Genomic DNA, 559,548 nt, shown 5'->3' with positions numbered 1-559,548 from the left:
GAAGGGCAGATCTTTTATAGAACATGCAGGACTGAGCACAAAAGAGTTAGTAACGTACAGGTTCTGTCAGCCCTGTGGAAAGTTGTCTTACAGGTACTGATGCTGTCAGTATAAAATCATCCCAGTTTAAACACCACTCTGTACACTGTAAACAGTGGGTGAGGTTGGAAGAGTGCTCAGTTTGGACTACATCTCTAACTGATATGGAACCTGGGCTGTGGGCAATGTAAGGTCACCATCAGCAGAGTGAGATACAGAAGGACCCCCTTCGCTATTGGAGCTGCTTCTCTTACCATGATATTGCCGCTGAGAAGCCTTATTGAGGATCTACAGTAGCTCCTTGTGGGAAGTGGTTAGAAAAGGTGCCCTTAAACAGGGCATATATATACAGTACATAAGCCCTATACCTGTCCCATCACTCCTGACTGGACAGAAGAGGGATCAGCTGTCTGTGATCAAAATACCAAAGAGCATTAAAATTAGGGAACTGGAACATCAGGACCCTCATGGACTTTCCACTTAATGAACAGTGACTTAGTTCTGGAACAGAAAATAAAAAGAACAACATCATAGAGCTGGTTTTGTAATCAAAGATGGTATCATCATTTGTCATCACACCTTAACAAGTTCACTTTGCAAGGTAGGACATGGAAATGTCATTCCTTTCTTTTCCAAACACTCAGAGCATGTTCTCATCATCACTAACACCTTACAGTATGTCACCATGTCCCAGAAACATCTATGGTCCAAACACTGGAACCCGACTGACTTTGTCATTGTCCATGTCTGGAATGACAAAGATGTCTGCTGTGACAGCTGTTCATGATCACTGTCTTATCCCTTTAATTTCCTCTTTCTAACTGGCTCCCACACCTTGCTTGTAAAAGATGAAATGTGCATGGAAAATCAGTTTTGGAGGATCCAACCAAAACAGAGTGTTTTCAAATATACATTAGGAGAAAGCTTTCAAGCCTCACCAGAAGAGGTGTTGAGCTTCACTAATACCTGCAAAGTGACACCTGGAATGTATATAACAAAACACCAGAATTGGTTTTCTGAAAATGACATAGTGACCTATGCACCTATTGATCATAAGTGTGAATATACAACATCAACAAGGAAGGCAGAGGTCAAAATAAGAACTTGTGACATGAATATCATGTAGTTTACAGTCAATGCCATGGAAATTTCACATCTTACAAACATAAACTTTATTTTTGATCACTTTACTGCCACAAGGACTATTTTATGGCCCAAACACACAAGTCTTATTGAGACCTAAGGAAGAGCTCACCTAGACAAAGAAAGAGGGGCTTCTTATCGCTTTTAGGAAAAAGACCACACCCCTTCAACCCACTACAATTGATGGTCAGCCTGTTGAAATTGTTGATGACTATAAGTACTTGGGACTGGTCATTGACAAAAACCTAAAATGGGACAAATGTTGGGACACGATCTATAAAAAAGGCCAACAGAGACTCTTCTTTCTTAGGAAACCCAGGTACTTTAAGGTAGATAAAACTATTCTTACACTTTTCTACAAATCATTCACTGAAAGTGTCTTCACATCCTGCTTCACGTGCTGGTGTGGAGTAACTGTAACAGGCTGCTAAATTAGTGAATATAAGGAACAAAATAATCGGGAATAATCAAATCAACTTAATGACATAGCGAGCTATGAACCAGTTGATCATAAGTGTGAAGCCACAACAACAACAAGCAGAAATTAAAAGAAGAACTTGTGACATGACTATCATGTAGTTTAGAGTCAAGGCCATGAAAATTTAACATATTAAAGACATAAATTAATTTTTGATCGCTTTGCCGACACAAGGGCTAGTTTATGGCCCAAGCACACAAGTATCATTGAGACCTAAGAAAGAGCTCACCTAGACAAAGAAAGAGGGGATCCTGATGAGAATTTTGATCATCTATTCAATCTGGACTCCACTGTCAACACTAATATATTAAATTCCAAACTACAACACCAGTGAAAGAGAAGCCTGGAACTCTTACAGCACATGAGGAGAAGGTGAAAGTCTTCACACAAATATAGAATGACAGAGCAGCAGGAGGAGACAGAATTCCTACTGAAATGCTTAAGCACTGTGGACAGGAATTAACACAACCCCTCCACACACATACACAACTGAATTGTAGAGGTCATCCCAAATCAATTCAATGATTTTATCAATCACCTTTCAGTGGGATCTCTGTACATGCTTCACAGGCACGATCACTGCAGGGATCCTCCTGAACCATTTCATTCTTCTTGTGAAACAGGTTCCACTGGAATCCCATTATAGATTCAGTACCTGATCAATCATGTCCAACAACAAGAATTCCGTCTAGGACTTGGTGATCTTGGATCACCAAAATAATAACATTTGTCCACACTGAATGTCAACGAATATTCAGCTGAATAAAAGGACTGGAGCTGTATCAGCTCTACTGTATGTATCAAGTCAAGGGACTGATACAGCATCACTGTTCTCTCTTAACCAGGAACCACAAGCACAGCAGCTGTGATCTTCTGCCTTCAGCTCTGCTGGGCTGCTCATGTCCTCCTGATGGCAGACTTACAAAGAGGGTTCTTTTCTAGCAGCTTAGCCAAGCAATCCCAAGGACTGAAGAACCATTTCAAAGATATAGTAAAAGTAAATATGATTAGATTCAACATCAGTATCAACTCCCACTCACACTATCAGTGTGATTATGGCGCTTGACTGAACCAAGTGGAGGAGGAATATCTGGGCAGAAGCTCAGAAACTTGAGATCCAAAGGAGTCCAATGAGGCAGCAAGGTGAGGGTGTTGAAGAGAGCTCACCATGACTGCACTGAGCATCACAACCAAGACAAGCTGATATCTCCTGGGACAGCGCCTGCTCACCCTGCCAGAGAGAGTGGGGATCCCACACTGGCCTTATCACTCCCCTGGGGTCACGAAAGACACTCACCCTCGACCCCAAGACACAGCCAGTGACTCTACTGCTTCGAGAGACACACCTGAGTTAACAGCTGCAGCTACTGACACAGCCCAGTGCTCCTGACCTCAGTGTAGCTCAGGAGATACAGGCATGAGCAACGGGCTGCAGATAAGCTCCAGTGGGCCAGGATATCAGCTGGAGAACAGACACAGCTCCCTGGCTCTGCTCAGGACCACAGACTCCAGGCCAGAGCTCTCTCCTGCACACAGTCCTGCCTTTAAAGATCTTACATCACTGTGACTGTGTCTGGATGTGCCAGCTGTAACTTAATTCACATTCAGTGTGGTCATGTGTTGAAAGTCTGCTGTGGATCTGGTGTGTTACTGGAGTACAGTACTTACCCACTATGAGCCTTTCTATGGAAGCTCTGAAAAGGATGAAGACAACAGTGTTGCCAACTGAACAAGCGAAGGGAACTGCAGCAGAAAGAGAACAAAGCAGGTACAGTATCTGTTAGTGCCACACAGTCCCTCTCCCCTGCTATCTTCACCTATAGTGGGCTACCACCCTCCAGCTCTCCCTGGCTCAGTGCCTCTGACAGTACAGGTGTCTGCACACAGCAGAGACCAGAGTCCACACATCGCTGTCCAGGCCTGTGGGAGGGACAGCAGAGTCCCAACCCTGTAGTGTGACCTGGCCTGGTCAGCACTGGGCTGAGAGACCTCTACAGTCTCAAGCTGCTACTGTAAGTGGTGCTTGTAGATGTATTGATTCAGTATAAAGACGTGTTGTTAACTGTTTCTCAATCCTGTTCCTGTCCACATCACTCTGCAGGAACATTTTGCTGCCCATGGTCTGCCCACGATTCAGGATGTAAGAGACCTTCTCTCGCTGTCTGGTGTTTCTATTTTGTGTGTCTCAGGTTCTGCTTGGCCTTGCAGTGTCTCCTCTGTCACACTCTGAGGTAAGAAGAACATACCTGGTCTCCTGATGCTTTGAGAGAAGTTTGTCCACACGGAAAACACTGAAAATAGAACAAAAGGATATTTAGACAGTGAAGCCATCTAAATGACCACATTTAAAACACTTATTTTTAAAATTATGATATTGTAAAGAAATACTGTGTTCAACAGATTGTGTTCAGGAGGAATTTGTGAATATAAATTATGACACCACTTCCTGAAACACTGCACTGTAAACACCTTCATCTTCCTGCACCCCTCCTCTCCCTCACCTCTGCTCTGCAGCTGCCCCTCAGTTGAGTCACTTCCTGCAGGAGGGTCCTGAGGTCCTCGTCCTACAGCCAGGGAAGCTGCCTCCCTACAAGCAGCTCACTGGTATTTCCTGACTATCTCTCTCTCTCTGCACAGTACCAGCTTCAAAACCCTCATTTCCATTAGCATGGCTCCTGTGTCTCATTCTCTCCCCTAAACCCTAAACCAGAGTGAGCTCCTGTCTACCTTTCTTACCGACTCTATGTTTTCATCTCTTCTCCAACCAGAGTGAATGCAAAATCATTAAAATTGGCAGAAACAACAATTCCTTTTCGACTTCACAGGCTGAGTGACGTTGTTCCCTGGAGACAGAGGGCGTTTCCCAGGAAGGAAAGCAGTACAAACACTACTTTTAGTGGTACAAACTGGCACAAATGTATCTGAAATAAATCTGGTGAGAGTCATTGTTTGTGCTGATAGTAGGCAGGGGATCTTCTGCCAAGAGGGTAAAAATATCTTAGGTCTAACTCCTCAATAATTAAATATTCTTAAATTGTGAATCAGTATTTATACAAAGCACATAAATAACTTCCTGAGCTTAGTTTTATGTTGAATTAAAGCAGGACTGTATCAGTAATAGATCCAGCTGCTTTCTGTGGTTCTCTAGAAAACTCTGTGTTCTTATCAAGTGTCTGTTGGAGAGAGATTGTGAGAGTCTGTTCTCATCCCTCCCAGTGCAGTCTGGGCTTCTTTCTCTACTGTATGTCAATCACATTGTATTCTGGAACTGAAACCTAGCAAGGAGAGAGGCTAGATCTGAGCTCTTCACACCAAATCTCTCTCTCCTGGATCTGAGAAAGCAGCTGTTCTTACCTTGAATATAAACCCCGCAGAGAGAGGAGAGCAGTGATGAGGCACAGGCCAGTCCAATACCTGCTGTAACACCTGTGTCTGGTGTGTGGCTCTTGAAATACTCCCACAGAGCAACTGGGAACACAGGGAAAACAGAACAGAAACAAAAACATCTTCCCCTTCATTTCCTTTATTTAATCAAACTCGGCTCCTGTGTCTGAGGTTTCTATGACCTGCAAGTGTCACTGTGAAGGCATCACTCCATTACTACAGCAGAGTAACAGGGAAGGCTGTGTGTATCTACAGAAGAGCACTATGAACAATTCACACACTTCTCCTGATAGATTCAGTGTCGCAGGAATAAACAGGGACACAATCATGACAACAAGCTTACAGGGTGTGAGCTATTGTGCTGTATTGCACTGTTTACATACTATGAATTTGATTTTAATGTGAACACTACAATATGGCACTGTAACTGTTTTGTAACAGCAGTAATACACTGGCTTTATAAGTGACCAGGAGCACAGGACCAGTCCACTAAAAGGGCCTGTCCAGCTGGTTACAGACTGAATACTCCTGGTCTGACTGTATACTGGCCCTGAGAATCACATCACACTCACACACTGGAGCAAAGACAAGCAGCTCAGCAGCCACTATACAGGACCTCAAACATGTGTGTGTCTATTACTGTAAATACAAGAGTTAACAGCTAATACTTCTCTGAAATTGGAAATAGAAACAGTCAGTTTTAATTTTACTTACCAGACCACATCTCTGTTATCACAGCAAAATGAATTATTGAGAAACTGATGGAAACCGATTTCTCCTCTGGAAAAAACAGACACAAACATACAAACTTGTGAATTAGACACCAATCCTCTACAGTGTCACTGAAGTTTAATTTTAACCAGCCTCTGTTAAAAACCACTACAATTCACACACTGCTTTCATCACCCTCTGAACTCAGACTCTCCATGCTGAAGGAGAGGAACTTCACCTCAGTCCAGACCCTCATGGTGTGATCGAACACACTCAGACTGCAGCTGAGCTGATGGCCAGGAGTCACCAGACTCACTGATTCTGTGGTCTAGTTCTACTGCTGAGGCGCTTGGTTCAGTTCAGTCATGTCAAGACAGCAGCAGGGATTAGAGAGGGAAAAGCAGACAGATTCCCCATCCTGAGGTCCTCCAGAGAACACAGCAGCACAACAGATACTGTCAGTATCATTCACAGATACACTCTCATAACCAGTACTTAGTCAGTCTATAGGAAAGATCATGATTCAGGATCTGAGCGAAACTGAAATAATAAACTGTACTGTATATTTCTAGAGATCCAGTTACAGGGACAAGGAGATGAATAAAGACCCAGAAACATTCCTGTGCAGAGTGTCTACAGTGAGTTGGAAAAGTGTAATCACTTTTTAACCAGAACCATCCAGAGGGACTTAAGTATGATCTAGAGATGGAGCTCCTTTAAGGATCTGATCTTTGAGTCTGAGCTCCCCCTGGTGGTAGATACGGGTACAGAACAATCTCAGGACCAGAACAAGACGGGAGACATTAACTGGTAAATCACAGAAGAGCAACAGTTACAGCAAACACAGTCCTCAAGGGCTGCAAGGCTCTCTGGTTAGCATTCCACCTCTGAATTAATGGGAGCAAAAAAGTCTTAAAGTGAACTGTGAGCAGACTTCATGTACTCTTGACCCTGTGTTCTCATTTAGTGTTCAGGTTAGTAATGTCACAGCGACATCTTTTTTCCAGATGAGTAAGTAACACTGCCTCTTTGACACTGAAATATTAAAGAGTCTTTATTAATCACTATTAGACATGTTCACTTACCAAGGTATCTACTAAGTAACTAAGCTTCGGTTTGTCCTGAATTCTTCCTCTCATGTACAAACAGATCCAATCAGAGTGGATCAGTGTACTGTGCCTTCCTTTTTCTGGTCACAACAATGACCTTTTTAGGAAAGTATCAGAACAGCATAATATGTGCTGGATTTATATTTATCAATTAGTCTTTAAATGTGTACAAGCAATTAAAAAAGTGCTATTTCATATAGCACCTTTAAAAGCTTCTCAAAGCGCTTTACAGAGCAACAAAAAAAAAACAGTGAGAGATGGTTAATGGGGTATGGAATACAGTAGGAAAACCAAGGCTCCACACAGAAGGTATGAAAGAGATCCCCGGGGACAGAATTCCAGAGCTTTGGGGTGCAGCAGGAGAAGGCCCTGTCACCCTTAGTATCTATACAGGCTTTTAGGACAGGCAGGAGATCAGAATTAGAAGACAATGGTTGCTAGATAGGGAGTAGAAAGATTGTGAGGTGCCATGCAGAGCCTTGTACAGTAAGTGAGCATCAGTATTTTGAAATAGACATGAAACCTGACAGGAAGCCAGTTTGAGGACTCCAGGATAGGAGTAATGTGATTACTTACACTAGACCTGGTCAGGATTCTGGCTGCCACATTTTGGACATACTGGAGTTTGTTCAATGTGGATTTAGAAAGTAGGGCGTTAGGGTAGTTTAATATGAGAAATACAAAAGTGCTGACCAGCTTTTCAGCAACATTTAATGACAACATAGGACCTAGTTTGGCAATAAAAGATAAAGATTATAACAATATTTTTATTGTTTAATTAGAGTATTTGCACAGTATGAAGTAAATATAACTGTAATTGTACCAGATGTGTAGATTTTCAAGATGATCTTTAAAAAGAAACAGTTCTCTAAAGTGAGCTCATCTCTCCAGAACTTACCAGTAATGGCTAACACAGCCACAAACACTACAATCCTCAGTAGATTTACAGTCACACACATGATCCCTTCTTCCAAAGACCCTGCAAAACAAGTCACATCAGGAGCCAAAAGCAAATGATTGCACACAATTAGCTCATTAACATTCATTGCTAGATTAAATTTAGACTTTTAATCATTACTCTTGCAGTCCTGCCTGATGTATTTAAATTATTTGCCTGTGACAGTAAACATGAACACAGTACAGGGTATAAATAATCACTGCCTGCACAGAGCAACAGATTCTCAGATCTCTGCAGCCCCTGACTTCAGAGCAGCTCACAGACAGACCTTCAGATGCTGAATGGGAGGTTGATGTCTGTTTCCTGAAATACTCCTCTTTTCTCTCTCTTTAAAGCTCTTTTATGAATGTCATTTCTAAAGAAGTTAAACCTCTGTATAACAGCAATAATGATATTTCTTTCAATCCCGAATGTGCCTGGAGAGATTAGTAATCAGTACAGCCCACAACATCCACAGAAAAGCACACACAAAATGCTCTGAGATTAAATGGATAGACTTACCTTCAATTACACCCCAGAGGATAAATGAAATAGACAGTGAGACACTGGGGGCACAGACAAATGTCCAATAAAGCACATACAAGTATTTATCCTCATCACCTAGAGTTCAGAAAAGAGAAAAAAACATTTATATATCAAGCTTCAAATAACCAAAAATAAGGTGATTTTCTGCATTATTGCTTTGTTTCCATAGCTACACTCTTGCCTTGGACTCTTCTCTTTTTCTCTGATCTCCACAGAGCTACTGGGTGATGTCACTGCGGTCTCCACAGAGCTATTGGTGATGTCACTGCGGTCTCCACAGAGCTATTGGTGATGTCACTGCGGTCTCCACAGAGCTACTGGGCGATGTCACTGCGGTCTCCACAGAGCTACTGGGCGATGTCACTGTGGTCTCCACAGAGCTACTGGTGATGTCACTGCGGTCTCCACAGAGCTACTGGGCGATGTCACTGCGGTCTCCACAGAGCTACTGGGCGATGTCACTGCGGTCTCCACAGAGCTACTGGGCGATGTCACTGTGGTCTCCACAGAGCTATTGGTGAAGTCACTGCGGTCTCCACAGAGCTACTGGGCGATGTCACTGCGGTCTCCACAGAGCTACTGGGCAATGTCACTGCGGTCTCCACAGAGCTATTGGTGATGTCACTGCGGTCTCCACAGAGCTACTGGGCGATGTCACTGCGGACTCCACAGAGCTACTGGGCGATGTCACTGCGGACTCCACAGAGCTACTGGGCGATGTCACTGCGGTCTCCACAGAGCTACTGGGCGATGTCACTGCGGTCTCCACAGAGCTACTGGGCGATGTCACTGCGGTCTCCACAGAGCTACTGGTGATGTCACTGCGGTCTCCACAGAGCTACTGGGCGATGTCACTGCGGTCTCCACAGATCTACTGGGCGATGTCACTGCGGTCTCCACAGAGCTATTGGTGATGTCACTGCGGTCTCCACAGAGCTACTGGGCGATGTCACTGCGGACTCCACAGAGCTACTGGGCGATGTCACTGCGGTCTCCACAGAGCTACTGGGCGATGTCACTGCGGTCTCCACAGAGCTACTGGTGATGTCACTGCGGTCTCCACAGAGCTACTGGGCGATGTCACTGCGGTCTCCACAGATCTACTGGGCGATGTCACTGCGGTCTCCACAGAGCTATTGGTGATGTCACTGCGGTCTCCACAGAGCTACTGGGCGATGTCACTGCGGTCTCCACAGAGCTACTGGGCGATGTCACTGCGGTCTCCACAGAGCTACTGGTGATGTCACTGCGGTCTCCACAGAGCTACTGGTGATGTCACTGCGGTCTCCACAGAGCTACTGGGCGATGTCACTGCGGTCTCCACAGAGCTATTGGTGATGTCACTGTGGTCTCCACAGAGCTATTGGTGATGTCACTGCGGTCTCCACAGAGCTACTGGGCGATGTCACTGCGGTCTCCACAGAGCTACTGGGTGATGTCACTGTGGTCTCCACAGAGCTATCAGGTGATGATGTCACTGTTGCATACACAGGAATGATAAGGGGTCAAGAGCAGAGAGAATTGGACAGCTGAACTGTATACAGGTCAGAATAAAACAACCGTAACAACTTTCTCTGTTCACAGTTATTTAGTGGACAGACTATACAAGATAATATAACTAATAAAACAATTTAAAATTACTTACGCACATTCTTTGGTACAACAAAAATTAGAATCCAAAGTACTGGTACAGAAAAGGCCAAGACCAGAGTCCAAACATGTACTGATGAAAACCCTGAAGAGAGAAGAGAAAAGATCATCAAAAAACACAGTTTACTATTTTCCATCAGTATGTGTTGTGATGCCGCTGTCACGGACAGTTCTTTCCGGGCCCTATGCGGACGACACGATCTGGAAGGTGAAGAAACAACAGGGAAAAATATCATGCAGGAGTGGGTCAGGAGACAGGGGGGAGTGTCCGAGGTGAGCAGGTGTCCGGGGGAAGTGAGTCCGGGGCAAACAATCCAAGCATAAATCCAAAAGGGAAATCCAAAACGGAAGGCAAAGTCCAAGACCAGGGAATCCATCCAAAGTAGTTAAAAACCAGAACCGGGTCGGGACCGGCGGGACAAGGAATCAGGAACAGGAAACTAAAACCATAACAGAGCCAGACGCAGCAGGACCCGGGCTCTCACGAAGCGGAATTCAATAAAGAGCCTCAAGTGACGTCTGCGTCTGGCTTTTAATGGGGAACTGAAGAGGGGCTGGAATAAGGAACAGGTGTGGGGAATGAGGCAGAACAAGGAAGGGCTGGAGCGCCCTTAAGAGGAGGAGTAACGATCGTGACAGCCGCAGGAGACACCAACATCAGAAGGACACCGATATACACAGGATTTTGCCCACAGACACACCTGGAGTCAGTCAATTTAAACAGTATTCATGGCCATATTGAAAATCACCGGAAAAAAATAAAAAAAGCTAAAAGAACAGCTAGCTCGTAGTTTGAGCTCCTGACTGACTTAGTGTTCCCTGTCTAAATACTGGGGGCAGCTACCCAGCCACTGATATATTTCCCTATGAAAGATACAATTTATCAAAAATGAAGAATTGTTCTCTCAAAATTCACATCCTTTCCAAGTTGTGTCTATTTACACCTGAGGACTTTTAGTTTCTGTTTCTCTCTATCAGATTCCAAATAGATGAATGACTAAAGTAATCACAGCACTTCTCTCGTTCTGTAATACTTCCCCAACTTCATGTGCTCCTCCTAGTGGCTGACCACCTAATCTGCATCACCTGCAAGTACACAGCCACCACCACACTCATTCAAGGCCCCTCAGGACAATTCCGGATCACCCAGACAGCATCTTGTACCTCCAGCAACCTTATTTACTGTATCTCTTGCAGTAAATGCCCAGCCATCTACATTGGAGAAACAGGAAGGAGACTCGGAGACCGCTTCAGAGAACAGGTCAGGGCTGTGAAGATTAAAGATCTCTTCAAGCCCATTGTTTCTCATTTCACCTCTGACGGCCACGACCACACTAATCTCTCCGTCTGTGTTCTCAAAGACGGTTTTCCCAACTCATACATCAGAAAGACCGCCCAAACCAAAATTATTCTGCAGCTAGGATCACACATTCTCCCTTCTCTTAACGACAGACTACTGTTCTTTTAAATTTTCTCCATTCATTGGAAGTTTCATTTCACACCTCTCTGCACCCATTCTGACTTCACACCTCTTGATTGGCCTCTCTTTCTGTCCTCTGCTCCCGCCTCTCACTCCTCCTCTCTCCCAGCCTTTGTTCTCCCACTACTTTACCTTTGCCTACTGCCCTGTCTCTCTCACACCTGAAGAAGGCTCCACAGCCGAAACGTTGTGTTCTCTTTCTTCTTTTTTTCAGCATGGAATAAACCTATTACTTGTTCCTTAATAAATATTGTGCCTGGAAGATTACTCCTCTCACCAAGCTGTGCCAGAAAACAAAGAGTTCACGTGGGTCTAATTATACCAGCCGCTCAGGTATATTCAAGAGTGATCACTTACAAACTGAGGTACTGTATATGAACATCTATTTTACTGATCGACGAAAACGCTTCTTTAAAACCTGATTTTCACAATTTTCATAACTCCACATTTGTTACAATATTATTTGAGAGGCTCGCTGTCTGTTTCTCATAGTATGACGGAAAATCACATATGGGGCACATATTGAGTTTTCCTGTCTCTAGATTCTCCGGCCAGGCTGTGGTCACTGAGCCTGTCCTCTCTGGGCAGCGAGGTCTGCCTGTGTCCAGTCTCTCTGTCCAGGCTGTGGCCACTGAGCCTGTCCTCTCTGGGTAGCCAGGTCTGCCTGTGTCCAGTCTCTCTGTTCAGGCTGTGGCCACTGAGCCTGTACTTCATCAGGGTCTGTTTCTTCATACTGTCTCTGGTCAGTGTGTTCTCTTTTTAGAGTTGTGCTCTGTTTAAGCAGGTGTGAGTGAGGTACCTTGGAGAGCCCAGACTGTGACAGAGACAGAGGGTGAAAGACTGAACCTCTGATGAATGACCCCGAAAAAAGAATGAAAGAATGGTCCCAGGGAATAAATGAAGACTAAAAAAACTTGTGTTTTGTTTTGACAAGTTTTTGTTTTTTCTTTAACTCAATGAAGGGTTAAGCTACACCATGACTATGCTAACAAAATGCACACTGTCTCAAGCTGTCATTTTTCCAGCCTGTAACAAGCAGTTACAAAGGAGAGGAAACTGGTCAGCCCATCTAGTCTGTTGGGTATTTAATTATCCTTTATAGAAGTCAGGGTATCAGCTTCAACAACACGGCTGGGTAGTTTTCCCATATTTGTAAAGATGGGACAGTTTTAAAAGTTGTCAGTTGTAGTTTTCACTTGTGCCCTCTGGTTCGTGTTTTACTGTGATTTTGAAAAAGCCCAAGGGGCTGACATAGAGAATTTTAATACATGTATAAGTTCTGCTCAAGACTAAACAGACTCAGTTCCTCCAGCCTGTCGGTGTGGGACACTCCCTTCAGACTAAAGAGACTCAGTTCCTCCAGCCTGTTGGTGTGGGACACTCCCTTCAGACTAAAGAGACTCAGTTCCTCCAGCCTGTTGGTGTGGGACATTCCATTCAGACTAAAGAGACTCAGTTCCTCCAGCCTGTCGGTTTGGGACACTCCCTTCAGACTAAAGAGACTCAGTTCCTCCAGCCTGTCAGTGCGGGACACTCCCTTCAGACTAAAGAGACTCAGTTCTTCCAGCCTGTCGGTGTGGGACACTCCCTTCAGACTAAAGAGACTCAGTTCCTCCACCCTGTCGGTGTGGGACACTCCCTTCAGACTAAAGAGACTCAGTTCCTCCAGCCTGTCGGTGTGGGACACTCCCTTCAGACTAAAGAGACTCAGTTCCTCCAGCCTGTCGGTGTAGTTCAGTTCTTTAAGTCCTGGGATGTATCTGGTTGCTCTTCTCCATATTGATTCCAGAGCAACAATATCTTTTTTATTACATTATGACCAAAACACTACACAATATGTAAATGAACAACTTACTAGTGCTTTATACAATTTAACACAACATTCCATTTTGTTTCTATAGTTTGTTTTTACTACCTAACAGCAACACCCTGTATTTCTCTAAATTAAACATCATCTGACAGGTGTTTGTCTCATATTTTGTCTAAGTATTTTTAAAGTTAATTTGCCGTTTCTACAATATTAGCTAATCCTTGGATTTTGATATCACCTGAAAAACGGATTAGTTTACTAAGAATATATTATTATACCATACAAAAATGGTATACAGTACAGTACATGTTCTTATGAAAAGCTAGAGCTTCATTTAAACCCAGTTTCTGATAGAACCCCTCCTACAGGATATAGACTTCATCCTGTGTTTCTGCATGGAAGTGGTTTGACTTACCCAGCTCTATCAGCTCTGCTGTGGCTTCTGCAGACCCATATTCACCAAAGACTCTGCACACGAACTGCCCCTTGTCTTCAGTCCTGACGTCCTTCAGCCGCAGAGAGAAGTTTCCTCTGGGAATCTCCTGAGGGAAGAGCTCCGCTCGGCCCCGGTAGCGCTGGTGCTGGGACTCCGGCCTGCTCTCCCCCTCGGAAAACAGGAGCACCAGCGTGTCTGGATCTGTCCTCAGCCACTCCACCTTTAGCTTCACCAGGGGGACATTCGTGTCCACAGAGCAGCTCAGCACCACCTCCCCTCCAGGGTAGGACACAACAGCACGATCAGCTCCAGTCACAACTAGACTCTCTGTGAATCAACAGGAACAGCAAAATGCACTCAAGTCATTTAATTACAGTGACACTTGATCCTATATAATGGGGGTGAAAATAAACCTAAACATTTAGATAGTTCAGGTGGGTAGCTGCGTCAGCATGCGTAGGCTGCAAAGGAACAAGTAATAGGTTTATTCCATGCTGAAAAAAAGAAGAAAGAGAACACAACGTTTCGGCCGTGGAGCCTTCTTCAGGTGTGAAGCCTTCTTCAGGCTTCTTTTTTTCAGCATGGAATAAACCTATTACTTGTTCCTAAACATTTAGATATACAATCTAAACAAACCTTTTTTTCTCACTGAGACTCTTTCACAGCTGGCTGACTGTAATCTATTGGACTATAAAGGACAGCATCTGTCACAGTGAGGTAAAGCCAAGCTCCCAACACTAAACTGCTTGTAGAAGAGAGATCACTCCCAGATCACTCCTGCTGTGCTCATGGGGCTGGCTCTTCCACTTCACTGCTGTTTGATCAGAAAGCTATATTTCAAGAGGTGTTTATAAACAGTGAGAGAACAGAGTGTCTCAGGCAGTGTTTTATTATTTCAATAACTGGACAAGCTGGTCGAGGGATAAGGAAATCTAACTCACCCAGCTCCTTCAGCTCCACTGTGGTCTCACCGGAGCCCTGCGCTGTGTAAACAGCACACCTGTACACTCCTGCGTCTTCAGGCATCATCCTCTCCAGCCGCAGAGAGAAGTTTCCTCTGGGAATCTCCTGAGGGAAGAGCTCCGCTCGGCCCCGGTAGCTCTGGTGCTGGGACTCCGGCCTGCTCTCCCCCTCGGAGAACAGGAGCACCAGGGTGTCTGGATCTGTCCTCAGCCACTGCACCTCCAGCTCCTGCAGGGGGACAGTGCTGTCCACAGAGCAGGGCAGCAGCACCTCGTCCCCAGGCCTGGCCACTAGAGGCTCCTTGGGGCCCTGCACAGAGAAACCTGGGGCACCACAAATACTGATGAGTAAGTAAGAACCATTTAAGAGCTTATTATACAGATTATACTGCCTCATCTGACTGTTTCTTTTAACTTTTTATGCAGTTTTCTTTCACCAAACAGCACTATAGATGCTACATTACTTAAAATAGGCCTCGCTATCCTAAACTTAACCTAAAGATTTACTAATGCATCTGTGTGGCTGTGGATGTTCATCATTTGTGTGTCACTCTGCTTCTTCTCTCGAATAGATTACCGTAACACCCTACTCGTTGGTCTAGTTGGTCTGTAGGTCTTGTGTAAGAGATCACATCACTCCTGTCCTGGACTCCTTGCTCTGGCTTCCTATCAGGTTTTGTGTCGATTTCAATCCCTCCTGCTCACCTATAGGGCTGTGTATGGCACCTCAGTACCTGTCTGAGTTACTGCCGTCCTGCTCCCACCTCACAGCCCCAGAGCTCAGAGGTTCCTACCCTGAGCCCTGTCATGTCCGGACTCAGAAGAGCTGTTACTGAGCTGCCTCTGCTCTCCCACGGCCCTGTCATTCTGCCTTCTCCTCTCATTGTGTGCTTCTTTTTTCGGACTGCAAAGCGCTTTGAGAAGCCACTTTTAAATGTGCGATATAAAATAAAGTTTATTATCGTTGTTCCAAGTGCTGATGTGAATCCTTAATCAGTCACAGTTTTGCACTTTGGCTCCACCTAGTGGCTGCCTCCCTGAATGAAAGGATCACTGTGCTCTGTGTCACTCCTGCTGCAGCTACATTCCTGTACAATTCTCAGGGGTTCAGTGTGATCGCAGTACACGGTGTTACACAGTTTATAACAGTACAAACGTTGCCGCAAGACTTTTAGTACTAATTCTTTATTTTGTTGCTGGATCTTTTCCACTGACTGCACCAGCCCTCAATAGGAATGTACAGTTCTCAGTTTGCTGTACTGGAGTTTAAAAGCCTACAATAACCGTTTCAGTTGATGGTCAGGACAGGTGAACTGGGGAACTGAGGGTCTGGCAGTGAAATACGCCACCACACCACAGGTCCTCTGTCTTAGAGAAAGCGTCACTGTACAGTACCTGCAGCGCCCCACACACACCACAGAGCCAGCAGTCCGGCGAGGGGATTGAACTGCATGTCCTGGGGAGGAAACACGGAGTTAGAGCTCCTGAGATACAAGTGTGCAACCACGTGCAACTGAAGTGGTCAGCTGTGCTTGACTTACAATGCAAACTGAAGAATTTAGGGCTGATCTTCTCTTGATGACCCTCAGCATATTGCAGCATATTGTAAAAATGTTATTCTTTCATCTCAGAAAATAACGCCAGACTCTGTCCTGTGTTGTCTGTGACTGGTCAACACTTTTGTCTTCTCTCGAATTGATGACTATAGCGCCATGATTACTTGACTATGTGATTGATGACTCACTGGGGTTTCTAAATCCACACAAACAAACTCCAGTGTGTCCAGAATTGAGCAGTCAGTATCCTGACCAGGTCTGGTGCAAGTGATCACATCACTCTTATCCTGGAGTCCTTGCACTGGCTTCCTGTCAGGTTTTTTTAAAGACTTGTATTTAATTTGTGTCCGTTTCATTTTCTAATGACCATGTTTCTCCTGCCGTACTTCTTCCTGCTTGTCCCTCCTAAATGTTCTTAACCTTACAACTTTCTTGTGTTTCAACTGTATTTTACAATTGTTATTATTGGCCCGGGAAGGCGAACAGTAGTTAACAGATAACGGAAGTGTAACATTAGCATAATTATAACTTTACCCTAATAAACCTAATACATAATCACGACGTAAATTAGGGTTAAAAAAACATCATAAGCTCTCATAGGTGTTAAAAAGAACAGCAGATTAATCAGCATTCGACGAGAGTCACATACTGCTAAAAAAGAAAAAGCGTACTTATCTGATGGAGATTCGGAGTCCTAAATTTACTATCATTTTCACTTCAATGCGTCTCCTCGCCAATCTCTCATCGGTCCCGACCCCACGTGTCTCCCCCCGCCGTGGTGACGTCTCCCTGCGATCCTGGAGAGCGGACCAATCAAGTTCAAGCTCAAGTTAATTGTCATTATCCTCACACACAGGTATATGGTATAGCGGAATGCTGTAAGTAGTGCAAACAACAATACACAATTGTGACATTGTGACAAACACAGCGCGACACTCTCCGACGTCACAACAGCTGATGCGTTACTATAGAGACGCTTTTATCATTAATAAAAACTTTAACAAGAGACACTAATAAACAGACGATTCTACAAGAGCGTTAATTTATTGTGATCTGCCCCAAGAAAATGTTCAGTATTTCACTGATCATCAAAAATAGTAAATATATTTGTTATTTATATAATTATATGTATTCTAATTATATGCCTTCAGAAAGTATTCGGACCCCTCCACTTTTTCCACACGTTGTGTTGTAGACTTACTGTATTTCAAAATGGATCGAATTGATTCTTTTCTGCCATCAATCGACACCTAATACCCCATAATGACAAAGTAAAAACACGTTTTTAGAATTTTTTGCAAATGTATTAAAAATAAAAACCCTGAAATCTTCCATTTACAGAAGTATTCAGACCCTTTATCATGGGACTCCAAATTGAGCTCAGATGCATCCTATTTCTTTTGATCATCTTTGAGATGTCTCTAGAACTTGATTTTAATCCGCCTGTGGCAAATTCACTTGATTGGACATGATTTAGAAAGACACACACCTGTTCACAGTGCATGGCAGAGCACAAACCAAGCCACAAAGGCCAAGGAACTCTCTGTAGACCTCCGAGATAGGATTGTGTCAATCTGTCAATCTGGAAAAGGGTATAAAAAAAATTGGCAACAGATTGAAGGTTCCCAGGAGCACAGTGGCCTCCAAAAATGGGTGGAGCGATGGCTCTGTGGCTCAGGATCTGCGCCTGTTGCTGGAAGGTTGCCAGTTCAAATCCCACAGCTGGCAGAGGAATCCTACTCTGTTGGCCCCTGAGCAAGGCCCTCCACCCCAAAGCTGGTGGCTTTGGAACAAGTCTCTGAATGTCCTTGAGTGACCCAGCCAGAGCCCGGCTTGAACCCACAACACTACACAACAAAATTTGGAAAAAGGTGACGGGTCTGAATACTTTCTGAAGGTGCTGTATATATTATATAGAACAGTAACTATGTTATTTAGGAGACATGCAGATATTTACGTGCAGTTTGTTATTCAAGTTCTTTTCTAACCAGTTCCTCTCAGAGTGAAACGTGTTTAGTAGAGACACATTAGTACAACATTTCATGTCAACAGAAACCACTGAAATAGTGGTTTGAGTAATCAATATTATAATCGGAATGAGGTAAATCACGCCGTGCTTTTCAACACACTCCTGTAGCGATAAGAAAGGCTCTTTCAGCAGGTGAGATCAATCCCTGCTCTTCTTTCACAGGGAGAGCGGCCGCTGTTGTGTCCTGTCCTGTCCTGTGTGTCTGTTACTGGACATGGGGGTCGTGGGCAGAGAGGGTCCAGTCCAGGGGGGGGAGGCGTGGGCAGAGAGGGTCTTTCTTAGCCTCTACTCTTCTCGAGAGACGCCCTGGGATTATTAATGACCACAGAGAATCGGGACCTCGGTTTTGCGTCTCATCCGAAGGTCGGTGCTTTTTTACAGTACAGTGTCCCCGTTGCTATACTGGGGCATTAAGACCCACACAGACCGCAGGGTGAGCGCCCCCTACTGGCCTCACTAACACCTCTTCCAGCAGCAGCCTCAGCTTTCCCAGGAGTCTCCCATCCAGGTACTGACCAGGCTCACACTGCTGAGCTCCAGTGGGGCTGCCAGCTGGGAGCTGCAGGGTAAGAAAATAAGGAAGTTTTTAACTGATGTAAGTCTACTCATTTGTTCGAGTGTGTGCTTAATACGAGAGGTTTTTTGTGAAAGTTTATTTTCATAGAAACAAAAATAAACATGCATAAAGTCATAATGCACAAAAGTCAAATTAAATCCGTCTCGCCCTTTGAATAAACCGAGGGCGGTATTGCCATGCAGTCAGCCGCTGGGAAAGAAGCATCAAGAGCAGACAGCGTTCAGACCCTGGGCCGTGTGTCCAGTGAGGGACGTCACCCTTCACCCAGTGTGTGAGGGAGCGTCTCGCCTGCTCGCGCCCTTGAAGTGCGACCCTCGGGGAAAAGGACACAGAACACGAGGGCACACAGGGGGACAGGGACACAGACAGCATGAGTGACACAGGTACCCAGGAGGGGACACGGGGCACACAGAGACACAGACAGCATGAGTGACACAGGGACATGGGGACACGGGTACACACAGGACACGGGAGCTCAGGGCCTTCCCTACTGGCAACAGGTTGTTTCCAAAGGAGGAAAATTAAGCATCTAGCTAGTGAAGTGGAGCAGGCCGGGGTGTCCAACTGAATATTAGATCAGAAAGGGGTTATGAGGCAAAGCAAAGACACCTAGAAGAGGAGAGGGCTTGAGGGGCACAGCTAAAATATTTAGAAAGATTTGCAAGTATAGATTTCCAAAACGATCTCTATGGGAACAGGATTTAGGATTTGAACTCTGAAGAAATGGGGGAAACTATACTATACTGTCTCGAATACATTCCTCATCTAGATGTGCAAGGCTTGGTTTAACACGGTTCAAAAAAGCTCATCGCCTCCACTTTTCCCAGGTTAAACGGGATAAAAGTTTTCCAGACATCGATCCTGGGTGTGATGAGTGCAAAATCTTCCTTCTGCCAGGGTTCGAACCTGGATCTTCAACCCAGAGGGCTGACATGTTTGCCAGTTACACCACAGAAGGTTGTTTTAATTTTCACAGGAGTAGAAGTTCAGCAGGGAGCTGCAAAGACTGAAAAGTTAGAGAGGGAGATTTATTCCACTGCTCAAAGGAATAGAAAAGAGACAAAGTTTCGGCTGTGGAGCCTTCTCCAGGCGTTCCTTTTAATGGGAATGATTTTAATGAATGCACACTCATCCATAATAAGCAACAATCTGATACACTGTGTGGAACACTGTTAGCTCACTGGGTGGCAGATTTCTTCCTCTTTGACTTTTTGGAGACAGATCCTCCCGACAGCATCTCCACCTTCCACCTGTGAAAAGAAACTTGCAGTTTCCTGGCGTTAAATTCCCAAAATACTGCTGAATTCATGGTGATTTGTACAGAAATTAACTTGCTTATAAGAGACAGTATCTCATTTATACATCATTTCTACTTGTCAGAGAATGCTTACTGACACAGTGTTGTACTTCATGTTTACAAAAGAGAGAACATGCGCTCCTTTAGATTTTTTCCAAGAATGAGGAGTGTGACAATATTCTACTGCTGCTAAAGTCCATGCTACTTTGCACGGGACAATATTATTGCACATACAGTTTTAATATAGTAGGCAACATTGTTCACAAATTAACTATTGTGTTTAAACGGAATAATTTTCTCGTATAAATGATTATTTTGTTTTCTCTGTGGCTCTAATAAGGTTTGATTTTCTTTTTTCCACTTATTGCAAAGAACATCAGCCTTTTCTATACCCCCTGCAAACAGCTCCAGCCAGCTCCTGCTGCATCTCTTCCTTGTGCAGAACATGATGCAGACGAGCCCTGAGCTGGGGTGAGACCCTGTGATGGTGGAGCACCAGCGAGCAAAGTCACTGTCTGTGTCCCCCTGTGCACAGCAGGAATTTACCAGCGAGTCACAGAAGGAAGACAAGGCTCAATTAAAGTGCATTTTCCTCAGAGAAGTTTGTGTTGATGTGATTTACAGGAATTTGGAAAAATAATTTGCTCCAAATTTTGTTGATACACTTACTAGCTCAGAAATAATGTATGACTGCAGTACATTACAAGTATTTAAACCATCACTTTTCCAAACCTAGTTTTACTTAAGCCAGGGTTCAAACCTGGATCTTCAACCCAAAGGCCTGATAGGTTTGCCAGTTACACCACAGAAGTTAATGTCGTATTTTAGAGCACAGGCTTCAATGTATAATATAAATACACAACTGTTACACAGCCAGGGAATCACTCCAATATCAGGTTGTGTTTCTGCAACACTTCACGTACAGCACCACAACAATCAACAACAGCTTCACACACCGCTGCTGGCGTCTTTCCCTTTTGTACAGTTTTACCACTTTGTCACGAGTCGTAGCTGCAATTTGACAATAAGTTTCAAAAATACGTTTACAAAACAATGAAATCAAAGAAAACACAAGCCTAATCATATGACGTCTCAAAATCAAAACCATGAAGTCACTGAAGTACCGAACTTGTAAAAACACAGAACTAACAGCTTTACTTACGATTTTATCTATTTTTTATGTAAAAAGCAGACGGAGCAGTCGCCGACGTCTCTCAAACACCACGTACCCACTTAGATTCATCTCGAACAACACCGGAGAAGCTGAGCCAACAACGCTATTAAACGTTAAACATCACTTATGTTGTTTTTTTTTACAAAAAAGAAAAGCATTTAAAAAAAACAAGGAACAGAGTTCAACCGCAATTCCTGACGCTTCAAGGCTGGAAAACCACGTGATTGGCTAAACCCCCTCCCCGGCCTGACTCGTGGTAGCAGAGAGGGTTGTGATTGGGCGAAAACTATCAGGAATGAGAGCGGGCACGGTGATTGGACAACCCTTGGTAATAGCTTGGTCCTGATACGGGCCGTGATTGGCTAAGGCTGCCGATAATGAACAGAGACTGGCTGCTGCACAAGATGGCGGCCTTCGGAGGTAGTGAGTGGATTCGTTACTATAGAGACGGCTTATTGCCTTAACGTCAGCAATAAGCAAACTCAATTTAAAAAAACACACAAACCGTCATCTAAATACAAAATGTGATGTACATGTGACTGTCGGTGATAGCAGAAAACAATTTTCTGTTGAAGACTGTGTGCAGATATTTTATTATAAAACACGAACTGACATCTGCTTATCGATTCTTTTTAGCTTTGAGAGAAGTTGGTTGTGATTCATAAAGTTCTTTTCCATTTTACTCTATGGGTGAAAGCTATTCAAGTTTTTTCGTTTTTAAAACACGTCAACAGAAACAACAGAAATAGTGGTTTGAGTAATATATAATAATCAGAATGAGGTAAATCGCGCCGTGCTTTTAAAACATACTCCTGTAGCGATAAGAAAGGCTCTTTCAGCAGGTGAGATCAATCGCTGCTCTTCTTTTACAGGGAGAGCGGCCGCTGTTGTATCATTTCCTCTGTTTCCGTTACTGTACAACGGAAGCGCGTTGCTGCCACCAAGGGAAAAAAAAAACCTGAGTTGTCTCGTAATTAAGAGATGGCACATTCTTACTCACTGTATATGATCATCAAGCGTTAGCACAGTCGTCATACAATACCTACTGTACATCGTTATCTAACTTTCAGTTTTAAGCAGCCAAATCACCCTGCAGCTCAGCAGTGTGAGCCTGGTCAGTACCTGGATGGGAGACTCCTGGGAAAGCTGAGGCTGCTGCTGGAAGAGGTGTTAGTGGGGCCAGTAGGGGGCGCTCACCCTGTGGTCTGTGTGGGTCCTAATGCCCCAGTATATTGACAGGGACACTATACTGTAAAAAAAGGCACCGTCCTTCGGATGAGATGTTAAACCAAGGTCCTGACTCTCTGTGGTCATTAAAAATCCCAGGGCATTGCACAAAAAGAGTAGGGGTGTTACCCCGGAGTCCTGGCCAAATTCCCCCCCTGGCCTTTACCAGTCATGGCCTCCTAATAACCCCCCTCTCTGAACTGGCTTCGTCACTCTGCTCTCCTCCCCACTGAGAGCTGGTTGTGTGTGAGACCATCATCCAGGTGGGGGTACATACTGGTGGTGGAGGGGATCCCCATTACTTGTAAACTGCTTAGAGTGAAGTGTCTAGAAAAGTGTTATTATTATTTTTATTTAATGGATTCCAGGGCAAACTTTTTCTAGTCTGAGGATACATATGAGTGTTAAAATGGTGCTGACATGAGCTCCAAACTGTAACGTGTCATTATGAATAAACCCCAGGGGAAAGGAAATCCATTCGATAGCTTGCAGGTGCTGTCATTGCACAGTGTCACAGGTTGTTCATACAGTGAAATGATCTTTGCTATCTCGTAATTATGAGATAACCCAGGAATTATTTATTTCCTTGATGGCAGCAATATGCTTCCGGACTGTACCTGGAGAGTCTGATACCAGGGGTTGGGAGCAGGGAGTCTCCTGTCAGGACCAGAGTCCAGCAGGGGGCGCTGTCTGCCCTGGCCCCTGGGAGGAGCAGGACTCTACCTGTCGGGGAGATTCTGGCTGAGAGGCGCTCGGTCACAAGCCCACAGTGAGTGGGGCGGCCGTGAGGCCCCACTTTCACAGTGTGTATTCACCAGTGGATGTTCTGAAGCACTATTTACCTGTTTCAACTGAGATACAAGAGCGTTGTGCTGTGATGGAGTCTGTGTCCTGTCTTGAGCTGTGCTCAGTTTCCTTAGTGCTGGCCAGCTGTCCTCAGTGCCCCTGCAGGTGCTGTTCTACCTGACTGGCCTCTACTTCGCCTTCTACTGCCTCTGCACACTGCTCATGGTCATCTACAAGAGTGAGTATCTGTCTGACCACCACACTGCTCATGGTCATCTACAAGAGTGAGTATCTGTCTGACCACCACACTGCTCATGGTCATCTACAAGAGTGAGTGTCTGTCTGACCACCACACTGCTCATGGTCATCTACAAGAGTGAGTATCTGTCTGACCACCACACTGCTCATGGTCATCTACAAGAGTGAGTATCTGTCTGACCACCACACTGCTCATGGTCATCTACAAGAGTGAGTGTCTGTCTGACCACCACACTGCTCGTGGTCATCTACAAGAGTGAGTGTCTGACCACCACACTGCTCATGGTCATCTACAAGAATGAGTATCTGTCTGACCACCACACTGCTCATGGTCATCTACAAGAGTGAGTGTCTGTCTGACCACCACACTGCTCATGGTCATCTACAAGAGTGAGTGTCTGTCTGACCACCACACTGCTCATGGTCACCCACAAGAGTGAGTGTCTGTCTGACCACCACACTGCTCATGGTCATCTACAAGAGTGAGTATGCAGGTGTGCTTAGTGTCCTGTGCTCTGTGTGTCCAGGTGTGCCGAGTGACCTGTGCTCTGTGTGTCCAGGTGTGCTGAGTGACCGGAGTGACCTGTGTTCTGTGTGTCGAGGTGTGCTGAGTGTCCTGTGCTCTGTGTGTCCAGGTGTGCTGAGTGACCTGTGCTCTGTGTGTCCAGATGTGCTGAGTGACCTGAGTAACCCTGGTCTGTGTCTCCAGGTGTGTTGAGTGACCTGTGCTCTGTGTGTCCAGGTGTGTTGAGTGACCGGTGTGACCTGTGCTCTGTGTCCTGTGTCCAGGCCAGGTGCTCAGCTATCCTGACAGGGACCTGGCGCTTGACCTGGCTCTGCTGTTCCTCATGGCAGTGCTGGAGGCTGTCAGGCTGTACTGGGGTGAGAACCTGATACTGGACAAGACCTCCCCCCTTCTCTAACCCTCACCCAACACTCCCTCTTCTCTAACTAACTCCAACCCACCACTCCCCCCTTCTCTAACCCTCACCCAACACTCCTTCTTCTCTAACTAACCCCAACCCACCACTCCCTCCTTCTCTAACCCTCACCCAACACCACCCTCCTCTCTCACTTAGCCCAACCCAACACACTAACCCTCACCCAACACTCCCTCTTCTCTCACTAACCCCGACCCAACACACTAACCCTCACCCAACTCTCCCTCTTCTCTAACCCTCACCCAAAACACTCTCACCCAACACTCCCTCTTCTCTAACCCGCACCCAACACTCCCTCTTCTCTAACTAACCCTCACCCAACACTCCCTCTTCTCTCACTAACCCCAACCCACCACTCCCCCCTTCTCTAACCCTCACCCAACACTCCCTCTTCTCTAACTAACCCTCACCCAACACACTAACCCTCACCCAACGGTCCCCGCCTCTTACTAACCCCAACCCAACACCTCCCCCCTCTCTAACCCTCACCCAACACACTAACCCTCACCCAACACTCCCTGTTCTCTAACCCTCACCCAAAACACTCTCACCCAACACTCCCTCTTCTCACACTAACCCCAACCCAACATATTAACCCTCACCCAACGCTCCCCGCCTCTTACTAACCCCAACCCAACACCACCCTCCTCTCTTACCATCAATCACTCAAGGTTTATTGATCAATGCACGAACAGTACAGCAGACAGTGGTGTTGTTGGCAATGAAATGCTTTGTCCGCGAGCTCGTTGAGAGGGATAGAGGAGAAGAAGGACAGGAGTTTATAGGGCGTTTATTTCACATCTCCCCGGAGTTTCTGATCCGGGCTGTGTTTACAGTAATGTAGCGGCGAGGCTTAATAATAAGGCAGAATTAAGTGTTTCTGAGCTTCCCAAATGAGGCCCCATTTCTCTGTTCATCTCTGTGGTGCAGCCACAGAGAAACCATTCATGCAAGATGTTTTCTTTTGATAAGGACAGCTCCCAAAGGGGGATGCACTTAGCTAAGCCTGGCTATCATGATCAATGGTCATCCATTGGCGCCTATCTGTCTAGGGAGTGCCAGTTGGACATCTGGACTGCATTACTAAGTGTCAGGAGTAAGTGACTCATATCTCACCTTGATCAACCAATCAGGGACTGGTAGGGCCGAGTAACCCACGTGGGACTCTGATGCCCATGGAACTTTCAGCCAATCAACGAGCTGAAGTTCCTCCAGGTAAAAACAGGCAACACAGAGAGCCTCAGAGATTCAGTGAGATTCAGTGGAGAATTCTGTGGACTATTCTAAAGGGAATTCAAAGGAGAATTCCAGGGCAGGACGGCCCAGGAGCAGAAGGCTCCCAAGGGCAGGACATTTTCGCAGCGCGCCTCCTGACCATCCTGAGACTCAGCCCGGACAACCACGGAACGGCCAGTGTGTCCGAGTGCCAGAACTGTCCTTTGTTCTAAGAGTCTAGAGCGGAGGTTGCCAGAGAGTAACCGGAGGATCCACCCGAGGTTAGCATCAGCATCAAGCCTCGTGAACAGGTCGGAACTGTGGACAGCTGAATCACTATTCAGAACTAGCTCTTCATCAGGAACGAACCGGTCCTCTTCCTGACTTGCTGGGACCTACAGTCATCTTTTCTCCTGTGCACAAACGTTGCTAGTTAAAGCCAACACTAACTAGCCGGTCAGTGAGCATCTGCAGCGCACCGTCGCAAGCCGCACAGCACAGCCTGGCACTGAGCCAGAGAGCGCGGATTGGACAGCAACAGCCTGCAACTGTTTTTTTGTGCCGGCAAGAGATCTGAATCCCCAGAGATTGGATGAGTAGTCAACTTCAATGCATTACAGCTCGAGAATTCAATTGTTATCCCAACCAGTTGATATCAATTTAATTCCTAAGAGTTATGTACTTGTTTCGAGTATCTAATGTAGAAGTTATAACCAAGTTCATTTATGAAACGGTCTTAATGAATGATATACTGAACGTATGTCCTCTTGACATGTGTAACTCTTTGTAACTGACTGAATATATATCTTTTGTATTCTGATAACCCTCTCGATAAGATCTGTTAGGTTTATATGCATATTCTATGTATTAATAAATGTATCCTCGTGTATTAGTACCTGTGTGTGTGCGTTGCTTGAGTTATGTCGCATGGTTGGATTCTAAAGCCATCAAAAGAATCAATTTTGTGATTTACTGCTACAATTAATAATTGTCCCAGTAAATGCCCAAACCCTACAGAACTGGTGCCTTCAGAGAGCCACTACATTTACATTTTGGCTAGGCAACATTACATAGACATTTATAATAAAGACACAATCATAAGATATTTACATATATACTGTACATGTGGAGCATTATTGAGAGACAGGCTCACTGTCTGTTCCTCAGGCTGGGACAGGAGATCACACACTGTATTATTATTATTGAGAGACAGGCTCACTGTTCCTCAGGCTGGGACAGGAGATCACATACTGTATTATTATTATTGAGAGACAGGCTCACTGTCTGTTCCTCGAGCTGGGACAGGAGATCACATACTGTACTGAGCTGCCAGTTCAATTGAGTTCCCTCCTCCCTTTCCCAGTAGGATTGGGACCTGTGGTGATTCTGGCAGGTGTGGGAACTCTGGGATTAGATTTCTGAATTTAGGGAAGAATGTTTCTCTAATCCCAGAGTATCTGTCACAGTGCAGTAGGAAGTGCACCTCTGTCTCTATTTCTCCCCGCTGGCAGTGGGAGCACAGCCTGTCCTCTCTGGGCAGCCAGGTCTGCCTGTGTTGCCCAGTTTCTGTGGCCAGGCTGTGGTCACTGAGCCTGTACTTCCTCAGGGTCTGTTTCTTTTTGCTGTTTCTTATCTTGGTCAAATATTCGGCTAGTGTGTATTGTCTGTTTAGGGTTCTGTAGCATTCCAGTTTATGTTGTGTTTGTGTGTGTGTCCTAGTTTGTGAGATATTGCTGTTTGATTTGTGCTGTGATGTGGTTGAGTCTGAGTTGTGGTGCTCTAGCAGTGCTGTCCTGATGCTGGTTAGTGTCGGTGTGGCTCAGGTCAGTGAGCCTCAGGACCAGCTGGCTCAGGGGGCTCTGTTTTGGGCTCAGCTCTTGGCTCAGCAGAGCTTTATGGTGGTAGGAATTTTGGTCGTTGCTTTTTAAGTGTAGCCAATACTTTATTACTCTCTTCTGTATGTTTATTAATAATGGGTACTGGCCTAATTCGGCCCTACACACATTGTTAGGTGTTTTTCTCTGCACATGGAGGGTGTTTCTACAGATCTCCATGTGCAGTGTTTCTGTCGGGTGTTTGTCCCATTGAGTGTAATCCTGGTCTGTGAGGGGACCCCACACTTCACTGCCGTATAGGGCAATTGGTTGGATTACACTTTGAAATATTTGGAGCCAGATTCTTGTGGGTGGGTTGATGTTGAAGAGCCTCCTTCTTATTGTGTAGAAAGCCCTGAGTGCCTTATCCCTCAGTGCCTTCACTACAAGGTCAAAACTCCCAGAAGAGCTGATGGTGAGACTGGGATACTGTATGTGTAGCTGGATGTGTGCTCCAATGTGTTGTTGTTGAGTGTGAATTTGTACCTGTTTCCGTGAGGTCTGGCTTTCTTCTGGAAAACCATGACTCTGGTCTTGTCCAGATTGACAGTCAGCGCCCAGGTCTGACAGTGCTGCTCCAGCAGTGCAAGGTTCAGCTGCTGCCCCTGTTCTGGGTCCAGATGGGTGTCACAGATGTCCAAAGGGACTAACCGTGGGGAGCAGGAGACCGGAAAAAGACCCATATGCGTAGCGGCGAAACGGGAAAAAGGCCCGGGCTCATTAGTGCAAAGAGTTCAGGAATGCTGTATAGAAACCTATGCCCTCAGGGAGCGGACGTGGGGCGCCCTGGTGCTAGGCGGGTCTCAGGACATCCGAACATCAATGCTGAGCGAGGACAGAGTGCAAGACCCGGAAATATATAGCCCAAGGGAAAGAGAGGGACAGAAAGGACAGCAGACCGGAAACTAGGGACAGGACAGAGAAGGAGCGCCCTCTGGCTGTAGAGGGCGTGACAGTACCCCCCCCTTCATGGGCGGCTCCTGACGCCCATACAAATAAATAAGCTGCACAGCACTGGGGGGAGGAAAAACCTCATTTAACTGAAAGGAAACCTCCGGGAATCCACGGCTGAGAGCTACCCCTTCCTCTGGGGTATAAACCTTTATTGGGTGGAGGAAGGGGGGGTAGAGAAGAGCTCCGGAGACAAAAAACAAAAAAGTACACAAGCACAAACCCAACAGACAAAAACCTGGGAAAGACCAGGGAGACAAACCACACAAGACAGATAGGAACCAAAGTTCCGAGACACAGAGAGCAGGGGGGACCAAAAAGGAGGGGAAACCAGGAAGAAAAAAATCAAAACAACAGGCAAAAAAAAAGAAAAAAAACACAAAAACCCCGTGCAAATGGCACGTTTACATTCTAACGCTGATATTGGAGTGGACAACCTGAGGAAAGCCAGACCGAAGTCCGCTCACAGACACAGATGCCCGGAGTGATATCCAGCGAAAAGAATGGAGGAACGGCAGAAAGCTTACCATTCTATCACTGATATCGGAGAGAGCAAGACCAGGAAGAGCCAGGCACGAGAACCCGCTCCAGACACAGAAGCTCGGAGTGATATCCAGTAATAAGAATAGGCAAGCCAGCTCAACATTCAATCACTGGTATCGGAGTGATCTACCCGAGGAAAGCCAGGTACAGGACCCGCTCACAGGCACGGAAGATCGGAGTGATATCCAGTGATTAGAATAGAGGAACTGAAAAAAAAACAGCCCAGAGAACAAGGAAAAAAAAACTGCGGCAAGACAAAAAAAACGCCGCTCGCGGGGTCAGTAGGTAGCTCAGCCCGGCCCGGGCTCATTAGTGCAAAGAGTTCAGGAATGCCGTATAGAAACCTATGCCCTCAGGGAGCGGACGTGGGGCGCCCTGGTGCTAGGCTGGTCTCAGGACATCCGAACGTCAATGCTGAGCGAGGACAGAGTGCAAGACCCGGAAATATATAGCCCAAGGGAAAGAGTGGGACAGAAAGGACAGCAGACCGGAAACTAGGGACAGGACAGAGAAGGAGCGCCCTCTGGCTGCAGAGGGCGTGACAATGGGCTGGCAGTGCCCAGGACTGACAGTACTGCTCCAGCAGTGCCAGGCTCTGCTGCAGCCCCTGTTCTGTGGGCGACAGCAGGACCAGGTCATCTGCATAGAGCAGGAACTTGATTTCTGTTTTGTGTAGTGTGAGACCAGGAGCTGCAGACTGCTCCAACATTCCTGTTAATTCGTTGATATAGATATTGAACAGTGTTGGGCTCAGGCTGCAGCCCTGTCTCACCCCCACGGCCTTGGGTGAAGAATTCTGTCCTTTCGTTTCCAATTTTCACTGCACATTTGTTCACTGAATACAAATCGAATCAAATGCTTTCTTGCATTTTTTCCTTTGTGTTTTTGGTGGATGTGTTTGTCTATCAGTGTGTGTAGGGTATAAACGTGATCAGATGTGCAGTGATCTGGGAAGAAGCCAATCTGACTCTTGCTCAGGACATTGTGTTCGGCAAGGAAGGCCAGTATTCGTGTATTTAGGATACTGCAGAAAACAATACCTTTCCCAGGTTACTGTTGACACAGATGCCCCGGTAGTTGTTGGGATCGAGTCTGTCTCCATTCTTATAGATGGGCGTGAGCAGTCCTTGGTTCCAGGCCTCTGTGAAACATCTGGCTGTCATGATGAGATTGAGGAGTTTGAGCAGGGCTTGTTGCAGCTTTGGGCTGCTGTGTCTCAGCATCTCAATGTTGACTCCATCTTGGCCACAGGCTTTGCGTGGTCTGAGGGCCTGGAGTTTGTCCAGTAGCTCCTGCTCAGTGATTGGGGAGTCTAAGGGGTTTTGGTTGTCTTTGATAGCCAATACCAAAATTTTCAGTTTTTCACAAACGGGGTTTTGGTCTGATTGATTTGTATTTGGGAGCTTTTGATAGAGGTTTTCAAGGTATGTTTGCCAGATTGTTCCATTTTGGATGGCCAATTCTTCTGGTTTTGATGTCTTTAAATTGTTCCACTTCTCCCAGAAACAGTTCTGATTTAGTGACTCCTCAATTTCTGCAAGTTGTTTGTTTATGTATGTGTTTCTCTTCTTTTTCAGCGTGTGTTTGTAAAGTTTTACCATGTCACAGTACCTGAGGCGCAGATCTTTGTTGTGTGGTTTTCTGTGTTTTTCATTTGAGACTTTTCGTAGTGCATTTCTGATGTTTTTGCACTCCATATCAAACCACTTTTCTTTTGCTTTTGTTTTTTGGTAGTTTTTTTATTTAGTTGTTTTTAGCTTAGATTTTGATGCTAGTTTGTGAAATAGGTGATTTCGTTTTTGTGTGGCCAAGTTTATGCCTAATTTGTTGGTTTGATACGGAGTGTTTAGGAATGTGTCTAACAGTGTCTGAATTTCTTCATCGCCCAGTGCAGTTTGGTATCTGTCTAGGCTGTCTGGATCCCATCTGTACGCCTGGTTGAGGTCATACAGCTGGCTGGGCTGTGTCAGTGTGTCTCTGTGCTGGTGTGCTCTCTTCATGTAGAGTGTGATCTGGCTGTGGTCAGAGAGGGGAGTTTGTGGCCTGACAGTGAAGGCACTGATACAGGAGGGGTCCATGTCAGTGATGGCATAGTCCACCACACTGCTGCTCAGAGCTGATCTGTAGGTGAACCTGCCTAGAGAGTCCCCTCTAGTCCTGCCGTTGACGATGTACAGGCCCAGCCCTTGACAGAGCTGGAGCAGCTCGCGTCCGGTGCTGTTGACCATGGTACAGAGGGGACTGTCTGAATACATCAGTGTGTCCCTGTGTGAGGTGACCGGTGTGGTACAGAGGGGACTGTCTGAATACATCAGTGTGTCCCTGTGTGAGGTGACTGGTGTGGTACAGAGGGACTGTCTGAATACACCAGTGTGTCCCTGTGTGAGGTGACCGGTGTGGTACAGAGGGGACTGTCTGAATACATCAGTGTGTCCCTGTGTGAGGTGACCGGTGTGGTACAGAGGGGACTGTCCGAATACACCCGTGTGTCCCTGTGTGAGGTGACCGGTGTGGTACAGAGGGACTGTCTGAATACACCAGTGTGTCCCTGTGTGAGGTGACCAGTGTGGTACAGAGGGACTGTCTGAATACACCAGTGTGTCCCTGTGTGAGGTGACTGGTGTGGTACAGAGGGGACTGTCTGAATACATCAGTGTGTCCCTGTGTGACGTGACCGGTGTGGTACAGAGGGGACTGTCTGAATACATCAGTGTGTCCCTGTGTGAGGTGACCGGTGTGGTACAGAGGGGACTGTCCGAATACACCCGTGTGTCCCTGTGTGAGGTGACTGGTGTGGTATAGAGGGGCCTGTCTGAATACACCAGTGTTTCCCTGTGTGCTGGTGAAGTTTGCCAGTGTGCCTGTTCGTGCGTTGAGATCACCTCAGAAGAGCACGTTTCCTTGGCCCTGGAAGTGACCGATCTCCAGACAGTGGGTAGCCAAGTCTCCAGTAGGATCATGATGTCTGTCTCCATTTCATTTTTGCATTTTTGATGAACTCAGGACCAGTGCTCTGGTCATTCATAGAGACCTCATTGTGTGCATTTCAATTTTCTTTGCAGTTGTTATTTGTTCTGTGGAACAGTTTTGTCTCGGACACTTACATCATCAACAAAAACAAAATGTGGTAGTGAATTAGTGTCTGTCGCTGTTGTAGCGGCAATGCTTGTTAATAAGACAGAATTAAGTGTTGCGGTGCTTTCCCAAATGAGGCCCCATCTCTCTCTTCATCTCTGTGGTGCAGCCACAGAGAAGCTATTCATGCAGCCTGATTTAAAGATGTTTTCTTTTGATAAGGGACAGCTCCCAAATGGGGATGCACTTAGCTAAGCCTGGCTATCATGATCAATGGTCATCCATTGGCGCATATCTGTCTAGGGAGTGCCAGATGGACATCTGGACTGCATTCCTAAGTGTCAGGAGTAAGTGACTCATATCTCACCTTGATCAACCAATCAGGGAGGGACTGGTAGGGCCGAGTAACCCATGTGGGATTCTGATGCCCATGGAACTTTCAGCCAATCAACGAGCTGAAGTTCCTCCAGGTAAAAACAGGCAACACAGAGGGCCTGAGAGACTATTCTGAGACTTTTATAAAGAGAATTCAAAGGTGAATTCCAGGGCAGGACGGCCCAGGAGCAGAAGGCTCCCAAGAGCAGGACATTTTCGCAGCGCGCCTCCTGACCATCCTGATACTCAGCCCGGACAACCACTGAACGGCCAGTGCGTCCGAGTGCCAGAACTTTCCTTTGTTCTAAGAGTCGAGAGCGGAAGTTGCCAGAGAGTAACCAGAGGATCCACCTGAGGTTAGCACCAGCAGAAAGCCTTGTGAACAGGTCGGAACTGTGGACAGCTGAATCACTATTCAGAACTAGTGCTTCATCAGGAACAAACCGGTCTTCTTCCTGACCTGCTGGGATCCACAGTCATCTTTTCTCCTGTGCACAAACTTTTCTAGTTAAAGCCAACACTAACTAGCCGGTCAGTGAGCATCAGCAGCGCACTGTCGCAAGCCGCACAGCACTGCCTGGCACTGAGCCAGAGAGCCCGCAGGAGATCTGAATCCCCAGAGATTGGATGAGTATTCAACTTCACTGCATTACTGCTCGAGAATTCAATTGTTATCCCAACCAGTTGATATCAATTTAATTCCTAAGAGTTATGTACTTGTTTTGAGTATCTAATGTAGAAGTTATAACCAAGTTCATTTACGAAACGGTCTTAATGAATGATATACTGAACGTATGTCCTCTTGATATATGTAACACTTTGTAACTGACTGAATATATACCTTTTGTATTCTGATAACCCTCTCGATAAGATCTGTTAGGTTTATATGCATATCCTATGTATTAATAGATGTATCCTCGTGTATTAGTACCTGTGTGTGTGCGTTGTTTGAGTTATATCGCATGGTTGGATTCTAAAGCCATCAAAAGAATCAATTTTGTGATTTACTGCTACAATTAATAATTGTCCCAGTAAATCCCCAAACCCTACAGAACTGGTGCCTTCAGAGAGCCACTACATTACATTTTGGCTATGGCAACGTTACACCATAAATAAAGCTGATAAAGCTTAGACTAACTGTATTCTAAACTGTATTACAACAGCACATTGGACAATGCAACGTAAATTGCAAAAATGCACTTGGAATCTGTCCAAGCCCTCCTACGAAATTTATTTAAACTGCGACACTGATCATTCATCTCTAAATAAACTTTATTTTATATAGCGTTTTAAGCGAATAGGTAATTAGATTGCTCATAAACCTAATCGCTTTTTCTACATAAATACAGCGTGATTGCTCTCTGAAAATGCTTTTCCTTTATATTTAGGCTCAGATTTCAACTATAGATCGTATTATTATAAACTTTCTTGGAAAAATGTCTTTTATGTAAACCATGTTTGCTATTAATTCATTTAGGGCTAAAATACGTTCATTGTCTTCCAATCGAGTCGAGTTGACATTGGAAGCTTGCCACTCCCGGACTGTTACACCAAGGCATTAGCATGTTAAAGCGATTTCATTGAGGAGCCCAGCTACCAGTTAACACTGTACTTCCTACTTTGAAAATACCAGTGAAACCGGTTTAATTCGTCACAGCCAGCACTCCAGCAGAGAGGGGGTTGTACTCGTAAAGTAGAAGCAGGCGAGATTTCCAGCGAAAGACACCCCCCCCCCCTCAAAAACCCAGTAAGCAGTAATGCTTTATGTTGAAAATCGAGGTAGATTTTGAGGATGATAAAGAGGATAAACTGGGATGGGAGGAGGGTTTGGTTTTGCATAAGGGGCGGGATTATGATAATTGGAGGAATTTGCGAGAGTATAATGGTTTGATATATTTGATTTTGTATTGTGGTCGTTATCTATGTTTTTGGTTGGTATTATGTTTATATGGTTGTTTTTGTTGGTTGGTTGTTATTATGGTTATATAATATATAGTTGAAATGTGAGCCTAAATAAAAAGAAAAAGCAAGTGATTAGGTTTATGAGCAATCTAATTACTTATTCGTTTAAAACAACTCTTAAAACGACTCATATTCTTTTTATGCTCAGCTACTAAGATTTCCCTTCAGTGGTAAAATTCAATATCTACAACGGGCACAGTAAAGACGTTTATTGTACTGTAAATCTTTCTACAACAGACCACGGACCACGAGTGCCCCTGTCGGTCAACCAATCACGTACCGCGGTAACCTGCGTCATCTTGCGTCATGATGCGCGATGGTGCAGCCAAATACCTGCGGTACGTGTCTGTACCGCTCACTTTGAATGGCTGCATCTGTACCTGTACGGATATCAAGCTTTGGGAGCAGCAGAGGACGAGAGGGACAGACCTGAGGCCAAACTGGACACCGGGGACCAAGACACAATGAGACGAGGACACGAGACATAAGGGCTGAATTGGACAGAAACACGAATGAGACAGGGGCGCAAGACACAGGACAACTGTTGACTGGGTCAGAGGTAGGACGCTGGACAGACCTGGGGCCGAGGAGACAGCTGCAGTAGCCGTGGAGACAGGAACCCGGGGACACGAGAGGCAGTTAAACACACAGGAGAAAAGTGAGATTAAAAGGACATGGAGGATGAACAGAGGGGGCTTGAGATTCGGAGGGGTGAGTTTAGATATGATGAGACGCAGAATTTAGAATGAAGAAACGCAGGGAGACTGCAGATTGGACGGTCGTGGGGTTGCAGGGCTCAGAGGCTCCGTCCTGCTATGAGCTGGGCAGCAGCGTGCCGAAGAGCCAGGTTATTTATTACTCTCCGAAGTTCAGAGCTCTATTTATCTCTTGCTTCACGGTGAAACAGGTTTGTGGAGAGCTGGGGAAATGCACCTGTGTTGCGCTTTTCTCTTCCCTGCTCGTGGTCCAGGCTTAGAGAATGAATGCGACTCACGTTAGCAGTGCGGGTGGCGAATGGGAAATCAGCAGCATCTTTTTTAAACCAGAGCCCGGGTCTGTGGACGCGAGGGCAGGATCAGCAGGTCGGCTGCACTCAGGGTTCGCGCCGGACTGGAGTGTGGTGGTGCTGATGACGTCATCAGGAGACGCGGACGTTTACCGGGAGCGCAGGTTACGTTAAGTATATCTTTGATAAGAGAATGTGTAATATTCCTAAATATAAGTCCTGAACGAAAGCTGTTTAAACGTGGTCTAGTGACGTTGTGCCGCTGTCCGGGTGATAACGGGAGGACAGGTGTCGAATGGGAGGTTTGCGAACGTGTTGGCGAATGCGCGTTTGCCGAGAGCAGCTCATTTCAAAACACAACAGGAGAAGTAAGCGGACAGTTGGACGCCAGGGGTTGGACAGGACGGGGGGACAACGGCGGGTCTCGGTCCTGGGAAAGACACGAGCTGCAGGTGTTGGAAAGCGACGAAGAGTCAGATCGATGGCCAGCTGGTACGCGGAGGAGGAAGTCTGACTCCTGGCTGAGATCGACTGAGCATCGGAGCAGCAAACGGGAAACTGATTGAAGGTTCAGGCAGCGTCGTATACTGTCTGTGCGAGACAGCGGGGCTCATGCAAGAGAGAGAGATGGGGAGCTCGTAGGTATTCGTAGCGTTCGGGAGAGGACTGGACTGTCAGGAGCGATTGCGAATCACTGACAGCGTCTGGTTGAACCTGGTTGTTGTCGTCCCTCCCGACCTGCTGTTATAAACTCCCTTTTGCGCTGAGTCGTGGGGCGACTGTGCCAGTGTGAAGGTGGACAGGGGGTACCGCTGTGCCACACTGGGAGGAGTTACCGCTGCAGATGTGTGATTCAAGGAGACACAGCAAGCCCACTTATAATGCAAACACTACAGTTTTATTGCAGCTACCAGAAGTTCCATACAAGCACATGTGAAACGCAGTAAAATACGATCAATGTCATATCCGTTGGCCTAATGGTACAGGCAATATTTAGAAGTACATTGTTTTATTATATTATAGATGTGCTAATGTCATTATCACCCACTCAAGAAGAGGATATAAATATGAGACATGTATCTGTGGGTCAGAGCCCTCCTGCTGTCCCGCTCACTGGCGGCCCCTGCTGGCCGTGACGAGGAGCAGGTCGCTGTACGAGTCCTGGCAGCGCGTGTCCTTGCAGCCGCACTCCTCGATGTGGGTGTAGGTGTAGGGCACGGAGGAGCCATCTGCACACTGCAGGGTCACGCTCCTCTGGCTGGTGCTGAGCTCCTGGCAGCAGCTGCACTTGTGCTGCATGGCGTTGGCCTCGGAGGAGTACCTGGGGGACACAGCATGGGGGTCAGGGCCTGGGGGCCCGCGGGGAGGAGCCGCAGGGCAGTGTGGACACACCTGAGCGCTGGCCATGGACAGGGACAGGCTCCACCGGTCTCCACTGCACAGACTCTGAAAGGAGTTCCTGTGATGGCACTGACTGAGGGGTGGGGTTCCCTACTGGACGAGGACTGCATGTGTCTGAGATGATGAAGGACTGAGCTCTTGTCTCAGACACATCAGTAAAGAATTAAGATGTTCTGATTCCCTGCAGGCGAAATAATAATAAAATAATATAGAAAAACATATAAAGGTGATGCCTGTGGACAGTGGGGTACATCACACTGGAGAGGAGCTGACTGAGACTGGGGGTCCCCCTGCCCTGCAGACAGTGGGGTACAGTGTGCTGGATCAGGGCAGGAGCTGACTGAGACTGGGGGTTCCCCTGCCCTGCAGACAGTGGGGTACAGTGTGCTGGATAGGGGCAGGAGCTGACTGAGACTGGGGGTTCCCCCGCCCTGCAGACAGTGGGGTACAGTGTGCTCGATCAGGGCAGGAGCTGACCGAGACTGGGGGTCTCCCTGCCCTGCAGACAGTGGGGTACAGTGTGCTGGATCAGGGCAGGAGCTGACTGACACTGGGGGTCCCCCTGCCCTGCAGACAGTGGGGTACAGTGTGCTGGATCAGGGCAGGAGCTGACTGACACTGGGGGTCCCCCTGCCCCAGGCCCAGCAGCAGGGCAGTACTCACATGGAGTAGGTGCTGCAGGCGCCCTCGCAGGACGACACCTCCACAGTCGTGCTGGACACACAGCCCTCGTGTGTGATGGTGGTGGGCTTCTTCTGCACAGTGCAGCTCCTGGGCTTCTCATCGCCTGCAGACACACACGGAGGGCATCGTTACTCAGCTGACAGCACAGCCCTGGCTCTGTGCTCTGCTCACATCCTCATGCAGCAGAGGAGGAAGCCCAGTCCTGCCTCGTACTCCTCCACCTTCCCTTCTTCATCTGACTATCTGCTCAACATCCTCAGCTGTTGGTGAGAGACGCTCCAGCCCTGAGAGGAGGGGGTTTTCAGTTTGTGTGAAACCCTGTCTGTGTCCAGCTGGCTGTACTTACAGATCTGACAGCAGCCGTCGTCAGTGTAGCGAATGGTGCCCTGAAACAGAAAACGATTTATATCAGTATGGTGCCACGTGACCGGTACTCATTAACCCAGCCAGGAGCCAGTCTGATGCCCAGTGTATTACTGTAGCCCAGTCTAGTGACAGTCTGATGCCCAGTGTATTAGCCCAGTCTAGTGCCAGTCTGATGCCCAGTGTATTAGCCCAGTCTAGTGCCAGTCTGATGCCCAGTGTATTAGGTGAGTCTAGTGCCAGTCTGGTGCCCAGTGTATTAGTAGAGTCTAGAGTGAGGTTTGTATCCAGGAGACTCACAGGGACACAGTCATCAGGGTTCAACTCCTGGCAGGCTTTCCTGGTGCTGATGGGCACGTACTGCCCGTTGATCATGAAGCACTGGTAGAGTGTGCAGTTGTCTCCAGGGAAGGTGATGTTCTGTCCAGGCTGTGAGGGGAGAATGGAGAGGTGCTCCTGTGATGAGTGTTAATGAGATCCAGGGGCAGGTGTAGCAGTGGCAGTAGTATCAAACCCAGCAGTTTGTAGCAGTGTAGTAACAGTAGAACTAGAAGCATTGTAATAAATGTCAGTGAGAAGTAGGTCCATCACACACCCCTGTCCCCTGAGACTGAGACAGTGCTCTTACTCACCTTCAGCTCATACAGAGGGCTTTCACCATTTCCACTCGGATTCCCACTGCTGCCTGTTGGTGTGGGGTTGTCATTGTTGCCTTTCGGTGTTGTGTTGTCACTGTTGCCTTTAGGTGTTGTGTTGTCATTGTGGCCTTTAGGTGTTGTGTTGTCATTGTTGCCTTTAGGTGTTGTGTTGTCGTTGTTGCCTTTAGGTGTTGTGTTGTCGTTGTGGCCTTTAGGTGTTGTGTTGTCATTGTTGCCTTTAGGTGTTGTGTTGCCATTGTTGCCTTTTGGTGTTGTGTTGTCATTGTTGCCTTTAGGTGTTGTGTTGTCGTTGTTACCTTTAGGTGTTGTGTTGTCATTGTGGCCTTTAGGTGTTGTGTTGTCATTGTTGCCTTTAGGTGTTGTGTTGCCATTGTTGCTTTTAGGTGTTGTGTTGCCAGTGTGGCCTTTAGGTGTTGTGTTTCCATTGTTGTCTTTAGGTGTTGTGTTGTCATTGTGGCCTTTAGGTGTTGTGTTGCCATTGTTGCCTTTAGGTGTTGTGTTGTCATTGTTGCCTTTAGGTGTTGTGTTACCTTTAGGTGTTGTGTTGTCATTGTGGCCTTTTGGTGTTGTGTTGTCATTGTTGCCTTTAGGTGTTGTGTTACCTTTAGGTGTTGTGTTGCCATTGTTGCCTTTTGGTGTTGTGTTGCCATTGTTGCCTTTAGGTGTTGTGTTGTCATTGTTGCCTTTAGGTGTTGTGTTGCCTTTAGGTGTTGTGTTGCCACTGTTGCCTTTAGGTGTTGTGTTGCCAGTGTGGCCTGTGCTGCCAGTGGGAGTGGTGTTGCCATCGGTGTTGCCAGTGCTGCCCGGGATGTTGGGCATGGGGAAGACACAGGCAACCTGGGTGCACTTTCCACAGCACTGGCCAGGGACCTCCTGGTATCGGAAACCCTGTGGTTTGAGGAAAGAGCACAGTTAACAGCAGAGGCAGGGCTGTGGAGACACACGTGTGAGGGGCTTCAGTCCCAGCAGGGGCCCCCTAACAAGCAAAGGCTCAACAGCTGCCTTGTGCTCTGAGAGTCTCCTTCCTTCATCTACACACTTTCCAGGCTCTGTCCAGTTCTCCTCTCTATCAATCGCACCAGTAGGACATCAGAGCTGTATCACTTCTCTCACCGCTGGGCAGTTCCTGTCGCACGTCTGCTTCCTGCACTGCATCTGGTGCAGCTGTGTGAAGGGGTCTATCTCAGAGGTGCACTGACACTCCTCGCACAGGGACACCGGCACGATCACCCCAGGCTGCACAGGACAGGACAGGAGACATGTGACACATCCTCACCACGGCACCGCGCAGCTCTTCCAGCGGTTCAGGGGTGCACAGACCTCCCCTGCTCTCCGAGTGGCCCTAGGAGGAGGGAAGGTCTCTCTTACCTGGTATTCGATGTTGTTCAGGACACAGACGTTCCTGGGCTCTGCAAATGCAGAATGAGCACCGTTAACAACACAAGATCAGTCAATCTATCATATAAATCCTGCACTGGACATCTTAGATATTGGATATCTTGAGTACAAAATGAGGATAATTTTGTCCTTGACTAGACTCTGTGACTTGGGAACTGAAAGAGTTTCACATAGCTGGACTCTGATCTCTGTCTTGGTTCTGTTTCACACTGGAGCCACTCAGAGTGGCTGTGGGCCTGTGAGGTCCTGTGTCTGAACTTTCCCCAGTGTGGTCCAGTGCAGTGGACTATCTCGATCCACCCCATCTTTGTCCCTAACGAGCTGCTTGAATCCTCCCTCATTCAGATCAGTTACCCCAGCAAAGCTCACTGTTTGAGTCAGCCCTCTCCCCCACCTCAAGCAGACTGCTGAAACAGGACAGATCACGTTGCAGACTACATCCATCAGATCACACATGAATCATGTCTGCGTCATGCATGAATACATGTCGGGGTACTAGAGGCTGGAAACACTGTGCAGCTTCATATTGGGCTGTGGTGGGCCCCTATTGTCAAACAGCTCAGGTACAGATCCTTGAGTGTTACTTGTGCTGCAGAAATCAATCAGAGAAAGACAGAGGTCTTGTGAGCGAGTCGGGGGTCAGTCGGTCAGCAGGCTCACCGCAGGAGGACACGCAGATATCCGAATGGGGGCTGGACAGCATGGTTCCATTGGGACAGAAACAGCCCTCGGCCAGATGAGACTTATCACTGCTGACGAATTCCTCAGTATACCTTTCGATACAGGGATGACACGAAGAAACAGTTTTATAAAGTTTTTTATGTATGCAGGATATATCCAATTGACACAATATCTATGCAATCTTAGAGATGATGACAGATAATTCATGACAATATAAGTTAGAAGCTCAGTGCCTCAGTGACAGACAAAGACAAACTGTGACAGAGAGACTGAAGCCCCTTCTCTCAGCAGCTGCAGGAGGTTGTCATTCCCAGGAGCCCCTGAACTGTCTGGCTGTACCTGTGATTGCAGGTGAGCTCCACCTCGGACCCACAGGCTCTGTACTCCTTCCCACTGGGACACGGGAACACTGCAGAGACACAGCAGCAGAGTGTCAGGATAGGACAGGACACAGTGAGAAATCAGCACAGGAGACATGGCAGACAGGTCCTCTTAAGTCACTGCCGACCAGAAATACCTCTTCTTGAGTTCTGACTCAGATTCCACTGCTCATAAGCTCATGATAAGAATCTGGTGCAAAACATTTCACTTTCATGGTGTGATCAAATTGGCACTGCATGATCTCAACAGGTCACTGATGTTGCTTTTAGGTAACAGGATGGGCGCTCAGGGAAACAGCACGGCCCCTGTAGAGGTACGAGGGGCTGATCCGGACAACATGGGCGCAGAGCAGTGCCGTGTCCTTCAGCAGTGAGTATCGAGCTGAGACTCACAGCACTGGCCCCCAGTGTGGTTCCTCCAGTCGATGCAGACATCCTGCTCCGCACACAGGGCGGCGTAGCTCTCCAGACCGCTGCACTCCACGTCCGCATCGCCCAGCTCGCAGGCGTCCGCCACGCAGGACTGGAAGAAGGGCTCTGGAGGGACCAGGGCGTGGCAGGGCCGGAAGACTCTGTGGCACAGAGGAGCAGGCTTATCTCCGTGAAGCAACAGAGCAGGTCCCCGACCCCAGAGCAACACTGTGAGGGCAAGCTGAGTCTGCAGGGTGACTCACTCGCTGTGGATGAGGTCGCACAGGGCAGACTTGCAGGGGGTGGTCTGGGTGGACGGGACAGTGGTCGGGGTCCCAGTGGGGCGGGAAGGCGTTGGCGCCGTGGTGGGCTGTGAAGTTGGCGCGGCCGTGGTGGAGATGGGCTGCTCACAGGCTGACTTGTTCTGGCCAGGAGCCAGCCACTCCTTGGCCATCTTGGTGCAGGAGTCTGCGATGTCGCCGCTGGGCAGCTGGCAGTCGTCCGCCCTCTGGTTGGTGCAGGTGCCTGTGGAGGAGGAGCTGCGCTTGAGCACTGGTGTTGGAAGGGAAGGGTCAAAGCCCTCAGAGGGTCAGACAGCTCCAGGAGAAGTGAGAAAATCAGAAGAGTTGACTGTTGTGTGTTTCTACACTCTCACTCCAGAGCTGTGTTTTGTTACTCAGTGTGCCTCTGCCTAACTTCCACAATTCAAATCCTAGGCCTCTTAGACTTTCTAAAAATGATCTTAGAGTCCTGTAAGATCCCACACACCACAATTTGATTCTGCTGCACTCAGTAAAAGCTGCCCAGCACTGGCAGGAGGTGATCAAGCAGTAGTACAGAACACAGTTATCTGTGCCCTGATTTAGGTGGAGTTAGTTACAATCCAGAGGACGTCATGTGGTAACTGGCACTGAGTGGGACGCTCTGGCCTCAGCTGGTGCTTTCCGAACAAAGCAGACACCCACCACACAGCCCCTCGGTGTTGTGGGAGAAGAGTTTGTACGGCACGCTGACCACGAAGACCATGCCCGCGTACGCCACGTCCACATTGATGTCCACGATCTGCACGCTCAGGCTGGCGCCGGTGGAGGAGATCTTGAAGCCGCTCCTGTACAGGCTGGGGAAGACTCGTCGGCCGTTGAAGAAGACCTGCGGCCGGTCAGACCGGAGAGAGAGAGGGAGAGGGGTCGACGCTCGGTCAGGGGCGCCGGACCCTGACCGTTTTTACAGTGCGCTTGTGAACAAACACGTTCCCAGGAGTGGCGACAGGAACATGCGACTCTGCAGCTCCAGGTCAGGAAGGATCTGGGGCCACAGAGCCGGAACAGAAGCCTCGAGAGGCCAGTGCTGGCGCAGGGGCCAGCGGGTGCTGCTGGTTACCAGGTTCTGGCGGTCCCTCTGGGTCAGCGTGACCTCGTTGGCCTGGTAGAAGATGCGCAGGGTGCGGGCGCAGCGCCCCCTCCTGCGGCCGTGGCAGTCCCCGTCGTCCACGTAGACGCGGAAGTGGTCGAGCCGCGGGGCGACCTGCTGCACCAGCACGTGTGTGCACGGCCCGCTGTAGGGGTAGTACGTCCCGTCGAAGGTCATGTGGTGGCGGTACCCCCAGCCGGCGCACACGCCTGTCAGAGAGGGAGGAGGGGGGGTGAGGACAGGAGGTCCTCAAGAGGAGGAGGCTCAGCTGGAGAAGAGCTGAGGAAGAGCAATTCATCACAGCTGCTTGGGCTCCTGGGTTTCAGCAGCAGCAGGCAGATTCGTTTGCATTTGAGCTGCTCCGAGGAAGCAGTTAGAGACTGAAATGTCTTCATGTGCTCCGGTACAGACTGTGGCCCTTGCTCTGCCTGTGTTGAGATACATGGGCTGAAAGCAACGCGCTCCTCTCTGAGACACTTGGCATGACTGTGTCTCGGGCGTCCCACCCCTGCCCTCGGGCAGAGCAGAGACTCACATTCACACTCGTACTGGAAGCAGCAGCCCGTGGCGTCGTACACCTTGTGGGCCGGCCGGCCGTTGGCGCAGGTCAGCGGCTGCACCGGGCTGCACTTCACGGGCTGCACGGAGATCTGGTTGGGCCCCTCGCAGGTGGCGTAGGTGCACTTGTCTATCTTCCAGGTCTCGTTCAGCTGGGGGGACAAGTTCACAGGCTTGCGCTTCACAACTGTTCTCCTCCAGTCCCTTTAACAGAGCCCAGGAAGGAGGGGCCTGCAGCAGGAGTCTCAGTGAAACAGTCTTATTGGTGTAAACTCTAGACACCATGATGCCTGCTGGTGCAATTCTCTCTGCCTCTTATTGTTGACTCCGATGTGAAGGAGAGCTGGGACTAAACCCTTTGTAGCTACTTAGTAAGTCTGCTGCAGTACATAGACAGGTTACTCTGGACAGCACTGTAAATGACAGCATTACAAGAGCCCTGTTGTCTGTGATTACTGACGTCAGTACCCTCGCCTCAGGGACAGACAGGAGACAGGGTCACATTCGGCATGAATCACAGACGCTGGAGGGGCTGGGCTGTGTCCTTACCTTCCTTGGCGGAAACACAGCAGAGCAGTCTTTCTCTGGAGCTGTGGTGGTCGGTAGTCCTGGGGTTGAGGTCTTGGGGGTCCCTGTTGTTGTCTCCGCAGTGGTGGCTGGGGCACTGGGAGTGGAGGGGCACTCCGTAACGTGTCTCTCAATCCCACAGGTGGCGTTGCAGTAAGCAATGTAGCACCACCCGCCATTGTCTGTCGTATTGTATATGGTGCTCCCTGAACAAAGACAAGCGAATGGACAGAAGTTTTTAATAATACTTTCAGAATGAGGTCTGTGTACATCACGGGGGTGAACTTTGTGAGGGAAGATGATTCTATTTAAAACCCCCGAATGCAATTTATAATCAACAAACTAGAGAGAAAGAAATGCACTTATCGTTTAAACCTTTTGTGGAAAACTTGTAGAAATGAGCCTCTCTGTTGTTAGATGTGTCCAGCATACTAAGCACAAAGACCCCAAACAAGGAATAACAAAAAGTCTCCAGCCTCACCAGGAGGAAGGTTCTGTTCCTGGAAGCGGCAGACACACTGTGTCCTGGCACTGGTCACCGAGGGGCTGGTCACCACCCGGGTGGTCTTCATGGGAGTCGTCTTCTCAGTAGTGGCAGGAGGGGATCCGGTAATGACTTTGGTAGTGGCAGCAGTCGTGCGTTTCGGTGTAGTAGATGCTACAGGTGTTGTAGGGTGTGGTGCAACAGTAGTCCGCTCACATGAGTCACAACACAAGAACCTCACCTCATAGTTCAGGCACATTTTCTGTGGGCCAGGCTGCCTCTGGTTGTAACACGTTAGTCCACCCTTCAGGTTACAGGTCGCGTTCTGATTGAGCTCAGAGAGTTTTGTCTTGGGGAAATCGACAGCTCTGCACTGAATGTTCCTGGGATTCACACACACCTCGAGTCCAGCTTTGCTAATTCCAGTGACATTCTCAAAATCTCCTCCAGATGATGCTGAGGGCTTGTTGACATCAAACCACTGCGTCCACCTACACAAGAGCTTACAGGCTGTAGTCTTATTGTGACTTACTGGGTGCGTTGATGTCACACGGGTACTGTGTCCTGGATGTGTTGTTCTGGTGACTCCAGGAGATGTTGAAGTTCTGGGTGTTGTGGTCCTCTTGGAAGTTACTGGACCTGAAGTAGCCCTGGTGGTTGATCCTGTAATGACTTTAGTTGTAGATCTGGGAGTGACGGTGGTCTTGACAGGAGTGGTTTTCAGAGAAGTTGGCAGGTGAGTAGGTGTTGTGGACTGGGGTTTTGTGGTTGTTACTGGGAGAGATGATGTCATGCGGGTACTTTGAGCCGGACCTGTAGTTTTGGCAGTTGTGGGAAGAGTTGATGGTTTGGGTGTGGTTGTCCTCTCAGGGGTCACAAAAGCTGAAGTAGATTTTCTGGTTGTCAGAGTAGTAGATGTTGTCCCATGGCTAGTTCCTCCTTCTTTAGTTGTGGTTCTGAGAGTGACGGTGGTCTTGACAGGTGTGCTTTTCAGAGACGTTGTCACCTGGCTAGTGGTTGTAGACAGGGGTTTTGTGGAGGCGTAAGGGAGAGTTTCTGGAGACGTTTTCTTGGAGGTTGTTTCCCTGGTGGTTCTTTCAGTAGTGGTCCAGGTGAAGTCTGGGGGTAGTGTCAGGTCGGGCATGGTTTCTGTTAGATCCAAAATGTAGCTTGATGTTGTCCGAATCCTAGTTGTCCGGGCTGTAGTTGTCCTTATCTGAGAGGTCTGAGCAGATGTTTTCGTTACTGTTGGTATCACAGTGGACACAACCGCTCCAGTTACTGGGTGCGATGATGTTGCTTTGGTACTGTGTCCTGGACCTGAAGTAGTTTTCGTGGTTGATCCAGTAATGACTTTAGTTGAGGTTCTGAGAGTGATGGTAGTATTCACAGGAGTGGTTTTCAGAGACGTTGGCAGGTGAGTAGGAGTTGTGGACTGGGGTTTTGTGGTTGTTACTGGGAGGGATGATGTCACCCGGGTACTTTGAGCTGGACCTGTTGTTCTGGAGATTGCTGAAGATGTTGAAGTCTTGCCTGGCGTTGTCTTGGATGTTGTAGGTCTTGTGGTTTGTGGTATAGCTGTGGTCTTTTCACACGAGCCACAACACAAGAACCTCACCTCATAGTTCAGGCACATTTTCTGTGGGCCAGGCTGCTTCTGATTGTAACACATTAGTCCACCCTTCAGGTTACAGGTCGCGTTCTGATTGAGCTCAGAGAGTTTTGTCTTGGGGAAATCGACAGCTCTGCACTGAATGTTCCTGGGATTCATACACACCTTGAATCCAGCTTTGCTAATTCCGGTGACATTCTCAAAATCTCCTCCAGATGATGCTGAGGGCTTGTTGACATCAAACCACTGTGTCCACCTACACAAGGGCTTACAGGCTGTAGTCTTGTTGTGACTTACTGGGTGCGTTGATGTCACACGGGTACTGTGTCCTGGATGTGTCGTTCTGGTGACTCCAGGAGATGTTGATGTTCCGGGTGTTGTGGTCTTCTTGGAAGTTACTGGACCTGAAGTGGATTTGGTGGTTGATCCAGTAATAACTTTAGTTGTGGTTCTGAGAGTGATGGTAGTCTTCACAGGAGTGGTTTTCAGAGACGTTGGCAGGTGAGTAGGAGTTGTTGACTGGGGTTTTGTGGTTGTTACTGGGAGGGATGATGTCACCCGGGTACTTTGAGCTGGACCTGTTGTTCTGGAGATTGCTGAAGATGTTGAAGTCTTGCCTGGCGTTGTCTTGGATGTTGTAGGTCTTGTGGTGTGTGGTATAGCTGTGGTCTGCTCACACGAGCCACAACACAAGAACCTCACCTCATAGTTCAGGCACATTTTCTGTGGGCCAGGCTGCTTCTGGTTGTAACACATTAGTCCACCCTTCAGGTTACAGGCTGCGTTCTGATTGAGATCAGAGAGTTTTGTCTTGGGGAAATCGACAGCTCTGCACTGAATGTTCCTGGGATTCATACACACCTTGAATCCAGCTTTGCTAATTCCGGTGACATTCTCAAAATCTCCTCCAGATGATGCTGAGGGCTTGTTGACATCAAACCACTGTGTCCACCTACACAAGGGCTTACAGGCTGTAGTCTTATTATGACTTACTGGGTGCGTTGATGTCACTCGGGTACTGTGTCCTGGATGTGTCGTTCTGGTGACTCCAGGAGATGTTGATGTTCTGGGTGTTGTGGTCTTCTTGGAAGTTACTGGACCTGAAGTGGATTTGGTGGTTGATCCAGTAATAACTTTAGTTGTGGTTCTGAGAGTGATGGTAGTCTTCACAGGAGTGGTTTTTAGAGACGTTGGCAGGGGAGTAGGAGTTGTTGACTGGGGTTTTGTGGTTGTTACTGGGAGGGATGATGTCACCCGGGTACTTTGAGCTGGACCTGTTGTTCTGGAGATTGCTGAAGATGTTGAAGTCTTGCCTGGCGTTGTCTTGGATGTTGTAGGTCTTGTGGTGTGTGGTATAGCTGTGGTCTGCTCACACGAGCCACAACACAAGAACCTCACCTCATAGTTCAGGCACATTTTCTGTGGGCCAGGCTGCTTCTGGTTGTAACACATTAGTCCACCCTTCAGGTTACAGGCTGCGTTCTGATTGAGATCAGAGAGTTTTGTCTTGGGGAAATCGACAGCTCTGCACTGAATGTTCCTGGGATTCATACACACCTTGAATCCAGCTTTGCTAATTCCGGTGACATTCTCAAAATCTCCTCCAGATGATGCTGAGGGCTTGTTGACATCAAACCACTGTGTCCACCTACACAAGGGCTTACAGGCTGTAGTCTTGTTGTGACTTACTGGGTGCGTTGATGTCACTTGGGTACTGTGTCCTGGATGTGTCGTTCTGGTGACTCCAGGAGATGTTGATGTTCTGGGTGTTGTGGTCTTCTTGGAAGTTACTGGACCTGAAGTGGATTTGGTGGTTGATCCAGTAATAACTTTAGTTGTGGTTCTGAGAGTGATGGTAGTCTTCACAGGAGTGGTTTTTAGAGACGTTGGCAGGTGAGTAGGAGTTGTTGACTGGGGTTTTGTGGTTGTTACTGGGAGGGATGATGTCACCCGGGTACTTTGAGCTGGACCTGTTGTTCTGGAGATTGCTGAAGATGTTGAAGTCTTGCCTGGCGTTGTCTTGGATGTTGTAGGTCTTGTGGTGTGTGGTTTAGCTGTGGTCTGCTCACACGAGCCACAACACAAGAACCTCACCTCATAGTTCAGGCACATTTTCTGTGGGCCAGGCTGCTTCTGGTTGTAACACATTAGTCCACCCTTCAGGTTACAGGCTGCGTTCTGATTGAGATCAGAGAGTTTTGTCTTGGGGAAATCGACAGCTCTGCACTGAATGTTCCTGGGATTCATACACACCTTGAATCCAGCTTTGCTAATTCCGGTGACATTCTCAAAATCTCCTCCAGATGATGCTGAGGGCTTGTTGACATCAAACCACTGTGTCCACCTACACAAGGGCTTACAGGCTGTAGTCTTATTATGACTTACTGGGTGCGTTGATGTCACACGGGTACTGTGTCCTGGATGTGTCGTTCTGGTGACTCCAGGAGATGTTGATGTTCTGGGTGTTGTGGTCTTCTTGGAAGTTACTGGACCTGAAGTGGATTTGGTGGTTGATCCAGTAATAACTTTAGTTGTGGTTCTGAGAGTGATGGTAGTCTTCACAGGAGTGGTTTTTAGAGACGTTGGCAGGTGAGTGGGAGTTGTGGACTGGGGTTTTGTGGTTGTTACTGGGAGGGATGATGTCACCCGGGTACTTTGAGCTGGACCTGTTGTTCTGGAGATTGCTGAAGATGTTGAAGTCTTGCCTGGCGTTGTCTTGGATGTTGTAGGTCTTGTGGTGTGTGGTTTAGCTGTGGTCTGCTCACACGAGCCACAACACAAGAACCTCACCTCATAGTTCAGGCACATTTTCTGTGGGCCAGGCTGCTTCTGGTTGTAACACATTAGTCCACCCTTCAGGTTACAGGCTGCGTTCTGATTGAGATCAGAGAGTTTTGTCTTGGGGAAATCGACAGCTCTGCACTGAATGTTCCTGGGATTCATACACACCTTGAATCCAGCTTTGCTAATTCCGGTGACATTCTCAAAATCTCCTCCAGATGATGCTGAGGGCTTGTTGACATCAAACCACTGTGTCCACCTACACAAGGGCTTACAGGCTGTAGTCTTATTATGACTTACTGGGTGCGTTGATGTCACACGGGTACTGTGTCCTGGCTGTGTCGTTCTGGTGACTCCAGGAGATGTTGATGTTCTGGGTGTTGTGGTCTTCTTGGAAGTTACTGGACCTGAAGTGGATTTGGTGGTTGATCCAGTAATAACTTTAGTTGTGGTTCTGAGAGTGATGGTAGTCTTCACAGGAGTGGTTTTTAGAGACGTTGGCAGGTGAGTGGGAGTTGTGGACTGGGGTTTTGTGGTTGTTACTGGGAGGGATGATGTCACCCGGGTACTTTGAGCTGGACCTGTTGTTCTGGAGATTGCTGAAGATGTTGAAGTCTTGCCTGGCGTTGTCTTGGATGTTGTAGGTCTTGTGGTGTGTGGTTTAGCTGTGGTCTGCTCACACGAGCCACAACACAAGAACCTCACCTCATAGTTCAGGCACATTTTCTGTGGGCCAGGCTGCTTCTGGTTGTAACACATTAGTCCACCCTTCAGGTTACAGGCTGCGTTCTGATTGAGCTCAGAGAGTTTTGTCTTGGGGAAATCGACAGCTCTGCACTGAATGTTCCTGGGATTCACACACACCTTGAATCCAGCTTTGCTAATTCCAGTGACATTCTCAAAATCTCCTCCAGATGATGCTGAGGGCTTGTTGACATCAATCCACTGTGTCCACCTACACAAGGGCTTACAGGCTGTAGTCTTATTATGACTTACTGGGTGCGTTGATGTCACACGGGTACTGTGTCCTGGATGTGTCGTTTTGGTGACTCCAGGAGATGTTGATGTTCTGAGTATTGTGGTCTTCTTGGAAGTTACTGGACCTGAAGTGGATTTGGTGGTTGATCCAGTTATAACTTTAGTTGTGGTTCTGAGAGTGATGGTAGTCTTCACAGGAGTGGTTTTCAGAGAAGTTGGCAGGTGAGTAGGAGTTGTGGACTGGGGTTTTGTGGTTGGTACTGGGTGGGATGATGTCATGCGGGTACTTTGAGCTGGACTTGTAGATTTGTGAGTTGTGAAAAGAGTTGATGGTTTGGGTGTGGTTGTCCTCTCAGGGGTCACAAAAGCTGAAGTAGATTTTCTGGTTGTCAGAGTAGTAGATGTTGTCCCATGGCTAGTTTCTCCTTCTTTAGTTGTGGTTCTGAGAGTGAGGGTGGTCTTGACAGGTGTGCTTTTCAGAGACGTTGTTACCTGGGTAGTGGTTGTAGACAGGGGTTTTGTGGAGGTGTAAGAGAGAGTTTCTGGAGACGTTTTCTTGGACGTTGTTTCCCTGGTGGTTCTTTCAGAAGTGGTCCAGGTGAAGTCTGGAGGTAGAGTCAGGTCGGGCATGGTTTCTGTTAGATCCAAAATGTAGCTTGATGTTGTCCGAATCCTAGTTGTCCGGGCTGTAGTTGTCCTTGTCTGAGAGGTCTTAGCAGATGTTTTCGTTACTGTTGGGATCACCGTGGACACAAGCCCTCCCGTCTTGGGAATAGTGGTGCTTCCTGTCCTGACCTCAAAGGTGGATGTTGTGGTGCCTCGAGTGGTGCTTTTCAGTGATCCTGTGGTAGTTGGCGATGCTCTGCTGGATGTGGGCGGAGCGACTGTGGTCTCACACTCGTACAGGCTGCAGCAGAGCACCCTGACCTTGTAGTCGTAGCAGAGCGGCAGGCGTCCACTCTGATCCGCGTTCCTGCACAGCAAACCCTGGGAGACATTGCACTGCACGACCTGTCCAACGTCCGCTATGCTCTTGTTGGGGAAATTCTCCGCACTGCACTCTATCTGGCTTGGCTGACCACAGATTTTTCCTCCGCTTTCCTTAATCCTGTCGTACGTTTCAAAGTCTCCTTCACTGGGGCCCACTGTGGGAAAATGGGTGTTGAACCACTGGGACCACTGACACTGGCGCTTGCAGGTGGTGGGGGAGCTGGTGGACAGGGAGGTGGGGACGCTGCTGGACGTGAATGCGATCTTGGTGGTTCTTGTGAGTGGAGTTGGAGCAGGAGTGCTCAGCTTGACTGGGGTCGTCTCAGTGGTCCGGGTATGTGCCTGCGTGGGCGTCATCCTCGTTGATGCCGTCTTGCTGGTGTGCCCAGGGGTTGTGAGCTTGCTGGTGTGGGCGGAGGTTGTCCTGGTGCTGGAGGAGGCAGTTGTCTTGATGGGCTTGGTGGTATACTTAGTGGTGCCGGAGACGGTGGACTTGTGAGGAGTGGATGTTGTGGGGGCAGGGGTGGTGCTGTGGCAGGGCTTGTAGCTGCAGCACAGGACTTGGATCTCATAGTTGTAGCAGAAGGGAGGGAACTGCTGAGAGTTGCGGCAGACCAAGCCCACGGACTTGTCACACTGGACCACCTGGGCGAGGTCACTGAGTGGCGTGTCTGGGTAGCTGCTGGCCCTGCACTGTATGTCGCTGGGTGTCTTGCAGATGGAGTAGCCTTTTTCCTGGATGGCTGTGAAAGTCTCAAAGTCTCCATCGCTTCTCACAATATCAGGTTGGTGGACATCGTACCAGACTGACCACTCACAGGTCTCCTCTTCACAGTGAGCAACAGAGGTTTTTGTTGGTCCTGCAGAAGTAGCTGTGAAGGAAGGCGGGGTAAAGGGCATTCATTATAATATGAACCTGGGTTAAGAAAAAGGTTTGTCAGAACAATTGGTATAAAGCTTTGAAGGGATGAAAGTGAGAAATTAGAAAGTGCTTTGCACTTCTTTCACACTGTAGAATAGTTATGATCAGTTTCTGACGCATAAATACCCAAATAATTTAGACAAAAGAGAACTCCCTTAATTACAGAAATATCATGGTCTACCATTATCATCAGATATTTGGTTTTCTAGATCAAGCATCTGTTGTTTTTAATGTGTAAGGTAAAGCAAACTACATGGTAGTGAATCTCCAGGATGTAATAAAAGTCAGGACTCAAACACTTTCCCAGACCCCTGCACTTCGCCTGCAGATTGTGAAAAGGCCCCATGAAGGAGCTGAGCCTGCAGCTCAATGGATTCTGTTGCTCTCCTGGTTCTAGAGGAGCTGCTGCAGACCCCTGGTCCTCACCTGGTCCTGCCCCGGAGGTGGTAGAGGCTGGCTGTCTTGTGGTGAACTGGAAGGGGGTTGTGGGCTTTGCAGTGGTCATGGCACAGGGCCACACCCGTCTCTGGATCGTGCTGTTGGGTCCGCAGACGGCCGACATGCAGCCTCCAATACTGTCGGTGGTGTTGTAGATCACAGCGTTCAGCGGGTACTCTTGCATCTCGTAGACACACTTGCATTCTGGAGTCAAAGGGAAATACGACAGCTCAAGAGACATGTGATGCCAAACAGTGCACAGTGTCTGAAGCAATCCAATTTGGAAACGGTGCCTGTGTGGTGAGTGTGTTCGTTATTTAATTGCATGAAGCGAAAGTGAATGAATGGCCTCTACTCACCTTTGGTTTCATGAGAACACTGTACTCCTTTCATTGAGCAATAGCTGCAGAGAATAAGAAGGAAGCAAACATGAAAGTATTCCATCTATAAATATGAAATAGAAATAAGAACTATTTTTTTCTGATTATCTAAGCAGATTTTACATTATTCTGTATAAGCTCTTAATATATTCATTTCAAGGTTTATGTAATGTTGCTACAGCAAAAAAAATTAGAATAGATTCCTTTATTCCTGTATGGGAACTGTCTGTTTCACACCACATCCTGCAACAAATGTGATGAAAAACAAATCTGTCATTTTCTATAATTTTCATAATGTTCATATGTAGTCAAATCTTGAAAGAGATGTGAAAGAAAGAGCCTCCTATTAAGGATTGAATGTTATTTTGTAGTCTGTCTTCAGTAAGGAGATCGGTCTGTGTGATTCAGAAAATCCTTAGGTTTGACCTTGAACAGGAGCTATTCTTACAGGAGTGTTTGGCATGGTCTGACTGGTCTTATAATTCCACCCACTAGATGGAATGCATCTTATGTTTACATTTTGAATGACTTCCATGTTTCCAGTTATATTTAGCATTGTGACAAATTCCTGCTGGAACATTAAACCAGTCTGAACGTCCTTCTCTCCTGGTCACCTTCCCATGTCTCTCCCTCCTGGTCACCTGGGAGAAATATCCTGAAAGGGGGTGAAGTTCTAGCAATTCTGTAATCAGCAAAGCAGCTGCTGATCTAAAGACAGAGACTCACACAGAAGCTGCTCATGTCATCCATGTTGCTGCAGGGCTGACTGGCTTAATGACAACAACCCTGTCTGTGCCCACAGCTGGGCTGCTCCTGCCAGTCTTACCAGGCCTCGCAGTTCTTTGTGGACGGCACTCTCTCTCCATTGCTGTAGCGTTTCCCATTGGCATCGTAGCAGCCGCACTGCCTCCTGGCCACACAGCGCATCGAGTCCTCGTCGAAGAAGGGCTTCTTGGGGGGACATTTGGGGTAGCAGCCTGTTCACCACAGTAGGACAGAGGGACACCAGCTTAGAGGTTTGAGGATGAACAGGTTTCTTTGCTTAAACAGCCGTGCAAGATCAGAGGTCATGAGATAAAACTCATCATTAACCAGCAATTCTGCACCTTTTGTTTAGAGTCTTTGAAAGGCTCTGGAGTGACGTTCCTACCTTCCAGGGCTGGGATCTGACTGGAGCATTCCCCTGAGGGGTTCCTGCAGGTCTTCATGCAGGGCGAGCCACAGGGCTTGTAGTGCCACTCACACTCTCCAGGGAGGTTGTAGAAGTCACAGAACAGAGCTGGGGGAAGGAGAGAGAGAGTAACAGAAGCTGAACTCCTTGCAGTTCTACGTGCACTTTTGTATCATTGCTGGTGCACATTGGAGGGGAGTTAGGACAGCTTTAGCACAGGTTGTTCTCTCTAACTGTACTCACGGCACATCTGGGGGCTCCTCCAGGCCACACAAACTCCAGCTGCATTACAGGCCCCAGCGTAGGCAGCCACAGCTGTACAGAAGCACTCGCAGTCTCCTCCACTGTCACAGGCACAGGAGTCCGTCACACAGGCGTCGTAGTACGGAGTGGGGTCCACCTGCAGACAGGGGGACACAGAGATGTCTCACTTCTCACATACAGTATGATGATTTCCCATCTTCTCCTGCCCTGGGCTGCCTGCAGCTCCAGTGTGATCGCAGTACCTGAGAGTGGCAGGCTGTGAACACTCTGCTCTGGATGATGCTGCACTGTTTCTCTGCCCAGGACTTCCTGTAGGGGTTGGAGCTGCAGGGGTTCTTCACCACAGTCTTATCTGGGCAGCTGGGAGACACTTTCCAGCTGTTCCCAAACTGCTGGGCGCTGACCACCAGCTCCCGGCTCATGACGGTGAAGTCATTGCTCCCTTTGCCATCGTAGTTCCCACACAGGCCACAGGTTTTACCCTGGAAAGGGAGAAGATAAGAGAAGGAGCAGGAGAGAGGGGAGAGGAGGGACAATGAGTTGTTCAGATTTTCCAGGGCATTTTGTGGTATGTTCATTTCTGACTCATGTGTAATATATTCCTCACTCAGAATGCAATGAGACGTGATGGGTTTGTTACAGTCAATGCTGAAAGCCCTGTGTTTGGCTCCTTATCGTGAGCATAGTGAGATCTCTGTGGGTCTCTTTACCTTGAAGGAGGGGCTGAGCTTGATGGCCAGGCTGGTCCTCTTGTCCCACAGTAGTATCAGCCCATTGCTTGCCTCCACCACCAGGTACATGCCCATGTGGCTGATCTTGTAGGGCACGTCGGCGCCAGTGTCTCTCGTCACCACCTCGTAGCGCCCCTCAGACAGACGCAGCTCGTTTTTCTGCAGGAGCAACATGCCGATCCGTTACTCAGAACTGCAGTCAGCACAGACAGTAGCAATCTGATGATTTCTGGGAGGAGGGGGAGATGTCATCAGAGTGTCTGGCTTAGAAGGATCCGGCTGCCCCTCCACACAGTTAATTTAACCCACTTCCCATGAAGACTCGAGCTCTGGTGTCTAAATTATGAGACAGTGTGAGAGTGAGTTGGAAGTAGAAAGGGAACACGGGTAAGTCTAGCTGTAGGCGTCCTTTCCTCAGGGTGGCGATGTGATTCTCCAGGCAGGAGGGACAGTTATGATCCCCTGAGAGCTGCAGGCAGGGTAGCGGAATCTCACCCCCAGGAAGAGCTTGATGGCCTTGGAGCAGGTGGTCCCAGTGGTGCCACAGGGGATGTTCTCAGTGATCACCCTGAAGGTGCCGTTGTCTGGGCTGCTGCTGCAGTAGTCCTGCACACAGGAGAGAGCAGGGGTGAGAGACACAGTCTGGGTGGCCTGTGGGACATTGCCTGAGTCGAGGACTTTTGGGGAGACACGCAGGTGGGAGGTCAGATTCACGGGTCTCTGCTCGTGTGTGAGGCTGTCCGACTCTGGAGAGTTTACTCCCCATGTCGCAGAAGCAGGGAAACGGGCGATTGGAAGGAGGAAGGAGGGTCCTGGTGGTTCTCTCTTCGGACTAGGGACCACTCTGGGGCCCCTCCCCGGCGCAGTGCATACCTGACTCAGGGTGTATTCACACTCGCCATTGAAGTCGAACCTCTTCCCATCGAAGGTGTGGTAGTGCCCATCTCCATAGATGGTGCAGGAGCCCTGGCACTGCCTGTCCGTGCATTGCCACTTCCTGGCATTGCAGGTGCTGGAAACAGGAGAGGGGACATTTTTAATGCAGCATTGTTGAAATATGGCTTCACGTTGTGTCATTGTTGTGAAAGGGGAGTTGCAGGTAAAACACAACGGTCAGCCCACCAGGTGTTGCAGCCGACTTGGATTTTCTCCCCAGGCTTGTACTCCAGTCCGTTGTGGACGCAGGGACACTGGGAGACGGGGACACAGCGTCCATGGCCGTTGGACACCAGGCCCTCTGGACACACGCAGCCAGAGATGCACTGTGTGCTGATCTGCAGGGAGCACAGGGTCAGGATTAGCCAGGACAGGATGACCCCTAGAGGGCAGTGGAATGCAGGTGACAGTACAGTGTGTGCAGTCTGTGTTTGGTGTGACAGTGCTGTGTGTGTTTGGAGAGACAGTACAGTGTGTGACAGTGCTGTGTGTGTTTGGTGTGACAGTACAGTGTGTTACATTGCTGTGTGTGCAGTCTGTGTTTGGTGTGACAGTGCTGTGTGTGTTTGGAGAGACAGTACAGTGTGTGACAGTGCTGTGTGTGTTTGGAGTGACAGTACAGTGTGTGACAGTGCTGTGTGTGTTTGGAGTGACAGTACAGTGTGTGACAGTGCTGTGTGTGCAGTCTGTGTTTGGTGTGACAGTGCTGTGTGTGTTTGGAGTGACTGTACAGTGTGTGACAGTGCTGTGTGTGCAGTCTGTGTTTGGTGTGACAGTGCTGTGTGTGTTTGGAGTGACAGTACAGTGTGTGACAGTACAGTGTGATCAGTCTATGTTCGGAGTGACAATACAGTGCTGTGTGTGCAGTGTGTGTTTGGAGTGACAGTACACTGTTTCCAGTGCTGTGTTTGGAGTGACAGTACAGTGTGTGCAGTGTGTTTTCGGAGCGACACTATAGTGTGTGACACAGTGCTGTGTGTGTAGTGTGTTTTCAGAGCGACACTATAGTGTGTGACACAGTGCTGTGTGTGTAGTGTGTTTTCGGAGCGACACTATAGTGTGTGACACAGTGCTGTGTGTGTAGTGTGTTTTCAGACTGACACTATAGTGTGTGACACAGTGCTGTGTGTGTAGTGTGTTTTCAGAGCGACACTATAGTGTGTGACACAGTGCTGTGTGTGTAGTGTGTTTTCAGAGCGACACTATAGTGTGTGACACAGTGCTGTGTGTGTAGTGTGTTTTCAGAGCGACACTATAGTGTGTGACACAGTGCTGTGTGTGTAGTGTGTTTTCAGAGCGACACTATAGTGTGTGACACAGTGCTGTGTGTGTAGTGTGTTTTCAGAGTGACACTATAGTGTGTGACACAGTGCTGTGTGTGTAGTGTGTTTTCAGAGTGACACTATAGTGTGTGTCACAGTGCTGTGTGTGTAGTGTGTTTTCGGAGTGACACTATAGTGTGTGTCACAGTGCTGTGTGTGTAGTGTGTTTTCGGAGCGACACTATAGTGTGTGACACAGTGCTGTGTGTGTAGTGTGTTTTCGGAGCGACACTATAGTGTGTGACACAGTGCTGTGTGTGTAGTGTGTTTTCGGAGCGACACTATAGTGTGTGTCACAGTGCAGTGTGTGTAGTGTGTTTTCAGAGAGACACTATAGTGTGTGACACAGGGCTGCGGTGACTCACACAGTCGGTGTCCAGTGTCCTGCAGCTCTTGTGACACTCCGCTCCAGGGGAGCCCGGCTGAATTTTGGAACAGTCCAGGAAGATCATCGGCTTCGTGCACTCTGGAGGAGAGAGCGAGGCAAGAGGCCGCTTAGTTCCTTGTGCTTAATCTAGCCACAGTCTCACGAACCATTTCAGTCCAGAGGAGAGTACCTGGTTTCAGGGGGGTCGACCCCATGCAGTTCAGTGTTCCCCTGCTGCATGTGCTGAAAGAGGAACAGAGATCATCAAGACCATCACTCTCTTGGATCAAAGCAAGAGCAGCAAATTCATCTTCTGATTCCCAGCAGTGCACTGTGGAAATGTGCCTCTCAGACCCCTCCGGCAGACAGGAACTCACCACAGAGTCCCGTCCCTGGTCACGGTCTCGCCAGTTGGCACCACTGTGCCCTGGTAGTAGCAGGGGCACTGTGAAGCTGGCACACATTTGCCCTCCTCGTCCATGTAGGTCCCCTTGGCACAGCCACAGCCGTCCACAGGCACAAACTGGACGCTACAGGTGGGGTCAGGCTGGCTGAGGGAGTGGCAGGTGCGATTACAGCTGGTCATGCTGTAGCCAAAGACCAGAGTCCTGGGGCAGGTGCTGGAGTATTTGGCTGAAGGAAGGGAGAACCAGGGTTTCAGTCACAGGAACACTCCCTTCAGGTGTCTGAACTTCCTGCCCTGAAAGCTCCCAGGTCCCTGGCTATTGCAGACACTTACTGCAGACACTGGCTCTCCAGCCGTCCAGCTGCACCCCCTTAGCAGCACAGGCACGGACGTACGAGGAGATGGCAGCACACATACAGTCCTCACTCTTCTCACAGTTACAGCTGTCGTACATGCAGTTCTGGGGGCAGAGGAGCAGGTATTAGGGGGGTCGGGGAGCAGCTGCAGGGGACAGAGGTGAGCGAGGAGCTGCTGTACCTTCTCGTAGGAATCGGGGAGGACTTCACCATGACAGGCAGCGAAAGGACCTTTCTTCTGGGACAGCAGGGAGCACCAGCGCTTGGCAAACTGCTCTGTGAGGGGAAGGACAGCAGCAGGTGAGAGAGAGGCCTGATGACTGAGATCTGCCCTGAGCCACGCTGAGGACACTGGACACTGACATCACTGAGCACACAGGCACAGAGCTCGCAGGCCAGGCCTGACTGAACACACAGGCACAGACCTCACTGGGCACACAGGCACAGAGCTCACAGACAAGGCCTGAATGAACACACAGGCACAGAGCTCGCAGGCCAGGCCTGACTGAACACACAGACACAACCTCACTGAACACACAGGCACAGAGCTCAGAGACCAGGCCTGACTGAACACACAGGCACAGAGCTCAGATGTCTCAGATGTCTCCGAGAGGTTCAGTGGCTGGAGCTACTCTATGTACTGCCCAAGAAGCACGAGCCAGAAGCCAAGCTGGGAACCAGAATATGAGGAGTTTCATCCGATTCCGATTTTTCAGGGGGTCTGGGCGCTGGTACCACGTGTGTGTGGGACAGCGGGTGAGCAGGGGGCAGGAGCTGCGTACCGTTCTCCGCGCTCAGACTGCAGGGGCTCTCGAAACTGTCCTTCACGTCCAGGCAGCTGCCTCTGCTCTTCCAGCTGTTGCCGAAGGCTGAGGCCGTCCCCTCCACAATCCCACCCGGAGCTTGGAAATCGTCTGTCTGCACGTCGTTGTAATTCCCACAGAGCCCTGGGACAGAGAGCAGAGGGGCAGGACACCGTGAGACTCGGAGACAGAGGGAGACAGAGGGAGACAGAGGGAGAGACAGGAGGGAACAGAGAGAGAGACAGAGGGGGAGACAGAGAGAGGACCAAGGGAAACTGGAGGAGACAAGAGGGAGAAGGGAGGTTCACAGAGGGAGACAAGATGGACACAAAGGAAGGTAGAGAGAGACAGGAGGAGACACAGAGAGAGGAAACAGAGGCAGACAGAAGGGAGGACAGAGACACAGAGAAACACAGGGGGACACATAGAGAAATAGAGAGATGCAGAGACAGTTGGACACAGAGAGAGACAGAGGGACATAGAGAAAGAGACAGGAGGAGACATAGGCAGAAGGAGGGACACAGAGAAAGACAGGAGGAGACAGAGGCAGACAGGAGGGACACTGAGAGAGACAGAGGCAGACAGAGGGACACCAAGAGAGACAGAGGCAGACAGAGGGACACAGAGAGAAGCAGGAGGGGACAGAGGCAGACAGAGGGACACTGAGAGAAGCAGGAGGGGACAGAGGCAGACAGAGGGACACCGAGAGAGACAGAGGCAGACAGAGGGACACTGAGAGAGACAGAGGCAGACAGAGGGACACAGAGAGAAGCAGGAGGGGACAGAGGCAGACAGAGGGACACCGAGAGAGACAGAGGCAGACAGAGGGACACTGAGAGAGACAGAGGCAGACAGGAGGGACACAGAGAGAAGCAGGAGGGGACAGCGAGGCGGCTGTCCTACCGCAGGTCTGCTCCCGGTACGAGGGCTGCAGGCTGACGTAGAGCTGCAGCAGGGGGGAGCGCTGGAGCAGCAGCTGCAGGCCCAGCCTGGTGTGGATCACAGTGTAGGAGGAGGAGGGCGTGAAGACGGTCAGGTTATCTGTGAGGACGAGAGACAGGCTGCGTCAGCACACGGGCCCTCGCCCAGTCTCACAAGGACAAGAGCAGAGCAGAGCAGAGGAGAGGAGAGCAGCTCACTGGTGGCCACTGGCAGCTGGGACAGCATCCCGTTGACCAGGACGGAGCCGCTGGGCGTCACTGCTACCACCTGCAGGGGCACAACGCACACGTCAGAGGGGCACCTGCCTCCCTGCCACCCCAGCGCCAGGCCGGGGCTCATCGCCCACTGGGCACAACACAGCCGCTCGTTCTGCGCCACCAAGAGGCGGCAGGGCGTCTCTCTGCATGAGCGCGGCCTGTCTCTGAGGACTCACCGTGCTCGTGCCGGACACGGACAGGGTGACCGACTTCAGGCAGGTCTCGGTCTCCGTCAGCCCACACCTCACGATCTCCGCCACCAGGGTGAACTGGCCGCCAGAGCAGTCCTGTGGGGAGACGCAGACGGTCAGGTGGCCCTGCTGAGGCACACAGAGGGGCAGGTATCGGCGCAGGCGCAGCTGTCTGCTCAGGCACCTTGGCCAGGACGTAGGAGCAGTCTCCGTGGAAGGTGAAGGGCTTCCCGTCGAAAGTGGTGATGTGGGAGCCTCCCTCTACAGAGCAGGTTCTAGGACAGTCCAGGTCCTGGCAGCTCCACTGTCCCCCGACACAGGTGCTGCAGCCCAGACACACAGGGACACACAGGGACACGCAGGGACACAGGGACACATAGAGACACAGAGGCACACATTGAGACACACAGGGGGACACAGAGCAGAGAGAAGAGGATCAGAGTCCCATTCATGCTGTTGTTGACTGAACATGTGTGCAGAGTGTCGTTCATGTGTGTTGCATACTGTTGCCTTGTGTGTGCAGTGTTGTACAGTTGCTGTGCAGCTCTGTGTGCAGTGCAGCGTTGTAGAGTTGGTGTTCAGCTGTGTGTGTGCAGTGATGTAGAGTTGGTGTTCAGCTCTGTGTGTGCAGTGCAGTGTTGTACAGTGGCTGTGCAGCTGAGTGCAGTGCAGTGTTGTACAGTTGGTGTTCAGCTGTGTGTGCAGTGCAGTGTTGTAGAGTTGGTGTTCAGCTGTGTGTGTGCAGTGCAGTGTTGTACAGTTGGTGTTCAGCTGTGTGTGCAGTGCAGTGTTGTAGAGTTGGTGTTCAGCTGTGTGTGTGCAGTGCAGTGTTGTACAGTTGGTGTTCAGCTGTGTGTGTGCAGTGAAGTGTTGTACAGTTGGTGTTCAGCTGTGTGTGTGCAGTGCAGTGTTGTACAGGTGGTGTTCAGCTGTGTGTGTGCAGTGCAGTGTTGTACAGTGTGCAGTGAGAGGCGTACCAGTTGCGACAGGCGCTGCTGTAGGACTGCCCTGAGGAGAAGGCTTTGCCATTGTGAGTGCAGGAGCACTGCTCCACCGGCACACAGCCCCTGTGGGTGATGTCGTCCAGGACAGTACCTGTCAGACAGGGGACAGTGTCCGTGAGAGACGGGTGAACTGGCAAGCTGGCTGTGGGGGTTTCTTGCACATTGACAGGACACTTGTTCTCCCAGCACACAGCAGATAAGAATGATCTGATTTGAAATCCATGGTGTCAGTCCTGATTCCTGCAGCTGCACGCTGGGATGGGGGGTCTCTTTACCTGGGGGGCAGAAACAGCCGCTCCTACACTGCTTGGTACAGGTGCTGCCCCAAGTGGGGTTGGAGCAGGTGGCCGTGCAGGAGCTCCCACACTCAGTGTACACCATGCTGCGGGGGCATGTCCTGGCTGCAGAGAAGACAGGAGGAGACAGGTGTTCAGGTCCAGAGGAGGACAGGCAGGCTCAGGTAGACAGGCAGGTTCAAGCAGAGAGGTAGAGAAGTTGGCTCAGGTATACAGGTAGGATCAGGTATACAGGTAGGTTCAGGCATAGAGGTAGACAGAAGGCAGGCAGGTTCAGCGACACAGGTAGACACATTGGTTCAGGCAGACAGGAGCGTTCAGGTACACAGGAGAGTTTAGGTAGACAGGAATACAGGATGGATCAGGTGTACAGATAGACAGGTAGACAGGTAGACAGGTAGGTTCAAGCAGACAGTCCCAGTTTGCTCTTTGCAGACAGTTCACAGTCTCCTCACACTTGTCACTGGATTGTTCTGATCCTGCATTGCTGTCATTGAAGTGTGAAACTTCAGTTTCAGTGAGAATGTTTGACCTGCTGACACTCAGTCCTGTCAGATCCAGCCCTGTCTGCTCCTCTGGGCTGCAGGATGCTGGAATCTCTGCCCTCTGCAGCACAGGGGCTCCCTGCTCCAGGAGGGCAGCAGGCTCGGAGCTGGGGCTCCTGTCTCACTGCTCCTACGTGCACTCAGATCCCCAGCATACTCACGGCAGAAGCTGGGGGTCCTCCAGTTCTGGGGGCGCCCCCCGGCGTGGGCGCACTGGCGGGAGTACTCGGCCATGGTGGCGCACAGGCAGTGGGACTGGTTCCTCTGTGGGCACTGGCACACGTCCGACACGCAGGCTGGCACTAAGGAGGCCGGGGGCACCAGGGCACTGCAGGAGGACAAGGCTGGGCTGGACAGGATCTGCTCACACAGGGCTCTCTGGACAGAGACACAGAGGCACTGGTCACTCACAAACACTGGGCACTCAGACTCTCAAACACACTGGTCACTCAGACACACAGAGACACTGGTCACTCAGACACACGGAGACACTGGTCACTCACACACACTGGTCACTCAGACACACAGACACACACTGTCACTCAGACACACAGAGACACTGGTCACTCACACACACAGACACACACTGGTCACTCAGACACAGACACACTGGTCACTCAGCTCTGGAAATTCCCTGCAGTCTCTTGGGAAAAGGCCTTGCTGGTCAGTGTGGCCGGACGCTGGTGGACGGGGGTGTGCTCACCGCCTCTGTGCAGTTTGTCTCGGGGGGCGGTGCAGTCGGGTCCTCACAGTGCTCCGTCGGGCCGTCCAGTTTCTGCAGTTTCCCGAATTCCAGGGGGCTGATTGGTACGCCTGGACAGACAGAGCAGCGGTCAGGGCTCTAGAGCTCTAGTGAGCGGATCAGCCGGACTGAGGGCCCTGCGGGTCTCCCTCCCTACCTGCCGCAGTGACCCTGTCGCTGTCCTTGATGCCGTTGAAGTCCCCACACAGCCCGCAGGTCTGGTTCCTGTACTGCTCATCGATCGCCACCTGCAGGCGAGAGGAGGCTCTGCGGTCAGCAGGGCGCCCAGAGAGGGTGCCTCTGTCTGCTGCTGGGTCGATACCTGCAGTGGCCACCAGGCGGCAGCAGCGAGCAGCTTGACCTCACTGCAGAGCAGCTGTACTGAACAGCAGCAGACCGTGACCACGTCTGTTCCCATCGATCTCAACCTCCTGCTGGTGAGTCAAGGGAAGGGCGAGGCGCTGGACCACAGCGCCGATCCCATCGAGAGAGACAGGTTACGGAGACAGTGAGAGGAGGGTCTGGAAAGAGCTGTGAGTGATGTTCCTGAATCTGTGAGGCCGGTGCGTACCGAGAGAGCGTCCTTCCAGTCCCACTGCAGCTCCAGCCCCAGTCTGGCCGTCACCCTCAGGGACTCCCCGCTCCTCTCAGCCAGCACTCCTCCCTGGATGAAGGGCAGAGGCACCCTGGTGCACAAGGGAGTGAGGTCAGAACCACACATTGACACACACTGGGGTGCAGGTCAGAACCACACATTGTCACACACTGGGATACAGGTCAGAACCACACATTGTCACACACTTTGGTAACAGGTCAGAACCACACATGGTCACACTCTGGGGTGCAGGGCAGAACCACATATGTACACACACTGGGTTACAGGTCAGAGCCACACATTGACACACACTGGGGTACAGGTCAGAACCACACATACTGTAGATACCACTGGGGTACAGGTCAGAACCACACATTGACACACACTGGGGTGCAGGTCAGAACCACACATTGACACACACTGGGGTGCAGGTCAGAACCACACATTATCACACACTGGGATACAATTCAGAACCACACATTGTTACACACTTGGGTACAGGTCAGAACTACACTTTGACACACACTGGGGTACAGGTCAGAGCCACAGTGACACAAATTGGGACGGAGGTCAGAGCCACATTGTTGTCACAGACTAGGGTATAGGTCAGAACCACATTGTTGTACACACTTGAACAGAGGTCAGTTACACACACTGAGACAGAGATCAGAACAACGTTTTGACACACTCTGGAACACAGGTCAGAATCATACATAAAAACACTGGGAAATAGGTCAGAACCACACATTGACACACTCAGCTGCATCATGACTCTACAGTCTGCAGTAACTTCTGCGTGTTCCAGACTCACAGCTCGCCATTGACAGAGACTGTCTCCCTGCGCAGCTCCAGAACCATGCCCTCCAGCTTCATGGTGACCTGGCTAATGGCGGAGTCACTGGGGGTCACATTCCTGCGGATCTGGATGTTGAAGTGCTCATAGGCAGCACGGCAGTGGGACGCCAGCACGTAGTTACAGGGGCCCGGGAGCTGATAGAGCTCCCCGTCAAACATGCGGTAGTGATGCCTGCCCCAGGTGCTGCACACTCCCCGGGGATGAGCTGAGACACACAGAGAGAGAGAGCATCACCTGAGCTGGAGATACTGTAGACACTCAGTCCAGCTCCTCTGTAACTTCACACTAACACTCCCTCATCAGAGCTGGAGATACTGTAGAGACACTCAGTCCAGCTCATCTGTAACTTCACACTAACACTCCCTCATCAGAGCTGGAGATACTGTAGACACTCAGTCCAGCTCCTCTGTAACTTCACACTAACACTCCCTCATCAGAGCTGGAGATACTGTAGACACTCAGTCCAGCTCATCTGTAACTTCACACTAACACTCCCTCATCAGAGCTGTAGATACAGTAGAGACACTCAGTCCAGCTCCTCTGTAACTTCACACTAACACTCCCTCATCAGAGCTGGAGATACTGTAGACACTCAGTCCAGCTCATCTGTAACTTCACACTAACACTCCCTCATCAGAGCTGGAGATACTGTAGACACTCAGTCCAGCTCATCTGTAACTTCACACTAACACTCCCTCATCAGAGCTGTAGATACTGTAGACACTCAGTTCAGCTCATCTGTAACTTCACACTAACACTCCCTCATCAGAGCTGTAGATACAGTAGAGACACTCAGTCCAGCTCCTCTGTAACTTCACACTAACACTCCCTCATCAGAGCTGCAGATACAATAGAGACACTCAGTCCAGCTCATCTGTAACTTCACACTAACACTCCCTCATCAGAGCTGGAGATACTGTAGACACTCAGTCCAGCTCATCTGTAACTTCACACTAACACTCCCTCATCAGAGCTGGAGATACTGTAGACACTCAGTCCAGCTCATCTGTAACTTCACACTAACACTCCCTCATCAGAGCTGTAGATACTGTAGACACTCAGTCCAGCTCATCTGTAACTTCACACTAACACTCCCTCATCAGAGCTGTAGATACTGTAGAGACACTCAGTCCAGCTCCTCTGTAACTTCACACTAACACTCCCTCATCAGAGCTGTAGATACTGTAGACACTCAGTCCAGCTCCTCTGTAACTTCACACTAACACTCCCTCATCAGAGCTGTAGATACTGTAGAGACACTCAGTCCAGCTCATCTGTAACTTCACACTAACACTCCCTCATCAGAGCTGTAGATACTGTAGAGACACTCAGTCCAGCTCCTCTGTAACTTCACACTAACACTCCCTCATCAGAGCTGTAGATACTGTAGAGACACTCAGTCCAGCTCCTCTGTAACTTCACACTAACAGTCCCTCATCAGAGCTGGAGATACTGTAGAGACACTCAGTCCAGCTCCTCTGTAACTTCACACTAACACCCTCATCAGAGCTGTAGATACTCAGTCCAGCTCATCTAGTATTTCGGTTCAGAGACTCTTACTTACCCACAACACCAGGAAGCACTTGTATGGTGGGGACAAGAGGAATGTTGTTTCTTATCAGAATCGGATTGATTTTTGGTGGTTCTTTAAAAAAATAAAAAACAAGAGTTAGTGTGATTTTCCTATCAGGTTAAGACAGCAGGAACTGTAAAGAGTTCTTGTACATGAAATCTCTGCTTAGAGAGAAATGACAAGAGGCCAGCTGGCCTGTATTGTACTGAGCACTCTAGAGGTTTCATTCCTATCTGATCAGTCCTGCCTTGTCTGGCTGTGAGCTCCCAGCTGTCCTGTATGGCTGTTGATGAGGTGCAGCAGGATAAGGACAGCCATGTTCACCTCAAGGACAGGACAGCTTCGCTCCAGACAGCCCTGAGCCAGCGCCAGCGGGCAGCGAGACCTCAGAGAGGAGCAGAGCACGATCTCACCTTCCACTGCAGCTGCGAGAGCCACACTCGCCATCCACACCACCGCCCAGACCGTCATCTTCCTCGGGGTCGCTCTGCAGACTGGTGCCGTGAAGGTGCTGCTCTTCCCTTTATAGCCCCAGGCTCCGGGTTCGTGGCCCCTGAGGGTGGACAGGAGGGGCAGGCTGACAAACAGGCAAACAGAATTACAGCCGATCAGCAAACAGATTTTCCAGAGCCGGACTCACGCACTGTTAGCACAGGAGGGCTGGGATTTACTGGAGCTTCTGTATGTTCTTCGGCTCTCACTGTGACATCAACAAGAGAAGAGTCGGCCCCTACGTGACTGGGGGTCCTCTGCTGATGTTCTGGGGTCACCCTATGATCCGGAGAGAGTTGGACTCCGAGTGAGAAGGGGACGACTGTGGACACTGAATGAGCTGAGACAGAAATGTGGCTTAATGATTCGATTCTAGAGTCGGAGAAGAGCTGGTTGAAGCTACAATGAAGTTTACTGCAGTGTTCTGTACATACTCTTCATCACCTTTGATAGACATACTCTTCATCACCTGTGATAGACATACTCTTCATCACCTGTGATAGACATACTCTTCACCGCCAGTGATGGGCGTGCTCTTCATTGCCTTTGACAGACATGCTCTTCATCCCCATGATGTAAATACTCTTCCTCTCCTGTGATGGGCGTACTCTTCCTCCTCCATGACGAGCAGTGACCACTAGCAGACCCCCTCTCAGGGATCTCCATGTCAGCGCTGGATCTCTGCTCTGAACAGACAGTCGTCCCTCACAGGGAGCTGAGATTCCCCTCCTGTCCTCTCAGCTCAGGGAACGTGTGAATTTCAGTAACGCTGATCACTCATGCTGTATTTTCTACCTACAATCTCAAATTCAGGAGTTTTCTGTTCATTTTAAGTGGGCAAAATGCTTCTGGAGAAGAAAGTGTAATCATCTGTTAATTGGGTTGTTACGGCTCAATGAAATGGATTATAATAAAGGGGATTTAATCCACTGTTAATTTTAGCCACTAGACACTCGTGTTTATTACAGTATGTCACTCACGCCCCAGTTCCTAATTAGACCTAATTAGACCAACTCCACTGTATTAAATTAATCTGCATTATATTTCTAATCCAAACAGTTTGAGCAGTGCTTGTGCGTACAGACATGTGAATGAACAATTCGCTCTTAATTCCCCAGGCTCTGGAGCAGGATTGGACACGCAGCACAGACTGGCACTGAAATCTGATCGAACTCCTTCACTGATTACAGTAACTCGTTACTGTCGCTGTGATGTCCGCGTGAGGAAGGGCTCGAGGGCGGACAGGCGGTCCCCCGCTGACCGCTGGCCTGGTCAGTGTGTGGCCGAGCTGCCCTGTGGGGCTGTATTCTGCCTTGTGTGCTCAGGATCGCAGCAGTGCTGCAGCTCTGCTCCAGGCCACTCCCTGGCCTTGCTAATCCCCTGCCCTGGCCCAGCCCAGGACCAGGATGTGGTAAACCGCTTCTTCTGCCCTCACAGTGGGGCTCCTGACCAGACCGCAGCGCTCTGACCCTCAGAGGACACTGCTCGCAGCCCGTCAGATGGACGAAGTGGTGAGGACTGTGTGTCTGAGGTCCTGGACCCTCCAGAGCCCAGTAAAACCACAGGCCCAGCCCTCCAATCACACAGCCGGGCCCTTGAGGGCCACTTCAGCACTGCTAGATAGGAATACAGGGGCCACGAGTAACATCCTTAATGTGCGCCCTAAAACATGGACGTTAGGTGGGAGTTATTTCCCAAATGAAATAGGCTTAGTGGGGTCCGGGAGGATGTTAATATTCCCCTGAGGCTCGTGTGCGACACATTTCTCCACAAGAATCACAGTGTTTGAACAGTAAGAGAGACCAGGACCTGCCAACACAATTTCACAAGTCCATTCACGTGTTCCAGTAGAAACAGAGCGCTGTACTGACCGGTTACATTGAGCACGGAAATCGAATTTACCTTTGATCTGAAACATTTTAGAAACACTCAGAATTGGAAAATTAACAATAGTGTGTGTTTTGAGCCATGGACAACATTTTATAACATTACATTCATTTCTACATTTTACTTAAAAACCACCATCGCACACAAACTCAGTTGAGACAGAAGTTCCTTCTTTTTCAACCAGAACCTGATCAGGTGGGTCCCAGACTTCTTAACACACAGCTCTGACATTCCCTACACGTCCCCTGGGTCACCACAGGGCTGTGTTTCCCCTCCTGCTCTACATTCTGTACACTAATAAGCATCAGAGCAAACACACAGATGTCTCGTATAAGTTTGTTGAAGACACAGCCCTGATCAGCTTATTAAAATACCCAGAAAACCATGGGCCCATTCTAAATGATTTGAATTAATGTTCTCTTTGAAGTTAAATGTCTTGACAAGAAAGATACATTTTAGGAGAGATGCAAGACCCCTACTGAACCTGCTGCAATAGTTGTCATAAATTGTCAACAATTGTTTGTTTCGTAGGAAACCCAGCTAATTCAAGATAAACAGAACTAATTTCACTCTTTTCTATAAGTTATGTATTGAAAGTGTCTTAACATTCTGTCTCTCTTGCTGGTTTGGCGACATCAGTATTGTTAATTATAATCAGTTGGGTAAATCAGTGCAAATCAGTCGGTCAGTATTAAAGTCATGGGAGCATCAGAAAGGAAGGCTCCTTTTTCTCTTTCTAATAATTGAGTAGCGATAATATGTTTGTGCTCATACTTGAGCTGTTTTCTCAAATTGAACATTTTACTTTTCATCCAATGAGTCCTCATTATTCAACAGGGAGTCTCTACCAGTCCTGTTCCTGGACCCTTGTAGTGCCTGTGGTGGGGGAAGGAGGCAGGAGATGTTCAGGTTGGGGTTACAGTCTTGCTGCAGTGTCTGTGCTCATTGGACTGGGAGATGCACCAGACTATCAGGTAAAGCTGATGGGTGTCACGCCCGACATCCCTCCCTAGAGGGCGCTCCACAACTCCCATTATTGTCCTTGTGGTTAAGCTCCCCAGGTGTGCCCTCTTGTCTATATTATTTAAAGACCAGCTCCTCCAGTCCTCAGGGCTCATCATCAGGGTCAGGATGTCGCGAGGCCTGCCTGGCACCAGGAAACCCTCCGTCTGTCTCCTGGGGGCACAGGTGTCCCCCACACCTCCCGCTCCCTGAGCCCGGGGTCTGGAGGGTCTCACCCTGTCACCCCTGGACCTCGTGTTTTGTCTGTCCGTGTGTTCCCCCCTCCCGGGGGTTTTAACCTTGTCTTGTCCCAGGATGGATCACTCGCCGCTGCACCCCCGGACTGGGCCCTGACCTGCCTTTGACCTGTTTGGATTTGGATGCTATTCCTTGTCTCCCCCGCTCACTGTCTCACGGACCGTCACTATTATTTTGTGCACTATTAAACCCCTGTGTGTTTCCTTTCACCACGCCTCCTGTCTCCTCCAGCTCTTACCACATCGCACAGGGTCTCCTACAAGACCCGACACGGATCTCAGTCCGTGTTCGTGACAATGGGCTGTGATGGGGCAGGACTGTGTCACCTCCACGTTTTTTTTTTATTTTGACTGAAGCTCAAGTGCAGAACCGTCCACAGAGAGGGCTACAGCACTGGCTTTACAGAGCTGATGGGGGCCAATAAGCAGGACTTCAGTCTTGTCACAGTTTAGATAAAGGAAAGTTTGAGTCATCCTTCCATGCTAGAGATGCAATTAGAGAGAACAGGGACAGCCACAACAGGGTCAGATTTAATATGGATGGAGATTCAGTTAAACTCAATTCAAGCTTTATTGTTCCCTACAGTAGGGGAAATTAGTTGTATGGCACAGTCAAACACAACACAATGACAAATACACATTATCAAAGGGAAGAGAATACAGTAGTGTTACAGGACATAGGAAATAAGAGACAAAGTAGTCACTTTGCGTTGTTTAAGAGTGTGATTACAGTGAGGATGAAAGATTTCCTGAGTCTGCTGGTTTTACACCTGGGGGCACAGAGGCGTCTCCCAGATGGGAGAAGTGTGAATTCGCAATGGAGGGGTGAGACACACACTCCCTGATGCTTTTGGCTTTCTTAGTCACCCTCTGTCTGTAAAGGATACTTCAGTTGATTTGATTATTCCTGATTATTTTGCCCCTGATATTCCCTAATTGACCAGCCTGTTACAGTTACCGGTGCTCATGTTGCCACACCAGCAAGTGAAGCAGGATGTGAAGACACTTTCAGGGAATGATTTGTAGAAAAGTGTAAGAATAGTTTTATCTGCCTTAAAGTACCTGGGTTTCCTAAGAAAGAAGAGTCTCTGTTGGCCTTTTTTAGAGATCGTGTCACAACATTTGTCCCATCATTTGTCTCTGAAGTGACATCGGAGTGAGAAGGACCGTGCACACCGATACTGCTACTGCTGAATTACAAACATGTCATCATATATCTATAATATAACAACTAACACTCTTTATATAAAGTTTTACTTTGCATTTTTGGATGACGCCGACTGCAGCGAGAACGTTTTTCAGTTTTTTGGTTTTCAGCAACCAGTGTAGGCATTCGGCGTCATCGACGATTTCAACAGGCTGCCCATCAGTTGTAGTGGGTTGAGGGGGTGTGGTCTTTTTCCTACAATCAATAACCAGTTCCTTCGTTTGTGAAACATTTAACTTTAGGGAGGACTCGTTGCACCAGTTAGAAAAAATCATTAAGGATGGGCCCATGATGGTATTCTGTGTCCTTTAATAAACTGACCAGGGCTGTGTCATCAGCAAACTTCATGAGGTGTCTGTCTGTGTATCTGCTTATGCGATCACTGGTGTACAAAATGTACAGCAGAGGGGACAAGACGCAGCCCTGTGGTGATCCACTTGATGTGTAGCGAATGTCAGATAAGCACTTCCCCAGTCTGGCCTGTCACAGTCGTAATCCCTCCTCTTGGGGGCGCTCCATCCCTTTCGTATTCTAGTTGATTATGTGCACCTGCCCTCTGTTTGTCTCCTTGTTCAAGCCTGGCGCTCCCACTATTCCTGGCTCAGCACTGGGAGATGGACGCCCAGAAGCTCGTCTACCAGCAGGTCCAGGAGAGACCCGACGGCACAGGCTTCATCACAGCGTCCTGACCATCTGAGTCCGGGGCTCGGAGCGCCTGGCCTCGTCCTCCTGGTTTTATTCCCTGTCCCTGTCCCAGATCCCGTTCCGGATTTTAACCTTGTTTCTCTCGTCTTGGATTGATTCCCCGGTTTGGACTTTGGACTGCACCCCGGTATTTCCCCTTAGAAACTTGGTTGCCATCACCCCCCCTCCCCTTCTGTCAACCCGTCCTGATTCCTCTTCGTCTCCTCCCCTGATGTCCTTCTCCACTTACTTCCAGATCATACCATCTGCACAGGGTCCTGAACGGTGCTAAGCGGGAGCCTGGACCAGCTCCTGTTACAGACCTGTTGAGACCTGTTAGTTAGGAAGTCTAGCACCCAGCTCATCAAGTTCTCATTCAGACTGAAGTGCAGTACTTTCTACTGTTTCTGCGCAAGCAACAGAGGGTGTATTGTGATGAAAGTGGAGGAGAAGTCAACAAATACAATCCTTACAAAGGTCCCTGGTTGGTCCAGGTGTTGATAGACCAGATTTAACAATGTGTGTTTTGCATCGTCTACTCCCCTCCTGTCCCTGTGTGCAAACTGCAGGGGGTCGATGAGGGCTTGTGTGCTCTCTGTGATGTGCTGCTTCACTATTCTCTCAAGAGCTTTCACTGGGAGAGATGTGAGGGCAACCGGCCTGTAGCTTTTAAGGCCACTAGGCGGGGCAGTTTTAGGAACAGGAATAATGATGGATTTCTGCCACAGAGAGGGGATGATCTGTAAGTTTAAGGACATCTGGAAGAGAAAACTAAACATATCGCAAAGCTGATCTGCACAAGATTGTAGGACCCTACCACACACACTATCTGGACGTGCACTTTTCCTTATATAAGTTTCCTAAAAGGTCTACGTACCTCTGCTGTGTCAATTTAAAAACAGCCTCTCCAGATCCAGGGTGAATAGCACTATGAGCTGAGCTGGTTGTAGATTTCAACTCAACGGCGGTATAAAACACATTCAGATCATTGGCCAGCTGTTGCCCATCCACACCATTTAACAGGGTACAGTGCTGCCACTACGCTTCTGAGGGATATTGGCCATGATTTTAATGCCCTGCCATGCCATCCTGGTGTCACCTGTTGTCATGGTGTTCTCTGTTTTCACCCTATACTGTTCCTTACCTTTCTTGATCTCCCTTTTCACCTCTCTCTGCACTTCCTTCCTGAGCTGGGCGTCCCCTTGAGAAAAAGCCTGTTTCTCTTGTAGGAGGACATGATGCAGGCTTTGTGATATCCAGGGTTTGTTATTGGGAAAAGCCTTTCACGAAGAATGACAACAAGGATGAAAGCATCATGGAGCGAAACTGTGGCTTAACCCGCTTGGCTGAGGGCTCCTGGCCAGAGGACAAGGTTCTTCTGGGGGGTCCCGGTCTCCCACTGGGACCCCAAACCACCAATGCAGAATTCTGAAGCGTGGAGGAGGGGAGAGGAACACGTGGTGTGAACTGTGGGTCATCGCAGAGCTCGAATAACAGCTGGGGGAGTGTTTGTTTAGGGTCACTGTCTGTAAAGAAGGAAGGCCTCCGAAGACCTGGGCGAGCTGCTTATTAAAAAACATCCGCATTGAGCAGCGAGGAGGCAGCCTTGAGCTGGAAGAGACGTCCTCAGTCGCTCCGGATTCGCGAGAACTTGGTAAACGGGAAAGGAAGTCACTGGCGTTATTAAATTGACTAAAAATGGCGGTGTTATCTGATTGGATAAGGGCCTGAGTTTCCAACTGTACCCCCAAAAGCAGCAGTGGAAATTGGAGACTCGTCTGCTGTATTGGTACTGTGAATAGACTGGGGGACGGAGGAAACCGGCAGCGTCTCGGCCTCCTGTAACCATTGGATTTGATAAGAGTCTCCTGGGCAGACAGGGTGAGTGTGTAACACTGAGGCGTATACACCTGCTGACGTGTGACCTCCTGGTATCCGAGGCAGAGTTAAGTATAAGGGACTAACGGCTCGGATTCTTACGGACTCTGGAACAGGACTGAACGCGCTGTTGACCGCTCAGCGACTCTATGTGGGCACCGTGGAGAGGAAAACAAAACCTCCGGTTGAGAGAAGACAAACCTCTGGGGGTCCCGGCCCAATGGATGCCCCTCCTCCAGGCAGCGAATGGTTTGAGTGTGGCTCGGCCCTGTAGTGCTGCAGCTGAGAAGACGCTGGACTGACCCAGAAGCCGGTGTGGCCTGGAAAGCGGAGCGAGAGCAGGACTGGAGCGGAGGAGCTGGCATCAGCAGCAGAGCAGAACGAGAGGAATGAACCCGGGGCCGAATGGGACCCCGGGGATAGAGACACCAATGAGTCGGGGGCACCAGTAGGACCTACCTGTACGGATATCAAGCTTTGGGAGCAGCAGAGGACGAGAGAGATAGACCTGAGGCTGAACTGGACACCGGGGACCAAGACACAACGAGACGAGGACACGAGACATAAGGGCTGAATTGGACAGAAACACGAATGTGACAGGGGCGCAAGACACAGGACAACTGCTGACTGGGTCAGAGGTAGGACGCCGGACAGACCCGGGGCCGAGGAGACGGCCGCAGTAGCCGTGGAGACAGGAACCCTTGGACACGAGAGGCAGTTAAACACACAGGAGAAAAGTGAGATTAAAAGGACATGGAGGAAGAACAGAGGGGGCTTGAGAGTCGGAGGGGTGAGTTTAGACGCGATGAGGAAGACCAATACAGACCGCTGAATGAAGAAACTCAGGGAGACTGCAGAATGGACGGTCGTGGGGTTGCAGGGCTCAGAGGCTCCGTCCTGCTATGAGCTGGGCAGCAGCGTGCCGAAGAGCCAGGTTATTTATTACTCTCCGAGGTTCAGAGCTCTATTTATCTCTTGCTTCACGGTGAAACAGGTTTGTGGGAAGCTGGGGAAATGCACCTGTGTTGCGCTTTTCTCTTCCCTGCTCGTGGTCCAGGCTTAGAGAATGAATGCGACTCACGTTAGCAGTGCGGGTGGCGAATGTGAAATCAGCAGCATCTTTTTTAAACCAGAGCCCGGGTCTGAGGACGCGAGGGCGGGGTCAGCAGGTCGGCTGCACTCAGGGTTCGCGCCGGACTGGAGTGTGGCGGTGCTGATGACGTCATCAGGAGACGCGGACGTTTACCGGGAGCGCAGGATACGTTAAGTATATCTTTGATAAGAGAATGTGTTATATTCCTAAATATAAGCCCTGAACGAAAGCTGTTTAAACGTGGTCTAGTGACGTTGTGCCACTGTCCGGGTGATAACGGGAGGACAGGTGTCGAGTGGGAGGGTTGCGAACGTGCTGGCGAATGCGCGTTTGCCGAGAGCAGCTCATTTCAAAACACAACAGGAGAAGTAAGCGGACAGTTGAACGCCAGGGGTTGGACAGGACGGGGGGACAACGGCGGGTCTCGGTCTGGGGAAAGACACGAGCTGCAGGTGTTGAAAAACGACGAAGAGTCAGATCGATGGCCAGCTGGTACGGGGAGGAGGAAGTCTGACTCCTGGCTGAGATCGACTGAGCATCGGAGCAGCAAACGGGAAACTGATTGAAGGTTCAGGCAGCGTCTTATACTGTCTGTGCGAGACAGCGGGGCTCATGCAAGAGAGAGAGATGGGGAGCTCGTAGGTATTCGTAGCGTTCGGGAGAGGACTGGACTGTCAGGAGCGATTGCTAATCACTGACAGCGGAGTCTGGTTGAACCTGGTTGTTGTCGTCCCTCCCGACCTGCTGTTATAAACTCCCTTTTGCGCTGAGTCGTGGGGCGACTGTGCCAGTGTGAAGGTGGACAGGGGGTACCGCTGTGCCACACTGGGAGGAGTTACTGCTGCAGATGTGAGATTCAAGGAGACACAGCAAGCCCACTTATAATGCAAACACTACAGTTTTATTGCAGCTACCAGAAGTTCCATACAAGCACATGTGAAACGCAGTAAAATACGATCAATGTCATATCCGTTGGCCTAATGGTACATGCAATATTTAGAAGTACATTGTTTTATTATATTATAGATGTGCTAATGTCATTATCACCCACTCAAGAAGAGGATATAAATATGAGACATGTATCTGTGGGTCAGAGCCTGAAGCTCATGGCTCATGGCCCCTGCTGGCCGTGACGAGGAGCAGGTCGCTGTACGAGTCCTGGCAGCGCGTGTCCTTGCAGCCGCACTCCTCGATGTGGGTGTAGGTGTAGGGCACGGAGGAGCCATCTGCACACTGCAGGGTCACGCTCCTCTGGCTGGTGCTGAGCTCCTGGCAGCAGCTGCACTTGTGCTGCATGGCGTTGGCCTCGGAGGAGTACCTGGGGGACACAGCACGGGGGTCAGGGCCTGGGGGCCTGCGGGGAGTGTGGACACACCTGAGCGCTGGCCATGGACAGGGACAGGCTCCACCGGTCTCCACTGCACAGACTCTGAAAGGAGTTCCTGTGATGGCACTGACTGAGGGGTGGGGTTCCCTACTGGACGAGGACTGCATGTGTCTGAGATGATGAAGGACTGAGCTCTTGTCTCAGACACATCAGTAAAGAATTTAGATGTTCTGATTCTCTGCAGGTGAAATAATAATAAAATAATATCGAAAAACATATAAAGGTGAAGCCTGTGGACAGTGGGGTACATCACACTGGAGAGGAGCTGACTGACACTGGGGGTCTCCCTGCCCTGCAGACAGTGGGGTACAGTGTGTTGTATCAGGGAGCTGACTGAGACTGGGGGTCTCCCTGCCCTGCAGACAGTGGGGTACAGTGTGTTGGATCAGGGCAGGAGCTGACTGACACTGGGGGTCTCCCTGCCCTGCAGACAGTGGGGTACAGTGTGCTGGATCAAGGCAGGAGCTGACTGACACTGGGGGTTCCCCTGCCCTGCAGACAGTGGGGTACAGTGTGCTGGATCAGGGCAGGAGCTGACTGAGACTGGGGGTCCCCCCGCCCTGCAGACAGTGGGGTACACTGTGCTGGAACAGGGAGCTGACTGACACTGGGGGTCCCCCTGCCCTGCAGACAGTGGGGTACAGTGTGCTGGAACAGGGAGCTGACTGACACTGGGGGTCTCCCTGCGCTGCAGACAGTGGGGTACAGTGTGCTGGATCAGGGCAGGAGCTGACTGAGACTGGGGGTCTCTCTTCCCCGCAGACAGTGGGGTACAGTGTGCTGGATCAGGGCAGGAGCTGACTGACACTAGGGGTCCCCCTGCCCCAGGCCCAGCAGCAGGGCAGTACTCACATGGAGTAGGTGCTGCAGGCGCCCTCGCAGGACGACACCTCCACAGTCGTGCTGGACACACAGCCCTCGTGTGTGATGGTGGTGGGCTTCTTCTGCACAGTGCAGCTCCTGGGCTTCTCATCGCCTGCAGACACACACGGAGGGCATCGTTACTCAGCTGACAGCACAGCCCTGGCTCTGTGCTCTGCTCACATCCTCATGCAGCAGAGGAGGAAGCCCAGTCCTGCCTCGTACTCCTCCACCTTCCCTTCTTCATCTGACTATCTGCTCAACATCCTCAGCTGTTGGTGAGAGACGCTCCAGCCCTGAGAGGAGGGGTTTTTCAGTTTGTGTGAAACCCTGTCTGTGTCCAGCTGGCTGTACTTACAGATCTGACAGCAGCCGTCGTCAGTGTAGCGAATGGTGCCCTGAAACAGAAAACGATTTATATCAGTATGGTGCCACATCACCAGTACTCATTAACCCAGCCAGGAGCCAGTCTGATGCCCAGTGTATTACTGTAGCCCAGTCTAGTGCCAGTCTGATGCCCAGTGTATTAGCCCAGTCTAGTGACAGTTGGATTCTCAGTATATTAATCCAGTCTAGTGATAGACTGATGCCCTGTGTATTAGCCCAGTCTTGTGACAGTCTGATGCCCAGTGTATTAGTCCAGTCTAGTGCCAGTCTGATGCCCAGTGTATTACTGTAGCCCAGTCTAGTGACAGTCTGATGCCCAGTGTATTACTGTAGCCCAGTCTAGTGCCAGTCTGATGCCCAGTGTATTAGCCCAGTCTAGTGACAGTCTGATGCCCAGTGTATTAGCCCAGTCTAGTGACAGTCTGATGCCCAGTGTATTAGCCCAGCCTAGTGACAGTCAGATGCCCAATGTATTCGTAGAGTCTAGAGTGAGGTTTGTATCCAGGAGACTCACAGGGACACAGTCATCAGGGTGGAACTCCTGGCAGGCTTTCCGGGTGCTGATGGGCACGTACTGCCCGTTGATCATGAAGCACTGGTAGAGTGTGCAGTTGTCTCCAGGGAAGGTGATGTTCTGTCCAGGCTGTGAGGGGAGAATGGAGAGGTGCTCCTGTGATGAGTGTTAAGAGATCCAGGGGGAGGTGTAGCACTGGCAGTAGTATCAAACCCAGCAGTTTGTAGCAGTGTAGTAACAGTAGAACTAGAAGCATTGTAATAAATGTCAGTGAGAAGAAGGTACATCAGACAGTGCTCTTACTCACCTTCAGCTCATACAGAGGGCTTTCACCATTTCCACTTGGATTCCCACTGCTGCCTGTTGGTGTGGGGTTGTCATTGTTGCCTTTCGGTGTTGTGTTGTCACTGTTGCCTTTAGGTGTTGTGTTGTCATTGTGGCCTTTAGGTGTTGTGTTGCCATTGTTGCCTTTAGGTGTTGTGTTGTCATTGTTGCCTTTAGGTGTTGTGTTACCTTTAGGTGTTGTGTTGTCATTGTGGCCTTTAGGTGTTGTGTTGTCATTGTTGCCTTTAGGTGTTGTGTTGCCATTGTTGCTTTTAGGTGTTGTGTTGCCAGTGTGGCCTTTAGGTGTTGTGTTTCCATTGTTGTCTTTAGGTGTTGTGTTGTCATTGTGGCCTTTAGGTGTTGTGTTGCCATTGTTGCCTTTAGGTGTTGTGTTGTCATTGTTGTCTTTAGGTGTTGTGTTACCTTTAGGTGTTGTGTTGTCATTGTGGCCTTTTGGTGTTGTGTTGTCATTGTTGCCTTTAGGTGTTGTGTTACCCTTAGGTGTTGTGTTGCCATTGTTGCCTTTTGGTGTTGTGTTGTCATTGTTGTCTCTAGGTGTTGTGTTGTCATTGTGGCCTTTTGGTGTTGTGTTGTCATTGTTGCCTTTAGGTGTTGTGTTACCCTTAGGTGTTGTGTTGCCATTGTTGCCTTTTGGTGTTGTGTTGCCATTGTTGTCTTTAGGTGTTGTGTTGTCATTGTTGCCTTTAGGTGTTGTGTTACCTTTAGGTGTTGTGTTGCCATTGTTGCCTTTTGGTGTTGTGTTGTCAATGTTGTCTTTAGGTGTTGTGTTGCCATTGTTGCCTTTAGGTGTTGTGCTGCCTTTAGGTGTTGTGTTGCCATTGTTGCCTTTAGGTGTTGTGCTGCCTTTAGGTGTTGTGTTGCCAGTGTGGCCTTTAGGTGTTGTGTTGCCAGTGTGGCCTGTGCTGCCAGTGGGAGTGGTGTTGCCATCGCTGTTGCCAGTGCTGCCCGGGATGTTGGGCATGGGGAAGACACAGGCAACCTGGGTGCACTTTCCACAGCACTGGCCAGGGACCTCCTGGTATCGGAAACCCTGTGGTTTGAGGAAAGAGCACAGTTAACAGCAGAGGCAGTGCTGTGGAGACACACGTGTGAGGGGCTTCAGTCCCAGCAGGGGCCCCCTAACAAGCAAAGGCTCAACAGCTGCCTTGTGCTCTGAGAGTCTCCTTCCTTCATCTACACACTTTCCAGGCTCTGTCCAGTTCTCCTCTCTATCAATCGCACCAGTAAGACATCAGAGCTGTATCACTGCTCTCACCGCTGGGCAGTTCCTGTCGCACGTCTGCTTCCTGCACTGCATCTGGTGCAGCTGTGTGAAGGGGTCTATCTCAGAGGTGCACTGACACTCCTCGCACAGGGACACCGGCACGATCACCCCAGGCTGCACAGGACAGGACAGGAGACATGTGACACATCCTCACCACGGCACCGCGCAGCTCTTCCAGGGGTTCAGGGGTGCACAGACCTCCCCTGCTCTCCGAGTGGCCCTAAGAGGGGGGAGGGTCTCTCTTACCTGGTACTCGATGTTGTTCAGGACACAGACGTTCCTGGGCTCTGCAAATGCAGAATGAGCACCGTTAACAACACAAGATCAGTCAATCAGTCATATAAATCCTGCACTGGACATCTTAGATATTGGATATCTTGAGTACAAAATGAGGATAATTTTGTCCTTGACTAGACTCTGTGACTTGGGAACTGAAAGAGTTTCACATAGCTGGATTCTGATCTCTGTCTTGGTTCTGTTTCACACTGGAGCCACTCAGAGTGGCTGTGGGCCTGTGAGGTCCTGTGTCTGAACTTTCCCCAGTGTGGTCCAGTGCAGTGGACTATCTCCATCCACCCCATCTTTGTCCCTAACGAGCTGCTTGAATCCTCCCTCATTCAGATCAGTTACCCCAGCAAAGCTCACTGTTTGAGTCAGCCCTCTCCCCCACCTCAAGCAGACTGCTGAAACAGGACAGATCACGTTGCAGACTGCATCCATCAGATCACACATGAATCATGTCTGCGTCATGCATGAACACATGTCGGGGTACTAGAGGCTGGAAACACTGTGCAGCTTCATATTGGGCTGTGGTGGGCCCCTATTGTCAAACAGCTCAGGTACAGATCCTTGAGTGTTACTTGTGCTGCAGAAATCAATCAGAGAAAGACAGAGGTCTTGTGAGCGAGTCGGGGGTCAGTCGGTCAGCAGGCTCACCGCAGGAGGACACGCAGATATCCGAATGGGGGCTGGACAGCATGGTTCCATTGGGACAGAAACAGCCCTCGGCCAGATGAGACTTATCACTGCTGACGAATTCCTCAGTATACCTTTCGATACAGGGATGACACGAAGAAACAGTTTTATAAAGTTTTTTATGTATGCAGGATATATCCAATTGACACAATATCTATGCAATCTTAGAGACGATGAAAGATAATTCATGACAATATAAGTTAGAAGCTCAGTGCCTCAGTGACAGACAAAGACAAACTGTGACGGAGAGACTGAAGCCCCTTCTCTCAGAAGCTGCAGGAGGTTGTCATTCCCAGGAGCCCCTGAACTGTCTGGCTGTACCTGTGATTGCAGGTGAGCTCCACCTCGGACCCACAGGCTCTGTACTCCTTCCCACTGGGACACGGGAACACTGCAGAGACACAGCAGCAGAGTGTCAGGATAGGACAGGACACAGTGAGAAATCAGCACAGGAGACATGGCAGACAGGTCCTCTTAAGTCACTGCCAACCAGAAATACCTCTTCTTGAGTTCTGACTCAGATTCCACTGCTCATGATAAGAATCTGGTGCAAAACATTTCACTTTCATGGTGTGATCAAATTGGCACTGCATGATCTCAACAGGTCACTGATGTTGCTTTTAGGTAACAGGATGGGCGCTCAGGGAAACAGCACGGCCCCTGTAGAGGTACGAGGGGCTGATCCGGACAACATGGGCGCAGAGCAGTGCCGTGTCCTTCAGCAGTGAGTATCGAGCTGAGACTCACAGCACTGGCCCCCAGTGTGGGTCCTCCAGTCGATGCAGACTTCCTGCTCCGCACACAGGGCGGCGTAGCTCTCCAGACCGCTGCACTCCACGTCCGCATCGCCCAGCTCGCAGGCGTCCGCCACGCAGGACTGGAAGAAGGGCTCTGGAGGGACCAGGGCGTGGCAGGGCCGGAAGACTCTGTGGCAGAGAGGAGCAGGCTTATCTCCGTGAAGCAACAGAGCAGGTCCCCGACCCCAGAGCAACACTGTGAGGGCAAGCTGAGTCTGCAGGGTGACTCACTCGCTGTGGATGAGGTCGCACAGGGCAGACTTGCAGGGGGTGGTCTGGGTGGACGGGACAGTGGTCGGGGTCCCAGTGGGGCGGGAAGGCGTTGGCGCCGTGGTGGGCTGTGAAGTTGGCGCGGCCGTGGTGGAGATGGGCTGCTCACAGGCTGACTTGTTCTGGCCAGGAGCCAGCCACTCCTTGGCCATCTTGGTGCAGGAGTCTGCGATGTCGCCGCTGGGCAGCTGGCAGTCGTCCGCCCTCTGGTTGGTGCAGGTGCCTGTGGAGGAGGAGCTGCGCTTGAGCACTGGTGTTGGAAGGGAAGGGTCAAAGCCCTCAGAGGGTCAGACAGCTCCAGGAGAAGTGAGAAAATCAGAAGAGTTGCCTGTTGTGTGTTTCTACACTCTCACTCCAGAGCTGCGTTTTGTTACTCAGTGTGCCTCTGCCTAACTTACACAATTCAAATCCTAGGCCTCTTAGACTTTCTAAAAATGATCTTAGAGTCCTGCAAGATCCCACACACCACAATTTGATTCTGCTGCACTCAGTAAAAGCTGCCCAGCACTGGCAGGAGGTGATCAAGCAGTAGTACAGAACACAGTTATCTGTGCCCTGATTTAGGTGGAGTTAGTTACAATCCAGAGGACGTCATATGGTAACTGGCACTGAGTGGGACGCTCTGGCCTCAGCTGGTGCTTTCCGAGCAAAGCAGACACTCACCGCACAGCCCCTCGGTGTTGTGGGAGAAGAGTTTGTACGGCACGCTGACCACGAAGACCATGCCCGCGTACGCCACGTCCACATTGATGTCCACGATCTGCACGCTCAGGCTGGCGCCGGTGGAGGAGATCTTGAAGCCGCTCCTGTACAGGCTGGGGAAGACTCGTCGGCCGTTGAAGAAGACCTGCGGCAGGTCAGACCGGAGAGAGAGAGGGAGAGGGGTCGACGCTCGGTCAGGGTAGCAGGACCCTGAATTCGGACAGTATTTGAACGTTTTTACAGTGCACTTGTGAACAAACGTGGGGACAGGAACATGCGACTCTGCAGCTCCAGGTCAGGAAGGATCTGGGGCCACAGAGCCGGAACAGAAGCCTCGAGAGGCCAGTGCTGGCGCAGGGGCCAGCGGGTGCTGCTGGTTACCAGGTTCTGGCGGTCCCTCTGGGTCAGCGTGACCTCGTTGGCCTGGTAGAAGATGCGCAGGGTGCGGGCGCAGCGCCCCCTCCTGCGGCCGTGGCAGTCCCCGTCGTCCACGTAGACGCGGAAGTGGTCGAGCCGCGGGGCGACCTGCTGCACCAGCACGTGTGTGCACGGCCCGCTGTAGGGGTAGTACGTCCCGTCGAAGGTCATGTGGTGGCGGTACCCCCAGCCGGCGCACACGCCTGTCAGAGAGGGAGGAGGGGGGGTGAGGACAGGAGGTCCTCAAGAGGAGGAGGCTCAGCTGGAGAAGAGCTGAGGAAGAGCAATTCATCACAGCTGCTTGGGCTCCTGGGTTTCAGCAGCAGCAGGCAGATTCGTTTGCATTTGAGCTGCTCCGAGGAAGCAGTTAGAGACTGAAATGTCTTCATGTGCTCCGGTACAGAAACGTTGCTTTGCTGTGGACTGTGGCCCTTGCTCTGCCTGTGTTGAGATACATGGGCTGAAAGCAACACGCTCCTCTCTGAGACACTTGGCATGACTGTGTCTCGGGCGTCCCACCCCTGCCCTCGGGCAGAGCAGAGACTCACATTCACACTCGTACTGGAAGCAGCAGCCCGTGGCGTCGTACACCTTGTGGGCCGGCCGGCCGTTGGCGCAGGTCAGCGGCTGCACCGGGCTGCACTTCACGGGCTGCACGGAGATCTGGTTGGGCCCCTCGCAGGTGGCGTAGGTGCACTTGTCTATCTTCCAGGTCTCGTTCAGCTGGGGGGACAAGTTCACAGGCTTGCGCTTCACAACTGTTCTCCTCCAGTCCCTTTAACAGAGCCCAGGAAGGAGGGGCCTGCAGCAGGAGTTTCAGTGAAACAGTCTTATTGGTGTAAACTCTAGACACCATGATGCCTGCTGGTGCAATTCTCTCTGCCTCTTATTGTTGACTCCGATGTGAAGGAGAGCTGGGACTAAACCCTTTGTAGCTACTTAGTAAGTCTGCTGCAGTACATAGACAGGTTACTCTGGACAGCACTGTAAATGACAGCATTACAAGAGCCCTGTTGTCTGTGATTACTGACGTCAGTACCCTCGCCTCAGGGACAGACAGGAGACAGGGTCACATTCGGCATGAATCACAGACGCTGGAGGGGCTGGGCTGTGTCCTTACCTTTCTTGGCGGAAACACAGCAGAGCAGTCTTTCTCTGGAGCTGTGGTGGTCGGTAGTCCTGGGGTTGAGGTCTTGGGGGTCCCTGTTGTTGTCTCCGCAGTGGTGGCTGGGGCACTGGGAGTGGAGGGGCATTCCGTAACGTGTCTCTCAATCCCACAGGTGGCGTTGCAGTAAGCAATGTAGCACCACCCGCCATTGTCTGTCGTATTGTATATGGTGCTCCCTGAACAAAGACAAGCGAATGGACAGTCGTTTTTGATAATACTTTCAGAATGAGGTCTGTGTACATCACGGGGGTGAACTTTGTGAGGGAAGATGATTCTATTTAAAACCCCCGAATGCAATTTATAATCAACAAACTAGAGAGAAAGAAATGCACTTATCGTTTAAACCTTTTGTGGAAAATTTGTAGAAATGAGGCTCTCTGTTGTTAGATGTGTCCAGCATACTAAGCACAAAGACCCCAAACAAGGAATAACAAAAAGTCTCCAGCCTCACCAGGAGGAAGGTTCTGTTCCTGGAAGCGGCAGACACACTGTGTCCTGGCACTGGTCACCGAGGGGCTGGTCACCACCCGGGTGGTCTTCATGGGAGTGGTCTTCTCAGTAGTGGCAGGAGGGGATCCGGTAATGACTTTGGTAGTGGCAGCAGTCGTGCGTTTAGGTGTAGTAGATGCTACAGGTGTTGTAGGGTGTGGTGCAACAGTAGTCCGCTCACATGAGCCACAACACAAGAACCTCACCTCATAGTTCAGGCACATTTTCTGTGGGCCAGGCTGCCTCTGGTTGTAACACGTTAGTCCACCCTTCAGGTTACAGGTCGCGTTCTGATTGAGCTCAGAGAGTTTTGTCTTGGGGAAATCGACAGCTCTGCACTGAATGTTCCTGGGATTCACACACACCTCGAGTCCAGCTTTGCTAATTCCAGTGACATTCTCAAAATCTCCTCCAGATGATGCTGAGGGCTTGTTGACATCAAACCACTGCGTCCACCTACACAAGGGCTTACAGGCTGTAGTCTTATTGTGACTTACTGGGTGCGTTGATGTCACACGGGTACTGTGTCCTGGATGTGTCGTTCTGGTGACTCCAGGAGATGTTGAAGTTCTGGGTGTTGTGGTCCTCTTGGAAGTTACTGGACCTGAAGTAGCCCTGGTGGTTGATCCTGTAATGACTTTAGTTGTAGATCTGGGAGTGACGGTGGTCTTGACAGGAGTGGTTTTCAGAGAAGTTGGCAGGTGAGTAGGAGTTGTGGACTGGGGTTTTGTGGTGGTTACTGGGAGAGATGATGTCATGCGGGTACTTTGAGCCGGGCCTGTAGTTTTGGCAGTTGTGAAAAGAGTTGATGGTTTGGGTGTGGTTGTCCTCTCAGACGTCACAAAAGCTGAAGTAGATTTTGTCTCATGGCTCGTTTCTCCTTCTTTAGTTGTGGTTCTGGGAGTGATGGTGGTCTTGACAGGAGTGGTTTTCAGAGAAGTTGGCAGGTGAGTAGGTGTTGTGGACTGGGGTTTTGTGGTTGTTACTGGGTGGGATGATGTCATGCGGGTACTTTGAGCCAGACCTGTAGTTTTGGCAGTTGTGGGAAGAGTTGACGGTTTGGGTGTGGTTGTCCTCTCAGACGTCACAAAAGCTGAAGTAGATTTTGTCTCATGGCTAGTTTCTCCTTCTTTAGTTGTGGTTCTGGGAGTGATGGTGGTCTCCACAGGAGTGGTTTTCAGAGAAGTTGGCAGGTGAGTAGGAGTTGTGGACTGGGGTTTTGTGGATATCCGAGGGGTTGTGGTGGAGGCTGTAAATTTAGGAGTGGTTTTTACAGTAGTGGAAAATCCAGGTAATGTCTCTGTAGTAGCAATAGTCTGTCTTTGTGTTGTTTGTCCTGTAGTTATCCTTTCAATAGTGGTCTGAGCAGTGGTAGTCTTTCCAGGAGTTGTTTGTCCAGGAGACACATGAGAAGATGTTATTGATGGTATTCCAGAAGTGGGCTTTTCAGTTGTTTTCTTTTCAGTAGTAAACTCTGTAGTTCTTGTTTTGGTTGTTGCGGTAGATCGTTGTGAACTCATGGGAACTGCTGTGGATGTTGTCACAGTGTTACTATGTGCTGCTTCACTTGTAGTTTTCACGACCTGCGTTGTCTCCATGGTGCTTTTCAGAGACGTTGTCACCTGGCTAGTGGTTGTAGACAGGAGTTTTGTGGAGGCGTAAGGGAGAGTTTCTGGAGACGTTTTCTTGGAGGTTGTTTCCCTGGTGGTTCTTTCAGTAGTGGTCCAGGTGAAGTCTGGAGGTAGAGTCAGGTCGGGCATGGTTTCTGTTAGATCCAAAATGTAGCTTGATGTTGTCCGAATCCTAGTTGTCCGGGCTGTAGTTGTCCTTGTCTGAGAGGTCTGAGCAGATGTTTTCGTTACTGTTGGGATCACAGTGGACACAACCGCTCCAGTTACTGGGTGCGATGATGTTGCTTTGGTACTGTGTCCTGGACCTGAAGTAGCCCTGGTGGTTGATCCAGTAATGACTTTAGTTGTGGTTCTGGGAGTGATGGTGGTCTTGACAGGAGTGGTTTTCAGAGAAGTTGGCAGGTGAATAGTTGTGGACTGGGGTTTTATGGTGGTTACTGGGAGAGATGATGTCATGCGGGTACTTTGAGCCGGACCTGTAGTTTTGGCAGTTGTGGGAAGAGTTGATGGTTTGGGTGTGGTTGTCCTCTCAGAGGTCACAAGAGCTGAAGTAGATTTTGTCTCATGGCTAGTTTCTCCTTCTTTAGTTGTGGTTCGGGGAGTGATGGTGGTCTCCACAGGACTGGTTTTCAGAGAAGTTGGCAGGTGAGTAGGTGTTGTGAACTGGGGTTTTGTGGTGGTTACTGGGAGAGATGATGTCATGCGGGTACTTTGAGCCGGACCTGTAGTTTTGGCAGTTGTGGGAAGAGTTGATGGTTTGGGTGTGGTTGTCCTCTCAGAGGTCACAAAAGCTGAAGTAGATTTTGCCTCATGGCTAGTTTCTCCTTCTTTAGTTGTGGTTCTTGGAGTGATGGTGGTCTCCACAGGAGTGGTTTTCAGAGAAGTTGGCAGGTGAGTAGGAGTTGTGGACTGGGGTTTTGTGGTTGTTACTGGGAGGGATGATGTCACCTGGGTACTTTGAGCTGGACCTGTTGTTCTGGAGACTGCTGAAGATGTTGAAGTCTTGCCTGGCGTTGTCTTGGATGTTATAGGTCTTGTGGTGTGTGGTATAGCTGTGGTCTTCTCACACAAGCCACAACACAAGAACCTCACTTCATAGTTCAGGCACATTTTCTGTGGGCCAGGCTGCTTCTGGTTGTAACACGTTAGTCCACCCTTCAGGTTACAGGTCGCGTTCTGATTGAGCTCAGAGAGTTTTGTTTTGGGGAAATCAACAGCTCTGCATTGAATGTTCCTGGGATTCACACACACCTTGAATCCAGCTTTGCTAATTCCAGTGACATTCTCAAAATCTCCTCCAGATGATGCTGAGGGCTTGTTGACATCAAACCACTGTGTCCACCTACACAAGGGCTTACAGGCTGTAGTCTTGTTGTGACTTACTGGGTGCGTTGATGTCACACGGGTACTGTGTCCTGGATGTGTCGTTCTGGTGACTCCAGGAGATGTAGATGTTCTGGGTGTTGTGGTCTTCTTGGAAGTTACTGGACCTGAAGTGGATTTGATGGTTGATCCGGTAATAACTTTATTTGTGGTTCTGAAAGTGATGGTAGTCTTCACAGGAGTGGTTTTTAGAGAAGTTGGCAGGTGAGTAGCAGTTGTGGACTGGGGTTTTGTGGTTGTTACTGGGAGGGATGATGTCACCCGGGTACTTTGAGCTGGACCTGTTGTTCTGGAGATTGCTGAAGATGTTGAAGTCTTGCCTGGCGTTGTCTTGGATGTTATAGGTCTTGTGGTGTGTGGTATAGCTGTGGTCTTCTCACACGAGCCACAACACAAGAACCTCACTTCATAGTTCAGGCACATTTTCTGTGGGCCAGGCTGCTTCTGGTTGTAACACGTTAGTCCACCCTTCAGGTTACAGGTCGCGTTCTGATTGAGCTCAGAGAGTTTTGTCTTGGGGAAATCAACAGCTCTGCATTGAATGTTCCTGGGATTCACACACACCTTGAATCCAGCTTTGCTAATTCCAGTGACATTCTCAAAATCTCCTCCAGATGATGCTGAGGGCTTGTTGACATCAAACCACTGTGTCCACCTACACAAGGGCTTACAGGATGTAGTCTTATTGTGACTTACTGGGTGCGTTGATGTCACACGGGTACTGTGTCCTGGATGTGTCGTTCTGGTGACTCCAGGAGATGTTGAAGTTCTGAGTGTTGTGGTCTTCTTGGAAGTTACTGGACCTGAAGTGGATTTGATGGTTGATCCAGTAATAACTTTAGTTGTGGTTCTGAAAGTGATGGTGGTCTTCACAGGAGTGGTTTTTAGAGAAGTTGGCAGGTGAGTAGGAGTTGTGGACTGGGGTTTTGTGGTTGTTACTGGGAGGGATGATGTCACCCGGGTACTTTGAGCTGGACCTGTTGTTCTGGAGACTGCTGAAGATGTTGAAGTCTTGCCTGGCGTTGTCTTGGATGTTGTAGGTCTTGTGGTGTGTGGTATAGCTGTGGTCTTCTCACACGAGCCACAACACAAGAACCTCACTTCATAGTTCAGGCACATTTTCTGTGGGCCAGGCTGCTTCTGGTTGTAACACGTTAGTCCACCCTTCAGGTTACAGGATGCGTTCTGATTGAGCTCAGAGAGTTTTGTCTTGGGGAAATCAACAGCTCTGCATTGAATGTTCCTGGGATTCACACACACCTTGTATCCAGCTTTGCTAATTCCAGTGACATTCTCAAAATCTCCTCCAGATGATTCTGAGGGCTTGTTGACATCAAACCACTGTGTCCACCTACACAAGGGCTTACAGGCTGTAGTCTTATTGTGACTTACTGGGTGCGTTGATGTCACACGGGTACTGTGTCCTGGATGTGTCGTTCTGGTGACTCCAGGAGATGTTGATGTTCTGGGTGTTGTGGTCTTCTTGGAAGTTACTGGACCTGACGTGGATTTGGTGGTTGATCCAGTAATAACTTTAGTTGTTGTTCTGAAAGTGATGGTAGTCTTCACAGGAGTGGTTTTTAGAGAAGTTGGCAGGTGAGTGGGAGTTGTGGACTGGGGTTTTGTGGTTGTTACTGGGAGGGATGATGTCACCCGGGTACTTTGAGCTGGACCTGTTGTTCTGGAGATTGCTGAAGATGTTGAAGTCTTGCCTGGCGTTGTCTTGGATGTTGTAGGTCTTGTGGTGTGTGGTATAGCTGTGGTCTTCTCACACGAGCCACAACACAAGAACCTCACCTCATAGTTCAGGCACATTTTCTGTGGGCCAGGCTGCTTCTGGTTGTAACACGTTAGTCCACCCTTCAGGTTACAGGTTGTGTTCTGATTGAGCTCAGAGAGTTTTGTCTTGGGGAAATCGACAGCTCTGCACTGAATGTTCCTGGGATTCACACACACCTTGAATCCAGCTTTGCTAATTCCAGTGACATTCTCAAAATCTCCTCCAGATGATGCTGAGGGCTTGTTGACATCAAACCACTGCGTCCACCTACACAAGGGCTTACAGGCTGTAGTCTTATTGTGACTTACTGGGTGCGTTGATGTCACAGGGGTACTGTGTCCTGGATGTGTCGTTCTGGTGACTCCAGGAGATGTTGATGTTCTGGGTGTTGTGGTCTTCTTGGAAGTTACTGGACCTGAAGTGGATTTGGTGGTTGATCCAGTAATAACTTTAGTTGTGGTTCTGAAAGTGATGGTGGTCTTCACAGGAGTGGTTTTTAGAGAAGTTGGCAGGTGAGTGGGAGTTGTGGACTGGGGTTTTGTGGTTGTTACTGGGAGGGATGATGTCACCCGGGTACTTTGAGCTGGACCTGTTGTTCTGGAGATTGCTGAAGATGTTGAAGTCTTGCCTGGTGTTGTCTTGGATGTTGTAGGTCTTGTGGTGTGTGGTATAGCTGTGGTCTTCTCACATGAGTCACAACACAAGAACCTCACCTCATAGTTCAGGCACATTTTCTGTGGGCCAGGCTGCTTCTGGTTGTAACACGTTAGTCCACCCTTCAGGTTACAGGTCGCGTTCTGATTGAGCTCAGAGAGTTTTGTCTTGGGGAAATCAACAGCTCTGCATTGAATGTTCCTGGGATTCACACACACCTTGAATCCAGCTTTGCTAATTCCAGTGACATTCTCAAAATCTCCTCCAGATGATGCTGAGGGCTTGTTGACATCAAACCACTGCGTCCACCTACACAAGGGCTTACAGGCTGTAGTCTTATTGTGACTTACTGGGTGCATTGATGTCACACGGGTACTGTGTCCTGGATGTGTCGTTCTGGTGACTCCAGGAGATGTAGATGTTCTGGGTGTTGTGGTCCTCTTGGAAGTTACTGGACCTGAAGTAGCCCTGGTGGTTGATCCTGTAATGACTTTAGTTGTGGTTCTGGGAGTGACGGTGGTCTTGACAGGAGTGGTTTTCAGAGAAGTTGTCACCTGGCTAGTGGTTGTAGACAGGGGTTTTGTGGAGGCGTAAGGGAGAGTTTCTGGAGACGTTTTCTTGGAGGTTGTTTCTCTGGTGGTTCTTTCAGTAGTGGTCCTGGTGAAGTCTGGAGGTAGTGTCAGGTCGGGCATGGTTTCTGTTAGATCCAAAATGTAGCTTGATGTTGTCCGAATCCTAGTTGTCCGGGCTGTAGTTGTCCTTGTCTGAGAGGTCTGAGCAGATGTTTTCGTTACTGTTGGGATCAACGTGGACACAAGCCCTCCGGTCTTGGGAACAGTGGTGCTTCCTGTCCTGACCTCAAAGGTGGATGTTGTGGTGCCTCGAGTGGTGCTTTTCACTGATCCTGTGGTAGTTGGCGATGCTCTGCTGGATGTGGGCGGAGCGACTGTGGTCTCACACTCGTACAGGCTGCAGCAGAGCACCCTGACCTTGTAGTCGTAGCAGAGCGGCAGGCGTCCACTCTGATCCGCGTTCCTGCACAGCAAACCCTGGGAGACATTGCACTGCACGACCTGTCCAACGTCCGCTATGCTCTTGTTGGGGAAATTCTCCGCACTGCACTCTATCTGGCTTGGCTGACCACAGATTTTTCCTCCGCTTTCCTTAATCCTGTCGTACGTTTCAAAGTCTCCTTCACTGGGGCCCACTGTGGGAAAATGGGTGTTGAACCACTGGGACCACTGACACTGGCGCTTGCAGGTGGTGGGGGAGCTGGTGGACAGGGAGGTGGGGACGCTGCTGGACGTGAATGCGATCTTGGTGGTTCTTGTGAGTGGAGTTGGAGCAGGAGTGCTCAGTTTGACTGGGGTCGTCTCAGTGGTCCGGGTATGTGCCTGCGTGGGCGTCATCCTCGTTGATGCCGTCTTGCTGGTGTGCCCAGGGGTTGTGAGCTTGCTGGTGTGGGCGGAGGTTGTCCTGGTGCTGGAGGAGGCAGTTGTCTTGATGGGCTTGGTGGTATACTTAGTGGTGCCGGAGACGGTGGACTTGTGAGGAGTGGATGTTGTGGGGGCAGGGGTGGTGCTGTGGCAGGGCTTGTAGCTGCAGCACAGGACTCGGATCTCATAGTTGTAGCAGAAGGGAGGGAACTGCTGAGAGTTGCGGCAGACCAAGCCCACGGACTTGTCACACTGGACCACCTGGGTGAGGTCACTGAGTGGCGTGTCTGGGTAGCTGCTGGCCCTGCACTGTATGTCGCTGGGTGTCTTGCAGATGGAGTAGCCTTTTTCCTGGATGGCTGTGAAAGTCTCAAAGTCTCCATCGCTTCTCACAATATCAGGTTGGTGGACATCGTACCAGACTGACCACTCACAGGTCTCCTCTTCACAGTGAGCAACAGAGGTTTTTGTTGGTCCTGCAGAAGTAGCTGTGAAGGAAGGCGGGGTAAAGGGCATTCATTATAATATGAACCTGGGTTAAGGAAAAGGTTTGTCAGAACAATTGGTATAAAACTTTGAAGGGATGAAAGTGAGAAATTAGAAAGTGCTTTGCACTTCTTTCACACTGTAGAATAGTTATGATCAGTTTCTGAAGCATAAACACCCAAATAATTTACACAAAAGAGAACTCCCTTAATTACAGAAATATCATGGTCTACCATTATCATCAGATATTTGGTTTTCTAGATCAAGCATCTGTTGTTTTTAATGTGTAAGGTAAAGCAAACTATAATGTAGTGAATCTCCAGGTTGTAATAAAAGTCAGGACTCAAACACTTTCCCAGACCCCTGCACTTCGCCTGCAGATTGTGAAGAGGCCCCATGAAGGAGCTGAGCCTGCAGCTCAATGGATTCTGTTGCTCTCCTGGTTCTAGAGGAGCTGCTGCAGACCCCTGGTCCTCACCTGGTCCTGAGGTGGTAGAGGCCGGCTGTCTTGTGGTGAACTGGAAGGGGGTTGTGGGCTTTGCAGTGGTCATGGCACAGGGCCACACCCGTCTCTGGATCGTGCTGTTGGGTCCGCAGACGGCCGACATGCAGCCTCCAATACTGTCGGTGGTGTTGTAGATCACAGCGTTCAGCGGGTACTCTTGCATCTCGTAGACACACTTGCATTCTGGAGTCAAAGGGAAATACGACAGCTCAAGAGACATGTGATGCCAAACAGTGCACAGTGTCTGAAGCAATCCAATTTGGAAACGGTGCCTGTGTGGTGAGTGTGTTCGTTATTTAATTGCATGAAGCGAAAGTGAATGAATGGCCTCTACTCACCTTTGGGTTCATGAGAACACTGTATTCCTTTCATTGAGCAATAGCTGCAGAGAATAAGAAGGAAGCAAACATGAAAGTATTCCATCTATAAATATGAAATAGAAATAAGAACTATTTTTTTCTGATGGTCTAAGCAGATTTTACATTATTCTGTATAAGCTCTTAATATATTCATTTCAAGGTTTATGTAATGTTGCTACAGCAAAAAAAATTAGAACAGATTCCTTTATTCCTGTATGGGAACTGTCTGTTTCACACCACATCCTGCAACAAATGTGATGAAAAACAAATCTGTCATTTTCTATAATTTTCCTAATGTTCATATGTAGTCAAATCTTGAAAGAGATGTGAAAGAAAGAGCCTCCTATTAAGGATTGAATGTTATTTTGTAGTCTGTCTTCAGTAAGGAGATCGGTCTGTGTGATTCAGAAAATCCTTAGGTTTGACCTTGAACAGGAGCTATTCTTACAGGAGTGTTTGGCATGGTCTGACTGGTCTTATAATTCCACCCACTAGATGGAATGCATCTTATGTTTACATTTTGAATGACTTCCATGTTTCCAGTTATATTTAGCATTGTGACAAATTCCTGCTGGAACATTAAACCAGTCTGAACGTCCTTCTCTCCTGGTCACCTTCCCATGTCTCTCCCTCCTGGTCACCTGGGAGAAATATCCTGAAAGGGGGTGAAGTTCTAGCAATTCTGTAATCAGCAAAGCAGCTGCTGATCTAAAGACAGAGACTCACACAGAAGCTGCTCATGTCATCCATGTTGCTGCAGGGCTGACTGGCTTCATGACAACAACCCTGTCTGTGCCCACAGCTGGGCTGCTCCTGCCAGTCTTACCAGGCCTCGCAGTTCTTTGTGGACGGCACTCTCTCTCCATTGCTGTAGCGTTTCCCATTGGCATCGTAGCAGCCGCACTGCCTCCTGGCCACACAGCGCATCGAGTCCTCGTCGAAGAAGGGCTTCTTGGGGGGACATTTGGGGTAGCAGCCTGTTCACCACAGTAGGACAGAGGGACACCAGCTTAGAGGTTTGAGGATGAACAGGTTTCTTTGCTTAAACATCCGTGCAAGATCAGAGGTCATGAGATAAAACTCATCATTAACCAGCAATTCTGCACCTTTTGTTTAGAGTCTTTGAAAGGCTCTGGAGTGACGTTCCTACCTTCCAGGGCTGGGATCTGACTGGAGCATTCCCCTGAGGGGTTCCTGCAGGTCTTCATGCAGGGCGAGCCACAGGGCTTGTAGTGCCACTCACACTCTCCAGGGAGGTTGTAGAAGTCACAGAACAGAGCTGGGGGAAGGAGAGAGAGAGTAACAGAAGCTGAACTCCTTGCAGTTCTACGTGCACTTTTGTATCATTGCTGGTGCACATTGGAGGGGAGTTAGGACAGCTTTAGCACAGGTTGTTCTCTCTAACTGTACTCACGGCACATCTGGGGGCTCCTCCAGGCCACACAAACCCCAGCTGCATTACAGGCCCCAGCGTAGGCAGCCACAGCTGTACAGAAGCACTCGCAGTCTCCTCCACTGTCACAGGCACAGGAGTCCGTCACACAGGCGTCGTAGTACGGAGTGGGGTCCACCTGCAGACAGGGGGACACAGAGATGTCTCACTTCTCACATACAGTATGATGATTTCCCATCTTCTCCTGCCCTGGGCTGCCTGCAGCTCCAGTGTGATCGCAGTACCTGAGAGTGGCAGGCTGTGAACACTCTGCTCTGGATGATGCTGCACTGTTTCTCTGCCCAGGACTTCCTGTAGGGGTTGGAGCTGCAGGGGTTCTTCTCCACAGTCTTATCTGGGCAGCTGGGAGACACTTTCCAGCTGTTCCCAAACTGCTGGGCGCTAACCACCAGCTCCCGGCTCATGACGGTGAAGTCATTGCTCCCTTTGCCATCGTAGTTCCCACACAGGCCACAGGTTTTACCCTGGAAAGGGAGAAGATGAGAGAAGGAGCAGGAGAGAGGGGAGAGGAGGGACAATGAGTTGTTCAGATTTTCCAGGGCATTTTGTGGTATGTTCATTTCTGAAAGCCCTGTGTTTGGCTCCTCATCGTGAGCATAGTGAGATCTCTGTGGGTCTCTTTACCTTGAAGGAGGGGCTGAGCTTGATGGCCAGGCTGGTCCTCTTGTCCCACAGTAGTATCAGCCCATTGCTTGCCTCCACCACCAGGTAGATGCCCATGTGGCTGATCTTGTAGGGCACGTCGGCGCCAGTGTCTCTCGTTACCACCTCGTAGCGCCCCTCAGACAGACGCAGCTCGTTTTTCTGCAGGAGCAACATGCCGATCCGTTACTCAGAACTGCAGTCAGCACAGACAGTAGCAATCTGATGATTTCTGGGAGGAGGGGGAGATGTCATCAGAGTGTCTGGCTTAGAAGTATCCGGCTGCACCTCCACACAGTTAATTTAACCCACTTCCCATGAAGACTCGTGCTCTGGTGTGTAAATGATGAGACAGTGTGAGAGTGAGTTGGAAGTAGAAAGGGAACAGGGGTAAGTCTAGCTGTAGGCGTCCTGTCCTCAGGGTGGCGATGTGGTTCTCCAGGCAGGAGGGACAGTTATGATCCCCTGAGAGCTGCAGGCAGGGTAGCGGAGTCTCACCCCCAGGAAGAGCTTGATGGCCTTGGAGCAGGTGGTCCCAGTGGTGCCACAGGGGATGTTCTCAGTGATCACCCTGAAGGTGCCATTGTCTGGGCTGCTGCTGCAGTAGTCCTGCACACAGGAGAGAGCAGGGGTGAGAGACACAGCCTGGGTGGCCTGTGGGACATTGCCTGAGTCGGGGACTTTTGGGGCAACACGCAGGTGGGAGGTCAGATTCACGGGTCTCTGCTCGTGTGTGAGGCTGTCCGACTCTAGAGAGTTTACTCCCCGTGTCGCAGAAGCAGGGAAACGGGCGATTGGAAGGAGGAAGGAGGGTCCTGGTGGTTCTCTCTTCGGACTGGGGACCACTCTGGGGCCCCTCCCCGGCGCAGTGCATACCTGACTCAGGGTGTATTCACACTCGCCATTGAAGTCGAACCTCTTCCCATCGAAGGTGTGGTAGTGCCCATCTCCATAGATGGTGCAGGAGCCCTGGCACTGCCTGTCCGTGCATTGCCACTTCCTGGCATTGCAGGTGCTGGAAACAGGAGAGGGGACATTTTTAATGCAGCATTGTTGAAATATGGCTTCACGTTGTGTCATTGTTGTGAAAGGGGAGTTGCAGGTAAAACACAACGGTCAGCCCACCAGGTGTTGCAGCCGACTTGGATTTTCTCCCCAGGCTTGTACTCCAGTCCGTTGTGGACGCAGGGACACTGGGAGACGGGGACACAGCGTCCATTGCCGTTGGACACCAGGCCCTCTGGACACATGCAGCCAGAGATGCACTGTGTGCTGATCTGCAGGGAGCACAGGGTCAGGATTAGCCAGGACAGGATGACCCCTAGAGGGCAGTGGAATGCAGGTGACAGTACAGTGTGTGCAGTCTGTGTTTGGTGTGACAGTGCTGTGTGTGTTTGGAGAGACAGTACAGTGTGTGACAGTGCTGTGTGTGTTTGGAGTGACATTACAGTGTGTGACAGTGCTGTATCTGTTTGGAGTGACAGTACAGTGTGTGACAGTGCTGTGTGTGCAGTCTGTGTTTGGTGTGACAGTGCTGTGTGTGTTTGAAGTGACTGTACAGTGTGTGATAGTACAGTGTGTGCAGTCTGTGTTTGGTGTGACAGTGCTGTGTGTGTTTGGAGTGACAGTACAGTGTGTGACAGTGCTGTGTGTGTTTGGAGTGACAGTACAGTGTGTGTGACAATGTTGTGTGTGCAGTGTGTGTTTGGAGTGACACTATAGTGTGTGACACAGTGCTGTGTGTGTAGTGTGTTTTCGGAGCGACACTATAGTGTGTGACACAGTGCTGTGTGTGTAGTGTGTTTTCAGAGTGACACTATAGTGTGTGACACAGTGCTGTGTGTGTAGTGTGTTTTCGGAGTGACACTATAGTGTGTGACACAGTGCTGTGTGTGTAGTGTGTTTTCAGAGCGACACTATAGTGTGTGACACAGTGCTGTGTGTGTAGTGTGTTTTCGGAGCGACACTATAGTGTGTGACACAGTGCTGTGTGTGTAGTGTGTTTTCGGAGTGACACTATAGTGTGTGACACAGTGCTGTGTGTGTAGTGTGTTTTCGGAGCGACACTATAGTGTGTGACACAGTGCTGTGTGTGTAGTGTGTTTTCGGAGCGACACTATAGTGTGTGACACAGGGCTGTGTGTGTAGTGTGTTTTCAGAGCGACACTATAGTGTGTGACACAGTGCTGTGTGTGTAGTGTGTTTTCGGAGCGACACTATAGTGTGTGTCACAGGGCTGCGGTGACTCACACAGTCGGTGTCCAGTGTCCTGCAGCTCTTGTGACACTCCGCTCCAGGGGAGCCCGGCTGAATTTTGGAACAGTCCAGGAAGATCATCGGCTTCGTGCACTCTGGAGGAGAGAGCGAGGCAAGAGGCCGCTTAGTTCCTTGTGCTTAATCTAGCCACAGTCTCACGAACCATTTCAGTCCAGAGGAGAGTACCTGGTTTCAGGGGGGTCGACCCCATGCAGTTCAGTGTTCCCCTGCTGCATGTGCTGAAAGAGGAACAGAGATCATCAAGACCATCACTCTCTTGGATCAAAGCAAGAGCAGCAAATTCATCTTCTGATTCCCAGCAGTGCACTGTGGAAATGTGCCTCTCAGACCCCTCCGGCAGACAGGAACTCACCACAGAGTCCCGTCCCTGGTCACGGTCTCGCCAGTTGGCACCACTGTGCCCTGGTAGTAGCAGGGGCACTGTGAAGCTGGCACACATTTGCCCTCCTCGTCCATGTAGGTCCCCTTGGCACAGCCACAGCCGTCCACAGGCACAAACTGGACGCTACAGGTGGGGTCAGGCTGGCTGAGGGAGTGGCAGGTGCGATTACAGCTGGTCATGCTGTAGCCAAAGACCAGAGTCCTGGGGCAGGTGCTGGAGTACTTGGCTGAAGGAAGGGAGAACCAGGGTTTCAGTCACAGGAACACTCCCTTCAGGTGTCTGAACTTCCTGCCCTGAAAGCTCCCAGGTCCCTGGCTATTGCAGACACTTACTGCAGACACTGGCTCTCCAGCCGTCCAGCTGCACCCCCTTAGCAGCACAGGCACGGACGTACGAGGAGATGGCAGCACACATACAGGCCTCACTCTTCTCACAGTTACAGCTGTCGTACATGCAGTTCTGGGGGCAGAGGAGCAGGTATTAGGGGGGTCGGGGAGCAGCTGCAGGGGACAGAGGTGAGCGAGGAGCTGCTGTACCTTCTCGTAGGAATCGGGGAGGACTTCACCATGACAGGCAGCGAAAGGACCTTTCTTCTGGGACAGCAGGGAGCACCAGCGCTTGGCAAACTGCTCTGTGAGGGGAAGCACAGCAGCAGGTGAGAGAGAGGCCTGATGACTGAGATCTGCCCTGAGCCACGCTGAGGACACTGGACACTGACATCACTGAGCACACAGGCACAGAGCTCACTGACACAACCTCACTGAACACACAGGCTCAGAGCTCACAGACACAACCTCACTGAGCACACAGGCACAGAGGTCGCAGACCAGGCCTGACTGAACACACAGGCACAGACCTCACTGGGCACACAGGCACAGAGCTCGCAGACAAGGCCTGACTGAACACACAGGCACAGACCTCACTGGGCACACAGGCACAGAGCTCAGAGACAAGGCCTGACTGAACACACAGGCACAGACCTCACTGGGCACACAGGCACAGAGCTCACAGACCAGGCCTGACTGAACACACAGGCACAGACCTCACCGAACACACAGGCACAGACCTCACTGGGCACACAGGCACAGAGCTCGCAGACAAGGCCTGACTGAACACACAGGCAAAGAGCTCACAGACACAACCTCACTGAGCACATAGGCACAGAGCTCAGAGACCAGGCCTGACTGAACACACAGGCACAGAGCTCAGATGTCTCAGATGTCTCCGAGAGGTTCAGTGGCTGGAGCTACTCTATGTACTGCCCAAGAAGCACGAGCCAGAAGCCAAGCTGGGAACCAGAATATGAGGAGTTTCATCCGATTCCGATTTTTCAGGGGGTCTGGGCGCTGGTACCACGTGTGTGTGGGACAGCGGGTGAGCAGGGGGCAGGAGCTGCGTACCGTTCTCCGCGCTCAGACTGCAGGGGCTCTCGAAACTGTCCTTCACGTCCAGGCAGCTGCCTCTGCTCTTCCAGCTGTTGCCGAAGGCTGAGGCCGTCCCCTCCACAATCCCACCCGGAGCTTGGAAATCGTCTGTCTGCACGTCGTTGTAATTCCCACAGAGCCCTGGGACAGAGAGCAGAGGGGCAGGACACCGTGAGACTCAGAGACAGAGGGAGACAGAGGGAGACAGAGGGAGAGACAGGAGGGAACAGAGAGAGAGACAGAGGGGGAGACAGAGAGAGGACCAAGGGAAACTGGAGGAGACAGGAGGGAGAAGGGAGGTTCACAGAGGGAGACAAGATGGGCACAAAGGACGGTAGAGAGAGACAGGAGGAGACACAGAGGGACAGAGGCAGAGAGGAGGAGACAGAGGCAGACAGGAGGGACAAAGAGGGAGGCAGGAGGAGACAGAGGCAGACAGAAGGACACTGAGAGAGACAGAGGCAGACAGAGGGACACAGAGAGAGGCAGGAAGGGACAGAGGCAGACAGAGGGACACTGAGAGAGACAGAGGCAGACAGAGGGACACAGAGAGAGGCAGGAGGGGACAGAGGCAGACAGAGGGACACTGAGAGAGACAGAGGCCGACAGGAGGGACACCGAGAGAGACAGAGGGACAGCGAGGCGGCTGTCCTACCGCAGGTCTGCTCCCGGTACGAGGGCTGCAGGCTGACGTAGAGCTGCAGCAGGGGGGAGCGCTGGAGCAGCAGCTGCAGGCCCAGCCTGGTGTGGATCACAGTGTAGGAGGAGGAGGGCGTGAAGACGGTCAGGTTATCTGTGAGGACGAGAGACAGGCTGCGTCAGCACACGGGCCCTCGCCCAGTCTCACAAGGACAAGAGCAGAGCAGAGCAGAGGAGAGGAGAGCAGCTCACTGGTGGCCACTGGCAGCTGGGACAGCATCCCGTTGACCAGGACGGAGCCGCTGGGCGTCACTGCTACCACCTGCAGGGGCACAACGCACACGTCAGAGGGGCACCTGCCTCCCTGCCACCCCAGCGCCAGGCCGGGGCTCATCGCCCACTGGGCACAACACAGCCGCTCGTTCTGCGCCACCAAGAGGCGGCAGGGCGTCTCTCTGCATGAGCGCGGCCTGTCTCTGAGGACTCACCGTGCTCGTGCCGGACACGGACAGGGTGACCGACTTCAGGCAGGTCTCGGTCTCCGTCAGCCCACACCTCACGATCTCCGCCACCAGGGTGAACTGGCCGCCAGAGCAGTCCTGTGGGGAGACGCAGACGGTCAGGTGGCCCTGCTGAGGCACACAGAGGGGCAGGTATCGGCGCAGGCGCAGCTGTCTGCTCAGGCACCTTGGCCAGGACGTAGGAGCAGTCTCCGTGGAAGGTGAAGGGCTTCCCGTCGAAAGTGGTGATGTGGGAGCCTCCCTCTACAGAGCAGGTTCTAGGACAGTCCAGGTCCTGGCAGCTCCACTGTCCCCCGACACAGGTGCTACAGCCCAGACACACAGGGACACACAGGGACACGCAGAGACACAGGGACACAGGGACACATAGAGACACAGAGAGACACAGAGACACACAGAGACACAGAGGTACACATTGAGACACACAGGGAGACATACAGTAGAGACACAGAGAGACACAGAGACACACAGGGGGACACAGAGCAGAGAGAAGAGGATCAGAGTCCCATTCATGCTGTTGTTGACTGAACATGTGTGCAGAGTGTCGTTCATGTGTGTTGCATACTGTTGCCTTGTGTGTGCAGTGTTGTACAGTTGCTGTGCAGCTCTGTGTGCAGTGCAGCGTTGTAGAGTTGGTGTTCAGCTGTGTGTGTGCAGTGTTGTAGAGTTGGTGTTCAGCTCTGTGTGTGCAGTGCAGTGTTGTACAGGTGGTGTTCAGCTGTGTGTGTGCAGTACAGTGTTGTACAGGTGGTGTTCAGCTATGTGTGTGCAGTGCAGTGTTGTAGAGTTGGTGTTCAGCTGTGTGTGCAGTGCAGTGTTGTACAGGTGGTGTTCAGCTGTGTGTGTGCAGTGCAGTGTTGTACAGGTGGTGTTCAGCTGTGTGTGTGCAGTGCAGTGTTGTAGAGTTGGTGTTCAGCTGTGTGTGCAGTGCAGTGTTGTACAGGTGGTGTTCAGCTGTGTGTGTGCAGTGCAGTGTTGTACAGGTGGTGTTCAGCTGTGTGTGCAGTGTTGTACAGTTGGTGTTCACCTGTGTGTGTGCAGTGCAGTGTTGTACAGTTGGTGTTCAGCTGTGTGTGTGCAGTACAGTGTTGTACAGGTGGTGTTCAGCTATGTGTGTGCAGTGCAGTGTTGTACAGTGTGCAGTGAGAGGCGTACCAGTTGCGACAGGCGCTGCTGTAGGACTGCCCTGAGGAGAAGGCTTTGCCATTGTGAGTGCAGGAGCACTGCTCCACCGGCACACAGCCCCTGTGGGTGATGTCGTCCAGGACAGTACCTGTCAGACAGGGGACAGTGTCCGTGAGAGACGGGTGAACTGGCAAGCTGGCTGTGGGGGTTTCTTGCACATTGACAGGACACTTGTTCTCCCAGCACACAGCAGATAAGAATGATCTGATTTGAAATCCATGGTGTCAGTCCTGATTCCTGCAGCTGCATGCTGGGATGGAGGGTCTCTTTACCTGGGGGGCAGAAACAGCCGCTCCTACACTCCTTGGTACAGATTTTGCCCCCAGTGGGGTTGGAGCAGGTGGCCGTGCAGGAGCTCCCACACTCAGTGTACACCATGCTGCGGGGGCATGTCCTGGCTGCAGAGAAGACAGGAGGAGACAGGTCTTCAGGTCCAGAGGAGGACAGGCAGGCTCAGGTAGACAGGCAGGTTCAAGCACAGAGGTAGAGAAGTAGGCTCAGGTATACAGGTAGGATCAGGTATACAGGTAGGATCAGGTATAGAGGAAGACAGCAGGGCAGGCAGGTTCAGGGACACAGGTAGACACATTGGTTCAGGCAGACAGGAGCGTTCAGGTACACAGGAGAGTTTAGGTAGACAGGTATACAGGATGGATCAGGTATACAGATAGACAGGTAGACAGGTAGACAGGTAGGTTCAAGCAGACAATCCCAGTTTGCTCTTTGCAGACAGTTCACAGTCTCCTCACACTTGTCACTGGATTGTTCTGATCCTGCATTGCTGTCATTGAAGTGTGAAACTTCAATTTCAGTGAGAATGTTCTGACCTACTGACACTCAGTCCTGTCAGATCCAGCCCTGTCTGCTCCTCTGGGCTGCAGGATGCTGGAATCTCTGCCCTCTGCAGCACAGGGGCTCCCTGCTCCAGGAGGGCAGCAGGCTCGGAGCTGGGGCTCCTGTCTCACTGCTCCTACGTGCACTCAGATCCCCAGCACACTCACGGCAGAAGCTGGGGGTCCTCCAGTTCTGGGGGCGCCCCCCGGCGTGGGCGCACTGGCGGGAGTACTCGGCCATGGTGGCGCACAGGCAGTGGGACTGGTTCCTCTGTGGGCACTGGCACACGTCCGACACGCAGGCTGGCACTAAGGAGGCCGGGGGCACCAGGGCACTGCAGGAGGACAAGGCTGGGCTGGACAGGATCTGCTCACACAGGGCTCTCTGGACAGAGACACAGAGGCACTGGTCACTCACACACACTGGGCACTCACACACACAAACAACCACTGGTCACTCACACACACTGGTCAATCAGACACTCAGACACACTGGTCACTCACTCACACTGGTCGTTCACACACACTGGTCACTCAGACACACAAACAACCACTGGTCACTCAGACACACTGGTCACAGACACACACTGGTCACTCACACACACTGGTCACTCAGACACACAAACAACCACTGGTCACTCAGACTCTCAGACACACTGGTCACTCACACACACTGGTCACTCACACACACAAACAACCACTGGTCACTCACACACAGTGGTCAATCAGACACTCAGACACACTGGTCACTCACTCACACTGGGCACTCAGACTCTCAGACACACTGGTCACACACACTGGTCACTCAGACACTCAGACACACTGGTCACACACACACACTGGTCACTCACACACACTGGTCACACAGACACACAAACAACCACTGGTCACTCAGACACACTGGTCACTCCGACACACAGACACACACTGGTCACTCAGACACACAGACACACACTGGTCACTCAGACAGACACTCACTGGTCACTCAGAAACACTGGTCAGTAGGACACACAGACACACAGGTCACTCAGACACACAGACACACACTGGTCACTCAGACAGACACTCACTGGTCACTCAGACACACAGAGACACTGATCACAAAGACACACACTGGTCACACATACACTGGTCACTCAGACACACTGGTCACTCAGACACTCAGACACACACTAGTCACTCAGACACACTGGTCACTCAGACACTCATACACACACTGGTCACACATACACTGGTCACTCAGACACACTGGTCACTCAGACACTCATACACACACTGGTCACTCATACACACTATCCACTCAGACACAGACACACTGGTCACTCAGACACTCAGACACACACTAGTCACTCAGACACACTGGTCACTCAGACACTCATACACACACTGGTCACTCATACACACTATCCACTCAGACACAGACACACTGGTCACTCAGCTCTGGGAATTCCCTGCAGTCTCTTGGGAAAAGGCCTTGCTGGTCAGTGTGGCCGGACGCTGGTGGACGGGGGTGTGCTCACCGCCTCTGTGCAGTTTGTCTCGGGGGGCGGTGCAGTCGGGTCCTCACAGTGCTCCGTCGGGCCGTCCAGTTTCTGCAGTTTCCCGAATTCCAGGGGGCTGATTGGTACGCCTGGACAGACAGAGCAGCGGTCAGGGCTCTAGAGCTCTAGTGAGCGGATCAGCCGGACTGAGGGCCCTGCGGGTCTCCCTCCCTACCTGCCGCAGTGACCCTGTCGCTGTCCTTGATGCCGTTGAAGTCCCCACACAGCCCGCAGGTCTGGTTCCTGTACTGCTCATCGATCGCCACCTGCAGGGCGAGAGGAGGCTCTGCGGTCAGCAGGGCGCCCAGATAGGGTGCCTCTGTCTGCTGCTGGGTCGATACCTGCAGTGGCCACCAGGCGGCAGCAGCGAGCAGCTTGACCTCACTGCAGAGCAGCTGTACTGAACAGCAGCAGACCGTGACCACGTCTGTTCCCATCGATCTCAACCTCCTGCTGGTGAGTCAAGGGAAGGGCGAGGCGCTGGACCACAGCGCCGATCCCATCGAGAGAGACAGGTTACAGAGACAGTGAGAGGAGGGTCTGGAAAGAGCTGTGAGTGATGTTCCTGAATCTGTGTGGCCGGTGCGTACCGAGAGAGCGTCCTTCCAGTCCCACTGCAGCTCCAGCCCCAGTCTGGCCGTCACCCTCAGGGACTCCCCGCTCCTCTCAGCCAGCACTCCTCCCTGGATGAAGGGCAGAGGCACCCTGGTGCACAAGGGAGTGAGGTCAGAACCACACATTGACACACACTGGGGTGCAGGTCAGAACCACACATGGTCACACTCTGGGGTACAGGGCAGAACCACATATGTACACACACTGGGTTACAGGTCAGAGCCACACATTGACACACACTGGGGTACAGGTCAGAACCACACATACTGTAGATACCACTGGGGTACAGGTCAGAACCACACATTGACACACACTGGGGTGCAGGTCAGAACCACACATTATCACACACTGGGATACAATTCAGAACCACACATTGTTACACACTTGGGTACAGGTCAGAACTACACTTTGACACACACTGGGGTACAGGTCAGAGCCACAGTGACACAAATTGGGACGGAGGTCAGAGCCACATTGTTGTCACAGACTAGGGTATAGGTCAGAACCACATAGTGGTACACACTTGAACAGAGGTCAGTTACACACACTGAGACAGAGATCAGAACAACGTTTTGACACACTCTGGAACACAGGTCAGAATCATACATGAAAACACTGGGAAATAGGTCAGAACCACACATTGAAACACTCAGCTGCATCATGACTCTACAGTCTGCAGTAACTTCTGCGTGTTCCAGACTCACAGCTCGCCATTGACAGAGACTGTCTCCCTGCGCAGCTCCAGAACCATGCCCTCCAGCTTCATGGTGACCTGGCTAATGGCAGAGTCACTTGGGGTCACATTCCTGCCGATCTGGATGTTGAAGTGCTCATAGGCAGCACGGCAGTGGGACGCCAGCACGTAGTTACAGGGGCCCGGGAGCTGATAGAGCTCCCCGTCAAACATGCGGTAGTGATGCCTGCCCCAGGTGCTGCACACTCCCCGGGGATGAGCTGAGACACACAGAGAGAGAGAGCATCACCTGAGCTGGAGATACTGTAGACACTCAGTCCAGCTCCTCTGTAACTTCACACTAACACTCCCTCATCAGAGCTGTAGATACTGTAGACACTCAGTCCAGCTCCTCTGTAACTTCACACTAACACTCCCTCATCAGAGCTGGAGATACTGTAGACACTCAGTCCAGCTCATCTGTAACTTCACACTAACACTCCCTCATCAGAGCTGGAGATACTGTAGACACTCAGTCCAGCTCATCTGTAACTTCACACTAACACTCCCTCATCAGAGCTGGAGATACTGTAGACACTCAGTCCAGCTCATCTGTAACTTCACACTAACACTCCCTCATCAGAGCTGGAGATACTGTAGACACTCAGTCCAGCTCATCTGTAACTTCACACTAACACTCCCTCATCAGAGCTGGAGATACTGTAGACACTCAGTCCAGCTCATCTGTAACTTCACACTAACACTCCCTCATCAGAGCTGGAGATACTGTAGACACTCAGTCCAGCTCATCTGTAACTTCACACTAACACTCCCTCATCAGAGCTGTAGATACAGTAGAGACACTCAGTCCAGCTCATCTGTAACTTCACACTAACACTCCCTCATCAGAGCTGTAGATACTGTAGAGACACTCAGTCCAGCTCCTCTGTAACTTCACACTAACACTCCCTCATCAGAGCTGTAGATACAATAGAGACACTCAGTCCAGCTCATCTGTAACTTCACACTAACACTCCCTCATCAGAGCTGGAGATACTGTAGACACTCAGTCCAGCTCATCTGTAACTTCACACTAACACTCCCTCATCAGACCTGGAGATACTGTAGACACTCAGTCCAGCTCATCTGTAACTTCACACTAACACTCCCTCATCAGAGCTGTAGATACTGTAGACACTCAGTCCAGCTCCTCTGTAACTTCACACTAACACTCCCTCATCAGAGCTGTAGATACTGTAGACACTCAGTCCAGCTCCTCTGTAACTTCACACTAACACTCCCTCATCAGAGCTGTAGATACTGTAGAGACACTCAGTCCAGCTCATCTGTAACTTCACACTAACACTCCCTCATCAGAGCTGTAGATACTGTAGAGACACTCAGTCCAGCTCCTCTGTAACTTCACACTAACACTCCCTCATCAGAGCTGTAGATACTGTAGAGACACTCAGTCCAGCTCCTCTGTAACTTCACACTAACAGTCCCTCATCAGAGCTGGAGATACTGTAGAGACACTCAGTCCAGCTCCTCTGTAACTTCACACTAACACTCCCTCATCAGAGCTGTAGATACTGTAGACACTCAGTCCAGCTCCTCTGTAACTTCACACAAACACTCCCTCATCAGAGCTGTAGATACTGTAGAGACACTCAGTCCAGCTCCTCTGTAACTTCACACTAACACTCCCTCATCAGAGCTGTAGATACTCAGTCCAGCTCATCTAGTATTTCGGTTCAGAGACTCTTACTTACCCACAACACCAGGAAGCACTTGTATGGTGGGGACAAGAGGAATGTTGTTTCTTATCAGAATCGGATTGATTTTTGGTGGTTCTTTAAAAAAATAAAAAACAAGAGTTAGTGTGATTTTCCTATCAGGTTAAGACAGCAGGAACTGTAAAGAGTTCTTGTACATGAAATCTCTGCTTAGAGAGAAATGACAAGAGGCCAGCTGGCCTGTATTGTACTGAGCACTCGTTCGTATCTGATCAGTCCTGCCTTGTCTGGCTGTGAGCTCCCAGCTGTCCTGTATGGCTGTTGATGAGGTGCAGCAGGATAAGGACAGCCATGTTCACCTCAAGGACAGGACAGCTTCGCCCCAGACAGCCCTGAGCCAGCGCCAGCGGGCAGCGAGACCTCAGAGAGGAGCAGAGCACGATCTCACCTTCCACTGCAGCTGCGAGAGCCACACTCGCCATCCACACCACCGCCCAGACCGTCATCTTCCTCGGGGTCGCTCTGCAGACTGGTGCCGTGAAGGTGCTGCTCTTCCCTTTATAGCCCCAGGCTCCGGGTTCGTGGCCCCTGAGGGTGGACAGGAGGGGCAGGCTGACAAACAGGCAAACAGAATTACAGCCGATCAGCAAACAGATTTCCCAGAGCCGGACTCACGCACTGTTAGCACAGGAGGGCTGGGATTTACTGGAGCTTCTGTATGTTCTTCGGCTCTCACTGTGACATCAACAAGAGAAGAGTCGGCCCCTACGTGACTGGGGGTCCTCTGCTGATGTTCTGGGGTCACCCTGTGATCCGGAGAGAGTTGGACCCCGAGTGAGAAGGGGACGACTGTGGACACTGAATGAGCTGAGACAGAAATGTGGCTTAATGATCCAATTCTAGAGTCGGAGAAGAGAAAGAGCTGGTTGAAGCTACAATGAGGTTTACTGCAGTGTTCTGTACATACTCTTCATCACCTGTGACAGACATACTCTTCATCACCTGTGATGGGCGTGCTCTTCATTGCCTTTGACAGACATGCTCTTCATCCCCATGATGTGAATACTCTTCCTCTCCTGTGATGGGCGTACTCTTCCTCCTCCATGACGTGCAGTGAGCACTAGAAGGCCCCCCTCTCAGGGATCTCCATGTCAGCGCTGGATCTCTGCTCTGAGCAGACAGTCGTCCCTCACAGGGAGCTGAGATTCCCCTCCTGTCCTCTCAGCTCAGGGAACGTGTGAATTTCAGTAACGCTGATCACTCATGCTGTATTTTCTACCTACAATCTCAAATTCAGGAGTTTTCTGTTCATTTTTAGTTGGCAAAATGCTTCTGGAGAAGAAAGTGTAATCATCTGTTAATTGGGTTGTTACGGCTCAATGAAATGGATTATAATAAAGGGGATTTAATCCACTGTTAATTTTAGCCACTAGACACTCGTGTTTATTACAGTATGTCACTCACGCCCCAGTTCCTAATTAGACCTAATTAGACCAACTCCACTGTATTAAATTAATCTGCATTATATTTCTAATCCAAACACAGTTTGAGCAGTGCTTGTGCGTACAGACATGTGAATGAACAATTCGCTCTTAATTCCCCAGGCTCTGGAGCAGGACTGGACACGCAGCACAGACTGGCACTGAAATCTGATCGAACTCCTTCACTAATTACAGTAACTCGTTACTGTCGCTGTGATGTCCGCGTGAGGAGGGGCTCGAGGGCGGACAGGCGGTCCCCCGCTGACCGCTGGCCTGGTCAGTGTGTGGCCGAGCTGCCCTGTGGGGCTGTATTCTGCCTTGTGTGCTCAGGATCGCAGCAGTGCTGCAGCTCTGCTCCAGGCCACTCCCTGGCCTTGCTAATCCCCTGCCCTGGCCCAGCCCAGGACCAGGATGTGGTAAACCGCTTCTTCTGCCCTCACAGTGGGGCTCCTGACCAGACCGCAGCGCTCTGACCCTCAGAGGACACTGCTCGCAGCCCGTCAGATGGGCGAAGTGGTGAGGACTGTGTGTCTGAGGTCCTGGACCCTCCAGAGCCCAGTAAGACCACAGGCCCAGCCCTCCACTCTCTCAGCCAGGCCCCTGAGGGCCACTTCAGCCCTGCTGTATAGGAATACAGGGGCCACGTGTAACGTCCTTAATGTGCACCCTAAAACTTGGATGTTAGGTGGGAGTTATTTCCCAAATGAAATAGGATTAGTGGGGACCGGGAGGATGTAAATATTCTCCTGAGGCTCGTGTGCGACACATTTCTCCACAAGAATCACAGTGTTTGAACAGTAAGAGAGACCAGGACCTGCCAACACAATTTCACAAGTCCCTGCACGTGTTCCAGTAGAAACAGAGCGCTGTACTGACCGGTTACATTGAGCATGGAAATCGAATTTAACTTTGATCTGAAACATTTTAGAAACACTCAGAATTGGAAAATTAACAATAGTGTGTGTTTTGAGCCATGGACAACATTTTATAACATTACGTTCATTTCAACATTTAACTTAAAAACCACCATCGCACACAAACTCAGTTGAGACAGAAGTTCCTTCTTTTTCAACCAGAACCTGATCAGGTGGGTCCCAGACTTCTTAACACACAGCTCTGACATTCCCTACACGTCCCCTGGGTCACCACAGGGCTGTGATTCACCTCCTGCTCTACATTCTGTACACTAATAAGCATCAGAGCAAACACACAGATGTCTCGTATAAGTCTGTTGAAGACACAGCCCTGATCAGCTTGTTTAAATACCCAGAAAACCATGGGCCCATTCTAAATGATTTGAATCAATGTTCTCTTTGAAGTTAAATGTCTTGACAAGAAAGATACATTTTAGGAGAGATGCAAGACCCCTACTGAACCTACTGCAATAGTTGTCATAAATTGTCAACAATTGTTTGTTTCGTAGGAAACCCAGCTAATTCAAGATATACAGAACTAATTTCACTCTTTTCTATAAGTTATGTATTGAAAGTGTCTTAACATTCTGTCTCTCTTGCTGGTTTGGCGACATCAGTATTGTTAATTAGTTGGGTAAATCAGTGCAAATCAGTCGGTCAGTATTAAAGTCATGGGAACATCAGAAAGGAAGGCTCCTTTCTCTCTTTCTAATAATTGAGTAGCGATAATATGTTTGTGCTCATACTTGAGCTGTTTTCTCCGATAGAACATTTTACTTTTCATCCATGAATGAGGAGAGAAGGATGAGTCCTCATTATTCAAACAGGGAGTCTCTACCAGTCCTGTTCCTGGACCCTTGTAGTGCCTGTGGTGGGGGAAGGAGGCAGGAGATGTTCAGGTTGGGGTTACAGTCTCGCTGCAGTGTCTGTGCTCATTGGACTGGGAGATGCACCAGACTATCAGGTAAAGCTGATGGGTGTCACGCCCGACATCCCTCCCTAGAGGGCGCTCCACAGCTCCCATTATTGTCCTTGTGGTTAAGCTCCCCAGGTGTGCCCTCTTGTCTATATTATTTAAAGACCAGCTCCTCCAGTCCTCGGGGCTCATCATCAGGGTCAGGATGTCGCGAGGCCTGCCTGGCACCAGGAAACCCTCCGTTCGTCTCCTGGGGGCAAAGGTGTCCCCCACACCTCCCGCTCCCTGAGCCCGGGGTCTGGAGGGTCTCACCCTGTCACCCCTGGACCTCGTGTTTTGTCTGTCCGTGTGTTCCCCCCTCCCGGGGGTTTTAACCTTGTCTTGTCCCAGGATGGATCACTCGCTGCTGGACCCCCGGACTGGGCCCTGACCTGCCTTTGACCTGTTTGGATTTGGATGCTATTCCTTGTCTCCCCCGCTCACTGTCTCACGGACTGTCACTATTATTTTGTGCACTATTAAACCCCTGTGTGTTTCCTTTCACCACGCCTCCTGTCTTCTCCAGCTCTTACCACATCGCACAGGGTCTCCTACAAGACCCGACACGGATCTCAGTCCGTGTTCGTGACAATGGGCTGATGGGGCAGGACAGTGTCACCTCCACGCTTTTTTTTTATTTTGACTGAAGCTCAAGTGCAGAACCGTCCACAGAGAGGGCTACAGCACTGGCTTTACAGAGCTGATGGGGGCCAATAAGCAGGACTTCAGTCTTGTCACAGTTTAGATAAAGGAAAGTTTGAGTCATCCATCCATGCTAGAGATGCAATTAGAGAGAACAGGGACAGCCACATCAGGATCAGATTTAGTATGGATGGAGATTCATTTAAACTCAATACAAGCTTTATTGTTCCCTACAGTAGTGGAAATTAGTTGTACGGCACAGTCAAACACAACACAATGACAAATACACATTATCAAAGGGAAGAGAATACAGTAGTGTTACAGGACATAGGAAATAAGAGACAAAGTAGTCACTTTGCGTTGTTTAAGAGTGTGATTACAGTGAGGATGAAAGATTTCCTGAGTCTGCTGGTTTTACACCTGGGGGCACAGAGGCGTCTCCCAGATGGGAGAAGTGTGAATTCGCAATGGAGGGGTGAGACACACACTCCCTGATGCTTTTGGCTTCCTTAGTCACCCTCTGTCTGTAAAGGATACTTCAGTTGATTTGATTATTCCTGATTATTTTGCCCCTGATATTCCCTAATTGACCAGCCTGTTACAGTTACTGGTGCTCATGTTGCCACACCAGCAAGTGAAGCAGGATGTGAAGACACTTTCCATGAATGATTTGTAGAAAAGTGTAAGAATAGTTTTATCTGCCTTAAAGTACCTGGGTTTCCTAAGAAAGAAGAGTCTCTGTTGGCCTTTTGCATAGATCGTATCACAACATTTGTCTCTGAAGTGACATCGGAGTGAGAAGGACCGTGCACACCACTACTGCTACTGCTGAATTACAAACAAGTCATCATATATCTATAATATAACAACTAACACTCTTTATATAAAGTTTTACTTTTTTTATTTTTGGATGACGCCGACTGCAGCGAGAACGTTTTTCAGTTTTTTGGTTTTCAGCAACCAGTGTAGGCATTCGGCGTCATCGACGATTTCAACAGGCTGCCCATCAGTTGTAGTGGGTTGAGGGGGTGTGGTCTTTTTCCTACAATCAATAACCAGTTCCTTCGTTTGTGAAACATTTAACTTTAGGGAGAACTCGCTGCACCAGTTAGTAAAATCATTAAGGATGGGCCCATGATGGTATTCTGTGTCCTTTAATAAACTGACCAGGGCTGTGTCATCAGCAAACTTCACGAGGTGTCTGTCTGTGTGTCTGCTTATGCGATCACTGGTGTACAAAATGTACAGCAGAGGGGACAAGACGCAGCCCTGTGGTGATCCACTTGATGTGTAGCGAATGTCAGATAAGCACTTCCCCAGTCTGGCCTGTCACAGTCGTAATCCCTCCTCTTGGGGGCGCTCCATCCCTTTCGTATTCTAGTTGATTATGTGCACCTGCCCTCTGTTTGTCTCCTTGTTCAAGCCTGGCGCTCCCACTATTCCTGGCTCAGCACTGGGAGATGGACGCCCAGAAGCTCGTCTACCAGCAGGTCCAGGAGAGACCCGACGGCACAGGCTTCATCACAGCGTCCTGACCGTCTGAGTCCGGGGCTCGGAGCGCCTGGCCTCGTCCTCCTGGTTTTATTCCCTGTCCCTGTCCCAGATCCCGTTCTGGATTTTAACCTTGTTTCTCTCGTCTTGGATTGATTCCCCGGTTTGGACTTTGGACTGCGCCCCGGGATTTCCCCTTAGAAACTTGGTTGCCATCACCCCCCCCTCCCCGTCTGTCAACCCGTCCTGATTCCTCTTCGTCTCCTCCCCTGATGTCTTTCTCCACTTACTTCCAGATCATACCGTCTGCACAGGGTCCTGAACGGTGCTAAGCGGGAGCCTGGACCAGCTCCTGTTACAGACCTGTTGAGACCTGTTAGTTAGGAAGTCTAGCACCCAGCTCATCAAGTTCTCATTCAGACTGAAGTACAATACTTTCTACTGTTTCTGCGCAAGCAACAGTGGGTGTATTGTGATAAAAGTGGAGGAGAAGTCAACAAATAAAATCCTTTCAAAGGTCCCTGGTTGGTCCAGGTGTTGATAGACCAGATTTAATGTGTGTTTTGCATCATCTACTCCCCTCCTGTCCCTGTGTGCAAACTGCAGGGGGTCGATGAGGGCTTGTGTGCTCTTTGTGATGTGCTGCTTCACTATTCTCTCAAGAGCTTTCACTGGGAGAGATGTGAGGGCAACCGGCCTGTAGCTGTTAAGGCCACTGGGCTGGGCAGTTTTAGGAACAGGAATAATGATGGATTTCTGCCACAGAGAGGGGATGATCTGTAAGTTTAAGGACATCTGGAAGAGAAAACTAAACATATCGCAAAGCTGATCTGCACAAGATTGTACCACACACACTATCTGAACGTGCACTTTTCCTTATATAATTTTCCTAAAAGGTCTACGTACCTCTGCTGTGTCAATTTAAAAACAGCCTCTCCAGATCCAAGGTGAATAGCACTATGAGCTGAGCTGGTTGTAGATTTCAACTCAACGGCGGTATAAAACACATTCAGATCATTGGCCAGCTGTTGCCCATCCACACCATTTAACAGGGTACAGTGCTGCCACTACCCTTCTGAGGGATATTGGCCATTTTAATGCTCTGCCATGCCATCCTGGTGTCACCTGTTGTCATGGTGTTCTCTGTTTTCACCCTATACTGTTTCTTAGCTTTCCTGATCTCCCTTTTCACCTCTCTCTCCACTTCCTTCCTGAGCTGGGCGTCCCCTTGAGAAAAAGCCTGTTTCTCTTTTAGGAGGACATGATGCAGGCTTTGTGTTACCCAGGGTTTGTTATTGGGAAAAGCCTTTCACGAGGAATGACAACACCCAGGATGAAAGCGTCATGGAGCGAAACTGTGGCTTAACTCGCTTGGCTGAGGGCTCCTGGCCAGAGGACAAGGTTCTTCTGGGGGGTCCTGGTCTCCCACCGGGACCCCAAACCACCAATGCAGAATTCTGAAGCGTGGAGGAGGGGAGAGGAACACGTGGTGTGAACTGTGGGTCATCGCAGAGCTCGAATAACAGCTGGGGGAGTGTTTGTTTAGGGTCACTGTCTGTAAAGAAGGAAGGCCTCCGAAGACCTGGGCGAGCTGCTTATTAAAACACATCCGCATTGAGCAGCAAGGAGGCAGCCTTGAGCTGGAAGAGACGTCCTCAGTAGCTCCAGATTCGCGAGAACTTGGTAAACGGGAAAGGAAGTCACTGGCGTTATTAAATTGACTAAAAATGGCGGTGTTATCTGATTGGATAAGGGCCCGAGTTTCCAACTGTACCCCCAAAAGCAGCAGTGGAAATTGGAGACTCGTCTGCTGTATTGGTACTGTGAATAGACTGAGGGACGGAGGAAACCGGCAGCGTCTCGGCCTCCTGTAACCATTGGGTTTGATAAGAGTCTCCTGGGCAGACAGGGTGAGTGTGTAACGCTGAGGCGTATACACCTGCTGACGTGTGACCTCCTGGTATCCGAGGCAGAGTTAAGTATAAGGGACTAACGGCTCGGATTCTTACGGACTCTGGAACAGGACTGAAAGCGCTGTTGACCGCTCAGTGACTCCATGTGGGCACCGTGGAGAGGAAAACAAAACCTCCGGTTGAGAGAAGACAAACCTCTGGGGGTCCCGGCCCAATGGATGCCCCTCCTCCAGGCAGCGAATGGTTTGAGTGTGGCTCGGCCCTGTAGTGCTGCAGCTGAGAAGACGCTGGACTGACCCAGAAGCCGGTGTGGCCTGGAAAGCGGAGCGAGAGCAGGACTGGAGCGGAGGAGCTGGCATCAGCAGCAGCGCAGAACGAGAGGAATGAACCCGGGGCCGAATGGGACCCCGGGGATAGAGACACCAATGAGTCGGGGACACCAGTAGGACCTTCCTGTACGGATATCAAGCTTTGGGAGCAGCAGAGGACGAGAGGGATAGACCTGAGGCCGAACTGGACACCGGGGACCAAGACGTATCGAGACGAGGACACGAGACATACAGAAGATATTACTAATAGTATTAATAATGGATGACTTTGGACAAGCTGTATACTCAAAGTATAATTTCTTTAGCACATTTGTACAAGCACTTGGAATCTGTCCAAGCCATACTTTGTCAGGCATTTTGTTTTACTTCAACGGGCATAAAAACTTCCTTGCTTTTAACAGGGTGTTTCATAATTTCTAACTACGAAAATGATTTAAAATGCGACACCTATCATGAAAAGAAAAAAATACACACCAGTATTCCATTTCTCCCTAAACATTGTAAGCTTCGAAGTCTTTAACTAACATGATACCGGAGTCAACAAGCATACTTTTAGAATTTGATTAAAAGGGAATATAATATGGAATCGCGTATCTCAAGAATTTAATAACGGTATGATTATATCCGTGTACTGCGGCAGGGCTGTGTAGGGCTGTTTCGCCTCCCTGTTCATGCGAGCTGTCTTGTAGCCTACTGGTCTAGGTGCGTGACTACCAACTGGCAGGTTGTGTGCTTGAATCCAGCTGGTGCTGGACTTTTCATTTTTATTTATTTATTTTTTAATCGCGTAACATAAACATATTACCGTATGCAAACTGTACTGTATACAATATGTATATGTATATTTAATGTCTTAACTGTGCCCGTTTAAGTATTGAATATTCATATCTAATTTTACCACTGAAGGGAAATCTTAACATAAACATACAGTATATGGCTGGTCTCGGTACTTTAAAGAAAAAAATACACACCAGTATTCCATTTCTCCCTAAACATTGTAAGCTTCGAATGAAACCACTAAATAAAGACATAAATATAGAAATCTTAAGATTTGTTTTATTTAATGTTGGTAGCAGGATGAACTGTCAGAGTGTATATTTTGTCGCAAAGTTGCTACAAGATGTTAACAGTGAAAAAGGTATTTAGAAATGAGTTATTTCAAGATGAAAAAGAAAACATACACGAAACATGGTTTCATTACGACCAGAATCGGTCTTGAGATATTTTTAGCTTGATTTACAGTATTTGAGAGGTATGTCTTAACACCGATACTACAGTGCTTAAGTACTGCTCACGTATATGTTTCTAGGTTTATATTATGCATTTCATACGGTCAAATTACTTTTGAGCAACTAATAAGAAGCACGAAACGGTATGCGTTTTAGTTTCGTTTTGTGCTGGAACCCATGGATTGATTAGAGATATCAAGTACATACAAGTCATTTTTTAAATGTTGTAGTTCGTCTTGAAAAAATGTTACGAGTACATCATCTATCAACAATTACACAGGTTCTTTTTCCATATTGCGGATTTTGGTTAGGTACAGTATTATCAAATCCAGTGGCGCTGTGTGTTACTTTACTGAGTCCCAATCTGTGATTGAAACCTGTAAAACCGGTTTAATTCGTCACAGCCAGCACTCTTCAGGTGTGAGGGTCTTCTGCTCAGAATGAAACGCTAAAATGTTTGTGTATATTCTAATGGTAGTGGGGGCAGGGTGTGTGGGAACAGGTTTGTTCTTCACACCTGAAACATTTTCTCTGAAAGGATTTTCTTCGCAGTTTAACCGATCTTGTTACAGCATGTTACAGTTTACTATTATTAACCATATTAATTTTAAGTGCTTAATGTAAAATCTTGTAAAAATATATTTTCATTGTTCAAATATACATTAATATACATTAAGTCTGACTATCATATAATAAGTTAAATACAAAACTAAAGAAAAAATAGGGTTAAATATAATTCAAAATATTTTGCTAACAATGTTAACTGTTTATGAATAATAAAATGTATTAACTAAGGAGTAGGATGGCACAGTTGTTAGTATGTTTTTTGTTTTGTTTCTTTTTCATAAATACAACAGTAGTACCTGATGTCTCAGTGGCTTTCAAAATTAAATTATGCATGCAAACCTGTGAACTAGAAAGATAACTAAGATTTTAATACTAATTAAATGACCGCGGGCACTTTCCACCCCCTCTACATTCTCAGAGTAGAACAGACTAACCTTCTAATGAAAGACGGTCCATCCCCCACGGACAGGAAAAGTGCCCACAGGCACTTAAACTTAATATGGTCAGTAACGGTAAACAGTAACATGGTAAGAAGGAGCACGTACAAACGTTTTCGAAATAACCACATGTAAGACTCTGATGCTTAAAATGTTTAGGGAGAAAGTGGAATACTGGTGTGTATTTTTTCTTTAAACTACCGATACCAGCCATATACAGTCTGTAACGTAGGGATTTCTATATGTCTTTATTTAGTGTTTACATTAGTGACAAAGGCTAAACTTTTAGCTTCAGCAACGTGTACATATCTCCCCTTTTTATAAAACGACTTGGTTGAAAACTGTTCCAGAGCCACTGTTGTTTCATCAGTGAAAAGTACATCATGAAATGCCTCTCCCTGTTCAATCCACTGGAAAAAAGAAAAGGAGCATAAAGCTTCTGATGGTCATAAACGATATTCATTTAGGAGCAGCATCAGAGGTATGTTTTTAACTGCACTGCATTGGAGAGAATACCATAGTGTGTTTTTTTTTTTACTCCCTGGCGGAAACTGGCTTCCAGAAGAATCAGTATGGCTCAGAGCTTAAATAAAACTTCACAGACATTAACGAAGAGCATAACGCGTGTACTGTATACACTGCAAGTACAACCCAACTCTCTGCAGGAGTGCTGGCTGTGACGAATTGAACCGGTTTCACGGGTATTTTCAAAGTAGGAGGCGAGATTTCCAGCGAAAGACACCCCCTCAAAAACCCAGTAAATACAGTACTTACTAGTTAAAGGCTAGGCTCCCGACTACGGCGAAAGGAACCCTTCTTTCATTAGAAGACAATGAACATATTTTAGCCCTGAATGAATTAATAGCAAACATGGTTTACATAAAAGACATTTTTCCGAGAAAGTTTAGCCTTTGTCACTAATGAAACCACTATATAAAGACATAAATATAAAAATCTTAAGATTTTTAAAATACATGACTTTGCTCAAATTTATTTGAAAATAAAAACAATTACAACCGCCAGGGGAGAGAGAGAACAGGGGAGGGATGTTGGTTTTGCATAAGGGGCGGGGCTATGGAAATTAGGTATGTTTGGGAATGTGGAGTTACATGTTCAGGCTGTTTGTGAATTATCGTTGTTGAGTATGGAGTGTTGAGGTATTGATTTTGTGTAATGCTTTATGTTGAAAATTGAGATGGATTTTGTTTATGATAAACAGGATAAACTGGGATGGGAGGAAGGTTTGGTTTTGCATAAGGGGCGGGATTATGATAATTGGAGGACTTTGCGAGTGTAAAATGGTTTGATTATTTGATTTTGTATTGTGGTTGTTATCTATGTTTTTGGTTGGTATTATGTTTATATGGTTGTTTTTGTTGGTTGGTTGTTATTATGGTTATTAATAATACGATCTATAGTTGAAATCTGAGCCTAAATAAAAAGAAAAAGCAAGTGATTAGGTTTATGAGCAATCTAATTACTTATTCGTTTAAAAAGCTATATAAAATAAAGTTTATTATTAATTTGCTGGACAGAGTGGTGAACATTATTATGCATAAGACAAAGATAACGATCCTGATCAGTTTAGAAATCTGTGTACGCTGTAAGGTTTTTACTTCTTAAACTTTTAAAATACACGTTTTGAATAGAAAGAAATCCTCTTCCTGGTTTAGCAAACCGGCACGTCTTTTTTCTCCAATCAGAGGGGTGTCAGATGGTGTCAGCCAATCACCATTCTGCGTTGGGTAGCAACGGGTGACTGTTCTCAGGCGGAAGATGTAAACAGCTTAATGTTCGTGTTAAATAATTTTTTTTAATTAAAATTCATTCTATACAGCAATCGCATATTTGGGTACCGTTTCATAAAACTTTCATGCTTAAAATGTTTAGGGAGAAATGGAAGACTGGTGTGTATTTTTTCTTTAAACTACCAAGACCAGCCATACACAGTACAGTTTACATACATACAGTAATGTTTATGTTCCTAAATTAATATCGTTTATGACCTTCAGATGCGTTATGCTCCTCTTCTTTTTATGCTCAGCTACTAAAATTTCCCTTTAGTGGTAAAATCCATATAAATATTCAAAACTAAGCAGATTAAAATGTGCACAATAAAGACATTAAATGATTAAATCTTTGCACTACCAACCAATGCACCACGAGTGCCCCTGTCGGTCATTTTGGCCAGCCAATCACTTGCCCTGTGGTACCCTCCGGTGCCCCGCGGTGGCTTGTGGGTAGGTTACCGTACCGCGGGTTTTTACCGCGCATTTTGAATGGCTGCATCTGTAAGGGCTGAATTGGACAGAAACACGAATGTGACAGGGGCGCAAGACACAGGACAACTGCTGACTGGGTCAGAGGTAGGACGCCGGACAGACCCGGGGCCGAGGAGACGGCCGCAGTAGCCGTGGAGACAGGAACCCGGGGACACGAGAGGCAGTTAAACACACAGGAGAAAAGTGAGATTAAAAGGACATGGAGGAAGAACAGAGGGGGCTTGAGATTCGGAGGGGTGAGTTTAGATATGATGAGACGCAGAATTTAGAATGAAGAAAAGCAGGGAGACTGCAGAATGGACGGTCGTGGTATTTCAGGGTTCAGAGGCTCTGTCCTGCTATGAGCTGGGCAGCAGCGTGCCGAAGAGCCAGGTTATTTATTACTCTCCGAGGTTCAGAGCTCTATTTATTTCTTGCTTCACGGTGAAACAGGTTTGTGGAGAGCTGGGGAAATGCACCTGTGTTGCGCTTTTCTCTTCCCTGCTCGTGGTCCAGGCTTAGAGAATGAATGCGACTCACGTTAGCAGTGCGGGTGGCGAATGTGAAATCAGCAGCATCTTTTTTAAACCAGAGCCCGGGTCTGTGGACGCGAGGGCGGGGTCAGCAGGTCGGCTGCACTCAGGGTTCGCGCCGGACTGGAGTGTGGCGGTGCTGATGACGTCATCAGGAGACGCGGACGTTTACCGGGAGCGCTGGATACGTTAAGTATATCTTTGATAAGAGAATGTGTTATATTCCTAAATATAAGTCCTGAACGAAAGCTGTTTAAACGTGGTCTAGTGACGTTGTGCCACTGTCCGGGTGATAACGGGAGGACAGGTGTCGAGTGGGAGGGTTGCGAATGTGTTGGCGAATGCGCGTTTGCCGAGAGCAGCTCATTTCAAAACACAACAGGAGAAGTAAGCGGACAGTTGAACGCCAGGGGTTGGACAGGACGGGGGGACAACGGCGGGTCTCGGTCTGGGGAAAGACACGAGCTGCAGGTGTTGGAAAGCGACGAAGAGTCAGATCGATGGCCAGCTGGTACGCGGAGGAGGAAGTCTGACTCCTGGCTGAGATCGACTGAGCATCGGAGCAGCAAACGGGAAACTGATTGAAGGTTCAGGCAGCGTCTTATACTGTCTGTGCGAGACAGCGGGGCTCATGCAAGAGAGAGAGATGGGGAGCTCGTAGGTATTCGTAGCGTTCGGGAGAGGACTGGACTGTCAGGAGCGATTGCGAATCACTGACAGCGGAGTCTGGTTGAACCTGGTTGATGTCGTCCCTCCCGACCTGCTGTTATAAACTCCCTTTTGCGCTGAGTCGTGGGGCGACTATGCCAGTGTGAAGCTGGACAGGGGGTACCGCTGTGCCACACTGGGAGGAGTTACCGCTGCAGATGTGTGATTCAAGGAGACACAGCAAGCCCACTTATAATGCAAACACTACAGTTTTATTGCAGCTACCAGAAGTTCCATACAAGCACATGTGAAACGCAGTAAAATACGCTCAATGTCATATCCGTTGGCCTAATGCTACATGCAATATTTAGAAGTACATTGTTTTATTATATTATAGATGTGCTAATGTCATTATCACCCACTCAAGAAGAGGATCTAAATATGAGACATGTATCTGTGGGTCAGAGCCTGAAGCTCATGGCCAGTCGCCCTCCTGCTGTCCCGCTCACTGGCGGCCCCTGCTGGCCGTGACGAGGAGCAGGTCGCTGTACGAGTCCTGGCAGCGCGTGTCCTTGCAGCCGCACTCCTCGATGTGGGTGTAGGTGTAGGGCACGGAGGAGCCATCTGCACACTGCAGGGTCACGCTCCTCTGGCTGGTGCTGAGCTCCTGGCAGCAGCTGCACTTGTGCTGCATGGCGTTGGCCTCGGAGGAGTACCTGGGGGACACAGCACGGGGGTCAGGGCCTGGGGGCCCGCGGGGAGGAGCCGCAGGGCAGTGTGGACACACCTGAGCGCTGGCCATGGACAGGGACAGGCTCCACCGGTCTCCACTGCACAGACTCTGAAAGGAGTTCCTGTGATGGCACTGACTGAGGGGTGGGGTTCCCTACTGGACGAGGACTGCATGTGTCTGAGATGATGAAGGACTGAGCTCTTGTCTCAGACACATCAGTAAAGAATTAAGATGTTCTGATCCTCTGCAGGCGAAATAATCATAAAATAATATAGAAAAACATATAAAGGTGAAGCCTGTGGACAGTGGGGTACATCACACTGGAGAGGAGCTGACTGAGACTGGGGGTCCCCCTGCCCTGCAGACAGTGGGGTACAGTGTGCTGGATAGGGGCAGGAGCTGACTGAGACTGGGGGTTCCCCTGCCCTGCAGACAGTGGGGTACAGTGTGCTCGATCAGGGCAGGAGCTGACCGAGACTGGGGGTCTCCCTGCCCTGCAGACAGTGGGGTACAGTGTGCTGGATCAGGGCAGGAGCTGACTGACACTGGGGGTCCCCCTGCCCTGCAGACAGTGGGGTACAGTGTGCTGGATCAGGGCAGGAGCTGACTGACACTGGGGGTCCCCCTGCCCCAGGCCCAGCAGCAGGGCAGTACTCACATGGAGAAGGTGCTGCAGGCGCCCTCGCAGGACGACACCTCCACAGTCGTGCTGGACACACAGCCCTCGTGTGTGATGGTGGTGGGCTTCTTCTGCACAGTGCAGCTCCTGGGCTTCTCATCGCCTGCAGACACACACGGAGGGCATCGTTACTCAGCTGACAGCACAGCCCTGGCTCTGTGCTCTGCTCACATCCTCATGCAGCAGAGGAAGAGGCCCAGTCCTGCCTCGTACTCCTCCACCTTCCCTTCTTCATCTGACTATCTGCTCAACATCCTCAGCTGTTGGTGAGAGACGCTCCAGCCCTGAGAGGAGGGGGTTTTCAGTTTGTGTGAAACCCTGTGTCCAGCTGGCTGTACTTACAGATCTGACAGCAGCCGTCGTCAGTGTAGCGAATGGTGCCCTGAAACAAAAAACAATTTATATCAGTATGGTGCCACGTGACCGGTACTCATTAACCCAGCCAGGAGCCAGTCTGATGCCCAGTGTATTAGGTCAGTCTAGTGCCAGTCTGATGCCCAGTGTATTAGCCCAGTCTAGTGCCAGTCTGATGCCCAGTGTATTAGCCCAGTCTAGTGCCAGTCTGATGCCCAGTGTATTAGGTCAGTCTAGTGCCAGTCTGGTGCCCAGTGTATTCGTAGAGTCTAGAGTGAGGTTTGTATCCAGGAGACTCACAAGGACACAGTCATCAGGGTGGAACTCCTGGCAGGCTTTCCTGGTGCTGATGGGCACGTACTGCCCGTTGATCATGAAGCACTGGTAGAGTGTGCAGTTGTCTCCAGGGAAGGTGATGTTCTGTCCAGGCTGTGAGGGGAGAATGGAGAGGTGCTCCTGTGATCAGTGTTAATGAGATCCAGGGGCAGGTGTAGCAGTGGCAGTAGTATCAAACCCAGCAGTTTGTAGCAGTGTAGTAACAGTAGAACTAGAAGCATTGTAATAAATGTCAGTGAGAAGAAGGTACATCAGACAGTGCTCTTACTCACCTTCAGCTCATACAGAGGGCTTTCACCATTTCCACTCGGATTCCCACTGCTGCCTGTTGGTGTGGGGTTGTCATTGTTGCCTTTCGGTGTTGTGTTGTCACTGTTGCCTTTAGGTGTTGTGTTGTCATTGTGGCCTTTAGGTGTTGTGTTGCCATTGTTGCCTTTTGGTGTTGTGTTGTCATTGTTGCCTTTAGGTGTTGTGTTGTCGTTGTTGCCTTTAGGTGTTGTGTTGTCATTGTGGCCTTTAGGTGTTGTGTTGCCATTGTTGCCTTTAGGTGTTGTGTTGTCATTGTTGCCTTTAGGTGTTGTGTTACCTTTAGGTGTTGTGTTGTCATTGTTGCCTTTAGGTGTTGTGTTGCCATTGTTGCTTTTAGGTGTTGTGTTGCCAGTGTGGCCTTTAGGTGTTGTGTTTCCATTGTTGTCTTTAGGTGTTGTGTTGTCATTGTGGCCTTTAGGTGTTGTGTTGCCATTGTTGCCTTTAGGTGTTGTGTTGTCATTGTTGTCTTTAGGTGTTGTGTTGTCATTGTTGCCTTTAGGTGTTGTGTTACCTTTAGGTGTTGTGTTGTCATTGTGGCCTTTTGGTGTTGTGTTGTCATTGTTGCCTTTAGGTGTTGTGTTACCCTTAGGTGTTGTGTTGCCATTGTTGCCTTTTGGTGTTGTGTTGTCATTGTTGTCTCTAGGTGTTGTGTTGTCATTGTGGCCTTTTGGTGTTGTGTTGCCATTGTTGCCTTTAGGTGTTGTGTTGTCATTGTTGCCTTTAGGTGTTGTGTTACCTTTAGGTGTTGTGTTGCCGTTGTTGCCTTTTTGTGTTGTGTTGTCATTGTTGTCTTTAGGTGTTGTGTTGCCATTGTTGCCTTTAGGTGTTGTGTTGCCTTTAGGTGTTGTGTTGTCATTGTTGCCTTTAGGTGTTGTGCTGCCTTTAGGTGTTGTGTTGCCAGTGTGGCCTGTGCTGCCAGTGGGAGTGGTGTTGCCATCGGTGTTGCCAGTGCTGCCCGGGATGTTGGGCATGGGGAAGACACAGGCAACCTGGGTGCACTTTCCACAGCACTGGCCAGGGACCTCCTGGTATCGGAAACCCTGTGGTTTGAGGAAAGAGCACAGTTAACAGCAGAGGCAGGGCTGTGGAGACACACGTGTGAGGGGCTTCAGTCCCAGCAGGGGCCCCCTAACAAGCAAAGGCTCAACAGCTGCCTTGTGCTCTGAGAGTCTCCTTCCTTCATCTACACACTTTCCAGGCTCTGTCCAGTTCTCCTCTATCAATCGCACCAGTAGGACATCAGAGCTGTATCACTTCTCTCACCGCTGGGCAGTTCCTGTCGCACGTCTGCTTCCTGCACTGCATCTGGTGCAGCTGTGTGAAGGGGTCTATCTCAGAGGTGCACTGACACTCCTCGCACAGGGACACCGGCACGATCACCCCAGGCTGCACAGGACAGGACAGGAGACATGTGACACATCCTCACCACGGCACCGCGCAGCTCTTCCAGGGGTTCAGGGGTGCACAGACCTCCCCTGCTCTCCGAGTGGCCCTAGGAGGGGGGAGGATCTCTCTTACCTGGTACTCGATGTTGTTCAGGACACAGACGTTCCTGGGCTCTGCAAATGCAGAATGAGCACCGTTAACAACACAAGATCAGTCAATCAGTCATATAAATCCTGCTCTGGACATCTTAGATATTGGATATCTTGAGTACAAAATGAGGATAATTTTGTCCTTGACTAGACTCTGTGACTTGGGAACTGAAAGAGTTTCACATAGCTGGATTCTGATCTCTGTCTTGGTTCTGTTTCACACTGGAGCCACTCAGAGTGGCTGTGGGCCTGTGAGGTCCTGTGTCTGAACTTTCCCCAGTGTGGTCCAGTGCAGTGGACTATCTCCATCCACCCCATCTTTGTCCCTAACGAGCTGCTTGAATCCTCCCTCATTCAGATCAGTTACCCCAGCAAAGCTCACTGTTTGAGTCAGCCCTCTCCCCCACCTCAAGCAGACTGCTGAAACAGGACAGATCAGGTTGCAGACTGCATCCATCAGATCACACATGAATCATGTCTGCGTCATGCATGAATTCATGTCGGGGTACTAGAGGCTGGAAACACTGTGCAGCTTCATATTGGGCTGTGGTGGGCCCCTATTGTCAAACAGCTCAGGTACAGATCCTTGAGCGTTACTTGTGCTGCAGAAATCAATCAGAGAAAGACAGAGGTCTTGTGAGCGAGTCGGGGGTCAGTCGGTCAGCAGGCTCACCGCAGGAGGACACGCAGATATCCGAATGGGGGCTGGACAGCATGGTTCCATTGGGACAGAAACAGCCCTCGGCCAGATGAGACCTTTCACTGCTGACAAATTCCTCATTATACCTTTGATACAGGGATGACACAAAGAAACAGTTTTATAAAGTTTTTTTATGTGTGCAGGATATATCCAATTGACACAATATCTATGCAATCTTAGAGACAATGGCAGATAATTCATGACTATATAAGTTAGAAGCTCAGTGCCTCAAAGACAGACAAAGACAAACTGTGACAGAGAGACTGAAGCCCCTTCTCTCAGCAGCTGCAGGAGGTTGTCATTCCCAGGAGCCCCTGAACTGTCTGGCTGTACCTGTGATTGCAGGTGAGCTCCACCTCGGACCCACAGGCTCTGTACTCCTTCCCACTGGGACACGGGAACACTGCAGAGACACAGCAGCAGAGTGTCAGGATAGGACAGGACACAGTGAGAAATCAGCACAGGAGACATGGCAGACAGGTCCTCTTAAGTCACTGCCAACCAGAAATACCTCTTCTTGAGTTCTGACTCAGATTCCACTGCTCATGATAAGAATCTGGTGCAAAACATTTCACTTTCATGGTGTGATCAAATTGGCACTGCATGATCTCAACAGGTCACTGATGTTGCTTTTAGGTAACAGGATGGGCGCTCAGGGAAACAGCACGGCCCCTGTAGAGGTACGAGGGGCTGATCCGGACAACATGGGCGCAGAGCAGTGCCGTGTCCTTCAGCAGTGAGTATCGAGCTGAGACTCACAGCACTGGCCCCCAGTGTGGTTCCTCCAGTCGATGCAGACTTCCTGCTCCGCACACAGGGCGGCGTAGCTCTCCAGACCGCTGCACTCCACGTCCGCATCGCCCAGCTCGCAGGCGTCCGCCACGCAGGACTGGAAGAAGGGCTCTGGAGGGACCAGGGCGTGGCAGGGCCGGAAGACTCTGTGGCAGAGAGGAGCAGGCTTATCTCCGTGAATCAACAGAGCAGGTCCCCGACCCCAGAGCAACACTGTGAGGGCAAGCTGAGTCTGCAGGGTGACTCACTCGCTGTGGATGAGGTCGCAGAGGGCAGACTTGCAGGGGGTGGTCTGGGTGGACGGGACAGTGGTCGGGGTCCCAGTGGGGCGGGAAGGCGTTGGCGCCGTGGTGGGCTGTGAAGTTGGCGCGGCCGTGGTGGAGATGGGCTGCTCACAGGCTGACTTGTTCTGGCCAGGAGGCAGCCACTCCTTGGCCATCTTGGTGCAGGAGTCTGCGATGTCGCCGCTGGGCAGCTGGCAGTCGTCCGCCCTCTGGTTGGTGCAGGTGCCTGTGGAGGAGGAGCTGCGCTTGAGCACTGGTGTTGGAAGGGAAGGGTCAAAGCCCTCAGAGGGTCAGACAGCTCCAGGAGAAGTGAGAAAATCAGAAGAGTTGCCTGTTGTGTGTTTCTACACTCTCACTCCAGAGCTGCGTTTTGTTACTCAGTGTGCCTCTGCCTAACTTCCACAATTCAAATCCTAGGCCTCTTAGACTTTCTAAAAATGATCTTAGAGTCCTGCAGGATCCCACACACCACAATTTGATTCTGCTCCACTCAGTAAAAGCTGCCCAGCACTGGCAGGAGGTGATCAAGCAGTAGTACAGAACACAGTTATCTGTGCACTGATTTAGGTGGAGTTAGTTACAATCCAGAGGACGTCATGTGGTAACTGGCACTGAGTGGGACGCTCTGGCCTCAGCTGGTGCTTTCCGAGCAAAGCAGACACCCACCGCACAGCCCCTCGGTGTTGTGGGAGAAGAGTTTGTACGGCACGCTGACCACGAAGACCATGCCCGCGTACGCCACGTCCACATTGATGTCCACGATCTGCACGCTCAGGCTGGCGCCGGTGGAGGAGATCTTGAAGCCGCTCCTGTACAGGCTGGGGAAGACTCGTCGGCCGTTGAAGAAGACCTGCGGCCGGTCAGACCGGAGAGAGAGAGGGAGAGGGGTCGACGCTCGGTCAGGGGCGCCGGACCCTGAACGTTTTTACAGTGCACTTGTGAACAAACACGTTCCCAGGAGTGGGGACAGGAACATGCGACTCTGCAGCTCCAGGTCAGGAAGGATCTGGGGCCACAGAGCCGGAACAGAAGCCTCGAGAGGCCAGTGCTGGCGCAGGGGCCAGCGGGTGCTGCTGGTTACCAGGTTCTGGCGGTCCCTCTGGGTCAGCGTGACCTCGTTGGCCTGGTAGAAGATGCGCAGGGTGCGGGCGCAGCGCCCCCTCCTGCGGCCGTGGCAGTCCCCGTCGTCCACGTAGACGCGGAAGTGGTCGAGCCGCGGGGCGACCTGCTGCACCAGCACGTGTGTGCACGGCCCGCTGTAGGGGTAGTACGTCCCGTCGAAGGTCATGTGGTGGCGGTACCCCCAGCCGGCGCACACGCCTGTCAGAGAGGGAGGAGGGGGGGTGAGGACAGGAGGTCCTCAAGAGGAGGAGGCTCAGCTGGAGAAGAGCTGAGGAAGAGCAATTCATCACAGCTGCTTGGGCTCCTGGGTTTCAGCAGCAGCAGGCAGATTCGTTTGCATTTGAGCTGCTCTGAGGAAGCAGTTAGAGACTGAAATGTCTTCATGTGCTCCGGTACAGACTGTGGCCCTTGCTCTGCCTGTGTTGAGATACATGGGCTGAAAGCAACACGCTCCTCTCTGAGACACTTGGCATGACTGTGTCTCGGGCGTCCCACCCCTGCCCTCGGGCAGAGCAGAGACTCACATTCACACTCGTACTGGAAGCAGCAGCCCGTGGCGTCGTACACCTTGTGGGCCGGCCGGCCGTTGGCGCAGGTCAGCGGCTGCACCGGGCTGCACTTCACGGGCTGCACGGAGATCTGGTTGGGCCCCTCGCAGGTGGCGTAGGTGCACTTGTCTATCTTCCAGGTCTCGTTCAGCTGGGGGGACAAGTTCACAGGCTTGCGCTTCACAACTGTTCTCCTCCAGTCCCTTTAACAGAGCCCAGGAAGGAGGGGCCTGCAGCAGGAGTCTCAGTGAAACAGTCTTATTGGTGTAAACTCTAGACACCATGATGCCTGCTGGTGCAATTCTCTCTGCCTCTTATTGTTGACTCCGATGTGAAGGAGGACTAAACCCTTTGTAGCTACTTAGTAAGTCTGCTGCAGTACATAGACAGGTTACTCTGGACAGCACTGTAAATGACAGCATTACAAGAGCCCTGTTGTCTGTGATTACTGACGTCAGTACCCTCGCCTCAGGGACAGACAGGAGACAGGGTCACATTCGGCATGAATCACAGACGCTGGAGGGGCTCGGCTGTGTCCTTACCTTTCTTGGCGGAAACACAGCAGAGCAGTCTTTCTCTGGAGCTGTGGTGGTCGGTAGTCCTGGGGTTGAGGTCTTGGGGGTCCCTGTTGTTGTCTCCGCAGTGGTGGCTGGGGCACTGGGGGTGGAGGGGCACTCCGTAACGTGTCTCTCAATCCCACAGGTGGCGTTGCAGTAAGCAATGTAGCACCACCCGCCATTGTCTGTCGTATTGTATATGGTGCTCCCTGAACAAAGACAAGCGAATGGACAGTAGTTTTTAATAATACTTTCAGAATGAGGTCTGTGTACATCACGGGGGTGAACTTTGTGAGGGAAGATGATTCTATTTAAAACCCCCGAATGCAATTTATAATCAACAAACTAGAGAGAAAGAAATGCACTTATCGTTTAAACCTTTTGTGGAAAATTTGTAGAAATGAGCCTCTCTGTTGTTAGATGTGTCCAGCATACTAAGCACAAAGACCCCAAACAAGGAATAACAAAAAGTCTCCAGCCTCACCAGGAGGAAGGTTCTGTTCCTGGAAGCGGCAGACACACTGTGTCCTGGCACTGGTCACCGAGGGGCTGGTCACCACCCGGGTGGTCTTCATGGGAGTCGTCTTCTCAGTAGTGGCAGGAGGGGATCCGGTAATGACTTTGGTAGTGGCAGCAGTCGTGCGTTTAGGTGTAGTAGATGCTACAGGTGTTGTAGGGTGTGGTGCAACAGTAGTCCGCTCACATGAGTCACAACACAAGAACCTCACCTCATAGTTCAGGCACATTTTCTGTGGGCCAGGCTGCTTCTGGTTGTAACACGTTAGTCCACCCTTCAGGTTACAGGTCGCGTTCTGATTGAGCTCAGAGAGTTTTGTCTTGGGGAAATCGACAGCTCTGCACTGAATGTTCCTGGGATTCACACACACCTTGAATCCAGCTTTGCTAATTCCAGTGACATTCTCAAAATCTCCTCCAGATGATGCTGAGGGCTTGTTGACATCAAACCACTGCGTCCACCTACACAAGGGCTTACAGGCTGTAGTCTTATTGTGACTTACTGGGTGCGTTGATGTCACACGGGTACTGTGTCCTGGATGTGTCGTTCTGGTGACTCCAGGAGATGTTGAAGTTCTGGGTGTTGTGGTCCTCTTGGAAGTTACTGGACCTGAAGTAGCCCTGGTGGTTGATCCTGTAATGACTTTAGTTGTAGATCTGGGAGTGACGGTGGTCTTGACAGGAGTGGTTTTCAGAGAAGTTGGCAGGTGAGTAGGTGTTGTGGACTGGGGTTTTGTGGTTGTTACTGGGAGAGATGATGTCATGCGGGTACTTTGAGCCGGACCTGTAGTTTTGGCAGTTGTGGGAAGAGTTGATGGTTTGGGTGTGGTTGTCCTCTCAGACGTCACAAAAGCTGAAGTAGATTTTGTCTCATGGCTCGTTTCTCCTTCTTTAGTTGTGGTTCTGGGAGTGATGGTGGTCTTCACAGGAGTGGTTTTCAGAGAAGTTGGCAGGTGAGTTGGAGTTGTGGACTGGGGTTTTGTGGATATCCGAGGGGTTGTGGTGGAGGCTGTAAATTTAGGAGTGGTTTTTACAGTAGTGGAAAATCCAGGTAATGTCTCTGTAGTAGCAATAGTCTGTCTTTGTGTTGTTTGTCCTGTAGTTATCCTTTCACTAGTGGTCTGAGCAGTGGTAGTCTTTCCAGGAGTTGTTTGTCCAGGAGACACATGAGAAGATGTTATTGATGGTATTCCAGAAGTGGGCTTTTCAGTTGTTTTCTTTTCAGTAGTAAACTCTGTAGTTCTTGTTTTGGTCGTTGCGGTAGATCGTTGTGAACTCATGGGAACTGCTGTGGATGTTGTCACAGTGTTACTATGTGCTGCTTCACTTGTAGTTTTCACGACCTGCGTTGTCTCCATGGTGCTTTTCAGAGACGTTGTCACCTGGCTAGTGGTTGTAGACAGGGGTTTTGTGGAGGCGTAAGGGAGAGTTTCTGGAGACGTTTTCTTGGAGGTTGTTTCCCTGGTGGTTCTTTCAGTAGTGGTCCAGGTGAAGTCTGGAGGTAGAGTCAGGTCGGGCATGGTTTCTGTTAGATCCAAAATGTAGCTTGATGTTGTCCGAATCCTAGTTGTCCGGGCTGTAGTTGTCCTTGTCTGAGAGGTCTGAGCAGATGTTTTCGTTACTGTTGGGATCACAGTGGACACAACCGCTCCAGTTACTGGGTGCGATGATGTTGCTGGGGTACTGTGTCCTGGACCTGAAGTAGCCCTGGTGGTTGATCCAGTAATGACTTTAGTTGTGGTTCTGGGAGTGATGGTGGTCTCCACAGGAGTGGTTTTCAGAGAAGTTGGCAGGTGAGTAGGTGTTGTGGACTGGGGTTTTGTGGTTGTTACTGGGAGAGATGATGTCATGCGGGTACTTTCAGCCGGACCTGTAGTTTTGGCAGTTGTGAAAAGAGTTGATGGTTTGGGTGTGGTTGTCCTCTCAGAGGTCACAAAAGCTGAAATAGATTTTGCCTCATGGCTAGTTTCAAATTCTTTAGTTGTGGTTCGGGGAGTGATGGTGGTCTCCACGGGAGTGGTTTTCAGAGAAGTTGGCAGGTGAATAGTTGTGGACTGGGGTTTTGTGGTGGTTACTGGGAGAGATGATGTCATGCGGGTACTTTGAGCCGGACCTGTAGTTTTGGCAGTTGTGGGAAGAGTTGATGGTTTGGGTGTGGTTGTCCTCTCAGAGGTCACAAGAGCTGAAGTAGATTTTGTCTCATGGCTAGTTTCTCCTTCTTTAGTTGTGGTTCTGGGAGTGATGGTGGTCTTCACAGGAGTGGTTTTCAGAGAAGTTGGCAGGTGAGTAGGTGTTGTGGACTGGGGTTTTGTGGTTGTTACTGGGAGAGATGATGTCATGCGGGTACTTTGAGCCGGACCTGTAGTTTTGGCAGTTGTGGGAAGAGTTGACGGTTTGGGTGTGGTTGTCCTCTCAGAGGTCACAAAAGCTGAAGTAGATTTTGCCTCATGGCTAGTTTCTCCTTCTTTAGTTGTGGTTCGGGGAGTGATGGTGGTCTCCACAGGAGTGGTTTTCAGAGAAGTTGGCAGGTGAGTAGGAGTTGTGGACTGGGGTTTTGTGGTTGTTACTGGGAGGGATGATGTCACCTGGGTACTTTGAGCTGGACCTGTTGTTCTGGAGATTGCTGAAGATGTTGAAGTCTTGCCTGGCGTTGTCTTGGATGTTATAGGTCTTGTGGTGTGTGGTATAGCTGTGGTCTTCTCACACGAGCCACAACACAAGAACCTCACTTCATAGTTCAGGCACATTTTCTGTGGGCCAGGCTGCTTCTGGTTGTAACACGTTAGTCCACCCTTCAGGTTACAGGTCGCGTTCTGATTGAGCTCAGAGAGTTTTGTTTTGGGGAAATCAACAGCTCTGCATTGAATGTTCCTGGGATTCACACACACCTTGAATCCAGCTTTGCTAATTCCAGTGACATTCTCAAAATCTCCTCCAGATGATGCTGAGGGCTTGTTGACATCAAACCACTGTGTCCACCTACACAAGGGCTTACAGGCTGTAGTCTTGTTGTGACTTACTGGGTGCGTTGATGTCACACGGGTACTGTGTCCTTGATGTGTCGTTCTGGTGACTCCAGGAGATGTAGATGTTCTGGGTGTTGTGGTCTTCTTGGAAGTTACTGGACCTGAAGTGGCTTTGATGGTTGATCCGGTAATAACTTTATTTGTGGTTCTGAAAGTGATGGTAGTCTTCACAGGAGTGGTTTTTAGAGAAGTTGGCAGGTGAGTAGGAGTTGTGGACTGGGGTTTTGTGGTTGTTACTGGGAGGGATGATGTCACCCGGGTACTTTGAGCTGGACCTGTTGTTCTGGAGATTGCTGAAGATGTTGAAGTCTTGCCTGGCGTTGTCTTGGATGTTATAGATCTTGTGGTGTGTGGTATAGCTGTGGTCTTCTCACACGAGCCACAACACAAGAACCTCACTTCATAGTTCAGGCACATTTTCTGTGGGCCAGGCTGCTTCTGGTTGTAACACGTTAGTCCACCCTTCAGGTTACAGGATGCGTTCTGATTGAGCTCAGAGAGTTTTGTCTTGGGGAAATCAACAGCTCTGCATTGAATGTTCCTGGGATTCACACACACCTTGAATCCAGCTTTGCTAATTCCAGTGACATTCTCAAAATCTCCTCCAGATGATGCTGAGGGCTTGTTGACATCAAACCACTGTGTCCACCTACACAAGGGCTTACAGGCTGTAGTCTTATTGTGACTTACTGGGTGCGTTGATGTCACACGTGTACTGTGTCCTGGATGTGTCGTTCTGGTGACTCCAGGAGATGTTGAAGTTCTGAGTGTTGTGGTCTTCTTGGAAGTTACTGGACCTGAAGTGGATTTGATGGTTGATCCAGTAATAACTTTAGTTGTGGTTCTGAAAGTGATGGTGGTCTTCACAGGAGTGGTTTTTAGAGAAGTTGGCAGGTGAGTAGGAGTTGTGGACTGGGGTTTTGTGGTTGTTACTGGGAGGGATGATGTCACCCGGGTACTTTGAGCTGGACCTGTTGTTCTGGAGACTGCTGAAGATGATGAAGTCTTGCCTGGCGTTGTCTTGGATGTTGTAGGTCTTGTGGTGTGTGGTATAGCTGTGGTCTTCTCACACGAGCCACAACACAAGAACCTCACTTCATAGTTCAGGCACATTTTCTGTGGGCCAGGCTGCTTCTGGTTGTAACACGTTAGTCCACCCTTCAGGTTACAGGATGCGTTCTGATTGAGCTCAGAGAGTTTTGTCTTGGGGAAATCAACAGCTCTGCATTGAATGTTCCTGGGATTCACACACACCTTGAATCCAGCTTTGCTAATTCCAGTGACATTCTCAAAATCTCCTCCAGATGATTCTGAGGGCTTGTTGACATCAAACCACTGTGTCCACCTACACAAGGGCTTACAGGCTGTAGTCTTATTGTGACTTACTGGGTGTGTTGATGTCACACGGGTACTGTGTCCTGGATGTGTCGTTCTGGTGACTCCAGGAGATGTTGATGTTCTGGGTGTTGTGGTCTTCTTGGAAGTTACTGGACCTGACGTGGATTTGGTGGTTGATCCAGTAATGACTTTAGTTGTGGTTCTGAAAGTGATGGTAGTCTTCACAGGAGTGGTTTTTAGAGAAGTTGGCAGGTGAGTGGGAGTTGTGGACTGGGGTTTTGTGGTTGTTACTGGGAGGGATGATGTCACCCGGGTACTTTGAGCTGGACCTGTTGTTCTGGAGATTGCTGAAGATGTTGAAGTCTTGCCTGGCGTTGTCTTGGATGTTGTAGGTCTTGTGGTGTGTGGTATAGCTGTGGTCTTCTCACATGAGTCACAACACAAGAACCTCACCTCATAGTTCAGGCACATTTTCTGTGGGTCAGGCTGCTTCTGGTTGTAACACGTTAGTCCACCCTTCAGGTTACAGGTTGTGTTCTGATTGAGCTCAGAGAGTTTTGTCTTGGGGAAATCGACAGCTCTGCACTGAATGTTCCTGGGATTCACACACACCTTGAATCCAGCTTTGCTAATTCCAGTGACATTCTCAAAATCTCCTCCAGATGATGCTGAGGGCTTGTTGACATCAAACCACTGCGTCCACCTACACAAGGGCTTACAGGCTGTAGTCTTATTGTGACTTACTGGGTGAGTTGATGTCACACGGGTACTGTGTCCTGGATGTGTCGTTCTGGTGACTCCAGGAGATGTTGATGTTCTGGGTGTTGTGGTCTTCTTGGAAGTTACTGGACCTGAAGTGGATTTGGTGGTTGATCCAGTAATAACTTTAGTTGTGGTTCTGAAAGTGATGGTGGTCTTCACAGGAGTGGTTTTTAGAGAAGTTGGCAGGTGAGTGGGAGTTGTGGACTGGGGTTTTGTGGTTGTTACTGGGAGGGATGATGTCACCCGGGTACTTTGAGCTGGACCTGTTGTTCTGGAGATTGCTGAAGATGTTGATGTCTTGCCTGGTGTTGTCTTGGATGTTGTAGGTCTTGTGGTGTGTGGTATAGCTGTGGTCTTCTCACATGAGTCACAACACAAGAACCTCACCTCATAGTTCAGGCACATTTTCTGTGGGCCAGGCTGCTTCTGGTTGTAACACGTTAGTCCACCCTTCAGGTTACAGGTCGCGTTCTGATTGAGCTCAGAGAGTTTTGTCTTGGGGAAATCAACAGCTCTGCATTGAATGTTCCTGGGATTCACACACACCTTGAATCCAGCTTTGCTAATTCCAGTGACATTCTCAAAATCTCCTCCAGATGATGCTGAGGGCTTGTTGACATCAAACCACTGTGTCCACCTACACAAGGGCTTACAGGCTGTAGTCTTATTGTGACTTACTGGGTGCATTGATGTCACACGGGTACTGTGTCCTGGATGTGTCGTTCTGGTGACTCCAGGAGATGTTGAAGTTCTGGGTGTTGTGGTCCTCTTGGAAGTTACTGGACCTGAAGTAGCCCTGGTGGTTGATCCTGTAATGACTTTAGTTGTGGTTCTGGGAGTGACGGTGGTCTTGACAGGAGTGGTTTTCAGAGAAGTTGTCACCTGGCTAGTGGTTGTAGACAGGGGTTTTGTGGAGGCGTAAGGGAGAGTTTCTGGAGACGTTTTCTTGGAGGTTGTTTCTCTGGTGGTTCTTTCAGTAGTGGTCCTGGTGAAGTCTGGAGGTAGTGTCAGGTCGGGCATGGTTTCTGTTAGATCCAAAATGTAGCTTGATGTTGTCCGAATCCTAGTTGTCCGGGCTGTAGTTGTCCTTGTCTGAGAGGTCTGAGCAGATGTTTTCGTTACTGTTGGGATCAACGTGGACACAAGCCCTCCGGTCTTGGGAACAGTGGTGCTTCCTGTCCTGACCTCAAAGGTGGATGTTGTGGTGCCTCGAGTGGTGCTTTTCACTGATCCTGTGGTAGTTGGCGATGCTCTGCTGGATGTGGGCGGAGCGACTGTGGTCTCACACTCGTACAGGCTGCAGCAGAGCACCCTGACCTTGTAGTCGTAGCAGAGCGGCAGGCGTCCACTCTGATCCGCGTTCCTGCACAGCAAACCCTGGGAGACATTGCACTGCACGACCTGTCCAACGTCCGCTATGCTCTTGTTGGGGAAATTCTCCGCACTGCACTCTATCTGGCTTGGCTGACCACAGATTTTTCCTCCGCTTTCCTTAATCCTGTCGTACGTTTCAAAGTCTCCTTCACTGGGGCCCACTGTGGGAAAATGGGTGTTGAACCACTGGGACCACTGACACTGGCGCTTGCAGGTGGTGGGGGAGCTGGTGGACAGGGAGGTGGGGACGCTGCTGGACGTGAATGCGATCTTTGTGGTTCTTGTGAGTGGAGTTGGAGCAGGAGTGCTCAGCTTGACTGGGGTCGTCTCAGTGGTCCGGGTATGTGCCTGCGTGGGCGTCATCCTCGTTGATGCCGTCTTGCTGGTGTGCCCAGGGGTTGTGAGCTTGCTGGTGTGGGCGGAGGTTGTCCTGGTGCTGGAGGAGGCAGTTGTCTTGATGGGCTTGGTGGTATACTTAGTGGTGCCGGAGACGGTGGACTTGTGAGGAGTGGATGTTGTGGGGGCAGGGGTGGTGCTGTGGCAGGGCTTGTAGCTGCAGCACAGGACTCGGATCTCATAGTTGTAGCAGAAGGGAGGGAACTGCTGAGAGTTGCGGCAGACCAAGCCCACGGACTTGTCACACTGGACCACCTGGGCGAGGTCACTGAGTGGCGTGTCTGGGTAGCTGCTGGCCCTGCACTGTATGTCGCTGGGTGTCTTGCAGATGGAGTAGCCTTTTTCCTGGATGGCTGTGAAAGTCTCAAAGTCTCCATCGCTTCTCACAATATCAGGTTGGTGGACATCGTACCAGACTGACCACTCACAGGTCTCCTCTTCACAGTGAGCAACAGAGGTTTTTGTTGGTCCTGCAGAAGTAGCTGTGAAGGAAGGCGGGGTAAAGGGCATTCATTATAATATGAACCTGGGTTAAGGAAAAGGTTTGTCAGAACAATTGGTATAAAACTTTGAAGGGATGAAAGTGAGAAATTAGAAAGTGCTTTGCACTTCTTTCACACTGTAGAATAGTTATGATCAGTTTCTGAAGCATAAACACCCAAATAATTTACACAAAAGAGAACTCCCTTAATTACAGAAATATCATGGTCTACCATTATCATCAGATATTTGGTTTTCTAGATCAAGCATCTGTTGTTTTTAATGTGTAAGGTAAAGCAAACTATAATGTAGTGAATCTCCAGGTTGTAATAAAAGTCAGGACTCAAACACTTTCCCAGACCCCTGCACTTCGCCTGCAGATTGTGAAGAGGCCCCATGAAGGAGCTGAGCCTGCAGCTCAATGGATTCTGTTGCTCTCCTGGTTCTAGAGGAGCTGCTGCAGACCCCTGGTCCTCACCTGGTCCTGAGGTGGTAGAGGCCGGCTGTCTTGTGGTGAACTGGAAGGGGGTTGTGGGCTTTGCAGTGGTCATGGCACAGGGCCACACCCGTCTCTGGATCGTGCTGTTGGGTCCGCAGACGGCCGACATGCAGCCTCCAATACTGTCGGTGGTGTTGTAGATCACAGCGTTCAGCGGGTACTCTTGCATCTCGTAGACACACTTGCATTCTGGAGTCAAAGGGAAATACGACAGCTCAAGAGACATGTGATGCCAAACAGTGCACAGTGTCTGAAGCAATCCAATTTGGAAACGGTGCCTGTGTGGTGAGTCTGTTCGTTATTTAATTGCATGAAGCGAAAGTGAATGAATGGCCTCTACTCACCTTTGGGTTCATGAGAACACTGTATTCCTTTCATTGAGCAATAGCTGCAGAGAATAAGAAGGAAGCAAACATGAAAGTATTCCATCTATAAATATGAAATAGAAATAAGAACTATTTTTTTCTGATTATCTAAGCAGATTTTACATTATTCCGTATAAGCTCTTAATATATTCATTTCAACGTTTATGTAATGTTGCTACAGCAAAAAAAATTAGAACAGATTCCTTTATTCCTGTATGGGAACTGTCTGTTTCACACCACATCCTGCAACAAATGTGATGAAAAACAAATCTGTCATTTTCTATAATTTTCATAATGTTCATATGTAGTCAAATCTTGAAAGAGATGTGAAAGAAAGAGCCTCCTATTAAGGATTGAATGTTATTTTGTAGTCTGTCTTTAGTAAGGAGATCGGTCTGTGTGATTCAGAAAATCCTTAGGTTTGACCTTGAACAGGAGCTATTCTTACAGGACTGTTTGGCATGGTCTGACTGGCCCTATAATTCCACCCACTAGATGGAAAGCATCTTATGTTTACATTTTGAATGACTTCCATGTTTCCAGTTATATTTAGCATTGTGACAAATTCCTGCTGGAACATTAAACCAGTCTGAATGTCCTTCTCTCCTGGTCACCTTCCCATGTCTCTCCCTCCTGGTCACCTGGGAGAAATATCCTGAAAGGGGGTGAAGTTCTAGCAATTCTGTAATCAGCAAAGCAGCTGCTGATCTAAAGACAGAGACTCACACAGAAGCTGCTCATGTCATCCATGTTGCTGCAGGGCTGACTGGCTTAATGACAACAACCCTGTCTGTGCCCACAGCTGGGCTGCTCCTGCCAGTCTTACCAGGCCTCGCAGTTCTTTGTGGACGGCACTCTCTCTCCATTGCTGTAGCGTTTCCCATTGGCATCGTAGCAGCCGCACTGCCTCCTGGCCACACAGCGCATCGAGTCCTCGTCGAAGAAGGGCTTCTTGGGGGGACATTTGGGGTAGCAGCCTGTTCACCACAGTAGGACAGAGGGACACCAGCTTAGAGGTTTGAGGATGAACAGGTTTCTTTGCTTAAACATCCGTGCAAGATCAGAGGTCATGAGATAAACCTCATCATTAACCAGCAATTCTGCACCTTTTGTTTAGAGTCTTTGAAAGGCTCTGGAGTGACGTTCCTACCTTCCAGGGCTGGGATCTGACTGGAGCATTCCCCTGAGGGGTTCCTGCAGGTCTTCATGCAGGGCGAGCCACAGGGCTTGTAGTGCCACTCACACTCTCCAGGGGGGTTGTAGAAGTCACAGAACAGAGCTGGGGGAAGGAGAGAGAGAGTAACAGAAGCTGAACTCCTTGCAGTTCTACGTGCACTTTTGTATCATTGCTGGTGCACATTGGAGGGGAGTTAGCACAGCTTTAGCACAGGTTGTTCTCTCTAACTGTACTCACGGCACATCTGGGGGCTCCTCCAGGCCACACAAACCCCAGCTGCATTACAGGCCTCAGCGTAGGCAGCCACAGCTGTACAGAAGCACTCGCAGTCTCCTCCACTGTCACAGGCACAGGAGTCCGTCACACAGGCGTCGTAGTACGGAGTGGGGTCCACCTGCAGACAGGGGGACACAGAGATGTCTCACTTCTCACATACAGTATGATGACTTCCCATCTTCTCCTGCCCTGGGCTGCCTGCAGCTCCAGTGTGATCGCAGTACCTGAGAGTGGCAGGCTGTGAACACTCTGCTCTGGATGATGCTGCACTGTTTCTCTGCCCAGGACTTCCTGTAGGGGTTGGAGCTGCAGGGGTTCTTCTCCACAGTCTTATCTGGGCAGCTGGGAGACACTTTCCAGCTGTTCCCAAACTGCTGGGCGCTGACCACCAGCTCCCGGCTCATGACGGTGAAGTCATTGCTCCCTTTGCCATCGTAGTTCCCACACAGGCCACAGGTTTTACCCTGGAAAGGGAGAAGATGAGAGAAGGAGCAGGAGAGAGGGGAGAGGAGGGACAATGAGTTGTTCAGATTTTCCAGGGCATTTTGTGGTATGTTCCTTTCTGACTCATGTGTAATATATTCCTCACTCAGAATGCAATGAGACGTGATGGGTTTGTTACAGTCAATGCTGAAAGCCCTGTGTTTGGCTCCTTATCGTGAGCATAGTGAGATCTCTGTGGGTCTCTTTACCTTGAAGGAGGGGCTGAGCTTGATGGCCAGGCTGGTCCTCTTGTCCCACAGTAGTATCAGCCCATTGCTTGCCTCCACCACCAGGTACATGCCCATGTGGCTGATCTTGTAGGGCACGTCGGCGCCAGTGTCTCTCGTCACCACCTCGTAGCGCCCCTCAGACAGACGCAGCTCGTTTTTCTGCAGGAGCAACACGCCGATCCGTTACTCAGAACTGCAGTCAGCACAGACAGTAGCAATCTGATGATTTCTGGGAGGAGGGGGAGATGTCATCAGAGTGTCTGGCTTAGAAGTATCCGGCTGCCCCTCCACACAGTTAATTTAACCCACTTCCCATGAAGACTCGTGCTCTGGTGTCTAAATGATGAGACAGTGTGAGAGTGAGTTGGAAGTAGAAAGGGAACAGGGGTAAGTCTAGCTGTAGGCGTCCTGTCCTCAGGGTGGCGATGTGATTCTCCAGGCAGGAGGGACAGTTATGATCCCCTGAGAGCTGCAGGCAGGGTAGCGGAGTCTCACCCCCAGGAAGAGCTTGATGGCCTTGGAGCAGGTGGTCCCAGTGGTGCCACAGGGGATGTTCTCAGTGATCACCCTGAAGGTGCCGTTGTCTGGGCTGCTGCTGCAGTAGTCCTGCACACAGGAGAGAGCAGGGGTGAGAGACACAGCCTGGGTGGTCTGTGGGACATTGCCTGAGTCGAGGACTTTTGGGGAGACACGCAGGTGGGAGGTCAGATTCACGGGTCTCTGCTCGTGTGTGAGGCTGTCCGACTCTGGAGAGTTTACTCCCCGTGTCGCAGAAGCAGGGAAACGGGCGATTGGAAGGAGGAAGGAGGGTCCTGGTGGCTCTCTCTTCGGACTGGGGACCACTCTGGGGCCCCTCCCCGGCGCAGTGCATACCTGACTCAGGGTGTATTCACACTCGCCATTGAAGTCGAACCTCTTCCCATCGAAGGTGTGGTAGTGCCCATCTCCATAGATGGTGCAGGAGCCCTGGCACTGCCTGTCCGTGCATTGCCACTTCCTGGCATTGCAGGTGCTGGAAACAGGAGAGGGGACATTTTTAATGCAGCATTGTTGAAATATGGCTTCACGTTGTGTCATTGTTGTGAAAGGGGAGTTGCAGGTAAAACACAACGGTCAGCCCACCAGGTGTTGCAGCCGACTTGGATTTTCTCCCCAGGCTTGTACTCCAGTCCGTTGTGGACGCAGGGACACTGGGAGACGGGGACACAGCGTCCATGGCCGTTGGACACCAGGCCCTCTGGACACACGCAGCCAGAGATGCACTGTGTGCTGATCTGCAGGGAGCACAGGGTCAGGATTAGCCAGTACAGGATGACCCCTAGAGGGCAGTGGAATGCAGGTGACAGTACAGTGTGTGCAGTCTGTGTTTGGTGTGACAGTGCTGTGTGTGTTTGGAGTGACAGTACAGTGTGTGACAGTGCTGTGTGTGCAGTCTGTGTTTGGTGTGACAGTGCTGTGTGTGTTTGGAGAGACAGTACAGTGTGTGACAGTGCTGTGTGTGTTTGGAGTGACAGTACAGTCTGTGACAGTGCTGTATGTGTTTGGAGTGACAGTACAGTGTGTGACAGTGCTGTGTGTGTTTGGAGTGACAGTGCTGTGTGTGCAGTCTGTGTTTGGTGTGACAGTGCTGTGTGTGTTTGGAGTGACAGTACAGTGTGTGACAGTACAGTGTGTGCAGTCTGTGTTTGGTGTGACAGTACAGTGTGTGTTTGGAGTGACAGTACAGTGTGTGACAGTACAGTGTCTGCAGTCTGTGTTTGGTGTGACAGTGCTGTGTGTGTTTGGAGTGACTGTACAGTGTGTGACAGTACAGTGTGTGCAGTCTGTGTTTGGTGTGACAGTGTTGTGTGTGTTTGGAGTGACAGAACAGTGTGTGACAGTTCAGTGTGTGCAGTGTGTGTTCAGAGTGACAGTACAGTGTGTGATGGTGCCGTGTGTGTTTGGAGTGACAGTACAGTGTGTGCAGTGTGTTTTCAGAGCGACACTATAGTGTGTGACACAGGGCTGTGTGTGTAGTGTGTTTTCGGAGTGACACTATAGTGTGTGACACAGTGCTGTGAGTGTAGTGTGTTTTCGGAGCGACACTGTAGTGTGTGACAGTGCTGTGTGTGTAGTGTTTTTTCGGAGTGACACTATAGTGTGTGACACAGTGCTGTGTGTGTAGTGTGTTTTCGGAGCGACACTATAGTGTGTGACACAGTGCTGTGTGTGTAGTGTGTTTTCAGAGTGACACTAAAGTGTGTGACACAGTGCTGTGTGTGCAGTGTGTTTTCAGAGCGACACTATAGTGTGTGACACAGTGCTGTGTGTGTAGTGTGTTTTCAGAGTGACACTATAGTGTGTGACACAGTGCTGTGTGTGTAGTGTGGTTTCAGAGTGACACTATAGTGTGTGACACAGTGCTGTGTGTGTAGTGTGTTTTCGGAGCGACACTATAGTGTGTGACACAGGGCTGTGTGTGTAGTGTGTTTTCAGAGCGACACTATAGTGTGTGACACAGTGCTGTGTGTGTAGTGTGTTTTCAGAGTGACACTATAGTGTGTGACACAGTGCTGTGTGTGTAGTGTGTTTTCAGAGTGACACTATAGTGTGTGTCACAGGGCTGCGGTGACTCACACAGTCGGTGTCCAGTGTCCTGCAGCTCTTGTGACACTCCGCTCCAGGGGAGCCCGGCTGAATTTTGGAACAGTCCAGGAAGATCATCGGCTTCGTGCACTCTGGAGGAGAGAGCGAGGCAAGAGGCCGCTTAGTTCCTTGTGCTTAATCTAGCCACAGTCTCACGAACCATTTCAGTCCAGAGGAGAGTACCTGGTTTCAGGGGGGTCGACCCCATGCAGTTCAGTGTTCCCCTGCTGCATGTGCTGAAAGAGGAACAGAGATCATCAAGACCATCACTCTCTTGGATCAAAGCAAGAGCAGCAAATTCATCTTCTGATTCCCAGCAGTGCACTGTGGAAATGTGCCTCTCAGACCCCTCCGGCAGACAGGAACTCACCACAGAGTCCCGTCCCTGGTCACGGTCTCGCCAGTTGGCACCACTGTGCCCTGGTAGTAGCAGGGGCACTGTGAAGGTGGCACACATTTGCCCTCCTCGTCCATGTAGGTCCCCTTGGCACAGCCACAGCCGTCCACAGGCACAAACTGGACGCTACAGGTGGGGTCAGGCTGGCTGAGGGAGCGGCAGGTGCGATTACAGCTGGTCATGCTGTAGCCAAAGACCAGAGTCCTGGGGCAGGTGCTGGAGTACTTGGCTGAAGGAAGGGAGAACCAGGGTTTCAGTCACAGGAACACTCCCCCCAGGTGTCTGAACTTCCTGCCCTGAAAGCTCCCAGGTCCCTGGCTATTGCAGACACTTACTGCAGACACTGGCTCTCCAGCCGTCCAGCTGCACCCCCTTAGCAGCACAGGCACGGACGTACGAGGAGATGGCAGCACACATACAGGCCTCACTCTTCTCACAGTTACAGCTGTCGTACATGCAGTTCTGGGGGCAGAGGAGCAGGTATTAGGGGGGTCGGGGAGCAGCTGCAGGGGACAGAGGTGAGCGAGGAGCTGCTGTACCTTCTCGTAGGAATCGGGGAGGACTTCACCATGACAGGCAGCGAAAGGACCTTTCTTCTGGGACAGCAGGGAGCACCAGCGCTTGGCAAACTGCTCTGTGAGGGGAAGCACAGCAGCAGGTGAGAGAGAGGCCTGATGACTGAGATCTGCCCTGAGCCACGCTGAGGACACTGGACACTGACATCACTGAGCACACAGGCACAGAGCTCGCAGACCAGGCCTGACTGAACACACAGGCACAGACCTCACTGAACACACAGGCACAGACCTCACTGGGCACACAGGCACAGAGCTCGCAGACCAGGCCTGACTGAACACACAGGCACAGAGCTCAGATGTGTCAGATGTCTCCGAGAGGTTCAGTGGCTGGAGCTACTCTATGTACTGCCCAAGAAGCACGAGCCAGAAGCCAAGCTGGGAACCAGAATATGAGGAGTTTCATCCGATTCCGATTTTTCAGGGGGTCTGGGCGCTGGTGCCACGTTTGTGTGGGACAGCGGGTGAGCAGGGGGCAGGAGCTGCGTACCGTTCTCCGCGCTCAGACTGCAGGGGCTCTCGAAACTGTCCTTCACGTCCAGGCAGCTGCCTCTGCTCTTCCAGCTGTTGCCGAAGGCTGAGGCAGTCCCCTCCACAATCCCACCCGGAGCTTGGAAATCGTCTGTCTGCACGTCGTTGTAATTCCCACAGAGCCCTGGGACAGAGAGCAGAGGGGCAGGACACCGTGAGACTCAGAGACAGAGGGAGACAGAGGGAGACAGAGGGAGAGACAGGAGGGAACAGAGAGAGAGACAGAGGGGGAGACAGAGAGAGGACCAAGGGAAACTGGAGGAGACAGGAGGGAGAAGGGAGGTTCACAGAGGGAGACAAGATGGGCACAAAGGACGGTAGAGAGAGACAGGAGGAGACACAGAGGGACAGAGGCAGAGAGGAGGAGACAGAGGCAGACAGGAGGGACAAAGAGGGAGGCAGGAGGAGACAGAGGCAGACAGAAGGACACTGAGAGAGACAGAGGCAGACAGAGGGACACAGAGAGAGGAAGGAGGGGACAGAGGCAGACAGAGGGACACTGAGAGAGACAGAGGCAGACAGAGGGACACAGAGAGAGGCAGGAGGGGACAGAGGCAGACAGAGGGACACTGAGAGAGACAGAGGCCGACAGGAGGGACACAGAGAGAAGCAGGAGGGGACAGCGAGGCGGCTGTCCTACCGCAGGTCTGCTCCCGGTACGAGGGCTGCAGGCTGACGTAGAGCTGCAGCAGGGGGGAGCGCTGGAGCAGCAGCTGCAGGCCCAGCCTGGTGTGGATCACAGTGTAGGAGGAGGAGGGCGTGAAGACGGTCAGGTTATCTGTGAGGACGAGAGACAGGCTGCGTCAGCACACGGGCCCTCGCCCAGTCTCACAAGGACAAGAGCAGAGCAGAGCAGAGGAGAGGAGAGCAGCTCACTGGTGGCCACTGGCAGCTGGGACAGCATCCCGTTGACCAGGACGGAGCCGCTGGGCGTCACTGCTACCACCTGCAGGGGCACAACGCACACGTCAGAGGGGCACCTGCCTCCCTGCCACCCCAGCGCCAGGCCGGGGCTCATCGCCCACTGGGCACAACACAGCCGCTCGTTCTGCGCCACCAAGAGGCGGCAGGGCGTCTCTCTGCATGAGCGCGGCCTGTCTCTGAGGACTCACCGTGCTCGTGCCGGACACGGACAGGGTGACCGACTTCAGGCAGGTCTCGGTCTCCGTCAGCCCACACCTCACGATCTCCGCCACCAGGGTGAACTGGCCGCCAGAGCAGTCCTGTGGGGAGACGCAGACGGTCAGGCGGCCCTGCTGAGGCACACAGAGGGGCAGGTATCGGCGCAGGCGCAGCTGTCTGCTCAGGCACCTTGGCCAGGACGTAGGAGCAGTCTCCGTGGAAGGTGAAGGGCTTCCCGTCGAAAGTGGTGATGTGGGAGCCTCCCTCTACAGAGCAGGTTCTAGGACAGTCCAGGTCCTGGCAGCTCCACTGTCCCCCGACACAGGTGCTGCAGCCCAGACACACAGGGACACACAGGGACACGCAGAGACACAGGGACACATAGAGACACAGAGGCACACATTGAGACACACAGAGACACACAGAGACACAGAGGTACACATTGAGACACACAGGGAGACATACAGTAGAGACACAGAGAGACACAGAGACACACAGGGGGACACAGAGCAGAGAGAAGAGGATCAGAGTCCCATTCATGCTGTTGTTGACTGAACATGTGTGCAGAGTGTCGTTCATGTGTGTTGCATACTGTTGCCTTGTGTGTGCAGTGTTGTACAGTTGCTGTGCAGCTCTGTGTGCAGTGCAGCGTTGTAGAGTTGGTGTTCAGCTGTGTGTGTGCAGTGTTGTAGAGTTGGTGTTCAGCTCTGTGTGTGCAGTGCAGTGTTGTACAGGTGGTGTTCAGCTGTGTGTGTGCAGTACAGTGTTGTACAGGTGGTGTTCAGCTATGTGTGTGCAGTGCAGTGTTGTACAGTGTGCAGTGAGAGGCGTACCAGTTGCGACAGGCGCTGCTGTAGGACTGCCCTGAGGAGAAGGCTTTGCCATTGTGAGTGCAGGAGCACTGCTCCACCGGCACACAGCCCCTGTGGGTGATGTCGTCCAGGACAGTACCTGTCAGACAGGGGACAGTGTCCGTGAGAGACGGGTGAACTGGCAAGCTGGCTGTGGGGGTTTCTTGCACATTGACAGGACACTTGTTCTCCCAGCACACAGCAGATAAGAATGATCTGATTTGAAATCCATGGTGTCAGTCCTGATTCCTGCAGCTGCACGCTGGGATGGGGGGTCTCTTTACCTGGGGGGCAGAAACAGCCGCTCCTACACTGCTTGGTACAGGTGCTGCCCCCAGTGGGGTTGGAGCAGGTGGCCGTGCAGGAGCTCCCACACTCAGTGTACACCATGCTGCGGGGGCATGTCCTGGCTGCAGAGAAGACAGGAGGAGACAGGTCTTCAGGTCCAGAGGAGGACAAGCAGGCTCAGGTAGACAGGCAGGTTCAAGCACAGAGGTAGAGAAGTAGGCTCAGGTATACAGGTAGGATCAGGTATACAGGTAGGACCAGGTATAGAGGTAGACAGAAGGCAGGCAGGTTCAGCGACACAGGTAGACACATTGGTTCAGGCAGACAGGAGCGTTCAGGTACACAGGAGAGTTTAGGTAGACAGGAATACAGGATGGATCAGGTATACAGGTAGACAGGTAGACAGGTAGGTTCAAGCAGACAGTCGCAGTTTGCTGTTTGCAGACAGTTCACAGTCTCCTCACACTTGTCACTGGATTGTTCTGATCCTGCATTGCTGTCATTGAAGTGTGAAACTTCAGTTTCAGTGAGAATGTTTGACCTGCTGACACTCAGTCCTGTCAGATCCAGCCCTGTCTGCTCCTCTGGGCTGCAGGATGCTGGAATCTCTGCCCTCTGCAGCACAGGGGCTCCCTGCTCCAGGAGGGCAGCAGGCTTGGAGCTGGGGCTCCTGTCTCACTGCTCCTACGTGCACTCAGATCCCCAGCACACTCACGGCAGAAGTTGGGGGTCCTCCAGTTCTGGGGGCGCCCCCCGGCGTGGGCGCACTGGCGGGAGTACTCGGCCATGGTGGCGCACAGGCAGTGGGACTGGTTCCTCTGTGGGCACTGGCACACGTCCGACACGCAGGCTGGCACTAAGGAGGCCGGGGGCACCAGGGCACTGCAGGAGGACAAGGCTGGGCTGGACAGGATCTGCTCACACAGGGCTCTCTGGACAGAGACACAGAGGCACTGGTCACTCACACACACTGGGCACTCAGACTCTCAGACACACTGGTCACTCACACACACTGGGACTCAGACACTCAGACACACTGGTCACACACACACACACACTGGTCAATCAGACACTCAGACACACTGGTCACTCACTCACACTGGTCGTTCACACACACGGGTCTCTCAGACACACAAACAACCACTGGTCACTCAGACACACTGGTCACAGACACACAGACACACACTGGTCACTCAGACACACAGAGACACTGGTCACTCAGACACACAGACACACACTGGTCACTCAGGCACACTGGTCACTCAGACACTCAGATACACTGGTCACTCACACACACTGGGCACTCAGACTCTCAGACACACTGGTCACACACACACACTGGCCACTCAGACACTCAGACACACTGGTCACACACACACTGGTCACTCAGACACTCATACACACACTGGTCACTCTTACACACTATCCACTCAGACACTCAGACACACTGGTCACTCAGACACTCAGACACACACTAGTCACTCAGACACACTGGTCACTCAGACACTCATACACACACTGGTCACTCATACACACTATCCACTCAGACACAGACACACTGGTCACTCAGCTCTGGGAATTCCCTGGAGTCTCTTGGGAAAAGGCCTTGCTGGTCAGTGTGGCCGGACGCTGATGGACAGGGGTGTGCTCACCGCCTCTGTGCAGTTTGTCTCGGGGGGCGGTGCAGTCGGGTCCTCACAGTGCTCCGTCGGGCCGTCCAGTTTCTGCAGTTTCCCGAATTCCAGGGGGCTGATTGTTACGCCTGGACAGACAGAGCAGCGGTCAGGGCTCTAGAGCTCTAGTGAGCGGATCAGCCGGACTGAGGGCCCTGCGGGTCTCCCTCCCTACCTGCCGCAGTGACCCTGTCGCTGTCCTTGATGCCGTTGAAGTCCCCACACAGCCCGCAGGTCTGGTTCCTGTACTGCTCATCGATCGCCACCTGCAGGGCGAGAGGAGGCTCTGCGGTCAGCAGGGCGCCCAGAGAGGGTGCCTCTGCCTGCTGCTGGGTCGATACCTGCAGTGGCCACCAGGCGGCAGCAGCGAGCAGCTTGACCTCACTGCAGAGCAGCTGTACTGAACAGCAGCAGACCGTGACCACGTCTGTTCCCATCGATCTCAACCTCCTGCTGGTGAGTCAAGGGAAGGGCGAGGCGCTGGACCACAGCGCCGATCCCATCGAGAGAGACAGGTTACAGAGACAGTGAGAGGAGGGTCTGGAAAGAGCTGTGAGTGATGTTCCTGAATCTGTGTGGCCGGTGCGTACCGAGAGAGCGTCCTTCCAGTCCCACTGCAGCTCCAGCCCCAGTCTGGCCGTCACCCTCAGGGACTCCCCGCTCCTCTCAGCCAGCACTCCTCCCTGGATGAAGGGCAGAGGCACCCTGGTGCACAAGGGAGTGAGGTCAGAACCACACATTGACACACACTGGGGTGCAGGTCAGAACCACACATTGTCACACACTGGGATACAGGTCAGAACCACACATTGACACACACTGTGGTAACAGGGCAGAACCACAAAAGTGCATACACAGGTGAACAGGCCAAAATCACACTTTGACACACACTGGGATACAGGTCAGAACCACACGTTGTCACACACTGGGATACAGGTCAGAACTACACATTGTCACACACTGGGATACAGGTCAGAACCACATATGTAAACACACTGGTGTAAAGGCCAAAACCACACTTTGACACACACTGGGAGACAAGTCAGAACCACACATTAACACACAGTGGGGTACAGGTCAGAGCCACAGTGACACAAATTGGGACAGAGGTCAGAGCCACATTGTTGTCACAGACTAGGGTATAGGTCAGAACCACATAGTGGTACACACTTGAACAGAGGTCAGTACCACACACTGAGACCACAGAACAGAGATCAGAAGAACGTTTTGACACACTCTGGAACACAGGTCAGAATCATACATAAAAACACTGGGAAATAGGTCAGAACCACACATTGACACACTCAGCTGCATCATGACTCTACAGTCTGCAGTAACTTCTGCCTGTTCCAGACTCACAGCTCGCCATTGACAGAGACTGTCTCCCTGTGCAGCTCCAGAACCATGCCCTCCAGCTTCATGGTGACCTGGCTAATGGCGGAGTCACTGGGGGTCACATTCCTGCGGATCTGGATGTTGAAGTGCTCATAGGCAGCACGGCAGTGGGACGCCAGCACGTAGTTACAGGGGCCCGGGAGCTGATAGAGCTCCCCGTCAAACATGCGGTAGTGATGCCTGCCCCAGGTGCTGCACACTCCCCGGGGATGAGCTGAGACACACAGAGAGAGAGAGCATCACCTGAGCTGGAGATACTGTAGACACTCAGTCCAGCTCCTCTGTAACTTCACACTAACACTCCCTCATCAGAGCTGTAGATACTGTAGACACTCAGTCCAGCTCCTCTGTAACTTCACACTAACACTCCCTCATCAGAGCTGTAGATACTGTAGAGACACTCAGTCCAGCTCCTCTGTAACTTCACACTAACACTCCCTCATCAGAGCTGGAGATACTGTAGAAACACTCAGTCCAGCTCCTCTGTAACTTCACACTAACACTCCCTCGTCAGAGCTGGAGATACTGTAGAGACACTCAGTCCAGCTCCTCTGTAACTTCACACTAACACTCCCTCATCAGAGCTGGAGATACTGTAGACACTCAGTCCAGCTCCTCTGTAACTTCACACTAACACTCCCTCATCAGAGCTGTAGATACTGTAGACACTCAGTCCAGCTCCTCTGTAACTTCACACTAACACTCACTCATCAGAGCTGTAGATACTGTAGACACTCAGTCCAGCTCCTCTGTAACTTCACACTAACACTCCCTCATCAGAGCTGTAGATACTGTAGAGACACTCAGTCCAGCTCCTCTGTAACTTCACACTAACACTCCCTCATCAGAGCTGTAGATACTGTAGACACTCAGTCCAGCTCCTCTGTAACTTCACACTAACACTCCCTCATCAGAGCTGTAGATACTGTAGAGACACTCAGTCCAGCTCCTCTGTAACTTCACACTAACACTCCCTCATCAGAGCTGGAGATACTGTAGACACTCAGTCCAGCTCCTCTGTAACTTCACACTAACACTCCCTCATCAGAGCTGTAGATACTGTAGAGACACTCAGTCCAGTTCATCTGTAACTTCACACTAACACTCCCTCATCAGAGCTGTAGATACTGTAGACACTCAGTCCAGCTCATCTGTAACTTCACACTAACACTCCCTCATCAGAGCTGGAGATACAGTAGAGGCACTCAGTCCAGCTCCTCTGTAACTTCACACTAACACTCCCTCATCAGAGCTGGAGATACTGTAGACACTCAGTCCAGCTCATCTGTAACTTCACACTAACACTCCCTCATCAGAGCTGGAGATACTGTAGACACTCAGTCCAGCTCATCTGTAACTTCACACTAACACTCCCTCATCAGAGCTGTAGATACTGTAGACACTCAGTCCAGCTCCTCTGTAACTTCACACTAACACTCCCTCATCAGAGCTGTAGATACTGTAGACACTCAGTCCAGCTCCTCTGTAACTTCACACTAACACTCCCTTATCAGAGCTGTAGATACTGTAGACACTCAGTCCAGCTCCTCTGTAACTTCACACTAACACTCCCTCATCAGAGCTGTAGATACTGTAGAGACACTCAGTCCAGCTCCTCTGTAACTTCACACTAACACTCCCTCATCAGAGCTGTAGATACTGTAGAGACACTCAGTCCAGCTCCTCTGTAACTTCACACTAACACTCCCTCATCAGAGCTGTAGATACTGTAGAGACACTCAGTCCAGCTCATCTAGTATTTCGGTTCAGAGACTCTTACTTACCCACAACACCAGGAAGCACTTGTATGGTGTGGACAAGAGGAATGTTGTTTCTTATCAGAATCGGATTGATTTTTGGTGGTTCTTTAAAAAAATAAAAAACAAGAGTTAGTGTGATTTTCCTATCAGGTTAAGACAGCAGGAACTGTAAAGAGTTCTTGTACATGAAATCTCTGCTTAGAGCGAAATGACAAGAGGCCAGCTGGCCTGTATTGTACTGAGCACTCTAGAGGTTTCATTCCTATCTGATCAGTCCTGCCTTGCCTGACTGTGAGCTCCCAGCTGTCCTGTATGGCTGTTGATGAGGTGCAGCAGGATAAGGACAGCCATGTTCACCTCAAGGACAGGACAGCTTCGCCCCAGACAGCCCTGAGCCAGCGCCAGCGGGCAGCGAGACCTCAGAGAGGAGCAGAGCACGATCTCACCTTCCACTGCAGCTGCGAGAGCCACACTCGCCATCCACACCACCGCCCAGACCGTCATCTTCCTCGGGGTCGCTCTGCAGACTGGTGCCGTGAAGGTGCTGCTCTTCCCTTTATAGCCCCAGGCTCCGGGTTCGTGGCCCCTGAGGGTGGACAGGAGGGGCAGGCTGACAAACAGGCAAACAGAATTACAGCCGATCAGCAAACAGATTTCCCAGAGCCGGACTCACGCACTGTTAGCACAGGAGGGCTGGGATTTACTGGAGCTTCTGTATGTTCTTCGGCTCTCACTGTGACATCAACAAGAGAAGAGTCGGCCCCCACGTGACTGGGGATCCTCTGCTGATGTTCTGGGGTCACCCTATGATCCGGAGAGAGTTGGACTCCGAGTGAGAAGGGGACGACTGTGGACACTGAATGAGCTGAGACAGAAATGTGGCTTAATGATCCGATTCTAGAGTCGGAGAAGAGCTGGTTGACGCTACAATGAAGTTTACTGCAGTGTTCTGTACATACTCTTCATCACCTGTGATAGACATACTCTTCATCACCTGTGATAGACATACTCTTCACCGCCAGTGATGGGCGTGCTCTTCATTGCCTTTGACAGACATGCTGTTCATCCCCATGATGTAAATACTCTTCCTCTCCTGTGATGGGCGTACTCTTCCTCCTCCATAACGTGCAGTGACCACTAGCAGACCCCCTCTCAGGGATCTTCATGTCAGCGCTGGATCACTGCTCTGAACAGACAGTCGTCCCTCACAGGGAGCTGAGATTCCCCTCCTGTCCTCTCAGCTCAGAGAACGTGTGAATTTCAGTAACGCTGATCACTCATGCTGTATTTTCTACCTACAATCTCAAATTCAGGAGTTTTCTGTTCATTTTAAGTGGGCAAAATGCAATCTGCATTATATTTCTAATCCAAACACAGTTTGAGCAGTGCTTGTGCGTACAGACATGTGAATGAACAATTCGCTCTTAATTCCCCAGGCTCTGGAGCAGGACTGGACACGCAGCACAGACTGGCACTGAAATCTGATCGAACTCCTTCACTAATTACAGTAACTCGTTACTGTCGCTGTGATGTCCGCGTGAGGAGGGGCTCGAGGGCGGACAGGCGGTCCCCCGCTGACCGCTGGCCTGGTCAGTGTGTGGCCCAGCTGCCCTGTGGGGCTGTATTCTGCCTTGTGTGCTCAGGATCGCAGCAGTGCTGCAGCTCTGCTCCAGGCCACTCCCTGGCCTTGCTAATCCCCTGCCCTGGCCCAGCCCAGGACCAGGATGTGGTAAACCGCTTCTTCTGCCCTCACAGTGGGGCTCCTGACCAGACCGCAGCGCTCTGACCCTCAGAGGACACTGCTCGCAGCCCGTCAGAAGGACGAAGTGGTGAGGACTGTGTGTCTGAGGTCCTGGACCCTCCAGAGCCCAGTAAAACCACAGGCCCAGCCCTCCACTCACACAGCCGGGCCCTTGAGGGCCACTTCAGCACTGCTAGATAGGAATACAGGGGCCACGTGTAACGTCCTTAATGTGCGCCCTAAAACATGGACGTTAGGTGGGAGTTATTTCCCAAATGAAATAGGCTTAGTGGGGTCCGGGAGGATGTTAATATTCCCCTGAGGCTCGTGTGCGACACATTTCTCCACAAGAATCACAGTGTTTGAACAGTAAGAGAGACCAGGACCTGACAACACAATTTCACAAGTCCATTCACGTGTTCCAGTAGAAACAGAGCGCTGTACTGACCGGTTACATTGAGCACGGAAATCTAATTTAACTTTGATCTGAAACATTTTAGAAACACTCAGAATTGGAAAATTAAGAATAGTGTGTGTTTTGAGCCATGGACAACATTTTTTAACATTCCGTTCATTTCATTACATTTAACTTAAAAACCACCATCGCACACAAACTCAGTTGAGACAGAAGTTCCTTCTTTTTCAACCAGAACCTGATAAGGTGGGTCCCAGACTTCTTAACACACAGCTCTGACATTCCCTACACGTCCCCTGGGTCACCACAGGGCTGTGATTCACCTCCTGCTCTACATTCTGTACACTAATAAGCATCAGAGCAAACACACAGATGTCTCGTATAAGTCTGTTGAAGACACAGCCCTGATCAGCTTGTTAAAATACCCAGAAAACCATGGGCCCAAATCTAAATGATTTGAATCAATGTTCTCTTTGAAGTTAAATGTCTTGAAAAGAAATAAACATTTTAGGAATGATACATTGTCAACAATTATTTGTTTAGTAGAAAACCCAGCTAATTCAAGATAAACAGAACTAATTTCACTCTTTTCTATAAGTTATGTATTGAAAGTGTCTTAACATTCTGTCTCTCTTGCTGGTTTGGCGACATCAGTATTGTTAATTATAATCAGTTGGGTAAATCAGTGCAAATCAGTCGGTCAGTATTAAAGTCATGAGAACATCAGAAAGGAAGGCTCCTTTCTCTCTTTCTAATAATTGAGTAGCGATAATATGTTTGTGCTCATACTTGAGCTGTTTTCTCCAATTGAACATTTTACTTTTCATCCAATGAGTCCTCATTATTCAAACAGGGAGTCTCTACCAGTCCTGTTCCTGGACCCTTGTAGTGCCTGTGGTGGGGAAAGGAGGCAGGAGATGTTCAGGTTGGGGTTACAGTCTTGCTGCAGTGTCTGTGCTCATGGGACTGGGAGATGCACCAGACTATCAGGTAAAGCTGATGGGTGTCACGCCCGACATCCCTCTCTAGAGGGCGCTCCACAACTCCCATTATTGTCCTTGTGGTTAAGCTCCCCAGGTGTGCCCTCTTGTCTGTATTATTTAAAGACCAGCTCCTCCAGTCCTCGGGGCTCATCATTAGGGTCAGGATGTCGCGAGGCCTGCCTGGCACCAGGAAACCCTACGTCTGTCTCCTGGGGGCACAGGTGTCCCCGACACCTCCCGCTCCCTGAGCCCGGGGTCTGGAGGGTCTCGCCCCGTCACCCCTGGACCTCGTGTTTTGTCTGTTCGTGTGTTCTCCCCTCCCGGGGATTTTAACCTTGTCTTGTCCCAGGATGGATCGCTCGCCGCTGCACCCCCGGACTGGGCCCTGACCTGCCTTTGACCTGTTTGGATTTGGATGCTATTCCTTGTCTCCCCCGCTCACTGTCTCACGGACCGTCACTATTATTTTGTGCACTATTAAACCTCTGTGTGTTACCTTTCACCATGCCTCCTGTCTCTTCCAGCTCTTACCACATCGCACAGAGTCTCCTACAAGACCTGACACGGATCCCAGTCCGTCAGCCCGTTCGGTGCAAACTGCAGGGATGCTGAAGTCTACACCTGTACCCGGCAGGCTCAGCACGACTCCCGTGGTCGCCCTGGTACAGATGCGCTTCTTAAGCCACGAGGTCTCACGGCCCTCGTGGACGTGTGTCCCGTGTCCCGCTGGCTCCCTCCAGCTGAGCTGATGGGTGAGCTGACTGCTTACATCACTGCTGGCTGCTCACCGGCTCACCATTCCTGCCCATCGATCAGATCCAGCGAAGGGCTGGTCAGTGATATTGATTTCCTCCGGACTGTCTTTGTGAATGACGGGTGACATGCTTATCAAGTTCTCATTCAGACTGAAGTACAATACTTTGAGAGTTTCTGCGCAAGCAACAGTGGGTGTATTGTGATGAAAGCAGAGGAGAAGTCAACAAATAAAATCCTTACAAAGGTCCCTGGTTGGTCCAGGTGTTGATAGACCAGATTTAATGTGTGTTTTGCATCGTCTACTCCCCTCCTGTCCCTGTGTGCAAACTGCAGGGGGTCGATGAGGGCTTGTATGCTCTTTGTGATGTGGTGCTTCACTATTCTCTCAAGAGCTTTCACTGGGAGAGATGTGAGGGCAACCAGCCTGTAGCTGTTAAGGCCACTAGGCTGGGCAGTTTTAGGAACAGGAATAATGATGGATTTCTGCCACAGAGAGGGAATGATCTGTAAGCTTAAGGACATCTGGAAGAGAAAACTAAACATATCGCAAAGCTGATCTGCACAAGATTGTGGGACCCTACCCCACACACATTATCTGGACGTGCACTTTTCCTAATATAAGGTTTCCTAAAAGGTCTACGTACCTCTGCTGTGTCAATTTAAAAACAGCCTCTCCAGATTCAGGGTGAATAGCACTATGAGCTGAGCTGGTTGTAGATTTCAACTCAACGGCGGTATAAAACACATTCAGATCATTGGCCAGCTGTTGCCCATCCACACCATTTAACAGGGTACAGTGCTGCCACTACGCTTCTGAGGGATATTGGCCATGATTTTAATGCTCTGCCATGCCATCCTGGTGTCACCTGTTGTCATGGTGTTCTCTATTTTCACCCTATACTGTTCCTTAGCTTTCCTGATCTCCCTTTTCACCTCTCTCTGCACTTCCTTCCTGAGCTGGGCGTCCCCTTGAGAAAAAGCCTGTTTCTCTTGTAGGAGGCCATGATGCAGGCTTTGTGATATCCAGGGTTTGTTATTGGGAAAAGCCTTTCACGAGGAATGACAACACCCAGGATGAAAGCGTCATGGAGCGAAACTGTGGCTTAACCCGCTTGGCTGAGGGCTCCTGGCCTGAGGACAAGGTTCTTCTGGGGGGTCCTGGTCTCCCAGCGGGACCCCAAACCACCAATGCAGAATTCTGAAGCGTGGAGGAGGGGAGAGGAACACGTGGTGTGAACTGTGGGTCATCGCAGAGCTCGAATAACAGCTGGGGGAGTGTTTGTTTAGGGTCACTGTCTGTAAAGAAGGAAGGCCTCCGAAGACCTGGGCGAGCTGCTTATTAAAAAACATCCGCATTGAGCAGCAAGGAGGCAGCGTTGAGCTGGAAGAGACGTCCTCAGTAGCTCCGGATTCGCGAGAACTTGGTAAACGGGAAAGGAAGTCACTGGCGTTATTAAATTGACTAAAAATGGCGGTGTTATCTGATTGGATAAGGGCCCGAGTTTCCAATCGTACCCCCAAAAGCAGCAGTGGAAATTGGAGACTCGTCTGCTGTTTTGGTACTGTGAATAGACTGAGGGACGGAGGTAACCGGCAGCGTCTCGGCCTCCTGTAACCATTGGATTTGATAAGAGTCTCCTGGGCAGACAGGGTGAGTGTGTAACGCTGAGGCGTATACACCTGCTGACACGTGACCTCCTGGTATCCGAGGCAGAGTTAAGTATAAGGGACTAACGGCTCGGATTCTTACGGACTCTGGAACAGGACTGAAAGCGCTGTTGACCGCTCAGCGACTCCATGTGGGCACCGTGGAGAGGAAAACAAAAACTCCCATTGGGAGAAGACAAACCTCTGGGGGTCCCGGCCCAATGGAAGCCCCTCCTCCAGGCAGCGAATGGTTTGAGTGTGGCTCGGCCCTGTAGTGCTGCAGCTGAGAAGACGCTGGACTGACCCAGAAGCCGGTGTGGCCTGGAAAGCGGAGCGAGAGCAGGACTGGAGCGGAGGAGCTGGCATCAGCAGCAGCGCAGAACGAGAGGAATGAACCCGGGGCCGAATGGGACGCCGGGGATAGAGACACCAATGAGTCGGGGACACCAGTAGGACCTTCCTGTACGGATATCAAGCTTTGGGAGCAGCAGAGGACGAGAGGGATAGACCTGAGGCCGAACTGGACACCGGGGACCAAGACGCAACGAGACGAGGACACGAGACATACAGAAGATATTACTAATAGTATTAATAATGGATGACTTTGGACAAGCTGTATACTCAAAGTATAATTTCTTTAGCACATTTGTACAAGCACTTTGAATCTGTCCAAGCCATACTTTGTCAGGCATTTTGTTTTACTTCAACGGGCATAAAAACTTCCTTGCTTTTAACAGGGTGTTTCATAATTTCTAACTACGAAAATAATTTAAAATGCGACACCTATCATGAAAAGAAAAAAATACACACCAGTATTCCATTTCTCCCTAAACATTGTAAGCTTCGAAGTCTTTAACTAACATGATACCGGAGTCAACAAGCATACTTTTAGAATTTGATTAAAAGGGAATATAATATGGAATCGCGTATCTCTAGAATTTAATAACGGTATGATTATATCCGTGTACTGCGGCAGGACTGTGTAGGGCTGTTTCGCCTGCCTGCTTATGCGAGCTGTCTTGTAGCCTACTGGTCTAGGTGCGTGACTACCAACTGGCAGGTTGTGTGTTTGAATCCAGCTGGTGCTGGACTTTTCATTTTTATTTATTTATTTTTTAATCGCGTAACATAAACATATTACCGTATGCAAACTGTACTGTATACAATATGTATATGTATATTTAATGTCTTAACTGTGCCCGTTTAAGTATTGAATATTCATATCTAATTTTACCACTGAAGGGAAATCTTAACATAAACATACAGTATATGGCTGGTCTCGGTACTTTAAAGAAAAAAATACACACCAGTATTCCATTTCTCCCTAAACATTGTAAGCTTCGAATGAAACCACTAAATAAAGACATAAATATAGAAATCTTAAGATTTGTTTTATTTAATGTTGGTAGCAGGATGAACTGTCAGAGTGTATATTTTGTCGCAAAGTTGCTACAAGATGTTAACAGTGAAAAAGGTATTTAGAAATGAGTTATTTCAAGATGAAAAAGAAAACATACACGAAACATGGTTTCATTACGACCAGAATCGGTCTTGAGATATTTTTAGCTTGATTTACAGTATTTGAGAGGTATGTCTTAACACCGATACTACAGTGCTTAAGTACTGCTCACGTATATGTTTCTAGGTTTATATTATGCATTTCATACGGTCAAATTACTTTTGAGCAACTAATAAGAAGCGCGAAACGGTATGCATTTTAGTTTCGTTTTGTGCTGGAACCCATGGATTGATTAGAGATATCAAGTACATACAAGTCATTTTTTAAATGTTGTAGTTCGTCTTGAAAAAATGTTACGAGTACATCATCTATCAACAATTACACAGGTTCTGTTTCCATATTGCGGATTTTGGTTAGGTACAGTATTATCAAATCCAGTGGCGCTGTGTGTTACTTTACTGAGTCCCAGTCTGTGATTGAAACCTGTAAAACCGGTTTAATTCGTCACAGCCAGCACTCTTCAGGTGTGAGGGTCTTCTGCTCAGAATGAAACGCTAAAATGTTTGTGTATATTCTAATGGTAGTGGGGGCAGGGTGTGTGGGAACAGGTTTGTTCTTCACACCTGAAACATTTTCTCTGAAAGGATTTTCTTCGCAGTTTAACCGATCTTGTTACAGCATGTTACAGTTTACTATTATTAACCATATTAATTTTAAGTGCTTAATGTAAAATCTTGTAAAAATATATTTTCATTGTTCAAATATACATTAATATACATTAAGTCTGACTATCATATAATAAGTTAAATACAAAACTAAAGAAAAAATAGGGTTAAATATAATTCAAAATATTTTGCTAACAATGTTAACTGTTTATGAATAATAAAATGTATTAACTAAGGAGTAGGATGGCACAGTTGTTAGTATGTTTTTTGTTTTGTTTCTTTTTCATAAATACAACAGTAGTACCTGATGTCTCAGTGGCTTTCAAAATTAAATTATGCATGCAAACCTGTGAACTAGAAAGATAACTAAGATTTTAATACTAATTAAATGACCGCGGGCACTTTCCACCCCCTCTACATTCTCAGAGTAGAACAGACTAACCTTCTAATGAAAGACGGTCCACCCCCCACGGACAGGAAAAGTGCCCACAGGCACTTAAACTTAATATGGTCAGTAACGGTAAACAGTAACATGGTAAGAAGGAGCACGTACAAACGTTTTCGAAATAACCACATGTAAGACTCTGATGCTTAAAATGTTTAGGGAGAAAGTGGAATACTGGTGTGTATTTTTTCTTTAAACTACCGATACCAGCCATATACAGTCTGTAACGTAGGGATTTCTATATGTCTTTATTTAGTGTTTACATTAGTGACAAAGGCTAAACTTTTAGCTTCAGCAACGTGTACATATCTCCCCTTTTTATAAAACGACTTGGTTGAAAACTGTTCCAGAGCCACTGTTGTTTCATCAGTGAAAAGTACATCATGAAATGCCTCTCCCTGTTCAATCCACTGGAAAAAAGAAAAGGAGCATAAAGCTTCTGATGGTCATAAACGATATTCATTTAGGAGCAGCATCAGAGGTATGTTTTTAACTGCACTGCATTGGAGAGAATACCATAGTGTGTTTTTTTTTTTACTCCCTGGCGGAAACTGGCTTCCAGAAGAATCAGTATGGCTCAGAGCTTAAATAAAACTTCACAGACATTAACGAAGAGCATAACGCGTGTACTGTATGCACTGCAAGTACAACCCAACTCTCTGCAGGAGTGCTGGCTGTGACGAATTGAACCGGTTTCACGGGTATTTTCAAAGTAGGAGGCGAGATTTCCAGCGAAAGACACCCCCTCAAGAACCCAGTAAATACAGTACTTACTAGTTAAAGGCTAGGCTCCCGACTACGGCGAAAGGAACCCTTCTTTCATTAGAAGACAATGAACATATTTTAGCCCTGAATGAATTAATAGCAAACATGGTTTACATAAAAGACATTTTTCCGAGAAAGTTTAGCCTTTGTCACTAATGAAACCACTAAATAAAGACATAAATATAAAAATCTTAAGATTTTTAAAATACATGACTTTGCTAAAATTTATTTGAAAATAAAAACAATTACAACCGCCAGGGGAGAGAGAGAACAGGGGAGGGATGTTGGTTTTGCATAAGGGGCGGGGCTATGTTTGGGTATGTTTGGGAATGTGGAGTTACATGTTCAGGCTGTTTGTGAATTATCGTTGTTGAGTATGGAGTGTTGAGGTATTGATTTTGTGTAATGCTTTATGTTGAAAATTGAGATGGATTTTGTTTATGATAAACAGGATAAACTGGGATGGGAGGAAGGTTTGGTTTTGCATAAGGGGCGGGATTATGATAATTAGAGGACTTTGCGAGTGTAAAATGGTTTGATTATTTGATTTTGTATTGTGGTTGTTATCTATGTTTTTGGTTGGTATTATGTTTATATGGTTGTTTTTGTTGGTTGGTTGTTATTATGGTTATTAATAATACGATCTATAGTTGAAATCTGAGCCTAAATAAAAAGAAAAAGCAAGTGATTAGGTTTATGAGCAATCTAATTACTTATTCGTTTAAAAAGCTATATAAAATAAAGTTTATTATTAATTTGCTGGACAGAGCGGTGAACATTATTATGCATAAGACAAAGATAACGATCCTGATCAGTTTAGAAATCTGTGTACGCTGTAAGGTTTTTACTTCTTAAACTTTTAAAATACACGTTTTGAATAGAAAGAAATCCTCTTCCTGGTATAGCAAACCAGCACGTCTTTTTTCTCCAATCAGAGGGGTGTCAGATGGTGTCAGCCAATCACCATTCTGCGTTGGGTAGCAACGGGTGACTGTTCTCAGGCGGAAGATGTAAACAGCTTAATGTTCGTGTTAAATAATTTTTTTTAATTAAAATTCATTTTATACAGCAATCGCATATTTGGGTACCGTTTCATAAAACTTTCATGCTTAAAATGTTTAGGGAGAAATGGAAGACTGGTGTGTATTTTTTCTTTAAACTACCAAGACCAGCCATACACAGTACAGTTTACATACATACAGTAATGTTTATGTTCCTAAATTAATATCGTTTATGACCTTCAGATGCGTTATGCTCCTCTTCTTTTTATGCTCAGCTACTAAAATTTCCCTTTAGTGGTAAAATCCATATAAATATTCAAAACTAAGCAGATTAAAATGTGCACAATAAAGACATTAAATGATTAAATCTTTGCACTACCAACCAATGCACCACGAGTGCCCCTGTCGGTCATTTTGGCCAGCCAATCACTTGCCCTGTGGTACCCTCCGGTGCCCCGCGGTGGCTTGTGGGTAGGTTACCGTACCGCGGGTTTTTACCGCGCATTTTGAATGGCTGCATCTGTAAGGGCTGAATTGGACAGAAACACGAATGTGACAGGGGCGCAAGACACAGGACAACTGCTGACTGGGTCAGAGGTAGGACGCCGGACAGACCCGGGGCCGAGGAGACGGCCGCAGTAGCCGTGGAGACAGGAACCCGGGGACACGAGAGGCAGTTAAACACACAGGAGAAAAGTGAGATTAAAAGGACATGGAGGAAGAACAGAGGGGGCTTGAGATTCGGAGGGGTGAGTTTAGATATGATGAGACGCAGAATTTAGAATGAAGAAACGCAGGGAGACTGCAGATTGGACGGTCGTGGGGTTGCAGGGCTCAGAGGCTGTGTCCTGCTATGAGCTGGGCAGCAGCGTGCCGAAGAGCCAGGTTATTTATTACTCTCCGAGGTTCAGAGCTCTATTTATTTCTTGCTTCACGGTGAAACAGGTTTGTGGGAAGCTGGGGAAATGCACCTGTGTTGCGCTTTTCTCTTCCCTGCTCGTGGTCCAGGCTTAGAGAATGAATGCGACTCACGTTAGCAGTGCGGGTGGCGAATGGGAAATCAGCAGCATCTTTTTTAAACCAGAGCCCGGGTCTGTGGACGCGAGGGCGGGGTCAGCAGGTCGGCTGCACTCAGGGTTCGCGCCGGACTGGAGTGTGGCGGTGCTGATGACGTCATCAGGAGACGCGGACGTTTACCGGGAGCGCTGGATACGTTAAGTATATCTTTGATAAGAGAATGTGTAATATTCCTAAATATAAGCCCTGAACGAAAGCTGTTTAAACGTGGTCTAGTGACGTTGTGCCACTGTCCGGGTGATAACGGGAGGACAGGTGGCGAGTGGGAGGTTTGCGAACGTGTTGGCGAATGCGCGTTTGCCGAGAGCAGCTCATTTCAAAACACAACAGGAGAAGTAAGCGGACAGTTGAACGCCAGGGGTTGGACAGGACGGGGGGACAACGGCGGGTCTCAGTCTGGGGAAAGACACGAGCTGCAGGTGTTGAAAAGCGACGAAGAGTCAGATCGATGGCCAGCTGGTACGCGGAGGAGGAAGTCTGACTCCTGGCTGAGATCGACTGAGCATCGGAGCAGCAAACGGGAAACTGATTGAAGGTTCAGGCAGCGTCGTATACTGTCTGTGCGAGACAGCGGGGCTCATGCAAGAGAGAGAGATGGGGAGCTCGTAAGTATTCGTAGCGTTCGGGAGAGGACTGGACTGTCAGGAGCGATTGCGAATCACTGACAGCGGAGTCTGGTTGAACCTGGTTGTTGTCGTCCCTCCCGACCTGCTGTTATAAACTCCCTTTTGCGCTGAGTCGTGGGGCGACTATGCCAGTGTGAAGGTGGACAGGGGGTACCGCTGTGCCACACTGGGAGGAGTTACCGCTGCAGATGTGTGATTCAAGGAGACACAGCAAGCCCACTTATAATGCAAACACTACAGTTTTATTGCAGCTACCAGAAGTTCCATACAAGCACATGTGAAACGCAGTAAAATACGATCAATGTCATATCCGTTGGCCTAATGGTACATGCAATATTTAGAAGTACATTGTTTTATTATATTATAGATGTGCTAATGTCATTATCACCCACTCAAGAAGAGGATATAAATATGAGACATGTATCTATGGGTCAGAGCCTGAAGCTCATGGCCAGTCGCCCTCCTGCTGTCCCGCTCACTGGCGGCCCCTGCTGGCCGTGACGAGGAGCAGGTCGCTGTACGAGTCCTGGCAGCGCGTGTCCTTGCAGCCGCACTCCTCGATGTGGGTGTAGGTGTAGGGCACGGAGGAGCCGTCCGCACACTGCAGGGTCACGCTCCTCTGGCTGGTGCTGAGCTCCTGGCAGCAGCTGCACTTGTGCTGCATGGCGTTGGCCTCGGAGGAGTACCTGGGGGACACAGCACGGGGGTCAGGGCCTGGGGGCCCGCGGGGAGGAGCCGCAGGGCAGTGTGGACACACCTGAGCGCTGGCCATGGACAGGGACAGGCTCCACCGGTCTCCACTGCACAGACTCTGAAAGGAGTTCCTGTGATGGCACTGACTGAGGGGTGGGGTTCCCTACTGGACGAGGACTGCATGTGTCTGAGATGATGAAGGACTGAGCTCTTGTCTCAGACACATCAGTAAAGAATTAAGATGTTCTGATTCCCTGCAGGCGAAATAATAATAAAATAATATAGAAAAACATATAAAGGTGATGCCTGTGGACAGTGGGGTACATCACACTGGAGAGGAGCTGACTGAGACTGGGGGTCCCCCTGCCCTGCAGACAGTGGGGTACAGTGTGCTGGATCAGGGCAGGAGCTGACTGAGACTGGGGGTTCCCCTGCCCTGCAGACAGTGGGGTACAGTGTGCTGGATAGGGGCAGGAGCTGACTGAGACTGGGGGTTCCCCCGCCCTGCAGACAGTGGGGTACAGTGTGCTCGATCAGGGCAGGAGCTGACCGAGACTGGGGGTCTCCCTGCCCTGCAGACAGTGGGGTACAGTGTGCTGGATCAGGGCAGGAGCTGACTGACACTGGGGGTCCCCCTGCCCTGCAGACAGTGGGGTACAGTGTGCTGGATCAGGGCAGGAGCTGACTGACACTGGGGGTCCCCCTGCCCCAGGCCCAGCAGCAGGGCAGTACTCACATGGAGTAGGTGCTGCAGGCGCCCTCGCAGGACGACACCTCCACAGTCGTGCTGGACACACAGCCCTCGTGTGTGATGGTGGTGGGCTTCTTCTGCACAGTGCAGCTCCTGGGCTTCTCATCGCCTGCAGACACACACGGAGGGCATCGTTACTCAGCTGACAGCACAGCCCTGGCTCTGTGCTCTGCTCACATCCTCATGCAGCAGAGGAGGAAGCCCAGTCCTGCCTCGTACTCCTCCACCTTCCCTTCTTCATCTGACTATCTGCTCAACATCCTCAGCTGTTGGTGAGAGACGCTCCAGCCCTGAGAGGAGGGGGTTTTCAGTTTGTGTGAAACCCTGTGTCCAGCTGGCTGTACTTACAGATCTGACAGCAGCCGTCGTCAGTGTAGCGAATGGTGCCCTGAAACAGAAAATGATTTATATCAGTATGGTGCCACGTGACCAGTACTCATTAACCCAGCCAGGAGCCAGTCTGATGCCCAGTGTATTACTGTAGCCCAGTCTAGTGACAGTCTGATGCCCAGTGTATTAGCCCAGTCTAGTGCCAGTCTGATGCCCAGTGTATTAGCCCAGTCCAGTGACAGTCTGATGCCCAGTGTATTAGCCCAGTCTAGTGCCAGTCTGATGCCCAGTGTATTAGCCCAGTCTAGTGCCAGTCTGATGCCCAGTGTATTAGCCCAGCCTAGTGACAGTCAGATGCCCAGTGTATTAGGTCAGTCTAGTGCCAGTCTGGTGCCCAGTGTATTAGTAGAGTCTAGAGTGAGGTTTGTATCCAGGAGACTCACAGGGACACAGTCATCAGGGTGGAACACCTGGCAGGCTTTCCTGGTGCTGATGGGCACGTACTGCCCGTTGATCATGAAGCACTGGTAGAGTGTGCAGTTGTCTCCAGGGAAGGTGATGTTCTGTCCAGGCTGTGAGGGGAGAATGGAGAGGTGCTCCTGTGATGAGTGTTAATGAGATCCAGGGGCAGGTGTAGCAGTGGCAGTAGTATCAAACCCAGCAGTTTGTAGCAGTGTAGTAACAGTAGAACTAGAAGCATTGTAATAAATGTCAGTGAGAAGTAGGTCCATCACACACCCCTGTCCCCTGAGACTGAGACAGTGCTCTTACTCACCTTCAGCTCATACAGAGGGCTTTCACCATTTCCACTCGGATTCCCACTGCTGCCTGTTGGTGTGGGGTTGTCATTGTTGCCTTTCGGTGTTGTGTTGTCACTGTTGCCTTTAGGTGTTGTGTTGTCATTGTGGCCTTTAGGTGTTGTGTTGCCATTGTTGCCTTTTGGTGTTGTGTTGTCATTGTTGCCTTTAGGTGTTGTGTTGTCGTTGTTGCCTTTAGGTGTTGTGTTGTCATTGTGGCCTTTAGGTGTTGTGTTGCCATTGTTGCCTTTAGGTGTTGTGTTGTCATTGTTGCCTTTAGGTGTTGTGTTACCTTTAGGTGTTGTGTTGTCATTGTGGCCTTTAGGTGTTGTGTTGTCATTGTTGCCTTTAGGTGTTGTGTTGCCATTGTTGCTTTTAGGTGTTGTGTTGCCAGTGTGGCCTTTAGGTGTTGTGTTTCCATTGTTGTCTTTAGGTGTTGTGTTGTCATTGTGGCCTTTAGGTGTTGTGTTGTCATTGTTGCCTTTAGGTGTTGTGTTACCTTTAGGTGTTGTGTTGTCATTGTGGCCTTTTGGTGTTGTGTTGTCATTGTTGCCTTTAGGTGTTGTGTTACCTTTAGGTGTTGTGTTGCCATTGTTGCCTTTTGGTGTTGTGTTGTCATTGTTGTCTTTAGGTGTTGTGTTGTCATTGTTGCCTTTAGGTGTTGTGTTGCCTTTAGGTGTTGTGTTGTCATTGTTGCCTTTAGGTGTTGTGTTGCCTTTAGGTGTTGTGTTGCCACTGTTGCCTTTAGGTGTTGTGTTGCCATTGTTGCCTTTAGGTGTTGTGTTGCCAGTGTGGCCTGTGCTGCCAGTGGGAGTGGTGTTGCCATCGGTGTTGCCAGTGCTGCCCGGGATGTTGGGCATGGGGAAGACACAGGCAACCTGGGTGCACTTTCCACAGCACTGGCCAGGGACCTCCTGGTATCGGAAACCCTGTGGTTTGAGGAAAGAGCACAGTTAACAGCAGAGGCAGGGCTGTGGAGACACACGTGTGAGGGGCTTCAGTCCCAGCAGGGGCCCCCTAACAAGCAAAGGCTCAACAGCTGCCTTGTGCTCTGAGAGTCTCCTTCCTTCATCTACACACTTTCCAGGCTCTGTCCAGTTCTCCTCTATCAATCGCACCAGTAGGACATCAGAGCTGTATCACTTCTCTCACCGCTGGGCAGTTCCTGTCGCACGTCTGCTTCCTGCACTGCATCTGGTGCAGCTGTGTGAAGGGGTCTATCTCAGAGGTGCACTGACACTCCTCGCACAGGGACACCGGCACGATCACCCCAGGCTGCACAGGACAGGACAGGAGACATGTGACACATCCTCACCACGGCACCGCGCAGCTCTTCCAGGGGTTCAGGGGTGCACAGACCTCCCCTGCTCTCCGAGTGGCCCTAGGAGGGGGGAGGGTCTCTCTTACCTGGTACTCGATGTTGTTCAGGACACAGACGTTCCTGGGCTCTGCAAATGCAGAATGAGCACCGTTAACAACACAAGATCAGTCAATCAGTCATATAAATCCTGCACTGGACATCTTAGATATTGGATATCTTGAGTACAAAATGAGGATAATTTTGTCCTTGACTAGACTCTGTGACTTGGGAACTGAAAGAGTTTCACATAGCTGGATTCTGATCTCTGTCTTGGTTCTGTTTCACACTGGAGCCACTCAGAGTGGCTGTGGGCCTGTGAGGTCCTGTGTCTGAACTTTCCCCAGTGTGGTCCAGTGCAGTGGACTATCTCCATCCACCCCATCTTTGTCCCTAACGAGCTGCTTGAATCCTCCCTCATTCAGATCAGTTACCCCAGCAAAGCTCACTGTTTGAGTCAGCCCTCTCCCCCACCTCAAGCAGACTGCTGAAACAGGACAGATCAGGTTGCAGACTGCATCCATCAGATCACACATGAATCATGTCTGCGTCATGCATGAATTCATGTCGGGGTACTAGAGGCTGGAAACACTGTGCAGCTTCATATTGGGCTGTGGTGGGCCCCTATTGTCAAACAGCTCAGGTACAGATCCTTGAGCGTTACTTGTGCTGCAGAAATCAATCAGAGAAAGACAGAGGTCTTGTGAGCGAGTCGGGGGTCAGTCGGTCAGCAGGCTCACCGCAGGAGGACACGCAGATATCCGAATGGGGGCTGGACAGCATGGTTCCATTGGGACAGAAACAGCCCTCGGCCAGATGAGACCTTTCACTGCTGACAAATTCCTCATTATACCTTTGATACAGGGATGACACAAAGAAACAGTTTTATAAAGTTTTTTTATGTGTGCAGGATATATCCAATTGACACAATATCTATGCAATCTTAGAGACAATGGCAGATAATTCATGACTATATAAGTTAGAAGCTCAGTGCCTCAAAGACAGACAAAGACAAACTGTGACAGAGAGACTGAAGCCCCTTCTCTCAGCAGCTGCAGGAGGTTGTCATTCCCAGGAGCCCCTGAACTGTCTGGCTGTACCTGTGATTGCAGGTGAGCTCCACCTCGGACCCACAGGCTCTGTACTCCTTCCCACTGGGACACGGGAACACTGCAGAGACACAGCAGCAGAGTGTCAGGATAGGACAGGACACAGTGAGAAATCAGCACAGGAGACATGGCAGACAGGTCCTCTTAAGTCACTGCCGACCAGAAATACCTCTTCTTGAGTTCTGACTCAGATTCCACTGCTCATGATAAGAATCTGGTGCAAAACATTTCACTTTCATGGTGTGATCAAATTGGCACTGCATGATCTCAACAGGTCACTGATGTTGCTTTTAGGTAACAGGATGGGCGCTCAGGGAAACAGCACGGCCCCTGTAGAGGTACGAGGGGCTGATCCGGACAACATGGGCGCAGAGCAGTGCCGTGTCCTTCAGCAGTGAGTATCGAGCTGAGACTCACAGCACTGGCCCCCAGTGTGGTTCCTCCAGTCGATGCAGACTTCCTGCTCCGCACACAGGGCGGCGTAGCTCTCCAGACCGCTGCACTCCACGTCCGCATCGCCCAGCTCGCAGGCGTCCGCCACGCAGGACTGGAAGAAGGGCTCTGGAGGGACCAGGGCGTGGCAGGGCCGGAAGACTCTGTGGCACAGAGGAGCAGGCTTATCTCCGTGAAGCAACAGAGCACGTCCCCGACCCCAGAGCAACACTGTGAGGGCAAGCTGAGTCTGCAGGGTGACTCACTCGCTGTTGATGAGGTCGCAGAGGGCAGACTTGCAGGGGGTGGTCTGGGTGGACGGGACAGAGGTCGGGGTCCCAGTGGGGCGGGAAGGCGTTGGCGCCGTGGTGGGTTGTGAAGTTGGCACGGCCGTGGTGGAGATGGGCTGCTCACAGGCTGACTTGTTCTGGCCAGGAGGCAGCCACTCCTTGGCCATCTTGGTGCAGGAGTCTGCGATGTCGCCGCTGGGCAGCTGGCAGTCGTCCGCCCTCTGGTTGGTGCAGGTGCCTGTGGAGGAGGAGCTGCGCTTGAGCACTGGTGTTGGAAGGGAAGGGTCAAAGCCCTCAGAGGGTCAGACAGCTCCAGGAGAAGTGAGAAAATCAGAAGAGTTGCCTGTTGTGTGTTTCTACACTCTCACTCCAGAGCTGCGTTTTGTTACTCAGTGTGCCTCTGCCTAACTTCCACAATTCAAATCCTAGGCCTCTTAGACTTTCTAAAAATGATCTTAGAGTCCTGCAGGATCCCACACACCACAATTTGATTCTGCTGCACTCAGTAAAAGCTGCCCAGCACTGGCAGGAGGTGATCAAGCAGTAGTACAGAACACAGTTATCTGTGCACTGATTTAGGTGGAGTTAGTTACAATCCAGAGGACGTCATGTGGTAACTGGCACTGAGTGGGACGCTCTGGCCTCAGCTGGTGCTTTCCGAGCAAAGCAGACACCCACCACACAGCCCCTCGGTGTTGTGGGAGAAGAGTTTGTACGGCACGCTGACCACGAAGACCATGCCCGCGTACGCCACGTCCACATTGATGTCCACGATCTGCACGCTCAGGCTGGCGCCGGTGGAGGAGATCTTGAAGCCGCTCCTGTACAGGCTGGGGAAGACTCGTCGGCCGTTGAAGAAGACCTGCGGCCGGTCAGACCGGAGAGAGAGAGGGAGAGGGGTCGACGCTCGGTCAGGGGCGCCGGACCCTGAACGTTTTTACAGTGCACTTGTGAACAAACACGTTCCCAGGAGTGGGGACAGGAACATGCGACTCTGCAGCTCCAGGTCAGGAAGGATCTGGGGCCACAGAGCCGGAACAGAAGCCTAGAGAGGCCAGTGCTGGCGCAGGGGCCAGCGGGTGCTGCTGGTTACCAGGTTCTGGCGGTCCCTCTGGGTCAGCGTGACCTCGTTGGCCTGGTAGAAGATGCGCAGGGTGCGGGCGCAGCGCCCCCTCCTGCGGCCGTGGCAGTCCCCGTCGTCCACGTAGACGCGGAAGTGGTCGAGCCGCGGGGCGACCTGCTGCACCAGCACGTGTGTGCACGGCCCGCTGTAGGGGTAGTACGTCCCGTCGAAGGTCATGTGGTGGCGGTACCCCCAGCCGGCGCACACGCCTGTCAGAGAGGGAGGAGGGGGGGTGAGGACAGGAGGTCCTCAAGAGGAGGAGGCTCAGCTGGAGAAGAGCTGAGGAAGAGCAATTCATCACAGCTGCTTGGGCTCCTGGGTTTCAGCAGCAGCAGGCAGATTCGTTTGCATTTGAGGTGCTCTGAGGAAGCAGTTAGAGACTGAAATGTCTTCATGTGCTCCGGTACAGACTGTGGCCCTTGCTCTGCCTGTGTTGAGATACATGGGCTGAAAGCAACACGCTCCTCTCTGAGACACTTGGCATGACTGTGTCTCGGGCGTCCCACCCCTGCCCTCGGGCAGAGCAGAGACTCACATTCACACTCGTACTGGAAGCAGCAGCCCGTGGCGTCGTACACCTTGTGGGCCGGCCGGCCGTTGGCGCAGGTCAGCGGCTGCACCGGGCTGCACTTCACGGGCTGCACGGAGATCTGGTTGGGCCCCTCGCAGGTGGCGTAGGTGCACTTGTCTATCTTCCAGGTCTCGTTCAGCTGGGGGGACAAGTTCACAGGCTTGCGCTTCACAACTGTTCTCCTCCAGTCCCTTTAACAGAGCCCAGGAAGGAGGGGCCTGCAGCAGGAGTTTCAGTGAAACAGTCTTATTGGTGTAAACTCTAGACACCATGATGCCTGCTGGTGCAATTCTCTCTGCCTCTTCTCTTATTGTTGACTCCGATGTGAAGGAGAGCTGGGACTAAACCCTTTGTAGCTACTTAGTAAGTCTGCTGCAGTACATAGACAGGTTACTCTGGACAGCACTGTAAATGACAGCTTTACAAGAGCCCTGTTGTCTGTGATTACTGACGTCAGTACCCTCGCCTCAGGGACAGACAGGAGACAGGGTCACATTCGGCATGAATCACAGACGCTGGAGGGGCTGGGCTGTGTCCTTACCTTCCTTGGCGGAAACACAGCAGAGCAGTCTTTCTCTGGAGCTGTGGTGGTCGGTAGTCCTGGGGTTGAGGTCTTGGGGGTCCCTGTTGTTGTCTCCGCAGTGGTGGCTGGGGCACTGGGAGTGGAGGGGCACTCCGTAACGTGTCTCTCAATCCCACAGGTGGCGTTGCAGTAAGCAATGTAGCACCACCCGCCATTGTCTGTCGTATTGTATATGGTGCTCCCTGAACAAAGACAAGCGAATGGACAGTAGTTTTTAATAATACTTTCAGAATGAGGTCTGTGTACATCACGGGGGTGAACTTTGTGAGGGAAGATGATTCTATTTAAAACCCCCGACTGCAATTTATAATCAACAAACTAGAGAGAAAGAAATGCACTCAGCGTTTAAACCTTTTGTGGAAAACTTGTAGAAATGAGCCTCTCTGTTGTTAGATGTGTCCAGCATACTAAGCACAAAGACCCCAAACAAGGAATAACAAAAAGTCTCCAGCCTCACCAGGAGGAAGGTTCTGTTCCTGGAAGCGGCAGACACACTGTGTCCTGGCACTGGTCACCGAGGGGCTGGTCACCACCCGGGTGGTCTTCATGGGAGTCGTCTTCTCAGTAGTGGCAGGAGGGGATCCGGTAATGACTTTGGTAGTGGCAGCAGTCGTGCGTTTAGGTGTAGTAGATGCTACAGGTGTTGTAGGGTGTGGTCCAACAGTAGTCCGCTCACATGAGTCACAACACAAGAACCTCACCTCATAGTTCAGGCACATTTTCTGTGGGCCAGGCTGCCTCTGGTTGTAACACGTTAGTCCACCCTTCAGGTTACAGGTCGCGTTCTGATTGAGCTCAGAGAGTTTTGTCTTGGGGAAATCAACAGCTCTGCATTGAATGTTCCTGGGATTCACACACACCTTGAATCCAGCTTTGCTAATTCCAGTGACATTCTCAAAATCTCCTCCAGATGATGCTGAGGGCTTGTTGACATCAAACCACTGCGTCCACCTACACAAAGGCTTACAGGCTGTAGTCTTATTGTGACTTACTGGGTGCGTTGATGTCACACGGGTACTGTGTCCTGGATGTGTTGTTCTGGTGACTCCAGGAGATGTTGAAGTTCTGGGTGTTGTGGTCCTCTTGGAAGTTACTGGACCTGAAGTAGCCCTGGTGGTTGATCCTGTAATGACTTTAGTTGTAGATCTGGGAGTGACGGTGGTCTTGACAGGAGTGGTTTTCAGAGAAGTTGGCAGGTGAGTAGGTGTTGTGGACTGGGGTTTTGTGGTGGTTACTGGGAGAGATGATGTCATGCGGGTACTTTGAGCCGGACCTGTAGTTTTGGCAGTTGTGGGAAGAGTTGATGGTTTGGGTGTGGTTGTCCTCTCAGAGGTCACAAGAGCTGAAGTAGATTTTGTCTCATGGCTCGTTTCACCTTCTTTAGTTGTGGTTCTGGGAGTGATGGTGGTCTCCACAGGAGTGGTTTTCAGAGAAGTTGGCAGGTGAGTAGGTGTTGTGGACTGGGGTTTTGTGGTGGTTACTGGGAGAGATGATGTCATGCGGGTACTTTGAGCCGGACCTGTAGTTTTGGCAGTTGTGAAAAGAGTTGATGGTTTGAGTGTGGTTGTCCTCTCAGAGGTCACAAGAGCTGAAGTAGATTTTGTCTCATGGCTCGTTTCTCCTTCTTTAGTTGTGGGTCTGGGAGTGATGGTGGTCTTCACAGGAGTGGTTTTCAGAGAAGTTGGCAGGTGAGTTGGAGTTGTGGACTGGGGTTTTGTGGATATCCGAGGGGTTGTGGTGGAGGCTGTAAATTTAGGAGTGGTTTTTACAGTAGTGGAAAATCCAGGTAATGTCTCTGTAGTAGCAATAGTCTGTCTTTGTGTTGTTTGTCCTGTAGTTATCCTTTCACTAGTGGTCTGAGCAGTGGTAGTCTTTCCAGGAGTTGTTTGTCCAGGAGACACATGAGAAGATGTTATTGATGGTATTCCAGAAGTGGGCTTTTCAGTTGTTTTCTTTTCAGTAGTAAACTCTGTAGTTCTTGTTTTGGTCGTTGCGGTAGATCGTTGTGAACTCATGGGAACTGCTGTGGATGTTGTCACAGTGTTACTATGTGCTGCTTCACTTGTAGTTTTCACGACCTGCGTTGTCTCCATGGTGCTTTTCAGAGACGTTGTCACCTGGCTAGTGGTTGTAGACAGGGGTTTTGTGGAGGTGTAAGGGAGAGTTTCTGGAGACGTTTTCTTGGAGGTTGTTTCCCTGGTGGTTCTTTCAGTAGTGGTCCAGGTGAAGTCTGGAGGTAGAGTCAGGTCGGGCATGGTTTCTGTTAGATCCAAAATGTAGCTTGATGTTGTCCGAATCCTAGTTGTCCGGGCTGTAGTTGTCCTTGTCTGAGAGGTCTGAGCAGATGTTTTCGTTACTGTTGGGATCACAGTGGACACAACCGCTCCAGTTACTGGGTGCGATGATGTTGCTGGGGTACTGTGTCCTGGACCTGAAGTCGCCCTGGTTGTTGATCCAGTAATGACTTTAGTTGTGGTTCTGGGAGTGATGGTGGTCTCCACAGGAGTGGTTTTCAGAGAAGTTGGCAGGTGAGTAGGTGTTGTGGACTGGGGTTTTGTGGTTGTTACTGGGAGAGATGATGTCATGCGGGTACTTTGAGCCGGACCTGTAGTTTTGGCAGTTGTGAAAAGAGTTGATGGTTTGGGTGTGGTTGTCCTCTCAGAGGTCACAAAAGCTGAAGTAGATTTTGCCTCATGGCTAGTTTCTCCTTCTTTAGTTGTGGTTTGGGGAGTGATGGTGGTCTCCACAGGAGTGGTTTTCAGAGAAGTTGGCAGGTGAGTAGGAGTTGTGGACTGGGGTTTTGTGGTTGTTACTGGGAGGGATGATGTCACCCGGGTACTTTGAGCTGGACCTGTTGTTCTGGAGATTGCTGAAGACGTTGAAGTCTTGCCTGGCGTTGTCTTGGATGTTATAGGTCTTGTGGTGTGTGGTATAGCTGTGGTCTTCTCACACGAGCCACAACACAAGAACCTCACTTCATAGTTCAGGCACATTTTCTGTGGGCCAGGCTGCTTCTGGTTGTAACACGTTAGTCCACCCTTCAGGTTACAGGTCGCGTTCTGATTGAGCTCAGAGAGTTTTGTTTTGGGGAAATCAACAGCTCTGCATTGAATGTTCCTGGGATTCACACACACCTTGAATCCAGCTTTGCTAATTCCAGTGACATTCTCAAAATCTCCTCCAGATGATGCTGAGGGCTTGTTGACATCAAACCACTGTGTCCACCTACACAAGGGCTTACAGGCTGTAGTCTTGTTGTGACTTACTGGGTGCGTTGATGTCACACGGGTACTGTGTCCTGGATGTGTCGTTCTGGTGACTCCAGGAGATGTAGATGTTCTGGGTGTTGTGGTCTTCTTGGAAGTTACTGGACCTGAAGTGGATTTGATGGTTGATCCGGTAATAACTTTATTTGTGGTTCTGAAAGTGATGGTAGTCTTCACAGGAGTGGTTTTTAGAGAAGTTGGCAGGTGAGTAGGAGTTGTGGACTGGGGTTTTGTGGTTGTTACTGGGAGGGATGATGTCACCCGGGTACTTTGAGCTGGACCTGTTGTTCTGGAGATTGCTGAAGATGTTGAAGTCTTGCCTGGCGTTGTCTTGGATGTTATAGGTCTTGTGGTGTGTGGTATAGCTGTGGTCTTCTCACACGAGCCACAACACAAGAACCTCACTTCATAGTTCAGGCACATTTTCTGTGGGCCAGGCTGCTTCTGGTTGTAACACGTTAGTCCACCCTTCAGGTTACAGGTCGCGTTCTGATTGAGCTCAGAGAGTTTTGTCTTGGGGAAATCAACAGCTCTGCATTGAATGTTCCTGGGATTCACACACACCTTGAATCCAGCTTTGCTAATTCCAGTGACATTCTCAAAATCTCCTCCAGATGATGCTGAGGGCTTGTTGACATCAAACCACTGTGTCCACCTACACAAGGGCTTACAGGCTGTAGTCTTATTGTGACTTACTGGGTGCGTTGATGTCACACGGGTACTGTGTCCTGGATGTGTCGTTCTGGTGACTCCAGGAGATGTAGATGTTCTGGGTGTTGTGGTCTTCTTGGAAGTTACTGGACCTGACGTGGATTTGGTGGTTGATCCAGTAATAACTTTAGTTGTGGTTCTGAAAGTGATGGTAGTCTTCACAGGAGTGGTTTTTAGAGAAGTTGGCAGGTGAGTGGGAGTTGTGGACTGGGGTTTTGTGGTTGTTACTGGGAGGGCTGATGTCACCCGGGTACTTTGAGCTGGACCTGTTGTTCTGGAGATTGCTGAAGATGTTGAAGTCTTGCCTGGCGTTGTCTTGGATGTTGTAGGTCTTGTGGTGTGTGGTATAGCTGTGGTCTTCTCACACGAGCCACAACACAAGAACCTCACCTCATAGTTCAGGCACATTTTCTGTGGTTCAGGCTGCTTCTGGTTGTAACACGTTAGTCCACCCTTCAGGTTACAGGTTGTGTTCTGATTGAGCTCAGAGAGTTTTGTCTTGGGGAAATCAACAGCTCTGCATTGAATGTTCCTGGGATTCACACACACCTTGAATCCAGCTTTGCTAATTCCAGTGACATTCTCAAAATCTCCTCCAGATGATGCTGAGGGCTTGTTGACATCAATCCACTGCGTCCACCTACACAAGGGCTTACAGGCTGTAGTCTTATTGTGACTTACTGGGTGCGTTGATGTCACACGGGTACTGTGTCCTGGATGTGTCGTTCTGGTGACTCCAGGAGATGTTGATGTTCTGGGTGTTGTGGTCTTCTTGGAAGTTACTGGACCTGAAGTGGATTTGATGGTTGATCCAGTAATAACTTTAGTTGTGGTTCTGAAAGTGATGGTGGTCTTCACAGGAGTGGTTTTTAGAGAAGTTGGCAGGTGAGTGGGAGTTGTGGACTGGGGTTTTGTGGTTGTTACTGGGAGGGATGATGTCACCCGGGTACTTTGAGCTTGACCTGTTGTTCTGGAGATTGCTGAAGATGTTGAAGTCTTGCCTGGTGTTGTCTTGGATGTTGTAGGTCTTGTGGTGTGTGGTATAGCTGTGGTCTTCTCACATGAGTCACAACACAAGAACCTCACCTCATAGTTCAGGCACATTTTCTGTGGGCCAAGCTGCTTCTGGTTGTAACACGTTAGTCCACCCTTCAGGTTACAGGATGCGTTCTGATTGAGCTCAGAGAGTTTTGTCTTGGGGAAATCGACAGCTCTGCATTGAATGTTCCTGGGATTCACACACACCTTGAATCCAGCTTTGCTAATTCCAGTGACATTCTCAAAATCTCCTCCAGATGATTCTGAGGGCTTGTTGACATCAAACCACTGTGTCCACCTACACAAGGGCTTACAGGCTGTAGTCTTATTGTGACTTACTGGGTGCATTGATGTCACACGGGTACTGTGTCCTGGATGTGTCGTTCTGGTGACTCCAGGAGATGTTGAAGTTCTGGGTGTTGTGGTCCTCTTGGAAGTTACTGGACCTGAAGTAGCCCTGGTGGTTGATCCTGTAATGACTTTAGTTGTGGTTCTGGGAGTGACGGTGGTCTTGACAGGAGTGGTTTTCAGAGAAGTTGTCACCTGGCTAGTGGTTGTAGACAGGGGTTTTGTGGAGGCGTAAGGGAGAGTTTCTGGAGACGTTTTCTTGGAGGTTGTTTCTCTGGTGGTTCTTTCAGTAGTGGTCCTGGTGAAGTCTGGAGGTAGTGTCAGGTCGGGCATGGTTTCTGTTAGATCCAAAATGTAGCTTGATGTTGTCCGAATCCTAGTTGTCCGGGCTGTAGTTGTCCTTGTCTGAGAGGTCTGAGCAGATGTTTTCGTTACTGTTGGGATCAACGTGGACACAAGCCCTCCGGTCTTGGGAACAGTGGTGCTTCCTGTCCTGACCTCAAAGGTGGATGTTGTGGTGCCTCGAGTGGTGCTTTTCAGTGATCCTGTGGTAGTTGGCGATGCTCTGCTGGATGTGGGCGGAGCGACTGTGGTCTCACACTCGTACAGGCTGCAGCAGAGCACCCTGACCTTGTAGTCGTAGCAGAGCGGCAGGCGTCCACTCTGATCCGCGTTCCTGCACAGCAAACCCTGGGAGACATTGCACTGCACGACCTGTCCAACGTCCGCTATGCTCTTGTTGGGGAAATTCTCCGCACTGCACTCTATCTGGCTTGGCTGACCACAGATTTTTCCTCCGCTTTCCTTAATCCTGTCGTACGTTTCAAAGTCTCCTTCACTGGGGCCCACTGTGGGAAAATGGGTGTTGAACCACTGGGACCACTGACACTGGCGCTTGCAGGTGGTGGGAGAGCTGGTGGACAGGGAGGTGGGGACGCTGCTGGACGTGAATGCGATCTTGGTGGTTCTTGTGAGTGGAGTTGGAGCAGGAGTGCTCAGCTTGACTGGGGTCGTCTCAGTGGTCCGGGTATGTGCCTGCGTGGGCGTCATCCTCGTTGATGCCGTCTTGCTGGTGTGCCCAGGGGTTGTGAGCTTGCTGGTGTGGGCGGAGGTTGTCCTGGTGCTGGAGGAGGCAGTTGTCTTGATGGGCTTGGTGGTATACTTAGTGGTGCCGGAGACGGTGGACTTGTGAGGAGTGGATGTTGTGGGGGCAGGGGTGGTGCTGTGGCAGGGCTTGTAGCTGCAGCACAGGACTCGGATCTCATAGTTGTAGCAGAAGGGAGGGAACTGCTGAGAGTTGCGGCAGACCAAGCCCACGGACTTGTCACACTGGACCACCTGGGCGAGGTCACTGAGTGGCGTGTCTGGGTAGCTGCTGGCCCTGCACTGTATGTCGCTGGGTGTCTTGCAGATGGAGTAGCCTTTTTCCTGGATGGCTGTGAAAGTCTCAAAGTCTCCATCGCTTCTCACAATATCAGGTTGGTGGACATCGTACCAGACTGACCACTCACAGGTCTCCTCTTCACAGTGAGCAACAGAGGTTTTTGTTGGTCCTGCAGAAGTAGCTGTGAAGGAAGGCGGGGTAAAGGGCATTCATTATAATATGAACCTGGGTTAAGGAAAAGGTTTGTCAGAACAATTGGTATAAAACTTTGAAGGGATGAAAGTGAGAAATTAGAAAGTGCTTTGCACTTCTTTCACACTGTAGAATAGTTATGATCAGTTTCTGAAGCATAAACACCCAAATAATTTACACAAAAGAGAACTCCCTTAATTACAGAAATATCATGGTCTACCATTATCATCAGATATTTGGTTTTCTAGATCAAGCATCTGTTGTTTTTAATGTGTAAGGTAAAGCAAACTACAATGTAGTGAATCTCCAGGTTGTAATAAAAGTCAGGACTCAAACACTTTCCCAGACCCCTGCACATCGCCTGCAGATTGTGAAGAGGCCCCATGAAGGAGCTGAGCCTGCAGCTCAATGGATTCTGTTGCTCTCCTGGTTCTAGAGGAGCTGCTGCAGACCCCTGGTCCTCACCTGGTCCTGCCCCGGAGGTGGTAGAGGCTGGCTGTCTTGTGGTGAACTGGAAGGGGGTTGTGGGCTTTGCAGTGGTCATGGCACAGGGCCACACCCGTCTCTGGATCGTGCTGTTGGGTCCGCAGACGGCCGACATGCAGCCTCCGATACTGTCGGTGGTGTTGTAGATCACAGCGTTCAGCGGGTACTCTTGCATCTCGTAGACACACTTGCATTCTGGAGTCAAAGGGAAATACGACAGCTCAAGAGACATGTGATGCCAAACAGTGCACAGTGTCTGAAGCAATCCAATTTGGAAACGGTGCCTGTGTGGTGAGTGTGTTCGTTATTTAATTGCATGAGGGGAAAGTGAATGAATGGCCTCTACTCACCTTTGGGTTCATGAGAACACTGTATTCCTTTCATTGAGCAATAGCTGCAGAGAATAAGAAGGAAGCAAACATGAAAGTATTCCATCTATAAATATGAAATAGAAATAAGAACTATTTTTTTCTGATTATCTAAGCAGATTTTACATTATTCCGTATAAGCTCTTAATATATTCATTTCAACGTTTATGTAATGTTGCTACAGCAAAAAAAATTAGAACAGATTCCTTTATTCCTGTATGGGAACTGTCTGTTTCACACCACATCCTGCAACAAATGTGATGAAAAACAAATCTGTCATTTTCTATAATTTTCATAATGTTCATATGTAGTCAAATCTTGAAAGAGATGTGAAAGAAAGAGCCTCCTATTAAGGATTGAATGTTATTTTGTAGTCTGTCTTCAGTAAGGAGATCGGTCTGTGTGATTCAGAAAATCCTTAGGTTTGACCTTGAACAGGAGCTATTCTTACAGGACTGTTTGGCATGGTCTGACTGGCCCTATAATTCCACCCACTAGATGGAAAGCATCTTATGTTTACATTTTGAATGACTTCCATGTTTCCAGTTATATTTAGCATTGTGACAAATTCCTGCTGGAACATTAAACCAGTCTGAATGTCCTTCTCTCCTGGTCACCTTCCCATGTCTCTCCCTCCTGGTCACCTGGGAGAAATATCCTGAAAGGGGGTGAAGTTCTAGCAATTCTGTAATCAGCAAAGCAGCTGCTGATCTAAAGACAGAGACTCACACAGAAGCTGCTCATGTCATCCATGTTGCTGCAGGGCTGACTGGCTTAATGACAACAACCCTGTCTGTGCCCACAGCTGGGCTGCTCCTGCCAGTCTTACCAGGCCTCGCAGTTCTTTGTGGACGGCACTCTCTCTCCATTGCTGTAGCGTTTCCCATTGGCATCGTAGCAGCCGCACTGCCTCCTGGCCACACAGCGCATCGAGTCCTCGTCGAAGAAGGGCTTCTTGGGGGGACATTTGGGGTAGCAGCCTGTTCACCACAGTAGGACAGAGGGACACCAGCTTAGAGGTTTGAGGATGAACAGGTTTCTTTGCTTAAACATCCGTGCAAGATCAGAGGTCATGAGATAAACCTCATCATTAACCAGCAATTCTGCACCTTTTGTTTAGAGTCTTTGAAAGGCTCTGGAGTGACGTTCCTACCTTCCAGGGCTGGGATCTGACTGGAGCATTCCCCTGAGGGGTTCCTGCAGGTCTTCATGCAGGGCGAGCCACAGGGCTTGTAGTGCCACTCACACTCTCCAGGGGGGTTGTAGAAGTCACAGAACAGAGCTGGGGGAAGGAGAGAGAGAGTAACAGAAGCTGAACTCCTTGCAGTTCTACGTGCACTTTTGTATCATTGCTGGTGCACATTGGAGGGGAGTTAGCACAGCTTTAGCACAGGTTGTTCTCTCTAACTGTACTCACGGCAGATCTGGGGGCTCCTCCAGGCCACACAAACCCCAGCTGCATTACAGGCCTCAGCGTAGGCAGCCACAGCTGTACAGAAGCACTCGCAGTCTCCTCCACTGTCACAGGCACAGGAGTCCATCACACAGGCGTCGTAGTACGGAGTGGGGTCCACCTGCAGACAGGGGGACACAGAGATGTCTCACTTCTCACATACAGTATGATGACTTCCCATCTTCTCCTGCCCTGGGCTGCCTGCAGCTCCAGTGTGATCGCAGTACCTGAGAGTGGCAGGCTGTGAACACTCTGCTCTGGATGATGCTGCACTGTTTCTCTGCCCAGGACTTCCTGTAGGGGTTGGAGCTGCAGGGGTTCTTCTCCACAGTCTTATCTGGGCAGCTGGGAGACACTTTCCAGCTGTTCCCAAACTGCTGGGCGCTGACCACCAGCTCCCGGCTCATGACGGTGAAGTCATTGCTCCCTTTGCCATCGTAGTTCCCACACAGGCCACAGGTTTTACCCTGGAAAGGGAGAAGATAAGAGAAGGAGCAGGAGAGAGGGGAGAGGAGGGACAATGAGTTGTTCAGATTTTCCAGGGCATTTTGTGGTATGTTCATTTCTGACTCATGTGTAATATATTCCTCACTCAGAATGCAATGAGACGTGATGGGTTTGTTACAGTCAATGCTGAAAGCCCTGTGTTTGGCTCCTTATCGTGAGCATAGTGAGATCTCTGTGGGTCTCTTTACCTTGAAGGAGGGGCTGAGCTTGATGGCCAGGCTGGTCCTCTTGTCCCACAGTAGTATCAGCCCATTGCTTGCCTCCACCACCAGGTACATGCCCATGTGGCTGATCTTGTAGGGCACGTCGGCGCCAGTGTCTCTCGTCACCACCTCGTAGCGCCCCTCAGACAGACGCAGCTCGTTTTTCTGCAGGAGCAACACGCCGATCCGTTACTCAGAACTGCAGTCAGCACAGACAGTAGCAATCTGATGATTTCTGGGAGGAGGGGGAGATGTCATCAGAGTGTCTGGCTTAGAAGTATCCGGCTGCCCCTCCACACAGTTAATTTAACCCACTTCCCATGAAGACTCGTGCTCTGGTGTCTAAATGATGAGACAGTGTGAGAGTGAGTTGGAAGTAGAAAGGGAACAGGGGTAAGTCTAGCTGTAGGCGTCCTGTCCTCAGGGTGGCGATGTGATTCTCCAGGCAGGAGGGACAGTTATGATCCCCTGAGAGCTGCAGGCAGGGTAGCGGAGTCTCACCCCCAGGAAGAGCTTGATGGCCTTGGAGCAGGTGGTCCCAGTGGTGCCACAGGGGATGTTCTCAGTGATCACCCTGAAGGTGCCGTTGTCTGGGCTGCTGCTGCAGTAGTCCTGCACACAGGAGAGAGCAGGGGTGAGAGACACAGCCTGGGTGGTCTGTGGGACATTGCCTGAGTCGAGGACTTTTGGGGAGACACGCAGGTGGGAGGTCAGATTCACGGGTCTCTGCTCGTGTGTGAGGCTGTCCGACTCTGGAGAGTTTACTCCCCGTGTCGCAGAAGCAGGGAAACGGGCGATTGGAAGGAGGAAGGAGGGTCCTGGTGGTTCTCTCTTCGGACTGGGGACCACTCTGGGGGCCCTCCCCGGCGCAGTGCATACCTGACTCAGGGTGTATTCACACTCGCCATTGAAGTCGAACCTCTTCCCATCGAAGGTGTGGTAGTGCCCATCTCCATAGATGGTGCAGGAGCCCTGGCACTGCCTGTCCGTGCATTGCCACTTCCTGGCATTGCAGGTGCTGGAAACAGGAGAGGGGACATTTTTAATGCAGCATTGTTGAAATATGGCTTCACGTTGTGTCATTGTTTTGAAAGGGGAGTTGCAGGTAAAACACAACGGTCAGCCCACCAGGTGTTGCAGCCGACTTGGATTTTCTCCCCAGGCTTGTACTCCAGTCCGTTGTGGACGCAGGGACACTGGGAGACGGGGACACAGCGTCCATGGCCGTTGGACACCAGGCCCTCTGGACACACGCAGCCAGAGATGCACTGTGTGCTGATCTGCAGGGAGCACAGGGTCAGGATTAGCCAGTACAGGATGACCCCTAGAGGGCAGTGGAATGCAGGTGACAGTACAGTGTGTGCAGTCTGTGTTTGGTGTGACAGTGCTGTGTGTGTTTGGAGTGACAGTACAGTGTGTGACAGTGCTGTGTGTGCAGTCTGTGTTTGGTGTGACAGTGCTGTGTGTGTTTGGAGAGACAGTACAGTGTGTGACAGTGCTGTGTGTGTTTGGAGTGACAGTACAGTCTGTGACAGTGCTGTATGTGTTTGGAGTGACAGTACAGTGTGTGACAGTGCTGTGTGTGTTTGGAGTGACAGTGCTGTGTGTGCAGTCTGTGTTTGGTGTGACAGTGCTGTGTGTGTTTGGAGTGACAGTACAGTGTGTGACAGTACAGTGTGTGCAGTCTGTGTTTGGTGTGACAGTACAGTGTGTGTTTGGAGTGACAGTACAGTGTGTGACAGTACAGTGTGTGCAGTCTGTGTTTGGTGTGACAGTGCTGTGTGTGTTTGGAGTGACTGTACAGTGTGTGACAGTGTTGTGTGTGTTTGGAGTGACAGAACAGTGTGTGACAGTTCAGTGTGTGCAGTGTGTGTTCAGAGTGACAGTACAGTGTGTGATGGTGCCGTGTGTGTTTGGAGTGACAGTACAGTGTGTGCAGTGTGTTTTCAGAGCGACACTATAGTGTGTGACACAGGGCTGTGTGTGTAGTGTGTTTTCGGAGTGACACTATAGTGTGTGACACAGTGCTGTGAGTGTTGTGTGTTTTCGGAGCGACACTGTAGTGTGTGACAGTGCTGTGTGTGTAGTGTTTTTTCGGAGCGACACTATAGTGTGTGACACAGTGCTGTGTGTGTAGTGTGTTTTCGGAGTGACACTATAGTGTGTGACACAGTGCTGTGTGTGTAGTGTGTTTTCGGAGCGACACTATAGTGTGTGACACAGGGCTGTGTGTGTAGTGTGTTTTCAGAGCGACACTATAGTGTGTGACACAGTGCTGTGTGTGTAGTGTGTTTTCAGAGTGACACTATAGTGTGTGACACAGTGCTGTGTGTGTAGTGTGTTTTCAGAGTGACACTATAGTGTGTGACAGTGCTGTGTGTGTAGTGTGTTTTCGGAGCGACACTATAGTGTGTGACACAGGGCTGTGTGTGTAGTGTGTTTTCAGAGCGACACTATAGTGTGTGACACAGTGCTGTGTGTGTAGTGTGTTTTCAGAGTGACACTATAGTGTGTGACACAGTGCTGTGTGTGTAGTGTGTTTTCAGAGTGACACTATAGTGTGTGACACAGTGCTGTGTGTGTAGTGTGTTTTCAGAGTGACACTATAGTGTGTGTCACAGTGCTGTGTGTGTAGTGTGTTTTCAGAGTGACACTATAGTGTGTGACACAGTGCTGTGTGTGTAGTGTGTTTTCAAAGCGACACTATAGTGTGTGACGGAGTGCTGTGTGTGTAGTGTGTTTTCGGAGCGACACTATAGTGTGTGTCACAGTGCAGTGTGTGTAGTGTGTTTTCAGAGTGACACTATAGTGTGTGACACAGTGCTGTGTGTGTAGTGTGTTTTCAGAGAGACACTATAGTGTGTGTCACAGGGCTGCGGTGACTCACACAGTCGGTGTCCAGTGTCCTGCAGCTCTTGTGACACTCTGCTCCAGGGGAGCCCGGCTGAATTTTGGAACAGTCCAGGAAGATCATCGGCTTCGTGCACTCTGGAGGAGAGAGCGAGGCAAGAGGCCGCTTAGTTCCTTGTGCTTAATCTAGCCACAGTCTCACGAACCATTTCAGTCCAGAGGAGAGTACCTGGTTTCAGGGGGGTCGACCCCATGCAGTTCAGTGTTCCCCTGCTGCATGTGCTGAAAGAGGAACAGAGATCATCAAGACCATCACTCTCTTGGATCAAAGCAAGAGCAGCAAATTCATCTTCTGATTCCCAGCAGTGCACTGTGGAAATGTGCCTCTCAGACCCCTCCGGCAGACAGGAACTCACCACAGAGTCCCATCCCTGGTCACGGTCTCGCCAGTTGGCACCACTGTGCCCTGGTAGTAGCAGGGGCACTGTGAAGCTGGCACACATTTGCCCTCCTCGTCCATGTAGGTCCCCTTGGCACAGCCACAGCCGTCCACAGGCACAAACTGGACGCTACAGGTGGGGTCAGGCTGGCTGAGGGAGCGGCAGGTGCGATTACAGCTGGTCATGCTGTAGCCAAAGACCAGAGTCCTGGGGCAGGTGCTGGAGTACTTGGCTGAAGGAAGGGAGAACCAGGGTTTCAGTCACAGGAACACTCCCTTCAGGTGTCTGAACTTCCTGCCCTGAAAGCTCCCAGGTCCCTGGCTATTGCAGACACTTACTGCAGACACTGGCTCTCCAGCCGTCCAGCTGCACCCCCTTAGCAGCACAGGCACGGACGTACGAGGAGATGGCAGCACACATACAGGCCTCACTCTTCTCACAGTTACAGCTGTCGTACATGCAGTTCTGGGGGCAGAGGAGCAGGTATTAGGGGGGTCGGGGAGCAGCTGCAGGGGACAGAGGTGAGCGAGGAGCTGCTGTACCTTCTCGTAGGAATCGGGGAGGACTTCACCATGACAGGCAGCGAAAGGACCTTTCTTCTGGGACAGCAGGGAGCACCAGCGCTTGGCAAACTGCTCTGTGAGGGGAAGCACAGCAGCAGGTGAGAGAGAGGCCTGATGACTGAGATCTGCCCTGAGCCACGCTGAGGACACTGGACACTGACATCACTGAGCACACAGGCACAGAGCTCACTGACACAACCTCACTGAACACACAGGCTCAGAGCTCACAGACACAACCTCACTGAGCACACAGGCACAGAGGTCGCAGACCAGGCCTGACTGAACACACAGGCACAGACCTCACTGGGCACACAGGCACAGAGCTCGCAGACAAGGCCTGACTGAACACACAGGCACAGACCTCACTGGGCACACAGGCACAGAGCTCAGAGACAAGGCCTGACTGAACACACAGGCACAGACCTCACTGGGCACACAGGCACAGAGCTCACAGACCAGGCCTGACTGAACACACAGGCACAGACCTCACCGAACACACAGGCACAGACCTCACTGGGCACACAGGCACAGAGCTCGCAGACAAGGCCTGACTGAACACACAGGCAAAGAGCTCACAGACACAACCTCACTGAGCACATAGGCACAGAGCTCAGAGACCAGGCCTGACTGAACACACAGGCACAGAGCTCAGATGTCTCAGATGTCTCCGAGAGGTTCAGTGGCTGGAGCTACTCTATGTACTGCCCAAGAAGCACGAGCCAGAAGCCAAGCTGGGAACCAGAATATGAGGAGTTTCATCCGATTCCGATTTTTCAGGGGGTCTGGGCGCTGGTGCCACGTGTGTGTGGGACAGCGGGTGAGCAGGGGGCAGGAGCTGCGTACCGTTCTCCGCGCTCAGACTGCAGGGGCTCTCGAAACTGTCCTTCACGTCCAGGCAGCTGCCTCTGCTCTTCCAGCTGTTGCCGAAGGCTGAGGCCGTCCCCTCCACAATCCCACCCGGAGCTTGGAAATCGTCTGTCTGCACGTCGTTGTAATTCCCACAGAGCCCTGGGACAGAGAGCAGAGGGGCAGGACACCGTGAGACTCAGAGACAGAGGGAGACAGAGGGAGACAGAGGGAGAGACAGGAGGGAACAGAGAGAGAGACAGAGGGGGAGACAGAGAGAGGACCAAGGGAAACTGGAGGAGACAGGAGGGAGAAGGGAGGTTCACAGAGGGAGACAAGATGGGCACAAAGGACGGTAGAGAGAGACAGGAGGAGACACAGAGGGACAGAGGCAGAGAGGAGGAGACAGAGGCAGACAGGAGGGACAAAGAGGGAGGCAGGAGGAGACAGAGGCAGACAGAAGGACACTGAGAGAGACAGAGGCAGACAGAGGGACACAGAGAGAGGCAGGAGGGGACAGAGGCAGACAGAGGGACACTGAGAGAGACAGAGGCAGACAGAGGGACACAGAGAGAAGCAGGAGGGGACAGAGGCAGACAGAGGGACACTGAGAGAGACAGAGGCAGACAGAGGGACACAGAGAGAGGCAGGAGGGGACAGAGGCAGACAGAGGGACACCGAGAGAGACAGAGGCCGACAGGAGGGACACAGAGAGAGACAGAGGGACAGCGAGGCGGCTGTCCTACCGCAGGTCTGCTCCCGGTACGAGGGCTGCAGGCTGACGTAGAGCTGCAGCAGGGGGGAGCGCTGGAGCAGCAGCTGCAGGCCCAGCCTGGTGTGGATCACAGTGTAGGAGGAGGAGGGCGTGAAGACGGTCAGGTTATCTGTGAGGACGAGAGACAGGCTGCGTCAGCACACGGGCCCTCGCCCAGTCTCACAAGGACAAGAGCAGAGCAGAGCAGAGGAGAGGAGAGCAGCTCACTGGTGGCCACTGGCAGCTGGGACAGCATCCCGTTGACCAGGACGGAGCCGCTGGGCGTCACTGCTACCACCTGCAGGGGCACAACGCACACGTCAGAGGGGCACCTGCCTCCCTGCCACCCCAGCGCCAGGCCGGGGCTCATCGCCCACTGGGCACAACACAGCCGCTCGTTCTGCGCCACCAAGAGGCGGCAGGGCGTCTCCCTGCATGAGCGCGGCCTGTCTCTGAGGACTCACCGTGCTCGTGCCGGACACGGACAGGGTGACCGACTTCAGGCAGGTCTCGGTCTCCGTCAGCCCACACCTCACGATCTCCGCCACCAGGGTGAACTGGCCGCCAGAGCAGTCCTGTGGGGAGACGCAGACGGTCAGGTGGCCCTGCTGAGGCACACAGAGGGGCAGGTATCGGCGCAGGCGCAGCTGTCTGCTCAGGCACCTTGGCCAGGACGTAGGAGCAGTCTCCGTGGAAGGTGAAGGGCTTCCCGTCGAAAGTGGTGATGTGGGAGCCTCCCTCTACAGAGCAGGTTCTAGGACAGTCCAGGTCCTGGCAGCTCCACTGTCCCCCGACACAGGTGCTACAGCCCAGACACACAGGGACACACAGGGACACGCAGAGACACAGGGACACAGGGACACATAGAGACACAGAGAGACACAGAGACACACAGAGACACAGAGGTACACATTGAGACACACAGGGAGACATACAGTAGAGACACAGAGAGACACAGAGACACACAGGGGGACACAGAGCAGAGAGAAGAGGATCAGAGTCCCATTCATGCTGTTGTTGACTGAACATGTGTGCAGAGTGTCGTTCATGTGTGTTGCATACTGTTGCCTTGTGTGTGCAGTGTTGTACAGTTGCTGTGCAGCTCTGTGTGCAGTGCAGCGTTGTAGAGTTGGTGTTCAGCTGTGTGTGTGCAGTGTTGTAGAGTTGGTGTTCAGCTCTGTGTGTGCAGTGCAGTGTTGTACAGGTGGTGTTCAGCTGTGTGTGTGCAGTGCAGTGTTGTACAGGTGGTGTTCAGCTGTGTGTGTGCAGTGCAGTGTTGTAGAGTTGGTGTTCAGCTGTGTGTGCAGTGCAGTGTTGTACAGGTGGTGTTCAGCTGTGTGTGTGCAGTGCAGTGTTGTACAGTGTGCAGTGAGAGGCGTACCAGTTGCGACAGGCGCTGCTGTAGGACTGCCCTGAGGAGAAGGCTTTGCCATTGTGAGTGCAGGAGCACTGCTCCACCGGCACACAGCCCCTGTGGGTGATGTCGTCCAGGACAGTACCTGTCAGACAGGGGACAGTGTCCGTGAGAGACGGGTGAACTGGCAAGCTGGCTGTGGGGGTTTCTTGCACATTGACAGGACACTTGTTCTCCCAGCACACAGCAGATAAGAATGATCTGATTTGAAATCCATGGTGTCAGTCCTGATTCCTGCAGCTGCATGCTGGGATGGGGGGTCTCTTTACCTGGGGGGCAGAAACAGCCGCTCCTACACTCCTTGGTACAGATTTTGCCCCCAGTGGGGTTGGAGCAGGTGGCCGTGCAGGAGCTCCCACACTCAGTGTACACCATGCTGCGGGGGCATGTCCTGGCTGCAGAGAAGACAGGAGGAGACAGGTCTTCAGGTCCAGAGGAGGACAGGCAGGCTCAGGTAGACAGGCAGGTTCAAGCACAGAGGTAGAGAAGTAGGCTCAGGTATACAGGTAGGATCAGGTATACAGGTAGGATCAGGTATAGAGGTATGATCAGGTATAGAGGAAGACAGCAGGGCAGGCAGGTTCAGGGACACAGGTAGACACATTGGTTGAGGCAGACAGGAGCATTCAGGTACACAGGAGAGTTTAGGTAGACAGGTATACAGGATGGATCAGGTATACAGATGGACAGGTAGACAGGTAGACAGGTAGGTTCAAGCAGACAGTCCCAGTTTGCTGTTTGCAGACAGTTCACAGTCTCCTCACACTTGTCACTGGATTGTTCTGATCCTGCATTGCTGTCATTGAAGTGTGAAACTTCAGTTTCAGTGAGAATGTTTGACCTGCTGACACTCAGTCCTGTCAGATCCAGCCCTGTCTGCTCCTCTGGGCTGCAGGATGCTGGAATCTCTGCCCTCTGCAGCACAGGGGCTCCCTGCTCCAGGAGGGCAGCAGGCTTGGAGCTGGGGCTCCTGTCTCACTGCTCCTACGTGCACTCAGATCCCCAGCACACTCACGGCAGAAGCTGGGGGTCCTCCAGTTCTGGGGGCGCCCCCCGGCGTGGGCGCACTGGCGGGAGTACTCGGCCATGGTGGCGCACAGGCAGTGGGACTGGTTCCTCTGTGGGCACTGGCACACGTCCGACACGCAGGCTGGCACTAAGGAGGCCGGGGGCACCAGGGCACTGCAGGAGGACAAGGCTGGGCTGGACAGGATCTGCTCACACAGGGCTCTCTGGACAGAGACACAGAGGCACTGGTCACACACACACACTGGGCACTCACACACACAAACAACCACTGGTCACTCACACACACTGGTCAATCACACACTCAGACACACTGGTCACTCACTCACACTGGTCGTTCACACACACTGGTCACTCAGACACACAAACAACCACTGGTCACTCAGACACACTGGTCACAGACACACACTGGTCACTCAGGCACACTGGTCACTCAGACACTCAAATACACTGGTCACTCAGACACACAGAGACACTGGTCACTCAGACACACTGGTCACAGACACACACTGGTCACTCACACACACTGGTCACTCAGACACACAAACAACCACTGGTCACTCAGACTCTCAGACACACTGGTCACTCACACACACTGGTCACTCACACACACAAACAACCACTGGTCACTCACACACACTGGTCAATCAGACACTCAGACACACTGGTCACTCACTCACACTGGGCACTCAGACTCTCAGACACACTGGTCACACACACACTGGTCACTCAGACACTCAGACACACTGGTCACACACACACACTGGTCACTCACACACACTGGTCACTCAGACACACAAACAACCACTGGTCACTCAGACACACTGGTCACTCCGACACACAGACACACACTGGTCACTCAGACACACAGACACACACTGGTCACTCAGACAGACACTCACTGGTCACTCAGAAACACTGGGCAGTAGGACACACAGACACACAGGTCACTCAGACACACAGACACACACTGGTCACTCAGACAGACACTCACTGGTCACTCAGACACACAGAGACACTGATCACACAGACACACACTGGTCACACATACACTGGTCACTCATACACACTGGTCACTCAGACACACTGGTCACTCAGACACTCAGACACACTGGTCACTCAGCTCTGGGAATTCCCTGCAGTCTCTTGGGAAAAGGCCTTGTTGGTCAGTGTGGCCGGACGCTGGTGGACGGGGGTGTGCTCACCGCCTCTGTGCAGTTTGTCTCGGGGGGCGGTGCAGTCGGGTCCTCACAGTGCTCCGTCGGGCCGTCCAGTTTCTGCAGTTTCCCGAATTCCAGGGGGCTGATTGGTACGCCTGGACAGACAGAGCAGCGGTCAGGGCTCTAGAGCTCTAGTGAGCGGATCAGCCGGACTGAGGGCCCTGCGGGTCTCCCTCCCTACCTGCCGCAGTGACCCTGTCGCTGTCCTTGATGCCGTTGAAGTCCCCACACAGCCCGCAGGTCTGGTTCCTGTACTGCTCATCGATCGCCACCTGCAGGGCGAGAGGAGGCTCTGCGGTCAGCAGGGCGCCCAGAGAGGGTGCCTCTGCCTGCTGCTGGGTCGATACCTGCAGTGGCCACCAGGCGGCAGCAGCGAGCAGCTTGACCTCACTGCAGAGCAGCTGTACTGAACAGCAGCAGACCGTGACCACGCCTGTTCCCATCGATCTCAACCTCCTGCTGGTGAGTCAAGGGAAGGGCGAGGCGCTGGACCACAGCGCCGATCCCATCGAGAGAGACAGGTTACAGAGACAGTGAGAGGAGGGTCTGGAAAGAGCTGTGAGTGATGTTCCTGAATCTGTGTTCTTCCTGCAGGCGTCCGTGAGGCCGGTGCGTACCGAGAGAGCGTCCTTCCAGTCCCACTGCAGCTCCAGCCCCAGTCTGGCCGTCACCCTCAGGGACTCCCCGCTCCTCTCAGCCAGCACTCCTCCCTGGATGAAGGGCAGAGGCACCCTGGTGCACAAGGGAGTGAGGTCAGAACCACACATTGTCACACACTGGGATACAGGTCAGAACCACACATTGTCACACACTGGAATACAGGTCAGAACCACACTTTGACACACACTGGGGTACAGGTCAGAGCCACACATTGAGACACACTGAGGTACAGGTAAGAACCACACGTGAACACACACTGGTTTGCAGGTTAGAACCTTAAAGGTCGGAACCTTACAGGTCAGAACCACACATTGTCACAGACTAGGGTATAGGTCACAACCACACAATGGTACACACTTGAACAGAGGTCAGTACTACACACTGAGACAGAGATCAGAACAACGTTTTGACACACTCTGGAACACAGGTCAGAATCATACATGAAAACACTGGGAAATAGGTCAGAACCACACATTGACACACTCAGCTGCATCATGACTCTACAGTCTGCAGTAACTTCTGCGTGTTCCAGACTCACAGCTCGCCATTGACAGAGACTGTCTCCCTGCGCAGCTCCAGAACCATGCCCTCCAGCTTCATGGTGACCTGGCTAATGGCAGAGTCACTGGGGGTCACATTCCTGCGGATCTGGATGTTGAAGTGCTCATAGGCAGCACGGCAGTGGGACGCCAGCACGTAGTTACAGGGGCCCGGGAGCTGATAGAGCTCCCCGTCAAACATGCGGTAGTGATGCCTGCCCCAGGTGCTGCACACTCCCCGGGGATGAGCTGAGACACACAGAGAGAGAGAGCATCACCTGAGCTGGAGATACTGTAGACACTCAGTCCAGCTCCTCTGTAACTTCACACTAACACTCCCTCATCAGAGCTGTAGATACTGTAGACACTCAGTCCAGCTCCTCTGTAACTTCACACTAACACTCCCTCATCAGAGCTGTAGATACTGTAGAGACACTCAGTCCAGCTCCTCTGTAACTTCACACTAACACTCCCTCATCAGAGCTGGAGATACTGTAGAAACACTCAGTCCAGCTCCTCTGTAACTTCACACTAACACTCCCTCGTCAGAGCTGGAGATACTGTAGAGACACTCAGTCCAGCTCCTCTGTAACTTCACACTAACACTCCCTCATCAGAGCTGGAGATACTGTAGAGACACTCAGTCCAGCTCCTCTGTAACTTCACACTAACACTCCCTCATCAGAGCTGGAGATACTGTAGACACTCAGTCCAGCTCCTCTGTAACTTCACACTAACACTCCCTCATCAGAGCTGGAGATACTGTAGACACTCAGTCCAGCTCCTCTGTAACTTCACACTAACACTCCCTCATCAGAGCTGGAGATACTGTAGAGACACTCAGTCCAGCTCCTCTGTAACTTCACACTAACACTCCCTCATCAGAGCTGTAGATACTGTAGACACTCAGTCCAGCTCCTCTGTAACTTCACACTAACACTCCCTCATCAGAGCTGGAGATACTGTAGAGACACTCAGTCCAGCTCCTCTGTAACTTCATACTAACACTCCCTCATCAGAGCTGTAGATACTGTAGACACTCAGTCCAGCTCCTCTGTAACTTCACACTAACACTCCCTCATCAGAGCTGGAGATACTGTAGAGACACTCAGTCCAGCTCCTCTGTAACTTCACACTAACACTCCCTCATCAGAGCTGTAGATACTGTAGACACTCAGTCCAGCTCATCTATAACGTCACACTAACACTCCCTCATCAGAGCTGTAGATACTGTAGAGACACTCAGTCCAGCTCCTCTGTAACTTCACACTCACACTCCCTCATCAGAGCTGGAGATACTGTAGAGACACTCAGTCCAGCTCCTCTGTAACTTCACACTAACACTCCCTCATCAGAGCTGGAGATACTGTAGAGACACTCAGTCCAGCTCATCTGTAACTTCACACTAACACTCCCTCATCAGAGCTGTAGATACTGTAGAGACACTCAGTCCAGCTCCTCTGTAACTTCACACTAACACTCCCTCATCAGAGCTGGAGATACTGTAGACACTCAGTCCAGCTCCTCTGTAACTTCACACTAACACTCCCTCATCAGAGCTGTAGATACAGTAGAGACACTCAGTCCAGCTCATCTGTAACTTCACACTAACACTCCCTCATCAGAGCTGGAGATACTGTAGACACTCAGTCCAGCTCATCTGTAACTTCACACTAACACTCCCTCATCAGAGCTGTAGATACTGTAGACACTCAGTCCAGCTCATCTGTAACTTCACACTAACACTCCCTCATCAGAGCTGTAGATACAGTAGAGACACTCAGTCTAGCTCATCTAGTATTTCGGTTGAGAGACTCTTACTTACCCACAATACCAGGAAGCACTTGTATGGTGGGGACAAGAGGAATGTTGTTTCTTATCATAATCGGATTGATTTTTGGTGGTTCTTTTAAAAAATAAAAAACAAGAGTTAGTGTAATTTTCCTATCAGGTTAAGACAGCAGGAACTGTAAAGAGTTCTTGTACATGAAATCTCTGCTTAGAGCGAAATGACAAGAGGCCAGCTGGCCTGTATTGTACTGAGCACTCTAGAGGTTTCATTCCTATCTGATCAGTCCTGCCTTGTCTGGCTGTGAGCTCCCAGCTGTCCTGTATGGCTGTTGATGAGGTGCAGCAGGATAAGGACAGCCATGTTCACCTCAAGGACAGGACAGCTTCGCCCCAGACAGCCCTGAGCCAGCACCAGCGGGCAGCGAGACCTCAGAGAGGAGCAGAGCACGATCTCACCTTCCACTGCAGCTGCGAGAGCCACACTCGCCATCCACACCACCGCCCAGACCGTCATCTTCCTCGGGGTCGCTCTGCAGACTGGTGCCGTGAAGGTGCTGCTCTTCCCTTTATAGCCCCAGGCTCCGGGTTCGTGGCCCCTGAGGGTGGACAGGAGGGGCAGGCTGACAAACAGGCAAACAGAATTACAGCCGATCAGCAAACAGATTTTCCAGAGCCGGACTCACGCACTGTTAGCACAGGAGGGCTGGGATTTACTGGAGCTTCTGTATGTTCTTCGGCTCTCACTGTGACATCAACAAGAGAAGAGTCGGCCCCCACGTGACTGGGGATCCTCTGCTGATGTTCTGGGGTCACCCTATGATCCGGAGAGAGTTGGACTCCGAGTGAGAAGGGGACGACTGTGGACACTGAATGAGCTGAGACAGAAATGTGGCTTAATGATCCGATTCTAGAGTCGGAGAAGAGCTGGTTGAAGCTACAATGAAGTTTACTGCAGTGTTCTGTACATACTCTTCATCACCTGTGATAGACATACTCTTCATCACCTGTGATGGGCGTGCTCTTCACCGCCAGTGATGGGCGTGCTCTTCATTGCCTTTGATAGACATGCTCTTCATCCCCATGGTGTAAATACTCTTCCTCTCCTGTGATGGGCGTACTCTTCCTCCTCCATGACGTGCAATGAGCACTAGCAGGCCCCCCTCTCAGGGATCTCCATGTCAGCGCTGGATCACTGCTCTGAGCAGACAGTCGTCCCTCACAGGGAGCTGAGATTCCCCTCCTGTCCTCTCAGCTCAGAGAACGTGTGAATTTCAGTAACGCTGATCACTCATGCTGCATTTTCTACCTACAAGCTCAAATTCAGGAGTTTTCTGTTCATTTTAAGGGGGCAGAATGCTTCTGGAGAAGAAAGTGTAATTATCTGTTAATTGGGTTGTTACGGCTCAACGAAATTGATTATAATAAAGGGGATTTAATCCACTGTTAATTTTAGCCACTAGACACTCGTGTTTATTACAGTATGTCACTCACGCCCCAGTTCCTAATTAGACCTAATTAGACCAACTCCACTGTATTAAATTAATCTCCATTATATTTCTAATCCAAACACAGTTTGAGCAGTGCTTGTGCGTACAGACATGTGAATGAACAATTCGCTCTTAATTCCCCAGGCTCTGGAGCAGGACTGGACACGCAGCACAGACTGGCACTGAAATCTGATCGAACTCCTTCACTAATTACAGTAACTCGTTACTGTCGCTGTGATGTCCGCGTGAGGAGGGGCTCGAGGGCGGACAGGCGGTCCCCCGCTGACCGCTGGCCTGGTCAGTGTGTGGCCCAGCTGCCCTGTGGGGCTGTATTCTGCCTTGTGTGCTCAGGATCGCAGCAGTGCTGCAGCTCTGCTCCAGGCCACTCCCTGGCCTTGCTAATCCCCTGCCCTGGCCCAGCCCAGGACCAGGATGTGGTAAACCGCTTCTTCTGCCCTCACAGTGGGGCTCCTGACCAGACCGCAGCGCTCTGACCCTCAGAGGACACTGCTCGCAGCCCGTCAGATGGGCGAAGTGGTGAGGACTGTGTGTCTGAGATCCTGGACCCTCCAGAGCCCAGTAAGACCACAGGCCCAGCCCTCCACTCACACAGCCGGGCCCTTGAGGGCCACTTCAGCCCTGCTAGATAGGAATACAGGGGCCACGTGTAACGTCCTTAATGTGCGCCCTAAAACATGGATGTTAGGCGGGAGTTATTTCCCAAATGAAATAGGCTTAGTGGGGTCCGGGAGGATGTAAATATTCCTCTGAGGCTCGTGTGCCACACATTTCTCCACAAGAATCACAGTGTTTGAACAGTAAGAGAGACCAGGACCTGCCAACACAATTTCACAAGTCCATTCACGTGTTCCAGTAGAAACAGAGCGCTGTACTGACCGGTTACATTGAGCACGGAAATCTAATTTAACTTTGATCTGAAACATTTTAGAAACACTCAGAATTGGAAAATTACCAATAGTGTGTGTTTTGAGCCATGGACAACATTTTATAACATTACGTTCATTTCAACATTTAACTTAAAAACCACCATCGCACACAAACTCAGTTGAGACAGAAGTTCCTTCTTTTTCAACCAGAACCTGATAAGGTGGGTCCCAGACTTCTTAACACACAGCTCTGACATTCCCTACACGTCCCCTGGGTCACCACAGGGCTGTGATTCACCTCCTGCTCTACATTCTGTACACTAATAAGCATCAGAGCAAACACACAGATGTCTCGTATAAGTCTGTTGAAGACACAGCCCTGATCAGCTTGTTAAAATACCCAGAAAACCATGGGCCCAAATCTAACTGTCAACAATTATTTGTTTAGTAGAAAACCCAGCTAATTCAAGATAAACAGAACTAATTTCACTCTTTTCTATAAGTTATGTATTGAAAGCGTCTTAACATTCTGTCTCTCTTGCTGGTTTGGCGACATCAGTATTGTTAATTATAATCAGTTGGGTAAATCAGTGCAAATCAGTCGGTCAGTATTAAAGTCATGGGAACATCAGAAAGGAAGGCTCCTTTTTCTCTTTCTAATAATTGAGTAGCGATAATATGTTTGTGCTCATACTTGAGCTGTTTTCTCCAATAGAACATTTTACTTTTCGTCCATGAATGAGGAAAGAGGGATGAGTCCTCATTATTCAAACAGGGAGTCTCTACCAGTCCTGTTCCTGGACCCTTGTAGTGCCTGTGGTGGGGAAAGGAGGCAGGAGATGTTCAGGTTGGGGTTACAGTCTTGCTGCAGTGTCTGTGCTCATGGGACTGGGAGATGCACCAGACTATCAGGTCACGACCGACATCCCTCCCTAGAGGGCGCTCCACAGCTCCCATTATTGTCCTTGTGGTTAAGCTCCCCAGGTGTGCCCTCTTGTCTGTATTATTTAAAGACCAGCTCCTCCAGTCCTCGGGGCTCATCATCAGGGTCAGGATGTCGCGAGGCCCGCCTGGCACCAGGAAACCCTACGTCTGTCTCCTGGGGGCACAGGTGTCCCCGACACCTCCCGCTCCCTGAGCCCGGGGTCTGGAGGGTCTCGCCCCGTCACCCCTGGACCTCGTGTTTTGTCTGTCCGTGTGTTCTCCCCTCCCGGGGATTTTAACCTTGTCTTGTCCCAGGATGGATCACTCGCTGCTGGACCCCCGGACTGGGCCCTGACCTGCCTTTGACCTGTTTGGATTTGGATGCTATTCCTTGTCTCCCCCGCTCACTGTCTCACGGACTGTCACTATTATTTTGTGCACTATTAAACCCCTGTGTGTTTCCTTTCACCACGCCTCCTGTCTTCTCCAGCTCTTACCACATCGCACAGGGTCTCCTACAAGACCCGACACGGATCTCAGTCCGTGTTCGTGACAATGGGCTGATGGGGCAGGACAGTGTCACCTCCACGCTTTTTTTTTATTTTGACTGAAGCTCAAGTGCAGAACCGTCCACAGAGAGGGCTACAGCACTGGCTTTACAGAGCTGATGGGGGCCAATAAGCAGGACTTCAGTCTTGTCACAGTTTAGATAAAGGAAAGTTTGAGTCATCCATCCATGCTAGAGATGCAATTAGAGAGAACAGGGACAGCCACATCAGGATCAGATTTAGTATGGATGGAGATTCATTTAAACTCAATACAAGCTTTATTGTTCCCTACAGTAGTGGAAATTAGTTGTACGGCACAGTCAAACACAACACAATGACAAATACACATTATCAAAGGGAAGAGAATACAGTAGTGTTACAGGACATAGGAAATAAGAGACAAAGTAGTCACTTTGCGTTGTTTAAGAGTGTGATTACAGTGAGGATGAAAGATTTCCTGAGTCTGCTGGTTTTACACCTGGGGGCACAGAGGCATCTCCCAGATGGGAGAAGTGAATTCACAATGGAGGGGTGAGACACACACTCCCTGATGCTTTTGGCTTTCTTAGTCACCCTCTGTCTGTAAAGGATACTTCAGTTGATTTGATTATTCCTGATTATTTTGCCCCTGATATTCCCTAATTGACCAGCCTGTTACAGTTACCGGTGCTCATGTTGCCACACCAGCAAGTGAAGCAGGATGTGAAGACACTTTCAGGGAATGATTTGTAGAAAAGTGTAAGAATAGTTTTATCTGCCTTAAAGTACCTGGGTTTCCTAAGAAAGAAGAGTCTCTGTTGGCCTTTTTTAGAGATCGTGTCACAACATTTGTCCCATCATTTGTCTCTGAAGTGACATCGGAGTGAGAAGGACCGTGCACACCGATACTGCTACTGCTGAATTACAAACATGTCATCATATATCTATAATATAACAACTAACACTCTTTATATAAAGTTTTACTTTGCATTTTTGGATGACGCCGACTGCAGCGAGAACGTTTTTCAGTTTTTTGGTTTTCAGCAACCAGTGTAGGCATTCGGCGTCATCGACGATTTCAACAGGCTGCCCATCAGTTGTAGTGGGTTGAGGGGGTGTGGTCTTTTTCCTACAATCAATAACCAGTTCCTTCGTTTGTGAAACATTTAACTTTAGGGAGGACTCGTTGCACCAGTTAGTAAAATCATTAAGGATGGGCCCATGATGGTATTCTGTGTCCTTTAATAAACTGACCAGGGCTGTGTCATCAGCAAACTTCATGAGGTGTCTGTCTGTGTGTCTGCTTATGCGATCACTGGTGTACAAAATGTACAGCAGAGGGGACAAGACGCAGCCCTGTGGTGATCCACTTGATGTGTAGCGAATGTCAGATAAGCACTTCCCCAGTCTGGCCTGTCACAGTCGTAATCCCTCCTCTTGGGGGCGCTCCATCCCTTTCGTATTCTAGTTGATTATGTGCACCTGCCCTCTGTTTGTCTCCTTGTTCAAGCCTGGCGCTCCCACTATTCCTGGCTCAGCACTGGGAGATGGACGCCCAGAAGCTCGTCTACCAGCAGGTCCAGGAGAGACCCGACGGCACAGGCTTCTTCACAGCGTCCTGACCATCTGAGTCCGGGGCTCGGAGCGCCTGGCCTCGTCCTCCTGGTTTTATTCCCTGTCCCTGTCCCAGATCCCGTTCCGGATTTTAACCTTGTTTCTCTCGTCTTGGATTGATTCCCCGGTTTGGACTTTGGACTGCACCCCGGGATTTCCCCTTAGAAACTTGGTTGCCATCACCCCCCCTCCCCTTCTGTCAACCCGTCCTGATTCCTCTTCGTCTCCTCCCCTGATGTCCTTCTCCACTTACTTCCAGATCATACCATCTGCACAGGGTCCTGAACGGTGCTAAGCGGGAGCCTGGACCAGCTCCTGTTACAGACCTGTTGAGACCTGTTAGTTAGGAAGTCTAGCACCCAGCTCATCAAGTTCTCATTCAGACTGAAGTGCAGTACTTTCTACTGTTTCTGCGCAAGCAACAGAGGGTGTATTGTGATGAAAGTGGAGGAGAAGTCAACAAATACAATCCTTACAAAGGTCCCTGGTTGGTCCAGGTGTTGATAGACCAGATTTAACAATGTGTGTTTTGCATCGTCTACTCCCCTCCTGTCCCTGTGTGCAAACTGCAGGGGGTCGATGAGGGCTTGTGTGCTCTCTGTGATGTGCTGCTTCACTATTCTCTCAAGAGCTTTCACTGGGAGAGATGTGAGGGCAACCGGCCTGTAGCTGTTAAGGCCACTAGGCGGGGCAGTTTTAGGAACAGGAATAATGATGGATTTCTGCCACAGAGAGGGGATGATCTGTAAGTTTAAGGACATCTGGAAGAGAAAACTAAACATATCGCAAAGCTGATCTGCACAAGATTGTAGGACCCTACCACACACACTATCTGGACGTGCACTTTTCCTTATATAATTTTCCTAAAAGGTCTACGTACCTCTGCTGTGTCAATTTAAAAACAGCCTCTCCAGATCCAGGGTGAATAGCACTATGAGCTGAGCTGGTTGTAGATTTCAACTCAACGGCGGTATAAAACACATTCAGATCATTGGCCAGCTGTTGCCCATCCACACCATTTAACAGGGTACAGTGCTGCCACTACGCTTCTGAGGGATATTGGCCATGATTTTAATGCCCTGCCATGCCATCCTGGTGTCACCTGTTGTCATGGTGTTCTCTGTTTTCACCCTATACTGTTCCTTAGCTTTCCTGATCTCCCTTTTCACCTCTCTCTGCACTTCCTTCCTGAGCTGGGCGTCCCCTTGAGAAAAAGCCTGTTTCTCTTGTAGGAGGACATGATGCAGGCTTTGTGATATCCAGGGTTTGTTATTGGGAAAAGCCTTTCACGAGGAATGACAACACCCAGGATGAAAGCGTCATGGAGCGAAACTGTGGCTTAACCCGCTTGGCTGAGGGCTCCTGGCCAGAGGACAAGGTTCTTCTGGGGGGTCCTGGTCTCCCAGCGGGACCCCAAACCACCAATGCAGAATTCTGAAGCGTGGAGGAGGGGAGAGGAACACGTGGTGTGAACTGTGGGTCATCGCAGAGCTCGAATAACAGCTGGGGGAGTTTTTGTTTTGGGTCACTGTCTGTAAAGAAGGAAGGCCTCCGAAGACCTGGGCGAGCTGCTTATTAAAACACATCCGCATTGAGCAGCGAGGAGGCAGCCTTGAGCTGGAAGAGACGTCCTCAGTAGCTCCGGATTCGCGAGAACTTGGTAAACGGGAAAGGAAGTCACTGGCGTTATTAAATTGACTAAAAATGGCGGTGTTATCTGATTGGATAAGGGCCCGAGTTTCCAACTGTACCCCCAAAAGCAGCAGTGGAAATTGGAGACTCGTCTGCTGTATTGGTACTGTGAATAGACTGGGGGACGGAGGTAACCGGCAGCGTCTCGGCCTCCTGTAACCATTGGGTTTGATAAGAGTCTCCTGGGCAGACAGGGTGAGTGTGTAACGCTGAGGCGTATACACCTGCTGACGTGTGACCTCCTGGTATCCGAGGCAGAGTTAAGTATAAGGGACTAACGGCTCGGATTCTTACGGACTCTGGAACAGGACTGAAAGCGCTGTTGACCGCTCAGTGACTCCATGTGGGCACCGTGGAGAGGAAAACAAAAACTCCCATTGGGAGAAGACAAACCTCTGGGGGTCCCGGCCCAATGGATGCCCCTCCTCCAGGCAGCGAATGGTTTGAGTGTGGCTCGGCCCTGTAGTGCTGCAGCTGAGAAGACGCTGGACTGACCCAGAAGCCGGTGTGGCCTGGAAAGCGGAGCGAGAGCAAGACTGGAGCGGAGGAGCTGGCATCAGCAGCAGCGCAGAACGAGAGGAATGAACCCGGGGCCGAATGGGACGCCGGGGATAGAGACACCAATGAGTCGGGGACACCAGTAGGACCTACCTGTACGGATATCAAGCTTTGGGAGCAGCAGAGGACGAGAGGGATAGACCTGAGGCCGAACTGGACACCGGGGACCAAGACGCAACGAGACGAGGACACGAGACATACAGAAGATATTACTAATAGTATTAATAATGGATGACTTTGGACAAGCTGTATACTCAAAGTATAATTTCTTTAGCACATTTGTACAAGCACTTGGAATCTGTCCAAGCCATACTTTGTCAGGCATTTTGTTTTACTTCAACGGGCATAAAAACTTCCTTGCTTTTAACAGGGTGTTTCATAATTTCTAACTACGAAAATGATTTAAAATGCGACACCTATCATGAAAAGAAAAAAATACACACCAGTATTCCATTTCTCCCTAAACATTGTAAGCTTCGAAGTCTTTAACTAACATGATACCGGAGTCAACAAGCATACTTTTAGAATTTGATTAAAAGGGAATATAATATGGAATCGCGTATCTCAAGAATTTAATAACGGTATGATTATATCCGTGTACTGCGGCAGGGCTGTGTAGGGCTGTTTCGCCTGCCTGCTTATGCGAGCTGTCTTGTAGCCTACTGGTCTAGGTGCGTGACTACCAACTGGCAGGTTGTGTGTTTGAATCCAGCTGGTGCTGGACTTTTCATTTTTATTTATTTATTTTTTAATCGCGTAACATAAACATATTACCGTATGCAAACTGTACTGTATACAATATGTATATGTATATTTAATGTCTTAACTGTGCCCGTTTAAGTATTGAATATTCATATCTAATTTTACCACTGAAGGGAAATCTTAACATAAACATACAGTATATGGCTGGTCTCGGTACTTTAAAGAAAAAAATACACACCAGTATTCCATTTCTCCCTAAACATTGTAAGCTTCGAATGAAACCACTAAATAAAGACATAAATATAGAAATCTTAAGATTTGTTTTATTTAATGTTGGTAGCAGGATGAACTGTCAGAGTGTATATTTTGTCGCAAAGTTGCTACAAGATGTTAACAGTGAAAAAGGTATTTAGAAATGAGTTATTTCAAGATGAAAAAGAAAACATACACGAAACATGGTTTCATTACGACCAGAATCGGTCTTGAGATATTTTTAGCTTGATTTACAGTATTTGAGAGGTATGTCTTAACACCGATACTACAGTGCTTAAGTACTGCTCACGTATATGTTTCTAGGTTTATATTATGCATTTCATACGGTCAAATTACTTTTGAGCAACTAATAAGAAGCGCGAAACGGTATGCGTTTTAGTTTCGTTTTGTGCTGGAACCCATGGATTGATTAGAGATATCAAGTACATACAAGTCATTTTTTAAATGTTGTAGTTCGTCTTGAAAAAATGTTACGAGTACATCATCTATCAACAATTACACAGGTTCTGTTTCCATATTGCGGATTTTGGTTAGGTACAGTATTATCAAATCCAGTGGCGCTGTGTGTTACTTTACTGAGTCCCAATCTGTGATTGAAACCTGTAAAACCGGTTTAATTCGTCACAGCCAGCACTCTTCAGGTGTGAGGGTCTTCTGCTCAGAATGAAACGCTAAAATGTTTGTGTATATTCTAATGGTAGTGGGGGCAGGGTGTGTGGGAACAGGTTTGTTCTTCACACCTGAAACATTTTCTCTGAAAGGATTTTCTTCGCAGTTTAACCGATCTTGTTACAGCATGTTACAGTTTACTATTATTAACCATATTAATTTTAAGTGCTTAATGTAAAATCTTGTAAAAATATATTTTCATTGTTCAAATATACATTAATATACATTAAGTCTGACTATCATATAATAAGTTAAATACAAAACTAAAGAAAAAATAGGGTTAAATATAATTCAAAATATTTTGCTAACAATGTTAACTGTTTATGAATAATAAAATGTATTAACTAAGGAGTAGGATGGCACAGTTGTTAGTATGTTTTTTGTTTTGTTTCTTTTTCATAAATACAACAGTAGTACCTGATGTCTCAGTGGCTTTCAAAATTAAATTATGCATGCAAACCTGTGAACTAGAAAGATAACTAAGATTTTAATACTAATTAAATGACCGCGGGCACTTTCCACCCCCTCTACATTCTCAGAGTAGAACAGACTAACCTTCTAATGAAAGACGGTCCATCCCCCACGGACAGGAAAAGTGCCCACAGGCACTTAAACTTAATATGGTCAGTAACGGTAAACAGTAACATGGTAAGAAGGAGCACGTACAAACGTTTTCGAAATAACCACATGTAAGACTCTGATGCTTAAAATGTTTAGGGAGAAAGTGGAATACTGGTGTGTATTTTTTCTTTAAACTACCGATACCAGCCATATACAGTCTGTAACGTAGGGATTTCTATATGTCTTTATTTAGTGTTTACATTAGTGACAAAGGCTAAACTTTTAGCTTCAGCAACGTGTACATATCTCCCCTTTTTATAAAACGACTTGGTTGAAAACTGTTCCAGAGCCACTGTTGTTTCATCAGTGAAAAGTACATCATGAAATGCCTCTCCCTGTTCAATCCACTGGAAAAAAGAAAAGGAGCATAAAGCTTCTGATGGTCATAAACGATATTCATTTAGGAGCAGCATCAGAGGTATGTTTTTAACTGCACTGCATTGGAGAGAATACCATAGTGTGTTTTTTTTTTTACTCCCTGGCGGAAACTGGCTTCCAGAAGAATCAGTATGGCTCAGAGCTTAAATAAAACTTCACAGACATTAACGAAGAGCATAACGCGTGTACTGTATACACTGCAAGTACAACCCAACTCTCTGCAGGAGTGCTGGCTGTGACGAATTGAACCGGTTTCACGGGTATTTTCAAAGTAGGAGGCGAGATTTCCAGCGAAAGACACCCCCTCAAGAACCCAGTAAATACAGTACTTACTAGTTAAAGGCTAGGCTCCCGACTACGGCGAAAGGAACCCTTCTTTCATTAGAAGACAATGAACATATTTTAGCCCTGAATGAATTAATAGCAAACATGGTTTACATAAAAGACATTTTTCCGAGAAAGTTTAGCCTTTGTCACTAATGAAACCACTAAATAAAGACATAAATATAAAAATCTTAAGATTTTTAAAATACATGACTTTGCTAAAATTTATTTGAAAATAAAAACAATTACAACCGCCAGGGGAGAGAGAGAACAGGGGAGGGATGTTGGTTTTGCATAAGGGGCGGGGCTATGTTTGGGTATGTTTGGGAATGTGGAGTTACATGTTCAGGCTGTTTGTGAATTATCGTTGTTGAGTATGGAGTGTTGAGGTATTGATTTTGTGTAATGCTTTATGTTGAAAATTGAGATGGATTTTGTTTATGATAAACAGGATAAACTGGGATGGGAGGAAGGTTTGGTTTTGCATAAGGGGCGGGATTATGATAATTAGAGGACTTTGCGAGTGTAAAATGGTTTGATTATTTGATTTTGTATTGTGGTTGTTATCTATGTTTTTGGTTGGTATTATGTTTATATGGTTGTTTTTGTTGGTTGGTTGTTATTATGGTTATTAATAATACGATCTATAGTTGAAATCTGAGCCTAAATAAAAAGAAAAAGCAAGTGATTAGGTTTATGAGCAATCTAATTACTTATTCGTTTAAAAAGCTATATAAAATAAAGTTTATTATTAATTTGCTGGACAGAGCGGTGAACATTATTATGCATAAGACAAAGATAACGATCCTGATCAGTTTAGAAATCTGTGTACGCTGTAAGGTTTTTACTTCTTAAACTTTTAAAATACACGTTTTGAATAGAAAGAAATCCTCTTCCTGGTATAGCAAACCAGCACGTCTTTTTTCTCCAATCAGAGGGGTGTCAGATGGTGTCAGCCAATCACCATTCTGCGTTGGGTAGCAACGGGTGACTGTTCTCAGGCGGAAGATGTAAACAGCTTAATGTTCGTGTTAAATAATTTTTTTTAATTAAAATTCATTTTATACAGCAATCGCATATTTGGGTACCGTTTCATAAAACTTTCATGCTTAAAATGTTTAGGGAGAAATGGAAGACTGGTGTGTATTTTTTCTTTAAACTACCAAGACCAGCCATACACAGTACAGTTTACATACATACAGTAATGTTTATGTTCCTAAATTAATATCGTTTATGACCTTCAGATGCGTTATGCTCCTCTTCTTTTTATGCTCAGCTACTAAAATTTCCCTTTAGTGGTAAAATCCATATAAATATTCAAAACTAAGCAGATTAAAATGTGCACAATAAAGACATTAAATGATTAAATCTTTGCACTACCAACCAATGCACCACGAGTGCCCCTGTCGGTCATTTTGGCCAGCCAATCACTTGCCCTGTGGTACCCTCCGGTGCCCCGCGGTGGCTTGTGGGTAGGTTACCGTACCGCGGGTTTTTACCGCGCATTTTGAATGGCTGCATCTGTAAGGGCTGAATTGGACAGAAACACGAATGTGACAGGGGCGCAAGACACAGGACAACTGCTGACTGGGTCAGAGGTAGGACGCCGGACAGACCCGGGGCCGAGGAGACGGCTGCAGTAGCCGTGGATACAGGAACCCGAGGACACGAGAGGCAGTTAAACACACAGGAGAAAAGTGAGATTAAAAGGACATGGAGGAAGAACAGAGGGGGCTTGAGATTCGGAGGGGTGAGTTTAGATATGATGAGACGCAGAATTTAGAATGAAGAAAAGCAGGGAGACTGCAGATTGGACGGTCGTGGGGTTGCAGGGCTCAGAGGCTCCGTCCTGCTATGAGCTGGGCAGCAGCGTGCCGAAGAGCCAGGTTATTTATTACTCTCCGAGGTTCAGAGCTCTATTTATCTCTTGCTTCACGGTGAAACAGGTTTGTGGGAAGCTGGGGAAATGCACCTGTGTTGCGCTTTTCTCTTCCCTGCTCGTGGTCCAGGCTTAGAGAATGAATGCGACTCACGTTAGCAGTGCGGGTGGCGAATGGGAAATCAGCAGCATCTTTTTTAAACCAGAGCCCGGGTCTGAGGACGCGAGGGCAGGATCAGCAGGTCGGCTGCACTCAGGGTTCGCGCCGGACTGGAGTGTGGCGGTGCTGATGACGTCATCAGGAGACGCGGACGTTTACCGGGAGCGCTGGATACGTTAAGTATATCTTTGATAAGAGAATGTGTAATATTCCTAAATATAAGCCCTGAACGAAAGCTGTTTAAACGTGGTCTAGTGACGTTGTGCCACTGTCCGGGTGATAACGGGAGGACAGGTGGCGAGTGGGAGGTTTGCGAACGTGTTGGCGAATGCGCGTTTGCCGAGAGCAGCTCATTTCAAAACACAACAGGAGAAGTAAGCGGACAGTTGAACGCCAGGGGTTGGACAGGACGGGGGGACAACGGCGGGTCTCAGTCTGGGGAAAGACACGAGCTGCAGGTGTTGAAAAGCGACGAAGAGTCAGATCGATGGCCAGCTGGTACGCGGAGGAGGAAGTCTGACTCCTGGCTGAGATCGACTGAGCATCGGAGCAGCAAACGGGAAACTGATTGAAGGTTCAGGCAGCGTCGTATACTGTCTGTGCGAGACAGCGGGGCTCATGCAAGAGAGAGAGATGGGGAGCTCGTAAGTATTCGTAGCGTTCGGGAGAGGACTGGACTGTCAGGAGCGATTGCTAATCACTGACAGCGGAGTCTGGTTGAACCTGGTTGTTGTCGTCCCTCCCGACCTGCTGTTATAAACTCCCTTTTGCGCTGAGTCGTGGGGCGACTATGCCAGTGTGAAGGTGGACAGGGGGTACCGCTGTGCCACACTGGGAGGAGTTACCGCTGCAGATGTGTGATTCAAGGAGACACAGCAAGCCCACTTATAATGCAAACACTACAGTTTTATTGCAGCTACCAGAAGTTCCATACAAGCACATGTGAAACGCAGTAAAATACGATCAATGTCATATCCGTTGGCCTAATGGTACATGCAATATTTAGAAGTACATTGTTTTATTATATTATAGATGTGCTAATGTCATTATCACCCACTCAAGAAGAGGATATAAATATGAGACATGTATCTATGGGTCAGAGCCTGAAGCTCATGGCCAGTCGCCCTCCTGCTGTCCCGCTCACTGGCGGCCCCTGCTGGCCGTGACGAGGAGCAGGTCGCTGTACGAGTCCTGGCAGCGCGTGTCCTTGCAGCCGCACTCCTCGATGTGGGTGTAGGTGTAGGGCACGGAGGAGCCGTCCGCACACTGCAGGGTCACGCTCCTCTGGCTGGTGCTGAGCTCCTGGCAGCAGCTGCACTTGTGCTGCATGGCGTTGGCCTCGGAGGAGTACCTGGGGGACACAGCACGGGGGTCAGGGCCTGGGGGCCCGCGGGGAGGAGCCGCAGGGCAGTGTGGACACACCTGAGCGCTGGCCATGGACAGGGACAGGCTCCACCGGTCTCCACTGCACAGACTCTGAAAGGAGTTCCTGTGATGGCACTGACTGAGGGGTGGGGTTCCCTACTGGACGAGGACTGCATGTGTCTGAGATGATGAAGGACTGAGCTCTTGTCTCAGACACATCAGTAAAGAATTAAGATGTTCTGATTCCCTGCAGGCGAAATAATAATAAAATAATATAGAAAAACATATAAAGGTGATGCCTGTGGACAGTGGGGTACATCACACTGGAGAGGAGCTGACTGAGACTGGGGGTCCCCCTGCCCTGCAGACAGTGGGGTACAGTGTGCTGGATCAGGGCAGGAGCTGACTGAGACTGGGGGTTCCCCTGCCCTGCAGACAGTGGGGTACAGTGTGCTGGATAGGGGCAGGAGCTGACTGAGACTGGGGGTTCCCCCGCCCTGCAGACAGTGGGGTACAGTGTGCTCGATCAGGGCAGGAGCTGACCGAGACTGGGGGTCTCCCTGCCCTGCAGACAGTGGGGTACAGTGTGCTGGATCAGGGCAGGAGCTGACTGACACTGGGGGTCCCCCTGCCCTGCAGACAGTGGGGTACAGTGTGCTGGATCAGGGCAGGAGCTGACTGACACTGGGGGTCCCCCTGCCCCAGGCCCAGCAGCAGGGCAGTACTCACATGGAGTAGGTGCTGCAGGCGCCCTCGCAGGACGACACCTCCACAGTCGTGCTGGACACACAGCCCTCGTGTGTGATGGTGGTGGGCTTCTTCTGCACAGTGCAGCTCCTGGGCTTCTCATCGCCTGCAGACACACACGGAGGGCATCGTTACTCAGCTGACAGCACAGCCCTGGCTCTGTGCTCTGCTCACATCCTCATGCAGCAGAGGAGGAAGCCCAGTCCTGCCTCGTACTCCTCCACCTTCCCTTCTTCATCTGACTATCTGCTCAACATCCTCAGCTGTTGGTGAGAGACGCTCCAGCCCTGAGAGGAGGGGGTTTTCAGTTTGTGTGAAACCCTGTGTCCAGCTGGCTGTACTTACAGATCTGACAGCAGCCGTCGTCAGTGTAGCGAATGGTGCCCTGAAACAGAAAACGATTTATATCAGTATGGTGCCACGTGACCAGTACTCATTAACCCAGCCAGGAGCCAGTCTGATGCCCAGTGTATTACTGTAGCCCAGTCTAGTGACAGTCTGATGCCCAGTGTATTAGCCCAGTCTAGTGCCAGTCTGATGCCCAGTGTATTAGCCCAGTCCAGTGACAGTCTGATGCCCAGTGTATTAGCCCAGTCTAGTGCCAGTCTGATGCCCAGTGTATTAGCCCAGTCTAGTGCCAGTCTGATGCCCAGTGTATTAGCCCAGCCTAGTGACAGTCAGATGCCCAGTGTATTAGGTCAGTCTAGTGCCAGTCTGGTGCCCAGTGTATTAGTAGAGTCTAGAGTGAGGTTTGTATCCAGGAGACTCACAGGGACACAGTCATCAGGGTGGAACACCTGGCAGGCTTTCCTGGTGCTGATGGGCACGTACTGCCCGTTGATCATGAAGCACTGGTAGAGTGTGCAGTTGTCTCCAGGGAAGGTGATGTTCTGTCCAGGCTGTGAGGGGAGAATGGAGAGGTGCTCCTGTGATGAGTGTTAATGAGATCCAGGGGCAGGTGTAGCAGTGGCAGTAGTATCAAACCCAGCAGTTTGTAGCAGTGTAGTAACAGTAGAACTAGAAGCATTGTAATAAATGTCAGTGAGAAGTAGGTCCATCACACACCCCTGTCCCCTGAGACTGAGACAGTGCTCTTACTCACCTTCAGCTCATACAGAGGGCTTTCACCATTTCCACTCGGATTCCCACTGCTGCCTGTTGGTGTGGGGTTGTCATTGTTGCCTTTCGGTGTTGTGTTGTCACTGTTGCCTTTAGGTGTTGTGTTGTCATTGTGGCCTTTAGGTGTTGTGTTGCCATTGTTGCCTTTTGGTGTTGTGTTGTCATTGTTGCCTTTAGGTGTTGTGTTGTCGTTGTTGCCTTTAGGTGTTGTGTTGTCATTGTGGCCTTTAGGTGTTGTGTTGCCATTGTTGCCTTTAGGTGTTGTGTTGTCATTGTTGCCTTTAGGTGTTGTGTTACCTTTAGGTGTTGTGTTGTCATTGTGGCCTTTAGGTGTTGTGTTGTCATTGTTGCCTTTAGGTGTTGTGTTGCCATTGTTGCTTTTAGGTGTTGTGTTGCCAGTGTGGCCTTTAGGTGTTGTGTTTCCATTGTTGTCTTTAGGTGTTGTGTTGTCATTGTGGCCTTTAGGTGTTGTGTTGTCATTGTTGCCTTTAGGTGTTGTGTTACCTTTAGGTGTTGTGTTGTCATTGTGGCCTTTTGGTGTTGTGTTGTCATTGTTGCCTTTAGGTGTTGTGTTACCTTTAGGTGTTGTGTTGCCATTGTTGCCTTTTGGTGTTGTGTTGTCATTGTTGTCTTTAGGTGTTGTGTTGTCATTGTTGCCTTTAGGTGTTGTGTTGCCTTTAGGTGTTGTGTTGTCATTGTTGCCTTTAGGTGTTGTGTTGCCTTTAGGTGTTGTGTTGCCACTGTTGCCTTTAGGTGTTGTGTTGCCATTGTTGCCTTTAGGTGTTGTGTTGCCAGTGTGGCCTGTGCTGCCAGTGGGAGTGGTGTTGCCATCGGTGTTGCCAGTGCTGCCCGGGATGTTGGGCATGGGGAAGACACAGGCAACCTGGGTGCACTTTCCACAGCACTGGCCAGGGACCTCCTGGTATCGGAAACCCTGTGGTTTGAGGAAAGAGCACAGTTAACAGCAGAGGCAGGGCTGTGGAGACACACGTGTGAGGGGCTTCAGTCCCAGCAGGGGCCCCCTAACAAGCAAAGGCTCAACAGCTGCCTTGTGCTCTGAGAGTCTCCTTCCTTCATCTACACACTTTCCAGGCTCTGTCCAGTTCTCCTCTATCAATCGCACCAGTAGGACATCAGAGCTGTATCACTTCTCTCACCGCTGGGCAGTTCCTGTCGCACGTCTGCTTCCTGCACTGCATCTGGTGCAGCTGTGTGAAGGGGTCTATCTCAGAGGTGCACTGACACTCCTCGCACAGGGACACCGGCACGATCACCCCAGGCTGCACAGGACAGGACAGGAGACATGTGACACATCCTCACCACGGCACCGCGCAGCTCTTCCAGGGGTTCAGGGGTGCACAGACCTCCCCTGCTCTCCGAGTGGCCCTAGGAGGGGGGAGGGTCTCTCTTACCTGGTACTCGATGTTGTTCAGGACACAGACGTTCCTGGGCTCTGCAAATGCAGAATGAGCACCGTTAACAACACAAGATCAGTCAATCAGTCATATAAATCCTGCACTGGACATCTTAGATATTGGATATCTTGAGTACAAAATGAGGATAATTTTGTCCTTGACTAGACTCTGTGACTTGGGAACTGAAAGAGTTTCACATAGCTGGATTCTGATCTCTGTCTTGGTTCTGTTTCACACTGGAGCCACTCAGAGTGGCTGTGGGCCTGTGAGGTCCTGTGTCTGAACTTTCCCCAGTGTGGTCCAGTGCAGTGGACTATCTCCATCCACCCCATCTTTGTCCCTAACGAGCTGCTTGAATCCTCCCTCATTCAGATCAGTTACCCCAGCAAAGCTCACTGTTTGAGTCAGCCCTCTCCCCCACCTCAAGCAGACTGCTGAAACAGGACAGATCAGGTTGCAGACTGCATCCATCAGATCACACATGAATCATGTCTGCGTCATGCATGAATTCATGTCGGGGTACTAGAGGCTGGAAACACTGTGCAGCTTCATATTGGGCTGTGGTGGGCCCCTATTGTCAAACAGCTCAGGTACAGATCCTTGAGCGTTACTTGTGCTGCAGAAATCAATCAGAGAAAGACAGAGGTCTTGTGAGCGAGTCGGGGGTCAGTCGGTCAGCAGGCTCACCGCAGGAGGACACGCAGATATCCGAATGGGGGCTGGACAGCATGGTTCCATTGGGACAGAAACAGCCCTCGGCCAGATGAGACCTTTCACTGCTGACAAATTCCTCATTATACCTTTGATACAGGGATGACACAAAGAAACAGTTTTATAAAGTTTTTTTATGTGTGCAGGATATATCCAATTGACACAATATCTATGCAATCTTAGAGACAATGGCAGATAATTCATGACTATATAAGTTAGAAGCTCAGTGCCTCAAAGACAGACAAAGACAAACTGTGACAGAGAGACTGAAGCCCCTTCTCTCAGCAGCTGCAGGAGGTTGTCATTCCCAGGAGCCCCTGAACTGTCTGGCTGTACCTGTGATTGCAGGTGAGCTCCACCTCGGACCCACAGGCTCTGTACTCCTTCCCACTGGGACACGGGAACACTGCAGAGACACAGCAGCAGAGTGTCAGGATAGGACAGGACACAGTGAGAAATCAGCACAGGAGACATGGCAGACAGGTCCTCTTAAGTCACTGCCGACCAGAAATACCTCTTCTTGAGTTCTGACTCAGATTCCACTGCTCATAAGCTCATGATAAGAATCTGGTGCAAAACATTTCACTTTCATGGTGTGATCAAATTGGCACTGCATGATCTCAACAGGTCACTGATGTTGCTTTTAGGTAACAGGATGGGCGCTCAGGGAAACAGCACGGCCCCTGTAGAGGTACGAGGGGCTGATCCGGACAACATGGGCGCAGAGCAGTGCCGTGTCCTTCAGCAGTGAGTATCGAGCTGAGACTCACAGCACTGGCCCCCAGTGTGGTTCCTCCAGTCGATGCAGACTTCCTGCTCCGCACACAGGGCGGCGTAGCTCTCCAGACCGCTGCACTCCACGTCCGCATCGCCCAGCTCGCAGGCGTCCGCCACGCAGGACTGGAAGAAGGGCTCTGGAGGGACCAGGGCGTGGCAGGGCCGGAAGACTCTGTGGCAGAGAGGAGCAGGCTTATCTCCGTGAAGCAACAGAGCAGGTCCCCGACCCCAGAGCAACACTGTGAGGGCAAGCTGAGTCTGCAGGGTGACTCACTCGCTGTGGATGAGGTCGCAGAGGGCAGACTTGCAGGGGGTGGTCTGGGTGGACGGGACAGTGGTCGGGGTCCCAGTGGGGCGGGAAGGCGTTGGCGCCGTGGTGGGCTGTGAAGTTGGCGCGGCCGTGGTGGAGATGGGCTGCTCACAGGCTGACTTGTTCTGGCCAGGAGCCAGCCACTCCTTGGCCATCTTGGTGCAGGAGTCTGCGATGTCGCCGCTGGGCAGCTGGCAGTCGTCCGCCCTCTGGTTGGTGCAGGTGCCTGTGGAGGAGGAGCTGCGCTTGAGCACTGGTGTTGGAAGGGAAGGGTCAAAGCCCTCAGAGGGTCAGACAGCTCCAGGAGAAGTGAGAAAATCAGAAGAGTTGCCTGTTGTGTGTTTCTACACTCTCACTCCAGGGCTGAGTTTGTTACTCAGTGTGCCTCTGCCTAACTTCCACAATTCAAATCCTAGGCCTCTTAGACTTTCTAAAAATGATCTTAGAGTCCTGTAAGATCCCACACACCACAATTTCATTCTGCTGCACTCAGTAAAAGCTGCACAGCACTGGCAGGAGGTGATCAAGCAGTAGTACAGAACACAGTTATCTGTGCCCTGATTTAGGTGGAGTTAGTTACAATCCAGAGGACGTCATGTGGTAACTGGCACTGAGTGGGACACTCTGGCCTCAGCTGGTGCTTTCCGAACAAAGCAGACACCCACCACACAGCCCCTCGGTGTTGTGGGAGAAGAGTTTGTACGGCACGCTGACCACGAAGACCATGCCCGCGTACGCCACGTCCACATTGATGTCCACGATCTGCACGCTCAGGCTGACGCCGGTGGAGGAGATCTTGAAGCCGCTCCTGTACAGGCTGGGGAAGACTCGTCGGCCGTTGAAGAAGACCTGCGGCAGGTCAGACCGGAGAGAGAGAGGGAGAGGGGTCGACGCTCGGTCAGGGTAGCAGGACCCTGAATTCGGACAGTATTTGAACGTTTTTACAGTGCACTTGTGAACAAACGTGGGGACAGGAACATGCGACTCTGCAGCTCCAGGTCAGGAAGGATCTGGGGCCACAGAGCCGGAACAGAAGCCTCGAGAGGCCAGTGCTGGCGCAGGGGCCAGCGGGTGCTGCTGGTTACCAGGTTCTGGCGGTCCCTCTGGGTCAGCGTGACCTCGTTGGCCTGGTAGAAGATGCGCAGGGTGCGGGCGCAGCGCCCCCTCCTGCGGCCGTGGCAGTCCCCGTCGTCCACGTAGACGCGGAAGTGGTCGAGCCGCGGGGCGACCTGCTGCACCAGCACGTGTGTGCACGGCCCGCTGTAGGGGTAGTACGTCCCGTCGAAGGTCATGTGGTGGCGGTACCCCCAGCCGGCGCACACGCCTGTCAGAGAGGGAGGAGGGGGGGTGAGGACAGGAGGTCCTCAAGAGGAGGAGGCTCAGCTGGAGAAGAGCTGAGGAAGAGCAATTCATCACAGCTGCTTGGGCTCCTGGGTTTCAGCAGCAGCAGGCAGATTCGTTTGCATTTGAGCTGCTCCGAGGAAGCAGTTAGAGACTGAAATGTCTTCATGTGCTCCGGTACAGACTGTGGCCCTTGCTCTGCCTGTGTTGAGATACATGGGCTGAAAGCAACACGCTCCTCTCTGAGACACTTGGCATGACTGTGTCTCGGGCGTCCCACCCCTGCCCTCGGGCAGAGCAGAGACTCACATTCACACTCGTACTGGAAGCAGCAGCCCGTGGCGTCGTACACCTTGTGGGCCGGCCGGCCGTTGGCGCAGGTCAGCGGCTGCACCGGGCTGCACTTCACGGGCTGCACGGAGATCTGGTTGGGCCCCTCGCAGGTGGCGTAGGTGCACTTGTCTATCTTCCAGGTCTCGTTCAGCTGGGGGGACAAGTTCACAGGCTTGCGCTTCACAACTGTTCTCCTCCAGTCCCTTTAACAGAGCCCAGGAAGGAGGGGCCTGCAGCAGGAGTTTCAGTGAAGCAGTCTTATTGGTGTAAACTCTAGACACCATGATGCCTGCTGGTGCAATTCTCTCTGCCTCTTATTGTTGACTCCGATGTGAAGGAGAGCTGGGACTAAACCCTTTGTAGCTACTTAGTAAGTCTGCTGCAGTACATAGACAGGTTACTCTGGACAGCACTGTAAATGACAGCATTACAAGAGCCCTGTTGTCTGTGATTACTGACGTCAGTACCCTCGCCTCAGGGACAGACAGGAGACAGGGTCACATTCGGCATGAATCACAGACGCTGGAGGGGCTGGGCTGTGTCCTTACCTTTCTTGGCGGAAACACAGCAGAGCAGTCTTTCTCTGGAGCTGTGGTGGTCGGTAGTCCTGGGGTTGAGGTCTTGGGGGTCCCTGTTGTTGTCTCCGCAGTGGTGGCTGGGGCACTGGGAGTGGAGGGGCATTCCGTAACGTGTCTCTCAATCCCACAGGTGGCGTTGCAGTAAGCAATGTAGCACCACCCGCCATTGTCTGTCGTATTGTATATGGTGCTCCCTGAACAAAGACAAGCGAATGGACAGTCGTTTTTGATAATACTTTCAGAATGAGGTCTGTGTACATCACGGGGGTGAACTTTGTGAGGGAAGATGATTCTATTTAAAACCCCCGAATGCAATTTATAATCAACAAACTAGAGAGAAAGAAATGCACTTATCGTTTAAACCTTTTGTGGAAAATTTGTAGAAATGAGGCTCTCTGTTGTTAGATGTGTCCAGCATACTAAGCACAAAGACCCCAAACAAGGAATAACAAAAAGTCTCCAGCCTCACCAGGAGGAAGGTTCTGTTCCTGGAAGCGGCAGACACACTGTGTCCTGGCACTGGTCACCGAGGGGCTGGTCACCACCCGGGTGGTCTTCATGGGAGTGGTCTTCTCAGTAGTGGCAGGAGGGGATCCGGTAATGACTTTGGTAGTGGCAGCAGTCGTGCGTTTAGGTGTAGTAGATGCTACAGGTGTTGTAGGGTGTGGTGCAACAGTAGTCCGCTCACATGAGCCACAACACAAGAACCTCACCTCATAGTTCAGGCACATTTTCTGTGGGCCAGGCTGCCTCTGGTTGTAACACGTTAGTCCACCCTTCAGGTTACAGGTCGCGTTCTGATTGAGCTCAGAGAGTTTTGTCTTGGGGAAATCGACAGCTCTGCACTGAATGTTCCTGGGATTCACACACACCTCGAGTCCAGCTTTGCTAATTCCAGTGACATTCTCAAAATCTCCTCCAGATGATGCTGAGGGCTTGTTGACATCAAACCACTGCGTCCACCTACACAAGGGCTTACAGGCTGTAGTCTTATTGTGACTTACTGGGTGCGTTGATGTCACACGGGTACTGTGTCCTGGATGTGTCGTTCTGGTGACTCCAGGAGATGTTGAAGTTCTGGGTGTTGTGGTCCTCTTGGAAGTTACTGGACCTGAAGTAGCCCTGGTGGTTGATCCTGTAATGACTTTAGTTGTAGATCTGGGAGTGACGGTGGTCTTGACAGGAGTGGTTTTCAGAGAAGTTGGCAGGTGAGTAGGAGTTGTGGACTGGGGTTTTGTGGTGGTTACTGGGAGAGATGATGTCATGCGGGTACTTTGAGCCGGGCCTGTAGTTTTGGCAGTTGTGAAAAGAGTTGATGGTTTGGGTGTGGTTGTCCTCTCAGACGTCACAAAAGCTGAAGTAGATTTTGTCTCATGGCTCGTTTCTCCTTCTTTAGTTGTGGTTCTGGGAGTGATGGTGGTCTTGACAGGAGTGGTTTTCAGAGAAGTTGGCAGGTGAGTAGGTGTTGTGGACTGGGGTTTTGTGGTTGTTACTGGGTGGGATGATGTCATGCGGGTACTTTGAGCCAGACCTGTAGTTTTGGCAGTTGTGGGAAGAGTTGACGGTTTGGGTGTGGTTGTCCTCTCAGACGTCACAAAAGCTGAAGTAGATTTTGTCTCATGGCTAGTTTCTCCTTCTTTAGTTGTGGTTCTGGGAGTGATGGTGGTCTCCACAGGAGTGGTTTTCAGAGAAGTTGGCAGGTGAGTAGGAGTTGTGGACTGGGGTTTTGTGGATATCCGAGGGGTTGTGGTGGAGGCTGTAAATTTAGGAGTGGTTTTTACAGTAGTGGAAAATCCAGGTAATGTCTCTGTAGTAGCAATAGTCTGTCTTTGTGTTGTTTGTCCTGTAGTTATCCTTTCAATAGTGGTCTGAGCAGTGGTAGTCTTTCCAGGAGTTGTTTGTCCAGGAGACACATGAGAAGATGTTATTGATGGTATTCCAGAAGTGGGCTTTTCAGTTGTTTTCTTTTCAGTAGTAAACTCTGTAGTTCTTGTTTTGGTCGTTGCGGTAGATCGTTGTGAACTCATGGGAACTGCTGTGGATGTTGTCACAGTGTTACTATGTGCTGCTTCACTTGTAGTTTTCACGACCTGCGTTGTCTCCATGGTGCTTTTCAGAGACGTTGTCACCTGGCTAGTGGTTGTAGACAGGGGTTTTGTGGAGGCGTAAGGGAGAGTTTCTGGAGACGTTTTCTTGGAGGTTGTTTCCCTGGTGGTTCTTTCAGTAGTGGTCCAGGTGAAGTCTGGAGGTAGAGTCAGGTCGGGCATGGTTTCTGTTAGATCCAAAATGTAGCTTGATGTTGTCCGAATCCTAGTTGTCCGGGCTGTAGTTGTCCTTGTCTGAGAGGTCTGAGCAGATGTTTTCGTTACTGTTGGGATCACAGTGGACACAACCGCTCCAGTTACTGGGTGCGATGATGTTGCTTTGGTACTGTGTCCTGGACCTGAAGTAGCCCTGGTGGTTGATCCAGTAATGACTTTAGTTGTGGTTCTGGGAGTGATGGTGGTCTTGACAGGAGTGGTTTTCAGAGAAGTTGGCAGGTGAATAGTTGTGGACTGGGGTTTTATGGTGGTTACTGGGAGAGATGATGTCATGCGGGTACTTTGAGCCGGACCTGTAGTTTTGGCAGTTGTGGGAAGAGTTGATGGTTTGGGTGTGGTTGTCCTCTCAGAGGTCACAAGAGCTGAAGTAGATTTTGTCTCATGGCTAGTTTCTCCTTCTTTAGTTGTGGTTCGGGGAGTGATGGTGGTCTCCACAGGACTGGTTTTCAGAGAAGTTGGCAGGTGAGTAGGTGTTGTGAACTGGGGTTTTGTGGTGGTTACTGGGAGAGATGATGTCATGCGGGTACTTTGAGCCGGACCTGTAGTTTTGGCAGTTGTGGGAAGAGTTGATGGTTTGGGTGTGGTTGTCCTCTCAGAGGTCACAAAAGCTGAAGTAGATTTTGCCTCATGGCTAGTTTCTCCTTCTTTAGTTGTGGTTCTTGGAGTGATGGTGGTCTCCACAGGAGTGGTTTTCAGAGAAGTTGGCAGGTGAGTAGGAGTTGTGGACTGGGGTTTTGTGGTTGTTACTGGGAGGGATGATGTCACCTGGGTACTTTGAGCTGGACCTGTTGTTCTGGAGACTGCTGAAGATGTTGAAGTCTTGCCTGGCGTTGTCTTGGATGTTATAGGTCTTGTGGTGTGTGGTATAGCTGTGGTCTTCTCACACAAGCCACAACACAAGAACCTCACTTCATAGTTCAGGCACATTTTCTGTGGGCCAGGCTGCTTCTGGTTGTAACACGTTAGTCCACCCTTCAGGTTACAGGTCGCGTTCTGATTGAGCTCAGAGAGTTTTGTTTTGGGGAAATCAACAGCTCTGCATTGAATGTTCCTGGGATTCACACACACCTTGAATCCAGCTTTGCTAATTCCAGTGACATTCTCAAAATCTCCTCCAGATGATGCTGAGGGCTTGTTGACATCAAACCACTGTGTCCACCTACACAAGGGCTTACAGGCTGTAGTCTTGTTGTGACTTACTGGGTGCGTTGATGTCACACGGGTACTGTGTCCTGGATGTGTCGTTCTGGTGACTCCAGGAGATGTAGATGTTCTGGGTGTTGTGGTCTTCTTGGAAGTTACTGGACCTGAAGTGGATTTGATGGTTGATCCGGTAATAACTTTATTTGTGGTTCTGAAAGTGATGGTAGTCTTCACAGGAGTGGTTTTTAGAGAAGTTGGCAGGTGAGTAGGAGTTGTGGACTGGGGTTTTGTGGTTGTTACTGGGAGGGATGATGTCACCCGGGTACTTTGAGCTGGACCTGTTGTTCTGGAGATTGCTGAAGATGTTGAAGTCTTGCCTGGCGTTGTCTTGGATGTTATAGGTCTTGTGGTGTGTGGTATAGCTGTGGTCTTCTCACACGAGCCACAACACAAGAACCTCACTTCATAGTTCAGGCACATTTTCTGTGGGCCAGGCTGCTTCTGGTTGTAACACGTTAGTCCACCCTTCAGGTTACAGGTCGCGTTCTGATTGAGCTCAGAGAGTTTTGTCTTGGGGAAATCAACAGCTCTGCATTGAATGTTCCTGGGATTCACACACACCTTGAATCCAGCTTTGCTAATTCCAGTGACATTCTCAAAATCTCCTCCAGATGATGCTGAGGGCTTGTTGACATCAAACCACTGTGTCCACCTACACAAGGGCTTACAGGCTGTAGTCTTATTGTGACTTACTGGGTGCGTTGATGTCACACGGGTACTGTGTCCTGGATGTGTCGTTCTGGTGACTCCAGGAGATGTTGAAGTTCTGAGTGTTGTGGTCTTCTTGGAAGTTACTGGACCTGAAGTGGATTTGATGGTTGATCCAGTAATAACTTTAGTTGTGGTTCTGAAAGTGATGGTGGTCTTCACAGGAGTGGTTTTTAGAGAAGTTGGCAGGTGAGTAGGAGTTGTGGACTGGGGTTTTGTGGTTGTTACTGGGAGGGATGATGTCACCCGGGTACTTTGAGCTGGACCTGTTGTTCTGGAGACTGCTGAAGATGTTGAAGTCTTGCCTGGCGTTGTCTTGGATGTTGTAGGTCTTGTGGTGTGTGGTATAGCTGTGGTCTTCTCACACGAGCCACAACACAAGAACCTCACTTCATAGTTCAGGCACATTTTCTGTGGGCCAGGCTGCTTCTGGTTGTAACACGTTAGTCCACCCTTCAGGTTACAGGATGCGTTCTGATTGAGCTCAGAGAGTTTTGTCTTGGGGAAATCAACAGCTCTGCATTGAATGTTCCTGGGATTCACACACACCTTGTATCCAGCATTGCTAATTCCAGTGACATTCTCAAAATCTCCTCCAGATGATTCTGAGGGCTTGTTGACATCAAACCACTGTGTCCACCTACACAAGGGCTTACAGGCTGTAGTCTTATTGTGACTTACTGGGTGCGTTGATGTCACACGGGTACTGTGTCCTGGATGTGTCGTTCTGGTGACTCCAGGAGATGTTGATGTTCTGGGTGTTGTGGTCTTCTTGGAAGTTACTGGACCTGACGTGGATTTGGTGGTTGATCCAGTAATAACTTTAGTTGTTGTTCTGAAAGTGATGGTAGTCTTCACAGGAGTGGTTTTTAGAGAAGTTGGCAGGTGAGTGGGAGTTGTGGACTGGGGTTTTGTGGTTGTTACTGGGAGGGATGATGTCACCCGGGTACTTTGAGCTGGACCTGTTGTTCTGGAGATTGCTGAAGATGTTGAAGTCTTGCCTGGCGTTGTCTTGGATGTTGTAGGTCTTGTGGTGTGTGGTATAGCTGTGGTCTTCTCACACGAGCCACAACACAAGAACCTCACCTCATAGTTCAGGCACATTTTCTGTGGGCCAGGCTGCTTCTGGTTGTAACACGTTAGTCCACCCTTCAGGTTACAGGTTGTGTTCTGATTGAGCTCAGAGAGTTTTGTCTTGGGGAAATCGACAGCTCTGCACTGAATGTTCCTGGGATTCACACACACCTTGAATCCAGCTTTGCTAATTCCAGTGACATTCTCAAAATCTCCTCCAGATGATGCTGAGGGCTTGTTGACATCAAACCACTGCGTCCACCTACACAAGGGCTTACAGGCTGTAGTCTTATTGTGACTTACTGGGTGCGTTGATGTCACAGGGGTACTGTGTCCTGGATGTGTCGTTCTGGTGACTCCAGGAGATGTTGATGTTCTGGGTGTTGTGGTCTTCTTGGAAGTTACTGGACCTGAAGTGGATTTGGTGGTTGATCCAGTAATAACTTTAGTTGTGGTTCTGAAAGTGATGGTGGTCTTCACAGGAGTGGTTTTTAGAGAAGTTGGCAGGTGAGTGGGAGTTGTGGACTGGGGTTTTGTGGTTGTTACTGGGAGGGATGATGTCACCCGGGTACTTTGAGCTGGACCTGTTGTTCTGGAGATTGCTGAAGATGTTGAAGTCTTGCCTGGCGTTGTCTTGGATGTTGTAGGTCTTGTGGTGTGTGGTATAGCTGTGGTCTTCTCACACGAGCCACAACACAAGAACCTCACCTCATAGTTCAGGCACATTTTCTGTGGGCCAGGCTGCTTCTGGTTGTAACACGTTAGTCCACCCTTCAGGTTACAGGTTGTGTTCTGATTGAGCTCAGAGAGTTTTGTCTTGGGGAAATCGACAGCTCTGCACTGAATGTTCCTGGGATTCACACACACCTTGAATCCAGCTTTGCTAATTCCAGTGACATTCTCAAAATCTCCTCCAGATGATGCTGAGGGCTTGTTGACATCAAACCACTGCGTCCACCTACACAAGGGCTTACAGGCTGTAGTCTTATTGTGACTTACTGGGTGCATTGATGTCACACGGGTACTGTGTCCTGGATGTGTCGTTCTGGTGACTCCAGGAGATGTAGATGTTCTGGGTGTTGTGGTCCTCTTGGAAGTTACTGGACCTGAAGTAGCCCTGGTGGTTGATCCTGTAATGACTTTAGTTGTGGTTCTGGGAGTGACGGTGGTCTTGACAGGAGTGGTTTTCAGAGAAGTTGTCACCTGGCTAGTGGTTGTAGACAGGGGTTTTGTGGAGGCGTAAGGGAGAGTTTCTGGAGACGTTTTCTTGGAGGTTGTTTCTCTGGTGGTTCTTTCAGTAGTGGTCCTGGTGAAGTCTGGAGGTAGTGTCAGGTCGGGCATGGTTTCTGTTAGATCCAAAATGTAGCTTGATGTTGTCCGAATCCTAGTTGTCCGGGCTGTAGTTGTCCTTGTCTGAGAGGTCTGAGCAGATGTTTTCGTTACTGTTGGGATCAACGTGGACACAAGCCCTCCGGTCTTGGGAACAGTGGTGCTTCCTGTCCTGACCTCAAAGGTGGATGTTGTGGTGCCTCGAGTGGTGCTTTTCACTGATCCTGTGGTAGTTGGCGATGCTCTGCTGGATGTGGGCGGAGCGACTGTGGTCTCACACTCGTACAGGCTGCAGCAGAGCACCCTGACCTTGTAGTCGTAGCAGAGCGGCAGGCGTCCACTCTGATCCGCGTTCCTGCACAGCAAACCCTGGGAGACATTGCACTGCACGACCTGTCCAACGTCCGCTATGCTCTTGTTGGGGAAATTCTCCGCACTGCACTCTATCTGGCTTGGCTGACCACAGATTTTTCCTCCGCTTTCCTTAATCCTGTCGTACGTTTCAAAGTCTCCTTCACTGGGGCCCACTGTGGGAAAATGGGTGTTGAACCACTGGGACCACTGACACTGGCGCTTGCAGGTGGTGGGGGAGCTGGTGGACAGGGAGGTGGGGACGCTGCTGGACGTGAATGCGATCTTGGTGGTTCTTGTGAGTGGAGTTGGAGCAGGAGTGCTCAGTTTGACTGGGGTCGTCTCAGTGGTCCGGGTATGTGCCTGCGTGGGCGTCATCCTCGTTGATGCCGTCTTGCTGGTGTGCCCAGGGGTTGTGAGCTTGCTGGTGTGGGCGGAGGTTGTCCTGGTGCTGGAGGAGGCAGTTGTCTTGATGGGCTTGGTGGTATACTTAGTGGTGCCGGAGACGGTGGACTTGTGAGGAGTGGATGTTGTGGGGGCAGGGGTGGTGCTGTGGCAGGGCTTGTAGCTGCAGCACAGGACTCGGATCTCATAGTTGTAGCAGAAGGGAGGGAACTGCTGAGAGTTGCGGCAGACCAAGCCCACGGACTTGTCACACTGGACCACCTGGGTGAGGTCACTGAGTGGCGTGTCTGGGTAGCTGCTGGCCCTGCACTGTATGTCGCTGGGTGTCTTGCAGATGGAGTAGCCTTTTTCCTGGATGGCTGTGAAAGTCTCTAAGTCTCCATCGCTTCTCACAATATCAGGTTGGTGGACATCGTACCAGACTGACCACTCACAGGTCTCCTCTTCACAGTGAGCAACAGAGGTTTTTGTTGGTCCTGCAGAAGTAGCTGTGAAGGAAGGCGGGGTAAAGGGCATTCATTAAAATATGAACCTGGGTTAAGGAAAAGGTTTGTCAGAACAATTGGTATAAAACTTTGAAGGGATGAAAGTGAGAAATTAGAAAGTGCTTTGCACTTCTTTCACACTGTAGAATAGTTATGATCAGTTTCTGAAGCATAAACACCCAAATAATTCAGACAAAAGAGAACTCCCTTAATTACAGAAATATCATGGTCTACCATTATCATCAGATATTTGGTTTTCTAGATCAAGCATCTGTTGTTTTTAATGTGTAAGGTAAAGCAAACTACAATGTAGTGAATCTCCAGGTTGTAATAAAAGTCAGGACTCGAACACTTTCCCAGACCCCTGCACTTCGCCTGCAGATTGTGAAGAGGCCCCATGAAGGAGCTGAGCCTGCAGCTCAATGGATTCTGTTGCTCTCCTGGTTCTAGAGGAGCTGCTGCAGACCCCTGGTCCTCACCTGGTCCTGAGGTGGTAGAGGCCGGCTGTCTTGTGGTGAACTGGAAGGGGGTTGTGGGCTTTGCAGTGGTCATGGCACAGGGCCACACCCGTCTCTGGATCGTGCTGTTGGGTCCGCAGACGGCCGACATGCAGCCTCCGATACTGTCGGTGGTGTTGTAGATCACAGCGTTCAGCGGGTACTCTTGCATCTCGTAGACACACTTGCATTCTGGAGTCAAAGGGAAATACGACAGCTCAAGAGACATGTGATGCCAAACAGTGCACAGTGTCTGAAGCAATCCAATTTGGAAACGGTGCCTGTGTGGTGAGTGTGTTCGTTATTTTATTGCATGAGGGGAAAGTGAATGAATGGCCTCTACTCACCTTTGGGTTCATGAGAACACTGTATTCCTTTCATTGAGCAATAGCTGCAGAGAATAAGAAGGAAGCAAACATGAAAGTATTCCATCTATAAATATGAAATAGAAATAAGAACTATTTTTTTCTGATTATCTAAGCAGATTTTACATTATTCCGTATAAGCTCTTAATATATTCATTTCAACGTTTATGTAATGTTGGTACAGCAAATAAAATTAGAACAGATTCCTTTATTCCTGTATGGGAACTGTCTGTTTCACACCACATCCTGCAACAAATGTGATGAAAAACAAATCTGTCATTTTCTATAATTTTCATAATGTTCATATGTAGTCAAATCTTGAAAGAGATGTGAAAGAAAGAGCCTCCTATTAAGGATTGAATGTTATTTTGTAGTCTGTCTTTAGTAAGGAGATCGGTCTGTGTGATTCAGAAAATCCTTAGGTTTGACCTTGAACAGGAGCTATTCTTACAGGACTGTTTGGCATGGTCTGACTGGCCCTATAATTCCACCCACTAGATGGAAAGCATCTTATGTTTACATTTTGAATGACTTCCATGTTTCCAGTTATATTTAGCATTGTGACAAATTCCTGCTGGAACATTAAACCAGTCTGAATGTCCTTCTCTCCTGGTCACCTTCCCATGTCTCTCCCTCCTGGTCACCTGGGAGAAATATCCTGAAAGGGGGTGAAGTTCTAGCAATTCTGTAATCAGCAAAGCAGCTGCTGATCTAAAGACAGAGACTCACACAGAAGCTGCTCATGTCATCCATGTTGCTGCAGGGCTGACTGGCTTAATGACAACAACCCTGTCTGTGCCCACAGCTGGGCTGCTCCTGCCAGTCTTACCAGGCCTCGCAGTTCTTTGTGGACGGCACTCTCTCTCCATTGCTGTAGCGTTTCCCATTGGCATCGTAGCAGCCGCACTGCCTCCTGGCCACACAGCGCATCGAGTCCTCGTCGAAGAAGGGCTTCTTGGGGGGACATTTGGGGTAGCAGCCTGTTCACCACAGTAGGACAGAGGGACACCAGCTTAGAGGTTTGAGGATGAACAGGTTTCTTTGCTTAAACATCCGTGCAAGATCAGAGGTCATGAGATAAACCTCATCATTAACCAGCAATTCTGCACCTTTTGTTTAGAGTCTTTGAAAGGCTCTGGAGTGACGTTCCTACCTTCCAGGGCTGGGATCTGACTGGAGCATTCCCCTGAGGGGTTCCTGCAGGTCTTCATGCAGGGCGAGCCACAGGGCTTGTAGTGCCACTCACACTCTCCAGGGGGGTTGTAGAAGTCACAGAACAGAGCTGGGGGAAGGAGAGAGAGAGTAACAGAAGCTGAACTCCTTGCAGCTCTACGTGCACTTTTGTATCATTGCTGGTGCACATTGGAGGGGAGTTAGCACAGCTTTAGCACAGGTTGTTCTCTCTAACTGTACTCACGGCACATCTGGGGGCTCCTCCAGGCCACACAAACCCCAGCTGCATTACAGGCCCCAGCGTAGGCAGCCACAGCTGTACAGAAGCACTCGCAGTCTCCTCCACTGTCACAGGCACAGGAGTCCGTCACACAGGCGTCGTAGTACGGAGTGGGGTCCACCTGCAGACAGGGGGACACAGAGATGTCTCACTTCTCACATACAGTATGATGACTTCCCATCTTCTCCTGCCCTGGGCTGCCTGCAGCTCCAGTGTGATCGCAGTACCTGAGAGTGGCAGGCTGTGAACACTCTGCTCTGGATGATGCTGCACTGTTTCTCTGCCCAGGACTTCCTGTAGGGGTTGGAGCTGCAGGGGTTCTTCTCCACAGTCTTATCTGGGCAGCTGGGAGACACTTTCCAGCTGTTCCCAAACTGCTGGGCGCTGACCACCAGCTCCCGGCTCATGACGGTGAAGTCATTGCTCCCTTTGCCATCGTAGTTCCCACACAGGCCACAGGTTTTACCCTGGAAAGGGAGAAGGGGAGAGAAGGAGCAGGAGAGAGGGGAGAGGAGAGACAATGAGTTGTTCAGATTTTCCAGGGCATTTTGTGGTATGTTCCTTTCTGACTCATGTGTAATACATTCCTCACTCAGAATGCAATGAGAAGTGATGGGTTTTTTACAGTCAATGCTGAAAGCCCTGTGTTTGGCTCCTTATCATGAGCATAGTGAGATCTCTGTGGGTCTCTTTACCTTGAAGGAGGGGCTGAGCTTGATGGCCAGGCTGGTCCTCTTGTCCCACAGTAGTATCAGCCCATTGCTTGCCTCCACCACCAGGTACATGCCCATGTGGCTGATCTTGTAGGGCACGTCGGCGCCAGTGTCTCTCGTCACCACCTCGTAGCGCCCCTCAGACAGACGCAGCTCGTTTTTCTGCAGGAGCAACATGCCGATCCGTTACTCAGAACTGCAGTCAGCACAGACAGTAGCAATCTGATGATTTCTGGGAGGAGGGGGAGATGTCATCAGAGTGTCTGGCTTATAAGTATCCGGCTGCCCCTCCACACAGTTAATTTAACCCACTTCCCATGAAGACTCGTGCTCTGGTGTCTAAATTATGAGACAGTGTGAGAGTGAGTTGGAAGTAGAAAGGGAACAGGGGTAAGTCTAGCTGTAGGCGTCCTGTCCTCAGGGTGGCGATGTGGTTCTCCAGGCAGGAGGGACAGTTATGATCCCCTGAGAGCTGCAGGCAGGGTAGCGGAGTCTCACCCCCAGGAAGAGCTTGATGGCCTTGGAGCAGGTGGTCCCAGTGGTGCCACAGGGGATGTTCTCAGTGATCACCCTGAAGGTGCCGTTGTCTGGGCTGCTGCTGCAGTAGTCCTGCACACAGGAGAGAGCAGGGGTGAGAGACACAGCCTGGGTGGTCTGTGGGACATTGCCTGAGTCGAGGACTTTTGGGGAGACACGCAGGTGGGAGGTCAGATTCACGGGTCTCTGCTCGTGTGTGAGGCTGTCCGACTCTGGAGAGTTTACTCCCCGTGTCGCAGAAGCAGGGAAACGGGCGATTGGAAGGAGGAAGGAGGGTCCTGGTGGCTCTCTCTTCGGACTGGGGACCACTCTGGGGGCCCTCCCCGGCGCAGTGCATACCTGACTCAGGGTGTATTCACACTCGCCATTGAAGTCGAACCTCTTCCCATCGAAGGTGTGGTAGTGCCCATCTCCATAGATGGTGCAGGAGCCCTGGCACTGCCTGTCCGTGCATTGCCACTTCCTGGCATTGCAGGTGCTGGAAACAGGAGAGGGGACATTTTTAATGCAGCATTGTTGAAATATGGCTTCACGTTGTGTCATTGTTGTGAAAGGGGAGTTGCAGGTAAAACACAATGGTCAGCCCACCAGGTGTTGCAGCCGACTTGGATTTTCTCCCCAGGCTTGTACTCCAGTCCGTTGTGGACGCAGGGACACTGGGAGACGGGGACACAGCGTCCATGGCCGTTGGACACCAGGCCCTCTGGACACACGCAGCCAGAGATGCACTGTGTGCTGATCTGCAGGGAGCACAGGGTCAGGATTAGCCAGTACAGGATGACCTCTAGAGGGCAGTGGAATGCAGGTGACAGTACAGTGTGTGCAGTCTGTGTTTGGTGTGACAGTGCTGTGTGTGTTTGGAGTGACAGTACAGTGTGTGACAGTGCTGTGTGTGCAGTCTGTGTTTGGTGTGACAGTGCTGTGTGTGTTTGGAGAGACAGTACAGTGTGTGACAGTGCTGTGTGTGTTTGGAGTGACAGTACAGTCTGTGACAGTGCTGTATGTGTTTGGAGTGACAGTACAGTGTGTGACAGTGCTGTGTGTGTTTGGAGTGACAGTGCTGTGTGTGCAGTCTGTGTTTGGTGTGACAGTGCTGTGTGTGTTTGGAGTGACAGTACAGTGTGTGACAGTACAGTGTGTGCAGTCTGTGTTTGGTGTGACAGTACAGTGTGTGTTTGGAGTGACAGTACAGTGTGTGCAGTCTGTGTTTGGTGTGACAGTGCTGTGTGTGTTTGGAGTGACTGTACAGTGTGTGACAGTACAGTGTGTGCAGTCTGTGTTTGGTGTGACAGTGCTGTGTGTGTTTGGAGTGACTGTACAGTGTGTGACAGTGTTGTGTGTGTTTGGAGTGACAGAACAGTGTGTGACAGTTCAGTGTGTGCAGTGTGTGTTCAGAGTGACAGTACAGTGTGTGATGGTGCCGTGTGTGTTTGGAGTGACAGTACAGTGTGTGCAGTGTGTTTTCAGAGCGACACTATAGTGTGTGACACAGGGCTGTGTGTGTAGTGTGTTTTCGGAGTGACACTATAGTGTGTGACACAGTGCTGTGAGTGTAGTGTGTTTTCGGAGCGACACTGTAGTGTGTGACAGTGCTGTGTGTGTAGTGTTTTTTCGGAGTGACACTATAGTGTGTGACACAGTGCTGTGTGTGTAGTGTGTTTTCGGAGCGACACTATAGTGTGTGACACAGTGCTGTGTGTGTAGTGTGTTTTCAGAGTGACACTAAAGTGTGTGACACAGTGCTGTGTGTGCAGTGTGTTTTCAGAGCGACACTATAGTGTGTGACACAGTGCTGTGTGTGTAGTGTGTTTTCAGAGTGACACTATAGTGTGTGACACAGTGCTGTGTGTGTAGTGTGTTTTCGGAGCGACACTATAGTGTGTGACACAGTGCTGTGTGTGTAGTGTGTTTTCAGAGTGACACTATAGTGTGTGACACAGTGCTGTGTGTGTAGTGTGTTTTCGGAGTGACACTATAGTGTGTGACACAGTGCTGTGTGTGTAGTGTGTTTTCGGAGTGACACTATAGTGTGTGACACAGTGCTGTGTGTGTAGTGTGTTTTCGGAGCGACACTATAGTGTGTGACACAGGGCTGCGGTGACTCACACAGTCGGTGTCCAGTGTCCTGCAGCTCTTGTGACACTCCGCTCCAGGGGAGCCCGGCTGAATTTTGGAACAGTCCAGGAAGATCATCGGCTTCGTGCACTCTGGAGGAGAGAGCGAGGCAAGAGGCCGCTTAGTTCCTTGTGCTTAATCTAGCCACAGTCTCACGAATCATTTCAGTCCAGAGGAGAGTACCTGGTTTCAGGGGGGTCGACCCCATGCAGTTCAGTGTTCCCCTGCTGCATGTGCTGAAAGAGGAACAGAGATCATCAAGACCATCACTCTCTTGGATCAAAGCAAGAGCAGCAAATTCATCTTCTGATTCCCAGCAGTGCACTGTGGAAATGTGCCTCTCGGACCCCTCCGGCAGACAGGAACTCACCACAGAGTCCCGTCCCTGGTCACGGTCTCGCCAGTTGGCACCACTGTGCCCTGGTAGTAGCAGGGGCACTGTGAAGGTGGCACACATTTGCCCTCCTCGTCCATGTAGGTCCCCTTGGCACAGCCACAGCCGTCCACAGGCACAAACTGGACGCTACAGGTGGGGTCAGGCTGGCTGAGGGAGCGGCAGGTGCGATTACAGCTGGTCATGCTGTAGCCAAAGACCAGAGTCCTGGGGCAGGTGCTGGAGTACTTGGCTGAAGGAAGGGAGAACCAGGGTTTCAGTCACAGGAACACTCCCTTCAGGTGTCTGAACTTCCTGCCCTGAAAGCTCCCAGGTCCCTGGCTATTGCAGACACTTACTGCAGACACTGGCTCTCCAGCCGTCCAGCTGCACCCCCTTAGCAGCACAGGCACGGACGTACGAGGAGATGGCAGCACACATACAGGCCTCACTCTTCTCACAGTTACAGCTGTCGTACATGCAGTTCTGGGGGCAGAGGAGCAGGTATTAGGGGGGTCGGGGAGCAGCTGCAGGGGACAGAGGTGAGCGAGGAGCTGCTGTACCTTCTCGTAGGAATCGGGGAGGACTTCACCATGACAGGCAGCGAAAGGACCTTTCTTCTGGGACAGCAGGGAGCACCAGCGCTTGGCAAACTGCTCTGTGAGGGGAAGCACAGCAGCAGGTGAGAGAGAGGCCTGATGACTGAGATCTGCCCTGAGCCACGCTGAGGACACTGGACACTGACATCACTGAGCACACAGGCACAGAGCTCGCAGACCAGGCCTGACTGAACACACAGGCACAGACCTCACTGAACACACAGGCACAGACCTCACTGGGCACACAGGCACAGAGCTCGCAGACAAGGCCTGACTGAACACACAGGCAAAGAGCTCACAGACACAACCTCACTGAGCACATAGGCACAGAGCTCAGAGACCAGGCCTGACTGAACACACAGGCACAGAGCTCAGAGACAAGGCCTGACTGAACACACAGGGTCAGAGGTCAGGGACACAACCTCACTGGGCACACAGGCACAGAGCTCGCAGACAAGGCCTGACTGAACACACAGGCAAAGAGCTCACAGACACAACCTCACTGAGCACACAGGTACAGAGCTCAGAGACCAGGCCTGACTGAACACACAGGCACAGAGCTCAGATGTCTCAGATGTCTCCGAGAGGTTCAGTGGCTGGAGCTACTCTATGTACTGCCCAAGAAGCACGAGCCAGAAGCCAAGCTGGGAACCAGAATATGAGGAGTTTCATCCGATTCCGATTTTTCAGGGGGTCTGGGCGCTGGTACCACGTGTGTGTGGGACAGCGGGTGAGCAGGGGGCAGGAGCTGCGTACCGTTCTCCGCGCTCAGACTGCAGGGGCTCTCGAAACTGTCCTTCACGTCCAGGCAGCTGCCTCTGCTCTTCCAGCTGTTGCCGAAGGCTGAGGCCGTCCCCTCCACAATCCCACCCGGAGCTTGGAAATCGTCTGTCTGCACGTCGTTGTAATTCCCACAGAGCCCTGGGACAGAGAGCAGAGGGGCAGGACACCGTGAGACTCAGAGACAGAGGGAGACAGAGGGAGACAGAGGGAGAGACAGGAGGGAACAGAGAGAGAGACAGAGGGGGAGACAGAGAGAGGACCAAGGGAAACTGGAGGAGACAGGAGGGAGAAGGGAGGTTCACAGAGGGAGACAAGATGGGCACAAAGGACGGTAGAGAGAGACAGGAGGAGACACAGAGGGACAGAGGCAGAGAGGAGGAGACAGAGGCAGACAGGAGGGACAAAGAGGGAGGCAGGAGGAGACAGAGGCAGACAGAAGGACACTGAGAGAGACAGAGGCAGACAGAGGGACACAGAGAGAGGCAGGAGGGGACAGAGGCAGACAGAGGGACACTGAGAGAGACAGAGGCAGACAGAGGGACACAGAGAGAGGCAGGAGGGGACAGAGGCAGACAGAGGGACACTGAGAGAGACAGAGGCCGACAGGAGGGACACCGAGAGAGACAGAGGGACAGCGAGGCGGCTGTCCTACCGCAGGTCTGCTCCCGGTACGAGGGCTGCAGGCTGACGTAGAGCTGCAGCAGGGGGGAGCGCTGGAGCAGCAGCTGCAGGCCCAGCCTGGTGTGGATCACAGTGTAGGAGGAGGAGGGCGTGAAGACGGTCAGGTTATCTGTGAGGACGAGAGACAGGCTGCGTCAGCACACGGGCCCTCGCCCAGTCTCACAAGGACAAGAGCAGAGCAGAGCAGAGGAGAGGAGAGCAGCTCACTGGTGGCCACTGGCAGCTGGGACAGCATCCCGTTGACCAGGACGGAGCCGCTGGGCGTCACTGCTACCACCTGCAGGGGCACAACGCACACGTCAGAGGGGCACCTGCCTCCCTGCCACCCCAGCGCCAGGCCGGGGCCCATCGCCCACTGGGCACAACACAGCCGCTCGTTCTGCGCCACCAAGAGGCGGCAGGGCGTCTCTCTGCATGAGCGCGGCCTGTCTCTGAGGACTCACCGTGCTCGTGCCGGACACGGACAGGGTGACCGACTTCAGGCAGGTCTCGGTCTCCGTCAGCCCACACCTCACGATCTCCGCCACCAGGGTGAACTGGCCGCCAGAGCAGTCCTGTGGGGAGACGCAGACGGTCAGGTGGCCCTGCTGAGGCACACAGAGGGGCAGGTATCGGCGCAGGTGCAGCTGTCTGCTCAGGCACCTTGGCCAGGACGTAGGAGCAGTCTCCGTGGAAGGTGAAGGGCTTCCCGTCGAAAGTGGTGATGTGGGAGCCTCCCTCTACAGAGCAGGTTCTAGGACAGTCCAGGTCCTGGCAGCTCCACTGTCCCCCGACACAGGTGCTGCAGCCCAGACACACAGGGACACACAGGGACATGCAGAGACACAGGGACACAGGGACACATAGAGACACAGAGAGACACAGAGACACACAGAGACACAGAGGTACACATTGAGACACACAGGGAGACATACAGTAGAGACACAGAGAGACACAGAGACACACAGGGGGACACAGAGCAGAGAGAAGAGGATCAGAGTCCCATTCATGCTGTTGTTGACTGAACATGTGTGCAGAGTGTCGTTCATGTGTGTTGCATACTGTTGCCTTGTGTGTGCAGTGTTGTACAGTTGCTGTGCAGCTCTGTGTGCAGTGCAGCGTTGTAGAGTTGGTGTTCAGCTGTGTGTGTGCAGTGTTGTAGAGTTGGTGTTCAGCTGTGTGTGTGCAAAGCAGTGTTGTAGAGTTGGTGTTCAGCTGTGTGTGTGCAGTGCAGTGTTGTACAGGTGGTGTTCAGCTGTGTGTGTGCAGTGCAGTGTTGTACAGGTGGTGTTCAGCTGTGTGTGTGCGGTGCAGTGTTGTACAGTGTGCAGTGAGAGGCGTACCAGTTGCGACAGGCGCTGCTGTAGGACTGCCCTGAGGAGAAGGCTTTGCCATTGTGAGTGCAGGAGCACTGCTCCACCGGCACACAGCCCCTGTGGGTGATGTCGTCCAGGACAGTACCTGTCAGACAGGGGACAGTGTCCGTGAGAGACGGGTGAACTGGCAAGCTGGCTGTGGGGGTTTCTTGCACATTGACAGGACACTTGTTCTCCCAGCACACAGCAGATAAGAATGATCTGATTTGAAATCCATGGTGTCAGTCCTGATTCCTGCAGCTGCATGCTGGGATGGAGGGTCTCTTTACCTGGGGGGCAGAAACAGCCGCTCCTACACTCCTTGGTACAGATTTTGCCCCCAGTGGGGTTGGAGCAGGTGGCCGTGCAGGAGCTCCCACACTCAGTGTACACCATGCTGCGGGGGCATGTCCTGGCTGCAGAGAAGACAGGAGGAGACAGGTCTTCAGGTCCAGAGGAGGACAGGCCGGCTCAGGTAGACAGGCAGGTTCAAGCACAGAGGTAGAGAAGTAGGCTCAGGTATACAGGTAGGATCAGGTATACAGGTAGGATCAGGTATAGAGGTATGATCAGGTATAGAGGAAGACAGCAGGGCAGGCAGGTTCAGGGACACAGGTAGACACATTGGTTGAGGCAGACAGGAGCATTCAGGTACACAGGAGAGTTTAGGTAGACAGGTATACAGGATGGATCAGGTATACAGATAGACAGGTAGACAGGTAGACAGGTAGGTTCGAGCAGACAGTCGCAGTTTGCTGTTTGCAGACAGTTCACAGTCTCCTCACACTTGTCACTGGATTGTTCTGATCCTGCATTGCTGTCATTGAAGTGTGAAACTTCAGTTTCAGTGAGAATGTTTTGACCTGCTGACACTCAGTCCTGTCAGATCCAGCCCTGTCTGCTCCTCTGGGCTGCAGGATGCTGGAATCTCTGCCCTCTGCAGCACAGGGGCTCCCTGCTCCAGGAGGACAGCAGGCTCGGAGCTGGGGCTCCTGTCTCACTGCTCCTACGTGCACTCAGATCCCCAGCACACTCACGGCAGAAGCTGGGGGTCCTCCAGTTCTGGGGGCGCCCCCCGGCGTGGGCGCACTGGCGGGAGTACTCGGCCATGGTGGCGCACAGGCAGTGGGACTGGTTCCTCTGTGGGCACTGGCACACGTCCGACACGCAGGCTGGCACTAAGGAGGCCGGGGGCACCAGGGCACTGCAGGAGGACAAGGCTGGGCTGGACAGGATCTGCTCACACAGGGCTCTCTGGACAGAGACACAGAGGCACTGGTCACTCACACACACTGGGCACTCAGACTCTCAGACACTCTGGTCACACACACACACACACACTGGTCAATCAGACACTCAGACACACTGGTCACTCACTCACACTGGTCGTTCACACACACTGGTCACTCAGACACACAAACAACCACTGGTCACTCAGACACACTGGTCACAGACACACACTGGTCACTCACACACACTGGTCACTCAGACACACAAACAACCACTGGTCACTCAGACTCTCAGACACACTGGTCACTCACACACACTGGTCACTCACACACACAAACAACCACTGGTCACTCACACACAGTGGTCAATCAGACACTCAGACACACTGGTCACTCACTCACACTGGGCACTCAGACTCTCAGACACACTGGTCACACACACTGGTCACTCAGACACTCAGACACACTGGTCACACACACACACTGGTCACTCACACACACTGGTCACACAGACACACAAACAACCACTGGTCACTCAGACACACTGGTCACTCCGACACACAGACACACACTGGTCACTCAGACACACAGACACACACTGGTCACTCAGACAGACACTCACTGGTCACTCAGAAACACTGGTCAGTAGGACACACAGACACACAGGTCACTCAGACACACAGACACACACTGGTCACTCAGACAGACACTCACTGGTCACTCAGACACACAGAGACACTGATCACAAAGACACACACTGGTCACACATACACTGGTCACTCAGACACACTGGTCACTCAGACACTCAGACACACACTAGTCACTCAGACACACTGGTCACTCAGACACTCATACACACACTGGTCACTCAGACACACTGGTCACTCAGACACTCATACACACACTGGTCACTCATACACACTATCCACTCAGACACAGACACACTGGTCACTCAGACACTCAGACACACACTAGTCACTCAGACACACTGGTCACTCAGACACTCATACACACACTGGTCACTCATACACACTATCCACTCAGACACAGACACACTGGTCACTCAGCTCTGGGAATTCCCTGCAGTCTCTTGGGAAAAGGCCTTGCTGGTCAGTGTGGCCGGACGCTGGTGGACGGGGGTGTGCTCACCGCCTCTGTGCAGTTTGTCTCGGGGGGCGGTGCAGTCGGGTCCTCACAGTGCTCCGTCGGGCCGTCCAGTTTCTGCAGTTTCCCGAATTCCAGGGGGCTGATTGGTACGCCTGGACAGACAGAGCAGCGGTCAGGGCTCTAGAGCTCTAGTGAGCCGATCAGCCGGACTGAGGGCCCTGCGGGTCTCCCTTCCTACCTGCCGCAGTGACCCTGTCGCTGTCCTTGATGCCGTTGAAGTCCCCACACAGCCCGCAGGTCTGGTTCCTGTACTGCTCATCGATCGCCACCTGCAGGGCGAGAGGAGGCTCTGCGGTCAGCAGGGCGCCCAGAGAGGGTGCCTCTGTCTGCTGCTGGGTCGATACCTGCAGTGGCCACCAGGCGGCAGCAGCGAGCAGCTTGACCTCACTGCAGAGCAGCTGTACTGAACAGCAGCAGACCGTGACCACGTCTGTTCCCATCGATCTCAACCTCCTGCTGGTGAGTCAAGGGAAGGGCGAGGCGCTGGACCACAGCGCCGATCCCATCGAGAGAGACAGGTTACAGAGACAGTGAGAGGAGGGTCTGGAAAGAGCTGTGAGTGATGTTCCTGAATCTGTGAGGCCGGTGCGTACCGAGAGAGCGTCCTTCCAGTCCCACTGCAGCTCCAGCCCCAGTCTGGCCGTCACCCTCAGGGACTCCCCGCTCCTCTCAGCCAGCACTCCTCCCTGGATGAAGGGCAGAGGCACCCTGGTGCACAAGGGAGTGAGGTCAGAAGCACACATTGTCACACACTGGAGTGCAGGTCAGAACCACACATTGTCACACACTTGGTAACAGGGCAGAACCACATATGTACACACACTGGGGTACAGGTCAGAGCCACACATTGACACACACCGGGGTGCAGGTCAGAACCACACATTGTCACACACTGGGATACAGGTCAGAACCACACATTGTCACACACTTTGGTAACAGGTCAGAACCACATATGTACACACACACTGGTGTACAGTTCAGAACCATGCATCTGTCACATACTGAGGTACAGGGCAGAACCACAAATTGACACACACTGGGGTACAGTTCAGAACCACACATTGTCACACACTGGGGTGCATGTCAGAACCACACATTGACACACACTGGGGTACAGGTCAGAACCACACATTGACACACACTGGGGTGCAGGTCAGAACCATACATTGTCAAACACTGGGATACAGGTCAGAACCACACTTTGACACACAATTGGGTACAGGTCAGAGCCACAGTGACACAAATTGGGATGGAGGTCAGAGCCACATTGTTGTACACACTTGAACAGAGGTCAGAACTACACACTCAGACAGAGATCAGAACAACGTTTTGACACACTCTGGAACACAGGTCAGAACCATGCATGAAAACACTGGGAAATAGGTCAGAACCACACATTGACACACTCAGCTGCATCATGACTCTACAGTCTGCAGTAACTTCTGCGTGTTCCAGACTCACAGCTCGCCGTTGGCAGAGACTGTCTCCCTGCGCAGCTCCAGAACCATGCCCTCCAGCTTCATGGTGACCTGGCTAATGGCGGAGTCACTGGGGGTCACATTCCTGCGGATCTGGATGTTGAAGTGCTCATAGGCAGCACGGCAGTGGGACGCCAGCACGTAGTTACAGGGGCCCGGGAGCTGATAGAGCTCCCCGTCAAACATGCGGTAGTGATGTCTGCCCCAGGTGCTGCACACTCCCCGGGGATGAGCTGAGACACAGAGAGAGAGAGAGCATCACCTGAGCTGGAGATACTGTAGACACTCAGTCCAGCTCCTCTGTAACTTCACACTAACACTCCCTCATCAGAGCTGTAGATACTGTAGACACTCAGTCCAGCTCATCTGTAACTTCACACTAACACTCCCTCATCAGAGCTGGAGATACTGTAGAGACACTCAGTCCAGCTCATCTGTAACTTCACACTAACACTCCCTCATCAGAGCTGGAGATACTGTAGACACTCAGTCCAGCTCCTCTGTAACTTCACACTAACACTCCCTCATCAGAGCTGGAGATACTGTAGAGACACTCAGTCCAGCTCATCTGTAACTTCACACTAACACTCCCTCATCAGAGCTGGAGATACTTTAGACACTCAGTCCAGCTCATCTGTAACTTCACACTAACACTCCCTCATCAGAGCTGGAGATACTGTAGACACTCAGTCCAGCTCATCTGTAACTTCACACTAACACTCCCTCATCAGAGCTGTAGATACTGTAGACACTCAGTCCAGCTCATCTGTAACTTCACACTAACACTCCCTCATCAGAGCTGGAGATACTGTAGAGACACTCAGTCCAGCTCCTCTGTAACTTCACACTAACACTCCCTCATCAGAGCTGTAGATACAATAGAGACACTCAGTCCAGCTCATCTGTAACTTCACACTAACACTCCCTCATCAGAGCTGTAGATACTGTAGAGACACTCAGTCCAGCTCATCTGTAACTTCACACTAACACTCCCTCATCAGAGCTGGAGATACTGTAGACACTCAGTCCAGCTCATCTGTAACTTCACACTAACACTCCCTCATCAGAGCTGTAGATACTGTAGACACTCAGTCCAGCTCCTCTGTAACTTCACACTAACACTCCCTCATCAGAGCTGTAGATACTGTAGAGACACTCAGTCCAGCTCATCTGTAACTTCACACTAACACTCCCTCATCAGAGCTGGAGATACTGTAGACACTCAGTCCAGCTCCTCTGTAACTTCACACTAACACTCCCTCATCAGAGCTGTAGATACTGTAGAGACACTCAGTCCAGCTCATCTGTAACTTCACACTAACACTCCCTCATCAGAGCTGTAGATACTGTAGAGACACTCAGTCCAGCTCCTCTGTAACTTCACACTAACACTCCCTCATCAGAGCTGTAGATACTGTAGAGACACTCAGTCCAGCTCCTCTGTAACTTCACACTAACAGTCCCTCATCAGAGCTGGAGATACTGTAGAGACACTCAGTCCAGCTCCTCTGTAACTTCACACTAACACTCCCTCATCAGAGCTGTAGATACTGTAGACACTCAGTCCAGCTCCTCTGTAACTTCACACAAACACTCCCTCATCAGAGCTGTAGATACTGTAGAGACACTCAGTCCAGCTCCTCTGTAACTTCACACTAACACTCCCTCATCAGAGCTGTAGATACTGTAGAGACACTCAGTCCAGCTCATCTGTAACTTCACACTAACACTCCCTCATCAGAGCTGTAGATACTGTAGAGACACTCAGTCCAGCTCCTCTGTAACTTCACACTAACACTCCCTCATCAGAGCTGTAGATACTGTAGAGACACTCAGTCCAGCTCCTCTGTAACTTCACACTAACAGTCCCTCATCAGAGCTGGAGATACTGTAGAGACACTCAGTCCAGCTCCTCTGTAACTTCACACTAACACTCCCTCATCAGAGCTGTAGATACTGTAGACACTCAGTCCAGCTCCTCTGTAACTTCACACAAACACTCCCTCATCAGAGCTGTAGATACTGTAGAGACACTCAGTCCAGCTCCTCTGTAACTTCACACTAACACTCCCTCATCAGAGCTGTAGATACTCAGTCCAGCTCATCTAGTATTTCGGTTCAGAGACTCTTACTTACCCACAACACCAGGAAGCACTTGTATGGTGGGGACAAGAGGAATGTTGTTTCTTATCAGAATCGGATTGATTTTTGGTGGATCTTTTAAAAATTAAAAAACAGAGAGTTAGTGGAATTTTCCTATCAGGTTAAGACAGCAGGAACTGTAAAGAGTTCTTGTACATGAAATCTCTGCTTAGAGAGAAATGACAAGAGGCCAGCTGGCCTGTATTGTACTGAGCACTCTAGAGGTTTCATTCCTATCTGATCAGTCCTGCCTTGTCTGGCTGTGAACTCCCAGCTGTCCTGTATGGCTGTTGATGAGGTGCAGCAGGATAAGGACAGCCATGTTCACCTCAAGGACAGGACAGCTTCGCCCCAGACAGCCCTGAGCCAGCGCCAGCAGGCAGCGAGACCTCAGAGAGGAGCAGAGCACGATCTCACCTTCCACTGCAGCTGCGAGAGCCACACTCGCCATCCACACCACCGCCCAGACCGTCATCTTCCTCGGGGTCGCTCTGCAGACTGGTGCCGTGAAGGTGCTGCTCTTCCCTTTATAGCCCCAGGCTCCGGGTTCGTGGCCCCTGAGGGTGGACAGGAGGGGCAGGCTGACAAACAGGCAAACAGAATTACAGCCGATCAGCAAACAGATTTCCCAGAGCCGGACTCACGCACTGTTAGCACAGGAGGGCTGGGATTTACTGGAGCTTCTGTATGTTCTTCGGCTCTCACTGTGACATCAACAAGAGAAGAGTCGGCCCCTGCGTGACTGGGGGTCCTCTGCTGATGTTCTGGGGTCACCCTGTGATCCGGAGAGAGTTGGACCCCGAGTGAGAAGGGGACGACTGTGGACACTGAATGAGCTGAGACAGAAATGTGGCTTAATGATCCAATTCTAGAGTCGGAGAAGAGCTGGTTGAAGCTACAATGAAGTTTACTGCAGTGTTCTGTACATACTCTTCATCACCTGTGATAGACATACTCTTCATCACCTGTGATAGACATACTCTTCACCGCCAGTGATGGGCGTGCTCTTCATTGCCTTTGACAGACATGCTCTTCATCCCCATGATGTAAATACTCTTCCTCTCCTGTGATGGGCGTACTCTTCCTCCTCCATGACGTGCAGTGAGCACTAGAAGGCCCCCCTCTCAGGGATCTCCATGTCAGCGCTGGATCTCTGCTCTGAACAGACAGTCGTCCCTCACAGGGAGTTGAGATTCCCCTCCTGTCCTCTCAGCTCAGAGAACGTGTGAATTTCAGTAACACTGATCACTCATGCTGCATTTTCTACCTACAATCTCAAATTCAGGAGTTTTCTGTTCATTTTTAGTTGGCAAAATGCTTCTGGAGAAGAAAGTGTAATTATCTGTTAATTGGGTTGTTACGGCTCAATGAAATGGATTATAATAAAGGGGATTTAATCCACTGTTAATTTTAGCCACTAGACACTCGTGTTTATTACAGTATGTCACTCACGGCCCAGTTCCTAATTAGACCAACTCCACTGTATTAAATTAATCTGCATTATATTTCTAATCCAAACACAGTTTCAGCAGTTCTTGTGCGTACAGACATGTGAAAGAACAATTCGCTCTTAATTCCCCAGGCTCTGGAGCAGGACTGGACACGCAGCACAGACAGGCACTGAAATCTGATCGAACTCCTTCACTAATTACAGTAACTCGTTACTGTCGCTGTGATGTCCGCGTGAGGAGGGGCTCGAGGGCGGACAGGCGGTCCCCCGCTGACCGCTGGCCTGGTCAGTGTGTGGCCGAGCTGCCCTGTGGGGCTGTATTCTGCCTTGTGTGCTCAGGATCGCAGCAGTGCTGCAGCTCTGCTCCAGGCCACTCCCTGGCCTTGCTAATCCCCTGCCCTGGCCCAGCCCAGGACCAGGATGTGGTAAACCGCTTCTTCTGCCCTCACAGTGGGGCTCCTGACCAGACCGCAGCGCTCTGACCCTCAGAGGACACTGCTCGCAGCCCGTCAGATGGACGAAGTGGTGAGGACTGTGTGTCTGAGGTCCTGGACCCTCCAGAGCCCAGTAAAACCACAGGCCCAGCCCTCCAATCACACAGCCGGGCCCTTGAGGGCCACTTCAGCACTGCTAGATAGGAATACAGGGGCCACGAGTAACATCCTTAATGTGCGCCCTAAAACATGGACGTTAGGTGGGAGTTATTTCCCAAATGAAATAGGCTTAGTGGGGTCCGGGAGGATGTTAATATTCCCCTGAGGCTCGTGTGCGACACATTTCTCCACAAGAATCACAGTGTTTGAACAGTAAGAGAGACCAGGACCTGCCAACACAATTTCACAAGTCCATTCACGTGTTCCAGTAGAAACAGAGCGCTGTACTGACCGGTTACATTGAGCACGGAAGTCTAATTTAACTTTGATCTGAAACATTTTAGAAACACTCAGAATTGGAAAATTAACAATTTTGTGTGTTTTAAGCCATGGACAACATTTTATAACATTACGTTCATTTCAACATTTAACTTAAAAACCACCATCGAACACAAACTCAGTTGAGACAGAAGTTCCTTCTTTTTCAACCAGAACCTGATCAGGTGGGTCCCAGACTTCTTAGCACACAGCTCTGACATTCCCTACACGTCCCCTGGGTCACCACAGGGCTGTGTTTCCCCTCCTGCTCTACATTCTGTACACTAATAAGCATCAGAGCAAACACACAGATGTCTCGTATAAGTCTGTTGAAGACACAGCCCTGATCAGCTTGTTAAAATACCCAGAAAACCATGGGCCCAAATCTAAATGATTTGAATCAATGTTCTCTTTGAAGTTAAATGTCTTGACAAGAAAGATACATTTTAGGAGAGATGTAAGACCCCTACTGAACCTGCTGCAATAGTTGTCATAAATTGTCAACAATTGTTTGTTTCGTAGGAAACCCAGCTAATTCAAGATAAACAGAACTAATTTTACTCTTTTCTATAAGTTATGTATTGAAAGCGTCTTTACATTCTATCTCTCTTGCTGGTTTGGCGACATCAGTATTGTTAATTATAATCAGTTGGGTAAATCAGTGCAAATCAGTCGGTTAGTGTTAAAGTCATGGGAACATCAGAAAGGAAGGCTCCTTTCTCTCTTTCTAATAATTGAGTAGCGATAATATGTTTGTGCTCATACTTGAGCTGTTTTCTCCAATAGAACATTTTACTTTTCATCCAATGAGTCCTCATTATTCAAACAGGGAGTCTCTACCAGTCCTGTTCCTGGACCCTTGTAGTGCCTGTGGTGGGGAAAGGAGGCAGGAGATGTTCAGGTTGGGGTTACAGTCTTGCTGCAGTGTCTGTGCTCATGGGACTGGGAGATGCACCAGACTATCAGGTAAAGCTGATGGGTGTCACGCCCGACATCCCTCCCTAGAGGGCGCTCCACAACTCCCATTATTGTCCTTGTGGTTAAGCTCCCCAGGTGTGCCCTCTTGTCTGTATTATTTAAAGACCAGCTCCTCCAGTCCTCGGGGCTCATCATCAGGGTCAGGATGTCGCGAGGCCTGCCTGGCACCAGGAAACCCTCCGTCTGTCTCCTGGGGGCACAGGTGTCCCCGACACCTCCCACTCCCTGAGCCCGGGGTCTGGAGGGTCTCACCCTGTCACCCCTGGACCTCGTGTTTTGTCTGTCCATGTGTTCTCCCCTCCCGGGGATTTTAACCTTGTCTTGTCCCAGGATGGATCACTCGCCCCTGGACCCCCGGACTGGGCCCTGACCTGCCTTTGACCTGTTTGGATTTGGATGCTATTCCTTGTCTCCCCCACTCACTGTCTCACGGACTGTCACTATTATTTTGTGCACTATTAAACCCCTGTGTGTTCCCTTTCACCACGCCTCCTGTCTCCTCCAGCTCTTACCACATCGCACAGGGTCTCCTACAAGACCCGACACGGATCTCAGTCCGTGTTCGTGACAATGGGCTGTGATGGGGCAGGATGGTGTCACCTCCACGTTTTTTTTTATTTTGACTGAAGCTCAAGTGCAGAACTGTCCACAGAGAGGGCTACAGCACTGGCTTTACAGAGCTGATGGGGGCCAATAAGCAGGACATCAGACTTGTCACTGTTTAGATAAAGGAAAGTTTGAGTCATCCATCCATGCTAGAGATGCAATTAGAGAGAACAGGGACAGCCACAACAGGGTCAGATTTAATATGGATGGAGATTCAGTTAAACTCAATTCAAGCTTTATTGTTCCCTAGGGGAAATTAGTTGTATGGCACAGTCAAACACAACACAATGACAAATACACATTATCAAAGGGAAGAGAATACAGTAGTGTTACAGGACATAAGGAACAAGAGACAAAGTAGTCACTTTGCATTGTTTAAGAGTGTGATTACAGTGAGGATGAAAGATTTCCTGAGTCTGCTGGTTTTACACCTGGGGGCACAGAGGCGTCTCCCAGATGGGAGAAGTGTGAATTCGCAATGGAGGGGTGAGACACACACTCCCTGATGCTTTTGGCTTTCTTAGTCACCCTCTGTCTGTAAAGGATACTTCAGTTGATTTGATTATTCCTGATTATTTTGCCCCTGATATTCCCTAATTGACCAGCCTGTTACAGTTACCGGTGCTCATGTTGCCACACCAGCAAGTGAAGCAGGATGTGAAGACACTTTCAGTGAATGATTTGTAGAAAAGTGTAAGAATAGTTTTATCTGCCTTAAAGTACCTGGGTTTCCTAAGAAAGAAGAGTCTCTGTTTGCCTTTTGCATAGATCGTGTCCCAACATTTGTCTCTGAAGTGACATCGGAGTGAGAAGGACCGTGCACACCACTACTGCTACTGCTGAATTACAAACATGTCATCATATATCTATAATATAACAACTAACACTCTTTATATAAAGTTGTACTTTGCATTTTTGATTAACTACGCCGACGGCAGCGAGAACGTTTTTCAGTTTTTCGGTTTTCAGCAACCAGCTTAGGCATTCGGCATCATCGACGATTTCAACAGGCTGCCCATCAATTATAGTGGGTTGAGGAGGTGTGGTCTTTATCCTACAATCAATAACCAGTTCCTTCGTTTGTGAAACATTTAACTTTAGGGAGGACTTGTTGCACCAGTTAGTAAAATCATTAAGGATGGGCCCATGATGGTATTCTGTGTCCTTTAATAAACTGACCAGGGCTGTGTCATCAGCAAACTTCATGAGGTGTCTATCTGTGTGTCTGCTTATGCGATCACTGGTGTACAAAATGTACAGCAGAGGGGACAAGACGCAGCCCTGTGGTGATCCACTTGATGTGTAGCGAATGTCAGATAAGCACTTCCCCAGTCTGGCCTGTCACAGTCGTAATCCCTCCTCTTGGGGGCGCTCCATCCCTTTCGTATTCTGGTTGATTATGTGCACCTGCCCTCTGTTTGTCTCCTTGTTCAAGCCTGGTGCTCCCACTATTCCTGGCTCAGCACTGGGAGATGGACGCCCAGAAGCTCGTCTACCAGCAGGTCCAGGAGAGACCCGACGGGACGGCACAGGCTTCATCACAGCGTCCTGACCATCTGAGTCCGGGGCTCGGAGCGCCTGGCCTCGTCCTCCTGGTTTTATTCCCTGTCCCTGTCCCAGATCCTGTTCCGGATTTTAACCTTGTTTCTCTCGTCTTGGATTGATTCCCCGGTTTGGACTTTGGACTGCACCCCGGGATTTCCCCTTAGAAACTTGGTTGCCATCACCCCCCCTCCCCATCTGTCAACCCGTCCTGATTCCTCTTCGTCTCCTCCCCTGATGTCCTTCTCCACTTACTTCCAGATCATACCGTCTGCACAGGGTCCTGAACGGTGCTAAGCGGGAGCCTGGACCAGCTCCTGTTACAGACCTGTTGAGACCTGTTAGTTAGGAAGTCTAGCACCCAGCTCATCAAGTTCTTATTCAGACTGAAGTGCAGTACTTTCTACTGTTTCTGCGCAAGCAACAGTGGGTGTATTGTGATGAAAGTGGAGGAGAAGTCAACAAATAAAATCCTTTCAAAGGTCCCTGGTTGGTCCAGGTGTTGATAGACCAGATTTAACAATGTGTGTTTTGCATCGTCTACTCCCCTCCTGTCCCTGTGTGCAAACTGCAGGGGGTCGATGAGGGCTTGTGTGCTCTCTGTGATGTGCTGCTTCACTATTCTCTCAAGAGCTTTCACTGGGAGAGATGTGAGGGCAACCGGCCTGTAGCTGTTAAGGCCACTAGGCTGGGCAGTTTTAGGAACAGGAATAATGATGGATTTCTGCCACAGAGAGGGAATGACCTGTAAGTTTAAGGACATCTGGAAGAGAAAACTAAACATATCGCAAAGCTGATCTGCACAAGATTGTACCACACACACTATCGGGACGTTCACTTTTCCTTATATAATTTTCCTAAAAGGTCTACGTACCTCTGCTGTGTCAATTTAAAAACAGCCTCTCCAGATCCAGGGTGAATAGCACTACGAGCTGAGCTGGTTGTAGATTTCAACTCAACGGCGGTATAAAACACATTCAGATCATTGGCCAGCTGTTGCCCATCCACACCATTTAACAGGGTACAGTGCTGCCACTACGCTTCTGAGGGATATTGGCTATGATTTTAATGCCCTGCCATACCATCCTGGTGTCACCTGTTGTCATGGTGTTCTCTATTTTCACCCTATACTGTTCCTTAGCTTTCCTGATCTCCCTTTTCACCTCTCTCTGCACTTCCTTCCTGAGCTGGGCGTCCCCTTGAGAAAAAGCCTGTTTCTCTTGTAGGAGGACATGATGCAGGCTTTGTGTTACCCAGGGTTTGTTATTGGGAAAAACCTTTCACGAGGAATGACAACACCCAGGATGAAAGCGTCATGGAGCGAAACTGTGGCTTAACCCGCTTGGCTGAGGGCTCCTGGCCTGAGGACAAGGTTCTTCTGGGGGGTCCTGGTCTCCCAGCGGGACCCCAAACCACCAATGCAGAATTCTGAAGCGTGGAGGAGGGGAGAGGAACACGTGGTGTGAACTGTGGGTCATCGCAGAGCTCGAATAACAGCTGGGGGAGTGTTTGTTTAGGGTCACTGTCTGTAAAGAAGGAAGGCCTCCGAAGACCCGGGCGAGCTGCTTATTAAAATACATCCGCATTGAGCAGCAAGGAGGCAGCCTTGAGCTGGAAGAGACGTCCTCAGTAGCTCCAGATTCGCGAGAACTTGGTAAACGGGAAAGGAAGTCACTGGCGTTATTAAATTGACTAAAAATGGCGGTGTTATCTGATTGGATAAGGGCCCGAGTTTCCAATCGTACCCCCAAAAGCAGCAGTGGAAATTGGAGACTCGTCTGCTGTATTGGTACTGTGAATAGACTGAGGGACGGAGGAAACCGGCAGCGTCTCGGCCTCCTGTAACCATTGGATTTGATAAGAGTCTCCTGGGCAGACAGGGTGAGTGTGTAACACTGAGGCGTATACACCTGCTGACGTGTGACCTCCTGGTATCCGAGGCAGAGTTAAGTATAAGGGACTAACGGCTCGGATTCTTACGGACTCGGGAACAGGACTGAAAGCGCTGTTGACCGCTCAGTGACTCCATGTGGGCACCGTGGAGAGGAAAACAAAACCTCCGGTTGAGAGAAGACAAACCTCTGGGGGTCCCGGCCCAATGGATGCCCCTCCTCCAGGCAGCGAATGGTTTGAGTGTGGCTCGGCCCTGTAGTGCTGCAGCTGAGAAGACGCTGGACTGACCCAGAAGCCGGTGTGGCCTGGAAAGCGGAGCGAGAGCAGGACTGGAGCGGAGGAGCTGGCATCAGCAGCAGCGCAGAACGAGAGGAATGAACCCGGGGCCGAATGGGACCCCGGGGATAGAGACACCAATGAGTCGGGGACACCAGTAGGACCTTCCTGTACGGATATCAAGCTTTGGGAGCAGCAGAGGACGAGAGGGATAGACCTGAGGCCGAACTGGACACCGGGGACCAAGACGTATCGAGACGAGGACACGAGACATACAGAAGATATTACTAATAGTATTAATAATGGATGACTTTGGACAAGCTGTATACTCAAAGTATAATTTCTTTAGCACATTTGTACAAGCACTTGGAATCTGTCCAAGCCATACTTTGTCAGGCATTTTGTTTTACTTCAACGGGCATAAAAACTTCCTTGCTTTTAACAGGGTGTTTCATAATTTCTAACTACGAAAATGATTTAAAATGCGACACCTATCATGAAAAGAAAAAAATACACACCAGTATTCCATTTCTCCCTAAACATTGTAAGCTTCGAAGTCTTTAACTAACATGATACCGGAGTCAACAAGCATACTTTTAGAATTTGATTAAAAGGGAATATAATATGGAATCGCGTATCTCAAGAATTTAATAACGGTATGATTATATCCGTGTACTGCGGCAGGGCTGTGTAGGGCTGTTTCGCCTGCCTGATCATGCGAGCTGTCTTGTAGCCTACTGGTCTAGGTGCGTGACTACCAACTGGCAGGTTGTGTGTTTGAATCCAGCTGGTGCTGGACTTTTCATTTTTATTTATTTATTTTTTAATCGCGTAACATAAACATATTACCGTATGCAAACTGTACTGTATACAATATGTATATGTATATTTAATGTCTTAACTGTGCCCGTTTAAGTATTGAATATTCATATCTAATTTTACCACTGAAGGGAAATCTTAACATAAACATACAGTATATGGCTGGTCTCGGTACTTTAAAGAAAAAAATACACACCAGTATTCCATTTCTCCCTAAACATTGTAAGCTTCGAATGAAACCACTAAATAAAGACATAAATATAGAAATCTTAAGATTTGTTTTATTTAATGTTGGTAGCAGGATGAACTGTCAGAGTGTATATTTTGTCGCAAAGTTGCTACAAGATGTTAACAGTGAAAAAGGTATTTAGAAATGAGTTATTTCAAGATGAAAAAGAAAACATACACGAAACATGGTTTCATTACGACCAGAATCGGTCTTGAGATATTTTTAGCTTGATTTACAGTATTTGAGAGGTATGTCTTAACACCGATACTACAGTGCTTAAGTACTGCTCACGTATATGTTTCTAGGTTTATATTATGCATTTCATACGGTCAAATTACTTTTGAGCAACTAATAAGAAGCGCGAAACGGTATGCGTTTTAGTTTCGTTTTGTGCTGGAACCCATGGATTGATTAGAGATATCAAGTACATACAAGTCATTTTTTAAATGTTGTAGTTCGTCTTGAAAAAATGTTAAGAGTACATCATCTATCAACAATTACACAGGTTCTGTTTCCATATTGCGGATTTTGGTTAGGTACAGTATTATCAAATCCAGTGGCGCTGTGTGTTACTTTACTGAGTCCCAATCTGTGATTGAAACCTGTAAAACCGGTTTAATTCGTCACAGCCAGCACTCTTCAGGTGTGAGGGTCTTCTGCTCAGAATGAAACGCTAAAATGTTTGTGTATATTCTAATGGTAGTGGGGGCAGGGTGTGTGGGAACAGGTTTGTTCTTCACACCTGAAACATTTTCTCTGAAAGGATTTTCTTCGCAGTTTAACCGATCTTGTTACAGCATGTTACAGTTTACTATTATTAACCATATTAATTTTAAGTGCTTAATGTAAAATCTTGTAAAAATATATTTTCATTGTTCAAATATACATTAATATACATTAAGTCTGACTATCATATAATAAGTTAAATACAAAACTAAAGAAAAAATAGGGTTAAATATAATTCAAAATATTTTGCTAACAATGTTAACTGTTTATGAATAATAAAATGTATTAACTAAGGAGTAGGATGGCACAGTTGTTAGTATGTTTTTTGTTTTGTTTCTTTTTCATAAATACAACAGTAGTACCTGATGTCTCAGTGGCTTTCAAAATTAAATTATGCATGCAAACCTGTGAACTAGAAAGATAACTAAGATTTTAATACTAATTAAATGACCGCGGGCACTTTCCACCCCCTCTACATTCTCAGAGTAGAACAGACTAACCTTCTAATGAAAGACGGTCCACCCCCCACGGACAGGAAAAGTGCCCACAGGCACTTAAACTTAATATGGTCAGTAACGGTAAACAGTAACATGGTAAGAAGGAGCACGTACAAACGTTTTCGAAATAACCACATGTAAGACTCTGATGCTTAAAATGTTTAGGGAGAAAGTGGAATACTGGTGTGTATTTTTTCTTTAAACTACCGATACCAGCCATATACAGTCTGTAACGTAGGGATTTCTATATGTCTTTATTTAGTGTTTACATTAGTGACAAAGGCTAAACTTTTAGCTTCAGCAACGTGTACATATCTCCCCTTTTTATAAAACGACTTGGTTGAAAACTGTTCCAGAGCCACTGTTGTTTCATCAGTGAAAAGTACATCATGAAATGCCTCTCCCTGTTCAATCCACTGGAAAAAAGAAAAGGAGCATAAAGCTTCTGATGGTCATAAACGATATTCATTTAGGAGCAGCATCAGAGGTATGTTTTTAACTGCACTGCATTGGAGAGAATACCATAGTGTGTTTTTTTTTTTACTCCCTGGCGGAAACTGGCTTCCAGAAGAATCAGTATGGCTCAGAGCTTAAATAAAACTTCACAGACATTAACGAAGAGCATAACGCGTGTACTGTATACACTGCAAGTACAACCCAACTCTCTGCAGGAGTGCTGGCTGTGACGAATTGAACCGGTTTCACGGGTATTTTCAAAGTAGGAGGCGAGATTTCCAGCGAAAGACACCCCCTCAAAAACCCAGTAAATACAGTACTTACTAGTTAAAGGCTAGGCTCCCGACTACGGCGAAAGGAACCCTTCTTTCATTAGAAGACAATGAACATATTTTAGCCCTGAATGAATTAATAGCAAACATGGTTTACATAAAAGACATTTTTCCGAGAAAGTTTAGCCTTTGTCACTAATGAAACCACTAAATAAAGACATAAATATAAAAATCTTAAGATTTTTAAAATACATGACTTTGCTAAAATTTATTTGAAAATAAAAACAATTACAACCGCCAGGGGAGAGAGAGAACAGGGGAGGGATGTTGGTTTTGCATAAGGGGCGGGGCTATGTTTGGGTATGTTTGGGAATGTGGAGTTACATGTTCAGGCTGTTTGTGAATTATCGTTGTTGAGTATGGAGTGTTGAGGTATTGATTTTGTGTAATGCTTTATGTTGAAAATTGAGATGGATTTTGTTTATGATAAACAGGATAAACTGGGATGGGAGGAAGGTTTGGTTTTGCATAAGGGGCGGGATTATGATAATTGGAGGACTTTGCGAGTGTAAAATGGTTTGATTATTTGATTTTGTATTGTGGTTGTTATCTATGTTTTTGGTTGGTATTATGTTTATATAGTTGTTTTTGTTGGTTGGTTGTTATTATGGTTATTAATAATACGATCTATAGTTGAAATCTGAGCCTAAATAAAAAGAAAAAGCAAGTGATTAGGTTTATGAGCAATCTAATTACTTATTCGTTTAAAAAGCTATATAAAATAAAGTTTATTATTAATTTGCTGGACAGAGCGGTGAACATTATTATGCATAAGACAAAGATAACGATCCTGATCAGTTTAGAAATCTGTGTACGCTGTAAGGTTTTTACTTCTTAAACTTTTAAAATACACGTTTTGAATAGAAAGAAATCCTCTTCCTGGTATAGCAAACCAGCACGTCTTTTTTCTCCAATCAGAGGGGTGTCAGATGGTGTCAGCCAATCACCATTCTGCGTTGGGTAGCAACGGGTGACTGTTCTCAGGCGGAACATGTAAACAGCTTAATGTTCGTGTTAAATAATTTTTTTTAATTAAAATTCATTTTATACAGCAATCGCATATTTGGGTACCGTTTCATAAAACTTTCATGCTTAAAATGTTTAGGGAGAAATGGAAGACTGGTGTGTATTTTTTCTTTAAACTACCAAGACCAGCCATACACAGTACAGTTTACATACATACAGTAATGTTTATGTTCCTAAATTAATATCGTTTATGACCTTCAGATGCGTTATGCTCCTCTTCTTTTTATGCTCAGCTACTAAAATTTCCCTTTAGTGGTAAAATCCATATAAATATTCAAAACTAAGCAGATTAAAATGTGCACAATAAAGACATTAAATGATTAAATCTTTGCACTACCAACCAATGCACCACGAGTGCCCCTGTCGGTCATTTTGGCCAGCCAATCACTTGCCCTGTGGTACCCTCCGGTGCCCCGCGGTGGCTTGTGGGTAGGTTACCGTACCGCGGGTTTTTACCGCGCATTTTGAATGGCTGCATCTGTAAGGGCTGAATTGGACAGAAACACGAATGTGACAGGGGCGCAAGACACAGGACAACTGCTGACTGGGTCAGAGGTAGGACGCCGGACAGACCCGGGGCCGAGGAGACGGCTGCAGTAGCCGTGGATACAGGAACCCGAGGACACGAGAGGCAGTTAAACACACAGGAGAAAAGTGAGATTAAAAGGACATGGAGGAAGAACAGAGGGGGCTTGAGATTCGGAGGGGTGAGTTTAGATATGATGAGACGCAGAATTTAGAATGAAGAAAAGCAGGGAGACTGCAGAATGGACGGTCGTGGGGTTGCAGGGCTCAGAGGCTGCGTCCTGCTATGAGCTGGGCAGCAGCGTGCCGAAGAGCCAGGTTATTTATTACTCTCCGAGGTTCAGAGCTCTATTTATTTCTTGCTTCACGGTGAAACAGGTTTGTGGGAAGCTGGGGAAATGCACCTGTGTTGCGCTTTTCTCTTCCCTGCTCGTGGTCCAGGCTTAGAGAATGAATGCGACTCACGTTAGCAGTGCGGGTGGCGAATGTGAAATCAGCAGCATCTTTTTTAAACCAGAGCCCGGGTCTGTGGACGCGAGGGCAGGATCAGCAGGTCGGCTGCACTCAGGGTTCGCGCCGGACTGGAGTGTGGCGGTGCTGATGACGTCATCAGGAGACGCGGACGTTTACCGGGAGCGCTGGATACGTTAAGTATATCTTTGATAAGAGAATGTGTAATATTCCTAAATATAAGCCCTGAACGAAAGCTGTTTAAACGTGGTCTAGTGACGTTGTGCCACTGTCCGGGTGATAACGGGAGGACAGGTGGCGAGTGGGAGGTTTGCGAACGTGTTGGCGAATGCGCGTTTGCCGAGAGCAGCTCATTTCAAAACACAACAGGAGAAGTAAGCGGACAGTTGAACGCCAGGGGTTGGACAGGACGGGGGGACAACGGCGGGTCTCGGTCTGGGGAAAGACACGAGCTGCAGGTGTTGAAAAGCGACGAAGAGTCAGATCGATGGCCAGCTGGTACGCGGAGGAGGAAGTCTGACTCCTGGCTGAGATCGACTGAGCATCGGAGCAGCAAACGGGAAACTGATTGAAGGTTCAGGCAGCGTCGTATACTGTCTGTGCGAGACAGCGGGGCTCATGCAAGAGAGAGAGATGGGGAGCTCGTAAGTATTCGTAGCGTTCGGGAGAGGACTGGACTGTCAGGAGCGATTGCTAATCACTGACAGCGGAGTCTGGTTGAACCTGGTTGTTGTCGTCCCTCCCGACCTGCTGTTATAAACTCCCTTTTGCGCTGAGTCGTGGGGCGACTATGCCAGTGTGAAGGTGGACAGGGGGTACCGCTGTGCCACACTGGGAGGAGTTACCGCTGCAGATGTGTGATTCAAGGAGACACAGCAAGCCCACTTATAATGCAAACACTACAGTTTTATTGCAGCTACCAGAAGTTCCATACAAGCACATGTGAAACGCAGTAAAATACGATCAATGTCATATCCGTTGGCCTAATGGTACATGCAATATTTAGAAGTACATTGTTTTATTATATTATAGATGTGCTAATGTCATTATCACCCACTCAAGAAGAGGATATAAATATGAGACATGTATCTATGGGTCAGAGCCTGAAGCTCATGGCCAGTCGCCCTCCTGCTGTCCCGCTCACTGGCGGCCCCTGCTGGCCGTGACGAGGAGCAGGTCGCTGTACGAGTCCTGGCAGCGCGTGTCCTTGCAGCCGCACTCCTCGATGTGGGTGTAGGTGTAGGGCACGGAGGAGCCATCTGCACACTGCAGGGTCACGCTCCTCTGGCTGGTGCTGAGCTCCTGGCAGCAGCTGCACTTGTGCTGCATGGCGTTGGCCTCGGAGGAGTACCTGGGGGACACAGCACGGGGGTCAGGGCCTGGGGGCCTGGGGGAGGAGCCGCAGGGCAGTGTGGACACACCTGAGCGCTGGCCATGGACAGGGACAGGCTCCACCGGTCTCCACTGCACAGACTCTGAAAGGAGTTCCTGTGATGGCACTGACTGAGGGGTGGGGTTCCCTACTGGATGAGGACTGCATGTGTCTGAGATGATGAAGGACTGAGCTCTTGTCTCAGACACATCAGTAAAGAATTTAGATTTTCTGATTCTCTGCAGGCAAAATAATAATAAAATAATATCGAAAAACATATAAAGGTGATGCCTGTGGACAGTGGGGTACATCACACTGGAGAGGAGCTGACTGAGACTGGGGGTCCCCCTGCCCTGCAGACAGTGGGGTACAGTGTGCTGGATCAGGGCAGGAGCTGACTGAGACTGGGGGTTCCCCTGCCCTGCAGACAGTGGGGTACAGTGTGCTGGATCAGGGCAGGAGCTGACTGAGACTGGGGGTTCCCCTGCCCTGCAGACAGTGGGGTACAGTGTGCTGGATCAGGGCAGGAGCTGACTGACACTGGGGGTCCCCCTGCCCTGCAGACAGTGGGGTACAGTGTGCTGGATCAGGGCAGGAGCTGACTGACACTGGGGGTCCCCCTGCCCCAGGCCCAGCAGCAGGGCAGTACTCACATGGAGTAGGTGCTGCAGGCGCCCTCGCAGGACGACACCTCCACAGTCGTGCTGGACACACAGCCCTCGTGTGTGATGGTGGTGGGCTTCTTCTGCACAGTGCAGCTCCTGGGCTTCTCATCGCCTGCAGACACACACGGAGGGCATCGTTACTCAGCTGACAGCACAGCCCTGGCTCTGTGCTCTGCTCACATCCTCATGCAGCAGAGGAGGAAGCCCAGTCCTGCCTCGTACTCCTCCACCTTCCCTTCTTCATCTGACTATCTGCTCAACATCCTCAGCTGTTGGTGAGAGACGCTCCAGCCCTGAGAGGAGGGGGTTTTCAGTTTGTGTGAAACCCTGTCTGTGTCCAGCTGGCTGTACTTACAGATCTGACAGCAGCCGTCGTCAGTGTAGCGAATGGTGCCCTGAAACAAAAAACGATTTATATCAGTATGGTGCCACGTGACCGGTACTCATTAACCCAGCCAGGAGCCAGTCTGATGCCCAGTGTATTACTGTAGCCCAGTCTAGTGCCAGTCTGATGCCCAGTGTATTAGCCCAGTCTAGTGCCAGTCTGATGCCCAGTGTATTAGGTCAGTCTAGTGCCAGTCTGGTGCCCAATGTATTCGTAGAGTCTAGAGTGAGGTTTGTATCCAGGAGACTCACAAGGACACAGTCATCAGGGTGGAACTCCTGGCAGGCTTTCCTGGTGCTGATGGGCACGTACTGCCCGTTGATCATGAAGCACTGGTAGAGTGTGCAGTTGTCTCCAGGGAAGGTGATGTTCTGTCCAGGCTGTGAGGGGAGAATGGAGAGGTGCTCCTGTGATGAGTGTTAATGAGATCCAGGGGCAGGTGTAGCAGTGGCAGTAGTATCAAACCCAGCAGTTTGTAGCAGTGTAGTAACAGTAGAACTAGAAGCATTGTAATAAATGTCAGTGAGAAGTAGGTCCATCACACACCCCTGTCCCCTGAGACTGAGACAGTGCTCTTACTCACCTTCAGCTCATACAGAGGGCTTTCACCATTTCCACTCGGATTCCCACTGCTGCCTGTTGGTGTGGGGTTGTCATTGTTGCCTTTCGGTGTTGTGTTGTCATTGTTGCCTTTAGGTGTTGTGTTGTCGTTGTTGCCTTTAGGTGTTGTGTTGTCATTGTGGCCTTTAGGTGTTGTGTTGTCATTGTGGCCTTTAGGTGTTGTGTTGCCATTGTTGCCTTTTGGTGTTGTGTTGTCATTGTTGCCTTTAGGTGTTGTGTTGTCGTTGTTGCCTTTAGGTGTTGTGTTGTCATTGTGGCCTTTAGGTGTTGTGTTGCCATTGTTGCCTTTAGGTGTTGTGTTGTCATTGTTGCCTTTAGGTGTTGTGTTACCTTTAGGTGTTGTGTTGTCATTGTGGCCTTTAGGTGTTGTGTTGTCATTGTTGCCTTTAGGTGTTGTTTTGCCATTGTTGCTTTTAGGTGTTGTGTTGCCAGTGTGGCCTTTAGGTGTTGTGTTTCCATTGTTGTCTTTAGGTGTTGTGTTGTCATTGTGGCCTTTAGGTGTTGTGTTGTCATTGTTGCCTTTAGGTGTTGTGTTACCTTTAGGTGTTGTGTTGTCATTGTGGCCTTTTGGTGTTGTGTTGTCATTGTTGCCTTTAGGTGTTGTGTTACCTTTAGGTGTTGTGTTGCCATTGTTGCCTTTTGGTGTTGTGTTGTCATTGTTGTCTTTAGGTGTTGTGTTGTCATTGTTGCCTTTAGGTGTTGTGTTGCCTTTAGGTGTTGTGTTGTCATTGTTGCCTTTAGGTGTTGTGTTGCCTTTAGGTGTTGTGTTGCCAGTGTGGCCTTTAGGTGTTGTGTTGCCAGTGTGGCCTGTGCTGCCAGTGGGAGTGGTGTTGCCATCGGTGTTGCCAGTGCTGCCCGGGATGTTGGGCATGGGGAAGACACAGGCAACCTGGGTGCACTTTCCACAGCACTGGCCAGGGACCTCCTGGTATCGGAAACCCTGTGGTTTGAGGAAAGAGCACAGTTAACAGCAGAGGCAGGGCTGTGGAGACACACGTGTGAGGGGCTTCAGTCCCAGCAGGGGCCCCCTAACAAGCAAAGGCTCAACAGCTGCCTTGTGCTCTGAGAGTCTCCTTCCTTCATCTACACACTTTCCAGGCTCTGTCCAGTTCTCCTCTCTATCAATCGCACCAGTAGGACATCAGAGCTGTATCACATCTCTCACCGCTGGGCAGTTCCTGTCGCACGTCTGCTTCCTGCACTGCATCTGGTGCAGCTGTGTGAAGGGGTCTATCTCAGAGGTGCACTGACACTCCTCGCACAGGGACACCGGCACGATCACCCCAGGCTGCACAGGACAGGACAGGAGACATGTGACACATCCTCACCACGGCACCGCGCAGCTCTTCCAGGGGTTCAGGGGTGCACAGACCTCCCCTGCTCTCCGAGTGGCCCTAGGAGGGGGGAGGGTCTCTCTTACCTGGTACTCGATGTTGTTCAGGACACAGACGTTCCTGGGCTCTGCAAATGCAGAATGAGCACCGTTAACAACACAAGATCAGTCAATCAGTCATATAAATCCTGCACTGGACATCTTAGATATTGGATATCTTGAGTACAAAATGAGGATAATTTTGTCCTTGACTAGACTCTGTGACTTGGGAACTGAAAGAGTTTCACATAGCTGGATTCTGATCTCTGTCTTGGTTCTGTTTCACACTGGAGCCACTCAGAGTGGCTGTGGGCCTGTGAGGTCCTGTGTCTGAACTTTCCCCAGTGTGGTCCAGTGCAGTGGACTATCTCCATCCACCCCATCTTTGTCCCTAACGAGCTGCTTGAATCCTCCCTCATTCAGATCAGTTACCCCAGCAAAGCTCACTGTTTGAGTCAGCCCTCTCCCCCACCTCAAGCAGACTGCTGAAACAGGACAGATCAGGTTGCAGACTGCATCCATCAGATCACACATGAATCATGTCTGCGTCATGCATGAATTCATGTCGGGGTACTAGAGGCTGGAAACACTGTGCAGCTTCATATTGGGCTGTGGTGGGCCCCTATTGTCAAACAGCTCAGGTACAGATCCTTGAGCGTTACTTGTGCTGCAGAAATCAATCAGAGAAAGACAGAGGTCTTGTGAGCGAGTCGGGGGTCAGTCGGTCAGCAGGCTCACCGCAGGAGGACACGCAGATATCCGAATGGGGGCTGGACAGCATGGTTCCATTGGGACAGAAACAGCCCTCGGCCAGATGAGACTTATCACTGCTGACGAATTCCTCATTATACCTTTCGATACAGGGATGACACGAAGAAACATTTTAATAAGTTTTTTTATGTGTGCAGGATATATCCAATTTACACAATATCTATGCAATCTTAGAGACGATGACAGATAATTCATGACAATATAAGTTAGAAGCTCAGTGCCTCAGTGACAGACAAAGACAAACTGTGACAGAGAGACTGAAGCCCCTTCTCTCAGAAGCTGCAGGAGGTTGTCATTCCCAGGAGCCCCTGAACTGTCTGGCTGTACCTGTGATTGCAGGTGAGCTCCACCTCGGACCCACAGGCTCTGTACTCCTTCCCACTGGGACACGGGAACACTGCAGAGACACAGCAGCGGAGTGTCAGGATAGGACAGGACACAGTGAGAAATCAGCACAGGAGACATGGCAGACAGGTCCTCTTAAGTCACTGCCGACCAGAAATACCTCTTCTTGAGTTCTGACTCAGATTCCACTGCTCATAAGCTCATGATAAGAATCTGGTGCAAAACATTTCACTTTCATGATGTGATCAAATTGGCACTGCATGATCTCAACAGGTCACTGATGTTGCTTTTAGGTAACAGGATGGGCGCTCAGGGAAACAGCACGGCCCCTATAGAGGTACGAGGGGCTGATCCGGACAACATGGGCGCAGAGCAGTGCCGTGTCCTTCAGCAGTGAGTATCGAGCTGAGACTCACAGCACTGGCCCCCAGTGTGGTTCCTCCAGTCGATGCAGACATCCTGCTCCGCACACAGGGCGGCGTAGCTCTCCAGACCGCTGCACTCCACGTCCGCATCGCCCAGCTCGCAGGCGTCCGCCACGCAGGACTGGAAGAAGGGCTCTGGAGGGACCAGGGCGTGGCAGGGCCGGAAGACTCTGTGGCAGAGAGGAGCAGGCTTATCTCCGTGAAGCAACAGAGCAGGTCCCCGACCCCAGAGCAACACTGTGAGGGCAAGCTGAGTCTGCAGGGTGACTCACTCGCTGTTGATGAGGTCGCAGAGGGCAGACTTGCAGGGGGTGGTCTGGGTGGACGGGACAGTGGTCGGGGTCCCAGTGGGGCGGGAAGGCGTTGGCGCCGTGGTGGGCTGTGAAGTTGGCGCGGCCGTGGTGGAGATGGGCTGCTCACAGGCTGACTTGTTCTGGCCAGGAGCCAGCCACTCCTTGGCCATCTTGGTGCAGGAGTCTGCGATGTCGCCGCTGGGCAGCTGGCAGTCGTCCGCCCTCTGGTTGGTGCAGGTGCCTGTGGAGGAGGAGCTGCGCTTGAGCACTGGTGTTGGAAGGGAAGGGTCAAAGCCCTCAGAGGGTCAGACAGCTCCAGGAGAAGTGAGAAAATCAGAAGAGTTGCCTGTTGTGTGTTTCTACACTCTCACTCCAGAGCTGCGTTTTGTTACTCAGTGTGCCTCTGCCTAACTTACACAATTCAAATCCTAGGCCTCTTAGACTTTCTAAAAATGATCTTAGAGTCCTGCAAGATCCCACACACCACAATTTGATTCTGCTGCACTCAGTAAAAGCTGCCCAGCACTGGCAGGAGGTGATCAAGCAGTAGTACAGAACACAGTTATCTGTGCCCTGATTTAGGTGGAGTTAGTTACAATCCAGAGGACGTCATATGGTAACTGGCACTGAGTGGGACGCTCTGGCCTCAGCTGGTGCTTTCCGAGCAAAGCAGACACTCACCGCACAGCCCCTCGGTGTTGTGGGAGAAGAGTTTGTACGGCACGCTGACCACGAAGACCATGCCCGCGTACGCCACGTCCACATTGATGTCCACGATCTGCACGCTCAGGCTGGCGCCGGTGGAGGAGATCTTGAAGCCGCTCCTGTACAGGCTGGGGAAGACTCGTCGGCCGTTGAAGAAGACCTGCGGCAGGTCAGACCGGAGAGAGAGAGGGAGAGGGGTCGACGCTCGGTCAGGGTAGCAGGACCCTGAATTCGGACAGTATTTGAACGTTTTTACAGTGCACTTGTGAACAAACGTGGGGACAGGAACATGCGACTCTGCAGCTCCAGGTCAGGAAGGATCTGGGGCCACAGAGCCGGAACAGAAGCCTCGAGAGGCCAGTGCTGGCGCAGGGGCCAGCGGGTGCTGCTGGTTACCAGGTTCTGGCGGTCCCTCTGGGTCAGCGTGACCTCGTTGGCCTGGTAGAAGATGCGCAGGGTGCGGGCGCAGCGCCCCCTCCTGCGGCCGTGGCAGTCCCCGTCGTCCACGTAGACGCGGAAGTGGTCGAGCCGCGGGGCGACCTGCTGCACCAGCACGTGTGTGCACGGCCCGCTGTAGGGGTAGTACGTCCCGTCGAAGGTCATGTGGTGGCGGTACCCCCAGCCGGCGCACACGCCTGTCAGAGAGGGAGGAGGGGGGGTGAGGACAGGAGGTCCTCAAGAGGAGGAGGCTCAGCTGGAGAAGAGCTGAGGAAGAGCAATTCATCACAGCTGCTTGGGCTCCTGGGTTTCAGCAGCAGCAGGCAGATTCGTTTGCATTTGAGCTGCTCCGAGGAAGCAGTTAGAGACTGAAATGTCTTCATGTGCTCCGGTACAGAAACGTTGCTTTGCTGTGGACTGTGGCCCTTGCTCTGCCTGTGTTGAGATACATGGGCTGAAAGCAACACGCTCCTCTCTGAGACACTTGGCATGACTGTGTCTCGGGCGTCCCACCCCTGCCCTCGGGCAGAGCAGAGACTCACATTCACACTCGTACTGGAAGCAGCAGCCCGTGGCGTCGTACACCTTGTGGGCCGGCCGGCCGTTGGCGCAGGTCAGCGGCTGCACCGGGCTGCACTTCACGGGCTGCACGGAGATCTGGTTGGGCCCCTCGCAGGTGGCGTAGGTGCACTTGTCTATCTTCCAGGTCTCGTTCAGCTGGGGGGACAAGTTCACAGGCTTGCGCTTCACAACTGTTCTCCTCCAGTCCCTTTAACAGAGCCCAGGAAGGAGGGGCCTGCAGCAGGAGTTTCAGTGAAACAGTCTTATTGGTGTAAACTCTAGACACCATGATGCCTGCTGGTGCAATTCTCTCTGCCTCTTATTGTTGACTCCGATGTGAAGGAGAGCTGGGACTAAACCCTTTGTAGCTACTTAGTAAGTCTGCTGCAGTACATAGACAGGTTACTCTGGACAGCACTGTAAATGACAGCATTACAAGAGCCCTGTTGTCTGTGATTACTGACGTCAGTACCCTCGCCTCAGGGACAGACAGGAGACAGGGTCACATTCGGCATGAATCACAGACGCTGGAGGGGCTGGGCTGTGTCCTTACCTTTCTTGGCGGAAACACAGCAGAGCAGTCTTTCTCTGGAGCTGTGGTGGTCGGTAGTCCTGGGGTTGAGGTCTTGGGGGTCCCTGTTGTTGTCTCCGCAGTGGTGGCTGGGGCACTGGGAGTGGAGGGGCATTCCGTAACGTGTCTCTCAATCCCACAGGTGGCGTTGCAGTAAGCAATGTAGCACCACCCGCCATTGTCTGTCGTATTGTATATGGTGCTCCCTGAACAAAGACAAGCGAATGGACAGTCGTTTTTGATAATACTTTCAGAATGAGGTCTGTGTACATCACGGGGGTGAACTTTGTGAGGGAAGATGATTCTATTTAAAACCCCCGAATGCAATTTATAATCAACAAACTAGAGAGAAAGAAATGCACTTATCGTTTAAACCTTTTGTGGAAAATTTGTAGAAATGAGGCTCTCTGTTGTTAGATGTGTCCAGCATACTAAGCACAAAGACCCCAAACAAGGAATAACAAAAAGTCTCCAGCCTCACCAGGAGGAAGGTTCTGTTCCTGGAAGCGGCAGACACACTGTGTCCTGGCACTGGTCACCGAGGGGCTGGTCACCACCCGGGTGGTCTTCATGGGAGTGGTCTTCTCAGTAGTGGCAGGAGGGGATCCGGTAATGACTTTGGTAGTGGCAGCAGTCGTGCGTTTAGGTGTAGTAGATGCTACAGGTGTTGTAGGGTGTGGTGCAACAGTAGTCCGCTCACATGAGCCACAACACAAGAACCTCACCTCATAGTTCAGGCACATTTTCTGTGGGCCAGGCTGCCTCTGGTTGTAACACGTTAGTCCACCCTTCAGGTTACAGGTCGCGTTCTGATTGAGCTCAGAGAGTTTTGTCTTGGGGAAATCGACAGCTCTGCACTGAATGTTCCTGGGATTCACACACACCTCGAGTCCAGCTTTGCTAATTCCAGTGACATTCTCAAAATCTCCTCCAGATGATGCTGAGGGCTTGTTGACATCAAACCACTGCGTCCACCTACACAAGGGCTTACAGGCTGTAGTCTTATTGTGACTTACTGGGTGCGTTGATGTCACACGGGTACTGTGTCCTGGATGTGTCGTTCTGGTGACTCCAGGAGATGTTGAAGTTCTGGGTGTTGTGGTCCTCTTGGAAGTTACTGGACCTGAAGTAGCCCTGGTGGTTGATCCTGTAATGACTTTAGTTGTAGATCTGGGAGTGACGGTGGTCTTGACAGGAGTGGTTTTCAGAGAAGTTGGCAGGTGAGTAGGAGTTGTGGACTGGGGTTTTGTGGTGGTTACTGGGAGAGATGATGTCATGCGGGTACTTTGAGCCGGGCCTGTAGTTTTGGCAGTTGTGAAAAGAGTTGATGGTTTGGGTGTGGTTGTCCTCTCAGACGTCACAAAAGCTGAAGTAGATTTTGTCTCATGGCTCGTTTCTCCTTCTTTAGTTGTGGTTCTGGGAGTGATGGTGGTCTTGACAGGAGTGGTTTTCAGAGAAGTTGGCAGGTGAGTAGGTGTTGTGGACTGGGGTTTTGTGGTTGTTACTGGGTGGGATGATGTCATGCGGGTACTTTGAGCCAGACCTGTAGTTTTGGCAGTTGTGGGAAGAGTTGACGGTTTGGGTGTGGTTGTCCTCTCAGACGTCACAAAAGCTGAAGTAGATTTTGTCTCATGGCTAGTTTCTCCTTCTTTAGTTGTGGTTCTGGGAGTGATGGTGGTCTCCACAGGAGTGGTTTTCAGAGAAGTTGGCAGGTGAGTAGGAGTTGTGGACTGGGGTTTTGTGGATATCCGAGGGGTTGTGGTGGAGGCTGTAAATTTAGGAGTGGTTTTTACAGTAGTGGAAAATCCAGGTAATGTCTCTGTAGTAGCAATAGTCTGTCTTTGTGTTGTTTGTCCTGTAGTTATCCTTTCAATAGTGGTCTGAGCAGTGGTAGTCTTTCCAGGAGTTGTTTGTCCAGGAGACACATGAGAAGATGTTATTGATGGTATTCCAGAAGTGGGCTTTTCAGTTGTTTTCTTTTCAGTAGTAAACTCTGTAGTTCTTGTTTTGGTTGTTGCGGTAGATCGTTGTGAACTCATGGGAACTGCTGTGGATGTTGTCACAGTGTTACTATGTGCTGCTTCACTTGTAGTTTTCACGACCTGCGTTGTCTCCATGGTGCTTTTCAGAGACGTTGTCACCTGGCTAGTGGTTGTAGACAGGAGTTTTGTGGAGGCGTAAGGGAGAGTTTCTGGAGACGTTTTCTTGGAGGTTGTTTCCCTGGTGGTTCTTTCAGTAGTGGTCCAGGTGAAGTCTGGAGGTAGAGTCAGGTCGGGCATGGTTTCTGTTAGATCCAAAATGTAGCTTGATGTTGTCCGAATCCTAGTTGTCCGGGCTGTAGTTGTCCTTGTCTGAGAGGTCTGAGCAGATGTTTTCGTTACTGTTGGGATCACAGTGGACACAACCGCTCCAGTTACTGGGTGCGATGATGTTGCTTTGGTACTGTGTCCTGGACCTGAAGTAGCCCTGGTGGTTGATCCAGTAATGACTTTAGTTGTGGTTCTGGGAGTGATGGTGGTCTTGACAGGAGTGGTTTTCAGAGAAGTTGGCAGGTGAATAGTTGTGGACTGGGGTTTTATGGTGGTTACTGGGAGAGATGATGTCATGCGGGTACTTTGAGCCGGACCTGTAGTTTTGGCAGTTGTGGGAAGAGTTGATGGTTTGGGTGTGGTTGTCCTCTCAGAGGTCACAAGAGCTGAAGTAGATTTTGTCTCATGGCTAGTTTCTCCTTCTTTAGTTGTGGTTCGGGGAGTGATGGTGGTCTCCACAGGACTGGTTTTCAGAGAAGTTGGCAGGTGAGTAGGTGTTGTGAACTGGGGTTTTGTGGTGGTTACTGGGAGAGATGATGTCATGCGGGTACTTTGAGCCGGACCTGTAGTTTTGGCAGTTGTGGGAAGAGTTGATGGTTTGGGTGTGGTTGTCCTCTCAGAGGTCACAAAAGCTGAAGTAGATTTTGCCTCATGGCTAGTTTCTCCTTCTTTAGTTGTGGTTCTTGGAGTGATGGTGGTCTCCACAGGAGTGGTTTTCAGAGAAGTTGGCAGGTGAGTAGGAGTTGTGGACTGGGGTTTTGTGGTTGTTACTGGGAGGGATGATGTCACCTGGGTACTTTGAGCTGGACCTGTTGTTCTGGAGACTGCTGAAGATGTTGAAGTCTTGCCTGGCGTTGTCTTGGATGTTATAGGTCTTGTGGTGTGTGGTATAGCTGTGGTCTTCTCACACAAGCCACAACACAAGAACCTCACTTCATAGTTCAGGCACATTTTCTGTGGGCCAGGCTGCTTCTGGTTGTAACACGTTAGTCCACCCTTCAGGTTACAGGTCGCGTTCTGATTGAGCTCAGAGAGTTTTGTTTTGGGGAAATCAACAGCTCTGCATTGAATGTTCCTGGGATTCACACACACCTTGAATCCAGCTTTGCTAATTCCAGTGACATTCTCAAAATCTCCTCCAGATGATGCTGAGGGCTTGTTGACATCAAACCACTGTGTCCACCTACACAAGGGCTTACAGGCTGTAGTCTTGTTGTGACTTACTGGGTGCGTTGATGTCACACGGGTACTGTGTCCTGGATGTGTCGTTCTGGTGACTCCAGGAGATGTAGATGTTCTGGGTGTTGTGGTCTTCTTGGAAGTTACTGGACCTGAAGTGGATTTGATGGTTGATCCGGTAATAACTTTATTTGTGGTTCTGAAAGTGATGGTAGTCTTCACAGGAGTGGTTTTTAGAGAAGTTGGCAGGTGAGTAGCAGTTGTGGACTGGGGTTTTGTGGTTGTTACTGGGAGGGATGATGTCACCCGGGTACTTTGAGCTGGACCTGTTGTTCTGGAGATTGCTGAAGATGTTGAAGTCTTGCCTGGCGTTGTCTTGGATGTTATAGGTCTTGTGGTGTGTGGTATAGCTGTGGTCTTCTCACACGAGCCACAACACAAGAACCTCACTTCATAGTTCAGGCACATTTTCTGTGGGCCAGGCTGCTTCTGGTTGTAACACGTTAGTCCACCCTTCAGGTTACAGGTCGCGTTCTGATTGAGCTCAGAGAGTTTTGTCTTGGGGAAATCAACAGCTCTGCATTGAATGTTCCTGGGATTCACACACACCTTGAATCCAGCTTTGCTAATTCCAGTGACATTCTCAAAATCTCCTCCAGATGATGCTGAGGGCTTGTTGACATCAAACCACTGTGTCCACCTACACAAGGGCTTACAGGCTGTAGTCTTATTGTGACTTACTGGGTGCGTTGATGTCACACGGGTACTGTGTCCTGGATGTGTCGTTCTGGTGACTCCAGGAGATGTTGAAGTTCTGAGTGTTGTGGTCTTCTTGGAAGTTACTGGACCTGAAGTGGATTTGATGGTTGATCCAGTAATAACTTTAGTTGTGGTTCTGAAAGTGATGGTGGTCTTCACAGGAGTGGTTTTTAGAGAAGTTGGCAGGTGAGTAGGAGTTGTGGACTGGGGTTTTGTGGTTGTTACTGGGAGGGATGATGTCACCCGGGTACTTTGAGCTGGACCTGTTGTTCTGGAGACTGCTGAAGATGTTGAAGTCTTGCCTGGCGTTGTCTTGGATGTTGTAGGTCTTGTGGTGTGTGGTATAGCTGTGGTCTTCTCACACGAGCCACAACACAAGAACCTCACTTCATAGTTCAGGCACATTTTCTGTGGGCCAGGCTGCTTCTGGTTGTAACACGTTAGTCCACCCTTCAGGTTACAGGATGCGTTCTGATTGAGCTCAGAGAGTTTTGTCTTGGGGAAATCAACAGCTCTGCATTGAATGTTCCTGGGATTCACACACACCTTGTATCCAGCTTTGCTAATTCCAGTGACATTCTCAAAATCTCCTCCAGATGATTCTGAGGGCTTGTTGACATCAAACCACTGTGTCCACCTACACAAGGGCTTACAGGCTGTAGTCTTATTGTGACTTACTGGGTGCGTTGATGTCACACGGGTACTGTGTCCTGGATGTGTCGTTCTGGTGACTCCAGGAGATGTTGATGTTCTGGGTGTTGTGGTCTTCTTGGAAGTTACTGGACCTGACGTGGATTTGGTGGTTGATCCAGTAATAACTTTAGTTGTTGTTCTGAAAGTGATGGTAGTCTTCACAGGAGTGGTTTTTAGAGAAGTTGGCAGGTGAGTGGGAGTTGTGGACTGGGGTTTTGTGGTTGTTACTGGGAGGGATGATGTCACCCGGGTACTTTGAGCTGGACCTGTTGTTCTGGAGATTGCTGAAGATGTTGAAGTCTTGCCTGGCGTTGTCTTGGATGTTGTAGGTCTTGTGGTGTGTGGTATAGCTGTGGTCTTCTCACACGAGCCACAACACAAGAACCTCACCTCATAGTTCAGGCACATTTTCTGTGGGCCAGGCTGCTTCTGGTTGTAACACGTTAGTCCACCCTTCAGGTTACAGGTTGTGTTCTGATTGAGCTCAGAGAGTTTTGTCTTGGGGAAATCGACAGCTCTGCACTGAATGTTCCTGGGATTCACACACACCTTGAATCCAGCTTTGCTAATTCCAGTGACATTCTCAAAATCTCCTCCAGATGATGCTGAGGGCTTGTTGACATCAAACCACTGCGTCCACCTACACAAGGGCTTACAGGCTGTAGTCTTATTGTGACTTACTGGGTGCGTTGATGTCACAGGGGTACTGTGTCCTGGATGTGTCGTTCTGGTGACTCCAGGAGATGTTGATGTTCTGGGTGTTGTGGTCTTCTTGGAAGTTACTGGACCTGAAGTGGATTTGGTGGTTGATCCAGTAATAACTTTAGTTGTGGTTCTGAAAGTGATGGTGGTCTTCACAGGAGTGGTTTTTAGAGAAGTTGGCAGGTGAGTGGGAGTTGTGGACTGGGGTTTTGTGGTTGTTACTGGGAGGGATGATGTCACCCGGGTACTTTGAGCTGGACCTGTTGTTCTGGAGATTGCTGAAGATGTTGAAGTCTTGCCTGGTGTTGTCTTGGATGTTGTAGGTCTTGTGGTGTGTGGTATAGCTGTGGTCTTCTCACATGAGTCACAACACAAGAACCTCACCTCATAGTTCAGGCACATTTTCTGTGGGCCAGGCTGCTTCTGGTTGTAACACGTTAGTCCACCCTTCAGGTTACAGGTCGCGTTCTGATTGAGCTCAGAGAGTTTTGTCTTGGGGAAATCAACAGCTCTGCATTGAATGTTCCTGGGATTCACACACACCTTGAATCCAGCTTTGCTAATTCCAGTGACATTCTCAAAATCTCCTCCAGATGATGCTGAGGGCTTGTTGACATCAAACCACTGCGTCCACCTACACAAGGGCTTACAGGCTGTAGTCTTATTGTGACTTACTGGGTGCATTGATGTCACACGGGTACTGTGTCCTGGATGTGTCGTTCTGGTGACTCCAGGAGATGTAGATGTTCTGGGTGTTGTGGTCCTCTTGGAAGTTACTGGACCTGAAGTAGCCCTGGTGGTTGATCCTGTAATGACTTTAGTTGTGGTTCTGGGAGTGACGGTGGTCTTGACAGGAGTGGTTTTCAGAGAAGTTGTCACCTGGCTAGTGGTTGTAGACAGGGGTTTTGTGGAGGCGTAAGGGAGAGTTTCTGGAGACGTTTTCTTGGAGGTTGTTTCTCTGGTGGTTCTTTCAGTAGTGGTCCTGGTGAAGTCTGGAGGTAGTGTCAGGTCGGGCATGGTTTCTGTTAGATCCAAAATGTAGCTTGATGTTGTCCGAATCCTAGTTGTCCGGGCTGTAGTTGTCCTTGTCTGAGAGGTCTGAGCAGATGTTTTCGTTACTGTTGGGATCAACGTGGACACAAGCCCTCCGGTCTTGGGAACAGTGGTGCTTCCTGTCCTGACCTCAAAGGTGGATGTTGTGGTGCCTCGAGTGGTGCTTTTCACTGATCCTGTGGTAGTTGGCGATGCTCTGCTGGATGTGGGCGGAGCGACTGTGGTCTCACACTCGTACAGGCTGCAGCAGAGCACCCTGACCTTGTAGTCGTAGCAGAGCGGCAGGCGTCCACTCTGATCCGCGTTCCTGCACAGCAAACCCTGGGAGACATTGCACTGCACGACCTGTCCAACGTCCGCTATGCTCTTGTTGGGGAAATTCTCCGCACTGCACTCTATCTGGCTTGGCTGACCACAGATTTTTCCTCCGCTTTCCTTAATCCTGTCGTACGTTTCAAAGTCTCCTTCACTGGGGCCCACTGTGGGAAAATGGGTGTTGAACCACTGGGACCACTGACACTGGCGCTTGCAGGTGGTGGGGGAGCTGGTGGACAGGGAGGTGGGGACGCTGCTGGACGTGAATGCGATCTTGGTGGTTCTTGTGAGTGGAGTTGGAGCAGGAGTGCTCAGTTTGACTGGGGTCGTCTCAGTGGTCCGGGTATGTGCCTGCGTGGGCGTCATCCTCGTTGATGCCGTCTTGCTGGTGTGCCCAGGGGTTGTGAGCTTGCTGGTGTGGGCGGAGGTTGTCCTGGTGCTGGAGGAGGCAGTTGTCTTGATGGGCTTGGTGGTATACTTAGTGGTGCCGGAGACGGTGGACTTGTGAGGAGTGGATGTTGTGGGGGCAGGGGTGGTGCTGTGGCAGGGCTTGTAGCTGCAGCACAGGACTCGGATCTCATAGTTGTAGCAGAAGGGAGGGAACTGCTGAGAGTTGCGGCAGACCAAGCCCACGGACTTGTCACACTGGACCACCTGGGTGAGGTCACTGAGTGGCGTGTCTGGGTAGCTGCTGGCCCTGCACTGTATGTCGCTGGGTGTCTTGCAGATGGAGTAGCCTTTTTCCTGGATGGCTGTGAAAGTCTCAAAGTCTCCATCGCTTCTCACAATATCAGGTTGGTGGACATCGTACCAGACTGACCACTCACAGGTCTCCTCTTCACAGTGAGCAACAGAGGTTTTTGTTGGTCCTGCAGAAGTAGCTGTGAAGGAAGGCGGGGTAAAGGGCATTCATTATAATATGAACCTGGGTTAAGGAAAAGGTTTGTCAGAACAATTGGTATAAAACTTTGAAGGGATGAAAGTGAGAAATTAGAAAGTGCTTTGCACTTCTTTCACACTGTAGAATAGTTATGATCAGTTTCTGAAGCATAAACACCCAAATAATTTACACAAAAGAGAACTCCCTTAATTACAGAAATATCATGGTCTACCATTATCATCAGATATTTGGTTTTCTAGATCAAGCATCTGTTGTTTTTAATGTGTAAGGTAAAGCAAACTATAATGTAGTGAATCTCCAGGTTGTAATAAAAGTCAGGACTCAAACACTTTCCCAGACCCCTGCACTTCGCCTGCAGATTGTGAAGAGGCCCCATGAAGGAGCTGAGCCTGCAGCTCAATGGATTCTGTTGCTCTCCTGGTTCTAGAGGAGCTGCTGCAGACCCCTGGTCCTCACCTGGTCCTGAGGTGGTAGAGGCCGGCTGTCTTGTGGTGAACTGGAAGGGGGTTGTGGGCTTTGCAGTGGTCATGGCACAGGGCCACACCCGTCTCTGGATCGTGCTGTTGGGTCCGCAGACGGCCGACATGCAGCCTCCAATACTGTCGGTGGTGTTGTAGATCACAGCGTTCAGCGGGTACTCTTGCATCTCGTAGACACACTTGCATTCTGGAGTCAAAGGGAAATACGACAGCTCAAGAGACATGTGATGCCAAACAGTGCACAGTGTCTGAAGCAATCCAATTTGGAAACGGTGCCTGTGTGGTGAGTGTGTTCGTTATTTAATTGCATGAAGCGAAAGTGAATGAATGGCCTCTACTCACCTTTGGGTTCATGAGAACACTGTATTCCTTTCATTGAGCAATAGCTGCAGAGAATAAGAAGGAAGCAAACATGAAAGTATTCCATCTATAAATATGAAATAGAAATAAGAACTATTTTTTTCTGATGGTCTAAGCAGATTTTACATTATTCTGTATAAGCTCTTAATATATTCATTTCAAGGTTTATGTAATGTTGCTACAGCAAAAAAAATTAGAACAGATTCCTTTATTCCTGTATGGGAACTGTCTGTTTCACACCACATCCTGCAACAAATGTGATGAAAAACAAATCTGTCATTTTCTATAATTTTCCTAATGTTCATATGTAGTCAAATCTTGAAAGAGATGTGAAAGAAAGAGCCTCCTATTAAGGATTGAATGTTATTTTGTAGTCTGTCTTCAGTAAGGAGATCGGTCTGTGTGATTCAGAAAATCCTTAGGTTTGACCTTGAACAGGAGCTATTCTTACAGGAGTGTTTGGCATGGTCTGACTGGTCTTATAATTCCACCCACTAGATGGAATGCATCTTATGTTTACATTTTGAATGACTTCCATGTTTCCAGTTATATTTAGCATTGTGACAAATTCCTGCTGGAACATTAAACCAGTCTGAACGTCCTTCTCTCCTGGTCACCTTCCCATGTCTCTCCCTCCTGGTCACCTGGGAGAAATATCCTGAAAGGGGGTGAAGTTCTAGCAATTCTGTAATCAGCAAAGCAGCTGCTGATCTAAAGACAGAGACTCACACAGAAGCTGCTCATGTCATCCATGTTGCTACAGGGCTGACTGGCTTCATGACAACAACCCTGTCTGTGCCCACAGCTGGGCTGCTCCTGCCAGTCTTACCAGGCCTCGCAGTTCTTTGTGGACGGCACTCTCTCTCCATTGCTGTAGCGTTTCCCATTGGCATCGTAGCAGCCGCACTGCCTCCTGGCCACACAGCGCATCGAGTCCTCGTCGAAGAAGGGCTTCTTGGGGGGACATTTGGGGTAGCAGCCTGTTCACCACAGTAGGACAGAGGGACACCAGCTTAGAGGTTTGAGGATGAACAGGTTTCTTTGCTTAAACATCCGTGCAAGATCAGAGGTCATGAGATAAAACTCATCATTAACCAGCAATTCTGCACCTTTTGTTTAGAGTCTTTGAAAGGCTCTGGAGTGACGTTCCTACCTTCCAGGGCTGGGATCTGACTGGAGCATTCCCCTGAGGGGTTCCTGCAGGTCTTCATGCAGGGCGAGCCACAGGGCTTGTAGTGCCACTCACACTCTCCAGGGAGGTTGTAGAAGTCACAGAACAGAGCTGGGGGAAGGAGAGAGAGAGTAACAGAAGCTGAACTCCTTGCAGTTCTACGTGCACTTTTGTATCATTGCTGGTGCACATTGGAGGGGAGTTAGGACAGCTTTAGCACAGGTTGTTCTCTCTAACTGTACTCACGGCACATCTGGGGGCTCCTCCAGGCCACACAAACCCCAGCTGCATTACAGGCCCCAGCGTAGGCAGCCACAGCTGTACAGAAGCACTCGCAGTCTCCTCCACTGTCACAGGCACAGGAGTCCGTCACACAGGCGTCGTAGTACGGAGTGGGGTCCACCTGCAGACAGGGGGACACAGAGATGTCTCACTTCTCACATACAGTATGATGATTTCCCATCTTCTCCTGCCCTGGGCTGCCTGCAGCTCCAGTGTGATCGCAGTACCTGAGAGTGGCAGGCTGTGAACACTCTGCTCTGGATGATGCTGCACTGTTTCTCTGCCCAGGACTTCCTGTAGGGGTTGGAGCTGCAGGGGTTCTTCTCCACAGTCTTATCTGGGCAGCTGGGAGACACTTTCCAGCTGTTCCCAAACTGCTGGGCGCTAACCACCAGCTCCCGGCTCATGACGGTGAAGTCATTGCTCCCTTTGCCATCGTAGTTCCCACACAGGCCACAGGTTTTACCCTGGAAAGGGAGAAGATGAGAGAAGGAGCAGGAGAGAGGGGAGAGGAGGGACAATGAGTTGTTCAGATTTTCCAGGGCATTTTGTGGTATGTTCATTTCTGAAAGCCCTGTGTTTGGCTCCTCATCGTGAGCATAGTGAGATCTCTGTGGGTCTCTTTACCTTGAAGGAGGGGCTGAGCTTGATGGCCAGGCTGGTCCTCTTGTCCCACAGTAGTATCAGCCCATTGCTTGCCTCCACCACCAGGTAGATGCCCATGTGGCTGATCTTGTAGGGCACGTCGGCGCCAGTGTCTCTCGTTACCACCTCGTAGCGCCCCTCAGACAGACGCAGCTCGTTTTTCTGCAGGAGCAACATGCCGATCCGTTACTCAGAACTGCAGTCAGCACAGACAGTAGCAATCTGATGATTTCTGGGAGGAGGGGGAGATGTCATCAGAGTGTCTGGCTTAGAAGTATCCGGCTGCACCTCCACACAGTTAATTTAACCCACTTCCCATGAAGACTCGTGCTCTGGTGTGTAAATGATGAGACAGTGTGAGAGTGAGTTGGAAGTAGAAAGGGAACAGGGGTAAGTCTAGCTGTAGGCGTCCTGTCCTCAGGGTGGCGATGTGGTTCTCCAGGCAGGAGGGACAGTTATGATCCCCTGAGAGCTGCAGGCAGGGTAGCGGAGTCTCACCCCCAGGAAGAGCTTGATGGCCTTGGAGCAGGTGGTCCCAGTGGTGCCACAGGGGATGTTCTCAGTGATCACCCTGAAGGTGCCATTGTCTGGGCTGCTGCTGCAGTAGTCCTGCACACAGGAGAGAGCAGGGGTGAGAGACACAGCCTGGGTGGCCTGTGGGACATTGCCTGAGTCGGGGACTTTTGGGGCAACACGCAGGTGGGAGGTCAGATTCACGGGTCTCTGCTCGTGTGTGAGGCTGTCCGACTCTAGAGAGTTTACTCCCCGTGTCGCAGAAGCAGGGAAACGGGCGATTGGAAGGAGGAAGGAGGGTCCTGGTGGTTCTCTCTTCGGACTGGGGACCACTCTGGGGCCCCTCCCCGGCGCAGTGCATACCTGACTCAGGGTGTATTCACACTCGCCATTGAAGTCGAACCTCTTCCCATCGAAGGTGTGGTAGTGCCCATCTCCATAGATGGTGCAGGAGCCCTGGCACTGCCTGTCCGTGCATTGCCACTTCCTGGCATTGCAGGTGCTGGAAACAGGAGAGGGGACATTTTTAATGCAGCATTGTTGAAATATGGCTTCACGTTGTGTCATTGTTGTGAAAGGGGAGTTGCAGGTAAAACACAACGGTCAGCCCACCAGGTGTTGCAGCCGACTTGGATTTTCTCCCCAGGCTTGTACTCCAGTCCGTTGTGGACGCAGGGACACTGGGAGACGGGGACACAGCGTCCATTGCCGTTGGACACCAGGCCCTCTGGACACATGCAGCCAGAGATGCACTGTGTGCTGATCTGCAGGGAGCACAGGGTCAGGATTAGCCAGGACAGGATGACCCCTAGAGGGCAGTGGAATGCAGGTGACAGTACAGTGTGTGCAGTCTGTGTTTGGTGTGACAGTGCTGTGTGTGTTTGGAGAGACAGTACAGTGTGTGACAGTGCTGTGTGTGTTTGGAGTGACATTACAGTGTGTGACAGTGCTGTATCTGTTTGGAGTGACAGTACAGTGTGTGACAGTGCTGTGTGTGCAGTCTGTGTTTGGTGTGACAGTGCTGTGTGTGTTTGAAGTGACTGTACAGTGTGTGATAGTACAGTGTGTGCAGTCTGTGTTTGGTGTGACAGTGCTGTGTGTGTTTGGAGTGACAGTACAGTGTGTGACAGTGCTGTGTGTGTTTGGAGTGACAGTACAGTGTGTGTGACAATGTTGTGTGTGCAGTGTGTGTTTGGAGTGACACTATAGTGTGTGACACAGTGCTGTGTGTGTAGTGTGTTTTCGGAGCGACACTATAGTGTGTGACACAGTGCTGTGTGTGTAGTGTGTTTTCAGAGTGACACTATAGTGTGTGACACAGTGCTGTGTGTGTAGTGTGTTTTCGGAGTGACACTATAGTGTGTGACACAGTGCTGTGTGTGTAGTGTTTTTTCGGAGCGACACTATAGTGTGTGACACAGTGCTGTGTGTGTAGTGTGTTTTCAGAGCGACACTATAGTGTGTGACACAGTGCTGTGTGTGTAGTGTGTTTTCGGAGCGACACTATAGTGTGTGACACAGTGCTGTGTGTGTAGTGTGTTTTCGGAGTGACACTATAGTGTGTGACACAGTGCTGTGTGTGTAGTGTGTTTTCGGAGCGACACTATAGTGTGTGACACAGTGCTGTGTGTGTAGTGTGTTTTCGGAGTGACACTATAGTGTGTGTCACAGGGCTGCGGTGACTCACACAGTCGGTGTCCAGTGTCCTGCAGCTCTTGTGACACTCCGCTCCAGGGGAGCCCGGCTGAATTTTGGAACAGTCCAGGAAGATCATCGGCTTCGTGCACTCTGGAGGAGAGAGCGAGGCAAGAGGCCGCTTAGTTCCTTGTGCTTAATCTAGCCACAGTCTCACGAATCATTTCAGTCCAGAGGAGAGTACCTGGTTTCAGGGGGGTCGACCCCATGCAGTTCAGTGTTCCCCTGCTGCATGTGCTGAAAGAGGAACAGAGATCATCAAGACCATCACTCTCTTGGATCAAAGCAAGAGCAGCAAATTCATCTTCTGATTCCCAGCAGTGCACTGTGGAAATGTGCCTCTCGGACCCCTCCGGCAGACAGGAACTCACCACAGAGTCCCGTCCCTGGTCACGGTCTCGCCAGTTGGCACCACTGTGCCCTGGTAGTAGCAGGGGCACTGTGAAGGTGGCACACATTTGCCCTCCTCGTCCATGTAGGTCCCCTTGGCACAGCCACAGCCGTCCACAGGCACAAACTGGACGCTACAGGTGGGGTCAGGCTGGCTGAGGGAGCGGCAGGTGCGATTACAGCTGGTCATGCTGTAGCCAAAGACCAGAGTCCTGGGGCAGGTGCTGGAGTACTTGGCTGAAGGAAGGGAGAACCAGGGTTTCAGTCACAGGAACACTCCCCCCAGGTGTCTGAACTTCCTGCCCTGAAAGCTCCCAGGTCCCTGGCTATTGCAGACACTTACTGCAGACACTGGCTCTCCAGCCGTCCAGCTGCACCCCCTTAGCAGCACAGGCACGGACGTACGAGGAGATGGCAGCACACATACAGGCCTCACTCTTCTCACAGTTACAGCTGTCGTACATGCAGTTCTGGGGGCAGAGGAGCAGGTATTAGGGGGGTCGGGGAGCAGCTGCAGGGGACAGAGGTGAGCGAGGAGCTGCTGTACCTTCTCGTAGGAATCGGGGAGGACTTCACCATGACAGGCAGCGAAAGGACCTTTCTTCTGGGACAGCAGGGAGCACCAGCGCTTGGCAAACTGCTCTGTGAGGGGAAGCACAGCAGCAGGTGAGAGAGAGGCCTGATGACTGAGATCTGCCCTGAGCCACGCTGAGGACACTGGACACTGACATCACTGAGCACACAGGCACAGAGCTCGCAGACCAGGCCTGACTGAACACACAGGCACAGACCTCACTGAACACACAGGCACAGACCTCACTGGGCACACAGGCACAGAGCTCAGAGACAAGGCCTGACTGAACACACAGGCACAGACATCACTGGGCACACAGGCACAGAGCTCACAGACAAGGCCTGACTGAACACACAGGCACAGAGCTCGCAGACAAGGCCTGACTGAACACACAGGCACAGACCTCACTGGGCTCACAGGCACAGAGCTCACAGACCAGGCCTGACTGAACACACAGGCACAGACCTCACTGGGCACACAGGCACAGAGCTCACAGACAAGGCCTGACTGAACACACAGGCACAGACCTCACTGAGCACACAGGCACAGAGCTCGCAGACCAGGCCTGACTGAACACACAGGCATAGAACTCACTGACACAACCTCACTGAACACACAGGCACAGAGCTCGCAGACACAACCTTACTGAGCACACAGGCTCAGAGCTCACAGACAAGGCCTGACTGAACACACAGGCACAGTCCTCACAGACACAACCTCACTGAACACACAGGCACAGAGCTCAGAGACAAGGCCAGACTGAACACACAGGCACAGAGGTCAGAGACACAACCTTACTGAGCACACAGGCTCAGAGCTCACAGACAAGGCCTGACTGAACACACAGGCACAGTCCTCACAGACACAACCTCACCAAGCACACAGGCACAGAGCTCAGATGTGTCAGATGTCTCCGAGAGGTTCAGTGGCTGGAGCTACTCTATGTACTGCCCAAGAAGCACGAGCCAGAAGCCAAGCTGGGAACCAGAATATGAGGAGTTTCATCCGATTCTGATTTTTCAGGGGGTCTGGGTGCTGGTGCCACGTGTGTGTGGGACAGCGGGTGAGCAGGGGGCAGGAGCTGCGTACCGTTCTCCGCGCTCAGACTGCAGGGGCTCTCGAAACTGTCCTTCACGTCCAGGCAGCTGCCTCTGCTCTTCCAGCTGTTGCCGAAGGCTGAGGCCGTCCCCTCCACAATCCCACCCGGAGCTTGGAAATCGTCTGTCTGCACGTCGTTGTAATTCCCACAGAGCCCTGGGACAGAGAGCAGAGGGGCAGGACACCGTGAGACTCAGAGACAGAGGGAGACAGAGGGAGACAGAGGGAGAGACAGGAGGGAACAGAGAGAGAGACAGAGGGGGAGACAGAGAGAGGACCAAGGGAAACTGGAGGAGACAGGAGGGAGAAGGGAGGTTCACAGAGGGAGACAAGATGGGCACAAAGGACGGTAGAGAGAGACAGGAGGAGACACAGAGGGACAGAGGCAGAGAGGAGGAGACAGAGGCAGACAGGAGGGACAAAGAGGGAGGCAGGAGGAGACAGAGGCAGACAGAAGGACACTGAGAGAGACAGAGGCAGACAGAGGGACAAAGAGAGAGGCAGGAGGGGACAGAGGCAGACAGAGGGACACTGAGAGAGACAGAGGCAGACAGAGAGGCAGGAGGGGACAGAGGCAGACAGAGGGACACTGAGAGAGACAGAGGCCGACAGGAGGGACACCGAGAGAGACAGAGGGACAGCGAGGCGGCTGTCCTACCGCAGGTCTGCTCCCGGTACGAGGGCTGCAGGCTGACGTAGAGCTGCAGCAGGGGGGAGCGCTGGAGCAGCAGCTGCAGGCCCAGCCTGGTGTGGATCACAGTGTAGGAGGAGGAGGGCGTGAAGACGGTCAGGTTATCTGTGAGGACGAGAGACAGGCTGCGTCAGCACACGGGCCCTCGCCCAGTCTCACAAGGACAAGAGCAGAGCAGAGCAGAGGAGAGGAGAGCAGCTCACTGGTGGCCACTGGCAGCTGGGACAGCATCCCGTTGACCAGGACGGAGCCGCTGGGCGTCACTGCTACCACCTGCAGGGGCACAACGCACACGTCAGAGGGGCACCTGCCTCCCTGCCACCCCAGCGCCAGGCCGGGGCTCATCGCCCACTGGGCACAACACAGCCGCTCGTTCTGCGCCACCAAGAGGCGGCAGGGCGTCTCTCTGCATGAGCGCGGCCTGTCTCTGAGGACTCACCGTGCTCGTGCCGGACACGGACAGGGTGACCGACTTCAGGCAGGTCTCGGTCTCCGTCAGCCCACACCTCACGATCTCCGCCACCAGGGTGAACTGGCCGCCAGAGCAGTCCTGTGGGGAGACGCAGACTGTCAGGTGGCCCTGCTGAGGCACACAGAGGGGCAGGTATCGGCGCAGGCGCAGCTGTCTGCTCAGGCACCTTGGCCAGGACGTAGGAGCAGTCTCCGTGGAAGGTGAAGGGCTTCCCGTCGAAAGTGGTGATGTGGGAGCCTCCCTCTACAGAGCAGGTTCTAGGACAGTCCAGGTCCTGGCAGCTCCACTGTCCCCCGACACAGGTGCTGCAGCCCAGACACACAGGGACACACAGGGACACGCAGAGACACGCAGAGACACAGGGACACATAGAGACACAGAGGCACACATTGAGACACACAGAGACACACAGAGACACAGAGGTACACATTGATACACACAGGGACACACAGAGAGACACACAGAGCAGAGAGAAGAGGATCAGAGTCCCATTCATGCTGTTGTTGACTGAACATGTGTGCAGAGTGTCGTTCATGTGTGTTGCATACTGTTGCCTTGTGTGTGCAGTGTTGTACAGTTGCTGTGCAGCTCTGTGTGTGCAGTGCAGTGTTGTACAGTGGCTGTTCAGCTCTGTGTGCAGTGCAGTGTTGTACAGCTGGTGTTCAGCTGTGTTTGTGCAGTGCAGTTTTGTAGAGTTGGTGTTCAGCTGTGTGTGCAGTGTTGTACAGGTGGTGTTCAGCTGTGTGTGTGCGGTGCAGTGTTGTACAGGTGGTGTTCAGCTGTGTGTGTGCAGTGCAGTGTTGTACAGTTGCTGTGCAGCTGAGTGCAGTGCAGTGTTGTACAGCTGGTGTTCAGCTGTGTGTGTGCAGTGCAGTGTTGTACAGTGGCTGTGCACCTCTGTGTGCAGTGCAGTGTTGTACAGGTGGTGTTCAGCTGTGTGTGTGCAGTGTTGTACAGTGGCTGTGCACCTCTGTGTGCAGTGCAGTGTTGTAGAGTTGGTGTTCAGCTGTGTGTGTGCAGTGCAGTGTTGTACAGGTGGTGTTCAGCTGTGTGTGTGCAGTGCAGTGTTGTACAGTGTGCAGTGAGAGGCGTACCAGTTGCGACAGGCGCTGCTGTAGGACTGCCCTGAGGAGAAGGCTTTGCCATTGTGAGTGCAGGAGCACTGCTCCACCGGCACACAGCCCCTGTGGGTGATGTCGTCCAGGACAGTACCTGTCAGACAGGGGACAGTGTCCGTGAGAGACGGGTGAACTGGCAAGCTGGCTGTGGGGGTTTCTTGCACATTGACAGGACACTTGTTCTCCCAGCACACAGCAGATAAGAATGATCTGATTTGAAATCCATGGTGTCAGTCCTGATTCCTGCAGCTGCATGCTGGGATGGAGGGTCTCTTTACCTGGGGGGCAGAAACAGCCGCTCCTACACTCCTTGGTACAGATTTTGCCCCCAGTGGGGTTGGAGCAGGTGGCCGTGCAGGAGCTCCCACACTCAGTGTACACCATGCTGCGGGGGCATGTCCTGGCTGCAGAGAAGACAGGAGGAGACAGGTCTTCGGGTCCAGAGGAGGACAGGCAGGCTCAGGTAGACAGGCAGGTTCAAGCAGAGAGGTAGAGAAGTTGGCTCAGGTATACAGGTAGGATCAGGTATACAGGTAGGATCAGGTATACAGGTAGGTTCAGGTATAGAGGTAGACAGAAGGCAGGCAGGTTCAGCGACACAGGTAGACACATTGGTTCAGGCAGACAGGAGCGTTCAGGTACACAGGAGAGTTTAGGTAGACAGGAATACAGGATGGATCAGGTATACAGATAGACAGGTAGACAGGTAGACAGGTAGGTTCAAGCAGACAGTCCCAGTTTGCTCTTTGCAGACAGTTCACAGTCTCCTCACTCTTGTCACTGGATTGTTCTGATCCTGCATTGCTGTCATTGAAGTGTGAAACTTCAGTTTCAGTGAGAATGTTCTGACCTGCTGACACTCAGTCCTGTCAGATCCAGCCCTGTCTGCTCCTCTGGGCTGCAGGATGCTGGAATCTCTGCCCTCTGCAGCACAGGGGCTCCCTGCTCCAGAAGGGCAGCAGGCTCGGAGCTGGGGCTCCTGTCTCACTGCTCCTACGTGCACTCAGATCCCCAGCACACTCACGGCAGAAGCTGGGGGTCCTCCAGTTCTGGGGGCGCCCCCCGGCGTGGGCGCACTGGCGGGAGTACTCGGCCATGGTGGCGCACAGGCAGTGGGACTGGTTCCTCTGTGGGCACTGGCACACGTCCGACACGCAGGCTGGCACTAAGGAGGCCGGGGGCACCAGGGCACTGCAGGAGGACAAGGCTGGGCTGGACAGGATCTGCTCACACAGGGCTCTCTGGACAGAGACACAGAGGCACTGGTCACACACACACATACACTGGTCAATCAGACACTCAGACACACTCGTCACTCACACACACTGGGACTCAGACTCTCAGACACACTGGTCACACACACACTGGTCAATCAGACACTCAGACACACTGGTCACTCACTCACACTGGTCACTCACACACACTGGTCACTCAGACACACAAACAACCACTGGTCACTCAGACACACTGGTCTCAGACACACAGACACACATTGGGCACTCATACACACTATCCACTCAGACACAGACACACTGGTCACTCAGCTCTGGGAATTCCCTGCAGTCTCTTGGGAAAAGGCCTTGTTGGTCAGTGTGGCCGGACGCTGGTGGACGGGGGTGTGCTCACCGCCTCTGTGCAGTTTGTCTCGGGGGGCGGTGCAGTCGGGTCCTCACAGTGCTCCGTCGGGCCGTCCAGTTTCTGCAGTTTCCCGAATTCCAGGGGGCTGATTGGTACGCCTGGACAGACAGAGCAGCGGTCAGGGCTCTAGAGCTCTAGTGAGCGGATCAGCCGGACTGAGGGCCCTGCGGGTCTCCCTCCCTACCTGCCGCAGTGACCCTGTCGCTGTCCTTGATGCCGTTGAAGTCCCCACACAGCCCGCAGGTCTGGTTCCTGTACTGCTCATCGATCGCCACCTGCAGGGCGAGAGGAGGCTCTGCGGTCAGCAGGGCGCCCAGAGAGGGTGCCTCTGTCTGCTGCTGGGTCGATACCTGCAGTGGCCACCAGGCGGCAGCAGCGAGCAGCTTGACCTCACTGCAGAGCAGCTGTACTGAACAGCAGCAGACCGTGACCACGTCTGTTCCCATCGATCTCAACCTCCTGCTGGTGAGTCAAGGGAAGGGCGAGGCTCTGGACCACAGCGCCGATCCCATCGAGAGAGACAGGTTACAGAGACAGTGAGAGGAGGGTCTGGAAAGAGCTGTGAGTGATGTTCCTGAATCTGTGTGGCCGGTGCGTACCGAGAGAGCGTCCTTCCAGTCCCACTGCAGCTCCAGCCCCAGTCTGGCCGTCACCCTCAGGGACTCCCCGCTCCTCTCAGCCAGCACTCCTCCCTGGATGAAGGGCAGAGGCACCCTGGTGCACAAGGGAGTGAGGTCAGAGCCACACATTGACACAAACTGGGGTGCAGGTCAGAACCACACATTGTCACACACTGGGATACAGGACAGAACCACACATTGACACACACTGGGATACAGGTCAGAACCACACATTGTCACACACTGGGATACAGGTCAGAACCACACATTGTCACACACTTTGGTAACAGGTCAGAATCACATATGTACACACACACTGGTGTACAGTTCAGAACCATGCATCTGTCACATACTGGGGTACAGGGCAGAACCACATATGTACACACACTGGGTTACAGGTCAGAGCCACACATTGACACACACTGGGGTACAGGTCAGAACCACACATTATCACACACTGGGATACAGTTCAGAACCACACATTGTCACACACTGGGGTGCAGGTCAGAACCACACATTATCACACACTGGGATACAGTTCAGAACCACACATTGTCACACACTGGGGTACAGGTCAGAACCACACTTTGACACACACTGGGGTACAGGTCAGAGCCACAGTGACACATATTGGGACGGAGGTCACAGCCACATTGTTGTCACAGACTAGGGTATAGGTCAGAACCACATAGTGTTACACACTTGAACAGAGGTCAGTTACACACACTGAGACAGAGATCAGAACAACGTTTTGACACACTCTGGAACACAAGTCAGAACCATGCATGAAAACACTGGGAAATAGGTCAGAACCACACATTGACACACTCAGCTGCATCATGACTCTACAGTCTGCAGTAACTTCTGCCTGTTCCAGACTCACAGCTCGCCGTTGGCAGAGACTGTCTCCCTGCGCAGCTCCAGAACCATGCCCTCCAGCTTCATGGTGACCTGGCTAATGGCGGAGTCACTGGGGGTCACATTCCTGCGGATCTGGATGTTGAAGTGCTCATAGGCAGCACGGCAGTGGGACGCCAGCACGTAGTTACAGGGGCCCGGGAGCTGATAGAGCTCCCCGTCAAACATGCGGTAGTGATGCCTGCCCCAGGTGCTGCACACTCCCCGGGGATGAGCTGAGACACACAGAGAGAGAGAGCATCACCTGAGCTGGAGATACTGTAGACACTCAGTCCAGCTCCTCTGTAACTTCACACTAACACTCCCTCATCAGAGCTGTAGATACTGTAGACACTCAGTCCAGCTCCTCTGTAACTTCACACTAACACTCCCTCATCAGAGCTGGAGATACTGTAGACACTCAGTCCAGCTCCTCTGTAACTTCACACTAACACTCCCTCATCAGAGCTGGAGATACTGTAGACACTCAGTCCAGCTCCTCTGTAACTTCACACTAACACTCCCTCATCAGAGCTGGAGATACTGTAGACACTCAGTCCAGCTCCTCTGTAACTTCACACTAACACTCCCTCATCAGAGCTGTAGATACTGTAGAGACACTCAGTCCAGCTCCTCTGTAACTTCACACTAACACTCCCTCATCAGAGCTGGAGATACTGTAGAGACACTCAGTCCAGCTCATCTGTAACTTCACACTAACACTCCCTCATCAGAGCTGGAGATACTGTAGACACTCAGTCCAGCTCCTCTGTAACTTCACACTAACACTCCCTCATCAGAGCTGGAGATACTGTAGACACTCAGTCCAGCTCATCTGTAACTTCACACTAACACTCCCTCATCAGAGCTGTAGATACTGTAGACACTCAGTCCAGCTCCTCTGTAACTTCACACTAACACTCCCTCATCAGAGCTGTAGATACTGTAGACACTCAGTCCAGCTCATCTGTAACTTCACACTAACACTCCCTCATCAGAGCTGTAGATACTGTAGACACTCAGTCCAGCTCCTCTGTAACTTCACACTAACACTCCCTCATCAGAGCTGTAGATACTGTAGACACTCAGTCCAGCTCATCTGTAACTTCACACTAACACTCCCTCATCAGAGCTGGAGATACTGTAGAAACACTCAGTCCAGCTCCTCTGTAACTTCACACTAACACTCCCTCATCAGAGCTGGAGATACTGTAGAGACACTCAGTCCAGCTCCTCTGTAACTTCACACTAACACTCCCTCATCAGAGCTGGAGATACTGTAGACACTCAGTCCAGCTCCTCTGTAACTTCACACTAACACTCCCTCATCAGAGCTGGAGATACTGTAGACACTCAGTCCAGCTCCTCTGTAACTTCACAGTAACACTCCCTCATCAGAGCTGTAGATACTGTAGACACTCAGTCCAGCTCATCTGTAACTTCACACTAACACTCCCTCATCAGAGCTGTAGATACTGTAGACACTCAGTCCAGCTCCTCTGTAACTTCACACTAACACTCCCTCATCAGAGCTGTAGATACTGTAGACACTCAGTCCAGCTCATCTGTAACTTCACACTAACACTCCCTCATCAGAGCTGGAGATACTGTAGACACTCAGTCCAGCCCCTCTGTAACTTCACACTAACACTCCCTCATCAGAGCTGGAGATACTGTAGACACTCAGTCCAGCTCCTCTGTAACTTCACACTAACACTCCCTCATCAGAGCTGGAGATACTGTAGACACTCAGTCCAGCTCATCTGTAACTTCACACTAACACTCCCTCATCAGAGCTGTAGATACTGTAGACACTCAGTCCAGCTCCTCTGTAACTTCACACTAACACTCCCTCATCAGAGCTGTAGATACTGTAGACACTCAGTCCAGCTCATCTGTAACTTCACACTAACACTCCCTCATCAGAGCTGTAGATACTGTAGACACTCAGTCCAGCTCCTCTGTAACTTCACACTAACACTCCCTCATCAGAGCTGGAGATACTGTAGAAACACTCAGTCCAGCTCCTCTGTAACTTCACACTAACACTCCCTCGTCAGAGCTGGAGATACTGTAGAGACACTCAGTCCAGCTCCTCTGTAACTTCACACTAACACTCCCTCATCAGAGCTGGAGATACTGTAGACACTCAGTCCAGCTCCTCTGTAACTTCACACTAACACTCCCTCATCAGAGCTGGAGATACTGTAGACACTCAGTCCAGCTCCTCTGTAACTTCACACTAACACTCCCTCGTCAGGGCTGTAGATACTGTAGAGACACTCAGTCCAGCTCATCTATTATTTCGGTTGAGAGACTCTTACTTACCCACAACTCCAGGAAGCACTTGTATGGTGGGGACAAGAGGAATGTTGTTTCTTATCAGAATCGGATTGATTTTTGGTGGATCTTTTAAAAAATAAAAAACAAAGAGTTAGTGGATTTTCCTATCAGGTTAAGACAGCAGGAACTGTAAAGAGTTCTTGTACATGAAATCTCTGCTTAAAGAGAAATGACAAGAGGCCAGCCGGCCTGTATTGTACTGAGCACTCGTTCGTATCTGATCAGTCCTGCCTTGTCTGACTGTGAGCTCCCAGCTGTCCTGTATGGCTGTTGATGAGGTGCAGCAGGATAAGGACAGCCATGTTCACCTCAAGGACAGGACAGCTTCGCCCCAGACAGCCCTGAGCCAGCGCCAGCGGGCAGCGAGACCTCAGAGAGGAGCAGAGCACGATCTCACCTTCCACTGCAGCTGCGAGAGCCACACTCGCCATCCACACCACCGCCCAGACCGTCATCTTCCTCGGGGTCGCTCTGCAGACTGGTGCCGTGAAGGTGCTGCTCTTCCCTTTATAGCCCCAGGCTCCGGGTTCGTGGCCCCTGAGGGTGGACAGGAGGGGCAGGCTGACAAACAGGCAAACAGAATTACAGCCGATCAGCAAACAGATTTCCCAGAGCCGGACTCACGCACTGTTAGCACAGGAGGGCTGGGATTTACTGGAGCTTCTGTATGTTCTTCGGCTCTCACTGTGACATCAACAAGAGAAGAGTCGGCCCCTGCGTGACTGGGGGTCCTCTGCTGATGTTCTGGGGTCACCCTGTGATCCGGAGAGAGTTGGACCCCGAGTGAGAAGGGGACGACTGTGGACACTGAATGAGCTGAGACAGAAATGTGGCTTAATGATCCAATTCTAGAGTCGGAGAAGAGCTGGTTGAAGCTACAATGAAGTTTACTGCAGTGTTCTGTACATACTCTTCATCACCTGTGATAGACATACTCTTCATCACCTGTGATAGACATACTCTTCACCGCCAGTGATGGGCGTGCTCTTCATTGCCTTTGACAGACATGCTCTTCATCCCCATGATGTAAATACTCTTCCTCTCCTGTGATGGGCGTACTCTTCCTCCTCCATGACGTGCAGTGAGCACTAGAATCTCCATGTGATCTCCATGTCAGCGCTGGATCTCTGCTCTGAACAGACAGTCGTCCCTCACAGGGAGTTGAGATTCCCCTCCTCTCCTCTCAGCTCAGAGAACGTGTGAATTTCAGTAACACTGATCACTCATGCTGCATTTTCTACCTACAATCTCAAATTCAGGAGTTTTCTGTTCATTTTTAGTTGGCAAAATGCTTCTGGAGAAGAAAGTGTAATTATCTGTTAATTGGGTTGTTACGGCTCAATGAAATGTATTATAATAAAGGGGATTTAATCCACTGTTAATTTTAGCCACTAGACACTCGTGTTTATTACAGTATGTCACTCACGGCCCAGTTCCTAATTAGACCTAATTAGACCAACTCCACTGTATTAAATTAATCTGCATTATATTTCTAATCCAAACACAGTTTGAGCAGTGCTTGTGCGTACAGACATGTGAATGAACAATTCGCTCTTATTTCCCCAGGCTCTGGAGCAGGACTGGACACGCAGCACAGACTGGCACTGAAATCTGATCGAACTCCTTCACTAATTACAGTAACTCGTTACTGTCGCTGTGATGTCCGCGTGAGGAGGGGCTCGAGGGCGGACAGGCGGTCCCCCGCTGACCGCTGGCCTGGTCAGTGTGTGGCCGAGCTGCCCTGTGGGGCTGTATTCTGCCTTGTGTGCTCAGGATCGCAGCAGTGCTGCAGCTCTGCTCCAGGCCACTCCCTGGCCTTGCTAATCCCCTGCCCTGGCCCAGCCCAGGACCAGGATGTGGTAAACCTCTTCTTCTGCCCTCACAGTGGGGCTCCTGACCAGACCGCAGCGCTCTGACCCTCAGAGGACACTGCTCGCAGCCCGTCAGATGGACGAAGTGGTGAGGACTGTGTGTCTGAGATCCTGGACCCTCCAGAGCCCAGTAAAACCACAGGCCCAGCCCTCCACTCACATAGCCGGGCCCTTGAGGGCCACTTCAGCACTGCTAGATAGGAATACAGGGGCCACGTGTAACGTCCTTAATGTGCGCCCTAAAACATGGACGTTAGGTGGGAGTTATTTCCCAAATGAAATAGGCTTAGTGGGGTCCGGGAGGATGTAAATATTCCTCTGAGGCTCGTGTGCCACACATTTCTCCACAAGAATCACAGTGTTTGAACAGTAAGAGAGACCAGGACCTGCCAACACAATTTCACAAGTCCATTCACGTGTTCCAGTAGAAACAGAGCGCTGTACTGACCGGTTACATTGAGCACGGAAATCTAATTTAACTTTGATCCGAAACATTTTAGAAACACTCAGAATTGGAAAATTAACAATTTTGTGTTTTTGAGCCATGGACAACATTTTATAACATTACGTTCATTTCAACATTTAACTTAAAAACCACCATCGCACACAAACTCAGTTGAGACAGAATTCCTTCTTTTTCAACCAGAACCTGATCAGGTGGGTCCCAGACTTCTTAACACACAGCTCTGACATTCCCTACACGTCCCCTGGGTCACCACAGGGCTGTGTTTCCCCTCCTGCTCTACATTCTGTACACTAATAAGCATCAGAGCAAACACACAGATGTCTCGTATAAGTCTGTTGAAGACACAGCCCTGATCAGCTTGTTAAAATACCCAGAAAACCATGGGCCCAAATCTAACTGTCAACAATTATTTGTTTAGTAGAAAACCCAGCTAATTCAAGATAAACAGAACTAATTTCACTCTTTTCTATAAGTTATGTATTGAAAGCGTCTTAACATTCTGTCTCTCTTGCTGGTTTGGCGACATCAGTATTGTTAATTATAATCAGTTGGGTAAATCAGTGCAAATCAGTCGGTCAGTATTAAAGTCATGGGAACATCAGAAAGGAAGGTTCCTTTTTCTCTTTCTAATAATTGAGTAGCGATAATATGTTTGTGCTCATACTTGAGCTGTTTTCTCCAATAGAACATTTTACTTTTCATCCAATGAGTCCTCATTATTCAAACAGGGAGTCTCTACCAGTCCTGTTCCTGGACCCTTGTAGTGCCTGTGGTGGGGGAAGGAGGCAGGAGATGTTCAGGTTGGGGTTACAGTCTTGCTGCAGTGTCTGTGCTCATGGGACTGGGAGATGCACCAGACTATCAGGTAAAGCTGATGGGTGTCACGCCCGACATCCCTCCCTAGAGGGCGCTCCACAACTCCCATTATTGTCCTTGTGGTTAAGCTCCCCAGGTGTGCCCTCTTGTCTATATTATTTAAAGACCAGCTCCTCCAGTCCTCGGGGCTCATCATTAGGGTCAGGATGTCGCGAGGCCTGCCTGGCACCAGGAAACCCTACGTCCGTCTCCTGGGGGCACAGGTGTCCCCGACACCTCCCGCTCCCTGAGCCCGGGGTCTGGAGGGTCTCGCCCCGTCACCCCTGGACCTCGTGTTTTGTCTGTCCATGTGTTCTCCCCTCCCGGGGATTTTAACCTTGTCTTGTCCCAGGATGGATCACTCGCCGCTGCACCCCCGGACTGGGCCCTGACCTGCCTTTGACCTGTTTGGATTTGGATGCTATTCCTTGTCTCCCCCGCTCACTGTCTCACGGACCGTCACTATTATTTTGTGCACTATTAAACCTCTGTGTGTTCCCTTTCACCACGCCTCCTGTCTCCTCCAGCTCTTACCACATCGCACAGAGTCTCCTACAAGACCTGACACGGATCCGTCCGTCAGCCCGTTCGGTGCAAACTGCAGGGATGCTGAAGTCTACACCTGTACCTGGCAGGCTCAGCACGACTCCCGTGGTCGCCCTGGTACAGATGCGCTTCTTAAGGCAGGAGGTCTCACGGCCCTCGTGGACGTGTGTCCCGTGTCCCGCTGGCTCCCTCCAGCTGAGCTGATGGGTGAGCTGACTGCTTACATCACTGCTGGCTGCTCCCCGGCTCACCATTCCTGCCCATCGATCAGATCCAGCGAAGGGCTGGTCAGTGATATTGATTTCCTCCGGACTGTCTTTGTGAATGACGGGTGACATGCTTATCAAGTTCTCATTCAGACTGAAGTACAATACTTTGAGAGTTTCTGCGCAAGCAACAGTGGGTGTATTCTGATGAAAGCAGAGGAGAAGTCAACAAATAAAATCCTTACAAAGGTCCCTGGTTGGTCCAGGTGTTGATAGACCAGATTTAACAATGCGTGTATTGCATCATCTACTCCCCTCCTGTCCCTGTGTGCAAACTGCAGGGGGTCGATGAGGGCTTGTGTGCTCTTTGTGATGTGCTGCTTCACTATTCTCTCAAGAGCTTTCACTGGGAGAGATGTGAGGGCAACCGGCCTGTAGCTGTTAAGGCCACTAGGCGGGGCAGTTTTAGGAACAGGAATAATGATGGATTTCTGCCACAGAGAGGGAATGACCTGTAAGTTTAAGGACATCTGGAAGAGAAAACTAAACATATCGCAAAGCTGATCTGCACAAGATTGTAGGACCCTACCACACACACTATCTGGACGCGCACTTTTCCTTATATAAGTTTCCTTAAAGGTCTACGTACCTCTGCTGTGTCAATTTAAAAACAGCCTCTCCAGATCCAGGGTGAATAGCACTATGAGCTGAGCTGGTTGTAGATTTCAACTCAACGGCAGTATAAAACACATTCAGATCATTGGCCAGCTGTTGCCCATCCACACCATTTAACAGGGTACAGTGCTGCCACTACGCTTCTGAGGGATATTGGCCATGATTTTAATGCCCTGCCATACCATCCTGGTGTCACCTGTTGTCATGGTGTTCTCTATTTTCACCCTATACTGTTCCTTAGCTTTCCTGATCTCCCTTTTCACCTCTCTCTGCACTTCCTTCCTGAGCTGGGCGTCCCCTTGAGAAAAAGCCTGTTTCTGTTTTAGGAGGACATGATGCAGGCTTTGTGATATCCAGGGTTTGTTATTGGGAAAAGCCTTTCACGAGGAATGACAACACCCAGGATGAAAGCGTCATGGAACGAAACTGTGGCTTAACCCGCTTGGCTGAGGGCTCCTGGCCAGAGGACAAGGCTCTTCTGGGGGGTCCTGGTCTCCCAGCGGGACCCCAAACCACCAATGCAGAATTCTGAAGCGTGGAGGAGGGGAGAGGAACACGTGGTGTGAACTGTGGGTCATCGCAGAGCTCGAATAACAGCTGGGGGAGTGTTTGTTTAGGGTCACTGTCTGTAAAGAAGGAAGGCCTCCGAAGACCTGGGCGAGCTGCTTATTAAAACACATCCGCATTGAGCAGCAAGGAGGCAGCCTTGAGCTGGAAGAGACGTCCTCAGTCGCTCCGGATTCGCGAGAACTTGGTAAACGGGAAAGGAAGTCACTGGCGTTATTAAATTGACTAAAAATGGCGGTGTTATCTGATTGGATAAGGGCCCGAGTTTCCAATCGTACCCCCAAAAGCAGCAGTGGAAATTGGAGACTCGTCTGCTGTATTGGTACTGTGAATAGACTGGGGGACGGAGGAAACCGGCAGCGTCTCGGCCTCCTGTAACCATTGGATTTGATAAGAGTCTCCTGGGCAGACAGGGTGAGTGTGTAACGCTGAGGCGTATACACCTGCTGACGTGTGACCTCCTGGTATCCGAGGCAGAGTTAAGTATAAGGGACTAACGGCTCGGATTCTTACGGACTCGGGAACAGGACTGAAAGCGCTGTTGACCGCTCAGCGACTCCATGTGGGCACCGTGGAGAGGAAAACAAAAACTCCCATTGGGAGAAGACAAACCTCTGGGGGTCCCGGCCCAATGGATGCCCCTCCTCCAGGCAGCGAATGGTTTGAGTGTGGCTCGGCCCTGTAGTGCTGCAGCTGAGAAGACGCTGGACTGACCCAGAAGCCGGTGTGGCCTGGAAAGCGGAGCGAGAGCAGGACTGGAGCGGAGGAGCTGGCATCAGCAGCAGCGCAGAACGAGAGGAATGAACCCGGGGCCAAATGGGACGCCGGGGATAGAGACACCAATGAGTCAGGGACACCAGTAGGACCTACCTGTACGGATATCAAGCTTTGGGAGCAGCAGAGGACGAGAGGGATAGACCTGAGGCTGAACTGGACACCGGGGACCAAGACACAACGAGACGAGGACACGAGACATAAGGGCTGAATTGGACAGAAACATGAATGAGACAGGGGTGTAAGACACAGGACAACTGCTGACTGAAGTGGAGGTAGGACGCCGGACAGACCCGGGGCCGAGGAGACGGCCGCAGTAGCCGTGGAGACAGGAACCCGGGGACACGAGAGGCAGTTAAACACACAGGAGAAAAGTGAGATTAAAAGGACATGGAGGAAGAACAGAGGGGGCTTGAGATTCGGAGGGGTGAGTTTAGATATGATGAGACGCAGAATTTAGAATGAAGAAAAGCAGGGAGACTGCAGATTGGACGGTCGTGGTATTTCAGGGCTCAGAGGCTGCGTCCTGCTATGAGCTGGGCAGCAGCGTGCCGAAGAGCCAGGTTATTTATTATCTCCGAGGTTCAGAGCTCTATTTATCTCTTGCTTCACGGTGAAACAGGTTTGTGGGAAGCTGGGGAAATGCACCTGTGTTGCGCTTTTCTCTTCCCTGCTCGTGGTCCAGGCTTAGAGAATGAATGCGACTCACGTTAGCAGTGCGGGTGGCGAATGGGAAATCAGCAGCATCTTTTTTAAACCAGAGCCCGGGTCTGAGGACGCGAGGGCGGGGTCAGCAGGTCGGCTGCACTCAGGGTTCGCGCCGGACTGGAGTGTGGCGGTGCTGATGACGTCATCAGGAGACGCGGACGTTTACCGGGAGCGCAGGATACGTTAAGTATATCTTTGATAAGAGAATGTGTTATATTCCTAAATATAAGTCCTGAACGAAAGCTGTTTAAACGTGGTCTAGTGACGTTGTGCCACTGTCCGGGTGATAACGGGAGGACAGGTGTCGAATGGGAGGGTTGCGAACGTGGCGGCGAATGCGCGTTTGCCGAGAGCAGCTCATTTCAAAACACAACAGGAGAAGTAAGCGGACAGTTGAACGCCAGGGGTTGGACAGGACGGGGGGACAACGGCGGGTCTCGGTCTGGGGAAAGACACGAGCTGCAGGTGTTGGAAAGCGACGAAGAGTCAGATCGATGGCCAGCTGGTACGCGGAGGAGGAAGTCTGACTCCTGGCTGAGATCGACTGAGCATCGGAGCAGCAAACGGGAAACTGATTGAAGGTTCAGGCAGCGTCGTATACTGTCTGTGCGAGACAGCGGGGCTCATGCAAGAGAGAGAGATGGGGAGCTCGTAGGTATTCGTAGCGTTCGGGAGAGGACTGGACTGTCAGGAGCGATTGCGAATCACTGACAGCGGAGTCTGGTTGAACCTGGTTGTTGTCGTCCCTCCCGACCTGCTGTTATAAACTCCCTTTTGCGCTGAGTCGTGGGGCGACTGTGCCAGTGTGAAGGTGGACAGGGGGTACCGCTGTGCCACACTGGGAGGAGTTACCGCTGCAGATGTGTGATTCAAGGAGACACAGCAAGCCCACTTATAATGCAAACACTACAGTTTTATTGCAGCTACCAGAAGTTCCATACAAGCACATGTGAAACGCAGTAAAATACGATCAATGTCATATCCGTTGGCCTAATGGTACATGCAATATTTAGAAGTACATTGTTTTATTATATTATAGATGTGCTAATGTCATTATCACCCACTCAAGAAGAGGATATAAATATGAGACATGTATCTATGGGTCAGAGCCTGAAGCTCATGGCCAGTCGCCCTCCTGCTGTCCCGCTCACTGGCGGCCCCTGCTGGCCGTGACGAGGAGCAGGTCGCTGTACGAGTCCTGGCAGCGCGTGTCCTTGCAGCCGCACTCCTCGATGTGGGTGTAGGTGTAGGGCACGGAGGAGCCGTCCGCACACTGCAGGGTCACGCTCCTCTGGCTGGTGCTGAGCTCCTGGCAGCAGCTGCACTTGTGCTGCATGGCGTTGGCCTCGGAGGAGTACCTGGGGGACACAGCACGGGGGTCAGGGCCTGGGGGCCTGCGGGGAGGAGCCGCAGGGCAGTGTGGACACACCTGAGCGCTGGCCATGGACAGGGACAGGCTCCACCGGTCTCCACTGCACAGACTCTGAAAGGAGTTCCTGTGATGGCACTGACTGAGGGGTGGGGTTCCCTACTGGACGAGGACTGCATGTGTCTGAGATGATGAAGGACTGAGCTCTTGTCTCAGACACATCAGTAAAGAATTTAGATGTTCTGATCCTCTGCAGGCGAAATAATCATAAAATAATATAGAAAAACATATAAAGGTGAAGCCTGTGGACAGTGGGGTACATCACACTGGAGAGGAGCTGACTGAGACTGGGGGTCCCCCTGCCCTGCAGACAGTGGGGTACAGTGTGCTGGATCAGGGCAGGAGCTGACTGAGACTGGGGGTTCCCCTGCCCTGCAGACAGTGGGGTACAGTGTGCTCGATCAGGGCAGGAGCTGACCGAGACTGGGGGTCTCCCTGCCCTGCAGACAGTGGGGTACAGTGTGCTGGATCAGGGCAGGAGCTGACTGACACTGGGGGTCCCCCTGCCCTGCAGACAGTGGGGTACAGTGTGCTGGATCAGGGCAGGAGCTGACTGACACTGGGGGTCCCCCTGCCCCAGGCCCAGCAGCAGGGCAGTACTCACATGGAGAAGGTGCTGCAGGCGCCCTCGCAGGACGACACCTCCACAGTCGTGCTGGACACACAGCCCTCGTGTGTGATGGTGGTGGGCTTCTTCTGCACAGTGCAGCTCCTGGGCTTCTCATCGCCTGCAGACACACACGGAGGGCATCGTTACTCAGCTGACAGCACAGCCCTGGCTCTGTGCTCTGCTCACATCCTCATGCAGCAGAGGAAGAGGCCCAGTCCTGCCTCGTACTCCTCCACCTTCCCTTCTTCATCTGACTATCTGCTCAACATCCTCAGCTGTTGGTGAGAGACGCTCCAGCCCTGAGAGGAGGGGGTTTTCAGTTTGTGTGAAACCCTGTGTCCAGCTGGCTGTACTTACAGATCTGACAGCAGCCGTCGTCAGTGTAGCGAATGGTGCCCTGAAACAGAAAACGATTTATATCAGTATGGTGCCACGTGACCGGTACTCATTAACCCAGCCAGGAGCCAGTCTGATGCCCAGTGTATTACTGTAGCCCAGTCTAGTGACAGTCTGATGCCCAGTGTATTAGGTCAGTCTAGTGCCAGTCTGATGCCCAGTGTATTAGCCCAGTCTAGTGCCAGTCTGATGCCCAGTGTATTAGCCCAGTCTAGTGCCAGTCTGATGCCCAGTGTATTAGGTCAGTCTAGTGCCAGTCTGGTGCCCAGTGTATTCGTAGAGTCTAGAGTGAGGTTTGTATCCAGGAGACTCACAGGGACACAGTCATCAGGGTGGAACTCCTGGCAGGCTTTCCTGGTGCTGATGGGCACGTACTGCCCGTTGATCATGAAGCACTGGTAGAGTGTGCAGTTGTCTCCAGGGAAGGTGATGTTCTGTCCAGGCTGTGAGGGGAGAATGGAGAGGTGCTCCTGTGATGAGTGTTAAGAGATCCAGGGGCAGGTGTAGCAGTGGCAGTAGTATCAAACCCAGCAGTTTGTAGCAGTGTAGTAACAGTAGAACTAGAAGCATTGTAATAAATGTCAGTGAGAAGTAGGTCCATCACACACCCCTGTCCCCTGAGACTGAGACAGTGCTCTTACTCACCTTCAGCTCATACAGAGGGCTTTCACCATTTCCACTCGGATTCCCACTGCTGCCTGTTGGTGTGGGGTTGTCATTGTTGCCTTTCGGTGTTGTGTTGTCACTGTTGCCTTTAGGTGTTGTGTTGTCATTGTGGCCTTTAGGTGTTGTGTTGCCATTGTTGCCTTTTGGTGTTGTGTTGTCATTGTTGCCTTTAGGTGTTGTGTTGTCGTTGTTGCCTTTAGGTGTTGTGTTGTCATTGTGGCCTTTAGGTGTTGTGTTGCCATTGTTGCCTTTAGGTGTTGTGTTGTCATTGTTGCCTTTAGGTGTTGTGTTACCTTTAGGTGTTGTGTTGTCATTGTGGCCTTTAGGTGTTGTGTTGTCATTGTTGCCTTTAGGTGTTGTGTTGCCATTGTTGCTTTTAGGTGTTGTGTTGCCAGTGTGGCCTTTAGGTGTTGTGTTTCCATTGTTGTCTTTAGGTGTTGTGTTGTCATTGTGGCCTTTAGGTGTTGTGTTGTCATTGTTGCCTTTAGGTGTTGTGTTACCTTTAGGTGTTGTGTTGTCATTGTGGCCTTTTGGTGTTGTGTTGTCATTGTTGCCTTTAGGTGTTGTGTTACCTTTAGGTGTTGTGTTGCCATTGTTGCCTTTTGGTGTTGTGTTGTCATTGTTGTCTTTAGGTGTTGTGTTGTCATTGTTGCCTTTAGGTGTTGTGTTGCCTTTAGGTGTTGTGTTGTCATTGTTGCCTTTAGGTGTTGTGTTGCCTTTAGGTGTTGTGTTGCCACTGTTGCCTTTAGGTGTTGTGTTGCCAGTGTGGCCTGTGCTGCCAGTGGGAGTGGTGTTGCCATCGGTGTTGCCAGTGCTGCCCGGGATGTTGGGCATGGGGAAGACACAGGCAACCTGGGTGCACTTTCCACAGCACTGGCCAGGGACCTCCTGGTATCGGAAACCCTGTGGTTTGAGGAAAGAGCACAGTTAACAGCAGAGGCAGGGCTGTGGAGACACACGTGTGAGGGGCTTCAGTCCCAGCAGGGGCCCCCTAACAAGCAAAGGCTCAACAGCTGCCTTGTGCTCTGAGAGTCTCCTTCCTTCATCTACACACTTTCCAGGCTCTGTCCAGTTCTCCTCTATCAATCGCACCAGTAGGACATCAGAGCTGTATCACATCTCTCACCGCTGGGCAGTTCCTGTCGCACGTCTGCTTCCTGCACTGCATCTGGTGCAGCTGTGTGAAGGGGTCTATCTCAGAGGTGCACTGACACTCCTCGCACAGGGACACCGGCACGATCACCCCAGGCTGCACAGGACAGGACAGGAGACATGTGACACATCCTCACCACGGCACCGCGCAGCTCTTCCAGGGGTTCAGGGGTGCACAGACCTCCCCTGCTCTCCGAGTGGCCCTAGGAGGGGGGAGGGTCTCTCTTACCTGGTACTCGATGTTGTTCAGGACACAGACGTTCCTGGGCTCTGCAAATGCAGAATGAGCACCGTTAACAACACAAGATCAGTCAATCAGTCATATAAATCCTGCACTGGACATCTTAGATATTGGATATCTTGAGTACAAAATGAGGATAATTTTGTCCTTGACTAGACTCTGTGACTTGGGAACTGAAAGAGTTTCACATAGCTGGATTCTGATCTCTGTCTTGGTTCTGTTTCACACTGGAGCCACTCAGAGTGGCTGTGGGCCTGTGAGGTCCTGTGTCTGAACTTTCCCCAGTGTGGTCCAGTGCAGTGGACTATCTCCATCCACCCCATCTTTGTCCCTAACGAGCTGCTTGAATCCTCCCTCATTCAGATCAGTTACCCCAGCAAAGCTCACTGTTTGAGTCAGCCCTCTCCCCCACCTCAAGCAGACTGCTGAAACAGGACAGATCAGGTTGCAGACTGCATCCATCAGATCACACATGAATCATGTCTGCGTCATGCATGAATTCATGTCAGGGTACTAGAGGCTGGAAACACTGTGCAGCTTCATATTGGGCTGTGGTGGGCCCCTATTGTCAAACAGCTCAGGTACAGATCCTTGAGTGTTACTTGTGCTGCAGAAATCAATCAGAGAAAGACAGAGGTCTTGTGAGCGAGTCGGGGGTCAGTCGGTCAGCAGGCTCACCGCAGGAGGACACGCAGATATCCGAATGGGGGCTGGACAGCATGGTTCCATTGGGACAGAAACAGCCCTCGGCCAGATGAGACCTTTCACTGCTGACAAATTCCTCATTATACCTTTCGATACAGGGATGACACGAAGAAACAGTTTTCTAAAGTTTTTTTATGTGTGCAGGATATATCCAATTTACACAATATCTATGCAATCTTAGAGACAATGGCAGATAATTCATGACAATATAAGTTAGAAGCTCAGTGCCTCAAAGACAGACAAAGACAAACTGTGACAGAGAGACTGAAGCCCCTTCTCTCAGCAGCTGCAGGAGGTTGTCATTCCCAGGAGCCCCTGAACTGTCTGGCTGTACCTGTGATTGCAGGTGAGCTCCACCTCGGACCCACAGGCTCTGTACTCCTTCCCACTGGGACACGGGAACACTGCAGAGACACAGCAGCAGAGTGTCAGGATAGGACAGGACACAGTGAGAAATCAGCACAGGAGACATGGCAGACAGGTCCTCTTAAGTCACTGCCGACCAGAAATACCTCTTCTTGAGTTCTGACTCAGATTCCACTGCTCATAAGCTCATGATAAGAATCTGGTGCAAAACATTTCACTTTCATGATGTGATCAAATTGGCACTGCATGATCTCAACAGGTCACTGATGTTGCTTTTAGGTAACAGGATGGGCGCTCAGGGAAACAGCACGGCCCCTGTAGAGGTACGAGGGGCTGATCCGGACAACATGGGCGCAGAGCAGTGCCGTGTCCTTCAGCAGTGAGTATCGAGCTGAGACTCACAGCACTGGCCCCCAGTGTGGGTCCTCCAGTCGATGCAGACTTCCTGCTCTGCACACAGGGCGGCGTAGCTCTCCAGACCGCTGCACTCCACGTCCGCATCGCCCAGCTCGCAGGCGTCCGCCACGCAGGACTGGAAGAAGGGCTCTGGAGGGACCAGGGCGTGGCAGGGCCGGAAGACTCTGTGGCAGAGAGGAGCAGGCTTATCTCCGTGAAGCAACAGAGCACGTCCCCGACCCCAGAGCAACACTGTGAGGGCAAGCTGAGTCTGCAGGGTGACTCACTCGCTGTGGATGAGGTCGCAGAGGGCAGACTTGCAGGGGGTGGTCTGGGTGGACGGGACAGTGGTCGGGGTCCCAGTGGGGCGGGAAGGCGTTGGCGCCGTGGTGGGCTGTGAAGTTGGCGCGGCCGTGGTGGAGATGGGCTGCTCACAGGCTGACTTGTTCTGGCCAGGAGCCAGCCACTCCTTGGCCATCTTGGTGCAGGAGTCTGCGATGTCGCCGCTGGGCAGCTGGCAGTCGTCCGCCCTCTGGTTGGTGCAGGTGCCTGTGGAGGAGGAGCTGCGCTTGAGCACTGGTGTTGGAAGGGAAGGGTCAAAGCCCTCAGAGGGTCAGACAGCTCCAGGAGAAGTGAGAAAATCAGAAGAGTTGCCTGTTGTGTGTTTCTACACTCTCACTCCAGAGCTGCGTTTTGTTACTCAGTGTGCCTCTGCCTAACTTCCACAATTCAAATCCTAGGCCTCTTAGACTTTCTAAAAATGATCTTAGAGTCCTGCAGGATCCCACACACCACAATTTGATTCTGCTGCACTCAGTAAAAGCTGCCCAGCACTGGCAGGAGGTGATCAAGCAGTAGTACAGAACACAGTTATCTGTGCACTGATTTAGGTGGAGTTAGTTACAATCCAGAGGACGTCATGTGGTAACTGGCACTGAGTGGGACGCTCTGGCCTCAGCTGGTGCTTTCCGAGCAAAGCAGACACCCACCACACAGCCCCTCGGTGTTGTGGGAGAAGAGTTTGTACGGCACGCTGACCACGAAGACCATGCCCGCGTACGCCACGTCCACATTGATGTCCACGATCTGCACGCTCAGGCTGGCGCCGGTGGAGGAGATCTTGAAGCCGCTCCTGTACAGGCTGGGGAAGACTCGTCGGCCGTTGAAGAAGACCTGCGGCCGGTCAGACCGGAGAGAGAGAGGGAGAGGGGTCGACGCTCGGTCAGGGGCGCCGGACCCTGAACGTTTTTACAGTGCACTTGTGAACAAACACGTTCCCAGGAGTGGGGACAGGAACATGCGACTCTGCAGCTCCAGGTCAGGAAGGATCTGGGGCCACAGAGCCGGAACAGAAGCCTAGAGAGGCCAGTGCTGGCGCAGGGGCCAGCGGGTGCTGCTGGTTACCAGGTTCTGGCGGTCCCTCTGGGTCAGCGTGACCTCGTTGGCCTGGTAGAAGATGCGCAGGGTGCGGGCGCAGCGCCCCCTCCTGCGGCCGTGGCAGTCCCCGTCGTCCACGTAGACGCGGAAGTGGTCGAGCCGCGGGGCGACCTGCTGCACCAGCACGTGTGTGCACGGCCCGCTGTAGGGGTAGTACGTCCCGTCGAAGGTCATGTGGTGGCGGTACCCCCAGCCGGCGCACACGCCTGTCAGAGAGGGAGGAGGGGGGGTGAGGACAGGAGGTCCTCAAGAGGAGGAGGCTCAGCTGGAGAAGAGCTGAGGAAGAGCAATTCATCACAGCTGCTTGGGGTCCTGGGTTTCAGCAGCAGCAGGCAGATTCGTTTGCATTTGAGGTGCTCTGAGGAAGCAGTTAAAGACTGAAATGTCTTCATGTGCTCTGGTACAGACTGTGGCCCTTGCTCTGCCTGTGTTGAGATACATGGGCTGAAAGCAACACGCTCCTCTCTGAGACACTTGGCATGACTGTGTCTCGGGCGTCCCACCCCTGCCCTCGGGCAGAGCAGAGACTCACATTCACACTCGTACTGGAAGCAGCAGCCCGTGGCGTCGTACACCTTGTGGGCCGGCCGGCCGTTGGCGCAGGTCAGCGGCTGCACCGGGCTGCACTTCACGGGCTGCACGGAGATCTGGTTGGGCCCCTCGCAGGTGGCGTAGGTGCACTTGTCTATCTTCCAGGTCTCGTTCAGCTGGGGGGACAAGTTCACAGGCTTGCGCTTCACAACTGTTCTCCTCCAGTCCCTTTAACAGAGCCCAGGAAGGAGGGGCCTGCAGCAGGAGTTTCAGTGAAGCAGTCTTATTGGTGTAAACTCTAGACACCATGATGCCTGCTGGTGCAATTCTCTCTGCCTCTTATTGTTGACTCCGATGTGAAGGAGAGCTGGGACTAAACCCTTTGTAGCTACTTAGTAAGTCTGCTGCAGTACATAGACAGGTTACTCTGGACAGCACTGTAAATGACAGCATTACAAGAGCCCTGTTGTCTGTGATTACTGACGTCAGTACCCTCGCCTCAGGGACAGACAGGAGACAGGGTCACATTCGGCATGAATCACAGACGCTGGAGGGGCTGGGCTGTGTCCTTACCTTTCTTGGCGGAAACACAGCAGAGCAGTCTTTCTCTGGAGCTGTGGTGGTCGGTAGTCCTGGGGTTGAGGTCTTGGGGGTCCCTGTTGTTGTCTCCGCAGTGGTGGCTGGGGCACTGGGAGTGGAGGGGCACTCCGTAACGTGTCTCTCAATCCCACAGGTGGCGTTGCAGTAAGCAATGTAGCACCACCCGCCATTGTCTGTCGTATTGTATATGGTGCTCCCTGAACAAAGACAAGCGAATGGACAGTAGTTTTTAATAATACTTTCAGAATGAGGTCTGTGTACATCACGGGGGTGAACTTTGTGAGGGAAGATGATTCTATTTAAAACCCCCGAATGCAATTTATAATCAACAAACTAGAGAGAAAGAAATGCACTTATCGTTTAAACCTTTTGTGGAAAATTTGTAGAAATGAGCCTCTCTGTTGTTAGATGTGTCCAGCATACTAAGCACAAAGACCCCAAACAAGGAATAACAAAAAGTCTCCAGCCTCACCAGGAGGAAGGTTCTGTTCCTGGAAGCGGCAGACACACTGTGTCCTGGCACTGGTCACCGAGGGGCTGGTCACCACCCGGGTGGTCTTCATGGGAGTCGTCTTCTCAGTAGTGGCAGGAGGGGATCCGGTAATGACTTTGGTAGTGGCAGCAGTCGTGCGTTTAGGTGTAGTAGATGCTACAGGTGTTGTAGGGTGTGGTGCAACAGTAGTCCGCTCACATGAGTCACAACACAAGAACCTCACCTCATAGTTCAGGCACATTTTCTGTGGGCCAGGCTGCTTCTGGTTGTAACACGTTAGTCCACCCTTCAGGTTACAGGTCGCGTTCTGATTGAGCTCAGAGAGTTTTGTCTTGGGGAAATCGACAGCTCTGCACTGAATGTTCCTGGGATTCACACACACCTTGAATCCAGCTTTGCTAATTCCAGTGACATTCTCAAAATCTCCTCCAGATGATGCTGAGGGCTTGTTGACATCAAACCACTGCGTCCACCTACACAAGGGCTTACAGGCTGTAGTCTTATTGTGACTTACTGGGTGCGTTGATGTCACACGGGTACTGTGTCCTGGATGTGTCGTTCTGGTGACTCCAGGAGATGTTGAAGTTCTGGGTGTTGTGGTCCTCTTGGAAGTTACTGGACCTGAAGTAGCCCTGGTGGTTGATCCTGTAATGACTTTAGTTGTAGATCTGGGAGTGACGGTGGTCTTGACAGGAGTGGTTTTCAGAGAAGTTGGCAGGTGAGTAGGTGTTGTGGACTGGGGTTTTGTGGTTGTTACTGGGAGAGATGATGTCATGCGGGTACTTTGAGCCGGACCTGTAGTTTTGGCAGTTGTGGGAAGAGTTGATGGTTTGGGTGTGGTTGTCCTCTCAGACGTCACAAAAGCTGAAGTAGATTTTGTCTCATGGCTCGTTTCTCCTTCTTTAGTTGTGGTTCTGGGAGTGATGGTGGTCTTGACAGGAGTGGTTTTCAGAGAAGTTGGCAGGTGAGTAGGTGTTGTGGACTGGGGTTTTATGGTGGTTACTGGGAGAGATGATGTCATGCGGGTACTTTGAGCCGGACCTGTAGTTTTGGCAGTTGTGAAAAGAGTTGACGGTTTGGGTGTGGTTGTCCTCTCAGAGGTCACAAAAGCTGAAGTAGATTTTGTCTCATGGCTCGTTTCTCCTTCTTTAGTTGTGGTTCTGGGAGTGATGGTGGTCTCCACAGGAGTGGTTTTCAGAGAAGTTGGCAGGTGAGTAGGTGTTGTGGACTGGGGTTTTGTGGATATCCGAGGGGTTGTGGTGGAGGCTGTAAATTTAGGAGTGGTTTTTACAGTAGTGGAAAATCCAGGTAATGTCTCTGTAGTAGCAATAGTCTGTCTTTGTGTTGTTTGTCCTGTAGTTATCCTTTCACTAGTGGTCTGAGCAGTGGTAGTCTTTCCAGGAGTTGTTTGTCCAGGAGACACATGAGAAGATGTTATTGATGGTATTCCAGAAGTGGGCTTTTCAGTTGTTTTCTTTTCAGTAGTAAACTCTGTAGTTCTTGTTTTGGTCGTTGCGGTAGATCGTTGTGAACTCATGGGAACTGCTGTGGATGTTGTCACAGTGTTACTATGTGCTGCTTCACTTGTAGTTTTCACGACCTGCGTTGTCTCCATGGTGCTTTTCAGAGACGTTGTCACCTGGCTAGTGGTTGTAGACAGGGGTTTTGTGGAGGCGTAAGGGAGAGTTTCTGGAGACGTTTTCTTGGAGGTTGTTTCCCTGGTGGTTCTTTCAGTAGTGGTCCAGGTGAAGTCTGGAGGTAGAGTCAGGTCGGGCATGGTTTCTGTTAGATCCAAAATGTAGCTTGATGTTGTCCGAATCCTAGTTGTCCGGGCTGTAGTTGTCCTTGTCTGAGAGGTCTGAGCAGATGTTTTCGTTACTGTTGGGATCACAGTGGACACAACCGCTCCAGTTACTGGGTGCGATGATGTTGCTGGGGTACTGTGTCCTGGACCTGAAGTAGCCCTGGTGGTTGATCCAGTAATGACTTTAGTTGTGGTTCTGGGAGTGATGGTGGTCTCCACAGGAGTGGTTTTCAGAGAAGTTGGCAGGTGAGTAGGTGTTGTGGACTGGGGTTTTGTGGTTGTTACTGGAAGAGATGATGTCATGCGGGTACTTTCAGCCGGACCTGTAGTTTTGGCAGTTGTGAAAAGAGTTGATGGTTTGGGTGTGGTTGTCCTCTCAGAGGTCACAAAAGCTGAAATAGATTTTGCCTCATGGCTAGTTTCAAATTCTTTAGTTGTGGTTCGGGGAGTGATGGTGGTCTCCACAGGAGTGGTTTTCAGAGAAGTTGGCAGGTGAATAGTTGTGGACTGGGGTTTTGTGGTGGTTACTGGGAGAGATGATGTCATGCGGGTACTTTGAGCCGGACCTGTAGTTTTGGCAGTTGTGGGAAGAGTTGATGGTTTGGGTGTGGTTGTCCTCTCAGAGGTCACAAGAGCTGAAGTAGATTTTGTCTCATGGCTAGTTTCTCCTTCTTTAGTTGTGGTTCTGGGAGTGATGGTGGTCTTCACAGGAGTGGTTTTCAGAGAAGTTGGCAGGTGAGTAGGTGTTGTGGACTGGGGTTTTGTGGTTGTTACTGGGAGAGATGATGTCATGCGGGTACTTTGAGCCGGACCTGTAGTTTTGGCAGTTGTGGGAAGAGTTGACGGTTTGGGTGTGGTTGTCCTCTCAGAGGTCACAAAAGCTGAAGTAGATTTTGCCTCATGGCTAGTTTCTCCTTCTTTAGTTGTGGTTCGGGGAGTGATGGTGGTCTCCACAGGAGTGGTTTTCAGAGAAGTTGGCAGGTGAGTAGGAGTTGTGGACTGGGGTTTTGTGGTTGTTACTGGGAGGGATGATGTCACCCGGGTACTTTGAGCTGGACCTGTTGTTCTGGAGATTGCTGAAGACGTTGAAGTCTTGCCTGGCGTTGTCTTGGATGTTATAGGTCTTGTGGTGTGTGGTATAGCTGTGGTCTTCTCACACGAGCCACAACACAAGAACCTCACTTCATAGTTCAGGCACATTTTCTGTGGGCCAGGCTGCTTCTGGTTGTAACACGTTAGTCCACCCTTCAGGTTACAGGTCGCGTTCTGATTGAGCTCAGAGAGTTTTGTTTTGGGGAAATCAACAGCTCTGCATTGAATGTTCCTGGGATTCACACACACCTTGAATCCAGCTTTGCTAATTCCAGTGACATTCTCAAAATCTCCTCCAGATGATGCTGAGGGCTTGTTGACATCAAACCACTGTGTCCACCTACACAAGGGCTTACAGGCTGTAGTCTTGTTGTGACTTACTGGGTGCGTTGATGTCACACGGGTACTGTGTCCTGGATGTGTCGTTCTGGTGACTCCAGGAGATGTAGATGTTCTGGGTGTTGTGGTCTTCTTGGAAGTTACTGGACCTGAAGTGGATTTGATGGTTGATCCGGTAATAACTTTATTTGTGGTTCTGAAAGTGATGGTAGTCTTCACAGGAGTGGTTTTTAGAGAAGTTGGCAGGTGAGTAGGAGTTGTGGACTGGGGTTTTGTGGTTGTTACTGGGAGGGATGATGTCACCCGGGTACTTTGAGCTGGACCTGTTGTTCTGGAGATTGCTGAAGATGTTGAAGTCTTGCCTGGCGTTGTCTTGGATGTTATAGGTCTTGTGGTGTGTGGTATAGCTGTGGTCTTCTCACACGAGCCACAACACAAGAACCTCACTTCATAGTTCAGGCACATTTTCTGTGGGCCAGGCTGCTTCTGGTTGTAACACGTTAGTCCACCCTTCAGGTTACAGGTCGCGTTCTGATTGAGCTCAGAGAGTTTTGTCTTGGGGAAATCAACAGCTCTGCATTGAATGTTCCTGGGATTCACACACACCTTGAATCCAGCTTTGCTAATTCCAGTGACATTCTCAAAATCTCCTCCAGATGATGCTGAGGGCTTGTTGACATCAAACCACTGTGTCCACCTACACAAGGGCTTACAGGCTGTAGTCTTATTGTGACTTACTGGGTGCGTTGATGTCACACGGGTACTGTGTCCTGGAGGTGTCGTTCTGGTGACTCCAGGAGATGTTGAAGTTCTGAGTGTTGTGGTCTTCTTGGAAGTTACTGGACCTGAAGTGGATTTGATGGTTGATCCAGTAATAACTTTAGTTGTGGTTCTGAAAGTGATGGTGGTCTTCACAGGAGTGGTTTTTAGAGAAGTTGGCAGGTGAGTAGGAGTTGTGGACTGGGGTTTTGTGGTTGTTACTGGGAGGGATGATGTCACCCGGGTACTTTGAGCTGGACCTGTTGTTCTGGAGACTGCTGAAGATGTTGAAGTCTTGCCTGGCGTTGTCTTGGATGTTGTAGGTCTTGTGGTGTGTGGTATAGCTGTGGTCTTCTCACACGAGCCACAACACAAGAACCTCACTTCATAGTTCAGGCACATTTTCTGTGGGCCAGGCTGCTTCTGGTTGTAACACGTTAGTCCACCCTTCAGGTTACAGGATGCGTTCTGATTGAGCTCAGAGAGTTTTGTCTTGGGGAAATCGACAGCTCTGCATTGAATGTTCCTGGGATTCACACACACCTTGAATCCAGCTTTGCTAATTCCAGTGACATTCTCAAAATCTCCTCCAGATGATGCTGAGGGCTTGTTGACATCAAACCACTGTGTCCACCTACACAAGGGCTTACAGGCTGTAGTCTTATTGTGACTTACTGGGTGCGTTGATGTCACACGGGTACTGTGTCCTGGAGGTGTCGTTCTGGTGACTCCAGGAGATGTTGAAGTTCTGAGTGTTGTGGTCTTCTTGGAAGTTACTGGACCTGAAGTGGATTTGATGGTTGATCCAGTAATAACTTCAGTTGTGGTTCTGAAAGTGATGGTGGTCTTCACAGGAGTGGTTTTTAGAGAAGTTGGCAGGTGAGTAGGAGTTGTGGACTGGGGTTTTGTGGTTGTTACTGGGAGGGATGATGTCACCCGGGTACTTTGAGCTGGACCTGTTGTTCTGGAGACTGCTGAAGATGTTGAAGTCTTGCCTGGCGTTGTCTTGGATGTTGTAGGTCTTGTGGTGTGTGGTATAGCTGTGGTCTTCTCACACGAGCCACAACACAAGAACCTCACTTCATAGTTCAGGCACATTTTCTGTGGGCCAGGCTGCTTCTGGTTGTAACACGTTAGTCCACCCTTCAGGTTACAGGATGCGTTCTGATTGAGCTCAGAGAGTTTTGTCTTGGGGAAATCGACAGCTCTGCATTGAATGTTCCTGGGATTCACACACACCTTGAATCCAGCTTTGCTAATTCCAGTGACATTCTCAAAATCTCCTCCAGATGATTCTGAGGGCTTGTTGACATCAAACCACTGTGTCCACCTACACAAGGGCTTACAGGCTGTAGTCTTATTGTGACTTACTGGGTGCGTTGATGTCACACGGGTACTGTGTCCTGGATGTGTCGTTCTGGTGACTCCAGGAGATGTAGATGTTCTGGGTGTTGTGGTCTTCTTGGAAGTTACTGGACCTGACGTGGATTTGGTGGTTGATCCAGTAATAACTTTAGTTGTGGTTCTGAAAGTGATGGTAGTCTTCACAGGAGTGGTTTTTAGAGAAGTTGGCAGGTGAGTGGGAGTTGTGGACTGGGGTTTTGTGGTTGTTACTGGGAGGGCTGATGTCACCCGGGTACTTTGAGCTGGACCTGTTGTTCTGGAGATTGCTGAAGATGTTGAAGTCTTGCCTGGCGTTGTCTTGGATGTTGTAGGTCTTGTGGTGTGTGGTATAGCTGTGGTCTTCTCACACGAGCCACAACACAAGAACCTCACCTCATAGTTCAGGCACATTTTCTGTGGGTCAGGCTGCTTCTGGTTGTAACACGTTAGTCCACCCTTCAGGTTACAGGTTGTGTTCTGATTGAGCTCAGAGAGTTTTGTCTTGGGGAAATCAACAGCTCTGCATTGAATGTTCCTGGGATTCACACACACCTTGAATCCAGCTTTGCTAATTCCAGTGACATTCTCAAAATCTCCTCCAGATGATGCTGAGGGCTTGTTGACATCAATCCACTGCGTCCACCTACACAAGGGCTTACAGGCTGTAGTCTTATTGTGACTTACTGGGTGCGTTGATGTCACACGGGTACTGTGTCCTGGATGTGTCGTTCTGGTGACTCCAGGAGATGTTGATGTTCTGGGTGTTGTGGTCTTCTTGGAAGTTACTGGACCTGAAGTGGATTTGATGGTTGATCCAGTAATAACTTTAGTTGTGGTTCTGAAAGTGATGGTGGTCTTCACAGGAGTGGTTTTTAGAGAAGTTGGCAGGTGAGTGGGAGTTGTGGACTGGGGTTTTGTGGTTGTTACTGGGAGGGATGATGTCACCCGGGTACTTTGAGCTGGACCTGTTGTTCTGGAGATTGCTGAAGATGTTGAAGTCTTGCCTGGTGTTGTCTTGGATGTTGTAGGTCTTGTGGTGTGTGGTATAGCTGTGGTCTTCTCACATGAGTCACAACACAAGAACCTCACCTCATAGTTCAGGCACATTTTCTGTGGGCCAAGCTGCTTCTGGTTGTAACACGTTAGTCCACCCTTCAGGTTACAGGATGCGTTCTGATTGAGCTCAGAGAGTTTTGTCTTGGGGAAATCGACAGCTCTGCATTGAATGTTCCTGGGATTCACACACACCTTGAATCCAGCTTTGCTAATTCCAGTGACATTCTCAAAATCTCCTCCAGATGATTCTGAGGGCTTGTTGACATCAAACCACTGTGTCCACCTACACAAGGGCTTACAGGCTGTAGTCTTATTGTGACTTACTGGGTGCATTGATGTCACACGGGTACTGTGTCCTGGATGTGTCGTTCTGGTGACTCCAGGAGATGTTGAAGTTCTGGGTGTTGTGGTCCTCTTGGAAGTTACTGGACCTGAAGTAGCCCTGGTGGTTGATCCTGTAATGACTTTAGTTGTGGTTCTGGGAGTGACGGTGGTCTTGACAGGAGTGGTTTTCAGAGAAGTTGTCACCTGGCTAGTGGTTGTAGACAGGGGTTTTGTGGAGGCGTAAGGGAGAGTTTCTGGAGACGTTTTCTTGGAGGTTGTTTCTCTGGTGGTTCTTTCAGTAGTGGTCCTGGTGAAGTCTGGAGGTAGTGTCAGGTCGGGCATGGTTTCTGTTAGATCCAAAATGTAGCTTGATGTTGTCCGAATCCTAGTTGTCCGGGCTGTAGTTGTCCTTGTCTGAGAGGTCTGAGCAGATGTTTTCGTTACTGTTGGGATCAACGTGGACACAAGCCCTCCGGTCTTGGGAACAGTGGTGCTTCCTGTCCTGACCTCAAAGGTGGATGTTGTGGTGCCTCGAGTGGTGCTTTTCACTGATCCTGTGGTAGTTGGCGATGCTCTGCTGGATGTGGGCGGAGCGACTGTGGTCTCACACTCGTACAGGCTGCAGCAGAGCACCCTGACCTTGTAGTCGTAGCAGAGCGGCAGGCGTCCACTCTGATCCGCGTTCCTGCACAGCAAACCCTGGGAGACATTGCACTGCACGACCTGTCCAACGTCCGCTATGCTCTTGTTGGGGAAATTCTCCGCACTGCACTCTATCTGGCTTGGCTGACCACAGATTTTTCCTCCGCTTTCCTTAATCCTGTCGTACGTTTCAAAGTCTCCTTCACTGGGGCCCACTGTGGGAAAATGGGTGTTGAACCACTGGGACCACTGACACTGGCGCTTGCAGGTGGTGGGGGAGCTGGTGGACAGGGAGGTGGGGACGCTGCTGGACGTGAATGCGATCTTGGTGGTTCTTGTGAGTGGAGTTGGAGCAGGAGTGCTCAGTTTGACTGGGGTCGTCTCAGTGGTCCGGGTATGTGCCTGCGTGGGCGTCATCCTCGTTGATGCCGTCTTGCTGGTGTGCCCAGGGGTTGTGAGCTTGCTGGTGTGGGCGGAGGTTGTCCTGGTGCTGGAGGAGGCAGTTGTCTTGATGGGCTTGGTGGTATACTTAGTGGTGCCGGAGACGGTGGACTTGTGAGGAGTGGATGTTGTGGGGGCAGGGGTGGTGCTGTGGCAGGGCTTGTAGCTGCAGCACAGGACTCGGATCTCATAGTTGTAGCAGAAGGGAGGGAACTGCTGAGAGTTGCGGCAGACCAAGCCCACGGACTTGTCACACTGGACCACCTGGGTGAGGTCACTGAGTGGCGTGTCTGGGTAGCTGCTGGCCCTGCACTGTATGTCGCTGGGTGTCTTGCAGATGGAGTAGCCTTTTTCCTGGATGGCTGTGAAAGTCTCTAAGTCTCCATCGCTTCTCACAATATCAGGTTGGTGGACATCGTACCAGACTGACCACTCACAGGTCTCCTCTTCACAGTGAGCAACAGAGGTTTTTGTTGGTCCTGCAGAAGTAGCTGTGAAGGAAGGCGGGGTAAAGGGCATTCATTAAAATATGAACCTGGGTTAAGGAAAAGGTTTGTCAGAACAATTGGTATAAAACTTTGAAGGGATGAAAGTGAGAAATTAGAAAGTGCTTTGCACTTCTTTCACACTGTAGAATAGTTATGATCAGTTTCTGAAGCATAAACACCCAAATAATTCAGACAAAAGAGAACTCCCTTAATTACAGAAATATCATGGTCTACCATTATCATCAGATATTTGGTTTTCTAGATCAAGCATCTGTTGTTTTTAATGTGTAAGGTAAAGCAAACTACAATGTAGTGAATCTCCAGGTTGTAATAAAAGTCAGGACTCGAACACTTTCCCAGACCCCTGCACTTCGCCTGCAGATTGTGAAGAGGCCCCATGAAGGAGCTGAGCCTGCAGCTCAATGGATTCTGTTGCTCTCCTGGTTCTAGAGGAGCTGCTGCAGACCCCTGGTCCTCACCTGGTCCTGAGGTGGTAGAGGCCGGCTGTCTTGTGGTGAACTGGAAGGGGGTTGTGGGCTTTGCAGTGGTCATGGCACAGGGCCACACCCGTCTCTGGATCGTGCTGTTGGGTCCGCAGACGGCCGACATGCAGCCTCCGATACTGTCGGTGGTGTTGTAGATCACAGCGTTCAGCGGGTACTCTTGCATCTCGTAGACACACTTGCATTCTGGAGTCAAAGGGAAATACGACAGCTCAAGAGACATGTGATGCCAAACAGTGCACAGTGTCTGAAGCAATCCAATTTGGAAACGGTGCCTGTGTGGTGAGTGTGTTCGTTATTTTATTGCATGAGGGGAAAGTGAATGAATGGCCTCTACTCACCTTTGGGTTCATGAGAACACTGTATTCCTTTCATTGAGCAATAGCTGCAGAGAATAAGAAGGAAGCAAACATGAAAGTATTCCATCTATAAATATGAAATAGAAATAAGAACTATTTTTTTCTGATTATCTAAGCAGATTTTACATTATTCCGTATAAGCTCTTAATATATTCATTTCAACGTTTATGTAATGTTGGTACAGCAAATAAAATTAGAACAGATTCCTTTATTCCTGTATGGGAACTGTCTGTTTCACACCACATCCTGCAACAAATGTGATGAAAAACAAATCTGTCATTTTCTATAATTTTCATAATGTTCATATGTAGTCAAATCTTGAAAGAGATGTGAAAGAAAGAGCCTCCTATTAAGGATTGAATGTTATTTTGTAGTCTGTCTTTAGTAAGGAGATCGGTCTGTGTGATTCAGAAAATCCTTAGGTTTGACCTTGAACAGGAGCTATTCTTACAGGACTGTTTGGCATGGTCTGACTGGCCCTATAATTCCACCCACTAGATGGAAAGCATCTTATGTTTACATTTTGAATGACTTCCATGTTTCCAGTTATATTTAGCATTGTGACAAATTCCTGCTGGAACATTAAACCAGTCTGAATGTCCTTCTCTCCTGGTCACCTTCCCATGTCTCTCCCTCCTGGTCACCTGGGAGAAATATCCTGAAAGGGGGTGAAGTTCTAGCAATTCTGTAATCAGCAAAGCAGCTGCTGATCTAAAGACAGAGACTCACACAGAAGCTGCTCATGTCATCCATGTTGCTGCAAGGCTGACTGGCTTAATGACAACAACCCTGTCTGTGCCCACAGCTGGGCTGCTCCTGCCAGTCTTACCAGGCCTCGCAGTTCTTTGTGGACGGCACTCTCTCTCCATTGCTGTAGCGTTTCCCATTGGCATCGTAGCAGCCGCACTGCCTCCTGGCCACACAGCGCATCGAGTCCTCGTCGAAGAAGGGCTTCTTGGGGGGACATTTGGGGTAGCAGCCTGTTCACCACAGTAGGACAGAGTGACAGCAGCTTAGAGGTTTGAGGATGAATGGGTTTCTTTGCTTAAACATCTGTGCAAGATCAGAGGTCATGAGATGAACCTCATCATTAACCAGCAATTCTGCACCTTTTGTTTAGAGTCTTTGAAAGGCTCTGGAGTGACGTTCCTACCTTCCAGGGCTGGGATCTGACTGGAGCATTCCCCTGAGGGGTTCCTGCAGGTCTTCATGCAGGGCGAGCCACAGGGCTTGTAGTGCCACTCACACTCTCCAGGGGGGTTGTAGAAGTCACAGAACAGAGCTGGGGGAAGGAGAGAGAGAGTAACAGAAGCTGAACTCCTTGCAGTTCTACGTGCACTTTTGTATCATTGCTGGTGCACATTGGAGGGGAGTTAGCACAGCTTTAGCACAGGTTGGTCTCTCTAACTGTACTCACGGCAGATCTGGGGGCTCCTCCAGGCCACACAAACCCCAGCTGCATTACAGGCCCCAGCGTAGGCAGCCACAGCTGTACAGAAGCACTGGCAGTCTCCTCCACTGTCACAGGCACAGGAGTCCGTCACACAGGCGTCGTAGTACGGAGTGGGGTCCACCTGCAGACAGGGGGACATAGAGATGTCTCACTTCTCACATACAGTATGATGACTTCCCATCTTCTCCTGCCCTGGGCTGCCTGCAGCCCCAGTGTGATTGCAGTACCTGAGAGTGGCAGGCTGTGAACACTCTGCTCTGTATGATGCTGCACTGTTTCTCTGCCCAGGTCTTCCTGTAGGGGTTGGAGCTGCAGGGGTTCTTCTCCACAGTCTTATCTGGGCAGCTGGGAGACACTTTCCAGCTGTTCCCAAACTGCTGGGCGCTAACCACCAGCTCCCGGCTCATGACGGTGAAGTCATTGCTCCCTTTGCCATCGTAGTTCCCACACAGGCCACAGGTTTTACCCTGGAAAGGGAGAAGATGAGAGAAGGAGCAGGAGAGAGGGGAGAGGAGGGACAATGAGTTGTTCAGATTTTCCAGGGCATTTTGTGGTATGTTCCTTTCTGACTCATGTGTAATATATTCCTCACTCAGAATGCAATGAGACGTGATGGGTTTGTTACAGTCAATGCTGAAAGCCCTGTGTTTGGCTCCTTATCGTGAGCATAGTGAGATCTCTGTGGGTCTCTTTACCTTGAAGGAGGGGCTGAGCTTGATGGCCAGGCTGGTCCTCTTGTCCCACAGTAGTATCAGCCCATTGCTTGCCTCCACCACCAGGTACATGCCCATGTGGCTGATCTTGTAGGGCACGTCGGCGCCAGTGTCTCTCGTCACCACCTCGTAGCGCCCCTCAGACAGACGCAGCTCGTTTTTCTGCAGGAGCAACATGCCGATCCGTTACTCAGAACTGCAGTCAGCACAGACAGTAGCAATCTGATGATTTCTGGGAGGAGGGGGAGATGTCATCAGAGTGTCTGGCTTAGAAGTATCCGGCTGCCCCTCCACACAGTTAATTTAACCCACTTCCCATGAAGACTCGAGCTCTGGTGTCTAAATTATGAGACAGTGTGAGAGTGAGTTGGAAGTAGAAAGGGAACACGGGTAAGTCTAGCTGTAGGCGTCCTGTCCTCAGGGTGGCGATGTGATTCTCCAGGCAGGAGGGACAGTTATGATCCCCTGAGAGCTGCAGGCAGGGTATCGGAGTCTCACCCCCAGGAAGAGCTTGATGGCCTTGGAGCAGGTGGTCCCAGTGGTGCCACAGGGGATGTTCTCAGTGATCACCCTGAAGGTGCCGTTGTCTGGGCTGCTGCTGCAGTAGTCCTGCACACAGGAGAGAGCAGGGGTGAGAGACACAGTCTGGGTGGCCTGTGGGACATTGCCTGAGTCGAGGACTTTTGGGGAGACATGCAGTTGGGAGGTCAGATTCACGGGTCTCTTCTCGTGTGTGAGGCTGTCCGACTCTGGAGAGTTTACTCCCCGTGTCGCAGAAGCAGGGAAATGGGCGATTGGAAGGAGAAAGGAGGGTCCTGGTGGTTCTTTCTGCGGACTGGGGACCACTCTGGGGCCCCTCCCCGGCGCAGTGCATACCTGACTCAGGGTGTATTCACACTCGCCATTGAAGTCGAACCTCTTCCCATCGAAGGTGTGGTAGTGCCCATCTCCATAGATGGTGCAGGAGCCCTGGCACTGCCTGTCCGTGCATTGCCACTTCCTGGCATTGCAGGTGCTGGAAACAGGAGAGGGGACATTTTTAATGCAGCATTGTTGAAATATGGCTTCACGTTGTGTCATTGTTGTGAAAGGGGAGTTGCAGGTAAAACACAACGGTCAGCCCACCAGGTGTTGCAGCCGACTTGGATTTTCTCCCCAGGCTTGTACTCCAGTCCGTTGTGGACGCAGGGACACTGGGAGACGGGGACACAGCGTCCATGGCCGTTGGACACCAGGCCCTCTGGACACATGCAGCCAGAGATGCACTGTGTGCTGATCTGCAGGGAGCACAGGGTCAGGATTAGCCAGGACAGGATGACCCCTAGAGGGCAGTGGAATGCAGGTGACAGTACAGTGTGTGCAGTCTGTGTTTGGTGTGACAGTGCTGTGTGTGTTTGGAGTGACTGTACAGTGTGTGATAGTACAGTGTGTGCAGTCTGTGTTTGGTGTGACAGTGCTGTGTGTGTTTGGAGTGACAGTACAGTGTGTGACAGTACAGTGTGTGCAGTCTGTGTTTGGTGTGACAGTGCTGTGTGTGTTTGGAGTGACAGTACAGTGTGTGACAGTACAGTGTGTGCAGTCTGTGTTTGGTGTGACAGTGCTGTGTGTGTTTGGAGTGACTGTACAGTGTGTGACAGTACAGTGTGATCAGTCTATGTTCGGAGTGACAATACAGTGCTGTGTGTGCAGTGTGTGTTTGGAGTGACAGTACAGTGTGTGCAGTGTGTTTTCAGAGCGACACTATAGTGTGTGACACAGTGCTGTGTGTGTAGTGTGTTTTCAGAGTGACACTATAGTGTGTGACACAGTGCTGTGTGTGTAGTGTGTTTTCGGAGCGACACTATAGTGTGTGACACAGGGCTGCGGTGACTCACACAGTCGGTGTCCAGTGTCCTGCAGCTCTTGTGACACTCCGCTCCAGGGGAGCCCGGCTGAATTTTGGAACAGTCCAGGAAGATCATCGGCTTCGTGCACTCTGGAGGAGAGAGCGAGGCAAGAGGCCGCTTAGTTCCTTGTGCTTAATCTAGCCACAGTCTCACGAATCATTTCAGTCCAGAGGAGAGTACCTGGTTTCAGGGGGGTCGACCCCATGCAGTTCAGTGTTCCCCTGCTGCATGTGCTGAAAGAGGAACAGAGATCATCAAGACCATCACTCTCTTGGATCAAAGCAAGAGCAGCAAATTCATCTTCTGATTCCCAGCAGTGCACTGTGGAAATGTGCCTCTCGGACCCCTCCGGCAGACAGGAACTCACCACAGAGTCCCGTCCCTGGTCACGGTCTCGCCAGTTGGCACCACTGTGCCCTGGTAGTAGCAGGGGCACTGTGAAGGTGGCACACATTTGCCCTCCTCGTCCATGTAGGTCCCCTTGGCACAGCCACAGCCGTCCACAGGCACAAACTGGACGCTACAGGTGGGGTCAGGCTGGCTGAGGGAGCGGCAGGTGCGATTACAGCTGGTCATGCTGTAGCCAAAGACCAGAGTCCTGGGGCAGGTGCTGGAGTACTTGGCTGAAGGAAGGGAGAACCAGGGTTTCAGTCACAGGAACACTCCCTTCAGGTGTCTGAACTTCCTGCCCTGAAAGCTCCCAGGTCCCTGGCTATTGCAGACACTTACTGCAGACACTGGCTCTCCAGCCGTCCAGCTGCACCCCCTTAGCAGCACAGGCACGGACGTACGAGGAGATGGCAGCACACATACAGGCCTCACTCTTCTCACAGTTACAGCTGTCGTACATGCAGTTCTGGGGGCACAGGAGCAGGTATTAGGGGGGTCGGGGAGCAGCTGCAGGGGACAGAGGTGAGCGAGGAGCTGCTGTACCTTCTCGTACGAATCGGGGAGGACTTCACCATGACAGGCAGCGAAAGGACCTTTCTTCTGGGACAGCAGGGAGCACCAGCGCTTGGCAAACTGCTCTGTGAGGGGAAGCACAGCAGCAGGTGAGAGAGAGGCCTGATGACTGAGATCTGCCCTGAGCCACGCTGAGGACACTGGACACTGACATCACTGAGCACACAGGCACAGAGCTCGCAGACCAGGCCTGACTGAACACACAGGCACAGACCTCACTGGGCACACAGGCACAGAGCTCGCAGACCAGGCCTGACTGAACACACAGGCACAGAGCTCACTGGGCACACAGGCACAGAGCTCGCAGACCAGGCCTGACTGAACACACAGGCACAGACCTCACTGGGCACACAGGCACAGAGCTCACAGACAAGGCCTGACTGAACACACAGGCACAGACCTCACAGACACAACCTCACTGAACACACAGGCACAGACCTCACTGAACACACAGGCACAGAGCTCACAGACAAGGCCTGACTGAACACACAGGCACAGAGCTCACAGACAAGGCCTGACTGAACACACAGGCACAGAGCTCACTGACACAACCTCACTGAACACACAGGCATAGACCTCACTGACACAACCTCACTGAGCACACAGGCACAGAGCTCAGAGACAAGGCCTGACTGAACACACAGGCACAGAGGTCAGAGACACAACCTTACTGAGCACACAGGCACAGAACTCAGAGACAAGGCCTGACTGAACACACAGGCACAGAGGTCAGAGACACAACCTCACTGAGCACACAGGCACAGAGCTCGCAGACAAGGCCTGACTGAACACACAGGCATAGACCTCACTGGGCACACAGGCACAGAGCTCGCAGACAAGGCCTGACTGAACACACAGGCATAGACCTCACTGACACAACCTCACTGAGCACACAGGCACAGAGCTCGCAGACAAGGCCTGACTGAACACACAGGCATAGACCTCACTGACACAACCTCACTGAGCACACAGGCACAGAGCTCACAGACAAGACCTGACTGAACACACAGGCACAGACCTCACTGGGCACACAGGCACAGAGCTCGCAGACAAGGCCTGACTGAACACACAGGCATAGACCTCACTGACACAACCTCACCGAGCACACAGGCACAGAGCTCACAGACAAGGCCTGACTGAACACACAGGCACAGAGCTCACAGACAAGGCCTGACTGAACACACAGGCATAGACCTCACTGACACAACCTCACTGAACACACAGGCTCAGAGCTCACAGACCAAGCCTGACTAAACACACAGGCACAGAGCTCAGATGTCTCAGATGTCTCCGAGAGGTTCAGTGGCTGGAGCTACTCTATGTACTGCCCAAGAAGCACGAGCCAGAAGCCAAGCTGGGAACCAGAATATGAGGAGTTTCATCCGATTCCGATTTTTCAGGGGGTCTGGGCGCTGGTGCCACGTGTGTGTGGGACAGCGGGTGAGCAGGGGGCAGGAGCTGCGTACCGTTCTCCGCGCTCAGACTGCAGGGGCTCTCGAAACTGTCCTTCACGTCCAGGCAGCTGCCTCTGCTCTTCCAGCTGTTGCCGAAGGCTGAGGCCGTCCCCTCCACAATCCCACCCGGAGCTTGGAAATCGTCTGTCTGCACGTCGTTGTAATTCCCACAGAGCCCTGGGACAGAGAGCAGAGGGGCAGGACACCGTGAGACTCGGAGACAGAGGGAGACAGAGGGAGACAGAGGGAGAGACAGGAGGGAACAGAGAGAGAGACAGAGGGAGAGACAGAGAGAGGACCAAGGGAAACTGGAGGAGACAGGAGGGAGAAGGGAGGTTCACAGAGGGAGACAAGATGGACACAAAGGAAGGTAGAGAGAGACAGGAGGGGACAGAGGCAGACAGGAAGAGTCAGAGACAGACAGAGGGACACAGAGAGAGACAGAGGCAGACAGGAGGGACACAGAGAGAGACAGAGGGACACAGAGAGAGACAGAGGCCGACAGGAGGGACACAGAGAGAGACAGAGGCAGATAGAGGGACACTGAGAGAGACAGAGGCAGACAGGAGGGACACAGAGAGAGACAGAGGGGGAGACAGAGAGAGGACCAAGGGAAACTGGAGGAGACAGGAGGGAGAAGGGAGGTTCACAGAGGGAGACAAGATGGGCACAAAGGAAGGTAGAGAGAGACAGGAGGAGACACAGAGGGACAGAGGCAGAGAGGAGGAGACAGAGGCAGACAGGAGGGACACAGAGAGAAGCAGGAGGGGACAGAGGCAGACAGAGGGACACTGAGAGAGACAGAGGCAGACAGAGGGACACCGAGAGAGACAGAGGCAGACAGAGGGACACTGAGAGAGACAGAGGCAGACAGGAGGGACACAGAGACAGACAGAGGGACAGCGAGGCGGCTGTCCTACCGCAGGTCTGCTCCCGGTACGAGGGCTGCAGGCTGACGTAGAGCTGCAGCAGGGGGGAGCGCTGGAGCAGCAGCTGCAGGCCCAGCCTGGTGTGGATCACAGTGTAGGAGGAGGAGGGCGTGAAGACGGTCAGGTTATCTGTGAGGACGAGAGACAGGCTGCGTCAGCACACGGGCCCTCGCCCAGTCTCACAAGGACAAGAGCAGAGCAGAGCAGAGGAGAGGAGAGCAGCTCACTGGTGGCCACTGGCAGCTGGGACAGCATCCCGTTGACCAGGACGGAGCCGCTGGGCGTCACTGCTACCACCTGCAGGGGCACAACGCACACGTCAGAGGGGCACCTGCCTCCCTGCCACCCCAGCGCCAGGCCGGGGCCCATCGCCCACTGGGCACAACACAGCCGCTCGTTCTGCGCCACCAAGAGGCGGCAGGGCGTCTCTCTGCATGAGCGCGGCCTGTCTCTGAGGACTCACCGTGCTCGTGCCGGACACGGACAGGGTGACCGACTTCAGGCAGGTCTCGGTCTCCGTCAGCCCACACCTCACGATCTCCGCCACCAGGGTGAACTGGCCGCCAGAGCAGTCCTGTGGGGAGACGCAGACGGTCAGGTGGCCCTGCTGAGGCACACAGAGGGGCAGGTATCGGCGCAGGCGCAGCTGTCTGCTCAGGCACCTTGGCCAGGACGTAGGAGCAGTCTCCGTGGAAGGTGAAGGGCTTCCCGTCGAAAGTGGTGATGTGGGAGCCTCCCTCTACAGAGCAGGTTCTAGGACAGTCCAGGTCCTGGCAGCTCCACTGTCCCCCGACACAGGTGCTACAGCCCAGACACACAGGGACACACAGGGACACGCAGAGACACAGGGACACATAGAGACACAGAGGCACACATTGAGACACACAGGGACACACAGGGACACACAGAGCAGAGAGAAGAGGATCAGAGTCCCATTCATGCTGTTGTTGACTGAACATGTGTGCAGAGTGTCGTTCATGTGTGTTGCATACTGTTGCCTTGTGTGTGCAGTGTTGTACAGCTGGTGTTCAGCTGTGTTTGTGCAGTGCAGTGTTGTAGAGTTGGTGTTCAGCTGTGTGTGCAGTGTTGTTCAGTTGCTGTGCAGCTGAGTGCAGTGCAGTGTTGTACAGTTGGTGTTCAGCTCTGTGTGTGCAGTGCAGTGTTGTACAGTTGGTGTTCAGCTGTGTGTGTGCAGTGCAGTGTTGTACAGTTGGTGTTCAGCTGTGTGTGTGCAGTGCAGTGTTGTACAGTTGGTGTTCAGCTGTGTGTGTGCAGTGCAGTGTTGTACAGCTGGTGTTCAGCTGTGTTTGTGCAGTGCAGTTTTGTAGAGTTGGTGTTCAGCTGTGTGTGTGCAGTGCAGTGTTGTACAGTTGGTGTTCAGCTGTGTGTGTGCAGTGCAGTGTTGTACAGTTGGTGTTCAGCTGTGTGTGTGCAGTGCAGTGTTGTAGAGTTGGTGTTTAGCTGTGTGTGTGCAGTGCAGTGTTGTACAGTTGGTGTTCAGCTGTGTGTGTGCAGTGCAGTGTTGTACAGTGGCTGTGCAGCTGAGTGCAGTGTAGTGTTGTACAGTTGGTGTTCAGCTGTGTGTGTGCAGTGCAGTGTTGTACAGGTGGTGTTCAGCTGTGTGTGTGCGGTGCAGTGTTGTACAGTGTGCAGTGAGAGGCGTACCAGTTGCGACAGGCGCTGCTGTAGGACTGCCCTGAGGAGAAGGCTTTGCCATTGTGAGTGCAGGAGCACTGCTCCACCGGCACACAGCCCCTGTGGGTGATGTCGTCCAGGACAGTACCTGTCAGACAGGGGACAGTGTCCGTGAGAGACGGGTGAACTGGCAAGCTGGCTGGGGGGGTTTCTTGCACATTGACAGGACACTTGTTCTCCCAGCACACAGCAGATAAGAATGATCTGATTTGAAATCCATGGTGTCAGTCCTGATTCCTGCAGCTGCATGCTGGGATGGGGGGTCTCTTTACCTGGGGGGCAGAAACAGCCGCTCCTACACTCCTTGGTACAGGTGCTGCCCCCAGTGGGGTTGGAGCAGGTGGCCATGCAGGAGCTCCCACACTCAGTGTACACCATGCTGCGGGGGCATGTCCTGGCTGCAGAGAAGACAGGAGGAGACAGGTCTTCAGGTCCAGAGGAGGACAGGCAGGCTCAGGTAGACAGGCAGGTTCAAGCACAGAGGTGGAGAAGTAGGCTCAGGTATACAGGTAGGATCAGGTATAGAGGTAGACAGCAGGGCAGGCAGGTTCAGGGAGACAGGTAGACACATCAGTTCAAGTAGACAGGAAAGTTCAGGTACACAGGAGAGTTTAGGTAGACAGACAAACGTATAGACAGGCAGACAGGTAGGTTCAAGCAGAGAGGTACAGTAGAGACGTAGGCTCAGGTATACAGGTAGGCACAGGCAGACAGACAGGTAAGTTCAAGTAGAGAGGTTTGATCAGATAGAGAGGTAGGTTCAGGTTGACAGGAATGTTCAGGTACACAGGAGAGTTTAGGCAGACAGGTATACAGGATGGATCAGGTATACTGGTAGACAGGCAGACAGGTCGACAGGTAGGATCAGGTATACAGGTAGGATCAGGTATAGAGGAAGACAGAAGGGCAGGCAGGTTCAGCGACACAGGTAGACACATTGGTTCAGGCAGACAGGAGCACTCAGGTACACAGGAGAGTTTAGGTAGACAGGTATACAGGATGGATCAGGTATACAGATGGACAGGTAGACAGGTAGGTTCAAGCAGACAGTCCCAGTTTGCTGTTTGCAGACAGTTCACAGTCTCCTCACACTTGTCACTGGATTGTTCTGATCCTGCATTGCTGTCATTGAAGTGTGAAACTTCAGTTTCAGTGAGAATGTTTGACCTGCTGACACTCAGTCCTGTCAGATCCAGCCCTGTCTGCTCCTCTGGGCTGCAGGATGAGGGAATCTCTGCCCTCTGCAGCACAGGGGCTCCCTGCTCCAGGAGGGCAGCAGGCTTGGAGCTGGGGCTCCTGTCTCACTGCTCCTACGTGCACTCAGATCCCCAGCACACTCACGGCAGAAGCTGGGGGTCCTCCAGTTCTGGGGGCGCCCCCCGGCGTGGGCGCACTGGCGGGAGTACTCGGCCATGGTGGCGCACAGGCAGTGGGACTGGTTCCTCTGTGGGCACTGGCACACGTCCGACACGCAGGCTGGCACTAAGGAGGCCGGGGGCACCAGGGCACTGCAGGAGGACAAGGCTGGGCTGGACAGGATCTGCTCACACAGGGCTCTCTGGACAGAGACACAGAGGCACTGGTCACTCACACACACTGGTCAATCAGACACTCAGACACACTGGTCACTCACTCACACTGGTCGTTCACACACACTGGTCACTCAGACACACAAACAACCACTGGTCACTCAGACACACTGGTCACAGACACACAGACACACACTGGTCACTCAGACACTCAGACACACACTGGTCACTTATACACACTATCCACTCAGACACAGACACACTGGTCACTCAGCTCTGGGAATTCCCTGCAGTCTGTTGGGAAAAGGCTTTGCTGGTCAGTGTGGCCGGACGCTGGTGGACAGGGGTGTGCTCACCGCCTCTGTGCAGTTTGTCTCGGGGGGCGGTTCAGCCGGGTCCTCACAGTGCTCTGTCGGGCCGTCCAGTTTCTGCAGTTTCCCGAATTCCAGGGGGCTGATTGTTACGCCTGGACAGACAGAGCAGCGGTCAGGGCTCTAGAGCTCTAGTGAGCGGCTCAGCCGGACTGAGGGCCCTGCGGGTCTCCCTCCCTACCTGCCGCAGTGACCCTGTCGCTGTCCTTGATGCCGTTGAAGTCCCCACACAATCCGCAGGTCTGGTTCCTGTACTGCTCATCGATCGCCACCTGCAGGGCGAGAGGAGGCTCTGCGGTCAGCAGGGCGCCCAGAGAGGGTGCCTCTGTCTGCTGCTGGGTCGATACCTGCAGTGGCCACCAGGCGGCAGCAGCGAGCAGCTTGACCTCACTGCAGAGCAGCTGTACTGAACAGCAGCAGACCGTGACCACGTCTGTTCCCATCGATCTCAACCTCCTGCTGGTGAGTCAAGGGAAGGGCGAGGCGCTGGACCACAGCGCCGATCCCATCGAGAGAGACAGGTTACAGAGACAGTGAGAGGAGGGTCTGGAAAGAGCTGTGAGTGATGTTCCTGAATCTGTGTTCTTCCTGCAGGCGTCCGTGAGGCCGGTGCGTACCGAGAGAGCGTCCTTCCAGTCCCACTGCAGCTCCAGCCCCAGTCTGGCCGTCACCCTCAGGGACTCCCCGCTCCTCTCAGCCAGCACTCCTCCCTGGATGAAGGGCAGAGGCACCCTGGTGCACAAGGGAGTGAGGTCAGAACCACACATTGACACACACTGGGGTGCAGGTCAGAACCACACATTGTCACACACTGGGATACAGGTCAGAACCACACATTGACACACACTGGGGTACAGGTCAGAACCACACATTGACACACACTGGGGTGCAGGTCAGAACCACACATTGTCACACACTGGGGTGCAGGTCAGAACCACACATACTGTAGATACCACTGGGGTACAGGTCAGAACCACACATTGACACACACTGGGGTGCAGGTCAGAACCACACATTGACACACACTGGGGTGCAGGTCAGAACCACACATTATCACACACTGGGATACAATTCAGAACCACACATTGTCACACACTTGGGTACAGGTCAGAACTACACTTTGACACACACTGGGGTACAGGTCAGAACCACACATGGTCACACTCTGGGGTACAGGGCAGAACCACATATGTACACACACTGGGTTACAGGTCAGAGCCACACATTGACACACACTGGGGTACAGGTCAGAACCACACATTGTCACACACTGGGGTGCAGGTCAGAACCACACATACTGTAGATACCACTGGGGTACAGGTCAGAACCACACATTGACACACACTGGGGTGCAGGTCAGAACCACACATTATCACACACTGGGATACAATTCAGAACCACACATTGTCACACACTTGGGTACAGGTCAGAACTACACTTTGACACACACTGGGGTACAGGTCAGAGCCACAGTGACACAAATTGGGACGGAGGTCAGAGCCACATTGTTGTCACAGACTAGGGTATAGGTCAGAACCACATAGTGGTACACACTTGAACAGAGGTCAGTTACACACACTGAGACAGAGATCAGAACAACGTTTTGACACACTCTGGAACACAGGTCAGAATCATACATAAAAACACTGGGAAATAGGTCAGAACCACACATTGACACACTCAGCTGCATCATGACTCTACAGTCTGCAGTAACTTCTGCATGTTCCAGACTCACAGCTCGCCATTGACAGAGACTGTCTCCCTGCGCAGCTCCAGAACCATGCCCTCCAGCTTCATGGTGACCTGGCTAATGGCAGAGTCACTGGGGGTCACATTCCTGCGGATCTGGATGTTGAAGTGCTCATAGGCAGCACGGCAGTGGGACGCCAGCACGTAGTTACAGGGGCCCGGGAGCTGATAGAGCTCCCCGTCAAACATGCGGTAGTGATGCCTGCCCCAGGTGCTGCACACTCCCCGGGGATGAGCTGAGACACACAGAGAGAGAGAGCATCACCTGAGCTGGAGATACTGTAGACACTCAGTCCAGCTCCTCTGTAACTTCACACTAACACTCCCTCATCAGAGCTGGAGATACTGTAGACACTCAGTCCAGCTCCTCTGTAACTTCACACTCACACTCCCTCATCAGAGCTGTAGATACTGTAGACACTCAACCCAGCTCATCTGTAACTTCACACTAACACTCCCTCATCAGAGCTGTAGATACTGTAGACACTCAGTCCAGCTCATCTGTAACTTCACACTCACACTCCCTCATCAGAGCTGTAGATACTGTAGACACTCAACCCAGCTCCTCTGTAACTTCGCACTAACACTCCCTCATCAGAGCTGTAGATACTGTAGAGACACTCAGTCCAGCTCCTCTGTAACTTCACACTAACACTCCCTCATCAGAGCTGGAGATACTGTAGACACTCAGTCCAGCTCCTCTGTAACTTCACACTAACACTCCCTCATCAAAGCTGTAGATGCTGTAGACACTCAGTCCAGCTCCTCTGTAACTTCACACTAACACTCCCTCATCAGAGCGGTAGATACTGTAGACACTCAGCCCAGCTCCTCTGTAACTTCACACTAACACTCCCTCATCAGAGCTGTAGATACTGTAGACACTCAGTCCAGCTCCTCTGTAACTTCACACTAACACTCCCTCATCAGAGCTGTAGATACTGTAGAGACACTCAGTCCAGCTCCTCTGTAACTTCCCACTAACACTCCCTCATCAGAGCTGTAGATACTGTAGACACTCAGTCCAGCTCCTCTGTAACTTCACACTAACACTCCCTCATCAGAGCTGGAGATACTGTAGACACTCAGTCCAGCTCCTCTGTAACTTCACACTCACACTCCCTCATCAGAGCTGTAGATACTGTAGAGACACTCAGTCCAGCTCATCTGTAACTTCACACTAACACTCCCTCATCAGAGCTGAAGATACTGTAGACACTCAGTCCAGCTCATCTATTATTTCGGTTGAGAGACTCTTACTTACCCACAACTCCAGGAAGCACTTGTATGGTGGGGACAAGAGGAATGTTGTTTCTTATCAGAATCGGATTGATTTTTGGTGGATCTTTTAAAAAATAAAAAACAAAGAGTTAGTGTAATTTTCCTATCAGGTTAAGACAGCAGGAACTGTAAAGAGTTCTTGTACATGAAATCTCTGCTTAGAGAGAAATGACAAGAGGCCAGCTGGCCTGTATTGTACTGAGCACTCTAGAGGTTTCATTCGTATCTGATCAGTCCTGCCTTGTCTGGCTGTGAGCTCCCAGCTGTCCTGTATGGCTGTTGATGAGGTGCAGCAGGATAAGGACAGCCATGTTCACCTCAAGGACAGGACAGCTTCGCCCCAGACAGCCCTGAGCCAGCGCCAGCGGGCAGCGAGACCTCAGAGATGAGCAGAGCATGATCTCACCTTCCACTGCAGCTGCGAGAGCCACACTCGCCATCCACACCACCGCCCAGACCGTCATCTTCCTCGGGGTCGCTCTGCAGACTGGTGCCGTGAAGGTGCTGCTCTTCCCTTTATAGCCCCAGGCTCCGGGTTCGTGGCCCCTGAGGGTGGACAGGAGGGGCAGGCTGACAAACAGGCAAACAGAATTACAGCCGATCAGCAAACAGATTTCCCAGAGCCGGACTCACGCACTGTTAGCACAGGAGGGCTGGGATTTACTGGAGCTTCTGTATGTTCTTCGGCTCTCACTGTGACATCAACAAGAGAAGAGTCGGCCCCTACGTGACTGGGGGTCCTCTGCTGATGTTCTGGGGTCACCCTATGATCCGGAGAGAGTTGGACTCCGAGTGAGAAGGGGACGACTGTGGACACTGAATGAGCTGAGACAGAAATGTGGCTTAATGATCCGATTCTAGAGTCGGAGAAGAGAAAGAGCTGGTTGAAGCTACAATGAAGTTTACTGCAGTGTTCTGGACATACTCTTCATCACCTGTGATTGACATACTCTTCATCACCTGTGATAGACATACTCTTCCTCTGCTGTGATGGGCGTGCTCTTCATTGCCTTTGACAGACATGCTCTTCATCCCCATGATGTAAATACTCTTCCTCTCCTGTGATGGGCGTACTCTTCCTCCTCCATGACATGCAGTGAGCACTAGAAGGCCCCCCTCTCAGGGATCTCCATGTCAGCGCTGGATCTCTGCTCTGAACAGACAGTCGTCCCTCACAGGGAGCTGAGATTCCCCTCCTGTCCTCTCAGCTCAGAGAACGTGTGAATTTCAGTAACGCTGATCACTCATGCTGTATTTTCTTCCTACAATCTCAAATTCAGGAGTTTTCTGTTCATTTTTAGTTGGCAAAATGCTTCTGGAGAAGAAAGTGTAATCATCTGTTAATTGGGTTGTTACGGCTCAATGAAATTGATTATAATAAAGGGGATTTAATCCACTGTTAATTTTAGCCACTAGACACTCGTGTTTATTACAGTATGTCACTCACGCCCCAGTTCCTAATTAGACCTAATTAGACCAACTCCACTGTATTAAATTAATCTGCATTATATTTCTAATCCAAACACAGCTTGAGCAGTGCTTGTGCGTACAGACATGTGAATGAACAATTCGCTCTTAATTCCCCAGGCTCTGGAGCAGGACTGGACACGCAGCACAGACAGGCACTGAAATCTGATCGAACTCCTTCACTAATTACAGTAACTCGTTACTGTCGCTGTGATGTCCGCGTGAGGAGGGGCTCGAGGGCGGACAGGCGGTCCCCCGCTGACCGCTGGCCTGGTCAGTGTGTGGCCGAGCTGCCCTGTGGGGCTGTATTCTGCCTTGTGTGCTCAGGATCGCAGCAGTGCTGCAGCTCTGCTCCAGGCCACTCCCTGGCCTTGCTAATCCCCTGCCCTGGCCCAGCCCAGGACCAGGATGTGGTAAACCGCTTCTTCTGCCCTCACAGTGGGGCTCCTGACCAGACCGCAGCGCTCTGACCCTCAGAGGACACTGCTCGCAGCCCGTCAGATGGACGAAGTGGTGAGGACTGTGTGTCTGAGATCCTGGACCCTCCAGAGCCCAGTAAAACCACAGGCCCAGCCCTCCACTCACACAGCCGGGCCCTTGAGGGCCACTTCAGCACTGCTAGATAGGAATACAGGGGCCACGTGTAACGTCCTTAATGTGCGCCCTAAAACATGGATGTTAGGTGGGAGTTATTTCCCAAATGAAATAGGCTTAGTGGGGTCCGGGAGGATGTAAATATTCCTCTGAGGCTCGTGTGCGACACATTTCTCCACAAGAATCACAGTGTTTGAACAGTAAGAGAGACCAGGACCTGACAACACAATTTCACAAGTCCATTCACGTGTTCCAGTAGAAACAGAGCGCTGTACTGACCGGTTACATTGAGCACGGAAATCGAATTTAACTTTGATCTGAAACATTTTAGAAACACTCAGAATTGGAAAATTAACAATTTTGTGTGTTTTAAGCCATGGACAACATTTTATAACATTACGTTCATTTCAACATTTAACTTAAAAACCACCATCACACACAAACTCAGTTGAGACAGAAGTTCCTTCTTTTTCAACCAGAACCTGATCAGGTGGGTCCCAGACTTCTTAACACACAGCTCTGACATTCCCTACACGTCCCCTGGGTCACCACAGGGCTGTGATTCACCTCCTGCTCTACATTCTGTACACTAATAAGCATCAGAGCAAACACACAGATGTCTCGTATAAGTCTGTTGAAGACACAGCCCTGATCAGCTTATTAAAATACCCAGAAAACCATGAGCCCATTCTAAATGATTTGAATCAATGTTCTCTTTGAAGTTAAATGTCTTGACAAGAAAGATACATTTTAGGAAGGATGCAAGACCCCTACTGAACCTACTGCAATAGTGGTCATAAATTGTCAACAATTGTTTGTTTCGTAGCAAACCCAGCTAATTCAAGATAAACAGAACTAATTTCACTCTTTCCTATAAGTTATCTATTGAAAGTGTCTTAACATTCTGTCTCTCTTGCTGGTTTGGCGACATCAGTATTGTTAATTATAATCAGTTGGGTAAATCAGTGCAAATCAGTCGGTCAGTATTAAAGTCATGGGAACATCAGAAAGGAAGGCTCCTTTTTCTCTTTCTAATAATTGAGTAGCGATAATATGTTTGTGCTCATACTTGAGCTGTTTTCTCCAATAGAACATTTTACTTTTCATCCATGAATGAGGAGAGAAGGATGAGTCCTCATTATTCAAACAGGGAGTCTCTACCAGTCCTGTTCCTGGACCCTTGTAGTGCCTGTGGTGGGGAAAGGAGGCAGGAGATGTTCAGGTTGGGGTTACAGTCTTGCTGCAGTGTCTGTGCTCATGGGACTGGGAGATGCACCAGACTATCAGGTAAAGCTGATGGGTGTCACGCCCGACATCCCTCCCTAGAGGGCGCTCCACAACTCCCATTATTGTCCTTGTGGTTAAGCTCCCCAGGTGTGCCCTCTTAGCTGTATTATTTAAAGACCAGCTCCTCCAGTCCTCGGGGCTCATCATTAGGGTCAGGATGTCGCGAGGCCTGCCTGGCACCAGGAAACCCTCCGTCTGTCTCCTGGGGGCACAGGTGTCCCCGACACCTCCCGCTACCTGAACCCGGGGTCTGGAGGGTCTCGCCCCGTCCCCCCTGGACCTCGTGTTTTGTCTGTCCATGTGTTCTCCCCTCCCAGGGGTTTTAACCTTGTCTTGGATTTGGATGCTATTCCTTGTCTCCCCCACTCACTGTCTCACGGACCGTCACTATTATTTTGTGCACTATTAAACCTCTGTGTGTTTCCTTTCACCACGCCTCCTGTCTTCTCCAGCTCTTACCACATCGCACAGGGTCTCCTACAAGACCCGACACGGATCTCAGTCCGTGTTCGTGACAATGGGCTGTGATGGGGCAGGACGGTGTCACCTCCACGTTTTTTTTATTTTGGCTGAAGCTCAAGTGCAGAACCGTCCACAGAGAGGGCTACAGCACTGGCTTTACAGAGCTGATGGGGGCCAATAAGCAGGACTTCAGTCTTGTCACAGTTTAGATAAAGGAAAGTTTGAGTCATCCATCCATGCTAGAGATGCAATTAGAGAGAACAGGGACAGCCACATCAGGGTCAGATTTAGTATGGATGGAGATTCAGTTAAACTCAATTCAAGCTTTATTGTTCCCTAGGGGAAATTAGTTGTGTGGCACAGTCAAACACAACACAATGACAAATACACATTATCAAAGGGAAGAGAATACAGTAGTGTTACAGGACATAAGGAACAAGAGACAAAGTAGTTCAGGTGGGTAGCTGCGTCAGCATGCGTAGGCTGCAAAGGAACAAGTAATAGGTTTATTCCATGCTGAAAAAAAGAAGAAAGAGAACACAACGTTTCGGCCGTGGAGCCTTCTTCAGGTGTGACAAAGTAGTCACTTTGCGTTGCTTAAGAGTGTGATTACAGTGAGGATGAAAGATTTCCTGAGTTTGCTGGTTTTACACCTGGGGGCACAGAGGCATCTCCCAGCTGGGAGAAGTGAATTCACAATGGAGGGGTGAGACACACACTCCCTGATGCTTTTGGCTTTCTTAGTCACCCTCTGTCTGTAAAGGATACTTCAGTTGATTTGATTATTCCTGATTATTTTGCCCCTGATATTCCCTAATTGACCAGCCTGTTACAGTTACCTGTACTCATGTTGCCACACCAGCAAGTGAAGCAGGATGTGAAGACACTTTCAGTGAATGATTTGTAGAGAAGTTTAAGAATAGTTTTATCTGCCTTAAAGTACCTGGGTTTCCTAAGAAAGAAGAGTCTCTGTTGGCCTTTTTTAGAGATCGTGTCACAACATTTGTCCCATCATTTGTCTCTGAAGTGACATCGGAGTGAGAAGGACCGTGCACACCTCTACTGCTACTGCTGAATTATACACATGTCATCATATATCTATAATATAACAACTAACACTCTTTATATAAAGTTTTACTTTGCATTTTTGGATTACGCCGACTGCAGTGAGAACGTTTTTCAGTTTTTCGGTTTTCAGCAACCAGCTTAGGCATTCGGCGTCATCGACGATTTCAACAGGCTGCCCATCAGTTGTAGTGGGTTGAGGGGGTGTGGTCTTTTTCCTACAATCAATAACCAGTTCCTTCGTTTGTGAAACATTTAAGTTTAGGGAGAACTCGCTGCACCAGTTAGTAAAATCATTAAGGATGGGCCCATGATGGTATTCTGTGTCCTTTAATAAACTGACCAGGGCTGTGTCATCAGCAAACTTCATGAGGTGTCTGTCTGTGTATCTGCTTATGCGATCACTGGTGTACAAAATGTACAGCAGAGGGGACAAGACGCAGCCCTGTAGTGATCCACTTGATGTGTAGCGAATGTCAGATAAGCACTTCCCCAGTCTGGCCTGTCACAGTCGTAATCCCTCCTCTTGGGGGCGCTCCATCCCTTTCGTATTCTGGTTGATTATGTGCACCTGCCCTCTGTTTGTCTCCTTGTTCAAGCCTGGCGCTCCCACTATTCCTGACTCAGCACTGGGAGATGGACGCCCAGAAGCTCGTCTACCAGCAGGTCCAGGAGAGACCCGACGGCACAGGATTCGTCACAGCGTCCTGACCGTCTGAGTCCGGGGCTCGGAGCGCCTGGCCTCGTCATCCTGGTTTTATTCCCTGTCCATACCGTCTGCACAGGGTCCTGAACGGTGCTAAGCGGGAGCCTGGACCAGCTCCTGTAACAGACCTGTTGAGACCTGTTAGTTAGGAAGTCTAGCACCCAGCTCATCAAGTTCTCATTCAGACTGAAGTGCAATACTTTCTACTGTTTCTGCGCAAGCAACAGTGGGTGTATTGTGATGAAAGTGGAGGAGAAGTCAACAAATACAATCCTTACAAAGGTCCCTGGTTGGTCCAGGTGTTGATAGACCAGATTTAATGTGTGTTTTGCATCGTCTACTCCCCTCCTGTCCCTGTGTGCAAACTGCAGGGGGTCGATGAGGGCTTGTGTGCTCTTTGTGATGTGCTGCTTCACTATTCTCTCAAGAGCTTTCACTGGGAGAGATGTGAGGGCAACCGGCCTGTAGCTGTCAAGGCCACTAGGCTGGCCAGTTTTAGGAACAGGAATAATGATGGATTTCTGCCACAGAGAGGGAATGACCTGTAAGTTTAAGGACATCTGGAAGAGAAAACTAAACATATCGCAAAGCTGATCTGCACAAGATTGTACCACACACACTATCGGGACGTTCACTTTTCCTTATATAATTTTCCTAAAAGGTCTACGTACCTCTGCTGTGTCAATTTAAAAACAGCCTCTCCAGATCCAGGGTGAATAGCACTACGAGCTGAGCTGGTTGTAGATTTCAACTCAACGGCGGTATAAAACACATTCAGATCATTGGCCAGCTGTTGCCCATCCACACCATTTAACAGGGTACAGTGCTGCCACTACGCTTCTGAGGGATATTGGCCATGATTTTAATGCCCTGCCATACCATCCTGGTGTCACCTGTTGTCATGGTGTTCTCTATTTTCACCCTATACTGTTCCTTAGCTTTCCTGATCTCCCTTTTCACCTCTCTCTGCACTTCCTTCCTGAGCTGGGCGTCCCCTTGAGAAAAAGCCTGTTTCTCCTGTAGGAGGACATGATGCAGGCTTTGTGTTACCCAGTGTTTGTTATTGGGAAAAGCCTTTCACGAGGAATGACAACACCCAGGATGAAAGCGTCATGGAGCGAAACTGTGGCTTAACCCGCTTGGCTGAGGGCTCCTGGCCAGAGGACAAGGTTCTTCTGGGGGGTCCTGGTCTCCCACCGGGACCCCAAACCACCAATGCAGAATTCTGAAGCGTGGAGGAGGGGAGAGGAACACGTGGTGTGAACTGTGGGTCATCGCAGAGCTCGAATAACAGCTGGGGGAGTGTTTGTTTAGGGTCACTGTCTGTAAAGAAGGAAGGCCTCCGAAGACCTGGGCGAGCTGCTTATTAAAACACATCCGCATTGAGCAGCAAGGAGGCAGCCTTGAGCTGGAAGAGACGTCCTCAGTAGCTCCAGATTCGCGAGAACTTGGTAAACGGGAAAGGAAGTCACTGGCGTTATTAAATTGACTAAAAATGGCGGTGTTATCTGATTGGATAAGGGCCCGAGTTTCCAACTGTACCCCCAAAAGCAGCAGTGGAAATTGGAGACTCGTCTGCTGTATTGGTACTGTGAATAGACTGAGGGACGGAGGAAACCGGCAGCGTCTCGGCCTCCTGTAACCATTGGATTTGATAAGAGTCTCCTGGGCAGACAGGGTGAGTGTGTAACGCTGAGGCGTATACACCTGCTGACGTGTGACCTCCTGGTATCCGAGGCAGAGTTAAGTATAAGGGACTAACGGCTCGGATTCTTACGGACTCTGGAACAGGACTGAAAGCGCTGTTGACCGCTCAGTGACTCCATGTGGGCACCGTGGAGAGGAAAACAAAACCTCCGGTTGAGAGAAGACAAACCTCTGGGGGTCCCGGCCCAATGGATGCCCCTCCTCCAGGCAGCGAATGGTTTGAGTGTGGCTCGGCCCTGTAGTGCTGCAGCTGAGAAGACGCTGGACTGACCCAGAAGCCGGTGTGGCCTGGAAAGCGGAGCGAGAGCAGGACTGGAGCGGAGGAGCTGGCATCAGCAGCAGCGCAGAACGAGAGGAATGAACCCGGGGCCGAATGGGACCCCGGGGATAGAGACACCAATGAGTCGGGGACACCAGTAGGACCTTCCTGTACGGATATCAAGCTTTGGGAGCAGCAGAGGACGAGAGGGATAGACCTGAGGCCGAACTGGACACCGGGGACCAAGACGTATCGAGACGAGGACACGAGACATACAGAAGATATTACTAATAGTATTAATAATGGATGACTTTGGACAAGCTGTATACTCAAAGTATAATTTCTTTAGCACATTTGTACAAGCACTTGGAATCTGTCCAAGCCATACTTTGTCAGGCATTTTGTTTTACTTCAACGGGCATAAAAACTTCCTTGCTTTTAACAGGGTGTTTCATAATTTCTAACTACGAAAATGATTTAAAATGCGACACCTATCATGAAAAGAAAAAAATACACACCAGTATTCCATTTCTCCCTAAACATTGTAAGCTTCGAAGTCTTTAACTAACATGATACCGGAGTCAACAAGCATACTTTTAGAATTTGATTAAAAGGGAATATAATATGGAATCGCGTATCTCAAGAATTTAATAACGGTATGATTATATCCGTGTACTGCGGCAGGGCTGTGTAGGGCTGTTTCGCCTCCCTGTTCATGCGAGCTGTCTTGTAGCCTACTGGTCTAGGTGCGTGACTACCAACTGGCAGGTTGTGTGCTTGAATCCAGCTGGTGCTGGACTTTTCATTTTTATTTATTTATTTTTTAATCGCGTAACATAAACATATTACCGTATGCAAACTGTACTGTATACAATATGTATATGTATATTTAATGTCTTAACTGTGCCCGTTTAAGTATTGAATATTCATATCTAATTTTACCACTGAAGGGAAATCTTAACATAAACATACAGTATATGGCTGGTCTCGGTACTTTAAAGAAAAAAATACACACCAGTATTCCATTTCTCCCTAAACATTGTAAGCTTCGAATGAAACCACTAAATAAAGACATAAATATAGAAATCTTAAGATTTGTTTTATTTAATGTTGGTAGCAGGATGAACTGTCAGAGTGTATATTTTGTCGCAAAGTTGCTACAAGATGTTAACAGTGAAAAAGGTATTTAGAAATGAGTTATTTCAAGATGAAAAAGAAAACATACACGAAACATGGTTTCATTACGACCAGAATCGGTCTTGAGATATTTTTAGCTTGATTTACAGTATTTGAGAGGTATGTCTTAACACCGATACTACAGTGCTTAAGTACTGCTCACGTATATGTTTCTAGGTTTATATTATGCATTTCATACGGTCAAATTACTTTTGAGCAACTAATAAGAAGCACGAAACGGTATGCGTTTTAGTTTCGTTTTGTGCTGGAACCCATGGATTGATTAGAGATATCAAGTACATACAAGTCATTTTTTAAATGTTGTAGTTCGTCTTGAAAAAATGTTACGAGTACATCATCTATCAACAATTACACAGGTTCTTTTTCCATATTGCGGATTTTGGTTAGGTACAGTATTATCAAATCCAGTGGCGCTGTGTGTTACTTTACTGAGTCCCAATCTGTGATTGAAACCTGTAAAACCGGTTTAATTCGTCACAGCCAGCACTCTTCAGGTGTGAGGGTCTTCTGCTCAGAATGAAACGCTAAAATGTTTGTGTATATTCTAATGGTAGTGGGGGCAGGGTGTGTGGGAACAGGTTTGTTCTTCACACCTGAAACATTTTCTCTGAAAGGATTTTCTTCGCAGTTTAACCGATCTTGTTACAGCATGTTACAGTTTACTATTATTAACCATATTAATTTTAAGTGCTTAATGTAAAATCTTGTAAAAATATATTTTCATTGTTCAAATATACATTAATATACATTAAGTCTGACTATCATATAATAAGTTAAATACAAAACTAAAGAAAAAATAGGGTTAAATATAATTCAAAATATTTTGCTAACAATGTTAACTGTTTATGAATAATAAAATGTATTAACTAAGGAGTAGGATGGCACAGTTGTTAGTATGTTTTTTGTTTTGTTTCTTTTTCATAAATACAACAGTAGTACCTGATGTCTCAGTGGCTTTCAAAATTAAATTATGCATGCAAACCTGTGAACTAGAAAGATAACTAAGATTTTAATACTAATTAAATGACCGCGGGCACTTTCCACCCCCTCTACATTCTCAGAGTAGAACAGACTAACCTTCTAATGAAAGACGGTCCACCCCCCACGGACAGGAAAAGTGCCCACAGGCACTTAAACTTAATATGGTCAGTAACGGTAAACAGTAACATGGTAAGAAGGAGCACGTACAAACGTTTTCGAAATAACCACATGTAAGACTCTGATGCTTAAAATGTTTAGGGAGAAAGTGGAATACTGGTGTGTATTTTTTCTTTAAACTACCGATACCAGCCATATACAGTCTGTAACGTAGGGATTTCTATATGTCTTTATTTAGTGTTTACATTAGTGACAAAGGCTAAACGTTTAGCTTCAGCAACGTGTACATATCTCCCCTTTTTATAAAACGACTTGGTTGAAAACTGTTCCAGAGCCACTGTTGTTTCATCAGTGAAAAGTACATCATGAAATGCCTCTCCCTGTTCAATCCACTGGAAAAAAGAAAAGGAGCATAAAGCTTCTGATGGTCATAAACGATATTCATTTAGGAGCAGCATCAGAGGTATGTTTTTAACTGCACTGCATTGGAGAGAATACCATAGTGTGTTTTTTTTTTTACTCCCTGGCGGAAACTGGCTTCCAGAAGAATCAGTATGGCTCAGAGCTTAAATAAAACTTCACAGACATTAACGAAGAGCATAACGCGTGTACTGTATGCACTGCAAGTACAACCCAACTCTCTGCAGGAGTGCTGGCTGTGACGAATTGAACCGGTTTCACGGGTATTTTCAAAGTAGGAGGCGAGATTTCCAGCGAAAGACACCCCCTCAAAAACCCAGTAAATACAGTACTTACTAGTTAAAGGCTAGGCTCCCGACTACGGCGAAAGGAACCCTTCTTTCATTAGAAGACAATGAACATATTTTAGCCCTGAATGAATTAATAGCAAACATGGTTTACATAAAAGACATTTTTCCGAGAAAGTTTAGCCTTTGTCACTAATGAAACCACTAAATAAAGACATAAATATAAAAATCTTAAGATTTTTAAAATACATGACTTTGCTCAAATTTATTTGAAAATAAAAACAATTACAACCGCCAGGGGAGAGAGAGAACAGGGGAGGGATGTTGGTTTTGCATAAGGGGCGGGGCTATGGAAATTAGGTATGTTTGGGAATGTGGAGTTACATGTTCAGGCTGTTTGTGAATTATCGTTGTTGAGTATGGAGTGTTGAGGTATTGATTTTGTGTAATGCTTTATGTTGAAAATTGAGATGGATTTTGTTTATGATAAACAGGATAAACTGGGATGGGAGGAAGGTTTGGTTTTGCATAAGGGGCGGGATTATGATAATTAGAGGACTTTGCGAGTGTAAAATGGTTTGATTATTTGATTTTGTATTGTGGTTGTTATCTATGTTTTTGGTTGGTATTATGTTTATATGGTTGTTTTTGTTGGTTGGTTGTTATTATGGTTATTAATAATACGATCTATAGTTGAAATCTGAGCCTAAATAAAAAGAAAAAGCAAGTGATTAGGTTTATGAGCAATCTAATTACTTATTCGTTTAAAAAGCTATATAAAATAAAGTTTATTATTAATTTGCTGGACAGAGCGGTGAACATTATTATGCATAAGACAAAGATAACGATCCTGATCAGTTTAGAAATCTGTGTACGCTGTAAGGTTTTTACTTCTTAAACTTTTAAAATACACGTTTTGAATAGAAAGAAATCCTCTTCCTGGTATAGCAAACCAGCACGTCTTTTTTCTCCAATCAGAGGGGTGTCAGATGGTGTCAGCCAATCACCATTCTGCGTTGGGTAGCAACGGGTGACTGTTCTCAGGCGGAAGATGTAAACAGCTTAATGTTCGTGTTAAATAATTTTTTTTAATTAAAATTCATTTTATACAGCAATCGCATATTTGGGTACCGTTTCATAAAACTTTCATGCTTAAAATGTTTAGGGAGAAATGGAAGACTGGTGTGTATTTTTTCTTTAAACTACCAAGACCAGCCATACACAGTACAGTTTACATACATACAGTAATGTTTATGTTCCTAAATTAATATCGTTTATGACCTTCAGATGCGTTATGCTCCTCTTCTTTTTATGCTCAGCTACTAAAATTTCCCTTTAGTGGTAAAATCCATATAAATATTCAAAACTAAGCAGATTAAAATGTGCACAATAAAGACATTAAATGATTAAATCTTTGCACTACCAACCAATGCACCACGAGTGCCCCTGTCGGTCATTTTGGCCAGCCAATCACTTGCCCTGTGGTACCCTCCGGTGCCCCGCGGTGGCTTGTGGGTAGGTTACCGTACCGCGGGTTTTTACCGCGCATTTTGAATGGCTGCATCTGTAAGGGCTGAATTGGACAGAAACACGAATGTGACAGGGGCGCAAGACACAGGACAACTGCTGACTGGGTCAGAGGTAGGACGCCGGACAGACCCGGGGCCGAGGAGACGGCTGCAGTAGCCGTGGATACAGGAACCCGGGGACACGAGAGGCAGTTAAACACACAGGAGAAAAGTGAGATTAAAAGGACATGGAGGAAGAACAGAGGGGGCTTGAGATTCGGAGGGGTGAGTTTAGATATGATGAGACGCAGAATTTAGAATGAAGAAACGCAGGGAGACTGCAGAATGGACGGTCGTGGTATTTCAGGGTTCAGAGGCTCTGTCCTGCTATGAGCTGGGCAGCAGCGTGCCGAAGAGCCAGGTTATTTATTACTCTCCGAGGTTCAGAGCTCTATTTATTTCTTGCTTCACGGTGAAACAGGTTTGTGGAGAGCTGGGGAAATGCACCTGTGTTGCGCTTTTCTCTTCCCTGCTCGTGGTCCAGGCTTAGAGAATGAATGCGACTCACGTTAGCAGTGCGGGTGGCGAATGGGAAATCAGCAGCATCTTTTTTAAACCAGAGCCCGGGTCTGTGGACGCGAGGGCGGGGTCAGCAGGTCGGCTGCACTCAGGGTTCGCGCCGGACTGGAGTGTGGCGGTGCTGATGACGTCATCAGGAGACGCGGACGTTTACCGGGAGCGCTGGATACGTTAAGTATATCTTTGATAAGAGAATGTGTAATATTCCTAAATATAAGCCCTGAACGAAAGCTGTTTAAACGTGGTCTAGTGACGTTGTGCCACTGTCCGGGTGATAACGGGAGGACAGGTGGCGAGTGGGAGGTTTGCGAACGTGTTGGCGAATGCGCGTTTGCCGAGAGCAGCTCATTTCAAAACACAACAGGAGAAGTAAGCGGACAGTTGAACGCCAGGGGTTGGACAGGACGGGGGGACAACGGCGGGTCTCGGTCTGGGGAAAGACACGAGCTGCAGGTGTTGAAAAGCGACGAAGAGTCAGATCGATGGCCAGCTGGTACGCGGAGGAGGAAGTCTGACTCCTGGCTGAGATCGACTGAGCATCGGAGCAGCAAACGGGAAACTGATTGAAGGTTCAGGCAGCGTCGTATACTGTCTGTGCGAGACAGCGGGGCTCATGCAAGAGAGAGAGATGGGGAGCTCGTAAGTATTCGTAGCGTTCGGGAGAGGACTGGACTGTCAGGAGCGATTGCGAATCACTGACAGCGGAGTCTGGTTGAACCTGGTTGTTGTCGTCCCTCCCGACCTGCTGTTATAAACTCCCTTTTGCGCTGAGTCGTGGGGCGACTATGCCAGTGTGAAGGTGGACAGGGGGTACCGCTGTGCCACACTGGGAGGAGTTACCGCTGCAGATGTGTGATTCAAGGAGACACAGCAAGCCCACTTATAATGCAAACACTACAGTTTTATTGCAGCTACCAGAAGTTCCATACAAGCACATGTGAAACGCAGTAAAATACGCTCAATGTCATATCCGTTGGCCTAATGCTACATGCAATATTTAGAAGTACATTGTTTTATTATATTATAGATGTGCTAATGTCATTATCACCCACTCAAGAAGAGGATGTAAATATGAGACATGTATCTGTGGGTCAGAGCCTGAAGCTCATGGCCAGTCGCCCTCCTGCTGTCCCGCTCACTGGCGGCCCCTGCTGGCCGTGACGAGGAGCAGGTCGCTGTACGAGTCCTGGCAGCGCGTGTCCTTGCAGCCGCACTCCTCGATGTGGGTGTAGGTGTAGGGCACGGAGGAGCCGTCCGCACACTGCAGGGTCACGCTCCTCTGGCTGGTGCTGAGCTCCTGGCAGCAGCTGCACTTGTGCTGCATGGCGTTGGCCTCGGAGGAGTACCTGGGGGACACAGCACGGGGGTCAGGGCCTGGGGGCCTGGGGGAGTGTGGACACACCTGAGCGCTGGCCATGGACAGGGACAGGCTCCACCGGTCTCCACTGCACAGACTCTGAAAGGAGTTCCTGTGATGGCACTGACTGAGGGGTGGGGTTCCCTACTGGACGAGGACTGCATGTGTCTGAGATGATGAAGGACTGAGCTCTTGTCTCAGACACATCAGTAAAGAATTAAGATGTTCTGATCCTCTGCAGGCGAAATAATCATAAAATAATATAGAAAAACATATAAAGGTGAAGCCTGTGGACAGTGGGGTACATCACACTGGAGAGGAGCTGACTGAGACTGGGGGTCCCCCTGCCCTGCAGACAGTGGGGTACAGTGTGCTGGATCAGGGCAGGAGCTGACTGAGACTGGGGGTTCCCCTGCCCTGCAGACAGTGGGGTACAGTGTGCTGGATAGGGGCAGGAGCTGACTGAGACTGGGGGTTCCCCCGCCCTGCAGACAGTGGGGTACAGTGTGCTCGATCAGGGCAGGAGCTGACCGAGACTGGGGGTCTCCCTGCCCTGCAGACAGTGGGGTACAGTGTGCTGGATCAGGGCAGGAGCTGACTGACACTGGGGGTCCCCCTGCCCTGCAGACAGTGGGGTACAGTGTGCTGGATCAGGGCAGGAGCTGACTGACACTGGGGGTCCCCCTGCCCCAGGCCCAGCAGCAGGGCAGTACTCACATGGAGTAGGTGCTGCAGGCGCCCTCGCAGGACGACACCTCCACAGTCGTAATGGACACACAGCCCTCGTGTGTGATGGTGGTGGGCTTCTTCTGCACAGTGCAGCTCCTGGGCTTCTCATCGCCTGCAGACACACACGGAGGGCATCGTTACTCAGCTGACAGCACAGCCCTGGCTCTGTGCTCTGCTCACATCCTCATGCAGCAGAGGAGGAAGCCCAGTCCTGCCTCGTACTCCTCCACCTTCCCTTCTTCATCTGACTATCTGCTCAACATCCTCAGCTGTTGGTGAGAGACGCTCCAGCCCTGAGAGGAGGGGGTTTTCAGTTTGTGTGAAACCCTGTGTCCAGCTGGCTGTACTTACAGATCTGACAGCAGCCGTCGTCAGTGTAGCGAATGGTGCCCTGAAACAGAAAACGATTTATATCAGTATGGTGCCACGTGACCAGTACTCATTAACCCAGCCAGGAGCCAGTCTGATGCCCAGTGTATTACTGTAGCCCAGTCTAGTGACAGTCTGATGCCCAGTGTATTAGCCCAGTCTAGTGCCAGTCTGATGCCCAGTGTATTAGCCCAGTCCAGTGACAGTCTGATGCCCAGTGTATTAGCCCAGTCTAGTGCCAGTCTGATGCCCAGTGTATTAGCCCAGTCTAGTGCCAGTCTGATGCCCAGTGTATTAGCCCAGCCTAGTGACAGTCAGATGCCCAGTGTATTAGGTCAGTCTAGTGCCAGTCTGGTGCCCAGTGTATTAGTAGAGTCTAGAGTGAGGTTTGTATCCAGGAGACTCACAGGGACACAGTCATCAGGGTGGAACACCTGGCAGGCTTTCCTGGTGCTGATGGGCACGTACTGCCCGTTGATCATGAAGCACTGGTAGAGTGTGCAGTTGTCTCCAGGGAAGGTGATGTTCTGTCCAGGCTGTGAGGGGAGAATGGAGAGGTGCTCCTGTGATGAGTGTTAATGAGATCCAGGGGCAGGTGTAGCAGTGGCAGTAGTATCAAACCCAGCAGTTTGTAGCAGTGTAGTAACAGTAGAACTAGAAGCATTGTAATAAATGTCAGTGAGAAGTAGGTCCATCACACACCCCTGTCCCCTGAGACTGAGACAGTGCTCTTACTCACCTTCAGCTCATACAGAGGGCTTTCACCATTTCCACTCGGATTCCCACTGCTGCCTGTTGGTGTGGGGTTGTCATTGTTGCCTTTCGGTGTTGTGTTGTCACTGTTGCCTTTAGGTGTTGTGTTGTCATTGTGGCCTTTAGGTGTTGTGTTGCCATTGTTGCCTTTTGGTGTTGTGTTGTCATTGTTGCCTTTAGGTGTTGTGTTGTCGTTGTTGCCTTTAGGTGTTGTGTTGTCATTGTGGCCTTTAAGTGTTGTGTTGCCATTGTTGCCTTTAGGTGTTGTGTTGTCATTGTTGCCTTTAGGTGTTGTGTTACCTTTAGGTGTTGTGTTGTCATTGTGGCCTTTAGGTGTTGTGTTGTCATTGTTGCCTTTAGGTGTTGTGTTGCCATTGTTGCTTTTAGGTGTTGTGTTGCCAGTGTGGCCTTTAGGTGTTGTGTTTCCATTGTTGTCTTTAGGTGTTGTGTTGTCATTGTGGCCTTTAGGTGTTGTGTTGTCATTGTTGCCTTTAGGTGTTGTGTTACCTTTAGGTGTTGTGTTGTCATTGTGGCCTTTTGGTGTTGTGTTGTCATTGTTGCCTTTAGGTGTTGTGTTACCTTTAGGTGTTGTGTTGCCATTGTTGCCTTTTGGTGTTGTGTTGTCATTGTTGTCTTTAGGTGTTGTGTTGTCATTGTTGCCTTTAGGTGTTGTGTTGCCTTTAGGTGTTGTGTTGTCATTGTTGCCTTTAGGTGTTGTGTTGCCTTTAGGTGTTGTGTTGCCACTGTTGCCTTTAGGTGTTGTGTTGCCATTGTTGCCTTTAGGTGTTGTGTTACCTTTAGGTGTTGTGTTGCCATTGTTGCCTTTTGGTGTTGTGTTGTCATTGTTGTCTTTAGGTGTTGTGTTGTCATTGTTGCCTTTAGGTGTTGTGTTGCCTTTAGGTGTTGTGTTGCCATTGTTGCCTTTAGGTGTTGTGTTACCTTTAGGTGTTGTGTTGCCATTGTTGCCTTTTGGTGTTGTGTTGTCATTGTTGTCTTTAGGTGTTGTGTTGTCATTGTTGCCTTTAGGTGTTGTGTTGCCTTTAGGTGTTGTGTTGTCATTGTGGCCTTTTGGTGTTGTGTTGTCATTGTTGCCTTTAGGTGTTGTGTTACCTTTAGGTGTTGTGTTGCCATTGTTGCCTTTTGGTGTTGTGTTGTCATTGTTGTCTTTAGGTGTTGTGTTGTCATTGTTGCCTTTAGGTGTTGTGTTGCCTTTAGGTGTTGTGTTGTCATTGTTGCCTTTAGGTGTTGTGTTGCCTTTAGGTGTTGTGTTGCCACTGTTGCCTTTAGGTGTTGTGTTGCCATTGTTGCCTTTAGGTGTTGTGTTGCCAGTGTGGCCTGTGCTGCCAGTGGGAGTGGTGTTGCCATCGGTGTTGCCAGTGCTGCCCGGGATGTTGGGCATGGGGAAGACACAGGCAACCTGGGTGCACTTTCCACAGCACTGGCCAGGGACCTCCTGGTATCGGAAACCCTGTGGTTTGAGGAAAGAGCACAGTTAACAGCAGAGGCAGGGCTGTGGAGACACACGTGTGAGGGGCTTCAGTCCCAGCAGGGGCCCCCTAACAAGCAAAGGCTCAACAGCTGCCTTGTGCTCTGAGAGTCTCCTTCCTTCATCTACACACTTTCCAGGCTCTGTCCAGTTCTCCTCTATCAATCGCACCAGTAGGACATCAGAGCTGTATCACTTCTCTCACCGCTGGGCAGTTCCTGTCGCACGTCTGCTTCCTGCACTGCATCTGGTGCAGCTGTGTGAAGGGGTCTATCTCAGAGGTGCACTGACACTCCTCGCACAGGGACACCGGCACGATCACCCCAGGCTGCACAGGACAGGACAGGAGACATGTGACACATCCTCACCACGGCACCGCGCAGCTCTTCCAGGGGTTCAGGGGTGCACAGACCTCCCCTGCTCTCCGAGTGGCCCTAGGAGGGGGGAGGGTCTCTCTTACCTGGTACTCGATGTTGTTCAGGACACAGACGTTCCTGGGCTCTGCAAATGCAGAATGAGCACCGTTAACAACACAAGATCAGTCAATCAGTCATATAAATCCTGCACTGGACATCTTAGATATTGGATATCTTGAGTACAAAATGAGGATAATTTTGTCCTTGACTAGACTCTGTGACTTGGGAACTGAAAGAGTTTCACATAGCTGGATTCTGATCTCTGTCTTGGTTCTGTTTCACACTGGAGCCACTCAGAGTGGCTGTGGGCCTGTGAGGTCCTGTGTCTGAACTTTCCCCAGTGTGGTCCAGTGCAGTGGACTATCTCCATCCACCCCATCTTTGTCCCTAACGAGCTGCTTGAATCCTCCCTCATTCAGATCAGTTACCCCAGCAAAGCTCACTGTTTGAGTCAGCCCTCTCCCCCACCTCAAGCAGACTGCTGAAACAGGACAGATCAGGTTGCAGACTGCATCCATCAGATCACACATGAATCATGTCTGCGTCATGCATGAATTCATGTCGGGGTACTAGAGGCTGGAAACACTGTGCAGCTTCATATTGGGCTGTGGTGGGCCCCTATTGTCAAACAGCTCAGGTACAGATCCTTGAGCGTTACTTGTGCTGCAGAAATCAATCAGAGAAAGACAGAGGTCTTGTGAGCGAGTCGGGGGTCAGTCGGTCAGCAGGCTCACCGCAGGAGGACACGCAGATATCCGAATGGGGGCTGGACAGCATGGTTCCATTGGGACAGAAACAGCCCTCGGCCAGATGAGACCTTTCACTGCTGACAAATTCCTCATTATACCTTTGATACAGGGATGACACAAAGAAACAGTTTTATAAAGTTTTTTTATGTGTGCAGGATATATCCAATTGACACAATATCTATGCAATCTTAGAGACAATGGCAGATAATTCATGACTATATAAGTTAGAAGCTCAGTGCCTCAAAGACAGACAAAGACAAACTGTGACAGAGAGACTGAAGCCCCTTCTCTCAGCAGCTGCAGGAGGTTGTCATTCCCAGGAGCCCCTGAACTGTCTGGCTGTACCTGTGATTGCAGGTGAGCTCCACCTCGGACCCACAGGCTCTGTACTCCTTCCCACTGGGACACGGGAACACTGCAGAGACACAGCAGCAGAGTGTCAGGATAGGACAGGACACAGTGAGAAATCAGCACAGGAGACATGGCAGACAGGTCCTCTTAAGTCACTGCCGACCAGAAATACCTCTTCTTGAGTTCTGACTCAGATTCCACTGCTCATGATAAGAATCTGGTGCAAAACATTTCACTTTCATGGTGTGATCAAATTGGCACTGCATGATCTCAACAGGTCACTGATGTTGCTTTTAGGTAACAGGATGGGCGCTCAGGGAAACAGCACGGCCCCTGTAGAGGTACGAGGGGCTGATCCGGACAACATGGGCGCAGAGCAGTGCCGTGTCCTTCAGCAGTGAGTATCGAGCTGAGACTCACAGCACTGGCCCCCAGTGTGGTTCCTCCAGTCGATGCAGACTTCCTGCTCCGCACACAGGGCGGCGTAGCTCTCCAGACCGCTGCACTCCACGTCCGCATCGCCCAGCTCGCAGGCGTCCGCCACGCAGGACTGGAAGAAGGGCTCTGGAGGGACCAGGGCGTGGCAGGGCCGGAAGACTCTGTGGCAGAGAGGAGCAGGCTTATCTCCGTGAAGCAACAGAGCAGGTCCCCGACCCCAGAGCAACACTGTGAGGGCAAGCTGAGTCTGCAGGGTGACTCACTCGCTGTGGATGAGGTCGCAGAGGGCAGACTTGCAGGGGGTGGTCTGGGTGGACGGGACAGTGGTCGGGGTCCCAGTGGGGCGGGAAGGCGTTGGCGCCGTGGTGGGCTGTGAAGTTGGCGCGGCCGTGGTGGAGATGGGCTGCTCACAGGCTGACTTGTTCTGGCCAGGAGCCAGCCACTCCTTGGCCATCTTGGTGCAGGAGTCTGCGATGTCGCCGCTGGGCAGCTGGCAGTCGTCCGCCCTCTGGTTGGTGCAGGTGCCTGTGGAGGAGGAGCTGCGCTTGAGCACTGGTGTTGGAAGGGAAGGGTCAAAGCCCTCAGAGGGTCAGACAGCTCCAGGAGAAGTGAGAAAATCAGAAGAGTTGCCTGTTGTGTGTTTCTACACTCTCACTCCAGGGCTGAGTTTGTTACTCAGTGTGCCTCTGCCTAACTTCCACAATTCAAATCCTAGGCCTCTTAGACTTTCTAAAAATGATCTTAGAGTCCTGTAAGATCCCACACACCACAATTTCATTCTGCTGCACTCAGTAAAAGCTGCACAGCACTGGCAGGAGGTGATCAAGCAGTAGTACAGAACACAGTTATCTGTGCCCTGATTTAGGTGGAGTTAGTTACAATCCAGAGGACGTCATGTGGTAACTGGCACTGAGTGGGACACTCTGGCCTCAGCTGGTGCTTTCCGAACAAAGCAGACACTCACCGCACAGCCCCTCGGTGTTGTGGGAGAAGAGTTTGTACGGCACGCTGACCACGAAGACCATGCCCGCGTACGCCACGTCCACATTGATGTCCACGATCTGCACGCTCAGGCTGACGCCGGTGGAGGAGATCTTGAAGCCGCTCCTGTACAGGCTGGGGAAGACTCGTCGGCCGTTGAAGAAGACCTGCGGCAGGTCAGACCGGAGAGAGAGAGGGAGAGGGGTCGACGCTCGGTCAGGGTAGCAGGACCCTGAATTCGGACAGTATTTGAACGTTTTTACAGTGCACTTGTGAACAAACGTGGGGACAGGAACATGCGACTCTGCAGCTCCAGGTCAGGAAGGATCTGGGGCCACAGAGCCGGAACAGAAGCCTCGAGAGGCCAGTGCTGGCGCAGGGGCCAGCGGGTGCTGCTGGTTACCAGGTTCTGGCGGTCCCTCTGGGTCAGCGTGACCTCGTTGGCCTGGTAGAAGATGCGCAGGGTGCGGGCGCAGCGCCCCCTCCTGCGGCCGTGGCAGTCCCCGTCGTCCACGTAGACGCGGAAGTGGTCGAGCCGCGGGGCGACCTGCTGCACCAGCACGTGTGTGCACGGCCCGCTGTAGGGGTAGTACGTCCCGTCGAAGGTCATGTGGTGGCGGTACCCCCAGCCGGCGCACACGCCTGTCAGAGAGGGAGGAGGGGGGGTGAGGACAGGAGGTCCTCAAGAGGAGGAGGCTCAGCTGGAGAAGAGCTGAGGAAGAGCAATTCATCACAGCTGCTTGGGCTCCTGGGTTTCAGCAGCAGCAGGCAGATTCGTTTGCATTTGAGCTGCTCCGAGGAAGCAGTTAGAGACTGAAATGTCTTCATGTGCTCCGGTACAGACTGTGGCCCTTGCTCTGCCTGTGTTGAGATACATGGGCTGAAAGCAACACGCTCCTCTCTGAGACACTTGGCATGACTGTGTCTCGGGCGTCCCACCCCTGCCCTCGGGCAGAGCAGAGACTCACATTCACACTCGTACTGGAAGCAGCAGCCCGTGGCGTCGTACACCTTGTGGGCCGGCCGGCCGTTGGCGCAGGTCAGCGGCTGCACCGGGCTGCACTTCACGGGCTGCACGGAGATCTGGTTGGGCCCCTCGCAGGTGGCGTAGGTGCACTTGTCTATCTTCCAGGTCTCGTTCAGCTGGGGGGACAAGTTCACAGGCTTGCGCTTCACAACTGTTCTCCTCCAGTCCCTTTAACAGAGCCCAGGAAGGAGGGGCCTGCAGCAGGAGTTTCAGTGAAGCAGTCTTATTGGTGTAAACTCTAGACACCATGATGCCTGCTGGTGCAATTCTCTCTGCCTCTTATTGTTGACTCCGATGTGAAGGAGAGCTGGGACTAAACCCTTTGTAGCTACTTAGTAAGTCTGCTGCAGTACATAGACAGGTTACTCTGGACAGCACTGTAAATGACAGCATTACAAGAGCCCTGTTGTCTGTGATTACTGACGTCAGTACCCTCGCCTCAGGGACAGACAGGAGACAGGGTCACATTCGGCATGAATCACAGACGCTGGAGGGGCTGGGCTGTGTCCTTACCTTTCTTGGCGGAAACACAGCAGAGCAGTCTTTCTCTGGAGCTGTGGTGGTCGGTAGTCCTGGGGTTGAGGTCTTGGGGGTCCCTGTTGTTGTCTCCGCAGTGGTGGCTGGGGCACTGGGAGTGGAGGGGCATTCCGTAACGTGTCTCTCAATCCCACAGGTGGCGTTGCAGTAAGCAATGTAGCACCACCCGCCATTGTCTGTCGTATTGTATATGGTGCTCCCTGAACAAAGACAAGCGAATGGACAGTCGTTTTTGATAATACTTTCAGAATGAGGTCTGTGTACATCACGGGGGTGAACTTTGTGAGGGAAGATGATTCTATTTAAAACCCCCGAATGCAATTTATAATCAACAAACTAGAGAGAAAGAAATGCACTTATCGTTTAAACCTTTTGTGGAAAATTTGTAGAAATGAGCCTCTCTGTTGTTAGATGTGTCCAGCATACTAAGCACAAAGACCCCAAACAAGGAATAACAAAAAGTCTCCAGCCTCACCAGGAGGAAGGTTCTGTTCCTGGAAGCGGCAGACACACTGTGTCCTGGCACTGGTCACCGAGGGGCTGGTCACCACCCGGGTGGTCTTCATGGGAGTGGTCTTCTCAGTAGTGGCAGGAGGGGATCCGGTAATGACTTTGGTAGTGGCAGCAGTCGTGCGTTTAGGTGTAGTAGATGCTACAGGTGTTGTAGGGTGTGGTGCAACAGTAGTCCGCTCACATGAGCCACAACACAAGAACCTCACCTCATAGTTCAGGCACATTTTCTGTGGGCCAGGCTGCCTCTGGTTGTAACACGTTAGTCCACCCTTCAGGTTACAGGTCGCGTTCTGATTGAGCTCAGAGAGTTTTGTCTTGGGGAAATCGACAGCTCTGCACTGAATGTTCCTGGGATTCACACACACCTCGAGTCCAGCTTTGCTAATTCCAGTGACATTCTCAAAATCTCCTCCAGATGATGCTGAGGGCTTGTTGACATCAAACCACTGCGTCCACCTACACAAGGGCTTACAGGCTGTAGTCTTATTGTGACTTACTGGGTGCGTTGATGTCACACGGGTACTGTGTCCTGGATGTGTCGTTCTGGTGACTCCAGGAGATGTTGAAGTTCTGGGTGTTGTGGTCCTCTTGGAAGTTACTGGACCTGAAGTAGCCCTGGTGGTTGATCCTGTAATGACTTTAGTTGTAGATCTGGGAGTGACGGTGGTCTTGACAGGAGTGGTTTTCAGAGAAGTTGGCAGGTGAGTAGGAGTTGTGGACTGGGGTTTTGTGGTGGTTACTGGGAGAGATGATGTCATGCGGGTACTTTGAGCCGGGCCTGTAGTTTTGGCAGTTGTGAAAAGAGTTGATGGTTTGGGTGTGGTTGTCCTCTCAGACGTCACAAAAGCTGAAGTAGATTTTGTCTCATGGCTCGTTTCTCCTTCTTTAGTTGTGGTTCTGGGAGTGATGGTGGTCTTGACAGGAGTGGTTTTCAGAGAAGTTGGCAGGTGAGTAGGTGTTGTGGACTGGGGTTTTGTGGTTGTTACTGGGTGGGATGATGTCATGCGGGTACTTTGAGCCAGACCTGTAGTTTTGGCAGTTGTGGGAAGAGTTGACGGTTTGGGTGTGGTTGTCCTCTCAGACGTCACAAAAGCTGAAGTAGATTTTGTCTCATGGCTCGTTTCTCCTTCTTTAGTTGTGGTTCTGGGAGTGATGGTGGTCTCCACAGGAGTGGTTTTCAGAGAAGTTGGCAGGTGAGTAGGAGTTGTGGACTGGGGTTTTGTGGATATCCGAGGGGTTGTGGTGGAGGCTGTAAATTTAGGAGTGGTTTTTACAGTAGTGGAAAATCCAGGTAATGTCTCTGTAGTAGCAATAGTCTGTCTTTGTGTTGTTTGTCCTGTAGTTATCCTTTCAATAGTGGTCTGAGCAGTGGTAGTCTTTCCAGGAGTTGTTTGTCCAGGAGACACATGAGAAGATGTTATTGATGGTATTCCAGAAGTGGGCTTTTCAGTTGTTTTCTTTTCAGTAGTAAACTCTGTAGTTCTTGTTTTGGTCGTTGCGGTAGATCGTTGTGAACTCATGGGAACTGCTGTGGATGTTGTCACAGTGTTACTATGTGCTGCTTCACTTGTAGTTTTCACGACCTGCGTTGTCTCCATGGTGCTTTTCAGAGACGTTGTCACCTGGCTAGTGGTTGTAGACAGGGGTTTTGTGGAGGCGTAAGGGAGAGTTTCTGGAGACGTTTTCTTGGAGGTTGTTTCCCTGGTGGTTCTTTCAGTAGTGGTCCAGGTGAAGTCTGGAGGTAGAGTCAGGTCGGGCATGGTTTCTGTTAGATCCAAAATGTAGCTTGATGTTGTCCGAATCCTAGTTGTCCGGGCTGTAGTTGTCCTTGTCTGAGAGGTCTGAGCAGATGTTTTCGTTACTGTTGGGATCACAGTGGACACAACCGCTCCAGTTACTGGGTGCGATGATGTTGCTTTGGTACTGTGTCCTGGACCTGAAGTAGCCCTGGTGGTTGATCCAGTAATGACTTTAGTTGTGGTTCTGGGAGTGATGGTGGTCTTGACAGGAGTGGTTTTCAGAGAAGTTGGCAGGTGAATAGTTGTGGACTGGGGTTTTATGGTGGTTACTGGGAGAGATGATGTCATGCGGGTACTTTGAGCCGGACCTGTAGTTTTGGCAGTTGTGGGAAGAGTTGATGGTTTGGGTGTGGTTGTCCTCTCAGAGGTCACAAGAGCTGAAGTAGATTTTGTCTCATGGCTAGTTTCTCCTTCTTTAGTTGTGGTTCGGGGAGTGATGGTGGTCTCCACAGGACTGGTTTTCAGAGAAGTTGGCAGGTGAGTAGGTGTTGTGAACTGGGGTTTTGTGGTGGTTACTGGGAGAGATGATGTCATGCGGGTACTTTGAGCCGGACCTGTAGTTTTGGCAGTTGTGGGAAGAGTTGATGGTTTGGGTGTGGTTGTCCTCTCAGAGGTCACAAAAGCTGAAGTAGATTTTGCCTCATGGCTAGTTTCTCCTTCTTTAGTTGTGGTTCTTGGAGTGATGGTGGTCTCCACAGGAGTGGTTTTCAGAGAAGTTGGCAGGTGAGTAGGAGTTGTGGACTGGGGTTTTGTGGTTGTTACTGGGAGGGATGATGTCACCTGGGTACTTTGAGCTGGACCTGTTGTTCTGGAGACTGCTGAAGATGTTGAAGTCTTGCCTGGCGTTGTCTTGGATGTTATAGGTCTTGTGGTGTGTGGTATAGCTGTGGTCTTCTCACACAAGCCACAACACAAGAACCTCACTTCATAGTTCAGGCACATTTTCTGTGGGCCAGGCTGCTTCTGGTTGTAACACGTTAGTCCACCCTTCAGGTTACAGGTCGCGTTCTGATTGAGCTCAGAGAGTTTTGTTTTGGGGAAATCAACAGCTCTGCATTGAATGTTCCTGGGATTCACACACACCTTGAATCCAGCTTTGCTAATTCCAGTGACATTCTCAAAATCTCCTCCAGATGATGCTGAGGGCTTGTTGACATCAAACCACTGTGTCCACCTACACAAGGGCTTACAGGCTGTAGTCTTGTTGTGACTTACTGGGTGCGTTGATGTCACACGGGTACTGTGTCCTGGATGTGTCGTTCTGGTGACTCCAGGAGATGTAGATGTTCTGGGTGTTGTGGTCTTCTTGGAAGTTACTGGACCTGAAGTGGATTTGATGGTTGATCCGGTAATAACTTTATTTGTGGTTCTGAAAGTGATGGTAGTCTTCACAGGAGTGGTTTTTAGAGAAGTTGGCAGGTGAGTAGGAGTTGTGGACTGGGGTTTTGTGGTTGTTACTGGGAGGGATGATGTCACCCGGGTACTTTGAGCTGGACCTGTTGTTCTGGAGATTGCTGAAGATGTTGAAGTCTTGCCTGGCGTTGTCTTGGATGTTATAGGTCTTGTGGTGTGTGGTATAGCTGTGGTCTTCTCACACGAGCCACAACACAAGAACCTCACTTCATAGTTCAGGCACATTTTCTGTGGGCCAGGCTGCTTCTGGTTGTAACACGTTAGTCCACCCTTCAGGTTACAGGTCGCGTTCTGATTGAGCTCAGAGAGTTTTGTCTTGGGGAAATCAACAGCTCTGCATTGAATGTTCCTGGGATTCACACACACCTTGAATCCAGCTTTGCTAATTCCAGTGACATTCTCAAAATCTCCTCCAGATGATGCTGAGGGCTTGTTGACATCAAACCACTGTGTCCACCTACACAAGGGCTTACAGGCTGTAGTCTTATTGTGACTTACTGGGTGCGTTGATGTCACACGGGTACTGTGTCCTGGATGTGTCGTTCTGGTGACTCCAGGAGATGTTGAAGTTCTGAGTGTTGTGGTCTTCTTGGAAGTTACTGGACCTGAAGTGGATTTGATGGTTGATCCAGTAATAACTTTAGTTGTGGTTCTGAAAGTGATGGTGGTCTTCACAGGAGTGGTTTTTAGAGAAGTTGGCAGGTGAGTAGGAGTTGTGGACTGGGGTTTTGTGGTTGTTACTGGGAGGGATGATGTCACCCGGGTACTTTGAGCTGGACCTGTTGTTCTGGAGATTGCTGAAGATGTTGAAGTCTTGCCTGGCGTTGTCTTGGATGTTGTAGGTCTTGTGGTGTGTGGTATAGCTGTGGTCTTCTCACACGAGCCACAACACAAGAACCTCACCTCATAGTTCAGGCACATTTTCTGTGGGCCAGGCTGCTTCTGGTTGTAACACGTTAGTCCACCCTTCAGGTTACAGGTTGTGTTCTGATTGAGCTCAGAGAGTTTTGTCTTGGGGAAATCGACAGCTCTGCACTGAATGTTCCTGGGATTCACACACACCTTGAATCCAGCTTTGCTAATTCCAGTGACATTCTCAAAATCTCCTCCAGATGATGCTGAGGGCTTGTTGACATCAAACCACTGCGTCCACCTACACAAGGGCTTACAGGCTGTAGTCTTATTGTGACTTACTGGGTGCGTTGATGTCACAGGGGTACTGTGTCCTGGATGTGTCGTTCTGGTGACTCCAGGAGATGTTGATGTTCTGGGTGTTGTGGTCTTCTTGGAAGTTACTGGACCTGAAGTGGATTTGGTGGTTGATCCAGTAATAACTTTAGTTGTGGTTCTGAAAGTGATGGTGGTCTTCACAGGAGTGGTTTTTAGAGAAGTTGGCAGGTGAGTGGGAGTTGTGGACTGGGGTTTTGTGGTTGTTACTGGGAGGGATGATGTCACCCGGGTACTTTGAGCTGGACCTGTTGTTCTGGAGATTGCTGAAGATGTTGAAGTCTTGCCTGGTGTTGTCTTGGATGTTGTAGGTCTTGTGGTGTGTGGTATAGCTGTGGTCTTCTCACATGAGTCACAACACAAGAACCTCACCTCATAGTTCAGGCACATTTTCTGTGGGCCAGGCTGCTTCTGGTTGTAACACGTTAGTCCACCCTTCAGGTTACAGGTCGCGTTCTGATTGAGCTCAGAGAGTTTTGTCTTGGGGAAATCAACAGCTCTGCATTGAATGTTCCTGGGATTCACACACACCTTGAATCCAGCTTTGCTAATTCCAGTGACATTCTCAAAATCTCCTCCAGATGATGCTGAGGGCTTGTTGACATCAAACCACTGCGTCCACCTACACAAGGGCTTACAGGCTGTAGTCTTATTGTGACTTACTGGGTGCATTGATGTCACACGGGTACTGTGTCCTGGATGTGTCGTTCTGGTGACTCCAGGAGATGTAGATGTTCTGGGTGTTGTGGTCCTCTTGGAAGTTACTGGACCTGAAGTAGCCCTGGTGGTTGATCCTGTAATGACTTTAGTTGTGGTTCTGGGAGTGACGGTGGTCTTGACAGGAGTGGTTTTCAGAGAAGTTGTCACCTGGCTAGTGGTTGTAGACAGGGGTTTTGTGGAGGCGTAAGGGAGAGTTTCTGGAGACGTTTTCTTGGAGGTTGTTTCTCTGGTGGTTCTTTCAGTAGTGGTCCTGGTGAAGTCTGGAGGTAGTGTCAGGTCGGGCATGGTTTCTGTTAGATCCAAAATGTAGCTTGATGTTGTCCGAATCCTAGTTGTCCGGGCTGTAGTTGTCCTTGTCTGAGAGGTCTGAGCAGATGTTTTCGTTACTGTTGGGATCAACGTGGACACAAGCCCTCCGGTCTTGGGAACAGTGGTGCTTCCTGTCCTGACCTCAAAGGTGGATGTTGTGGTGCCTCGAGTGGTGCTTTTCACTGATCCTGTGGTAGTTGGCGATGCTCTGCTGGATGTGGGCGGAGCGACTGTGGTCTCACACTCGTACAGGCTGCAGCAGAGCACCCTGACCTTGTAGTCGTAGCAGAGCGGCAGGCGTCCACTCTGATCCGCATTCCTGCACAGCAAACCCTGGGAGACATTGCACTGCACGACCTGTCCAACGTCCGCTATGCTCTTGTTGGGGAAATTCTCCGCACTGCACTCTATCTGGCTTGGCTGACCACAGATTTTTCCTCCGCTTTCCTTAATCCTGTCGTACGTTTCAAAGTCTCCTTCACTGGGGCCCACTGTGGGAAAATGGGTGTTGAACCACTGGGACCACTGACACTGGCGCTTGCAGGTGGTGGGGGAGCTGGTGGACAGGGAGGTGGGGACGCTGCTGGACGTGAATGCGATCTTGGTGGTTCTTGTGAGTGGAGTTGGAGCAGGAGTGCTCAGTTTGACTGGGGTCGTCTCAGTGGTCCGGGTATGTGCCTGCGTGGGCGTCATCCTCGTTGATGCCGTCTTGCTGGTGTGCCCAGGGGTTGTGAGCTTGCTGGTGTGGGCGGAGGTTGTCCTGGTGCTGGAGGAGGCAGTTGTCTTGATGGGCTTGGTGGTATACTTAGTGGTGCCGGAGACGGTGGACTTGTGAGGAGTGGATGTTGTGGGGGCAGGGGTGGTGCTGTGGCAGGGCTTGTAGCTGCAGCACAGGACTCGGATCTCATAGTTGTAGCAGAAGGGAGGGAACTGCTGAGAGTTGCGGCAGACCAAGCCCACGGACTTGTCACACTGGACCACCTGGGTGAGGTCACTGAGTGGCGTGTCTGGGTAGCTGCTGGCCCTGCACTGTATGTCGCTGGGTGTCTTGCAGATGGAGTAGCCTTTTTCCTGGATGGCTGTGAAAGTCTCTAAGTCTCCATCGCTTCTCACAATATCAGGTTGGTGGACATCGTACCAGACTGACCACTCACAGGTCTCCTCTTCACAGTGAGCAACAGAGGTTTTTGTTGGTCCTGCAGAAGTAGCTGTGAAGGAAGGCGGGGTAAAGGGCATTCATTAAAATATGAACCTGGGTTAAGGAAAAGGTTTGTCAGAACAATTGGTATAAAACTTTGAAGGGATGAAAGTGAGAAATTAGAAAGTGCTTTGCACTTCTTTCACACTGTAGAATAGTTATGATCAGTTTCTGAAGCATAAACACCCAAATAATTCAGACAAAAGAGAACTCCCTTAATTACAGAAATATCATGGTCTACCATTATCATCAGATATTTGGTTTTCTAGATCAAGCATCTGTTGTTTTTAATGTGTAAGGTAAAGCAAACTACAATGTAGTGAATCTCCAGGTTGTAATAAAAGTCAGGACTCGAACACTTTCCCAGACCCCTGCACTTCGCCTGCAGATTGTGAAGAGGCCCCATGAAGGAGCTGAGCCTGCAGCTCAATGGATTCTGTTGCTCTCCTGGTTCTAGAGGAGCTGCTGCAGACCCCTGGTCCTCACCTGGTCCTGAGGTGGTAGAGGCCGGCTGTCTTGTGGTGAACTGGAAGGGGGTTGTGGGCTTTGCAGTGGTCATGGCACAGGGCCACACCCGTCTCTGGATCGTGCTGTTGGGTCCGCAGACGGCCGACATGCAGCCTCCGATACTGTCGGTGGTGTTGTAGATCACAGCGTTCAGCGGGTACTCTTGCATCTCGTAGACACACTTGCATTCTGGAGTCAAAGGGAAATACGACAGCTCAAGAGACATGTGATGCCAAACAGTGCACAGTGTCTGAAGCAATCCAATTTGGAAACCGTGCCTGTGTGGTGAGTGTGTTCGTTATTTTATTGCATGAGGGGAAAGTGAATGAATGGCCTCTACTCACCTTTGGGTTCATGAGAACACTGTATTCCTTTCATTGAGCAATAGCTGCAGAGAATAAGAAGGAAGCAAACATGAAAGTATTCCATCTATAAATATGAAATAGAAATAAGAACTATTTTTTTCTGATTATCTAAGCAGATTTTACATTATTCCGTATAAGCTCTTAATATATTCATTTCAACGTTTATGTAATGTTGGTACAGCAAATAAAATTAGAACAGATTCCTTTATTCCTGTATGGGAACTGTCTGTTTCACACCACATCCTGCAACAAATGTGATGAAAAACAAATCTGTCATTTTCTATAATTTTCATAATGTTCATATGTAGTCAAATCTTGAAAGAGATGTGAAAGAAAGAGCCTCCTATTAAGGATTGAATGTTATTTTGTAGTCTGTCTTTAGTAAGGAGATCGGTCTGTGTGATTCAGAAAATCCTTAGGTTTGACCTTGAACAGGAGCTATTCTTACAGGACTGTTTGGCATGGTCTGACTGGCCCTATAATTCCACCCACTAGATGGAAAGCATCTTATGTTTACATTTTGAATGACTTCCATGTTTCCAGTTATATTTAGCATTGTGACAAATTCCTGCTGGAACATTAAACCAGTCTGAATGTCCTTCTCTCCTGGTCACCTTCCCATGTCTCTCCCTCCTGGTCACCTGGGAGAAATATCCTGAAAGGGGGTGAAGTTCTAGCAATTCTGTAATCAGCAAAGCAGCTGCTGATCTAAAGACAGAGACTCACACAGAAGCTGCTCATGTCATCCATGTTGCTGCAGGGCTGACTGGCTTAATGACAACAACCCTGTCTGTGCCCACAGCTGGGCTGCTCCTGCCAGTCTTACCAGGCCTCGCAGTTCTTTGTGGACGGCACTCTCTCTCCATTGCTGTAGCGTTTCCCATTGGCATCGTAGCAGCCGCACTGCCTCCTGGCCACACAGCGCATCGAGTCCTCGTCGAAGAAGGGCTTCTTGGGGGGACATTTGGGGTAGCAGCCTGTTCACCACAGTAGGACAGAGGGACACCAGCTTAGAGGTTTGAGGATGAACAGGTTTCTTTGCTTAAACATCCGTGCAAGATCAGAGGTCATGAGATAAACCTCATCATTAACCAGCAATTCTGCACCTTTTGTTTAGAGTCTTTGAAAGGCTCTGGAGTGACGTTCCTACCTTCCAGGGCTGGGATCTGACTGGAGCATTCCCCTGAGGGGTTCCTGCAGGTCTTCATGCAGGGCGAGCCACAGGGCTTGTAGTGCCACTCACACTCTCCAGGGGGGTTGTAGAAGTCACAGAACAGAGCTGGGGGAAGGAGAGAGAGAGTAACAGAAGCTGAACTCCTTGCAGCTCTACGTGCACTTTTGTATCATTGCTGGTGCACATTGGAGGGGAGTTAGCACAGCTTTAGCACAGGTTGTTCTCTCTAACTGTACTCACGGCACATCTGGGGGCTCCTCCAGGCCACACAAACCCCAGCTGCATTACAGGCCCCAGCGTAGGCAGCCACAGCTGTACAGAAGCACTCGCAGTCTCCTCCACTGTCACAGGCACAGGAGTCCGTCACACAGGCGTCGTAGTACGGAGTGGGGTCCACCTGCAGACAGGGGGACACAGAGATGTCTCACTTCTCACATACAGTATGATGACTTCCCATCTTCTCCTGCCCTGGGCTGCCTGCAGCTCCAGTGTGATCGCAGTACCTGAGAGTGGCAGGCTGTGAACACTCTGCTCTGGATGATGCTGCACTGTTTCTCTGCCCAGGACTTCCTGTAGGGGTTGGAGCTGCAGGGGTTCTTCTCCACAGTCTTATCTGGGCAGCTGGGAGACACTTTCCAGCTGTTCCCAAACTGCTGGGCGCTGACCACCAGCTCCCGGCTCATGACGGTGAAGTCATTGCTCCCTTTGCCATCGTAGTTCCCACACAGGCCACAGGTTTTACCCTGGAAAGGGAGAAGGGGAGAGAAGGAGCAGGAGAGAGGGGAGAGGAGAGACAATGAGTTGTTCAGATTTTCCAGGGCATTTTGTGGTATGTTCCTTTCTGACTCATGTGTAATACATTCCTCACTCAGAATGCAATGAGAAGTGATGGGTTTTTTACAGTCAATGCTGAAAGCCCTGTGTTTGGCTCCTTATCATGAGCATAGTGAGATCTCTGTGGGTCTCTTTACCTTGAAGGAGGGGCTGAGCTTGATGGCCAGGCTGGTCCTCTTGTCCCACAGTAGTATCAGCCCATTGCTTGCCTCCACCACCAGGTACATGCCCATGTGGCTGATCTTGTAGGGCACGTCGGCGCCAGTGTCTCTCGTCACCACCTCGTAGCGCCCCTCAGACAGACGCAGCTCGTTTTTCTGCAGGAGCAACATGCCGATCCGTTACTCAGAACTGCAGTCAGCACAGACAGTAGCAATCTGATGATTTCTGGGAGGAGGGGGAGATGTCATCAGAGTGTCTGGCTTATAAGTATCCGGCTGCCCCTCCACACAGTTAATTTAACCCACTTCCCATGAAGACTCGTGCTCTGGTGTCTAAATTATGAGACAGTGTGAGAGTGAGTTGGAAGTAGAAAGGGAACAGGGGTAAGTCTAGCTGTAGGCGTCCTGTCCTCAGGGTGGCGATGTGGTTCTCCAGGCAGGAGGGACAGTTATGATCCCCTGAGAGCTGCAGGCAGGGTAGCGGAGTCTCACCCCCAGGAAGAGCTTGATGGCCTTGGAGCAGGTGGTCCCAGTGGTGCCACAGGGGATGTTCTCAGTGATCACCCTGAAGGTGCCGTTGTCTGGGCTGCTGCTGCAGTAGTCCTGCACACAGGAGAGAGCAGGGGTGAGAGACACAGCCTGGGTGGTCTGTGGGACATTGCCTGAGTCGAGGACTTTTGGGGAGACACGCAGGTGGGAGGTCAGATTCACGGGTCTCTGCTCGTGTGTGAGGCTGTCCGACTCTGGAGAGTTTACTCCCCGTGTCGCAGAAGCAGGGAAACGGGCGATTGGAAGGAGGAAGGAGGGTCCTGGTGGCTCTCTCTTCGGACTGGGGACCACTCTGGGGGCCCTCCCCGGCGCAGTGCATACCTGACTCAGGGTGTATTCACACTCGCCATTGAAGTCGAACCTCTTCCCATCGAAGGTGTGGTAGTGCCCATCTCCATAGATGGTGCAGGAGCCCTGGCACTGCCTGTCCGTGCATTGCCACTTCCTGGCATTGCAGGTGCTGGAAACAGGAGAGGGGACATTTTTAATGCAGCATTGTTGAAATATGGCTTCACGTTGTGTCATTGTTGTGAAAGGGGAGTTGCAGGTAAAACACAATGGTCAGCCCACCAGGTGTTGCAGCCGACTTGGATTTTCTCCCCAGGCTTGTACTCCAGTCCGTTGTGGACGCAGGGACACTGGGAGACGGGGACACAGCGTCCATGGCCGTTGGACACCAGGCCCTCTGGACACACGCAGCCAGAGATGCACTGTGTGCTGATCTGCAGGGAGCACAGGGTCAGGATTAGCCAGTACAGGATGACCTCTAGAGGGCAGTGGAATGCAGGTGACAGTACAGTGTGTGCAGTCTGTGTTTGGTGTGACAGTGCTGTGTGTGTTTGGAGTGACAGTACAGTGTGTGACAGTGCTGTGTGTGCAGTCTGTGTTTGGTGTGACAGTGCTGTGTGTGTTTGGAGAGACAGTACAGTGTGTGACAGTGCTGTGTGTGTTTGGAGTGACAGTACAGTCTGTGACAGTGCTGTATGTGTTTGGAGTGACAGTACAGTGTGTGACAGTGCTGTGTGTGTTTGGAGTGACAGTGCTGTGTGTGCAGTCTGTGTTTGGTGTGACAGTGCTGTGTGTGTTTGGAGTGACAGTACAGTGTGTGACAGTACAGTGTGTGCAGTCTGTGTTTGGTGTGACAGTACAGTGTGTGTTTGGAGTGACAGTACAGTGTGTGACAGTACAGTGTGTGCAGTCTGTGTTTGGTGTGACAGTGCTGTGTGTGTTTGGAGTGACTGTACAGTGTGTGACAGTACAGTGTGTGCAGTCTGTGTTTGGTGTGACAGTGCTGTGTGTGTTTGGAGTGACTGTACAGTGTGTGACAGTGTTGTGTGTGTTTGGAGTGACAGAACAGTGTGTGACAGTTCAGTGTGTGCAGTGTGTGTTCAGAGTGACAGTACAGTGTGTGATGGTGCCGTGTGTGTTTGGAGTGACAGTACAGTGTGTGCAGTGTGTTTTCAGAGCGACACTATAGTGTGTGACACAGGGCTGTGTGTGTAGTGTGTTTTCGGAGTGACACTATAGTGTGTGACACAGTGCTGTGAGTGTAGTGTGTTTTCGGAGCGACACTGTAGTGTGTGACAGTGCTGTGTGTGTAGTGTTTTTTCGGAGTGACACTATAGTGTGTGACACAGTGCTGTGTGTGTAGTGTGTTTTCGGAGCGACACTATAGTGTGTGACACAGTGCTGTGTGTGTAGTGTGTTTTCAGAGTGACACTAAAGTGTGTGACACAGTGCTGTGTGTGCAGTGTGTTTTCAGAGCGACACTATAGTGTGTGACACAGTGCTGTGTGTGTAGTGTGTTTTCAGAGTGACACTATAGTGTGTGACACAGTGCTGTGTGTGTAGTGTGTTTTCGGAGCGACACTATAGTGTGTGACACAGTGCTGTGTGTGTAGTGTGTTTTCGGAGTGACACTATAGTGTGTGACACAGTGCTGTGTGTGTAGTGTGTTTTCGGAGCGACACTATAGTGTGTGACACAGTGCTGTGTGTGTAGTGTGTTTTCAGAGTGACACTATAGTGTGTGACACAGTGCTGTGTGTGTAGTGTGTTTTCAGAGTGACACTATAGTGTGTGACACAGTGCTGTGTGTGTAGTGTGTTTTCGGAGCGACACTATAGTGTGTGTCACAGGGCTGCGGTGACTCACACAGTCGGTGTCCAGTGTCCTGCAGCTCTTGTGACACTCCGCTCCAGGGGAGCCCGGCTGAATTTTGGAACAGTCCAGGAAGATCATCGGCTTCGTGCACTCTGGAGGAGAGAGCGAGGCAAGAGGCCGCTTAGTTCCTTGTGCTTAATCTAGCCACAGTCTCACGAATCATTTCAGTCCAGAGGAGAGTACCTGGTTTCAGGGGGGTCGACCCCATGCAGTTCAGTGTTCCCCTGCTGCATGTGCTGAAAGAGGAACAGAGATCATCAAGACCATCACTCTCTTGGATCAAAGCAAGAGCAGCAAATTCATCTTCTGATTCCCAGCAGTGCACTGTGGAAATGTGCCTCTCAGACCCCTCCGGCAGACAGGAACTCACCACAGAGTCCCGTCCCTGGTCACGGTCTCGCCAGTTGGCACCACTGTGCCCTGGTAGTAGCAGGGGCACTGTGAAGCTGGCACACATTTGCCCTCCTCGTCCATGTAGGTCCCCTTGGCACAGCCACAGCCGTCCACAGGCACAAACTGGACGCTACAGGTGGGGTCAGGCTGGCTGAGGGAGCGGCAGGTGCGATTACAGCTGGTCATGCTGTAGCCAAAGACCAGAGTCCTGGGGCAGGTGCTGGAGTACTTGGCTGAAGGAAGGGAGAACCAGGGTTTCAGTCACAGGAACACTCCCTTCAGGTGTCTGAACTTCCTGCCCTGAAAGCTCCCAGGTCCCTGGCTATTGCAGACACTTACTGCAGACACTGGCTCTCCAGCCGTCCAGCTGCACCCCCTTAGCAGCACAGGCACGGACGTACGAGGAGATGGCAGCACACATACAGGCCTCACTCTTCTCACAGTTACAGCTGTCGTACATGCAGTTCTGGGGGCAGAGGAGCAGGTATTAGGGGGGTCGGGGAGCAGCTGCAGGGGACAGAGGTGAGCGAGGAGCTGCTGTACCTTCTCGTAGGAATCGGGGAGGACTTCACCATGACAGGCAGCGAAAGGACCTTTCTTCTGGGACAGCAGGGAGCACCAGCGCTTGGCAAACTGCTCTGTGAGGGGAAGCACAGCAGCAGGTGAGAGAGAGGCCTGATGACTGAGATCTGCCCTGAGCCACGCTGAGGACACTGGACACTGACATCACTGAGCACACAGGCACAGAGCTCACTGACACAACCTCACTGAACACACAGGCTCAGAGCTCGCAGACCAGGCCTGACTGAACACACAGGCACAGACCTCACTGGGCACACAGGCACAGAGCTCACAGACAAGGCCTGACTGAACACACAGGCACAGACCTCACAGACACAACCTCACTGAACACAGAGGCACAGACCTCACTGAACACACAGGCACAGAGCTCACAGACAAGGCCTGACTGAACACACAGGCACAGAGCTCACAGACAAGGCCTGACTGAACACACAGGCACAGACCTCACTGAACACACAGGCACAGACCTCACTGGGCACACAGGCACAGAGCTCAGAGACAAGGCCTGACTGAACACACAGGCACAGACATCACTGGGCACACAGGCACAGAGCTCACAGACAAGGCCTGACTGAACACACAGGCACAGAGCTCGCAGACAAGGCCTGACTGAACACACAGGCACAGACCTCACTGGGCACACAGGCACAGAGCTCACAGACCAGGCCTGACTGAACACACAGGCACAGACCTCACTGGGCACACAGGCACAGAGCTCACAGACAAGGCCTGACTGAACACACAGGCACAGACCTCACTGAGCACACAGGCACAGAGCTCGCAGACCAGGCCTGACTGAACACACAGGCATAGAACTCACTGACACAACCTCACTGAACACACAGGCACAGAGCTCGCAGACACAACCTTACTGAGCACACAGGCTCAGAGCTCACAGACAAGGCCTGACTGAACACACAGGCACAGTCCTCACAGACACAACCTCACTGAGCACACAGGCACAGAGCTCAGAGACAAGGCCTGACTGAACACACAGGCACAGAGGTCAGAGACACAACCTTACTGAGCACACAGGCACAGAACTCAGAGACAAGGCCTGACTGAACACACAGGCACAGAGGTCAGAGACACAACCTCACTGAGCACACAGGCACAGAGCTCGCAGACAAGGCCTGACTGAACACACAGGCACAGACCTCACTGGGCACACAGGCACAGAGCTCGCAGACAAGGCCTGACTGAACACACAGGCATAGACCTCACTGACACAACCTCACTGAGCACACAGGCACAGAGCTCGCAGACAAGGCCTGACTGAACACACAGGCATAGACCTCACTGACACAACCTCACTGAGCACACAGGCACAGAGCTCACAGACAAGGCCTGACTGAACACACAGGCACAGACCTCACTGGGCACACAGGCACAGAGCTCGCAGACAAGGCCTGACTGAACACACAGGCATAGACCTCACTGACACAACCTCACTGAGCACACAGGCACAGAGCTCGCAGACCAGGCCTGACTGAACACACAGGCACAGACCTCACTGGGCACACAGGCACAGAGCTCGCAGACAAGGCCTGACTGAACACACAGGCACAGAGCTCACAGACACAACCTCACTGAACACACAGGCACAGTCCTCACAGACACAACCTCACCGAGCACACAGGCACAGAGCTCACAGACAAGGCCTGACTGAACACACAGGCACAGAGCTCACAGACACAACCTCACTGAGCACACAGGCTCAGAGCTCACAGACAAGGCCTGACTGAACACACAGGCACAGTCCTCACAGACACAACCTCACTGAACACACAGGCACAGAGCTCAGAGACAAGGCCTGACTGAACACACAGGCATAGACCTCACTGACACAACCTCACTGAACACACAGGCACAGTCCTCACAGACACAACCTCACTGAACACACAGGCACAGAGCTCAGAGACAAGGCCTGACTGAACACACAGGCAAAGAGCTAGCAGACAAGGCCTGACTGAACACACAGGCACAGAGCTCGCAGACAAGGCCTGACTGAACACACAGGCTCAGAGGTCAGGGACACAACCTCACTGAGCACACAGGCACAGAGCTCACAGACACAACCTCACTGAACACACAGGCACAGAGCTCAGAGACCAGGCCTGACTGAACACACAGGCACAGAGCTCACAGACACAACCTTACTGAACACACAGGCACAGAGCTCAGATGTCTCAGATGTCTCAGATGTCTCAGATGTCTCAGAGAGGTTCAGTGGCTGGAGCTACTCTATGTACTGCCCAAGAAGCACGAGCCAGAAGCCAAGCTGGGAACCAGAATATGAGGAGTTTCATCCGATTCCGATTTTTCAGGGGGTCTGGGCGCTGGTGCCACGTGTGTGTGGGACAGCGGGTGAGCAGGGGGCAGGAGCTGCGTACCGTTCTCCGCGCTCAGACTGCAGGGGCTCTCGAAACTGTCCTTCACGTCCAGGCAGCTGCCTCTGCTCTTCCAGCTGTTGCCGAAGGCTGAGGCCGTCCCCTCCACAATCCCACCCGGAGCTTGGAAATCGTCTGTCTGCACGTCGTTGTAATTCCCACAGAGCCCTGGGACAGAGAGCAGAGGGGCAGGACACCGTGAGACTCGGAGACAGAGGGAGACAGAGGGAGACAGAGGGAGAGACAGGAGGGAACAGAGAGAGAGACAGAGGGGGAGACAGAGAGAGGACCAAGGGAAACTGGAGGAGACAAGAGGGAGAAGGGAGGTTCACAGAGGGAGACAAGATGGACACAAAGGAAGGTAGAGAGAGACAGGAGGAGACACAGAGAGAGGAAACAGAGGCAGACAGAAGGGAGGACAGAGACACAGAGAAACACAGGGGGACACATAGAGAAATAGATAGATGCAGAGACAGTTGGACACAGAGAGAGACAGAGGGACATAGAGAAAGAGACAGGAGGAGACATAGGCAGAAGGAGGGACACAGAGAAAGACAGGAGGAGACAGAGGCAGACAGGAGGGACACTGAGAGAGACAGAGGCAGACAGAGCGACACCAAGAGAGACAGAGGCAGACAGAGGGACACAGAGAGAAGCAGGAGGGGACAGAGGCAGACAGAGGGACACTGAGAGAAGCAGGAGGGGACAGAGGCAGACAGAGGGACACCGAGAGAGACAGAGGCAGACAGAGGGACACTGAGAGAGACAGAGGCAGACAGAGGGACACAGAGAGAAGCAGGAGGGGACAGAGGCAGACAGAGGGACACCGAGAGAGACAGAGGCAGACAGAGGGACACTGAGAGAGACAGAGGCAGACAGAGGGACACAGAGAGAGGCAGGAGGGGACAGAGGCAGACAGAGGGACACTGAGAGAGACAGAGGCAGACAGAGGGACACTGAGAGAGACAGAGGCCGACAGGAGGGACACCGAGAGAGACATAGGGACAGCGAGGCGGCTGTCCTACCGCAGGTCTGCTCCCGGTACGAGGGCTGCAGGCTGACGTAGAGCTGCAGCAGGGGGGAGCGCTGGAGCAGCAGCTGCAGGCCCAGCCTGGTGTGGATCACAGTGTAGGAGGAGGAGGGCGTGAAGACGGTCAGGTTATCTGTGAGGACGAGAGACAGGCTGCGTCAGCACACGGGCCCTCGCCCAGTCTCACAAGGACAAGAGCAGAGCAGAGCAGAGGAGAGGAGAGCAGCTCACTGGTGGCCACTGGCAGCTGGGACAGCATCCCGTTGACCAGGACGGAGCCGCTGGGCGTCACTGCTACCACCTGCAGGGGCACAACGCACACGTCAGAGGGGCACCTGCCTCCCTGCCACCCCGGCGCCAGGCCGGGGCTCATCGCCCACTGGGCACAACACAGCCGCTCGTTCTGCGCCACCAAGAGGCGGCAGGGCGTCTCTCTGCATGAGCGCGGCCTGTCTCTGAGGACTCACCGTGCTCGTGCCGGACACGGACAGGGTGACCGACTTCAGGCAGGTCTCGGTCTCCGTCAGCCCACACCTCACGATCTCCGCCACCAGGGTGAACTGGCCGCCAGAGCAGTCCTGTGGGGAGACGCAGACGGTCAGGTGGCCCTGCTGAGGCACACAGAGGGGCAGGTATCGGCGCAGGCGCAGCTGTCTGCTCAGGCACCTTGGCCAGGACGTAGGAGCAGTCTCCGTGGAAGGTGAAGGGCTTCCCGTCGAAAGTGGTGATGTGGGAGCCTCCCTCTACAGAGCAGGTTTTAGGACAGTCCAGGTCCTGGCAGCTCCACTGTCCCCCGACACAGGTGCTGCAGCCCAGACACACAGGGACACACAGGGACACGCAGAGACACGCAGAGACACAGGGACACATAGAGACACAGAGGCACACATTGAGACACACAGAGACACACAGAGACACAGAGGTACACATTGAGACACACAGGGACACACAGAGAGACACACAGAGCAGAGAGAAGAGGATCAGAGTCCCATTCATGCTGTTGTTGACTGAACATGTGTGCAGAGTGTCGTTCATGTGTGTTGCATACTGTTGCCTTGTGTGTGCAGTGTTGTACAGTTGCTGTGCAGCTCTGTGTGTGCAGTGCAGTGTTGTACAGTGGCTGTTCAGCTCTGTGTGCAGTGCAGTGTTGTACAGCTGGTGTTCAGCTGTGTTTGTGCAGTGCAGTTTTGTAGAGTTGGTGTTCAGCTGTGTGTGCAGTGTTGTACAGGTGGTGTTCAGCTGTGTGTGTGCGGTGCAGTGTTGTACAGGTGGTGTTCAGCTGTGTGTGTGCAGTGCAGTGTTGTACAGTTGCTGTGCAGCTGAGTGCAGTGCAGTGTTGTACAGCTGGTGTTCAGCTGTGTGTGTGCAGTGCAGTGTTGTAGAGTTGGTGTTCAGCTGTGTGTGTGCAGTGCAGTGTTGTACAGTGGCTGTGCACCTCTGTGTGCAGTGCAGTGTTGTACAGGTGGTGTTCAGCTGTGTGTGTGCAGTGTTGTACAGTGGCTGTGCACCTCTGTGTGCAGTGCAGTGTTGTAGAGTTGGTGTTCAGCTGTGTGTGTGCAGTGCAGTGTTGTACAGGTGGTGTTCAGCTGTGTGTGCGGTGCAGTGTTGTACAGTGTGCAGTGAGAGGCGTACCAGTTGCGACAGGCGCTGCTGTAGGACTGCCCTGAGGAGAAGGCTTTGCCATTGTGAGTGCAGGAGCACTGCTCCACCGGCACACAGCCCCTGTGGGTGATGTCGTCCAGGACAGTACCTGTCAGACAGAGGACAGTGTCCGTGAGAGACGGGTGAACTGGCAAGCTGGCTGTGGGGGTTTCTTGCACATTGACAGGACACTTGTTCTCCCAGCACACAGCAGATAAGAATGATCTGATTTGAAATCCATGGTGTCAGTCCTGATTCCTGCAGCTGCATGCTGGGATGGGGGGTCTCTTTACCTGGGGGGCAGAAACAGCCGCTCCTACACTGCTTGGTACAGGTGCTGCCCCCAGTGGGGTTGGAGCAGGTGGCCGTGCAGGAGCTCCCACACTCAGTGTACACCATGCTGCGGGGGCATGTCCTGGCTGCAGAGAAGACAGGAGGAGACAGGTCTTCAGGTCCAGAGGAGGACAGGCAGGCTCAGGTAGACAGGCAGGTTCAAGCAGAGAGGTAGAGAAGTTGGCTCAGGTATACAGGTAGGATCAGGTATACAGGTAGGATCAGGTATAGAGGAAGACAGCAGGGCAGGCAGGTTCAGGGAGACAGGTAGACACATTGGTTGAGGCAGACAGGAGCATTCAGGTACACAGGAGAGTTTAGGTAGACAGGTATACAGGATGGATCAGGTATACAGATGGACAGGTAGATAGGTAGACAGGTAGGTTCAAGCAGACAGTCCCAGTTTGCTCTTTGCAGACAGTTCACAGTCTCCTCACACTTGTCACTGGATTGTTCTGATCCTGCATTGCTGTCATTGAAGTGTGAAACTTCAGTTTCAGTGAGAATGTTTGACCTGCTGACACTCAGTCCTGTCAGATCCAGCCCTGTCTGCTCCTCTGGGCTGCAGGATGCTGGAATCTCTGCCCTCTGCAGCACAGGGGCTCCCTGCTCCAGGAGGACAGCAGGCTTGGAGCTGGGGCTCCTGTCTCACTGCTCCTACGTGCACTCAGATCCCCAGCACACTCACGGCAGAAGCTGGGGGTCCTCCAGTTCTGGGGGCGCCCCCCGGCGTGGGCGCACTGGCGGGAGTACTCGGCCATGGTGGCGCACAGGCAGTGGGACTGGTTCCTCTGTGGGCACTGGCACACGTCCGACACGCAGGCTGGCACTAAGGAGGCCGGGGGCACCAGGGCACTGCAGGAGGACAAGGCTGGGCTGGACAGGATCTGCTCACACAGGGCTCTCTGGACAGAGACACAGAGGCACTGGTCACTCACACACACTGGGCACTCAGACTCTCAGACACACTGGTCACACACACACACACACTGGTCAATCAGACACTCAGACACAGTGGTCACTCACTCACACTGGTCGTTCACACACACTGGTCACTCAGACACACAAACAACCACTGGTCACTCAGACACACTGGTCACAGACACACACTGGTCACTCAGGCACACTGGTCACTCAGACACTCAGATACACTGGTCACTCAGACACACAGAGACACTGGTCACTCAGACACACGGAGACACTGGTCACTCACACACACTGGTCACTCAGACACACACACACACACTGGGCACTCAGACACACTGGTCACTCACACACATAGACACACTGGTCACTCACACACACAGACACACTGGTCACTCAGCTCTGGGAATTCCCTGCAGTCTCTTGGGAAAAGGCCTTGTTGGTCAGTGTGGCCGGACGCTGGTGGACGGGGGTGTGCTCACCGCCTCTGTGCAGTTTGTCTCGGGGGGCGGTGCAGTCGGGTCCTCACAGTGCTCCGTCGGGCCGTCCAGTTTCTGCAGTTTCCCGAATTCCAGGGGGCTGATTGGTACGCCTGGACAGACAGAGCAGCGGTCAGGGCTCTAGAGCTCTAGTGAGCGGATCAGCCGGACTGAGGGCCCTGCGGGTCTCCCTCCCTACCTGCCGCAGTGACCCTGTCGCTGTCCTTGATGCCGTTGAAGTCCCCACACAGCCCGCAGGTCTGGTTCCTGTACTGCTCATCGATCGCCACCTGCAGGGCGAGAGGAGGCTCTGCGGTCAGCAGGGCGCCCAGAGAGGGTGCCTCTGTCTGCTGCTGGGTCGATACCTGCAGTGGCCACCAGGCGGCAGCAGCGAGCAGCTTGACCTCACTGCAGAGCAGCTGTACTGAACAGCAGCAGACCGTGACCACGTCTGTTCCCATCGATCTCAACCTCCTGCTGGTGAGTCAAGGGAAGGGCGAGGCGCTGGACCACAGCGCCGATCCCATCGAGAGAGACAGGTTACAGAGACAGTGAGAGGAGGGTCTGGAAAGAGCTGTGAGTGATGTTCCTGAATCTGTGAGGCCGGTGCGTACCGAGAGAGCGTCCTTCCAGTCCCACTGCAGCTCCAGCCCCAGTCTGGCCGTCACCCTCAGGGACTCCCCGCTCCTCTCAGCCAGCACTCCTCCCTGGATGAAGGGCAGAGGCACCCTGGTGCACAAGGGAGTGAGGTCAGAACCACACATTGACACACACTGGGGTGCAGGTCAGAACCACACATGGTCACACTCTGGGGTACAGGTCAGAACCACACATTGTCACACACTGGGATACAGGTCAGAACCACACATGGTCACACTCTGGGGTACAGGTCAGAACCACACAATGTGTGGTTCTGCCCTGTATTGTCACATACTGGGGTACAGGGCAGAACCACACATTGTCACACACTGGGGTGCAGGTCAGACCACACATTGTCACACACTGGGATACGGGTCAGAACCACACATTGTTACACACTGGGGTGCAGGTCAGACCACACATTGTCACACACTGGGATACAGGGCAGAACCACACATGGTCACACTCTGGGGTACAGGTCAGAACCACACAATGTGTGGTTCTGCCCTGTATTGTCACATACTTGGGTACAGGGCAGAACCACACATTGTCACACACTGGGGTGCAGGTCAGACCACACATTGTCACACACTGGGATACGGGTCAGAACCACACATTGTCACACACTGGGGTGCAGGTCAGACCACACATTGTCACACACTGGGATACGGTTCAGAACCACACATTGTCACACACTGGGGTGCAGGTCAGACCACACATTGTCACACACTGGGATACAGGTCAGAACCACACATTGTCACACACTTTGGTAACAGGTCAGAACCACATATGTACACACACTGGGGTACAGGTCAGAGCCACACATTGGCACACACTGGGGTGCAGGTCAGAACCACACATTGTCACACACTGGGGTACAGGTCAGAACCACACATTGACACACACTGGGGTGCAGGTCAGAACCACACATTGACACACACTGGGGTGCAGGTCAGAACCACACATTGTCACACACTGGGGTACAGGTCAGAACCACACTTTGACACACACTGGGGTACAGGTCAGAACCACACATTGTCACACACAGGGGTACAGGTCAGAACCACACTTTGACACACACTGGGGTACAGGTCAGAGCCACAGTGACACAAATTGGGACGGAGGTCAGAGCCACATTGTTGTCACAGACTAGGGTACAGGTCAGAACCACACAGTGGTACACACTTGAACAGAGGTCAGTACCACACACTGAGACAGAGATCAGAACAACGTTTTGACACACTCTGGAACACAGGTCAGAATCATACATAAAAACACTGGGAAATAGGTCAGAACCACAAATTGACACACTCAGCTGCATCATGACTCTACAGTCTGCAGTAACTTCTGCGTGTTCCAGACTCACAGCTCGCCATTGACAGAGACTGTCTCCCTGCGCAGCTCCAGAACCATGCCCTCCAGCTTCATGGTGACCTGGCTAATGGCGGAGTCACTGGGGGTCACATTCCTGCGGATCTGGATGTTGAAGTGCTCATAGGCAGCACGGCAGTGGGACGCCAGCACGTAGTTACAGGGGCCCGGGAGCTGATAGAGCTCCCCGTCAAACATGCGGTAGTGATGCCTGCCCCAGGTGCTGCACACTCCCCGGGGATGAGCTGAGACACACAGAGAGAGAGAGCATCACCTGAGCTGGAGATACTGTAGAGACACTCAGTCCAGCTCCTCTGTAACTGCACACTAACACTCCCTCATCAGAGCTGTAGATACTGTAGACACTCAGTCCAGCTCCTCTGTAACTTCACACTAACACTCCCTCATCAGAGCTGTAGATACTGTAGACACTCAGTCCAGTTCCTCTGTAACTTCACACTAACACTCCCTCATCAGAGCTGTAGATACTGTAGAGACACTCAGTCCAGCTCCTCTGTAACTTCACACTAACACTCCCTCATCAGAGCTGTAGATACTGTAGACACTCAGTCCAGCTCCTCTGTAACTTCACACTAACACTCCCTCATCAGAGCTGTAGATACTGTAGAGACACTCAGTCCAGCTCCTCTGTAACTTCACACTAACAGTCCCTCATCAGAGCTGGAGATACTGTAGAGACACTCAGTCCAGCTCCTCTGTAACTTCACACTAACAGTCCCTCATCAGAGCTGGAGATACTGTAGAGACACTCAGTCCAGCTCCTCTGTAACTTCACACTAACAGTCCCTCATCAGAGCTGGAGATACTGTAGAGACACTCAGTCCAGCTCCTCTGTAACTTCACACTAACACTCCCTCATCAGAGCTGTAGATACTCAGTCCAGCTCATCTAGTATTTCGGTTCAGAGACTCTTACTTACCCACAACACCAGGAAGCACTTGTATGGTGGGGACAAGAGGAATGTTGTTTCTTATCAGAATCGGATTGATTTTTGGTGGTTCTTTAAAAAAATAAAAAACAAGAGTTAGTGTGATTTTCCTATCAGGTTAAGACAGCAGGAACTGTAAAGAGTTCTTGTACATGAAATCTCTGCTCAGAGAGAAATGACAAGAGGCCAGCTGGCCTGTATTGTACTGAGCACTCGTTCGTATCTGATCAGTCCTGCCTTGTCTGGCTGTGAGCTCCCAGCTGTCCTGTATGGCTGTTGATGAGGTGCAGCAGGATAAGGACAGCCATGTTCACCTCAAGGACAGGACAGCTTCGCCCCAGACAGCCCTGAGCCAGCGCCAGCGGGCAGCGAGACCTCAGAGAGGAGCAGAGCACGATCTCACCTTCCACTGCAGCTGCGAGAGCCACACTCGCCATCCACACCACCGCCCAGACCATCATCTTCCTCGGGGTCGCTCTGCAGACTGGTGCCGTGAAGGTGCTGCTCTTCCCTTTATAGCCCCAGGCTCCGGGTTCGTGGCCCCTGAGGGTGGACAGGAGGGGCAGGCTGACAAACAGGCAAACAGAATTACAGCCGATCAGCAAACAGATTTTCCAGAGCCGGACTCACGCACTGTTAGCACAGGAGGGCTGGGATTTACTGGAGCTTCTGTATGTTCTTCGGCTCTCACTGTGACATCAACAAGAGAAGAGTCGGCCCCTGCGTGACTGGGGGTCCTCTGCTGATGTTCTGGGGTCACCCTATGATCCGGAGAGAGTTGGACTCCGAGTGAGAAGGGGACGACTGTGGACACTGAATGAGCTGAGACAGAAATGTGGCTTAATGATCCGATTCTAGAGTCGGAGAAGAGCTGGTTGAAGCTACAATGAAGTTTACTGCAGTGTTCTGTACATACTCTTCATCACCTGTGATAGACATACTCTTCATCACCTGTGATAGACATACTCTTCACCGCCAGTGATGGGCGTGCTCTTCATTGTCTTTGACAGACATGCTCTTCATCCCCATGATATAAATACTCTTCCTCTCCTGTGATGGGCGTACTCTTCCTCCTCCATGACGTGCAGTGACCACTAGCAGACCCCCTCTCAGGGATCTCCATGTCAGCGCTGGATCTCTGCTCTGAACAGACAGTCGTCCCTCACAGGGAGCTGAGATTCCCCTCCTGTCCTCTCAGCTCAGAGAACGTGTGAATTTCAGTAACGCTGATCACTCATGCTGTATTTTCTACCTACAATCTCAAATTCAGGAGTTTTCTGTTCATTTTAAGTGGGCAAAATGCAATCTGCACTATATTTCTAATCCAAACACAGTTTGAGCAGTGCTTGTGCGTACAGACATGTGAATGAACAATTCGCTCTTAATTCCCCAGGCTCTGGAGCAGGACTGGACACGCAGCACAGACAGGCACTGAAATCTGATCGAACTCCTTCACTAATTACAGTAACTCGTTACTGTCGCTGTGATGTCCGCGTGAGGAGGGGCTCGAGGGCGGACAGGCGGTCCCCCGCTGACCGCTGGCCTGGTCAGTGTGTGGCCGAGCTGCCCTGTGGGGCTGTATTCTGCCTTGTGTGCTCAGGATCGCAGCAGTGCTGCAGCTCTGCTCCAGGCCACTCCCTGGCCTTGCTAATCCCCTGCCCTGGCCCAGCCCAGGACCAGGATGTGGTAAACCGCTTCTTCTGCCCTCACAGTGGGGCTCCTGACCAGACCGCAGCGCTCTGACCCTCAGAGGACACTGCTCGCAGCCCGTCAGATGGGCGAAGTGGTGAGGACTGTGTGTCTGAGGTCCTGGACCCTCCAGAGCCCAGTAAAACCACAGGCCCAGCCCTCCACTCACACAGCCGGGCCCTTGAGGGCCACTTCAGCACTGCTAGATAGGAATACAGGGGCCACGTGTAACGTCCTTAATGTGCGCCCTAAAACATGGACGTTAGGTGGGAGTTATTTCCCAAATGAAATAGGCTTAGTGGGGTCCGGGAGGATGTTAATATTCCCCTGAGGCTCGTGTGCGACACATTTCTCCACAAGAATCACAGTGTTTGAACAGTAAGAGAGACCAGGACCTGCCAACACAATTTCACAAGTCCATTCACGTGTTCCAGTAGAAACAGAGCGCTGTACTGACCGGTTACATTGAGCACGGAAATCTAATTTAACTTTGATCTGAAACATTTTAGAAACACTCAGAATTGGAAAATTAACAATAGTGTGTTTTTGAGCCATGGACAACATTTTATAACATTACGTTCATTTCAACATTTAACTTAAAAACCACCATCGCACACAAATTCAGTTGAGACAGAAGTTCCTTCTTTTTCAACCAGAACCTGATCAGGTGGGTCCCAGACTTCTTAACACACAGCTCTGACATTCCCTACACGTCCCCTGGGTCACCACAGGGCTGTGTTTCCCCTCCTGCTCTACATTCTGTACACTAATAAGCATCAGAGCAAACACACAGATGTCTCGTATAAGTCTGTTGAAGACACAGCCCTGATCAGCTTGTTAAAATACCCAGAAAACCATGGGCTCATTCTAAATGATTTGAATCAATGTTCTCTTTGAAGTTAAATGTCTTGACAAGAAAGATACATTTTAGGAGAGATGTAAGACCCCTACTGAACCTGCTGCAATAGTTGTCATAAATTGTCAACAATTGTTTGTTTCGTAGGAAACCCAGCTAAATCAAGATAAACAGAACTAATTTCACTCTTTTCTATAAGTTATGTATTGAAAGTGTCTTAACATTCTGTCTCTCTTGCTGGTTTGGCGACATCAGTATTGTTAATTATAATCAGTTGGGTAAATCAGTGCAAATCAGTCGGTCAGTGTTAAAGTCATGGGAACATCAGAAAGGAAGGCTCTTTTCTCTCTTTCTAATAATTGAGTAGCGATAATATGTTTGTGCTCATACTTGAGCTGTTTTCTCCGATAGAACATTTTACTTTTCATCCAATGAGTCCTCATTATTCAAACAGGGAGTCTCTACCAGTCCTGTTCCTGGACCCTTGTAGTGCCTGTGGTGGGGGAAGGAGGCAGGAGATGTTCAGGTTGGGGTTACAGTCTCGCTGCAGTGTCTGTGCTCATTGGACTGGGAGATGCACCAGACTATCAGGTAAAGCTGATGGGTGTCACGCCCGACATCCCTCCCTAGAGGGCGCTCCACAACTCCCATTATTGTCCTTGTGGTTAAGCTCCCCAGGTGTGCCCTCTTGTCTATATTATTTAAAGACCAGCTCCTCCAGTCCTCGGGGCTCATCATCAGGGTCAGGATGTCGCGAGGCCTGCCTGGCACCAGGAAACCCTCCGTCCGTCTCCTGGGGGCACAGGTGTCCCCGACACCTCCCGCTCCCTGAGCCCGGGGTCTGGAGGGTCTCACCCTGTCACCCCTGGACCTCGTGTTTTGTCTGTCCATGTGTTCTCCCCTCCCGAGGATTTTAACCTTGTCTTGTCCCAGGATGGATCACTCGCCGCTGCACCCCCGGACTGGGCCCTGACCTGCCTTTGACCTGTTTGGATTTGGATGCTATTCCTTGTCTCCCCCGCTCACTGTCTCACGGACCGTCACTATTATTTTGTGCACTATTAAACCCCTGTGTGTTCCCTTTCACCATGCCTCCTGTCTCCTCCAGCTCTTACCACATCGCACAGGGTCTCCTACAAGACCCGACACGGATCTCAGTCCGTGTTCGTGACAATGGGCTGTGATGGGGCAGGATGGTGTCACCTCCACGTTTTTTTTTATTTTGACTGAAGCTCAAGTGCAGAACTGTCCACAGAGAGGGCTACAGCACTGGCTTTACAGAGCTGATGGGGGCCAATAAGCAGGACATCAGACTTGTCACTGTTTAGATAAAGGAAAGTTTGAGTCATCCATCCATGCTAGAGATGCAATTAGAGAGAACAGGGACAGCCACATCAGGGTCAGATTTAGTATGGATGGAGATTCAGTTAAACTCAATTCAAGCTTTATTGTTCCCTAGGGGAAATTAGTTGTATGGCACAGTCAAACACAACACAATGACAAATACACATTATCAAAGGGAAGAGAATACACTAGTGTTACAGGACATAAGGAACAAGAGACAAAGTAGTCACTTTGCGTTGTTTAAGAGTGTGATTACAGTGAGGATGAAAGATTTCCTGAGTCTGCTGGTTTTACACCTGGGGGCACAGAGGCGTCTCCCAGATGGGAGAAGTGAATTCACAATGGAGGGGTGAGACACACACTCCCTGATGCTTTTGGCTTTCTTAGTCACCCTCTGTCTGTAAAGGATACTTCAGTTGATTTGATTATTCCTGATTATTTTGCCCCTGATATTCCCTAATTGACCAGCCTGTTACAGTTACCGGTGCTCATGTTGCCACACCAGCAAGTGAAGCAGGATGTGAAGACACTTTCAGGGAATGATTTGTAGAAAAGTGTAAGAATAGTTTTATCTGCCTTAAAGTACCTGGGTTTCCTAAGAAAGAAGAGTCTCTGTTGGCCTTTTTTAGAGATCGTGTCACAACATTTGTCCCATCATTTGTCTCTGAAGTGACATCGGAGTGAGAAGGACCGTGCACACCGATACTGCTACTGCTGAATTACAAACATGTCATCATATATCTATAATATAACAACTAACACTCTTTATATAAAGTTTTACTTTGCATTTTTGGATGACGCCGACTGCAGCGAGAACGTTTTTCAGTTTTTTGGTTTTCAGCAACCAGTGTAGGCATTCGGCGTCATCGACGATTTCAACAGGCTGCCCATCAGTTGTAGTGGGTTGAGGGGGTGTGGTCTTTTTCCTACAATCAATAACCAGTTCCTTCGTTTGTGAAACATTTAACTTTAGGGAGGACTCGTTGCACCAGTTAGTAAAATCATTAAGGATGGGCCCATGATGGTATTCTGTGTCCTTTAATAAACTGACCAGGGCTGTGTCATCAGCAAACTTCATGAGGTGTCTCTCTGTGTGTCTGCTTATGCGATCACTGGTGTACAAAATGTACAGCAGAGGGGACAAGACGCAGCCCTGTGGTGATCCACTTGATGTGTAGCGAATGTCAGATAAGCACTTCCCCAGTCTGGCCTGTCACAGTCGTAATCCCTCCTCTTGGGGGCGCTCCATCCCTTTCGTATTCTGGTTGATTATGTGCACCTGCCCTCTGTTTGTCTCCTTGTTCAAGCCTGGCGCTCCCACTATTCCTGGCTCAGCACTGGGAGATGGACGCCCAGAAGCTCGTCTACCAGCAGGTCCAGGAGAGACCCGACGGCACAGGATTCATCACAGCGTCCTGACCGTCTGAGTCCGGGGCTCGGAGCGCCTGGCCTCGTCATCCTGGTTTTATTCCCTGTCCATAACGTCTGCACAGGGTCCTGAACGGTGCTAAGCGGGAGCCTGGACCAGCTCCTGTTACAGACCTGTTGAGACCTGTTAGTTAGGAAGTCTAGCACCCAGCTCATCAAGTTCTCATTCAGACTGAAGTGCAGTACTTTCTACTGGTTCTGCGCAAGCAACAGAGGGTGTATTGTGATGAAAGTGGAGGAGAAGTCAACAAATACAATCCTTACAAAGGTCCCTGGTTGGTCCAGGTGTTGATAGACCAGATTTAACAATGTGTGTTTTGCATCATCTACTCCCCTCCTGTCCCTGTGTGCAAACTGCAGGGGGTCGATGAGGGCTTGTGTGCTCTTTGTGATGTGCTGCTTCACTATTCTCTCAAGAGCTTTCACTGGGAGAGATGTGAGGGCAACCGGCCTGTAGCTGTTAAGGCCACTAGGCTGGGCAGTTTTAGGAACAGGAATAATGATGGATTTCTGCCACAGAGAGGGAATGATCTGTAAGTTTAAGGACATCTGGAAGAGAAAACTAAACATATCGCAAAGCTGATCTGCACAAGATTGTAGGACCTACCACACACACTATCTGGACGTGCACTTTTCCTTATATAAGTTTCCTTAAAGGTCTACGTACCTCTGCTGTGTCAATTTAAAAACAGCCTCTCCAGATCCAGGGTGAATAGCACTATGAGCTGAGCTGGTTGTAGATTTCAACTCAACGGCGGTATAAAACACATTCAGATCATTGGCCAGCTGTTGCCCATCCACACCATTTAACAGGGTACAGTGCTGCCACTACGCTTCTGAGGGATATTGGCCATGATTTTAATGCCCTGCCATGCCATCCTGGTGTCACCTGTTGTCATGGTGTTCTCTGTTTTCACCCTATACTGTTCCTTAGCTTTCTTGATCTCCCTTTTCACCTCTCTCTGCACTTCCTTCCTGAGCTGGGCGTCCCCTTGAGAAAAAGCCTGTTTCTCTTGTAGGAGGACATGATGCAGGCTTTGTGATATCCAGGGTTTGTTATTGGGAAAAGCCTTTCACGAGGAATGACAACACCCAGGATGAAAGCGTCATGGAGCGAAACTGTGGCTTAACCCGCTTGGCTGAGGGCTCCTGGCCAGAGGACAAGGTTCTTCTGGGGGGTCCTGGTCTCCCACCGGGACCCCAAACCACCAATGCAGAATTCTGAAGCGTGGAGGAGGGGAGAGGAACACGTGGTGTGAACTGTGGGTCATCGCAGAGCTCGAATAACAGCTGGGGGAGTGTTTGTTTAGGGTCACTGTCTGTAAAGAAGGAAGGCCTCCGAAGACCTGGGCGAGCTGCTTATTAAAATACATCCGCATTGAGCAGCAAGGAGGCAGCCTTGAGCTGGAAGAGACGTCCTCAGTAGCTCCGGATTCGCGAGAACTTGGTAAACGGGAAAGGAAGTCACTGGCGTTATTAAATTGACTAAAAATGGCGGTGTTATCTGATTGGATAAGGGCCCGAGTTTCCAATCGTACCCCCAAAAGCAGCAGTGGAAATTGGAGACTCGTCTGCTGTATTGGTACTGTGAATAGACTGAGGGACAGAGGTAACCGGCAGCGTCTCGGCCTCCTGTAACCATTGGATTTGATAAGAGTCTCCTGGGCAGACAGGGTGAGTGTGTAACACTGAGGCGTATACACCTGCTGACGTGTGACCTCCCGGTATCCGAGGCAGAGTTAAGTATAAGGGACTAACGGCTCGGATTCTTACAGACTCTGGAACAGGACTGAAAGCGCTGTTGACCGCTCAGCGACTCTATGTGGGCACCGTGGAGAGGAAAACAAAACCTCCGGTTGAGAGAAGACAAACCTCTGGGGGTCCCGGCCCAATGGATGCCCCTCCTCCAGGCAGCGAATGGTTTGAGTGTGGCTCGGCCCTGTAGTGCTGCAGCTGAGAAGACGCTGGACTGACCCAGAAGCCGGTGTGGCCTGGAAAGCGGAGCGAGAGCAGGACTGGAGCGGAGGAGCTGGCATCAGCAGCAGCGCAGAACGAGAGGAATGAACCCGGGGCCGAATGGGACCCCGGGGATAGAGACACCAATGAGTCGGGGACACCAGTAGGACCTTCCTGTACGGATATCAAGCTTTGGGAGCAGCAGAGGACGAGAGGGACAGACCTGAGGCCGAACTGGACACCGGGGACCAAGACGCAACGAGACGAGGACACGAGACATAAGGGCTGAATTGGACAGAAACACGAATGTGACAGGGGCGCAAGACACAGGACAACTGCTGACTGGGTCAGAGGTAGGACGCTGGACAGACCTGGGGCCGAGGAGACAGCCGCAGTAGCTGTGGAGACAGGAACCCTTGGACACGAGAGGCAGTTAAACACACAGGAGAAAAGTGAGATTAAAAGGACATGGAGGAAGAACAGAGGGGGCTTGAGATTCGGAGGGGTGAGTTTAGATATGATGAGACGCAGAATTTAGAATGAAGAAACGCAGGGAGACTGCAGATTGGACGGTCGTGGGGTTGCAGGGCTCAGAGGCTGTGTCCTGCTATGAGCTGGGCAGCAGCGTGCCGAAGAGCCAGGTTATTTATTACTCTCCGAGGTTCAGAGCTCTATTTATTTCTTGCTTCACGGTGAAACAGGTTTGTGGGAAGCTGGGGAAATGCACCTGTGTTGCGCTTTTCTCTTCCCTGCTCGTGGTCCAGGCTTAGAGAATGAATGCGACTCACGTTAGCAGTGCGGGTGGCGAATGGGAAATCAGCAGCATCTTTTTTAAACCAGAGCCCGGGTCTGTGGACGCGAGGGCGGGGTCAGCAGGTCGGCTGCACTCAGGGTTCGCGCCGGACTGGAGTGTGGCGGTGCTGATGACGTCATCAGGAGACGCGGACGTTTACCGGGAGCGCTGGATACGTTAAGTATATCTTTGATAAGAGAATGTGTTATATTCCTAAATATAAGCCCTGAACGAAAGCTGTTTAAACGTGGTCTAGTGACGTTGTGCCACTGTCCGGGTGATAACGGGAGGACAGGTGTCGAATGGGAGGGTTGCGAATGTGTTGGCGAATGCGCGTTTGCCGAGAGCAGCTCATTTCAAAACACAACAGGAGAAGTAAGCGGACAGTTGAACGCCAGGGGTTGGACAGGACGGGGGGACAACGGCGGGTCTCGGTCTGGGGAAAGACACGAGCTGCAGGTGTTGAAAAGCGACGAAGAGTCAGATCGATGGCCAGCTGGTACGCGGAGGAGGAAGTCTGACTCCTGGCTGAGATCGACTGAGCATCGGAGCAGCAAACGGGAAACTGATTGAAGGTTCAGGCAGCGTCGTATACTGTCTGTGCGAGACAGCGGGGCTCATGCAAGAGAGAGAGATGGGGAGCTCGTAGGTATTCGTAGCGTTCGGGAGAGGACTGGACTGTCAGGAGCGATTGCGAATCACTGACAGCGGAGTCTGGTTGAACCTGGTTGTTGTCGTCCCTCCCGACCTGCTGTTATAAACTTGCGCTGAGTCGTGGGGTGACTGTGCCAGTGTGAAGCTGGACAGGGGGTACCGCTGTGCCACACTGGGAGGAGTTACTGCTGCAGATGTGTGATTCAAGGAGACACAGCAAGCCCACTTATAATGCAAACACTACAGTTTTATTGCAGCTACCAGAAGTTCCATACAAGCACATGTGAAACGCAGTAAAATACGATCAATGTCATATCCGTTGGCCTAATGGTACAGGCAATATTTAGAAGTACATTGTTTTATTATATTATAGATGTGCTAATGTCATTATCACCCACTCAAGAAGAGGATCTAAATATGAGACATGTATCTGTGGGTCAGAGCCTGAAGCTCATGGCCAGTCGCCCTCCTGCTGTCCCGCTCACTGGCGGCCCCTGCTGGCCGTGACGAGGAGCAGGTCGCTGTACGAGTCCTGGCAGCGCGTGTCCTTGCAGCCGCACTCCTCGATGTGGGTGTAGGTGTAGGGCACGGAGGAGCCATCTGCACACTGCAGGGTCACGCTCCTCTGGCTGGTGCTGAGCTCCTGGCAGCAGCTGCACTTGTGCTGCATGGCGTTGGCCTCGGAGGAGTACCTGGGGGACACAGCACGGGGGTCAGGGCCTGGGGGCCCGCGGGGAGGAGCCGCAGGGCAGTGTGGACACACCTGAGCGCTGGCCATGGACAGGGACAGGCTCCACCGGTCTCCACTGCACAGACTCTGAAAGGAGTTCCTGTGATGGCACTGACTGAGGGGTGGGGTTCCCTACTGGACGAGGACTGCATGTGTCTGAGATGATGAAGGACTGAGCTCTTGTCTCAGACACATCAGTAAAGAATTAAGATGTTCTGATTCCCTGCAGGCGAAATAATAATAAAATAATATCGAAAAACATATAAAGGTGATGCCTGTGGACAGTGGGGTACATCACACTGGAGAGGAGCTGACTGAGACTGGGGGTCCCCCTGCCCTGCAGACAGTGGGGTACAGTGTTCTGGATCAGGGCAGGAGCTGACTGAGACTGGGGGTTCCCCTGCCCTGCAGACAGTGGGGTACAGTGTGCTGGATAGGGGCAGGAGCTGACTGAGACTGGGGGTTCCCCTGCCCTGCAGACAGTGGGGTACAGTGTGCTGGATCAGGGCAGGAGCTGACTGAGACTGGGGGTTCCCCTGCCCTGCAGAAAGTGGGGTACAGTGTGCTCGATCAGGGCAGGAGCTGACCGAGACTGGGGGTCTCCCTGCCCTGCAGACAGTGGGGTACAGTGTGCTGGATCAGGGCAGGAGCTGACTGACACTGGGGGTCCCCCTGCCCTGCAGACAGTGGGGTACAGTGTGCTGGATCAGGGCAGGAGCTGACTGACACTGGGGGTCCCCCTGCCCCAGGCCCAGCAGCAGGGCAGTACTCACATGGAGTAGGTGCTGCAGGCGCCCTCGCAGGACGACACCTCCACAGTCGTGCTGGACACACAGCCCTCGTGTGTGATGGTGGTGGGCTTCTTCTGCACAGTGCAGCTCCTGGGCTTCTCATCGCCTGCAGACACACACGGAGGGCATCGTTACTCAGCTGACAGCACAGCCCTGGCTCTGTGCTCTGCTCACATCCTCATGCAGCAGAGGAAGAGGCCCAGTCCTGCCTCGTACTCCTCCACCTTCCCTTCTTCATCTGACTATCTGCTCAACATCCTCAGCTGTTGGTGAGAGACGCTCCAGCCCTGAGAGGAGGGGGTTTTCAGTTTGTGTGAAACCCTGTCTGTGTCCAGCTGGCTGTACTTACAGATCTGACAGCAGCCGTCGTCAGTGTAGCGAATGGTGCCCTGAAACAGAAAACGATTTATATCAGTATGGTGCCACGTGACCGGTACTCATTAACCCAGCCAGGAGCCAGTCTGATGCCCAGTGTATTACTGTAGCCCAGTCTAGTGCCAGTCTGATGCCCAGTGTATTAGCCCAGTCTAGTGCCAGTCTGATGCCCAGTGTATTAGGTCAGTCTAGTGCCAGTCTGGTGCCCAGTGTATTAGTAGAGTCTAGAGTGAGGTTTGTATCCAGGAGACTCACAAGGACACAGTCATCAGGGTTCAACTCCTGGCAGGCTTTCCTGGTGCTGATGGGCACGTACTGCCCGTTGATCATGAAGCACTGGTAGAGTGTGCAGTTGTCTCCAGGGAAGGTGATGTTCTGTCCAGGCTGTGAGGGGAGAATGGAGAGGTGCTCCTGTGATGAGTGTTAATGAGATCCAGGGGCAGGTGTAGCAGTGGCAGTAGTATCAAACCCAGCAGTTTGTAGCAGTGTAGTAACAGTAGAACTAGAAGCATTGTAATAAATGTCAGTGAGAAGTAGGTCCATCACACACCCCTGTCCCCTGAGACTGAGACAGTGCTCTTACTCACCTTCAGCTCATACAGAGGGCTTTCACCATTTCCACTCGGATTCCCACTGCTGCCTGTTGGTGTGGGGTTGTCATTGTTGCCTTTCGGTGTTGTGTTGTCACTGTTGCCTTTAGGTGTTGTGTTGTCATTGTGGCCTTTAGGTGTTGTGTTGCCATTGTTGCCTTTAGGTGTTGTGTTGTCGTTGTTGCCTTTAGGTGTTGTGTTGTCATTGTGGCCTTTAGGTGTTGTGTTGCCATTGTTGCCTTTAGGTGTTGTGTTGTCATTGTTGCCTTTAGGTGTTGTGTTACCTTTAGGTGTTGTGTTGTCATTGTGGCCTTTAGGTGTTGTGTTGTCATTGTTGCCTTTAGGTGTTGTGTTGCCATTGTTGCTTTTAGGTGTTGTGTTGCCAGTGTGGCCTTTAGGTGTTGTGTTTCCATTGTTGTCTTTAGGTGTTGTGTTGTCATTGTGGCCTTTAGGTGTTGTGTTGTCATTGTTGCCTTTAGGTGTTGTGTTACCTTTAGGTGTTGTGTTGTCATTGTGGCCTTTTGGTGTTGTGTTGTCATTGTGGCCTTTAGGTGTTGTGTTACCTTTAGGTGTTGTGTTGCCATTGTTGCCTTTTGGTGTTGTGTTGTCATTGTTGTCTTTAGGTGTTGTGTTGTCATTGTTGCCTTTAGGTGTTGTGTTGCCTTTAGGTGTTGTGTTGTCATTGTTGCCTTTAGGTGTTGTGTTGCCTTTAGGTGTTGTGTTGCCAGTGTGGCCTTTAGGTGTTGTGTTGCCAGTGTGGCCTGTGCTGCCAGTGGGAGTGGTGTTGCCATCGGTGTTGCCAGTGCTGCCCGGGATGTTGGGCATGGGGAAGACACAGGCAACCTGGGTGCACTTTCCACAGCACTGGCCAGGGACCTCCTGGTATCGGAAACCCTGTGGTTTGAGGAAAGAGCACAGTTAACAGCAGAGGCAGGGCTGTGGAGACACACGTGTGAGGGGCTTCAGTCCCAGCAGGGGCCCCCTAACAAGCAAAGGCTCAACAGCTGCCTTGTGCTCTGAGAGTCTCCTTCCTTCATCTACACACTTTCCAGGCTCTGTCCAGTTCTCCTCTCTATCAATCGCACCAGTAGGACATCAGAGCTGTATCACATCTCTCACCGCTGGGCAGTTCCTGTCGCACGTCTGCTTCCTGCACTGCATCTGGTGCAGCTGTGTGAAGGGGTCTATCTCAGAGGTGCACTGACACTCCTCGCACAGGGACACCGGCACGATCACCCCAGGCTGCACAGGACAGGACAGGAGACATGTGACACATCCTCACCACGGCACCGCGCAGCTCTTCCAGGGGTTCAGGGGTGCACAGACCTCCCCTGCTCTCCGAGTGGCCCTAGGAGGGGGGAGGGTCTCTCTTACCTGGTACTCGATGTTGTTCAGGACACAGACGTTCCTGGGCTCTGCAAATGCAGAATGAGCACCGTTAACAACACAAGATCAGTCAATCAGTCATATAAATCCTGCACTGGACATCTTAGATATTGGATATCTTGAGTACAAAATGAGGATAATTTTGTCCTTGACTAGACTCTGTGACTTGGGAACTGAAAGAGTTTCACATAGCTGGATTCTGATCTCTGTCTTGGTTCTGTTTCACACTGGAGCCACTCAGAGTGGCTGTGGGCCTGTGAGGTCCTGTGTCTGAACTTTCCCCAGTGTGGTCCAGTGCAGTGGACTATCTCCATCCACCCCATCTTTGTCCCTAACGCGCTGCTTGAATCCTCCCTCATTCAGATCAGTTACCCCAGCAAAGCTCACTGTTTGAGTCAGCCCTCTCCCCCACCTCAAGCAGACTGCTGAAACAGGACAGATCAGGTTGCAGACTGCATCCATCAGATCACACATGAATCATGTCTGCGTCATGCATGAATTCATGTTGGGGTACTAGAGGCTGGAAACACTGTGCAGCTTCATATTGGGCTGTGGTGGGCCCCTATTGTCAAACAGCTCAGGTACAGATCCTTGAGCGTTACTTGTGCTGCAGAAATCAATCAGAGAAAGACAGAGGTCTTGTGAGCGAGTCGGGGGTCAGTCGGTCAGCAGGCTCACCGCAGGAGGACACGCAGATATCCGAATGGGGGCTGGACAGCATGGTTCCATTGGGACAGAAACAGCCCTCGGCCAGATGAGACCTTTCACTGCTGACAAATTCCTCATTATACCTTTGATACAGGGATGACACAAAGAAACAGTTTTATAAAGTTTTTTTATGTGTGCAGGATATATCCAATTTACACAATATCTATGCAATCTTAGAGACGATGACAGATAATTCATGACAATATAAGTTAGAAGCTCAGTGCCTCAAAGACAGATAAAGACAAACTGTGACAGAGAGACTGAAGCCCCTTCTCTCAGCAGCTGCAGGAGGTTGTCATTCCCAGGAGCCCCTGAACTGTCTGGCTGTACCTGTGATTGCAGGTGAGCTCCACCTCGGACCCACAGGCTCTGTACTCCTTCCCACTGGGACACGGGAACACTGCAGAGACACAGCAGCAGAGTGTCAGGATAGGACAGGACACAGTGAGAAATCAGCACAGGAGACATGGCAGACAGGTCCTCTTAAGTCACTGCCGACCAGAAATACCTCTTCTTGAGTTCTGACTCAGATTCCACTGCTCATGATAAGAATCTGGTGCAAAACATTTCACTTTCATGATGTGATCAAATTGGCACTGCATGATCTCAACAGGTCACTGATGTTGCTTTTAGGTAACAGGATGGGCGCTCAGGGAAACAGCACGGCCCCTGTAGAGGTACGAGGGGCTGATCCGGACAACATGGGCGCAGAGCAGTGCCGTGTCCTTCAGCAGTGAGTATCGAGCTGAGACTCACAGCACTGGCCCCCAGTGTGGTTCCTCCAGTCGATGCAGACATCCTGCTCCGCACACAGGGCGGCGTAGCTCTCCAGACCGCTGCACTCCACGTCCGCATCGCCCAGCTCGCAGGCGTCCGCCACGCAGGACTGGAAGAAGGGCTCTGGAGGGACCAGGGCGTGGCAGGGCCGGAAGACTCTGTGGCAGAGAGGAGCAGGCTTATCTCCGTGAAGCAACAGAGCACGTCCCCGACCCCAGAGCAACACTGTGAGGGCAAGCTGAGTCTGCAGGGTGACTCACTCGCTGTGGATGAGGTCGCAGAGGGCAGACTTGCAGGGGGTGGTCTGGGTGGACGGGACAGTGGTCGGGGTCCCAGTGGGGCGGGAAGGCGTTGGCGCCGTGGTGGGCTGTGAAGTTGGCGCGGCCGTGGTGGAGATGGGCTGCTCACAGGCTGACTTGTTCTGGCCAGGAGCCAGCCACTCCTTGGCCATCTTGGTGCAGGAGTCTGCGATGTCGCCGCTGGGCAGCTGGCAGTCGTCCGCCCTCTGGTTGGTGCAGGTGCCTGTGGAGGAGGAGCTGCTCTTGAGCACTGGTGTTGGAAGGGAAGGGTCAAAGCCCTCAGAGGGTCAGACAGCTCCAGGAGAAGAGAGAAAATCAGAAGAGTTGCCTGTTGTGTGTTTCTACACTCTCACTCCAGAGCTGCGTTTTGTTACTCAGTGTGCCTCTGCCTAACTTCCACAATTCAAATCCTAGGCCTCTTAGACTTTCTAAAAATGATCTTAGAGTCCTGCAAGATCCCACACACCACAATTTGATTCTGCTGGTGATCAAGCAGTAGTACAGAACACAGTTATCTGTGCCCTGATTTAGGAGGAGTTAGTTACAATCCAGAGGACGTCATGTGGTAACTGGCACTGAGTGGGACGCTCTGGCCTCAGCTGGTGCTTTCCGAACAAAGCAGACACTCACCGCACAGCCCCTCGGTGTTGTGGGAGAAGAGTTTGTACGGCACGCTGACCACGAAGACCATGCCCGCGTACGCCACGTCCACATTGATGTCCACGATCTGCACGCTCAGGCTGGCGCCGGTGGAGGAGATCTTGAAGCCGCTCCTGTACAGGCTGGGGAAGACTCGTCGGCCGTTGAAGAAGACCTGCGGCCGGTCAGACCGGAGAGAGAGAGGGAGAGGGGTCGACGCTCGGTCAGGGGCGCAGGACCCTGAACGTTTTTACAGTGCGCTTGTGAACAAACACGTTCCCAGGAGTGGGGACAGGAACATGCGACTCTGCAGCTCCAGGTCAGGAAGGATCTGGGGCCACAGAGCCGGAACAGAAGCCTCGAGAGGCCAGTGCTGGCGCAGGGGCCAGCGGGTGCTGCTGGTTACCAGGTTCTGGCGGTCCCTCTGGGTCAGCGTGACCTCGTTGGCCTGGTAGAAGATGCGCAGGGTGCGGGCGCAGCGCCCCCTCCTGCGGCCGTGGCAGTCCCCGTCGTCCACGTAGACGCGGAAGTGGTCGAGCCGCGGGGCGACCTGCTGCACCAGCACGTGTGTGCATGGCCCGCTGTAGGGGTAGTACGTCCCGTCGAAGGTCATGTGGTGGCGGTACCCCCAGCCGGCGCACACGCCTGTCAGAGAGGGAGGAGGGGGGGTGAGGACAGGAGGTCCTCAAGAGGAGGAGGCTCAGCTGGAGAAGAGCTGAGGAAGAGCAATTCATCACAGCTGCTTGGGCTCCTGGGTTTCAGCAGCAGCAGGCAGATTCGTTTGCATTTGAGGTGCTCTGAGGAAGCAGTTAAAGACTGAAATGTCTTCATGTGCTCCGGTACAGACTGTGGCCCTTGCTCTGCCTGTGTTGAGATACATGGGCTGAAAGCAACACGCTCCTCTCTGAGACACTTGGCATGACTGTGTCTCGGGCGTCCCACCCCTGCCCTCGGGCAGAGCAGAGACTCACATTCACACTCGTACTGGAAGCAGCAGCCCGTGGCGTCGTACACCTTGTGGGCCGGCCGGCCGTTGGCGCAGGTCAGCGGCTGCACCGGGCTGCACTTCACGGGCTGCACGGAGATCTGGTTGGGCCCCTCGCAGGTGGCGTAGGTGCACTTGTCTATCTTCCAGGTCTCGTTCAGCTGGGGGGACAAGTTCACAGGCTTGCGCTTCACAACTGTTCTCCTCCAGTCCCTTTAACAGAGCCCAGGAAGGAGGGGCCTGCAGCAGGAGTCTCAGTGAAACAGTCTTATTGGTGTAAACTCTAGACACCATGATGCCTGCTGGTGCAATTCTCTCTGCCTCTTATTGTTGACTCCGATGTGAAGGAGGACTAAACCCTTTGTAGCTACTTAGTAAGTCTGCTGCAGTACATAGACAGGTTACTCTGGACAGCACTGTAAATGACAGCATTACAAGAGCCCTGTTGTCTGTGATTACTGACGTCAGTACCCTCGCCTCAGGGACAGACAGGAGACAGGGTCACATTCGGCATGAATCACAGACGCTGGAGGGGCTCGGCTGTGTCCTTACCTTTCTTGGCGGAAACACAGCAGAGCAGTCTTTCTCTGGAGCTGTGGTGGTCGGTAGTCCTGGGGTTGAGGTCTTGGGGGTCCCTGTTGTTGTCTCCGCAGTGGTGGCTGGGGCACTGGGGGTGGAGGGGCACTCCGTAACGTGTCTCTCAATCCCACAGGTGGCGTTGCAGTAAGCAATGTAGCACCACCCGCCATTGTCTGTCGTATTGTATATGGTGCTCCCTGAACAAAGACAAGCGAATGGACAGTAGTTTTTAATAATACTTTCAGAATGAGGTCTGTGTACATCACGGGGGTGAACTTTGTGAGGGAAGATGATTCTATTTAAAACCCCCGAATGCAATTTATAATCAACAAACTAGAGAGAAAGAAATGCACTTATCGTTTAAACCTTTTGTGGAAAATTTGTAGAAATGAGCCTCTCTGTTGTTAGATGTGTCCAGCATACTAAGCACAAAGACCCCAAACAAGGAATAACAAAAAGTCTCCAGCCTCACCAGGAGGAAGGTTCTGTTCCTGGAAGCGGCAGACACACTGTGTCCTGGCACTGGTCACTGAGGGGCTGGTCACCACCCGGGTGGTCTTCATGGGAGTCGTCTTCTCAGTAGTGGCAGGAGGGGATCCGGTAATGACTTTGGTAGTGGCAGCAGTCGTGCGTTTAGGTGTAGTAGATGCTACAGGTGTTGTAGGGTGTGGTGCAACAGTAGTCCGCTCACATGAGTCACAACACAAGAACCTCACCTCATAGTTCAGGCACATTTTCTGTGGGCCAGGCTGCTTCTGGTTGTAACACGTTAGTCCACCCTTCAGGTTACAGGTCGCGTTCTGATTGAGCTCAGAGAGTTTTGTCTTGGGGAAATCGACAGCTCTGCACTGAATGTTCCTGGGATTCACACACACCTTGAATCCAGCTTTGCTAATTCCAGTGACATTCTCAAAATCTCCTCCAGATGATGCTGAGGGCTTGTTGACATCAAACCACTGCGTCCACCTACACAAGGGCTTACAGGCTGTAGTCTTATTGTGACTTACTGGGTGCGTTGATGTCACACGGGTACTGTGTCCTGGATGTGTCGTTCTGGTGACTCCAGGAGATGTTGAAGTTCTGGGTGTTGTGGTCCTCTTGGAAGTTACTGGACCTGAAGTAGCCCTGGTGGTTGATCCTGTAATGACTTTAGTTGTAGATCTGGGAGTGACGGTGGTCTTGACAGGAGTGGTTTTCAGAGAAGTTGGCAGGTGAGTAGGTGTTGTGGACTGGGGTTTTGTGGTTGTTACTGGGAGAGATGATGTCATGCGGGTACTTTGAGCCGGACCTGTAGTTTTGGCAGTTGTGGGAAGAGTTGATGGTTTGGGTGTGGTTGTCCTCTCAGGGGTCACAAAAGCTGAAGTAGATTTTCTGGTTGTCAGAGTAGTAGATGTTGTCCCATGGCTAGTTCCTCCTTCTTTAGTTGTGGTTCTGGGAGTGATGGTGGTCTCCACAGGAGTGGTTTTCAGAGAAGTTGGCAGGTGAGTAGGTGTTGTGGACTGGGGTTTTGTGGTTGTTACTGGGAGAGATGATGTCATGCGGGTACTTTGAGCCGGACCTGTAGTTTTGGCAGTTGTGGGAAGAGTTGACGGTTTGGGTGTGGTTGTCCTCTCAGAGGTCACAAAAGCTGAAGTAGATTTTGTCTCATGGCTAGTTTCTCCTTCTTTAGTTGTGGTTCTGGGAGTGATGGTGGTCTCCACAGGAGTGGTTTTCAGAGAAGTTGGCAGGTGAGTAGGTGTTGTGGACTGGGGTTTTGTGGATATCCGAGGGGTTGTGGTGGAGGCTGTAAATTTAGGAGTGGTTTTTACAGTAGTGGAAAATCCAGGTAATGTCTCTGTAGTAGCAATAGTCTGTCTTTGTGTTGTTTGTCCTGTAGTTATCCTTTCACTAGTGGTCTGAGCAGTGGTAGTCTTTCCAGGAGTTGTTTGTCCAGGAGACACATGAGAAGATGTTATTGATGGTATTCCAGAAGTGGGCTTTTCAGTTGTTTTCTTTTCAGTAGTAAACTCTGTAGTTCTTGTTTTGGTCGTTGCGGTAGATCGTTGTGAACTCATGGGAACTGCTGTGGATGTTGTCACAGTGTTACTATGTGCTGCTTCACTTGTAGTTTTCACGACCTGCGTTGTCTCCATGGTGCTTTTCAGAGACGTTGTCACCTGGCTAGTGGTTGTAGACAGGGGTTTTGTGGAGGCGTAAGGGAGAGTTTCTGGAGACGTTTTCTTGGAGGTTGTTTCCCTGGTGGTTCTTTCAGTAGTGGTCCAGGTGAAGTCTGGAGGTAGAGTCAGGTCGGGCATGGTTTCTGTTAGATCCAAAATGTAGCTTGATGTTGTCCGAATCCTAGTTGTCCGGGCTGTAGTTGTCCTTGTCTGAGAGGTCTGAGCAGATGTTTTCGTTACTGTTGGGATCACAGTGGACACAACCGCTCCAGTTACTGGGTGCGATGATGTTGCTTTGGTACTGTGTCCTGGACCTGAAGTAGCCCTGGTGGTTGATCCAGTAATGACTTTAGTTGTGGTTCTGGGAGTGATGGTGGTCTTGACAGGAGTGGTTTTCAGAGAAGTTGGCAGGTGAATAGTTGTGGACTGGGGTTTTATGGTGGTTACTGGGAGAGATGATGTCATGCGGGTACTTTGAGCCGGACCTGTAGTTTTGGCAGTTGTGGGAAGAGTTGATGGTTTGGGTGTGGTTGTCCTCTCAGAGGTCACAAGAGCTGAAGTAGATTTTGTCTCATGGCTAGTTTCTCCTTCTTTAGTTGTGGTTCGGGGAGTGATGGTGGTCTCCACAGGACTGGTTTTCAGAGAAGTTGGCAGGTGAGTAGGTGTTGTGAACTGGGGTTTTGTGGTGGTTACTGGGAGAGATGATGTCATGCGGGTACTTTGAGCCGGACCTGTAGTTTTGGCAGTTGTGGGAAGAGTTGATGGTTTGGGTGTGGTTGTCCTCTCAGAGGTCACAAAAGCTGAAGTAGATTTTGCCTCATGGCTAGTTTCTCCTTCTTTAGTTGTGGTTCTTGGAGTGATGGTGGTCTCCACAGGAGTGGTTTTCAGAGAAGTTGGCAGGTGAGTAGGAGTTGTGGACTGGGGTTTTGTGGTTGTTACTGGGAGGGATGATGTCACCTGGGTACTTTGAGCTGGACCTGTTGTTCTGGAGATTGCTGAAGATGTTGAAGTCTTGCCTGGCGTTGTCTTGGATGTTATAGGTCTTGTGGTGTGTGGTATAGCTGTGGTCTTCTCACACGAGCCACAACACAAGAACCTCACTTCATAGTTCAGGCACATTTTCTGTGGGCCAGGCTGCTTCTGGTTGTAACACGTTAGTCCACCCTTCAGGTTACAGGTCGCGTTCTGATTGAGCTCAGAGAGTTTTGTTTTGGGGAAATCAACAGCTCTGCATTGAATGTTCCTGGGATTCACACACACCTTGAATCCAGCTTTGCTAATTCCAGTGACATTCTCAAAATCTCCTCCAGATGATGCTGAGGGCTTGTTGACATCAAACCACTGTGTCCACCTACACAAGGGCTTACAGGCTGTAGTCTTGTTGTGACTTACTGGGTGCGTTGATGTCACACGGGTACTGTGTCCTGGATGTGTCGTTCTGGTGACTCCAGGAGATGTAGATGTTCTGGGTGTTGTGGTCTTCTTGGAAGTTACTGGACCTGAAGTGGATTTGATGGTTGATCCGGTAATAACTTTATTTGTGGTTCTGAAAGTGATGGTAGTCTTCACAGGAGTGGTTTTTAGAGAAGTTGGCAGGTGAGTAGGAGTTGTGGACTGGGGTTTTGTGGTTGTTACTGGGAGGGATGATGTCACCCGGGTACTTTGAGCTGGACCTGTTGTTCTGGAGATTGCTGAAGATGTTGAAGTCTTGCCTGGCGTTGTCTTGGATGTTATAGGTCTTGTGGTGTGTGGTATAGCTGTGGTCTTCTCACACGAGCCACAACACAAGAACCTCACTTCATAGTTCAGGCACATTTTCTGTGGGCCAGGCTGCTGCTGGTTGTAACACGTTAGTCCACCCTTCAGGTTACAGGTCGCGTTCTGATTGAGCTCAGAGAGTTTTGTCTTGTGGAAATCAACAGCTCTGCATTGAATGTTCCTGGGATTCACACACACCTTGAATCCAGCTTTGCTAATTCCAGTGACATTCTCAAAATCTCCTCCAGATGATGCTGAGGGCTTGTTGACATCAAACCACTGTGTCCACCTACACAAGGGCTTACAGGCTGTAGTCTTATTGTGACTTACTGGGTGCGTTGATGTCACACGGGTACTGTGTCCTGGATGTGTCGTTCTGGTGACTCCAGGAGATGTTGAAGTTCTGAGTGTTGTGGTCTTCTTGGAAGTTACTGGACCTAAAGTGGATTTGATGGTTGATCCAGTAATAACTTTAGTTGTGGTTCTGAAAGTGATGGTGGTCTTCACAGGAGTGGTTTTTAGAGAAGTTGGCAGGTGAGTAGGAGTTGTGGACTGGGGTTTTGTGGTTGTTACTGGGAGGGATGATGTCACCCGGGTACTTTGAGCTGGACCTGTTGTTCTGGAGACTGCTGAAGATGTTGAAGTCTTGCCTGGCGTTGTCTTGGATGTTGTAGGTCTTGTGGTGTGTGGTATAGCTGTGGTCTTCTCACACGAGCCACAACACAAGAACCTCACTTCATAGTTCAGGCACATTTTCTGTGGGCCAGGCTGCTTCTGGTTGTAACACGTTAGTCCACCCTTCAGGTTACAGGTCGCGTTCTGATTGAGCTCAGAGAGTTTTGTCTTGGGGAAATCAACAGCTCTGCATTGAATGTTCCTGGGATTCACACACACCTTGAATCCAGCTTTGCTAATTCCAGTGACATTCTCAAAATCTCCTCCAGATGATTCTGAGGGCTTGTTGACATCAAACCACTGTGTCCACCTACACAAGGGCTTACAGGCTGTAGTCTTATTGTGACTTACTGGGTGCGTTGATGTCACACGGGTACTGTGTCCTGGATGTGTCGTTCTGGTGACTCCAGGAGATGTTGATGTTCTGGGTGTTGTGGTCTTCTTGGAAGTTACTGGACCTGGTGGTTGATTTGGTGGTTGATCCAGTAATAACTTTAGTTATTGTTTAGAGATGTTGATGTTCTGGGTGTTGTGGTCCTCTTGGAAGTTACTGGACCTGAAGTAGCCCTGGTGGTTGATCCTGTAATGACTTTAGTTGTGGTTCTGGGAGTGACGGTGGTCTTGACAGGAGTGGTTTTCAGAGAAGTTGTCACCTGGCTAGTGGTTGTAGACAGGGGTTTTGTGGAGGCGTAAGGGAGAGTTTCTGGAGACGTTTTCTTGGAGGTTGTTTCTCTGGTGGTTCTTTCAGTAGTGGTCCTGGTGAAGTCTGGAGGTAGTGTCAGGTCGGGCATGGTTTCTGTTACATCCAAAATGTAGCTTGATGTTGTCCGAATCCTAGTTGTCCGGGCTGTAGTTGTCCTTGTCTGAGAGGTCTGAGCAGATGTTTTCGTTACTGTTGGGATCAACGTGGACACAAGCCCTCCGGTCTTGGGAACAGTGGTGCTTCCTGTCCTGACCTCAAAGGTGGATGTTGTGGTGCCTCGAGTGGTGCTTTTCACTGATCCTGTGGTAGTTGGCGATGCTCTGCTGGATGTGGGCGGAGCGACTGTGGTCTCACACTCGTACAGGCTGCAGCAGAGCACCCTGACCTTGTAGTCGTAGCAGAGCGGCAGGCGTCCACTCTGATCCGCGTTCCTGCACAGCAAACCCTGGGAGACATTGCACTGCACGACCTGTCCAACGTCCGCTATGCTCTTGTTGGGGAAATTCTCCGCACTGCACTCTATCTGGCTTGGCTGACCACAGATTTTTCCTCCGCTTTCCTTAATCCTGTCGTACGTTTCAAAGTCTCCTTCACTGGGGCCCACTGTGGGAAAATGGGTGTTGAACCACTGGGACCACTGACACTGGCGCTTGCAGGTGGTGGGGGAGCTGGTGGACAGGGAGGTGGGGACGCTGCTGGACGTGAATGCGATCTTGGTGGTTCTTGTGAGTGGAGTTGGAGCAGGAGTGCTCAGTTTGACTGGGGTCGTCTCAGTGGTCCGGGTATGTGCCTGCGTGGGCGTCATCCTCGTTGATGCCGTCTTGCTGGTGTGCCCAGGGGTTGTGAGCTTGCTGGTGTGGGCGGAGGTTGTCCTGGTGCTGGAGGAGGTAGTTGTCTTGATGGGCTTGGTGGTATACTTAGTGGTGCCGGAGACGGTGGACTTGTGAGGAGTGGATGTTGTGGGGGCAGGGGTGGTGCTGTGGCAGGGCTTGTAGCTGCAGCACAGGACTCGGATCTCATAGTTGTAGCAGAAGGGAGGGAACTGCTGAGAGTTGCGGCAGACCAAGCCCACGGACTTGTCACACTGGACCACCTGGGTGAGGTCACTGAGTGGCGTGTCTGGGTAGCTGCTGGCCCTGCACTGTATGTCGCTGGGTGTCTTGCAGATGGAGTAGCCTTTTTCCTGGATGGCTGTGAAAGTCTCTAAGTCTCCATCGCTTCTCACAATATCAGGTTGGTGGACATCGTACCAGACTGACCACTCACAGGTCTCCTCTTCACAGTGAGCAACAGAGGTTTTTGTTGGTCCTGCAGAAGTAGCTGTGAAGGAAGGCGGGGTAAAGGGCATTCATTAAAATATGAACCTGGGTTAAGGAAAAGGTTTGTCAGAACAATTGGTATAAAACTTTGAAGGGATGAAAGTGAGAAATTAGAAAGTGCTTTGCACTTCTTTCACACTGTAGAATAGTTATGATCAGTTTCTGAAGCATAAACACCCAAATAATTTACACAAAAGAGAACTCCCTTAATTACAGAAATATCATGGTCTACCATTATCATCAGATATTTGGTTTTCTAGATCAAGCATCTGTTGTTTTTAATGTGTAAGGTAAAGCAAACTATAATGTAGTGAATCTCCAGGTTGTAATAAAAGTCAGGACTCAAACACTTTCCCAGACCCCTGCACTTCGCCTGCAGATTGTGAAGAGGCCCCATGAAGGAGCTGAGCCTGCAGCTCAATGGATTCTGTTGCTCTCCTGGTTCTAGAGGAGCTGCTGCAGACCCCTGGTCCTCACCTGGTCCTGCCCCGGAGGTGGTAGAGGCCGGCTGTCTTGTGGTGAACTGGAAGGGGGTTGTGGGCTTTGCAGTGGTCATGGCACAGGGCCACACCCGTCTCTGGATCGTGCTGTTGGGACCGCAGACGGCCGACATGCAGCCTCCAATACTGTCGGTGGTGTTGTAGATCACAGCGTTCAGCGGGTACTCTTGCATCTCGTAGACACACTTGCATTCTGGAGTCAAAGGGAAATACGACAGCTCAAGAGACATGTGATGCCAAACAGTGCACAGTGTCTGAAGCAATCCAATTTGGAAACGGTGCCTGTGTGGTGAGTGTGTTCGTTATTTAATTGCATGAAGCGAAAGTGAATGAATGGCCTCTACTCACCTTTGGGTTCATGAGAACACTGTATTCCTTTCATTGAGCAATAGCTGCAGAGAATAAGAAGGAAGCAAACATGAAAGTATTCCATCTATAAATATGAAATAGAAATAAGAACTATTTTTTTCTGATTATCTAAGCAGATTTTACATTATTCCGTATAAGCTCTTAATATATTCATTTCAACGTTTATGTAATGTTGCTACAGCAAAAAAAATTAGAACAGATTCCTTTATTCCTGTATGGGAACTGTCTGTTTCACACCACATCCTGCAACACATGTGATGAAAAACAAATCTGTCATTTTCTATAATTTTCATAATGTTCATATGTAGTCAAATCTTGAAAGAGATGTGAAAGAAAGAGCCTCCTATTAAGGATTGAATGTTATTTTGTAGTCTGTCTTTAGTAAGGAGATCGGTCTGTGTGATTCAGAAAATCCTTAGGTTTGACCTTGAACAGGAGCTATTCTTACAGGACTGTTTGGCATGGTCTGACTGGCCCTATAATTCCACCCACTAGATGGAAAGCATCTTATGTTTACATTTTGAATGACTTCCATGTTTCCAGTTATATTTAGCATTGTGACAAATTCCTGCTGGAACATTAAACCAGTCTGAACGTCCTTCTCTCCTGGTCACCTTCCCATGTCTCTCCCTCCTGGTCACCTGGGAGAAATATCCTGAAAGGGGGTGAAGTTCTAGCAATTCTGTAATCAGCAAAGCAGCTGCTGATCTAAAGACAGAGACTCACACAGAAGCTGCTCATGTCATCCATGTTGCTGCAAGGCTGACTGGCTTAATGACAACAACCCTGTCTGTGCCCACAGCTGGGCTGCTCCTGCCAGTCTTACCAGGCCTCGCAGTTCTTTGTGGACGGCACTCTCTCTCCATTGCTGTAGCGTTTCCCATTGGCATCGTAGCAGCCGCACTGCCTCCTGGCCACACAGCGCATCGAGTCCTCGTCGAAGAAGGGCTTCTTGGGGGGACATTTGGGGTAGCAGCCTGTTCACCACAGTAGGACAGAGGGACACCAGCTTAGAGGTTTGAGGATGAACAGGTTTCTTTGCTTAAACATCCGTGCAAGATCAGAGGTCATGAGATAAACCTCATCATTAACCAGCAATTCTGCACCTTTTGTTTAGAGTCTTTGAAAGGCTCTGGAGTGACGTTCCTACCTTCCAGGGCTGGGATCTGACTGGAGCATTCCCCTGAGGGGTTCCTGCAGGTCTTCATGCAGGGCGAGCCACAGGGCTTGTAGTGCCACTCACACTCTCCAGGGGGGTTGTAGAAGTCACAGAACAGAGCTGGGGGAAGGAGAGAGAGAGTAACAGAAGCTGAACTCCTTGCAGTTCTACGTGCACTTTTGTATCATTGCTGGTGCACATTGGAGGGGAGTTAGCACAGCTTTAGCACAGGTTGTTCTCTCTAACTGTACTCACGGCAGATCTGGGGGCTCCTCCAGGCCACACAAACCCCAGCTGCATTACAGGCCTCAGCGTAGGCAGCCACAGCTGTACAGAAGCACTCGCAGTCTCCTCCACTGTCACAGGCACAGGAGTCCGTCACACAGGCGTCGTAGTACGGAGTGGGGTCCACCTGCAGACAGGGGGACACAGAGATGTCTCACTTCTCACATACAGTATGATGATTTCCCATCTTCTCCTGCCCTGGGCTGCCTGCAGCTCCAGTGTGATCGCAGTACCTGAGAGTGGCAGGCTGTGAACACTCTGCTCTGGATGATGCTGCACTGTTTCTCTGCCCAGGACTTCCTGTAGGGGTTGGAGCTGCAGGGGTTCTTCTCCACAGTCTTATCTGGGCAGCTGGGAGACACTTTCCAGCTGTTCCCAAACTGCTGGGCGCTGACCACCAGCTCCCGGCTCATGACGGTGAAGTCATTGCTCCCTTTGCCATCGTAGTTCCCACACAGGCCACAGGTTTTACCCTGGAAAGGGAGAAGATAAGAGAAGGAGCAGGAGAGAGGGGAGAGGAGGGACAATGAGTTGTTCAGATTTTCCAGGGCATTTTGTGGTATGTTCATTTCTGACTCATGTGTAATATATTCCTCACTCAGAATGCAATGAGACGTGATGGGTTTGTTACAGTCAATGCTGAAAGCCCTGTGTTTGGCTCCTTATCGTGAGCATAGTGAGATCTCTGTGGGTCTCTTTACCTTGAAGGAGGGGCTGAGCTTGATGGCCAGGCTGGTCCTCTTGTCCCACAGTAGTATCAGCCCATTGCTTGCCTCCACCACCAGGTACATGCCCATGTGGCTGATCTTGTAGGGCACGTCGGCGCCAGTGTCTCTCGTCACCACCTCGTAGCGCCCCTCAGACAGACGCAGCTCGTTTTTCTGCAGGAGCAACACGCCGATCCGTTACTCAGAACTGCAGTCAGCACAGACAGTAGCAATCTGATGATTTCTGGGAGGAGGGGGAGATGTCATCAGAGTGTCTGGCTTAGAAGTATCCGGCTGCCCCTCCACACAGTTAATTTAACCCACTTCCCATGAAGACTCGTGCTCTGGTGTCTAAATGATGAGACAGTGTGAGAGTGAGTTGGAAGTAGAAAGGGAACAGGGGTAAGTCTAGCTGTAGGCGTCCTGTCCTCAGGGTGGCGATGTGATTCTCCAGGCAGGAGGGACAGTTATGATCCCCTGAGAGCTGCAGGCAGGGTAGCGGAGTCTCACCCCCAGGAAGAGCTTGATGGCCTTGGAGCAGGTGGTCCCAGTGGTGCCACAGGGGATGTTCTCAGTGATCACCCTGAAGGTGCCGTTGTCTGGGCTGCTGCTGCAGTAGTCCTGCACACAGGAGAGAGCAGGGGTGAGAGACACAGCCTGGGTGGTCTGTGGGACATTGCCTGAGTCGAGGACTTTTGGGGAGACACGCAGGTGGGAGGTCAGATTCACGGGTCTCTGCTCGTGTGTGAGGCTGTCCGACTCTGGAGAGTTTACTCCCCGTGTCGCAGAAGCAGGGAAACGGGCGATTGGAAGGAGGAAGGAGGGTCCTGGTGGTTCTCTCTTCGGACTGGGGACCACTCTGGGGGCCCTCCCCGGCGCAGTGCATACCTGACTCAGGGTGTATTCACACTCGCCATTGAAGTCGAACCTCTTCCCATCGAAGGTGTGGTAGTGCCCATCTCCATAGATGGTGCAGGAGCCCTGGCACTGCCTGTCCGTGCATTGCCACTTCCTGGCATTGCAGGTGCTGGAAACAGGAGAGGGGACATTTTTAATGCAGCATTGTTGAAATATGGCTTCACGTTGTGTCATTGTTGTGAAAGGGGAGTTGCAGGTAAAACACAACGGTCAGCCCACCAGGTGTTGCAGCCGACTTGGATTTTCTCCCCAGGCTTGTACTCCAGTCCGTTGTGGACGCAGGGACACTGGGAGACGGGGACACAGCGTCCATGGCCGTTGGACACCAGGCCCTCTGGACACACGCAGCCAGAGATGCACTGTGTGCTGATCTGCAGGGAGCACAGGGTCAGGATTAGCCAGTACAGGATGACCCCTAGAGGGCAGTGGAATGCAGGTGACAGTACAGTGTGTGCAGTCTGTGTTTGGTGTGACAGTGCTGTGTGTGTTTGGAGTGACAGTACAGTGTGTGACAGTGCTGTGTGTGCAGTCTGTGTTTGGTGTGACAGTGCTGTGTGTGTTTGGAGAGACAGTACAGTGTGTGACAGTGCTGTGTGTGTTTGGAGTGACAGTACAGTCTGTGACAGTGCTGTATGTGTTTGGAGTGACAGTACAGTGTGTGACAGTGCTGTGTGTGTTTGGAGTGACAGTGCTGTGTGTGCAGTCTGTGTTTGGTGTGACAGTGCTGTGTGTGTTTGGAGTGACAGTACAGTGTGTGACAGTACAGTGTGTGCAGTCTGTGTTTGGTGTGACAGTACAGTGTGTGTTTGGAGTGACAGTACAGTGTGTGACAGTACAGTGTGTGCAGTCTGTGTTTGGTGTGACAGTGCTGTGTGTGTTTGGAGTGACTGTACAGTGTGTGACAGTACAGTGTGTGCAGTCTGTGTTTGGTGTGACAGTGCTGTGTGTGTTTGGAGTGACTGTACAGTGTGTGACAGTGTTGTGTGTGTTTGGAGTGACAGAACAGTGTGTGACAGTTCAGTGTGTGCAGTGTGTGTTCAGAGTGACAGTACAGTGTGTGATGGTGCCGTGTGTGTTTGGAGTGACAGTACAGTGTGTGCAGTGTGTTTTCAGAGCGACACTATAGTGTGTGACACAGGGCTGTGTGTGTAGTGTGTTTTCGGAGTGACACTATAGTGTGTGACACAGTGCTGTGAGTGTAGTGTGTTTTCGGAGCGACACTGTAGTGTGTGACAGTGCTGTGTGTGTAGTGTTTTTTCGGAGTGACACTATAGTGTGTGACACAGTGCTGTGTGTGTAGTGTGTTTTCGGAGCGACACTATAGTGTGTGACACAGTGCTGTGTGTGTAGTGTGTTTTCAGAGTGACACTAAAGTGTGTGACACAGTGCTGTGTGTGCAGTGTGTTTTCAGAGCGACACTATAGTGTGTGACACAGTGCTGTGTGTGTAGTGTGTTTTCAGAGTGACACTATAGTGTGTGACACAGTGCTGTGTGTGTAGTGTGTTTTCGGAGCGACACTATAGTGTGTGACACAGTGCTGTGTGTGTAGTGTGTTTTCAGAGTGACACTATAGTGTGTGACACAGTGCTGTGTGTGTAGTGTGTTTTCGGAGCGACACTATAGTGTGTGACACAGGGCTGTGTGTGTAGTGTGTTTTCGGAGCGACACTATAGTGTGTGACACAGTGCTGTGTGTGTAGTGTGTTTTCAGAGTGACACTATAGTGTGTGACACAGTGCTGTGTGTGTAGTGTGTTTTCGGAGCGACACTATAGTGTGTGACACAGTGCTGTGTGTGTAGTGTGTTTTCAGAGTGACACTATAGTGTGTGACACAGTGCTGTGTGTGTAGTGTGTTTTCGGAGTGACACTATAGTGTGTGTCACAGGGCTGCGGTGACTCACACAGTCGGTGTCCAGTGTCCTGCAGCTCTTGTGACACTCCGCTCCAGGGGAGCCCGGCTGAATTTTGGAACAGTCCAGGAAGATCATCGGCTTCGTGCACTCTGGAGGAGAGAGCGAGGCAAGAGGCCGCTTAGTTCCTTGTGCTTAATCTAGCCACAGTCTCACGAACCATTTCAGTCCAGAGGAGAGTACCTGGTTTCAGGGGGGTCGACCCCATGCAGTTCAGTGTTCCCCTGCTGCATGTGCTGAAAGAGGAACAGAGATCATCAAGACCATCACTCTCTTGGATCAAAGCAAGAGCAGCAAATTCATCTTCTGATTCCCAGCAGTGCACTGTGGAAATGTGCCTCTCGGACCCCTCCGGCAGACAGGAACTCACCACAGAGTCCCGTCCCTGGTCACGGTCTCGCCAGTTGGCACCACTGTGCCCTGGTAGTAGCAGGGGCACTGTGAAGCTGGCACACATTTGCCCTCCTCGTCCATGTAGGTCCCCTTGGCACAGCCACAGCCGTCCACAGGCACAAACTGGACGCTACAGGTGGGGTCAGGCTGGCTGAGGGAGCGGCAGGTGCGATTACAGCTGGTCATGCTGTAGCCAAAGACCAGAGTCCTGGGGCAGGTGCTGGAGTACTTGGCTGAAGGAAGGGAGAACCAGGGTTTCAGTCACAGGAACACTCCCTTCAGGTGTCTGAACTTCCTGCCCTGAAAGCTCCCAGGTCCCTGGCTATTGCAGACACTTACTGCAGACACTGGCTCTCCAGCCGTCCAGCTGCACCCCCTTAGCAGCACAGGCACGGACGTACGAGGAGATGGCAGCACACATACAGGCCTCACTCTTCTCACAGTTACAGCTGTCGTACATGCAGTTCTGGGGGCAGAGGAGCAGGTATTAGGGGGGTCGGGGAGCAGCTGCAGGGGACAGAGGTGAGCGAGGAGCTGCTGTACCTTCTCGTAGGAATCGGGGAGGACTTCACCATGACAGGCAGCGAAAGGACCTTTCTTCTGGGACAGCAGGGAGCACCAGCGCTTGGCAAACTGCTCTGTGAGGGGAAGCACAGCAGCAGGTGAGAGAGAGGCCTGATGACTGAGATCTGCCCTGAGCCACGCTGAGGACACTGGACACTGACATCACTGAGCACACAGGCACAGAGCTCGCAGACCAGGCCTGACTGAACACACAGGCACAGACCTCACTGAACACACAGGCACAGACCTCACTGGGCACACAGGCACAGAGCTCAGAGACAAGGCCTGACTGAACACACAGGCACAGACATCACTGGGCACACAGGCACAGAGCTCACAGACAAGGCCTGACTGAACACACAGGCACAGAGCTCGCAGACAAGGCCTGACTGAACACACAGGCACAGACCTCACTGGGCACACAGGCACAGAGCTCACAGACCAGGCCTGACTGAACACACAGGCACAGACCTCACTGAGCACACAGGCACAGAGCTCGCAGACCAGGCCTGACTGAACACACAGGCATAGAACTCACTGACACAACCTCACTGAACACACAGGCACAGAGCTCGCAGACACAACCTTACTGAGCACACAGGCTCAGAGCTCACAGACAAGGCCTGACTGAACACACAGGCACAGTCCTCACAGACACAACCTCACTGAACACACAGGCACAGAGCTCAGAGACAAGGCCAGACTGAACACACAGGCACAGAGGTCAGAGACACAACCTTACTGAGCACACAGGCTCAGAGCTCACAGACAAGGCCTGACTGAACACACAGGCACAGTCCTCACAGACACAACCTCACCAAGCACACAGGCACAGAGCTCAGATGTCTCAGATGTCTCTGAGAGGTTCAGTGGCTGGAGCTACTCTATGTACTGCCCAAGAAGCACGAGCCAGAAGCCAAGCTGGGAACCAGAATATGAGGAGTTTCATCCGATTCTGATTTTTCAGGGGGTCTGGGTGCTGGTGCCACGTGTGTGTGGGACAGCGGGTGAGCAGGGGGCAGGAGCTGCGTACCGTTCTCCGCGCTCAGACTGCAGGGGCTCTCGAAACTGTCCTTCACGTCCAGGCAGCTGCCTCTGCTCTTCCAGCTGTTGCCGAAGGCTGAGGCCGTCCCCTCCACAATCCCACCCGGAGCTTGGAAATCGTCTGTCTGCACGTCGTTGTAATTCCCACAGAGCCCTGGGACAGAGAGCAGAGGGGCAGGACACCGTGAGACTCAGAGACAGAGGGAGACAGAGGGAGACAGAGGGAGACAGAGGGAGAGACAGGAGGGAACAGAGAGAGAGACAGAGGGGGAGACAGAGAGAGGACCAAGGGAAACTGGAGGAGACAGGAGGGAGAAGGGAGGTTCACAGAGGGAGACAAGATGGGCACAAAGGACGGTAGAGAGAGACAGGAGGAGACACAGAGGGACAGAGGCAGAGAGGAGGAGACAGAGGCAGACAGGAGGGACAAAGAGGGAGGCAGGAGGAGACAGAGGCAGACAGAAGGACACTGAGAGAGACAGAGGCAGACAGAGGGACACAGAGAGAGGCAGGAGGGGACAGAGGCAGACAGAGGGACACTGAGAGAGACAGAGGCAGACAGAGGGACACAGAGAGAGGCAGGAGGGGACAGAGGCAGACAGAGGGACACTGAGAGAGACAGAGGCCGACAGGAGGGACACCGAGAGAGACATAGGGACAGCGAGGCGGCTGTCCTACCGCAGGTCTGCTCCCGGTACGAGGGCTGCAGGCTGACGTAGAGCTGCAGCAGGGGGGAGCGCTGGAGCAGCAGCTGCAGGCCCAGCCTGGTGTGGATCACAGTGTAGGAGGAGGAGGGCGTGAAGACGGTCAGGTTATCTGTGAGGACGAGAGACAGGCTGCGTCAGCACACGGGCCCTCGCCCAGTCTCACAAGGACAAGAGCAGAGCAGAGCAGAGGAGAGGAGAGCAGCTCACTGGTGGCCACTGGCAGCTGGGACAGCATCCCGTTGACCAGGACGGAGCCGCTGGGCGTCACTGCTACCACCTGCAGGGGCACAACGCACACGTCAGAGGGGCACCTGCCTCCCTGCCACCCCAGCGCCAGGCCGGGGCTCATCGCCCACTGGGCACAACACAGCCGTCTCCCTGCATGAGCGCGGCCTGTCTCTGAGGACTCACCGTGCTCGTGCCGGACACGGACAGGGTGACCGACTTCAGGCAGGTCTCGGTCTCCGTCAGCCCACACCTCACGATCTCCGCCACCAGGGTGAACTGGCCGCCAGAGCAGTCCTGTGGGGAGACGCAGACGGTCAGGTGGCCCTGCTGAGGCACACAGAGGGGCAGGTATCGGCGCAGGCGCAGCTGTCTGCTCAGGCACCTTGGCCAGGACGTAGGAGCAGTCTCCGTGGAAGGTGAAGGGCTTCCCGTCGAAAGTGGTGATGTGGGAGCCTCCCTCTACAGAGCAGGTTCTAGGACAGTCCAGGTCCTGGCAGCTCCACTGTCCCCCGACACAGGTGCTGCAGCCCAGACACACAGGGACACACAGGGACACGCAGAGACACAGGGACACAGAGAGACACAGAGACACACAGGGACACGCAGGGACACAGGGACACATAGAGACACAGAGGCACACATTGAGACACACAGGGAGACATATAGACACAGAGAGACACAGAGACACACAGGGGGACACAGAGCAGAGAGAAGAGGATCAGAGTCCCATTCATGCTGTTGTTGACCGAACATGTGTGCAGAGTGTCGTTCATGTGTGTTGCATACTGTTGCCTTGTGTGTGCAGTGTTGTACAGTTGCTGTGCAGCTCTGTGTGTGCAGTGCAGTGTTGTACAGTGGCTGTTCAGCTCTGTGTGCAGTGTTGTACAGTTGGTGTTCACCTGTGTGTGTGCAGTGCAGTGTTGTACAGTTGGTGTTCAGCTGTGTGTGTGCAGTGCAGTGTTGTACAGGTGGTGTTCAGCTGTGTGTGTGCAGTGCAGTGTTGTACAGGTGGTGTTCAGCTGTGTGTGTGCGGTGCAGTGTTGTACAGTGTGCAGTGAGAGGCGTACCAGTTGCGACAGGCGCTGCTGTAGGACTGCCCTGAGGAGAAGGCTTTGCCATTGTGAGTGCAGGAGCACTGCTCCACCGGCACACAGCCCCTGTGGGTGATGTCGTCCAGGACAGTACCTGTCAGACAGGGGACAGTGTCCGTGAGAGACGGGTGAACTGACAAGCTGGCTGTGGGGGTTTCTTGCACATTGACAGGACACTTGTTCTCCCAGCACACAGCAGATAAGAATGATCTGATTTGAAATCCATGGTGTCAGTCCTGATTCCTGCAGCTGCACGCTGGGATGGGGGGTCTCTTTACCTGGGGGGCAGAAACAGCCGCTCCTACACTCCTTGGTACAGATTCTGCCCCCAGTGGGGTTGGAGCAGGTGGCCGTGCAGGAGCTCCCACACTCAGTGTACACCATGCTGCGGGGGCATGTCCTGGCTGCAGAGAAGACAGGAGGAGACAGGTCTTCAGGTCCAGAGGAGGACAGGCAGGCTCAGGTAGACAGGCAGGTTCAAGCACAGAGGTGGAGAAGTAGGCTCAGGTATACAGGTAGGATCAGGTATAGAGGTAGGATCAGGTATAGAGGTAGACAGCAGGCAGGCAGGTTCAGGGACACAGGTAGACACATTGGTTCAGGCAGACAGGAGCGTTCAGGTACACAGGAGAGTTTAGGTAGACAGGTTTACAGGATGGATCAGGTATACAGATAGACAGGTAGACAGGTAGGTTCAAGCAGACAGTCCCAGTTTGCTGTTTGCAGACAGTTCACAGTCTCCTCACACTTGTCACTGGATTGTTCTGATCCTGCATTGCTGTCATTGAAGTGTGAAACTTCAGTTTCAGTGAGAATGTTTGACCTGCTGACACTCAGTCCTGTCAGATCCAGCCCTGTCTGCTCCTCTGGGCTGCAGGATGCTGGAATCTCTGCCCTCTGCAGCACAGGGGCTCCCTGCTCCAGGAGGACAGCAGGCTCGGAGCTGGGGCTCCTGTCTCACTGCTCCTACGTGCACTCAGATCCCCAGCACACTCACGGCAGAAGCTGGGGGTCCTCCAGTTCTGGGGGCGCCCCCCGGCGTGGGCGCACTGGCGGGAGTACTCGGCCATGGTGGCGCACAGGCAGTGGGACTGGTTCCTCTGTGGGCACTGGCACACGTCCGACACGCAGGCTGGCACTAAGGAGGCCGGGGGCACCAGGGCACTGCAGGAGGACAAGGCTGGGCTGGACAGGATCTGCTCACACAGGGCTCTCTGGACAGAGACACAGAGGCACTGGTCACTCACACACACTGGGCACTCAGACTCTCAGACACACTGGTCACACACACACACACACTGGTCAATCAGACACTCAGACACACTGGTCACTCACTCACACTGATCGTTCACACACACTGGTCACTCAGACACACAAACAACCACTGGTCACTTAGACACACTGGTCACAGACACACACTGGTCACTCACACACACTGGTCACTCAGACACACAAACAACCACTGGTCGCTCAGACTCTCAGACACACTGGTCACTCACACACACTGGTCACTCACACACACAAACAACCACTGGTCACTCACACACACTGGTCAATCAGACACTCAGACACACTGGTCACTCACTCACACTGGGCACTCAGACTCTCAGACACACTGGTCACACAAACAACCACTGGTCACTCAGACACACTGGTCACTCCGACACACAGACACACACTGGTCACTCAGACACACAGACACACACTGGTCACTCAGACAGACACTCACTGGTCACTCAGACACACAGAGACACTGATCACACAGACACACACTGGTCACACATACACTGGTCACTCAGACACACTGGTCACTCAGACACTCATACACACACTGGTCACTCAGGCACACTGGTCACTCAGACACACAGACACACACTGGTCACTCAGACACACAGACACACTGGTCACTCAGCTCTGGGAATTCCCTGCAGTCTCTTGGGAAAAGGCCTTGCTGGTCAGTGTGGCCGGACGCTGGTGGACAGGGGTGTGCTCACCGCCTCTGTGCAGTTTGTCTCGGGGGGCGGTGCAGTCGGGTCCTCACAGTGCTCCGTCGGGCCGTCCAGTTTCTGCAGTTTCCCGAATTCCAGGGGGCTGATTGGTACGCCTGGACAGACAGAGCAGCGGTCAGGGCTCTAGAGCTCTAGTGAGTGGATCAGCCGGACTGAGGGCCCTGCGGGTCTCCCTCCCTACCTGCCGCAGTGACCCTGTCGCTGTCCTTGATGCCGTTGAAGTCCCCACACAGCCCGCAGGTCTGGTTCCTGTACTGCTCATCGATCGCCACCTGCAGGCGAGAGGAGGCTCTGCGGTCAGCAGGGCGCCCAGAGAGGGTGCCTCTGTCTGCTGCTGGGTCGATACCTGCAGTGGCCACAAGGCGGCAGCAGCGAGCAGCTTGACCTCACTGCAGAGCAGCTGTACTGAACAGCAGCAGACCGTGACCACGTCTGTTCCCATCGATCTCAACCTCCTGCTGGTGAGTCAAGGGAAGGGCGAGGCGCTGGACCACAGCGCCGATCCCATCGAGAGAGACAGGTTACAGAGACAGTGAGAGGAGGGTCTGGAAAGAGCTGTGAGTGATGTTCCTGAATCTGTGTTCTTCCTGCAGGCGTCCGTGAGGCCGGTGCGTACCGAGAGAGCGTCCTTCCAGTCCCACTGCAGCTCCAGCCCCAGTCTGGCCGTCACCCTCAGGGACTCCCCGCTCCTCTCAGCCAGCACTCCTCCCTGGATGAAGGGCAGAGGCACCCTGGTGCACAAGGGAGTGAGGTCAGAACCACACATTGACACACACTGGGGTGCAGGTCAGAACCACACATTGTCACACACTGGGGTGCAGGTCAGACCACACATTGTCACACACTGGGATACAGGTCAGAACCACATATGTACACACACTGGTGTACAGGCCAAAACCACACTTTGACACACACTGGGATACAGGTCAGAACCACACATTGACACACATTGGGGTACAGGTCAGAACCACACGTTGTCACACACTGGGATACAGGACAGAACCACACATTGTCACACACTGGGATACAGGTCAGAACCACACATTGTCACACACTTTGGTAACAGGTCAGAATCACATATGTACACACACACTGGTGTACAGTTCAGAACCATGCATCTGTCACATACTGAGGTACAGGGCAGAACCACATATGTACACACACTGGGTTACAGGTCAGAGCCACACATTGACACACACTGGGGTACAGGTCAGAACCACACATTGTCACACACTGGGGTGCAGGTCAGAACCACACTTACTGTAGATACCACTGGGGTACAAGTCAGAACCACACATTGACACACACTGGGGTGCAGGTCAGAACCACACATTATCACACACTGGGATACAGTTCAGAACCACACATTGTCACACACTGGGGTACAGGTCAGAACCACACTTTGACACACACTGGGGTACAGGTCAGAGCCACAGTGACACATATTGGGACGGAGGTCACAGCCACATTGTTGTCACAGACTAGGGTATAGGTCAGAACCACATAGTGGTACACACTTGAACAGAGGTCAGTTACACACACTGAGACAGAGATCAGAACAACGTTTTGACACACTCTGGAACACAGGTCAGAACCATGCATGAAAACACTGGGAAATAGGTCAGAACCACAAATTGACACACTCAGCTGCATCATGACTCTACAGTCTGCAGTAACTTCTGCGTGTTCCAGACTCACAGCTCGCCATTGACAGAGACTGTCTCCCTGCGCAGCTCCAGAACCATGCCCTCCAGCTTCATGGTGACCTGGCTAATGGCGGAGTCACTGGGGGTCACATTCCTGCGGATCTGGATGTTGAAGTGCTCATAGGCAGCACGGCAGTGGGACGCCAGCACGTAGTTACAGGGGCCCGGGAGCTGATAGAGCTCCCCGTCAAACATGCGGTAGTGATGCCTGCCCCAGGTGCTGCACACTCCCCGGGGATGAGCTGAGACACACAGAGAGAGAGAGCATCACCTGAGCTGGAGATACTGTAGAGACACTCAGTCCAGCTCCTCTGTAACTGCACACTAACACTCCCTCATCAGAGCTGTAGATACTGTAGACACTCAGTCCAGTTCCTCTGTAACTTCACACTAACACTCCCTCATCAGAGCTGTAGATACTGTAGACACTCAGTCCAGTTCCTCTGTAACTTCACACTAACACTCCCTCATCAGAGCTGTAGATACTGTAGAGACACTCAGTCCAGCTCCTCTGTAACTTCACACTAACACTCCCTCATCAGAGCTGTAGATACTGTAGACACTCAGTCCAGCTCCTCTGTAACTTCACACTAACACTCCCTCATCAGAGCTGTAGATACTGTAGAGACACTCAGTCCAGCTCCTCTGTAACTTCACACTAACAGTCCCTCATCAGAGCTGGAGATACTGTAGAGACACTCAGTCCAGCTCCTCTGTAACTTCACACTAACAGTCCCTCATCAGAGCTGGAGATACTGTAGAGACACTCAGTCCAGCTCCTCTGTAACTTCACACTAACAGTCCCTCATCAGAGCTGGAGATACTGTAGAGACACTCAGTCCAGCTCCTCTGTAACTTCACACTAACACTCCCTCATCAGAGCTGTAGATACTCAGTCCAGCTCATCTAGTATTTCGGTTCAGAGACTCTTACTTACCCACAACACCAGGAAGCACTTGTATGGTGGGGACAAGAGGAATGTTGTTTCTTATCAGAATCGGATTGATTTTTGGTGGTTCTTTAAAAAAATAAAAAACAAGAGTTAGTGTGATTTTCCTATCAGGTTAAGACAGCAGGAACTGTAAAGAGTTCTTGTACATGAAATCTCTGCTTAGAGAGAAATGACAAGAGGCCAGCTGGCCTGTATTGTACTGAGCACTCGTTCGTATCTGATCAGTCCTGCCTTGTCTGGCTGTGAGCTCCCAGCTGTCCTGTATGGCTGTTGATGAGGTGCAGCAGGATAAGGACAGCCATGTTCACCTCAAGGACAGGACAGCTTCGCCCCAGACAGCCCTGAGCCAGCGCCAGCGGGCAGCGAGACCTCAGAGAGGAGCAGAGCACGATCTCACCTTCCACTGCAGCTGCGAGAGCCACACTCGCCATCCACACCACCGCCCAGACCGTCATCTTCCTCGGGGTCGCTCTGCAGACTGGTGCCGTGAAGGTGCTGCTCTTCCCTTTATAGCCCCAGGCTCCGGGTTCGTGGCCCCTGAGGGTGGACAGGAGGGGCAGGCTGACAAACAGGCAAACAGAATTACAGCCGATCAGCAAACAGATTTTCCAGAGCCGGACTCACGCACTGTTAGCACAGGAGGGCTGGGATTTACTGGAGCTTCTGTATGTTCTTCGGCTCTCACTGTGACATCAACAAGAGAAGAGTCGGCCCCTGCGTGACTGGGGGTCCTCTGCTGATGTTCTGGGGTCACCCTATGATCCGGAGAGAGTTGGACTCCGAGTGAGAAGGGGACGACTGTGGACACTGAATGAGCTGAGACAGAAATGTGGCTTAATGATCCGATTCTAGAGTCGGAGAAGAGCTGGTTGAAGCTACAATGAAGTTTACTGCAGTGTTCTGTACATACTCTTCATCACCTGTGATAGACATACTCTTCATCACCTGTGATAGACATACTCTTCACCGCCAGTGATGGGCGTGCTCTTCATTGTCTTTGACAGACATGCTCTTCATCCCCATGATATAAATACTCTTCCTCTCCTGTGATGGGCGTACTCTTCCTCCTCCATGACGTGCAGTGACCACTAGCAGACCCCCTCTCAGGGATCTCCATGTCAGCGCTGGATCTCTGCTCTGAACAGACAGTCGTCCCTCACAGGGAGCTGAGATTCCCCTCCTGTCCTCTCAGCTCAGAGAACGTGTGAATTTCAGTAACGCTGATCACTCATGCTGTATTTTCTACCTACAATCTCAAATTCAGGAGTTTTCTGTTCATTTTAAGTGGGCAAAATGCAATCTGCACTATATTTCTAATCCAAACACAGTTTGAGCAGTGCTTGTGCGTACAGACATGTGAATGAACAATTCGCTCTTAATTCCCCAGGCTCTGGAGCAGGACTGGACACGCAGCACAGACAGGCACTGAAATCTGATCGAACTCCTTCACTAATTACAGTAACTCGTTACTGTCGCTGTGATGTCCGCGTGAGGAGGGGCTCGAGGGCGGACAGGCGGTCCCCCGCTGACCGCTGGCCTGGTCAGTGTGTGGCCGAGCTGCCCTGTGGGGCTGTATTCTGCCTTGTGTGCTCAGGATCGCAGCAGTGCTGCAGCTCTGCTCCAGGCCACTCCCTGGCCTTGCTAATCCCCTGCCCTGGCCCAGCCCAGGACCAGGATGTGGTAAACCGCTTCTTCTGCCCTCACAGTGGGGCTCCTGACCAGACCGCAGCGCTCTGACCCTCAGAGGACACTGCTCGCAGCCCGTCAGATGGGCGAAGTGGTGAGGACTGTGTGTCTGAGATCCTGGACCCTCCAGAGCCCAGTAAAACCACAGGCCCAGCCCTCCACTCACACAGCCGGGCCCTTGAGGGCCACTTCAGCACTGCTAGATAGGAATACAGGGGCCACGTGTAACGTCCTTAATGTGCGCCCTAAAACATGGACGTTAGGTGGGAGTTATTTCCCAAATGAAATAGGCTTAGTGGGGTCCGGGAGGATGTTAATATTCCCCTGAGGCTCGTGTGCGACACATTTCTCCACAAGAATCACAGTGTTTGAACAGTAAGAGAGACCAGGACCTGACAACACAATTTCACAAGTCCATTCACGTGTTCCAGTAGAAACAGAGCGCTGTACTGACCGGTTACATTGAGCACGGAAATCTAATTTAACTTTGATCTGAAACATTTTAGAAACACTCAGAATTGGAAAATTAAGAATAGTGTGTGTTTTGAGCCATGGACAACATTTTTTAACATTCCGTTCATTTCATTACATTTAACTTAAAAACCACCATCGCACACAAACTCAGTTGAGACAGAAGTTCCTTCTTTTTCAACCAGAACCTGATAAGGTGGGTCCCAGACTTCTTAACACACAGCTCTGACATTCCCTACACGTCCCCTGGGTCACCACAGGGCTGTGTTTCCCCTCCTGCTCTACATTCTGTACACTAATAAGCATCAGAGCAAACACACAGATGTCTCGTATAAGTCTGTTGAAGACACAGCCCTGATCAGCTTATTAAAATGCCCAGAAAACCATGGGCCCAAATCTAAATGATTTGAATCAATGTTCTGTTTGAAGTTAAATGTCTTGAAAAGAAATAAACATTTTAGGAATGATACATTGTCAACAATTATTTGTTTAGTAGAAAACCCAGCTAATTCAAGATAAACAGAACTAATTTCACTCTTTTCTATAAGTTATGTATTGAAAGTGTCTTAACATTCTGTCTCTCTTGCTGGTTTGGCGACATCAGTATTGTTAATTATAATCAGTTGGGTAAATCAGTGCAAATCAGTCGGTCAGTATTAAAGTCATGAGAACATCAGAAAGGAAGGCTCCTTTCTCTCTTTCTAATAATTGAGTAGCGATAATATGTTTGTGCTCATACTTGAGCTGTTTTCTCCAATTGAACATTTTACTTTTCATCCAATGAGTCCTCATTATTCAAACAGGGAGTCTCTACCAGTCCTGTTCCTGGACCCTTGTAGTGCCTGTGGTGGGGAAAGGAGGCAGGAGATGTTCAGGTTGGGGTTACAGTCTTGCTGCAGTGTCTGTGCTCATGGGACTGGGAGATGCACCAGACTATCAGGTAAAGCTGATGGGTGTCACGCCCGACATCCCTCTCTAGAGTGCGCTCCACAACTCCCATTATTGTCCTTGTGGTTAAGCTCCCCAGGTGTGCCCTCTTGTCTGTATTATTTAAAGACCAGCTCCTCCAGTCCTCGGGGCTCATCATTAGGGTCAGGATGTCGCGAGGCCTGCCTGGCACCAGGAAACCCTACGTCTGTCTCCTGGGGGCACAGGTGTCCCCGACACCTCCCGCTCCCTGAGCCCGGGGTCTGGAGGGTCTCGCCCCGTCACCCCTGGACCTCGTGTTTTGTCTGTTCGTGTGTTCTCCCCTCCCGGGGATTTTAACCTTGTCTTGTCCCAAGATGGATCACTCGTCGCTGGACCCCCGGACTGGGCCCTGACCTGCCTTTGACCTGTTTGGATTTGGATGCTATTCCTTGTCTCCCCCGCTCACTGTCTCACGGACCGTCACTATTATTTTGTGCACTATTAAACCTCTGTGTGTTACCTTTCACCATGCCTCCTGTCTCTTCCAGCTCTTACCACATCGCACAGAGTCTCCTACAAGACCTGACACGGATCCCAGTCCGTCAGCCCGTTCGGTGCAAACTGCAGGGATGCTGAAGTCTACACCTGTACCCGGCAGGCTCAGCACGACTCCCGTGGTCGCCCTGGTACAGATGCGCTTCTTAAGCCACGAGGTCTCACGGCCCTCGTGGACGTGTGTCCCGTGTCCCGCTGGCTCCCTCCAGCTGAGCTGATGGGTGAGCTGACTGCTTACATCACTGCTGGCTGCTCACCGGCTCACCATTCCTGCCCATCGATCAGATCCAGCGAAGGGCTGGTCAGTGATATTGATTTCCTCCGGACTGTCTTTGTGAATGACGGGTGACATGCTTATCAAGTTCTCATTCAGACTGAAGTACAATACTTTGAGAGTTTCTGCGCAAGCAACAGTGGGTGTATTGTGATGAAAGCAGAGGAGAAGTCAACAAATAAAATCCTTACAAAGGTCCCTGGTTGGTCCAGGTGTTGATAGACCAGATTTAATGTGTGTTTTGCATCGTCTACTCCCCTCCTGTCCCTGTGTGCAAACTGCAGGGGGTCGATGAGGGCTTGTATGCTCTTTGTGATGTGGTGCTTCACTATTCTCTCAAGAGCTTTCACTGGGAGAGATGTGAGGGCAACCAGCCTGTAGCTGTTAAGGCCACTAGGCTGGGCAGTTTTAGGAACAGGAATAATGATGGATTTCTGCCACAGAGAGGGAATGATCTGTAAGCTTAAGGACATCTGGAAGAGAAAACTAAACATATCGCAAAGCTGATCTGCACAAGATTGTGGGACCCTACCCCACACACATTATCTGGACGTGCACTTTTCCTAATATAAGGTTTCCTAAAAGGTCTACGTACCTCTGCTGTGGCAATTTAAAAACAGCCTCTCCAGATCCAGGGTGAATAGCACTATGAGCTGAGCTGGTTGTAGATTTCAACTCAACGGCGGTATAAAACACATTCAGATCATTGGCCAGCTGTTGCCCATCCACACCATTTAACAGGGTACAGTGCTGCCACTACGTTTCTGAGGGATATTGGCCATGATTTTAATGCTCTGCCATGCCATCCTGGTGTCACCTGTTGTCATGGTGTTCTCTATTTTCACCCTATACTGTTCCTTAGCTTTCCTGATCTCCCTTTTCACCTCTCTCTGCACTTCCTTCCTGAGCTGGGCGTCCCCTTGAGAAAAAGCCTGTTTCTCTTTTAGGAGGACATGATGCAGGCTTTGTGTTACCCAGGGTTTGTTATTGGGAAAAGCCTTTCACGAGGAATGACAACACCCAGGATGAAAGCGTCATGGAGCGAAACTGTGGCTTAACCCGCTTGGCTGAAGGCTCCTGGCCAGAGGACAAGGTTCTTCTGGGGGGTCCTGGTCTCCCAGCGGGACCCCAAACCACCAATGCAGAATTCTGAAGCGTGGAGGAGGGGAGAGGAACACGTGGTGTGAACTGTGGGTCATCACAGAGCTCGAATAACAGCTGGGGGAGTGTTTGTTTAGGGTCACTGCTTGTAAAGAAGGAAGGCCTCCGAAGACCTGGGCGAGCTGCTTATTAAAACACATCCGCATTGAGCAGCAAGGAGGCAGCCTTGAGCTGGAAGAGACGTCCTCAGTAGCTCCGGATTCGCGAGAACTTGGTAAACGGGAAAGGAAGTCACTGGCGTTATTAAATTGACTAAAAATGGCGGTGTTATCTGATTGGATAAGGGCCCGAGTTTCCAATCGTACCCCCAAAAGCAGCAGTGGAAATTGGAGACTCGTCTGCTGTATTGGTACTGTGAATAGACTGAGGGACAGAGGTAACCGGCAGCGTCTCGGCCTCCTGTAACCATTGGATTTGATAAGAGTCTCCTGGGCAGACAGGGTGAGTGTGTAACGCTGAGGCGTATACACCTGCTGACGTGTGACCTCCTGGTATCCGAGGCAGAGTTAAGTATAAGGGACTAACGGCTCGGATTCTTACGGACTCTGGAACAGGACTGAAAGCGCTGTTGACCGCTCAGTGACTCCATGTGGGCACCGTGGAGAGGAAAACAAAACCTCCGGTTGGGAGAAGACAAACCTCTGGGGGTCCCGGCCCAATGGATGCCCCTCCTCCAGGCAGCGAATGGTTTGAGTGTGGCTCGGCCCTGTAGTGCTGCAGCTGAGAAGACGCTGGACTGACCCAGAAGCCGGTGTGGCCTGGAAAGCGGAGCGAGAGCAGGACTGGAGCGGAGGAGCTGGCATCAGCAGCAGCGCAGAACGAGAGGAATGAACCCGGGGCCGAATGGGACCCCGGGGATAGAGACACCAATGAGTCGGGGACACCAGTAGGACCTTCCTGTACGGATATCAAGCTTTGGGAGCAGCAGAAGACGAGAGGGATAGACCTGAGGCCGAACTGGACACCGGGGACCAAGACGCAACGAGACGAGGACACGAGACATACAGAAGATATTACTAATAGTATTAATAATGGATGACTTTGGACAAGCTGTATACTCAAAGTATAATTTCTTTAGCACATTTGTACAAGCACTTTGAATCTGTCCAAGCCATACTTTGTCAGGCATTTTGTTTTACTTCAACGGGCATAAAAACTTCCTTGCTTTTAACAGGGTGTTTCATAATTTCTAACTACGAAAATGATTTAAAATGCGACACCTATCATGAAAAGAAAAAAATACACACCAGTATTCCATTTCTCCCTAAACATTGTAAGCTTCGAAGTCTTTAACTAACATGATACCGGAGTCAACAAGCATACTTTTAGAATTTGATTAAAAGGGAATATAATATGGAATCGCGTATCTCTAGAATTTAATAACGGTATGATTATATCCGTGTACTGCGGCAGGACTGTGTAGGGCTGTTTCGCCTGCCTGCTTATGCGAGCTGTCTTGTAGCCTACTGGTCTAGGTGCGTGACTACCAACTGGCAGGTTGTGTGTTTGAATCCAGCTGGTGCTGGACTTTTCATTTTTATTTATTTATTTTTTAATCGCGTAACATAAACATATTACCGTATGCAAACTGTACTGTATACAATATGTATATGTATATTTAATGTCTTAACTGTGCCCGTTTAAGTATTGAATATTCATATCTAATTTTACCACTGAAGGGAAATCTTAACATAAACATACAGTATATGGCTGGTCTCGGTACTTTAAAGAAAAAAATACACACCAGTATTCCATTTCTCCCTAAACATTGTAAGCTTCGAATGAAACCACTAAATAAAGACATAAATATAGAAATCTTAAGATTTGTTTTATTTAATGTTGGTAGCAGGATGAACTGTCAGAGTGTATATTTTGTCGCAAAGTTGCTACAAGATGTTAACAGTGAAAAAGGTATTTAGAAATGAGTTATTTCAAGATGAAAAAGAAAACATACACGAAACATGGTTTCATTACGACCAGAATCGGTCTTGAGATATTTTTAGCTTGATTTACAGTATTTGAGAGGTATGTCTTAACACCGATACTACAGTGCTTAAGTACTGCTCACGTATATGTTTCTAGGTTTATATTATGCATTTCATACGGTCAAATTACTTTTGAGCAACTAATAAGAAGCGCGAAACGGTATGCATTTTAGTTTCGTTTTGTGCTGGAACCCATGGATTGATTAGAGATATCAAGTACATACAAGTCATTTTTTAAATGTTGTAGTTCGTCTTGAAAAAATGTTACGAGTACATCATCTATCAACAATTACACAGGTTCTGTTTCCATATTGCGGATTTTGGTTAGGTACAGTATTATCAAATCCAGTGGCGCTGTGTGTTACTTTACTGAGTCCCAATCTGTGATTGAAACCTGTAAAACCGGTTTAATTCGTCACAGCCAGCACTCTTCAGGTGTGAGGGTCTTCTGCTCAGAATGAAACGCTAAAATGTTTGTGTATATTCTAATGGTAGTGGGGGCAGGGTGTGTGGGAACAGGTTTGTTCTTCACACCTGAAACATTTTCTCTGAAAGGATTTTCTTCGCAGTTTAACCGATCTTGTTACAGCATGTTACAGTTTACTATTATTAACCATATTAATTTTAAGTGCTTAATGTAAAATCTTGTAAAAATATATTTTCATTGTTCAAATATACATTAATATACATTAAGTCTGACTATCATATAATAAGTTAAATACAAAACTAAAGAAAAAATAGGGTTAAATATAATTCAAAATATTTTGCTAACAATGTTAACTGTTTATGAATAATAAAATGTATTAACTAAGGAGTAGGATGGCACAGTTGTTAGTATGTTTTTTGTTTTGTTTCTTTTTCATAAATACAACAGTAGTACCTGATGTCTCAGTGGCTTTCAAAATTAAATTATGCATGCAAACCTGTGAACTAGAAAGATAACTAAGATTTTAATACTAATTAAATGACCGCGGGCACTTTCCACCCCCTCTACATTCTCAGAGTAGAACAGACTAACCTTCTAATGAAAGACGGTCCACCCCCCACGGACAGGAAAAGTGCCCACAGGCACTTAAACTTAATATGGTCAGTAACGGTAAACAGTAACATGGTAAGAAGGAGCACGTACAAACGTTTTCGAAATAACCACATGTAAGACTCTGATGCTTAAAATGTTTAGGGAGAAAGTGGAATACTGGTGTGTATTTTTTCTTTAAACTACCGATACCAGCCATATACAGTCTGTAACGTAGGGATTTCTATATGTCTTTATTTAGTGTTTACATTAGTGACAAAGGCTAAACGTTTAGCTTCAGCAACGTGTACATATCTCCCCTTTTTATAAAACGACTTGGTTGAAAACTGTTCCAGAGCCACTGTTGTTTCATCAGTGAAAAGTACATCATGAAATGCCTCTCCCTGTTCAATCCACTGGAAAAAAGAAAAGGAGCATAAAGCTTCTGATGGTCATAAACGATATTCATTTAGGAGCAGCATCAGAGGTATGTTTTTAACTGCACTGCATTGGAGAGAATACCATAGTGTGTTTTTTTTTTTACTCCCTGGCGGAAACTGGCTTCCAGAAGAATCAGTATGGCTCAGAGCTTAAATAAAACTTCACAGACATTAACGAAGAGCATAACGCGTGTACTGTATGCACTGCAAGTACAACCCAACTCTCTGCAGGAGTGCTGGCTGTGACGAATTGAACCGGTTTCACGGGTATTTTCAAAGTAGGAGGCGAGATTTCCAGCGAAAGACACCCCCTCAAGAACCCAGTAAATACAGTACTTACTAGTTAAAGGCTAGGCTCCCGACTACGGCGAAAGGAACCCTTCTTTCATTAGAAGACAATGAACATATTTTAGCCCTGAATGAATTAATAGCAAACATGGTTTACATAAAAGACATTTTTCCGAGAAAGTTTAGCCTTTGTCACTAATGAAACCACTAAATAAAGACATAAATATAAAAATCTTAAGATTTTTAAAATACATGACTTTGCTCAAATTTATTTGAAAATAAAAACAATTACAACCGCCAGGGGAGAGAGAGAACAGGGGAGGGATGTTGGTTTTGCATAAGGGGCGGGGCTATGGAAATTAGGTATGTTTGGGAATGTGGAGTTACATGTTCAGGCTGTTTGTGAATTATCGTTGTTGAGTATGGAGTGTTGAGGTATTGATTTTGTGTAATGCTTTATGTTGAAAATTGAGATGGATTTTGTTTATGATAAACAGGATAAACTGGGATGGGAGGAAGGTTTGGTTTTGCATAAGGGGCGGGATTATGATAATTAGAGGACTTTGCGAGTGTAAAATGGTTTGATTATTTGATTTTGTATTGTGGTTGTTATCTATGTTTTTGGTTGGTATTATGTTTATATGGTTGTTTTTGTTGGTTGGTTGTTATTATGGTTATTAATAATACGATCTATAGTTGAAATCTGAGCCTAAATAAAAAGAAAAAGCAAGTGATTAGGTTTATGAGCAATCTAATTACTTATTCGTTTAAAAAGCTATATAAAATAAAGTTTATTATTAATTTGCTGGACAGAGCGGTGAACATTATTATGCATAAGACAAAGATAACGATCCTGATCAGTTTAGAAATCTGTGTACGCTGTAAGGTTTTTACTTCTTAAACTTTTAAAATACACGTTTTGAATAGAAAGAAATCCTCTTCCTGGTATAGCAAACCAGCACGTCTTTTTTCTCCAATCAGAGGGGTGTCAGATGGTGTCAGCCAATCACCATTCTGCACCATTGGGTAGCAACGGGTGACTGTTCTCAGGCGGAACATGTAAACAGCTTAATGTTCGTGTTAAATAATTTTTTTTAATTAAAATTCATTTTATACAGCAATCGCATATTTGGGTACCGTTTCATAAAACTTTCATGCTTAAAATGTTTAGGGAGAAATGGAAGACTGGTGTGTATTTTTTCTTTAAACTACCAAGACCAGCCATACACAGTACAGTTTACATACATACAGTAATGTTTATGTTCCTAAATTAATATCGTTTATGACCTTCAGATGCGTTATGCTCCTCTTCTTTTTATGCTCAGCTACTAAAATTTCCCTTTAGTGGTAAAATCCATATAAATATTCAAAACTAAGCAGATTAAAATGTGCACAATAAAGACATTAAATGATTAAATCTTTGCACTACCAACCAATGCACCACGAGTGCCCCTGTCGGTCATTTTGGCCAGCCAATCACTTGCCCTGTGGTACCCTCCGGTGCCCCGCGGTGGCTTGTGGGTAGGTTACCGTACCGCGGGTTTTTACCGCGCATTTTGAATGGCTGCATCTGTAAGGGCTGAATTGGACAGAAACACGAATGTGACAGGGGCGCAAGACACAGGACAACTGCTGACTGGGTCAGAGGTAGGACGCCGGACAGACCCGGGGCCGAGGAGACGGCCGCAGTAGCCGTGGAGACAGGAACCCGGGGACACGAGAGGCAGTTAAACACACAGGAGAAAAGTGAGATTAAAAGGACATGGAGGAAGAACAGAGGGGGCTTGAGATTCGGAGGGGTGAGTTTAGATATGATGAGACGCAGAATTTAGAATGAAGAAACGCAGGGAGACTGCAGATTGGACGGTCGTGGTATTTCAGGGTTCAGAGGCTCCGTCCTGCTATGAGCTGGGCAGCAGCGTGCCGAAGAGCCAGGTTATTTATTACTCTCCGAAGTTCAGAGCTCTATTTATTTCTTGCTTCACGGTGAAACAGGTTTGTGGAGAGCTGGGGAAATGCACCTGTGTTGCGCTTTTCTCTTCCCTGCTCGTGGTCCAGGCTTAGAGAATGAATGCGACTCACGTTAGCAGTGCGGGTGGCGAATGGGAAATCAGCAGCATCTTTTTTAAACCAGAGCCCGGGTCTGTGGACGCGAGGGCGGGGTCAGCAGGTCGGCTGCACTCAGGGTTCGCGCCGGACTGGAGTGTGGCGGTGCTGATGACGTCATCAGGAGACGCGGACGTTTACCGGGAGCGCTGGATACGTTAAGTATATCTTTGATAAGAGAATGTGTTATATTCCTAAATATAAGTCCTGAACGAAAGCTGTTTAAACGTGGTCTAGTGACGTTGTGCCACTGTCCGGGTGATAACGGGAGGACAGGTGTGAAATGGGAGGGTTGCGAATGTGTTGGCGAATGCGCGTTTGCCGAGAGCAGCTCATTTCAAAACACAACAGGAGAAGTAAGCGGACAGTTGAACGCCAGGGGTTGGACAGGACGGGGGGACAACGGCGGGTCTCGGTCTGGGGAAAGACACGAGCTGCAGGTGTTGAAAAGCGACGAAGAGTCAGATCGATGGCCAGCTGGTACGCGGAGGAGGAAGTCTGACTCCTGGCTGAGATCGACTGAGCATCGGAGCAGCAAACGGGAAACTGATTGAAGGTTCAGGCAGCGTCGTATACTGTCTGTGCGAGACAGCGGGGCTCATGCAAGAGAGAGAGATGGGGAGCTCGTAAGTATTCGTAGCGTTCGGGAGAGGACTGGACTGTCAGGAGCGATTGCTAATCACTGACAGCGGAGTCTGGTTGAACCTGGTTGTTGTCGTCCCTCCCGACCTGCTGTTATAAACTCCCTTTTGCGCTGAGTCGTGGGGCGACTATGCCAGTGTGAAGGTGGACAGGGGGTACCGCTGTGCCACACTGGGAGGAGTTACCGCTGCAGATGTGTGATTCAAGGAGACACAGCAAGCCCACTTATAATGCAAACACTACAGTTTTATTGCAGCTACCAGAAGTTCCATACAAGCACATGTGAAACGCAGTAAAATACGATCAATGTCATATCCGTTGGCCTAATGGTACATGCAATATTTAGAAGTACATTGTTTTATTATATTATAGATGTGCTAATGTCATTATCACCCACTCAAGAAGAGGATATAAATATGAGACATGTATCTATGGGTCAGAGCCTGAAGCTCATGGCCAGTCGCCCTCCTGCTGTCCCGCTCACTGGCGGCCCCTGCTGGCCGTGACGAGGAGCAGGTCGCTGTACGAGTCCTGGCAGCGCGTGTCCTTGCAGCCGCACTCCTCGATGTGGGTGTAGGTGTAGGGCACGGAGGAGCCGTCCACACACTGCAGGGTCACGCTCCTCTGGCTGGTGCTGAGCTCCTGGCAGCAGCTGCACTTGTGCTGCATGGCGTTGGCCTCGGAGGAGTACCTGGGGGACACAGCACGGGGGTCAGGGCCTGGGGGCCTGGGGGAGTGTGGACACACCTGAGCGCTGGCCATGGACAGGGACAGGCTCCACCGGTCTCCACTGCACAGACTCTGAAAGGAGTTCCTGTGATGGCACTGACTGAGGGGTGGGGTTCCCTACTGGACGAGGACTGCATGTGTCTGAGATGATGAAGGACTGAGCTCTTGTCTCAGACACATCAGTAAAGAATTAAGATGTTCTGATTCCCTGCAGGCGAAATAATAATAAAATAATATAGAAAAACATATAAAGGTGATGCCTGTGGACAGTGGGGTACATCACACTGGAGAGGAGCTGACTGAGACTGGGGGTCCCCCTGCCCTGCAGACAGTGGGGTACAGTGTGCTGGATCAGGGCAGGAGCTGACTGAGACTGGGGGTTCCCCTGCCCTGCAGACAGTGGGGTACAGTGTGCTGGATAGGGGCAGGAGCTGACTGAGACTGGGGGTTCCCCCGCCCTGCAGACAGTGGGGTACAGTGTGCTCGATCAGGGCAGGAGCTGACCGAGACTGGGGGTCTCCCTGCCCTGCAGACAGTGGGGTACAGTGTGCTGGATCAGGGCAGGAGCTGACTGACACTGGGGGTCCCCCTGCCCTGCAGACAGTGGGGTACAGTGTGCTGGATCAGGGCAGGAGCTGACTGACACTGGGGGTCCCCCTGCCCCAGGCCCAGCAGCAGGGCAGTACTCACATGGAGTAGGTGCTGCAGGCGCCCTCGCAGGACGACACCTCCACAGTCGTGCTGGACACACAGCCCTCGTGTGTGATGGTGGTGGGCTTCTTCTGCACAGTGCAGCTCCTGGGCTTCTCATCGCCTGCAGACACACACGGAGGGCATCGTTACTCAGCTGACAGCACAGCCCTGGCTCTGTGCTCTGCTCACATCCTCATGCAGCAGAGGAGGAAGCCCAGTCCTGCCTCGTACTCCTCCACCTTCCCTTCTTCATCTGACTATCTGCTCAACATCCTCAGCTGTTGGTGAGAGACGCTCCAGCCCTGAGAGGAGGGGGTTTTCAGTTTGTGTGAAACCCTGTGTCCAGCTGGCTGTACTTACAGATCTGACAGCAGCCGTCGTCAGTGTAGCGAATGGTGCCCTGAAACAGAAAACGATTTATATCAGTATGGTGCCACGTGACCAGTACTCATTAACCCAGCCAGGAGCCAGTCTGATGCCCAGTGTATTACTGTAGCCCAGTCTAGTGACAGTCTGATGCCCAGTGTATTAGCCCAGTCTAGTGCCAGTCTGATGCCCAGTGTATTAGCCCAGTCCAGTGACAGTCTGATGCCCAGTGTATTAGCCCAGTCTAGTGCCAGTCTGATGCCCAGTGTATTAGCCCAGTCTAGTGCCAGTCTGATGCCCAGTGTATTAGCCCAGCCTAGTGACAGTCAGATGCCCAGTGTATTAGGTCAGTCTAGTGCCAGTCTGGTGCCCAGTGTATTAGTAGAGTCTAGAGTGAGGTTTGTATCCAGGAGACTCACAGGGACACAGTCATCAGGGTGGAACACCTGGCAGGCTTTCCTGGTGCTGATGGGCACGTACTGCCCGTTGATCATGAAGCACTGGTAGAGTGTGCAGTTGTCTCCAGGGAAGGTGATGTTCTGTCCAGGCTGTGAGGGGAGAATGGAGAGGTGCTCCTGTGATGAGTGTTAATGAGATCCAGGGGCAGGTGTAGCAGTGGCAGTAGTATCAAACCCAGCAGTTTGTAGCAGTGTAGTAACAGTAGAACTAGAAGCATTGTAATAAATGTCAGTGAGAAGTAGGTCCATCACACACCCCTGTCCCCTGAGACTGAGACAGTGCTCTTACTCACCTTCAGCTCATACAGAGGGCTTTCACCATTTCCACTCGGATTCCCACTGCTGCCTGTTGGTGTGGGGTTGTCATTGTTGCCTTTCGGTGTTGTGTTGTCACTGTTGCCTTTAGGTGTTGTGTTGTCATTGTGGCCTTTAGGTGTTGTGTTGCCATTGTTGCCTTTTGGTGTTGTGTTGTCATTGTTGCCTTTAGGTGTTGTGTTGTCGTTGTTGCCTTTAGGTGTTGTGTTGTCATTGTGGCCTTTAAGTGTTGTGTTGCCATTGTTGCCTTTAGGTGTTGTGTTGTCATTGTTGCCTTTAGGTGTTGTGTTACCTTTAGGTGTTGTGTTGTCATTGTGGCCTTTAGGTGTTGTGTTGTCATTGTTGCCTTTAGGTGTTGTGTTGCCATTGTTGCTTTTAGGTGTTGTGTTGCCAGTGTGGCCTTTAGGTGTTGTGTTTCCATTGTTGTCTTTAGGTGTTGTGTTGTCATTGTGGCCTTTAGGTGTTGTGTTGTCATTGTTGCCTTTAGGTGTTGTGTTACCTTTAGGTGTTGTGTTGTCATTGTGGCCTTTTGGTGTTGTGTTGTCATTGTTGCCTTTAGGTGTTGTGTTACCTTTAGGTGTTGTGTTGCCATTGTTGCCTTTTGGTGTTGTGTTGTCATTGTTGTCTTTAGGTGTTGTGTTGTCATTGTTGCCTTTAGGTGTTGTGTTGCCTTTAGGTGTTGTGTTGTCATTGTTGCCTTTAGGTGTTGTGTTGCCTTTAGGTGTTGTGTTGCCACTGTTGCCTTTAGGTGTTGTGTTGCCATTGTTGCCTTTAGGTGTTGTGTTACCTTTAGGTGTTGTGTTGCCATTGTTGCCTTTTGGTGTTGTGTTGTCATTGTTGTCTTTAGGTGTTGTGTTGTCATTGTTGCCTTTAGGTGTTGTGTTGCCTTTAGGTGTTGTGTTGCCATTGTTGCCTTTAGGTGTTGTGTTACCTTTAGGTGTTGTGTTGCCATTGTTGCCTTTTGGTGTTGTGTTGTCATTGTTGTCTTTAGGTGTTGTGTTGTCATTGTTGCCTTTAGGTGTTGTGTTGCCTTTAGGTGTTGTGTTGTCATTGTGGCCTTTTGGTGTTGTGTTGTCATTGTTGCCTTTAGGTGTTGTGTTACCTTTAGGTGTTGTGTTGCCATTGTTGCCTTTTGGTGTTGTGTTGTCATTGTTGTCTTTAGGTGTTGTGTTGTCATTGTTGCCTTTAGGTGTTGTGTTGCCTTTAGGTGTTGTGTTGTCATTGTTGCCTTTAGGTGTTGTGTTGCCTTTAGGTGTTGTGTTGCCACTGTTGCCTTTAGGTGTTGTGTTGCCATTGTTGCCTTTAGGTGTTGTGTTGCCAGTGTGGCCTGTGCTGCCAGTGGGAGTGGTGTTGCCATCGGTGTTGCCAGTGCTGCCCGGGATGTTGGGCATGGGGAAGACACAGGCAACCTGGGTGCACTTTCCACAGCACTGGCCAGGGACCTCCTGGTATCGGAAACCCTGTGGTTTGAGGAAAGAGCACAGTTAACAGCAGAGGCAGGGCTGTGGAGACACACGTGTGAGGGGCTTCAGTCCCAGCAGGGGCCCCCTAACAAGCAAAGGCTCAACAGCTGCCTTGTGCTCTGAGAGTCTCCTTCCTTCATCTACACACTTTCCAGGCTCTGTCCAGTTCTCCTCTATCAATCGCACCAGTAGGACATCAGAGCTGTATCACTTCTCTCACCGCTGGGCAGTTCCTGTCGCACGTCTGCTTCCTGCACTGCATCTGGTGCAGCTGTGTGAAGGGGTCTATCTCAGAGGTGCACTGACACTCCTCGCACAGGGACACCGGCACGATCACCCCAGGCTGCACAGGACAGGACAGGAGACATGTGACACATCCTCACCACGGCACCGCGCAGCTCTTCCAGGGGTTCAGGGGTGCACAGACCTCCCCTGCTCTCCGAGTGGCCCTAGGAGGGGGGAGGGTCTCTCTTACCTGGTACTCGATGTTGTTCAGGACACAGACGTTCCTGGGCTCTGCAAATGCAGAATGAGCACCGTTAACAACACAAGATCAGTCAATCAGTCATATAAATCCTGCACTGGACATCTTAGATATTGGATATCTTGAGTACAAAATGAGGATAATTTTGTCCTTGACTAGACTCTGTGACTTGGGAACTGAAAGAGTTTCACATAGCTGGATTCTGATCTCTGTCTTGGTTCTGTTTCACACTGGAGCCACTCAGAGTGGCTGTGGGCCTGTGAGGTCCTGTGTCTGAACTTTCCCCAGTGTGGTCCAGTGCAGTGGACTATCTCCATCCACCCCATCTTTGTCCCTAACGAGCTGCTTGAATCCTCCCTCATTCAGATCAGTTACCCCAGCAAAGCTCACTGTTTGAGTCAGCCCTCTCCCCCACCTCAAGCAGACTGCTGAAACAGGACAGATCAGGTTGCAGACTGCATCCATCAGATCACACATGAATCATGTCTGCGTCATGCATGAATTCATGTCGGGGTACTAGAGGCTGGAAACACTGTGCAGCTTCATATTGGGCTGTGGTGGGCCCCTATTGTCAAACAGCTCAGGTACAGATCCTTGAGCGTTACTTGTGCTGCAGAAATCAATCAGAGAAAGACAGAGGTCTTGTGAGCGAGTCGGGGGTCAGTCGGTCAGCAGGCTCACCGCAGGAGGACACGCAGATATCCGAATGGGGGCTGGACAGCATGGTTCCATTGGGACAGAAACAGCCCTCGGCCAGATGAGACCTTTCACTGCTGACAAATTCCTCATTATACCTTTGATACAGGGATGACACAAAGAAACAGTTTTATAAAGTTTTTTTATGTGTGCAGGATATATCCAATTGACACAATATCTATGCAATCTTAGAGACAATGGCAGATAATTCATGACTATATAAGTTAGAAGCTCAGTGCCTCAAAGACAGACAAAGACAAACTGTGACAGAGAGACTGAAGCCCCTTCTCTCAGCAGCTGCAGGAGGTTGTCATTCCCAGGAGCCCCTGAACTGTCTGGCTGTACCTGTGATTGCAGGTGAGCTCCACCTCGGACCCACAGGCTCTGTACTCCTTCCCACTGGGACACGGGAACACTGCAGAGACACAGCAGCAGAGTGTCAGGATAGGACAGGACACAGTGAGAAATCAGCACAGGAGACATGGCAGACAGGTCCTCTTAAGTCACTGCCGACCAGAAATACCTCTTCTTGAGTTCTGACTCAGATTCCACTGCTCATGATAAGAATCTGGTGCAAAACATTTCACTTTCATGGTGTGATCAAATTGGCACTGCATGATCTCAACAGGTCACTGATGTTGCTTTTAGGTAACAGGATGGGCGCTCAGGGAAACAGCACGGCCCCTGTAGAGGTACGAGGGGCTGATCCGGACAACATGGGCGCAGAGCAGTGCCGTGTCCTTCAGCAGTGAGTATCGAGCTGAGACTCACAGCACTGGCCCCCAGTGTGGGTCCTCCAGTCGATGCAGACTTCCTGCTCTGCACACAGGGCGGCGTAGCTCTCCAGACCGCTGCACTCCACGTCCGCATCGCCCAGCTCGCAGGCGTCCGCCACGCAGGACTGGAAGAAGGGCTCTGGAGGGACCAGGGCGTGGCAGGGCCGGAAGACTCTGTGGCAGAGAGGAGCAGGCTTATCTCCGTGAAGCAACAGAGCAGGTCCCCGACCCCAGAGCAACACTGTGAGGGCAAGCTGAGTCTGCAGGGTGACTCACTCGCTGTGGATGAGGTCGCAGAGGGCAGACTTGCAGGGGGTGGTCTGGGTGGACGGGACAGTGGTCGGGGTCCCAGTGGGGCGGGAAGGCGTTGGCGCCGTGGTGGGCTGTGAAGTTGGCGCGGCCGTGGTGGAGATGGGCTGCTCACAGGCTGACTTGTTCTGGCCAGGAGCCAGCCACTCCTTGGCCATCTTGGTGCAGGAGTCTGCGATGTCGCCGCTGGGCAGCTGGCAGTCGTCCGCCCTCTGGTTGGTGCAGGTGCCTGTGGAGGAGGAGCTGCGCTTGAGCACTGGTGTTGGAAGGGAAGGGTCAAAGCCCTCAGAGGGTCAGACAGCTCCAGGAGAAGTGAGAAAATCAGAAGAGTTGCCTGTTGTGTGTTTCTACACTCTCACTCCAGGGCTGAGTTTGTTACTCAGTGTGCCTCTGCCTAACTTCCACAATTCAAATCCTAGGCCTCTTAGACTTTCTAAAAATGATCTTAGAGTCCTGTAAGATCCCACACACCACAATTTCATTCTGCTGCACTCAGTAAAAGCTGCACAGCACTGGCAGGAGGTGATCAAGCAGTAGTACAGAACACAGTTATCTGTGCCCTGATTTAGGTGGAGTTAGTTACAATCCAGAGGACGTCATGTGGTAACTGGCACTGAGTGGGACACTCTGGCCTCAGCTGGTGCTTTCCGAACAAAGCAGACACTCACCGCACAGCCCCTCGGTGTTGTGGGAGAAGAGTTTGTACGGCACGCTGACCACGAAGACCATGCCCGCGTACGCCACGTCCACATTGATGTCCACGATCTGCACGCTCAGGCTGACGCCGGTGGAGGAGATCTTGAAGCCGCTCCTGTACAGGCTGGGGAAGACTCGTCGGCCGTTGAAGAAGACCTGCGGCAGGTCAGACCGGAGAGAGAGAGGGAGAGGGGTCGACGCTCGGTCAGGGTAGCAGGACCCTGAATTCGGACAGTATTTGAACGTTTTTACAGTGCACTTGTGAACAAACGTGGGGACAGGAACATGCGACTCTGCAGCTCCAGGTCAGGAAGGATCTGGGGCCACAGAGCCGGAACAGAAGCCTCGAGAGGCCAGTGCTGGCGCAGGGGCCAGCGGGTGCTGCTGGTTACCAGGTTCTGGCGGTCCCTCTGGGTCAGCGTGACCTCGTTGGCCTGGTAGAAGATGCGCAGGGTGCGGGCGCAGCGCCCCCTCCTGCGGCCGTGGCAGTCCCCGTCGTCCACGTAGACGCGGAAGTGGTCGAGCCGCGGGGCGACCTGCTGCACCAGCACGTGTGTGCACGGCCCGCTGTAGGGGTAGTACGTCCCGTCGAAGGTCATGTGGTGGCGGTACCCCCAGCCGGCGCACACGCCTGTCAGAGAGGGAGGAGGGGGGGTGAGGACAGGAGGTCCTCAAGAGGAGGAGGCTCAGCTGGAGAAGAGCTGAGGAAGAGCAATTCATCACAGCTGCTTGGGCTCCTGGGTTTCAGCAGCAGCAGGCAGATTCGTTTGCATTTGAGCTGCTCCGAGGAAGCAGTTAGAGACTGAAATGTCTTCATGTGCTCCGGTACAGACTGTGGCCCTTGCTCTGCCTGTGTTGAGATACATGGGCTGAAAGCAACACGCTCCTCTCTGAGACACTTGGCATGACTGTGTCTCGGGCGTCCCACCCCTGCCCTCGGGCAGAGCAGAGACTCACATTCACACTCGTACTGGAAGCAGCAGCCCGTGGCGTCGTACACCTTGTGGGCCGGCCGGCCGTTGGCGCAGGTCAGCGGCTGCACCGGGCTGCACTTCACGGGCTGCACGGAGATCTGGTTGGGCCCCTCGCAGGTGGCGTAGGTGCACTTGTCTATCTTCCAGGTCTCGTTCAGCTGGGGGGACAAGTTCACAGGCTTGCGCTTCACAACTGTTCTCCTCCAGTCCCTTTAACAGAGCCCAGGAAGGAGGGGCCTGCAGCAGGAGTTTCAGTGAAGCAGTCTTATTGGTGTAAACTCTAGACACCATGATGCCTGCTGGTGCAATTCTCTCTGCCTCTTATTGTTGACTCCGATGTGAAGGAGGACTAAACCCTTTGTAGCTACTTAGTAAGTCTGCTGCAGTACATAGACAGGTTACTCTGGACAGCACTGTAAATGACAGCATTACAAGAGCCCTGTTGTCTGTGATTACTGACGTCAGTACCCTCGCCTCAGGGACAGACAGGAGACAGGGTCACATTCGGCATGAATCACAGACGCTGGAGGGGCTGGGCTGTGTCCTTACCTTTCTTGGCGGAAACACAGCAGAGCAGTCTTTCTCTGGAGCTGTGGTGGTCGGTAGTCCTGGGGTTGAGGTCTTGGGGGTCCCTGTTGTTGTCTCCGCAGTGGTGGCTGGGGCACTGGGAGTGGAGGGGCATTCCGTAACGTGTCTCTCAATCCCACAGGTGGCGTTGCAGTAAGCAATGTAGCACCACCCGCCATTGTCTGTCGTATTGTATATGGTGCTCCCTGAACAAAGACAAGCGAATGGACAGTCGTTTTTGATAATACTTTCAGAATGAGGTCTGTGTACATCACGGGGGTGAACTTTGTGAGGGAAGATGATTCTATTTAAAACCCCCGAATGCAATTTATAATCAACAAACTAGAGAGAAAGAAATGCACTTATCGTTTAAACCTTTTGTGGAAAATTTGTAGAAATGAGCCTCTCTGTTGTTAGATGTGTCCAGCATACTAAGCACAAAGACCCCAAACAAGGAATAACAAAAAGTCTCCAGCCTCACCAGGAGGAAGGTTCTGTTCCTGGAAGCGGCAGACACACTGTGTCCTGGCACTGGTCACCGAGGGGCTGGTCACCACCCGGGTGGTCTTCATGGGAGTGGTCTTCTCAGTAGTGGCAGGAGGGGATCCGGTAATGACTTTGGTAGTGGCAGCAGTCGTGCGTTTAGGTGTAGTAGATGCTACAGGTGTTGTAGGGTGTGGTGCAACAGTAGTCCGCTCACATGAGCCACAACACAAGAACCTCACCTCATAGTTCAGGCACATTTTCTGTGGGCCAGGCTGCCTCTGGTTGTAACACGTTAGTCCACCCTTCAGGTTACAGGTCGCGTTCTGATTGAGCTCAGAGAGTTTTGTCTTGGGGAAATCGACAGCTCTGCACTGAATGTTCCTGGGATTCACACACACCTCGAGTCCAGCTTTGCTAATTCCAGTGACATTCTCAAAATCTCCTCCAGATGATGCTGAGGGCTTGTTGACATCAAACCACTGCGTCCACCTACACAAGGGCTTACAGGCTGTAGTCTTATTGTGACTTACTGGGTGCGTTGATGTCACACGGGTACTGTGTCCTGGATGTGTCGTTCTGGTGACTCCAGGAGATGTTGAAGTTCTGGGTGTTGTGGTCCTCTTGGAAGTTACTGGACCTGAAGTAGCCCTGGTGGTTGATCCTGTAATGACTTTAGTTGTAGATCTGGGAGTGACGGTGGTCTTGACAGGAGTGGTTTTCAGAGAAGTTGGCAGGTGAGTAGGAGTTGTGGACTGGGGTTTTGTGGTGGTTACTGGGAGAGATGATGTCATGCGGGTACTTTGAGCCGGGCCTGTAGTTTTGGCAGTTGTGAAAAGAGTTGATGGTTTGGGTGTGGTTGTCCTCTCAGACGTCACAAAAGCTGAAGTAGATTTTGTCTCATGGCTCGTTTCTCCTTCTTTAGTTGTGGTTCTGGGAGTGATGGTGGTCTTGACAGGAGTGGTTTTCAGAGAAGTTGGCAGGTGAGTAGGTGTTGTGGACTGGGGTTTTGTGGTTGTTACTGGGAGAGATGATGTCATGCGGGTACTTTGAGCCAGACCTGTAGTTTTGGCAGTTGTGGGAAGAGTTGACGGTTTGGGTGTGGTTGTCCTCTCAGACGTCACAAAAGCTGAAGTAGATTTTGTCTCATGGCTCGTTTCTCCTTCTTTAGTTGTGGTTCTGGGAGTGATGGTGGTCTCCACAGGAGTGGTTTTCAGAGAAGTTGGCAGGTGAGTAGGAGTTGTGGACTGGGGTTTTGTGGATATCCGAGGGGTTGTGGTGGAGGCTGTAAATTTAGGAGTGGTTTTTACAGTAGTGGAAAATCCAGGTAATGTCTCTGTAGTAGCAATAGTCTGTCTTTGTGTTGTTTGTCCTGTAGTTATCCTTTCAATAGTGGTCTGAGCAGTGGTAGTCTTTCCAGGAGTTGTTTGTCCAGGAGACACATGAGAAGATGTTATTGATGGTATTCCAGAAGTGGGCTTTTCAGTTGTTTTCTTTTCAGTAGTAAACTCTGTAGTTCTTGTTTTGGTCGTTGCGGTAGATCGTTGTGAACTCATGGGAACTGCTGTGGATGTTGTCACAGTGTTACTATGTGCTGCTTCACTTGTAGTTTTCACGACCTGCGTTGTCTCCATGGTGCTTTTCAGAGACGTTGTCACCTGGCTAGTGGTTGTAGACAGGGGTTTTGTGGAGGCGTAAGGGAGAGTTTCTGGAGACGTTTTCTTGGAGGTTGTTTCCCTGGTGGTTCTTTCAGTAGTGGTCCAGGTGAAGTCTGGAGGTAGAGTCAGGTCGGGCATGGTTTCTGTTAGATCCAAAATGTAGCTTGATGTTGTCCGAATCCTAGTTGTCCGGGCTGTAGTTGTCCTTGTCTGAGAGGTCTGAGCAGATGTTTTCGTTACTGTTGGGATCACAGTGGACACAACCGCTCCAGTTACTGGGTGCGATGATGTTGCTTTGGTACTGTGTCCTGGACCTGAAGTAGCCCTGGTGGTTGATCCAGTAATGACTTTAGTTGTGGTTCTGGGAGTGATGGTGGTCTTGACAGGAGTGGTTTTCAGAGAAGTTGGCAGGTGAATAGTTGTGGACTGGGGTTTTATGGTGGTTACTGGGAGAGATGATGTCATGCGGGTACTTTGAGCCGGACCTGTAGTTTTGGCAGTTGTGGGAAGAGTTGATGGTTTGGGTGTGGTTGTCCTCTCAGAGGTCACAAGAGCTGAAGTAGATTTTGTCTCATGGCTAGTTTCTCCTTCTTTAGTTGTGGTTCGGGGAGTGATGGTGGTCTCCACAGGACTGGTTTTCAGAGAAGTTGGCAGGTGAGTAGGTGTTGTGAACTGGGGTTTTGTGGTGGTTACTGGGAGAGATGATGTCATGCGGGTACTTTGAGCCGGACCTGTAGTTTTGGCAGTTGTGGGAAGAGTTGATGGTTTGGGTGTGGTTGTCCTCTCAGAGGTCACAAAAGCTGAAGTAGATTTTGCCTCATGGCTAGTTTCTCCTTCTTTAGTTGTGGTTCTTGGAGTGATGGTGGTCTCCACAGGAGTGGTTTTCAGAGAAGTTGGCAGGTGAGTAGGAGTTGTGGACTGGGGTTTTGTGGTTGTTACTGGGAGGGATGATGTCACCTGGGTACTTTGAGCTGGACCTGTTGTTCTGGAGACTGCTGAAGATGTTGAAGTCTTGCCTGGCGTTGTCTTGGATGTTATAGGTCTTGTGGTGTGTGGTATAGCTGTGGTCTTCTCACACAAGCCACAACACAAGAACCTCACTTCATAGTTCAGGCACATTTTCTGTGGGCCAGGCTGCTTCTGGTTGTAACACGTTAGTCCACCCTTCAGGTTACAGGTCGCGTTCTGATTGAGCTCAGAGAGTTTTGTTTTGGGGAAATCAACAGCTCTGCATTGAATGTTCCTGGGATTCACACACACCTTGAATCCAGCTTTGCTAATTCCAGTGACATTCTCAAAATCTCCTCCAGATGATGCTGAGGGCTTGTTGACATCAAACCACTGTGTCCACCTACACAAGGGCTTACAGGCTGTAGTCTTGTTGTGACTTACTGGGTGCGTTGATGTCACACGGGTACTGTGTCCTGGATGTGTCGTTCTGGTGACTCCAGGAGATGTAGATGTTCTGGGTGTTGTGGTCTTCTTGGAAGTTACTGGACCTGAAGTGGATTTGATGGTTGATCCGGTAATAACTTTATTTGTGGTTCTGAAAGTGATGGTAGTCTTCACAGGAGTGGTTTTTAGAGAAGTTGGCAGGTGAGTAGGAGTTGTGGACTGGGGTTTTGTGGTTGTTACTGGGAGGGATGATGTCACCCGGGTACTTTGAGCTGGACCTGTTGTTCTGGAGATTGCTGAAGATGTTGAAGTCTTGCCTGGCGTTGTCTTGGATGTTATAGGTCTTGTGGTGTGTGGTATAGCTGTGGTCTTCTCACACGAGCCACAACACAAGAACCTCACTTCATAGTTCAGGCACATTTTCTGTGGGCCAGGCTGCTTCTGGTTGTAACACGTTAGTCCACCCTTCAGGTTACAGGTCGCGTTCTGATTGAGCTCAGAGAGTTTTGTCTTGGGGAAATCAACAGCTCTGCATTGAATGTTCCTGGGATTCACACACACCTTGAATCCAGCTTTGCTAATTCCAGTGACATTCTCAAAATCTCCTCCAGATGATGCTGAGGGCTTGTTGACATCAAACCACTGTGTCCACCTACACAAGGGCTTACAGGCTGTAGTCTTATTGTGACTTACTGGGTGCGTTGATGTCACACGGGTACTGTGTCCTGGATGTGTCGTTCTGGTGACTCCAGGAGATGTTGAAGTTCTGAGTGTTGTGGTCTTCTTGGAAGTTACTGGACCTGAAGTGGATTTGATGGTTGATCCAGTAATAACTTTAGTTGTGGTTCTGAAAGTGATGGTGGTCTTCACAGGAGTGGTTTTTAGAGAAGTTGGCAGGTGAGTAGGAGTTGTGGACTGGGGTTTTGTGGTTGTTACTGGGAGGGATGATGTCACCCGGGTACTTTGAGCTGGACCTGTTGTTCTGGAGATTGCTGAAGATGTTGAAGTCTTGCCTGGCGTTGTCTTGGATGTTGTAGGTCTTGTGGTGTGTGGTATAGCTGTGGTCTTCTCACACGAGCCACAACACAAGAACCTCACCTCATAGTTCAGGCACATTTTCTGTGGGCCAGGCTGCTTCTGGTTGTAACACGTTAGTCCACCCTTCAGGTTACAGGTTGTGTTCTGATTGAGCTCAGAGAGTTTTGTCTTGGGGAAATCGACAGCTCTGCACTGAATGTTCCTGGGATTCACACACACCTTGAATCCAGCTTTGCTAATTCCAGTGACATTCTCAAAATCTCCTCCAGATGATGCTGAGGGCTTGTTGACATCAAACCACTGCGTCCACCTACACAAGGGCTTACAGGCTGTAGTCTTATTGTGACTTACTGGGTGCGTTGATGTCACAGGGGTACTGTGTCCTGGATGTGTCGTTCTGGTGACTCCAGGAGATGTTGATGTTCTGGGTGTTGTGGTCTTCTTGGAAGTTACTGGACCTGAAGTGGATTTGGTGGTTGATCCAGTAATAACTTTAGTTGTGGTTCTGAAAGTGATGGTGGTCTTCACAGGAGTGGTTTTTAGAGAAGTTGGCAGGTGAGTGGGAGTTGTGGACTGGGGTTTTGTGGTTGTTACTGGGAGGGATGATGTCACCCGGGTACTTTGAGCTGGACCTGTTGTTCTGGAGATTGCTGAAGATGTTGAAGTCTTGCCTGGTGTTGTCTTGGATGTTGTAGGTCTTGTGGTGTGTGGTATAGCTGTGGTCTTCTCACATGAGTCACAACACAAGAACCTCACCTCATAGTTCAGGCACATTTTCTGTGGGCCAGGCTGCTTCTGGTTGTAACACGTTAGTCCACCCTTCAGGTTACAGGTCGCGTTCTGATTGAGCTCAGAGAGTTTTGTCTTGGGGAAATCAACAGCTCTGCATTGAATGTTCCTGGGATTCACACACACCTTGAATCCAGCTTTGCTAATTCCAGTGACATTCTCAAAATCTCCTCCAGATGATGCTGAGGGCTTGTTGACATCAAACCACTGCGTCCACCTACACAAGGGCTTACAGGCTGTAGTCTTATTGTGACTTACTGGGTGCATTGATGTCACACGGGTACTGTGTCCTGGATGTGTCGTTCTGGTGACTCCAGGAGATGTAGATGTTCTGGGTGTTGTGGTCCTCTTGGAAGTTACTGGACCTGAAGTAGCCCTGGTGGTTGATCCTGTAATGACTTTAGTTGTGGTTCTGGGAGTGACGGTGGTCTTGACAGGAGTGGTTTTCAGAGAAGTTGTCACCTGGCTAGTGGTTGTAGACAGGGGTTTTGTGGAGGCGTAAGGGAGAGTTTCTGGAGACGTTTTCTTGGAGGTTGTTTCTCTGGTGGTTCTTTCAGTAGTGGTCCTGGTGAAGTCTGGAGGTAGTGTCAGGTCGGGCATGGTTTCTGTTAGATCCAAAATGTAGCTTGATGTTGTCCGAATCCTAGTTGTCCGGGCTGTAGTTGTCCTTGTCTGAGAGGTCTGAGCAGATGTTTTCGTTACTGTTGGGATCAACGTGGACACAAGCCCTCCGGTCTTGGGAACAGTGGTGCTTCCTGTCCTGACCTCAAAGGTGGATGTTGTGGTGCCTCGAGTGGTGCTTTTCACTGATCCTGTGGTAGTTGGCGATGCTCTGCTGGATGTGGGCGGAGCGACTGTGGTCTCACACTCGTACAGGCTGCAGCAGAGCACCCTGACCTTGTAGTCGTAGCAGAGCGGCAGGCGTCCACTCTGATCCGCGTTCCTGCACAGCAAACCCTGGGAGACATTGCACTGCACGACCTGTCCAACGTCCGCTATGCTCTTGTTGGGGAAATTCTCCGCACTGCACTCTATCTGGCTTGGCTGACCACAGATTTTTCCTCCGCTTTCCTTAATCCTGTCGTACGTTTCAAAGTCTCCTTCACTGGGGCCCACTGTGGGAAAATGGGTGTTGAACCACTGGGACCACTGACACTGGCGCTTGCAGGTGGTGGGGGAGCTGGTGGACAGGGAGGTGGGGACGCTGCTGGACGTGAATGCGATCTTGGTGGTTCTTGTGAGTGGAGTTGGAGCAGGAGTGCTCAGTTTGACTGGGGTCGTCTCAGTGGTCCGGGTATGTGCCTGCGTGGGCGTCATCCTCGTTGATGCCGTCTTGCTGGTGTGCCCAGGGGTTGTGAGCTTGCTGGTGTGGGCGGAGGTTGTCCTGGTGCTGGAGGAGGCAGTTGTCTTGATGGGCTTGGTGGTATACTTAGTGGTGCCGGAGACGGTGGACTTGTGAGGAGTGGATGTTGTGGGGGCAGGGGTGGTGCTGTGGCAGGGCTTGTAGCTGCAGCACAGGACTCGGATCTCATAGTTGTAGCAGAAGGGAGGGAACTGCTGAGAGTTGCGGCAGACCAAGCCCACGGACTTGTCACACTGGACCACCTGGGTGAGGTCACTGAGTGGCGTGTCTGGGTAGCTGCTGGCCCTGCACTGTATGTCGCTGGGTGTCTTGCAGATGGAGTAGCCTTTTTCCTGGATGGCTGTGAAAGTCTCTAAGTCTCCATCGCTTCTCACAATATCAGGTTGGTGGACATCGTACCAGACTGACCACTCACAGGTCTCCTCTTCACAGTGAGCAACAGAGGTTTTTGTTGGTCCTGCAGAAGTAGCTGTGAAGGAAGGCGGGGTAAAGGGCATTCATTAAAATATGAACCTGGGTTAAGGAAAAGGTTTGTCAGAACAATTGGTATAAAACTTTGAAGGGATGAAAGTGAGAAATTAGAAAGTGCTTTGCACTTCTTTCACACTGTAGAATAGTTATGATCAGTTTCTGAAGCATAAACACCCAAATAATTCAGACAAAAGAGAACTCCCTTAATTACAGAAATATCATGGTCTACCATTATCATCAGATATTTGGTTTTCTAGATCAAGCATCTGTTGTTTTTAATGTGTAAGGTAAAGCAAACTACAATGTAGTGAATCTCCAGGTTGTAATAAAAGTCAGGACTCGAACACTTTCCCAGACCCCTGCACTTCGCCTGCAGATTGTGAAGAGGCCCCATGAAGGAGCTGAGCCTGCAGCTCAATGGATTCTGTTGCTCTCCTGGTTCTAGAGGAGCTGCTGCAGACCCCTGGTCCTCACCTGGTCCTGAGGTGGTAGAGGCCGGCTGTCTTGTGGTGAACTGGAAGGGGGTTGTGGGCTTTGCAGTGGTCATGGCACAGGGCCACACCCGTCTCTGGATCGTGCTGTTGGGTCCGCAGACGGCCGACATGCAGCCTCCGATACTGTCGGTGGTGTTGTAGATCACAGCGTTCAGCGGGTACTCTTGCATCTCGTAGACACACTTGCATTCTGGAGTCAAAGGGAAATACGACAGCTCAAGAGACATGTGATGCCAAACAGTGCACAGTGTCTGAAGCAATCCAATTTGGAAACCGTGCCTGTGTGGTGAGTGTGTTCGTTATTTTATTGCATGAGGGGAAAGTGAATGAATGGCCTCTACTCACCTTTGGGTTCATGAGAACACTGTATTCCTTTCATTGAGCAATAGCTGCAGAGAATAAGAAGGAAGCAAACATGAAAGTATTCCATCTATAAATATGAAATAGAAATAAGAACTATTTTTTTCTGATTATCTAAGCAGATTTTACATTATTCCGTATAAGCTCTTAATATATTCATTTCAACGTTTATGTAATGTTGGTACAGCAAATAAAATTAGAACAGATTCCTTTATTCCTGTATGGGAACTGTCTGTTTCACACCACATCCTGCAACAAATGTGATGAAAAACAAATCTGTCATTTTCTATAATTTTCATAATGTTCATATGTAGTCAAATCTTGAAAGAGATGTGAAAGAAAGAGCCTCCTATTAAGGATTGAATGTTATTTTGTAGTCTGTCTTTAGTAAGGAGATCGGTCTGTGTGATTCAGAAAATCCTTAGGTTTGACCTTGAACAGGAGCTATTCTTACAGGACTGTTTGGCATGGTCTGACTGGCCCTATAATTCCACCCACTAGATGGAAAGCATCTTATGTTTACATTTTGAATGACTTCCATGTTTCCAGTTATATTTAGCATTGTGACAAATTCCTGCTGGAACATTAAACCAGTCTGAATGTCCTTCTCTCCTGGTCACCTTCCCATGTCTCTCCCTCCTGGTCACCTGGGAGAAATATCCTGAAAGGGGGTGAAGTTCTAGCAATTCTGTAATCAGCAAAGCAGCTGCTGATCTAAAGACAGAGACTCACACAGAAGCTGCTCATGTCATCCATGTTGCTGCAGGGCTGACTGGCTTAATGACAACAACCCTGTCTGTGCCCACAGCTGGGCTGCTCCTGCCAGTCTTACCAGGCCTCGCAGTTCTTTGTGGACGGCACTCTCTCTCCATTGCTGTAGCGTTTCCCATTGGCATCGTAGCAGCCGCACTGCCTCCTGGCCACACAGCGCATCGAGTCCTCGTCGAAGAAGGGCTTCTTGGGGGGACATTTGGGGTAGCAGCCTGTTCACCACAGTAGGACAGAGGGACACCAGCTTAGAGGTTTGAGGATGAACAGGTTTCTTTGCTTAAACATCCGTGCAAGATCAGAGGTCATGAGATAAACCTCATCATTAACCAGCAATTCTGCACCTTTTGTTTAGAGTCTTTGAAAGGCTCTGGAGTGACGTTCCTACCTTCCAGGGCTGGGATCTGACTGGAGCATTCCCCTGAGGGGTTCCTGCAGGTCTTCATGCAGGGCGAGCCACAGGGCTTGTAGTGCCACTCACACTCTCCAGGGGGGTTGTAGAAGTCACAGAACAGAGCTGGGGGAAGGAGAGAGAGAGTAACAGAAGCTGAACTCCTTGCAGCTCTACGTGCACTTTTGTATCATTGCTGGTGCACATTGGAGGGGAGTTAGCACAGCTTTAGCACAGGTTGTTCTCTCTAACTGTACTCACGGCACATCTGGGGGCTCCTCCAGGCCACACAAACCCCAGCTGCATTACAGGCCCCAGCGTAGGCAGCCACAGCTGTACAGAAGCACTCGCAGTCTCCTCCACTGTCACAGGCACAGGAGTCCGTCACACAGGCGTCGTAGTACGGAGTGGGGTCCACCTGCAGACAGGGGGACACAGAGATGTCTCACTTCTCACATACAGTATGATGACTTCCCATCTTCTCCTGCCCTGGGCTGCCTGCAGCTCCAGTGTGATCGCAGTACCTGAGAGTGGCAGGCTGTGAACACTCTGCTCTGGATGATGCTGCACTGTTTCTCTGCCCAGGACTTCCTGTAGGGGTTGGAGCTGCAGGGGTTCTTCTCCACAGTCTTATCTGGGCAGCTGGGAGACACTTTCCAGCTGTTCCCAAACTGCTGGGCGCTGACCACCAGCTCCCGGCTCATGACGGTGAAGTCATTGCTCCCTTTGCCATCGTAGTTCCCACACAGGCCACAGGTTTTACCCTGGAAAGGGAGAAGGGGAGAGAAGGAGCAGGAGAGAGGGGAGAGGAGAGACAATGAGTTGTTCAGATTTTCCAGGGCATTTTGTGGTATGTTCCTTTCTGACTCATGTGTAATACATTCCTCACTCAGAATGCAATGAGAAGTGATGGGTTTTTTACAGTCAATGCTGAAAGCCCTGTGTTTGGCTCCTTATCATGAGCATAGTGAGATCTCTGTGGGTCTCTTTACCTTGAAGGAGGGGCTGAGCTTGATGGCCAGGCTGGTCCTCTTGTCCCACAGTAGTATCAGCCCATTGCTTGCCTCCACCACCAGGTACATGCCCATGTGGCTGATCTTGTAGGGCACGTCGGCGCCAGTGTCTCTCGTCACCACCTCGTAGCGCCCCTCAGACAGACGCAGCTCGTTTTTCTGCAGGAGCAACATGCCGATCCGTTACTCAGAACTGCAGTCAGCACAGACAGTAGCAATCTGATGATTTCTGGGAGGAGGGGGAGATGTCATCAGAGTGTCTGGCTTATAAGTATCCGGCTGCCCCTCCACACAGTTAATTTAACCCACTTCCCATGAAGACTCGTGCTCTGGTGTCTAAATTATGAGACAGTGTGAGAGTGAGTTGGAAGTAGAAAGGGAACAGGGGTAAGTCTAGCTGTAGGCGTCCTGTCCTCAGGGTGGCGATGTGGTTCTCCAGGCAGGAGGGACAGTTATGATCCCCTGAGAGCTGCAGGCAGGGTAGCGGAGTCTCACCCCCAGGAAGAGCTTGATGGCCTTGGAGCAGGTGGTCCCAGTGGTGCCACAGGGGATGTTCTCAGTGATCACCCTGAAGGTGCCGTTGTCTGGGCTGCTGCTGCAGTAGTCCTGCACACAGGAGAGAGCAGGGGTGAGAGACACAGCCTGGGTGGTCTGTGGGACATTGCCTGAGTCGAGGACTTTTGGGGAGACACGCAGGTGGGAGGTCAGATTCACGGGTCTCTGCTCGTGTGTGAGGCTGTCCGACTCTGGAGAGTTTACTCCCCGTGTCGCAGAAGCAGGGAAACGGGCGATTGGAAGGAGGAAGGAGGGTCCTGGTGGCTCTCTCTTCGGACTGGGGACCACTCTGGGGGCCCTCCCCGGCGCAGTGCATACCTGACTCAGGGTGTATTCACACTCGCCATTGAAGTCGAACCTCTTCCCATCGAAGGTGTGGTAGTGCCCATCTCCATAGATGGTGCAGGAGCCCTGGCACTGCCTGTCCGTGCATTGCCACTTCCTGGCATTGCAGGTGCTGGAAACAGGAGAGGGGACATTTTTAATGCAGCATTGTTGAAATATGGCTTCACGTTGTGTCATTGTTGTGAAAGGGGAGTTGCAGGTAAAACACAATGGTCAGCCCACCAGGTGTTGCAGCCGACTTGGATTTTCTCCCCAGGCTTGTACTCCAGTCCGTTGTGGACGCAGGGACACTGGGAGACGGGGACACAGCGTCCATGGCCGTTGGACACCAGGCCCTCTGGACACACGCAGCCAGAGATGCACTGTGTGCTGATCTGCAGGGAGCACAGGGTCAGGATTAGCCAGTACAGGATGACCTCTAGAGGGCAGTGGAATGCAGGTGACAGTACAGTGTGTGCAGTCTGTGTTTGGTGTGACAGTGCTGTGTGTGTTTGGAGTGACAGTACAGTGTGTGACAGTGCTGTGTGTGCAGTCTGTGTTTGGTGTGACAGTGCTGTGTGTGTTTGGAGAGACAGTACAGTGTGTGACAGTGCTGTGTGTGTTTGGAGTGACAGTACAGTCTGTGACAGTGCTGTATGTGTTTGGAGTGACAGTACAGTGTGTGACAGTGCTGTGTGTGTTTGGAGTGACAGTGCTGTGTGTGCAGTCTGTGTTTGGTGTGACAGTGCTGTGTGTGTTTGGAGTGACAGTACAGTGTGTGACAGTACAGTGTGTGCAGTCTGTGTTTGGTGTGACAGTACAGTGTGTGTTTGGAGTGACAGTACAGTGTGTGACAGTACAGTGTGTGCAGTCTGTGTTTGGTGTGACAGTGCTGTGTGTGTTTGGAGTGACTGTACAGTGTGTGACAGTACAGTGTGTGCAGTCTGTGTTTGGTGTGACAGTGCTGTGTGTGTTTGGAGTGACTGTACAGTGTGTGACAGTGTTGTGTGTGTTTGGAGTGACAGAACAGTGTGTGACAGTTCAGTGTGTGCAGTGTGTGTTCAGAGTGACAGTACAGTGTGTGATGGTGCCGTGTGTGTTTGGAGTGACAGTACAGTGTGTGCAGTGTGTTTTCAGAGCGACACTATAGTGTGTGACACAGGGCTGTGTGTGTAGTGTGTTTTCGGAGTGACACTATAGTGTGTGACACAGTGCTGTGAGTGTAGTGTGTTTTCGGAGCGACACTGTAGTGTGTGACAGTGCTGTGTGTGTAGTGTTTTTTCGGAGTGACACTATAGTGTGTGACACAGTGCTGTGTGTGTAGTGTGTTTTCGGAGCGACACTATAGTGTGTGACACAGTGCTGTGTGTGTAGTGTGTTTTCAGAGTGACACTAAAGTGTGTGACACAGTGCTGTGTGTGCAGTGTGTTTTCAGAGCGACACTATAGTGTGTGACACAGTGCTGTGTGTGTAGTGTGTTTTCAGAGTGACACTATAGTGTGTGACACAGTGCTGTGTGTGTAGTGTGTTTTCGGAGCGACACTATAGTGTGTGACACAGTGCTGTGTGTGTAGTGTGTTTTCAGAGTGACACTATAGTGTGTGACACAGTGCTGTGTGTGTAGTGTGTTTTCGGAGCGACACTATAGTGTGTGACACAGGGCTGTGTGTGTAGTGTGTTTTCGGAGCGACACTATAGTGTGTGACACAGGGCTGTGTGTGTAGTGTGTTTTCAGAGCGACACTATAGTGTGTGACACAGTGCTGTGTGTGTAGTGTGTTTTCGGAGCGACACTATAGTGTGTGTCACAGGGCTGCGGTGACTCACACAGTCGGTGTCCAGTGTCCTGCAGCTCTTGTGACACTCCGCTCCAGGGGAGCCCGGCTGAATTTTGGAACAGTCCAGGAAGATCATCGGCTTCGTGCACTCTGGAGGAGAGAGCGAGGCAAGAGGCCGCTTAGTTCCTTGTGCTTAATCTAGCCACAGTCTCACGAATCATTTCAGTCCAGAGGAGAGTACCTGGTTTCAGGGGGGTCGACCCCATGCAGTTCAGTGTTCCCCTGCTGCATGTGCTGAAAGAGGAACAGAGATCATCAAGACCATCACTCTCTTGGATCAAAGCAAGAGCAGCAAATTCATCTTCTGATTCCCAGCAGTGCACTGTGGAAATGTGCCTCTCGGACCCCTCCGGCAGACAGGAACTCACCACAGAGTCCCGTCCCTGGTCACGGTCTCGCCAGTTGGCACCACTGTGCCCTGGTAGTAGCAGGGGCACTGTGAAGGTGGCACACATTTGCCCTCCTCGTCCATGTAGGTCCCCTTGGCACAGCCACAGCCGTCCACAGGCACAAACTGGACGCCACAGGTGGGGTCAGGCTGGCTGAGGGAGCGGCAGGTGCGATTACAGCTGGTCATGCTGTAGCCAAAGACCAGAGTCCTGGGGCAGGTGCTGGAGTACTTGGCTGAAGGAAGGGAGAACCAGGGTTTCAGTCACAGGAACACTCCCTTCAGGTGTCTGAACTTCCTGCCCTGAAAGCTCCCAGGTCCCTGGCTATTGCAGACACTTACTGCAGACACTGGCTCTCCAGCCGTCCAGCTGCACCCCCTTAGCAGCACAGGCACGGACGTACGAGGAGATGGCAGCACACATACAGGCCTCACTCTTCTCACAGTTACAGCTGTCGTACATGCAGTTCTGGGGGCACAGGAGCAGGTATTAGGGGGGTCGGGGAGCAGCTGCAGGGGACAGAGGTGAGCGAGGAGCTGCTGTACCTTCTCGTAGGAATCGGGGAGGACTTCACCATGACAGGCAGCGAAAGGACCTTTCTTCTGGGACAGCAGGGAGCACCAGCGCTTGGCAAACTGCTCTGTGAGGGGAAGCACAGCAGCAGGTGAGAGAGAGGCCTGATGACTGAGATCTGCCCTGAGCCACGCTGAGGACACTGGACACTGACATCACTGAGCACACAGGCACAGAGCTCGCAGACCAGGCCTGACTGAACACACAGGCACAGACCTCACTGGGCACACAGGCACAGAGCTCACAGACAAGGCCTGACTGAACACACAGGCACAGAGCTCACTGACACAACCTCACTGAGCACACAGGCACAGAGCTCGCAGACAAGGCCTGACTGAACACACAGGCACAGACCTCACTGGGCACACAGGCACAGAGCTCACAGACAAGGCCTGACTGAACACACAGGCACAGAGCTCGCAGACCAGGCCTGACTGAACACACAGGCACAGACCTCACTGGGCACACAGGCACAGAGCTCACAGACAAGGCCTGACTGAACACACAGGCACAGACCTCACTGGGCACACAGGCACAGAGCTCGTAGACCAGGCCTGACTGAACACACAGGCACAGACCTCACTGGGCACACAGGCACAGACCTCACTGGGCACACAGGCACAGAGCTCACAGACAAGGCCTGACTGAACACACAGGCATAGACCTCACTGGGCACACAGGCACAGAGCTCAGAGACAAGGCCTGACTGAACACACAGGCACAGACCTCACTGGGCACACAGGCACAGAGCTCACAGACAAGGCCTGACTGAACACACAGGCATAGACCTCACTGGGCACACAGGCACAGAGCTCAGAGACAAGGCCTGACTGAACACACAGGCACAGACCTCACTGAACACACAGGCACAGACCTCACTGGGCACACAGGCACAGAGCTCGCAGACAAGGCCTGACTGAACACACAGGCAAAGAGCTCACAGACACAACCTCACTGAGCACACAGGCACAGAGCTCAGAGACCAGGCCTGACTGAACACACAGGCACAGAGCTCAGATGTCTCAGATGTCTCCGAGAGGTTCAGTGGCTGGAGCTACTCTATGTACTGCCCAAGAAGCACGAGCCAGAAGCCAAGCTGGGAACCAGAATATGAGGAGTTTCATCCGATTCCGATTTTTCAGGGGGTCTGGGCGCTGGTACCACGTGTGTGTGGGACAGCGGGTGAGCAGGGGCAGGAGCTGCGTACCGTTCTCCGCGCTCAGACTGCAGGGGCTCTCGAAACTGTCCTTCACGTCCAGGCAGCTGCCTCTGCTCTTCCAGCTGTTGCCGAAGGCTGAGGCCGTCCCCTCCACAATCCCACCCGGAGCTTGGAAATCGTCTGTCTGCACGTCGTTGTAATTCCCACAGAGCCCTGGGACAGAGAGCAGAGGGGCAGGACACCGTGAGACTCAGAGACAGAGGGAGACAGAGGGAGACAGAGGGAGAGACAGGAGGGAACAGAGAGAGAGACAGAGGGGGAGACAGAGAGAGGACCAAGGGAAACTGGAGGAGACAGGAGGGAGAAGGGAGGTTCACAGAGGGAGACAAGATGGACACAAAGGAAGGTTGAGAGAGACAGGAGGAGACACCGAGGGACAGAGGCAGACAGGAGGAGACAGAGGCAGACAGAAGGGAGGACAGAGACACAGAGAAACACAGGGGGTCACATAGAGAAATAGAGAGATGCAGAGACAGACAGTTGGACACAGAAAGAGACAGAGGGACATAGAGAAAGAGATAGGAGGAGACATAGGTAGACAGGAGGGACACAGAGAGAGAGACAGGAGGAGACAGAGGCAGACAGGAGGGACTAAGAGAGAGACAGAGGCAGACAAAGGGACGCAGAGAGAGACAGGAGGGGACAGAGGCAGACAGGAGGGACACCGAGAGAGACAGAGGCAGACAGAGGGACACCGAGAGAGACAGGAGGGGACAGAGGCAGACAGGAAGAGACAGAGGCAGACAGAGGGACACTGAGAGAGACAGAGGCCGACAGGAGGGACACAGAGAGAGACAGAGGGACACTGAGAGAGACAGAGGCAGACAGAGGGACACAGAGAGAAGCAGGAGGGGACAGAGGCAGACAGAGGGACACTGAGAGAGACAGAGGCAGACAAAGGGACACAGAGAGAGACAGGAGGGGACAGAGGCAGACAGGAGGGACACTGAGAGAGACAGAGGCAGACAGAGGGACACCGAGAGAGACAGAGGCAGACAGAGGGACACTGAGAGAGACAGAGGCAGACAGAGGCAGACAGAGGGACACTGAGAGAGACAGAGGCCGACAGGAGGGACACCGAGAGAGACAGAGGGACAGCGAGGCGGCTGTCCTACCGCAGGTCTGCTCCCGGTACGAGGGCTGCAGGCTGACGTAGAGCTGCAGCAGGGGGGAGCGCTGGAGCAGCAGCTGCAGGCCCAGCCTGGTGTGGATCACAGTGTAGGAGGAGGAGGGCGTGAAGACGGTCAGGTTATCTGTGAGGACGAGAGACAGGCTGCGTCAGCACACGGGCCCTCGCCCAGTCTCACAAGGACAAGAGCAGAGCAGAGCAGAGGAGAGGAGAGCAGCTCACTGGTGGCCACTGGCAGCTGGGACAGCATCCCGTTGACCAGGACGGAGCCGCTGGGCGTCACTGCTACCACCTGCAGGGGCACAACGCACACGTCAGAGGGGCACCTGCCTCCCTGCCACCCCAGCGCCAGGCCGGGGCCCATCGCCCACTGGGCACAACACAGCCGCTCGTTCTGCGCCACCAAGAGGCGGCAGGGCGTCTCTCTGCATGAGCGCGGCCTGTCTCTGAGGACTCACCGTGCTCGTGCCGGACACGGACAGGGTGACCGACTTCAGGCAGGTCTCGGTCTCCGTCAGCCCACACCTCACGATCTCCGCCACCAGGGTGAACTGGCCGCCAGAGCAGTCCTGTGGGGAGACGCAGACGGTCAGGTGGCCCTGCTGAGGCACACAGAGGGGCAGGTATCGGCGCAGGCGCAGCTGTCTGCTCAGGCACCTTGGCCAGGACGTAGGAGCAGTCTCCGTGGAAGGTGAAGGGCTTCCCGTCGAAAGTGGTGATGTGGGAGCCTCCCTCTACAGAGCAGGTTCTAGGACAGTCCAGGTCCTGGCAGCTCCACTGTCCCCCGACACAGGTGCTGCAGCCCAGACACACAGGGACACACAGGGACACGCAGAGACACAGGGACACAGAGAGACACAGAGACACACAGGGACACGCAGGGACACAGGGACACATAGAGACACAGAGGCACACATTGAGACACACAGGGAGACATATAGACACAGAGAGACACAGAGACACACAGGGGGACACAGAGCAGAGAGAAGAGGATCAGAGTCCCATTCATGCTGTTGTTGACCGAACATGTGTGCAGAGTGTCGTTCATGTGTGTTGCATACTGTTGCCTTGTGTGTGCAGTGTTGTACAGTTGCTGTGCAGCTCTGTGTGTGCAGTGCAGTGTTGTACAGTGGCTGTTCAGCTCTGTGTGCAGTGTTGTACAGTTGGTGTTCACCTGTGTGTGTGCAGTGCAGTGTTGTACAGTTGGTGTTCAGCTGTGTGTGTGCAGTGCAGTGTTGTACAGGTGGTGTTCAGCTGTGTGTGTGCAGTGCAGTGTTGTACAGTGTGCAGTGAGAGGCGTACCAGTTGCGACAGGCGCTGCTGTAGGACTGCCCTGAGGAGAAGGCTTTGCCATTGTGAGTGCAGGAGCACTGCTCCACCGGCACACAGCCCCTGTGGGTGATGTCGTCCAGGACAGTACCTGTCAGACAGGGGACAGTGTCCGTGAGAGACGGGTGAACTGACAAGCTGGCTGTGGGGGTTTCTTGCACATTGACAGGACACTTGTTCTCCCAGCACACAGCAGATAAGAATGATCTGATTTGAAATCCATGGTGTCAGTCCTGATTCCTGCAGCTGCACGCTGGGATGGGGGGTCTCTTTACCTGGGGGGCAGAAACAGCCGCTCCTACACTCCTTGGTACAGATTCTGCCCCCAGTGGGGTTGGAGCAGGTGGCCGTGCAGGAGCTCCCACACTCAGTGTACACCATGCTGCGGGGGCATGTCCTGGCTGCAGAGAAGACAGGAGGAGACAGGTGTTCAGGTCCAGAGGAGGACAGGCAGGCTCAGGTAGACAGGCAGGTTCAAGCACAGAGGTGGAGAAGTAGGCTCAGGTATACAGGTAGGATCAGGTATAGAGGTAGGATCAGGTATAGAGGTAGACAGCAGGCAGGCAGGTTCAGGGACACAGGTAGACACATTGGTTCAGGCAGACAGGAGCGTTCAGGTACACAGGAGAGTTTAGGTAGACAGGTTTACAGGATGGATCAGGTATACAGATAGACAGGTAGACAGGTAGGTTCAAGCAGACAGTCCCAGTTTGCTGTTTGCAGACAGTTCACAGTCTCCTCACACTTGTCACTGGATTGTTCTGATCCTGCATTGCTGTCATTGAAGTGTGAAACTTCAGTTTCAGTGAGAATGTTTGACCTGCTGACACTCAGTCCTGTCAGATCCAGCCCTGTCTGCTCCTCTAGGCTGCAGGATGCTGGAATCTCTGCCCTCTGCAGCACAGGGGCTCCCTGCTCCAGGAGGGCAGCAGGCGCGGAGCTGGGGCTCCTGTCTCACTGCTCCTACGTGCACTCAGATCCCCAGCATACTCACGGCAGAAGCTGGGGGTCCTCCAGTTCTGGGGGCGCCCCCCGGCGTGGGCGCACTGGCGGGAGTACTCGGCCATGGTGGCGCACAGGCAGTGGGACTGGTTCCTCTGTGGGCACTGGCACACGTCCGACACGCAGGCTGGCACTAAGGAGGCCGGGGGCACCAGGGCACTGCAGGAGGACAAGGCTGGGCTGGACAGGATCTGCTCACACAGGGCTCTCTGGACAGAGACACAGAGGCACTGGTCACTCACACACACTGGGCACTCAGACTCTCAGACACACTGGTCACACACACACACTGGTCAATCAGACACTCAGACACACTGGGCACTCACACACACAAACAACCACTGGTCACTCACACACACTGGTCAATCACACACTCAGACACACTGGTCACTCACTCACACTGGTCGTTCACACACACTGGTCACTCAGACACACAAACAACCACTGGTCACTCACACACACTGGTCAATCAGACACTCAGACACACTGGTCACTCACACACACTGGGCACTCAGACTCTCAGACACACTGGTCACACACACACTGGTCACTCAGACACTCACATACACTGGTCACTCAGACACACACAGGTCACTCAGACACACAGACACACACTGGTCACTCAGACACAGTGGTCACTAGGACACAGACACACACTGGTCACTCAGACACACAGAGACACTGGTCACACAGACACACAGACACACACTGGTCACTCAGACACTCAGACACACTGGTCACTCAGCTCTGGGAATTCCCTGCAGTCTCTTGGGAAAAGGCCTTGTTGGTCAGTGTGGCCGGACGCTGGTGGACAGGGGTGTGCTCACCGCCTCTGTGCAGTTTGTCTCGGGGGGCGGTGCAGTCGGGTCCTCACAGTGCTCCGTCGGGCCGTCCAGTTTCTGCAGTTTCCCGAATTCCAGGGGGCTGATTGTTACGCCTGGACAGACAGAGCAGCGGTCAGGGCTCTAGAGCTCTAGTGAGCCGATCAGCCGGACTGAGGGCCCTGCGGGTCTCCCTCCCTACCTGCTGCAGTGACCCTGTCGCTGTCCTTGATGCCGTTGAAGTCCCCACACAGCCCGCAGGTCTGGTTCCTGTACTGCTCATCGATCGCCACCTGCAGGGCGAGAGGAAGCTCTGCGGTCAGCAGGGCGCCCAGAGAGGGTGCCTCTGTCTGCTGCTGGGTCGATACCTGCAGTGGCCACAAGGCGGCAGCAGCGAGCAGCTTGACCTCACTGCAGAGCAGCTGTACTGAACAGCAGCAGACCGTGACCACGTCTGTTCCCATCGATCTCAACCTCCTGCTGGTGAGTCAAGGGAAGGGCGAGGCGCTGGACCACAGCGCCAATCCCATCGAGAGAGACAGGTTACAGAGACAGTGAGAGGAGGGTCTGGAAAGAGCTGTGAGTGATGTTCCTGAATCTGTGTGGCCGGTGCGTACCGAGAGAGCGTCCTTCCAGTCCCACTGCAGCTCCAGCCCCAGTCTGGCCGTCACCCTCAGGGACTCCCCGCTTCTCTCAGCCAGCACTCCTCCCTGGATGAAGGGCAGAGGCACCCTGGTGCACAAGGGAGTGAGGTAAGAACCACACATTGACACACACTGGGGTGCAGGTCAGAACCACACATGGTCACACTCTGGGGTGCAGGGCAGAACCACATATGTACACACACTGGGTTACAGGTCAGAGCCACACATTGACACACACTGGGGTACAGGTCAGAACCACACATACTGTAGATACCACTGGGGTACAGGTCAGAACCACACATTGACACACACTGGGGTGCAGGTCAGAACCACACATTGACACACACTGGGGTGCAGGTCAGAACCACACATTATCACACACTGGGATACAATTCAGAACCACACATTGTTACACACTTGGGTACAGGTCAGAACTACACTTTGACACACACTGGGGTACAGGTCAGAGCCACAGTGACACAAATTGGGACGGAGGTCAGAGCCACATTGTTGTCACAGACTAGGGTATAGGTCAGAACCACATAGTGGTAAACACTTGAACAGAGGTCAGTTACACACACTGAGACAGAGATCAGAACAACGTTTTGACACACTCTGGAACACAGGTCAGAATCATACATAAAAACACTGGGAAATAGGTCAGAACCACACATTGACACACTCAGCTGCATCATGACTCTACAGTCTGCAGTAACTTCTGCGTGTTCCAGACTCACAGCTTGCCATTGACAGAGACTGTCTCCCTGCGCAGCTCCAGAACCATGCCCTCCAGCTTCATGGTGACCTGGCTAATGGCGGAGTCACTGGGGGTCACATTCCTGCGGATCTGGATGTTGAAGTGCTCATAGGCAGCACGGCAGTGGGACGCCAGCACGTAGTTACAGGGGCCCGGGAGCTGATAGAGCTCCCCGTCAAACATGCGGTAGTGATGTCTGCCCCAGGTGCTGCACACTCCCCGGGGATGAGCTGAGACACACAGAGAGAGAGAGCATCACCTGAGCTGGAGATACTGTAGACACTCAGTCCAGCTCCTCTGTAACTTCACACTAACACTCCCTCATCAGAGCTGGAGATACTGTAGAGACACTCAGTCCAGCTCATCTGTAACTTCACACTAACACTCCCTCATCAGAGCTGGAGATACTGTAGACGCTCAGTCCAGCTCCTCTGTAACTTCACACTAACACTCCCTCATCAGAGCTGGAGATACTGTAGACACTCAGTCCAGCTCATCTGTAACTTCACACTAACACTCCCTCATCAGAGCTGTAGATACAGTAGAGACACTCAGTCCAGCTCCTCTGTAACTTCACACTAACACTCCCTCATCAGAGCTGGAGATACTGTAGACACTCAGTCCAGCTCATCTGTAACTTCACACTAACACTCCCTCATCAGAGCTGGAGATACTGTAGACACTCAGTCCAGCTCATCTGTAACTTCACACTAACACTCCCTCATCAGAGCTGTAGATACTGTAGACACTCAGTCCAGCTCATCTGTAACTTCACACTAACACTCCCTCATCAGAGCTGTAGATACAGCAGAGACACTCAGTCCAGCTCCTCTGTAACTTCACACTAACACTCCCTCATCAGAGCTGTAGATACAATAGAGACACTCAGTCCAGCTCATCTGTAACTTCACACTAACACTCCCTCATCAGAGCTGGAGATACTGTAGACACTCAGTCCAGCTCATCTGTAACTTCACACTAACACTCCCTCATCAGAGCTGGAGATACTGTAGACACTCAGTCCAGCTCATCTGTAACTTCACACTAACACTCCCTCATCAGAGCTGTAGATACTGTAGACACTCAGTCCAGCTCCTCTGTAACTTCACACTAACACTCCCTCATCAGAGCTGTAGATACTGTAGAGACACTCAGTCCAGCTCCTCTGTAACTTCACACTAACACTCCCTCATCAGAGCTGTAGATACTGTAGACACTCAGTCCAGCTCCTCTGTACCTTCACACTAACACTCCCTCATCAGAGCTGTAGATACTGTAGAGACACTCAGTCCAGCTCATCTGTAACTTCACACTAACACTCCCTCATCAGAGCTGTAGATACTGTAGAGACACTCAGTCCAGCTCCTCTGTAACTTCACACTAACACTCCCTCATCAGAGCTGTAGATACTGTAGAGACACTCAGTCCAGCTCCTCTGTAACTTCACACTAACAGTCCCTCATCAGAGCTGGAGATACTGTAGAGACACTCAGTCCAGCTCCTCTGTAACTTCACACTAACACCCTCATCAGAGCTGTAGATACTCAGTCCAGCTCATCTAGTATTTCGGTTCAGAGACTCTTACTTACCCACAACACCAGGAAGCACTTGTATGGTGGGGACAAGAGGAATGTTGTTTCTTATCAGAATCGGATTGATTTTTGGTGGTTCTTTAAAAAAATAAAAAACAAGAGTTAGTGTGATTTTCCTATCAGGTTAAGACAGCAGGAACTGTAAAGAGTTCTTGTACATGAAATCTCTGCTTAGAGAGAAATGACAAGAGGCCAGCTGGCCTGTATTGTACTGAGCACTCTAGAGGTTTCATTCCTATCTGATCAGTCCTGCCTTGTCTGGCTGTGAGCTCCCAGCTGTCCTGTATGGCTGTTGATGAGGTGCAGCAGGATAAGGACAGCCATGTTCACCTCAAGGACAGGACAGCTTCGCTCCAGACAGCCCTGAGCCAGCGCCAGCGGGCAGCGAGACCTCAGAGAGGAGCAGAGCACGATCTCACCTTCCACTGCAGCTGCGAGAGCCACACTCGCCATCCACACCACCGCCCAGACCGTCATCTTCCTCGGGGTCGCTCTGCAGACTGGTGCCGTGAAGGTGCTGCTCTTCCCTTTATAGCCCCAGGCTCCGGGTTCGTGGCCCCTGAGGGTGGACAGGAGGGGCAGGCTGACAAACAGGCAAACAGAATTACAGCCGATCAGCAAACAGATTTTCCAGAGCCGGACTCACGCACTGTTAGCACAGGAGGGCTGGGATTTACTGGAGCTTCTGTATGTTCTTCGGCTCTCACTGTGACATCAACAAGAGAAGAGTCGGCCCCTACGTGACTGGGGGTCCTCTGCTGATGTTCTGGGGTCACCCTATGATCCGGAGAGAGTTGGACTCCGAGTGAGAAGGGGACGACTGTGGACACTGAATGAGCTGAGACAGAAATGTGGCTTAATGATTCGATTCTAGAGTCGGAGAAGAGCTGGTTGAAGCTACAATGAAGTTTACTGCAGTGTTCTGTACATACTCTTCATCACCTTTGATAGACATACTCTTCATCACCTGTGATAGACATACTCTTCATCACCTGTGATAGACATACTCTTCACCGCCAGTGATGGGCGTGCTCTTCATTGCCTTTGACAGACATGCTCTTCATCCCCATGATGTAAATACTCTTCCTCTCCTGTGATGGGCGTACTCTTCCTCCTCCATGACGTGCAGTGACCACTAGCAGACCCCCTCTCAGGGATCTCCATGTCAGCGCTGGATCTCTGCTCTGAACAGACAGTCGTCCCTCACAGGGAGCTGAGATTCCCCTCCTGTCCTCTCAGCTCAGGGAACGTGTGAATTTCAGTAACGCTGATCACTCATGCTGTATTTTCTACCTACAATCTCAAATTCAGGAGTTTTCTGTTCATTTTAAGTGGGCAAAATGCTTCTGGAGAAGAAAGTGTAATCATCTGTTAATTGGGTTGTTACGGCTCAATGAAATGGATTATAATAAAGGGGATTTAATCCACTGTTAATTTTAGCCACTAGACACTCGTGTTTATTACAGTATGTCACTCACGCCCCAGTTCCTAATTAGACCTAATTAGACCAACTCCACTGTATTAAATTAATCTGCATTATATTTCTAATCCAAACAGTTTGAGCAGTGCTTGTGCGTACAGACATGTGAATGAACAATTCGCTCTTAATTCCCCAGGCTCTGGAGCAGGATTGGACACGCAGCACAGACTGGCACTGAAATCTGATCGAACTCCTTCACTGATTACAGTAACTCGTTACTGTCGCTGTGATGTCCGCGTGAGGAGGGGCTCGAGGGCGGACAGGCGGTCCCCCGCTGACCGCTGGCCTGGTCAGTGTGTGGCCGAGCTGCCCTGTGGGGCTGTATTCTGCCTTGTGTGCTCAGGATCGCAGCAGTGCTGCAGCTCTGCTCCAGGCCACTCCCTGGCCTTGCTAATCCCCTGCCCTGGCCCAGCCCAGGACCAGGATGTGGTAAACCGCTTCTTCTGCCCTCACAGTGGGGCTCCTGACCAGACCGCAGCGCTCTGACCCTCAGAGGACACTGCTCGCAGCCCGTCAGATGGACGAAGTGGTGAGGACTGTGTGTCTGAGGTCCTGGACCCTCCAGAGCCCAGTAAAACCACAGGCCCAGCCCTCCAATCACACAGCCGGGCCCTTGAGGGCCACTTCAGCACTGCTAGATAGGAATACAGGGGCCACGAGTAACATCCTTAATGTGCGCCCTAAAACATGGACGTTAGGTGGGAGTTATTTCCCAAATGAAATAGGCTTAGTGGGGTCCGGGAGGATGTTAATATTCCCCTGAGGCTCGTGTGCGACACATTTCTCCACAAGAATCACAGTGTTTGAACAGTAAGAGAGACCAGGACCTGCCAACACAATTTCACAAGTCCATTCACGTGTTCCAGTAGAAACAGAGCGCTGTACTGACCGGTTACATTGAGCACGGAAATCTAATTTAACTTTGATCTGAAACATTTTAGAAACACTCAGAATTGGAAAATTAACAATAGTGTGTTTTTGAGCCATGGACAACATTTTATAACATTACGTTCATTTCAACATTTAACTTAAAAACCACCATCGCACACAAATTCAGTTGAGACAGAAGTTCCTTCTTTTTCAACCAGAACCTGATAAGGTGGGTCCCAGACTTCTTAACACACAGCTCTGACATTCCCTACACGTCCCCTGGGTCACCACAGGGCTGTGTTTCCCCTCCTGCTCTACATTCTGTACACTAATAAGCATCAGAGCAAACACACAGATGTCTCGTATAAGTCTGTTGAAGACACAGCCCTGATCAGCTTATTAAAATGCCCAGAAAACCATGGGCCCAAATCTAAATGATTTGAATCAATGTTCTCTTTGAAGTTAAATGTCTTGAAAAGAAAGAAACATTTTAGGAATGATAAATTGTCAACAATTATTTGTTTCGTAGAAAACCCAGCTAATTCAAGATAAACAGAACTAATTTCACTCTTTTCTATAAGTTATCTATTGAAAGTGTCTTAACATTCTGTCTCTCTTGCTGGTTTGGCGACATCAGTATTGTTAATTATAATCAGTTGGGTAAATCAGTGCAAATCAGTCGGTCAGTATTAAAGTCATGGGAACATCAGAAAGGAAGGCTCCTTTTTCTCTTTCTAATAATTGAGTAGCGATAATATGTTTGTGCTCATACTTGAGCTGTTTTCTCCGATAGAACATTTTACTTTTCATCCATGAATGAGGAGAGAAGGATGAGTCCTCATTATTCAAACAGGGAGTCTCTACCAGTCCTGTTCCTGGACCCTTGTAGTGCCTGTGGTGGGGGAAGGAGGCAGGAGATGTTCAGGTTGGGGTTACAGTCTCGCTGCAGTGTCTGTGCTCATTGGACTGGGAGATGCACCAGACTATCAGGTAAAGCTGATGGGTGTCACGCCCGACATCCCTCCCTAGAGGGTGCTCCACAACTCCCATTATTGTCCTTGTGGTTAAGCTCCCCAGGTGTGCCCTCTTGTCTGTATTATTTAAAGACCAGCTCCTCCAGTCCTCGGGGCTCATCATCAGGGTCAGGATGTCGCGAGGCCTGCCTGGCACCAGGAAACCCTCCATCTGTCTCCTGGGGGCACAGGTGTCCCCCACACCTCCCGCTCCCTGAGCCCGGGGTCTGGAGGGTCTCGCCCTGTCACCCCTGGACCTCGTGTTTTGTCTGTCCGTGTGTTCTCCCCTCCCGGGGATTTTAACCTTGTCTTGTCCCAGGATGGATCACTCGTCGCTGGACCCCCGGACTGGGCCCTGACCTGCCTTTGACCTGTTTGGATTTGGATGCTATTCCTTGTCTCCCCCACTCACTGTCTCACGGACTGTCACTATTATTTTGTGCACTATTGAACCCCTGTGTGTTCCCTTTCACCACACCTCCTGTCTCCTCCAGCTCTTACCACATCGCACAGGGTCTCCTACAAGACCCGACACGGATCTCAGTCCGTGTTCGTGACAATGGGCTGTGATGGGGCAGGATGGTGTCACCTCCACGTTTTTTTTTATTTTGACTGAAGCTCAAGTGCAGAACTGTCCACAGAGAGGGCTACAGCACTGGCTTTACAGAGCTGATGGGGGCCAATAAGCAGGACATCAGACTTGTCACTGTTTAGATAAAGGAAAGTTTGAGTCATCCATCCATGCTAGAGATGCAATTAGAGAGAACAGGGACAGCCACATCAGGGTCAGATTTAGTATGGATGGAGATTCAGTTAAACTCAATTCAAGCTTTATTGTTCCCTAGGGGAAATTAGTTGTATGGCACAGTCAAACACAACACAATGACAAATACACATTATCAAAGGGAAGAGAATACAGTAGTGTTACAGGACATAAGGAACAAGAGACAAAGTAGTCACTTTGCGTTGTTTAAGAGTGTGATTACAGTGAGGATGAAAGATTTCCTGAGTTTGCTGGTTTTACACCTGGGGGCACAGAGGCATCTCCCAGATGGGAGAAGTGAATTCACAATGGAGGGGTGAGACACACACTCCCTGATGCTTTTGGCTTTCTTAGTCACCCTCTGTCTGTAAAGGATACTTCAGTTGACTTGATTATTCCTGATTATTTTGCCCCTGATATTCCCTAATTGACCAGCCTGTTACAGTTACTGGTGCTCATGTTGCCACACCAGCAAGTGAAGCAGGATGTGAAGACACTTTCAGGGAATGATTTGTAGAAAAGTGTAAGAATAGTTTTATCTGCCTTAAAGTACCTGGGTTTCCTAAGAAAGAAGAGTCTCTGTTGGCCTTTTTTAGAGATCGTGTCACAACATTTGTCCCATCATTTGTCTCTGAAGTGACATCGGAGTGAGAAGGACCGTGCACACCGATACTGCTACTGCTGAATTACAAACATGTCATCATATATCTATAATATAACAACTAACACTCTTTATATAAAGTTGTACTTTGCATTTTTGATTAACTACACCGACGGCAGCGAGAACGTTTTTCAGTTTTTCGGTTTTCAGCAACCAGCTTAGGCATTCGGCGTCATTGACGATTTCAACAGGCTGACCATCAGTTGTAGTGGGTTGAGGGGGTGTGGTCTTTTTCCTACAATCAATAACCAGTTCCTTCGTTTGTGAAACATTTAACTTTAGGGAGGACTCATTGCACCAGTTAGTAAAATCATTAAGGATGGGCCCATGATGGTATTCTGTGTCCTTTAATAAACTGACCAGGGCTGTGTCATCAGCAAACTTCATGAGGTGTCTATCTGTGTGTCTGCTTATGCGATCACTGGTGTACAAAATGTACAGCAGAGGGGACAAGACGCAGCCCTGTAGTGATCCACTTGATGTGTAGCGAATGTCAGATAAGCACTTCCCCAGTCTGGCCTGTCACAGTCGTAATCCCTCCTCTTGGGGGCGCTCCATCCCTTTCGTATTCTAGTTGATTATGAGCACCTGCCCTCTGTTTGTCTCCTTGTTCAAGCCTGGCGCTCCCACTATTCCTGGCTCAGCACTGGGAGATGGACGCCCAGAAGCTCGTCTACCAGCAGGTCCAGGAGAGACCCGACGGCACAGGCTTCATCACAGCGTCCTGACCATCTGAGTCCAGGGCTCGGAGCGCCTGGCCTCGTCCTCCTGGTTTTATTCCCTGTCCCTGTCCCAGATCCCGTTCCGGATTTTAACCTTGTTTCTCTCGTCTTGGATTGATTCCCCGGTTTGGACTTTGGACTGCACCCCGGTATTTCCCCTTAGAAACTTGGTTGCCATCACCCCCCCCTCCCCGTCTGTCAACCCGTCCTGATTCCTCTTCGTCTCCTCCCCTGATGTCCTTCTCCACTTACTTCCAGATCATACCGTCTGCACAGGGTCCTGAACAGTGCTAAGCGGGAGCCTGGACCAGCTCCTGTTACAGACCTGTTGAGACCTGTTAGTTAGGAAGTCTAGCACCCAGCTCATCAAGTTCTCATTCAGACTGAAGTGCAGTACTTTCTACTGTTTCTGCGCAAGCAACAGTGGGTGTATTGTGATGAAAGTGGAGGAGAAGTCAACAAATAAAATCCTTTCAAAGGTCCCTGGTTGGTCCAGGTGTTGATAGACCAGATTTAACAATGTGTGTTTTGCATCGTCTACTCCCCTCCTGTCCCTGTGTGCAAACTGCAGGGGGTCGATGAGGGCTTGTGTGCTCTTTGTGATGTGCTGCTTCACTATTCTCTCAAGAGCTTTCACTGGGAGAGATGTGAGGGCAACCGGCCTGTAGCTTTTAAGGCCACTAGGCTGGGCAGTTTTAGGAACAGGAATAATGATGGATTTCTGCCACAGAGAGGGAATGATCTGTAAGTTTAAGGACATCTGGAAGAGAAAACTAAACATATCGCAAAGCTGATCTGCACAAGATTGTAGGACCTACCACACACACTATCTGGACGTGCACTTTTCCTTATATAAGTTTCCTTAAAGGTCTACGTACCTCTGCTGTGTCAATTTAAAAACAGCCTCTCCAGATCCAGGGTGAATAGCACTATGAGCTGAGCTGGTTGTAGATTTCAACTCAACGGCGGTATAAAACACATTCAGATCATTGGCCAGCTGTTGCCCATCCACACCATTTAACAGGGTACAGTGCTGCCACTACGCTTCTGAGGGATATTGGCCATGATTTTAATGCCCTGCCATGCCATCCTGGTGTCACCTGTTGTCATGGTGTTCTCTGTTTTCACCCTATACTGTTCCTTAGCTTTCTTGATCTCCCTTTTCACCTCTCTCTGCACTTCCTTCCTGAGCTGGGCATCCCCTTGAGAAAAAGCCTGTTTCTCTTGTAGGAGGACATGATGCAGGCTTTGTGATATCCAGGGTTTGTTATTGGGAAAAGCCTTTCACGAAGAATGACAACACCCAGGATGAAAGCGTCATGGAGCGAAACTGTGGCTTAACCCGCTTGGCTGAGGGCTCCTGGCCAGAGGACAAGGTTCTTCTGGGGGGTCCTGGTCTCCCACCGGGACCCCAAACCACCAATGCAGAATTCTGAAGCGTGGAGGAGGGGAGAGGAACACGTGGTGTGAACTGTGGGTCATCGCAGAGCTCGAATAACAGCTGGGGGAGTGTTTGTTTAGGGTCACTGTCTGTAAAGAAGGAAGGCTGCCGAAGACCTGGGCGAGCTGCTTATTAAAATACATCCGCATTGAGCAGCGAGGAGGCAGCCTTGAGCTGGAAGAGACGTCCTCAGTAGCTCCGGATTCGCGAGAACTTGGTAAACGGGAAAGGAAGTCACTGGCGTTATTAAATTGACTAAAAATGGCGGTGTTATCTGATTGGATAAGGGCCCGAGTTGCCAATCGTACCCCCAAAAGCAGCAGTGGAAATTGGAGACTCGTCTGCTGTATTGGTACTGTGAATAGACTGAGGGACGGAGGTAACCGGCAGCGTCTCGGCCTCCTGTAACCATTGGATTTGATAAGAGTCTCCTTGGCAGACAGGGTGAGTGTGTAACGCTGAGGCGTATACACCTGCTGACGTGTGACCTCCTGGTATCCGAGGCAGAGTTAAGTATAAGGGACTAACGGCTCGGATTCTTACAGATTATGGAACAGGACTGAAAGCGCTGTTGACCGCTCAGTGACTCCATGTGGGCACCGTGGAGAGGAAAACAAAAACTCCCATTGGGAGAAGACAAACCTCTGGGGGTCCCGGCCCAATGGATGCCCCTCCTCCAGGCAGCGAATGGTTTGAGTGTGGCTCGGCCCTGTAGTGCTGCAGCTGAGAAGACGCTGGACTGACCCAGAAGCCGGTGTGGCCTGGAAAGCGGAGCGAGAGCAGGACTGGAGCGGAGGAGCTGGCATCAGCAGCAGAGCAGAACGAGAGGAATGAACCCGGGGCCGAATGGGACCCCGGGGATAGAGACACCAATGAGTCGGGGACACCAGTAGGACCTACCTGTACGGATATCAAGCTTTGGGAGCAGCAGAGGACGAGAGGGATAGACCTGAGGCCGAACTGGACACCGGGGACCAAGACGCAACGAGACGAGGACACGAGACATACAGAAGATATTACTAATAGTATTAATAATGGATGACTTTGGACAAGCTGTATACTCAAAGTATAATTTCTTTAGCACATTTGTACAAGCACTTGGAATCTGTCCAAGCCATACTTTGTCAGGCATTTTGTTTTACTTCAACGGGCATAAAAACTTCCTTGCTTTTAACAGGGTGTTTCATAATTTCTAACTACGAAAATGATTTAAAATGCGACACCTATCATGAAAAGAAAAAAATACACACCAGTATTCCATTTCTCCCTAAACATTGTAAGCTTCGAAGTCTTTAACTAACATGATACCGGAGTCAACAAGCATACTTTTAGAATTTGATTAAAAGGGAATATAATATGGAATCGCGTATCTCAAGAATTTAATAACGGTATGATTATATCCGTGTACTGCGGCAGGGCTGTGTAGGGCTGTTTCGCCTGCCTGCTTATGCGAGCTGTCTTGTAGCCTACTGGTCTAGGTGCGTGACTACCAACTGGCAGGTTGTGTGTTTGAATCCAGCTGGTGCTGGACTTTTCATTTTTATTTATTTATTTTTTAATCGCGTAACATAAACATATTACCGTATGCAAACTGTACTGTATACAATATGTATATGTATATTTAATGTCTTAACTGTGCCCGTTTAAGTATTGAATATTCATATCTAATTTTACCACTGAAGGGAAATCTTAACATAAACATACAGTATATGGCTGGTCTCGGTACTTTAAAGAAAAAAATACACACCAGTATTCCATTTCTCCCTAAACATTGTAAGCTTCGAATGAAACCACTAAATAAAGACATAAATATAGAAATCTTAAGATTTGTTTTATTTAATGTTGGTAGCAGGATGAACTGTCAGAGTGTATATTTTGTCGCAAAGTTGCTACAAGATGTTAACAGTGAAAAAGGTATTTAGAAATGAGTTATTTCAAGATGAAAAAGAAAACATACACGAAACATGGTTTCATTACGACCAGAATCGGTCTTGAGATATTTTTAGCTTGATTTACAGTATTTGAGAGGTATGTCTTAACACCGATACTACAGTGCTTAAGTACTGCTCACGTATATGTTTCTAGGTTTATATTATGCATTTCATACGGTCAAATTACTTTTGAGCAACTAATAAGAAGCGCGAAACGGTATGCGTTTTAGTTTCGTTTTGTGCTGGAACCCATGGATTGATTAGAGATATCAAGTACATACAAGTCATTTTTTAAATGTTGTAGTTCGTCTTGAAAAAATGTTACGAGTACATCATCTATCAACAATTACACAGGTTCTGTTTCCATATTGCGGATTTTGGTTAGGTACAGTATTATCAAATCCAGTGGCGCTGTGTGTTACTTTACTGAGTCCCAATCTGTGATTGAAACCTGTAAAACCGGTTTAATTCGTCACAGCCAGCACTCTTCAGGTGTGAGGGTCTTCTGCTCAGAATGAAACGCTAAAATGTTTGTGTATATTCTAATGGTAGTGGGGGCAGGGTGTGTGGGAACAGGTTTGTTCTTCACACCTGAAACATTTTCTCTGAAAGGATTTTCTTCGCAGTTTAACCGATCTTGTTACAGCATGTTACAGTTTACTATTATTAACCATATTAATTTTAAGTGCTTAATGTAAAATCTTGTAAAAATATATTTTCATTGTTCAAATATACATTAATATACATTAAGTCTGACTATCATATAATAAGTTAAATACAAAACTAAAGAAAAAATAGGGTTAAATATAATTCAAAATATTTTGCTAACAATGTTAACTGTTTATGAATAATAAAATGTATTAACTAAGGAGTAGGATGGCACAGTTGTTAGTATGTTTTTTGTTTTGTTTCTTTTTCATAAATACAACAGTAGTACCTGATGTCTCAGTGGCTTTCAAAATTAAATTATGCATGCAAACCTGTGAACTAGAAAGATAACTAAGATTTTAATACTAATTAAATGACCGCGGGCACTTTCCACCCCCTCTACATTCTCAGAGTAGAACAGACTAACCTTCTAATGAAAGACGGTCCACCCCCCACGGACAGGAAAAGTGCCCACAGGCACTTAAACTTAATATGGTCAGTAACGGTAAACAGTAACATGGTAAGAAGGAGCACGTACAAACGTTTTCGAAATAACCACATGTAAGACTCTGATGCTTAAAATGTTTAGGGAGAAAGTGGAATACTGGTGTGTATTTTTTCTTTAAACTACCGATACCAGCCATATACAGTCTGTAACGTAGGGATTTCTATATGTCTTTATTTAGTGTTTACATTAGTGACAAAGGCTAAACTTTTAGCTTCAGCAACGTGTACATATCTCCCCTTTTTATAAAACGACTTGGTTGAAAACTGTTCCAGAGCCACTGTTGTTTCATCAGTGAAAAGTACATCATGAAATGCCTCTCCCTGTTCAATCCACTGGAAAAAAGAAAAGGAGCATAAAGCTTCTGATGGTCATAAACGATATTCATTTAGGAGCAGCATCAGAGGTATGTTTTTAACTGCACTGCATTGGAGAGAATACCATAGTGTGTTTTTTTTTTTTACTCCCTGGCGGAAACTGGCTTCCAGAAGAATCAGTATGGCTCAGAGCTTAAATAAAACTTCACAGACATTAACGAAGAGCATAACGCGTGTACTGTATACACTGCAAGTACAACCCAACTCTCTGCAGGAGTGCTGGCTGTGACGAATTGAACCGGTTTCACGGGTATTTTCAAAGTAGGAGGCGAGATTTCCAGCGAAAGACACCCCCTCAAAAACCCAGTAAATACAGTACTTACTAGTTAAAGGCTAGGCTCCCGACTACGGCGAAAGGAACCCTTCTTTCATTAGAAGACAATGAACATATTTTAGCCCTGAATGAATTAATAGCAAACATGGTTTACATAAAACACATTTTTCCGAGAAAGTTTAGCCTTTGTCACTAATGAAACCACTAAATAAAGACATAAATATAAAAATCTTAAGATTTTTAAAATACATGACTTTGCTAAAATTTATTTGAAAATAAAAACAATTACAACCGCCAGGGGAGAGAGAGAACAGGGGAGGGATGTTGGTTTTGCATAAGGGGCGGGGCTATGTTTGGGTATGTTTGGGAATGTGTAGTTACATGTTCAGGCTGTTTGTGAATTATCGTTGTTGAGTATGGAGTGTTGAGGTATTGATTTTGTGTAATGCTTTATGTTGAAAATTGAGATGGATTTTGTTTATGATAAACAGGATAAACTGGGATGGGAGGAAGGTTTGGTTTTGCATGAGGGGCGGGATTATGATAATTGGAGGACTTTGCGAGTGTAAAATGGTTTGATTATTTGATTTTGTATTGTGGTTGTTATCTATGTTTTTGGTTGGTATTATGTTTATATGGTTGTTTTTGTTGGTTTGTTGTTATTATGGTTATTAATAATACGATCTATAGTTGAAATCTGAGCCTAAATAAAAAGAAAAAGCAAGTGATTAGGTTTATGAGCAATCTAATTACTTATTCGTTTAAAAAGCTATATAAAATAAAGTTTATTATTAATTTGCTGGACAGAGTGGTGAACATTATTATGCATAAGACAAAGATAACGATCCTGATCAGTTTAGAAATCTGTGTACGCTGTAAGGTTTTTACTTCTTAAACTTTTAAAATACACGTTTTGAATAGAAAGAAATCCTCTTCCTGGTTTAGCAAACCGGCACGTCTTTTTTCTCCAATCAGAGGGGTGTCAGATGGTGTCAGCCAATCACCATTCTGCGTTGGGTAGCAACGGGTGACTGTTCTCAGGCGGAAGATGTAAACAGCTTAATGTTCGTGTTAAATAATTTTTTTTAATTAAAATTCATTCTATACAGCAATCGCATATTTGGGTACCGTTTCATAAAACTTTCATGCTTAAAATGTTTAGGGAGAAATGGAAGACTGGTGTGTATTTTTTCTTTAAACTACCAAGACCAGCCATACACAGTACAGTTTACATACATACAGTAATGTTTATGTTCCTAAATTAATATCGTTTATGACCTTCAGATGCGTTATGCTCCTCTTCTTTTTATGCTCAGCTACTAAAATTTCCCTTTAGTGGTAAAATCCATATAAATATTCAAAACTAAGCAGATTAAAATGTGCACAATAAAGACATTAAATGATTAAATCTTTGCACTACCAACCAATGCACCACGAGTGCCCCTGTCGGTCATTTTGGCCAGCCAATCACTTGCCCTGTGGTACCCTCCGGTGCCCCGCGGTGGCTTGTGGGTAGGTTACCGTACCGCGGGTTTTTACCGCGCATTTTGAATGGCTGCATCTGTAAGGGCTGAATTGGACAGAAACACGAATGTGACAGGGGCGCAAGACACAGGACAACTGCTGACTGGGTCAGAGGTAGGACGCCGGACAGACCCGGGGCCGAGGAGACGGCCGCAGTAGCCGTGGAGACAGGAACCCGGGGACACGAGAGGCAGTTAAACACACAGGAGAAAAGTGAGATTAAAAGGACATGGAGGAAGAACAGAGGGGGCTTGAGATTCGGAGGGGTGAGTTTAGATATGATGAGACGCAGAATTTAGAATGAAGAAACGCAGGGAGACTGCAGATTGGACGGTCGTGGTATTTCAGGGTTCAGAGGCTCCGTCCTGCTATGAGCTGGGCAGCAGCGTGCCGAAGAGCCAGGTTATTTATTACTCTCCGAGGTTCAGAGCTCTATTTATTTCTTGCTTCACGGTGAAACAGGTTTGTGGGAAGCTGGGGAAATGCACCTGTGTTGCGCTTTTCTCTTCCCTGCTCGTGGTCCAGGCTTAGAGAATGAATGCGACTCACGTTAGCAGTGCGGGTGGCGAATTCGAAATAAGCAGCATCTTTTTTAAACCAGAGCCCGGGTCTGTGGACGCGAGGGCGGGGTCAGCAGGTCGGCTGCACTCAGGGTTCGCGCCGGACTGGAGTGTGGCGGTGCTGATGACGTCATCAGGAGACGCGGACGTTTACCGGGAGCGCTGGATACGTTAAGTATATCTTTGATAAGAGAATGTGTTATATTCCTAAATATAAGTCCTGAACGAAAGCTGTTTAAACGTGGTCTAGTGACGTTGTGCCGCTGTCCGGGTGATAACGGGAGGACAGGTGTCGAATGGGAGGGTTGCGAATGTGTTGGCGAATGCGCGTTTGCCGAGAGCAGCTCATTTCAAAACACAACAGGAGAAGTAAGCGGACAGTTGAACGCCAGGGGTTGGACAGGACGGGGGGACAACGGCGGGTCTCGGTCTGGGGAAAGACACGAGCTGCAGGTGTTGGAAAGCGACGAAGAGTCAGATCGATGGCCAGCTGGTACGCGGAGGAGGAAGTCTGACTCCTGGCTGAGATCGACTGAGCATCGGAGCAGCAAACGGGAAACTGATTGAAGGTTCAGGCAGCGTCTTATACTGTCTGTGCGAGACAGCGGGGCTCATGCAAGAGAGAGAGATGGGGAGCTCGTAGGTATTCGTAGCGTTCGGGAGAGGACTGGACTGTCAGGAGCGATTGCGAATCACTGACAGCGGAGTCTGGTTGAACCTGGTTGTTGTCGTCCCTCCCGACCTGCTGTTATAAACTCCCTTTTGCGCTGAGTCGTGGGGCGACTATGCCAGTGTGAAGCTGGACAGGGGGTACCGCTGTGCCACACTGGGAGGAGTTACCGCTGCAGATGTGTGATTCAAGGAGACACAGCAAGCCCACTTATAATGCAAACACTACAGTTTTATTGCAGCTACCAGAAGTTCCATACAAGCACATGTGAAACGCAGTAAAATACGCTCAATGTCATATCCGTTGGCCTAATGCTACATGCAATATTTAGAAGTACATTGTTTTATTATATTATAGATGTGCTAATGTCATTATCACCCACTCAAGAAGAGGATCTAAATATGAGACATGTATCTGTGGGTCAGAGCCTGAAGCTCATGGCCAGTCGCCCTCCTGCTGTCCCGCTCACTGGCGGCCCCTGCTGGCCGTGACGAGGAGCAGGTCGCTGTACGAGTCCTGGCAGCGCGTGTCCTTGCAGCCGCACTCCTCGATGTGGGTGTAGGTGTAGGGCACGGAGGAGCCATCTGCACACTGCAGGGTCACGCTCCTCTGGCTGGTGCTGAGCTCCTGGCAGCAGCTGCACTTGTGCTGCATGGCGTTGGCCTCGGAGGAGTACCTGGGGGACACAGCACGGGGGTCAGGGCCTGGGGGCCTGGGGGAGGAGCCGCAGGGCAGTGTGGACACACCTGAGCGCTGGCCATGGACAGGGACAGGCTCCACCGGTCTCCACTGCACAGACTCTGAAAGGAGTTCCTGTGATGGCACTGACTGAGGGTTGGGGTTCCCTACTGGACGAGGACTGCATGTGTCTGAGATGATGAAGGACTGAGCTCTTGTCTCAGACACATCAGTAAAGAATTAAGATGTTCTGATTCCCTGCAGGCGAAATAATAATAAAATAATATAGAAAAACATATAAAGGTGTTGCCTGTGGACAGTGGGGTACATCACACTGGAGAGGAGCTGACTGAGACTGGGGGTCCCCCTGCCCTGCAGACAGTGGGGTACAGTGTGCTGGATCAGGGCAGGAGCTGACTGAGACTGGGGGTTCCCCTGCCCTGCAGACAGTGGGGTACAGTGTGCTGGATAGGGGCAGGAGCTGACTGAGACTGGGGGTTCCCCTGCCCTGCAGACAGTGGGGTACAGTGTGCTCGATCAGGGCAGGAGCTGACCGAGACTGGGGGTCTCCCTGCCCTGCAGACAGTGGGGTACAGTGTGCTGGATCAGGGCAGGAGCTGACTGACACTGGGGGTCCCCCTGCCCTGCAGACAGTGGGGTACAGTGTGCTGGATCAGGGCAGGAGCTGACTGACACTGGGGGTCCCCCTGCCCCAGGCCCAGCAGCAGGGCAGTACTCACATGGAGTAGGTGCTGCAGGCGCCCTCGCAGGACGACACCTCCACAGTCGTGCTGGACACACAGCCCTCGTGTGTGATGGTGGTGGGCTTCTTCTGCACAGTGCAGCTCCTGGGCTTCTCATCGCCTGCAGACACACACGGAGGGCATCGTTACTCAGCTGACAGCACAGCCCTGGCTCTGTGCTCTGCTCACATCCTCATGCAGCAGAGGAAGAGGCCCAGTCCTGCCTCGTACTCCTCCACCTTCCCTTCTTCATCTGACTATCTGCTCAACATCCTCAGCTGTTGGTGAGAGACGCTCCAGCCCTGAGAGGAGGGGGTTTTCAGTTTGTGTGAAACCCTGTCTGTGTCCAGCTGGCTGTACTTACAGATCTGACAGCAGCCGTCGTCAGTGTAGCGAATGGTGCCCTGAAACAGAAAACGATTTATATCAGTATGGTGCCACGTGACCAGTACTCATTAACCCAGCCAGGAGCCAGTCTGATGCCCAGTGTATTACTGTAGCCCAGTCTAGTGACAGTCTGATGCCCAGTGTATTAGCCCAGTCTAGTGACAGTTGGATTCTCAGTATATTAATCCAGTCTAGTGATAGACTGATGCCCAGTGTATTAGCCCAGTCTAGTGACAGAATGATGCCCAGTGTATTAGCCCAGTCTAGTGCCAGTCTGATGCCCAGTGTATTAGCCCAGCCTAGTGACAGTCAGATGCCCAGTGTATTCGTAGAGTCTAGAGTGAGGTTTGTATCCAGGAGACTCACAGGGACACAGTCATCAGGGTGGAACTCCTGGCAGGCTTTCCTGGTGCTGATGGGCACGTACTGCCCGTTGATCATGAAGCACTGGTAGAGTGTGCAGTTGTCTCCAGGGAAGGTGATGTTCTGTCCAGGCTGTGAGGGGAGAATGGAGAGGTGCTCCTGTGATGAGTGTTAAGAGATCCAGGGGCAGGTGTAGCAGTGGCAGTAGTATCAAACCCAGCAGTTTGTAGCAGTGTAGTAACAGTAGAACTAGAAGCATTGTAATAAATGTCAGTGAGAAGAAGGTACATCAGACAGTGCTCTTACTCACCTTCAGCTCATACAGAGGGCTTTCACCATTTCCACTGGGATTCCCACTGCTGCCTGTTGGTGTGGGGTTGTCATTGCTGCCTTTCGGTGTTGTGTTGTCACTGTTGCCTTTAGGTGTTGTGTTGTCATTGTGGCCTTTAGGTGTTGTGTTGTCGTTGTTGCCTTTAGGTGTTGTGTTGTCATTGTGGCCTTTAGGTGTTGTGTTGCCATTGTTGCCTTTAGGTGTTGTGTTGTCATTGTTGCCTTTAGGTGTTGTGTTACCTTTAGGTGTTGTGTTGTCATTGTGGCCTTTAGGTGTTGTGTTGTCATTGTTGCCTTTAGGTGTTGTGTTGCCATTGTTGCTTTTAGGTGTTGTGTTGCCAGTGTGGCCTTTAGGTGTTGTGTTTCCATTGTTGTCTTTAGGTGTTGTGTTGTCATTGTGGCCTTTAGGTGTTGTGTTGCCATTGTTGCCTTTAGGTGTTGTGTTGTCATTGTGGTCTTTAGGTGTTGTGTTGTCATTGTTGCCTTTAGGTGTTGTGTTACCTTTAGGTGTTGTGTTGTCATTGTGGCCTTTTGGTGTTGTGTTGTCATTGTTGCCTTTAGGTGTTGTGTTACCCTTAGGTGTTGTGTTGCCATTGTTGCCTTTTGGTGTTGTGTTGTCATTGTTGTCTCTAGGTGTTGTGTTGTCATTGTGGCCTTTTGGTGTTGTGTTGCCATTGTTGCCTTTAGGTGTTGTGTTGTCATTGTTGCCTTTAGGTGTTGTGTTACCTTTAGGTGTTGTGTTGCCATTGTTGCCTTTTGGTGTTGTGTTGTCATTGTTGTCTTTAGGTGTTGTGTCGTCATTGTGGCCTTTTGGTGTTGTGTTGCCATTGTTGCCTTTAGGTGTTGTGTTGCCTTTAGGTGTTGTGTTGCCATTGTTGCCTTTAGGTGTTGTGCTGCCTTTAGGTGTTGTGTTGCCAGTGTGGCCTTTAGGTGTTGTGTTGTCATTGTTGCCTTTAGGTGTTGTGTTACCTTTAGGTGTTGTGTTGTCATTGTGGCCTTTTGGTGTTGTGTTGTCATTGTTGCCTTTAGGTGTTGTGTTACCTTTAGGTGTTGTGTTGCCATTGTTGCCTTTTGGTGTTGTGTTGTCATTGTTGTCTTTAGGTGTTGTGTTGTCATTGTTGCCTTTAGGTGTTGTGTTGCCTTTAGGTGTTGTGTTGTCATTGTTGCCTTTAGGTGTTGTGTTGCCTTTAGGTGTTGTGTTGCCACTGTTGCCTTTAGGTGTTGTGTTGCCAGTGTGGCCTGTGCTGCCAGTGGGAGTGGTGTTGCCATCGGTGTTGCCAGTGCTGCCCGGGATGTTGGGCATGGGGAAGACACAGGCAACCTGGGTGCACTTTCCACAGCACTGGCCAGGGACCTCCTGGTATCGGAAACCCTGTGGTTTGAGGAAAGAGCACAGTTAACAGCAGAGGCAGGGCTGTGGAGACACACGTGTGAGGGGCTTCAGTCCCAGCAGGGGCCCCCTAACAAGCAAAGGCTCAACAGCTGCCTTGTGCTCTGAGAGTCTCCTTCCTTCATCTACACACTTTCCAGGCTCTGTCCAGTTCTCCTCTATCAATCGCACCAGTAGGACATCAGAGCTGTATCACTTCTCTCACCGCTGGGCAGTTCCTGTCGCACGTCTGCTTCCTGCACTGCATCTGGTGCAGCTGTGTGAAGGGGTCTATCTCAGAGGTGCACTGACACTCCTCGCACAGGGACACCGGCACGATCACCCCAGGCTGCACAGGACAGGACAGGAGACATGTGACACATCCTCACCACGGCACCGCGCAGCTCTTCCAGGGGTTCAGGGGTGCACAGACCTCCCCTGCTCTCCGAGTGGCCCTAGGAGGGGGGAGGATCTCTCTTACCTGGTACTCGATGTTGTTCAGGACACAGACGTTCCTGGGCTCTGCAAATGCAGAATGAGCACCGTTAACAACACAAGATCAGTCAATCAGTCATATAAATCCTGCTCTGGACATCTTAGATATTGGATATCTTGAGTACAAAATGAGGATAATTTTGTCCTTGACTAGACTCTGTGACTTGGGAACTGAAAGAGTTTCACATAGCTGGATTCTGATCTCTGTCTTGGTTCTGTTTCACACTGGAGCCACTCAGAGTGGCTGTGGGCCTGTGAGGTCCTGTGTCTGAACTTTCCCCAGTGTGGTCCAGTGCAGTGGACTATCTCCATCCACCCCATCTTTGTCCCTAACGAGCTGCTTGAATCCTCCCTCATTCAGATCAGTTACCCCAGCAAAGCTCACTGTTTGAGTCAGCCCTCTCCCCCACCTCAAGCAGACTGCTGAAACAGGACAGATCAGGTTGCAGACTGCATCCATCAGATCACACATGAATCATGTCTGCGTCATGCATGAATTCATGTCGGGGTACTAGAGGCTGGAAACACTGTGCAGCTTCATATTGGGCTGTGGTGGGCCCCTATTGTCAAACAGCTCAGGTACAGATCCTTGAGCGTTACTTGTGCTGCAGAAATCAATCAGAGAAAGACAGAGGTCTTGTGAGCGAGTCGGGGGTCAGTCGGTCAGCAGGCTCACCGCAGGAGGACACGCAGATATCCGAATGGGGGCTGGACAGCATGGTTCCATTGGGACAGAAACAGCCCTCGGCCAGATGAGACCTTTCACTGCTGACAAATTCCTCATTATACCTTTGATACAGGGATGACACAAAGAAACAGTTTTATAAAGTTTTTTTATGTGTGCAGGATATATCCAATTGACACAATATCTATGCAATCTTAGAGACAATGGCAGATAATTCATGACTATATAAGTTAGAAGCTCAGTGCCTCAAAGACAGACAAAGACAAACTGTGACAGAGAGACTGAAGCCCCTTCTCTCAGCAGCTGCAGGAGGTTGTCATTCCCAGGAGCCCCTGAACTGTCTGGCTGTACCTGTGATTGCAGGTGAGCTCCACCTCGGACCCACAGGCTCTGTACTCCTTCCCACTGGGACACGGGAACACTGCAGAGACACAGCAGCAGAGTGTCAGGATAGGACAGGACACAGTGAGAAATCAGCACAGGAGACATGGCAGACAGGTCCTCTTAAGTCACTGCCGACCAGAAATACCTCTTCTTGAGTTCTGACTCAGATTCCACTGCTCATGATAAGAATCTGGTGCAAAACATTTCACTTTCATGGTGTGATCAAATTGGCACTGCATGATCTCAACAGGTCACTGATGTTGCTTTTAGGTAACAGGATGGGCGCTCAGGGAAACAGCACGGCCCCTGTAGAGGTACGAGGGGCTGATCCGGACAACATGGGCGCAGAGCAGTGCCGTGTCCTTCAGCAGTGAGTATCGAGCTGAGACTCACAGCACTGGCCCCCAGTGTGGTTCCTCCAGTCGATGCAGACTTCCTGCTCCGCACACAGGGCGGCGTAGCTCTCCAGACCGCTGCACTCCACGTCCGCATCGCCCAGCTCGCAGGCGTCCGCCACGCAGGACTGGAAGAAGGGCTCTGGAGGGACCAGGGCGTGGCAGGGCCGGAAGACTCTGTGGCAGAGAGGAGCAGGCTTATCTCCGTGAAGCAACAGAGCAGGTCCCCGACCCCAGAGCAACACTGTGAGGGCAAGCTGAGTCTGCAGGGTGACTCACTCGCTGTGGATGAGGTCGCAGAGGGCAGACTTGCAGGGGGTGGTCTGGGTGGACGGGACAGTGGTCGGGGTCCCAGTGGGGCGGGAAGGCGTTGGCGCCGTGGTGGGCTGTGAAGTTGGCGCGGCCGTGGTGGAGATGGGCTGCTCACAGGCTGACTTGTTCTGGCCAGGAGCCAGCCACTCCTTGGCCATCTTGGTGCAGGAGTCTGCGATGTCGCCGCTGGGCAGCTGGCAGTCGTCCGCCCTCTGGTTGGTGCAGGTGCCTGTGGAGGAGGAGCTGCGCTTGAGCACTGGTGTTGGAAGGGAAGGGTCAAAGCCCTCAGAGGGTCAGACAGCTCCAGGAGAAGTGAGAAAATCAGAAGAGTTGCCTGTTGTGTGTTTCTACACTCTCACTCCAGAGCTGCGTTTTGTGACTCAGTGTGCCTCTGCCTAACTTCCACAATTCAAATCCTAGGCCTCTTAGACTTTCTAAAAATGATCTTAGAGTCCTGCAGGATCCCACACACCACAATTTGATTCTGCTGCACTCAGTAACAGCTGCCCAGCACTGGCAGGAGGTGATCAAGCAGTAGTACAGAACACAGTTATCTGTGCACTGATTTAGGAGGAGTTAGTTACAATCCAGAGGACGTCATGTGGTAACTAGCACTGAGTGGGACACTCTGGCCTCAGCTGGTGCTTTCCGAACAAAGCAGACACTCACCGCACAGCCCCTCGGTGTTGTGGGAGAAGAGTTTGTACGGCACGCTGACCACGAAGACCATGCCCGCGTACGCCACGTCCACATTGATGTCCACGATCTGCACGCTCAGGCTGGCGCCGGTGGAGGAGATCTTGAAGCCGCTCCTGTACAGGCTGGGGAAGACTCGTCGGCCGTTGAAGAAGACCTGCGGCCGGTCAGACCGGAGAGAGAGAGGGAGAGGGGTCGACGCTCGGTCAGGGGCGCAGGACCCTGACCGTTTTTACAGTGCACTTGTGAACAAACACGTTCCCAGGAGTGGGGACAGGAACATGCGACTCTGCAGCTCCAGGTCAGGAAGGATCTGGGGCCACAGAGCCGGAACAGAAGCCTCGAGAGGCCAGTGCTGGCGCAGGGGCCAGCGGGTGCTGCTGGTTACCAGGTTCTGGCGGTCCCTCTGGGTCAGCGTGACCTCGTTGGCCTGGTAGAAGATGCGCAGGGTGCGGGCGCAGCGCCCCCTCCTGCGGCCGTGGCAGTCCCCGTCGTCCACGTAGACGCGGAAGTGGTCGAGCCGCGGGGCGACCTGCTGCACCAGCACGTGTGTGCACGGCCCGCTGTAGGGGTAGTACGTCCCGTCGAAGGTCATGTGGTGGCGGTACCCCCAGCCGGCGCACACGCCTGTCAGAGAGGGAGGAGGGGGGGTGAGGACAGGAGGTCCTCAAGAGGAGGAGGCTCAGCTGGAGAAGAGCTGAGGAAGAGCAATTCATCACAGCTGCTTGGGCTCCTGGGTTTCAGCAGCAGCAGGCAGATTCGTTTGCATTTGAGGTGCTCCGAGGAAGCAGTTAGAGACTGAAATGTCTTCATGTGCTCCGGTACAGACTGTGGCCCTTGCTCTGCCTGTGTTGAGATACATGGGCTGAAAGCAACACGCTCCTCTCTGAGACACTTGGCATGACTGTGTCTCGGGCGTCCCACCCCTGCCCTCGGGCAGAGCAGAGACTCACATTCACACTCGTACTGGAAGCAGCAGCCCGTGGCGTCGTACACCTTGTGGGCCGGCCGGCCGTTGGCGCAGGTCAGCGGCTGCACCGGGCTGCACTTCACGGGCTGCACGGAGATCTGGTTGGGCCCCTCGCAGGTGGCGTAGGTGCACTTGTCTATCTTCCAGGTCTCGTTCAGCTGGGGGGACAAGTTCACAGGCTTGCGCTTCACAACTGTTCTCCTCCAGTCCCTTTAACAGAGCCCAGGAAGGAGGGGCCTGCAGCAGGAGTTTCAGTGAAACAGTCTTATTGGTGTAAACTCTAGACACCATGATGCCTGCTGGTGCAATTCTCTCTGCCTCTTATTGTTGACTCCGATGTGAAGGAGAGCTGGGACTAAACCCTTTGTAGCTACTTAGTAAGTCTGCTGCAGTACATAGACAGGTTACTCTGGACAGCACTGTAAATGACAGCATTACAAGAGCCCTGTTGTCTGTGATTACTGACGTCAGTACCCTCGCCTCAGGGACAGACAGGAGACAGGGTCACATTCGGCATGAATCACAGACGCTGGAGGGGCTGGGCTGTGTCCTTACCTTTCTTGGCGGAAACACAGCAGAGCAGTCTTTCTCTGGAGCTGTGGTGGTCGGTAGTCCTGGGGTTGAGGTCTTGGGGGTCCCTGTTGTTGTCTCCGCAGTGGTGGCTGGGGCACTGGGAGTGGAGGGGCATTCCGTAACGTGTCTCTCAATCCCACAGGTGGCGTTGCAGTAAGCAATGTAGCACCACCCGCCATTGTCTGTCGTATTGTATATGGTGCTCCCTGAACAAAGACAAGCGAATGGACAGTCGTTTTTGATAATACTTTCAGAATGAGGTCTGTGTACATCACGGGGGTGAACTTTGTGAGGGAAGATGATTCTATTTAAAACCCCCGAATGCAATTTATAATCAACAAACTAGAGAGAAAGAAATGCACTTATCGTTTAAACCTTTTGTGGAAAATTTGTAGAAATGAGGCTCTCTGTTGTTAGATGTGTCCAGCATACTAAGCACAAAGACCCCAAACAAGGAATAACAAAAAGTCTCCAGCCTCACCAGGAGGAAGGTTCTGTTCCTGGAAGCGGCAGACACACTGTGTCCTGGCACTGGTCACCGAGGGGCTGGTCACCACCCGGGTGGTCTTCATGGGAGTGGTCTTCTCAGTAGTGGCAGGAGGGGATCCGGTAATGACTTTGGTAGTGGCAGCAGTCGTGCGTTTAGGTGTAGTAGATGCTACAGGTGTTGTAGGGTGTGGTGCAACAGTAGTCCGCTCACATGAGCCACAACACAAGAACCTCACCTCATAGTTCAGGCACATTTTCTGTGGGCCAGGCTGCCTCTGGTTGTAACACGTTAGTCCACCCTTCAGGTTACAGGTCGTGTTCTGATTGAGCTCAGAGAGTTTTGTCTTGGGGAAATCGACAGCTCTGCACTGAATGTTCCTGGGATTCACACACACCTCGAGTCCAGCTTTGCTAATTCCAGTGACATTCTCAAAATCTCCTCCAGATGATGCTGAGGGCTTGTTGACATCAAACCACTGCGTCCACCTACACAAGGGCTTACAGGCTGTAGTCTTATTGTGACTTACTGGGTGCGTTGATGTCACACGGGTACTGTGTCCTGGATGTGTCGTTCTGGTGACTCCAGGAGATGTTGAAGTTCTGGGTGTTGTGGTCCTCTTGGAAGTTACTGGACCTGAAGTAGCCCTGGTGGTTGATCCTGTAATGACTTTAGTTGTAGATCTGGGAGTGACGGTGGTCTTGACAGGAGTGGTTTTCAGAGAAGTTGGCAGGTGAGTAGGAGTTGTGGACTGGGGTTTTGTGGTGGTTACTGGGAGAGATGATGTCATGCGGGTACTTTGAGCCGGGCCTGTAGTTTTGGCAGTTGTGAAAAGAGTTGATGGTTTGGGTGTGGTTGTCCTCTCAGACGTCACAAAAGCTGAAGTAGATTTTGTCTCATGGCTCGTTTCACCTTCTTTAGTTGTGGTTCTGGGAGTGATGGTGGTCTTGACAGGAGTGGTTTTCAGAGAAGTTGGCAGGTGAATAGTTGTGGACTGGGGTTTTGTGGTTGTTACTGGGTGGGATGATGTCATGCGGGTACTTTGAGCCGGACCTGTAGTTTTGGCAGTTGTGGGAAGAGTTGACGGTTTGGGTGTGGTTGTCCTCTCAGACGTCACAAAAGCTGAAGTAGATTTTGCCTCATGGCTAGTTTCTCCTTCTTTAGTTGTGGTTCTGGGAGTGATGGTGGTCTCCACAGGAGTGGTTTTCAGAGAAGTTGGCAGGTGAGTAGGAGTTGTGGACTGGGGTTTTGTGGATATCCGAGGGGTTGTGGTGGAGGCTGTAAATTTAGGAGTGGTTTTTACAGTAGTGGAAAATCCAGGTAATGTCTCTGTAGTAGCAATAGTCTGTCTTTGTGTTGTTTGTCCTGTAGTTATCCTTTCAATAGTGGTCTGAGCAGTGGTAGTCTTTCCAGGAGTTGTTTGTCCAGGAGACACATGAGAAGATGTTATTGATGGTATTCCAGAAGTGGGCTTTTCAGTTGTTTTCTTTTCAGTAGTAAACTCTGTAGTTCTTGTTTTGGTTGTTGCGGTAGATCGTTGTGAACTCATGGGAACTGCTGTGGATGTTGTCACAGTGTTACTATGTGCTGCTTCACTTGTAGTTTTCACGACCTGCGTTGTCTCCATGGTGCTTTTCAGAGACGTTGTCACCTGGCTAGTGGTTGTAGACAGGAGTTTTGTGGAGGCGTAAGGGAGAGTTTCTGGAGACGTTTTCTTGGAGGTTGTTTCCCTGGTGGTTCTTTCAGTAGTGGTCCAGGTGAAGTCTGGAGGTAGAGTCAGGTCGGGCATGGTTTCTGTTAGATCCAAAATGTAGCTTGATGTTGTCCGAATCCTAGTTGTCCGGGCTGTAGTTGTCCTTGTCTGAGAGGTCTGAGCAGATGTTTTCGTTACTGTTGGGATCACAGTGGACACAACCGCTCCAGTTACTGGGTGCGATGATGTTGCTTTGGTACTGTGTCCTGGACCTGAAGTAGCCCTGGTGGTTGATCCAGTAATGACTTTAGTTGTGGTTCTGGGAGTGATGGTGGTCTTGACAGGAGTGGTTTTCAGAGAAGTTGGCAGGTGAATAGTTGTGGACTGGGGTTTTATGGTGGTTACTGGGAGAGATGATGTCATGCGGGTACTTTGAGCCGGACCTGTAGTTTTGGCAGTTGTGGGAAGAGTTGATGGTTTGGGTGTGGTTGTCCTCTCAGAGGTCACAAGAGCTGAAGTAGATTTTGTCTCATGGCTAGTTTCTCCTTCTTTAGTTGTGGTTCGGGGAGTGATGGTGGTCTCCACAGGACTGGTTTTCAGAGAAGTTGGCAGGTGAGTAGGTGTTGTGAACTGGGGTTTTGTGGTGGTTACTGGGAGAGATGATGTCATGCGGGTACTTTGAGCCGGACCTGTAGTTTTGGCAGTTGTGGGAAGAGTTGATGGTTTGGGTGTGGTTGTCCTCTCAGAGGTCACAAAAGCTGAAGTAGATTTTGCCTCATGGCTAGTTTCTCCTTCTTTAGTTGTGGTTCTTGGAGTGATGGTGGTCTCCACAGGAGTGGTTTTCAGAGAAGTTGGCAGGTGAGTAGGAGTTGTGGACTGGGGTTTTGTGGTTGTTACTGGGAGGGATGATGTCACCTGGGTACTTTGAGCTGGACCTGTTGTTCTGGAGACTGCTGAAGATGTTGAAGTCTTGCCTGGCGTTGTCTTGGATGTTATAGGTCTTGTGGTGTGTGGTATAGCTGTGGTCTTCTCACACAAGCCACAACACAAGAACCTCACTTCATAGTTCAGGCACATTTTCTGTGGGCCAGGCTGCTTCTGGTTGTAACACGTTAGTCCACCCTTCAGGTTACAGGTCGCGTTCTGATTGAGCTCAGAGAGTTTTGTTTTGGGGAAATCAACAGCTCTGCATTGAATGTTCCTGGGATTCACACACACCTTGAATCCAGCTTTGCTAATTCCAGTGACATTCTCAAAATCTCCTCCAGATGATGCTGAGGGCTTGTTGACATCAAACCACTGTGTCCACCTACACAAGGGCTTACAGGCTGTAGTCTTGTTGTGACTTACTGGGTGCGTTGATGTCACACGGGTACTGTGTCCTGGATGTGTCGTTCTGGTGACTCCAGGAGATGTAGATGTTCTGGGTGTTGTGGTCTTCTTGGAAGTTACTGGACCTGAAGTGGATTTGATGGTTGATCCGGTAATAACTTTATTTGTGGTTCTGAAAGTGATGGTAGTCTTCACAGGAGTGGTTTTTAGAGAAGTTGGCAGGTGAGTAGGAGTTGTGGACTGGGGTTTTGTGGTTGTTACTGGGAGGGATGATGTCACCCGGGTACTTTGAGCTGGACCTGTTGTTCTGGAGATTGCTGAAGATGTTGAAGTCTTGCCTGGCGTTGTCTTGGATGTTATAGGTCTTGTGGTGTGTGGTATAGCTGTGGTCTTCTCACACGAGCCACAACACAAGAACCTCACTTCATAGTTCAGGCACATTTTCTGTGGGCCAGGCTGCTTCTGGTTGTAACACGTTAGTCCACCCTTCAGGTTACAGGTCGCGTTCTGATTGAGCTCAGAGAGTTTTGTCTTGGGGAAATCAACAGCTCTGCATTGAATGTTCCTGGGATTCACACACACCTTGAATCCAGCTTTGCTAATTCCAGTGACATTCTCAAAATCTCCTCCAGATGATGCTGAGGGCTTGTTGACATCAAACCACTGTGTCCACCTACACAAGGGCTTACAGGCTGTAGTCTTATTGTGACTTACTGGGTGCGTTGATGTCACACGGGTACTGTGTCCTGGATGTGTCGTTCTGGTGACTCCAGGAGATGTTGAAGTTCTGAGTGTTGTGGTCTTCTTGGAAGTTACTGGACCTGAAGTGGATTTGATGGTTGATCCAGTAATAACTTTAGTTGTGGTTCTGAAAGTGATGGTGGTCTTCACAGGAGTGGTTTTTAGAGAAGTTGGCAGGTGAGTAGGAGTTGTGGACTGGGGTTTTGTGGTTGTTACTGGGAGGGATGATGTCACCCGGGTACTTTGAGCTGGACCTGTTGTTCTGGAGACTGCTGAAGATGTTGAAGTCTTGCCTGGCGTTGTCTTGGATGTTGTAGGTCTTGTGGTGTGTGGTATAGCTGTGGTCTTCTCACACGAGCCACAACACAAGAACCTCACTTCATAGTTCAGGCACATTTTCTGTGGGCCAGGCTGCTTCTGGTTGTAACACGTTAGTCCACCCTTCAGGTTACAGGATGCGTTCTGATTGAGCTCAGAGAGTTTTGTCTTGGGGAAATCAACAGCTCTGCATTGAATGTTCCTGGGATTCACACACACCTTGTATCCAGCTTTGCTAATTCCAGTGACATTCTCAAAATCTCCTCCAGATGATTCTGAGGGCTTGTTGACATCAAACCACTGTGTCCACCTACACAAGGGCTTACAGGCTGTAGTCTTATTGTGACTTATTGGGTGCGTTGATGTCACACGGGTACTGTGTCCTGGATGTGTCGTTCTGGTGACTCCAGGAGATGTTGATGTTCTGGGTGTTGTGGTCTTCTTGGAAGTTACTGGACCTGACGTGGATTTGGTGGTTGATCCAGTAATAACTTTAGTTGTTGTTCTGAAAGTGATGGTAGTCTTCACAGGAGTGGTTTTTAGAGAAGTTGGCAGGTGAGTGGGAGTTGTGGACTGGGGTTTTGTGGTTGTTACTGGGAGGGATGATGTCACCCGGGTACTTTGAGCTGGACCTGTTGTTCTGGAGATTGCTGAAGATGTTGAAGTCTTGCCTGGCGTTGTCTTGGATGTTGTAGGTCTTGTGGTGTGTGGTATAGCTGTGGTCTTCTCACACGAGCCACAACACAAGAACCTCACCTCATAGTTCAGGCACATTTTCTGTGGGCCAGGCTGCTTCTGGTTGTAACACGTTAGTCCACCCTTCAGGTTACAGGTTGTGTTCTGATTGAGCTCAGAGAGTTTTGTCTTGGGGAAATCGACAGCTCTGCACTGAATGTTCCTGGGATTCACACACACCTTGAATCCAGCTTTGCTAATTCCAGTGACATTCTCAAAATCTCCTCCAGATGATGCTGAGGGCTTGTTGACATCAAACCACTGCGTCCACCTACACAAGGGCTTACAGGCTGTAGTCTTATTGTGACTTACTGGGTGCGTTGATGTCACAGGGGTACTGTGTCCTGGATGTGTCGTTCTGGTGACTCCAGGAGATGTTGATGTTCTGGGTGTTGTGGTCTTCTTGGAAGTTACTGGACCTGAAGTGGATTTGGTGGTTGATCCAGTAATAACTTTAGTTGTGGTTCTGAAAGTGATGGTGGTCTTCACAGGAGTGGTTTTTAGAGAAGTTGGCAGGTGAGTGGGAGTTGTGGACTGGGGTTTTGTGGTTGTTACTGGGAGGGATGATGTCACCCGGGTACTTTGAGCTGGACCTGTTGTTCTGGAGATTGCTGAAGATGTTGAAGTCTTGCCTGGTGTTGTCTTGGATGTTGTAGGTCTTGTGGTGTGTGGTATAGCTGTGGTCTTCTCACATGAGTCACAACACAAGAACCTCACCTCATAGTTCAGGCACATTTTCTGTGGGCCAGGCTGCTTCTGGTTGTAACACGTAAGTCCACCCTTCAGGTTACAGGTCGCGTTCTGATTGAGCTCAGAGAGTTTTGTCTTGGGGAAATCAACAGCTCTGCATTGAATGTTCCTGGGATTCACACACACCTTGAATCCAGCTTTGCTAATTCCAGTGACATTCTCAAAATCTCCTCCAGATGATGCTGAGGGCTTGTTGACATCAAACCACTGCGTCCACCTACACAAGGGCTTACAGGCTGTAGTCTTATTGTGACTTACTGGGTGCATTGATGTCACACGGGTACTGTGTCCTGGATGTGTCGTTCTGGTGACTCCAGGAGATGTAGATGTTCTGGGTGTTGTGGTCCTCTTGGAAGTTACTGGACCTGAAGTAGCCCTGGTGGTTGATCCTGTAATGACTTTAGTTGTGGTTCTGGGAGTGACGGTGGTCTTGACAGGAGTGGTTTTCAGAGAAGTTGTCACCTGGCTAGTGGTTGTAGACAGGGGTTTTGTGGAGGCGTAAGGGAGAGTTTCTGGAGACGTTTTCTTGGAGGTTGTTTCTCTGGTGGTTCTTTCAGTAGTGGTCCTGGTGAAGTCTGGAGGTAGTGTCAGGTCGGGCATGGTTTCTGTTAGATCCAAAATGTAGCTTGATGTTGTCCGAATCCTAGTTGTCCGGGCTGTAGTTGTCCTTGTCTGAGAGGTCTGAGCAGATGTTTTCGTTACTGTTGGGATCAACGTGGACACAAGCCCTCCGGTCTTGGGAACAGTGGTGCTTCCTGTCCTGACCTCAAAGGTGGATGTTGTGGTGCCTCGAGTGGTGCTTTTCACTGATCCTGTGGTAGTTGGCGATGCTCTGCTGGATGTGGGCGGAGCGACTGTGGTCTCACACTCGTACAGGCTGCAGCAGAGCACCCTGACCTTGTAGTCGTAGCAGAGCGGCAGGCGTCCACTCTGATCCGCGTTCCTGCACAGCAAACCCTGGGAGACATTGCACTGCACGACCTGTCCAACGTCCGCTATGCTCTTGTTGGGGAAATTCTCCGCACTGCACTCTATCTGGCTTGGCTGACCACAGATTTTTCCTCCGCTTTCCTTAATCCTGTCGTACGTTTCAAAGTCTCCTTCACTGGGGCCCACTGTGGGAAAATGGGTGTTGAACCACTGGGACCACTGACACTGGCGCTTGCAGGTGGTGGGGGAGCTGGTGGACAGGGAGGTGGGGACGCTGCTGGACGTGAATGCGATCTTGGTGGTTCTTGTGAGTGGAGTTGGAGCAGGAGTGCTCAGTTTGACTGGGGTCGTCTCAGTGGTCCGGGTATGTGCCTGCGTGGGCGTCATCCTCGTTGATGCCGTCTTGCTGGTGTGCCCAGGGGTTGTGAGCTTGCTGGTGTGGGCGGAGGTTGTCCTGGTGCTGGAGGAGGCAGTTGTCTTGATGGGCTTGGTGGTATACTTAGTGGTGCCGGAGACGGTGGACTTGTGAGGAGTGGATGTTGTGGGGGCAGGGGTGGTGCTGTGGCAGGGCTTGTAGCTGCAGCACAGGACTCGGATCTCATAGTTGTAGCAGAAGGGAGGGAACTGCTGAGAGTTGCGGCAGACCAAGCCCACGGACTTGTCACACTGGACCACCTGGGCGAGGTCACTGAGTGGCGTGTCTGGGTAGCTGCTGGCCCTGCACTGTATGTCGCTGGGTGTCTTGCAGATGGAGTAGCCTTTTTCCTGGATGGCTGTGAAAGTCTCTAAGTCTCCATCGCTTCTCACAATATCAGGTTGGTGGACATCGTACCAGACTGACCACTCACAGGTCTCCTCTTCACAGTGAGCAACAGAGGTTTTTGTTGGTCCTGCAGAAGTAGCTGTGAAGGAAGGCGGGGTAAAGGGCATTCATTAAAATATGAACCTGGGTTAAGGAAAAGGTTTGTCAGAACAATTGGTATAAAACTTTGAAGGGATGAAAGTGAGAAATTAGAAAGTGCTTTGCACTTCTTTCACACTGTAGAATAGTTATGATCAGTTTCTGAAGCATAAACACCCAAATAATTCAGACAAAAGAGAACTCCCTTAATTACAGAAATATCATGGTCTACCATTATCATCAGATATTTGGTTTTCTAGATCAAGCATCTGTTGTTTTTAATGTGTAAGGTAAAGCAAACTACAATGTAGTGAATCTCCAGGTTGTAATAAAAGTCAGGACTCGAACACTTTCCCAGACCCCTGCACTTCGCCTGCAGATTGTGAAGAGGCCCCATGAAGGAGCTGAGCCTGCAGCTCAATGGATTCTGTTGCTCTCCTGGTTCTAGAGGAGCTGCTGCAGACCCCTGGTCCTCACCTGGTCCTGAGGTGGTAGAGGCCGGCTGTCTTGTGGTGAACTGGAAGGGGGTTGTGGGCTTTGCAGTGGTCATGGCACAGGGCCACACCCGTCTCTGGATCGTGCTGTTGGGTCCGCAGACGGCCGACATGCAGCCTCCGATACTGTCGGTGGTGTTGTAGATCACAGCGTTCAGCGGGTACTCTTGCATCTCGTAGACACACTTGCATTCTGGAGTCAAAGGGAAATACGACAGCTCAAGAGACATGTGATGCCAAACAGTGCACAGTGTCTGAAGCAATCCAATTTGGAAACCGTGCCTGTGTGGTGAGTGTGTTCGTTATTTTATTGCATGAGGGGAAAGTGAATGAATGGCCTCTACTCACCTTTGGGTTCATGAGAACACTGTATTCCTTTCATTGAGCAATAGCTGCAGAGAATAAGAAGGAAGCAAACATGAAAGTATTCCATCTATAAATATGAAATAGAAATAAGAACTATTTTTTTCTGATTATCTAAGCAGATTTTACATTATTCCGTATAAGCTCTTAATATATTCATTTCAACGTTTATGTAATGTTGGTACAGCAAATAAAATTAGAATAGATTCCTTTATTCCTGTATGGGAACTGTCTGTTTCACACCACATCCTGCAACAAATGTGATGAAAAACAAATCTGTCATTTTCTATAATTTTCATAATGTTCATATGTAGTCAAATCTTGAAAGAGATGTGAAAGAAAGAGCCTCCTATTAAGGATTGAATGTTATTTTGTAGTCTGTCTTTAGTAAGGAGATCGGTCTGTGTGATTCAGAAAATCCTTAGGTTTGACCTTGAACAGGAGCTATTCTTACAGGACTGTTTGGCATGGTCTGACTGGCCCTATAATTCCACCCACTAGATGGAAAGCATCTTATGTTTACATTTTGAATGACTTCCATGTTTCCAGTTATATTTAGCATTGTGACAAATTCCTGCTGGAACATTAAACCAGTCTGAATGTCCTTCTCTCCTGGTCACCTTCCCATGTCTCTCCCTCCTGGTCACCTGGGAGAAATATCCTGAAAGGGGGTGAAGTTCTAGCAATTCTGTAATCAGCAAAGCAGCTGCTGATCTAAAGACAGAGACTCACACAGAAGCTGCTCATGTCATCCATGTTGCTGCAGGGCTGACTGGCTTAATGACAACAACCCTGTCTGTGCCCACAGCTGGGCTGCTCCTGCCAGTCTTACCAGGCCTCGCAGTTCTTTGTGGACGGCACTCTCTCTCCATTGCTGTAGCGTTTCCCATTGGCATCGTAGCAGCCGCACTGCCTCCTGGCCACACAGCGCATCGAGTCCTCGTCGAAGAAGGGCTTCTTGGGGGGACATTTGGGGTAGCAGCCTGTTCACCACAGTAGGACAGAGGGACACCAGCTTAGAGGTTTGAGGATGAACAGGTTTCTTTGCTTAAACATCCGTGCAAGATCAGAGGTCATGAGATAAACCTCATCATTAACCAGCAATTCTGCACCTTTTGTTTAGAGTCTTTGAAAGGCTCTGGAGTGACGTTCCTACCTTCCAGGGCTGGGATCTGACTGGAGCATTCCCCTGAGGGGTTCCTGCAGGTCTTCATGCAGGGCGAGCCACAGGGCTTGTAGTGCCACTCACACTCTCCAGGGGGGTTGTAGAAGTCACAGAACAGAGCTGGGGGAAGGAGAGAGAGAGTAACAGAAGCTGAACTCCTTGCAGCTCTACGTGCACTTTTGTATCATTGCTGGTGCACATTGGAGGGGAGTTAGCACAGCTTTAGCACAGGTTGTTCTCTCTAACTGTACTCACGGCACATCTGGGGGCTCCTCCAGGCCACACAAACCCCAGCTGCATTACAGGCCCCAGCGTAGGCAGCCACAGCTGTACAGAAGCACTCGCAGTCTCCTCCACTGTCACAGGCACAGGAGTCCGTCACACAGGCGTCGTAGTACGGAGTGGGGTCCACCTGCAGACAGGGGGACACAGAGATGTCTCACTTCTCACATACAGTATGATGACTTCCCATCTTCTCCTGCCCTGGGCTGCCTGCAGCTCCAGTGTGATCGCAGTACCTGAGAGTGGCAGGCTGTGAACACTCTGCTCTGGATGATGCTGCACTGTTTCTCTGCCCAGGACTTCCTGTAGGGGTTGGAGCTGCAGGGGTTCTTCTCCACAGTCTTATCTGGGCAGCTGGGAGACACTTTCCAGCTGTTCCCAAACTGCTGGGCGCTGACCACCAGCTCCCGGCTCATGACGGTGAAGTCATTGCTCCCTTTGCCATCGTAGTTCCCACACAGGCCACAGGTTTTACCCTGGAAAGGGAGAAGGGGAGAGAAGGAGCAGGAGAGAGGGGAGAGGAGAGACAATGAGTTGTTCAGATTTTCCAGGGCATTTTGTGGTATGTTCCTTTCTGACTCATGTGTAATACATTCCTCACTCAGAATGCAATGAGAAGTGATGGGTTTTTTACAGTCAATGCTGAAAGCCCTGTGTTTGGCTCCTTATCATGAGCATAGTGAGATCTCTGTGGGTCTCTTTACCTTGAAGGAGGGGCTGAGCTTGATGGCCAGGCTGGTCCTCTTGTCCCACAGTAGTATCAGCCCATTGCTTGCCTCCACCACCAGGTACATGCCCATGTGGCTGATCTTGTAGGGCACGTCGGCGCCAGTGTCTCTCGTCACCACCTCGTAGCGCCCCTCAGACAGACGCAGCTCGTTTTTCTGCAGGAGCAACATGCCGATCCGTTACTCAGAACTGCAGTCAGCACAGACAGTAGCAATCTGATGATTTCTGGGAGGAGGGGGAGATGTCATCAGAGTGTCTGGCTTATAAGTATCCGGCTGCCCCTCCACACAGTTAATTTAACCCACTTCCCATGAAGACTCGTGCTCTGGTGTCTAAATTATGAGACAGTGTGAGAGTGAGTTGGAAGTAGAAAGGGAACAGGGGTAAGTCTAGCTGTAGGCGTCCTGTCCTCAGGGTGGCGATGTGGTTCTCCAGGCAGGAGGGACAGTTATGATCCCCTGAGAGCTGCAGGCAGGGTAGCGGAGTCTCACCCCCAGGAAGAGCTTGATGGCCTTGGAGCAGGTGGTCCCAGTGGTGCCACAGGGGATGTTCTCAGTGATCACCCTGAAGGTGCCGTTGTCTGGGCTGCTGCTGCAGTAGTCCTGCACACAGGAGAGAGCAGGGGTGAGAGACACAGCCTGGGTGGTCTGTGGGACATTGCCTGAGTCGAGGACTTTTGGGGAGACACGCAGGTGGGAGGTCAGATTCACGGGTCTCTGCTCGTGTGTGAGGCTGTCCGACTCTGGAGAGTTTACTCCCCGTGTCGCAGAAGCAGGGAAACGGGCGATTGGAAGGAGGAAGGAGGGTCCTGGTGGCTCTCTCTTCGGACTGGGGACCACTCTGGGGGCCCTCCCCGGCGCAGTGCATACCTGACTCAGGGTGTATTCACACTCGCCATTGAAGTCGAACCTCTTCCCATCGAAGGTGTGGTAGTGCCCATCTCCATAGATGGTGCAGGAGCCCTGGCACTGCCTGTCCGTGCATTGCCACTTCCTGGCATTGCAGGTGCTGGAAACAGGAGAGGGGACATTTTTAATGCAGCATTGTTGAAATATGGCTTCACGTTGTGTCATTGTTGTGAAAGGGGAGTTGCAGGTAAAACACAACGGTCAGCCCACCAGGTGTTGCAGCCGACTTGGATTTTCTCCCCAGGCTTGTACTCCAGTCCGTTGTGGACGCAGGGACACTGGGAGACGGGGACACAGCGTCCATGGCCGTTGGACACCAGGCCCTCTGGACACACGCAGCCAGAGATGCACTGTGTGCTGATCTGCAGGGAGCACAGGGTCAGGATTAGCCAGTACAGGATGACCTCTAGAGGGCAGTGGAATGCAGGTGACAGTACAGTGTGTGCAGTCTGTGTTTGGTGTGACAGTGCTGTGTGTGTTTGGAGTGACAGTACAGTGTGTGACAGTGCTGTGTGTGCAGTCTGTGTTTGGTGTGACAGTGCTGTGTGTGTTTGGAGAGACAGTACAGTGTGTGACAGTGCTGTGTGTGTTTGGAGTGACAGTACAGTCTGTGACAGTGCTGTATGTGTTTGGAGTGACAGTACAGTGTGTGACAGTGCTGTGTGTGTTTGGAGTGACAGTGCTGTGTGTGCAGTCTGTGTTTGGTGTGACAGTGCTGTGTGTGTTTGGAGTGACAGTACAGTGTGTGACAGTACAGTGTGTGCAGTCTGTGTTTGGTGTGACAGTACAGTGTGTGTTTGGAGTGACAGTACAGTGTGTGACAGTACAGTGTGTGCAGTCTGTGTTTGGTGTGACAGTGCTGTGTGTGTTTGGAGTGACTGTACAGTGTGTGACAGTACAGTGTGTGCAGTCTGTGTTTGGTGTGACAGTGCTGTGTGTGTTTGGAGTGACTGTACAGTGTGTGACAGTGTTGTGTGTGTTTGGAGTGACAGAACAGTGTGTGACAGTTCAGTGTGTGCAGTGTGTGTTCAGAGTGACAGTACAGTGTGTGATGGTGCCGTGTGTGTTTGGAGTGACAGTACAGTGTGTGCAGTGTGTTTTCAGAGCGACACTATAGTGTGTGACACAGGGCTGTGTGTGTAGTGTGTTTTCGGAGTGACACTATAGTGTGTGACACAGTGCTGTGAGTGTAGTGTGTTTTCGGAGCGACACTGTAGTGTGTGACAGTGCTGTGTGTGTAGTGTTTTTTCGGAGTGACACTATAGTGTGTGACACAGTGCTGTGTGTGTAGTGTGTTTTCGGAGCGACACTATAGTGTGTGACACAGTGCTGTGTGTGTAGTGTGTTTTCAGAGTGACACTAAAGTGTGTGACACAGTGCTGTGTGTGCAGTGTGTTTTCAGAGCGACACTATAGTGTGTGACACAGTGCTGTGTGTGTAGTGTGTTTTCAGAGTGACACTATAGTGTGTGACACAGTGCTGTGTGTGTAGTGTGTTTTCGGAGCGACACTATAGTGTGTGACACAGTGCTGTGTGTGTAGTGTGTTTTCAGAGTGACACTATAGTGTGTGACACAGTGCTGTGTGTGTAGTGTGTTTTCGGAGCGACACTATAGTGTGTGACACAGGGCTGTGTGTGTAGTGTGTTTTCGGAGCGACACTATAGTGTGTGACACAGTGCTGTGTGTGTAGTGTGTTTTCGGAGCGACACTATAGTGTGTGACACAGTGCTGTGTGTGTAGTGTGTTTTCGGAGCGACACTATAGTGTGTGACACAGTGCTGTGTGTGTAGTGTGTTTTCGGAGCGACACTATAGTGTGTGTCACAGGGCTGCGGTGACTCACACAGTCGGTGTCCAGTGTCCTGCAGCTCTTGTGACACTCTGCTCCAGGGGAGCCCGGCTGAATTTTGGAACAGTCCAGGAAGATCATCGGCTTCGTGCACTCTGGAGGAGAGAGCGAGGCAAGAGGCCGCTTAGTTCCTTGTGCTTAATCTAGCCACAGTCTCACGAACCATTTCAGTCCAGAGGAGAGTACCTGGTTTCAGGGGGGTCGACCCCATGCAGTTCAGTGTTCCCCTGCTGCATGTGCTGAAAGAGGAACAGAGATCATCAAGACCATCACTCTCTTGGATCAAAGCAAGAGCAGCAAATTCATCTTCTGATTCCCAGCAGTGCACTGTGGAAATGTGCCTCTCAGACCCCTCCGGCAGACAGGAACTCACCACAGAGTCCCGTCCCTGGTCACGGTCTCGCCAGTTGGCACCACTGTGCCCTGGTAGTAGCAGGGGCACTGTGAAGGTGGCACACATTTGCCCTCCTCGTCCATGTAGGTCCCCTTGGCACAGCCACAGCCGTCCACAGGCACAAACTGGACGCCACAGGTGGGGTCAGGCTGGCTGAGGGAGCGGCAGGTGCGATTACAGCTGGTCATGCTGTAGCCAAAGACCAGAGTCCTGGGGCAGGTGCTGGAGTACTTGGCTGAAGGAAGGGAGAACCAGGGTTTCAGTCACAGGAACACTCCCTTCAGGTGTCTGAACTTCCTGCCCTGAAAGCTCCCAGGTCCCTGGCTATTGCAGACACTTACTGCAGACACTGGCTCTCCAGCCGTCCAGCTGCACCCCCTTAGCAGCACAGGCACGGACGTACGAGGAGATGGCAGCACACATACAGGCCTCACTCTTCTCACAGTTACAGCTGTCGTACATGCAGTTCTGGGGGCAGAGGAGCAGGTATTAGGGGGGTCGGGGAGCAGCTGCAGGGGACAGAGGTGAGCGAGGAGCTGCTGTACCTTCTCGTAGGAATCGGGGAGGACTTCACCATGACAGGCAGCGAAAGGACCTTTCTTCTGGGACAGCAGGGAGCACCAGCGCTTGGCAAACTGCTCTGTGAGGGGAAGCACAGCAGCAGGTGAGAGAGAGGCCTGATGACTGAGATCTGCCCTGAGCCACGCTGAGGACACTGGACACTGACATCACTGAGCACACAGGCACAGAGCTCACTGACACAACCTCACTGAACACACAGGCTCAGAGCTCACAGACACAACCTCACTGAGCACACAGGCACAGAGGTCGCAGACCAGGCCTGACTGAACACACAGGCACAGACCTCACTGGGCACACAGGCACAGAGCTCGCAGACAAGGCCTGACTGAACACACAGGCACAGACCTCACTGGGCACACAGGCACAGAGCTCACAGACCAGGCCTGACTGAACACACAGGCACAGACCTCACCGAACACACAGGCACAGACCTCACTGGGCACACAGGCACAGAGCTCGCAGACAAGGCCTGACTGAACACACAGGCAAAGAGCTCACAGACACAACCTCACTGAGCACATAGGCACAGAGCTCAGAGACCAGGCCTGACTGAACACACAGGCACAGAGCTCAGATGTCTCAGATGTCTCCGAGAGGTTCAGTGGCTGGAGCTACTCTATGTACTGCCCAAGAAGCACGAGCCAGAAGCCAAGCTGGGAACCAGAATATGAGGAGTTTCATCCGATTCCGATTTTTCAGGGGGTCTGGGCGCTGGTGCCACGTGTGTGTGGGACAGCGGGTGAGCAGGGGGCAGGAGCTGCGTACCGTTCTCCGCGCTCAAACTGCAGGGGCTCTCGAAACTGTCCTTCACGTCCAGGCAGCTGCCTCTGCTCTTCCAGCTGTTGCCGAAGGCTGAGGCCGTCCCCTCCACAATCCCACCCGGAGCTTGGAAATCGTCTGTCTGCACGTCGTTGTAATTCCCACAGAGCCCTGGGACAGAGAGCAGAGGGGCAGGACACCGTGAGACTCAGAGACAGAGGGAGACAGAGGGAGACAGAGGGAGAGACAGGAGGGAACAGAGAGAGAGACAGAGGGGGAGACAGAGAGAGGACCAAGGGAAACTGGAGGAGACAGGAGGGAGAAGGGAGGTTCACAGAGGGAGACAAGATGGGCACAAAGGACGGTAGAGAGAGACAGGAGGAGACACAGAGGGACAGAGGCAGAGAGGAGGAGACAGAGGCAGACAGGAGGGACAAAGAGGGAGGCAGGAGGAGACAGAGGCAGACAGAAGGACACTGAGAGAGACAGAGGCAGACAGAGGGACACAGAGAGAGGCAGGAGGGGACAGAGGCAGACAGAGGGACACTGAGAGAGACAGAGGCAGACAGAGGGACACAGAGAGAAGCAGGAGCGGACAGAGGCAGACAGAGGGACACTGAGAGAGACAGAGGCCGACAGGAGGGACACCGAGAGAGACATAGGGACAGCGAGGCGGCTGTCCTACCGCAGGTCTGCTCCCGGTACGAGGGCTGCAGGCTGACGTAGAGCTGCAGCAGGGGGGAGCGCTGGAGCAGCAGCTGCAGGCCCAGCCTGGTGTGGATCACAGTGTAGGAGGAGGAGGGCGTGAAGACGGTCAGGTTATCTGTGAGGACGAGAGACAGGCTGCGTCAGCACACGGGCCCTCGCCCAGTCTCACAAGGACAAGAGCAGAGCAGAGCAGAGGAGAGGAGAGCAGCTCACTGGTGGCCACTGGCAGCTGGGACAGCATCCCGTTGACCAGGACGGAGCCGCTGGGCGTCACTGCTACCACCTGCAGGGGCACAACGCACACGTCAGAGGGGCACCTGCCTCCCTGCCACCCCGGCGCCAGGCCGGGGCCCATCGCCCACTGGGCACAACACAGCCGCTCGTTCTGCGCCACCAAGAGGCGGCAGGGCGTCTCTCTGCATGAGCGCGGCCTGTCTCTGAGGACTCACCGTGCTCGTGCCGGACACGGACAGGGTGACCGACTTCAGGCAGGTCTCGGTCTCCGTCAGCCCACACCTCACGATCTCCGCCACCAGGGTGAACTGGCCGCCAGAGCAGTCCTGTGGGGAGACGCAGACGGTCAGGTGGCCCTGCTGAGGCACACAGAGGGGCAGGTATCGGCGCAGGCGCAGCTGTCTGCTCAGGCACCTTGGCCAGGACGTAGGAGCAGTCTCCGTGGAAGGTGAAGGGCTTCCCGTCGAAAGTGGTGATGTGGGAGCCTCCCTCTACAGAGCAGGTTCTAGGACAGTCCAGGTCCTGGCAGCTCCACTGTCCCCCGACACAGGTGCTGCAGCCCAGACACACAGGGACACACAGGGACACGCAGAGACACAGGGACACAGAGAGACACAGAGACACACAGGGACACGCAGGGACACAGGGACACATAGAGACACAGAGGCACACATTGAGACACACAGGGAGACATATAGACACAGAGAGACACAGAGACACACAGGGGGACACAGAGCAGAGAGAAGAGGATCAGAGTCCCATTCATGCTGTTGTTGACTGAACATGTGTGCAGAGTGTCGTTCATGTGTTTTGCATACTGTTGCCTTGTGTGTGCAGTGTTGTACAGTTGCTGTGCAGCTCTGTGTGCAGTGCAGTGTTGTAGAGTTGGTGTTCAGCTGTGTGTGTGCAGTGTTGTAGAGTTGGTGTTCAGCTCTGTGTGTGCAGTGCAGTGTTGTACAGGTGGTGTTCAGCTGTGTGTGTGCAGTGCAGTGTTGTACAGGTGGTGTTCAGCTGTGTGTGTGCAGTGCAGTGTTGTACAGGTGGTGTTCAGCTGTGTGTGTGCAGTGCAGTGTTGTACAGGTGGTGTTCAGCTATGTGTGTGCAGTGCAGTGTTGTACAGTGTGCAGTGAGAGGCGTACCAGTTGCGACAGGCGCTGCTGTAGGACTGCCCTGAGGAGAAGGCTTTGCCATTGTGAGTGCAGGAGCACTGCTCCACCGGCACACAGCCCCTGTGGGTGATGTCGTCCAGGACAGTACCTGTCAGACAGGGGACAGTGTCCGTGAGAGACGGGTGAACTGGCAAGCTGGCTGTGGGGGTTTCTTGCACATTGACAGGACACTTGTTCTCCCAGCACACAGCAGATAAGAATGATCTGATTTGAAATCCATGGTGTCAGTCCTGATTCCTGCAGCTGCATGCTGGGATGGAGGGTCTCTTTACCTGGGGGGCAGAAACAGCCGCTCCTACACTCCTTGGTACAGATTTTGCCCCCAGTGGGGTTGGAGCAGGTGGCCGTGCAGGAGCTCCCACACTCAGTGTACACCATGCTGCGGGGGCATGTCCTGGCTGCAGAGAAGACAGGAGGAGACAGGTCTTCAGGTCCAGAGGAGGACAGGCAGGCTCAGGTAGACAGGCAGGTTCAAGCACAGAGGTAGAGAAGTAGGCTCAGGTATACAGGTAGGATCAGGTATACAGGTAGGATCAGGTATAGAGGTATGATCAGGTATAGAGGAAGACAGCAGGGCAGGCAGGTTCAGGGACACAGGTAGACACATTGGTTGAGGCAGACAGGAGCATTCAGGTACACAGGAGAGTTTAGGTAGACAGGTATACAGGATGGATCAGGTATACAGATAGACAGGTAGACAGGTAGACAGGTAGGTTCGAGCAGACAGTCCCAGTTTGCTGTTTGCAGACAGTTCACAGTCTCCTCACACTTGTCACTGGATTGTTCTGATCCTGCATTGCTGTCATTGAAGTGTGAAACTTCAGTTTCAGTGAGAATGTTTGACCTGCTGACACTCAGTCCTGTCAGATCCAGCCCTGTCTGCTCCTCTGGGCTGCAGGATGCTGGAATCTCTGCCCTCTGCAGCACAGGGGCTCCCTGCTCCAGGAGGACAGCAGGCTCGGAGCTGGGGCTCCTGTCTCACTGCTCCTACGTGCACTCAGATCCCCAGCACACTCACGGCAGAAGCTGGGGGTCCTCCAGTTCTGGGGGCGCCCCCCGGCGTGGGCGCACTGGCGGGAGTACTCGGCCATGGTGGCGCACAGGCAGTGGGACTGGTTCCTCTGTGGGCACTGGCACACGTCCGACACGCAGGCTGGCACTAAGGAGGCCGGGGGCACCAGGGCACTGCAGGAGGACAAGGCTGGGCTGGACAGGATCTGCTCACACAGGGCTCTCTGGACAGAGACACAGAGGCACTGGTCACTCACACACACTGGGCACTCACACACACAAACAACCACTGGTCACTCACACACACTGGTCAATCACACACTCAGACACACTGGTCACTCACTCACACTGGTCGTTCACACACACTGGTCACTCAGACACACAAACAACCACTGGTCACTCAGACACACTGGTCACAGACACACACTGGTCACTCAGGCACACTGGTCACTCAGACACTCAAATACACTGGTCACTCAGACACACAGAGACACTGGTCACTCAGACACACTGGTCACAGACACACACTGGTCACTCACACACACTGGTCACTCAGACACACAAACAACCACTGGTCACTCAGACTCTCAGACACACTGGTCACTCACACACACTGGTCACTCACACACACAAACAACCACTGGTCACTCACACACACTGGTCAATCAGACACTCAGACACACTGGTCACTCACTCACACTGGGCACTCAGACTCTCAGACACACTGGTCACACACACACTGGTCACTCAGACACTCAGACACACTGGTCACACACACACACTGGTCACTCACACACACTGGTCACTCAGACACACAAACAACCACTGGTCACTCAGACACACTGGTCACTCCGACACACAGACACACACTGGTCACTCAGACACACAGACACACACTGGTCACTCAGACAGACACTCACTGGTCACTCAGAAACACTGGGCAGTAGGACACACAGACACACAGGTCACTCAGACACACAGACACACACTGGTCACTCAGACAGACACTCACTGGTCACTCAGACACACAGAGACACTGATCACACAGACACACACTGGTCACACATACACTGGTCACTCATACACACTGGTCACTCAGACACACTGGTCACTCAGACACTCAGACACACTGGTCACTCAGCTCTGGGAATTCCCTGCTGTCTCTTGGGAAAAGGCCTTGTTGGTCAGTGTGGCCGGACGCTGGTGGACGGGGGTGTGCTCACCGCCTCTGTGCAGTTTGTCTCGGGGGGCGGTGCAGTCGGGTCCTCACAGTGCTCCGTCGGGCCGTCCAGTTTCTGCAGTTTCCCGAATTCCAGGGGGCTGATTGGTACGCCTGGACAGACAGAGCAGCGGTCAGGGCTCTAGAGCTCTAGTGAGCGGATCAGCCGGACTGAGGGCCCTGCGGGTCTCCCTCCCTACCTGCCGCAGTGACCCTGTCGCTGTCCTTGATGCCGTTGAAGTCCCCACACAGCCCGCAGGTCTGGTTCCTGTACTGCTCATCGATCGCCACCTGCAGGGCGAGAGGAGGCTCTGCGGTCAGCAGGGCGCCCAGAGAGGGTGCCTCTGTCTGCTGCTGGGTCGATACCTGCAGTGGCCACCAGGCGGCAGCAGCGAGCAGCTTGACCTCACTGCAGAGCAGCTGTACTGAACAGCAGCAGACCGTGACCACGTCTGTTCCCATCGATCTCAACCTCCTGCTGGTGAGTCAAGGGAAGGGCGAGGCGCTGGACCACAGCGCCGATCCCATCGAGAGAGACAGGTTACAGAGACAGTGAGAAGAGGGTCTGGAAAGAGCTGTGAGTGATGTTCCTGAATCTGTGTGGCCGGTGCGTACCGAGAGAGCGTCCTTCCAGTCCCACTGCAGCTCCAGCCCCAGTCTGGCCGTCACCCTCAGGGACTCCCCGCTCCTCTCAGCCAGCACTCCTCCCTGGATGAAGGGCAGAGGCACCCTGGTGCACAAGGGAGTGAGGTCAGAACCACACATTGACACACACTGGGGTGCAGGTCAGAACCACACATTGTCACACACTGGGATACAGGTCAGAACCACACAATGTCACACACTGGGATACAGGTCAGAACCACATATGTACACACACTGGTGTACAGGCCAAAACCACACTTTGACACACACTGGGATACAGGTCAGAACCACACATTGACACACATTGGGGTACAGGTCAGAACCACACGTTGTCACACACTGGGATACAGGTCAGAACCACACATTGTCACACACTGGGATACAGGTCAGAACCACATATGTACACACACTGGTGTAAAGGCCAAAACCACACTTTGACACACACTGGGATACAGGTCAGAACCACATATTGATTCTCACTAGTGTACAGGTCAGAACCACACAGTGACACACACTGGGATAAAGGTCAGAACCACACAACTGTCACATAGTCGAATACAGGTTAGAGGCATACGTTAAAACACACTGGGACAGAGGTGACAGAGGTCAGAACCACACATAGACACATACAATTGCATCCCAACAGACTCACCGCTCGCCATTGGCAGAGACTGTCTCCCTGCGCAGCTCCAGAACCATGCCCTCCAGCTTCATGGTGACCTGGCTAATGGCGGAGTCACTGGGGGTCACAGTCCTGCGGATCTGGATGTTGAAGTGCTCATAGGCAGCACGGCAGTGGGACGCCAGCACGTAGTTACAGGGGCCCGGGAGCTGATAGAGCTCCCCGTCAAACATGCGGTAGTGATGTCTGCCCCAGGTGCTGCACACTCCCCGGGGATGAGCTGAGACACACAGACACCAGAGTTACACTCCTGGGCTGCAGTTAGATGCAGTAGAGGAGTCCAGTGAGAGTCAGCCTCAGTGCTGCAGCAGTGGAGTGGAAAGGACTAAAGAAATTTCTACTAATTAATGACACCTGCAGTATGTAATCCTGGTCCAGAAAGGTCAGAGTGTCTACAGGTTTGAGCTGGGAGAAGCTGGTAAATTTGTCCAGTGAGGGTGATTTATGATACAAGGGACCTGCAGACACAGGACTGCCCCATCCCCAATCCACTGACGTCCCAGCAGCAGTAGGGCTGAGACTGAGACTGTTATTCCACACATCGCACTCCAGAGCACAAGAGTCCTGTTCTGCTCCGTGCTCTGTGCAAGAAGGCTCCTCTCAGTGCACTTAAGAGATACAATAGTGAGTGAAGACAGCAGGGGGTGCTGTGGTATTTAATTTAGTGCTAGGCTGGGCTGGGCTCACGCTGGTGAGAAATTGAGCGTCAGGTCCCAATCCTACTGGGAGAGGGAGGAGGGAACTCAGTTGAACTGGCAGCCCAGTATGTGATCTCCTGTCACAGCCTGAGGAACAGTGAGTCTGTCTCCCAATAATGCTCAATATGTTTACAGTATATGTCAATATTTTAACATATGTCTTTGTTGTAAATGTCTGTAATATGTGTGTAGGTTTTATTTTACTTGTATTTTTTGTTTTGTTTCATGTGAATTTCATTATTTTATTTGCTTTGGCAACACTGATTGTACCTATCGGTCATGCTAATAAAGCACCTTGAATTGAATTGAATTGAATTGAGTTGAATTGACTGATTCATAGAAACATCTCGCTGCCTCACAGCTGAGGCATTGCTGTTACCTGTGCGAAACAGTGTGCAATATCTGAGGATAAGAAAGCCTGCAGCTCATTCCACTGCTCACAGGGCCTAAAACCCTGATCAAGCTCGTCCCTGCAGTAGCAGAAGGACAGCGTGACTTGGTTCTGATTCTGTGCACCTGCACAACTATGGAGCAAGGAAAAATCACCAGTACAGTTTCCCCAACAGAATTGCACTGAGCTCTGGTGCCCCTGTCCTCTGTTTAACCAGGCTCTTCCTGCAGGGGCTGTCCTGAGCTGTGTCTAGGACAGGTAGTGTCCAGAGCTGTCTCTGACCAGGACAGGTAGTGTCCAGAGCTGTCTCTGACCAGGACAGGCAGTGTCCAGAGCTGTCTCTGACCAGGACAGGCAGTGTCCAGAGCTGTCTCTGACCAGGACAGGTAGTGTCCCGGGGTGTCTCTGACCAGACAGGTAGTGTCCAGAGCTGTCTCTGACCAGGACAGGCAGTGTCCAGATCTCTCTCTGACCAGGACAGGCAGTGTCCAGAGCTGTCTCTGACCAGGACAGGCAGTGTCCCGGGCTGTCTCTGACCAGACAGGTAGTGTCCAGAGCTGTCTCTGACCAGGACAGGCAGTGTCCAGATCTCTCTCTGACCAGCACAGGTAGTGTCCAGAGCTGTCTCTGACCAGCACAGGTAGTGTCCTGAGCTGTCTCTGACCAGGACACGTAGTGTCCTGAGCTGTCTCTGACCAGGACAGGCAGTGTCCCGGGCTGTCTCTGACCAGGACAGGTAGTGTCCTGAGCTGTCTATGACCAGGACAGGCAGTGTCCAGATCTCTCTCTGACCAGGACAGGTAGTGTCCTGAGCTGTCTCTGACCAGGACAGGCAGTGTCCAGAGCTCTCTCTGACCAGGACAGGCAGTGTCCTGAGCTGTCTCTGACCAGGACAGGCAGTGTCCTGAGCTGTCTCTGACCAGGACGAGGTCCTGACCTCCTTCAAACCAACAGTGTACTCACGAGAGACGGTCCTGAAAGTCGGGATGAGGGGGAACAGTGTGGCCTGGCTTGGTAGGATAACAGAGGAGGCATTTAGAGCTCCTGCAACGTGAGAGAGAAAAACAGGACAAATTCACTTATTCATTCATTCACTCATCCACCTTCTTCCTGTCCCCTGTAGCAAGAACCTGTTAGCAAAACAAGTGCATGAGCTATGACGCCTCTCAGTTTAGAAATAGTGACCAACATCAGCCGCAGAGGCAGGGAGTAGAGATGACAGACAGAGCAGACAGAGAGAGCTCAATAGAGACTGGACACAGGCAGACCTGGCTGTCCAGGGAGGACAGGCTCAGTGACCATAGCCTGGCCAGAGAAACTGGACACAGGCTGACCTGGCTGCCCAGAGAGGACAGGCTGTGCTCCCACTGCCAGCAAGGAGAAACAGAGACAGAGGTGCACTTCCTACTGCACTGTGACAGATGTTCTGGGATTAGAGAAACATTCTTCCCCAAATTTACAAATCTAATCCCAGAATTCCCACACCTGCCAGAATCACAACAGGTCCCAATCCTACTGGGAGAGGGAGGAGGGAACTCAGTTGAACTGGCAGCCCAGTATGTGATCTCCTGTCACAGCCTGAGGAACAGTGAGTCTGTCTCCCAATAATGCTCAATATGTTTACAGTATATGTCAATATTTTATAATATGTCTTTGTTGTAAATGTCTGTAACATGTCTGTAGATTTTATTTTACTTCTATTTTTTGTTTTGTTCCATGTTAATTTTATTATTTTTATTTGCTTTGGCAACACTGATTGTACCCATTGGTCATGCTAATAAAGCACCGTGAATTGAATTGAATTGAGAACAGAGAGAGTGGACAGAGAGAGTTGAGGAGAGAGTGGACAGAGAGATTGGACAGAGATTGGAGACAGAGATTGGAGACAGAGAGAGTGAACAGAGAGTGAGTGGACAGACAGAGAACAGAGAGGACAGAGAGAGTGGAGAGAGAGGACAGAGAGAGAGGACCGAGAGCAGACAGAGAGGACAGAGAGAGTGGACAGAGAGAGTTGAGGAGAGAGTGGACAGAGTGGACAGAGAGGACAGAGAGAGAGTGGACAGAGAGATTGGACAGAGATTGGAGACAGAGAGAGGGGACAGAGAGAGAGTGGACAGAGATTGGAAAAAGAAAAACGGACAGAGTGGACAGAGATAAAGGACAGAGAGCGGAGTGAGAGAGTGGACAGACAGAGAGTGGACAGAGAGAGAGGACAGAGAGAGTGGACAGAGAGTGGACCGAGAGCAGAGAGAGTGGACAGACAGAAGGTGGACAGAGAGAGGGTGGACAGACAGAGCGAGTGGCCAGAGAGCACAGCCCCGAGGAGACGCCCCTACCGTCCTGAGCAGAGCCTCGTCCTGCAGTCAGTGTGAGCCACAGCAGCGCACATGCGCTCATCGCCTGTCGCAGCCCCATGATTCCCAGTGCTCCTGGTCGCTTCTCCACAGGTGCTCCGGGGAAAGGCTGTGTCTCCGGACGCCGGCTCCGGGTTTTATAGCGGCGCGGCGGAGGAGGAGCTGGACAGCATCAGAGAGGGGTCCGCGATCTCCAGGATCCTGGGGCGTGACGCTCTCCACAGCAAACAGAATTAAACTTTTGCGGAAAGCGGATCACGCTAAGCTGTTTGGACAGGCCTTGTCAGACAACAAGAGGTTTGTGCTGTCGCTTGTGTCCAGTAATCATCTCTCCCTGTCCGGCGAGAGACGAGCACAGCCGTCAGGATGGTGATGTGTTTGTGCAGAGAGGGCATCTGAACTTCTGGGCCTGAGCGTCACAGCACAGGGGAGCCCCGCCCCCTCCGTTCTGGGGGCGCAGGTCACCCCTAAACAGCTCGGCTCGTTGGGAAAGTGACAGTTTGACACCTGGTGCTGAAACATTACTGTAGAGCTGAGAAACACCACCAACTGGACCAGACCACCAGCGAGGGAGAGATCTGGACCACACACAGACCAGTCAGGACCAACCACAGGCCTGGACCGCACACAGACCGGTCAGGACCACCAGCGCCGGAGAGGTCTAGACCACACACCGGTCAGGACCACCAGCACCGAAGAGGCTGGACCGCACACAGACCGGTCAGGACCAGCCTCAGGCCTGGACTGCACACAGACCGGTCAGGACCAGCCTCAGGCCTGGACCACACACAGACAGGACCGGACCGCCAGCACCAGAGAGGCCCGGACCACCTGTTTTCGGACACGAGTAGGAAGGCCTGTGCTAGCGCCTGATTAATGTGCTGGAGGTGCAGAGTAATTTGAGGGCTTCTGGACTTTCAGCCCGGACATTCATTCTCAGGGGACAGCCTGCCACACGCTGTCCCATGAGGTGCCTGGACCGGGCCTGCGCTCTCCCGGGCTGAACCGGAGCCCAGCCCAGCCTCTGTTGACCCTTCTCCTGTACAGTCCAGTCCTCAGGCTCCAGGGTCTCTAAGAGGCTTACCTGAGCAGAAGCAGCCCTGATCGGCCTGTACAGCAGGCAAACAGTGGTGTTTGCACAGCGTCTCCGGGTTTCCCACTCCGGGAATTCTGGAGCCTGGCAGATTTGTGAGCTCTCACGCACATACAGTAATCTCTGGACATACCCAGACGGCTATGAGTTAACGAGCACGCCTTCGTTTATCTGTAAGGGCACAAGAGAGGTTACGAATGAGATGAGCCGTTTGGCCCGTCTAGCCTGCTGCTGATAGCAAATTGCTCCCCGGACCTTATCCAGCTGTTTCCTGGGAGAAACCAGAGTATCGGCTTCAGCCACAGGGCTGGGCAGCTTGGGTCACACTCCCACCACCCTTTGTGCAAAGGAGTGCCCCCTGTTCTGAGTTTTAAGTGTATATCCACACAGCTTCCCCCCGCGTCCTCTGGTTCGTGTTCCACTGTTGATTGTGAAGACGTCCACTGGCTTGACTCATTAGTGACTCTGAGCCTCAGTGAGGATTTTGAATACTTGTATCATGTCCCCTCATATTCTCCCCTGTTCACGGCTAAAGAGACTCAGTTCCTGCAGCCTGTCACTGTGGGACACTCCTTTCAGACTAAAGAGACTCAGTTCCTCCAGCCTGTCAGTGTGGGACGCTCCCTTCAGACTAAAGAGACTCAGTTCCTCCAGCCTGTCAGTGTGGGACGCTCCCTTCAGACTAAAGAGACTCAGTTCCTGCAGCCTGTCAGTGTGGGACGCTCCCTTCAGACTGAAGAGACTCAGTTCCTCCAGCCTGTCAGTGTGGGACACTCCCTTCAGACTAAAGAGACTCAGTTCCTCCATCCTGTCAGTGTGGGACAGTCTCTTGAGCCCAGAAATGTATCTAGTTGCAGTTCTCTGGAGAGATGTATAGTATTATATACTAATTATTATTATTATTATTATTATTATTATTATTATTATTACGAGCCGCAGGGAGGGGTTCGAGTTGTGTTAATGTGCTCTGGGAATGAACTGGGTCCCAGTAGCCTGTATGGGAAGCGTTGTGGGAGATGAAAGGGATTTGGACTCTGTGCAGAGGATGGTTGAGGGCTCAGATGTCAGTGAGCTGTGTCACTCTTGCTACACACAGCCCCCGAAACGTGCAAACATGCACCACAGAGGCAGATGCTGCTTCGCATGGAAGAGAGAAAGAACTTCAATTCAATTACGTGGACAGCAGAAGTAGCAGCAATGTAATTAGCGGCAGTTCTAACTTCCGTTATGGCATCGCGAACAGCAGCCCAAGCGAGGCGCGTTCCCGCCCGCCGTCGGTGCGGCGCGCTTTTCCGTTCTCACGCTCCGCAGACGGCCGCGCCCGGGAGCGCGCACACGGGTCCGTTCTCCGCTTCGCCGGTGCGCGCCCCCCGCCCCCTCCCCCGCCGTGCACGGCGCGCGTCCCCGGCCCGGCTCGCCTCGGCCGCGCAGTGTATGAAACTCGGCGGAGCGCGGCGCCGTCTGTCTGAGTGTGAGGCTCGAGCTGCGGGACGCTGCGAACTGCGAGATGCCGGCGGTTTCCAAGGGGGACGGGATGCGAGGCCTGGCGGTCTTCATCTCCGATATAAGGAACTGTAAGTGAAAGTTATTTTGTGGGTGGGGGTCGAAAAAGAAAGAAAGAGCAATGTGGGGGGGAAAAGAAACGAAGACGCAAGTCGCTGTGGAGAGCCCGTCCCGACGCAGGCCTCGGTGCCGCACCGAGCTCGAGTTGGGGGCTCCCCCCGGCGCCCGCGGCTCCCCACCCGGCCGGCGGCCGTCGATAAGCCCGCTGCCCCCACCCTCAAAAAATAAACAAACCAACACGCAGGCGTACGTGGGTGAGGGACCGGTTGAGTCGGGGGGAAACAAAAACTAGAAAGCTGCTTATGCAGTGTTTGCTGGAGGGATCAGTATCGGGGTGAGGAGGGCGCTTGGAAAATCCGTAACACGGGGAAGGACTGTCCGGGGTCGCCGAGACGAGGATGGGCGTGGGGCTGCAGGCGATTAGGCGAAAACAAAAAGGCATTTACAACTAAAGCAATGCAAATGTTTGATTTTTTGATCAAAGGGAATCCGTACGGCCGCGTCAGCGCTGATCCGCGGGGTCCGGTTGGCAGTTTCCTGTTTTCTGCCTGGAGTCGATGACGTCGGTGCGAGCCGATACTGGGCCGGTTCAGGCGGCAGCGGACCGGACAGCCGGCCGCCCGCCTCTCCCCAGCGGGTGTCGGGGAAGCTTGGGCTCGGTCGGAGCGCCGGTACCGCTGGACCGGACCGGGATTAGCGCTTGAAATGGTTCCGCTCTGAGGCGCCCCCCCCCTCCCCGGCGGCACCCCGGTGGTGAGAAGTTCTCTGGTTCCCCGTCGGGGATTCAAACGTGGCGCCACCCAGGGGTCCGGTGTCCGCACGGCCGCCGCCGGACCTGGACGTGGTCAGTGACAGGCAGAGACAGGGTCCAGTTCGGTCCCGGACCAGCGAGGGTCCCGTGCCTGTGAGAGAGGTGTACCCCCCAGTGCCAGGGACCTGTTGGGTTCTGGGATCACAGCGGGTGGGAGAGACGAGCTTGCCCTTGTTATTAGCACTGATCCACTGAAGTGCTCGTTCACTGTTAATGGCCTCCTAATAACCCCCCTCTCTGAACTGGCTTCATCACTCTGCTCTCCTCCCCACTGAGAGCTGGTGTGTGTGAGGGGACTGGAGCATCATCCAGGGGGGGCTGCACACTGGTGGGGGTGGAGGGGATCCCCATGACCTGTAAAGAGCTCTGAGGGGAGTGTCCAGGACAGAGCTCTAGAAGTGTGAGGAGGTGTTATTTGGTTATGACGTAGGTGCAGGCTGTCCCAGGGGGTCTGTCACCAGCCCTGTGCGCGGGACGGGAGAGAGGGGTGCGCAGAGGATCCGGGGCGGTGATGGTGCGTCAGTCCTGGGTGCGCCCCGCCCCCATGGGCGCTGTAGGGCTGGGGTTGTTGTGCCCTCGCTGGGCTGCGTCCTGCGGCGGCTCTCTCACTCCGTGTGGGTCCCCCCCCCCCCCGTCGTCATAGCAACCCGCCACACAGCAGAAATGAGACCCCGGCCTCCTCACGGGCTCCCCTCGGGCAGTGGGAGAGAGTCCGGCAAGCGGGCCGAGGAGAGTGTGGCTCAGAGGGGGTCGTGAACGCAGTCAGGGGTCGGGGGTCAGGGGTCGGGGCTGGCAGGCTGTGGGTTCGGATCCCCGCTGGACTGCTGCTCTGACGGCTCGAGTGCCCGGCTGTATCTGTGGGTACGACTGAAAGCTGCTCTGGGGAACAGGTCCAGCAGGGGGAATTCAGGAGAGTGGTGCTCTCCTTGGCAGTGTCCTCTCGTTCATGTCAGTGCTCTAGTTTAAAAGTGCTGTTTCTGGGACGGGTGCGATCGATGCTGCTGTTCCTTCAGCCCCCTCTGTGTCCTGAGTCGCTCCTGCAGCAGCTGGAAGCTGTGGGAGACACGAGAGGTCCTGCCAGCTGTGGGTGTGGTGGCTAGCGGGGTGTGGGCGCCTCGTTATCAGCGCGCGGGACAGTGCAGAGGGGGGTGGGGCGGCCTGCCCCAGCAGTGTGCGAGCTGATCAGCCCGCGGAGTAACGGCGCCTCGGAGTCCTGGAGGGGCGCGGTGCTGCGGGATGGGGGGCTGACCCGCAGGGCAGAGTCCCAGAGGGGTGCAGTTGCAGACACCCCAGCTCTGTGCTGCAGGGGGCAGTAAGGACTAGAGGTCTGAGCCACAGGACAGAGTTCTTGGGGTGCAGTCCTAGACACCCACCTCTGTCCTGTAGTCGTGGACTGTAGGGGACTGAACCACAGGACAGAGTTCTGGGGGCGCAGACTTGAACCCCAGCTCTGTCCTGCAGAGGTAGTAGGGACTAGGGATCTGAACCCCGGGACAGAGTTCTGGGGGTGCAGTCCTGGACACCCCAACTCTGTCCTGCAGTCGGGGACTGTAGGGATCTGAACCACAGGACCGAGTTCTGGGGGCACAGACTGGAACCCCAGCTCTGTCCTGCAGTGGGGACTGACCCCAGGGCAGAGCCCCAGAGGTGCGCCCTGGACTTCTTTTTATGAGCTTTCTGTTCCTTGTCATTTGTGGTTCATTCCTCCAGCCATCCCATCGGTGCAGCTGAATCATTCCTCTTCATTTCTCCTGAACGGACTGGGGGGTCTTGTCTTGGATCAGGGAATCTCTCCTTGCCTGTAGGAGTTTTGTGTGCCTTGTCCTCCCTCCCACCTGTGTTCACAGACCTGCCAGACTTTCTTTACAAGGGTGGGCTCAGGTGGTCCAGTCAGGCTGCAGATTCAGGGTCTCTCTGCTGCGCAGGTGTGCAGCTCCTGTCCTGCAGAGCCAGAGAGACTCCAGCAATGATTGACAGCAGTGACCTTTACTCCTGGGCTCTCTGGCTGCGCAGTGGAGGGCTCTGTATTTATAGGTCATATTTGCTTATCTTTTTCTGGCTCTCAGAGTCATCATTGTCACGGGGCTTAAAAAACAGGTTTACAGCGTGGCTTTTTGTTTCAGTAAAAACATTTCTAGAGGAGAGCGGACAGACACTGTGCAGCAGAAAGATGAGGTTGGCACTGTGGTACAGGAGGATGTCAAAGCTCCTCTTATCTCGCTTCCAGTAAATAAGATAGCGTCAGCTGCTGGCAGAAATCTGCCCGTTCTGCAAACATTATATGTTAACCTAAGCGAAAATCTGCTGGTTTGTTTTTGTCCGTTTTTTTGTTGTTTTTGTTTTGCAAACAAGCAATTCCCAGTACAGCGCGAATATTAAATAATTTAAAATTCTACTCCGTGTTCGACGTTTGTGGTTGGCAGGTGTGGGTGCTTTCAGGCGATTCGGCGTCTTGATTTACAAGTCCTGAGTGAAGTAGAGCCTTGGAGCAGTGTGGTGGCACTGTGGCTCTGTGGCTCAGGATCTGTGTCTGTGGCTGGGAGGTTGCTGGTTCAAATCCCGCGGCCGGCAGAGGAATCCTACTCTGTTGGGCCCCTGAGCAAGGCCCTTCACCCCAACTGCTCCAGGGGTGCTGTGTAAATGGCTGACCCTGTGCCCTGACCCCCAGCTTCTCTCCCTGTCTGTGTGTCTCATGGAGAGCAAGCTGGGGTCTGTGAAGAGACAAATTCCTAATACATTGTATAGGGCCAATAAAGTGATCTTATCTTATCTTATGGGGCACGGTGTCTATCCACAGCTCCTCGCCCCTCTCTCTCGCTGAGTGATCGTTCCCCCTTGTTCCCTGTGTTCCAGGTAAGAGCAAGGAGGCCGAGATCAAGAGGATAAACAAGGAGCTGGCCAACATCCGCTCCAAGTTCAAAGGTAAGCGCCATTCCCGAGGCCGCGCAGCGTGGGGGTCTGGGCGCGGGTATCGAGCCGCCCTCCGGAGGGGATCTGGGGCGCTGGCGACCCGCTGGGGGAGAGCCCCTGCTCACGCGGGGGGCAGGAGAGCCGGAGGAGAGGCCAGGGGTGTTAAGTCAGCACTTCTGGCAGGAAATGGTTGCAAGAGGAATACAGCTTGTCAGCAGAAGGCAGCTCTTCCCCTGCGTCCCCAGGAATTTCCTGGAGAGCCTGGCTCCTGCGTTACAGGGTGAGCCGGGGTCACAGGCCTGCTGGAGGGGAGTCAAACCAGTTCGGCCCGCTTTTCCGACACTTCCCAGTTTGTGTTCCGCTTGTTAATATTGTGGGTTTTTTAAAGGGAACCAAAGTCATTTGACGTGTATAAGTTTCCGCTAGAGCAAAACAAAGAACCTGTTTGCAGGGCACGTGGCTGAGGAGGAGTATGACCAGCTGGGGGACAGGGGGTTAATGGCCTGACGTCAGGCCCCAGGAGGCCCAGTTCACTGTGCTGTTCCAGCAACTAGACCATCGGCACTGTCAGTAGCCTCCAGAGAGGAGGGGTCCCTCGGAGACCGTTGGGGGGGGGGCGACCCCAGAAAGGGGGGCAGGTCAGCAGCACTCAGACTGGCCGGTGGATCTGCTCAGGCCACCCTCGCTGCATCTGCTGACCTGCCGGTCTTATAACTGTTAGGACCTTGTCCAGGACGCCGTCGCTAGACAGAGTCTCAGGGCGGTGAGGAAGCTGTGAGGCGGGCCTGGCTGGCCCGAGCTACAGGAGACCCCGGTTCCACCCGCCTGCCTGGCCGGTCAGCTCCCTGGGTCGAGGGATGCAGCCTGGTCCAGTTCGAAGTGTTCTTGCTGCTCACAGAGGAGCAGCTCGCTGTCCCGTGGTGAAGTGGCCAGTGTGCCTGTGCTGAAATGAGAGTCCTGATTAAGGTGTAAATCCAGGGGCCTTACTGGGAGGGGTGTTCTGGAAACGGGAATCCTGCAGGACTCCCCCCCTCCCCCGGAGAGCCCTGAACACTGCAGGACTCCCCCCCTCCCCCGGAGAGCCCTGAACACTCCTGCGGGACTCTTCCCCTCCCCCCCGGAGGGCCCTGAACACTCCTGCAGGACTCCTCCCCTCCCCCCCTGGAGAGCCCTGAACACTCCTGCGGGACTCCTCCCCTCCCCCCCTGGAGAGCCCTGAACACTGCAGGACTCCCCCCCCTCCCCCGGAGAGCCCTGAACACTCCTGTGGGACTCTTCCCCTCCCCCCCTGGAGAGCCCTGAACACTCCTGCGGGACTCTTCCCCTCCCCCCCTGGAGAGCCCTGAACACTCCTGCGGGACTCTTCCCTCCCCCCCGGAGAGCCCTGAACACTCCTGCGGGACTCTCCCCTCCCCCCCGGAGAGCCCTGAACACTCCTGCGGGACTCCTCCCCTCCCCCCCCGGAGAGCCCTGAACACTCCTGCGGGACTCCTCCCCTCCCCCCCCGGAGAGCCCTGAACACTCCTGCGGGACTCCTCCCCTCCCCCCCTGGAGAGCCCTGAACACTGCAGGACTCCCCCCCTCCCCCGGAGAGCCCTGAACACTCCTGCGGGACTCTTCCCCTCCCCCCCGGAGAGCCCTGAACACTCCTGCGGGACTCTTCCCCTCCCCCCCTGGAGAGCCCTGAACACTCCTGCGGGACTCTTCCCCTCCCCCCCTGGAGAGCCCTGAACACTCCTGCAGGACTCCTCCCCCACCCCCACCCCCCCGGAGAGCCCTGAACACTCCTGCAGGACTCCTCCCCCACCCCCTCCCCCCCGGAGAGCCCTGAACACTCCTGCAGGACTCCCCCCTCCCCCCCTGGAGAGCCCTGAACACTCCTGCAGGACTCCCCCCTCCCCCCCTGGAGAGCCCTGAACACTCCTGCAGGACTCCTCCCCTCCCCCCCGGAGAGCCCTGAACACTCCTGCAGGACTCTTCCCCTCCCCCCCTGGAGAGCCCTGAACACTCCTGCGGGACTCTTCCCCTCCCCCCCTGGAGAGCCCTGAACACTCCTGCAGGACTCCTCCCCCACCCCCACCCCCCCGGAGAGCCCTGAACACTCCTGTGGGACTCTCCCCTCCCCCCCTGGAGAGCCCTGAACACTCCTGCAGGACTCCCCCCTCCCCCCCTGGAGAGCCCTGAACACTCCTGCAGGACTCCTCCCCTTCCCCCTGTAGAGCCCTGAACACTCCTGCAGGACTCCTCCCCTCCCCCCTGGAGAGCCCTGAACACTCCTGCGGGACTCCCCCCTCCCCCCCCGGAGAGACCTGAACACTCCTGCGGGACTCCTCCCCCACCCACACCCTCCCGGAGAGCCCTGAACACTCCTGCAGGACTCCTCCCCTCCCCCCTGGAGAGCCCTGAACACTCCTGCGGGACTCCCCCCTCCCCCCCCGGAGAGACCTGAACACTCCTGCGGGACTCCTCCCCCACCCCCACCCTCCCGGAGAGCCCTGAACACTCCTGCGGGACTCCTCCCCTCCCCCCTGGAGAGCCCTGAACACTCCTGCAGGACTCCTCCCCTTCCCCCTGTAGAGCCCTGAACACTCCTGCAGGACTCCTCCCCTCCCCCCTGGAGAGCCCTGAACACTCCTGCGGGACTCCCCCCTCCCCCCCCGGAGAGCCCTGAACACTCCTGCGGGACTCCCCCCTCCCCCCCCGGAGAGACCTGAACACTCCTGCGGGACTCTCCCCTCCCCCCACCGGAGAGCCCTGAACACCCCTGGACTCCTGCACTCCTCTGAACAGTGCTGTGAGCCTGTGGCCACACGCTGCCCAGCAGGAGGGCTGTGATTCCCTCGGTGTGCAGACTTGTCATCACGCCGCCAGCGCGGTCGCTCGAGAGGGAGACCTCCTTGAATCGCAGCCATTCCTTCCTTCCTTTGTTTCCGCAAACCCCTGCTAATCCTCGTTCTGCACAGCTCCAGATCCCTCTCACGGGGCGCCAGTGGGAGGGCTGCGCGTGTGAATGTGTGTGCGTGTGGGGGAGGCTGTGTGCCGGCCTGTCTCGGCTCTCTCTCCTGGATATCTGGGAGCGTTGGCAGTGTCTCTGACCCTTCCTCACGCCTGACTGGGGGTCCTGTCTGCGCCAGTAAACCAAGCAGAGACCCTGGGGTCTTTTTGACACCGTCTTAATGTTGCTGAAATGCGTTTGAGTTTGTTGAAGCCACTTAAAGTGTCTTTTTGGGAGAGAGGCAGAGGTTTCACTCGCCTCGCTCTCTGAGGACAGGGGTACGACGCTGCGGCCCAGTTTGATGAAACTTGTCCAGTGCAGAACAGTGTGTCTTACAGAGGAGCACAAGAATACAGTTTCCTCAAATCACGTTTTGAGGCCTTAAAGTATTCCTGAATCAACTGGCATGGTGCCCAGACATTGCCACACACCACATTCACTGTTCTAGTTTTTCCCCCATCTGTTAAAGTTGGCAAATAAATAGTAACTGTGCATTCAACTGTGCAGGAATGTCATATTAAGGGTTGTACCCTGCAGAGGTTGTTACCTGCTTTTCACTTGGAGATTCTGTGGAACGTGCAGTTTGACCAGGGCTGCCCAAACTTTCACATCCGACTGTGTGAGCAGGCCTTTCAGTGCAGCTGTGACTTCTGTCTGCGTGTGAGAAATGTGGACTGGGCCCCCCGCGGGTCAGGAAACAGCCCCGCTGGCCTTGACCCGAGCCTCATCCTGCAGGGCTGTGCGTGTGTCCGCAGGAGCCGATAGCAGCCCAGCGCAGACGGGGGGCCCTGGGCCTCTCTGCTTTTCGCGGGTTTGGAAAAGCCAGGAGGGCTCCGTTTCAGTCCCCCGTCTCTCGTGTCTTGTGAACTGGTCTCAGGTTGATCCTCGGGGCTCTGGATGGGTCTCGTTGAGACCGACGGGGTCTCCGAGCTGGTTGAAGTGTCATGGCCTCAGCTTCAGTAACCCAGGGCAGCCTGTTTTTAAACTGTGTCCGTGTGGCAGCTGGCTGTTGACTCGGGTGTGTGCACAAGCCCACGGCTCTGCAGGTCCAGCGCGCAGCCTGGTCCTCAGCTCGGCCCGCTCTTCCAGACCCGTGCTGACCAAAGAGTGGCGCTGTGCTGCCGGCCAGGGTGGGGAAGTGCTCGCTCAGAGCTCGTCCCTGCTGTTGTTGCAACATGGTGGTAGAGAGAAACCCGCTGAGCTCAGCTTCCTGTCTGCTCTGCTGACCTGGCTTTTGTGCGAGTGCGTGGAGCCCTTACTATCTCCCCTGTCTTCCTGTTGTTCCTTAATTCCCTGCTGTCACGTGAGCTTCTCCTTTTCACCCCTCTTTCCCGAGTTGCTCGTGTTCCTGCCATTGAGAGCCGAGCCTACGGGGTTTCTTGGGAGTTGGCTGGGGGGACAGAATTAGGCGTCGCACGCAGCTGTAACAGGATGTCCGCAGGAGCCCCGGAGTGCAACGCTGATTGCACTCCCCTCTGACCACTGCTCAGCGCTGGTGGGTCATTGAGTCAGCGGTGGGGGGGCGCAGCTTCTCCCAGGGCACTGGCGCGGGAGAGAGGGGGTACAAGTCACTGTGGCCACAGCCTCTGCTCCGGGTGTGAGGAGGGGGACGGAGACACAGCGCTGGCCACAGGGGCCTTTGACCATGATATTCTCTTCATGCCCTGAGGCAGGAGCAGCTCATTTATCAGGACGGTAACTGCAGGTGCCAAACGCTCTTATCCAAAGCGACCTCATGTTTGTAGCCTTTCAAACAACTGGGCTTGTGAGCACGTGCTCACCACAGCTGTGGCCCAGCTGGGATCTGAACCTCAGGCCTCCTGGGTCTGACCCCTGACCTCTGACCCCTCCTCTGAGCCACTCTCTTCCCTGTCTGTTTGCGGGTCTTCCTTCGGCTCTGGACGTTCGTTACTGGAGCTCGTTAAGAGTCTGGGTTGGCTGGGTTGTAATGTCCGTTGCTGTGAAAGCAGCGCCCTGCCCAAGGGTACAGCAGTATCTCGGTCACCAGCCCTGAGCCCTGACCCCTCTGTGGGCTGGGTGCTGCAGGCTGTCCCTGGGGACAGGTGGGGGCGGGGGGGGTGTCCACCCTTCACGCCCACACCGGTCTGTCTCTGTTCGCCGGGCAGGGGACAAGGCTCTGGACGGCTACAGCAAGAAGAAGTACGTCTGCAAGCTGCTCTTCATCTTCCTGCTGGGCCACGACATCGACTTCGGCCACATGGAGGCCGTCAACCTGCTGAGCTCCAACAAGTACACCGAGAAGCAGATCGTGAGTTCCCTGCGCCATCCCCGTGTCTCTCAACGAAACGTCCGCTCCGCTGCGGGTGTTGTCAGTGACCACGGGGAGTGACTCAGCCTCTCTCTCTCTCTCCCTCCTGTAACAACCCGCCTCAACGTGATGATTAAGATCCAGGCCCCTGGAGGGCGGGGTGACTCAGTGCTGCTGTGTCTGATCGCGCTCCTGTTTTCCTTTGCTGTTGTCCCGAAGTCCTCCCTGCCTCGGTTATTGCCCCTTCCTCACTTACCCCCCCCCGATTTCCGCCCTCTCTCCTTCTGCTGCCAGGAGCGCGGGCCGGCGCGTTCGTCTTCAATCAGCTGAACCTTGCTCTAGGGTCGCGTTCAGGTGCGGGAGATCTCATCAGCAAAAGCAGTAAACTAATGAGTCAGCACAGCCGGGTGCGATAAAAGTTGTTCGTGGAGGCAAAGGTCCGACTCGCTGCCTGCTGCTGCTGCTTCTCCCCAGGGGTACCTCTTCATCTCGGTGCTGGTGAACTCCAACAGCGAGCTCATCCGGCTCATCAACAACGCCATCAAGAACGACCTGTCCAGCCGCAACCCCACCTTCATGAACCTGGCCCTGCACTGCATCGCCAACGTGGGCAGCCGGGAGATGGCCGAGGCCTTCGCCGCCGACATCCCCCGCATCCTGGTGGCCGGGTGAGCGCGGGGGGGGCGGGGGGGGCTGGCGTGGGGCGCCCCAGTGTGGTCTTGCCCTCTTCAAACGAGAGACAACGCCAAAGAGGGTGTCAAAATGTCCCGTGGAGGTCTGGGAGGTGTGTGCAGGAGTTTCTCCTGGAGTGTAGGACTGTAGGAACTGTCCAAGGGGGGGTATTTTTTGAATGCCGAGTTCTGGCAGTTCGCCGGCTGGCTAGCAGAGGCTGCTGGGATAGGGCTGGCTGTCTGTGTGGCCGTGGCGTCTGTGTGACGGCCCTGTGTGGCTGTTCGGTGTCCCGCAGAGACACGATGGACAGCGTGAAGCAGAGCGCCGCCCTCTGCCTGCTGAGGCTGAACCGCACCTCCCCGGACCTGGTGCCCATGGGCGAGTGGACCTCCAGAGTGGTGCACCTGCTCAACGACCAGCACCTGGTACAGCTCACCTGGGGGACGGGGAGGGAGAGAGGAGGGGGTACAGCTCACCTGGGGGACAGGGAGGGAGAGGAGAGGGGTTACAGCTCACCTGGGGGACGGGGAGGGAGAGAGGAGGGGGTACAGCTCACCTGGGGGACGGGGAGGGAGAGGAGAGGGGGTACAGCTCACCTGGGGGACGGGGAGGGAGAGGGAGAGAGGAGGGGGTACAGCTCACCTGGGGGACAGGGAGGGAGAGGAGAGGGGTTACAGCTCACCTGGGGGACGGGGAGGGAGGGGAGAGGGGGTACAGCTCATCTGGGGGACGGGGAGGGAGAGGAGAGGGGATACAGCTCACCTGGGGGACGGGGAGGGAGAGAGGAGGGGGTACAGCTCACCTGGGGGACAGGGAGGGAGAGAGGAGAGGGGGTACAGCTCATCTGGGGGACGGGGAGGGAGGGGAGAGGGGGTACAGCTCATCTGGGGGACGGGGAGGGAGGGGAGAGGGGGTACAGCTCATCTGGGGGACGGGGAGGGAGAGGAGAGGGGGTACAGCTCACCTGGGGGACGGGGAGGGAGGGGAGAGGGGGTACAGCTCACCTGGGGGACGGGGAGGGAGAGAGGAGGGGGTACAGCTCACCTGGGGGACGGGGAGGGAGGGGAGAGGGGGTACAGCTCACCTGGGGGACGGGGAGGGAGGGGAGAGGGGGTACAGCTCACCTGGGGGACGGGGAGGGAGGGGAGAGGGGATACAGCTCACCTGGGGGACAGGGAGGGAGAGAGGAGGGGGTACAGCTCACCTGGGGGACAGGGAGGGAGAGAGGAGAGGGGGTACAGCTCACCTGGGGGACGGGGAGGGAGAGAGGAGGGGGTACAGCTCACCTGGGGGACGGGGAGGGAGAGGAGAGGGGGTACAGCTCACCTGGGGGACGGGGAGGGAGAGGGAGAGAGGAGGGGGTACAGCTCACCTGGGGGACGGGGAGGGAGAGAGGAGAGGGGGTACAGCTCATCTGGGGGACGGGGAGGGAGGGGAGAGGGGGTACAGCTCATCTGGGGGACGGGGAGGGAGGGGAGAGGGGGTACAGCTCACCTGGGGGACGGGGAGGGAGGGGAGAGGGGGTACAGCTCACCTGGGGGACGGGGAGGGAGAGAGGAGGGGGTACAGCTCACCTGGGGGACGGGGAGGGAGGGGAGAGGGGGTACAGCTCACCTGGGTTTGGGAGGTTATATATTACAGCTCTACAGCTCCTCTGGGATAGGGAGTGTACATGGTGCACATCTTAATTGGGGAGTGCGTATTCTGTCTGACACATGATAAACAGTGAAACAGGCAGACGCTCCCTCTCGTCTGACCCTCTCGTTCCCTCTGCGTTCGCAGGGCGTGGTCACGGCGGCCACCAGTCTGATCACCACGCTGGCGCAGAAGAACCCTGAGGAGTTCAAGACCTCGGTGTCGCTGGCGGTGGCCAGGCTGAGCAGGGTACGGTCCGGACACCGGGGGCGGGGGGGCGTCTGCGGGCCTCGAGCCTGGGGCCGGCACGGGTTGCTCCCAGCGAGTCCCTGCGCTGTCGAGGTCTGGCGTGATGCCCTGGTGCCAGGCAGGAGCCGCAGAGACGCTGTGGTTGCCAGGAATGTGGCCCGGGGGGGGGGGGGGCTCGTTGCAGAGGGCTGGCCTTGGGTGAGGCGGTGGTCCCGGCTTCGCGCCAAGACCTGTGGGTGGGAATCCCGGCGCCCCGTGGCGGCAGCTGGGCCGATGGGGGTGAGCTCTTCCCGCTGAGCCTGTGTGAGATCGTCCTGTTCCCTCCTCTCCCAGATCGTGACCTCGGCCTCCACTGACCTCCAGGACTACACCTACTACTTCGTCCCGGCGCCCTGGCTGTCGGTGAAGCTGCTGCGCCTGCTGCAGTGCTACCCTCCTCCAGGTACGGCGCCGGCGTTGCCCCTGGGGGGGCCGGGCACCTCCCTGCGGCAGTGCCCCTCGCTCGGAGAGACCCCACGGTCTCTCTCTCTCACCCCCCCCCCCCCCCTCTCGATCATTCGCTTTCTCTGACTCTGACCTGGACGTTTTCATTCTTACTCTGCTGAACCCCCAACTCCTCGTTCACTCGCTGTCTTTCCTTCTTTTTGGCTGGTGTGTCTCTCCGTGTTCCTGTCTGCGCGTGTCCTGGTCTCTCTGACTGCGCCGCTGGCTCTCTCCGCCCACGCCCCGCCCCCCCCCCCTCGCAGAGGACGCGGCGATCCGCGGCCGTCTGACGGAGTGCCTGGAGACCATCCTGAACAAGGCCCAGGAGCCGCCCAAGTCCAAGAAGGTCCAGCACTCCAACGCCAAGAACGCCGTGCTGTTCGAGGCCATCAGCCTGATCATCCACCACGACAGGTCGGGCTCGGCCCCGTCATATTTATTTGGCCGCTTTTTAAGATTAAGTAATTTAGTAACTTGGCAGGTCGGTTTATTTGAAGGGACCTGTCTATTTTGCATGTCTGGCTCATAACTGGCGCTGCAGAGTGCGCCCCCTGGAGGCGACAGAGGAAATGACCACAGCTGTGACTTGAGGTGGGAGGGCGGTTTTGTTGAGCTGTGGGAGGAGCGAGCCAGACATGACCTAGTGCCCGCGGCCGTGGCGCCGTCTCCTGCCGGGTCTCTGTCCGGGCGTTAACGGGCCGTTTCTTCTTCGTGCGGCAGCGAGCCCAACCTGCTGGTGAGGGCCTGTAACCAGCTGGGCCAGTTCCTGCAGCACCGGGAGACCAACCTGCGGTACCTGGCGCTGGAGAGCATGTGCACGCTGGCCAGCTCCGAGTTCTCCCACGAGGCCGTGAAGACGCACATCGAGACCGTCATCAACGCGCTGAAGGTGCGTCCGGGGCCGGCTCGCGCCTGGGCGGTCCCTCCGACACACAGGGCTCCGGTGACCTGGATCCCTGGTCCAGCTGTAACGGAGCAGATAATAATAATAATAATAATAATAATAATAATTCCTTACACTTATATAGCGCTTTTCTGGACACTCCACTCAAAGCGCTTTACAGGTAATGGGGTCTCCCCTCCACCACCACCAGTGTGCAGCCCCAGCTGGATGATGCGACGGCAGCCATAGTGCACCAGAACTCTCATCACACACCAGCTCTCAGTGGGGAGGAGAGCAGAGTAATGTAGCCAATTCATAGAGGGGGATTATTAGGAGGCCATGATTAGTAAGGGCCAATGGGAAATTTGTCCAGGACACTGGGGTTACACCCCTACTCTTTTCGAGAAGCGCCCTGGGATTTTTAATGACCACAGAGAGTCAGGACCTCGGTTTTACGTCTCATCCGAAGGACGGCGCCTGTTTACAGTATAGTGTCCCCATCACTATACTGGGGCATTAGGACCCACATGGACCGCAGGGTGAGCGCCCCCCGCTGGCCGATGTGTTACTGTGCCCTGTCCGGGTGCGGCGCTGGTCACCTGGCAGCAGGCTGGCCGTGGGTCTCTGTATTCAGAGCCGGGGGCCTGTGCCGGTGTGGCCCAGGGGGCACCGCGGAGGTCCCAGGTCAAGGGCCGAGAAGGCCACAGCCCAGCCGCCCGTAAGTCGTGAGCAGAGGGGTTTGGTGTGGTTCGGTTAAGCCTCAGCTGGACGGTCCAGTCTGGTCTGTGTCTGCAGGCTCTCGGCTGTTGGTGGTGTAAGGAAATGTGCTGATCTGTGTCCAGGGGTAACCCCGGGAAGTACCCTCCCCCCCCTTAGACCTCGGACTCGACAGAGGCTCTCCTGCTCGCCCCAGCTAGCCGGCAGTAACGCGCGCGCGCGTGTGTGTGTGTCCATCTCCCGCAGACGGAGAGGGACGTGAGTGTGAGGCAGAGGGCGGTGGACCTGCTCTACGCCATGTGCGACCGCAGCAACGCGCAGCAGATCGTGGCCGAGATGCTGAACTACCTGGAGACGGCGGACTACTCCATCAGAGAGGAGATTGTGAGTGCGACCGGTCCTGCAGGACAGCGCAGCGGGTGGTCCGGGTGATCAGCAGTGCCTTCCTGGTCCAGTAATGACTTGACTGTGGCGGTCTTTTACACCTGTCTCAAGACCACTAGGGCTGTGGCCCTCAGGACACCTGAGCCAGAATTATTATATTAATAATGATATAATTCCTTACACTTATGTAGCACTTTCCTGGCCCCTCCCCTCAGTGCTCTGTACAGGTCATGGGGATCCCCTCCACCCCCCCCAGTGTGCAGCCCCACCTGGATGATGCTCCAGTCCTCTCACACACACCAGCTCTCAGTGGGGAGGAGAGCAGAGTGATGAAGCCAGTTCAGAGAGGGGGGTTATCAGGAGGCCATGACTGGTAAAGACCAGGGGAATGTGACCAGGACACCGGGGTTACACCCCTACTCTTCCCGAGAGACACCCTGGGATTTTTAATGACCACAGAGAGTCAGGACCTCGGTTTTACATCTCATCCGAAGGACGACGCTTTTTTTACAGTACAGTGTCCCCATCACTTTACTGGGGCATTAGAACCCACACTGCAGTGTGAGCGCCCCCTACGGGCCCCACTAACACCTCTTCCAGCAGCAGCCTCAGCTTTCCCAGGAGTCTCCCATCCAGGCACTGACCAGGCTCACACTGCTGAGCTCCAGGGGGGCTGCCAGCTGAGAGCTGCAGCTTGTTTCAGTCAGGGAGGAGAGGTTTAGAAGCTGAATGTAGAGAAAATCTAAACTGGGACCAGTTCCTCGTAGTCTGGCTCATAAGCTGGCCTCTGTTAGCTCGCCTGTTCTCCTGTGTGCGTCTCGTTTGCCCGGAGCGCGTCTCGACCCTCTCCGTCAATCCCCAGGTGCTGAAGGTGGCCATCCTGGCCGAGAAGTACGCGGTGGACTACACCTGGTACGTGGACACCATCCTCAACCTCATCCGCATCGCCGGCGACTACGTGAGCGAGGAGGTGTGGTACCGCGTCATCCAGATCGTCATCAACCGCGACGACGTGCAGGGCTACGCCGCCAAGACCGTCTTCGAGGTGAGGGGGCCCCCAGAGTCACGCAGGGCTGTTCCTGGTCAAGGGGGGCGCGAGATTACAAGACATTGAGGGTCAAACACGCAAGTAAAATGAAAAAGAATGAAACAGCTGCAGCGAACCTGCCGTTTCAAACGTTAATAGTAATTCATTATTCGTCCACTAGAGGGGGGGTGTTCAATCTGGCTCATGTCCCTGATGTCTACCTGCCGTCTGTTCTCGCTGGCGAAGGCTACAGCACAATTGAGACTTCGCATTATACCGCCATCACAAGCTTAAAACTGGACTGGTGGCTTACTGCTGGAGCTAACGACCGCGGAGAACGTGAAACTGTTAGAGCAGATTAATGAAATATATAATAATAAACTTAATTTTATATAGCGCCTTTAAAGGTGGTTTCTCAAAGCGCTTTGCAGGATGAACAATAAATAAGAAGAATACACAAGGTGCTGAAATGCATGTATGTATACATAACGTCAAATATATTGTGTGAGTGAGTGTGTCGAGGGTGTTTGCATTGTTTTCTCAGTGGGGGGGGTGCAAGTTCAAACCTAGACAAACGGGGGGGCATGTCAAAAAGGTTGAACACCCCTGATCTAGAGGACAATCGAGAGGGAAATGAGGAATGTTCTTACAAGAGACTAGCTAGAATGTAATCGCCATCTTTAAAGCTTTTCGTTCTTTTATGTTGAGGATTTGTATTTATTTTTTGCTCTGCCCAAACGATGTTAATTTCCAGTTCAGATTAAGTTGTTTTTGATCAAATTATTTTTTGGAAATGCTCTGACTTCATCAGAGCTGTTGCGTGCGCGTCTTCAGATCCGCTCCGGTTCCCTGTCGGGTGCCCTGAGCCTGCTGTCTCTCACCGGTCTCCCTGGGCCGGCAGGTTCCTGGTGTCCCTGTATCGATTCTGTTATCAGTCCCCTGCTGGCCCCGCTGGGCGCTGATGTGTCTCCCTTTGGCAGGAGAAGTGCTCCTCTGTGGGGACAGGAGTTTCAGACCCCAGAACTGCTTCTTATATATATGTATATAGGCACGCCGTCTCTGGCTGTGACTCGGGTTGTTGTTTCCTGCGTTACTTTAAAAATCTACAGCTTTCACGTGTGAGACCACACGCCAGACCCCATCCCTTCTCCAGCCGAATTCCAGAACTTTGTTTCCCACGTCAAATCCATAGGTCGTTCCTCTGCAGTTCCGAGCGCTGGTTTTCGTGGGAGCACGCCCTCATGTACGGGCAGCTCTGCGTGTCCCTCGCATCGATCGAAGCCCGCCGGCCCCGCTGTCCGGTTCTGAACGGCGGCTCACCTGTCTGGTCACGTCTCCTTCCCCAACAGGCTCTTCAGGCGCCTGCGTGCCACGAGAACCTGGTGAAGGTCGGGGGGTACATCCTGGGCGAGTTCGGGAACCTGATTGCTGGGGATCCCAGATCGAGGTAAGAGGTCGTGGAGAACAGAGCCTGGTGCAGGCAGCTGGTCCCACTGGGTGGGCTTGTCGGGCCCCGGAGCTCAGCCGGTACCGCTCGGTGCTCGGTGGGCTTGTCGGGCCCCGGAGCTCAGCCGGTCCCGCTCAGTGCTCGGTGGGCTTGTCGGTGCTCGGTGGGCTTGTCGGGCTCCGGAGCTCAGCCGGTACCGCTCGGTGCTCGCTGCGCTTGCCGGGCCCCGGAGCTCAGCTGGTACCGCTCGGTGCTCGCTGCGCTTGCCGGGCCCCGGAGCTCAGCCGGTACCGCTCGGTGCTCGGTGGGCTTGTTGGTGCTCACTGCGCTTGTCGGGCCCCGGAGCTCAGCCGGTCCCGCTCGGTGCTCGGTGGGCTTGTCGGGCCCCGGAGCTCAGCCGGTACCGCTCGGTGCTCGGTGTTCACGGAGACGCTCCTGGTGCGCTGTGGCTTATTGCCAGTGCTCGGAGTGTCCTAACCCAGGCGGTTTGAGGACTCTCTAAGGGACGGGGGAGGTGCTTCAGTGTTGGCTAGTAACGTGGCTCTCAGCACAGTGTTCCTGCTCCACCCCTGCAGCCCCCTGGTCCAGTTCAACCTGCTGCACTCCAAGTTCCACCTGTGCAGCGTGCCCACGCGCGCCCTGCTGCTCTCCACCTACATCAAGTTCGTCAACCTGTTCCCCGAGATCAAGGGCACCATCCAGGACGTCCTGCGCAGCGACAGCCAGCTGAAGAACGCCGACGTGGAGCTGCAGCAGAGGGCCGTGGAGTACCTGCGGCTGAGCTGCATCGCCAGCACCGACATACTGGTACACAGGGGGCAGGGGGGTGGGACACCTGTGTGACCGGGAGGGGGGGGGTGGGACACCTGTGTGACCCAGGGGGCAGGGGCAGGACAGACTGGGGAAGAGTAGAGGTGCTGGGATGGTGGTGGGGGGTTATCGATGCTGATCAGGGCAGAGCAGAGAGAAGTAGATGAGACTGGTCAAAGGTGAGGGACTTGACTTGGATACTGGTGCAGCGCCAGTCCGGACTGGGAGAAGAGGAGGCACAGAGCGATGCTGGTCTGTTCAAGGACAGACGGGTGACTCTCTCCCTGTCTGCGTGTGTGCGCCCCAGGCCACGGTGCTGGAGGAGATGCCCCCCTTCCCCGAGAGGGAGTCCTCCATCCTGGCCAAGCTGAAGCGGAAGAAGGGCCCGGGGATGCTCCCGGACATCGAGGACGGCCGGAAGGAACGGAACGCCGACGTCAACGGGGGCGCCGAGCCGGTGCACGTCAGCACCAATTCCAAGGTACAGCCGAGAGCCGCCCCCAGAGACCCCTCGGGCAGGACCCGGCCGTGCCCGATGACGGCGGGGCTGGGGTCGCCGGGGGGGGGGGGGGGCGCTGCTGGGTCTCCTGTTCCCCCAGATCCCCGGTGCTGCTTGTCTCACCGCTGTCTCTCCTCTCGTTCTCCTCCGGCTGGCAGAGCTCCCCCCCCTCCTTACCCAGCGGCCACCTGGCGCAGTCGCTGCCCTCCGCCCGCCGGCCGCGCCCCCCTGCCAGCGCCCCGCTGCTGCCTCCTCGTGGCCCTCTGCCCCCCGGCGGCCCCGGAGCGCCCCTCTTCCAGGTCCCCTGCGCCTGTGTGCTGTGCTGTGCTCCTCCCGGGACGCATGCGCTGTCTCCTTGCCCGTTTGTCCCAGAATTCCCACAGGACCTCTGCCAGCAGCAGACACAAGTTCATCGATTTATAATCAGATCATTGTTTTAGCGTCCCGATCAAATTGAATTCTAGGAGCATTCTTAACTGGGGTGTAGGAATAATTGTGACCTTTTTCCAGACGCCTCTAGTGAAAGGGTTGTCTCAGTCACAGGGTTTGAGCGAATGGGACACCTAATGCTGCTCGCCTGAGATTAACTTACCTGGGTTGCACATCTCTACTGAGTGCAGTACTGCACAGCTGTTGCTGGATTTGATGACGTACGTGTATGTTCAAGCATGGGGTGCATGTTGAGAAGAGCTTGAGCTGTTGAACTAAGACTGTGGTCAAGTTCACCCTGCTGCTCAGGACGAAAAGCAGACGAGCAGTTGGTCACAGAATCTTTTGGGAACTCTCTTCCTTAAACACTCTGAAGCCTGAAGCCTGAAGTGGCGAGTTCCTGTGTTGCTCTGCCGGTCAAGGTGCTTGTCCAGAGCTAGTACTGAGCACTGCTGCATGTACACTGGCCTGTGTGTCAAGAGTTCTTCTGGGCACAGGGGAGAGAACAATTATAGGAAGTATTTGTAGGATGAAGTATTCTAAAGCATGGATTGCTGCAGCTTCACCGTTTCCCTGTGGAGGAAAGGACCGAGGGGCAGCCCCAGTGTGGAGGTGTGGGCCTGACTGTAACACGGTCTCCTCTCCCTCCGCTGCAGTCCAACTCCTCCCCCTCCGCTGACCTGCTGGGGCTTGGCAGCGCCCCCACTCTCAACTCCGCACCCCCGCCCGCCGCAGGGGGCAGCCTGCTGGTGGACGTCTTCTCCGAGAACAGCACCAGCCTGCCCATGATGCCCCCCGCCGACGAGAACTTCTCTAGGTGAGACGGGGGGAGGGAGGGGCAGGTGGGGGGGGAGACAGGGTGGTTCCCAGCAGGCGGGTGGTCCAGGTTGATCAGGGTGGCATGTAGGTTGCTGTAGCCTCGCAGTGCCTGAGCCTGGGTCCCAGCCTGAGGAGCCTGTCTGGGTGGAGTTTGCATGTTCTCCCCAGGTTTGTGTGGGCCCGCTCGTCCCCGTCTCGTCCAGCGGCATGCGGGAACCCCCTCCTTCTCTGAGGCCTTCCCCGTCTCTCTCCGCAGGTTCGTGTGCAAGAACAACGGGGTTCTGTTCGAAAACCAGCTGCTGCAGATCGGGCTGAAGTCCGAATTCCGGCAGAACCTGGGTGAGCCGGGCCTCGTGGCTGGGGCGTGACTCTGCGAGGAGACCAGCAGGGTCGTGCTGGTCTCCTCGCAGGGAGCTTCCTCTCCTTGGCACGTGGAGCTTTAGTTGGAAAGATCAATCTAGACTAAAAAAAGATGGTTCTTTGCAGAAAGCACCTCGATGCCAAACGTTCTGCCTTGGCGCTGCTGTGCCCCAGCCCTGCTGGTGCCTGTAAGAGGCCCTGCGGTCTGCTGTGCTCTTGGCTTGGTTCCTTCATTGGAGTCTTCCCTCTCCTCCAGGGCGCATGTACGTCTTCTATGGAAACAAGACCTCCACGCAGTTCCTGAGCTTCTCCTCCTCGGTGCTCTGCCAGGACAGCCTGAAGTCTGATATCCTTCCCTGCGCTGGTGCGGGCTCGTGGGCAGAGGGCGCCCTTGTCTATAGGCAGGGACAGCGCTGCTCGGTGATCCCTGCCTTAATAAACTAGACCCTTCCTGCTGGTGTGAATGACAAATATATATCGTACTTTTCTGCTGTGCCAGAGATAATTGGGCCATGTATACCCGTGAGATCCATGAAATATCCATGTAGAGAAGTCAGGACCGACTGGTGACTAAACCCCCTCACTCCAGAAGAAGAATGAGGGTGGCTACATGGACCGGTAGCGGATACTGAGGCACAGATGAGATCATGAGAAAGTCTGGAGCGGGGAATGGCCGTTCATCCGCGCCCGGATGTGATGGGATCAGGTCTCGGAGAAAGAGGCCTGTAACCTCTGGCAGGTAACTGGGAAACGAGGCCCGGGTGCCCGCCCTCGCCCGCAGCAGGGGGCGCCAGGCGCTAAAGGTGTCGGGTTTCTCCTTGACCGGGTCCCACAGCTCAACGTCCACACGAAGCCGGTGGACCCCACCGTGGACGGAGGCGCCCAGGTGCAGCAGATCCTCAATATCGAGTGCGTGTCCGACTTCATGGAGGCTCCCGTCCTCAACATCCAGTTCAGGTGAGGCCTGCTGCTCCGGCGACCCCTCTCCTGGTGGCACAGGAGGGCTTACAGGTGCCACCGCGATGCACAGGGGTGCCAAGTCTTCTGATCGCCTGTGTCTTATATAGTACTCCACGACACTCCAGGGAAACGTTTTGCTTTTTGAAAACAAGGGCATCAGCCTGGAGGAGGAAGTTATTTACGTGCGGAGTGCAGCCCGTGTGTTGAGAGTCTGGGGAAGGGCTGTGCAGGCCGACCGGCCTCCTCCTCGCTGGTGCCCGTGCTCGTTGATTTTGTGTGCTCTGCCCCAGCCTGCGAAGCCGGCGTTTAGCCCTGGCACTACTGCAGCCTGCTGTCACACCCTGTGAGAGCTGTGGTTTAAAACCTCCTGTGTTTCTGTGTACCCTGGGCTTGACAAACTAGTTTATTGACCAGTGTTGTTGCAGTTTCTCCTTTAAGATCATTAATGCGAATAGCAGGAGGCTGGAATTATTTGGGAAGTTTAGAAGGAACAAGATGTGGTTTTTCTAAATAAGAGGCACTCTTTATAAAGGCCAACTACAAGCCTGGCTTGTGCAGTGCCAGCGCGATGGGGCTCTGTTGAACCCGAGGCCTGTGGGCTCCCCCCCCCCCACCCCGGGACGCTCGTGTTTCCAACCAGCTTGTGTCCTTCTTCCCAGATACGGTGGGACCCTTCAGAACATCGCTGTCAAGCTGCCCATCACTCTCAACAAGTTCTTCCAGCCCACAGAGATGACATCTCAGGATTTCTTCCAGCGCTGGAAGCAGCTGAGCGCGTAAGAGGCTGCCCTGGGGAAGAGAGTCGGGCTCGGGGCCCGGGGGTGCCCCCTGTGTGCTCGTGCCCTGCACCCTGCACCCCGCTGTAGTGTTGTCGAGTCGGGCAGTGATCAGCAGGGGTTCAGCCCGTAACTGGGGGCTGTTCTGTGTGAGCTGGGCTCTTTCAGGCCGCAGTGGAAGTGGTGCTGCACACAGGCCTGTTCTCTAAGCTGTTAACGGGCTGCGCTGCGCGTTTGTCGTGTTCTTGAAGCCTTCGGTGCTCCAGGGCGCTGTGTGAGCACCTCTTAGCGAGGAGCAGGGCGGCTAGTATGGGCTGGGGGCATGTACCTCTGTCCTGTCTGCTGCTGGGCTGTGTGCTTCTGCACTGACCACCCCCTCTCTCTCTCTCTCTCTGGCAGCCCACAGCAGGAGGTGCAGAAGATTTTTAAAGCAAAGCATTCCATGGACACTGAGGTCACTAAAGCAAAGGTAAAGTCCGGACAAGAGTGGGAGGAAACCTGCAAGGAGAGTTTTGAACTTTCCCCGAACCCGTGCAAAAGCTTAGCAGCTATTACAGCGATTTTTTTTTTTCCCCGCCCACCAAGTTGAGACACTAGGAGAGCATCGCTCTGGTGTCGGTGCAAGTGCAGGGTCTGGCGCTCTGTTATGCCTCCTTAACCTCAGACTGCTGCGGTTCTGAGCCCGTTGCCATTTTGCTGCCCTTGACAATCGGACTTGATGGGGAGCAGAAGAACATTGAAAATGTTAAATTAAGAGGTGGCTGTTCGGCCCATCTAGCTCGTGTGGTGAAGTCCTAACATCCGCGGTTCCTCCTGCCCTGGCTGGTTCTCTGTCGATGTGCTCACAGGAGCCCCTGCTGTCTGTGTGATCCTGCTCTTGGCTCGCGCCGCCCGGGCTGCGGCAGTGACTTGTCTCTGTGCCGTGACAGATCATTGGGTTTGGAGTGGCGCTGCTTGACCGCGTGGACCCCAACCCCTCCAACTTTGTGGGAGCTGGAGTCATCCACACCAAGACCACTCAGGTGGGCTGCCTGCTGAGACTGGAGCCCAACACGCAGGCGCAGGTGAGTCTGCGGTGCGCGGTATCGCGGCGGTCGCTGCCTCCGGGTCCAGGCAGGAGTTTTGTCGCTCGTTTTTTTTTTGTTGTTGCAGGATTCTGTTTGTCGTTGTGTGCTGCAGTGTGGCCACTGTGGAAGTGGCCTTTGAGGCCGAAGCCCCGCGGCGTGTTTTAACGCGGAGCGAAGACGCGCAGGCGTGTGATGTGGGTTTTTCTGCTCTCTCCGCAGATGTACCGCCTGACGTTAAGAACGAGCAGGGACACCGTGTCACAGAGGCTTTGTGAACTGCTTTCTGATCAGTTTTAAACAGCCCCACATGCCACAGCCTACGGAGAGCCTCTGCAGTACCCTTCAGCTCCCAGTAACACCAGAGGGCCTTGCCCCATTAATAAAAGTCAGCCCGTACACCTGTGATTGAAATCTTCAGCTCTGTCCGCCCAGTCCCCCTCCTCTTCCTCTTCCGTTTCCATTGAAATTTGAAATGCTTCAATGTACAGTGTAAATTTTTGTTATTTTTTTTTACATATATAAATATATAAAATATCTTCTGGCACTTAGCTTTACTAATTTACCATTCTGCTCCTTTTTGGCTTTTGCATATGACCACGAGCCTGAAACCGACAGTTTCGACAGTGGGGCTCGTGGCGAACTCGCGATTGCCAGTGGCCTTGCGCGGCTCTCCTGCCTGGGGGTGCTGGAGTCCTGTAGGAGGAACGGCTGTGCGGGCAGGACGAGCCCCCCCCACCCTGTCGCAGGGACCACACTGACCCACGTGCCTTGAAGAAACGCCCAGGCGTCGGCCCGCCAGCCTCTCGGGAACTGAACTCTGGCCCGAGGCCTCCCCGACGTCTCTCCCTCGAAGCTCGGAGACCGTCGGTTTAGGCCGATCCCCGTTTCTCACCCTGCAACCCCCCTCCCCCCCTCCCAGGTGTGGCCCTCCATGTCCAGAGAGAGATGGGGCCACTGTGAGCCGTCTGAGCTCTGAGCTGCGGGACCCTGGTGTGCAGCCCGGACACGATAGTGCAGAGCAGCACTCGGGCAGCGTGACTGGACTTACTCTGTGCTGACCAGTGCCTCACTGTGAAAATGACAAATGAAGCGACATTTCAACTGCTGCAGCTTCTGATCTGTTAAGACTCTGGTCGGATTTGTCTCGTCGTGACAAATGTGTGTAAAAACAAGTCTGAAGACATCAGGGCTTTGAGGGTGGGTAACGGAGAAAGGACTAGTCTGAGAGATTCTTTTTTTTTCAGCGTTTAGATGTTAGAATTGGCTTCTTTGAAACTAAATGCTGAGAAACTTTTCTGAGGGGGTTAAACTACAGCATGTCTTTGTTCTCCAAACAGTTAATCATGAAAAGGGTAGTCTTAGGTTTTGTCCTGGAGGAGGGGGGAACTTTTTTCTTGTAAATCATGGAAATTGGCCACTGTAGAGAGACAGACCCTGGCTGTTAAGCCTCAGGACTTTCCTGGGGGAAGGGACACAGTCTTGTTAATCTGGATAAGGTCAGGTACTGTACTGAGTACTGAAACATTTCCCAGAAGCAGCTTCATGTATCATTTACTTGTAGGCGAGAGTGTGAAAATTGAACTGGAGGCACATGAGAAAAACCCTCGCTCAGTATAGCATAATCGTAGCCCCAGGACTGGGAGAGCTGGTTAACGACCCGCAGCAGTGGCAGTTCGTGGGTTAATGAGCCCTGCTGTTGCTTGGCCTTACCGAACAGCAATGTCACTGCCTTGCCTAAGTGTGCCTTTAGCTCAATATATATTTTTATCCTTTTTGATATTAAAATGCCTTGTCTTCTGCTTTGTCTCATGCCCCAGGTGCTGCCAATTAAATCTGAGAGTTTATCACTTTTACCCCGCCTCCTGGTCTCTTTTTCCCAGCATGCCCCCGGCTTCAGGCTCTGCTCACAGGGAGGAGCCAAGGAGCCACAGGGACGGCACTCCCTCTGTGGTGACCTGCTCCATACTGCAGGGGCAGAGCAGATGCACACGTGTGTTTGAGTGACCGGGCAGTAGGAGGGAGTTTGGGGTGGCCTTCTTCTTCAGCGGCAGTCTTGGATGTTTTATGCAACACTGGGGGGGAGGGGGGGACACTGTTGGGGTCTTGAAAGAGAAGACACTGTTGGCTGCTGGTTTAAAAGTTCGTAATTGTTCAGCAATAAACTCCTCATGCTCATAATGAGATGCAGCCCCCTCGGGTTTACTTCAGTGTAAAGATTTAATTATACAACCGATATGCAGGTTATTGTATTTAAGCAGTTCTGAGTGAGTGTGGTTCATTACAATTACGTGCTCTTATTTCTGCAACTCATTTCACACACAGTTTCAGATCGCTCATCTCCTGTGATTGTTTTAAATTAGTGTGGAAGCTATATTTTTGTTACGTTGTGTAATAAGCAATATTAGGCCAAGTAAATCAGAAATGCCCTAGAATCTTTGCAATTTTCATTAGCTTGCTGCTGAACTAATTGGTTACAGTGGTTTTGATTTTAAGAAGCGCGATTCTGCCCGCAGGGTATGGCACGGGCTGCTGCAGTGCCTCCGAGCTTCGGGCTTGGAGTCCCAGGCCGGAGCCCCTTAGAGGACAACTGCTGTGGTTCCTGGAACCGGATTGTGCTGAAGCCATCTTTTCATTTCACACCCCTGAAAAACTCCGGAGAGCACCCTACTTGTTTTAAGTGCACTTCCACGTTGCGTCCAGCAGAGGGCACATGGAAACGGTGGAACTGCATTTAAAACTGAGAACAGGCAGCAGCACATCTGCATGGTTCTTTCCAGGAAGTGGTAGTGGAAATGCGGAACAAGCTACCCAGTCAGTTGTGCACTAGATCCCACAAGTGGCAGCTACTTGGTTATTTTTCTAAAGCCACACTACCGATACGTTGTGCTCCAGATACTTTCCCCATGTTCTCCTGGTTGTGATCATGGTGCTCTCCGAGGTCACTGGTATGGAAACAAGCGTTCCCTCTGTTCTTCAAGCAACGCGCAGGAATGTGGCCACTGTAGAGTTGTCCTTCAAAGTCGGCGGTCTGGGCCCTGGGGGTAGAGGGGGGGGGTGCGTGACCCCCTGGGGCCCTGCAGGTACGGAAGCCGAGCCCCGCGTGCTCCAGGAGACGGCGCTGCTGAGCGGCTGGCTTCAGGTGCAGGTGTGCTCGGTGCAGGCGCACGCCCTCGGCACGGGCATGGACAGCGGCGCTGTGCCCCCCTCCTGGCACTGCAGCTCCAGCGGGGTCCTGCTGCCTTCCACAGGGGCGCAGCACCGACAGGACTGCAGGACGCTCAGCGTCGGCTCCCCCTCCAGCAGCGCCAACCTGGGGTGCACAGCGGGAGGGAGGAAGAGGCATTAACGTCTCTGAGCAGCCAGCAGTGCGTGTTCATGCTCCCTTGGCAGGGACGAGTTGGAAGAAATGTGCACTTAGAGTTGGTTCGTACATGCAGTCAGGCTCAGAGGCGTTAAGATACACCTTGTATATGGGGGATGGCCAACCCTGGTCACTGGCTGCTGCCCTCAGTCATCCGTTTATAAAGCCTTGTGACGCATCTCTGAGTGAGTCAGTTCTGTGGCTGATGGGTGCAGAGTCCATTTTCCAGCCTGCGTGGCTGTCAGTGGGGCTTTCAGCCTGAAGCAGTGATCTGGCTACTGAGCTAACCTCCTGCTGCACAGGTGGGCTGATCCAGTGACTGAATTAACCTCCTGCTGCACAGGTGGGCTGATCCAGTGACTGAACTAACCTCCTGCGTGCACAGGTGAGCTGATCCAGTGACTGAATTAACCTCCTGCTGCACAGGTGAGCTGATCCAGTGACTGAATTAACCTCCTGCTGCACAGGTGAGCTGATCCAGTGACTGAATTAACCTCCTGCTGCAGGGGTGGGCTGATCCAGTGACTGAATTAACCTCCTGCTGCAGGGGTGGGCTGATCCAGTGACTGAATTAACCTCCTGCTGCAGGGGTGAGCTGATCCAGTGACTGAATTAACCTCCTGCTGCAGGGGTGGGCTGATCCAGTGACTGAATTAACCTCCTGCTGCACAGGTGAGCTGATCCAGTGACTGAATTAACCTCCTGCTGCACAGGTGGGCTGATCCAGTGACTGAACTAACCTCCTGCTGCACAGGTGGGCTGATCCAGTGACTGAATTAACCTCCTGCTGCACAGGTGAGCTGATCCAGTGACTGAATTAACCTCCTGCTGCACAGGGGGGCTGATCCAGTGACTGAACTAACCTCCTGCTGCACAGGTGAGCTGATCCAGTGACTGAATTAACCTCCTGCTGCAGGGGTGGGCTGATCCAGTGACTGAATTAACCTCCTGCTGCACAGGTGAGCTGATCCAGTGACTGAATTAACCTCCTGCTGCACAGGTGGGCTGATCCAGTGACTGAATTAACCTCCTGCTGCACAGGTGGGCTGATCCAGTGACTGAATTAACCTCCTGCTGCAGGGGTGGGCTGATCCAGTGACTGAATTAACCTCCTGCTGCAGGGGTGGGCTGATCCAGTGACTGAATTAACCTCCTGCTGCACAGGTGAGCTGATCCGGTGACTGAATTAACCTCCTGCTGCAGGGGTGGGCTGATCCAGTGACTGAATTAACCTCCTGCTGCACAGGTGAGCTGATCCAGTGACTGAATTAACCTCCTGCTGCACAGGTGGGCTGATCCAGTGACTGAATTAACCTCCTGCTGCACAGGTGGGCTGATCCAGTGACTGAATTAACCTCCTGCTGCACGGGTGGGCTGATCCAGTGACTGAATTAACCTCCTGCTGCACAGGTGGGCTGATCCAGTGACTGAATTAACCTCCTGCTGCAGGGGTGGGCTGATCCAGTGACTGAATTAACCTCCTGCTGCAGGGGTGGGCTGATCCAGTGACTGAATTAACCTCCTGCTGCACAGGGGGGCTGATCCAGTGACTGAACTAACCTCCTGCTGCACAGGTGAGCTGATCCAGTGACTGAATTAACCTCCTGCTGCAGGGGTGGGCTGATCCAGTGACTGAATTAACCTCCTGCTGCAGGGGTGGGCTGATCCAGTGACTGAATTAACCTCCTGCTGCAGGGGTGGGCTGATCCAGTGACTGAATTAACCTCCTGCTGCACAGGGGGGCTGATCCAGTGACTGAACTAACCTCCTGCTGCAGGGGTGGGCTGATCCAGTGACTGAATTAACCTCCTGCTGCACAGGTGAGCTGATCCAGTGACTGAATTAACCTCCTGGTGCAGGGGTGGCCTGTCCCCTGTCCTCTTGCCTCTGTCCTCTGCCAGTACTGAATACAAGGGTGTCGCTGTTCAGTGTGGGGAGGGCTCTCCAGGGCTGGCCCAACCCTGCTGATTAGTAGAGAGGTGTGACAAAGCACTGATGCAGTCCAGCTCACTTACCAGGAGGCAGAGCTGCAGCTGCCTTGACACAGTCCCACAGCGACTGTCGCAGTGCAGTTCGCCATCGAGATGGTCTGGTTAGTGTACACCAGCCTGCAGGTCTCTGATTCCGGAGCTGCAGCAAAAAAAAGCACATTTTGAAGACTCTGCTACTTCCCTGGAGTACATTGTGACCCTGGTTAAACCCCGGAGTACAGGTCTGACTCTGGTTAAACCCCTGGAGTACAGGTCTGACTCTGGTTAAACCCCGGAATACAGGTCTGACTCTGGTTAAACCCCGGAATACAGGTCTGACTCTGGTTAAACCCCGGAGTACAGGTCTGACTCTGGTTAAACCCCTGGAGTACAGGTCTGACTCTGGTTAAACCCCGGAATACAGGTCTGACTCTGGTTAAACCCCGGAATACAGGTCTGACTCTGGTTAAACCCCGGAGTACAGGTCTGACTCTGGTTAAACCCCTGGAGTACAGGTCTGACTCTGGTTAAACCCCGGAATACAGGTCTGACTCTGGTTAAACCCCGGAATACAGGTCTGACTCTGGTTAAACCCCCGGAGTACAGGTCTGACTCTGGTTAAACCCCCGGAGTACAGGTCTGACTCTGGTTAAACCCCTGGAGTACAGGTCTGACTCTGGTTAAACCCCGGAATACAGGTCTGACTCTGGTTAAACCCCTGGAGTACAGGTCTGACTCTGGTTAAACCCCGGAATACAGGTCTGACTCTGGTTAAACCCCGGAGTACAGGTCTGACTCTGGTTAAACCCCCGGAGTACAGGTCTGACTCTGGTTAAACCCCCGGAGTACAGGTCTGACCCTGGTTAAACCCCAGAGTACAGGTCTGACTCTGGTTAAACCCCTGGAGTACAGGTCTGACTCTGGTTAAACCCCGGAGTACAGGTCTGACTCTGGTTAAACCCCAGAGTACAGGTCTGACTCTGGTTAAACCCCGGAGTACAGGTCTGACTCTGGTTAAACCCCCGGAATACAGGTCTGACCCTAGTTAAACCCCTGGAGTACAGGTCTGACTCTGGTTAAACCCCTGGAGTACAGGTCGGACTCTGGTTAGACCCCTGGAGTACGGCCCTGACTCTGGTTAAACCCCGGAGTACAGGTCTGACTCTGGTTAAACCCCGGAGTACGACCCTGACTCTGGTTAAACCCCAGAGTACAGGTCTGACTCTGGTTAAACCCCTGGAGTACAGGTCTGACTCTGGTTAAACCCCGGAGTACGACCCTGACTCTGGTTAAACCCCAGAGTACAGGTCTGACTCTGGTTAAACCCCGGAGTACAGGTCTGACTCTGGTTAAACCCTGGAGTACAGGTCTGACTCTGGTTAAACCCTGGAGTACAGGTCTGACTCTGGTTAAACCCCAGAGTACAGGTCTGACTCTGGTTAAACCCCGGAGTACAGGTCTGACTCTGGTTAAACCCCTGGAGTACAGGTCTGACTCTGGTTAAACCCCGGAGTACGACCCTGACTCTGGTTAAACCCCAGAGTACAGGTCTGACTCTGGTTAAACCCTGGAGTACAGGTCTGACTCTGGTTAAACCCTGGAGTACGGCCCTGACTCTGGTTAAACCCCGGAGTACAGGTCTGACTCTGGTTAAACCCCGGAGTACAGGTCTGACTCTGGTTAAACCCCCGGAGTACAGGTCTGACTCTGGTTAAACCCCCGGAGTACAGGTCTGACTCTGGTTAAACCCCAGAGTACAGGTCTGACTCTGGTTAAACCCCGGAGTACAGGTCTGACTCTGGTTAAACCCCGGAGTACAGGTCTGACTCTGGTTAAACCCCTGGAGTACAGGTCTGACTCTGGTTAAACCCCTGGAGTACAGGTCGGACTCTGGTTAGACCCCTGGAGTACAGGTCTGACTCTGGTTGTATGTGAACAGAAGTTTCAGTCACAATTACACAAATTTCCCACTGGAGAGGCGAGGATGGCAACACATGAGGACAGGTGAGCTCATGGAGACGGGACAGGAGTGTGAATCCAGTGAAGAGAGGAGGCCTTACCCAGCGCAGCAGGAGGAGGCACAGCCTCTGTGGCCTTCTGTCCCATGGTGGGAGTCAGCTCCTGAGCCGCAGCAGTTGTGATTTCAAGGGTAGCTGTAATGGGAGGACTGGCTGTTGCATTGACAGATACTGGTCCTGTGATGGGAGGCACAACTGTTGTATTAAGAGGCCAAAGTCCTGTGACGGGAGTCACAGCTGTTGTGTTTAGAGGCTGTGCTCCTGTGACGGGAGACACGGCTGTTGTGTTGAGAGGCCGGGGGGCTGTGATGGGAGACACGGTTGTTGTTTTGAGAGGCCGTGCTCCTGTCACGGGAGACACGGTTGTTGTGTTGAGAGGCTGGGCTGCTGTGACAGGAGACACAGCTGTTGTGCTGAGAGGTCGGGAGGCTGTGACGGGAGACACAGCTGTTGTGTTGAGAGGCTGGGCTCCTGTGACGGGAGACACGGTTGTTGTGTTGAGAGGCCGGGCTCCTGTGATGGGAGACACGGCTGTTGTGTTGAGAGGCCGGGAGGCTGTGACAGGAGACACGGTTGTTGTGTTGAGAGGCTGGGCTGCTGTGACAGGAGACACAGCTGTTGTGCTGAGAGGTCGGGAGGCTGTGACGGGAGACACGGCTGTTGTGTTGAGAGGCCAGGCTCCTGTGACGGGAGACACAGCTGTTGTGTTGAGAGGCCGGGCTCCTGTGACGGGAGACACGGTTGTTGTGTTGAGAGGCCGGGCTCCTGTGACGGGAGACACGGCTGTTGTGTTGAGAGGCTGGGCTCCTGTGACGGGAGACACGGTTGTTGTGTTGAGAGGCCGGGCTCCTGTGACGGGAGACACGGCTGTTGTGTTGAGAGGCTGTGCTCCTGTGACAGGAGACACAGCTGTTGTATTGAGTGGCCGGGAGGTTGTGATGGGAGACACGGCTGTTGTGTTGAGAGGCCGTGCTCCTGTGACGGGAGACACAGCTGTTGTGTTGAGAGGCCAGGGGGCTGTGACGGGAGATACGGTTGTTGTGTTGAGAGGCCAGGCTCCTGTGACGGGAGACACAGCTGTTGTGTTGAGAGGCCGGGTTCCTGTGACAGGAGACACGGTTGTTGTGTTGAGAGGCTGGGCTGCTGTGACAGGAGACACAGCTGTTGTGTTGAGAGGTCGGGAGGCTGTGATGGGAGACACGGCTGTTGTGTTGAGAGGCCAGGCTCCTGTGACGGGAGACACGGCTGTTGTGTTGAGAGGTTGGGCTCCTGTGACGGGAGACACTGTTGTTGTGTTGAGAGGCCAGGCTCCTGTGACGGGAGACACAGCTGTTGTGTTGAGAGGCCGGGTTCCTGTGACAGGAGACACGGTTGTTGTGTTGAGAGGCTGGGCTGCTGTGACAGGAGACACAGCTGTTGTGTTGAGAGGTCGGGAGGCTGTGATGGGAGACACGGCTGTTGTGTTGAGAGGCCAGGCTCCTGTGACGGGAGACATGGCTGTTGTGTTGAGAGGTTGGGCTCCTGTGACGGGAGACACGGCTGTTGTTTTGAGAGGCCGGGAGGCTGTGACGGGAGACACGGCTGTTGTGTTGAGAGGCCAGGCTCCTGTGATGGGAGACACGGCTGTTGTGTTGAGAGGCCGGGAGGCTGTGACAGGAGACACGGCTGTTGTGTTGAGAGGCTGTGCTCCTTTGACGGGAGACACGGTTGTGTTGAGAGGCCGGGCTCCTGTGATGGGAGACACAGTTGTTGTGTTGAGAGGCTGGACTCCTGTGACGGGAGACACGGCTGTTGTGTTGAGAGGCCTGGCTCCTGTGATGGGAGACACGGTTGTTGTGTTGAGAGGCCAGGCTCCTGTGGCGGGAGACACAGTTGTTGTGTTCAGAGGCCGGGCTCCTGTGACAGGAGACACAGCTGTTGTGTTGAGAGGCCTGGCTCCTGTGACAGGAGACACAGCTGTTGTGTTGAGAGGCCGGGCTCCTGTGACAGGAGACACAGCTGTTGTGTTGAGAGGCCGGGCTCCTGTGACGGGAGACACGGTTGTTGTGTTGAGAGGCCTGGCTCCTGTGACAGGAGACACGGCTGTTGTGTTGAGAGGCCTGGCTCCTGTGACGGGAGACACAGCTGTTGTGTTGAGAGGCCGGGGGGCTGTGACGGGAGACACAGTTGTTGTGTTCAGAGGCCGGGCTCCTGTGACAGGAGACACAGCTGTTGTGTTGAGAGGCCTGGCTCCTGTGACAGGAGACACAGCTGTTGTGTTGAGAGGCCGGGAGGCTGTGACAGGAGACACAGCTGTTGTGTTGAGAGGCCGTGCTACTGTGACGGGAGACACGGCTGTTGTGTTGAGAGGCCTGGCTCCTGTGACGGGAGACACAGCTGTTGTGTTGAGAGGCCGGGGGGCTGTGACGGGAGACACAGCTGTTGTGTTGAGAGGCAGTGCTCCTTTGACGGGAGACACGGTTGTTGTGTTGAGAGGCCGGGCTCCTGTGACAGGAGACACAGCTGTTGTGTTGAGAGGCCTGGCTCCTGTGACAGGAGACACAGCTGTTGTGTTGAGAGGCTGGACTCCTGTGACAGGAGACACGGCTGTTGTGTTGGGAGGCCAGGCTCCTGTGACGGGAGACACGGTTGTTGTGTTGAGAGGCTGGGCTCCTGTGATGGGAGACACGGCTGTTGTGTTGAGAGGCTGGGCTCCTGTGATGGGAGACACGGCTGTTGTGTTGAGAGGCTGGGCTCCTGTGATGGGAGACACGGCTGTTGTGTTGAGAGGCCGGGGGGCTGTGATGGGAGACACGGCTGTTGTGTTGAGAGGCAGTGCTCCTTTGACGGGAGACACGGTTGTTGTGTTGAGAGGCCATGCTCCTGTGACGGGAGACACGGCTGTTGTGTTGAGAGGCCAGGGGGCTGTGACGGGAGACACGGTTGTTGTGTTGAGAGGCCAGGCTCCTGTGACGGGAGACACGGTTGTTGTGTTGAGAGGCCAGGCTCCTGTGACGGGAGACACGGTTGTTGTGTTGAGAGGCCATGCTCCTGTGACGGGAGACACGGTTGTTGTGTTGAGAGGCCGGGGGGCTGTGACGGGAGACATGGCTGTTGTGTTGAGAGGCCAGGCTCCTGTGACGGGAGACACGGTTGTTGTGTTGAGAGGCTGGGCTGCTGTGACAGGAGACACAGCTGTTGTGTTGAGAGGCCGTGCTCCTGTGACGGGAGACACAGCTGTTGTGCTAAGAGGCTGGGAGGCTGTGATTGGAGACACAGTTGTTGTTTTGAGAGGCCGTGCTCCTGTCACAGGAGACATGGCTGTTGTGTTGAGTGGCCAGGCTCCTGTGACAGGAGACACAGCTGTTGTGCTGAGAGGTCGGGAGGCTGTGATGGGAGACACGGCTGTTGTGTTGAGAGGCTGGGAGGCTGTGATGGGAGACACGGCTGTTGTGTTGAGAGGCCGGGCTCCTGTGACCGGAGACACAGCTGTTGTGTTGAGAGGCCGGGGGGCTGTGATGGGAGACATGGCTGTTGTACTGAGAGGCCAGGCTCCTGTGACGGGAGACACGGTTGTTGTGTTGAGAGGCTGGGCTGCTGTGACAGGAGACACAGCTGTTGTGTTGAGAGGCCGTGCTCCTGTGACGGGAGACACAGCTGTTGTGCTAAGAGGCTGGGAGGCTGTGATTGGAGACACAGTTGTTGTTTTGAGAGGCCGTGCTCCTGTCACAGGAGACATGGCTGTTGTGTTGAGTGGCCAGGCTCCTGTGACAGGAGACACAGCTGTTGTGCTGAGAGGTCGGGAGACTGTGATGGGAGACACGGCTGTTGTGTTGAGAGGCTGGGAGGCTGTGACGGGAGACACGGCTGTTGTGTTGAGAGGCCAGGCTCCTGTGACGGGAGACACGGCTGTTGTGTTTAGAGGCTGGGCTGCTGTGACAGGAGACACAGCTGTTGTGTTGAGAGGCTGGGAGGCTGTGACAGGAGACACGGCTGTTGTGTTGAGAGGCCAGGCTCCTGTGACGGGAGACACAGCTGTTGTGTTGAGAGGCCGTGCTCCTGTGACGGGAGACACAGCTGTTGTGCTGAGAGGCTGGGAGGCTGTGATGGGAGACACGGTTGTTGTTTTGAGAGGCCGTGCTCCTGTCACGGGAGACACGGTTGTTGTGTTGAGAGGCTGGGCTGCTGTGACAGGAGACACAGCTGTTGTGCTGAGAGGTCGGGAGGCTGTGACGGGAGACACAGCTGTTGTGTTGAGAGGCTGGGCTCCTGTGACGGGAGACATGGTTGTTGTGTTGAGAGGCCGGGCTCCTGTTATGGGAGACACGGCTGTTGTGTTGAGAGGCTGGGCTGCTGTGACAGGAGACACAGCTGTTGTGCTGAGAGGTCGGGAGGCTGTGACGGGAGACACGGCTGTTGTGTTAAGAGGCCAGGCTCCTGTGACGGGAGACACAGCTGTTGTGTTGAGAGGCTGGGCTCCTGTGACGGGAGACACGGTTGTTGTGTTGAGAGGCCGGGCTCCTGTGACGGGAGACACGGCTGTTGTGTTGAGAGGCTGGGCTCCTGTGACGGGAGACACAGTTGTTGTGTTGAGAGGCCGGGCTCCTGTGACGGGAGACACGGCTGTTGTGTTGAGAGGCTGTGCTCCTGTGACAGGAGACACAGCTGTTGTATTGAGAGGCCGGGAGGTTGTGATGGGAGACACGGCTGTTGTGTTGAGAGGCCGGGCTCCTGTGACGGGAGACACAGCTGTTGTGTTGAGAGGCCAGGGGGCTGTGACGGGAGATACGGTTGTTGTGTTGAGAGGCCAGGCTCCTGTGACGGGAGACACAGCTGTTGTGTTGAGAGGCCGGGTTCCTGTGACAGGAGACACGGTTGTTGTGTTGAGAGGCTGGGCTGCTGTGACAGGAGACACAGCTGTTGTGTTGAGAGGTCGGGAGGCTGTGATGGGAGACACGGCTGTTGTGTTGAGAGGCCAGGCTCCTGTGACGGGAGACACGGCTGTTGTGTTGAGAGGTTGGGCTCCTGTGACGGGAGACACGGCTGTTGTTTTGAGAGGCTGGGAGGCTGTGACGGGAGACACGGCTGTTGTGTTGAGAGGCCAGGCTCCTGTGATGGGAGACACGGCTGTTGTGTTGAGAGGCCGGGAGGCTGTGACAGGAGACACGGCTGTTGTTTTGAGAGGCTGGGAGGCTGTGACGGGAGACACAGCTGTTGTGTTGAGAGGCCGTGCTCCTGTGATGGGAGACACGGCTGTTGTGTTGAGAGGCCGTGCTCCTGTGATGGGAGACATGGCTGTTGTGTTGAGAGGCCGGGAGGCTGTGACAGGAGACACGGCTGTTGTGTTGAGAGGCCAGGCTCCTGTGACAGGAGACACAGCTGTTGTGTTGAGAGGCCGGGAGGTTGTGACGGGAGACACGGCTGTTGTGTTGAGAGGCCGGGAGGTTGTGACAGGAGACACGGCTGTGGTGACAGGAGGCACGCTTGTTTCGTTGACCTGCTGTGCTGTCGTGGCAAGAGAAGGCACTGCTGTGACAAGAGGCACAGCTGTTGTGATGGGAGGCACAGTTTGTGTAGACACTGCAATAGGAAGAGGGAGACATTGTGTGCCATAGCCACCCCGAGATCTAGATAATATACTGCTGCACTCGCACTCTGGGAGGAAGCCTTTTGAACACTTACACTTTATATCAGGTGTTTGCTATTAAATCTTTCATTTCTTCACAACACGCAGACTCCGCAGACAGGGTGCTCCTGTCCTACACTGAACCTAAGATCTGTGATCTGCGGCCACTGTTCTGCCCACAATCCTGGAGATTGACATTCAGCAGCAGCACAGGCAAGGGGTCCTCTTACCCGTGAGAGTCGCCGGGCCTGTCAGGCGTGGAGGGGTGGCTGTGCCAGCCAGGTCCCATTCCTCCTGTGGAGGAGTGAGCCGCGTGGCTGCTGCAGGGTGTCCCGGGGTGGCTGAGGCTGACGGGGCCTGACTCGGCTGAAGAGCTGCTGGCGGTGCTGGCGGTGCTGTTGCTGTAAGTGCTTGCACAGTCGCTGGGCCGGTCGACCAAGGGCGTGTTGCGAGAAGGAGGTGTGGTCTCTGCAGTCCTGCACAACAGACAGGGGACAGCTCTGCGTTATGTTAAGAAGTGGTTTGAAGGTGCCTTTCAGGCTTGCTGCCTCATTATTTCGCCCGTTATTTACTGGGTGAGCCTCTGGGAGCAGAGATCCTGGCTTCTCCCGGAGCTCGGGGCCCAGACCAACAGCAGTGACCCTCAGTGTGACGGCCAGTATTAGGGTCCCCCCCCCAAACCCCAGCTATTTCTGATGCCCTGCAAGGCAGAAGGCAGTCCCAGAAGCTGCTAGTCTACACTGTGTTTTCAGCAGCTCCTTTCCTGCGTGTTCTACACAAATCCACCGTCTCCATGTTTCATCAGCTACCTAATAACACGAGCATTTCTTGTGCCTCCTGCTCCACAGGAGTCAGTTTCCACAAAGGCACAGTCAGGGTGCTCTTCAGAGTCACACAGGGAAGGAATGTTTTCTATGTTAAAATGCTCTGGCAGAACAGCTGACACTTCACCAGGAACCTATTCCACGCCTCGTCTCTTAAGAAGGTGCGCCTCAGCTGGAGACGATGGTGTATGAAAACTGGCATCACCTCGCTGCGCTCTAGAGCTCAGCCTCCCCACCAGTGCTCATCGTAAAGGGCGCTGACAGACCCGTCCTGAGGCTACCCTGCCTCAGCGAAGGTGACGTGCTGGGACGAGACTGGTCTGCAGGGACGCCACCAGTGACAGAGAGAGAGAGACAGTGTCTGCAGGCTCTCTCAGCGACTCACCTTGCTCCCAACCTACAGGCGCTAGAGCAACAAGAGCAACAAGACATGGAAATTAACCGGGAAGACTGGGATACATTCTGTCCCATTCAGTAAATCCCAGCAAACCGTGCAGGAGCTTCAGTCAGTCTTGTTTCTCTTGCCCCAGTCAGAGCCAGTCTGCAGGCAGGACAGGTGTGTACAGCAGGCTGATATCCCTGTAACTGATGCACCTGAGCTTCTGTGGAAACTCACCTGTGGCGGCTGTTGGTGCAGGTGTAGCTACAATACCTGGGAAACACAAAAAGAGTAAAATCATGACATAGTCCATGATATCAGAAATGCTGCTGACTGCAATAATGCCACAGGTGGAAGAGAAAATGTTAAATTACTGCAGTCATAATATTTCAAACAAAAGGACTGAATTGAGCAAGGACAGGGGCTCCTGCCTCGATCAAGGACAGGGGCTCGTGTCTCGACCAAGGACAGGGGCTCGTGTCTCGACCAAGGACAGGGGCTCGTGTCTCGATCAAGGAAAGGGGCTCCTGCCTCGACCAAGGACAGAGGCTCGTGCCTCGACCAAGGACAGGGGCTCCTGCCTCGATCAAGGACAGGGGCTCGTGCCTCGATCAAGGACAGGGGCTCGTGTCTCGACCAAGGACAGGGGCTCGTGTCTCGATCAAGGAAAGGGGCTCCTGCCTCGACCAAGGACAGAGGCTCGTGCCTCGACCAAGGACAGGGGCTCCTGCCTCGATCAAGGACAGGGGCTCCTGCCTCGACCAAGGACAGGGGCTCCTGCCTCGATCAAGGACAGGGGCTCGTGGCTCGATCAAGGACAGGGGCTCCTGCCTCGATCAAGGACAGGGGCTCGTGTCTCGACCAAGGACAGGGGCTCGTGCCTCGACCAAGGACAGGGGCTCCTGCCTCGACCAAGGACAGGGGCTCCTGCCTCGATCAAGGACAGGGGCTCCTGCCTCGACCAAGGACAGGGGCTCGTGTCTCGATCAAGGACAGGGGCTCCTGCCTCGACCAAGGACAGGGGCTCGTGGCTCGATCAAGGACAGGGGCTCCTGCCTCGATCAAGGACAGGGGCTCGTGTCTCGATCAAGGACAGGGGCTCGTGTCTCGACCAGGGACAGGGGCTCGTGCCTCGACCAAGGACGGGGGCTCCTGCCTCGATCAAGGACGGGGGCTCCTGCCTCGATCAAGGACGGGGGCTCGTGCCTCGATCAAGGACGGGGGCTCGTGCCTCGACCAAGGACAGGGGCTCGTGCCTCGACCAAGGACAGGGGCTCCTGCCTCGATCAAGGACAGGGGCTCGTGTCTCGATCAAGGACAGGGGCTCGTGTCTCGACCAGGGACAGGGGCTCGTGCCTCGACCAAGGACAGGGGCTCCTGCCTCGATCAAGGACGGGGGCTCGTGCCTCGATCAAGGACGGGGGCTCGTGCCTCGACCAAGGACGGGGGCTCGTGCCTCGACCAAGGACAGGGGCTCCTGCCTCGACCAAGGACAGGGGCTCGTGTCTCGACCAGGGACAGGGGCTCGTGCCTCGACCAAGGACAGGGGCTCCTGCCTCGACCAAGGACAGGGGCTCTGCCTCGATCAAGGACAGGGGCTCCTGCCTCGATCAAGGACAGGGGCTCGTGTCTCGACCAGGGACAGGGGCTCGTGCCTCGACCAAGGACAGGGGCTCCTGCCTCGATCAAGGACAGGGGCTCGTGTCTCGACCAGGGACAGGGGCTCGTGCCTCGACCAAGGACAGGGGCTCCTGCCTCGACCAAGGACAGGGGCTCGTGCCTCGACCAAGGACAGGGGCTCCTGCCTCGATCAAGGACAGGGGCTCCTGCCTCGATCAAGGACAGGGGCTCCTGCCTCTATCAAGAACAGGGGCTCCTGCCTCGATCAAGGACAGGGGCTCGTGTCTCGACCAAGGACAGGGGCTCGTGCCTCGACCAAGGACAGGGGCTCGTGTCTCGATCAAGGACAGGGGCTCCTGCCTCGATCAAGGACAGGGGCTCGTGTCTCGACCAAGGACAGGGGCTCGTGCCTCGACCAAGGACAGGGGCTCGTGCCTCGATCAAGGACAGGGGCTCCTGCCTCGATCAAGGACAGGGGCTCGTGTCTCGATCAAGGACAGGGGCTCGTGTCTCGACCAAGGACAGGGGCTCGTGTCTCGATCAAGGACAGGGGCTCGTGTCTCGATCAAGGACAGGGGCTCCTGCCTCGATCAAGGACAGGGGAGTCACTGGGAGCTACAACAGGCTTCCCAGCCCGACGGCTGCAGCAGAGACTCTGGGGGCTTGCGATAGAAGGCTGGACGAAACTACTGTCACTGTCACTATTGTTACTAAACTACCAAACAAGCAGGATGGGCGTTATTCTGCATTCCTCCTCTCGTTCCCTTGCCCGTGTTCGTACAAAGTGCCCACTGATGGGCAGAGGACCGCCGGTCCCGGTCCCGCAGCTCGCCAGACACAGGCACAGAGAGGGATGGAGAAAAACACCCGCAAACACACAGGTGCAGAAAGAGCCGGGCAGACAGAGACAGCTCCTCTCCCCACTCACCACAAGCGGCGCACTGCTGCAGCTCCACACTGAAGTACTGGTCCGTGGGGCAACTGTAGCAGCCTGAGCCAGAATGACAGAACTAAGTTAAAATGCAGACCAGTCTCGCCGGAAACACAGCAGCAGAAACCATCTAACCCCTGACAGACTAAACATCTGTTGTAGTGCACTGGAAATACAGGACAAAATTCAATTACAGCCTTTCTTTCCAACCATGGGGGTTTCATTCCTGAAATTGCAGGTAGTAAACACACAAGTCCTTGGGAAAGGAGGGGTGAGGTTCCCATGGTCTGCATCAAACTCATCAACAGCGAATTGCAGACTCCTCCCATAAAACTGACAAGTGCAGCAATCATTACGATTCAACGTAAAGCTGAGTAATTAATTTGAGCACCAATGATGAAGTACAGCACATGAATATACTGGCAGGAGCGCTGAGACAGTGTGCACACACTCCTGCGCAGGGACCACCCAGCTGGAGACTGGCGTCGGCGCGGAGAGCAGGAGAAGGGTGAATGCGGTCTTACCCTCCAGATTCTGGGTGCTGGACAAGCCCTGGGTCTGGAAGGGGCAGAGGCAGGGCTGGTAGTGCCAGGAGCAGCTGCCGTTTCCAGTGTAGTGGTACGAGGCCCCAGCCAGCTGGTGGCTGTTGTAGAACTCGCAGTAGACAGCTGGAAGGGATCAGAAAGACTGTTGTCGCGGGGTGGTGTTCTAGTCTGGCGCAGTCTTTGCCTGTCGGAGTAGGGCGGGGGGGTGGGCAGCCCTGGTCCAGGAGGGCCGGTGTGGCCGCCGGCTAGCCCAGACCGTCGTACTGGTCGAACTGGGCCATGGCGATCATTCTGAGATCGCCCCGCAGACGCCCGCTGTCCGGGACCAGGACCGCACGCCCCTCTGGGTCGGCCCAGCGTGAGCGCGGAGGGACTCACGGCAGAAGTCCGGCCTCCTCCAGTCCACGCACACGCCCTGGTCCAGGCACTCCTTGGCGTACATGGCCACGGCGTTGCAGACGCACTTGCAGTCGCCGCCGAGGGCACAGCCACACGCGTCTCGCACACAGGCGTCGTAGAAAGGCAGGTAGTAGACCTGGGGTCACAGGGTCACAGGGTCACGGGGTCACAGGGACACAGGGGCACAAGGTCACAGGGGCAGAGGGGCAAGGGGCACAAGGGCACAGGGGCACAAGGGCAAGGGGCACAAGGGCACAGAGGCAAAGGTCACAAGGTCACAGGGGCAAGAGACGCAAGGGCACAGGGGCAAGGGGCACAAAGGCACAGGGGCAAAGGGTTACAGGGGCAAAGGTCACAGGGTCGCAGGGGCAAGAGTCACAAGGTCACAGAGGCAAGTGACGCAAGGGCACAGGGGCAAGGGGCACAAAGGCACAGGGGCAAAGGGTTACAGGGGCAAGGGTCACAGGGTCACAGGTCAGGGCTCTATCAGCCTCTTTCACTTTTTTACTGCAGGTTGCAAACTGGACTCCATGTCCTGCGCACGATGCTGGAGGGGACACACACGGTAGACAGCATCGCATTTTGCAGTAAATTTACGCATGAAGGGTTCAGAAAATCAAGACACCAGAGAGGGTACAAAGAGAGAGGAGACACTTCAGTCCTGTGCTGGATAATTGATCCCAAGATCTCATCTAGCTGTTTCTTTGGAAAGAAGCCAGGGTATCCAGCTTCAACAACATGGCTATGCAGCATGTCACAGGCACCCACAACCCTTTGTGTAAGGTAGCGCTCCCTGTTCTCAGTTTTAAATGCCTTGCAGCCGGGCGGGGAGGCGGGTTTCTGCTGACCTGGGCGTGGCAGGGCTCGAACACCGGGCTCCTGATGATGTCACACTTCCTGTGAGCCCAGGCCCTGCGCTGGGGGTTGGTGTCGCAGGGGCTGGGCTGCTCCTGCACCAGGGGGCAGCCGGGGTCCGTCCTCCACGAGTTGGCGAAGGCCACGGAGTCAGAGGTCAGGTCTCCGCTCCGCAGCCGGAAGTCGTCGCTCGCCTTCCCGTTGAAGTTCCCACACAAGCCACACAGACTCATCTGGGCACAGGGAGGTGAACAGCAACAGGCTGCAGAACTGACTGCTCAAGCAGCTTCCTGAGCCTCTCAATGGGCTGGTGGAGGTAGAACTAACTGCACCTCCCCAGTAGGCTTTAACCAACCTGCTTTCGGGAACACGGGTGAGGACCCGTTAATAGTTAATTGATCCCAAGATCTCTTCCAGCCAATTTTTTTCAAAAAGCCACAGTATCGGCTTCAACAGCACGGCTGGGTAGCTTGTTTTGTAAAGAGATGAAGAGAGATGTCTTGTGTGCTCAGTGAGAGGAGGGAAGGGGCAGCATGTGGTCAAATGACACAAGTGGCGGGGCTGTGGAGGGTGAGTGACAGGAGGGGGCGGGGCTGAGGAGGCGGGGTGGCAGGAGGGGGCAGAGCTGTGGAGGTGGAGTGGAAGGGATGGGCGGGGCTGTGGATGTGGGGTGGAAGGGAGGGGTGGGGCTGTGGAGGTGGAGTAAATGGAAGGGGCGGGGCTGTGGAGGTGCAGTGGAAGGGAGGGGTGGGGCTGTGGATGTGGGGTGGAAGGGAGGGGTGGGGCTGTGGAGGTGGAGTAAATGGAAGGGGCGGGGCTGTGGAGGTGCAGTGGAAGGGAGGGGTGGGGCTGTGGAGGTGCAGTGGAAGGGAGGGGGCGGGGCTGTGGAGGTGGAGTAAATGGAAGGGGCGGGGCTGTGGAGGTGGAGTGGAAGGGAGGGGCGGGGCTGTGGAGGTGGAGTGGAAGGGAGGGGCGGGGCTGTGGAGGTGCAGTGGAAGGGAGGGGTGGGGCTGTGGAGGTGGAGTGGAAGGGAGGGGCGGGGCTGTGGAGGTGCAGTGGAAGGGAGGGGGCGGGGCTGTGGAGGTGCAGTGGAAGGGAGGGGCGGGGCTGTGGAGGTGCAGTGGAAGGGATGGGGTGGGGCTGTGGAGGTGCAGTGGAAGGGAGGGGTGGGGCTGTGGAGGTGCAGTGGAAGGGAGGGGCGGGGCTGTGGAGGTGCAGTGGAAGGGAGGGGCGGGGCTGTGGAGGTGCAGTGGAAGGGAGGGGCGGGGCTGTGGAGGTGCAGTGGAAGGGATGGGGTGGGGCTGTGGAGGTGCAGTGGAAGGGAGGGGTGGGGCTGTGGAGGTGCAGTGGAAGGGAGGGGTGGGGCTGTGAAGGTGCAGTGGAAGGGATGGGGTGGGGCTGTGGAGGTGCAGTGGAAGGGATGGGGTGGGGCTGTGGAGGTGCAGTGGAAGGGAGGGGTGGGGCTGTGGAGGTGCAGTGGAAGGGATGGGGTGGGGCTGTGAAGGTGCAGTGGAAGGGAGGGGCGGGGCTGTGGAGGTGCAGTGGAAGGGATGGGGTGGGGCTGTGAAGGTGCAGTGGAAGGGAGGGGCGGGGCTGTGGAGGTGCAGTGGAAGGGATGGGGTGGGGCTGTGGAGGTGCAGTGGAAGGGAGGGGTGGGGCTGTGGAGGTGCAGTGGAAGGGAGGGGTGGGGCTGTGAAGGTGCAGTGGAAGGGATGGGGTGGGGCTGTGGAGGTGCAGTGGAAGGGATGGGGTGGGGCTGTGGAGGTGCAGTGGAAGGGAGGGGTGGGGCTGTGGAGGTGGAGTGGAAGGGAGGGGTGGGGCTGTGGAGGTGGAGTGGAAGGGATGGGGCGGGGCTGTGGAGGTGGAGTGGAAGGGATGGGGTGGGGCTGTGGAGGTGCAGTGGAAGGGAGGGGTGGGGCTGTGAAGGTGCAGTGGAAGGGAGGGGTGGGGCTGTGGAGGTGGAGTGGAAGGGATGGGGTGGGGCTGTGGAGGTGCAGTGGAAGGGAGGGGTGGGGCTGTGGAGGTGCAGTGGAAGGGAGGGGGCAGGGCTGTGGAGGTGGAGTGGAAGGGATGGGGTGGGGCTGTGGAGGTGGAGTGGAAGGGATGGGGTGGGGCTGTGGAGGTGGAGTGGAGGGGATGGGGCGGGGCTGTGGAGGTGGAGTAAATGGAAGGGGCGGGGCTGTGGAGGTGCAGTGGAAGGGAGGGGTGGGGCTGTGGAGGTGCAGTGGAAGGGAGGGGGTGGGGCTGTGGAGGTGGAGTGGAAGGGATGGGGCGGGGCTGTGGAGGTGGAGTGGAAGGGATGGGGTGGGGCTGTGGAGGTGCAGTGGAAGGGAGGGGTGGGGCTGTGGAGGTGCAGTGGAAGGGAGGGGAGGGGCTGTGGAGGTGGAGTGGAAGGGATGGGGTGGGGCTGTGGAGGTGCAGTGGAAGGGAGGGGTGGGGCTGTGGAGGTGCAGTGGAAGGGAGGGGCGGGGCTGTGGAGGTGCAGTGGAAGGGAGGGGGCAGGGCTGTGGAGGTGCAGTGGAAGGGAGGGGCAGGGCTGTGGAGATGCAGTGGAAGGGAGGGGGCGGGGCTGTGAAGGTGCAGTGGAAGGGAGGGGTGGGGCTGTGGAGGTGCAGTGGAAGGGAGGGGCGGGGCTGTGAAGGTGCAGTGGAAGGGAGGGGCGGGGCTGTGGAGGTGCAGTGGAAGGGAGGGGGCAGGGCTGTGGAGGTGCAGTGGAAGGGAGGGGCGGGGCTGTGGAGGTGCAGTGGAAGGGAGGGGCGGGGCTGTGGAGGTGCAGTGGAAGGGAGGGGGCAGGGCTGTGGAGGTGCAGTGGAAGGGAGGGGCGGGGCTGTGGAGGTGCAGTGGAAGGGAGGGGTGGGGCTGTGGAGGTGCAGTGGAAGGGATGGGGTGGGGCTGTGAAGGTGCAGTGGAAGGGAGGGGGCGGGGCTGTGGAGGTGCAGTGGAAGGGAGGGGTGGGGCTGTGAAGGTGCAGTGGAAGGGAGGGGTGGGGCTGTGGAGGTGCAGTGGAAGGGAGGGGGCGGGGCTGTGGAGGTGCAGTGGAAGGGAGGGGTGGGGCTGTGGAGGTGCAGTGGAAGGGAGGGGGCGGGGCTGTGGAGGTGCAGTGGAAGGGATGGGGTGGGGCTGTGAAGGTGCAGTGGAAGGGAGGGGGCGGGGCTGTGGAGGTGCAGTGGAAGGGAGGGGCGGGGCTGTGGAGGTGCAGTGGAAGGGAGGGGCGGGGCTGTGGAGGTGCAGTGGAAGGGAGGGGTGGGGCTGTGAAGGTGCAGTGGAAGGGAGGGGTGGGGCTGTGGAGGTGCAGTGGAAGGGAGGGGGCGGGGCTGTGGAGGTGCAGTGGAAGGGATGGGGTGGGGCTGTGAAGGTGCAGTGGAAGGGAGGGGGCGGGGCTGTGGAGGTGCAGTGGAAGGGAGGGGCGGGGCTGTGGAGGTGCAGTGGAAGGGAGGGGCGGGGCTGTGGAGGGTGAGTGACAGGAGGGGGCGGGGCTGAGGAGGCGGGGTGGCAGGAGGGGGCAGAGCTGTGGAGGTGCAGTGGAAGGGAGGGGGCAGGGCTGTGGAGATGCAGTGGAAGGGAGGGGTGGGGCTGTGGAGGTGCAGTGGAAGGGAGGGGCGGGGCTGTGGAGGTGCAGTGGAAGGGAGGGGTGGGGCTGTGAAGGTGCAGTGGAAGGGAGGGGTGGGGCTGTGGAGGTGCAGTGGAAGGGAGGGGGCGGGGCTGTGGAGGTGCAGTGGAAGGGATGGGGTGGGGCTGTGAAGGTGCAGTGGAAGGGAGGGGGCGGGGCTGTGGAGGTGCAGTGGAAGGGAGGGGCGGGGCTGTGGAGGTGCAGTGGAAGGGAGGGGCGGGGCTGTGGAGGTGCAGTGGAAGGGAGGGGCGGGGCTGTGGAGGTGCAGTGGAAGGGAGGGGCGGGGCTGTGGAGGTGGAGTGGAGGGGATGGGGCGGGGCTGTGGAGATGCAGTGGAAGGGAGGGGCGGGGCTGTGGAGGTGCAGTGGAAGGGATGGGGTGGGGCTGTGAAGGTGCAGTGGAAGGGAGGGGCGGGGCTGTGGAGGTGGAGTGGAAGGGAGGGGTGGGGCTGTGAAGGTGCAGTGGAAGGGAGGGGGCAGGGCTGTGGAGGTGCAGTGGAAGGGAGGGGCGGGGCTGTGGAGGTGCAGTGGAAGGGAGGGGGCAGGGCTGTGGAGGTGCAGTGGAAGGGAGGGGGCAGGGCTGTGGAGGTGGAGTGGAAGGGATGGGGTGGGGCTGTGGAGGTGGAGTGGAAGGGATGGGGTGGGGCTGTGGAGGTGCAGTGGAAGGGAGGGGCGGGGCTGTGGAGGTGCAGTGGAAGGGAGGGGGCAGGGCTGTGGAGATGCAGTGGAAGGGATGGGGCGGGGCTGTGGAGGTGCAGTGGCAGGAGGGGGTGGGGCTGTGGAGGTGGAGTAAATGGAAGGGGCGGGGCTGCAGTGCTTGCCTACCTGGGTGCTCTTCATCAGCTTGACGATGAGATTCATGTTTCTGTTCCAGATCAGGACCAGCTTGTTGCTGCTGTAGGGGATGGTGGCAGTAACGACCAGATACAGGCTGTTGTCATGGACGGTGAAGTTGGCAGAGGCGGACGGGGGAGTGACGGTGTACGTTTCGCCAGCCAGCTCTATGGACACGTCCTACAGGAGCAGCCGGACAGCAGGGTGGTCAGACATGCTCAACAGGGACAGCGAGAGGGCGCAGTGAGGTATGTGTCTCAGTGCCTCAATCTAGGATCTGCACACAGATGTTCAAAGCTGAATATTCTCAATTCAGTTACTGCAACCAGAAATGATTACAGCTAGCTAACAGTATCTGGGTCTCTAATGTACATTTCTTTTTCAAAATGTAAAAGTGGCATGCAGATGAAGAAACTGTTAATAATAATAATAATTCCTTACACTTATATAGCGCTTTTCTGGACACTCCACTCAAAGTGCTTTACAGGTAATGGGGATCCCCTCCACCCCCACCAGTGTGCAGCCCCACCTGGATGATGCTCCAGTCCTCTCACACACACCAGCTCTCAGTGGGGAGGAGAGCAGAGTGATGAAGCCAGTTCAGAGAGGGGGGTTATTAGGAGGCCATGACTGGTAAAGGCCAGGGGGAAATTTGGCCAGGACACCAGGGTAACACCCCTACTGTTTTCGAGAAGCGCCCTGGGATTTTTAATGACCACAGAGAGTCAGGACCTCAGTTTTACATCTCATCCGAAGGACGGCGCCTGTTTACAGTACAGTGTCCCCATCACTATACTGGGGCATTAGGACCCACACAGACCGCAGGGTGAGCGCCCCCTGCTGGCCCCACTAACACCTCTTCCAGCACCATCCTTAGTTTTTCCCAGGAGGTCTCCCATCCAGGTACTGCTGAGCTTCAGTGGGCTGCCAGTTGTGAGTTGCAGGGTGATATGGCTGCTGGCTGTATTGTAGTTGACAACAGTTGTAGTGACAACTGTTGCTGTTATTGTTATAATATAAAGGGGAAACAATCTCATCTGTACTCATGAAATCTCAGAACAGCAGAAAGAGCTCAGCCAGTTTCCCAGTTCCTCAGTGAAGTGCTGCCGGAGAGCCGCCCAGCCTGCCCTGTCCACAGCAGTGGGCAGCCTGGGGCCCAGACCTGCTGCTGCCATCCACAGGGACGGGGGGAGTGGCGGTCTGCAGTGTCCGGAGAGGCCTCTCACCCCAACGGTGAGCCGGACGGCCCGGGAGCAGGTGGGCCCCAGGGTCTCACACAAGACCACCTTGGACTCGAGGGAGAAACGGCCCTGGTCAGCGCCGTCACACGTGTCCTGGAAACACACACACGGGACAGAAACACGGAAAGCTCCAGGCACTGCTGCATGAAGAAAAGCCCAGTCTGCAGACCTGCACACAGCACTGGTCCGGCCGGGGCTGCTCTCTCCCCAACTCCCACTCTCTCAGTATCGATCACTATTGATCTCACTCTCTCAGTATCGATCACTATTGATCTCACTCTCTCAGTGACCCCGATCGGCCCCCAGTATTGATCTCACTCTCTCGGGGACCCCGATCGGCCCCCAGTATTGATCAGTATTGATCTCACTCTCTCAGGGACCCCAATCAGCTCCCAGTATTGATCAGTATTGATCTCACTCTCTCACTCTTGATCACTATTGATCTCACTCTCTCAGTGACCCCGATCGGCCCCCAGTATTGATCTCACTCTCTCGGGGACCCCGATCGGCCCCCAGTATTGATCAGTATTGATCTCACTCTCTGAGGGACTCCGATCAGCCCCCAGTATTGATCAGTATTGATCTCACTCTCTCGGGGACCCCGATCGGCCCCCAGTATTGATCAGTATTGATCTCACTCTCTCGGGGACCCCGATCGGCCCCCAGTATTGATCCCACTCTCTCAGTGACCCCGATCGGCCCCCAGTATTGATAAGTATTGATCTCACTCTCTCAGTGACCCCGATCAGCCCCAGTATTGATCTCACTCTCTCAGTGACCCCGATCGGCCCCAGTATTGATCCCACTCTCTCGGGGACCCCGATCGGCCCCCAGTATTGATCCCACTCTCTCAGTGACCCCGATCAGCCCCAGTATTGATCCCACTCTCTCAGTGACCCCGATCAGCCTCAGTATTGAACAGTATTGATCTCACTCTCTCGGTGACCCCGATCAGCCCCAGTATTGATCCCACTCTCTCAGTGACCCCGATCAGCCCCAGTATTGATCAGTATTGATCTCACTCTCTCAGTGACCCCGATCAGCCCCCAGCTCACAGAAAGCCGCGTGCTCCCCCACCCTTGGGTCTCGAAGACTGCGCTCTGAGCCCACCTGCAGCAGCGTGTAGGCACAGCTGCCGTCGAAGACGAACCTCCTGTCGTCGAAGGTCCTGAAGTGGCCCTCGCCGTACTGCACGCAGGTGCCCGGACACACTGACCGCATCACGCAGTCCCAGCGGCCAGCCCGGCAGGTGCTGCAGAGAGACGGGACCGAAGTGGACACTCACTCATCAGAGCTGCTCTCCGAGTGGACTGTCCTTCGGTCAGTGACATGAATCCACAAGCCACTCATTCTGAAAACACTTCCAGCTCTGGGTGTTTTAAGGATCATTTTCCAGTCTCTAACTGCAGCATAAGCTATTGTGTTATTTTAATAAATACTCTATATGTTACAGAAGCAGTGCACAGCAGAGCCCAGAGGGCATTACCCTGATTTCTGTGCGTGATGAAGTGTGGTTACCGAGCTCTCGTCAGGAATGTGTTAAGTCAGATGCACCATGCTGATTTGTTCCTACAGATCGGTGACACTCTGATGCTGGAGAGATACAGGGTCTCGTGGTTCTTTGACGGTACTGGGCACAGGAGCCCCTGGAGTTTCCTGCAGCTCCTGCAGGACAGCGGGTGAAGTGCTGGTGTTTACCAGCTCTGGCACTCTGTCTGCAGCACAGTGTTTGCCTGGTAGAAGGTCTCCCCCTGCTGGCAGGAGCAGTCCTCCGGAGCCACACAGCCCAGAAGCTCGTCCTCGTACTGGCCATTAGGGCAGAAGCACTCGCTCTCACAGGTCATCTGGGACACAACAACAAAACCACAAAAATAACATGATAAGATAAGGTTGCAGAAGGAATGTCCAGGTTAAGTATTACTGCACATCCGGTGTGCACTGATAGAGCCTGTCTGCAGTTCTATCTGACTGGCTTGAGCTGAGGACCGGTTCCCACCCTGATTGTATCTTACTGCGGTACCAGCATGGGTGGGTGGAGTACAGCTCAGTGAGATCCTGCCCAGGGCCGAGTGAAGCACAACAAGACGGGCTGCAGGAACGTGTGGCAGAACTGAAAGCAGACAGCCGAAACACAGCACTGCCCTGTGAAATGACCATGCACATTGACTGTGCTCACACAAGCTCTGTCCAGACTGAGCAACACAAGCACTTAAGCAGATCCAGCAGGTCACCACGCTCAGCCAGACATGTGTCTGGACAGGGGATCAGTGAAGCACACGGACTGCAGCAGTAGACTGGGGCAGCGAACATCAGCAATAACAGGGACACTGAACTAGCTGCCATGTTCTCTGCTCTTAAAGGATGAAGAAAGAGAAAAAGTGTATTACACATATGGCGCCAATTCTCAAGTCCTGGCACGTGGGTTCACAAGCTTTCTGGGTCTCATTGACACAGGAGTGGAAGATCTTCGGAGGGGTGCACAGGCTGGAGAGGTCATCTGCAACAACAACATACTGAATAGGCACAACACACACTGTCAGGACCTGAGCACTCTTGCCCCCCAGCAGGCTGAGAGACACAGAGTGACCTGCTCTAACTCTCCCAGGCCCTGGTCTCTCACTCTGAGCCCCAGCAGGCTGAGAGACACAGAGTGACCTGCTCTACTCTCCCAGGCCCTGGTCTCTCACTCTGAGCCCCAGCAAGGTAAGAGACACAGAGTGACCTGCTCTAACTCTCCCAGGCCCTGGTCTCTCACTCTGAGCCCCAGCAGGCTGAGAGACACAGAGTGACCTGCCCTAACTCTCCCAGGCCCTGGTCTCTCACTCTGAGCCCCAGCAGGGTGAGAGACACAGAGTGACCTGCTCTACTCTCCCAGGCCCTGGTCTCTCACTCTGAGCCCCAGCAGGCTGAGAGACACAGAATGACCTACTCTAACTCTCCCAGGCCCTGGTCTCTCACTCTGAGCCCCAGCAGGCTGAGAGACACAGAGTGACCTTCTCTACTCTCCCAGGTCCTGGTCTCTCACTCTGAGCCCCAGCAGGCTGAGAGACACAGAGTGACCTGCTCTACTCTCCCAGGCCCTGGTCACTCACTCTGAGCCCCAGCAGGGTGAGAGACACAGAGTGACCTACTCTAACTCTCCCAGGCCCTGGTCTCTCACTCTGAGCCCCAGCAGGCTGAGAGACACAACATGGTGACCAGCTCTTAGACAGAGCTCTATTAGTCAGTTCTCATTGTTTCGCTGTTGATCTTGTTGACAAGCTCAGAGCTACGAAGACGCTGCATCAATCAGTATTATCTTTTTACATTTGATAAAGGTGGTGTTGTAAAGTCATGACAATCACCCTCGAAGGTCAGGAAACTATCACATACAGAAATGCTTTTGAGAACTGAAGATAAGATGATTAGCTGTTTTGGCTGACTAAGACAATGTGTCAGCTCGCTGGTGTTTTTTCTGATAAAACAAATATTGAATCAAGCTGGTTTGCTGGGTCAGTACAATTTCAGATTTCTGATATTTTATTTCATATACAGACCTTGCTCTTCGCCTTGGGGAAGTAAACCTCTGGAGCCCTCGCAGTCCAGCACCCCAGAGCTGCACAGGCTGCAAGACAGCGAGACAAGCAGGAGTTCGATCCGCACGGCGGGAAGGGGCCCTCCGCCGACCGCCGGAGCACAGCGCCGCGCGCGCACTGACCAGGTCAGTCCGTCCAGCTGGACGGCGCTCCCCGCGGGGAAGTAGCGGTTGTCCTCGAAGCAGGGGCAGCTGGCCGGGGGCACGCAGGAGCCCAGCTGGTCCAGGTAGGTGCCCGGCGGGCAGCTGCAGCCCTCCAGCAGGACGGGGCTGGGGGAACAGGTCGCCCCCGGGCTCAGTGACCGGCAGGTGCGCCCGCACAAGGAGCCGTTCTGCATGAACTCCTGGTTCTGGGGGCAGGTCACCGCTGCGGAGAAGCACACGTTTCACTTAGAAACCATGACTGCCGGGAATCTGCCGGGGTCCAGACACTCGGGGTGCGATCTGTGGGGAGAACTGCTGTCTCCTAGCCACCCTGGCCTTGGGTTTCGCTGTGAGGGCCACTCCTAGATTTACTGGCGCACAGAATCAGACACCATGACTCTGCGCTGTCGGACTCACTGACCAGCCTGACGTGGATCTTTGCCAGGCTGGGGGTCTCAGTGTGGCTGAGGATTGGGTTAGAGACCCTGGTGTTACTTCGGACCCTATGCTGTCATTTGAAGCTCATGTTGGGAATATCACAATCCTGCTCCCACCTGTGTGACATTGCTTCATCATTTTTCAACTACTGTAGCACCTTTCTTGGCTCCCAGTGAAACTCAGGCTGGGCTTTAAGCTGTATAAGACCCTGCATGAATAAAGCCAAGATCTTAGATCTGCTTCTCACTCTTCTGAAGATCAGAATCCACACAGTGGTCAATATGCACACGCACACGCACACACACACACACACACACCCACACACACACACACACACACACACACACACACACACACACACACATACACACACACACACACACACTGCCCCCTGATGCCCCTGGCTCACCGCAGTGCACAGTCTCATTCCACCAGTTCTTCAGGACCATGCCCTTCTCTGCACAGGCCCGGGAGTAGGATTGCAAGGCACCACACAGGTAGTCCTGGGTCTCCTCGTAGTTACAGACCTCATACAGGCACCTCTGCACAGGAGAACACAGCAGGATGAGCTCATGACTTACTGAGATCATACAGGCACCTCTGCACAGGAGAGCACAGCAGGATGAGCTCATGACTTACTGAGATCATACAGGCACCTCTGCACAGGAGAACACAGCAGGATGAGCTCATGACTTACTGAGATCATACAGGCACCTCTGCACAGGAGAGCACAGCAGGATGAGCTCATGACTTACTGAGATCATACAGGCACCTCTGCACAGGAGAGCACAGCAGGATGAGCTCATGACGTACAGAGATCATACTGCTCTGTTCACAGGAGAGCACAGCAGGATGAGCTCATGACGTACAGATACTGAGATCATACTGTTCTGGCTGCTTCACCACCCTCCCAGCGCAGTTCATAACACTACACCCCAGTCAGTATTTAGAAAGAGTTCCACAAGAAACTGCTCCTGACTAGCAGGCTGTGGTGCAATGTGTGCTTGGACAGAGCGGACCGTGACGGACAGGAGTGACCGAGCTGGTCCCGAGCGTCTCGGGGAACAGGGCTTTGCGAGAGCCCAGGGAGAGAGGGGGTCCTCCTCACCTTGAAGTAGCTGAGGGGGTTCACCTCGCCGTGGCACTGCCCGAAGACACTGGACTTGTTCAGAAGAGCCCTGCAGTGGGTGCTGGCGTATTCAGCTGCAGCAATGCCAAGGGAAACATGAAACACCACCCACTCCTAAAGACCAGCTGACCCGCTGGCTGTGACTAACAAACCGCAGCCCCATGAAATCCTTCTCTTTCTGCACACAGCTACTCACAAGCAATCAGAAACAAAGTTCCTTAAGCATCATGGATAGTTCTACTGTGTAGAGTCAGATTTACCCTGGTAACTTAGAGTGAGCCTTCCTGTGTGAACCTGCTGTATAAATCTCATTGCATTTACCCTCGCGGTGGAGAGGTTACTCACAGATCTGCATGATTGTATCCTCCCCATGCGCATGAATAAAGGACTCTGCTTGACCACACCTAACCTGAGGGAGTTCCTAAGCTTTCCTCACTCACTGACCCGCGGGCGCCGGTCTCTGCAGCAGGCTGCCGTCGCCGGCCTCGCTCCAGCGGCAGGGGTCCGGGTCCGTGTTCCGGGGGCTGGCGCACCGGCTGCGGAGCCTCCAGGAGTGGACGAAGCGCGAGGCGATGCCCTCCCGGATCCCCATGCTGTTCTTGAAGTCGTCCCGGGAGTTGTCATTGAAATTCCCGCAGAGCCCTGGGAACGCAGAGCGCGCGATGGGGCCTGGGGGGGGTCTGCGGTCTTCCGCAGGCCTGAAGAAGCCCCGCTCGCTTATTTTACGGTCTCGTTATCCCCACGTCACCCCCCGAACTCCCCCGTGCTCTCTCCTGCCTTTCTCACAGAAGCAAAGGTCCTCCCCATGACCTCTGACCCCCCGACCCCTAGCCTGGCGTCACCTCGCCTCGGTCGTCCGGCGCCTCTTTCGCGGGGTGGGAGAGCGACACCCCTCACGGCAGCACCCCAGCTAGAGGAAGAGGGTCTGTACCAAGCTCTGGAACTCTCTGCCCAAGGGTATCAGAGAGTCTCCTTCTCTAAACTCCTTCAGACCCTCTTCTTCAGAAAAGCCTTTACTTCACTGGTTCCACTCTTCACCCCTCTGCTTTTCCTAGTACCACCATCCACGGTCTGCTCTGTATTGTTTTTTTATGGGCAGAGTGGTGGCTCTGTGGCTCAGGATCTGCTCCTCTGGCTGGAAGGTTGCCGGTTCAAATCCCGCAGCTGGCAGAGGAATCCTACTCTGTTGGGCCCCTGAGCAAGGCCCTTCACCCCAACTGCTCCAGGGGTGCCGTATAAATGACTGTTAATTGTTGTATTCTTCTTATTTATTGTTGTTATCATCCTGTAAAGCACTTTGAGAAGCCACCTTTAAAGGCGCTATAGACAGTACAATCAAGTTTATTATTATCTTCCGCAGAGCCGGACCCCGACCCTGACCTTTCGTCAGTCCGAAGAGCTTCTTCTCCGCCCGCAGGTACACGCTGAGGACCGGCTGCAGCTGCAGCTGCAGGGTCAGCCAGGGCCACATGTCCACCTGCAGGAAGCTGGACGACTGGTTGAAAATGACGAAGTGCTCTGGGGGGGGGAGGACAGAGCGGGTTGGGGCGTGCAGCCATGGTGACACGCAGCGCCCCGGGAGGCGCAGTCGGGGGCTGTACCTGTTCGGAGGGGGAGGTGCTGGACTTTCTGATTCTCCACTTGAACTCCGTGCCGGTCGAGGCTGAAGGTGGCCTGCGGACACGCGGAAGGGAGCGCGCTGTCAGTTCGCTTTCGGAGACGCGAAATGCTTCGTTACCTCGTCATCTTCGCGGGGTGCGAGGCGGCCCGGCTCGGGGCAGGACCGCAGGGGTCCGGTACCTGCGTGGAGGCGAAGGAGACGGCCGTCAGGCAGGACTGCCGCTCTCCGGCGCCGCACTTGTGGAAGTGTCCCATCACCATGCCGCCCCAGGGCAGGAGAGCGCTCTGAGGACACAGCAGCGCACGCACAGTGACACAGCGTACTGTACACTCACACTGCACAGGAGGCCAGGAGATCAGACACAACACTGCAAGCCAGAGCAGATAAGGCCTACAGTAAGATACAGGCGATGAAATAGCAAAGGAAAGGATATTGAATAAGAAGGAAGAGGGAAGCCAATCTATTCAGGATAAAAAAAATATACTGTAATAAAACACGTAATAGTAATAAATGGTCAGACGTACATCCCATCCATATTAAAATAATGAATGGCAACTGGATGTCCTGTAGACTTTTGATAACTTGCAGACAAATAAAAGATTTTCATTCTTAACCTTCCATCTTGTATCCTAACCCTCTGGGCTGCGGCGCATGAGAGGAGAGAAACGCTGGGTGCCCGTTTCGAGACTGGGGGCAGAGTGGAGCGGGATGCTCTGGCCACGTGTGCCAGGCGGGGCTGACTTCAGTCACTGCGTCTCCAGGGACAGACTGCGGGTGTCTTAGTCAGGGCGCAGGAGCGAGGCAGGAGGAGCGAGGCAGGAGGAGAGGAGCAGGGAGGCAGGAGGAGTGAGGCAGGAGGAGAGGAGCAAGAGGCAGGAGGCAGGAGGCGGGAGGAAAGGAGCAGGAGGAGGGAGGAGGGAAGCAGGAGGAGAGGAGCAGGAGGAAGGAGGAGAGTAGCAGGGAGGCAGGAGGAGAGGAGCAGGAGGCAGGAGGAGCAAGGCAGGAGGAGCGAGGCAGGAGGAGAGGAGCAAGGAGGCAGGAGGAGCGAGGCAGGAGGAGAGGAGCAAGAGGCAGGAGGCAGGAGGCGGGAGGAGAGGAGCAGGAGGAGGGAGGAGGGAAGCAGGAGGAGAGGAGCAGGAGGAAGGAGGAGAGGAGCAGGAGGCAGGAGAAGGGAGGAGGGAGGAGAGAGGCAGGAGGAGAGGAGCAGGAGGCAGGAGGCAGGAGACAGGGGGGCGGGAGGCAGGTGTCTGACCTTGAGCAGCACGTAGGTGCAGGAGCCGTGGAAGCGGTACTTGTGCGAGTCGAAGCTGGTGACGTGGGAGCCGCCCTCCACCGCGCAGGTGTGTGGGCAGAAGCGCTCCTTGCACTCCCAGCGGCTGTTGAGGCACACGCTGCGTGCACAGGGGACAGCAGAGCCTTTAATTCACCTGCAGGGCACGTCACATCGCCACGCCACTGAGCTACACCCACAGCCTCAGCAGGGCCTGGCACAGACTGCGCAACGTCTCTGGACAGCGCTGGGTTCTGTGCCACGCTGCACGAGCTGATTCTAACAGTACTGAAAGGCTGTGCACGTTGCGGAAACAAGCTACAGGTCAACTCACCATGATTCACAGCGAGACTCCCTTCTCTGCCCCGCCTGGTACTTGTGCCCATTGTTGACACACGGGCACTCTTCCAACTGGACACACCTGCTCTTCTCAGAGATGTTGTCCAGGACCGTTCCTGCGGGTTTTAAAAAGACAGACGGGCCCTGAGTGCATCACCGATCACTTCTTCCTCAATCCATGCAGAACTGCCTTCTTTCTGACCCCATCGCTGGAGCACTGTGGCTCACGCCCAGCCCCTGGCACTGGGCACGACTCGCCAGCAACACTGCAAAACTGCTCCCCTCCTGCAGGGCTGCGCCCGAGCCGCCCGAGACCCCACAGCCACTCACCGTTGGGACAGAAGCAGCCGGGGTTGTAGACAGCGGGACACCTGAACCGGGGCCTGGAGCAGGTCTGCCTGCAGGGGGAGCCTGTCTCCAGGTACACCTGGTTCTCCGGGCAGTGTCCAACGGCTGAGACAGAACAAAGCTCGTCAGCCGTGAGCTCAGAGCCCCCAGCTCTGCGCGTGTGGCAGTGGGAGGTCACTCACTGCACAGGCTGGCCGTCCTCCAGCGGCTGACCGTCTCGGGCGCGATCCTGGCGCACACCCTGGCGTACTCGGTCAGCGTGCTGCAGCTGGACTGCACCTGCCCCTTCTCCGGCCCCAGACACAGGTCCTGCTGGCAGCGGATGACATAGAGCTCCTTGTCCACAGGGCAGTGCAGGGCCACTTTGTCCAGCAGCTCTTTACACAGGTAGGCCTGGGAGAGCAGACAGCGCAAGAGTCGGTCTGAGCAACCGCTCTCTCAGAGAGCTGCTGTCCATGCACAGGCCTGTCAGCCAACCTCCTCTCTCTCCTCTCAGAGCTCTGTGCACAGGCCTGTCAGCCAACCTCCTCTCTCTCCCCTCAGAGCTCTGTGCACAGGCCTGTCAGCCAACCTCCTCTCTCTCCTCTCAGAGCTCTGTGAACAGGCCTGTCAGCCAACCTCCTCTCTCTCCTCTCAGAGCTCTGTGCACAGGCCTGCCAGCCAACCTCCTCTCTCTCCTCTCAGAGCTCTGTGCACAGGCCTGTCAGCCAACCTCCTCTCTCTCCTCTCAGAGCTCTGTGCACAGGCCTGTCAGCCAACCTCCTCTCTCTCCTCTCAGAGCTCTGTGCACAGGCCTGTCAGCCAACCTTCTCTCTCTCCTCTCAGAGCTCTGTGCACAGGCCTGTCAGCCAACCTCCTCTCTCTCCCCTCAGAGCTCTGTGCACAGGCCTGTGAGCCACAGCCTTCTCTCTCCTCTCAGAGCTCTGTGCACAGGCCTGTCAGCCAACCTCCTCTCTCTCCTCTCAGAGCTCTGTGCACAGGCCTGTGAGCCACAGTCTTCTCTCTCCTCTCAGAGCTCTGTGCACAGGCTTGTCAGCCAACCTCCTCTCTCTCCTCTCGGAGCTCTGTGCACAGGCCTGTCAGCCACAGCCTTCTCTCTCCTCTCAGAGCTCTGTGCACAGGCCTATCAGCCAACCTCCTCTCTCTCCTCTCAGAGCTCTGTGCACAGGCCTGTGAGCCACAGTCTTCTCTCTCCTCTCAGAGCTCTGTGCACAGGCCTGTCAGCCAACCTCCTCTCTCTCCTCTCAGAGCTCTGTGCACAGGCCTGTCAGCCAACCTCCTCTCTCTCCTCTCAGAGCTCTGTGCACAGGCCTGTCAGCCAACCTTCTCTCTCCTCTCAGAGCTCTGTGCACAGGCCTGTGAGCCACAGCCTTCTCTCTCCTCTCAGAGCTCTGTGCACAGGCCTGTGAGCCACAGCCTTCTCTCTCCTCTCAGAGCTCTGTGCACAGGCCTGTCAGCCAACCTCCTCTCTCTCCTCTCGGAGCTCTGTGCACAGGCCTGTCAGCCACAGCCTTCTCTCTCCTCTCAGAGCTCTGTGCACAGGCCTATCAGCCAACCTCCTCTCTCTCCTCTCAGAGCTCTGTGCACAGGCCTGTGAGCCACAGTCTTCTCTCTTCTCTCAGAGCTCTGTGCACAGGCCTGTCAGCCACAGCCTTCTCTCTCCTCTCAGAGCTCTGTGCACAGGCCTGTCAGCCACAGCCTTCTCTCTCCTCTCAGAGCTCTGTGCACAGGCCTGTCAGCCACAGTCTTCTCTCTCTACCCACCCCGTGTTTTTCACGTGCAGGCCCAGACTGAGTCTGGAGAGTGAGATCAGTGTATAAGGAAACCTCAGACACAGCAGCCATTCACCTCTCACCCTCACCCCTCACCCTCACCCTCACCCTCACCCTCACCCTCACCCTCACCCTCACCCTTCACCTCTGACCTCTGACCTCGCCCCTCACTTCTGCTGTGGGCCCTGCAGCAGGCAGTGAGCTTCTAGAAGACCTCAGCCTGGGGTATTAATTTACACACGAGGCAGCAGCAGAGACAGAAACTTGAATTGCTTTCTTATTATCTTACATATTCAATACAGATGATCCCTGAGGAGCAGCTGGACTCCAGCGGCAGACAGGCTTCGTTCGGATCGTCCTCCTGTTGCTCGTTGGCGAACTGGAATGGTATTACTATGACAACAAGCCAAGACACACAGAAGACACAGAAATTAAGGATGTTGTACAAGATGTCAACTTACGCAAACTCAGAAAGAGCTAAAGCCTCTACTTATTATAGGTTTGGAGTTCAAATCACAAAAAGTTTCCACTGGAAGAAGTTTAAATGTTAATTGCAGCTGAATAAAAACCTCCAAACATTTTAAACTAGAATACGTTTTCCATCATTTACACCTTTTTAAAGGGATCATTTGTAAAAGGCTGAACTTACAGTTCCCTTCAAACTCAGATTTCAAGGGATCACCATTGAAGTCTCCACACAGACCACATGTTCTGTTTTGAAAGTTTTCCCCAACTTCCACCTGAAAGGGGTGAAACGAAGCAGCTGAGATGTACTGCACATGCAGCCACACAGGAGGAGGAGGCCAGGCTGCTGTGGTAAGCCCGCTACCCTACCGTCAGATAGTCCTCACGATTCCACATCACAATGAGGTTGATCGGCTTCACTTCCAGGCGCACCAGAATCCCAAACGTCCGGATCAGGACCCCTTCTGAGAAGAAGGGAAGGGGAATGTTCCTGTGGGGGCGGACAGTCCAGGATCAGGAATCAGGAGACAGGAGACAGAAGAGAGTCCGGGGATAATGTGTCAGCACGTGGGACAGAGGGAGAAGGTGTCATTCTTCGGTTTAGGTTCCCAGAGTTCGTGGCAGTGAGTTAAGGTTCGAGCCCCCTCTGCTGCCATCACTGGGCGGCCATCGATCATCCGGCAAGCCGGGGATTATGGGAAAACCACAGGAAAAGGGAAGAGGAACGAGTGTCAGGCTCACCTCCCATCAAGGGTGATGCCTTCCCTGTTGACCCGGACCGTGGAAGAGGGCAGCTCAATCACGATGCACTGGATGCTGCCCAGAGCATCTCTCCTCATCTGGACGTTGAAGGCGGGGGTCAGGGACCTGCAGTCGCTGGCGAGGATGTAGTTGCAGGTGCCGGAGAAGTCGTACATGAAGTTGTCGAAGGTGTGGAAGTGGCCGAAGCCCCAGGTGCTGCACACTCCAACTTCACCCACAGGACAGAACAGAGCTCGATCACAGCACAGAAACATGCTGTCGCGGGTGGGAAGGGACGAGCCGTGGAATGGCAGGAGAGCGATAAAGACCCTGTGCGTAGCGGTGGGATGGGGGTTAGCCCAGGCTCAGCTGTTCAGGAAATGCCATAGAGACCTAAGCCCTCAGGCCACAGACAGGAGCGACCTGGTGCTCGGCGGGTCTCAGGACATCCGAACCTCAATGCTGAGCACGGAGCAAAGCAGAAGCAGGAAGTAAAGAGGCTACACAACAAGACACACCAGAAAGACATGAATAATCACAGGGAACCAGGAACAGGACAGAAGCAGAGCGCCCTCTAGATGTGCTGGGCGTGACACATACAGAATCTAACGCCCCTATTGTTTCATGGTCCTCTACGTCTGCATGCCAGCAGCCCCCAGAAGGATGCTGAACTCTTTCCACGGGTCTTCACACAGGTCTCACTGCAGATCTAAAGGGGCTCAGGGAAGACCTGGTGGATTGGTGGTGCTGCACACTGGGGGGGGTGGAGGGGATCCCCATTACCTGTAAAGCGCTTTGAGTGGAGTGTCCAGAAAAGCGCTATATAAGTGTAAGCAATTATTATTATTATTATTATTATTATTATTATTATTATTATTTCAACAAGAAACAAAAAGGGCAGCTTGCAAGTGTCTGTTCAAAGATCAACAGACCTCCTTCAGCTGAAAGGGAAGTTAGAGGAAGTGCGTACAGCACAGGAGAACAAGCATGTCATGGACGAGGGGCGTGTCCTCACCTGTCGAGTCAGAATTGTTGAGCACCCTGGGGTCCAGATTCATCCAGTAGGGTCTTACAGAGACGCGCCCTGGGGAGGCACAGGCACAGCGACTCAAAGGCTGCTTGTGTGTAAGGCACCTTAAACCACGAGTGGCTCCGGCCGGGATCTGCTGCATGGGGAGCTCTGAGCTCTCACGTCCTCCTCTGGCCAGTGGGCTCCTTGGGGGTGTCCGGGACGGCGAGGGGCCAGCTGGTCAGTGCTGGCCACCTCTAGGCTGCCCAGGGCCCGGGCCACTCTGATGTGGCTCCATCACCCTGGCGTCTCGGAAGAGGAGCAGCCCTCAGGGAAAGCCCTCCCATTTATTGTGATCTATTGTGATTCTCCCTGAGCCACTCCGCTGTCAGGACTGGACGTGTGTCTGGAGGGCTGTGGGTTCAAACCCCCGATGAGACACCGTTGGCTCCGTGAGAGGAATAAAGCTCCTAAGCTATACTGGGTGCCAATGTCAGTCCCTTCCGATAACATAAATCAGTAATAATTCATCACAGTAAAAGTACCACAGGAACAGATGCTCCAAGACCCTGTTCTTACTCTTCTGGAGTCATCAGATTTTGCATGCTTGCTTTGTAGAGGTTTGTCATACCTTTTGAGGGTAGCCCAGCAGCATAATACAATTCTTGGTCCAGAGTTTGGACATCCTGACCTACAATCAACAATAAAATCTTCCTTTAATGAAATGTAACAAGGAACAATAACTGGGATGTCATGGTATCTCTGGAAACCTGAGATAAAACATACATCTGCTGCTTCTCACTGTGTCCCTTCGTTTTAATGTGAGATTTCTATAAGCATCATGTACACAAGAATGTTTCAGAAACCTTTGTGACTTGTTTATGTGTGTGGGCTGGTGAATGGAAAGAAAAAATAGCAAAAAGTAAGTTGCAAAAAACATATTTTTAACATATTTTTACAAAGGAACAAGTAACAAGGCTGGTGAATGGAAAGAAAAAATAGCAAAAAGTAAGTTGCAAAAAACATATTTTTAACATATTTTTACAAAGGAACAAGTAACAGGTTTATTCCATGCTGAAAAAAAGAAGAAAGAGAACACAACGTTTCGGCCGAAACATTGTGTTTTCTCTCTTCTTTTTTTCAGCATGGAATAAACCTGTTACTTGTTCCTTTGTAGCCTACGCATGCTGATGCAGCTCCCCACCTGAACTACTATATTTTTACAATGACAAGCACATTAATGATGATTTTGTGCTTACAATTATCAGATTTCATACACATATGTTCTGGTCCTGTGTTTTAATTTTTCACCTGTTACATACTTCCCAACAGTCTCCATGCCCTTCATGGTTTTAGCTTAAGTCTCACATTTAAGTAAAACATCTTCAATGAGAAGGTACACCAACTGACTTCCATGCCAATGAATAGAAATAAAAGCACTCTGGCTCACTGGCAGGTGAGGACCCAGGGAATGACACTGGTCTCCGCTGAGCAGAAGCCGAAGCCTTCAGAGAAACACCCTGCCTAACGGACCACAGGCAGCAGCTCCCTGCTTGGACCAGCCCAGAGACGCTCCTGGGCCGCTGTACGGCCAGATTGTCAGGTTGCACGTCGCCTGTCCTGTCCCCAGAGCAGACCTTGCCTCATGACAGTTTACAGCGGGAAATTTCGCACGTCTCATCGTTTTGAAACATTTCTACCACATTGCCTGGCGGCCTCATACTGCTAGGCCACAGTTCTCCGGCCTGCACCCTGCAGGAGTCTCCAGGTCCCTCCTCCCCACCCAGGCGCCTCAGCTGCACTCACCTGCTGGCCCCAGCATGGCTTCTCCTGTCGCAGTGTCGTTGGCAGCTACTGTAGGTGAGAGACAGCACAGACAGGAGGGCACCGAGTCAGTGCAGCTGGTGACGCGTACAAGCGACTGCGACAGTGTCTGAACAGAGCTGGATGGGTGTCAGCTACTACTCGGTGATAATTACCAGGGAGTAAAGCCACGAGAAACCACTGGACATGCGAATAGGATTGACACAGCTGTCTCCTGGCCTGGCAGTGCCACACACTTACACTGAGGTGCGGTGCTATTCTGGGGGTCCACTTGCTCCTGGCCATCATTCAGACCTCTCCACCGGGCCAGCGCCGAGGTCAAAACTGCACAGTGAAAAGCAAAGGAAAGCAAAATGAGCACACGCACAAGCAGATGAGTACACCACGAAGGCACGGAGGAGAGACTGGGATCCCCCCAGCTGCAGGTGGCGGTAGCGCAGGCGAGCTCAGAGCGGACCCGCTGTCCGACAGGGAGGATGGGGGCTCACTCACGCTTGGCCACAGCTCCCTTCAGATCAGCCATCAGGACTGCGGGCTTCAGGTCGGGCCCTGGAGGACAACAATAATGAAGAAGACACCGGCTAAAACGATCTGTGCCATATGCCTCACATTGTTGGTAACAATAATCATAACAACAACAATAATAATAATAATAATAACAATAATAATAACAATAATGTCACTGTTAACAGTTACAGGGAAGCCAGCTATCAAACCCATGTCTTTAAGTTCATGTGGGGATAATCACAGTTTGTCGGAAGGTTCTCCTCTATTGCCTGGTCCAGGGCTTCGTCTTCGGGGTTCGCTCCTGGGGAGACAGTGCACACATTAACGGGGTGCCTCGTTATTCAGGACACTTCAAGGCCAAGACCTCTCGTCCCTGTCCCTCCCTCCGCAAGCCCGAGAAATGAACGCTCTCTTTCGATTTCAGCATTGCGACGAGTTTCAGACAATGCCGAGCAGCGAGTTCCCAGGGTGCCTCCTCACGGCCCCCTGTCTAAATACCTCCGCCCTGCTCCCTGTGCCTCAGCTGCTCCGGGAAGTGGAAGCCTGAGGTTGGAGTATGTGCTCCCCTGTGTGGAAACCTACCCGCGCAGTGCAGAGTGCCGCAGCAGAGCAGCAGCCAGAGCAGCCCAGACATGCTCCCGCGCGCCTCCAGTCAGCTGAGGGCAGCTGGAGCCCGGCCTGCCCCTTCTTATATAGCCAGCGGCCCCCTCTCCACGCTCACACAGCGGCCTCCCCCGCACGGCTCAGCCTGGGAAAGAGGAACAGCCGGGAAACAAACAGGATCTCTGAGAGGGGAGATCCCTCCACAGGGCTGCGGAGGTCGGCGGGAGGGGCGATGATAGATCTCGTGCTCGCGGAGCGGAGAGGACAGCTGTCTGCAGCCCCATTGTTTGCTGCCCGAGCCGATCCTGGGAGCCTGGTGTCAGGCTGCCCTGCTCTCGCTGCAGCGGAGGCAGGCAGTTCTGGTTTGCCCGGGCGAGCCCCAAACTGGCTGGGAGAGCAGCGTCCACACACCTCGCTGCTGCCCCGCTCCGACAGCTCTGCCGTGGGTACAGACGTACAGACCGGGGCGAGAGCGTGACACCTGGACCTCGGGGCACGGCGCCGTGGGTACAGACGTACAGACCGGGGCGAGAGCGTGACACCTGGACCTCGGGGCACGGTGCCGTGGGTACAGACGTACAGACCGGGGCGAGAGCGTGACACCTGGACCTCGGGGCACGGTGCCGTGGGTACAGACGTACAGACCGGGGCGAGAGCGTGACACCTGGACCTCGGGGCACGGTGCCGTGGGTACAGACGTACAGACCGGGGCGAGAGCGTGACACCTGGACCTCGGGCACGGTGCCGTGGGTACAGACGTACAGACCGGGGCGAGAGCGTGACACCTGGACCTCGGGGCACGGTGCCGTGGGTACAGACGTACAGACCGGGGCGAGAGCGTGACACCTGGACCTCGGGGCACGGTGCCGTGGGTACAGACGTACAGACCGGGGCGAGAGCGTGACACCTGGACCTCGGGGCACGGTGCCGTGGGTACAGACGTACAGCCCCGGGCGAGAGCGTGACACCTGGACCTCGGGGCACGGTGCCGTGGGTACAGACGTACAGACCCAGGGCGAGAGCGTGACACCTGGACCTCGGGGCACGGTGCCGTGGGTACAGACGTACAGACCCAGGGCGAGAGCGTGACACCTGGACCTCGGGGCACGGTGCCGTGGGTACAGACGTACAGACCGGGGCGAGAGCGTGACACCTGGACCTCGGGGCACGGTGCCGTGGGTACAGACGTACAGACCGGGGCGAGAGCGTGACACCTGGACCTCGGGCACGGTGCCGTGGGTACAGACGTACAGACCGGGGCGAGAGCGTGACACCTGGACCTCGGGGCACGGTGCCGTGGGTACAGACGTACAGACCGGGGCGAGAGCGTGACACCTGGACCTCGGGGCACGGTGCCGTGGGTACAGACGTACAGACCGGGGCGAGAGCGTGACACCTGGACCTCGGGGCACGGTGCCGTGGGTACAGACGTACAGACCGGGGCGAGAGCGTGACACCTGGACCTCGGGGCACGGTGCCGTGGGTACAGACGTACAGACCGGGGCGAGAGCGTGACACCTGGACCTCGGGGCACGGTGCCGTGGGTACAGACGTACAGACCGGGGCGAGAGCGTGACACCTGGACCTCGGGGCACGGTGCCGTGGGTACAGACGTACAGACCGGGGCGAGAGCGTGACACCTGGACCTCGGGGCACGGTGCCGTGGGTACAGACGTACAGACCGGGGCGAGAGCGTGACACCTGGACCTCGGGGCACGGTGCCGTGGGTACAGACGGCGGGCCTGAACGCAGCTGCCTGCAGAGTCAAGCTCCGGCGGGTCCTGCGCTGCAGTAGCGATGTTCTGCCAGCAGGGGGCTGTCCCGCATGCTTGCTCTGGAAGCAGGTTGACCCTTTCCTGCAGCCCGAACCAGCCTGGGGCTCAGAATGGCCGGAGGCACTGGCACTGTTTCCAAATGGCAGCTTCATGAACACATTTCTTCCACTGCTTACAAGGTCTAGCACAGAAAGGGCTTATTTTCAGTTTTATTAAAACTGAATGTGCACAAGACTGTGTCCTGCTCCTCTGATGAAGCGCGCCAGGTCTGCCCCACAGAACAGACACAGTGTGCGCTGTTGGACCTTCACCTATTGAGCTTCACCTATTGAGCTCAATAAAACTGAATCTGCGCAAGACTGTGTCCTGCTCCTCTGATGAAGAATTTCCTACAACCCAGACAAACAGAGAGGCAGTGCATTCCTGCAGCTACTCAGAAGAGCTTTGTGATCTGAGCTGTGCTCTGCTGTGTCTTGTTTTTCTGAGGTACCTGTGCCCCACAGGCCTGCCACCCCAGGTCACCCCAGGTCACCCCAGGTCAGCCTGTGTCCGAGGTGGGCTGCTGTAGTCCTGTCCAGTGTCCGGTCTCACGACTCTCTCAGGTTTTCTTCTGCGATCCCTGCTTCAGTACAGATAAAAAAAAACAACATTAAGCCAGGTTCATGTTAATTTATTTCAAAATCTAATTTTTATTGAAAATAGCCATTTCCGTGCTGGATCAGCCTGGTCTTCTTTGCTGTAAAAAAGCAGGGCCCTGCGCATGCTGCCACCTAGTGGAGAAAATACAAAGTGCCCCAGAGAGTCCTGAGGCTGCGATCCTCAGTCTGTGAACCAGGAATCTGTCAGATTGGCAGTCTTATTATATTAATGTGCTAAGATTTCATATTTATTTTTATATTTAAAATTTAAAATGGCTTTTTTCCTGGTCTGACTATTAACATGGGACAAGTTATAGCAACTTCGCTAAAATGAAAGTTCAGCAGCGTGTCTCTCAGGACGACTCGAGGGGGCTGTGTCTCCTGGGGCGAGGCGTGGGAGTGCTGGATCACCCCATCTCACCGCTGCTGTGTCCGAGGGGACCCCGGTCAGTCCCTTGGGTTTTGTGCCTTTAATAGCTGGGTGACCCCCTCTCTCATTCAAGACCCACACTGTTAACATAATAGCTACCAGAAATGTACAATCATTATTAGAGCACCACAGTTCAGGTACTGACAAGCATTGTCAGAGCACTGGGGTGGAAGTGGCCGTTTCAGGGTCCCTGGCAGACAGTCACTGCAATGGTGCAATGCTGCATTTCGCAAGTCACAGATGAGTTTCAGCAACATTCAGTTTCTCACCTGAGCTCTAGGAGCTGCTTCTACACCTCACAGGAACTCAAATCCTGTTCCCTGAGCTCGCTCCTTAAAAAGACATTAATTTCACGTGCAGTATGGAATAGATTATACATTAATAGAACAATAAATAATGAACACGATTAATCTTGAGAAATACACAAGAAACAGTGATTAGAGGTCTTTCTTTTCCGAAATACCATCAGTGCAGACAATTGATGCTCTCTCGTGCAGTGTGTACTCAGGCAGGGCCTCCACTGAGCTCTGTTTTCTTTAGATTTCACAGGATCGCCCCCCAAACCTGCAGCCTGTGCAGGTCACTGGATAACAGGGTGGGACTGAGGTTTAGTCAGAACAAGGCCCTACATTTACATAGCTCTTTCATCCCCCAAGTTAGCTTTTGTAACTTGTGGGTTTAT

General features: G+C 51.6%; 22 protein-coding genes and 2 long non-coding RNA genes across 33 annotated transcripts in view; 3 read left to right on the top strand and 21 right to left on the bottom strand.

Moving 5' to 3' along the window:
- The window catches only part of LOC148645807 (uncharacterized), a 31,154-nt gene extending 14,088 nt beyond the window's left edge, over positions 1–17,066 (bottom strand). For 2 of the 7 annotated variants that reach the window (XM_088611406.1, XM_088611407.1), the window contains exons 1-11: positions 16,913–17,061; positions 16,081–16,141; positions 14,665–15,009; positions 13,703–14,050; positions 9,993–10,082; positions 8,324–8,422; positions 7,763–7,843; positions 5,759–5,824; positions 5,015–5,128; positions 3,907–3,951; positions 3,329–3,403 (exon numbers count right to left, since the gene is read on the bottom strand). In XM_088611406.1, coding sequence (XP_088467532.1) covers positions 3,329–3,403; positions 3,907–3,951; positions 5,015–5,128; positions 5,759–5,824; positions 7,763–7,843; positions 8,324–8,422; positions 9,993–10,082; positions 13,703–14,050; positions 14,665–15,009; positions 16,081–16,138 — 1,321 coding nt within the window. In that variant the 5' untranslated portion in view covers positions 16,139–16,141; positions 16,913–17,061. Of the gene's footprint in view, positions 1–3,328; positions 3,404–3,906; positions 3,952–5,014; positions 5,129–5,758; positions 5,825–7,762; positions 7,844–8,323; positions 8,423–9,992; positions 10,083–13,702; positions 14,051–14,664; positions 15,010–16,080; positions 16,142–16,912 lie in introns of all 7 variants that reach the window. The other 5 variants (XM_088611403.1, XM_088611402.1, XM_088611408.1 and 2 more) reach the window with 5 other exon arrangements.
- Positions 1,188–2,222, top strand: LOC148645808 (uncharacterized). The gene is made up of 2 exons (XR_015928135.1): positions 1,188–1,265; positions 1,862–2,222. It is a non-coding gene; the product is annotated as an uncharacterized LOC148645808 (long non-coding RNA).
- A 7,141-nt stretch (positions 17,067–24,207) lies between the features above and the next one.
- LOC148645806 (uncharacterized) lies at positions 24,208–25,072 on the top strand. Its single transcript, XR_015928134.1, has 2 exons — positions 24,208–24,266; positions 24,299–25,072. It is a non-coding gene; the product is annotated as an uncharacterized LOC148645806 (long non-coding RNA).
- Positions 25,073–36,407: 11,335 nt separating this feature from the next.
- Positions 36,408–63,681, bottom strand: LOC148645805 (uncharacterized). The gene is made up of 40 exons (XM_088611874.1): positions 63,532–63,681; positions 63,118–63,208; positions 62,922–63,031; positions 62,380–62,596; positions 61,653–61,778; positions 61,351–61,468; positions 60,558–60,696; positions 60,359–60,469; positions 60,123–60,192; positions 59,887–60,024; positions 58,963–59,127; positions 58,362–58,456; positions 58,158–58,284; positions 57,796–58,051; positions 57,609–57,661; positions 57,417–57,517; positions 55,917–56,068; positions 55,668–55,806; positions 55,290–55,400; positions 54,774–54,953; positions 54,306–54,545; positions 54,043–54,199; positions 53,243–53,283; positions 52,237–52,513; positions 44,525–51,760; positions 44,026–44,249; positions 43,454–43,628; positions 42,889–43,127; positions 42,474–42,657; positions 41,772–42,033; positions 41,491–41,669; positions 41,057–41,126; positions 40,697–40,809; positions 40,007–40,047; positions 39,752–39,874; positions 38,612–39,526; positions 38,280–38,408; positions 37,963–38,002; positions 37,596–37,719; positions 36,408–36,852 (listed from the first exon to the last, which is right to left on the bottom strand). Exons 1-40 carry the CDS (start codon positions 63,679–63,681, stop codon positions 36,642–36,644), a joined length of 13,629 nt encoding a protein of 4,542 aa, XP_088468000.1. The 3' UTR covers positions 36,408–36,641.
- Positions 63,682–75,588: 11,907 nt separating this feature from the next.
- Positions 75,589–102,029, bottom strand: LOC148645804 (uncharacterized). The gene is made up of 40 exons (XM_088611873.1): positions 101,819–102,029; positions 101,090–101,215; positions 100,788–100,905; positions 99,799–99,937; positions 99,600–99,710; positions 99,364–99,433; positions 99,128–99,265; positions 98,449–98,613; positions 97,585–97,679; positions 97,381–97,507; positions 97,019–97,274; positions 96,832–96,884; positions 96,640–96,740; positions 95,515–95,666; positions 95,266–95,404; positions 94,888–94,998; positions 94,372–94,551; positions 93,972–94,211; positions 93,709–93,865; positions 93,445–93,573; positions 93,121–93,271; positions 92,274–92,317; positions 91,909–92,118; positions 84,023–91,432; positions 83,524–83,747; positions 82,952–83,126; positions 82,368–82,606; positions 81,948–82,131; positions 81,246–81,507; positions 80,965–81,143; positions 80,539–80,608; positions 80,179–80,291; positions 79,489–79,529; positions 79,234–79,356; positions 78,849–79,008; positions 77,941–78,803; positions 77,634–77,762; positions 77,091–77,130; positions 76,724–76,847; positions 75,589–75,802 (listed from the first exon to the last, which is right to left on the bottom strand). The coding sequence occupies exons 1-40, from the start codon at positions 101,889–101,891 to the stop codon at positions 75,589–75,591; spliced, it is 13,635 nt and encodes a 4,544-aa protein (XP_088467999.1). The 5' UTR covers positions 101,892–102,029.
- Positions 102,030–103,131: 1,102 nt separating this feature from the next.
- Positions 103,132–107,270, bottom strand: LOC148645803 (mucin-2-like). The gene is made up of 6 exons (XM_088611871.1): positions 107,218–107,270; positions 106,664–106,827; positions 104,511–104,760; positions 103,782–103,896; positions 103,367–103,457; positions 103,132–103,280 (listed from the first exon to the last, which is right to left on the bottom strand). Exons 1-6 carry the CDS (start codon positions 107,268–107,270, stop codon positions 103,132–103,134), a joined length of 822 nt encoding a protein of 273 aa, XP_088467997.1.
- Positions 107,271–119,865: 12,595 nt separating this feature from the next.
- Positions 119,866–146,634, bottom strand: LOC148645802 (uncharacterized). The gene is made up of 41 exons (XM_088611076.1): positions 146,528–146,634; positions 145,591–145,807; positions 144,872–144,997; positions 144,570–144,687; positions 143,926–144,064; positions 143,727–143,837; positions 143,491–143,560; positions 143,255–143,392; positions 142,574–142,738; positions 142,048–142,142; positions 141,844–141,970; positions 141,482–141,737; positions 141,295–141,347; positions 141,103–141,203; positions 139,609–139,760; positions 139,360–139,498; positions 138,982–139,092; positions 138,466–138,645; positions 137,998–138,237; positions 137,735–137,891; positions 137,471–137,599; positions 137,147–137,297; positions 136,300–136,343; positions 135,935–136,144; positions 128,049–135,458; positions 127,550–127,773; positions 126,984–127,158; positions 126,419–126,657; positions 126,004–126,187; positions 125,302–125,563; positions 125,021–125,199; positions 124,595–124,664; positions 124,235–124,347; positions 123,545–123,585; positions 123,290–123,412; positions 122,718–123,066; positions 121,990–122,663; positions 121,682–121,810; positions 121,370–121,409; positions 121,007–121,130; positions 119,866–120,331 (listed from the first exon to the last, which is right to left on the bottom strand). The coding sequence occupies exons 2-41, from the start codon at positions 145,661–145,663 to the stop codon at positions 120,121–120,123; spliced, it is 13,632 nt and encodes a 4,543-aa protein (XP_088467202.1). The 5' UTR covers positions 145,664–145,807; positions 146,528–146,634; the 3' UTR covers positions 119,866–120,120.
- A 14,869-nt stretch (positions 146,635–161,503) lies between these two features.
- On the bottom strand, positions 161,504–187,328 carry LOC148645801 (uncharacterized). Its single transcript, XM_088611089.1, has 39 exons — positions 187,158–187,328; positions 186,412–186,537; positions 186,110–186,227; positions 185,392–185,530; positions 185,193–185,303; positions 184,957–185,026; positions 184,721–184,858; positions 183,972–184,136; positions 183,108–183,202; positions 182,904–183,030; positions 182,542–182,797; positions 182,355–182,407; positions 182,163–182,263; positions 180,404–180,555; positions 180,155–180,293; positions 179,777–179,887; positions 179,261–179,440; positions 178,793–179,032; positions 178,530–178,686; positions 178,266–178,394; positions 177,942–178,092; positions 177,095–177,138; positions 176,724–176,939; positions 169,777–176,247; positions 169,278–169,501; positions 168,701–168,875; positions 168,136–168,374; positions 167,721–167,904; positions 167,019–167,280; positions 166,738–166,916; positions 166,312–166,381; positions 165,952–166,064; positions 165,262–165,302; positions 165,007–165,129; positions 163,833–164,783; positions 163,501–163,629; positions 163,076–163,115; positions 162,713–162,836; positions 161,504–161,969 (listed from the first exon to the last, which is right to left on the bottom strand). Exons 1-39 carry the CDS (start codon positions 187,228–187,230, stop codon positions 161,759–161,761), a joined length of 12,627 nt encoding a protein of 4,208 aa, XP_088467215.1. The 5' UTR covers positions 187,231–187,328; the 3' UTR covers positions 161,504–161,758.
- Positions 187,329–188,334: 1,006 nt separating this feature from the next.
- LOC148645800 (mucin-2-like) lies at positions 188,335–189,155 on the bottom strand. Its single transcript, XM_088611870.1, has 3 exons — positions 189,006–189,155; positions 188,570–188,660; positions 188,335–188,483 (listed from the first exon to the last, which is right to left on the bottom strand). Exons 1-3 carry the CDS (start codon positions 189,153–189,155, stop codon positions 188,335–188,337), a joined length of 390 nt encoding a protein of 129 aa, XP_088467996.1.
- Positions 189,156–204,958: 15,803 nt separating this feature from the next.
- LOC148645799 (uncharacterized) lies at positions 204,959–231,303 on the bottom strand. The gene is made up of 39 exons (XM_088611085.1): positions 231,133–231,303; positions 230,386–230,511; positions 230,084–230,201; positions 229,404–229,542; positions 229,205–229,315; positions 228,969–229,038; positions 228,733–228,870; positions 228,054–228,218; positions 227,262–227,356; positions 227,058–227,184; positions 226,696–226,951; positions 226,509–226,561; positions 226,317–226,417; positions 224,799–224,950; positions 224,550–224,688; positions 224,172–224,282; positions 223,656–223,835; positions 223,188–223,427; positions 222,925–223,081; positions 222,661–222,789; positions 222,337–222,487; positions 221,490–221,533; positions 221,125–221,334; positions 213,239–220,648; positions 212,740–212,963; positions 212,168–212,342; positions 211,603–211,841; positions 211,183–211,366; positions 210,482–210,743; positions 210,201–210,379; positions 209,767–209,836; positions 209,407–209,519; positions 208,717–208,757; positions 208,462–208,584; positions 207,288–208,238; positions 206,956–207,084; positions 206,531–206,570; positions 206,168–206,291; positions 204,959–205,424 (listed from the first exon to the last, which is right to left on the bottom strand). Exons 1-39 carry the CDS (start codon positions 231,203–231,205, stop codon positions 205,214–205,216), a joined length of 13,560 nt encoding a protein of 4,519 aa, XP_088467211.1. The 5' UTR covers positions 231,206–231,303; the 3' UTR covers positions 204,959–205,213.
- Positions 231,304–232,434: 1,131 nt separating this feature from the next.
- On the bottom strand, positions 232,435–237,204 carry LOC148645798 (mucin-2-like). Its single transcript, XM_088611869.1, has 6 exons — positions 237,191–237,204; positions 236,529–236,692; positions 233,953–234,202; positions 233,085–233,199; positions 232,670–232,760; positions 232,435–232,583 (listed from the first exon to the last, which is right to left on the bottom strand). The coding sequence occupies exons 1-6, from the start codon at positions 237,202–237,204 to the stop codon at positions 232,435–232,437; spliced, it is 783 nt and encodes a 260-aa protein (XP_088467995.1).
- A 12,529-nt stretch (positions 237,205–249,733) lies between these two features.
- Positions 249,734–275,966, bottom strand: LOC148645797 (uncharacterized). Its single transcript, XM_088611086.1, has 40 exons — positions 275,796–275,966; positions 275,050–275,175; positions 274,748–274,865; positions 273,820–273,958; positions 273,621–273,731; positions 273,385–273,454; positions 273,149–273,286; positions 272,482–272,646; positions 271,366–271,460; positions 271,162–271,288; positions 270,800–271,055; positions 270,613–270,665; positions 270,421–270,521; positions 269,346–269,497; positions 269,097–269,235; positions 268,719–268,829; positions 268,203–268,382; positions 267,803–268,042; positions 267,540–267,696; positions 267,276–267,404; positions 266,952–267,102; positions 266,105–266,148; positions 265,740–265,949; positions 257,854–265,263; positions 257,355–257,578; positions 256,783–256,957; positions 256,199–256,437; positions 255,779–255,962; positions 255,077–255,338; positions 254,796–254,974; positions 254,362–254,431; positions 254,002–254,114; positions 253,312–253,352; positions 253,057–253,179; positions 252,015–252,831; positions 251,854–251,960; positions 251,522–251,650; positions 251,241–251,280; positions 250,874–250,997; positions 249,734–250,199 (listed from the first exon to the last, which is right to left on the bottom strand). Exons 1-40 carry the CDS (start codon positions 275,866–275,868, stop codon positions 249,989–249,991), a joined length of 13,533 nt encoding a protein of 4,510 aa, XP_088467212.1. The 5' UTR covers positions 275,869–275,966; the 3' UTR covers positions 249,734–249,988.
- A 392-nt stretch (positions 275,967–276,358) lies between these two features.
- LOC148645796 (mucin-2-like) lies at positions 276,359–281,342 on the bottom strand. Its single transcript, XM_088611868.1, has 6 exons — positions 281,329–281,342; positions 280,667–280,830; positions 277,913–278,162; positions 277,009–277,123; positions 276,594–276,684; positions 276,359–276,507 (listed from the first exon to the last, which is right to left on the bottom strand). The coding sequence occupies exons 1-6, from the start codon at positions 281,340–281,342 to the stop codon at positions 276,359–276,361; spliced, it is 783 nt and encodes a 260-aa protein (XP_088467994.1).
- Positions 281,343–287,829: 6,487 nt separating this feature from the next.
- LOC148645795 (uncharacterized) lies at positions 287,830–316,223 on the bottom strand. The gene is made up of 41 exons (XM_088611075.1): positions 316,128–316,223; positions 315,584–315,800; positions 314,515–314,640; positions 314,213–314,330; positions 313,210–313,348; positions 313,011–313,121; positions 312,775–312,844; positions 312,539–312,676; positions 311,631–311,795; positions 310,135–310,229; positions 309,931–310,057; positions 309,569–309,824; positions 309,382–309,434; positions 309,190–309,290; positions 308,441–308,592; positions 308,192–308,330; positions 307,814–307,924; positions 307,298–307,477; positions 306,830–307,069; positions 306,567–306,723; positions 306,303–306,431; positions 305,979–306,129; positions 305,132–305,175; positions 304,767–304,976; positions 301,193–304,290; positions 295,939–300,496; positions 295,440–295,663; positions 294,868–295,042; positions 294,303–294,541; positions 293,888–294,071; positions 293,186–293,447; positions 292,905–293,083; positions 292,471–292,540; positions 292,110–292,222; positions 291,420–291,460; positions 291,165–291,287; positions 290,018–290,941; positions 289,687–289,815; positions 289,334–289,373; positions 288,971–289,094; positions 287,830–288,295 (listed from the first exon to the last, which is right to left on the bottom strand). The coding sequence occupies exons 2-41, from the start codon at positions 315,654–315,656 to the stop codon at positions 288,085–288,087; spliced, it is 13,779 nt and encodes a 4,592-aa protein (XP_088467201.1). The 5' UTR covers positions 315,657–315,800; positions 316,128–316,223; the 3' UTR covers positions 287,830–288,084.
- Positions 316,089–320,179, bottom strand: LOC148645794 (mucin-2-like). The gene is made up of 6 exons (XM_088611867.1): positions 320,133–320,179; positions 319,579–319,742; positions 317,878–318,127; positions 316,760–316,874; positions 316,324–316,414; positions 316,089–316,237 (listed from the first exon to the last, which is right to left on the bottom strand). The coding sequence occupies exons 1-6, from the start codon at positions 320,177–320,179 to the stop codon at positions 316,089–316,091; spliced, it is 816 nt and encodes a 271-aa protein (XP_088467993.1).
- A 12,509-nt stretch (positions 320,180–332,688) lies between these two features.
- LOC148645793 (uncharacterized) lies at positions 332,689–361,160 on the bottom strand. Its single transcript, XM_088611088.1, has 41 exons — positions 360,990–361,160; positions 360,262–360,387; positions 359,960–360,077; positions 358,994–359,132; positions 358,795–358,905; positions 358,559–358,628; positions 358,323–358,460; positions 357,301–357,465; positions 354,869–354,963; positions 354,665–354,791; positions 354,303–354,558; positions 354,116–354,168; positions 353,924–354,024; positions 352,341–352,492; positions 352,092–352,230; positions 351,714–351,824; positions 351,198–351,377; positions 350,730–350,969; positions 350,467–350,623; positions 350,203–350,331; positions 349,879–350,029; positions 349,032–349,075; positions 348,667–348,876; positions 341,477–348,190; positions 340,978–341,201; positions 340,406–340,580; positions 339,841–340,079; positions 339,421–339,604; positions 338,720–338,981; positions 338,439–338,617; positions 338,013–338,082; positions 337,653–337,765; positions 336,963–337,003; positions 336,708–336,830; positions 336,298–336,484; positions 336,127–336,225; positions 335,003–335,694; positions 334,671–334,799; positions 334,246–334,285; positions 333,883–334,006; positions 332,689–333,154 (listed from the first exon to the last, which is right to left on the bottom strand). Exons 1-41 carry the CDS (start codon positions 361,060–361,062, stop codon positions 332,944–332,946), a joined length of 12,891 nt encoding a protein of 4,296 aa, XP_088467214.1. The 5' UTR covers positions 361,063–361,160; the 3' UTR covers positions 332,689–332,943.
- Positions 361,161–361,668: 508 nt separating this feature from the next.
- On the bottom strand, positions 361,669–362,468 carry LOC148645792 (mucin-2-like). Its single transcript, XM_088611866.1, has 3 exons — positions 362,319–362,468; positions 361,904–361,994; positions 361,669–361,817 (listed from the first exon to the last, which is right to left on the bottom strand). The coding sequence occupies exons 1-3, from the start codon at positions 362,466–362,468 to the stop codon at positions 361,669–361,671; spliced, it is 390 nt and encodes a 129-aa protein (XP_088467992.1).
- Positions 362,469–373,609: 11,141 nt separating this feature from the next.
- On the bottom strand, positions 373,610–400,483 carry LOC148645791 (mucin-5B-like). The gene is made up of 48 exons (XM_088611864.1): positions 400,355–400,483; positions 399,920–400,010; positions 399,724–399,833; positions 398,727–398,943; positions 398,008–398,133; positions 397,706–397,823; positions 397,021–397,159; positions 396,822–396,932; positions 396,618–396,687; positions 396,382–396,519; positions 395,693–395,857; positions 394,639–394,733; positions 394,435–394,561; positions 394,073–394,328; positions 393,886–393,938; positions 393,694–393,794; positions 392,011–392,162; positions 391,762–391,900; positions 391,384–391,494; positions 390,868–391,047; positions 390,400–390,639; positions 390,137–390,293; positions 389,873–390,001; positions 389,549–389,699; positions 388,702–388,745; positions 388,331–388,546; positions 386,343–387,854; positions 385,730–385,858; positions 385,060–385,162; positions 384,791–384,897; positions 384,364–384,466; positions 382,250–382,380; positions 381,216–381,517; positions 380,650–380,824; positions 380,085–380,323; positions 379,670–379,853; positions 379,001–379,262; positions 378,720–378,898; positions 378,294–378,363; positions 377,934–378,046; positions 377,244–377,284; positions 376,989–377,111; positions 376,611–376,763; positions 375,867–376,397; positions 375,535–375,663; positions 375,254–375,293; positions 374,887–375,010; positions 373,610–374,075 (listed from the first exon to the last, which is right to left on the bottom strand). Exons 4-48 carry the CDS (start codon positions 398,797–398,799, stop codon positions 373,865–373,867), a joined length of 8,052 nt encoding a protein of 2,683 aa, XP_088467990.1. The 5' UTR covers positions 398,800–398,943; positions 399,724–399,833; positions 399,920–400,010; positions 400,355–400,483; the 3' UTR covers positions 373,610–373,864.
- A 13,670-nt stretch (positions 400,484–414,153) lies between these two features.
- Positions 414,154–441,197, bottom strand: LOC148645790 (uncharacterized). Its single transcript, XM_088611087.1, has 41 exons — positions 441,027–441,197; positions 440,308–440,433; positions 440,006–440,123; positions 439,361–439,499; positions 439,162–439,272; positions 438,926–438,995; positions 438,690–438,827; positions 437,563–437,727; positions 436,328–436,422; positions 436,124–436,250; positions 435,762–436,017; positions 435,575–435,627; positions 435,383–435,483; positions 433,800–433,951; positions 433,551–433,689; positions 433,173–433,283; positions 432,657–432,836; positions 432,189–432,428; positions 431,926–432,082; positions 431,662–431,790; positions 431,338–431,488; positions 430,491–430,534; positions 430,126–430,335; positions 422,936–429,649; positions 422,437–422,660; positions 421,871–422,045; positions 421,306–421,544; positions 420,886–421,069; positions 420,185–420,446; positions 419,904–420,082; positions 419,478–419,547; positions 419,118–419,230; positions 418,428–418,468; positions 418,173–418,295; positions 417,763–417,949; positions 417,592–417,690; positions 416,468–417,159; positions 416,136–416,264; positions 415,711–415,750; positions 415,348–415,471; positions 414,154–414,619 (listed from the first exon to the last, which is right to left on the bottom strand). The coding sequence occupies exons 1-41, from the start codon at positions 441,097–441,099 to the stop codon at positions 414,409–414,411; spliced, it is 12,891 nt and encodes a 4,296-aa protein (XP_088467213.1). The 5' UTR covers positions 441,100–441,197; the 3' UTR covers positions 414,154–414,408.
- A 625-nt stretch (positions 441,198–441,822) lies between these two features.
- LOC148645789 (mucin-2-like) lies at positions 441,823–445,968 on the bottom strand. The gene is made up of 6 exons (XM_088611863.1): positions 445,955–445,968; positions 445,268–445,431; positions 443,237–443,486; positions 442,473–442,587; positions 442,058–442,148; positions 441,823–441,971 (listed from the first exon to the last, which is right to left on the bottom strand). Exons 1-6 carry the CDS (start codon positions 445,966–445,968, stop codon positions 441,823–441,825), a joined length of 783 nt encoding a protein of 260 aa, XP_088467989.1.
- Positions 445,969–458,497: 12,529 nt separating this feature from the next.
- LOC148645788 (uncharacterized) lies at positions 458,498–485,379 on the bottom strand. Its single transcript, XM_088611084.1, has 41 exons — positions 485,209–485,379; positions 484,463–484,588; positions 484,161–484,278; positions 483,436–483,574; positions 483,237–483,347; positions 483,001–483,070; positions 482,765–482,902; positions 482,086–482,250; positions 481,284–481,378; positions 481,080–481,206; positions 480,718–480,973; positions 480,531–480,583; positions 480,339–480,439; positions 478,706–478,857; positions 478,457–478,595; positions 478,079–478,189; positions 477,563–477,742; positions 477,095–477,334; positions 476,832–476,988; positions 476,568–476,696; positions 476,244–476,394; positions 475,397–475,440; positions 475,032–475,241; positions 467,149–474,555; positions 466,650–466,873; positions 466,078–466,252; positions 465,513–465,751; positions 465,098–465,281; positions 464,396–464,657; positions 464,115–464,293; positions 463,689–463,758; positions 463,329–463,441; positions 462,639–462,679; positions 462,384–462,506; positions 461,974–462,160; positions 461,785–461,928; positions 460,769–461,415; positions 460,462–460,590; positions 460,073–460,112; positions 459,706–459,829; positions 458,498–458,963 (listed from the first exon to the last, which is right to left on the bottom strand). The coding sequence occupies exons 1-41, from the start codon at positions 485,279–485,281 to the stop codon at positions 458,753–458,755; spliced, it is 13,584 nt and encodes a 4,527-aa protein (XP_088467210.1). The 5' UTR covers positions 485,282–485,379; the 3' UTR covers positions 458,498–458,752.
- A 1,006-nt stretch (positions 485,380–486,385) lies between these two features.
- LOC148645787 (mucin-2-like) lies at positions 486,386–493,137 on the bottom strand. The gene is made up of 6 exons (XM_088611083.1): positions 491,173–493,137; positions 489,800–489,880; positions 487,718–487,967; positions 487,036–487,150; positions 486,621–486,711; positions 486,386–486,534 (listed from the first exon to the last, which is right to left on the bottom strand). The coding sequence occupies exons 1-6, from the start codon at positions 491,249–491,251 to the stop codon at positions 486,386–486,388; spliced, it is 765 nt and encodes a 254-aa protein (XP_088467209.1). The 5' UTR covers positions 491,252–493,137.
- A 564-nt stretch (positions 493,138–493,701) lies between these two features.
- On the top strand, positions 493,702–517,901 carry LOC148645786 (AP-2 complex subunit alpha-2). Of its 3 annotated transcripts, XM_088611081.1 has the most exons (23): positions 493,702–493,857; positions 497,511–497,579; positions 502,689–502,831; positions 503,306–503,499; positions 503,799–503,928; positions 505,286–505,387; positions 505,721–505,829; positions 506,134–506,284; positions 506,591–506,759; positions 507,717–507,854; positions 508,717–508,899; positions 510,231–510,328; positions 510,904–511,135; positions 511,446–511,619; positions 511,796–511,936; positions 512,723–512,883; positions 513,142–513,224; positions 513,502–513,581; positions 514,069–514,202; positions 514,865–514,981; positions 515,381–515,450; positions 515,911–516,045; positions 516,268–517,901. In XM_088611081.1, the coding sequence occupies exons 1-23, from the start codon at positions 493,791–493,793 to the stop codon at positions 516,343–516,345; spliced, it is 2,958 nt and encodes a 985-aa protein (XP_088467207.1). In that variant the 5' UTR covers positions 493,702–493,790; the 3' UTR covers positions 516,346–517,901. The 3 variants fall into 3 exon arrangements, with proteins under 3 accessions (XP_088467207.1, XP_088467205.1, XP_088467206.1); XM_088611079.1 differs by lacking the exon at positions 511,796–511,936 and having other exon boundaries at positions 493,703–493,857; positions 512,627–512,883; XM_088611080.1 differs by lacking the exon at positions 511,796–511,936 and having other exon boundaries at positions 493,704–493,857.
- A 345-nt stretch (positions 517,902–518,246) lies between these two features.
- Positions 518,247–558,466, bottom strand: LOC148645785 (uncharacterized). Of its 2 annotated transcripts, XM_088611077.1 has the most exons (38): positions 558,289–558,466; positions 556,003–556,168; positions 555,662–555,721; positions 555,406–555,462; positions 555,154–555,237; positions 554,896–554,943; positions 553,721–553,780; positions 553,096–553,164; positions 552,081–552,309; positions 551,709–551,829; positions 551,524–551,614; positions 551,164–551,267; positions 549,285–549,495; positions 549,085–549,207; positions 548,750–548,870; positions 548,398–548,536; positions 547,325–547,429; positions 547,126–547,198; positions 546,905–547,042; positions 545,969–546,166; positions 545,504–545,598; positions 544,805–544,937; positions 543,937–544,180; positions 543,776–543,843; positions 542,627–542,736; positions 541,938–542,083; positions 541,350–541,491; positions 540,225–540,332; positions 538,990–539,178; positions 534,549–534,788; positions 533,680–533,836; positions 533,281–533,424; positions 532,754–532,816; positions 530,443–530,478; positions 529,233–529,478; positions 523,440–528,956; positions 521,425–521,539; positions 518,247–519,358 (listed from the first exon to the last, which is right to left on the bottom strand). In XM_088611077.1, exons 2-38 carry the CDS (start codon positions 556,052–556,054, stop codon positions 519,184–519,186), a joined length of 10,011 nt encoding a protein of 3,336 aa, XP_088467203.1. In that variant the 5' UTR covers positions 556,055–556,168; positions 558,289–558,466; the 3' UTR covers positions 518,247–519,183. The 2 variants fall into 2 exon arrangements, with proteins under 2 accessions (XP_088467203.1, XP_088467204.1); XM_088611078.1 differs by lacking the exon at positions 558,289–558,466 and having other exon boundaries at positions 556,003–556,386.
- Between the last annotated feature and the right edge of the window lie 1,082 nt (positions 558,467–559,548).

Source organism: Lepisosteus platostomus, chromosome 18 (assembly GCF_059453375.1).
Source record: "Lepisosteus platostomus isolate fLepPlt1 chromosome 18, fLepPlt1.hap1, whole genome shotgun sequence".
Taxonomy (NCBI): domain Eukaryota; kingdom Metazoa; phylum Chordata; class Actinopteri; order Semionotiformes; family Lepisosteidae; genus Lepisosteus; species Lepisosteus platostomus.
The sequence above is the reverse complement of the archived record's forward strand: the minus strand, read 5'-3'. Positions and strand labels throughout refer to the sequence as shown.

Coding starts and splice junctions, on each gene's coding strand:
- LOC148645799 (XM_088611085.1), bottom strand. CDS start 231,205: ATGGCCGAGTACTCCCGCCAGTGCGCCCACGCCGGGGGGCGCCCCCAG. Junction 227,357..228,053: donor CAGTCTGAGCGCGGAGAACG/GTACGCAGCTCC, acceptor TTCCCCTCACAG/AGCAGTTTGCCAAGCGCTGG. Junction 226,562..226,695: donor ACCAGGGACGGGACTCTGTG/GTGAGTTCCTGT, acceptor TTCCTCTTTCAG/CACATGCAGCAGGGGAACAC.
- LOC148645800 (XM_088611870.1), bottom strand. CDS start 189,155: ATGTGTGGTTCTGACCTCACTCCCTTGTGCACCAGGGTGCCTCTGCCC. Junction 188,661..189,005: donor ACTGGAAGGACGCTCTCTCG/GTACGCACCGGC, acceptor CTCGCCCTGCAG/GTGGCGATCGATGAGCAGTA. Junction 188,484..188,569: donor CGACAGGGTCACTGCGGCAG/GTAGGGAGGGAG, acceptor CTGTCTGTCCAG/GCGTACCAATCAGCCCCCTG.
- LOC148645802 (XM_088611076.1), bottom strand. CDS start 145,663: ATGGCCGAGTACTCCCGCCAGTGCGCCCACGCCGGGGGGCGCCCCCAG. Junction 143,393..143,490: donor CCAGCTGCCAGTGGCCACCA/GTGAGCTGCTCT, acceptor TCGTCCTCACAG/ATAACCTGACCGTCTTCACG. Junction 141,971..142,047: donor TCCCCGATTCCTACGAGAAG/GTACAGCAGCTC, acceptor CTCTGCCCCCAG/AACTGCATGTACGACAGCTG.
- LOC148645785 (XM_088611077.1), bottom strand. CDS start 556,054: ATGTCTGGGCTGCTCTGGCTGCTGCTCTGCTGCGGCACTCTGCACTGC. Junction 555,463..555,661: donor GGAGAACCTTCCGACAAACT/GTGATTATCCCC, acceptor GTTGTCCTCCAG/GGCCCGACCTGAAGCCCGCA. Junction 543,844..543,936: donor CAGCTGGACGGACTGACCTG/GTCAGTGCGCGC, acceptor GCTGTCTTGCAG/CCTGTGCAGCTCTGGGGTGC.
- LOC148645794 (XM_088611867.1), bottom strand. CDS start 320,179: ATGAAGAGCACGCCCATCACAGCAGAGGAAGAGTATGTCTATCACAG. Junction 316,875..317,877: donor GTCTCTGTCAATGGCGAGCT/GTGAGTCTGGAA, acceptor CTTGTGCACCAG/GGTGCCTCTGCCCTTCATCC. Junction 316,238..316,323: donor CGACAGGGTCACTGCGGCAG/GTAGGGAGGGAG, acceptor CTGTCTGTCCAG/GCGTAACAATCAGCCCCCTG.
- LOC148645796 (XM_088611868.1), bottom strand. Junction 276,685..277,008: donor ACTGGAAGGACGCTCTCTCG/GTACGCACCGGC, acceptor CTCGCCCTGCAG/GTGGCGATCGATGAGCAGTA. Junction 276,508..276,593: donor CGACAGGGTCACTGCGGCAG/GTAGGGAGGGAG, acceptor CTGTCTGTCCAG/GCGTACCAATCAGCCCCCTG.
- LOC148645801 (XM_088611089.1), bottom strand. CDS start 187,230: ATGGCCGAGTACTCCCGCCAGTGCGCCCACGCCGGGGGGCGCCCCCAG. Junction 182,264..182,354: donor GTCGACCCCCCTGAAACCAG/GTACTCTCCTCT, acceptor TCTCTCCTCCAG/AGTGCACGAAGCCGATGATC. Junction 167,905..168,135: donor AGAGGGACCGCCAGAACCTG/GTAACCAGCAGC, acceptor GACCGGCCGCAG/GTCTTCTTCAACGGCCGACG.
- LOC148645793 (XM_088611088.1), bottom strand. CDS start 361,062: ATGGCCGAGTACTCCCGCCAGTGCGCCCACGCCGGGGGGCGCCCCCAG. Junction 358,461..358,558: donor CCAGCTGCCAGTGGCCACCA/GTGAGCTGCTCT, acceptor TCGTCCTCACAG/ATAACCTGACCGTCTTCACG. Junction 333,155..333,882: donor GCCTGCAGCACCTACTCCAT/GTGAGTACTGCC, acceptor TGTGTCCCCCAG/GTACTCCTCCGAGGCCAACG.
- LOC148645786 (XM_088611081.1), top strand. CDS start 493,791: ATGCCGGCGGTTTCCAAGGGGGACGGGATGCGAGGCCTGGCGGTCTTC. Junction 513,225..513,501: donor CGAATTCCGGCAGAACCTGG/GTGAGCCGGGCC, acceptor CCTCTCCTCCAG/GGCGCATGTACGTCTTCTAT. Junction 513,582..514,068: donor CGGTGCTCTGCCAGGACAGC/CTGAAGTCTGAT, acceptor TTTCTCCTTGAC/CGGGTCCCACAGCTCAACGT.
- LOC148645788 (XM_088611084.1), bottom strand. CDS start 485,281: ATGGCCGAGTACTCCCGCCAGTGCGCCCACGCCGGGGGGCGCCCCCAG. Junction 481,379..482,085: donor CAGTTTGAGCGCGGAGAACG/GTACGCAGCTCC, acceptor TTCCCCTCACAG/AGCAGTTTGCCAAGCGCTGG. Junction 458,964..459,705: donor GCCTGCAGCACCTACTCCAT/GTGAGTACTGCC, acceptor TGTGTCCCCCAG/GTACTCCTCCGAGGCCAACG.
- LOC148645803 (XM_088611871.1), bottom strand. CDS start 107,270: ATGGGGATGAAGAGCATGTCTGTCAAAGGCAATGAAGAGCACGCCCAT. Junction 104,761..106,663: donor TCTCGCAGCTGCAGTGGAAG/GTGAGATCGTGC, acceptor TGTGTGTCTCAG/CTCATCCCCGGGGAGTGTGC. Junction 103,281..103,366: donor CGACAGGGTCACTGCGGCAG/GTAGGGAGGGAG, acceptor CTGTCTGTCCAG/GCGTACCAATCAGCCCCCTG.
- LOC148645795 (XM_088611075.1), bottom strand. CDS start 315,656: ATGGCCGAGTACTCCCGCCAGTGCGCCCACGCCGGGGGGCGCCCCCAG. Junction 312,677..312,774: donor CCAGCTGCCAGTGGCCACCA/GTGAGCTGCTCT, acceptor TCGTCCTCACAG/ATAACCTGACCGTCTTCACG. Junction 291,288..291,419: donor TGAACAACATCGAGTACCAG/GTAAGAGAGACC, acceptor TGTCCTGTGCAG/CCTGGGGTGATCGTGCCGGT.
- LOC148645792 (XM_088611866.1), bottom strand. CDS start 362,468: ATGTGTGGTTCTGACCTCACTCCCTTGTGCACCAGGGTGCCTCTGCCC. Junction 361,995..362,318: donor ACTGGAAGGACGCTCTCTCG/GTACGCACCGGC, acceptor CTCGCCCTGCAG/GTGGCGATCGATGAGCAGTA. Junction 361,818..361,903: donor CGACAGGGTCACTGCGGCAG/GTAGGGAGGGAG, acceptor CTGTCTGTCCAG/GCGTACCAATCAGCCCCCTG.
- LOC148645797 (XM_088611086.1), bottom strand. CDS start 275,868: ATGGCCGAGTACTCCCGCCAGTGCGCCCACGCCGGGGGGCGCCCCCAG. Junction 267,405..267,539: donor GAGGAGCCCCCAGATGTGCC/GTGAGTACAGTT, acceptor TCCTTCCCCCAG/CTCTGTTCTGTGACTTCTAC. Junction 250,200..250,873: donor GCCTGCAGCACCTACTCCAT/GTGAGTACTGCC, acceptor TGTGTCCCCCAG/GTACTCCTCCGAGGCCAACG.
- LOC148645798 (XM_088611869.1), bottom strand. Junction 234,203..236,528: donor TCTCGCAGCTGCAGTGGAAG/GTGAGATCGTGC, acceptor TCTGTGTCTCAG/CTCATCCCCGGGGAGTGTGC. Junction 232,584..232,669: donor CGACAGGGTCACTGCGGCAG/GTAGGAAGGGAG, acceptor CTGTCTGTCCAG/GCGTACCAATCAGCCCCCTG.
- LOC148645787 (XM_088611083.1), bottom strand. CDS start 491,251: ATGGGGCTGCGACAGGCGATGAGCGCATGTGCGCTGCTGTGGCTCACA. Junction 487,151..487,717: donor GTCTCTGCCAATGGCGAGCG/GTGAGTCTGTTG, acceptor CTTGTGCACCAG/GGTGCCTCTGCCCTTCATCC. Junction 486,712..487,035: donor ACTGGAAGGACGCTCTCTCG/GTACGCACCGGC, acceptor CTCGCCCTGCAG/GTGGCGATCGATGAGCAGTA.
- LOC148645790 (XM_088611087.1), bottom strand. CDS start 441,099: ATGGCCGAGTACTCCCGCCAGTGCGCCCACGCCGGGGGGCGCCCCCAG. Junction 433,284..433,550: donor GTGAATACACCCTGAGTCAG/GTATGCACTGCG, acceptor TCCTGTGTGCAG/GACTACTGCAGCAGCAGCCC. Junction 416,265..416,467: donor GCCCTCTGTATGAGCTGAAG/GTGAGTAAGAGC, acceptor CTCCCCTCACAG/CCTGGACAGAACATCACCTT.
- LOC148645805 (XM_088611874.1), bottom strand. CDS start 63,681: ATGTGTGGTTCTGACCTCACTCCCTTGTGCACCAGGGTGCCTCTGCCC. Junction 51,761..52,236: donor CACCTCCGGGGCAGGACCAG/GTGAGGACCAGG, acceptor CTTCCTTCACAG/CTACTTCTGCAGGACCAACA. Junction 43,128..43,453: donor CTTCCAGTACGAGTGTGAAT/GTGAGTCTCTGC, acceptor CCTCTCTGACAG/GCGTGTGCGCCGGCTGGGGG.
- LOC148645804 (XM_088611873.1), bottom strand. CDS start 101,891: ATGGCCGAGTACTCCCGCCAGTGCGCCCACGCCGGGGGGCGCCCCCAG. Junction 99,266..99,363: donor CCAGCTGCCAGTGGCCACCA/GTGAGCTGCTCT, acceptor TCGTCCTCACAG/ATAACCTGACCGTCTTCACG. Junction 83,127..83,523: donor CTGTGTTTCCGCCAAGAAAG/GTAAGGACACAG, acceptor TTGTCCCCCCAG/CTGAACGAGACCTGGAAGAT.
- LOC148645789 (XM_088611863.1), bottom strand. Junction 443,487..445,267: donor TCTCGCAGCTGCAGTGGAAG/GTGAGATCGTGC, acceptor TGTGTGTCTCAG/CTCATCCCCGGGGAGTGTGC. Junction 442,588..443,236: donor GTCTCTGTCAATGGCAAGCT/GTGAGTCTGGAA, acceptor CTTGTGCACCAG/GGTGCCTCTGCCCTTCATCC.
- LOC148645791 (XM_088611864.1), bottom strand. CDS start 398,799: ATGGCCGAGTACTCCCGCCAGTGCGCCCACGCCGGGGGGCGCCCCCAG. Junction 396,688..396,821: donor CCGTGTCCGGCACGAGCACG/GTGAGTCCTCAG, acceptor GTGCCCCTGCAG/GTGGTAGCAGTGACGCCCAG. Junction 375,294..375,534: donor ACCCTGATGACTGTGTCCTT/GTGAGTCTCCTG, acceptor TTTCTGTTTCAG/GGCACCATTCGCTACACTGA.